The sequence below is a fragment of the Ranitomeya imitator genome, chromosome 1 (assembly GCF_032444005.1).
Source record: "Ranitomeya imitator isolate aRanImi1 chromosome 1, aRanImi1.pri, whole genome shotgun sequence".
NCBI classification, from domain to species: Eukaryota; Metazoa; Chordata; class Amphibia; order Anura; family Dendrobatidae; genus Ranitomeya; species Ranitomeya imitator.
This window is the reverse complement of record NC_091282.1, coordinates 848,296,609-848,719,334: the sequence shown is the minus strand read 5'-3', so window position 1 is coordinate 848,719,334 and position 422,726 is coordinate 848,296,609. Positions and strand designations below refer to the sequence as shown.

The 422,726-nt window shown below is 45.5% G+C and overlaps 4 protein-coding genes and 1 long non-coding RNA gene across 6 annotated transcripts in view; 4 read left to right on the top strand and 1 right to left on the bottom strand.

Moving 5' to 3' along the window:
- TIMM44 (translocase of inner mitochondrial membrane 44) overlaps positions 1 to 118,843 on the top strand; it is a 148,807-nt gene extending 29,964 nt beyond the window's left edge. Inside the window, exons 2-13 of the mRNA XM_069741305.1 lie at positions 33,331 to 33,435; positions 57,272 to 57,442; positions 60,192 to 60,272; positions 69,373 to 69,522; positions 71,007 to 71,146; positions 74,029 to 74,114; positions 77,008 to 77,100; positions 93,611 to 93,735; positions 101,029 to 101,079; positions 107,914 to 108,003; positions 114,725 to 114,835; positions 118,336 to 118,843. Of these exons, the coding sequence (XP_069597406.1) occupies positions 33,331 to 33,435; positions 57,272 to 57,442; positions 60,192 to 60,272; positions 69,373 to 69,522; positions 71,007 to 71,146; positions 74,029 to 74,114; positions 77,008 to 77,100; positions 93,611 to 93,735; positions 101,029 to 101,079; positions 107,914 to 108,003; positions 114,725 to 114,835; positions 118,336 to 118,455 (1,323 nt within the window). The 3' untranslated portion in view covers positions 118,456 to 118,843. The remainder of the gene's footprint in view (positions 1 to 33,330; positions 33,436 to 57,271; positions 57,443 to 60,191; positions 60,273 to 69,372; positions 69,523 to 71,006; positions 71,147 to 74,028; positions 74,115 to 77,007; positions 77,101 to 93,610; positions 93,736 to 101,028; positions 101,080 to 107,913; positions 108,004 to 114,724; positions 114,836 to 118,335) is intronic.
- A 31,503-nt stretch (positions 118,844 to 150,346) lies between these two features.
- LOC138651231 (uncharacterized) lies at positions 150,347 to 151,930 on the top strand. Its single transcript, XM_069741272.1, has 2 exons — positions 150,347 to 150,830; positions 151,271 to 151,930. Exons 1-2 carry the CDS (start codon positions 150,465 to 150,467, stop codon positions 151,799 to 151,801), a joined length of 897 nt encoding a protein of 298 aa, XP_069597373.1. The 5' UTR covers positions 150,347 to 150,464; the 3' UTR covers positions 151,802 to 151,930.
- A 780-nt stretch (positions 151,931 to 152,710) lies between these two features.
- Positions 152,711 to 162,843, bottom strand: LOC138651237 (uncharacterized). The gene is made up of 2 exons (XM_069741286.1): positions 162,666 to 162,843; positions 152,711 to 154,097 (listed from the first exon to the last, which is right to left on the bottom strand). Exon 2 carries the CDS (start codon positions 154,089 to 154,091, stop codon positions 152,835 to 152,837), a length of 1,257 nt encoding a protein of 418 aa, XP_069597387.1. The 5' UTR covers positions 154,092 to 154,097; positions 162,666 to 162,843; the 3' UTR covers positions 152,711 to 152,834.
- LOC138651244 (uncharacterized) lies at positions 155,533 to 162,378 on the top strand. Its single transcript, XR_011315456.1, has 5 exons — positions 155,533 to 155,607; positions 161,313 to 161,672; positions 161,754 to 161,846; positions 161,923 to 161,997; positions 162,133 to 162,378. It is a non-coding gene; the product is annotated as an uncharacterized lncRNA (long non-coding RNA).
- Positions 162,844 to 177,327: 14,484 nt separating the features above from the next.
- On the top strand, positions 177,328 to 406,483 carry CHAF1A (chromatin assembly factor 1 subunit A). 2 transcript variants are annotated; one of them, XM_069741254.1, is made up of 14 exons: positions 177,328 to 177,517; positions 194,089 to 194,130; positions 194,257 to 194,942; positions 252,829 to 253,070; positions 263,218 to 263,278; positions 274,659 to 274,727; positions 307,546 to 307,766; positions 313,820 to 314,027; positions 331,725 to 331,805; positions 332,926 to 333,030; positions 348,694 to 348,943; positions 369,259 to 369,719; positions 400,211 to 400,310; positions 406,234 to 406,483. In XM_069741254.1, the coding sequence occupies exons 1-14, from the start codon at positions 177,469 to 177,471 to the stop codon at positions 406,302 to 406,304; spliced, it is 2,646 nt and encodes an 881-aa protein (XP_069597355.1). In that variant the 5' UTR covers positions 177,328 to 177,468; the 3' UTR covers positions 406,305 to 406,483. The 2 variants fall into 2 exon arrangements, with proteins under 2 accessions (XP_069597355.1, XP_069597363.1); XM_069741262.1 differs by having other exon boundaries at positions 177,354 to 177,517; positions 331,728 to 331,805.
- The last annotated feature ends 16,243 nt before the right edge of the window (positions 406,484 to 422,726 follow it).

The following is a 422,726-nucleotide window of genomic DNA, read 5'->3' as shown; positions in this document are numbered from 1 at the left end:
CTCCTAAACTGGAGGCACCCTGGAGTTGGCTAACCCGACCGCGACCACGACGAGGCAAGCATAGGTGTCTCAGTGAAGTTGACACAACCGGAAACAGCTGACGGTGCTGAAACCAGGCTTGGCACGAGGGAGTACCTGTGACAAGAACACTGCCGAGAACCAGCTGGCGGTGCTGGAACCCGGATGCGTTGCCCCAGTGTGCAAGAGCCAATGGCACGACCGAGGACCAGCTGACGGTGCTGGAACCCGGTTACTAAGCTGTAGGTGCCCGCGCTTAAAAGCACTACCAAGGACCGCCTGGCGTTGGCGGAACTCGGATACCCAGGAGGAGGCACCTAAGCCAAAGGCTCGGCCCGGAACCAGCTGACGGTGCTGGAACCAGGTGGTGGACCCGAAGGTCCACAGGAGAGGAGAGAACAGCTAGGCCGCGAGGCAGCCGCAGTTACCGAACCCCAACAGTCCTACAGGGGGAGCTGGGCCTACTGGCACTACAGAACCAGCCTTGACTACCAGTTCACGCAGCCCACATAGGAAGCTCCTAAACTGGAGGCACCCTGGAGTTGGCTAACCCGACCGCACCACGACGAGGCAAGCATAGGTGTCTCAGTGAAGTTGACACAACCCGGAAACAGCTGACGGTGCTGAAACCAGGCTTGGCACGAGGGGAGTACCTGTGACAAGAACACTGCCGAGAACCAGCTGGCGGTGCTGGAACCCGGATGCGTTGCCTTGCCTATTAAAGATTGTCTTCCTAGAGCCCCAACTAGCGGTGTTGGAGCAAAGGGTAAGCAGGGGGAGATGAGTGTAGGCCGAAGCCTGCACTGGAGGCAGCTTTGTGTCTGCGTTGCGTTTGCAGGACACTTTGCCGGCTACACACTGGGGAACAGCTGGCGTTGCTGAACCCCCACTAACACAATGGCGTGTGTTTTTCTCTGTGCAGCTAGCACTTGCGGGCAAAAACTAGCGATGTTAGAGCCCGTGTTGAAGCAGGAGGAGGAGGAGAGGAGCAGAGTGTAGGCCGAAGCTTAGTTGAACCAATTTCAAAGGAAACCTTTAACCCCCCCCTCAGGTGTTACAAAGTACAAGAGACACACCTTGTGCAGTATTAATGCTGCACAAGTGAAAGGTTGCTCTATTAATTTGTCTACTTGCACACGCTGAATGAAAGACATACACAATTTACCCCATTCTACAGTCAAACTGTAGTGGATGCGTGACTTGGTTTTTGATGAGACGCAGCACAGGTGTCCAAAATAACGCCTTGGTGCTTGGAGCAGCTTCCTGAGCGTTGTTATTTGCTGTACAGGAGTCTGCGCTCTTGTGTTATCCCTTGGCAATGCCCTGTTAGCGCTGCCCATCTTATGACATCATTTCATGTTGGCCGGTGCGGTTAACGATGGCCATAAATCCCAGACCCACAGTGTCTTTTCATAAAGCCACACTGCGGTGCTGGGATTCGTGGCCTTGAGCAGTAAATATTTTGGCCGCTCACACACGTCCTTACACCTGCTTCAGACTGGGCGGCCTCTGCTGATCCCTTCTTGCATGCCGCGGCATGAGGCTGCACAGTCTGAAGAAGGCTGAAGGAGATGAGTTAAGACAGGCGAAGATATGCACTGCTCGTGCCCATCAATCACACCCTCGCAGTCAAAATAATTAAGACAACGAGGAGCATTTTATTCAGGCAGGGCGGACGAACAGGCGCAAGTAGCCAACCAATGATGTCAGAAGACGGGAAGCGCTACCAAGGGGGGTGCTGCGTATCATTAGAAAGGAAAGTCACACCTCAGGGACAGTGGAATGGTCTCAAAGAGACACATTTTGTACGTGTTGAGTTCCACGTGGGCAAGGAGGAAAACATCAGCCACCTTGTACAAATGCAGCAGTACTGCTGTACAAGGTGGCTGTTATACATAGAAACACCTGGGGGTGGGGGCCAGGCTCCTTCAATTTCAGTTCATGTGCCTGCGTGGCGTTTGCAGGTCACGTTGCAAGCTGCACAGCAGGGGAACAGCTGGCGGTGCTGAACCCCACTAACACATTGGCTGGTGTTTTTCTCTGTGCAGCTAGCATTTCCGGGCAAAAACTAGCGGTGTTTGAGCCCAGGGTCAGCAGGAGGAGGAGGAGAGGAGCAAAGTGTAGGCCGAAGCCTGCACTGGTGGCAGCTTTTGGTCGGTTGTGCCAGCGTGGCTTGTGCTGGACACGATGCCGGCTACACAGCGGGGGAACAGCTGGCGGTGCTGAACCCCACTAACACATTGGCTGGTGTTTTTCTCTGTGCAGCTAGCATTTCCGGGCAGAAAACTAGCGGTGTTTGAGCCAGGGTCAGCAGGAGGAGGAGGAGAGGAGCAAAGTGTAGGCCGAAGCCTGCACTGGTGGCAGCTTTTGGTCGGTTGTGCCAGCGTGGCTTGTGCTGGACACGATGCCGGCTACACAGCGGGGAACAGCTGGCGTTGCTGAACCCCACTAACACATTGGCTGGTGTTTTTCTCTGTGCAGCTAGCATTTCCGGGCAAAAACTAGCGGTGTTGAGCCCAGGGTCAGCAGGAGGAGTAGAGGAGCAGAGTGTAGGCCGAAGCCTAGTTGAACCAATTTCCAAGGTTACCTTTAACCCCCCCCCTCAGGTGTTGCAAGGTACAAGAGCCACACCTTGAACAGCATTAATGATGCACAAGTCAAAGGTTGCTCTATTTAATTTTGCTCCTTGCACACGCTGAATTAAACACGTACACTATTTAGCCCATTATACTGTCAAAACAGTAGTGGAGGCGTGACTACTAGTCTTTTTAAGGAGACGCAGCACAGGTGTACAAATTTACACCTAGGTGCTGTGCGCAGATTCCTTACCGTTGTTATTTGCAGTACAGGAAACTGCGCTCTTGTGTTATCCCTTGGCAATACCCTGTTAGTGCAGGCCGTCTCATGACCTCATTTCATGTTGGCCGGTGCGGTTAACGATGGCCATAAATCCCAGACCCACAGTGGCTTTTCCTAAAGTCACACTGCGGTGCTGGGATTCGTGGCCTTGTGCAGTAAATATGTTCGCCGCTCACACATGTCCTTACACCTGCTTCAGACTGGGCGGCCTCAGCTGATCCCTTATCGCATGCCGCGGCCATGAGGCCGCACAGTCAGAAGAAGGCGGAAGGAGGGGAGTGAAAACAGGGGAACATATGCACTGCTCGTGCCCATCAATCACACCCTCGCAGTCAAAATATATGAGACAACGGGGGGCGTTGTGTCGGGCAGGGGGACGCACAGGCACAGCCAGCCAACCAATGATGTCAGGAGACGGGCAGCGCTAACAATGGGGGTGCTGCGTGTCATTAAAAAGGAAAGTCACACCTCAGGGACATTGTAATGGTCTGTAATGAGACACATTTTGTACTTGTTGAGTTCCACGTGTGCAAGGAGAAAAAGTCAGCCACCTTGTACAAATGCAGCAGTACTGCTGTACAAGGTGGCTGTTATACATAGAAACACCTGGGGGGGTGGGGGGCAGGCTCCCTTCAATTTCAGTTCATGTGCCTGCGTGGCGTTTGCAGGTCACGTTGCAAGCTACACAGCAGGGGAACAGCTGGCGTTGCTGAACCCCACTGACACATTGACTGGTGTTTTTCTCTGTGCAGATTGCATGTCCGGGCAAAAACTAGCGGTGTTAGAGCCCAGGGTCAGCAGGAGGAGGAGGAGAGGAGCAAAGTGTAGGCCGAAGCCTGCACTGGTGGCAGCTTTTGTTCTGTTGTGCCAGCGTGGCTTGTGCTGGACACGTTGCCGACTACACAGCAGGGGAACAGCTGGCGGTGCTGAACCCCACTAACACATTGGCTGGTGTTTTTCTCTGTGCAGCTAGCATTTCCGGGCAAAAACTAGCGGTGTTTGAGCCCAGGGTCAGCAGGAGGAGTAGAGGAGCAGAGTGTAGGCCGAAGCCTAGTTGAACCAATTTCAAAGGTTACCTTTAACCCCCCCCTCAGGTGTTGCAAGGTACAAGAGCCACACCTTGAACAGCATTAATGATGCACAAGTCAAAGGTTGCTCTATTTAATTTTGCTCCTTGCACACGCTGAATTAAACACGTACACTATTTAGCCCATTATACTGTCAAACAGTTGTGGAGGCGTGACTTGTCTTTTTAACGAGACGCAGCACAGGTGTCAAAATTTGCACCTAGGTACTGGGCGCAGATTCCTGAGCGTTGTTATTTGCTGTACAGGAGTCTGCGCTCTTGTGTTATCCCTTGGCAATACCCTGTTAGTGCAGGCCGTCTCATGACCTCATTTCATGTTGGCCGGTGCGGTTAACGATGGCCATAAATCCCAGACCCACAGTGGCTTTTCCTAAAGTCACACTGCGGTGCTGGGATTCGTGGCCTTGTGCAGTAAATATGTTCGCCGCTCACACATGTCCTTACACCTGCTTCAGACTGGGCGGCCTCAGCTGATCCCTTATCGCATGCCGCGGCCATGAGGCCGCACAGTCAGAAGAAGGCGGAAGGAGGGGAGTGAAAACAGGGGAACATATGCACTGCTCGTGCCCATCAATCACACCCTCGCAGTCAAAATATATGAGACAACGGGGGGCGTTGTGTCGGGCAGGGGGGACGCACAGGCACAGCCAGCCAACCAATGATGTCAGGAGACGGGCAGCGCTAACAATGGGGGTGCTGCGTGTCATTAAAAAGGAAAGTCACACCTCAGGGACATTGTAATGGTCTGTAATGAGACACATTTTGTACTTGTTGAGTTCCACGTGTGCAAGGAGAAAAAGTCAGCCACCTTGTACAAATGCAGCAGTACTGCTGTACAAGGTGGCTGTTATACATAGAAACACCTGGGGGGGTGGGGGGCAGGCTCCCTTCAATTTCAGTTCATGTGCCTGCGTGGCGTTTGCAGGTCACGTTGCAAGCTACACAGCAGGGGAACAGCTGGCGTTGCTGAACCCCACTGACACATTGACTGGTGTTTTTCTCTGTGCAGATTGCATGTCCGGGCAAAAACTAGCGGTGTTAGAGCCCAGGGTCAGCAGGAGGAGGAGGAGAGGAGCAAAGTGTAGGCCGAAGCCTGCACTGGTGGCAGCTTTTGTTCTGTTGTGCCAGCGTGGCTTGTGCTGGACACGTTGCCGACTACACAGCAGGGGAACAGCTGGCGGTGCTGAACCCCACTAACACATTGGCTGGTGTTTTTCTCTGTGCAGCTAGCATTTCCGGGCAAAAACTAGCGGTGTTTGAGCCCAGGGTCAGCAGGAGGAGTAGAGGAGCAGAGTGTAGGCCGAAGCCTAGTTGAACCAATTTCAAAGGTTACCTTTAACCCCCCCCTCAGGTGTTGCAAGGTACAAGAGCCACACCTTGAACAGCATTAATGATGCACAAGTCAAAGGTTGCTCTATTTAATTTTGCTCCTTGCACACGCTGAATTAAACACGTACACTATTTAGCCCATTATACTGTCAAACAGTTGTGGAGGCGTGACTTGTCTTTTTAACGAGACGCAGCACAGGTGTCAAAATTTGCACCTAGGTACTGGGCGCAGATTCCTGAGCGTTGTTATTTGCTGTACAGGAGTCTGCGCTCTTGTGTTATCCCTTGGCAATACCCTGTTAGTGCAGGCCGTCTCATGACCTCATTTCATGTTGGCCGGTGCGGTTAACGATGGCCATAAATCCCAGACCCACAGTGGCTTTTCCTAAAGTCACACTGCGGTGCTGGGATTCGTGGCCTTGTGCAGTAAATATGTTCGCCGCTCACACATGTCCTTACACCTGCTTCAGACTGGGCGGCCTCAGCTGATCCCTTATCGCATGCCGCGGCCATGAGGCCGCACAGTCAGAAGAAGGCGGAAGGAGGGGAGTGAAAACAGGGGAACATATGCACTGCTCGTGCCCATCAATCACACCCTCGCAGTCAAAATATATGAGACAACGGGGGGCGTTGTGTCGGGCAGGGGGGACGCACAGGCACAGCCAGCCAACCAATGATGTCAGGAGACGGGCAGCGCTAACAATGGGGGTGCTGCGTGTCATTACAAAGGAAAGTCACACCTCAGGGACATTGTAATGGTCTCTAATGAGACACATTTTGTACGTGTTGAGTTCCACGTGGGCAAGGAGAAAAAGTCAGCCACCTCGTACAAATGCAGCAGTACTGCTGTACAAGGTGGCTGATATACATAGAAACACCTGTGGGTGGGGGGCAGGCTCCCTTCAATTTCAGTTCATGTGCCTGCGTGGCGTTTGCAGGTCACGTTGCAAGCTACACAGCAGGGGAACAGCTGGCGTTGCTGAACCCCACTAACACATTGGCTGGTGTTTTTCTCTGTGCAGCTAGCATGTCCGGGCAGAAACTGGCGTTGTTTGAGCCCAGGGTCAGCAGGAGGAGGAGAGGAGCAAAGTGTAGGCCGAAGCCTGCACTGGTGGCAGCTTTTGGTCGGTTGTGCCAGCGTGGCTTGTGCTGGACACGATGCCGGCTACACAGCGGGGGAACAGCAGGCGGTGCTGAACCCCACTAACACATTGGCTGGTGTTTTTCTCTGTGCAGCTAGCATGTCCGGGCAGAAACTGGCGTTGTTTGAGCCCAGGGTCAGCAGGAGGAGGAGAGGAGCAAAGTGTAGGCCGAAGCCTGCACTGGTGGCAGCTTTTGGTCGGTTGTGCCAGCGTGGCTTGTGCTGGACACGTTGCCGACTACACAGCAGGGGAACAGCTGGCGGTGCTGAACCCCACTAACACATTGGCTGGTGTTTTTCTCTGTGCAGCTAGCATTTCCGGGCAAAAACTAGCGGTGTTTGAGCCCAGGGTCAGCAGGAGGAGTAGAGGAGCAGAGTGTAGGCCGAAGCCTAGTTGAACCAATTTCAAAGGTTACCTTTAACCCCCCCCTCAGGTGTTGCAAGGTACAAGAGCCACACCTTGTGCAGCATTAATGCTGCACAAGTAAAAGGTTGCTCTATTTGTTTTGCTCCTTGCACACGCTGACTAAAACACGTACACTATTTAGCCCATTATACTGTCAAACAGTTGTGGAGGCGTGACTTGTCTTTTTAACGAGACGCAGCACAGGTGTCAAAATTTGCACCTAGGTACTGGGCGCAGATTCCTGAGCGTTGTTATTTGCTGTACAGGAGTCTGCGCTATTGTGATCCCTTGGCCATGCGCTGTGAGCGCTTCCTGTCTTCTGACCTCATTTCATGTCGGCCGTTGCGGTTAGCGATGGACATGAATCCCAGACCCACAGTGTGTTTTTAAAAAATCACACTGCGGTGCTGGGATTCGTGCCCTGGTGCACTAAATATGTTTGCCGCTCACACATGTCCTTACACCTGCTTCAGACTGGGCGGCCTCATCTGATCCCTTATCGCCTGCCGCGGCCATGAGGACACCCAGTCTGAAGAAGGCGGAAGGAGATGAGTGAACACAGGCAAACATATGCACTGCACATGCCCATCAATCACACCCTCGCTGTCCAAAAAAATAAGACACCGAGGGCCGTTGTTTCGAGCAGGGGAGATGCACAGGCGCAGCCAGCTAACCAATGATGTCAAAAGACGGGCAGCGCTAACAAGGGTGGTGCTGCGTGTCATTACAAAGGAAAGTCACACCTCAGGGACATTGTAATGGTCTCTAATGAGACACATTTTGTACGTGTTGAGTTCCACGTGGGCAAGGAGAAAAAGTCAGCCACCTCGTACAAATGCAGCAGTACTGCTGTACAAGGTGGCTGATATACATAGAAACACCTGTGGGTGGGGGGCAGGCTCCCTTCAATTTCAGTTCATGTGCCTGCGTGGCGTTTGCAGGTCACGTTGCAAGCTACACAGCAGGGGAACAGCTGGCGTTGCTGAACCCCACTGACACATTGACTGGTGTTTTTCTCTGTGCAGATTGCATGTCCGGGCAGAAACTGGCGTTGTTTGAGCCCAGGGTCAGCAGGAGGAGGAGAGGAGCAAAGTGTAGGCCGAAGCCTGCACTGGTGGCAGCTTTTGGTCGGTTGTGCCAGCGTGGCTTGTGCTGGACACGTTGCCGACTACACAGCAGGGGAACAGCTGGCGGTGCTGAACCCCACTAACACATTGGCTGGTGTTTTTCTCTGTGCAGCTAGCATTTCCGGGCAAAAACTAGCGGTGTTTGAGCCCAGGGTCAGCAGGAGGAGTAGAGGAGCAGAGTGTAGGCCGAAGCCTAGTTGAACCAATTTCAAAGGTTACCTTTAACCCCCCCCTCAGGTGTTGCAAGGTACAAGAGCCACACCTTGTGCAGCATTAATGCTGCACAAGTAAAAGGTTGCTCTATTTGTTTTGCTCCTTGCACACGCTGACTAAAACACGTACACTATTTAGCCCATTATACTGTCAAACAGTTGTGGAGGCGTGACTTGTCTTTTTAACGAGACGCAGCACAGGTGTCAAAATTTGCACCTAGGTACTGGGCGCAGATTCCTGAGCGTTGTTATTTGCTGTACAGGAGTCTGCGCTATTGTGATCCCTTGGCCATGCGCTGTGAGCGCTTCCTGTCTTCTGACCTCATTTCATGTCGGCCGTTGCGGTTAGCGATGGACATGAATCCCAGACCCACAGTGTGTTTTCAAACAATCACACTACGTGGCTGGGATTCGTGGCCTTGTGCAGTAAATAGGTTTGCCGCTTACACATGTCCTTACACCGGCTCCAGACTGGGCGGCCTCAGCTGATCCCTTATCGCCTACCACGGCCAGGAGGCCGCACAGTCTGAAGAAGGCGGAAGGAGATGAGTTAAGACAGGCGAACATATGCACTGCTCGTGCCCATAAACCACACCCTCGCTGACAAAATAAATATGACAACGAGGGGCGTTGTTTCTAGCAGGGCGGATGCACAGGCGCAGCCAGCTAACCATGATGACAAAAGACGGGAAACGCTACCAAGGGGGGTGCTGCGTATCATTACAAAGGAAAGTCACACCTCAGGGACAGTGGAATGGTCTCAATGAGACACATTTTGTACGTGTTGAGTTCCACGTGGGCAAGGAGAAAAAGTCAGCCACCTTGTACAAATGCAGCAGTACTGCTGTACTAGGTGGCTGTTATACATAGAAACACCTGGGGGGGTGGGGCCAGGTTCCCTTTTAATTTCAGTTCCTGTGCCTGCATGGCGTTTGCAGGTCACGTTGCCGGCTACACAGCAGGGGAACAGCTGGCGTTGCTGAACCCCACTAACACATTGGCTGGTGTTTTTCTCTGTGCAGCTAGCACTTCCGGGCAAAAACTAGCGGTGTTTGAGCCCAGGGTCAGCAGGAGGAGGAGAGGAGCAGAGTGTAGGCCGAAGCCTGCACTGGTGGCAGCTTTTGTTCTGTTGTGCCAGCGTGGCTTGTGCTGGACACGTTGCCGACTACACAGCAGGGGAACAGCTGGCGGTGCTGAACCCCACTGACACATCACCTAGTGTTTTTTTCTGTGTAGACAACACTTCCAGGTGGCAACTGACAGTGTTGAAACCCAGGGAATCAAAGAGGAGCAGAGTGTAGGCCGAAGCCTGCAGTGGAGCAAGTTGAAAGGGAACCTTTAACCCCCCCCCCCCCAGGCATTTGTTGCTGAAAGAGCCATCTTGTACAGCAGTAATACTGCACATGGAAAATGGTGGCTCCGAAAATTATGCTCCTTGCAAACGCTGAAGTACACACTCATATAATGTGTCCCCTCACACCGTCAAACCATCCCGGAAGTGGGACTTTCCTTTGTAATGTGACACAGCACAGCCGTCATTCCAACCCCCTTGGTGCCGGGCACCACCTCCTCAACGTTGTTTGGTTCTGTCACGGAGCCCGCACTGTAATGTTATCCCTTGGCCATGCACAGTTAGCGGTGCCCGTCTTCTGACATCATGTAGGTGTCAGGCTGGCAGTGCCTGTGCGTCCAAGCTGCCCGAGATCCAACCTTGCAGTGTCATCTAATGTAGTCCCACTGCGGGCCAGGGATCCATGGGCATGCGCAGTGCATATCATCGCCTCTCACTCACCTCCTTCCTGCTTCTTCAGACTGTGCGGCGTCACGGCCGTGGCATGCTATTAGGGATCAGCTGACGCCGCCTAGTCTGAAGAAGCGTGAAGAAGGGGAGTGAGAGGCTAGTATATGCACTGCGCATGGCCATGGATACCAGGCCCACTGTGGGATCACATTAGACGACACTGCGAGGTGTGATTTCGGGCAGCGTGGACGCACAGGCGCAGCCAGGACGACAACAAATGATGTCAGAGGACGGGCAGCGCAAACTGTGCATGGCCAAGGGATAACATAACAGCGCAGGGTCCATGACGGAATCAAACAACGCTAAGGAGGCAGCGCACGGTGCCAAGGGGGTAGCAATGACGGCTGTGCTGTGTCACATTACAAAGGAAAGTCCCACCTCCGGGACGGTTGGACGGTGTGAGGGGACACATTACATGAGTGTGTAGTTCAGCGTTTGCAAGGAGCATAATTTCAAGAGCGACCTTTCCCTTGTGCAGTATTAGTGCTGCACATGGTGGCTCTTTCAGTAACAAACGCCTAGGGGGGGGGGGGGACAGGTCCCCTTACATTTTAGTTGTGCCAGCGTGGCGGTCGCATGACACGTTGCCGGATACACAGCTGGGGATCAGCTGACGTTACTGAACCCCAATAACAGAGGAGCGACTGTTGACTGTGCACACAGCACTTCCAGGCACCAACTGGCGGTGTTAGAGCCCAGGGACAGCAGGAGGAGCAGATTGGAGGTATTGCCGCACACACAGCTGGGGATCAGCTGACGTTACTGAACCCCAATAACAGAGGAGCGACTGTTGACTGTGCACACAGCACTTCCAGGCACCAACTGGCGGTGTTAGAGCCCAGGGACAGCAGGAGGAGCAGATTGGAGGTATTGCCGCACACACAGCTGGGGATCAGCTGACGTTACTGAACCCCAATAACAGAGGAGCGACTGTTGACTGTGCACACAGCACTTCCAGGCACCAACTGGCGGTGTTAGAGCCCAGGGACAGCAGGAGGAGCAGAGGAACAGAGTGTAGGCCGAAGCCTGATTGGAGCAAGTTGAAAGGAAACCTTTAACCCCCCCCCCCAAGACGTTTGTAGCTGAAAGAGCCATGTTGTGCAGCACTAAGGATGCAAAAGGAAAAGGTTGCTCTTTTAATTATGCTCCTTGCAAACACCGAAGTAAACACTAAAAATGTGTCCCTTTATACCGTTAAACCGTTCCGGAGGTGCGAATTTCCTTCGTAATGGGACACAGCACAGCTGTCATTCCTATCCCCTTGATGCCGTGCGCTGCCTCCTCAGCGTTGTTTTAAGCTGCCACGGAGCCTGCGCTGTTCTGTTAGCCCTTGGCCATGCCCAATTAGCGCTGCCTGTCTTCTGACATAATTTGGTGTCAGGCTGTCAGTGCCTGTGCGTCCACGCTGCTCCAGATCCCACCTCGCAGTCTCATCTAACGTAATCCCACTGCGGGCCTTGGAACCATGGGCATGCACAGTGCATAACCTCGACTCTCACTCCCCTCCTTCCCTCTTCTTCAGACTGTGCGGTGTCACGGCCGTGGCATGCTAGGGATCAGCTGACGGCGCACAGTCTAAAGAAGGCGGAGGGAAATGAGCGAGAGCCCGAGGGGAAGATATGCACTGCGCATGCCCATGGATCCCAGGCCCGCAGTGTGACTCAATCAGAAGACACTGCGAGGCGGGATCTCGGGCACCGCGGCCGCACAGGCGCAGCCAGCCTGACACCAAATTATGTCAGAGGACAGGCAGCGCAAATAGGGCATGCCCAAGGGATAACAGAACAGCGCAGGCTCCGTGACAGCTTAAAACAACGCTGAGGAGGCAGCGCATGGCACCAAGGGGGTAGGAATGACGGCTGTGCTGCGTCACATTACGAAGGAAAGTCCCAGCTCCGGGACGGTATAACGGTATCAGTGAACACATTTTATAAGTGTTAAGTTCTGCGTGTGCAAAGAGCTAAAAAAAAAGAGCTACCTTTTCCTTGTGCAGCATTACTGCTGCACAAGATGGCTCTTTCAGTAACAAACGACGGGGGGGGGGGGGGGGGACAGGTTCCCTTACATTTAGGTTGTTGTGCCAGCGTGGCGGTCGCAGGACACATTGCCGGCTACACAGCTGGGGATCAGCTGACGTTACTGAAACCCAATAACACTGGGTCGTATGTTTTTACTGTGCAGCCTGCACTTCTGAGCCGCAACTGGCGGTGTTGGAGCCCAGGAATAGCAGTTCAGGTGGTAGAAAGATGAACACAGCAGGAGACCTGGATGACACCCAATTACTTAATCAGGCAGAGGAGTGGCAAATTCCTGCGAGATCCAGGCCTGGTTCATTTTCAGGAAAGTAAGCCGGTCAACGTTATCGGAGGATAGTCGCATGCGACGGTCTGTTAGTACACCACCTGCGGCACTAAAGACACGTTCCGATAAGACACTAGCCGCAGGGCAAGCCAGCACCTCCAATGCATACTGGCTTAGCTCTGGCCATGTATCCAGCTTAGAGACCCAAAACTTGAACGGGGAAGAGCCGTCTGGGAGTACAGTAAGAGGGCAAGCCATGTAGTCTGTCACCATCTGACGGAACCGTTGCCTCCTGCTGACTGGAGCCGCCGGTGATGGTGTAGACATTTGGGGCGGGCACACAAAAGTGTGCCAGAGTTGTGCCATACTGGGCTTGCCTTGGGCAGAGGCACTGCTTCTGCTCCCTCTTTGGGCAGAGCCTCCCCCACTGCCTCGACGCACTGAGCTGCTTTGTAAAGCACTAGCAGCACTCCTCTCAGTTGGACAGGAGAAGATGATGGAATTCACCAGTGTGTCGTGGTACTCCCGCAATTTACGCTCCCGGGTCAACGCAGGGATGAGGTTTTGGACGTTGTCCCGGTAGCGAGGATCGAGGAGGGTGAACACCCAATAATCAGGCATGTTGAGAATGTGGTCGATGCGGCGGTCGTTTCTCAGGCACTGCAGCATGAAATCCACCATGTGCTGCAGAGTGCCAACCGGCCCAGAAACGCTGTCCCCTGCTTGAGACATGATCTCTGCCCGCTCGTCATCACCCCACCCTCGCTGTACACACTGACCACTGGACAATTGTGTCGCTCCCTCCTCTGGACGGAGCTCTTCCTCCTCCATTGACTCCTCCTCATCCTCCTCACAAATTGGCCCCTGCGTACCCCTTTGTGAGGAACCACGTGGCGCTGACTCTCCAGAAGCTGATGGAAAAGGTGACTCCTCATCCTCCACCTCTTCCACCACATCATCCCTTAACCCTTGCAAAGTTTGCTGAAGCAGGCAGATAAGGGGGACAGTCATGCTGACTAGTGCATCATCTGCACTTGCCATCCGCGTGGAATAATCAAAAGGACGCAAAACCTGGCAGACGTCCTTCATAGTGGCCCACTCTGTGGTTGTGAAGTCTGATCGGCGCTGACTGCGACTTCTTTGCGCCTGATGCAGCTGGTACTCCATAACTGCTTGCTGCTGCTCACACAACCGCTCCAACATATGTAACGTGGAATTCCACCGGGTAGGTAGGTCACATATGATGCGGTGTTCCGGAAGGCGGAATCGGCGCTGCAGAGCAGCAATGCGGGATCTGGCCAAGCTGGAACGCCGCAAGTGAGCACACTCTAGGCGGACCTTGTGCAGCAGGGCATCAAGATCCGGATAGTCCCTCAGAAAACTCTGCACAACCAAATTGAGCACATGTGCCAGACATGGGATGTGAGTGAGGTTGCCAAGGGCCAAAGCTGCCACCAGATTTCGGCCATTGTCACACACTACCATGCCTGGCTGGAGATTCGCTGGCAGTAACCACATATCGCTCTCCTGCTTGATGGCATTCCAGAGCTCCTGCGCTGTGTGGCTTCGATGCCCCAATGAAACTAGTTTCAAGACGGCCTGCTGACGTTTGGCCACGGCTGTGCTCATGTCGGTCATAGGTAAACGTTCACGGGTCCATGTGGAGGTGGACTGTGACGGATCCTGCAGAGAGGAATCAGAGGAACTGGTGTAAGAGGAGGAGTCGATGCGTACAGACTGGATTCCTGCAATCCTTGGAGTGGGCAGGACACGTCCTGCGCCACTCGCACGATCTGTACCTGGCTCAACAACATTAACCCAATGGGCAGTGAGGGAAACATATCGCCCCTGTCCATGCTGACTGGTCCACGCATCGGTGGTGAGGTGGACCTTGCTACTGACGGCGTTCAGTAGCGCATGTTTTATGTTTGCCTCAACATGCCTGTGCAGGGCAGGGACAGCCTGCCTGCTGAAGTAAAAGCGGCTGGGCACCTTGTACTGTGGGACTGCCAATGCCATCAAGTCACGGAAGCTGTCAGTCTCCACCAGCCTGAACGAGAGCATTTCCAGGGACAACAGTTTGGCAATGCCTGCATTCAGAGCCTGTGCTCGGGGGTGGTTGGCCGAGAATGCCCGCCTTTTCTCCCATGCCTGTACTACCGATGGCTGTAGAGTAGACTGGGAGTGTGAGGATGACTGGGAAGGTGGTGCTGTGGGTGGAATTACACAAGGTCTCTGGGAGGAAGCCAAACCAGCTGTGCGTGAGCTGGAGGAAGAGGCAACACGAGCTGAAGAGGTGGTAGCTGCCGCTGTTGGTTGGCCTACATCTTCAGTGTGTTTCTGTAACTCCACCGCGTGCCTGGTCCGCACATGTTTCCACATATTTGTGGTATTGAGGTTGCTGACATTTTTCCCTCTTTTTACTTTATGATGACACAGCTTGCATTTGACAAAACAAATGTCATCTGCAACTGTGTCAAAAAAGGACCAGGCACTGCAAGTCTTGGGAGCGCCCTTTTTGGCTTTGGAAAGAGACAGGCTCCTAACGGGTGCCAAAGTGGAGGCTACAGGCTCCGCAGTCTTCCCCCTCCCTCTCCCTCTTTGGCCCGTAAGAGGAAGCTCTTCCTCTGAGCTGCTCCCACCACCTTCCTGTTCCTCACGCCACGATGGGTCAAGGACCTCATCATCTCCACTACCCTCTGCCACCAACTGCTCCTCCTGGGTAGTCTCAGCAGCACAGTACGCACGAGAAAGCGGCACCTGAGTTTCATCATCAGATGCGTACTGCGCTGTGGTCACCGGAGGCACTGGCCCACCTGCCTCTTCAGAGTCAGAGAGAAAAAGGTGTTGGGCATCACTGCACACTGCCTCTTCTTCCATTTCTCCAATGCTGCTTGGCTGGCCCCCTGTTTCCAAGCCAAGAGATTCAGAGAACAGAAGTAGAGACGGCTCCTGTCCTGGGCTCTCTGACTGCCTGGCCAATTTGGCAGGTGGTGAAGAGACAGATGGCTGCTCTCCAGTGCTCTGTGCCTGAGAGGATGTGGCACTAACTGAAGTCGATGCCGAGGCGTTAGCTGCCATCCACCCGACAACGGCTTCAATTTGGTCTTCACGCAGCAGCGGTGCACGGCGCTCTCCGACAAAGCTGCGCATGAAGGACTGTTCCCTGCTGAAACTGAGTGACGACGAGTCACCGGCGCCCGCAGCAGGCACAGAATCACCACGTCCTCTCCCTGCTCCTCTCCCTGCTCCGCGCCCACGCCCACGTGCCTTACTCCCTGCCCTCTTCATCTTGGTTGACAGATAAAGATAAGCAGAAAAGTACTAAGGCCTTAGTGTGCTTATTCCTGTAATGCTCCTCCTAACAGGTGTAAGAAACACTAATGTTGTAAATTGTGGACTAAACTTTATTATTTTTCAAATGTGGCCTACACAAGTGTAAGTTGTGTTTGGTGAACTTAACCTTTTTTTTGGTGCAGATCGGGCTACAGAGCTAGTTTAAATCACACGGAGACCGTGCAGACAGCCGTAAACGGCGCTGCAAGGCCAAGAAACCCTCCTCTAGGTTATCCTATATAGTGTTTTTCCACTATTTAGCTGGATACAAGTGGAAAGACACTAATAGGAATTTTTTTTTTCAAATTTTAAACTGGCTGCACTATTTGAAAAAAAGGAAATTGTTTTTCAAGGTATGAGGCAGTAACGCACCCTGAGCTGAATCCAACCGGCTATGGCTGCACACAGACTACAGGGCGAGCTGGGCTCACACGGAGACCGTGCAGACAGCCGTAAACGGCGCTGCAAGGCCAAAAAACCCTCCTCTAGGTTATCCTATATAGTGTTTTTCCACTATTTAGCTGGATACGAGTGGAAAGACACTAATAGGAATTTTTTTTTTCAAATTTTAAACAGGCTGCACTATTTGAAAAAAAGGAAAATTTTTCTCAAGGTATGAGCCAGTAACGAACCCTGAGCTGAATCCAACCGGCTATGGCTGCACACAGACTACAGGGCGAGCTGGGCTCACACGGAGACCGTGCAGACAGCCGTAAACGGCGCTGCAAGGCCAAAAAACCCTCCTCTAGGTTATCCTATATAGTGTTTTTCCACTATTTAGCTGGATACGAGTGGAAAGACACTAATAGGAATTTTTTTTTTCAAATTTTAAACAGGCTGCACTATTTGAAAAAAAGGAAAATTTTTCTCAAGGTATGAGCCAGTAACGAACCCTGAGCTGAATCCAACCGGCTATGGCTGCACACAGACTACAGGGCGAGCTGGGCTCACACGGAGACCGTGCAGACAGCCGTAAACGGCGCTGCAAGGCCAAAAAACCCTCCTCTAGGTTATCCTATATAGTGTTTTTCCACTATTTAGCTGGATACGAGTGGAAAGACACTAATAGGAATTTTTTTTTTCAAATTTTAAACAGGCTGCACTATTTGAAAAAAAGGAAAATTTTTCTCAAGGTATGAGCCAGTAACGAACCCTGAGCTGAATCCAACCGGCTATGGCTGCACACAGACTACAGGGCGAGCTGGGCTCACACGGAGACCGTGCAGACAGCCGTAAACGGCGCTGCAAGGCCCAAAAACCCCCCTCTAGGTTATCCTATGTAGTGTTTTTCCACAATAGAGCTGGAGACTGGTGGAAAAACACTAATAGGAAATTTGAGAAAAAATGTGCAGCAGGCTGCACTAAGAGCAAAAAAGAACAACTGTGTGAGGCAGTGTGAACCCCCCCTGAGCTGAATACAACCGGGTATATGGCTGCACACAGACTACAGAGTGAGCTGCACACACACACACACAGAGACCTTGCAGAACGCTGTTAAAACAGCGCTGCAAGGCAAGAGCAAGGTGAACAGTGAAGAACACACAGCGTTTTGCTAAATTAGCCTTTGGAAAGGAAAATAAAGCAATTAGCAAGCTCAACTGGCCCTCAGTTAGAACACAGCGTCCTGTCCCTAACTGAAATCACAGCAGAGTGAGCGCAAAATGGCGGCAGCGCTTTTTTATAGTGCAGAGTGACATCATTTCAGCAGCCAATCCAAGCCTTGCCAGTACTTACATGCCCACCATGCTAAACAGGATGTGCCCACACTTTCATTCATTCCTCATTGGCTGCTGCGTTCAATTTGAATTCTGGGAACTTCCGATTCCGGTATCCGATACGCGGGAAGTATCGGAATTCAGTATCGGAATTCCGATACCGCAAATATCGGCCGATACCCGATACTTGCGGTATCGGAATGCTCAACACTACTCATGGGAAACTGCTGAGGACCCACAGCTGCAGATCCGCTGCGGATAAGCAGCAAAATCCACAACGTGTGCACATAGCCTCAGAGACTGAGCGCCCAAACTGCAATCCAAAACCACTTATTTATCGCAAAGTGCCAACATGGCAATTTAACCTGAGTATTGATGTTTCAGATTAGAAAAGCAACTCGTACATTAGCGCGCTATACAGTCTATAGCAAAGACCTTGTAAGCACTGCACTCCAAGCCCAAGATACTAGCCACTGGTTGTAGTGAAGGTCTGTTCTTGTGAATAGCCCCGCGTGGTGCTGCGTACAGTATAATAGCCTCACATTAAAAAAATTGCCTGTTGCAAAGGTGATCTGGTCTCTTCATACAGTACAGACCAAAGGTTTGGACACACCTTCTGATTTAAAGATTTTTCTGTATTTTCATGACTATGAAAATTGTACATTCACACTGAAGGCATCAAAACTATGAATTAACATATGTGGAATTATATACTTAACAAAAAAATGTGAACAACTAAAAATATGTCTTAAATTCTAGGTTCTTCAAAGTAGCCACCTTTTGCTTTGACTGCTTTGCACACTCTTGGCATTCTCTTGATGAGCTTCAAGAGGTAGTAACACATGTGCCCACCGTGAGTGCTCTGCATGTCCCCTCTGGCACGCGTGCCATAGATTCGCCTCCACTGACGTAAAGTGTTGATCAGTGCCCAAATCCTCCTGGGATTCATCCCACCGCCAATGGATATGTGCTCAAGCTGTGAAAGAAATGGATGTTTGAGCTGTTATGCCTCATTCAGGCGTCAGTGTTGCACATATGTGCTATTTTTTCACTGATCCAGCATACCCATTATAATGTATGCTGCTGTTCACGTCTGTGTTTTTGATGGATCATTTTTTCGTTCAAAATACATGAAGACATCCCATTTTTTCCGGCAGCACGAATAAGGGCCAATACAAGTACGGTATATTGCTCTGTGGATAAGCACGTACAGCATCCGTCTGCCATCTGTGTGCGGTTTGTGTTTAAGATTGTAAAGGATAATCGAAGCTTTGCAATTTATTCATCCATGAAAAACACGGACATATGGATGGCACACTGATGGTGAAAACGGGCACACGGATGGCACACTGATTGAAATCACTGATGCACAACACTGATGACAGTTACCATTTTTTCATGTATCTGTTTAAACACTGATGTGTGACTGAGGCCTTACATGCAGAACATTGTAGAGTGGTTCATAATGCTTCGCTTCATCACTAGCCCCATACTCAAAACATGTTCCCAAAATTTCCGCACTCTCACTGCATCTATGGAAGTCCACCTATGGGGTTTAAGAAGAGATGGGGTTTTGGGGTTTATAGTGTTAAATGTTCAAATCAGTATGCTTCACTAATAAAGGGGTTGTCCACTACTTTCAGTTAGCCCCCCAATGTATCCCCCCGGGGCCCCTAATGAATGGTGTAAATACCTTCGGTTGCCATTTTCGCCTGTGAACGGCGCTATGGCGGCGGCTGAGTCCGGGTCACGTGACCCCCAGGCTGCAGCCGCCGCTAATTTCTTCCGACGTCACGTCAATTTCCAGACTCTGGAAATTGACGTGACGTCAGCAGCAGGCGTGACCCAGCCTCCACAGACAGCGGTCACTCACCAAGAGTGACTGGGCTGTGGGTGGTGCTGGGGGCTGCCTGCAGGGCTGTGCTGGGGGTGGGCGGGACTAGGCAGGGATGTGCGGGCGCCGGGGGTCTGCGTGCCGGGATGTGCGGGCGCCGGGGGTCTGCGTGCCGATGCTGGGGGTCTGCGTGCCGACGCCAGGGGTCTGCGTGCCGATTCCGGGATGTGCGGGCGCCGGGGGTCTGCGTGCCGATTCTGGGATGTGCGGGCGCCGGAGGTCTGCGTGCGGGCGGTGCTGGGGTCTGCGGGTGTGTGCAATGGGTCTGCTGGTCGTGCAGGGGTCTGCGGGGGAGGGGGTGGTCATTGGTGTGTGTGTGTCTCTGTGTGTAGGCATTGTCCGATGGGACTACAAGTCCCATCGGGCTCTGCCTGCTACAGTGACAGTGAGTGACACATTAGCCAATGATGGGACAGTAGTAGTCCCATCATCCGGCTAATGTGTTGAATGTGAAAAAAAAACCCCCCCACAAACACACATATACAGAACAGATATACGACATACACCATGTGACATGTAACATGCGACATCATGCGACATGTGACATCATGCGACATGCAGCATGCGACATGTGACAACATGCGATGACATGCAGCATGCGACATGTGACAACATGCGATGACATGCAGCATGCGACATGGAGCATGCGATATGTGACAACATGCGACAACATGCACCATGCGACATGCACCATGCGGCGACATGCGGCATGCATCATGCGGCGGCATGCACCATGCGGCGACATGCGGCATACCACATGCGACGACATGCAGCATGCACCATGCGACGAAATGTGACGATATGCAGCATGCAACATGCGCCATGTGACGACATGCGACGACATGCTGATGTGAATACAATGGTGGAAGGTATCCTTCCACAATGTATTCCCAACAATGTATTCCTATGCCCCTGTAAGAAAATAGTCCCTAGTCTCACTTTTGGTATTGCTGTGTGAGAAAGTTCCCACGCAGCAAATGCTATAAGATGAGACCAGTGAACTTTAGTAACCTCAGTACTGCACTCCAGGAGCCATTGTCTCCTGTCAGTGTGTCACTGAGGGTCCTATAGAGCAGTGACATCACCCAATGTCACTGTTCTATAGGGGAGATCGTTGTGGGACCCTCGTTATTAATTGGACTACGGCGGACAGGTAGTATACGGTTTATTTTACGTTTTTTGCAGGCGCTGAAGTATGGTAAGTATGGTTAAATTAAGAATATTATAATACTTTTTTCTGGCTGTCTGTTATTTTTTTTTTTTTTTAACTCTTTCACCAATATAGGATTAATAATGGATAGGCGTCATATTGACACCTCTCCATTATTAATCCGGCTTAATGTCACCTTACAATAGCTAGGTGACATTAACCCCTTATCACCCCATATCCCACCGCTACTCGAGAGTGGGAAGAGAGGGGCTAAGTGCCGGAATTGGCACATCTTACCGCCATTTCTGGGGTGGCTGGGTACTGGTATTTGTAGCCGGGGGGGCTCAATATCCATGGCCCCTCGCTAGGCTATCAGCCCGCAGCTGTCTGCATAGCCTTTCTGGCTATAAAATATAGGGGGACCCCATGTCATTTTTTGGGGGGTTCCCACTTCCCCCTATTTTAATAGCCAGTAAAGGCTAAATATCAGTTGCGGGCTGATATTCATAGCCTGGGAGGGGGCCATGGGTATTACCCCCCTTCCCAGGCTACAAATATTGGCCCCGGCCGTTGGCTTTCCCCCTCTGGCACAGAAAATTGCACGGGAGGCCACTCCAGTTTTTTTTTTTTTTTAACTGAAACATATTGTTCATTAACCCCTTTCTGCCAGCTGACGGAATAGTACGTCAGCTGGCAGTATCCCCCACTTTGAGGTGGGCTTCGGCGGTGAGCCCACTTCAAAGCCGCAACATGTCAGCGGTTTTCAATACAACAAAAAAATTTACGTGATCGCTAAACGGTGTAGTGAAAAAAAAAAATCAAAAGCCAAAATTGTTTTTTTGGTCGCCGCGACATTGCATTAAAATGCAATAACGGGTGATCAAAAGAACGTATTTGCACAAAAGAGGTATCATTTAAAACGTCAGCTCGGCACGCAAAAAATTAGCCCTCGCCCTACCCGATATCTCAGAAAATATAGATGCTACGGGTATCGGAATAAGGCCCAATTATTATTTTTTTTTTTATTTTTTTTTTTTAGCAAAGTGATTTTTTTTTTTACCATGTAGATAAAAAAAATAACCTAGACATGTTTGGTGTCTATGAACTCGTAATCACCTGGAGAATCATAATGGCAGGTCAGTTTTATGCTGTGTGCACACGTTGCAGATTTGGGTGCAGAATTTTCTGCACAAAATCTGCATCTCCTTGCAGAAAACGCAGCTGCGTTTTTGATGCATTTTTTTCACGGTTTTTGTGCGGTTTTGATGCAGTTCTTGGTGTGGTTTTTGGTGTGTTTTTTGCGTGGTTTTGATTGTTTTTGCTTCAGTATTTGGTGCAGTTTTTTGCGTGGTTTTGATTCAGGTTTTTGATGCAGTTTTTAATGCGGTTTGATGGGAGTTTTTGGTGCGGTTTTGATTCAGTTTGTGCGTTTTTGAAAGCTAAATAAAGATGTATTATTGAACAAAAAAAAAAGATTTGTGATGTCATTATTGTCCAACCTCCTCTTTTACATTTGTCCAACCCACACTCAATTACACACAGATAGACAGATGATAGATGAAATGGATAGACAGATCTACATATAGCTAGATCTATAGCTGCATACATCTATCTATTCATATATCTATCTATTGATAGATGTATCGCTAATGTAGGGTGCGTGTCCACTGTCCGGATTACATTCGAATTAGCTGCAGATTGGATGCTGGGTACTTGTAGTCCCATCGGATGATGCCTGCACACACACCCCAAAAGACCCCCGCACAGCCCTGCGCACACCCTAGCAGCCCTGCGCACACCCTTGCCGAACTGCAGCGTTTCTCGGACCCACATCCGCAGCAAAACTGCAGATCTTTTTTACATCTGCGGTTTTGCTGCGGATGTGCCCGACTCAATGAAAGTGTAAGGGTGCAGAAACGCTGCAGTTCGGCACAAAAGAAGTGACATGCTTTGGAAAAAAAAAAGCTGCGTTTCGATGCGGCCTTTTCCGCAGCATATGCATAACAAGTCTGTGGCTCCCATAGACTTACATTGGTTGTTGTGCACTACACTGCGGATTTGATGCAATTCTGTGCAGCAAAAAAACCCTGCGGATCTGGAATCAAATCCGCAACGTGTGCACACAGCCTTAGCATTTAGTGAACCTAACAAAAAAGCCAGGCAAAAAATAAGTGTGGGATTTGCCCTTTTTTTGCAATTTCTTCGCACATTGAATTTTTTTCATATTTTCTGTTAAACGACATGGTAAAACCAATGGTGTCGTCCAAAAGTAGAACTTGCCCCGCAAAAGATAAGCCCTCACATGGCCATATTGACGGAAAAATTATGGCTCTGGAAAGGAGGGGAGCGATAAACGAAAAAAGCTCCAGGGGTGAAGGGGTTTAGAAACATGGATATGGACATACTGTATCTATGGAAATAGACATAGATATATACAGTCGTGGCCAAAATTTTTGTGAATGACCCCAAAATTATATTTTCACATGATCTGCTGCCCTCTGGTTTTTATTAGTGTTTGTCTGATATTTATATCACATACAGAAATATAATTGCAATCATATTATGAGTAGCAATAGGTTATATTGACAGTTAGAATGAGTTAATGCAGCAAGTCAATATTTGCAGTGTTGACCCTTCTTCTTCAAGACCTCTGCAATTCTCCCTGGCATGCTCTCAATCAACTTCTGGACCAAATCCTAACTGATAGCAGTCCATTCTTGCATAATCAATGCTTGCATTTTGCCAGAATTTGTTGGTTTTTGTTTGTCCACCCGTCTCTTGATGATTGACCACAAGTTCTCAATGGGATTAAGATCTGGGGAGTTTCCAGGCCATGGACCCAAAATCTCTGTTTTGTTCCATGAGCCATTTAGTTATCACCTTTGCTTTATGGCAAGGTGCTCCATCATGCTGGAAAAGGCATTGTTGGGCGCCAAACTGCTCTTGGACGGTTGGGAGAAGTTGCTCTTGGAGGACATTCTGGTACCATTCTTTATTCATGGCTGTATTTTTAGGCAAGACTGCGAGTGAGCCGATTCCCTTGGCTGAGAAGCAACCCCACACATGAATGGTTTCAGGATGCTTTACAGTTGGCATGAGACAAGACTGGTGGTAGCGCTCACCTCTTCTTCTCCGAATAAGCTGTTTTCCAGATGTCCCAAACAATCGAAAAGGGGATTCATCAGAGAAAATGACTTTGCCCCAGTCCTCAGCAGTCCACTCCCTGTACCTTTTGCAGAATATCAGTCGGTTCCTGATATTTTTTCTGGCGAGAAGTGGCTTCTTTGCTGCCCTCCTTGAAACCAGGCCTTGCTCAAAGAGTCTCCGCCTCACAGTGCGTGCAGAAGCACTCACACCAGCCTGCTGCCATTCCTGAGCAAGCTCGGCACTGCTGGTAGTCCGATCCCGCAGCTGAAACCGTTTTAAGATACGGTCCTGGCGCTTGCTGGTCTTTCTTGGGCGCCCTGGAGCCTTTTTGACAACAATGGAAGCTCTCTCCTTGAAGTTCTTGATGATGCGATAGATTATTGACTGAGGTGCAATCTTTGTAGCTGCGATACTCTTCCCTGTTAGGCCATTTTTGTGCAGTGCAATGATGGCTGCACGTGTTTCTTTAGAGATAACCGTGGTTAAATGAAGAGAAACAATGATACCAAGCACCAGCCTCCTTTTAAAGTGTCCAGTGATGTCATTCTTACTTAATCATGACTGATCGCCAGCCCTGTCCTCATCAACACCCACACCTGTGTTAATGGATCAATCACTAAAACGATGTTAGCTGCTCCTTTTAAGGCAGAACTGCAATGATGTTGAAATGTGTTTTGTGGGTTAAAGTTCATTTTCTGGGCAAATATTGACTTTGCAAGTACAGTAATTGCTGTTAAGCTGATCACTCTGACATTCAGAAGTATATGCAAATTGCCATTAGAAAAAAATGAAGCAGTAGACTTTGGAAAAATTAATATTTGTCTCATTCTCAAAATTTGTGTCCATGACTGTAGATATATCTGTATGTATCTATCCATCCCATATCTATTTATCGATCCATCTCATCTATCATCTATCTGTCTAGCTATCTGTGTGTGTAATGGAGTGTAGTTTGGACAAATGTAAAAGAGGAGTTGGACAGAAATGACATCACAAATCTTTTTGAAGATAAAGGGAGAGAGGAGGGAGGGGTTTGGGTGTGTTTTTGGAGTGGGTGTGGTAGGTTCGGGCTTAGTGGCAGTGCAAACATCATGGAACTTGTAGTATTAGAGCACAATAACTCAGGAGAAGTGAAGTTGTCGATTAACCCCATGAGAGCTGGAGCCAGCACTAAAGATGTGCTGCTGCAGCATGATAAAAGGTAATATTGCTAAAATAAACACAGTGGATGTTTTCAGTGGCACATAATAGCAAGATTTATGAAAAAAAAAATTATTGTAGTGGACAACGTCTTTAATTGTCAGCTCTTGCAGGTCGGGTTGGGAGTAGATATACAGCATTATAGAATGCTGTATATCAGCCCTAAAAGGTGATGGCTGTATCTCTTATCAGCCAAACCTGGTGACAGGTTGCCTTTACTCTGTGTAACAGTGCCAACCTGACACTGTCTGTAGTTTGCTTTTTTGCTGTAATTCTTTACGTGTAGGAATATAAACAAAACCGTGCCACTGTGTTTTTACGCTTTAACTTTTCTGCTATTCACATTGCTGTGTGTCAGCACGACTATGGCAATACCAAATTTCTATGATTTTCTTTGTTTATACCTTTTGTACAATTAAGGCCTCTTTCACACATCAGTTTTTTGCCATCAGTCACAATCCGTCTTTTAAAGAAAAAAACGGATCCAGCAAATGTTGCTGCTGGATCCCTTTTTTTTTTCCATAGACTTGTATTAGCGACGGATTGTGGCGGATGGCCTTCCGTTTCATCCGTCGTTTGACGGATCCGTCGTAAAGTCTTTGTCCGTTGGGCTGAGACAACGGACATAGTAACGTTTTTTTGTGTACGTCGAAAAGGTGGACAGCAACGGATCCTATGCCGTCCGTCGTTGGCTATAATGGAAGCCTATGGGCTCAGGATCCGTCGCTGTCCGTCAAAAGATGGAATCCAGCGATGGATTCCGTTTTTTGAAACTGAACATGCCTGGAAGAATTTCTATTCATCTAATTCCATTCAGGGAAAATCTCTCTCCCTCTCTCCTCCTTTTAAATTCCTGCGTCAGCTGCTTCGAAGGAAGTTTTTTACAATCTGCACAGGATCCGTCTTTTTAACAACATATTCTGAGAACCATAGGTTTCACAATTTTCCATCAGCAAAGCTGTATGTGGGTTTATTTTTTGCATGTTTAAGATGTCATTCATTGGTACCGTTTTGTGGCACATACGACGTTTTGCTAACTTTCTATTACACTCTTTAGCAGACAAAAGATACAAAAAAACAGCAATTTTATTTTTGCTTTATTTTTTTTTATAAGCACTGATCACTGTTATTTAATCTAAATAGATATAAAAGTTTTGGGAGGAGGGTCATTTTGACATCCACAAATCTGCTCCATCCACGACATTGGGATATCTTAGCATTTAGTTAGGCGAGAAGTTCTTTAACCCCTTTGCCCCCAAGCCTCTTTTCACCTTCATGTTCCAGGCCAAATTTTACAATTCTGACCACTGTCACTTTTATGAGGTAATAACTCTGGAACACTTCAACAGATCCCACTGATTGAGACTGTTTTTTCGTGACATACTGTACTTTATGATGGTGGTAAAATTTGTTCGATATGACTTGTTTATTTGAAAAAAAACCCAGAAATTTTGCAATTTTCAAACTTTTAATTTTTTTTTATCCTTAAACCAGGGTTATATCACACAAAATGGTTAATAAATAACATTTCCAATATGTCTACTTTACACCAGCACAATTTTTGAAGCATATTTACCATTGTTAGGAAGTTAGAAGGGTTAAAAGTTGACCAGCAATTTCTAATTTTTCCAACAAAATTTACAAAACCATTTTATTTAAGGACTACATCACATTTGAAGAGACTTTAAGGGGCCTGTGTATCACAAAATACCCTAAAGTGACATCATTCTAAAAACTGCACCCCTCAAGGTGTTCAAAACCACATCCAAGAAGTTTATTAACCCTTCAGGTGCTTCACAGGAATTAATATAATGTGCTAGGAAAAAATGAACATTTAACTTTTAACAAACATTTTACTTTGGACCCATTTTTTTTTTATTTCCACAAGGATAACAGGAGAAAAAGGAACTAAAAATATGTTGTGCAATTTCTCCCGAGTACACAGATGCCTCATATGTGGGGGAAAACTACTGTGTGGGTGCATAGCAGGGTTTAGAAAGGAATGAGTGATGTTTTGGAGCACAGACTTTGATGGACTTGTCAGCTGGTGTCATTTTGAATTTGGAAAACTCCTGATGTACCTAAACAGTGGAGACCCCCACAAAGTGACCCAATATGGGAAAGTAGACCCCTCAATGAATTTATGTGATGAGCACCTTGAGCCCTCATGTGCTTAACAGAATTTGACAATGTTGATCTGTGAAAATGAAAAAAAAAAAAATTCCCATAAATGTTTTTAGCCACCAATTTTTTTATTTTCACAAGTATAGCATGACAATGGAACCCAAAATATGTTGTATAATTTCTCCTGAGTAAAAAATAATCCCATATGTGTTCGAAAAGTACTTTTGAGGCACAGTGTCAAGCTCCGAAGGGAAGCGCCATATTGGAGTTTAGCTTTTGCTGCAATGGTTTGAGGTTGCCATGTCACATTGGCAAAGACACTGAGGTGCCAGAACAGCATAAACCCCCCATGAGTGATGTCATTTTACAAACTACACCCCCCAATGAATTCATCCAGGGGTGCAGTGATCATGTGCTTCTCACACAGACGCCTCTCAGACTTTGCACTGATGAGGGGCAGTACCCGAAACACAGTGTCTGCAAATTGAGATTCTTGTTTGGCTTTTATTCTAAGTCATGTGACAAGGCTCGTTGAAGGGTCAACATTGACTTTTAGGATTGCTACTTGCAATAGGTGGCACTAGAGTTCTAGTCCTCTTCCTTTCTGAAGAGACAATTTGCATACCAATAAGGAAAAAAAATTAATGCACAGTGCAACGTTCAGAAGGGAAGGAGCACCATATTATGCCAATTTTTACTGTTAAGGTTTGAGAGGGCCATGACCCACTGGGAGAGCCCCTGAAGTGCCGTAACAGCAGAACCCCCATCCCCCTCCATAAGTGACTCCATTTTACAAGCCACCCATCAATGAATTCATCTGGGGTGCAGTGATCATATTGACACCACAGGGTGTCACATAATTTTATACCATTGAGCGGTGGAGAAAAAAATAATTGCATATTTACCACCAAAATATTACATTTTCCCATTGGGAAAGGAGTAAAAATGGCACCATAATGTATCTCACAATTTCTGCTGAATTAAGAAATACCCCACATGTGGCTGTACAGTACTGCTTAGCCATACGTTGAAACTTGGGAGGGACGGAGCACTATTTGCCTCCTGGAGCGCAGATTTTCCTAGAAAAGTTAGCGGACTCTATATACAGACCCCCTAAGTGCTAGAAGAGCAGAACCTCAAATGACCACGTTTTGGAAATTATACCACTTTGGTAATTTATATTTAGGTGTCGTGACAATTTTGACTCTGAGTGTTTTCCAGAAATAAGCATGTTGCTGGGTGAAAATTGCAAACTGCCGTTGTAGTGACCAGTACTCTGTAGTGACCAGTACTCTGTAGTGACCAGTACTCTGTAGTGACCAGTACTCTGTAGTGACCAGTACTCTGTAGTGACCAGTACTCTGTAGTGACCAGTACTCTGTAGTGACCAGTACTCTGTAGTGACCAGTACTCTGTAGTGACCAGTACTCTGTAGTGACCAGTACTCTGTAGTGACCAGTATGTTTTGTTGCCCAACTTGTGCTTCTAGAGACACGCACCCATAAATTAGGCAGGCTCTCATCGCTACAGAAGTGCCAAACATCACAAAAGGAGGAAAAAACCTCCACTATTCTAGAAAAAACACCAAAAAAACAGGCAAAGGTGCTAACTAGTGATGAGCGAATATACTCTGTTCTCAAGATTTCCTGAGCACGCTCGGGTGTCCTCCGAGTATTTTGTAAGTACTCGGAGATTTAGTTTTCCTCACCTCAGCGGAATGATTAACATCTGTTAGCCAGCTTGATTACATGTGGGGATTCCCTAGCAACCAGGCAACCCCCACATGTACTCATGCTGTACTTACAAATACTCGTCGGACACCCGAGCGTACTCGGGAAATCTCAAGTACCCAGTATATTCGCTCTTCACTAGTGCTTACCTGTCTAGGCCTTGAATCAAATGCACTATCATGGTGCAGTGGGCCCAAGTAAAGATGGCAACTGCACAGGTGCAACAATACCAATGAGACAGCCAGCCTACAATCAGGGAATGATGCCCAGGCATAAGCATGCATTTTGGCATGCGTTTGCGCATGAAAATGATACGCTGCGCACAAAAATGCTAATGTGAACCTATCCTTACTCTGCAGTCTGTGTGGCCTCGAATTAGAAGTGTACAAAACTGGCCGACCATGCTTTTTATGCATGCCTAAAAGATGGACACTGCTGGATTGTAGGCCAGACGGCTTCCACAGTACCTCCATCTGCCTCATTATAGAGAATATTTTTTCGGGGGTGCCATCTGATTCACATTTTTTATAGTTTTACATGGAAACCCTGGTATAAGCGCTCAGGGCAGAGCGCAGGATACATGTGAGCCAAGCCTTATTGCGATCTTTGGGAGGCAGAATGAAAAAAATCAACAGCAGTTGAAGAATTGGTTTTATTTATTTATTTATTTTTTTACAAAAATTGCGAAATGCGCGTTGGGGCTGCCAGCTTTTGCGCATTCCCCCCGGGGTTTCTATGGGAAAGATGACCTTCTGATAATACAGATAAGGAAACTCACATGGTAGGGGGAAGGCAGGTAGCCCCCCAACCCCTGTGTCCTGTTGCAGTCAAACCCTGTCAGTCGTACTGCCCATCTGCATGCGTGCTCAGAATGCCGTGTCAGCAGGGTTGTGGCAGGGCTGCATACGGTTAACTGCTCTTGCTGTGGGTAATGGATTACTCGAACAGGTACTTTGAAAAAAGTTATTTTATGTTACTATAAAAACTATTGTGTGTGTGTGTATATATATATATATATATATATATATATATATATATATATATATATATAATTACTAGATTGTGGCCCGATTTTAACGCATCGGGTATTCTAGAATATGCATGTCCCCGTAGTATATGGACAATGATGATTCCAGAATTCGCGGCAGACTGTGCCCGTCGCTGATTGGTCGAGGCAACCTTTATGACATCATCGTCGCCATGGCAACCATTATAACATCTACGCCGATACTGTGCCCGTCGCTGAATCAGAAACGTGGGATTTCTTCGTCCTTTATGACATCATCGTCGCTGATTGGTCGAGGCCTGGCAGCCTCGACCACTCAGAGACGCGGGATGTCTACGTCCTTTGTGACATCATCGTCGCTGTGCCCGTCGCTGATTGGTCGAGGCCTGGTGGCCTCGACCAATCAGGGACGTGGGATTTCCAGGACAGACAGACAGACAGACGGAAAAACCCTTAGACAATTATATAAATAGGCCGCCAGGCCTCGACCAATCAGCAACGGGCACAGCGACGATGATGTCATAAAGGACGTAGACATCTCACGTTTCTGATTCAGCGACGGGCACAGTATCGACATAGATGTCATAATGGTTGCCATGGCGACGATGATGTCATAAAGGTTGCCTCGACCAATCAGCGACGGGCACAGTCTGCCGCGAATTCTGGAATCATCATTGTCCATATACTACGGGGACATGCATATTCTAGAATACCCGATGCGTTAGAATCGGGCCACAATCTAGTGTATGTGTGTATATATATATATATATATATATATATATATATATATATATATATATATATATATATATATATATATATATATATATATATATATATATATTAAATAATCCAGTATAAATATGAAAAAAGAAGAACTGCGGCAGCACTCACCAGATTGCGTAGATCAAACCTTTATTGAAGGTAAAAAATCCATCATGACGTGTTCACGGCTCAGGGGAGTGCGGACATAGTGGAAGTGAGCAGGGGAAGACAACAGCTGTTTCGCGCTCTACCAGCGCTTCTACAGGTCTAACAAACTGGGAAGTGACGCCGGCTGAAGTAGGTGAGTCACAAATGGACCCTCCCACTCAAACCATGCACACCAGATCCAGTAATTGCCAGGTACACCTTTGTGAAAAGACAAACACATGACTACATCAATTACATCATGTTACAAAACACATTTACAATAAAAACAAATGTACAAAAGACACCTGAATAAAATTAGTACAACCAATAAGAGGACCAACTGATGAAAAATCATCTTTCCCTATAAAACAGTCTGGAACTAATCCAAAATAATTATAAGCATTAGAAGGGATAATAATGAACCTGAATACAAAGGACAACCTTCCTTCTGACTAGCCTAGTTTCAACGAATATTCTATGAAAATGCTGCGCAGAGACACTATGCATTTGGTAGCAGTCATTTGTGTTTGTATTTATCTTCTCACACACAAGAGGCAAACTAAACAACATGAAGCGGCCAGGAAAGAAAAAAAAAAAAAAAAAAACCTTTTTCCAGCAAAGTAGCAATGTAGGGCACCAATCATAAGAACACCGACAGGTCAGTTCTTTCATTCAGCCCGGCAGCACCTGCTGCTTGTGTCTGTAGGATCCACCATGCTTCACGTCTCAGGAGAAGTCTATGGAGGTCACCACCTCGAGCAGGTAATTTAACCCTTTCTATCCCCGCAAAAGTGAGGACCTCAGACTTACCATCATGTGTGTTCCTAATATGGTCAATCAGCCGAGGTACCCCCTTACCTGTCCGGATAGATCTAAGGTGCTCTCTAAAGCGCACAAACATCGGGCGTTTAGTTTTTCCCACATAAAATCTCCTGCAAGGACAGAAAATGACGTAAACAACATAGTCCGTCCTGCATGAGATGAATTGTTGAACTGTGTGTTGTACCGGACCCACACTAATAGTACGCCCAGTAATATGGCAACTGCAATAGTTGCAATGGCCGCAACGAAAATTGCCTTTAGGAGGCAATTGTTCCAACCAATTAGACCGTGTATCTGACAACCGATTATGGACCAATATATCCCTGATCCGAGTGCTCCTTCTGTTAGAGATCAAAGGACCCCCTACAGCCTTCCCCGCAAGATCTTTATCTCATTCTAAAATGTGCCAATGCCTACGGAACGAGGCTCGTAGTGCTTGATCTAATGGGCCATACCTAAAACAAAAATTGAACCGTGGTTCATTACTTTTTTTATGAATGTGGGCTTGTGAGCCCTCTTGCACCCGGCTCCTAGCATCTTGTAACAAAGACTCCGGATAACCTCTTTCTCGGAATCTTTGGCACAATTCCTCAGACTGTTGTTCGAAACCTTCTTGTGTGTTATTTATTCTCCGTGTCCGGAGTAGTTGACTAAAGGGTAAGGCACGTTTAGTGTGGGCAGGATGATAACTGTTAAAATGCAGGAGGGCATTGGAGGCAGTTGGTTTTCGATAGATGGATGTACATAAATCCCCATCCTGAATTGTGACCGACACATCTAGAAATTCTAATTTATCTACCCCAAACACGGAGGTGAAACGCATCCCCATATTGTTGGTGACATTAAGATAATCCACAAACTCTCCAAAAACCTCTTCGGTCCCGTCCCACACCAGGAACACGTCGTCGACATATCTTAAGAAAAGTTTTATGTGTTTCAGGAAGGCATTCCTTTCAGAGTAAACAAAATCTTCCTCAAAAACCGCCAAATATAAATTAGCGAAAGTGCACGCAACCGGGGTCCCCATGGCAGTCCCAGTGGTCTGGAGATACCAATTCTCCAAAAAAGTAAAAGCATTGTGAGTGAGGATGAAGGTTAACCCCCCACACACAAAGTCAATAAAGGCACCACTCCTATCAGTCGTGTTCAGAACACGCCTGATAGTGTCCACCCCCAGACGCTGTGGAATGCTAGTGTACAAATTGACCACATCAATGGATGCCATGGAGAACCCCGGCTGCCATGCAAAATCGCGGATATGTTTCAAAAACGAGTCAGTGTCCCTGATGTAGGACGGGACAGAGTGAAGCAAAGGATGCAAAATCCATTCTAAATATTGGGAGAGTGGTTCGGTCAGGGAACCCAGACCCGACACAATAGGTCTGCCTGGGGGTTGGGTGACTGATTTGTGTACCTTTGGGAGGTAATACCAGTACGGTTTGGTAGGGAATTGTGGAAAAAGTTTTTCAGCTTTTTTCTGGGTTATAATTCTCTTTTCAACAGATACCCTAAGAAAAGACTGTAGTTCTTTTTTGAATTTGTTAATAGGGTCGCTAGGCAATCTTTGGTAGATATCACCATCCGAGAGTTGCCGACCAGCTTCCATTAAGTATGCCTCCCTTGGTAACAAAACTGTCTTTCCACCCTTGTCGGCCGGACGTATAATGGTATCGGACCAACTTGCCATCTCCTTCAATGCTGCCCTTTCTGCACCATCCATTGAAGGAGATGGCAAGTTGGTCCGATACCATTATACGTCGTTTTGTTACCAAGGGAGGCATACTTAATGGAAGCTGATTGTAAATTATTGAAGGCTTGGTAGTGTTTCTGAGTGGTTTTCAAGCCACTCACGGAGTGTAAGTTCCTCATTTTTCCTTAGTTATTCCTACCTCCTTATATATTTCCGTACAGAAGCACTGTTTTTTCATATCTTTTTTTTATTTCCTTTGTATTCTAACTTGTCGTTTAGGCATTAACCAATATGAATTTCTACTTTTACTCTTTTAATTCTAGCTATTGCTGGCCGGTGGCCATAGGTTTGGTCCAGTCTGGCATCGTATGCCTCCAAGAGCCAGTAGCGGTTTTTATTGGATATGTCACTCTCCTTGGGAACAACAGGTAAGTGACTATATCTTATATCCACATTTGATGTACACTTTATTGTTGTAATTCATTAACCGCTTACTGCCGCAGCCAATTTTTCATTTTTGCGCTTCCGTTTTTCCTATAGTGCAAAGTTTATTTTCTACATCAACATAGCCGTATAAGGACATTTCTTTGAGGGATGTATTTTTTTATTTTTTTTTTGTGTGTTTGCTTTTTATTAGATTGAATGACTCGCTATTGTGAAAAATGTTTTATATTTTTTTACCAATATTTTTTAATCTCATAAGGACTCCTGATTGCATTGGAAATACTCTGTACTACATATGTAGCACTGAGCATTATCTAGGCCCAATAGATTGCGGCTCTGGACGTTGTTACAGGGAACGTGTCAGCTGATGTCTGCTGCCTGTGGATAGGGCAGCATATATCCGCCACTGGCTGAGTCATTTCAGCCATGTATGTTTAACTCTGAAATCTCAGGTTCAAGGTCAAGAAGGAAACCAACAAACAAATGAAGTTAAAAGTAAAGGGAACACGTTTCATAAACATATAAATTAAAATCAATCCTTTTCATAGTTAATAAAGAAATGTAAATAAAAAACACACGTATTTGCAATTTGCTGTCACCATGTTTATAAATTGTAAGTTGTTGTGTGCTGCAACTCTGCAAAAATGTTCCATATAAAAGCAAATCTACCACAAAATGGCATAAAAAAGTATCACATCACTAAGCAAAATATAAGCCCTTACACCTATCCATTGATTGAAAAATGAAAATGTTACAGATCTTGGAAAATGTTGATATAAGCTAATAATATATATCTTTTTTAGGAATGTCACCACTTTAAATTAACCCCTTAGCGACCGCCGATACGCCTTTTAACGGCGGCCGCTAAGGGCACTTAAACCACAGCGCCGTTAATTAACGGCGCTGTGGAAAAAGTGAATAGCGCCCCCCAGAGTCGGATTTTCTCCGGGGTCTCGGCTGCTGGGGGTAGCCGAGACCCCAGAGAACGTGATTGGGGTTTTTTTTTACCCACCCCGCATTTGCGATCGCCGGTAATTAACCGTTTTCCGGCGATCGCAAAAAAAAAAAAAAAATGCGATCCCTTTTTAATTTCTCTGTCCTCCGATGTGATCGCACATCGGAGGACAGAGAAAAGGGGTCCCAGATAGCCCCCCGATACTCACCTATCTCCCCCGGTGCTCCTCGTGGCTCCCGGTGGGCGCCGCCATCTTCAAAATGGCGGGCGCATGCGCAGTGCGCCCGCCGGCCGGCACCGGGGGAATCTTTGGGGTCTCGGCTGCCGGGGGTAGCCGAGACCCCAAAGAACATGATCGGGGTCGGTTTCACCGACCCCTGTTTTGCGATCGCCGGTAATTAACTGTTTACCGGCGACCGCAAAAAAAAAGAAAAAAAAGTAAAGTGTAATTCTCTGTCCTCTGATGTGATCGCACATCAGAGGACAGAGAAATAGGGGGATTCGGGGACCCTAGCATACTCACCTGTGTCCCTGGATCCTCCTGCTGCTCCTCCTGGCTGCCGGGGAAAAGAAAATGGCGGGCGCATGTGCAGTGCGCCCGCCATCTGTCTCCATCTGCTGTCCGGCAGGAGAACAGCACTTGGGGCTAAAATTAGGGGTAGGGTTAGGGCTAGGGTTAGGGGTAGGGTTAGGGCTAGGGCTAAATTTAGGGTTGGGGATAAATTTAGGGTTAGGCTTCTTTCACACTTACGTCGGTACGGGGCAGTCGCAATGCGTCGGCCCGACATACCGACGCACGTTGTGAAAATTGTGCACAACGTGGGCAGCGGATGTAGTTTTTCAACGCATCCGCTGCCCAATCTATGTCCTGGGGAGGAGGGGGCGGAGTTACGGCCACACATGCGCGGTCAGAAATGGCGGATGCGACGTACAAAAAAACGTTTCATTGGACTTTTTTTGTGCCGACGGTCCGCCAAAACACAACTGATCCAGTGCACGACGGACGCGATGTGTGGCCATCTGTCACGATCCGTTGGCAAAACAAGTCTATGGTCAAAAAACGCATCCTGCGGGCACATTTGCAGGATCCGTTTCTTGTCCAAAACTACGGATTGCGACGGATGCCAAACGACGCAAGTGTGAAAGTAGCCTTAGGGCTAGGGTTAGGGTTGGGGCTAAAGTTAGGGTTAGATTTGGGATTAGGGTTAGGGTTAGGGTTTGGATTAGAGTTGGTATTAGGGTTAGGGTTGGCATTAGGGTTACGCTTGGGATTAGGGTTGGGTTTGGGATTAGGGTTAAGGTTAGGGTTGTGATTGGGGGTGTATTGGGATTAGGGTTAGGTTTGAGGTTAGGGTTGAGATTAGGATTAGGGGTGTGTTGGATTTAGGGTTTTGATTAGGGTTATGGTTAGGGTTGACATTAGGGTTGTTTTGGGGTAAGGGTTGTGATTATGGTTAGGGTTAGTGGTTAGGATTATGGATCAGGTTGGGATTAGGGTTAGGGGTGTGTTGGAGTTGGGTTGGAGCTAGAATTGGGGGGTTTCCACTGTTTAGGTACATCAGGGGGTCTCCAATCACGACAGCCAATTTTACGCTCAAAAAGTCAAATGGTGCTCCCTCCTTTCTGAGCTCTGCCGTGCGCCCAAACAGTGGGTTACCCCCACATATGGTGCATCAGCGTACTCGGGATAAATTGGACAACAACTATTGCAGTCCAATTTCTCCTGTTACCTTTGTGAAAATAAAAACTTGGGGGCTACAAAATCTTTTTTGTGGAAAAAAAAAATATTTTTTATTTTCACGACTCTGCATTATAAACTTCTGTGAAGCACTTGGGCATTCAAAGTTCTCACAACACATCTAGATAAGTTCCATGGGGGGTCTAGTTTCCAAAATGGGGTCACTTGTGGGGGATTTCTACTGTTTAGGCACATCAGGGGCTCTCCAAACGCGACATGGCGTCCGATCTTAATTCCAGCCAATTCTACATTGAAAAAGTAAAACGGCACTCTTTCTCTTCCAAGCTCTGCGGTGCGCCTAAACAGTGGTTTACCCCCACATATTGGGTATCGACGTACTCAGGAGAAATTGCACAACAACTTTAGTGGTCTAATTTCTCCTGTTACCCTTGTGAAAATAAGAATTTGTGGGCGAAAAGATCATTTTTGTGTAAACAAAAGCGATTTTTTATTTTCACGGCTCTACGTTATAAACTTCTGTGAAGCACTTGGGGGTTCAAAGTGCTCACCACACATCTAGATAAGTTCCTTAAGGGGTCTAGTTTCCAAAATGGTGTCACTTGTGGGGAGTTTCCACTGTTTAGGCACATCAGGGGCTCTCTAAACGTGACATGGCGTCCGATCTCAATTCCAGCCAATTCTGCATTGAAAAAGTCAAACGGTGCTCCTTCACTTCTAAGTTCTGCGGTGCGTCCAAAAAGTGGTTTACCCCCACATATGGGGTATTGGCGTATTCAGGAGAAATTGCATAACAAAATTTATGGTTACATTTCTATTTTTACATATGTGAAAATAAAAAAAAAAATGTTTCTGAATTAAGATGTTTGCAAAAAAAGTTAAATGTTCATTTTTTCCTTCCACATTGTTTCAGTTCCTGTGAAGCACGTAAAGGGTTAATAAACTTCTTGAATATGGTTTTGAGAACCTTGAGGGGTGTAGTTTTTAGAATGGTGTCATACTTCGTTATTTTCTATCATATAGACCCCTCAAAATGACTTCAAATGTGATGTGGTCCCTAAAAAAAAAATGGTGTTGTAAAAATGAGAAATTGCTGGTCAACTTTTAACCCTTATAACTCCCTAACAAAAAAAAATTTTGTTTCCAAAATTGTGCTGATGTAAAGTAGACATGTGGGAAATGTTATTTATTAACTATTTTTCGTGACATATCTCTCTGATTTAAGGGCATAAAAATACAAAGTTTGAAAATTGCAAAATTTTAAAAATTTTCGCCATATTTCCATTTTTTTCATAAATAATCGCAAGTAATATCGAAGAAATGTTACCACTAACATGAAGTACAATATGTCACGAAAAAACAATCTCAGAATCAGCGGGATCCGTTGAAGCGTTCCAGAGTTATAACCTCATAAAGTGACAGTGGTCAGAATTGTAAAAATTGGCTCGGTCATTAAGTACCAAATTGGCTCTGTCACTAAGGGGTTAAGAAAAAAAAAAAGCAAATTTGTGATTACAATAATACTGACTTGAGGTATTATACCGACAGGTCATTTTTGCTCTAGAATGAACGGCTGTTAAAACAAATCAGTTGTGGAATTGCATGTTTTTCTCTTTTTTTTTTTTTTTTGCAATTTCACTTAATTTGCATTTTTTTCCCCCATTTTTCAGTACATTATTTGATAAAAATAGATGATGTCTTTCAACTAGACAACTAGTTCCACAAAAAACAAACAAACATGCTTTCATGTGTCTTTGTCAGAAAGAAAATACGAAAGTTATGGCTCTTGGGAGAGTGGGAGGGAAAATGAAAGCACAAAACTGACAAATTGTTTGTTCCTTAATGGGTTAATAACGATCTATCTAAGGGTATGTGCACACGTTGCGGATTTGGCAGCAGTTTTCCATGCGGTTTACAGTACCATGTAAACCTATGGAAAACCAAATCCGCAGTGCACATGCTGCGGAAAATACCGCGCGGAAACGTTGTGTTGTATTTTCTACAGCATGTCAATTCTTTGTGTGGATTCCGCAGCGTTTTACACCTGTTCCTGTATAGGAATCCGCAGGTGGTAAAGCGCAGGTGAAATCTGCACAAAAAGCACTGTAAATCTGCGGTTAATCTGCAGGTAATACACAGTGCGTGTTGCTTGCGGATTTTTAAAAAACGGTGTGGGAAAATCCGCACACGAATCCGCAACGTGGGCACGAAGCCTCATACTGTGAGTTGACATTTTATTTCTTCACTTTTTATTTTTCTTTGTGTATAAAATAGTTGAAAAGGTCAATAAAAGTTTAAATAAAAAAACAAACTGGGAAAAGCGAAGAGTCTCCCTCAGCTAGACGATCGTTGGGTACAGCCGGGACCAGCTGCTTGGAAAGCATCACCAAACCGCGCGCCTTACGGCGCGTGAATTTTTGCCTGTAGGACATTATTGCAAGAAAGCTTGGCTGAGTAGATTACACAAGAAGGAAAACACACAGCAAGTCAGCAGGATCTAGGAGCAACATGGCAGATGTGACAACCTACATGGTGAGCTGCAGCATGTGCTACATGTTCAGAGATCGACCAGAAGAAGAATCGAATTTCACCTGTCAGAAGTGTAGACTAGTGGCCCTTTTAGAAGAAAAGGTGCAGGGTCTGGAAGAAAGAATAGCAACTTTGAAACTCATCAAAGAGAATGAAGACTTCCTAGACAGAACAGAAGCATCTCTACTGGTCACAGAAGGTGAAAAAAGTGTCAGAGAACCTCCAAAAGCAGATGAGTGGAAGAATGTGACCAAAAGAAGCAAGAAGACCATGAAGAAATCACCAACCACACAACTGAAGAACCGATATCAAATCTTTGTAGAGGATGAAGATGGCACACCTAAGGATGAAGCAATACCAGCAAGCAAAAAAGAAAAGGGCACACAGCAACAAGTGACAGCAAAAAGTACAGCCAAGACAGCAAAAAGTACAGCCAAGAAGCAACGAAGAGTGGTGGTGGTGGGAGACTCACTACTGAGAGGCACAGAAGCAGCCATCTGCAGACCGGACATAACCGCAAGAGAAGTATGCTGCCTTCCAGGTGCGATGATCAAGGATGTGACCGATAGGATACCAAAGCTCTTCAGCTCCAAGGACGTCCACCCATTTCTTCTGATACATGTTGGCACCAATGACACGGCAAGGAAAGACCTACCGACAATCTGCAAGGACTTTGAAGAGTTGGGGAAGAAAGTAAAGGAACTGGATGCACAGGTAGTTTTTTCTTCTATCCTTCCAGTAGACGGGCATGGCACCAGGAGATGGAACAGGATCCTTGATGCGAACAACTGGCTAAGACGATGGTGCAGACAACAAGGTTTCGAATTCCTGGACCACGGTGTGAATTACTTGTACGATGGACTCCTCGCCAGAGACGGACTACACCTCAACAAACCTGGGAAACACACATTCGCCAGAAGACTCGCTGCACTCATCAGGAGGCATTAAACTAGAAGAAGAGGGGACGGGAAGAAAAACATTAGACTCGAACAAAGAAGACCCAGGAAAACATACTCAGAAGGGAGGTAAGAACATTTCTAAAACAATCCACAGCGAGGAGATTGGAACAAAACAAAATCCTCTAAACTGCATGCTCGCAAACGCCAGAAGCCTGACAAACAAGATGGAAGAACTAGAAGCAGAAATATCTACAGGTAACTTTGACATAGTGGGAATAACCGAGACATGGTTAGATGAAAGCTATGACTGGGCAGTTTACTTACAGGGTTACAGTCTGTTTAGAAAGGATCGTAAAAATCGGAGAGGAGGAGGGGTTTGTCTCTATGTAAAGTCTTGTCTAAAGTCCACTTTAAGGGAGGATATTAGCGAAGGAAATGAGGATGTCGAGTCCATATGGGTCGAAATTCATGGAGGGAAAAATGGTAACAAAATTCTCATTGGGGTCTGTTACAAACCCCCAAATATAACAGAAACCATGGAAAGTCTACTTCTAAAGCAGCTAGATGAAGCTGCAACCCATAATGAGGTCCTGGTTATGGGGGACTTTAACTACCCGGATATTAACTGGGAAACAGAAATCTGTGAAACCCATAAAGGCAACAGGTTTCTGCTAATAACCAAGAAAAATTATCTTTCACAATTGGTGCAGAATCCAACCAGAGGAGCAGCACTTTTAGACCTAATACTATCTAATAGACCTGACAGAATAACAAATCTGCAGGTGGTCGGGCATCTAGGAAATAGCGACCACAATATTGTACAGTTTCACCTGTCTTTCACTAGGGGGACTTGTCAGGGAGTCACAAAAACACTGAACTTTAGGAAGGCAAAGTTTGACCAGCTTAGAGATGCCCTTTATCTGGTAGACTGGGACAATATCCTCAGAAATAAGAATACAGATAATAAATGGGAAATGTTTAAGAACATCCTAAATAGGCACTGTAAGCAGTTTATACCTTGTGGGAATAAAAGGACTAGAAATAGGAAAAACCCAATGTGGCTAAACAAAGAAGTAAGACAGGCAATTAACAGTAAAAAGAAAGCATTTGCACTACTAAAGCAGGATGGCACCATTGAAGCTCTAAAAAACTATAGGGAGAAAAATACTTTATCTAAAAAACTAATTAAAGCTGCCAAAAAGGAAACAGAGAAGCACATTGCTAAGGAGAGTAAAACTAATCCCAAACTGTTCTTCAACTATATCAATAGTAAAAGAATAAAAACTGAAAATGTAGGCCCCTTAAAAAATAGTGAGGAAAGAATGGTTGTAGATGACGAGGAAAAAGCTAACATATTAAACACCTTCTTCTCCACGGTATTCACGGTGGAAAATGAAATGCTAGGTGAAATCCCAAGAAACAATGAAAACCCTATATTAAGGGTCACCAATCTAACCCAAGAAGAGGTGCGAAACCGGCTAAATAAGATTAAAATATATAAATCTCCGGGTCCGGATGGCATACACCCACGAGTACTAAGAGAACTATGTAATGTAATAGATAAACCATTATTTCTTATTTTTAGGGACTCTATAGCGACAGGGTCTGTTCCGCAGGACTGGCGCATAGCAAATGTGGTGCCAATATTCAAAAAGGGCTCTAAAAGTGAACCTGGAAATTATAGGCCAGTAAGTCTAACCTCTATTGTTGGTAAAATATTTGAAGGGTTTCTGAGGGATGTTATTCTGGATTATCTCAATGAGAATAACTGTTTAACTCCATATCAGCATGGGTTTATGAGAAATCGCTCCTGTCAAACCAATCTAATCAGTTTTTATGAAGAGGTAAGCTATAGGCTGGACGACGGTGAGTCATTGGATGTGGTATATCTCGATTTTTTCCAAAGCGTTTGATACCGTGCCGCACAAGAGGTTGGTACACAAAATGAGAATGCTGGGTCTGGGGGAAAATGTGTGTAAATGGGTTAGTAACTGGCTTAGTGATAGAAAGCAGAGGGTGGTTATAAATGGTATAGTCTCTAACTGGGTCGCTGTGACCAGTGGGGTACCGCAGGGGTCGGTATTGGGACCTATTCTCTTCAACATATTCATTAATGATCTGGTAGAAGGTTTACACAGTAAAATATCGATATTTGCAGATGATACAAAACTATGTAAAGCAGTTAATACAAGAGAAGATAGTATTCTGCTACAGATGGATCTGGCTAAGTTGGAAACTTGGGCTGAAAGGTGGCAGATGAGGTTTAACAATGATAAATGTAAGGTTATACACATGGGAAGAGGGAATCAATATCACCATTACACACTGAACGGGAAACCACTGGGTAAATCTGACAGGGAGAAGGACTTGGGGATCCTAGTTAATGATAAATTTACCTGGAGCAGCCAGTGCCAGGCAGCAGCTGCCAAGGCAAACAGGATTATGGGGTGCATTAAAAGAGGTCTGGATACACATGATGAGAGCATTATACTGCCTCTGTACAAATCCCTAGTTAGACCGCACATGGAGTACTGTGTCCAGTTTTGGGCACCGGTGCTCAGGAAGGATATAATGGAACTAGAGAGAGTACAAAGGAGGGCAACAAAATTAATAAAGGGGATGGGAGAACTACAATACCCAGATAGATTAGCGAAATTAGGATTATTTAGTCTAGAAAAAAGACGACTGAGGGGCGATCTAATAACCATGTATAAGTATATAAGGGGACAATACAAATATCTCGCTGAGGATCTGTTTATACCAAAGAAGGTGACGGGCACAAGGGGGCATTCTTTGCGTCTGGAGGAGAGAAGGTTTTTCCACCAACATAGAAGAGGATTCTTTACTGTTAGGGCAGTGAGAATCTGGAATTGCTTGCCTGAGGAGGTGGTGATGGCAAACTCAGTCGAGGGGTTCAAGAGAGGCCTGGATGTCTTCCTGGAGCAGAACAATATTGTATCATACAATTATTAGGTTCTGTAGAAGGACGTAGATCTGGGGATTTATTATGATGGAATATAGGCTGAACTGGATGGACAAATGTCTTTTTTCGGCCTTACTATGTTACTATGAATGAGACCACAATTTCTTAATTACACAATACATTTACTGTCGAAATAAAAGAAGTAAAATATGTCCTGTGATCTTCAAAACCAACTTCATGTGTTTTTTTTAAACTCACCATAATTCGCTTGTGTAAGTACTCCAGTACTAGTGTTTATTGGATATAGTGGGTGAAAAGGTCTCTACTAGACCATCATCATGGTCTACACATCAGTTGTCTATTCTTTTAACTTTCTGAATGGTGCCAAGAGTTATGCATCATGAGCTATTAAGCAGATTAGAGCCACACTTGATGAAGGTTTATTTTTTTAAGTACTATGGGGTTAATAAAATGTGGTTTATAGTGTTAAATAACCCCTTTTATAATAAAAGGGTTAGAATAACCCAAGCACAGTTTATGATCAATATATTGTAAGATCTAAGAAAAAATTAATTACTCTGTCGCCTCATTGGGCGACACAGGACCATGGGTGTTATGCTGCTGTCCACTAGGAGGCGACACTATGCATAATCTGAAAAAGATTAACCGTGGCTCCTCCTTTGCAGTATACACCCCTGGATGGCGCTATCCTGCCTTTAAATCCGGGGGGGTCCGGTTCAGATCCGACCCCCTCCCAGACTTTCGCGCCGGCCTGGAGCCTTTCTGGGCATCAGGCATCTAATTTAGGCCGTGGCTTCGGCCTAGCTGAGGCCGCCGCCTCCTCTCCGCCCCCCCCCGGCCCGCCCCCGGATGACAAATATGACACTCTACAGTGTCATAAAGGGGGCGGATCAAGACAGAAAGGGCGTGTTTTTACACAGCTATGCCCCCCTTTCTCAGCTCTCCGCCCCCTTCTCCCCCTCCTTCTTGGCGGCCATTTCTGCTGCAGCAAGGATAAAAGCAGAAAAGATGAAGCAGGACCAGGATCAGGCCAGCCAGTCTCTGACGGGCACAGGACTGTGGATCTTCGGCGCTGGACCTAGGGGCAAACTGGGGTAAGATCACAGCTGGGTTTTTTACTCGGCTGTGAATCTATATTCCCTATAAGGCTCCCCTATAGGTTCCTCTGCATAGCTACCCCTGTAGGGTCCTCTGCATAGCCAGCCCTTCTGCACTCTGTGCACTATGCCAGGCTCAAGGTCCAAGAGAACCAGGCAGGACCGCTATTATGCATTCTGCACCACCTGCAGGACCGCTCTCCCCAGTGGCAGCACGTACCTGCACTCCCAGGACTGCATCCAGACTACTGTGTCAGAGCCCCAAGAAGCCCCTGCCAATGCTTCGGTGTCTAATGCCACGCCGTAATGGGTCACTCAGATGTCGCAATCTATGACGCAGTCTGTAGATAACCTAACCTCCACATTACTTCAGGCTCTGCAGAGTCATGCCTCGGCTATGACCGTTACCCAGCAAAGGGAGAGCTTGACTCAGGAACAGGACGACCCTGGCACATCCACGTCTAGGTCAGGACGCAAGCGGACCCATGGGTCAAGTCTATCTGCGTCATCCCATAGCACATGGTCATCCCCTTCTAGGGAGAGACACCATAGTTCCAGGTCATCTAGACCGTCCCCTTCCAGGGGCAGACAATGCAGATCTCCACAATCCCCGACCAGAGAAGGCCTCCGCCCCAGCTCACCCAGCAGGGGATGCCTCAGTGATACACAGGATTCGGAAGGCATCTGTGACTCCGACTCAGACAAGGAAACGGACAAGGAAACGGAGGGGTCCCTGATCCCAATCCCCCTAGCAATATAGCGCTAGTTGAGGACATAATTTCTTACATCCATCGGGTGCTGGACATTTCTGATCTGCCACCAGAGGCCCCAGAACACAAGATTTCCTTTGAAGGACCTCTGAAGCCGCCTAAGGTTTTCTCTAACCACCCAGAGTTTAAGGCGATCCTTTAAAAAGTAGCTCTCACAGCCTGAGAAAAAATTAGCTTATCGCAAATATCTGGAGGCGAGGTAACCCTTCCCATTGAAGGACACCAAGGAATGGACAGACCCACCCGAAATGGACCCCCCTGTCTCTAGACTAGCAGCACAGACCCTCCTTTCACTGCCAGATAGCTCAGCCCTCAGGGACGCAGCAGACCGGCAGGTAGAACGCATGGCTCGTTCAATTTTCGAGGCTGCAGGGGCATCCCTGGCTCCCGCGTTCACTTCAGTTTGGGCTGCCAAGGCCCTTCTGGCCTGGGCCAAAAATTTACAAGCTGGCCTCCAAGCATCCGCTCCTGAGCTGTTGGACCAAGCGGTTCAAATAGCAGTTGTAGCAGATTACATGCTTCATGCAGCTCTGGATTCAGTAAGGGGTGTAGCTGGGATAGCATCAAACACCATCACAATTCGGCGTATCCTCTGGCTGTGGTAATGGAAAGCGGACGCAGCCTCAAAGAAGTCCCTCACGCACCTCCCCTACCTCAGTGGGCGACTTTTCGGTGAACAGTTGGACACGATATCCAACGCCACCGAGGGTAAGAGTACCTCTCTTCCCCAACTGAAACCTAAACGCACTTATAAGAAGCGTAACCAAACTCGATTCCGATCCTTTCGGAACTCCTCAGGCTGGTCCGTCTCACGTCCAGCTCAACTCACGTTCGACGCAAAGGTCGGACAAGACCTGGCAGTCAAAAGCAGGCCAGTCTAAGCCCAGAGGAGGAAAATCTGACTTTCTCCTCATCATGACTCATGGACCCCGGAAGACACCACACCCGTAGGCGGCCGACATTTGCTCTTTCATCAAGTCTGGCTGCCTATTACAGAAGACAGGTGGGTTAGGGAACTAGTGTCTTCCGGATATAAGATAGAGTTCACCTCCAACCCACCGGACCGATTCTTCCTCTCTGTCCCCCCAAAACCACCAGCCAAGGCTTGTGCCTACCAACAAGCGGTCTCCTCGCTTTTTCAAGCTGGAGTCATAGTACCGGTCCCCACGGCCGAGCGCTTCCGAGGGTTCTACTCCAATCTATTCGTAGTCCCCAAGAAAGGAGGCAGCATACGGCCCATACTGGACCTAAAACAACTCAACAAATATGTACGGGTTCGTCACTTCCGCATGGAGTCCCTTCGGTCCATCATTGCGTCGATGGAGAAGGGAGAATATCTTGCCTCCATAGACATACAAGACGCATACCTGCATATACCGATTGCACCTGCCAATCAGAGATTTCTCAGGTTCGCAATCGACCAGGACCACTACCAGTTCGTGGCTCTCCCTTTCGGACTCTCCACGGCTCCCAGAGTGTTTACCAAAGTCATGGCAGCCACCATGGACGTCCTGCACTCCAGAGGCATAGTAGTCGTTCCATACGTGGAACGATCTACTCATCAAGGCTCCCACTTTCAAGGACTGCGAGCTCAGCGTCTCAATCACAACCGACCCTCTGAGTCGCATGGGCTGGTTAGTCAACCTACAAAAGTCATCACCAACCCTGAGTCAGTCTCTGACCTTCCTGGGAATGCTATTCAACACCTCCAGGGGTCTAGTGCTCCTTCCCAAGGACAAGGCACTGGCTCTCCGTCTAGGAAAATAAAAAATCTTTTTTTTTTCCCTCAAAAAATGATTTTTTTTAGCCCACAATCTTTAATTTTCCCAAGGGTAACAGGAGAAATTGGACTCCAATAGTTGTTGTCCAGTTTGTCCTGAGTACGCTGATAACCCATATGTGGGGGTAAACCACAGAGAGGGAGCACCATTTGACTTTTTGAACGCAAGATTGGCTGGAATCAATGGTGGCGCCATGTCGCGTTTGGAGACCCCCTGATGTGCCTAAACAGTGGAAAGCCCTCAATTCCAACTCCAGCACTAACCCCAACATACCCCTAAACCTAATCCCAACTCTAACCATAACCCTAATAACAACCCTAACCCCAACAGACCCCTAAACCTAATCCCAACCCTAACCACAAGTCTTACCCTACCACCAACACACCCCTAATCTTAACCCTAATTCCAACCCTAAGGCTATGAGCCCATGTTGCGGATTCGTGTGCGGATTTTTCCGCACCTTTTTTGAAAAATCCGCAGGTAAAATGCACTGCGGTTTACCTTTAGATTTACCACAGATTTCCAGTGTGTTTTGTGCGGATTTCACCTGCAGATTCCTATAGAGGAACAGGTGTAAATTGCTGCGAATTCCGCTCAAAGAATTGACATGCTGCGGAAAATACAAATGCAGCGTTTCCGCGCGGTATTTTCCACACCCTGGGCACAGCGGATTTGGTTTTCCATAGGTTTACATGATACTGTAAAACTGCTATGAATCCGCAGCGGCCAGTCTGCTGCGGATCGCAGCCAAATCCGCACCATGTGCACATAGCCTAATTCTAACCCTAATTCCAACCCTAGCCCTAATTCTAACTCTAAGGCCGGGATCACACACGCAGCGAGATAGGGCCGAGTCTCGCAGGTTAAAACAAAGCTCTGGCACCGGCACTCCAGAGCGGAGCGTGCGGCCGCATAGCAATACATGGAGCCGCATGCTCCGCTCCAGAGTGCCGGTGCCAGAACTTGGTTTTAACCTGTGAGACTCGGCCGTATCTCGCTGTAGTGTGACTCCGGCCTAATTCCAACCCTAATTCCAACCCTGATTCCAACCCTAACCCTAGTGGAAAAATAAAATTAAATAGATTTTCTTTATTTCATTATTTTCCCTACCTATGGGGGTGATAAGGGGGGGGGGAGGGGTTATTCACTATTTTTATTATTTTGATCACGGTGATCAAAATGTACCTTGAATGAATGAATGAAATTTGCTGGCCGGCAGATTTTGGAAGATGGCCGCGCCCATTGAGGAAGAAGGACGGACACCGTCCAAACACTTCCCCCCTGGGCTCAAGTACAACTCCTCCTGTTCTGCAGGGAGGGTGAAATTTGTTAACCCTTTCACCTGATCTGCAGGAACATGATCATTCACAGGTCGGATTGGCACCGACTTTCATGATGCATACGCTGTGTCACAGGTCGGGAAGGGGTTAAACTGCTTAGGTAGTCCAACTCCTCAAAGATGGCACCTCCATGCCTACCATTGCAAGAAGATTTTCTTTGTCTCCCAACAGAGTCTCAAGAGCATGGAGCAGATACCAGGACATGGGCTTTAATACCAGTAGAGCTGTACAAGACCATAGAAGGGCATCAGGATCAGTCTCTTCTCCTTTGTCTGCAAAAACAGAAGGAATGTTGCCAGAGCCATACAATATGACCTCCAGCAGTCTTCTGGTGTGCATATATCTGACCAAACTACCAAACTTTCAGAATCCAGACTCCACAAGGATAGCATGAGGGATGTCCTAAAATGTGACCAGTGCTCACAGCCCAGCACAATATTTTGATTAGCATTTGGCAGGACTGCCATTGGCACACCATTTGGAGAGATGCACCTGCATTGCATGTTGGATAGTATGGTTGCCATCACTTCTGTACCAAGTCCAGAGAGTATAGTGTATGAGTCCAATACATTAAAATGAAAGGGAATCTGTAAGTAAAATCAACTCTTCGAAGTCGTCTATATGGGCACACAGGTCATTGAAAATTGAATACGACGATACCTTGATATCAGCGATCTGCTGTCTTATTCCAGAGAAATCCACATTTTCTTAATATGTAAATGAGCTGTTAAGATCTATGGGTAGGACAAGATCTTCCCTAGAATCTGCCTCCAGAGATTATTATAAATGAAAGGAGGAGTTATCAGTGTGAGACATGTAATGAATGTACAGTAAATGCCCATATAGACAGTTGAGGAGGGTTGATCCTAGTGGCAGATTCCCTTTAAGCCCATAGACAATACTATGCTAGAGATGTGCAGTTGCCTCCGCAACCATGCCATGCCAGCATACAGAAGTGTGTATCTGTGCCTGATGTCAGGTGGGGCGGGAAGTGTAGCAACACATTAAAATCAATCTGTAGAACTATAAGGGTATGTTCACACGTTCCTGATTTCCATCCTTTTTTTTTCAGGACTGTTTTTTAAAAAAACTGCAGCTCTTGGCAGAAAACGCAGGTCCTTTTTTTGGTCCTTTTTTGGTCCTTTTTTGATGCGTTTTTTGATGCAGTTTTCTAGCCAGAGTCTGTGTGTTTTCTAGGAATTTTTTTAGGGTTAAAATGGCTGAAAATACCCTAACCCTACCCCTAACCCTACCCCTAACCCTACCCCTAACCCTAACCCTACCCCTACCCCTAACCCTAACCCTACCCCTAACCCTACCCCTAACCCTACCCCTAACCCTAACCCTACCCCTAACCCTACCCCTAACCCTATTCTAACCTTAGTGAAAAAAAAAAAAAATTCTTTATTTTTTTTATTGTCCTTACCTATGGGGGTGACAAAGGGGGGGGGGTCATTTACTATTTTTCTCTGATCGCCCATGACGGCACCACGGAGAGAGGGGATCCGCCCACCAAGGACAGGAAACCTACGGATAAAAAGGCGGTACCACTCTCCTGCATCAGTTGGTTTCCTGTCCTTGATGGGAGACCTACGGACTTACCAGTCAGCGTTGGAATTCCGGGGCCAACCAGTCCGATTCAGGCAGCTGGGGTCCCTCTGCCTCGGCTGGGGTGGTGACCCGAGGCACCACCGCTGGGGGCTAGTGGGCCTCAAGGGTGCGTGGAGGAGGTGACAAGGAGTTCGCGGTCACCTCCTCAGGTAAGATGCAGCAGCGGCAACATCCAGGGGGGTCCCTCTGTGGTTGCGGGAGGTGCGGCGTGGCCCTCCCCTAGCTCGCGTCAGCCTGCACACTGCAACGCCATCGGGCTTGCAGAGCCGCGCAATAAGGGTCTGCATAGGACCGGGGGTGCCGGTCAGCAGCGCCATATCTGTACTCCGGGCGCCATCTTGGAAAGTCGGCGCATGCCCGGAACTGCGCTGGTCTCGCGAGACGCCGGGGCGCCGCGGAAGCGATTGCGCAGGCGTCGGCGCTCCTCGCCGTAGTGGACGCTCCATAGATCCCGACATGACGCTTAGGCGTTCTACAAGACGCAGGAGCGTCTGCGCAGGCGCCAGCGTTTCAGCGCTCCTCGTGCCGGCCGGGCGCTACTGCGCAGGCGCCGGGAAGTAAAAAAAAAAAAAAAAAAAAAAAAAAAAAAAGAGGAGCAGCGGGAAAGTTTAAATGGGAGGATTTACTTCCCCCCCAGTGGCTCTGCAGTATATTGGCAGGAGCCTCAGGAGCAGTCGTGTCAGCGCCAGCGTAGCAAGTGTTGTTTTGCGCAGACCAGCAGCAGCAGTATGAGCGACCCGGCATCTCCCTTGCCTGAATCACCTCCACCTATAGCATCGCCGCAGCAAAAAAGGCGGCAGCAGAAAGGTTACCAGGACACCAGCAAAGAACGCCAAAGGTCTCAACACAGCAAGGAGTCCAGCACGGCGTCGGGGAAAAAGCCAGAGGCTGAGAATTCCCAACCGGTATTTATGGGTCCTGGAGGTGGTAAGTTGATCTTCGTGAAAGTTAGAGACAGTAAGATTATTATTTGTCTCTTTTAGGGAAGGAAAAGCGTAGGTAAAACCAAGCACAAGGTCTGTGCCATCTGTAAAGAGGATCTTCCACTCGCCTGGGAGAAGCAGCTATGTAATTCCTGCATACAGCAGACGGTATCAGAAAGCCTGCCCGGGTTTGCAACAGATCTTAAAAACCTGATTAAAGAGCAGGTGGAAGACACCTTTAAATCCCTTAAAAGGGGAAGAAAACGGAGAAGGACCAGACACAGGTCCCCGTCCCCAGTCTCTAAATCTGACAGCGATAGTGCGAGTTCGGTATCCTCCGACTCCTCCTCCGCGTCTTCGTCATCCACTTCTTCCTCAGGAGGTCACAATTGTTTCCCATTAGAGGACACTGATGGCCTCATAAAGGCAGTGAGGAGTACTATGGGGTTAGTAGACTCCCACCCTAAAAAATCAGCACAAGACATTATGTTTGGGGGCTTAGAACAAAAAAAGAGGAGAGCTTTTCCGCTTAATGAAACAATTGCAGCGCTAATCAAAAAGGAATGGAAAAAACCCATGAAAAAGACTCTCCTAACTCCCAAAAGGAAATACCCCTTTGAGGATGAATCCTGCTCCTTTTGGGAAAAAGCCCCCAAATTAGATGTAGCAATAGCGAAAGCATCAAAGAAATTCGCTCTCCCGTTCGAGGACATGGGGGTCCTAAAAGACCCTATGGACAAGAAGGCGGATGCCTTCCTCAAGGGCTCTTGGGAGTCAGCGGGAGGAGGCCTGAAACCGGCAGTGGCAGCAGCATGCACATCTCGCTCCCTAATGATCTGGTTGAATCAACTAGAGGGTCAATTAAAGGGGAAAACTTCCCGAGACTTGATGCTGAAGACATTACCCGTAATAAGGGGAGCTGCGGCCTTTCTGGCTGACGCCTCGGCAGACTCTATAAGATTAGCTGCCAGGTCGGCAGTATTTGCTAATGCGGCCAGGCGTGCCCTCTGGCTTAAGAATTGGCCTGGCGATCTACAAACAAAAACAAAATTGTGTACTATCCCCTGCGAAGGGGAGTTTTTGTTCGGTTCCACATTAGATGATATCTTGGAAAAAGCAGGGGACAAGAAAAAGTCCTTTCCCTCTCTAGGTCTCCCCTCTTACCGGAAGCCCTTTCGGAACAAGGTTTTTCCGTAAGAACCCTGGGAGAGGCCAGGGAAAGTGGGAGGATAAGAGGAACAAGAACAAGGGGTTCATCTTTAACAAAAACCCCAGCGATACCAAGAAGCCTTCTCAATGAAGGTTCGCCCCAGGTGGGAGGGAGATTATCTCTCTTTCTCCCAGCCTGGAAAAAGATTACCTCCAGTCAATGGATTCTAAACATCATAGAATCAGGTCTGAGGCTGACATTCAAAAAATGGCCCCGTCCCTCTTTTACGATGACATCTATAAGATCTTCGGCAGAAGAACAGCTGGCACTGGAAAACGAGGTCATCGGGCTAGTAAAAAAGGGAGTACTCCTGGAGGTTCCCCCACAAGAAAGAGGGCAAGGGTACTATTCCCCTCTATTCCTGAGGAAGAAACCAGACGGTTCCTTCAGGACCATTATAAATCTAAAAAAACTAAACGATTACTTGGACGTTCAAGCATTCAAGATGGAAACGATAAAATCATCTATCAAAATGTTGTTTCCCCAATGCTTCATGGTGGTCCTGGACCTAAAGGACGCATATTATCACGTCCCAATACACAAGGATCACCAGAGGTTCCTCAGGATGGCAGTTCACATCAGGGGAGTCCTAAATCACTTCCAATTTTCAGCTCTACCATTTGGCCTTGCCATAGCCCCGAGGGTTTTCACAAAGCTGATAGCAGAGGTAATGGCTCACCTCAGGGAAGAAAATACCCTAATCGTTCCATATCTGGACGATTTCTTGGTGATAGGCTCCTCCCCGCAACATTGCGAGGATCAACTGGCAATAGTGATGCATTCTTTAAAGGAATTGGGCTGGCTAATAAACGTAGGGAAGTCCAGACTAATGCCTTCTCAGGTCCAGGAGTACCTAGGTCTCACTCTAGACTCCAAAAAGATGGAGTGTCGGCTCCCAGAGAACAAGATACAAAAACTAAAAAGTTTAGTATCAAGAACCCAATCTCTCCCCTCCATAACACTCCGTCAGGCCATGTCCCTCTTAGGCTCCATGACCTCTTGTATTCCAGCGGTCCAGTGGGCCCAATTACATTCGAGAGTCCTTCAATGGCAGATATTATCGGAGCAAATCCATCTAGGAGGGCATTTAGACGGGCAGTTGACTCTATCTCCTCGCACCAATCACTCTCTAACATGGTGGAAATCGCAGGAAAATCTTTCCCAGGGAGTCCCATGGGTAATTCAGGTCTCGAAAGTCCTGACTACAGACGCAAGCCCTTCAGGGTGGGGGGCCCATCTGGGCGACCTAGTAGCCCAGGGCATTTGGTCTCCATCTCTGGTAAACAAATCCTCCAACATGAAGGAACTCCTTGCAGTAAAATTTGGCCTTCAAGAATTCTTGGGGGTCCTTCACTCTCACCATGTAAGAGTAATGTCGGACAACCGGGTGGTAGTATCTTACCTAAATCACCAGGGGGGTACCCGTTCCAAAAATCTAATGGAAGTGACCGACTCAATCCTGCAAATAGCCGAGAGCAATCTCTTATCCCTAACAAGCCTACACATAAAGGGAGTAGACAATTACAAAGCAGACTTCCTCAGCCGGTCCAGCCTAAAACAGGGGGAATGGGAACTAAATCGGTCAATATTCACCCAGATCACAGAAAGATGGGGTGTTCCCAAAATAGATCTCTTTGCGAGCCATCTAAACAAAAAAGTAGCCTCCTTTTGCTCCCTATCTCCTCTGGGGAACCCAGTAGCGGTGGACGCTTTCCTGATATCTTGGGGTCACCATCTTGTCTATGCCTTCCCTCCTCTTATTCTGATTCCAGCAGTGCTGAGGAAGATTCGGGAGGACGGGGCGCTGGTCATCTTAATTGCCCCGTTCTGGCCGAAGAGACCTTGGTTCTCATGGATGAGGAAGATGTCAATATCCGACCCTTGGGTATTACCAGACCTTCAGGATCTATTGTCGCAGGGCCCAGTCTGTCACCCTCGAGTCAAGAACTTGCACTTGACAGCTTGGCTCTTGAAAGGAAATTATTAGAGAGCAGAGGGTTCTCTCCGGGGCTAATCTCAACCCTGTTACAAAGTAGGAAGCCGGTTACAACAAAACAATACGGCAAGGTATGGAAAAAATTTCTGTCTTCTTCAGGTGTAAGAATAGGGAAAGAAATTCCCCTTACTTCCATACTAGAATTCCTACAAAATGGGTTGGAGATGGGGTTGGCCACTAGTACCCTAAAAGTTCATGTGGCAGCTTTGGGAGCCCTATTCAATTTTGACTTGGCTTCAAACAGATGGGTCTCTAGATTTATCAGGGCAGCAGGAAGATCGAGGCCTCTTCCAGTAAAAGTTGTTCCTCAATGGGACTTAAACTTGGTCCTTAAAGCCCTGACTAGTACTCCATTTGAACCATTACGCGAAGCTTCACTGAAAAATTTATCTCTAAAAACTGCTCTGTTAGTCGCCCTCACTTCTGCCCGTAGGGTTAGCGACTTACAGGCTCTCTCAGCTAATCCTCCCTACACACAATTTCTAGAGGATAGAGTCATTTTAAAAACAGACCCAGCATATCTACCGAAAGTGGCTTCAAAATTTCACAGGTCCCAAGAGATATCTCTCCCCTCCTTCTGTCCCAACCCTAAAAATAAGGAGGAACAAACATTACATACACTAGATGTAAAAAGGTGTCTCTTACATTACATAGAAGCCACTAGAGAGAGTAGGGAGGATCCCTCTCTGTTTGTGTGTTTCCAGGGTCCCCGGAAGGGGAAAAAAGCATCCAAAGCCACCATAGCAAGATGGATCACGGACGCCATCAGTCTCTCATACTCGGCAAGTGGGATATCCGTTCCCGGGGAGGTTAAGGCTCACTCAACAAGGGCAGTGGCAACTTCCTGGGCGGAGAAAGCCGGAGCTTCCATAGACCAGATATGTAGAGCTGCTACCTGGTCTTCACCATCCACATTCTATAGGCACTATAGATTGGACCTAATCTCCTCTTCAGACCTTACTTTCGGTAAAAGGGTTCTGGAGGCGGTGGTCCCTCCCTGAATGTACTATCTATGCAATTCTCTCCGTGGTGCCGTCATGGGCGATCAGAGAAAAATATAGTTCTTACCGATAACGGTATTTCTCTGAGCCCATGACGGCACCCGTACATTCCCTCCCTTCACTTATGGGTGCGCACATCAAATTAGTGCCATAGTCTATTTATAGTCTTTAAACACGCGGTATCTCGTTATGATAAACAGTTAAAATTTACAAATGTTTTAGTAGTCTCCCATCGTTCTCTATGTAAAACAACTGATGCAGGAGAGTGGTACCGCCTTTTTATCCGTAGGTTTCCTGTCCTTGGTGGGCGGATCCCCTCTCTCCGTGGTGCCGTCATGGGCTCAGAGAAATACCGTTATCGGTAAGAACTATATTTTTTTTATTTTGATCACTGAGATAGGTTATATCTCAGTGATCAAAATGCACTTTGTAACGAATCTGCCGGCCGGCAGATTCGGCGGGCGCACTGCGCATGCGCCCGCCATTTTGCAAGATGGCGGCGCCCAGGGAGAAGACGGCCGGACGGACACCGGGAGGCCGGGTAAGTATAAGGGGGGGAGATTAGGGCACGGGGGGGCATCGGAGCACGGGGGGGAGGGGGGTGACATCAGAGCACGGGGGAGGGGCATCGGAGCATGGGGGGGTGGGATCGGGGCAGCCACACTCCACCCACGCACTTCCGCCCGCTTCCCCGCACTTCCTGCTGCAGCGGTTCTGCACCACGAACCGCAATAAAACCCGCAGATCTATTTTTGATCTGCGGGTTTTACTGTGGGTTTGACCTCACAATGGAGGTCTATGGGTGCAGAACCGCTGCTGTTTTACAAAAAGAAGTGACATGGTACTTCTTTTTTACCGCAGCTAATCAGTGCGGTTTTTTTTTTTCAATTCAGGACCATGTGCACAGTGGGTCCTGTTTTCCATAGGGTACAGTGTACTGTACCCTGCATGGAAAACAGCCGCGGAACCGCAGCGGCAAAACCGCTGCGTTTCCGCGGTAAAAAACGCACTGTGTGAACATGGCCTAAAACGTTTCACTGTAGCCTATGTGTTTATTCAGATGTAACAACCATGTTGCTCTTTTTTCTGCACCTATCGTGAACAACAACCTTGCAGCAAAATGCCGATGCTTGACCTTATGATGTTCTGCACTTGCCGCAACAATAAATGGTGATGTGACCCCACATCTGAATTTCCCGATCTCCAGTCTTTACAGCCCCAACACATCAGGATTTCCTCAGTATGGAATTATCGAGACATCAGAAACTGCTAAGGAAAGCCTGAAAACAAGATCTGTTGGCCACAAGCACTGGAATTTGGGAAACGCTGCTCTAGGCTAATGTATCCAATCACATTACCAGAGGCAATTAACATGAGTAAAAATATCTATATTTACTGTGTCCACATCCTCAAAATAGCCTGCATGTAAAAGACTTATCACGGTTTCCATGTAGTTAATCAGTTGTAGTACAGAATTCCCCCAGCTATGGTGGACAACTTCCCTACAACAGTTTCCAAAGTGGCCCTAATACTTATACTGGAGTTGTATGGTTTGATGACCTGTTGTCACTTCACAGTGGTCGCACATTTGAACAAAATGATCTAGCAGATTAGAAAAGTCACTAACTTATTTGGCAAAGATGGCATCATGCGACACTGCCATTCTTAGTCAGTGGGATCTATACTACTACTAATGTATGGCTATGGAGATTGCATAATTTTATTCTTCAGTTTATGTGGTAGGTGTGTTTGAAACCTCACATCCAAACTCAAAATTTAGAAGTGTTTCCAGTAACTTTTGGCCATATTGTGTGTGTGTGTGTATGTGGCAGATGGTATGTTTTACCTTAGTACAGAATGACTGTTCAAACTAAGTTGTAGGAAAAAAAATGACCAGCACATCCACACTAGTGTGTACATGTGCCAACTAAAAAAATGTAACTAAAAGAAAACACAAACTTGCACCCTGAATTGCTAAGAATAACAATGTAAGAATATTGGAATAGCATTACTGCCATAGAGAATAGGAAAACACTACATTATGTAATGCTGGAATATTGGAAAAATAGTTATATTTTGTTAGTTGGCCCCTGTACACCCTAGTCTGGGTGTGCTGGTCATTTTTTTTCTATCAGTAGCAAAACTTTTTAACATGCACTCCTACTCCCATCAGCCTCAGGTGGTTTTAAGTAGCTAGCTGGTTCCTTCCTGCCCTATAAATTGTAGGTTTCTTGTCCAGGAGAGGTGTCTTATCATAACAGGGACCCAACAATGAAGGACGCCGTGACCTTGGCTGTTGGGCTCATATATATTGGCCCATCTATGCACGAAGTACCTTCCTTATTACTGTAAATTTTCATAGTAATATTGCAGTTTTATTTTTCAATATTCCATATGTACATAATGTAGCTTTTTCCCTTCTTCTGTGGCAGCAATGCAGTTCCAATATTCTAAAGTTACCATTCTTAGAATTTCAGGGTGCAACTTTATCATTCTTATGTTCAAACTAAGTCCGCAGCTTGGTGCTTCATGGTGGCCAATCGTTTAAATACACCTTCCCGCATGCTGCTTGTTCATTTATTGCCACCCCTTTCTTTGATTGACATGCCCTGGCTTCATAGAGCCAGCGAAGGGGGCAGATGGATGGAAGCCAACAGGTGGGAAGGTGCAGATAAATTATTGGCACAGAGCGCCTGTACTTGGTTTCAACAGTCATTCTGTGCTGAGAGAATGCCTTTAAATGGACTCAGTCAGCACAGAATGACTGTTCAAACCAAATACAGGCACTCTGTGCACCCTTGGCTTGGCCAAACATTTAAGTGTGCCAGAGAAAGGCCAACATAGATGGAAAACCAGTAGATAGGAAGATGCTCTGAAATGTTTGGCCACGCCATGGTTCACCGAGCGCCTGTACTGGGTTTGAACAGTCGTTCTGTGTCAAGAGTCCCTTTAACGTAATAAACGTAGTATCATATTCTTTCTAGAGTTCTTGGTTATGCACTGCATAGTATTTTATAAGATGACTCTTTAGCCTTTTATTAATATTTCACTTTTGTTTTAACTGTTAGTTGCGCTGTTATTCATCTCAAGGAAGACGAGGATTCCTCGCAAGCCTTTTTAATGACATCAAGCAGGAGCTTTCAAAAAACAAAGAGATGAAAGAAAATATAAAGAAGTTTAGAGAAGAAGCTAAGAAATTTGAGGAGTCTGATGCTCTACAACAAGCTCGCAGGAAATTTGTATGTTTTTTTTATTATTATTATTATTATACATTTTTATAGCGCTATTTATTCCATGGCGCTTTACATGTGAATTCCGTGTATGCTGCCGAATTGCTTATATTCCTTAATGCTTCTCTTCTTGCAAGTTTTCTAGGGTTTATCGAGCATTCCCTATATTTTAGACATTAACCCACAATACACTATATCACGTTGAAATGTTCTTGATTTATAAAAGTAGGGTTCTTAAGAATTGTTTTTTTTTTCCCTCGAGTTTTTATTTATTTTTTCTCTTTCCTCTGATATCCATATGCCATTATAAGGCTTCCGAGTATGTGTTGTCCTGGACAGGCAATCCTCATAATATAAAAGATACAAGAAAGCATTAAAATGTTTTCAATTTTTTTTCTCCATAATATTTACTCCTGATTCTTCTTATCCACGTTTATTAAAATACTCTATTTTAGTTAGCCAATAACCAGTTATTAAAGATATGAAATAGACTTTATTACTTTACCATTGTCAGACACTGTGTTTAATCATTTTTATCATCCTAAAGGTAATTTAAAAATTACTTGCATTGGTTCCCGAAAATTTGTGAACCCGTTAGTTTTTCATATTTCTGCATAAATTTGCCCTAAAAGTACATCCGATTTTCATAAAAGTAAAAAAAGTACGTAAATGGAGAAACAAATGAGTCAAAAATGTTAGCCATTGTCATTTTTTATTGAGGAAAATGATCCACTATCATGTCTGTGAGTGGACAAAAGTATGTGAATCTTTGGTTGCAGTATTTTAGCATTAACCCTTGTGAAGCAAAAACTGCATCTAAACTTTACTTAGTTGCATCTAAACTTTTAAATTATTGATTTGACCTACACATTGGCTTTGAGGGGTTTTAGCTCTTTACTCCCTACAAAACAGCTTTAACTCTGTTGCGTTGATGGGTTTTCTCCCATCTGTTCACTTCAGGTCCTTCCATAAAATTTCTATTATGATTACCGTCAGAAGTTTGACTTGGTCATTCCAAAACGTTAATTCTTTTTTTTTTTTTAACCATAATTTTGAAGTCTAACTTCTGTACTTTGGGTTGTTGTCTTGCTGCGTTCTCCATTTTCTCTTGAAATTTAGCTCATTGTGAAATGTCCTGATATTTTCTTTTAGAATTTGCTGATAAAAATTCATAATTCTTTGTTCCATCAATGGTGGTAATCAACCCTAGAACGAACACAGCAAAGCAAGCCAAAACAACGATAATACGACCACCTTGTTTCACAGATGGTTTGAGATTTTCATACTCCATTGCAATGTTCTTCTATCCACAAGCACAACGTTTCTCATCTAAACCAAAAAGCTCTATTTTGGACATTTTCATCAATAAAGCATTGTTTCAATAGGTTTCTGGCTTGTCCTAGTGATCTTTAGCAAACTGCATACAGGCAGCAATGTTCTTTTGGGAAGTGTTGGCAGGGGGTGAGTGGCTTTCTTGCAATCCTGCCATACTTACCAATGTTGTTCAGTGTCCTCCTGATTATAGACTCCTTAACATTCGCTAATGTGAGAGAGGCCTTTAGTTGCTTAGATGTTACCATTGGTTCCTTTGTGACCTCTCTGGCTATTATATGCGTGATCTTTGCTGGTCGACCGTTCCCAGCAAGGATAACTATTGTCTTGAAATTGTACACTGTGGATTGGTGTAGTCTAAACTCTTTAGAGATGGTTTGGTAACCTTTTCCAGCCTAAAGAGCATCATTAACTCATTGCCTACAGTCTCAGAATTCCCTTTTTTTCATGCCATGATACACTTCCTCAAATGTGTTGTGACGATCAACCCCACTTAAGTGAAATACTATATGCCCGTTTGTTAGCTATCACGTGTGTAAGTGTTACAAAGGCAACAACATACTCACCGGATTGCATCTTTTCCCAGTTTCAGTGGCGTTCTAATGCACTCCAGCACCACGTGACCGCGTCTCTATACTGCCAGATCGCTGTGTGATGCGGCGGTTAATCTCTGTGTAAGTCTTGATCAAGGCTCTTCAGGTGCTCCCTCAATGAAAAATGACAAAATCTACTAATTTTGAATCATTTTTTTGATTGTGTTTTTTTTTTTTTTTTTTGTTCTGCATAAGTTTTAGGTTAACATTCTGCAGAAATCAGGAAAATTCTGAAGGGTTCGCAGACTTTCAGGCACCACTGTACAAGAGGCCTTGGTCTATTAATAGGAGGCACTCTTACATTGTAGTTATTGAAAATTTTTTTTTCTTTTAATTAATACTTGGCTTTAAAAAAAGCCTACAAGTCTGAAAGTATTCAGGTTTTTGGAATGTTTTTTTGGTTCTTTATTTAAAATTAATCTAGATTAAATATACCGTAGCTAGCTAATGGCAGTGAATAATAAAAAAAAAATGCAATGATCAGGGCGGTGGATTCGGGAAGACAAACCTCAGACTCCAATTTCCCTGACTCAGACTCCACAGCACTGGTCACTATTGAGCCTGTACATAAAGTGCAGCACAGATTTATCTGCACTAAAAGCCAAGACCCTTAGATCAGGAACATAACAGACATTTATAGGACATAGTATAACTTTCCCAAATTCTTATGAGAAAAAAAAGAAAAATTACAGCAAATCGTGCATTGCATTACTGTACCCAATTTATTATATATTTTCCGAGTTGTTCCATTTTATACCGACTCCACAGCTCTGGCAATAATGCAAAGAAATAATCTCCAATGCTTTTTTTTTTTTTTTTTTTTTAAACTACAGAAAACAATTGAATCTGAAACTATGAAAACTTCTGGGGTGTTCAAGAAAAGGTTTGAAGAAATAACAGACACTGTCAAAGAGGTAAGATTTGACTTCTGTACTGAATACATTAACCTGGGCAGGAAGAGGATAGCTTAACCTGTTAAAGGGAATCTGTCACCCCAAAAATCGTATATGAGCTAAGGCCACCGGCATCAGGGGCTTATCTACAGCATTCTGTAATGCTGTAGATAAGCCCCCGATGTATCCTGAAAGATGAGAAAAAGAGGTTATATTATACTCACCCAGGGGCGGTCCCGCTGCGGTACGGTCCGATGGGCGTTGCGGTCCGTGTCCGACGCCTCCTATCTTCATACGATGACGTCCTCCTCTTGTCTTCCTGCCGTGGCTCTGGCGTAGGCGCACTTTGTCCGCCCTATTGACGGCAGAGCAAAGTACTACAGTGCGCAGGCATCGGGAAAGGTCAGAGAGGCCCGGCGCCTGCGCCCTGCAGTACTTTGCTCTGCCCTCAACAGGGCAGACAAAGTACACCTGCTCAGAAGCCGCGGCAACAAGACAAGAAGAGGACGTGATCGTATGAAGATGGGTGGGGCCGGACCCGGACTGCAGCGGGACTGCCCCTGGATGAGTATAATATAACCTGTTTTTCTTACCTTTCAGGTTACATCAGGGGCTTATCTACAGCATATCTACAGCATGTTGCTTTTTCTTCAGTCTGGAGAACAAAATATTGAATAAAAAGTGATAAAAAAGTTACAAGTAAAAAATGGTATAAATAAAAACATCCTGCATAAAACAAGCCCTAGTATGGCTCATTTTGCAAAAAAATAAGTTAGAGCTCTGGGAATATAGTGATGCAAAAACAAATCAGTTTTTGTAAAATATTGTTTTCGGTCTGTAAAAGTAGCAAACCATAAAAAATACAAGTTTGTTATCAATGTAATAGTACTGCCCCGCAGATTTATTACTTTTACCGCACATTGAACCGTGGAAAAAAAATTAAATTGCTGTTTTTTGTTCATTCTGTGTCTGAAAAATCTAAATAAAAAGCGACCAAAAAATGTTACTTGCCCCAAAATGGTACTAAAAAATCTCCAACTCGTCTGACAAATAAGCTCTCGTACAGCTCTGTTCACCAAAAACTAAAAAGTTAACGCCCTGAGAATATGGCGACAAAAAAAACTACAGTACATTTTATAAAAAGCATTTTTACTGTGTGATGGCAGCAAAACCTAAAAAATATAAATTTGGTATTGCTGTAATCGCACCAACCCAAAGAAAAAATCACTTACACCGCACGAGGAACCATGCAAAAATAAAAATAAGCTATTCTTTTATTGTCTATTTGTTAATTCTGCCTCCCAAAAATTAGAATAAGGCTCCAGTAACATTTATCGTGTGCTCTCTACTGGGATCTTATGTTGGGGTTTGCATGTAAATCCCCCAAATCGCGATTCGGACAAAACCCCCAATGGAACTACTCGCTTATGAAGGTAGATGGAGTCATTTTGGACTGGTCTCTTCTTCGGTGGTGTCACGTTATTTTAGGTGTCTTTTTAGCGCACAAGTGTGGACGACCTTCTGTGCACGCCTAAAAAGATGGATACCACCGGAGCACATGCCAAACTCCGTACGAAGTGCCTCCATCTGCCTCATGGTGGGTGGTTCTGTTGGGGATGTCTGAATCGCATTTTTATGGGATTTACAGAGAAACCCTGACGCAAATGCTCAGCGTAGAACACAAACGCTAAATCATCCCACATAGAACCATTGCTCACTCAGGTCCATCATCTGTCACTGGAAATATACGAGTTCCCACATTACTGGTGTACAAAGACTATGGAAAATGGAAAAGTGACATGGCTCCCGCCCCATCAAATAAAATCCAGTGAATTCTAGTTTCCTAAATCCAAATCCCTCCCTCTCTCTGAGCCCCACTGGGCCTAAACCACAATAAGCAGGCACACTGTGTAGTGGGGAGAGCCCAATTAACAATTTTGCGCGCTGCATGTAGCCAAAAGCACAAGCTGGGGACAGTGTAAAGGGGTACATACACTTTATGGGAGCACAATGATGGGTGCTAAACTGGCATATTTTCAATTCTCCAGAAAAAAAAGCCACGCGCGGATGTTACAAAATAGCCACTGCAACTGTAGATGAATTCATTGAGAAGTGCAATTTCTACATTGGGGTCACTTTTCTGCTGTTCTGGCACCTTCGAGGCTCTGGAAATGTCACCCGCAAATTATTATAGAAACATCTATGTTCCAAAAGCAAAATGGCGCTCCTTCCTTCTCAACCCTAACGTGTGACCAAACAGTAGTTTAGGAAAGAAATATGGGGCATCACTACATTCAAGAGAAATTGCGCAATAAATTGTGGGGTCTAGTTTCACCAATTAACCCTTGTGTAACTGACAAACTTTGCAGCAAACAAAAAAAAAATAATTTTTTTCCACTAAAATGTTATATTTCCGTGACCCAATGTTATAAAATTCTGTAAGGCACCTATGTGTTAAAAATACTCACTACTCTCCAGATGAAATCCTTAAGTAGTGAAGTTTCCAATATGGGGGTCACTTGTGGGGTTCTGCTGATCTGGCACCTCACGCGCTTAGCTAATGGCATCCACAATCTGCATTATAAAAGCCAAGCAGCGCTCCTTCCTATCCGATCCCTGCCAAGTGCTCAAACTGTAGTGTACAACCACATATGGGGTACTGCCAAGTTCAGTAAACTTGGATAACAAATTATGGGGTCCATTTTCTCATACTACTCCTTGTATAAATTATAAATTTGGTGCTAAAACAGTATTTCAGTGGAAAAAATGTAATTTTGTTTTCACGTCTACATTTTAACCCCTTTCTGCCATATGACGTACTAACCCGTCGAGGTGGGGTGGGCCCGTATGACCACCGACTGGATAGTACGTCATACGCGATCGGCCGCACTCACGGGGGGAGTGCGGCCGGGTGTCAGCTGCCTATCGCAGCTGACATCCGGCACTATGTGCCAGGAGCGGTCACGGACCGCCCCCGGCACATTAACCCCCGACACACCACGATAAAACATGATCGCGGTGTGCCGGCGGTATAGGGAAGCATCGCGCAGGGAGGGGGCTCCCTGCGGGCTTCCCTGAGACCCCTGCAGCAACGCGATGTGATCGCGTTGCTGCGAGGGTCTCCTTACCTCCCTCCCTGCAGCAGGCCCGGATCCAATATGGCCGCAACATTTGTGTCCTGCAGGGAGGGAGGTGGCTTACCAAGTGCCTGCTCAGAGCAGGCGCTTGGTAAGGCTGCAGTGCTCTGAGACAGATCGGTGATCTGACAGAGTGCTGTGCAAACTGTCAGATCAGCGATCTGTGATGTCTCCCCCGGGACAAAGTAAAAAAAAAAAGTAAATTTTTTTTTTTCAAATGTGTAAAAAAAAAATACAAAAAAAAAAATCCTAAATAATGAAAAAAATATATATATATTATTCCCATTAATACATTTCTTTATCTAAATAAAAAAAATAAAAAAAATAAAAGTACACATATTTAGTATCGCCGCGTCCGTAATGACCTGACCTATAAAACTGGCCCACTAGTTAATCCCTTCAGTAAACACCGTAAGAAAAAAAAAAAGAGGCAAAAAACAACGCTTTTATTATCATACCGCCGAACAAAAAGTGGAATAACACGCGATCAAAAAGACAGATATAAATAACAATGGTACCGCTGAAAACGTCATCTTGTCCCGCAAAAAACGAGCCACCATACAGCATCATCAGCAAAAAAATAAAAGTTATAGTCCTCAGAATAAAGCGATGCAAAAATAATTATTTTTTCTATAAAATAGTTTTTATCGTATAAAAGCGCCAACACATAAAAATTGATATAAATGAGGTATCGCTGTAATCGTACTGACCCGAAGAATAAAAATGCTTCATCAATTTTACCAAACGCGGAACGGTATAAACGCCTCCCCCAAAAGAAATTCATGAATAGCTGGTTTTTGGTCATTCTGCCTCACAAAAATCGGAATAAAAAGCAATCAAAAAATGTCACGTGCCCGAAAATGTTACCAATAAAAACGTAAACTCGTCCCGCAAAAAACAAGACCTCACATGACTCTGTGGACCAAAATATGGAAAAATTATAGCTCTCAAAATGTGATAACGCAAAAAATATTTTTTGCAATAAAAAGCGTCTTTCAGTGTGTGACGGCTGCCAATCATAAAAATCCGCTAAATAACCCGCTATAAAAGTAAATCAAACCCCCCCTTCATCACCCCCTTAGTTAGGGAAAAATGTAAAAAAATTTATTTATTTCCATTTTCCCGTTAGGGTTAGGGCTAGGGTTGGGGCTAGGGTTAAGGCTACAGTTAGGGTTGGGGCTAAAGTTAGGGTTAGGGTTGGGGCTAAAGTTACGGTTAGGGTTTAGATTACATTTACGGTTGGGATTAGGGTTAGGGGTGTGTTTGGATTAGGGTTTCAGTTATAATTGGGGGGTTTCCACTGTTTAGGCACATCAGGGACTCTCCAAACGCGACATGGCGTCCGATCTCAATTCCAGCCAATTCTGCGTTGAAAAAGTAAAACAGTGCTCCTTCCCTTTCGAGCTCTCCCGTATGCCCAAACAGGGGTTTACCCCAACATATGGGGTATCGGCATACTCAGGACAAATAGGACAACAACTTTTGGGGCAAAAAAAGGGGAGAAGCCAGCGCAGCCTAAGGTTAAGACGCAATACATAAAGTGCAAATGCACATATTAATTTCTAACTGTATTTTCAAAATGAGACATTTAGCAAACAATTGATCAATTCTTTGAGCCACCCCGCCTCTTCACGGCAATCTCATATTGGGGCAGTCCTACACTACGTTAAGGCTACAGTTAGGGTTGGGGCTAAAGTTAGGGCTAGGGTTTAGATTACATTTACAGTTGGGAATAGGGTTGGGATTAGGGTTAGGGGTGTGTCAGGGTTAGAGGTGTGGTTAGGGTTACCGTTGGAATTAGGGTCAGGGGTGTGTTTGGATTAGGGTTTCAGTTATAATTTGGGGGTTTCCACTGTTTAGGCACATCAGGGGCTCTCCAAAAGCGACATTGCGTCCGATCTCAATTCCAGCCAATTCTGCGTTGAAAAAGTAAAACCGTGCTCCTTCCCTTCCGAGCTCTCCCGTGTGCCCAAACAGGGGTTTACCCCAACATATGGGGTATCAGCGTACTCAGGACAAATTGGACAACAACTTTTGGGGTCCAATTTCTCCTGTTACCCTTGGGAAAATACAAAACTGGGGGCTAAAAAATAATTTTTGTGGGAAAAAAAAAAGATTTTTTATTTTCACGGCTCTGCGTTATAAACTGTAGTGAAACACTTGGGGGCTCAAAGTTCTCACAACACATCTAGATAAGTTCCTTTGGGGGTCTAGTTTCCAATGTGGGGTCACTTGTGGGGGGTTTCTACTGTTTAGGTACATTAGGGTCTCTGCAAACGCAATGTGACGCCTGCAGACCATTCCATCTAAGTCTGCATTCCAAATGGCGCTCCTTCCCTTCCGAGCCCTCCCATGCGCCCAAATGGTGGTTCCCCCCCATATATGGGGTATCAGCGTACTCAGGACAAATTGGACAACACCTTTTGGGGTCGAATTTCTCCTGTTACCCTCGGGAAAATACAAAACTGGGGGCTAAAATTAATTTTTTGGGGAATTTTTTTTTTTTTTAATTTTCACGGCTCTGCGTTATAAACTGTAGTGAAACACTTGGGGGTTCGAAGCTCTCACAACACATCTAGATGAGTTCCTTAGGGGGTCTACTTTCCAAAATGGTGTCACTTGTGGAGGGTTTCTACTGTTTAGGTACATTAGAGGCTCTGCAAACGCAATGTGACGCCTGCAGACCATTCCATCTAAGTCTGCATTCCAAATGGCGCTCCTTCTCTTCCGAGCCCTCCCATGCGCCCAAACGGTGGTTCCCCCCCCCCACATATGGGGTATCAACGTACTCAGGACAAATTGTACAACAACTTTTGGGGTCCAATTTCTTCTCTTACCCTTGGGAAAATAAAAAATTGGGGGTGAAAAGATAATTTTTGTGAAAAAATGATTTTTTTATTTTTACGGTTCTGCATTATAAACTTCTGTGAAGCACTTGGTGGGTCAAAGTGCTCACCACACCTCCTAGATAAGTTCATTAGGGGGTCTACTTTCCAAAATGGTGTCACTTGTGGGGGGGTTCAATGTTTAGGCACATCAGGGGCTCTCCAAACGCAACATGGTGTCCCATCTCGATTCCAGTCAATTTTGCATTGAAAAGTCAAATGGTGCTCCTTCTCTTCTGAGCTCTGTCATTAGCCCAAACAGTGGTTTACCCCCACATATGGGGTATCGGTGTACTCAGGACAAATTGTACAACAACTTTTGGGGTCCATTTTCTCCTGTTACCCTTGGTAAAATAAAACAAATTGGAGCTGAAGTAAATTTTTTGTGAAAAAAAGTTAAATGTTCATTTTTATTTAAACATTCCAAAAATTCATGTGAAGCACCAGAAGGGTTAGGCTGGGTTCCCATTGCGTTATGGGTCCGCGTTTAACGGACAGCGTTGCACGGCGAAATTAACGCCGTGCAACGCGTCCGTTAACGCGCCCATTGAAGGCAATGGGAACGCGCTTCACTAGCGCGTGCCATGTTCGGCACGCGCTAGCGACGCGCCGGTGATTCCTGGCGCGCCGCGCCCGTGGTTCGTTCCCCGTTCTCGCAGATCGGGGATCTGCAAGAGCAGGGACGTTACCGCGACCCCGACCGCAGCCCCATAGAAAGCATTGCGTTAGCGCAATCCGCTAGCGCTAAACGGATTGCACTAACGCAATGTGACCCTAGCCTTAATAAACTTCTTGAATATGGTTTTGAGCACCTTGAGGGGTGCAGTTTTTAGAATGGTGTCACACTTGGGTATTTTCTATCATATAGACCCCTCAAAATGACTTCAAATGAGATGTGGTCCCTAAAAAAAAAAATGGTGTTGTAAAAATGAGAAATTGCTGGTCAACTTTTAACCCTTATAACTCCCTTAAAAAAAAAAAAAATTTTGGTTCCAAAATTTTGCTGATGTAAAGTAGACATGTGGGAAATGTTATTTATGAAGTATTTTGTGTGACATATCTCTGTGATTTAATTGCATAAAAATTCAAAGTTGGAAAATTGCAAAATTTTCAAAATTTTCGCCAAATTACCGTTTTTTTTCACAAATATACGCAGGTAATATCAAAGAAATGTTACCACTATCATGAAGTACAATATGTCACGAGAAAATATTCTCAGAATCTCTGGGATCCGTTGAAGCGTTCCAGAGTTATAACCTCATAAAGGGACAGTGGTCAGAATTGTAAAAATTGGCCCGGTCATTAACGTGCAGACCACCCTTGGGGGGAAAAGGGTTAAAAAGTTCTATGAAGCACCTTTGGGTTCAACATGCTTAACATCCCTAGATTTATTCCTTGCTGGTCTAGTTTCCAAAATGGGGTCACTTGTGGGGGTTTCTGCTGTTTTGGTAACCAGGAGTTCTGCTAATGAGACATTGTGTGTGCAGTCTATCCCTGCCAAATTTACATTCTAAATACCAAATATCGCTTCTTCCCTTCCGAGCCCTGCCGTATGTCTAAACAGAACTTTTAGATTTGGGGAATCGTTGCATTCACTTTTTAAGTCTATCCTCTTGCAAAAGTGAAACATTCGAGTGAAAGAAAAATTTTCATGAAAAATATCAATATGTTGACCTAATGGTATCAAATTCTGCGTAGTACCTATGGCTTTAAAATGCTCACTACACCTGTGGATGAAATCATTGAGGGGTGTAGTTTCCAAAATGGGGTCACTTGTGGGGGATTTCTGCTGTTTATGCACTTTAGGGGCCTTATAAATGTGACATGATGCCCACAATCTATTTCAGCCAAATTTGTGTTCCAAGATTCAAATGTTGCTCATTCCCTTCCGAGCCCTGCCCTGCAAGTGTAATTTCCGTTAATGAAATTTACTATTTTTGCTATCACGCAGGACTATGAATCGTCGATTTGTATCCCATGACGAGTTGCCAATCGGAGTCTGCGTTTACATTGACATGATTGATATGCTAATGTATATCCTTGATTTACCTACATTGAATGCACCATGCTTTTGTTAGATTTATTAATCAAAGCTTGTAGTAACACTTGTGCATACTGTTGTCACCATGCAATGAGACATTGAGATGTTGTGCCTGCTCCAGATTACATTGTAAAGTCCAAGCACGCACAAGGAGAGAGAGCCACGCTGACACTCTTAAATATCAATTCAGAAGTCTGTTTATTATAGCATCATTGGTCACTCTATATAGGCATTTACTGGACATGCATTGTAGCAATATAATTGGCTCAGCTTATGTCTACATACGTGCTGGCATTAGCATATATACATCTCATTGGCTAAAGTTAATATCTACACCCACCTTTTAAGGGTCTAGGAGTGGTACTCGCTTCTTTACTTTCCTATGCGTTATTTCTAAGTCCCGTTAGACAAAGCCATGCATGGGTCTCTTAATCTAAACATATACAATCAGACTATCCTGCAAAGCAGGAGATGCACGGAGAATAACCAAACTGGAGTCAAGATTAGGTGTTCTCCTAGTATCTTGGGCGTGCTCGTAGATTATATTTGAGTCCCCACAGCTGCATGATTTGTGGCTGCTAGACAGTCTGAATACATGCAGGCTTTGCCTGTTTGTTAGGGAATCCCCACATGTATTCAGGCTGTCTAGCAGCCGCAAATTATGCAGCTGTGGGGACACAAACATAATCTCTGAGCACGCCCAAGATACTCGGAGAACCACCCGAGTATGCTCGGAAAACTCGAGTAACGAGCACTCACTCATCACTAGTCAAGATAGTTAAATAAATCTTGCTCTCCCAATACGTTGACTATACTTCTGCAGCTTGTGCTAATTATTATTCTTTGTAATGCGGTGCCATATGGTACTGGGCATGCTACCGTATAAGTCTGCACTGGATAACATATGTTTGGAGCTATTTATCTCAAAAGACTATAACTAATGAGAATTGACCAGTGTACAATAGTTTGGGTCTTTGGTCAGAATGCGTATATACCATTAAATGTATTAGCTCTCTGCTGTTTTTTTGCAAACAATTCAACCTGTCTTATTTTGGCAGAGCATTGATGAAGTTGGCAAAAGTGATCTTGGCCGTAAAATCCGTGAGGGAGTTGAAGAGGCAGCAAAAACAGCCAAACATTCAGCCGAGTCAGTGAGCAAAGGAGGTGAGAAGCTGGGCAAAACAGCGGCTTTCAAGGTCATCACTCAGGTAACGTTGCAATACATCAGGTCCCCTTGGTATATACCGTATTACTTTAGTGATATATTTTGGAGTTATAAAAGACCCATTCCTAATGGCTCATATCTTGCCACATCATGATACTACATCAGTGAGCTATAGCACATGTCAGAAACTGCAAAGCTAATTGGCACACAATTATTAATGTGTATAGAAGGGTTTTGTTTGTTTATTAAGGAAAGCACATTTTTAATTTTGTCATTTTTATAAAAGTTATTTTATTAACATTTTATAAAAGTCTTGTGACTTTCCACCCCAATCACCCAAACTTACTCTGACCAGAAATGTAACGATCTGCCTGGATTCGTAGTTTAATCTTTAATTTTTGCGCTTTTGCTTTTTCCTCCTCTTATACCACAAGCCATAATATTGTAATTTTTCCATTGACACAGCCAAATGAATGTCTGTTCATTGAATAAGCGCAACATTTGACATGCATGTTACAGTATAATGTATTGGAAAGTGGGAAAAATTCCAAGTAAGCTGAAATTGCGTTGAATATGTGAACTCATGACGTATTGTACAAACACTTTCCATTGATACTGTAGAAAGAATATTAAAGTTCAAACAAAGCAAATTGTTTTCCCGATAATTACACTAAATCTCTGAATGTATTCCAACTGGTTCTGAACGATCGCCTTGCAACCCTATTTAGGGCTTGAATTTCCACTCCTCGTTTTTTGGCCAAATCATTGAACAAACTAATAATCTCCATTTACATAACACAATTTTCAAAAATTGAATGAGAATTTTTTCACTCGCTTTAATGATTTCAAGTGCAATGGCGGCTGCCATCTTGGTTCTCCTTTTAGACACAGGCATAATACACAGTGTAATACAGAAGCATCAGAGTTTTTATGAGCAATCAAGCTCCTTTAATTCCCACTGCAGCCCTTTTTTTATCCCTTTGTTAGGGATCATGTATGTGATTGTATTGAATGTAGTTACTTACTCACCAGTCAGCATCTTCATACGTTTTCAGCCCTGCTTTAGCACAATGCAACAGCTTTTGTAAGCCAACGGATCGCCGTGTGTTCCAGAAGTCACTTCTCTCAATACAAAGCCTAGGGAACTCCGAACTAGGTTACTACAGAGTTTCGTTTTGAATTCCCATAGACTTGCCTTGAGACGATTAAAAAAAAAAAAAATGCAACCAATGTGTGATTTGGCAGGTCACGTGGTACTGGAGGCGGGCGGAAACATGATCCCTAACAAAGGGATTCAAAATAAATAAATAATGAACTCTGTAGCGGTGGTTTAAATGAAATTTTGTAAGTGGGACATAAAATGTATTTTTCAATTATTGCTTTAAAAAAAAAAAAAAAATGGTTAAATAAAAGCAAAAAAATCAGTCTAGCGTGACCGGGAAAAAAACCCAACAAATATATGCAGGTTGATGTCTGGAAAGTTCTTGCTTGTACTCCTTCTGAATTGCTTGGCTCCATTTTTTATAGGGTGTAGAAACTGTGAAGAAGGAGATTGATGAAAGTATCTTAGCCCAAACTGGGCCATATCGGCCACCATCTAGGTTGAGGAAGAGGAGTGAATTTTCAGGAGAGAAAATGAGTGAAGAAAAGATATTTGAACCTAACGAGTGAGTAATGTAGTGTATATCTGCAGGTATCTCAGCAATTAGTTCTTCTAGGGTATGTTCCTACATAAAAACTGCAGAATTATCTAACTGTCCGTATTAACAGGTTACTCTTTAGCTAAAAATAAAGAAAATGTAAAAAAACAACAACCCTGCAATGAAATCCACAGCAGTAATTACTAGTGTGGATTTGGGTGCAGAAAATGTCTAGGTTTTATGCTTAATTCACACTACGTGTTGCGAACACTGACATTTGCAGCAGAAATTGATATGCTGTGGGTTTTATACCCACTGTGCAGGTAAATTTCTGAAAAGCATTTTTTCTGCAGAATGAGAATATTTAGTTACATCCTATTCACATCACTAGGTCTGAAATAAGCAGAGAATTTTCTGCAAGTGAACCTACACCTGAGAATCCACTGCATAAGTAATAACATTTGTTGCAACATCTATGTCAGACTATTCAGTAGCTGTCGGCTCAAGGAGGAGAGCCCACTCAGCTAGAAACCAGGATGTAAGGCTCTGAATTTCTCAGGAAACAACTTGAGAACACCCCTTAAAGGGAACCTGTCATGTAAAAAAAAACTCCATTAGGCTGCAGATATGGGGTTAATCTTCAGGTTTATAGGGTTTGAAGCTGCCTGGTGCTCTCACTGATATCCTCCCTGCCAAGAGGAAATGGACATTGTTTTTCCTGGCAGGCTCGGGCTGTCAGCTCTAGGTGGATGTTTCAGTCATTGATCAGTGTACAGTGAGCGGCAGCTGAAAGCACAGTTACCCCCGGCCCCACCCCTATGACTGAAAGCCCAAGCCTGCCGGGAGGAATAAAGTTCTTTTCCTCCCGGCAGCGAGGCTCTCAGTGCGGCCAGCTTCAAAACGCTAATATCTGCAGGTCAATAGCATTTTCTTGCATGACTGGTTCCCTTAAAGGAAATAAAAAGACTGACTGTTCAACACAATACAGCCAAATGTGAGTGGCACAGGGAGATTGGGAGAGTGGGTGGGTTGGAAGCAATCTCATCCAAACTCACTCCACTGTGCCGTGCACACAGCAATGGTTCTTTCCACATATTTAGATCATCGCTGCTTGTGCTGAAATTCCCGAGAGTGTTTTACGCAAGTGTGCAAAAGGTCATGATGTCACGCTGTACACTGTGACTTGGCGAACGCATGCGCAGAACCCTCCCATAGATTTTGGCGCTCGTGACAGCGATCAGAAGATGCAACAAGGACAAGACTGGTGGTCATGATTAGCGCAGCGGGCGGAAAGGTGATTGGTGACTATATGAATTTTATTTTTATTTTTTTTGCATTTTAATGGCCTTTTATGATTTAGAAAATTGGTGGTCAGCGACCTCCATTTTGCTGAATCCGTGTTGAAGCAAATTGCAAAACAAAATTCAGCTTTTTGGTGAATGTGGATTTTTGTAAACTTTGAGTAGAATTCAAGTCTGCTCAGATTGATTTGCTCACCTCTAGTGAGCATGGATATTTATATCTCTAGATTGCAGTCATTGTGCTAAAATTTCTGCCCTTGGAACCTGTCACCAGAAAAAGCGCTAACAACCTTCAGATATGCGGTTATTATGCAGGATAAAACGGATATTAAACTACTCAGTGCCTGCACGTAGCTGAAAGCTGCTGGGAGAAAATGAACTTTATTCCCCTGGCAGCGGTCCAGTTTCAGTCATCGTCACCGCCCCTCATGCACACGGACTCTCGTTGAGGCCAGCTGTCAGTCAGAGCCGGGGGTGCAGTCACAGCCAATGCTCTGTATTCTCACCCGTGACCGAAGCCGCGCTGCCCCCGTGCCCGAACACTAATGCTGTCAGGCTAATAAAGTTACCGTAATTTTCTCCTCCCACCTTTCAGCTATGTGCGGATGCTGGGCAGGTACAGGTTTTTAAGAACGTGATTGATGCAACCCTGTGCCATTAGCATCTGGTCCATAGCTAGTGATGGACAGGGGAATGTGATCCCATTTGTTTTTTTACTGTGTACATTTGACCTTCCCTGAAGACCCAATGAAGGAGAAAAAGGACTTTATAGGGCATTTTTTCACTATGAAGGCTGAGCCTAGCGTTTATTACTGCTGAATGGGACATAATAATGCCAGGCCCGGATTCCCTTTCCTACCCATACCAGAAGTGAGTCGCTGGTTGGATATTCGACTGAAGCAGATTGCCTCTTACAAGATTTTGGTTAGACCGTTCCGTCTTTATTTATTTATCTTACTATCCATCCGGCAATTATTTAGAGGCATTGAAAGGGATTTGACTATTGAAAACTAAAAATGCCTGTGATTTGATGACCACTGTCATGATAGCCAACTGGGTATGTGACCATGATTCTTACTTGATTTTTTCTTTTCTCCCACCACTGTGGTTTAGATGGAATCAAAAACTATGACTAGAAACTCTTGGTGTGTCTAAGAATCTTTGTGTGTTAGGTATATGGTTTTAAATTAACCTAATTAAAAGTTATGTTTTAATATTGGTACTCACCTGGCTGCAAAATAATACGCCGGGCAGGTTAGTAACGCTATTAACCTGCAGATTAACCCCATGTCTACATGTTAGTAGCATTTTTTCTGGGGACAGGTTCCCTTTATGTGGATGCAGTCCGTATTAATGTCACCGTCCTGGTAGTCGCTATCTACTAGTTATATATAATAACATTGTTGCGTGCGTCATGTATCCCAAGACTGTGAATGTCTTTTCAGGAATTTGAGGCAGCTACTGAACTAGTTTATGCCTCGCTTTGTTTTTGAGGGGACAACAATTGCTTTAATCATGATAGTTTTGCTAAAATATTAGACTTTTGTTCTTGCATTTTTCTCAGGTATTTTTATATTTTGCTGATTTTAATTTACTTTCACATTTTAGGGAGACGACTGGTGTTGTTCTGCATAAAGATTCTAAATGGCATCAGCAATGGAAAGACTTTAAAGATAACAATGTAGTATTTAACAGTAAGTATACGTAAATTACTTCTGTTTCATAAAAAGTACATCCAATTTTACTGGGTGTCACACCACCACTTTGGCATCAATACTGTTTTAACAAGATGGCTCGGTAGTGGGGAAAATATGTTCAAATTGCTGTCCTTAAAAGAGAACCTGTCGTCAAGTCAAAGTGACCAGTTTTTGTGCTTGCTTCGCTGCTTTTCAGCGTCACTGGCCCCACCTTTGGACGTTTTAACAGGAAGCCAGGGCTGCAGGGATTTTCTGACTTCCTGTTCTATTTGTCCGAAGGCGGAGACAGTGATGCCAGTACTGATTGGGCACAGGGCTCACGTGACATAAGCTTGTGGGGTTTCCCCTAGTTTTTTCTGTCGAAATCACAGTAGCGTTTGCCTAAATGAAGCTGTGCTATAGGTGGCAGCAAATCAGGTTACTGCTTCCCCTAATCCCACACATAGCGACTGAAAGCTTTCCTTGTATGCAAACTCATATAGCCAGCTATCAATGACTATCACTCAGAATCAGAAGTACAGGTGCTTCTCCCAAAATTAGAATATCGGCAAAAAGTTAATTTATTTCAGTTCTTCAATACAAAAAGTGAAACTCCTATATTACATAGTGTCATTACAAACAGAGAGATCTATTTCAAGTGTTTATTTCTGTTAATATTGATGATTATGGCTTACAGCCAATGAAAACACAAACGTCGTTATCTCAGTAAATTAGAATACTTTAGAACATCAGTTTGAAAAAATGATTTTAAAATCCAACATGTTGGCCTAATGAAATGTATGTTCAGTAAATTTTCTCAATACTTGGTTGGGGCTCCTTATGCGTCAATTACTGTATCAATGTGGCGTGGCATGGGGGCGATCAGTCTGAGGCAATGCTGAGGTGTTATGGAAGCCCAGGTAGCTTTGATAGCAGCCTTCAGCTCATCTGCATTGTTGTCTAGTGTCTCTCATCTTCCTCTTGACAATACCCTATGGGGTTAAGGTCACTCGAGTTTGCTGGCCAATCAAGCAGAGTGATACTGTTGTTTGTAAACCAGGTATTGGTACTTTTGGCAGTGTGGACAGGTGCCAGGTCCTGCTGGAGAATTACATTTCCATCTCCATAAAGCTTGAAGGTAGAGGGAAGCATGAAGTGCTCTAAAATTTCCTGGTAGACAGTGCACCAACACCGGCAGATGACATGGCTCCCCAAACCATCACTCATGTGGAAACTTCACACTAGACCTCAAGTAGCTTGGATTGTGTGCCTCTCCATTCTTCCTCCAGACTCTGAGACCTTGACTTCCAAATGAAATGCAAAATGTACTTTCCTTGTGGAGTGTGTCAATGACTGCCTTCTGGACATCTGTCAATTCAGCAGTCTTCCCCATGATTGTGGAGCCTACTGAAACAGACTAAGGGCCCTTTTTAAATGCTTAGGAAGCCTTTGCAGGTGTTTTTTGTTTATTTTTCCAATTTACTGTGATCGTAACTTTTGGGTTTTCATCGGCTGTAAGCCATAATCATCAACATTAACAGAAATAAACACTTGAAATAGATCACTCTGCTTGTAATGACTCTATATAATATGAGTTTCACTTTTTGTATTGAAGAACTGAAATTAACTTTTTGATCTAATTTTGTGGGAAGCGCCTATATATGATGCTGTCACTGGAACACATGCCGCTGTCCCTTTCTTTGATGAAACTTGGGGGGGGGGGGGGGGGAGGGGGAGGCGGAGGGGGGTTGACAAGTGCTGTAACTTTTGTATGTCCTATTTTGCCTAATAAAGCTGGTTCCTGGGGTTGCTATCATGTAGACATTCATTCAAGCATTCTCTTGTATATTATTGATACCATAAGGCAGATAACGGACCTATTTTATCTATCGCCTCAATACAGATTTATTTTATAGGTCACAATTAAAGCTAAGTTTTAATGTCCTGTTAGAGGGGGGGTTTCTATTGCGGTTTCCCATAGTTTTTTCTGTATAGACCATATACCCCTCCCAGGGCATTTGTCTCCAATCCTGTTTTCCAAACTATTACTACTGTGATTTGGTTCCCTTCTCAGCTGGTGGCAACCATGTGGAGGACAAAACTTTGAAGAGGTCATAGCAATGAGTCAGTTATGTAGCAGAAATTCAGATCCAACTATTGGTGGCGTGAAATTGCAATATGCCTTTATGGTCTAGATTTTCCTCCCTAAATAGTGTATAGGTGAGGTCCATGCTGCCATCCAACTGTACAGAATAACTTTGTGTTGAACAGGACCTACATTTTTTATCTTCTGCTCTACTGATTCTGGAACAGATTGTTTCCTTTCCTTTTTTTTGCCCTTCCATGCCAAAGTTATTTCCCCTGGTAATAAATTTTCTCTACAACCAAATGGGCGCATACAACAGACCTTCCTTGTGGCAATACACTTCTTCTCCTCTATGGAACTTCTGTGATATACCCCCACAAAAGGGCAGGTTCAAGGGGCAGCTTTACTACCAGAAAGCATAACTTTGGAACTTCTGGGCAGAAAAAAAAAGCTGTTCCAAAATCAGAAGAAGTAATCAAGATGGCTTAAAAGCAGTTTTCCAAATTATGCCTAGAATAATGATGAAATAACAAAAGGTCAATCATTTAGTTTCCTGCTTCAGAGCTACATCTCTGGTTTGCTCACCTTTTTTCTGTTTGCTTGGCCGCAGCAGTAATGTCCCAAATACGTTGCATGACATTTCCTCTCCTGCCATCTGCAGTGTACAGCTTATGACCGCTAAGACCAGTCATCACTGCGACCTTGTTACCAAAAGACAAATGGTAGAGGCAGAGTATGTAACACTGTATCAGCAGAAGCTAAAAGAGAAAACCTTGTTAGGAAATTATGGTTAGTATAAACTGATCCTATGTTTTTTCTAAATAGGATTTTTTGAAATGAAGATGAAATACGATGAAAGCGATAACGCACTTATCAGAGCATCTCGTACCCTCACAGACAAAATCAGTGACCTTTTTGGTAAGATAAACTAATTTGTTTCACCTTTGGGTGTTGTATAAGTTTCTGTTAGTGATATGCATCATCACTTGTTTAGGCTTTAGCTGCAATTACTACTCATGCAAAGTAGGTTCTTTGGCAGAAAACTCTCATTTGCGACCATTTATAACTTGATTCCCTGTAAATCTTAAACTCTCTGATCACTCCACCCATAAGCCTGTGGCTGTTTAAATTACAACAGGATCAACTTCAAAAATTTGCTTGATTGCTACTTTAACCTCTTCATGCCCCATGATGGAAATATGCTGCTTTGTTGTACATGGCTCTGATTGCTGTTGTTAACCCATTAAGTGCTGCTGTCAATCACTAATGGCAGCATTTAAAGGGAACCTGTCACCAGTTTTGGCTGATATGAAGTAAGGTCACCCCCTTCCAGGGCTGATATATAGCATTCTATAATGCTGTATGTCGGCCCCCAACCTGACCTGTAAGACAAGAAAAATAACTTTTATTATACTTACCTGCGGGGCAATCCGGTCCGAGGGGTGTTGCAGGTCTTGGTCTGGCGCTTCCCATCTTCTTACGATTGCCATCCTCCTGCTTGCATCATGTGGATGACACGTCCGTGCATCCACCCACACAATCTCCTTGGCATCGCATTTCTGCACAGGCGTACGGACCCGACCACCCCACACGTGAGTATAATAAAAGGTGTTTCTCCGTCGGCTCACTGGGGTACACAGGACTATGGGTGTTATGCTGCTGCCACTAGGAGGCTGACACTAAGTAGATCCAAAAAGATTAGCTCCTCCTCTGCAGTATACACCCACACACACTGGCTCCAGTCAAAACGGTTGAAGCTTAGTGTCTGAAGGAGGCACATGTGCTCTGATTTTCAGATCACATCTATAGCTTATTCTGTTTTTTATTTTAGATTTTTTGTTTTTGTTTTCTTAAAGGATTACAGAAGATCGACGGATCCCATAAGGGTGCCGCTCTCCCCAAACCTACAACAGGCAGGAAAGTGGAGTGTCACCTCCCCGTACCCCTCCTGCATTGTTTTTTACTTGTATGCCTGTGATATTGTCCAGGGTCAACTGGTCCCTTCAGGGCACCGCTTTCCCCTCACCGGCAACAGATGGGAACGTGGAGTGGAGTGTCGCCTCCACGTACCCCCCTCTGCAACCAGGCTCATCCCACCTTTTTGTGTGCCGAACCAATAGCCCTTTCCCATCCTGGGGGAGTTAACCCCTTGATGTCCAGAGGCGTTTACTGCATCTGTGCGGCCCCCACTGCATCGCCCCTGATGAACAGCGGCGATGGAAGGAAAGCAGATGGCCTCTCTTTGACCACAGAGTGTGTAGATGGGGGGGTTCCTGCACCGTCCATTCTGAAGCCGCTGGTCTGGAAGCAGCGTCACCCATGGTTTTGTGCTTCCTCAATCATTTGCGGCAGCTCCATGCCCGGACACACACCACTGGTAAGAAGGGCTGGGTGTGGGTCTGAGTCACGGTGGAGAGCTCCCGCAGGAAGGCTCTGAACGCTATTCCCTGTGACGTCCCCCCTCCCCTGGGTGCCACTCCTGCCGACCGCAGAAATTTAATTCCCAGCTTGTGACTGTTTATGGCTGCAATTTTGAGGCTCCACCCACTTGATGTCACTGATGTAGCTCCGCCCACTTGAGTTCCCTGAACTGGCACTTCTCGCACACTGCGAGACTTCCAGTGTGATTCTCACACTATACTTGCCCCCTCGGCAATTCCCGGGGGCCATCTTTACTCCACCCGGCAAACTCTTTGCATATGTTCGCACAGCGTTCAGCAGCATTCAGCTGCACTTCAGAAGGGCACAGTGGACCTGGAGGACTGAACTTACTGGCACAGGACCTGAGTAAGATCCCTTACCCTCCAGCAGACACAATCACCGCATTGGCCCTTCCTTGCAGTATTCACTGGGGCTTACAAGGCACTGCTCTCCCTATTGGAGTATATTGACAGAATCAGAGACATACTGTGGTACATCATGTCACTCCCTAAGACATCCAAGAAGGTTAACAAAGCACATACGGTGTATTTCACCTCATGTACTACCTGCCAGACTTCGTTACCATGGAGTCATAGTACGCCACTCTGTAAAGCCTGTGACCCCGAATGCGCTCAGGAGCCCTTTGCCGCTACCGAACCCAGTGTACCTAGTCCCCCTGAGTGGGCTTTGTCACTGTCACTGGCCAAAGCAAGAAAGTCCCTCCAAGATCCATCCTCTACCGGTCAGGGTCTTCGCCAGCCAGTCTCGGAGAGTTCCTCTACCTCATGGGAACACTCGGCCAGCAGGGGCCATTCGCAGACAAAAACTCCATAGGCACCTAGGAAAGGGGCCCATAGCACTCCGTCACCTGGGCCTTCTCGCATCCGTGGGCTCCGTCTCCTGTTCCCCCTCACCCGAGGCTTGCAGTGACCAGGACTTTGCATCTGATTTTGAGATGCCCATGGACCTAGACTCACTGGATTCACAGGCGACGGTGGACCGTCACATTGAGGCCATCAACCAGACTGTAAAAGTTGATGAGGACCCTGATTCTGTCCCGGATCAAGCGGTGTCCTTTAAGAGGACCAAACGCCCTCTTATGGTTTTCTCCAAACACCCCGAGTTCAATTACATAGTTCGATGACATAGAGAGCGGCCAGACAATCGCTTTGCAGGTCAGAAGCTTATTGAGGCGAGATACCCATTTTCCTTTGATCAGCGGAAGGAATGGGCTGAATCCCCTCCATTTACATAGTAACATAGTAACATAGTAACATAGTTAGTAAGGCCGAAAAAAGACATTTGTCCATCCAGTTCAGCCTATATTCCATCATAATAAATACCCAGATCTACGTCCTTCTACAGAACCTAATAATTGTATGATACAATATTGTTCTGCTCCAGGAAGACATCCAGGCCTCTCTTGAACCCCTCGACTGAGTTCGCCATCACCACCTCCTCAGGCAAGCAATTCCAGATTCTCACTGCCCTAACAGTAAAGAATCCTTTTCTATGTTGGTGGAAAAACCTTCTCTCCTCCAGACGCAAAGAATGCCCCCTTGTGCCCGTCACCTTCCTTGGTATAAACAGATCCTCAGCGAGATATTTGTATTGTCCCCTTATATACTTATACATGGTTATTAGATCGCCCCTCAGTCGTCTTTTTTCTAGACTAAATAATCCTAATTTCGCTAATCTATCTGGGTATTGTAGTTCTCCCATCCCCTTTATTAATTTTGTTGCCCTCCTTTGTACTCTCTCTAGTTCCATTATATCCTTCCTGAGCACCGGTGCCCAAAACTGGACACAGTACTCCATGTGCGGTCTAACTAGGGATTTGTACAGAGGCAGTATAATGCTCTCATCATGTGTATCCAGACCTCTTTTAATGCACCCCATGATCCTGTTTGCCTTGGCAGCTGCTGCCTGGCACTGGCTGCTCCAGGTAAGTTTATCATTAACTAGGATCCCCAAGTCCTTCTCCCTGTCAGATTTACCCAGTGGTTTCCCGTTCAGTGTGTAATGGTGATATTGATTCCCTCTTCCCATGTGTATAACCTTACATTTATCATTGTTAAACCTCATCTGCCACCTTTCAGCCCAAGTTTCCAACTTATCCAGATCCATCTGTAGCAGAATACTATCTTCTCTTGTATTAACTGCTTTACATAGTTTTGTATCATCTGCAAATATCGATATTTTACTGTGTAAACCTTCTACCAGATCATTAATGAATATGTTGAAGAGAACAGGTCCCAATACTGACCCCTGCGGTACCCCACTGGTCACAGCGACCCAGTTAGAGACTATACCATTTATAACCACCCTCTGCTTTCTATCACTAAGCCAGTTACTAACCCATTTACACACATTTTCCCCCAGACCAAGCATTCTCATTTTGTGTACCAACCTCTTGTGCGGCACGGTATCAAACGCTTTGGAAAAATCGAGATATACCACGTCCAATGACTCACCGTGGTCCAGTCTATAGCTTACCTCTTCATAAAAACTGATTAGATTGGTTTGACAGGAGCGATTTCTCATAAACCCATGCTGATATGGAGTTAAACAGTTATTCTCATTGAGATAATCCAGAATAACATCCCTCAGAAACCCTTCAAATATTTTACCAACAATAGAGGTTAGACTTACTGGCCTATAATTTCCAGGTTCACTTTTAGAGCCCTTTTTGAATATTGGTACCACATTTGCTATGCGCCAGTCCTGCGGAACAGACCCTGTCGCTATAGAGTCACTAAAAATAAGAAATAATGGTTTATCTATTACATTACTTAGTTCTCTTAGTACTCGTGGGTGTATGCCATCCGGACCCGGAGATTTATCTATTTTAATCTTATTTAGCCGGTTTCGCACCTCTTCTTGGGTTAGATTGGTGACCCTTAATATAGGGTTTTCATTGTTTCTTGGGATTTCACCTAGCATTTCATTTTCCACCGTGAATACCGTGGAGAAGAAGGTGTTTAATATGTTAGCTTTTTCCTCGTCATCTACAACCATTCTTTCCTCACTATTTTTTAAGGGGCCTACATTTTCAGTTTTTATTCTTTTACTATTGATATAGTTGAAGAACAGTTTGGGATTAGTTTTACTCTCCTTAGCAATGTGCTTCTCTGTTTCCTTTTTGGCAGCTTTAATTAGTTTTTTAGATAAAGTATTTTTCTCCCTATAGTTTTTTAGAGCTTCAATGGTGCCATCCTGCTTTAGTAGTGCAAATGCTTTCTTTTTACTGTTAATTGCCTGTCTTACTTCTTTGTTTAGCCACATTGGGTTTTTCCTATTTCTAGTCCTTTTATTCCCACAAGGTATAAACCGCTTACACTGCCTATTTAGGATGTTCTTAAACATTTCCCATTTATTATCTGTATTCTCATTTCTGAGGATATTGTCCCAGTCTACCAGATTAAAGGCATCTCTAAGCTGTTCAAACTTTGCCTTCCTAAAGTTCAATGTTTTTGTGACTCCCTGACAAGTCCCCCTAGTGAAAGACAGGTGAAACTGCACAATATTGTGGTCGCTATTTCCTAAATGCCCAACCACCTGCAGATTTGTTATTCTGTCAGGTCTATTAGATAGTATTAGGTCTAAAAGTGCTGCTCCTCTGGTTGGATTCTGCACCAATTGTGAAAGATAATTTTTCTTGGTTATTAGCAGAAACCTGTTGCCTTTATGGGTTTCACAGGTTTCTGTTTCCCAGTTAATATCCGGGTAGTTAAAGTCCCCCATAACCAGGACCTCATTATGGGTTGCAGCTTCATCTATCTGCTTTAGAAGTAGACTTTCCATGCTTTCTGTTATATTTGGGGGTTTGTAACAGACCCCAATGAGAATTTTGTTACCATTTTTCCCTCCATGAATTTCAACCCATATGGACTCGACATCCTCATTCCCTTCGCTAATATCCTCCCTTAAAGTGGACTTTAGACAAGACTTTACATAGAGACAAACCCCTCCTCCTCTCCGATTTTTACGATCCTTTCTAAACAGACTGTAACCCTGTAAGTTAACTGCCCAGTCATAGCTTTCATCTAACCATGTCTCGGTTATTCCCACTATGTCAACGTTACCTGTAGATATTTCTGCTTCTAGTTCTTCCATCTTGTTTGTCAGGCTTCTGGCGTTTGCGAGCATGCAGTTTAGAGGATTTTGTTTTGTTCCAATCTCCTCACTGTGGATTGTTTTAGAAATGTTCTTACCTCCCTTCTGAGTATGTTTTCCTGGGTCGTCTTTGTTCGAGTCTAATGTTTTTCTTCCCGTCCCCTCTTCTTCTAGTTTAACGCATTTGATCCGCTTGTCTTCTGCCTGGCCACCAAAACCCTCCTGTCCTTACCAGATGGTTCCTCAATTAAAGATCTCATGGACCGTTACATGGAGAACCTTGCCCATTCGGTTTTCGAAACCTCGGGCACGGCACTTTCTCCCTCTTTTGTCGTGGTGTGGGTAGCTAAAGCTATGGTCTCTTGGGCAGATACCCCGAGCAGGACCATTCAGGACAGTGACCTCCCCCGAAAGCAGCAGACCTGGCCTATCAGATCTCCTTGGCCGGGAAATATTTGTTGCATCCGTCCCTAGACATGGCTTACTGTGCTGTGCTTGCAGTCTCGAACACCATCACCATCCGACGGGCACTGTGGCTCAGTGAATGGCGAGCAGACTCTGCTTCCAAAAAGTCCCTGACGTCTCTGCTTTACCAGAACGGTCATATATTTGGAGAGAAGCTGGATCGGCTTACCTCGGATGCCACAGGAGGAATGAGTAACTTCCTTCCCCAACAGAAGACTAGGCAACCTTTTCGTTGTCAACAACAGTTGCATTTCTGGTCCTTTTGTAGCAATTCCAGTTGGTCCAATGCGACCAGCTCTTCCGGATCGGGGCATTCCCCTCATGGGGACAGGGGTCCCCAGGTCTCGTATAAGACCAACCAGTCAGGGAAGGGCCGATCCAAGCAAACTAGATCAAAGGGATACAGGTTCCATAGATTCTCTGCCCAATTACTCACTTCCCTATCCAGTCGACACCAGCAGAGTAGTCAGATGTCTGCCTCTATTTCGTCATATCTGGCTCTCTGTTGTCCACGACGAATGGGTCGGAGACCTGGTATGAACCCGGATAAAAGATAGTTTTCTTCCCGACCTCCTGCACTGGTCATCATTCTGGTCTCAGAAAGCAAGAGGTCCGAGGGGGGTCTACTGAAACTTATTCCTGGTCCCGAAGAAGGATGGTACAGCCCATCCTGGATCTGAAGTTCCTAAACAAGTTTGTCAGGGTCCGGCACTTCAGGTTGGAGTCCCTCCACTCTGTCATCACCTTGATGGAGAAGGGGAATTCCTGGCATTCATAACACTTGTTGCGGACAAGTATTATGTGTGATCTGTATTATGGCATTATGTGTGATCTATATGACGGTATTATATGTGATCTGTATGGTGGTATTATGTTTGATCAGAATGGTGGAATAATGTAAAAAATATATGACTGTATTATATGATAACTATATTGTGGGATTACGTGTGATCTATGTGGCATTATTATGTGACAATTATATGGTGGTTTTATGTGTGATCTACATGGTGTTGTGTGTGATCTATATAACGATATTATGTGTGATCTGTATGGCGGTATTATGTGAGAAGTATATGGCGGTATTCTATGAGAACACTGGCGGTATGTGTGATCTATATGATGGTATTATATGAGAACTATATGGCGCCATTATGTGAGATCTATATGGCGGTATTATGTGAGAACTATATGATGTTTATAGCCTAGGAAGGGGTTAATACCCATGGATCTTCCCAGGCTATGAATATCAGCCCGCAGCTGTATATTTAGCCTTTATTGGCTATTAAAATAGGGGGACCCCCATAAAAACGATGTGGGGTACCTCTATAATTAATAACCAGAAAAGGCTATGCAGACAGCTGCGGGCTGATGTTAATAGCCTAAGAAGGGGCCATGGATATTGCACCTACCCTTCCCTGGCTACAAACACCAGCTCAAAGCCACCCCTGAAATGGCGCCTCTCTCTTCCCACTACCCTGTATAGGTGTCATATGGGTAGTAATTGTGGGGTTAATGTCACCTTTGTATTGTAAGGTGGCATCAAGCCGGCTTAGTAATGGAGAGGCGTCAATAAGACACCTATCCATTACTAATCCTATAGTTGTTAAGGGGTTAAATAAACACACAGCCAGAATAAAGTATTTTAATAAAATAAAACACTACACAGTTTCTCATGTTTATTAGTCAGCTAACCATGCAACGCTCTCAATCTCCTGGAAAAAAAAAAAAAAAAAAATACCAGCAGTATACTCCCTGTTCCTGCACACACACATATACGCAGTTACACACGGACACCCGCACACAGACACGCACATATTCACAGCTCACACAGTCTCCGCCTACACACAGATTTTTACACCTGCAGTTTTGCTGCGGATTTGCCTAACTCAATGGTAGTCAATGGGTGCAGAAACGATGCAGATCCGCAAAAAGAATTGACATGCTGCGGAAAATAAAACCCTGCAAATCCGCACATATTTTTCCACAGCATGTGCACAACAATTCTCAATTACCCATTGACTAACATTGGTTGTGCACTACACTGCAGATTTGATGCAATTCCGCACATCCAAAAACGCTGCAGAAAAGCATCAAAATCATCCAAGTGTCTCACCCCTGCTGTTCCATGTGTATCTCTCCCCATCATGCTCCAAGTGTCTCACCTCTGCTATTCCATGTGTATCTCTCCCCATCACGCTCCATGTCTCACCCCTGCTGTTCCATGTGTATCTCTCACCCCTGCTATTCCGTGTGTATCTCTCTCCCCATCACGCTCCATTTCTCACCCCTGCTATTCCATGTGTATCTCTCCCCATCACGCTCCATGTGTCTCACCCCTGCTGTTCCATGTGTATCTTTCCCCATCACGCTCCATGTGTCTCACCCCTGCTTTTCCATGTGTATCTCTCTCCCCATCACGCTCCATGTGTCTCACCCCTGCTGTTCCATGTGTATCTCTCTCCCCATCACGCTCCATGTGTCTCACCCCTGCTGTTCCATGTGTATCTCTCCCCATCACGCTTCATGTGTCTCACCCCTGCTGTTCCATGTGTATCTTTCCCCATCACGCTCCATATCTCACCCCTGCTGTTCCATGTGTATCTCTCTCCCCATCACGCTCCATGTGTCTCACCTGTGCTGTTCCATGTGTATCTCTCCCCATCACGTTCCGTGTGTCTCACCCCTGCTGTTCCATGTGTATCTCTCCCCATCACGCTCCATATGTCTCACCCCTGCTATTCCATGTGTATCTCTCTCCCCATCACGCTCCATGTGTCTCACCCGTGCTGTTCCATGTGTATCTCTCCCCATCACGCTCCATGTGTCTCATCCCTGCTATTCCATGTGTCTCTCCCCATCACGCTCCATTTCTCACCCCTGCTGTTCCATGTGTCTCTCTCCATCACGCTCCATGTCTCACCCCTGCTGTTCCATGTGTATCTCTCTCCCCATCACGCTCCGTGTCTCACCCCTGCTGTTCCATGTGTATCTCTCTCCCCATCACGCTCCATGTGTCTCACCCCTGCTATTCCATGTGTATCTCTCTCCATCACGCTCCATGTGTCTCACCCCTGCTGTTCCATGTGTATCTCTCCCCATCACGCTTCATGTGTCTCACCCCTGCTGTTCCATGTGTATCTCTCTCCCCATCACGCTCCATGTGTCTCACCCCTGCTGTTCCATGTGTATCTCTCCCCATCACGCTCCATATCTCACCCCTGCTGTTCCATGTGTATCTCTCTCCCCATCACGCTCCATTTCTCACCCCTGCTGTTCCATGTGTCTCTCTCCATCACGCTCCATGTGTCTCACCCCTGCTGTTCCATGTGTATCTCTCTCCCCATCACGCTCCGTGTCTCACCCCTGCTGTTCCATGTGTATCTCTCTCCCCATCACGCTCCATGTGTCTCACCCCTGCTATTCCATGTGTATCTCTCCCCATCACGCTCCATGTGTCTCACCCGTGCTGTTCCATGTATCTCTCCCCATCACGCTTCATGTGTCTCACCCCTGCTGTTCCATGTGTATCTCTCTCCCCATCACGCTCCGTGTCTCACCCCTGCTATTCCATGTGTATCTCTCCCCATCACGCTTCATGTGTCTCACCCCTGCTGTTCCATGTGTATCTCTCTCCCCATCACGCTCCGTGTCTCACCCCTGCTGTTCCATGTGTATCTCTCCCCATCACGCTCCATGTGTCTCACCCCTGCTGTTCCATGTGTATCTCTCTCCCCATCACGCTCCATGTGTCTCACCCCTGCTGTTCCATGTGTATCTCTCCCCATCACGCTCCATGTGTCTCACCCCTGCTGTTCCATGTGTATCTCTCCCCATCACGCTCCATGTGTCTCACCCCTGCTGTTCCATGTGTATCTTTCCATCACGCTCCATGTGTCTCACCCCTGCTGTTCCATGTGTATCTCTCCCCATCACGCTTCATGTGTCTCACCCCTGCTGTTCCATGTGTATCTCTCTCCCCATAACGCTCCATGTGTCTCACCCCTGCTGTTCCATGTGTATCTCTCCCCATCACGCTTCATGTGTCTCACCCCTGCTGTTCCATGTGTATCTCTCCCCATCACGCTTCATGTGTCTCACCCCTGCTGTTCCATGTGTATCTCTCCCCATCACGCTCCATGTCTCACCCCTGCTGTTCCATGTGTATCTCTCCCTATCACGCTCCATGTGTCTCACCCCTGCTGTTCCATGTGTATCTCTCTCCATCACGCTCCATGTGTCTCACCCCTGCTGTTCCATGTGTATCTCTCCCTATCACGCTCCATGTGTCTCACCCCTGCTGTTCCATGTGTATCTCTCTCCATCACGCTCCATGTGTCTCACCCCTGCTGTTCCATGTGTATCTCTCCCTATCACGCTCCATGTGTCTCACCCCTGCTGTTCCATGTGTATGTCTCTCCATCACGCTCCATGTGTCTCACCCCTGCTGTTCCATGTGTATCTCTCTCCCCATCACGCTCCATGTGTCTCACCCCTGCTGTTCCATGTGTATCTCTCCCCATCACGCTCCATGTGTCTCACCCCTGCTGTTCCATGTGTATCTCTCCCCATCACGCTCCATGTGTCTCACCCCTGCTGTTCCATGTGTATTTCTCTCCCCATCACGCTTCGTGTCTCACCCCTGCTGTTCCATGTGTATCTCCCCATCACGCTCCATGTGTCTCACCCCTGCTGTTCCCTGTGTATCTCTCCCCATCACGCTCCATGTGTCTCACCCCTGCTGTTCCATGTGTATCTCTCCCCATCACGCTCCATGTGTCTCACCCCTGCTGTTCCATGTGTATCTCTCTCCCCATCACGCTCCATGTGTCTCACCCCTGCTGTTCCATGTGTATCTCTCCCCATCACGCTCCATGTGTCTCACCCCTGCTGTTCCATGTGTATCTCTCCCCATCACGCTCCATGTGTCTCACCCCTGCTGTTCCATGTGTATCTCTCCCCATCACGCTCCATGTGTCTCACCCCTGCTGTTCCATGTGTATCTCTCCCCATCACGCTCCATGTGTCTCACCCCTGCTGTTCCCTGTGTATCTCTCCCCATCACGCTCCATGTGTCTCACCCCTGCTGTTCCATGTGTATCTCTCCCCATCACGCTCCATGTGTCTCACCCCTGCTGTTCCATGTGTATCTCTCTCCCCATCACGCTTCATGTGTCTCACCCCTGCTGTTCCATGTGTATCTCTCCCCATCACGCTCCATGTGTCTCACCCCTGCTGTTCCATGTGTATCTCTCCCCATCACGCTCCATGTGTCTCACCCCTGCTGTTCCATGTGTATCTCTCCCCATCACGCTCCATGTGTCTCACCCCTGCTGTTCCATGTGTATCTCTCCCCATCACGCTCCATGTGTCTCACCCCTGCTGTTCCATGTGTATCTCTCCCCATCACGCTTCATGTGTCTCACCCCTGCTGTTCCATGTGTATCTCTCCCCATCACGCTCCATGTGTCTCACCCCTGCTGTTCCATGTGTATCTCTCCCCATCACGCTCCATGTGTCTCACCCCTGCTGTTCCAAGTATATCTCTCTCCTCATCATGCTCCATATGTGTCTCATCATTCTACATGTCTCGCTCTCCCATCAGTCTCTCTCAGGCCATGTGCACACGTTCAGGTTTTTTCGCGCTAAAAATGCTATAAAAACTCAGAATGCATTATGTATGCGTTTTTAATATCATTTAGAATGCATTCTGCACGTTTTGTGCACATGAGTGTGTTTTTTTCCGTGAAAAAAATGCATCGCGGTAAAAAAATGAGCATGTTCGTTATTTTTGCGGATTTTCTTTTTTTTGTCCCGCAATTCTATGCATTTGGGAAAAAACGTGTCAAAAACGCGTCAAAATCGCGGTAAAAATGCATGCGGATTTCTGGCAGAAATGTCCTGTTTTTGTCAGGAAAATTTCTGCAAGAAATCCTGACGTGTGCACATACCCTCAGCCACACCAATGTATCTCTTCCCCTCCCTCCACAATGCCTGACCATTCACTGCAGACCTGGATCTCCTCCTTCTTATCTTACTGATGGATGAGTCACAGACAGCTCAGCTCAGATAATGCTGCTCCATACACACCACATGTCTTCACTCTTCCTCCAGTCCACCATGCTGCTGAGCCAACTGTGTTCTGCTCCTCTGTAAACAAGCTGTGCTTCTGATGCAGTAGCTGCTGGTGATAGCAGGTCACAGGGCAGTCACACACAAAATGGCTCTGCCCTGGGATGCTGCTCTTCATTCTGCCCCAGGAATATTAGACCACCCAAAAGGGGAGGGAAATGGTGATGTCAGCAGTTTCTGCCCCAATTTTCCAGGTAACAGTAAAGCTGATAAGTCTCACTATAGCTGCTTGAAGTCTAAAACAGAAAATGCTCCCCCTAGTGGTAAATATATATATTTGTAAGAAAATATATAATATTTTTCATATAGAAATGTTTGCAAACATTGCATTAATACATTTTATTTACTATTTTAAGCTTAATTTCACAAAAAAACAAACTACAAGAAAACTGGTGGCACCTTCCCTTTAACCCCTTTCTGACATCAGACGTACTATCCCGTCGAGGTGGGGTGGGACCCTATGATCACCGACGGGATAGTACGTCATGCGATCGGCCGCAGCTGACATCCGGCAATATGTGCCAGGAGCGGTCTCGGACCGCTCCCGGCACATTAACCCCCGGCACACCGCGATCAAACATGATCGCGATGTGCCGGCGGTACAGGGAAGCATCGCGCAGGGAGGGGGCTCCCTGCGGGCTTCCCTGAGCCCCCCGCAGCAACGCGATGTGATCGCGTTGCTACGAGGGTCTCCGTACCTCCCTCCCTGCTCCAGGCCCGGATCCAAGATGGCCGCAGCATCCGGGTCCTGCAGGGAGGGAGGTGGCTTCACAGAGCCTGCTCTGAGACAGATCGGTGATCTGACAGAGTGCTGTGCAAACTGTCAGATCACCGATCTGTGATGTCCCCCCATGGGACAAAGTAAAAAACTAAAAAAAATGTTTTCCAAATGTGTAAAAAAATCCTAGATAATGAAAAAAAAAAATATTATTCCCATAAATACATTTCTTTATCTAAATAAAAAAAACAAAACAATAAAAGTACACATATTTAGTATCGCCGTGTCCGTAACGGCCCGACCTATAAAACTGGCCCACTAGTTAACCCCTTCAGTAAACACCGTAAGAAAAAAAAGAGGCAAAAAAACAACGCTTTATTATCATACCGCCGAACAAAAAGTGGAATAACACGCGATCAAAAAGACAGATATAAATAACCATGGTACCGCTGAAAGCGTCATCTTGTCCAGCAAAAAACGAGCCGCCATACAGCATCATCAGCGAAAAATAAAAAAGTTATAGTCCTGAGAATAAAGCGATGCAAAAATAATTATTTTTTCTATAAAATAGTTTTTATCGTATAAAAGCGCCAAAACATAAAAAAATGATATAAATGAGGTATCGCTGTAATCGGACTGACCCGAAGAATAAAACTGCTTTATCAATTTTACCAAACGCGGAACGGTATAAACGCCTCCCCCAAAAGAAATTCATGAATAGCTGGTTTTTGGTCATTCTGCCTCACAAAAATCGGAATAAAAAGCGATCAAAAAATGTCACGTGCCCGAAAATGTTACCAATAAAAACGTCAACTCGTCCCGCAAAAAACAAGACCTCACATGACTCTGTGGACCAAAATGTGGAAAAATTATAACTCTCAAAATGTGGTAACGCAAAAAATATTCATAAAAATCCGCTATAAAACCCGCTATAAAAGTAAATCAAACCCCCCTTCATCACCCCCTTAGTTAGGGAAAAATTAAAAAAATGTGCTTATTTCCATTTTCCGGTTAGGGCTAGGTTTAGGGCTAGGGTTAGGGTTGGGGCTAAAGTTACGGTTAGGGTTTAGATTACATTTACAGTTTGGAATAGGGTTGGGATTAGGGTTAGGGGTGAGGTTAGGGTTACTGTTGGGATTAGGGTTAGGGGTGTGTTTTGGATCAGGGTTTCAGTTATAATTGGGGGGTTTCCACTGTTTAGGCACATCAGGGGCTCTCCAAACGCGACATGGCGTCCGATCTCAATTCCAGCCAATTCTGCGTTGAAACAGTGCTCCTTCCCTTCTGAGCTCTCTCGTGCACCCAAACAGGGGTTTACCCCAACATATGCAGTATCAGCGTACTCAGAACAAATAAGACAACAACTTTTGGGGTCGAATTTCTCCTCTTACCCCCGGGAAAATACAAAACTGGGGGCTAAAAAATAATTTTTGGGGGAAAGTTTTTTTATTTTTTTATTTTCACGGCTCTGCGTTACAAACTGTAGTGAAACACTTGATGGTTCAAAGCTCTCACAACACATCTAGATAAGTTCCTTAGGGGGTCTACTTTCCAAAATGGTGCCACTTGTGGGGGGTTTATACTGCAAACTCTGCAAACGCAATGTGACACCTGCAGACCATTCCATCTAAGTCTGCATTCAAAATGGCGCTCCTTCTCTTCCGAGCCCTCCCATGCGCCCAAACAGTGGTTCCCCCCACATATGGTGTATCATCGCACTCAGGACAAATTGGGCAACAAATTTTGGTGTCCAATTTCTTCTCTTACCCTTGGGAAAATAAGAAATTGGGGGAGAAAAGATAATTTTTGTGAAATAATGATTTTTTATTTTTACGGTTCTGCATTATAAACTTCTGTGAAGCACTTGGTGGGTCAATGTGCTCACCACACCTCTAGATAAGTTCCTTAGGGGGTCTACTTTCCAAAATGGTGTCACTTGTGGGGGGTTTCAATGTTTAGGCACTTCAGGGGCGCTCCAAACGCAACATGGCGTCCCATCTCAATTCCAGTCAATTTTGCATTGAAAAGTCAAACGGCGCTCCTTCCCTTCTGAGCTCTCCCACGCGCCCAAACAGTGGTTTACCCCCACATATGGGGTATCAACGTACTCAGGACAAATTGTACAACAACTTTTGGGGTCCAATTTCTACTTTTACCCTTGGTAAAATAAAACAAATTGGAGCTGAAGTAAATTTTTTGTGAAAAAAAGTTAAATGTTCATTTTTATTTAAACATTCCAAAAATTCCTGTGAAGCACCAGAAGGGTTAATAAACTTCTTGAATGTGGTTTTGAGCACCTTGAGCGGTGCAGCTTCTAGAATGGTGTCACATTTGGGTATTTTCTATCATATAGACCCCTCAAAATGACTTCAAATGAGATGTGGTCCCTAAAAAAAAAAAAAAATGGTGTTGTAAAAACGAGAAATTGCTGGTCAACTTTTAACCCTTATAACTCCCTAACAAAAAAAAATTTGGGTTCCAAAATTGTGCTGATGTAAAGTAGACATGTGGGAAATGTTACTTATTAAGTATTTTGCGTGACATATCTCTGTGATTTAATTGCATAAAAATTCAAAGTTGGAAAATTGCGAAATTTTCATAATTTTCGCCAAATTTCCGTTTTTTTCACAAATAAACGCAGGTACTATCAAAGAATTTTTACCACTATCATGAAGTACAATATGTCACGAGAAAACCAGTCAGAATCACTGGGATCCGTTGAAGCGTTCCAGAGTTATAACCTCATAAAGGGACAGTGGTCAGAATTGTAAAAATTGGCCCGGTCATTAACGTGCAAACCACCCTTGGGGGTAAAGGGGTTAAGAATATTATTATTATTATTTTTTTTTTACAGATAGATCTTTGATATTTCTGTATGGATGTAAAAAAAAAATTATCCAGTAGAACGCGGCAAAATAAGCGCTTTGGAAAGTACCAAAAAGACACTTGCAAAAGAAGCTTCAGGTTTCTAAAATTCCAGAGAAAAGTAGCAATTCCTGAAGTGTCTGCTTGAAAACAGAATTTTTGACCACTGGAAAAAGACTGTGTGAATATAACCTTAGGCTACGTTCACACTAGCGTTATGCGCCGCTGCGTCGGCGACGCAACGCGCGACGCACGCAAAAACGCACGCAAAAACGCTGCGTTTTGCGACGCATGCGTCGTTTTTTGCCAAGATTCGGACGCAAGAAAAATGCAACTTGTTGCGTTTTCTTGGTCCGCTTGCGGCAAAAAAGACGCATACGTCGCACAACGCAACAAACAAAAACGCATGCGTCCCCCATGTTAAATATAGGGGCGCATGACGCATGCGTCGCTGCTGCGTCGCCCGACGCAAACCCGACGCAAACTAGCATAACGCTAGTGTGAACGTTACCTTAGATGTACAAAAGGTGCCCTAACCATGAGTTCCCAGTTCTTTCATCCATAGACCTAATCAGAGTTTTGTGACACTGTACATCTCTCTATGTATAGTTATTAGTAATGCGTATATTATATTTTTAGGCATATATACGGTAAGTATTTTTTTTGTATTCCGTGTAAAATAATGTAATACTTATGCTATTATCCATTTTTTAGGGGGAATGTTTTCCAAAACTGAAATGTCAGAGGTTTTAACAGAAATTGTAAAGGTTGATCCAAGTTTTGATAAGGATGCTTTTCTGAAAATGTGTGAGAAGGATATAATCCCAAACATCCTAGAGGTAAGATGAGTTGATTATTTAGTGGCGTACAAGACTCTTCTATGTTGCATGTAATAGGCACTGCGAAAGGCTGCCGATGGGTGCGGTATGGGTTCCCTGACAGTTTGTTAAAAACACTGCTCTGCTCTTGTAAGCATTGTGCAGACAGGCTCAGTAAGTCTATGGATCCATACACTGGTGAGAATGGTGTACGCACTTCAGAGCAGTGTTTTCGGCAATCAGCGGGGAGCCCCAAGGATAGGCAGGGAATCTGTCCTCAGATGACTTATCAGGTTTTTGTGTTAAATGTATTTTTTTTAATTCATTTTTGGCAATTCTACTGCAATATTCCTACTTGCTACTGAGGCTATTCCTGTTTCAGAAACTGAACATGGTTATTAGCAGCAATAGACTGACTCGCACCCCATTTTTTGTTCTGAAGCTTGTAATGAGCGTGTGTTCATTGCGAAGAGAGAGGTAGCTGTCACATTATCTATTATGAGTGCTGGATCCTGTGTTCTTTGACAGCATTGGCTTTATAGAGCCTCAGAAGTTGAGCGATAGATGGAGAACAGGTAGCTGGGTATGGCCATGCAATGGTTCACCGATCGCCTGTATTTGGTTTGAGCAGTCATTCTGTGCTAATAGGTTCCTTTTAAGGTAGCTTTGCCAGGTGTTCTGTGCTACCCTGTCTGAGGGCTGCAGAGCATGCCCAGGAATCTCAGCCCGGCAGTGAGAATAAATCAGAAGACACTGCGGGGCGGGATGGCCTGGCAGGGCGGCCGCACAGGCGCAGTTAGCTAGACTGCAAATGAGGACCGAGGACGGGCAGCGCTCACTGCACATGCCCAAGGCATGAGAAAAGAGCGCAGGCGCCGGCTCATTTGAAAACAGCGCTGAGGAGGCGGCGCCCGGCGCGCACAGACCCGGAGTGACAGCTGTGCTGTGTCTGATTAGCAAGGAAAGACCTGCCTCCCTGGCGATTTCAGGGTAAGAGGGGGCACATATTATAAGTGATTATTTCAGCGTGTGCAGGCATTATAACTAAAGAGCCACCTTGTCAGAATGCAGCATTTGTGCTGCACAAGGTGGCTCTTTTAGTTAGAAAACGCCTGAGGGGGGTGACAGGTTCCCTTTAATCCCATATGACGTACTATCCCGTCGAGGTGACCTGGGACTTAATTCCCAGTGACGGTATAGTACGTCATATGTGATTGGCCACGCTCACGGGGGGAGCGCGGCCGGGTGTCCTCCGACTATCGCAGCTGACATTCGGCACTATGTGCCAGGAGCGGTCACGGACCGCTCCCGGCCCATTACCCCCCCGGAACACTGCGATCAAACATGATCGCAGAGTTCCGGGGGCATAGGGAAGCATCGCGCAGGGAGGGGGCTCCCTGCGTACTTCCCTGAGACCCTCGGTACAAGGCTATGTGCTCTCCTTGTACCGAGCGTCTTCTCCCTGCAGGCCCCGGATCCAAAATGACCGCAGAGCTACATCCGGGTCCTGCCGGGAGGTGGCTTACCAGCGCCTGCTCAGAGCAAGCGCTGGTAAGCCTGCAGCCCTGCATGTCAGATCGCTGATCTGACACAGTGCTCTAAGTGTCAGATCAGCGATCTGACACTATAACATTATGTCTCCCCCTTTAGCAATGTTATAAAGTAAAAAAATATATATATATTCACATGTGTAAGAAAAAAAAATCCTAAATAAATAAAAATATGTATTGTTCCCATAAATACACTTCTTTATCTAAATAATAATAATAATAAAAACAATAAAAGTATACATATTTAGTATCTCCGCTTCCGTAACGACCCCACCTATAAAACTGTCCCGCTAGTTGACCCCTTCAGTGAACGCGGTAAAAAAAAAAAAAAAAGAGGCAAAAACCAAAGCTTTATTATCATACCGCCGAACAAAAAGTGGAATAACACGCAATCAAAAGGACGGATATAAATAACCATGGTACCGCTGAAAACCTCTTGTCCCGTAAAAAACGAGCTTCATCAGCGAAAAAATAAAAAGTTATAGTCCTCAGAATAAAGCGATAAAAACTATTTTATAGAAAAAATTGTTTTTGTATCGCATAAAAGCACCAAAACATAAAGAAAGGATATTAATGAGGTATCGCTGTAATCGTACTGACCCGAAGAATAAAACTGCTTTATCAATTTTACCAAACGTGGAACGGTATAAACGCCCTCCCTCCCCCCCCCCCCCCAAAAAAAAATAAAATAAATAAAAATTCATGAATAGCTGGTTTTTGTTCATTCTGCCTCACAAAAATCGGAATAAAAAGCGATAAAAAAATGTCACGTGCCCGAAAATGTTACCAATGAAAACGTCAACTCGTCCCGCAAAAAGCAAGACCACACATGACTCTGTGGACCAAAATATGGAAAAATTATAGCTCTCAAAATGTGGAGACGCAAAAACTATTTTTTGCAATAAAAAGCGTCTTTTAGTGTGTGACGGCTGCCAATCATAAAAATCCGCTAAAAAACCCGCTATAAATAGTAAATCAAACCCCCTTCATCACCCCCTTAGTTAGGGAAAAATAATAAAATTAAAAAAATGTATTTATTTCCATTTTCCCGTTAGGGTTGGGGCTAGGGTTTCAGTTATAATTGGGGGTTTCCACTGTTTAGGCACATCAGGGGCTCTCCAAACGCAACATGGCGTCCGATCTCAATTCCAGCCAATTCTGCGTTTAAAAGTAAAACAGTGCTCCTTCCCTTCCCTGCTCTCCCGTGCGCCCTAACAGGGGTTTACCCCAACATATGGGGTATCAGCATACTTAGGACAAATTGGACAACAACTTTTGGGGTCCAATTTCTCCTGTTACCCTTGGGAAAATACAAAACTGGGGGCTAAAAAAATAATTTTTGTGGAAAAAAAATTATTTTTTATTTTCACGGCTCTGCGTTATAAACTGTAGTGAAACACTTGAGGGTTCAAAGCTCTCACAACACATCTTGATAAGTTCCTTAGGGGGTCTACTTTCCAAAAATGTGTGTTTGAGGGGTTTCAATGTTTAGGCACATCAGTGGCTCTATACAAACGCAACATGGCGTCCCATCTCGATTCCATTCAATTTTGCATTGAAAAGTCAAACGGCGCTCCTTCCCTTCCGAGCTCTGCCATGCGCCCAAACAGTGGTTTACCCCCACTTATGGGGTATCGGCGTACTTAGGACAAATTGTACAACAACTTTTGGGGTCCATTTTCTCTTGTTACCCTTGGTAAAATAAAACAAATTGGAGCTGAAGTAAATTTTGTGTGAAAAAAAGTTAAATGTTCATTTTTATTTAAACATTCCAAAGATTCCTGTGAAACACCTGAAGGGTTAATAAACTTCTTGAATGTGGTTTTGAGCACCTTGAGAGGTGCTGTTTTTAGAATGGTGTTACACGGTGAACGCACCTTGAAAAAGAGCAGCGAAACGCGCGTCGGTGGCGGCGTGACACGGGCCCGGCTCCTTACTATATGATGGGTAAGCTCCCTAAATGAGTACTATAACTCTGCTATATATTACTTTGCTGCAATTATGCAGTAATTCCTGATGCTAGCTGATACATGTCACTGGGGAAGGCTTCCCATTAAAACTTTGGGCACTATGCACTTTATGCTTTGATATTTATTTTCTTGCCGGTGAACCTGTGACTACCCTAACCCTTTATGTGTTAAGTGTTGTTATATGTGTATTAATTTATTATTGATGGAATAAAGTATTATATACGTTTTTACAAAATTTGGACTGAGTACTCCTTGTTTTTCTGGGTATATCACTGCATTCCTCCACCAGTTGGGCCTTTTTGGCAGAAGCCTCTCCTCAGTGCAAGACATATGAAAGCCTGCGTAGTTTGCTGAAAAACATATGAAGGACTCCCAGACTATGAGAAATACGATTCTCTGGTCTGATGAGACAAGATAGACCTTTTTGTGGATAATTCTCAGCTTTATGTGTGGAGAAAACCAGGCACTGCTGATCACGTTCCCAATACAATCCCAACATTGAAACATGGTGGTGGCAGTATCATGCTATGGGGGTGGTTTTCAGCTGCAGAGGCAGAACGACTGGTTATCATTGAAGGAAACATGAATGCGGCCAAGTACAGAGATATCCTGGATGAAAGCCTCTTCCAGAGTGCTCTGGACCTCAGACTTGGCCGAAGGTTCACCTTCCAACAAGATTATTACCCTAAGCACACAGCTAAAATAACAAAGCAGTGGCTTCAGAACTGTGACCATTCTTGACTGGGCCAACCAGAGCCCTGACTTAAACCCAGTTGAGCATCTCTGGAGAGACCTGAAAATGGCTGTCCACCAATGTTCACCATCCAACCTGATGGAACTGTAGAGGATCTGCAAGGAAGAATGGCAGAGGGTCCCCAAATCCAATGTGTGAAAAATGTGTTGCATCATTCAAAAGAAAGGCTGTACTAGCTCAAAAGTGTGCTTCTACTCCATACTGAACAAAGGGTCTGAATACTTATGACCATGTGATATTTCAGTTTTTCTTTTTTAATAAATTTTCAAAAATTTCTACATTTCTGTTTTTGTTCAGTCAAGATGGGGTGCAGAGTGTACATTAATGAGAAAAAATGAACTTTTTTAAGTTTACCAAATGGCTGCAATGAAAGAGTGAAAAAATTTAAAGGGGCCTGAATACTTTCTGCACCAACTGTACGTGTTTCTCAACCATAACTGTAATGCAGTCGTAACCCTAAGGCACATACTGTAAACCAAACATTAATATTCTATTAATATATTTTTCCCAAGTCTAACCTTACTTCACATGTCCAAACACTAATTTGAATATTTCCCAACATTAACCCACTTTTTCCAAACCTAACCCTAATGCTTATCCTAGCCCTAATGGATATTTCCCAACCCTAACCTTAAAACTGATTTTGTAACCCAAAGGCATCTTCACAACCCTAACCCTATGGCACACTCCTCGTCTAAGTGCATGTCTTATGTATAATGCATGTGTCTTAACCCAAACCTTAATACACATGTTCCAACACTTTTTCTTATCCACTCTTCCCAGTCTTAACCGTAATGTACCTTGACCAAAAGAACTCTAATTTGAATATTTACCAACACTTATGCACATTATCTGACCCTAATTATGAAGTCTTAAGGTACCTTCTCACACAACGATATAGTTAACGATATCGTTGCTTTTTGAGACGTAGCAACGATATCGTTAAGGAAATCGTTCTGTGTGACAGCGACCAACGATCAGGCCCCTGCTGGGAGATCGTTGGTCGCTGAGGAAAGTCCAGAACTTTATTTCGTCGCTGGATCTCCCGCTGACATCGCTGGATCGGCGTGTGTGACACAGATCCAGCGATGTCTTCACTGGTAACCAGGGTAAACATCGGGTTACTAAGCGCAGGGCCGCGCTTAGTAACCCGATGTTTACCCTGGTTACCAGCGTAAAAGTAAAAAAAAAAAAAACTACATACTTACCTACCGCTGTCTGTCCCCGGCGCTCTGCTTCTCTGCACTCCTCCTGCACTGGCTGTGAGCGTCGGTCAGCCAGAAAGCAGAGCGGTGACGTCACCGCTCTGCTTTCCGGCCGCTGTGCTCACAGCTAGTGCAGGAGGAGTGCAGAGAAGCACAGCGCCGGGGACAGACAGCGGTAGGTAAGTATGTAGTGTTTGTTTTTTTTACGTTTACGCTGGTAACCAGGGTAAACATCGGGTTACTAAGTGCGGCCCTGCGCTTAGTAACCCGATGTTTACCCTGGTTACCCAGGGACTTCGGGATCGTTGGTCGCTGGAGAACTGTCTGTGTGACAGCTCTCCAGCGACCAAACAGCGACGCTGCAGCGATCGACATCGTTGTCGGTATCGCTGCAGCGTCGCTGAGTGTGAAGGTACCTTAAGCCCCAAACCTAATCCTTTTTCACTAGCCTATGGCACCTGTCCTGGCTATAGCCCTACACGTGTCCCAACCCCAAAGCACGTGTTCTATCCCTAGTGCACATTCACCAATCCCAATCTTAGAGAGTCTGTCAGGTTGAAAATGGTATCTGATACGCAGGCAGGTTGCTATAGAGCAGGAAGAGATGATCAGATTAATATACTTTTCTGGGGGAAAGGCTTCACTGAAACTTGGCGTAATAAGAGATACGTGTATACATACATGGCATGTAAGGAACAGTGCACTTTATTCTCTACGCATTTCTCAGCACTCTGACTTCATCTCCTGTTTGATCAGAGTTGGATTCGGTTTTCTCAGATGTGGAGAAGATGGTAGAAAAATGTCTCCATCTTCTCCCTTCTCTCAATCTTTGAAAATCGGACTACTCTCAGATGTCATCTGAGTGCAGTCCGATGTTTTCCACCTACTCATTAAAGGGAATCTGTCACCTCATTTTTCGCATATAAGCTGTGGCCACCGCCATTAGGGGCTTATCTACAGCATTCTGTAATGCTGTAGATAAGCCCCCGATGTAACCTGAAAGATAAGAAAAGCAAGTTAGATTTTGCTCAACCAGGGGCGGTCCCGTGCAGTCCAGATCCGATGGGGGTCGCGGGTCCGGCACCTTCCATCTTCATGTGATGACGTCCCCTTCCTTGCTTCTGTCGCGGCTCCTCCGCAGTCGTACTGATTTGCCCTGTTGAGGGCAGAGCAAAGTACTACAGTGCACAGGCGCCGGGAAAGGTCAGAGAGGCCCAGCGCCTCCCATCTTCATAGGATTATGACGTGCTCTTCTTTGCTTCCTCCCGCGGCTCCTGCACAGGTGTAATTCTCTGCCCTGTTGAGGGCAGAGCAAAGTACTGCAGTGCGCAGGCGCCGAGAGGTTCAAGAAGCCCAGGCCCTGTGCATTGCAGTACTTTATGCTGCCCTCAAAAGGGTAAATCAGTACGCCTTAACAGGAGCCGCGACAGAAGCAAGGAAGAGGACGTCACCGTATGAAGATGGGAGGACCCGCGACGCCCACCGGACCGCTCCTGGGTGAGTATAATCTAACCTCTCTTTCAGGATACATCGGGGGCTTATCTACAGCATTTCAGAATGCTGTAGATAAGCCGCTGATGCCGGTGGGCTTAGCTCACCTTCGATTTTGGGGGTGACAGGTTCCCTTTACCTTGAATGGCCAAGTTCAAGCCGAATATCGGATGAAACTCAGGCTTGCTGCAATTCTTTCCTCGGACAGTCTATCAGAAGAAAAAAATCAGACATGTACAAGTCCCCATAGACTAATGAGTGCGATCCGATGTTTTGTCGGACTGATAATATGGTTGCGTAAACGAGTTCTAAGGGTGTAAATCAATTTACTTTTTCTTTTCAAGGCAATTGTAAGAGGCGACCTTGATGTTCTCAAGGACTGGTGCTACGAAGCGGTGAGTTTGCATTTCTTTGGTAAACTTTCTATACAATTCATGTTTTCTAGAAGGTTCCCTAATTTACTGTGGTGTGGTTGTCTGGCATTAGTCAGTGCATTACATAAGTAATAGATTTATAAAGCAGAGATATACATTATTATTATTTATTAGCCCATCTGGCAGTATTTCGGTTCCATAACAGAACCTCTCTTTTGAGAAAGCTGGAACCAAAATTTTGACACATGGGCTAATAAGTCTTTGACTGTGTTGACGTCATTAGGAGTGCTGCTTATTTTTCTATCTATATTATATTGGAATAAAAGGGTAAATGTCCAAAAAGCTTTTCACCCATATTATAGTATTTTTGGCACAGCTTTTTTTTATAGTGATGTTTCAGAACATTGATATTAGGACACTGATGAGGTACAATAAAATGAATTTCTACTTCCCTTAACGGATGCCAATCTAGATGGCAACTGCAGCATTGATAATAGTTGGCACCAGGAAGGGCTAAGGGTACGTTCACATTTGCGGTTTGCGCCGCAGCGTCGCCGCCGCAACAAAACGCATGCGTCGTGCGGCCCTATCTTTAACATTGGCGCCGCATGGGGCCGCATGTGCATGCGTTGTTGCGTTTTACGCCGCATGCGGCGTTAGGGCGCACCTGTCTGGGCGCGGCAAACGCAACATGTTGGATTTTTTGTGCGGCGCCGACCTTTTAAAAAACGCATGCGTCGTGCGGCCCTATCTTTAATATTGGCGCCGCATGGGGCCGCATGTGCATGCGTTTTGCTGCGTTTTTGTTTGCGTTGTGCGTTGCGGCGACGACGCTGCGGCGCACAACGCAAATGTGAACTTAGACTTACTTGTGCCCCGCAGTGCCAATGCAGATCCTTAGGCTGCCGATAACTACGGTAGACGAAGGCTCCAGCAAACTTAATAAACTTTAATTTAGTAACATACATAGTAACATAGTTAGTAAGGCCGAAAAAAGACATTTGTCCATCCAGTTCAGCCTATATTCCATCATAATAAATCCCCAGATCTACGTCCTTCTACAGAACCTAATAATTGTATGATACAATATTGTTCTGCTCCAGGAAGACATCCAGGCCTCTCTTGAACCCCTCGACTGAGTTCGCCATAACCACCTCCTCAGGCAAGCAATTCCAGATTCTCACTGCCCTAACAGTAAAGAATCCTCTTCTATGTTGGTGGAAAAACCTTCTCTCCTCCAGACGCAAAGAATGCCCCCTTGTGCCCGTCACCTTCCTTGGTATAAACAGATCCTCAGCGAGATATTTGTATTGTCCCCTTATATACTTATACATGGTTATTAGATCGCCCCTCAGTCGTCTTTTTTCTAGACTAAATAATCCTAATTTCGCTAATCTATCTGGGTATTGTAGTTCTCCCATCCCCTTTATTAATTTTGTTGCCCTCCTTTGTACTCTCTCTAGTTCCATTATATCCTTCCTGAGCACCGGTGCCCAAAACTGGACACAGTACTCCATGTGCGGTCTAACTAGGGATTTGTACAGAGGCAGTATAATGCTCTCATCATGTGTATCCAGACCTCTTTTAATGCACCCCATGATCCTGTTTGCCTTGGCAGCTGCTGCCTGGCACTGGCTGCTCCAGGTAAGTTTATCATTAACTAGGATCCCCAAGTCCTTCTCCCTGTCAGATTTACCCAGTGGTTTCCCGTTCAGTGTGTAATGGTGACATTGATTCCTTCTTCCCATGTGTATAACCTTACATTTATCATTGTTAAACCTCATCTGCCACCTTTCAGCCCAAGTTTCCAACTTATCCAGATCCATCTGTAGCAGAATACTATCTTCTCTTGTATTAACTGCTTTACATAGTTTTGTATCATCTGCAAATATCGATATTTTACTGTGTAAACCTTCTACCAGATCATTAATGAATATGTTGAAGAGAACAGGTCCCAATACTGACCCTTGCGGTACCCCACTGGTCACAGCGACCCAGTTAGAGACTATACCATTTATAACCACCCTCTGCTTTCTATCACTAAGCCAGTTACTAACCCATTTACACACATTTTCCCCCAGACCAAGCATTCTCATTTTGTGTACCAACCTCTTGTGCGGCACGGTATCAAACGCTTTGGAAAAATCGAGATATACCACGTCCAATGACTCACCGTGGTCCAGTCTATAGCTTACCTCTTCATAAAAACTGATTAGATTGGTTTGACAGGAGCGATTTCTCATAAACCCATGCTGATATGGAGTTAAACAGTTATTCTCATTGAGATAATCCAGAATAACATCCCTCAGAAACCCTTCAAATATTTTACCAACAATAGAGGTTAGACTTACTGGCCTATAATTTCCAGGTTCACTTTTAGAGCCCTTTTTGAATATTGGCACCACATTTGCTATGCGCCAGTCCTGCGGAACAGACCCTGTCGCTATAGAGTCACTAAAAATAAGAAATAATGGTTTATCTATTACATTACTTAGTTCTCTTAGTACTCGTGGGTGTATGCCATCCGGACCCGGAGATTTATCTATTTTAATCTTATTTAGCCGGTTTCGCACCTCTTCTTGGGTTAGATTGGTGACCCTTAATATAGGGTTTTCATTGTTTCTTGGGATTTCACCTAGCATTTCATTTTCCACCGTGAATACCGTGGAGAAGAAGGTGTTTAATATGTTAGCTTTTTCCTCGTCATCTACAACCATTCTTTCCTCACTATTTTTTAAGGGGCCTACATTTTCAGTTTTTATTCTTTTACTATTGATATAGTTGAAGAACAGTTTGGGATTAGTTTTACTCTCCTTAGCAATGTGCTTCTCTGTTTCCTTTTTGGCAGCTTTAATTAGTTTTTTAGATAAAGTATTTTTCTCCCTATAGTTTTTTAGAGCTTCAATGGTGCCATCCTGCTTTAGTAGTGCAAATGCTTTCTTTTTACTGTTAATTGCCTGTCTTACTTCTTTGTTTAGCCACATTGGGTTTTTCCTATTTCTAGTCCTTTTATTCCCACAAGGTATAAACCGCTTACACTGCCTATTTAGGATGTTCTTAAACATTTCCCATTTATTATCTGTATTCTCATTTCTGAGGATATTGTCCCAGTCTACCAGATTAAGGGCATCTCTAAGCTGTTCAAACTTTGCCTTCCTAAAGTTCAATGTTTTTGTGACTCCCTGACAAGTCCCCCTAGTGAAAGACAGGTGAAACTGCACAATATTGTGGTCGCTATTTCCTAAATGCCCAACCACCTGCAGATTTGTTATTCTGTCAGGTCTATTAGATAGTATTAGGTCTAAAAGTGCTGCTCCTCTGGTTGGATTCTGCACCAATTGTGAAAGATAATTTTTCTTGGTTATTAGCAGAAACCTGTTGCCTTTATGGGTTTCACAGGTTTCTGTTTCCCAGTTAATATCCGGGTAGTTAAAGTCCCCCATAACCAGGACCTCATTATGGGTTGCAGCTTCATCTATCTGCTTTAGAAGTAGACTTTCCATGCTTTCTGTTATATTTGGGGGTTTGTAACAGACCCCAATGAGAATTTTGTTACCATTTTTCCCTCCATGAATTTCAACCCATATGGACTCGACATCCTCATTCCCTTCGCTAATATCCTCCCTTAAAGTGGACTTTAGACAAGACTTTACATAGAGACAAACCCCTCCTCCTCTCCGATTTTTACGATCCTTTCTAAACAGACTGTAACCCTGTAAGTTAACTGCCCAGTCATAGCTTTCATCTAACCATGTCTCGGTTATTCCCACTATGTCAAAGTTACCTGTAGATATTTCTGCTTCTAGTTCTTCCATCTTGTTTGTCAGGCTTCTGGCGTTTGCGAGCATGCAGTTTAGAGGATTTTGTTTTGTTCCAATCTCCTCACTGTGGATTGTTTTAGAAATGTTCTTACCTCCCTTCTGAGTATGTTTTCCTGGGTCGTCTTTGTTCGAGTCTAATGTTTTTCTTCCCGTCCCCTCTTCTTCTAGTTTAACGCCCTCCTGATGAGTGTAGCGAGTCTTCTGGCGAATGTGTGTTTCCCAGGTTTGTTGAGGTGTAGTCCGTCTCTGGCGAGGAGTCCATCATACCAGTAATTCACACCGTGGTCCAGGAATCCAAATCCTTGTTGTCTGCACCATCGTCTTAGCCAGTTGTTTGCATCAAGGATCCTGTTCCATCTCCTGGTGCCATGCCCGTCTACTGGAAGGATAGAAGAAAAAACTACCTGTGCATCCAGTTCCTTTACTTTCTTCCCCAACTCTTCAAAGTCCTTGCAGATTGTCGGTTTAGAAGAAAAAGTCTTTTGGAAAGAGAGAATGAAAAAGACTAAGAAAATTGTTTGGCTCCTAAGGCCCAAAACACATTAGTATTAGTGGTTAAAAATATCCTTTTCCTGTTCCCACAACTGCCCTGCAGACCTGTGTCTCTCTAGAATAACCGTGTACACTATTACGACCCTGCAGTCTTAACACTTTTCATCTGTCCCCTTCATATTACGAATATATATTTAGTAGATTATCAAGAACCAGTGGACAGATGGATATCGATATGACTGCAGGATCAGGCTGTCTCCTGGACCTTTACCCTGGAATATATTTATCTTTCTTTGGGGAAAGTTGGCTAAGTAGTATGGGATTTGTCTTCCCACAAGCTATGACTACCGTCAAGCCATCAAGTTCAACCTCTTCTACTTCCACATACAGTTAGGTCCATATATATTTGGACAGAGACAACATTTTTCTAATTTTGATTCTAGACATTACCACAATGAATTTTATACAAAACAATTCAGATGCAGTTGAAGTTCAGACTTTCAGCTTTCATTTGAGGGTATCCACATTAAAATTGGATGAAGGGTTTAGAGTTTCAGCTTGGTCAAAACGTTGTATGACTTAATGGTAGAATAAAGACTTTTCTACTCTTTTCACCTGGATTGGATGCAGCCCCTTCTTTCTTCAGTTCCTGCAGAATGTTAGTCTGTCCTTGATGTTTTTTCTCAGAGAGAAGTGGCTTCTTTGTTGCCCTTTTGGACACCAGTTCATCCTAGAAAAGATTTCCCCTCACTATGGCATGCAGATGCTGACACCAGCCTGTGGCCATACCTGAGCAAGATCTGCACTGGTGTTGAAGAAATCCCATAGTTGAATCCTCCTTAGGACTAGATCCTGGCACTTGCTAGACTTTCGTGGTTTCACTGAAGCCGCCTTCAAAGCAATTGAACCTATCCTTTAATTTTTTTCATGATCCAATAAATGGTTGATTTAGGTGCAATCTTCCAAGCAGCAATTGTTCTGTCTCCACATAAGGCGAATGGAGGTTTTGCTGATTGATATGAGAGTGCGAGAATTCTTACCTCCGTATACCTAGATGAGGATCAGACAAGGACCATTTCATATTCAGTGTCCGCAGGCCTGAATGTAGAACCACAGCGTTGGTACAATTCAAATCTGGGTTTATTTACAACCTGGATACAGCACAATACTTGTGGGTACAGTGCAGTGACTTTCGACAGTCGCTGGTACAGGTTGCAGTTTGCTGATGATGTTGTTGTGGTGGTTGTTATTGTGTGGTGTTGGTCAGAAATTGCTTTCACAAGCCCAGTAAATGACTGACTTTTCTCAGAGCATGATGAAAAGAAAATGGCTGCTGAAAGGAAATGACCAATGAACTGCAGTGAAGACACACCCATATGAATACTAAATTAGAATGACAGATATCATGAGTAAAGAATATTGGCCAGCAGATGGCACATAGCAATATGTCTAACAATAGCAATACACGTAACTGATGAAGCAATGCAAAACTTGCACTGTAAAATTTACAAACTGAATAGCGATTATATCTGGAGAACAGCACAGCAATGTCCTTGCCTGTAAAACCCATTTGATGCAAAGCAATGATGACTGCACGTGTTTCCTTTGATGTAACCATGGTTAACAGAAGACAATGATTTTAAGACCCCTTTTAAAGCTACTAATCTGCCCTTATAATTCAATCAACATAATCCCGAGTTATATCAGCTGCCAACTCCTCTTTAATGCTTTCTCCTGAGGTAAAAAAAAATCTCCTTTTTTGTGTCAGGTCTGAACTTCAGTGGAAATGGAGGTTTTGTGGTTCAATTAATTTTCATGGGACTTCACAGTTTTTTGCAATTCATCTGACCACTCTTCATAGCAACCTAGAGTTAATCCAAACTGCCACTTTAAAGACTGAAAAAAAGATACAAGCGCAATAGGGTCTCATCTGGTTATTAAGGTTAGAGATTTAGTTGAAAGCTGCACCCCAGTAAGGATTGTGTGACACAACCACTAGCTTAGTTGTCAGCTGCTTCAGCATCCAAAGAATTGTATATAATTGAAAGCCAGAGTAAGTGGACTTCAAGTGTGCCCTGCTAATTCACAAACGAATCATAAAACAAATTAATTTAAGGTGGTTTGTCATGTTTGTGTCAAATCTGTCTCCTTCCTCAGGACATGTAGTTATCCTGAGGAAGAAGTCTGATTTTAACCCACTTTCAACTAATTTGTTTTATGATTTCGTTCTTGACTCAGCAACTCACTTGAAGTCCACTTACTCTGGCTTCCTACTTTAAAAACACAAGCAGCAAATTTTGTTAAAAAAAACAACAAAAAATTGTCAGTCTCAATACTTTTGGTCACAACTGTATATAGTTTACATCTATTACTGTAAGAGCAAATAACAGCTGGGCGGATGGGATTGTTGAGTGTCGGATCCTTATAGATATGATATTCATGACAGCCTTAAGAAATATTCATTGAAAATAGAAGAATTACATCAATCCAGCTGCACACTGTTCTGTTACAATTAATTATACTTTTTTTTTTTTTTTTATAGACATATAGTCAGCTAGCTCACCCCATTCAGCAAGCCAAAGCAATGGGGCTTCGGTTTCATTCAAGGGTTCTGGACATTGACAATATTGATGTAAGTATATAACCTACAGTATATGCGGCATGTTACAGATCTGTGTATTAGCAGCAAAAAAATGGAGCTAAAAATAAGTTTTGCAATTGGATCTCATTAACTATATTGCACTTTTTGGGTTTTATAGGCTGTATCCCCTGCACATTCAACTTTTATGTGGTCTTAAAGGAAACCTGTCACCCCCAAAATCGAAGGTGAGCTAAGCCCACCGGCATCAGGGGCTTATCTACAGCATTCTGTAATGCTGTAAATAAGCCCCAGATGTATCCTGAAAGATGAGAAAAAGAGGTTAGATTATACTCACCCAGGGGCAGTCCCGCTGCGATGGGCATCGCAGTCCGGTCCGGGGCCTTCCATCTTTATGCAATGATGTCCTCTTCTTGTTTTCACGCTGCGGCTCCATCGCAGGCATACTTTGCCCTGTTGAGGGCAGAGCAAAATACTGCAGTGCGCAGGCGCCAGGAAAGGTCAGAGAGGCCCAGTGCCTGCGCACTGCAGTACTTTGATCTGCCCTCAACAGGGCAGACAAAGTAAGCCTGCGCCGGAGCCGCAGTGTGAAGACAAGAAGGGGACGTCATCGTGAAAAGATGGATGGCCCTGGATCGGACCGCGACGCCCATCGGACCAGAACTGAACCGGGACCGCCCGCCCAGGTGAGTTTAATCTAACCTCTTTTTCTCATCTTTCAGGGTACATCTGGGGCTTATCTTCAGCATTCCAGAATGCTGTAGATAAGCCCCTGATGCTGGTGGGCTTAGCTCACGTTCAATTTTGGGGGTGACAGGTTCCCTTTAAATTATCTGAGAGGATATGATAAAGTGTTACAAACTCTTTTGTCGGTCCTTTACACAAACTAACTGACGGATTCTCAATTAAAGGGGTTGTCCAGCCTTAGGTAACTAGTCTGCAGTCACTCTGTGACTGCAGGTTTATGAATTGTCAGGATTTTCCTGGAGCAGGTGGGCGCATGACCACAAGTATGCGATTTGCATACATGTCACGTGCCACCTAGACGTGCACGGCCTTTCTCAATGCAAGTGAATTGAGTGAGGCCTGATACGTCTAGTTGGAATCTGGCCGAGAATATGCAAATCGTATACTTGTGGTCACGCGTTCACCCACTCCTGGCACTGGAGAATCCCAACATCATGCACTTTGCACCCTGTAAGGATTCACAAGTCTACATTCTTATTGTTACTGCAGACTTGTACGCTAAGGCCGGACAACACCTATAACTCATCCTGCAGCTAGTCATAAACAAGTTAAACACCAGTTATAGAAGACAAATGGTTGCGCATTTTTAATGAAACCCCAAGGGCAATATTGATTTGTAGCCCCAAATACATGCATTTAAGGTTTTTTTTTTTGTTTTTTTTGTTAAATTTAACTTGTATTGTTTTAAACGGTAGTTCCGAAAGGAACCTCTAAGCTACAGTCCCCAGCGAAAGCCTATGGAGCTTCTCTTTTACATTTAGTTTTGTTTAACATGTAGAACAATTTCAAAATCAAGTTACCAAGAGATGTTTTATATAGTTTTCTCCTACGCCTCATTGGGGTACACAGGACCATGGGTGTTATGCTGCTGCCAATAGGAGGACGCTAAATAATACAGAAAGAATAGCTCCTCCCCTGCAGTATACAACCTCCAGCAGGCTCCAAGTGAACCAGTTCTTGCTTAGTGTCAGGCACTTGGGTCTGCTTTCAGACCCCACCGTTTTTATTTTTATTCTATTTTTCCCTTAACGGAGCGAATGGGGGCGACGGACCCTTTCTGGGTTCCGATCTCCCCCGAACCATCAACAGGCAAGAATGCGGAGCGTCCCTCCCCGTACCCTTTCCTGCACCGTTGGATGCCAGCCCTGAGCTCACTTTATGGGCGACGGTTCCTTCTCATTCTGATCTCCCCCGTCCATAGCAGGCGACCACATGGAGTAGCCCTCCATTTACCTCTCCTGGAGCCAGGTGCATAGCCGGACATGATGTTTATGGCGTCCGTGCAGCCCCCCACTGCATCACCACTGTTATAGTGGATGATGGAAGGCGGCAGAAGCTCTCCACCCCCTCCCCGACTATGGCGACGGTGGATTGAGCACCGGCCCACCGCATCTACCGTGAGTACACCTGCTGGGCCGAGGCGCTGGGGGTCCTGGTCCCTGGCATAAGGGAGGTCCGCAGATACCTTAATGCGCAACAGGCCGCAACCGCAAGCTTAAAATTTAGGCCCCGGCTTTTCCATTTTCCAGGCCTGAACATTGGCTCTGCCCACTGGCAGATACCGCCCCCCTCTCTCTATCTGGCGTTTCTTGTTCTGCGAGAAGCGCCTTCTCTTCCTGATCTCTGCGGCCATCTTTGGACACCACACAGGCTGATGCTGCAGCGCTGCTCACAGCTTCAGGGAGCGATTTCTGTGGACATTGTGGACCTCCCCCGGGGACTCAAGACACACGACCTGGGTAAGCTGCAGAAACATAGCTTAACCCTTCCCCTGCTAGTAAGCGCTCTCCTCAAGGCTACACTATGTCTCAATCAAAGGCTAACAAAAAGTCTGGGAAAACCCACACTGTGTTTTTTGCTGCTTGTACCTCTTGTAAGATATCTCTACCCCGGGGCCACAATACTGCGTTATGCTCAGCTTGTGAACCGGTGACTGCTCAGGAACCACCTGTTACTGATACCGAACCCAGTGAGCCTAGTCCCCCTGAGTGGGCTACCTCCCTTACCCGGTCTATGGCATCCCTGGCCAAAGCGTTAGACTCGTTCCGAGACCCTTCCTCTAACCAGGGGTCGTACCTTACCAAGGAGCTCTTGCTCTTCAAGGAAAAGGACTCATGCCTTGTCCCCAAACCATCACCGGGAATCGGGTCCTGAGAGTTCCATGTCTCGCTCCCCCTCCCTTGGGGCTAGTAGGGAACCTGTCTCAGACGACTATTCTGACACGTTCCTAGATCAGGAATTTCAACACGATCAGGAGACTCTCAACTCTCTCATTGAGTCAGTAAACAAGGCCCTGAAGCTAGATCAGGAACCTTTATCTAAAACGGATCATGCTGTGTCATTTAAGAGCACCAAGCGGGCTCACAGAGTGTTCGCCAATCATCCCGAGTTTAATCTCATAGGATCCGTCCAGATAAACGCTTCACAGGGCAAAAGCCCATGGAGTCAAAATATCCCTTTGCTCCTGATCTAAGAAAAGATTGGTCACAGTCTCCTCTGGTAGATCCTCCAGTGTCGCGCCTAGCTACTAAATCTATTTTATCCTCTTCAGAGGGCGCCTCGATTAAAAACCCCACCGATCGTCAGATCGACAATGTGGCTCGTTCAGCTTTTGAAGCCTCAGCAGCCGCACTCTTTCCATCTTTTGCCACTACGTGGGTGGTTAAGGCTATGACCCATTGGGCTGAGGTCTTGTCTTCGGCTGTTCTGGATACCAATCTTTCCCCCGAGGTAGCAGACCTTACTACTCAGATAGCCAGAGCTGAGGATTTTCTAGTGACCGCGTCTCTGGATGCTGCTGACTGCGCTTCTCAAGCAGCAGCAAACGCCATCACCATTCGTGGGTCCTTATGGCTCAGGGACTAGCCTGCGGATTCTGCTTCCCAAAAGTCATTGACTTCTTTACCATATCAGAGCGGTTGCCTTTTTGGAGAAAAACTCGATCAATTTATTTCCGACTCCACTGGAGGGAAGAGTAAATTTCTCCCACAACAGAGACCCTTTCGGCCCTTTCGGAACCAGCAACAGCAGGCTCTGTCCCGATTTTATTTATTTTTTTTTCGTTCCAACTCAAATTGGTCCTCTACTTCCACATCTTCCGGACACAACGTAGGGTTAGAGGTCCCCAGACCTCTTACAAAACTTCCCCTTCATGGAGAGGCAGGCGTAGGCAGTCACGATCCACGGGGTCCAGACCGGGCAGATCTCCTACACAATGACTCCCTGTGGTATCCGGGGGACACCCTCAAAGTAGGCGGCCGCCTGCTTTCCTTCAGCGACGCGTGGCTCTCGGTTGTTCATGACGAATGGGTCCGCGACCTAGTGTCCTCCGGATACAAGATAGAATTCTCCTCTCCCAACAAATTGGTTTTTCCTGTCTGTCAGTACAAAACTGCGGAACAAGTTTGTCAAGTTACGACGGTTACGAATGGAATCGCTTAGTTCTGTCATCGCCTCCGTGGAAAAAGGCGAGTTCCTGGCGTCTATAGACATCCAGGACGCGTACCTCCACATTCCAATTTTCCTCTCTCACCAGAGGTTCCTTCGCTTCACAGTTCAGGAACAACACTTCCAATTCGTTGCTTTGCCCTTCGGCCTCGACACCGCTCCCAGGTTATTCACCAAGGTCATGGCGGCCGCCGTGGCCATCCTTCACACCCGAAGCATGGTGGTGCTACCGTATCTAGACGATATCCTCATCAAAGGCCCCTCTTGCTGCGCCTGCAAGGAGGCCGTGAACATCACAATGTATTCTCTTTCTCGCCTGGGTTGGAAGATCAACTTCAAAATATCTTCCCTTGTACCGGCTCAGCGAATTTCCTTTCTAGGAATGATACTGGACTCGTCCCAGGGGTTGGTGCTTCTTCCCCTGAAAAAGATCTCAGCCTTACAGCGGGAAGCTCAGTACCTCTCTCAACCTTGCACTCACTCTCTGCGCTTCAGTATGAGAGTCCTCGGCGGGATGGTAGCAGCTATGGAGTTGGTTCGTCAAAGCCTCGACTCCGGGGAGTGGATTTTCCATCCAGAGATCTTCCACCAGATCTGCTGTCGTTGGGGAACTCCGGACGTGGATCTGATGGCCTCACGGCTAAATTCCAAAGTTCCTGACTTCATAGCTCGGTCCCACAATCCAACAGCCATTGGGGCAGATGCACTCGTACTCCCGTGGCATCATTTTCGGCTTCCGTACATATTTCCCCCGATCCCCTTACTGCTGAGAGTCATCAAGATCAGAGCAGAGGGGGTACCAGTAATCCTGATTGCGCCAAAATGGCTGCGCCGGGCGTGGTACGCGGAACTAGTTTAACTAGTCGCCGATGTTCCCTGGCAATTACTGAATTGCGCAGACCTGCTATCACAGGGCCCCATCTACCTCCAGAACTCCGAGGCCTTGTGTTTGATGGCATGGCTGTTGATTCCTGGGTTCTAACCCAGGCAGGTTTCTTTCCGGAAGTCATCTCTACCATGATCAGCGCTAGAAAGCCTACATCTATGCGTATTTATCATCGCACTTGGAAAACCTTCTTTTCCTGGTGCAACGACCGGGGACGTTTGCCTCTTGAATTTTCGATTCCTTCCATCCTCGAGTTTTTACAAACTGGTATGGACTTAGGTCTCACCCTTGGTTCTCTCAAGGGGCAGATTACAGCCCTGTCCGTTCTTTTCCAACGCAGGATTGCCAACAGATTGCAAGTAAAGACGTTCATTCAGGGAGACTCCCATAAGGTGCCTTCCTATAAGATGTCGTTGGAACCATGGGACCTTAATCTGGTTCTCGGAGTCTTGCAAGAAGCTCCTTTCGAACCTCTACAGGAGGCTTCCCTGTCCTTTCTTTCCTGGAAGGTTGCCTTCCTGGTTGCGGTCACGTCCATTAGACGAGTCTGAGCTGGCGGCTTTGTCAAGTTCCGTTCCTTTATTTTTTTCATCAGCATAAGGTGGTTTTGAGAATATCCCCGTCCTTTTTGCCAAAAGTTGTCTCATCCTTCCATCTCAATCAGGAGATTGTCTTACCGTCACTCTGTCCGGCACCAGTACATCGCATCGAGAAGGCCCTCCACACACTGAATTTAGTGAGGGCTCTCAAGAGATACGTCTCGCGGACGGCGTCCTTCCGCAGGTCAGATGCCCTGTTTGTGCTCCCGGAAGGGCCAAGGAAGGGGTTTCCCGCTTCCAAGGTGACAATAGCCAAATGGATTCGTTCAGCTATTCAGGAGTCCTACTGAGTCAGAGGTCATCCTGTCCCAGCAGGGATTAAGGCTCATTCCACTCGGTCAGTGGGTGCGTCTTGGGCCATCCGGCACCAAGCTTCGGCAGCACAAGTTTGCAAAGCTGCGACCTGGTCCAGTCTGCATACGTTTACAAAACCTTATCGTATTCATTCTCAGGCCTCGGCAGATGCGACCGTCGGCAGATGAATTTTGCAGGCGGCTGTGCCGCATCTGTAACCTGTGGGTACAAGGAGCAATTACAGTTGATCCCCACCCAGGGACTGCTTTAGGATGTCCTATGGTCATGTGTCCCCCAATGAGGCGTAGGAGGAACAGGGATTTTTGTGTACTCACTGTAAAATCTTTTACTCCAAGCCAATCATTGGGGGACACAGCACCCACCCTATTAGCCTAACTGCTTTGGTTTTCTGTGTTGGCTTGGTGTTGACATAGTTCATCCTGGTTAAATGTTAAGCTCCTACTGCTTTACCGAACTGGTTCACTTGGAGCCAGCAGGAGGGTGTATACTGCAGGGGAGGAGCTATTCTTTCTGTATTACTTAGTGTCCTCCTAGTGGCAGCAGCATAACACCCATGGTCCTGTGTCCCCCAATGATTGACTCAGAGAAAAGGATTTTACGGAGAGTACACAAAAATGCCGGTTTTCTTTTGATATTTCTTATGTAAGCTTATACAATTTCATTTTTCATTGTTATGCATATATTGACAGTAATTGAAAAACTACCATAGTGTTAATTTTTTTTTTTTTTTTTTTAATAATTCTATTCATTTTTGTCCCAGCTTGCCATGGGAAAAATGATGGAACAAGGTCCAGTACTTATCATAACCTTTCAGGCTCAGATAGTTATGGTTCTTAAAAATCAAAAAGGGGAGGTTGTCGAAGGAGATCAGGCAAGTATATACTTGGTTATATAATGGTTTTAGTTTCGTCATGTAAGTTTTGTTGAAGCTTACCTTTGTAAGCACCATACAGTTTTGCTCATAACAGCTAAATCTAATGGCCCCTACTCCCTGCTGATTCTCCTGGATCTCTCTGCAGCATTTGACACTGTGGATCATCACCTCCTCCTCACTGTGCTCTGCTCTATCCTGCTGAAAGACACTGTTCTCCTCCTACCTCTCTGACCGCTCCTTTACTGTATCTTTTGGTTGCTCCTCTTCCTCTCCCCTTTTCCTTACTCTTGGAGTTCCTCAAGGCTCCGTCCAAGGCCCCTCTTTTTCTCCTTGTCTACCGCCTCTATTGGACAAACAGTAGATTTTGTTTTCAGTACCATCTCTATACTGATGACACCCAATTATACACAGTCTCCTGACATCTATGCTGCACTACTACAAAATACTGGTGATTGTCTTTTCGCTGTCTCAAACATTATTTCCTCCCTATCTAAAACTGAATCTGTCAAACTGAACTCCTTGTGTTTCCTCCCTCTACTAAGCTACCTATGCCTGATATTGCCATTTCTGTGTGTGGTTCTACCATTACTCCCCAGCAACATGCCTGCTGTTTTGGTATCCTATTTGATTTAGATCTTTCCTTCACTCCCCACATCCGATAACTCGCTTACTTATGTCATCTGCACCTCAAAAACTTCTCTAGAATTCGACCTATTCTTACCTTTGACTCCGTAAAAACTCTTTACTGTAGCTCTTATTCATTCTCCTCTGGACAAATTGTAACTCTCTACTAGTCTGTCTTCCTCTTGCCAAACTCTCCCCTCTCCAATCTGTCCTGAATGCTGCAGCCAGGATCATATTCCTTTACAACCGCTAAACCGATGCCTCTTCCCTGTGCCAGTCATTGCACTGGTTATACCCATCCAATACAGAATTCAATATTAAGTTATCATTTATCCACAAAGCGCTCCACGATTTAGCACCACTACATCTCCTCCCTTGCCTCAGTCTACCACCTTACCCTTGCCCTCAGTTCTGCCAATGATTTAAAACTAAAATCCTTAATAATCCAAATCTCCTATTCCCATCTCCAAGACTTCTCGTGTGCTGTGCCAATTCTTTGGAATGCCCTACCCAGGACAATTTATTTTCCAATACCCACAGTTTTAAGCATTGCCAAAAACCACATTTCTATAGACTGGCCTATCGCCCCACCTCACATATCTTACTATCCTCATTTTTCCCATACAAACTTTTCTTCAAAATCATATCCCCCATTGCATCCGTTCACATCCTCCATGCACTTAATAGCCCTTTGTGTCTGTACTGTATACATACTAGCTGGTTGATGCAGTGTTATGTGCATTCCGCATTTAGTATATTATGGCTGTACCATACAATATGAGCACATTTTACAGTACAATTCACCTTTCGTGTCCCCCTTATTTCCTCATAGGCTGTAAGCTTGCTAGCAGGGCCCTCGCTCATATCTGAGTTATGTTCATTCTGTAATGTCTTTATTATCTGTAAAAGTCCCCTCTAAAATTGTAAAGTGCTGCGGAATATGATGGCTATATTAAAAATAAAAATTATTATAAGTTTGTGAAACCCAAGCCATTTTAGTAAAACATGAATGATCAGACAACAAACAAGTAGTCTTGTTAAAAAGTTTACACACCTTAAGTTGACCTTTTGCCTAGATTATCGGACAAAACAAATCCCTCTTTGGGGGTCCCCCCATTCTGTGAACATACACAGTGCTATCCAAACTGATCTTTTAGGGCCCTGTTTACACATGGCTGTTTTTATGTGTTTTGGTTTGCATTAAAATACAAACTCAGGTCAAAAAGTGAAAGGGAAAATGCATCATATGAATGAGAATTTAGAAATCTCATTAATTTTACTGAGTGTAAAATGCCGCTTTTTTTGTGCACAAAATAAGTGTGGAGAAAAATAAAAAACATATGTGAACAAGCCCTAAAAGGGAGTCTGTCGCCAGGTTTTTGCTACCCGATCTGAGAGCCGCATGCTATAGGAGGAAAGACCCTGATTCCAGCAATTTGTCACTGGAGTTTTGATAAAATCACAGTTATCATCTGCTGATCTACCAGTTCTCTGAATGCTGAGCTCTGTATAACCACGCTCACACCACTGATTGGTAGCTTTTTGTCTATGCACAGTAAACATAGAAAGGTGCCAATCAGTGGAGGGGTGGGGTTATATAGAGGTCATGAATATTGAGGACTACCTAACAGATGGTTTGTTATTCCTCTATTGAGAATAACCCTTTAAAACCAGTGTAAAGATATTCCACTTTTGTATTGATTCAGATATATTAATGTCTTGACATTGTTGATAGCTGCCATTTTTAAATCGGGCATTAAAGAGGTTAGTTTTTTCGTCTTCATTTTACAAAATGTATTGGGAATGCTGTTTTAAAAGAGTCTGTAGGCACAGAATTCATGCCAAGTACAAGCTAAGCACACAGTGCGCCTTTGGCGTGGCCAAATAGTCCAGTGAACCTTCCCACCCGCTTCTTTGATTGACAGCTCTGGCTTCAAAGAGCCAGATGGAAACCCACAGGTGGGTAGGTGTATATATATATTTGCCCCCGCCAAGGATGCCCCAAGTTTCTATACTTGATTTGAATCCGGTACCTTTTTTATTTTAGGAACGTTGCACTAAGGCCTCTTTCACACTTCCGTCTTTTCAGATCCGTTGCAATGCGTCGTTTTGTGAAAAAAACGGATCCTGCAAATGTGCCCGCAGGATCCGTTTTTTTCCCCATAGACTTGTATTAGCGACGGATGGCCACACGTCGCGTCCGTCGTGCGACGGATCTGTCGTGTTTTGGCGGACCGTCGTCTGGAAAAACCGTTCAATGTAATGTTTTTTGTCTGCGTTGGGAAAACGTGTCGCGACGGATCCTGCGGCATACGTCGTTGACTAGAATGGAAGCCTATGGACTATCGTGACACGTCGTATGATGGAATCCAGCGCTGGAATCCGTTTTTTTACACTGAGCATGCTCAGAATCAGGAATTTGTAGCCAATTGGCCAGACAGGCCCCAAATCTATATAAACCTGGCTTGGGGCGTCACCCCCAAATGTGCCAGTAAGACTCCTGCCAGCCTGAAGACAGCCAGCCAGTCAATATATTGGTTTCCCTATTTTCCAGTACCACTCACATTTGGGAGACTCCCATTTTTAGGCATGGAAAATGAATCCGTCGATGAAACGGATGGTAAAAGCAAGCAAAACTGATGCAACGGATCCAGTTTTTCGATGGAACAGTCTAGAGGATCCGTCGAAATACTGGATGCGTTGCATCTGTTTTTCACTACTTTTGACGCATCCGTCGATACGTTGCGCCAACAAAAGTAACAGAAGCCTTACAATAGCCTTAACCCTGACCTTTGGTACAGAGCAAACATTGTAAGGAAGTTTGTTTGAATTTTACATAAAATTGATGTTTTTGTCTTTTTTTTAAAATATAGGATAAAGTTTTACGAATGCTTTACGTGTGGGCTCTTTGTCGAGATCAAGATGAACTTAACCCTTATGCAGCCTGGAGGCTTTTAGATATTTCTTCATCTGCTTCTGAACAGATCCTTTGATATCACACAGGCTGCCCTGTTGGAGCAGAAACAAAGTCAGAGTTGAGTTGTATTCTGCAAAGGACACTGAAATAAAAGAACATTCTCTCCTTAAGCGAGATTACAATTTACTACCATATTGGTTAGATCCAACTGCCAGGAAATGCCTGACTTTGATCACCTTATTTAAGATTTTGTTCACGAAGAGTAAACTCCACATTTCCTGAAAAATATTTACTGATGTAATGTATAATCTATGTATGTCTCCTGAAATTTTAAATGGTGGTTTAACAGTGTATATTCTCAGTAAGTAATTTGCCTCTGTCATTTTTGTTTGACCTGTATATTGTAAAATAATACCTTCTGTTTTGCCAAATGAAAAAACTGAATCAATTTTTTTCATATTTTTTGCCACTTGTGTTTGTCTCATCATTTTCCCCAGGAGTGCACAACTCCTTAGATTGCTGGCTACTGGGGAGCAGTGCGCTCCTGCTTTATCTGCATTTGTGTGCCACTTGCTGAACGCTCATGCTGTCGGCAGAGGCCGCTTTGCCCTCTGCAGTATCTGAGTAGTGCAGTGGTGGCCATATATCTGCAGATCTTACTAGCTCTTCCTGGTGGTGCTTGTAAGCAGTGCTCTGAAGCTGGCCAGTATCACTGGAGCATAATATTAGCGAGCCAGCTTCAGAGCAGTGCTTACAAGCTGTAGTATGGTCTATTATGATAGTTTTTGCCCTCCAGCATAAACTTCCTGTAGTCATTAGAATTAGCTAGGCTCTCATTAAAATGTAATTTCTCAGCAGTACTTTAGGTCCCACTCAATGATGAGCGAACATGCTCGGATAAGGTGTTATCCGAGCATGCTCAGGTGTTAACCGAGTGTCTTTGGCGTGCTCGAAAAATATGTTCAAGACCTGGCGGCAGAATGTCTTGTGGCTGTCAGGCAATCCCTGCATGTGTTGCCGCTGTCTAACAGCTGCAAGACATTCTGTCGCAGGGTCTCCAACATATTATTCAAGCACACCGATGACACTCTGTTAGCACCCGAGCATGCTCTGATAACACTGTGTCAAAGGACATGCGCTCATCACTAGTACCTCGTTAGCAATCAAACTAAGTTAAGACATCAGGACACAAATGTAGTGAACAAATACATAGATCATAAACCACTTTGAAAATTGTTAAATGACCTCACAGCGTTAAGGGACAAGAAAAGAAAGATGAACTAGATGGGCATTTCCTGAAGGAAATACATGGTGCTTGAACAGCGCTGCCAGCTTTACAGCAGCACTTGCTTATCACACACAGGACGGGGGGGGGGGGCACTTACTTATCACACACAGGACAGGGGCACTTATCACACACAGGACGGGGGTACTTACTTATCTTACTTATATACAGACATCCCCCTATATATAGACATCCCCTTATATACAGACACCGTACATTTCCATAGCTGCCATCTTTGTAAGGTCAGTGCAGCTGCGCTGTGGCTTCAATTCATGTCAGATGGGGGTCATGGAAAGGTCGCCATTAAAGGGGTTGTCCACTACTTTCAATTAACCCCCCTCCCCCCCCAGGGCCCCTAATGAATTGTGCAATTACCTTCCGTTGCCGTTTTTGCCTGTGAGCGGCGCTATTCTGGCTGCTGAGTCCGGGTCACGTGACCCCCAGGCTGCAGCCGCCGCTCATTTCCGCCGACATCACGTCAATTTCCAGACTCTAGAAATTGACGTGACGTCAGCAGCAGGCATGACCAGCCCCCACAGTCAGCAGTCACTCAGCAAGAGTGACTGGGCTGGGGGCTGCCTGCATAGCTGTGCTGGGGTCGGGTGGGGCTGTGTGTGCTCACTGCTGCTGGGATCTGCGGGCAGGCGGGGCTGTGCTGCTGTCGCTGGGGGTCTGCCCGCCGGCGGCCGGTGTCTGCCCGCCGGCGGCCGGTGTCTGCCCGCCGGTGTCTGTGGACCGGCGGCCGGTGCCTGTGGACCGGCGGCCGGTGCCTGCACTTCGGCATGTGCGTGCCGGCACTGTGTGTGTGTGTGTGTGTGTGTGTGTAGGCAGGCATCGTCCGATGGGACTACAAGTCCCATCGGGCTATGCCTGCTACAGTGACAGTGAGTGACACATTAGCCAATGATGGGACAGTAGTAGTCCCATCATCCGGCTAATGTGTTTCGAATGTAAAAAAAAAAAAAAAAAACACAGTACATACATACATACAACACACACCATGTGACATCATGTGACTACATGCACCATGCGACTACATGCACCATGCGACTACATGCACCATGCGACGACATGCACCATGCGACGACATGCACCATGCGACAACATGCACCATGCGGCGACATGCACCATGCGACATGCTACATGCACCATGCGACGACATGCACCATGCGACAACATGCACCATGCGACGACATGCACCATGCGACCACATGCACCATGCGACGACATGCGACATCCACCATGCGACGACATGCACCATGCGACATGCACCATGCGACATGCACCATGCGACGACATGCGACATCCACCTTGCGACTACATGCACCATGCGACTACATGCACCATGCGACGACATGCACCATGCGACATGCTACATGCACCATGCGGCGACATGCACCATGTGACATGCTACATGCACCATGCAACATGCTACATGCACCATGCGACGACATGCACCATGCGACAACATGCACCATGCGACGACATGCACCATGCGACGACATGCACCATGCGACGACATGCACCATGTGACGACATGCTGCATGCACCATGTGACGACATGCGACATGCAACATGCGACATTCACCATGCGACGACATGCTGCATGCACCATGCGACAACATGCACCATGCGACATGCTACATGCACCATGCGACAACATGCACCATGCGACGACATGTGACATACAGTACATACATACTACAGACATACAGTACATATAACAGAGTACATACTCACCATCACTTGTCACTTTGTTCCCCGAAGCCATTGTCACCTGTAAAAAATATTAAAATAATAAACAAACAGAAATCCAATTAAAACGAGTGTCCCACGACGATCTCCCGTGGAGAGCAGGAGCATCAGCTGATGCGACCACTCTCCAGGGGCTCCAGGAACACAATGATGGAAGGTATCCTTCCATCATGTATTCCTCACAAGGTATTCCTACGCCCCTGTGAGAAAATAGTCCGTAGTCTCACTATTGGCATTGCTGGGTGAGACATTTTCCCACGCTGCAATTGCCATAAAGTGAGACTTTGTCCTAAGGTAACCTCTCAGTGATGCACTGCAGGAGCCATTGTCTCCTGTCAGTGTGTCACTGAGGGTCCTATAGAGCAGTGACATCACCCGACGTCACTGTTCTATAAGGGAGATCGTCGTGGGACACTCGTTATTAATTGGACTACGGCGGAAAGATAGTATACGGTTTATTATTTTACTTTTTTTTTGCAGGCGCTGAAGTATGGTAAGTATGGTTAAATGAAGAATATTAAAATACTTTTTTCCTAATGTGTGTGTTTTATTAACCCTTTCTTACTATTGGATTAATAATGGATAGGCGTCTTATTGACGCCTCTCCGTTATTAACCCGGCTTAATGTCACCTTACAATAGCAAGGTGACATTAACCCCTTATTACCCCATATCCCACCGCTACTCGGGAGGGGGAAGAGAGGGGCTAAGTGCCGGAATTGGCGCATCTTACAGATGCGCCATTTCTGGGGCGGCTGCGGACTGGTATTTGTAGCCAAGGGGGGAGAGGGGGGGCAATATCCATGGCCCCTCTCTAGGCTATGAATATAGGGGGACCCCACGTAATTTTCTTGGGGGGGGAGGGGGGGAGGGGAAGGGGGGCCCCCGGGTCCCCCGGGTCCCCCTATTTTAATAGCCAGTAAAGGCTACGCAGACAGCTGCGGGCTGGTATTCATAGCAGGCTACAGATATTGGCCCTGGCCGTCGGCTTTCCCCCTCTGGCGCAGAAAATTGCGCGGGAGCCCACGCCGTTTTTTTTTTAATTCAACGCTTAAGGCCTCTTTCACTCTTGCGTTGGTACAGGTCCATCGCTATGCGTCGGGCCGACGTACCGACGCACGTTGTGAAATTTGTGCAGCGGATGCAGTTTTTCAACGCATCCGCTGCCCATTCTGAAGTGCGGGGAGGAGGGAGCAAAGTTTCTGCCGCGCATGTGCGGTAAAAAATGGCGGGCGCGACTGCCAAAATTTTTTTCAATTGAACGTTTTTTCGTGCCAACGGTCCGCCAAAACACGACTGATCCGTAGCACGACGGAGGCGATGTCTGGCCATCCGTCACGATCCGTCGCTAATACAAGTCTATGGGTAAAACGCATCCTGCGAGCACATTTGCAGCATCCGTTTTTTTGCACCGGATCGTTTTTTTCCGCCGGATCCATTTTTTTCCACCGGATGTTTTTTTTCCCCGCCAGATCGGTTTTTTTCTCATAGAGTTGTATTAGCGCCAGATTGCGCCTGATGGCCACACGTTTAATCCGTTTTTGCAGGATCTGTCAAAAAAGCTGTTTCCGCCGGACGGAAAACACATACAGAGGAACGGTTTTTTGGTACGTCGAAAAAATGCACAGCGACTGATCTAGCAAAAAACGGATGAAACGTGTGGCCATCAGACGCACTCCGGCGCTAATACAACTCTATGAGAAAAAAACTGATCTGGCGAAAAAAAAACGATCAGGTGGAAAAAAACAGATACGGCGGGAAAAAAAAGATTCGGCGAAAAAAAACGGATCCTGCAAATGTGCTCGCAGGATGCGTTTTGTACGGATCCGTCGTGTTTTGGCGGACGCGACGCACAAAAAAGTTCAATATAACTTTTTTTGTGCGACGTGTCTGCCATTTCCGACTGCGCATGCGTGGCTGGAACTCCGCCCCCTCCTCCACGCTCATCACAATGGGCAGCGGATGCGTTGTAAAACTGCATCTGCTGCCCATGTTGTGCTAAATTTAGCATAACGTCCGTCGGTACGTCTGGCCGAAGGTTTGCGACGGCCCCGTACCGACGCAAGTGTGAAAGTAGCCTTACATCTGAATTTGCTGAGTATAATGCAGCCACCCCAGAGTATAATGCAGCCCCCCATAGAGTATGATGCAATCACCCCTCATAGAATATAAATATAATACAGCCCCCCATAGAATATAATGTAGCCCCGAATAGAATAGAATGCAGCCAAACTCCCCACAGAATTTAATGCAGCCCCATCAAAGAGTATGATGCAATCATCCCTCATAAAATCTAATACAGCCCCCCATAGAATATAATGCAGCCCACCTCCCCATAATATATAATGTAGCCCCCATTGAATATAATGCAGCCCCCCATAGTATATAAGACAGCCTCCCCCATAGAATATAATATACCCCCCATAGTATATAAGACCGCCTCCCCCATAGAATAGAATATACCCCCGCAATAGTATATAACACGGCCACATAGTATATAACATGGCCTCCCCCATAGAATATAATATACCTCCCATAGTATATATCAAAGCCCGCATATAATATAGCACAACTTGCATAGTATATAGCACAGCCTGCATAATATAGCACAGCCCGCGTAGTAGTATACAGCACAGCCCGCGTAGTAGTATATACAGCACAGTCCGCATAGTAGTATATACAGCACAGCCCGCGTAGTAGTATACACAGCACAGCCCACAGTGATATATACACAGCACATCCCACACAGTGGTATATACACAGCACAGCCCACACAGTGGTATATACACAGCACAGCCCACACAGTGGTATATACAGCACAACCCACATCTCATCCCCCCGATAATGGCTCCACAGTCCAGTAAAAAAAAAAAAAAACACTCCTTACCTTTCCTCTTGCCCGCGCAGCTCCTGTCTCGGCGGCAGTCTGTTCGGGACACAGCAGGTGTGCGATGATATGACGTCATCGCGCACCCGCAGTGTCAGGCAGAGCGGGGAATGATGGGAGAGGGAGCGTCAGCGGACGCTCTCTCCTCCATCATTGCATTGAACTATACCGGCATCATAGACGCCGGTATAGTTGAATGCGGCGGCGGCACTAGCGGGAGTAGGGGGGAAAGAGTGCAGTGGCCCACTACTGGCACCGGCCCTTCTGGCATTTGCCAGAAGTGCCCGATGGCCAGTCCGGCCCTGGTCACCGCCCACACACTTCCCTCCTCCTGAACTGCAGCGTTTCTCGGACCCACATCCGCAGCAAAACTGCAGATATTTTTTACATCTCAATGAAAATCTAAGGCCGGAGTCACACGTCACACTACAGCGAGATACGGCCGAGTCTCGCAGGTTAAATACAAGCTCTGGCACCGGCACTCCGGAGCGGAGCGTGCGGCTCCATGTATTGCTATGCGGCCGCACGCTCCGCTCCGGAGTGCCGGTGCCAGAGTTTGGTTTTAACCTAAGAGACTCGGCCGTATCTCGCTGTGTGTGATCCCGGGCTAAGGGTGCAGAAACGCTGCAGTTCGGCACAAAAGAAGTGACATGCTGCGGAGAAAAAAAAAAGCTGCGTTTTGGTGCGGCCTTTTCCGCAGTATGTGCACAAGTCTGCGGCTCCCATAGACTTACATTGGTTGTGGACAACACTGCGGATTTGATGCAATTCCGTACGGCAAAAAACACTGCGAATCTGCAATCAAATCCGCAACGTGTGCACACAGTCTTAGCATTTAGTGAACCTAGCAAAAAGGCAAGCAAAAAACAAGTGTGGGATTGCACTTTTTTTTGCAATTTCATCGCACTTTGAATTTTTTTCCCATTTTCTACTACACGATATGGTAAAACCAATGGTGGCGTTCAAAAGTAGAAATTGTCCCGCAAAAGACAAGGCCTCACATGGCCATATTGACGGAAACATTATGGCTCTGGAAAGAAGGGGAGCGATAAACGAAAAAAGCTCCAGGGGTGAAGGGGTTTAGAAACATGGATATGGACATATCTATGGAAATAGATATATAGATATATCTGTATGTATTTATCTATCCCATATCTATCTAATTCTCTGTCTGTGTCTATCTATCTATCCATCTACCCCACATCTATCTATCCCATATCTATCTATCTATCCCATATCTATCTATCCCATATCTATCTATCTATCTATCTATCTATCCCATATCTATCTATCTATCCCGTATCTATCTATCCCATATCTATCTATCCCACATCTATCTATCTAATATCTATTTACTGTATCTATCTAATATCTATCCATCTATCCCACATCTATCTATCCCACATCTATATCTATCTATCTATCCCATATCTATCTATCTATCCCACATCTATCTATCCCACATCTATCTATCCCACATCTATCTATCCCACATCTATCTATCTAATATCTATCTATCCCACATCCATCTATCTATCTCTCTGTGTGTAATGGAGTGTGGGTTGGACAAATGTAAAAGAGGAGTTGGACAGAAATGACATCACAAATCTTTTTGAAGAGAGAGGAGGGAGGGGTTTGGGTGTGTTTTTGGAGTGGGTGTGTGTTATGTTTGCTAATGACAGGTGTTATGAAGGCAATCCAGAAACACAGTGTGCTTAGCGATCAGAGCGCACACAGTGATCTGACGAATACCCAAAAATACAAGAACGAGCTCTGAGACGTGGAAACTCTGTAGACTGCACACCTGATCCTATCCTAAACACAACTAAAAGCGGCTGTGGATTGCGCCTAACAACTACCTAGGCAACTCGGCACAGCCTAAGAAACTAGCTAGCCTGAAGATAGAAAAATAGGCCTGACTTGCCCCAGAGATATTCCCCAAAGGAAAAGGCAGCCCCCCACATATAATGACTGTGAGTAAGATGAAAAGACAAAACGTAGGGATGAAATAGATTCAGCAAAGTGGGGCCCGATATTCAAGGATAGAGCGAGGACAGTAAAGCGAACTTTGCAGTCTACAAAAAACCCTAAAGCAAAACCACGCAAAGGGGGCAAAAAAAACCCACCGTGCCGAACTAACGGCACGGCGGTACACCCTTTGCGTCTCAGAGCTTCCAGCAAAACAAAAGACAAGCTGGACAGAAAAAAAGCAACAAAAAAGCAAAAAGCACTTAGCTATACAGAGCAGCAGGTCACAGGAACAATCAGGAGAAGCTCAGATCCAACACTGAAACATTGACAAGGAGCAAGGATAGCAGCATCAGGCGGAGTTAAGTAATGAAGCAGTTAACGAGCTCACCAGAACACCTGAGGGAGGAAGCTCAGAAGCTGCAGTACCACTTGTGACCACAGGAGTGAATTCAGCCACAGAATTCACAACAGTACCCCCCCCTTGAGGAGGGGTCACCGAACCCTCACCAGAGCCCCCAGGCCGACCAGGATGAGCCGCATGAAAGGCACGAACAAGATCGGAAGCATGAACATCAGAGGCAAAAACCCAGGAATTATCTTCCTGAGCATAACCCTTCCATTTAACCAGATACTGGAGTTTCCGTCTAGAAACACGAGAATCCAAAATATTCTCCACAATATACTCCAATTCTCCCTCCACCAAAACCGGGGCAGGAGGCTCAACAGATGGAACCATAGGTGCCACGTATCTCCGCAACAACGACCTATGGAATACATTATGTATGGAAAAGGAGTCTGGGAGGGTCAAACGAAAAGACACAGGATTGAGAACCTCAGAAATCCTATACGGACCAATAAAACGAGGTTTAAATTTAGGAGAGGAAACCTTCATAGGAATATGACGAGAAGATAACCAAACCAGATCCCCAACACGAAGTCGGGGACCCACACGGCGTCTGCGATTAGCGAAAAGTTGAGCTTTCTCCTGGGACAAGATCAAATTGTCCACTACCTGAGTCCAGATCTGCTGCAACCTATCCACCACAGAATCCACACCAGGACAGTCCGAAGACTCAACCTGTCCTGAAGAGAAACGAGGATGGAACCCAGAATTGCAAAAAAATGGAGAAACCAAGGTAGCCGAGCTGGCCCGATTATTAAGGGCGAACTCAGCCAACGGCAAAAAGGACACCCAATCATCCTGGTCTGCAGAAACAAAACATCTCAGATATGTTTCCAAGGTCTGATTGGTTCGTTCGGTCTGGCCATTAGTCTGAGGATGGAAAGCCGAGGAAAAGGATAGGTCAATGCCCATCCTACCACAAAAGGCTCGCCAAAACCTTGAAACAAACTGGGAACCTCTGTCAGAAACAATATTCTCAGGAATGCCATGCAACCGAACCACATGCTGAAAGAACAAAGGTACCAAATCAGAGGAGGAAGGCAATTTAGCCAAGGACACCAGATGGACCATTTTAGAAAAGCGATCACAGACCACCCAAATGACTGACATCTTTTGAGAAACGGGAAGGTCAGAAATGAAATCCATCGAAATATGTGTCCAAGGCCTCTTTGGGACCGGCAAGGGCAAAAGCAACCCACTGGCACGAGAACAGCAGGGCTTAGCCCTAGCACAAATCCCACAGGACTGCACAAAAGTATGTACATCCCGTGACAGAGATGGCCACCAGAAGGATCTAGCCACTAACTCTCTGGTACCAAAGATTCCAGGATGACCAGCCAATACCGAACAATGAAGTTCAGAGATAAGTTTATTAGTCCACCTATCAGGGACGAACAGTTTCTCTGCTGGACAACGATCAGGTTTATTCGCCTGAAATTTTTGCAGCACCCGCCGCAAATCAGGGGAGATGGCAGACACAATGACTCCTTCCTTGAGGATACCCGCTGGCTCAGATAAACCCGGAGAGTCGGGCACAAAACTCCTAGACAGAGCATCCGCCTTCACATTTTTAGAGCCCGGAAGGTACGAAATCACAAAGTCGAAGCGGGCAAAAAATAACGACCAACGGGCCTGTCTAGGATTCAAGCGCTTGGCAGACTCGAGATAAGTCAAGTTCTTATGATCAGTCAATACCACCACGCGATGCTTAGCTCCTTCAAGCCAATGACGCCACTCCTCGAATGCCCACTTCATGGCCAGCAACTCTCGATTGCCCACATCATAATTACGCTCAGCGGGCAAAAACTTCCTGGAAAAGAAAGCACATGGTTTCATCACTGAGCAATCAGAACCTCTCTGTGACAAAACCGCCCCTGCTCCAATCTCAGAAGCATCAACCTCGACCTGGAACGGAAGAGAAACATCTGGCTGACACAACACAGGGGCAGAACAAAAACGACGCTTCAACTCCTGAAAAGCTTCCACAGCAGCAGAAGACCAATTAACCAAATCAGCACCCTTCTTGGTCAAATCGGTCAATGGTTTGGCAATGCTAGAAAAATTACAGATGAAGCGACGATAAAAATTAGCAAAGCCCAGGAACTTTTGCAGACTTTTCAGAGATGTCGGCTGAATCCAATCCTGGATGGCTTGGACCTTAACTGGATCCATCTCGATAGTAGAAGGGGTAAAGATGAACCCTAAAAATGAAACTTTCTGCACACCGAAGAGACACTTTGATCCCTTCACAAACAAAGAGTTAGCACGCAGGACCTGAAAAACCATTCTGACCTGCTTCACATGAGACTCCCAATCATCTGAGAAGATCAAAATGTCATCCAAGTAAACAATCAGGAATTTATCCAGATACTCACGGAAGATGTCATGCATAAAAGACTGAAACACAGATGGAGCATTGGCAAGTCCGAACGGCATCACTAGATACTCAAAATGACCCTCGGGCCTATTGAATGCAGTTTTCCATTCATCTCCTTGCCTGATTCTCACCAGATTATACGCACCACGAAGATCTATCTTAGTGAACCAACTAGCCCCCTTAATCCGAGCAAACAAGTCAGATAACAATGGCAAGGGATACTGAAATTTAACAGTGATCTTATTAAGAAGGCGGTAATCAATACACGGTCTCAGCGAACCATCCTTCTTGGCTACAAAGAAGAACCCTGCTCCCAGTGGTGATGACGATGGGCGAATATGTCCCTTCTCCAGGGATTCCTTCACATAACTGCGCATAGCGGCGTGTTCGGGCACGGATAAATTAAATAATCGACCTTTAGGGAATTTACTACCAGGAATCAAATTGATAGCACAATCACAATCCCTATGCGGAGGTAGAGCATCGGACTTGGGCTCTTCAAATACATCCTGATAATCAGACAAGAACTCTGGGACCTCAGAAGGGGTGGATGACGAAATCGACAAAAATGGAACATCACCATGTACCCCCTGACAACCCCAGCTGGATACCGACATGGAATTCCAATCCAATACTGGATTATGGGTTTGTAGCCATGGCAACCCCAACACGACCACATCATGCAGATTATGCAACACCAGAAAGCGAATAACTTCCTGATGTGCAGGAGCCATGCACATGGTCAGCTGGGTCCAGTACTGAGGTTTATTCTTGGCCAAAGGTGTAGCATCAATTCCTCTCAATGGAATAGGACACCGCAAAGGCTCCAAGAAAAACCCACAACGTTTAGCATAATCCAAATCCATCAGATTCAGGGCAGCGCCCGAATCCACAAACGCCATGACAGAAAACGACGACAAAGAGCATATCAAGGTAATGGACAGAAGGAATTTGGACTGTACAGTACCAATGACGGCAGACCTAGCGGACCGCCTTGTGCGCTTAGGACAATCAGAAATAGCATGAGTGGAATCACCACAGTAGAAACACAGACCATTCAGACGTCTGTATTCCTGCCGTTCAACTCTAGTCATAGTCCTATCGCACTGCATAGGCTCAGGTTTAACCTCAGGCAGTACCGCCAAATGGTGCACAGATTTACGCTCGCGCAAGCGTCGACCGATCTGAATGGCCAAAGACAAAGACTCATTCAAACCAGCAGGCATAGGAAATCCCACCATGACATCCTTAAGAGCCTCAGAGAGACCCTTTCTGAACAAAGCTGCCAGCGCAGATTCATTCCACTGAGTACTGACCATTTCCTAAATTTCTGACAATATACTTCTATATCATCCTGACCCTGGCACAAAGCCAGCAAATTTTTCTCAGCCTGATCCACTGAATTAGGCTCATCGTACAGCAATCCGAGCGCCAGGAAAAACGCATCGACACTACTCAATGCAGGGTCTCCTGGCGCAAGAGAAAATGCCCAGTCTTGAGGGTCGCCGCGCAAAAAAGAAATAATAATCAAAACCTGTTGAATAGGATTACCAGAAAAATGAGGTTTCAAGGCCAGAAATAGCTTACAATTATTTTTGAAACTTAGAAACTTAGTTCTATCTCCAAAAAACAAATCAGGAATAGGAATTCTTGGTTCTAACATAGATTTCTGATCAATAGTATCTTGAATTTTTTGTACATTTATAACGAGATTATCCATTGAAGAGCACAGACCCTGAATATCCATGTCCACACCTGTGTCCAGAATCACCCAAATGTCTAGGGGAAAAAAAAAAGTGAACACAGAGCAGAAAAAAAAAAAAAAATGATGTCAGAACTTTTTCTTTCCCTCTATTGAGAATCATTAGTTTGGCTCCTTGTACTGTTATGTTTGCTAATGACAGGTGTTATGAAGGCAATCCAGAAACACAGTGTGCTTAGCGATCAGAGCGCACACAGTGATCTGACAAATACCCAAAAATACAAGAACGAGCTCTGAGACGTGGAAACTCTGTAGACTGCACACCTGATCCTATCGTAAACACAACTAAAAGCGGCTGTGGATTGCGCCTAACAACTACCTAGGCAACTCGGCACAGCCTAAGAAACTAGCTAGCCTGAAGATAGAAAAATAGGCCTGACTTGCCCCAGAGAAATTCCCCAAAGGAAAAGGCAGCCCCCCACATATAATGACTGTGAGTAAGATGAAAAGACAAAACGTAGGGATGAAATAGATTCAGCAAAGTGGGGCCCGATATTCTAGGACAGAGCGAGGACAGTAAAGCGAACTTTGCAGTCTACAAAAAACCCTAAAGCAAAACCACGCAAAGGGGGCAAAAAAAACCCACCGTGCCGAACTAACGGCACGGCGGTACACCCTTTGCGTCTCAGAGCTTCCAGCAAAACAAAAGACAAGCTGGACAGAAAAAAAGCAACAAAAAAGCAAAAAGCACTTAGCTATACAGAGCAGCAGGTCACAGGAACAATCAGGAGAAGCTCAGATCCAACACTGAAACATTGACAAGGAGCAAGGATAGCAGCATCAGGCGGAGTTAAGTAATGAAGCAGTTAACGAGCTCACCAGAACACCTGAGGGAGGAAGCTCAGAAGCTGCAGTACCACTTGTGACCACAGGAGTGAATTCAGCCACAGAATTCACAACAGGTGTGCTAGGTTCGGGCTTAGTGGCAGTGCAAAGCATCATGGAACTTGTAGTATTAGAGCACAATAACTCAGGAGAAAGGAAGTTGTCGATTAACCCCATGAGAGCTGAATCCAGCACTGAAGATGTGCTGCTACAGCATGATAACAGCTAATATTGCTAAAATAAACACAGTAGATTTTTTCAGTGGCACATAATAGCAAGATTTATGAAAAAAAAAACAACTTTATAGTAGTGGACAACTTCTTTAATTTCTATGGGATTTCTTAAATGTGATTTAAAAAACAAACAAAAAAAAACTACAAATCTGATCGACTCCAAAAATACATAGCACACCTGTCCCCACCGAGGGCTTCGAAACACCGCCTGAACGGGGTCTCTTCGCCGAGCGGTTCGGGACGCATTAATTGCGGAAAACGCAGAGAAGAAGAATAAGATATAAGAAATCGGATTACAATATGTTGCTTGAACCTAGGGTTCAAGCCCCATAAATATAAGAAATCTGATTACAATATGTTGTTTGAACCTAGAGGGTTCAAGCTCCATAATAAAATATAAGAAATTGGATTACAATATGTTGCTATAACCTTGAGTGTTCAAGCACCATAATAAGCTAAATACCATTACATATGCTTGCTGGCATGAATAGAGATGACTGGACACATGCAGGATCTATGAAGAAGTTGAAATGAGCTAAATACCATTACATATACTTGCTGACAAATAGTATGAAATAAATTCCTTTTCTCTGCTTCTGTACTATGAAAAATAGGTACCAGGAGCTAGCAAGTTCTTTTCCTTTAGTCTAGAGCCTAAAAGTTCAGCAACATTGTTAGGAAGCTCCAAGAACCTGACTAAATCATTCAATTCGAGTTGTGGCTCGTTGAGACCAGGGCTGAGGAGTCGGAAAGCCGAACCTCTAACTCTCGACCCCACAGCACTGCCTCACTACTAAGCATGCTCATAAAGTGCAGCACAGATTCATCTCAACTAAAATCCTAGATCTTTATATCAATAATACAACAGACATTTATAGGACATTTCAAAACGTTCCCAAATTCTGAAAATTTTTTACAGCACATACTACATTGAACTGCTGTACCCAATTTATTATATATTTTAGGAATCTGTAGATTTTATACTGACTCTACCAAAATGGACATGGATTCCGACTCCACAGCCCTGATTGGGACTACCGTGAAAGTCCTTATCAGTCTCGCTCTCCGTATTATGATTTAGGTGTATTTTCAAGTTTCTGGGTATATAATTTCCTTATTTTTAAGGTTGATTCCCTCCACATTGCATGTACAAAAGTAGCAATCATTATGAATGTGTTGTTCCCTCCAGATCATAGGCACCCCAAAGCTCTCTTTCTTTCCTTTAGAGCACTGCTGCTGTTCTACATGAACAGAACACGCTATATGTGGAGCCCACGACTTGTCCTGATCAACTAGTTTAACATTAAAATATACATAATACACTTTTCTAATGTAGTCCGCAATGTTCCTTCGCTATAAAAATAACCACAAATGTATAAAAAGTTGTAGGGTAAATTCTGACAAGCCATTGTAGCCATTTCAATAACGTTGTTAGAAACAGAAGCTTAATCCACCACAACCACTAAATACTGAAACGAATCAGGGTAAGCACACCATCACACTTTTATGAACTCTGAAAATCTGTCTTAGCTCCTCATACTGTAGCAACCAATCACAGTGCAGCTTTCAGTTCTTATACTGCTGAGATAAAATTAATGCTGTACTCAGGTTGCTATGGACATCACCACACTTATGAGCAGTAAAGACTTTTCTTTATCACAGTTCATAACAGCTAATTGCAATTGCAGAGCAGCTTTCATTTCCTACATCGCTGAGGTATAATAAAAGATGTGCTATGAACACCCCCACACTGTTCTGAAGCTGTGTTAAGAAAATCTTCTGTCCACAGCAGCCAATCGCAGCACAGCGTCCATTAATTTCTAACCAATATCATGAGACCAAAATTATCCACCAAAGGTCATGCAAAAGGGTCAACGTATAGTGCAAGAAAAAGCCTATTGAGTCAGTGTTTGTATAAAAACTGTACGTGATGAAACTTTTACTGAGAGCAGAGATTGAAAGTGTATGTAAATCACCTTTTACTTTTCCATACAATTTTACCTGTATTGCTACATTATTTATCTGTGAATATTTAGGGGAGAAACCATCCCTTTGATCATGACACTTTCTCAAAACAAACAGAATAAAATGTGATCTCTGAAATGATGTCAAAAGGAACTTTAACCTGTCCACAAAAAAGGATCTCTCTTGTTAATAAAATAAATGTTATGAGCCTTGGAATAAGGTGTTAGAAACAAATCACTGAGCTCAGGGGCTCTGCCGATGTAGATGGCACAAGCTGTAAAGTTCAGTGCATGAGGCCATTCTGACATGCCACCATTGCTACCGCCAAAATACTGAGACAGGAGCAGTGGCAGAGAGGCAGCACTGGACTCAGTGAGGGTAAGTACCTACTGTACTTTAAGTGAACCAATCAGCAGGATTTTGCTCAGTAAACTACAGAAACTGTCTGGTTGGCGCTGTTATATTTATTAAAATGATAGCTGGGGTGAAGAAATCCATCTTGTGGTTCTTGTGTTATCAGCGTTAGAAGTTTTCACTTAATGAGATGCCCGTGCTCCAGGGCGGGACTGTGGGCAGAGTCTTATCTTCCTGCTCTAAGCCAGAGAAACCAAGGAAAGACCTGCCCACAGTCCACCCAGAAGCACAAACTTTTTCCTCATCATAGAGACAGACTGTTTGTGCTTCAGGGTGGCAGATCTCTTCTTGGTCTCTCTGGCCTACAACAGGAACATAGGACTCTGCACAGTCCTGCCCCCAAGCACAGGCAGCTCATTAATGGAAAACTTGTAGGATTGATTATACAAGAACCACAAGACACATTTCTTCACCCCAGGTATCATTTTAATCGGTGTAACAGCAGAAAACTGACAATGCAATTGTTTAACAAATGCTCCATACGTTACAACAGTCAATGTGAAGGCTCAAAGCTGTTTTTGATAGTTGAATGGAGTTTAATACATATGGAAAACTCAGGTAAACAACATATGCCATAAAAAATGTGGCTAAAAATGTTAAAAAGCACTCTGGAAAAGTTATAAAAAAGTTGAATAAAATATTAACCCCTTTCTGACATATGACGTACTATCCCATCGATGTGGGTTGGGCCTGTATGACCACCAACAGGATAGTACGTCATAGGCGATCGGCCGCGCGCACAGTGGGAGTGCGGCCGGGTGTCAGCTATTGCAGCTGACATCCAGCACTATGTGCCAGGAGCAGTCACGGACCGCCCCTGGCACATTAACCCCCAAACACCGCGATCAAACATGATCGCAGTGTTCTGGCGGTATAGGGAAGCATCACGCAGGGAGGGGGCTCCCTGCGTGCTTCCCTGAGACCCTCGGAGCAACGCGATGTGCACGTGTTGCTCTGAGGGTCTCCAACCTCCTCCCTGCAGGCCCCGGATCCAAAGAGGCCGCGGGGCTGCTTCCGGGTCCTGCAGGGAGGTGGCTTACCAGCGCTTGCTCAGAGCAGGCGCTGGTAAGCCAGGAACACTGCCTGTCAGATTGCTGATCTGACACAGTGCTGTGCAGTGTCAGATCAGCGATCTGACCCTATAACATGATGCCCACCCCTGGGGCAATGTTATAGTGTAAAAAAAAAAATCCTAAATAACACAAAGGTTACTTACTGGTAGCCGGTTTTTCCGGAACCCATGACGGCACACCTGACAGAGGGGATCCGCCCAGCCAGGACAGGAAACCCTACTGAAAATAATCTCTCGGTCGCTTCAGTTGGTTTTCAGAGCATGAGAGGCCCCCTGGTTAGTACACATGGCAATCCAACACCACATCATATTAACTAAAAGCACCCAAAACAATAGTGCACACCGAAAGGGTGAAAAAAGGGAGGGAATATACGGGTGCCGTCATGGGTTCCGGAAAAAACGGCTACCAGTAAGTAACCTTGGTGTTTTCCCTTCTCCCATGACGGCACACCTGAGAGACTTTTGTAGAAAGAAAAAACCTTAGGGAGGGACCACCGCTTGGAGTACCCTTCTACCCAAGGTTAGGTCAGCAGAGGAGGAAAGGTCTAGCCGGTAGTGTTTGAAAAAAGTCGAGGGTGAGGACCAGGTAGCGGCCTTGCAAATTTGGTCAATTGATACCTCAGCCTTCTCTGCCCAGGAGGTAGCCATAGCTCTGGTGGAGTGAGCCTTGATGCCGTCAGGAACCGGAGTGCCACTTGCAGAATAGGACAGACTAATGGCCTCCCTGATCCATGTAGCAATGGTACTTTTAGCTACCCCACACCCCTTTTTACTACCCTGAAAGGCTACAAATAGGGTTTGATCTTTCCTCCACTGACTAGTCATGGTCATGTATTGTAACATGGATCTCTTTACATCTAACATATGGAACTTTTGTTCCCCTGGATTTTTAGGATTATTACAAAATGATGGTAACGTAATCTCCTGACTCCTATGAAATTTTTGGACTACTTTGGGGAGATACGCTGGATCTGGTCTTAGGATTATCCTGTCATCAAGAATCTGAGTGTAAGGAGGGCATATTGATAGAGCTTGTAAATCACCAACCCTACGGGCCGATGTTAGGGCTACTAGTAGGACTGTTTTCAGGGTGAGTAATTTAGGTGATATGTCCTGCAAAGGCTCAAAAGGATCTTTGGTTAAAGCCTCCAACACTAGATTTAGATCCCAAGGAGGAATTTTGGGGATAATAACCGGTCTAGACCTGCCACAGGATTTTATAAATCGTGAAACCCACCTATTAGATGCTAGGTTGCAATTATATAGGGCCCCTAAGGCTGAAACTTGAACCTTAAAGGTGCTAGTTGCTAATTCTAGTTGCAAACCTGCTTGTAGAAATTCTAGGATGGGACCCACTGGAGCTACATCTCCTAACGGTTCACGTAAGAAGCCTACAAATTTCTTCCAGGTCCTACCGTAGATTCTGGATGTTATAGGCTTTCTGCTTTTTAACAGGGTGGAGATTAACCCTGGTGAGAATCCTTGGCGACTCAGTAGCGCCCTCTCAAATTCCAGGCTGCCAGATGGAAGCCCTTCACCTGAGAGTGGGTCACTGGTCCCTGGGTTAACAGGTCTGGCACATCTGGCAGAATCCATGGGTCTGTTAACGACATCTGCCTTAGAAGGGAGAACCATGGTCTTCTTGGCCAGAATGGAGCTATGAGTATTATTTTCGCTCGGTCTTCTCTGATTTTCCGGATTACTGTTGGAATCATCACTATCGGGGGAAATGCGTAAGCCAGAGAGAATTTCCACGGTATTAGTAGGGCATCTACTGCTAAAGGATGTTCCTTTGGGTTCAGTGAGCAGAATGTTTTCACTTTCTTGTTGTGTGAGGTGGCAAATAAGTCTATCTCTGGTGTACCCCAGGCCTGTATTATTTGTTGGAATACCCCAGGATTCAGGGACCATTCCCCTTGTCTCAGAATTCTGCGACTCAGAAAATCTGCCCGTGAGTTTTCTTCACCTCTTATGTGTAGTGCTGTTAGGGAAGATAGGTGTTGTTCTGCCCAATGAAATAGTAAGTTTGACACCTCCATGAGGTTCCAAGACCTCGTCCCCCCTGGTGATTGATGTAGGCCACTACTGCTCGATTGTCCATCATGATTCGAGCATGGCGGCCCTGGAGCAGGGGAAGAAAATGTTTCAAGGACTTTTCTGCTGCCCATAGTTCTTTTACGTTTGAGCCATAGCTCCTTTCTTGGGAGGACCAAGTTCCTTGAACTGAATGGGATCTTAAGTGAGCTCCCCAACCTAAACCGCTTGCGTCGGTCGTGATGATGTTTTCGACCGGTTTCTGCCACTGGACTCCCATAGTAAGATGTTCCTCTATGGTCCACCAAACTAAGGAATCTCTTACATCCCGATGAAGACATAGATTTCCTTCCAAACACCCTTTTAACAGTCTTTGAGCTGACAGAACTTCCCACTGCAGTTGTCTCAGGTGGAATTGTGCCCATCCTACGGCCGGAATGCAAGATGTTAACGAGCCTAGTAGGGACATCGCTTTTCTTGGGGTCATCTCGGGTTGGTGTATTGCTGCAGTGGTCAAGTTGATTATTTTGGCTACTTTGTTCTCCGGGAGGAGGCAGAGCTGACGTTCTGAATCTAGTATTAAAACTAGGAAGGACTGCACCTTTACTGGAACTAATTTCGATTTGGGAACATTTATCATCCAACCCAGCTCTATTAGAGTTGATGTCACTACCGTTATCTGATGGGAGCAATCGGCCTCTGTCTTCCCTATCACAAGAAAATCGTCCAAGTATGGGACAATCACGACATTCCGGGAACGGAGGTATGACATTACCTCTGCCATTACCTTGGTGAAGACCCTGGGAGCTGTAGATAGGCCGAAGGGAAGGGCTGTATATTGGTAATGTTTCACTTGGTTTTGTATGTAGAGTGCCACTCTCAAGTATCTCCAGTATCCGCGATGTATTGGAATATGGTAATATGCCTCCTTCAAGTCTATTACTGCCATGAAGCAGTGAGGAAACAGAAGCTTTGTGGTTGTATTGATGGACTCCATCTTGAAGGAGTAGTTGTCTATTGAATGGTTGAGTTTTCTTAGGTTGATTATGGTTCTCCAAGAGCCATCGGGTTTTTGTATCAGAAAGAGGGGGGAGTAAAACCCCCTTCCTACTTCCTGAACCGGGACTTCTTGCAAGACATTTTTTTGAATCAGACCAAGGACTTCTGTTTCTAGAACTAATTGTTCCTGCTGGACTTACCTCCGAGGAGTTATTATAAAATTGTGCCTGGGTGGATGGATAAATTTTATTTTTAGGCCGTCTTTTATAATATTTAGAACCCAGGTGCTCGGGGAGATGTTTATCCAGGCTGGATAGAAGAGGGAGAGTCTTCCTCCAACCTGTGATGTAATGTCATTGGGGGGACTTTTTTTGCTGAGGTAGAGGGCCCTTTGAACATATAGCCCGATCTCCTTTTATCTTTGAAATCCCAATTTCTCCTACCTCCTGGAGGTCGGCCTCTGTTAAATCTCCGAAAAAAAGTTTTTTTTAGGATCTTTAGGGAAGGTTGGAAAGGCTTTCTTTTTGTCTCCTGCCTGTTCCAATATCTCTACTAACGTTTTTCCCAAAGAGGAGTTGACCGTCGAATGGGATGGAGCAAAGCTTATGTTTGGATGGCAAATCTCCCGGTCACCCTTTGAGCCATAAGGCTCTCCTGGCCGCGTTGGACAGGCCCGCTGCTCTAGCCGTTAATTTTGCAGAGTCCACGGAGGAATCTGCCAAGAAGGCTGCTGCCCATTGAACTAGGGATATGTTTGTAAGAATGTCATTCCTAGGAACTTTATTCCTTAGCTGGTCTTCAATTTGCTGTAACCAGACCATAAGGGCGCGAGCTGTACAAGTTCCAGCTATAGCTGGTTTCAGGCCCCCTGCCACGGCTTCCCAGATTTGTTTCAAGAACCCATCTGCTTTTTTGTCTAGTGGATCTTTTAGGACCCCTGAATCTTCTAACGCAGTGGTCCCCAACTCCAGGCCTCGAGGGCCGCCAACAGTGCAGGTTTTCAGGATTTCCTTAGTATTGCACAGGGGTTAGAATCATCACCTGTGCAGATGATCACATTACCACCGATGCAATACTAAAGAAATCCTGAAAACCTGCACTGTTGGCGGCCCTCGAGGCCTGGAGTTGGAGACCCCTGTTCTAACGGAAGGGAGGATTTTTTCAAGGATTTGGCTACCGCACCGTCAATCTTAGGGATTTTCTCCCAGGATTCTGAGTCTTTTTCTTCAAAAGGATATCTCCTTTTTGATGAAGAAGGTAGGGTACCCATTTTTTCGGGTTTCTTCCATTCTTTTTCGATCAATGCGTTGATTCTTGCATTGACCAGAAATGTTCGCTTTCTTTTTTTCTAAACCGCCAAACATGACATCCTCAAGTGACCTAGGTGTCTTTTCCTCTTTAAGACCCATAGCAGTTCTGACCGCTTTAACTAATTTTTCTACATCCTCAGTTGGGAAACATGGACACCCCCCTGTATCGCTATCTGAGGAGGAATCTGAGGACTGGATAGAGGCGGTAGAGGGAGACCGGGATGATCTTTGACTCTCCTGTTTCTGAGAGGCCTCTGAATCCATAGACACCTTACGGCTTTTCCTCCCTGCTTTTTTGAGGGCCAATTTTATGGAGTCTTTTATCTCTGCCTGTATTATGGCTTTAAGGCTAGTGGCAAAATTAGGGGTCTCTTCCTGAATAGTTCTATTAATGCAGTCAGCACAGAGGTCCTTCTGCCACTGAACTGCAAGCGGGACTTTACAAAGGGCACATTCACGGTTCTTTGTTTTGCCGCTAGATTTCCTCGACCCCTAGTGATCAAACAGAAAAAATGGACCCTGTTACCATAAGGGTGACACTCACGTATATCACTCACCACCGCCAACAGTCAATGGTACCGATTTTGGAGGCTGGACAGATGCACGTGCAGTGTCCTTCCTGGACGCTGAAGAGTCTTGCCGGACGGGACGGCTGCCGGACGGGACAGCTGCTGCTCCTACCACTTGAGCGGCTGCTCCTGTGCTAGTGGCTCGGCAAAGCATCTGATGAGCTTCTGATGCTGCTGCTGCTGTGATGGCGGCTGCTGCTGCTCCTGTTGTCCCACTTTCATGTTGAAGCTTATGGACATGAGCGCGTCTTCTGTGGCCAGGCACCCTTTTATGGGGCACCACTGCACTCCCCGCCTCCTCCGGTGCCCAGTAGTGGCCCCTCCCCTCCTCTGCCGCACCGCCGGAGTCCTATTCCACCGGATGGCGTTTCTCCCCTCCCCCCTCAAAAAAAAGAAATTCTTAAATAGCTAGTTTTTGGTCATTCTGCCTCACAAAAATCGAAATAAAAAGCGATCAAAAAATGTCACATGCCCAAAAATGGTACCAATAAAAACGTCAACTCGTCTCGCAAAAAACAAGACCTGACATGACTCTCTGGACCAAAGTACGGGAAAATTATAGCTCTCACGATGTGGAGATGCAAAAACTATTTTTTGCAATAAAAAGCGTCTTTTAGTGTGTGACAGCTGCCAATCATATAAATTCGCTTAAAAAACCCGCTATAAAAGTAAATCAAACCCCCCTTCATCACCCCCTTAGTTAGGGAAAAATAATAAAATTAAAAAAAATGTATATATTTCCATTTTCCCGTTAGGGTTGGGGCTAAAGTTAGGGTTTAGATTACATTTACGGTTGGGATTAGGGTTAGGGGTGTGGTTGGGATTAGGGGCATGTTCGGGTTAAGGGTGTGGTTAGGGTTACAGGTAGAGTTGGGATTAAGGTTTCAGTGAGAATTGGGGGTTTCCACTGTTTAGGCACATCAAGGGCTCTCCAAACGCGACATGGCGTCCGATCTCAATTTCAGCCAATTCTGCGTTGAAAAAATAAAACAGTGCTCCTTCCCTTCCGAGCTCTCCCATGCGCCCAAACAGGGGTTTACCCCAACATATGGGGTATCAGCGCACTCAGGACAAATTGGACAACCCTTTTTGTGGGAAAAAATTTTTTTTTTTATTTTCACAGCTCTGCGTTATTAACTGTAGTGAAACACCTGGGGGTTCAAAGACACAACACATCTAGATAAGTTCCTTGGGGGGGTCTAGTTTCCAAAATGGGGTCACTTGTGGGGGGTTTCTACTGTTTAGGTACATCAGGGGCTCTGCAAATGCAATGTGACGCCTGCAGACCAATCCATCTAAGTCTGCATGCCAAACGGCGCTCCTTCCCTTCCGAGCTCTGCCATGCGCCCAAACGGTGGTTCCCCCCACTTATGGGGTATCAGCTTTCTCAGGACAAATTGGTCAGCAACTTTTGGGGTCTAGTTTCTCCTGTTACCCTTGGGAAAATTCAAAACTGGGGGCTAAATAATTTTTGTGAAAATTTTTATTTTTTATTTTCACGGCTCTGCGTTATAAACTAGTGAAACACTTGGAGGTTCAAAGCTCTCACAACACATCTAAATAAGTTCCTTAGGGGGTCTACTTTCCAAAATGGTGTTGTCGGGGTCGTCACGACAATACCCTTCATCCACCAGTCATTCCAAATCAGATTAGGAGCATGTTGGTACCGGATAAGAATGAGTCAGACACAATGCTGGTTCAAACTCATTGCATGCTCGTGTGTAACGTCACAGCAACTACTTTATTTTCTAATACACAACACTATATGACTTATTGGGGGAAGGTGTGCAGAGGGTGGGGTTAGGCGGGGTTTAAGCAATGTATCTAGTATTCAGTCCTTCTGATTGGTCTGACGTCATATGATGGATCCTCCTTCCTCCACGTCACTTTAAGTTTCCATTTCTGCAGAAACGATACTTTAGCTTCAGAAACGAAAGTAGATTCTTGGCAAGTACAAAAACTAAGGCAAAGGTGAATACTGGCAGCCATCTTAAATACAATTACATATGCATTAGCAAGCGAAGGGGAAAAACTTATTGTTTCACAGCATAAGAATATATAAAAGTACAAAAGTGTATAAAGACATATATTTTCACCTTGACAATCCCCCCTAAACACTAAGTTTTTCCCTAAAAAGAAAGATCCTTCGAGACTGTCCATGTGATGGGGAAAGGGGAGGTGGATTTCTTCATCCAGACACCTCAGAAGCACTCCCCTTGCGAGAGGCCTCCAGGCAGCTGAACCCTTCACTAGCTTCACATGGAGTTCTCCCGCTGTCCCTAAACTAAATCTCTTAGCAACATCTGAGAGTAAAGGGTATTGTCTATCTTCTTGAGGGGGACATACTTGGGGATCTCCCCTGGATCAGTACCATCTTACTCTGGTGGGTCTACTTCTTGGTTTGTTGAAGGTGCCAGTCGGAGTTGCCTCAGCAATAACCTTTTTATACAGGGGAATAACACAACAAAGAATTATTGATCCAACTACAAGGAGAGCAATCAGTACTAGACAAGCTTGTTAAAGGAATCCTTTGAGCCCACCCAACCAACCGGAAAAGAATGATGTGTCTACTCCTGCATTAGTTTTTAATTCTGCTGCTAACCCATTTATCTTCTTAAGGGCTATCATGGTCTTTCCATTTACCCCAGAGTTCTGAGGGATATAGGTACAACATTCCTCTCCCACCATCCCACAGACCCCTCCTTTCTCAGCTAAGATCATATCAAGGGCTAGTCGGTTTTGGAGGGTCATTCTAGTGTTAGGGCTCAATTCCTCAACTATACCCTGGAAAGCATCACAGGTAAAATTGACAAACCTTTGTTCACTGTAATATATATAATTGATCCCATCAACATTTTATTAATCTGCACTTGTGGATTAAAGAAACAAAGCTAGCATAGATCTGGTTCTGGGCTTTAAATTGGTCAGGCGCCCCCCTGGGCACTCCAATGCCATCGACATATATCAATAGATCTTCTTCATAACTCATATGGAGCTGATCGAGACTTCTCTTTCTGGTATGTTCATCAGGTGTCTCTGGATCCCAAGGTAAAATCTTGAACTGCATAGCTAGTTTAACAAGGGTACATTGACCTATTGCATTAGGCAACCTAGGATGGAGCTTACTATCTCCACATAACCAATAAATGTCGTACATGTACTGTGTATGATTAGCTAGCAAGTCAGTATCTAGAGAACTGTTCTCTTTGCAGAAACCTGTCTCGAAGACCCCTACTGGTGTACCTGTAGTGTCGTGGGAATTGTAGCAGATATAATTATCAGCTAATACGGTTATCCCCCCTGGGACCTTTAATTTAGGTGCTTCATGTATTAGTGGAACATAATCTGAGCAATCAGTGGGCTTTAGACCCTTCAACAGATTCATAACACAGGCAGTGGTATTGTTATCAGGAAAAAAAACAATAATGCATGTGTGTATAGATGTGTATTCGTTGCAACACAAGCAATACATCTTACAGAGATACTCTGGACTCTTACATTGTATCTTACCCATTCTAACCATAAATTTGTCCTTGGGGCTGTTTGTGTTTCTATGGAGAAAACTTCTTGCCAACTAAGACCTGGAATGGGGATTACTTCGTTAACTATATTTTGCAAACGTTCACCTGGGCCTGTTTTAGCTGTACTGGTAACAGGGGCCTTGGTTGGTCTGAAGCTAATATCCTGGAGCTGTACATGGCCTAAATTCCCATAGTATCCACTATTAAACACATTATGAAAATATCTTCCCAGTACAATTGTTATCTCTGGTAACACATATATAATACTGGACAATTCCCTCTACCACCCGCTGAATCTCGGGGCACCTGACTACATCGCAGAAATCAAATCACCAGATATTTACCGGGGCCGTTAGGTTTACCCAGAGAATAGTGGCACCGGAATTCTTATTTACAATAGGGGCCGGAAAGGTAGGGGCGAGGATGACCCCTGGCCCTAGGACCAAAAACAACAACAACATTTTTCTTTAATCACTGCTGCGACTAGGCGCTGGTCCGGTCTCTTTTACAGTGTGAAGTGTGGATCCAGGTGCTCTTTCCTTCAAGTTTTACTGACATAGCTTTTCACGACCATAAGACCACCAGGCTTCAAATTGTGACCAATATCGGTTTCTGCTGAATCTGGAAGGGAAGAAACTAAAACATAGGTGTTAGCAACATTTTTACTAAACTGAATAACATATTGAACAGCACGGTCAGTTTCTTCTGACAACTACTGGGACTGAAAATTTACAACTGAGAACCTAGCACCAAACAATATCTTATATGGGGACAGGCCATGTTTTGCAATAGGGGTAGTACGAATATGTAAGAGCCCTGGCCATGGAGCCGTAGTCTCCTGCATCAATTTGGTCAATTGTCCCTTCAGTGTACCGTTCAGCCTCTTAACTTTCCCACTGGATTGTGGAGAGTATGGAGGGCTACAGTGGATCCAAGCATTGTCAGAACCTCCTGATACACATGAGAAGAAAAGTCCGGGCCTTGGTCACTTTCAGCAACTTCTGGAATACCTTATCTGCATATAACTTCCATCACCAGTTTCTTTGCTGTAGTCTTTGCAGTCACGTTGGTAACGGGGAATACTTCTGGCCAACTGGAGAACATATCGACAACCACCAGACAATATTCATACCTTCAGACTTAGGCAACGTGATGTGGTCCACCTGGAGCCTTTGGAAAGGATAGTCGGGCTTAACAAGGTGCTTCGGGGTTACACGTTGAAGTTGACCAGGATTGCAGGTCTGACAGATACCTTGATGTGTGGGCCCATGTGCCCACGTGGCAATAGCAGGGTACATCCGCTTAGGGAGACACACAAGTTGGTCCTTTTTCCAGCGACCATTGTCTATACGTGCTCCATCAGCTTCCACTGCTTCATTTCTTCCTTTGGGGACATTCTCTGTATCGTCATTAAGCGGTCTTGCGGGGTCCGGCAGAAAACCTCAGTCTGTCGTAGATCATCAGGTTCCTGTAGAGTCAGTGTTTCTTGTAACTGTTTACGCTGAGAGCGTGTGGTCACCATAGCTGGTATGGTCAGTTCAACGGGTAGAAAAGCAGCGGCTTTTGCTTGCATATCCACACAGGCGTTACCACCAGTCTGTGGACTGTTCCTAGGACCGTGCTCCTTAACTTTGATAATGGCCACCTGAGTAGGTAATTGATTGAGTCCATAAGGGTTTTAACAGCTTCAACATTCTTCACTGAGTCCCGGCGGTAGTAACAAATCCTCGATTGGCTCATAGGGCTCCGAAATCATGAGCAATACCAAATGCATACTGTGAGTCCGTGTATTTATTAGCCCGCCTGTCTTTGGCCAGAACACATGCAGTAGACAGATCCTGACATTCTGCTTCTTGTCCTGACAGGGAGGGAGTGAGTGCAGCTCCGTGCACTACAGTGTCTTCCATAGTAACAGCGTATCCTGTGTGGAGTCTGCCAAAATCATCAGCATATCTTGAACAGTCTTTCAGGGCTTTGTAGAGAGGTAGCATTATGCAGGATGCGTCCGGTATCCACTGACAACAATAAGTACATAGTCCAAGGAAACGCTGGAGCTCAGTCTCATCCTTTGTAGCTGACGGCTATTTTTCTTTCTTCTGTGAGGTGTGTGGCACCCTGAAGGAGACAGTGACCCAAAAATATCACTTGACCAAGGCAGAACCGAAGTTTCGAGGCCGAAACCCGACAGTTCAGATCTGCCAGATACTTGCGAAAACTAACAGTGGCAACAATGACTTCCTGCCCTGTCTGTGCACACAACAAAAAACAAAAAATTACCCACATACTGAAGCAACGTGACATAGGGATATTCTAACTGACAGGGTTAAACACACTATCCCCCCCCCCTTTTTTTTTTTACAAACTGATCGGGAAAGGGCATGTAAGATACACATCTCATTATATTCATCTGCATAGGGGTTATATAACAAATACCATCTCACTATCATCTTGGCTCACCAACTCTCTAGGTCTGCTCAGGTGCACTTATACGTCCATCATATTATCTTTGTCTGTAAAATGGGAAAGGTTTGTTCTCAGGGTCAGCCAATTATTTTAGCGTAGCTAGCTAGTCAGAGGGCTTCCAGGGATAATACTCCTGTATCTGTCTTACACTACCTGATGTGGTTGGTTCTCTGGTGGTGGGGGTGACTAGATGACCAGTTGGGGGTGACATGACATGCTGGTCTACAGCTCCTTCCCAAAAGGATTACTGTCAGCCTACTCCCAAAAGTTAATGTCCCCACTAACCACAATCCTGTGTCAGCTTCTTATATCACTACATGTGATCTTATCTGGACAGAATTCAGCGTAATTCACTTAGGTTGGGTTGCAGCACAGTTTATACAAGTATTTCTCCAGTCTGGGTTTGTCTGACCGCAATGTTTACAAATCCATCTGTCTTGTCTTGGTCTGAGAATTAACATGGCGAGGGAGATTTCCAGACACAGGGTTAAAATAAATATTGGAGTATGAGACTGGATTCGTGTAAGGGAGGGGGGCTGGAGCTGAAGTCTTCTGTGCCACTGATAAGGTACCGAGCTGCGAGCTGTGTCCTTGCAGCTGTGACGGGGGGGGGGGAGGGGGGCAGACGGACTAGAGAGCGAATAAAGATCGCGGCAGCTGCTGATACAGAATGGGTTAAGTTCTTCTGAAAACTTTGGCCCCCCTTTCTCTGGCCCGCAGCACAAAGAGGAAAAAATCACAAACAATTCGCGCAGGGGTTCACCCCTCCCATCGGCTATAAACACAGAGATAAGAATTTACAGCATTCCTCAACACAAAAGAAGAAAAACAACAACGCAGCTATTTGACTCCCCACTCCCATCGGGTGTCTCGGAAAACCACACAGTAGCGGAATACAGCAGTTCTCAGACTCAATTTCTACAAAACCTTCACACAATTCCTATGCCAGAACACCTCAGAAAAACCAATGATTGAGATATTTTATAACCAAACACGGGCTCTGCATCCTTTCATCTTTCCTCTCCATCAACCTTTTTCCATTCCTCGTTCTTTAAACCTTGCGCAACTCGCAGATGAGCTTGCGCTTGTTCTAACAGTCTTTTATCTTTCAACATTCTTGACTGCCTTCTTGCCCTCCCGTGACTCTACTATTGTCTTGACTTCCACAGCATCCTGTTAACTCGTGGGGCACGGACTTCTGCTTCAAGAGACGCAACATGACTCACAGAATACTACGCCCTTCTGCAGTAGGCCGCTGACAGCGACAGCAACACTTGTGTCCTAACATGGAGCCTCGCGCTCGACGTGCTATGAATAAAGAGCCTCGCGCTCAATATTTTTCCCTAACCTGAACACCAGTGATTACAGTCTGTCCTGTCATGATATTCTAAACGTTGGGAGGCTGTCTCCTAGTGAGACCCCTCCACTGTGTTTCTGGTGGTCCCCCTCTTGGGATGTCTTAATTACCGATATGTGCAAGTGTGTGCAAGTGTTTCTGGTGGTCCCCCTCTTGGGACGTCTTAATTACCGATATGTGCAAGTGTGTGCAAGTGTTTCTGGTGGTCCCCCTCTTGGGACGTCTTAATTACTGATGTATGTGCGTGCAATATCACAGAGGCCACGTCTCCTATCCCTTCCTCTAAGCCGCCCCCAATCCACAAACTTCTCAATCTTTCACTCTATCACTACTAGGCAACAGTCACGAGTAGGGTGGTTGAATGGAGTACAATGACCGGTGGAGGAGGTGTGGTGTACACGAGGACGCGCAGAGTGCGACGTCTCTCAGTTGCTGGTTCGAAGCGTGGCACGGGATCGCGCTCGGTCTCACCACTCGACCGGTCACTCCCCAGACCCAAAGAGACCACAGACTAAACAATAACGGCTGAAACACTAGCAAGTGTGACACATACATAGTATGCGTTCTCCACTTACCGTGTTTAGAGGGTGATCAGTCCTCGAGGTCAGCCACTACGGGTGTCGTCCACGGATGTCCAGGCATGGGTCCAGGGGGTCTCGGATCGCCGGCCACGCCCCACGTTGGTTGCGCCAAATTGTCGGGGTCGTCACGACAATACCCTTCATCCACCAGTCATTCCAAATCAGATTAGCAGCATGTTGGTACCGGATAAGAATGAGTCAGACACAATGCTGGTTCAAACTCATTGCATGCTCGTGTGTAACGTCACAGCAATTACTTTATTTTCTAATACACAACACTATATGACTTATTGGGGGAAGGTGTGCAGAGGGCGGGGTTAGGCGGGGTTCAAGCAATGTATCTAGTATTCAGTCCTTCTGATTGGTCTGACGTCATATGATGGATCCTCCTTCCTCCACGTCACTTTAAGTTTCCATTTCTCCAGAAACGATACTTTAGCTTCAGAAACGAAAGTAGATTCTTGGCAAGTACAAAAACTAAGGCAAAGGTGAATACTGGCAGCCATCTTAAATACAATTACATATGCATTAGCAAGCGAAGGGGAAAAACTTATTGTTTCACAGCATAAGAATATATAAAAGTACAAAAGTGTAAAAAGACATATTTTCACCTTGACAGTGTCACTTGTGGGGGGTTCCAATGTTTAGGCACATCAGGGGCTCTCCAAACACAATATGGCATCCCATGTAATAATTATAGGGGATAACTCAGGAGACTCTGCGTGGAATAAAGGTACCGTCGCACTAGACGATTTTACAACGAGAACGACAACGATCTGTGACGTAACAGCGTCCTGGTTAGCGATATCGTTGTGTTTGACACGCAGCAGCGATCTGGATCCCGCTGTGATATCGTGGGTCGGCGCTGAAAGTTCAGAACTTTATTTGGTTGTTCGATTGGCGTGTATCGTTGTGTTTGACATCAAAAGCAACGACGCCAGCAACGATCATAGGGGCCGTCGCAGCGTCTTGCTCTAGCCAGGTAGGCGTTGTACATTAGAAAAGGAGACGCCTTTACAATACATTGCAGTGACGCCCGTAATAGATTTTCATTTTAAAAGTGTTCTTGAAAAATATCAATTTACCATGATCACATAAACTTCCCATACTATGATAGCCTAGGTCCAATACATATAGACTGATTAATACAATAAAATATGCAATTACAAAGGATAGGGAACCACACAGTGATTAAGTATTACATTAAATAAAAAAAAGGATACGCTATTACGCTACATTTCATTACAAAAGGAGACTCCCTCTGTCCCGACAAGCCTGGGAGGTGGTGTGTACATTCCATAAAGGGGGTCTTTACAATACATAACAATTACAAAAGGAGACGCCTTTACATTACATTAAAAAAGGTGACGTCAGAACATGACTTTTACAAAAGGAGATGTCATGTGTATAAAGGGAGTCTTTACAATACATTACAATGACAAAGGGGAGGACATAATTACATTAAAAAAGGTGACGCCATAACATCCATAACATGACTTTACAAAAGGAGATGCCATCTGTCGCCACAGCCTGCATGGGGATTACAACAGCCAGTACAAAAAGAAAGGCTTTTACATTATTTCATTACAAAAAAGGTGACGCCATAACGTTATACATTACATTACGAATGGAGTGGGTGTGATGTCTCCCTGTGAACTGTGATAGGCCACAGCGGGATCATCTGTAGGTAGGTTCTATAGCAAGGTTTCGATATAAAAACCTTGAGTCAACTTTTCAATCACTTGTGCGTACTTCAACTACGAGCATCTTGCAATAGGTTGGAAATCCAAAACTCTGCATCGTGTTCATTCTCCATCTCGTAAGCGTACTGGTTGGAAATCAAGATCTTTGCAGCGTCTTCGTTCTATAACCTCTCGTGAGCGTCTTGTTTGGAGATCTAGAATTCTGCTCCGTATTGATTTAACATCTCGTGAGCGTTGTGGTTGTAAATCGAGACCTCTGCATCGTCTTCGTTCTCTAGCTTCTTGTGAGCGACCTGTTTGGAGATCTTGAACTCATCAGCGTTCTTATTAGATCTTTCATGGTAAGTATATCTGTTGTTTTTATCTGCCATTTTCAATCCCCAAAATTGGTGCTAATAATAGGAAAAAAGCACACGGACCATCCCATCCCTAAAATGGTGGCTACCAAAAGGAAATAGCGCACGGCCCATCCCATACAAGATAAGGCTGCTCACATTAGGAAAGGCACAGGGGCCACAACTTTTTTGCTTGCTGTTGCTTCATTTTTTTTTTTTTTTCAGATGTCTGCCAATGAACTAGACTGTGTTCGGGCACTCAGAGATGTACCGCTCCCTGCCCTGCTTGTGGAAGATAAAGTCGGCGGATTACAGCAACCGCTACAAAAAGATGCGTATGAGAAGCTGGTGGCCATCTACAAGGAGCATCATCCCACTGAGACGGTGGATGAACACATTGTGCGTAAAAAGATCCAGGCTCTCCGCACAGTCTACAAAAAAAGAGTTGAGCAAGGTGGAAAAGTCGCTGAAGTCTGGGGCCGGAACTGACGACGTCTATGTGCCCAAGTTGTGGTACTATGACCTGCTGGCATTCACTCGGGACCAGGAAATCCCTCGCCCATGCCAGACTGTCACAAGCATATGTGCACCATCGCCTGAAGAGAACCTGCCCGAGTCTCCGGACGAGCATGTAAGTACCCCCTAGCTTCCCTTCTAGTAGCATGCCGTGTGTCTTGTAGGTTTATGAGACTGCATGGTTTCCAATAATAATGATTCATATTTTTCATGTTTAATCCCCCTGTTAATAACAGTTGTCACTTCCTGTTCTGAGAAGTATGTCCAAACAGTCCTTCCCCCTCCTTTAAATGCATTTTTAATAATTTCCAAAGTCTATAACATAAAGATAAATACATTAACATATTGTGTCTTCCGCACATTTGTACATACAGTATTGCTGCCCAATGTAGTTCAGCCCAGCTCTGAAAGCTCTGTAACCCCTGTGGTTTGCTACCTAGTTCCTCATAGCTTCCCATGAACAGGAATAGAGGTGTTGGGGAGGTGGGGCTTTGTAGGGCTGAGTTGTTTGTATGTTATTGACTTTTAATTTTTTTCTTTTTCCTTGAATCGCAGGTGCCTCTGCAACAGCGGGAAAGACCAGAAGGGAACGATGTCCAGTCCCATCAGTCCTCCAGAAGCCCGTGTCTCGAGGAACAGACACGTCCACAGCGGCCATCTCGCAAAAGAAAGTCGACAGCGGGGACACCTGTGGATCTCCTGGCAATGGCTAACAACATCTTGTCCAAGCATGCCGTAACCCAGCTCTCCGCATTCCCAACCTTGGTTGAGGAACGGTTAAACAAATTGGACGTTACCCAACGATCTCACTCGGAGAGATTGATGTTTGACGTTCTGAACGCGGCAGCCGCTGGAAAACTGAGCGACACATCTATGTTGAACATCACCGATCGTCAGCCCAGTAGCCAGTTTTATTTGGGACCACCACAGGAGCCCATGCACAGCACTCCTGTCCGCAGACCAGGCCCACATCATTCTCAGTTCTGGACACCACCTGCACCCCCTTCTTTTGCAGACTTTTCACAAGGACCTCCTACAGCCACGCACCAGTACAGCGAGATGGACACCTACTATCAAAATTTGTAGGGATCTTGTCTTGAAAACAATAGAGACTTCAGTTTTATAAGGTCCATAATCCACTCTGCCTACTGCCCTGCAGTCATTGGCCTGACGCCCGGTCATTAATCCCTGTGCCTATGCATCATCAATAGTTTTAAAAAACTTAATTTAAAAAAAAAAATAAAAAAAGGCTATCACACCTGCTATACTCACCCTCCGTCGCCTTTCCCACTCCCAGGACCGCTCCATTGAAAGCGGCAGCTTACGGTCCCAGGGAAAGGCAGCGTAGGGTGAGTATAGCACTACTTCAACGGGACTTCGGAAGGTGAGTATACTAATATATTTATATGTTAATAAACAAGTCCAATTTCTCCCTCCCCTACTCCGTAATCCCCTATGGATCATCAACAGTGAAAATGTCATGTAAAAACTAATAAAATATATATATTTTTTTAATTTGTCTCCATACTACGTGGCTCTGTGGATGGGCAAAATACTATGTGGGTGGGCAATATGCAAAGTGGACATGCATACTGTACAATACCTAATGCGTTATAATCGGGATATATATATATATATATATATATATATATATATATATATATATATATATATACACACACACATCTATACATCTAAATATATAAAAATATACATCTATGTATATATGTGTATGTATATATGTGTGTAATACACACACACACATTATATATATATATATATATATATATATATATATATATATATATATATATATATATATATATATACATACACATACATACACACACATCATGAAAGCGCTAGGGCAGAGGAGGTTGTTGACTCCCATGGTTCATATGTTTGATACAGAAGTAGAGTATTTGCATAGTTAGATATTTTTATTGGAATGGAATAAAAAGAACAAGAGAATGTACATAAATCGATATATCGTTATGTTGACATTGTTACTTGACAAAGTAATTGGATGGGTTATACAAAGAATGGTACACGAGAGCGGATGAACGAAAACAAATGTAATCCATAATAAATGGTAAAAGATATGCCTACAGTTGCGCTACTATTGTTGGTGCTGCCATGAGACAGCCCCTGGACCATTGAAAAAGTCACAGTATTTTTCCCTGCAATTTGTTGCGTCATCATTGTTCCTTCCGGATCCCAGATTTTCCAGGCCAGAAACCCTGTGCTCGTCTAGACGCCATTCTCCCTGGGTTATATCTCCGTTTGCAGGGTCAACAGAGTCTACATACTGTGGAGGGCTGTATGCAGTGGCATCACGGCGGCGCAGAAAGTTGTGGAGGACGCAACAAGCAAGAACCACAGAGTCAATAGACGATAGTTTCATGTTCATTGCAGTGTGAAAAACACGAAATCGGTTTGCCATGATTCCAAACGCATTCTCCACAACGCGTCTAGCTCTCGAAAGTCGGTAATTAAATATGCGCCGCTCAGGTGTCAGAGTCTTCTGGGAGAAGGGCTTCAAAAGGTTGGGATGCAGTGGGAACGCCTCATCTCCGACAAACACAAAGTTCATGTTTCCAGTAGTGTCACTGTTGGGAGGCAAGGCCAGTTTGTTTTCTTTCAAGCGGTCCCCAAAATCGGTTAGCTCCAAAACTCCGCCATCAGATAATCTCCCGTTGATCCCTACAGACACACTTACAAATTCATAGTTCGCATTAACGAGGGCCATCAGAATAACGCTGAAATATCCCTTATAGTTATAATAAAAGGAGCCGGAGTGTGGTGGTTGGGTGATGCGGACATGTTTCCCATCCAAGGCCCCTCCGCAATTAGGGAACTGCCATTGCTCATGAAATCCCCAGGAAATCTCTTTCCAATCATCCGGGGTCTCCGGGAAAGGCACGTAATTGTGGTGTAAAGCAGAGATAATTGCTTTACATGTCTCCGGAATGATGACGCTGAGTAGGGTTCGGGAAATCGCAGCGCAGTAATGCAAGTCTTGCATAGACCTGCCAGTCGCCAGGAACCGGAGCGTGACAGCCAGTCTCTCATCCACAGGGACAGCAGCTCGCATCCTTGTATTTTGCCGCCTAATATAAGGTTCCACAGCTTCAAGTAGGACATTAAATGAATCCTCCGACATTCTCAGGTAGTTCTTGAAATCATGCGGGTTGTTCTCCTTCAGTTCCCTTATTAGGCCCATATGGGACAATTGATACCTCTTCTGCAGCCACTGTCTGGTCCACATGCGGCGCTGTCGCTTTGCACGAGTGTTTCGCGCTTGAGCCTCCAGCTGGTTCTGAGCTTCTAACAGCAATGCAGCCGCTACAATCGCAGGTACATCCGAAAGAGACATGGCAACCTGAAAAAGCAAAATAAAAAATAATTAGTACATATGATTTGCTAAAGTGACACAAGACAACCAATACTGTAACATAGTGTTCACACATCTTTTTTTTTTTCTTGGTTATAAGGCAAAAGTTCACATTAGCGTTTTGTTCGGCGCAGCCACGGCAATGCATTAGTCATGCGCCACTATATTTTACCTAGGGGCCTGAATTAACATGTGTTGCCCTATCGTTTTGTGAATCATGCGTCAGGACACAGAGGACGATGCATGATGCTTTTTTTTTTTCTGCCCCTAAAACCATGGAAAAGTTAATGCATGGGTCACAAAAAGCGGTGTTGGGCATGTGCTCACATATCTGTTCAGCGTTGCGTCTCAGACGCACGCTGCCCTGCTCAACAGAAATGTGAACATAGGATTTAATGGAAAATTATATATACATGTGTAATAAGCAGCATTTAACACTACAGCCGCACCTCATTGACACCCCTAAATTACTATACAAGCTACTGCAACACTGAAACCAAGACAATGAGCGCTGTGACTTGGTAACGGGAACGCCAAAAAGGGATGTCTGGAGCCGGCGTCACAAACGCGACGCTGTGCATAATCAGAGACGCTATAGCGATGCCGATCGCGCGGCAGCTAGGACCTCCTCTGGGCGTGGTTAGGCGGTGCCGTACAGCGTCTATCTTTAGAAAATGGCGGCGAGACAGCGCTGTGCTCCTCTGGGGCAGGCCGAGGTGCGTTTTTTTGTGGACAGGATGGATGCCCTCGACTATGAGGGACGGAGGAGCCGTCCTGCCCACCCCAATTTGCACAAGAATGCAGTGCTGGGCCGCATTGCAGTTATGATGGAGAGGAGGTTCAGCATCCGGCGCAGTGCGCTGCAACTGCGCAAAAAGTGGGCCGACCTGCGCTATAAGCAGCCACTCCATCTGGCACACTTGCGAGCGGAGGCAAAGCAAGGCAAGTACCAGTATGGTGTAATTGGAAGACGCATGGTACCGGGCGGGGGGAATTGGGAGACTCGTGCCCGTGGTTGCCAGCTTGTCCGGGACTTACGAGGAAAAAATGTCATTTTATTTTCAAATTTCCGTAATGTCCAAGCGCAAAAATGCGTTGTCGGTTAAAAAATGGTCAGGTCATGGGTTCCATAATCTCCACCCCCATATTTAATTTATAGGGATGTCCGCAATGGTTATCTAGATTGTCCTGAAATCATTACGAGGAGGTTGGCAACCCTGCTCGCACTGCCAGTAGGGGGAAACAGGAGACGCGCACTGCCGTGAGGCGCTTCCTATGTTCTATATATGTACTTACATTTTGCTTGTCAAAATTGATTTTTACTCCTTCCCGCAAATGGCCTCTTTTTTGTGTTTTTTTTTTTTGTCTACAGCTCTGTACTTTTGTTGTCAAAACATGGCGTTTCTTTTTTTTTTTTGGGTAGAGAGACGCCGCCGGCAACAGAGGGCACTAGCCTCCACGACAGCGGCCAGCAGCAGCCCACAGCCTGGACCGTCACGTAAGTTAAACATCATTCATTTCAATTTTATAACTGCATACGGGACATTACAGGGGAGCGGAAATACCGGATTACGTACCGGTAATGCTCTTTTATAGAGCCCACGACAGCACCCACTAGAGAGAGGGGATCCGCCCCTAGGAACAGGAAACCTACAGAGAGATAAAAGGGGCGGCCCCCCCTCGCTCCTCAGTTGTTTTACAGAGAATAGGAGGAACCGCCGCCAGGTTTTAGTTAACAGGTTCGGGTATATCCATATATATACATATTTACAACCTCATACTATATTTTCTAATATTTACACCTCACCAAACAAGCACCATGTGCAACTATATACAGAAAAGGGAGGGATGTGAACGGGTGCTGTCGTGGGCTCTATAAAAGAGCATTACCGGTACGTAATCCGGTATTTTCTATTCGCCACGACAGCACCCACTAGAGAGAATTGCAGAGACTATAGACTGGGTGGGTTTACTGAGTCAAGGACCGATACACCAAAGGTGAGATCAGAAGTAGAGGATAGATCTAATCTATAATGCTTATAGAAGGTATTCGGTGAAGACCAAGTTGCAGCCTTACATATAAGGTCTATTGGTACATTCGCCCTTTCTGCCCAGGAAGTCGACAAGGCTCTTGTAGAGTGCGCTCCCACATGCATTGGAGGATCTTTCCCTCCAGCCTTATACGCCAAGATTATTGCCTCTCTGATCCAGCGAGATAATGTGTTCTTTGTGACTCCGGCACCCTTGGTTTTACCCTGAAAAGACACAAAGAGAGCCCTACTCTTCCTCCAGTCCCTAGTTCTCTCTAAATAGGCTAAGACAGTCCTTTTTACGTCTAGGGTGTGAAGTCTTTCTTCTTCTGGAGTTGAGTGGTTCTCATAAAAGGTAGGTAACTGGATCTCCTGGGATCTATGAAAGGTAGAAGCCACCTTAGGGAGATAACAAGGATCTGTTTTTAAAAGTATCCTATCTGATGTTACCACAAAAAAGGGAGGATCTATAGATAAAGCATGAAGATCACTTACTCTTCTGGCAGAAACTAATGCCACTAATAATACCGTTTTTAAAGAAATATTTTTTAGTGAAGCTGCATGGAGAGGCTCAAAAGGTGATTGAGTCAATGCATTTAGGACTATTGATAGATCCCACTGAGGAACCCGAGGTATGCTAATTGGTCTCGATCTCTCACAGGCTGATATAAACCGGGATATCCATTTATTTCCTGCTACATCAAAATTAAAAAGAGCTCCTAAGGCTGACACCTGCACTTTCAGAGTGCTTACAGAGAGTCCTAATTCCAGACCTTTTTGTAGAAATTCCAATATTGGAAATATAGGAATATCAGCGGAAAGTTGTGTAGTATGGAATTGAAGGAATTTCCTCCAAATTCTGACATAAATCCTGGTAGTTGAGGGTTTCCTACTTTTCATCAGAGTATCTATTAACCCACTAGAAAACCCCCTGAGATTTAGTAACTGCCTTTCAAACTCCATGCAGTTAAATTCATGCCCTTTGCCTGAGGATGAAGGAACGGACCCTGAGAGAGCAGGTCCTTGGATTGAGGCAGAATCCACGGGTCCGACACTGACATCGCCCTCAGCCATGAGAACCATGGCCTTTTGGGCCAGAACGGGGCTATTAATAGAATTCTTGCTCCTTCTTCTCTTATTTTTCTTATTACCAAAGGTAGTAGATTCCATGGAGGAAAAGCATATGCCAGGTCGAAAGTCCAGGGCACTTGGAGGGCATCGAGTATGTCCGGCTTGTCCTCTCTGTTTAGAGAGGCAAACATCCTGACCTGTCGGTTGGCTCTTGTGGCAAACAAGTCTATTTGAGGAATACCCCATTGCGCTGTTATCATTTTGAAAATTTTTCTGTTTAGCATCCATTCCCCTTGATGAAGGGTGTGACGGCTCAGAAAATCGGCATGAAAGTTGTCTGTGCCCCTGATGTGAACTGCTGATAGTGATAGCAGATGACCTTCGGCTAATTCCATGATGTCTGATGCCAGCTGCCTGAGTCTGTCCGACCGCGTACCTCCTTGATGGTTTAAGTAAGCTACTGCCGTGGTGTTGTCGGAGAACACTCTTGTGTGAGAGCCGCTGAGCTGAGGAAGAAAGTGAAGTAGGGAATAATATATCGCCCTCAACTCTTTGACATTTGAAGAACTATCCAGTTCCGAACTAGACCAAAGATCCTGAACCCACTGATCCTTAAAATGTGCCCCCCAGCCTTTAGGACCAGCATCTGTGGTCACTATACTAGAGGGGGAAATTATCCAGAGAACCCCTTTTGAAAGGTTTTTCTGATTTAACCACCACCTAAGGGAGTGTAATACTTCCGTTGTTAGATAAACTGTTCTATCCAGACAGCCTCTATTCTTAATGTCCTCCTCTAATATAAATTTTTGTAGAGGCCTAGTATGAGCCTGTGCCCACTGGACCGCAGGGATACACGATGTCAGAGAACCTAGTAATGACATGCTCTGTCTGAGTGACATACTACGATTTTCTATTGCTAAAGATACCTTATCAACTATTGAGATTTTCTTATCCTCAGGCAGCTTACAAATCTGGTCAGCTGAATCTAGAAGGAGCCCTAGGAATTTCTGACACTTAACCGGCTGAAGTCTAGATTTTTCCCAATTAACCAGCCACCCCAGGGATTGTAAGGAAACCACTACTTCCCGTAACCTCTGCTCACACTGTAGGGGGTCTTTACCCACAATCAATAGGTCATCTAGATATGGAATGACTAAAGTATCTTTTACTCTTAGGAAAGACATAACTTCCAATAGCAATTTTGTGAAAACCCTTGGGGCCATGGATAATCCGAAGGGCATCGCCTTATATTGTAGATGACGAATTTGTCCCTCTATACAGACTGCTACCCGAAGGAACTGCTGGAATAAATGATGTATAGGAATATGATAGTAAGCATCCTTAAGATCCAATACTACCATGTAACAGTTTGGAAATAAATTCTTTATGGCTGAACGAATGGATTCCATTTTGAATGTTTTAGGCCTTATAAAGGAGTTCAGCTTTCTTAAATTAATTATGGTTCTGAAAGAGCCATCCGGCTTATTAATCAGAAACAAGGGAGAATAAAATCCCCTCCCCCTCTGGGAAGATGGGACTTCCACTAGGACTTGTTTGCGTAGGAGGGTTTTAACCTCTGTTTCAAGTGCCTCTTGCTGAGGCCTGGATCTTAAGGTGGTAAGGAGGAAAGAGTCCGGTGGAGTTCTAATAAAGTCTAATGTGAGGCCTGAAGATATTAATTTAATGGCCCAAGTATTTATTGTTATCTCTTCCCATTGTTGCCTAAACTGTTTTAATCTTCCACCCACTGGAGGAATATAATTACTGGAATTTGTCGGCTGGCTTGAATGGACGTTTATTAAACAGGTTTCCTTTTTGTTTAAAATCCTTATTGTTCCATCTGTCTCTGAAGCCTCCCTTCTTTCCGAATGGTGGCTTCCTGAAGGCCCTTCTGTAAGATGGAACAAAGGGATTAGGGAATCCTTTTTTCCTTTCACCTGCCTTCTTGAGTATATCGTCAAGGACTGTTCCAAACAGGTACTCACCCTGACAGGGTATGGCACATAATTTGGATCTAGATTGGGCATCTCCTTTCCAGTTTTTTAGCCATAAAGCCCGCCTAGCCGTGTTGGAGATATTAGCTGTTCTGGCCGCCAGTCGTAGGGAGTCAATAGAGGCATCTGATATAAAGGCAGCCGCACCCTTGATCAAAGGGATAGACGCTCGTAACTTCTCTCTGGATACACCATTTTTAATATTTTGCTCCAGCTGATCCAGCCAGACTAACATTGATCTGCCAGTACATGTGGCTGCAATTGCCGGTTTGAATGCCGTGACACAGGCCTCCCACGATTTTTTAAGGAGCGCATCTGATTTTCGGTCCATGGGATCTGTTAAGGAACCTGCATCTTCCACGGGCAAGGAGAACCGGCGAGATGTAGATGCAACTGCAGCATCGACCTTTGGTATTTTGGTCCATGTACTTAAATCTTCGTCATCAAATGGGTAGCGCCTCTTACAGGGTATTGGTACAAAACCTTTTTGACCTTTACCCCATTCCTTCTTAACGAGGTCCTTTATGGCCTGGTTTATTGGAAACACGTGGCCTTTCCGTTGGGAAAAACCAGCAAACATGATTTCCTGTGGTGTTTGGGGTTCTTTTGACTCCGATACCCCCATCGTATTTCTCACCGATTTAACCAAGTTGTTTTTGCCTTCAGTTGGAAAGCAAACAAAGTCTTCTTCCCCTGAAGAATCAGACAGTTGAGAGACCTCAGAGTCGACCTCCCCACTCTCTGCTGACGTGTCAGCTCTAGGTGAGGATACTTTTCTTTTCTTTTTCTCGGTATTAATCGAGGAAGAACCGCCTCCTAACGACTGAAGTTCTTCCCTAATTATGAGCCGTATCTCGTTCATTTTCACCGATTCCCCCTGCCGTAAGGTGTTATCTATACATGCCTGACATAGACTCTTAGTATAGGAGTCAGGCAGGGGTTCGGTACATATAGCACATTGTTTGTGCTTACTCTTTCCCGTCCTTTTTGCCTAAAATAATACAAGCAAAGGAATCAATATATACTTCAGTGAAGTATGCTTACACTCACCCAGCGTATTAATTTTACCGGCTGCGGGGTTGTCTTAGTTTGGGATGTGGAACGGGATGATTTTCTTCCCGATTTATCAGTGGAGTCACTTAACTTAAAGTGTCCACTGCTGTTTTTCCTGGTTTCGCTACTAGGTACTAGTGGCTCTTCCATGGAGTGCACACGGACCTCCTCTTGGGATGACATAATGCACACTGACTGCACTTTCATCCTGACTTTTATAGTGTAGCCACTCCTGCATACATCCCCATCCTGTTTTTTTTCTTTTTTTTTTTACTCACAAGTCCGGCATCCAGACGCTGGGATCGCATGGGGGAATCCAATATGGCGGTTCCCCCGGAAATGGTACTCTGACACCGCGACCCCGGAAGTTCAAGCTTCCTTCCATGGGACGCCGACGCTACTGCGCATGCGCCCGCGTCTCTGCAAACCGGAAGCGCTCTCAGCGCTGCTTCCCACCATGTCGCCTCTTACCTCTGGAGGGAACGGAGGGAAGATTCCGCCCAAGGACACCACACCGCTGCTCAGCTCCACTCAGGAGGGCACTACCACAGGTATCCACACTGCGCCGTGCCTTTCATTAGCACTTACCCAACGGTGTCCCAGCAGGGAGACCGTTGGTACCTTCAGGCTTCCCTGTTAGCCGCACCAGATGAGGGGGGAGCCCGCAGGAACATTCCCCCGACACTGTCTACCTGCTCTGGGACCCCTGTCGCTCAGCAGAGTCGATACAGGCGGTAGCCCAGGCAGGTCTTCCTCTTCTTAGCCATAGAGTTTTTCTCTGTGGGTTCCCTTCTAGGAACAGGAAACCAACTGAGGAGCGAGGGGGGGCCGCCCCTTTTATCTCTCTGTAGGTTTCCTGTTCCTAGGGGCGGATCCCCTCTCTCTAGTGGGTGCTGTCGTGGCGAATAGAAAATATAGAATACATTACAGATGCAGTCGAATTTCGATAGGCTCCTAACTTTTGCTGTCAATGTTGTCTATTTTTATTGTGATGTCTACAGCTCTGTACTTTTGGTGTCAAAACATGGCATTTCTTTTTTTTTTTTTTTGTGTAGAGAGACGCCGCCGGCAACAGAGGGCAGTAGCCTCCACAACAGCGGCCAGTAGCAGGCCACAGCCTGGACCGTTACATAAGTTATCCATCTTTCATTTCAATTTTATAACTGCATACGGGACATTACAGGGGAGCGGAAATATAGAATACATTACAGATGCAGTCGAATTTCGATAGGCTCCTAACTTTTGCTGTCAATGTTGTCTATTTTTATTGTGATGTCTACAGCTCTGTACTTTTGTTGTCTAAACATGGCGTTTCTTTTATTTTTGTGTAGAGAGACGCCGCCGGCTACAGAGGATACTATCCTCCCCTACATCTTCCAGCAGCAGCAGCAGCAGCCCACAAGCTGGACCATCACGTAAGTTAAACATCATTCATTTCAAAATTATAACGGCATATGGGACATAAGAGGTGAGCTGAAATATTGTATACATTACAGATGCAGTAACCCCACCGCAGGCCACTACACCGCCCTTCCGCTACCCATCTTCCTCCCCCGGCTCGGCATCATTCTCCCCAGAGGCGAGCATTCGTAAGTGACGATAACTGCGAGCGGTTCCCCACAGCGAGTTCAATTGTTAAACAGATATGTTTTTGATTCCTTTTAGCTCCGGGAGCACTGGCCCGAGACAGGGAATGGATGCTCAGCGGCTCCAGTGATGGACAACAGGCGTCCCTTCTTTGTAAGTATACAGACAGTGGGAGGGGTTATCAGTGGGATGTCACATTTGACAGCGACTAATAAAATGCAAAAAAAAAAAAAAAAAAGACCTCTGGGACAGGACAAAAAAAGGACTTCTTCTATCTTCTATCCACAGAACCGGACACTGTGAGAGAGCTGCTGGCCAAGCAAGATCGCCTGGAGCGGACAGTAGCGCTCTTGGAGCGGACAGTAGTGCTCCTGCAGCAGCAAGTGCAGCAACACGGCCGCACGCTGCGACACCTTTTGACGCGCGGGCGTAATTAGTTTTTTTTTATGTTTTTCTTGTCAGTTACGTAATGTTTTGTTAACAAAAAACAAAACAAAAATTAGTTCAGTTTCTAAAAAAAAATTTTTGTTCCTTTAAGTTGTGTGCTGTTTTATTTACTAGCTGAGCACGCCAGGGCCAGCCAAGGCAGACACAAGAGAATTGGTTTACCTTTCCATATAGTGTGTGCAAAAATTGGCAGACAGCGCAACTGAGTTTGCAAACCGCATAGTAATGCCTCCATCTTGTGCGTCTGCTTGCCAGATGCACAAGATGGCTGCCGGAGGTGTTTTATCCATCATTACACCATGTACATAGATAAACATTACTGCATAGCCATAACTATACACAAAAGAAACAAACAACTGAAAGACATTTCATACCGTTGATGAGCAAGAAAGGAAACGATGAAGACGCCTGCAGTAGAATACGGCGTTCCAGACAGAACGTCCACGGGAGAAGAGGATCGTAGCTGGCGAAGGATCGTTCCGAACAGGACGCTGGAAAGGCAGAAGACCGTGAAGACGCAGCGCTCCAACAATATGAATCAATCGCTGTAGAGTTGCGGTTTATATTCCGGGACGCCGTAACGTCACATCCTGGGTGTCTCCCTGTGGAGAAACACACCTATCTGGCTACGTCTGCATCGTTAGATCGTTACACCGCTGCTGTGTGACATTGAGCAAACGACTAGCGAGGACGATCTGTGAGTCGCTGTTACGTCACTGTATCGCTCCTGCATCGTTCGTAAGTTGGTGTGTTTGACATCTCTACAGCGACGTTCCAGCGATCTAATTTTGGTCGGATCATTGTCGTTCTCGTTGTAAAATCGTCTAGTGTGACGGTACCTTAAGACAACTACAGGACAGTTTTATAAGTGGTAAAGTCTATATTATCACACGGTGATTCAAACCGGTGCAGAGCAAAGCTCAAGTCCACAACACTTGGTGTAAATATTAAACGCATCTTAACAGTCTATAGGGAACTTTAGAGGAAAATGCAATCACGCAGAAAGTCTATGAAGCACAATTATTCTTGAGGGTACTTGACACGAATAAGGCCTTGTTTAGTCCAAACACATAGCTATGCTTATAAGGCAGTTCAAATAATATCTTAGCTTAGGAAGGCCTGGGTAATAGTCTCATGTTTTTGCAGAGCAGCAACAGCTTACATGTCCAACAAATGCAGATGGAAGAAAACACAACAGCAGATGAAGGAGGATTACTGAAAACTGGTGTATGCAGCAGGAACTCAGAGCAGAGTAGCAGGATCACCACACAGGTTCACAGGAGCAGGTATATAGCCAGGGAGTCACCAGGGACAGGAGCCGGATGCAAGGCAGAATACTCTAGCACAGACTGAAGGCTGGGGTGGAGTTTTATAGCAGGAAGACACAGTGCACATGAGACCAAAGACGCCATCTTGGAAAAGGGCAGTAATGCACAAAAGGTAAAAATGTTCCGAGTCCTGACATTACTCCCTCCTTAGAAGCTGCCTCAGGACGATCCTGGACCTGGTTTCTCAGGGAATCTTTGATGAAAACGAGAAATCTGTTGGGCATTGATGTTTTCCACAGGTTCCCAAGAGTCTTCCTCAGGGGGATATCCCTGCCATCTTATCAGATATTGGAGCCGATTCCTGCGAATCCTGGGATCAATAATTTCCTCCACCACAAATTGTTCTTGCCCATCAATCACCACAGGCTGCGGAGGTGGCACAACACGTCCCTGGAGGGTATTAGGAGATACAGGCTTTAGTAAAGATACATGAAAAACTGGGTGTACCTTCATAGTCCTAGGCAGCTTCAGCCGGCAGGCCACAGAGCTCACAATACTGTTGATCTTAAAAGGGCCAATGAATTTCTGTCCAAGTTTTTGTGAAGGAATGTTTAAAGGGCCACTGTCACCCCCCTCCAGCCGTTATAAACTAAAACAGCCACCTTGTGCAGCAGTAATGCTGCATTATAACAAGGTGGCTCTTTTAGTTTTAGGTTCAAGTATACCCCAAATAAAGCGTTTTTATACTTAGCCACAATTCCTGTCTCTAGCCAGGGAGGCGGGTCCTCACTCCCCAGCTCTAACCGCTCCTCTGCCGTCACTCAACTCTTCCTGCGCTTTCGGCGCCGCCCCCTCAGCGCTGTGTACGTTTCAAAACCGGTGCCGGCTCAGTGTACTGCTGTGCTGCGCTGACGCAGTAAGCTCTGGCCGTCTGACGTCCCAGCCAGGCTTGCAGACTGTGCCTACGCGGGCATTGCGGCCAGCCACCTTTGGAATCCACACCCCGCACAATGCATAACACAGTGCGGGGCGGGGATTCCAAAGGTGGCTGGCCGCAATGCCCGGCAGGCGCAGTTTGCAAGCCTGGCTGGGACGTCAGACGGCCAGAGCTTACTGCGTCTGCGCAGCACAGCAGTACACTGCGCAGGCGCCGCTTTTGAAACGTACACAGCGCTGAGGGGGCGGCGCCGAAAGCGCAGGAAGAGTTGAGTGACGGCAGAGGAGCGGTTAGAGCTGGGGAGTGAGGACCTGCCTCCCTGGCTAGAGACAGGAATTGTGGCTAAGTATAAAAACGCTTTATTTGGGGTATACTTGAACCTAAAACTAAAAGAGCCACCTTGTTAGAATGCAGCATTACTGTTGTACAAGGTGGCTCTTTTAGTTTAAAACGGCTGGAGGGGGGTGACAGTGGCCCTTTAACTTCAGATTCTTAGTTGCTAACCACACGGAATCTCCTACCTTGAACATGGGTGCAGGTTTACGGAATCCATCATAGTTACTAAGGTTGAAGGAAGACTATAAGTCCATCTAGTTCAACCCATGGCCTAACCTAACATGTTGATCCAGAGGAAGGCAAAAAAAAACCATGTGGCAAAGAGTAAGCACCACATTGGGGAAAAAAATTCCTTCCCGACTCCACATACGGCAATCAGACTTGTTCCCTGGATCAACGCCCTATCAAGGAATCTAGTGTATATACCCTGTAACATTATACTTTTCCAGAAAGGTATCCAGTCCCCTCTTAAATTTAAGTAATGAATCACTCATTACAACATCATACGGCAGAGAGTTCCATAGTCTCACTGCTCTTACAGTAAAGAATTCACGTCTGTTATTATGCTTAAACCTTTTTTCCTCCAAACGCAGAGGATGCCCCCTAGTCCCGGTTTCAGGTCTATGATTAAAAAGATCATCAGAAAGGTCCTTGTACTGTCCCCTCATATATTTATACATTAACATAAGATTACCCCTTAGTCTTCGTTTTTCCAAACTAAATAGCCCCAAGTGTAATAACCTATCTTGGTATTGCAGACCCCCCAGTCCTCTAATAACCTTGGTCGCTCTTCTCTGCACCCGCTCTAGTTCAGCTATGTCTCTCTTATACACCGGAGACCAGAACTGTGCACAGTATTCTAAATGTGGTCGAACTAGTGACTTGTATAGAGGTAAGCCGATCTCTTATAACGTTCTTGAGCTGTGGTCAGGGACTCCTTCAGAACCTCCAGATTTTGCCTCATCGCAGTCAGCCTTTCCTCCACTGCAGGAACCGGAGAATTAATTGGAGACCTAGGTAAGATACACGGATGATAACCCAGATTGGCAAAGAAAGGTGTAAATTTAGTGGAGGTGCTCTGAGAATTGTTATATGAAAATTCGGCTAACGGCAGCAACTCCAACCAATCATCCTGGAGATGGCTGACATAGCATTTTAGATATTGTTCCAGCGTCTGGTTGGTACGCTCAGTCTGACCATTTGTCTGGGGATGGTAAGCGGAAGAGAGACAGACATTAATATTGAGTGCAGATCAAAACCCCTTCCAGAATTTTGAAGTGAACTGTACTCCACGGTCAGAGATGATCTCATCCGAGACCCCATGCAACCGAAAGACATTCTGTATAACCAAGTTCACTGTATCTTTAGCTGAGGGGAGGCCGGTGCACGGAACAAAATGAGCAGCTTTAGTCAGGGGATCAACTACAACCATGACTGTATTCATGCCCCCCGATGTAGGCAGCTCCACAATAAAGTCCATTGATATAGACCCCCAAGAGCGGGACCGAACAGGTAATGGTTGTAGAAGACCCGTAGGGGCCACATGAGGAGTCTTGTAACGAGCACATACCTCGCAAGAGAGAACATAGTCCTTGGTATCCTTCAGGCAAGTTGGCCACCAGAAGAATCAGCTCAGGAACTCGTGTCTTCTGTACCCCCCTGTGACCAGCCAACTTGGAGTCATGTACCAACTTGAGGATCTTCAGACAGACGACTTCAGGGACGTAGATACGTCGATCTCTGAACCACATGCCACCCTTAAAGGAACACTGTCACCTGAATTTGGAGGGAACAATCTTCAGCCATGGAGGCGGGGTTTTTGATTCACCCTTTCCTTACCCGCTGGCTGCATGCTGGCTGCAATATCGGATTGAAGTTCATTCTCTGTCCTCCGTAGTACATGCCTGCACAAGGCAATCTTGCCTTGCGCAGGTGTGTACTATGGAGGACAGAGAATGAACTTCAATCCAATATTGCAGCCAGCATGCAGCCAGCGGGTAAGGAAAGGGTGAATCAAAAACCCCGCCTCCATGGCTGAAGATTGTTCCCTCCAAATTCAGGTGACAGAGTCCCTTTAATAGGGAGTGAACAGTGAGAGTTCTTTTCCTTAAGCTCCTTGGGGGGTGAAGTCATAGAAAGTGAATGGAATGCAGCGTTTAAAGGCAGGCTACATTCAGAGATGTCAGATTTATCATCACAGTTGTCATACTCCCCTACCGCTGCTAGCACCTTGTTAGGCCGTCTGGGACACTTAGGAGAATTGATCAGAAAGTGGTCAGACTGGCCGCAGTAGAAACATAGACATTCACAAAGGCGATGCTCCTGGCGCTCTTTAATCTCGCACCTCTGAACGGAATCAATCTGCATGGGCACCTCCTCCACCCCCCCCCCCCCCCGAGATGTTTTACCTGCAGGCTCTTTGGAAGGAAGGGAAAAGTTAGAGATACAGTTAAAGGCAGCAAACTTCTGCCTACGCTCAGTAAGGCGAATGTCTATGGGCACACAATGCTGTATAAACGTTTCTAGCTCTTGTGGTGACTCAGAGCGAGCTAATTCATCTTTTACAATACTAGACAGACCCCTTTTAAAAATAGGCAATTGGGCATAACTGTCCCAATTGGTATCTACCGCTAATCACCTGAATTCGGTAGCATACTCAATAACAGAACGTTTAGCCTGGCGTAAAGACAATAAAGCAGATTCAGCGGTTGCACGGCGATTAGGATCATCAAACATTAATGCCATAGCGGCCAAGAAATCATCAAAGTTATTTAACCGTGGGTCACGAGACTCAATCATCGGATTCGCCCAGGCGAGTGCTCATGAGGTCAGCAGCATTATTACACACAATACCTTGGATCTATCATTAGCAATACGGTCGACATGCACTTCAAAATATAGCATACCTTGATTCCTTGCGTTGAAATCTCTTGTCAATTTTTCTTTTCCGTCCACATCTAGGGAGGTTAGCCACAGTGCCATGGGCTTTAAACGTCTTGACACTGCACACGGTAGACACAGGAACATTCAGGTCTTTGGAGATGGAGTTGTAGCCTTGAGATTGCTCATGCTTCCTCACAATTTGGTTTCTCAAGTTCTCAGACAGTTCTTTGGTCTTCTTTATTTTCTCAATGCTCAATGTGGTACACACAAGGACACAGGTTGAGTCAACTTTAATCCATGTCAACTGGCTGCAAGTGTGATTTAGTTATTGCCAACACCTGTTAGGTGCCACAGGCAAGTTACAGGTGCTGTTAATTACACAAATTAGAGAAGCATCACATGATTTTTCTAACAGTGCCAATACTTTTGTCCACCCCCTTTTTTATGTTTCGTGTGGAATTATATCCAATTTGGCTTTAGGACAATTCTTTTAGTGTTTTTGTCATTTAAGACAAATTAAATGAAGATAATAATACCAAATAATGTGTTTGCAATCATTTTCAGGAAGAAAATGAGTATTATCTGACAGAATTGCAGGGGTGTCAATACTTTTGGCCATGACTGTAGATGTTATCACGCTTCTGTTGGCATAACATAACGTACAAGGGCTAAACATACCTTGCGCATGGCTTCTTTCCATCCCTGCATTCATCCTCTGAAGCCGGGTGTACGCGTTTCGGTTTTAGAGAGGCACACTGTGCATGATTGGTGGTGCAGACTTCCGATCATGCGCAGGGCGCCTCTCTGAAGCCTGGACGCGTACATCCGATTTCAGAGGAACAACGAAGTGAGGGAAAGCTGCGCACATGGGCAAGGTATGTACAACCTTAGCAAATTATGTTATCACACCCACAGGAGGGTTGGCCAACTAGTCTAGGGACATCAACGACACCTTGGCTAGTCAAATCTCTCATATACATATCATAAAGTGATTTTAGAAATACTTTTACTGAAGATCTATTCATGTGTAATGGAATACGGGGTTTGTTAGGCAGGGAATTTATATATGCAGGGAACTACTGGTGGTTCCGGGGGCACCCAACAGGTTCCCTTTAAGCATCTTTCAGAAAAACATGCCTGCGTCGCTGCCTGAAACACACATTAACTGCACACACCCTGAGGAGGCACAATCCAAGAAACCATCTTCTACCATGCCCATACCCTAACTACAATGCTGCGAGTGTGAAGAAGGCCGCCACAGGAATACAACCCATAATTTTTTCCCTATGCTTGGTTAAAAAAAGTAACCATTACTGACTACCACATTTTTTTGTTCTTGATTTCTTTTAGTGTTTCTTAAAGCCAGAAAGTAGCCATTTGAAATTACTTTAGCTTTGTGCCATGTCTGTGAACTGCTTTTTTTCTACAAAATTAAACAACTGAATGAACATCCTCCAAGGCCGGTGATTCCATAATTTTTGCCAGGGTTTGTAGAAGCTTCCTATGTGGAAAACCGGTTTTTACGTACCGGTAATAGGATTTTACAGAGTCCACGACAGCACCCACAACGAGAGAGGGGATCCGCCCACCTTCCGGACAGGAACCTACAGGTTAAAAAGGGGCGGCCCCCTCGCCCTCCAGTTTGTGTTCCAGAGTACAAGGGATACCGCCAATGAATCAGTACATGACAATATTATCTTAAACACTACTAAATACCACCACCTTATAGAGTGATCTCTAAGGCACACCTTCCAACAGAGTGCAGGAATAAGTAACTAAATACGGGGGGGAATGTATGGGTGCTGTCGTGGACTCTGTAAAATCCTATTACCGGTACGTAAAAACCGGTTTTCCTATCGCCACGACAGCACCCACAACGAGAGACTTTCAAAGACTATTTAACTGGGAGGGACCACAGCACTAAGTACTGAACGGCCAAACTGTAAGCTGGAATTAACGGATAGATCAAGGCGATAGTGCTTATAAAAGGTGGAAGGTGATGACCAAGTTGCCGCCTTACATATCATTTCAATGGGGACATCTGCCTTCTCCACCCAGGATGATGCCATGGCCCGAGTGGAGTGCGCCCTGATGCCTTCTGGTGGTGTTACTCCCCTGGCAGAATAGGCAAGACATATCGCTTCTCTAATCCATCTAGCGATAGAGTTCTTCGTGACACCAGAACCTTTTTTCTGATTCTGGAAAGAAACAAACAGAGCCCTACTCTGTCTCCAGCTTTGTGTCCTATCCAAGTATTCTAATATCGCCCTCTTTACATCTAGGGTATGATATTTTTTCTCCTCTTCTGAACCTGGATTTTCATAGAAAGATGGTAAATAAATCTCCTGACTTCTATGAAATTTAGTTGCTACTTTTGGTAAATATGCAGGATCAGGTTTTAGGACAATCTTATCCTGGAGAATTATTAGATAGGGAGGATCTACTGATAACGCATGTATATCACTGACCCTCCTGGCAGACGTTAATGCTAAAAGTAGAGCTGTCTTTAAAGTTAAATTTTTTATCGAAATAGAGTCTAATGGCTCAAAAGGAGGTTCAGTCAACGCCTCAAGCACCAAATTTAGATCCCAAGGGGGTATTCTTACAATATGGAACGCTGACATGCCTTAATAAACCTAGCAACCCATCTATTACCAGCTACATCACTGTTATATAGAGCTCCCAAGGCTGAAACATGAACTCTCAGAGTGTTGACTGCTAAACCCAATTCCCAGCCCTTCTGAAGGAATTCTAAAATAGCTGAAATCGGAGCCTTATCTCCTAATGGTTGCTGATAAAACATAAGGAATTTTTTCCAAATTTTTGTATAGATCTTTGTAGTACCCTCCTTCCTGCTTTTCAATAAGGTAGTAATTAAAGCATTGGAGAACCCTCTCTCCTTCAGAAGCTCCATCTCAAGTTCCAAGCCGTTAAGTGAAGAGTCTCCAAATTTGGATGATGAAATGGACCCTGAGAGAGGAGTTCCGGAACCACTGGCAACACCCAGGGATCGGTCACTGACATTGTCCTGAGGAGAGAGAACCAAGGCCTCCTGGGCCAGAAGGGGGCAATTAGGATCACTCTGGCTCCTTCCTCCCGGATCTTCCTGAGAACTATCGGAATCAGACACATTGGAGGAAAGGCATATGCCAGCTGGAAGTCCCAACGGACACGAAGGGAATCCACTATGAATGGTTGGTCTGCTATGTGTAAGGATGCGAACCTCCTGACCTTCCTCGTAGCAAATAGATCTATTATCGGCAAACCCCACAGATTGACTATTCGATCGAATATCTGTTGGTCTAGGGACCACTCTCCCTGACGAAGGGAATGGCGACTGAGATAGTCCGCCTCTATATTGAGTTCCCCTTTTATATGAACTGCCGACAGGGATTGTAAGTGATTCTCGGCCAGAGACAATATCTGTGCTGTAGTGGTCATTAGGGATCGTGATCTTGTCCCCCCCTGATGATTGATGTAGGCTACCACAGTCATATTGTCTGTTTGTATCTGTACATGTGCATTCCTCAGGGATGGTAGTAAGCAAAGAAGAGCCTGTTTGACTGCCACAAGCTCTCTTAGATTTGAGGAATTCTGGGATTCTTGAATCGACCATCGCCCTTGGGTTAGAATGTCTCCCATATGGGCTCCCCAACCGAACGGACTGGCATCTGTTGTAATTACGTTGTTCGGAGTGATGGTCCAGAGAACCCCTTTTGACAAATGTGCCAGATTGAGCCACCATCTCAGATCGTGAAGAGTGGCGGGTGATAGACCGAATTTTCTGCTCAGAGCACCGTGAAGATCTTTCTCCGCTTGAAGAACCTCGTATTGAAGCATTCGAGTATGAGCCTGAGCCCATCTCACTGCCGATATACACGCAGTCAAAGATCCTAGTAGACACATTGCGTCTCTTAAACTTAAGTTTGGAGTTTTCCTTACAGCCGTGATTCTTTGAATAATCTTCCGCTTCTTCTCTTCTGGTAGGAAGGATGACTGATCTTCTGAGTCTAGAAGAACTCCTAGAAAGATTTGACGTCTTGTGGGTTCCAGTTTTGACTTTTCCCAGTTGACTATCCACCCGAGTTCCTGTAGGGATGATATTATGGCATTTACCCTAGACGTACACTGAGCAATTGAATTTCCAACTATCAAAAAATCGTCTAGATAGGGTACTACAAGAGTTTCCTTTTCCCTAATATGGGCCATTACTTCCGAAATAACTTTAGTAAAAATTCTAGGTGCCATGGATAGACCAAAGGGCATTGCCAAATATTGGAAATGTTTAATCTGATGGTTTACCCATACTGCCATCCTGAGGAATTGCTGGTGATTTCTGTGAACTGGAAGATGGTAGTACGCATCTTTTAGATCCAAGACCGACATGTAGCACCTAGGAAACAAAAGCTTAGTTGTTGATTTAATGGATTCCATCTTAAAAGCGTGGTACTGAAGATATTTATTCAATTTACGTAAATTTATGATAGTCCTAAAGGACCCATCAGGTTTAGAGATTAAGAATAGCGGAGAATAAAAACCCGTCTTCTCCTGATGTTTTGGTACCTCTTCAATAACTCGCTTTGTAAGCAATTGTTGAATCTCTAATTCTAAGGCCTGTTGTTGGGCCGGAGTGTCCAGTGATGTTATCACAAAATGATTTGGTGGAGTTCTCAAAAATTCTAATTTTAATCCTGACTCAACCACCCCCATTATCCAGGCACTAGAAGTAATCCTTTTCCATTTATCTGAGAAGAACTTTAGTCTTCCCCCTACTGGTAGATCAGTTTTATCTGTAATTACGTCTACGTCTTGAGAAAGATGAAGGGTTCTTATAGTATCCACCTTTCTTCTTTTGATCCGATGTTTCCCAGTCGCGATTATTTCCCTGCTGGTCTGACTGGAATCTTCTGAAGGGCATGCGTCTCCGGAAGGCATTCCTAAAAGTGGGATTAAACGTTTTAGGAAATCCCTTCTTTCTGTCTTCTGCCTTTGCAAGGATGTCATCCAGCACCGGGCCGAATAGGTACTCACCCCTACATGGAATGGAGCACAATTTGGCTTTTGCCTGAGCATCCCCCTTCCAGGTTTTTAGCCAAAGTGCCCGTCGGGCTGCATTTGAGAGACCCGCCGATCTTGCAGCCAATTTCAGGGAATCAATCGAGGCATCCGCTAGATAAGCCGCTCCTTCCCTGACCTGAGACAGGGAGTTTAACAATTTATCCCTGGGTACTTTTGCTTTAAGCTGTTCCTCCAGCTGAGTCACCCAGACCATAACTGATCTTGCCGTACAGGTGCCTGCGATTGCGGGCTTAAAGGCTCCAGATGATGCTTCCCATACCTTCTTAAGGAGCATGTCAGCCTTCCTGTCTGAAGGATCTTTAAGGAGTCCTACATCCTCTAACGGTAGCGAGCCTGTTTTCGAGGTAGAGGCTACTGCCGCATCTATTTTTGGGATCTTCATCCACTGGGATAAGGTGTCATCCTCAAAGGGGTACCTTCTTTTTGCGGCCGAAGGTAAGAACCCTTTATCCAGCTTGTCCCACTCCCGTTTGACCAGATCTTTAATGGTATCTACTACCGGGAAAGCTTTGCGACTTCTCTGGCTCAGCCCTGCGAACATGATCTCCTGGGTTGTTTTCGGCTCTTTACTCTCAGCCACACCCATAGTCGCACGGACTGCCTTAATTAAAGTCTCCATATTATCTGTGGCAAAGCAAGGCCTTCCTTCCTCATCTGAGGAGGATGGTGATGAACTCTCCGAGCACTCGCCCTCTTGCAACGAAGGGCTGGAATCGGATACCATTTCCATACTACTCTTCTCATGCCGCTTAGATTTAAGAGAAGATTTTATTTCTTCCCTAATTACTTCCCTCAAATCCGACACACGAAGGGGGGCCTCTTCCTCTAACGTACGGCATATACACGTCTGACATAATCTCTTTACATAGGTGTCCGGTAGTGGCTCCGTGCATAACGCACACTGCTTATGTTTGGACTTTGAGACCTTCTTCCCCTATAACAAAACATAGTATAGAAGACAGTTGTATCAGCCAGTGGCTCAGATATAACACTCACCACTGCTGATGAAATTAGAGTACCGGTTTCTGAGGGGGTGAGGTGCGATGTGACGTGCCAGGATCCTGCTGCCCGCGTGCCACATCTCCACTCTGAGATCTGCTGCTGCTCCTTTGCTGCTCTCCTTTTCGGTGTTCGGCGTCTCCTGTGGAAGACATGTTGCCGCACACCACTCACCAAGCGCTGCCTTCTTTTCAAAGGTCCCGCGCTCCTCCTCCGGAAGTCATTAGATCACTTCCGGGTCATAAGCGCCGACCTGCTCCCGCAGCGTTGCGCGCGTGTGGACGACCCAGGGCGGCGTGCCTTCCCCTGGGAACGCCACTCCGACGTTCAGCCGCTCCTTGCCAGACGAGGGGGGAAGCTGGACACAGGACTTCCCCTGACGCTGCTTCCGGGCCCCCGACTCTGCCGTTCTCACCTGGACACCGCACAGAGGCTTGGCGGACCCGGGTAGGTGAACGAGACCTGTAGGCTCCCGCCGTCCGGACAGGAACCCAAACTGGAGGGCGAGGGGGACCGCCCCTTTTTAACCTGTAGGTTCCTGTCCGGAAGGTGGGCGGATCCCCTCTCTCGTTGTGGGTGCTGTCGTGGCGATAGGAAAAAAAGCTTAAAGGGAACCTGTAACCTCAAATTGCAATATGTTCCGGAAGTATTTTGCTGTGTTGCGGGACATAGTGCGCGGGCGCATGCGCAGTAATGCTTTTCGGCTTTGCCCGCAGTTGGGCAAAGCGTACTGCGCGTGCGCCACAGAAGATTGTATTGCACACGCGCTAACTATGGCACCCACGTACTCTAATTCACGAACATATTGCGGACAACAGGGACGGACGGGGTGGAGAAATGAAGAGGAAACACCACACATCGGACAGGTAAAAACTCATTTAAATATCCCGCCAATTTGAGGTGAGAGGTTCCCTTTAATTAGCAAGCTGCATATTATTGCCGTCCATTGTAGTAATACATGGAAACGCTGCCCAATATCGGGAGTGTCGGCCACTGACAGGCTGGCCCGGGCCTGACGGGTCACCTCCCCAGCACTGGGTCCTGACAACACCCCGACTGGCTGGTCCGGGCCTGAGGTGGTCGCTCCCAGCACCCTGACAGGCTAGTCCGGGACTGGGGGTCACCCCCAGCACTGGGTCCTCACAACACCCTGACAGGCTGGTCTGGGCCTGAGAGGGTCACCACCTGCACCCTGACAGGCTGGTCAGGGACTGAGGGGGTCGCCACCAGCACTGGGTCCTCACAACACCGGGATAGGCTGGTCCAGGCCTGAGGGGTTGCCCCCAGCACTGGGTTCTCACAACACTCCCACAGGCTGGACAAGTCCTGAGGTGGTCACACCCGCATCCTGACAGGTTGGACCGGGCCTGAGGGCTCGCCTCCAGCACTGGGTCCTCACAGCACCCTGACAGGCTGGTCCAGGCCTGAGGGGGTCAACGCCAGCACAGGGTCCTCACAACACCCTGACATGCTGTTCTGGGCCTGAGGGGTCACTTCCCGCACTGTGTCCTCACAACACCCTGACAGGCTGGTCTGGGCCTGAGGGCTTGCCACCAGCACTGGGTTCTCACAACACCTTGACAGGCTGGAGCGGGCCTGAGGGGTCGCTCCCCACACTGTGCCCTAACAACACCCTGACAGGCTGGTCTGAACCAGAGGGGGGGGTCACCCCATCATTGGGTCCTCACAATTCCCTGACAGGCTGGTCCGGGCCTGACGGCTCGCACCCAGTCCTCACACCTTGACAGGCAGGTCTGGGCCTGAGGGCAAACCCTCTGCTCTGGGTCCTCAGCACCTTAACAGGCTGGTCTGGGCCAGAGGGGGTCACCCCCTGTACTGGGTCCTCAGCGCACCCTGACAGGTTGATCCGGGCCTGAGGGGATCACCACCAGCACTGGGTCCTCATAACACCCGACAGGCTGCTCCAGGCCTGAGGGCTTGCCCCCACCACCCCGACAGGCTGGTCTGGGCCTGAGGGGGTCACCCCCAGTAATGGGTCCTCAGAGCACAGACAGGTTGATCCAGGCCTGAGAGGGTTGCCACCAGCACTGGGTCCTCACAACACCCTGACAGGCTGGTCCAGGCTAAAGGGGTCACACCAGCACTGGGTCCTCACAACAACCTGACAGGCTGGTCCGGATCTGAGGTGGTCACCCCCAGCACCCTGACAGGCTAGTCCGGGACTGAGGGGCTCGCCTCCAGCACTGGGTCCTCACAGCACCCTGACAGGCTGGTCCAGGCCTAGAGGGGTCACACCAGCACTGGGTCCTCACAACAACCTGACAGGCTGGACCGGGCCTGAGGGGTCGCCCGACAGCCTGGTTTGGGCCTTAGGGGGTCACAACCAGCACTGGGTCCTCACAACCCTGGGCAGGGCCTGCGGAGGTTACCCCAGCATCCTGACAGGTTGAATCAGGCCTGAGGGGTCACAACACCCCGACAGGCTGGTCCGGGTCTGAGGTGGTCACCCCCAGCACCCTGACAGGCTAGTCCGGGACTGAGGGGCTCGCCTCCAGCACTGGGTCCTCACAGCACCCTTGACAGGCTGGTGTGGGCCCGAGAGGTCACCGCCAGCACTGGGTCCTCCCAGCACCCTGACAGGCTGGTCCGGGCCTGAGGGCTCTCCCTCTGCTCTGGGTCCTCACAGCACCCTGACAGGTTGGTCCGGGCCTGAGGGGTCACCCCCAGCACTGGGTCCTCGCAACACCCTGACATGCTGGTCTAGGCCTGAGGGGTCGCCCCTCCCACTGTGTCCTCACAACACCCTGACAAGCTTGTCAGGGCCTGAGGGGTTGCCCCCAGCACTGGGTCCTTACAACACCCTGACAGGCTGGTCCGGGCCTGAGGTGGTCGCCCCCAGCACCCCGACAGGCTAGTCCGGGAATGAGGGGCTCGCCTCCAGCACTGGGTCCTCACAGCACCCTTGACAGGCTGGTCTGGGCCCGAGGGGTCACCGCCAGCAATGGGTCCTCACAGCACCCTGACAGGCTGGTCCGTCCTGAGGGCTCGCCCCTCTGCTCTGGGTCCTCACAACACTGGGAAGGGCCTGCGGGGGTCACCCCGGCATCCTGACAGGTTGGACTGGGCGTGAGGGGTCACCCCCAGAACTGGGTCCTCACAACACCCTGACAGGCTGGACCGGGCCTGAGGGCTCGCCCTCTGCTCTGTGTCCTCACAACACTCTGACAGGGTGGTCCGGGTCTTTGGAGTCGCCTTCAGCACTGGGTCCTCACAGCACCCTTGACAGGCTGGTCTGGGCCCGAGGGGTCACCGCCAGCACTGGGTCCTCACAGCACCCTGACAGGCTGGTCCGGGTCTGAGGGGCCGCCCGGCTCCCACAGCACTGCGCGGGATGATGACAGATGTCACCAATACCTGAGCACACACGAAATTGTCTCCTACGGGCAATTGAGAAAAGTGCGCCGTGAGAAGAGCCAATGGGAAGAGTCGGAGCTGTGACCAATCCCTCCGCAGCATAACGCAGAGCAGAGTGTCCACTGGTCGTACTTATCACGTGACTCCCAGGCTGTTCGCCTGCGTCATGGGGAAGGTCGACAGCTGAAAACTTCCCGCCAAGCAGAATCGCGCGGGGAGAAGTGGCCGGAAGGGAGAACGCTGAGGGGAAAGAGGGGACCGGGAATTTACACGCTGGTTTCCGAACGGTTCTTTGTCAAAATGCCGGGGAAAGGAGAAACGGGAGAGAAGGTGAAGCAGCGTGTAGCAGGTAACTGTCCACCTTGTCCACGGTAGTGTCCTGTGGGAGGAAAGCTGTGGCCTCCATTGCCTTCTGTGTGTCCGGCGCCTAGCTCTGAGGGGCAGCCTTCCCTAAATAGTGGGTTCCTATTAGCTGTGCACCGGTTCCCTCATTGATTCGGATCGGCTCCACTTTGCTGAGCTGCTTTCTATCCCTGTGCAGTCTCCACGGTCCTGGGCTTTGTGCTGTGGCCCCTTCAGGGCCCAAACCAGGAAGGGTTTGTTTAGTTTAGGGATATTTTTTTGCGTGTTTTAGCTTTTTTTTCCTTCGCCCTTCCACCATTTTTTTGCTTCTACAGCTTTCATTATGAAGTAATAATGACCTGGAAGCCTTGTCCAGGCCAGCGATTCCAGACACGCAGTGATTCGTGTTTGTTTATTTTTTTGAAACATTTATTTAGCAATATTGAGGTTTATTTTTCATCTTCCATCGCTACATTCTTTGAAACCCATAACATTTTTAGTTTTCTGTTCATGAATCTGAGTAAGTGGCTTGTTTGTTACTTTTTGTTTTTGCACGGTGAGCTGATGCTTTTATTGGTATCTACTTTTTTGTACATATGACACTTTGCTGTTAAGGTTTTTTTTTTGTCTTTTTGGGAGGTGACATGACCAAAAATACTTGCACTTCTTTACAGTGTTTACAAATCTGGTTAATTCCATATTTGAATAAATCAAATTTTTACAAACTTAGCAAAGCCAAATTTTCTCTCTTGTCTTATATATTTTTAATGAGTGAAATGATTTGAATGTATAGATTTTCTTTTTTTTTTTTACTTTTTTCTTCACATTATTTTTTAGTCCCCTTGGGGCACTTGGACCTGCGATCATGTGATCAATTGTATTATATATTACAATACGACAGGAGATCAGCCTACAGCTCAGCTTCACGGGAGGACCGAGATGACTGGTGTCTTCAGTGGACCCTCTGCTGTCGTACTAACCCTTTGACCTCATTGGGGGGTCCAATGAGAGCCAATGCGTGTGGGCATCGGCGCATGTTCCCTTTAAATGCTGCTGTCAGAGTGACAACAGTATTTAAATGGTTAATGGCCACAGCCTGCACTCAGCGCCGTACTCTGCCCTTAGAAAGATACTATTCTTAATATACCGTAGCTGGTGGTTTCAGCCATGTGTTGAGGAAGCTAAGGTATGGAGACACCTCCACACATGAGGAACCCTTCCCAGGACGGGAATACAATGTCCATTCGTGGGAAGGGGTTAAACTATGTCCTGCAATAACACAATATGGCAGTATATAGTAAAATTACAGTTCTCCCATGAATCTAAACTTGTGACTTAGCTTCACAGGGTAACTTAGATGACAGTGATGAGGGCCATCATTATGGAACATGGCTGCCATCGTAACCTAGTGGCCCCCCACGAGTGTGTTGGAAGCCTGTGTATAGGAGCATCGGAAACCACTCCATTTAAATCCCACTGTCAGAAATTGACAGCAGCGGGGGAGCTCAGCTGAGGCCACCGCTATTAAAGGGATATTCCAGGACTTTGCTTATTCTTTCCCATCGGGCCGAGCACTTGCAGGCAGGTTGTTACCAACTACCTGCCTGTTCTGCCTGGTGCTGATCTCTACCATCTTAGTGGTCACAGACCACTGTCTTCACAACGACAGCAGCTTTTTTTCTGCTCTGTCACTAATGTTGGCATGTAGATGGATAGCTAGCTCCCTGCTAGAGGAGACGGCTGTCAATCAACATAACGATAGAGCAGACCAGAAGAGGAAGAGCCGTTATATTGATGCAAGGTAAAATGAATCAACAGAATCACTGGAAGGGGCAGTCTTTCACAGATTTGAGCTGGCAGTTACATAGCAACTACATCCCTGTATGTTCTTAGAGTACCATAGAGAAAAATAAGCAAAGTCATGGAAACCTCTGTAAAAATATATGCCAGTTATGTACTATAGCCATGATCTACCTTATGTGGAGCTGGTTCACTTGCAGATCAATGCCCAGTGTCTTTATTAATGTCCTAGTGTGGAAAAGTGTTAAACCTGCGTTTTTGCTGCTGTTTTTTTTTTTTTGCGGTTTTTTAATGCAAATTTTAAGCTGCATTTTACAGTACTAGCAAAGTCTGAAGTTTCACACTTTTTATTATATTAGTGTATTTGCAGCGTTTTTTTTCACCCAGAGGAAATAATGGGTTAAGTGCAAAAATGCAGCAAAAAAGGCAGTTTTGAATCATGCTTTTTTTTTTCTATTTTGGGCAACTAAACTTTACCAACATGCTGAAGAGACAACAAGAATGCAGCAAAAACTGAGCAAAACCTTTTTGTGGGCAGCTCATTTACTGCTAATAGAGCAGATTTTGCTGTTGGGGAAAAAACACAGGCAACACGTGAACATAGCCTGTGCAGACATTGAGTAAAATTTCAACACCATATCTGCATCACTTGGCAGGAACAGCTTGCGTTTTTTTCCGTTTGTTTTGTGAAGTCAGTGGTGAAAAATGCACAGAGAATGGACATACTGCAGATTTTCTGCACCAAATCTGCAAGTTAAAAATAAGCAACATGTACATGACGCTTCAGGTTTCTCATTCACTTTGCTGGCATCTGGATTGCTTCAGGTTTTTCTGCATTGCAAAAGCGCACCAAACCTGCAACGTGTGCACACAGCCTTAAGCGTAAATATGTTGTTCTGGCATCCTGTGTCTTAGGCTATGTGCCCATGATCTGGAACAAACTGCGCTTTGGGCGCATCATATGTTCTGTCTAAAGCGCTGCCTTCCATTGAATGCAGGTAAATCCGCATGTGTTTACTGCATTCAATACATTTCTATTGATGTAATTTCTGTTGCGCAGACTAGCTTCTCGGCAAGATAAGTTGACATGCTGCGGTCTGGCAGGCGATTATGCAGGCATAGTGGGCGTGGGATTTCTAGAAATCACATCCACTATGCTGTAACATCTTGCCGCTGTGGGTTTGACGCTGCATAAATACGCAGCGTCGAACCCGCGGCAGTTCCTGATCATGGGCACATACCCTTATACAGAAACTCCCAGAGAGAGAAGCATTTGTTTTGTCAGTCTTAGGCTACTTTCACACTAGCGTTTTCTGCAATCCGTCACAATGCGTCGTTTTGCAGAAAAAACGCATCCTGCAAAAGTGCTTGCAGGATGCGTTTTTTCCCCATAGACTTGCATTGACGACGGATTTGCGACGGATTGCCACACGCTGCATCCGTCGAGCGACGGATGCGTCGTGCTTTTGCGGACCGTCGGGAGAAAAAAACGCTACATGTAACGTTTTTTTCTCCTGACGGACCGCTTTTTCTCCGCCCCCACCTCCCCGCACCTTACAATGCATTTTTCCGGCGCATCCGCTGCCTCCATTGTGCAATGCAGCAAACGCTAGCATCGGAATCTCTCCCCGACGCACTGCGACGGGGAGATTCCGACGCTAGTGTGAAAGGAGCCTTATTTATTTTTTTGTGTGGGAATCCTTGCAGCAATGTTTATCCTGATAATATTTTTAAAAGTGCCATTATCAGTCTCTAAATAACCAATGGAGCAGATGGTATTAAAAGAAAATGAGCCCCATAATTCGTTTAGTATTTTCTTCCAAATGCATTGATTACCCACATGAGGTTAGAACTACTACCTGGGCACATGGCAGGGCTCGGAAAGGAAGGATATTTTATTTTTGGAGAGGAAATAGAATCTGGAGTAGATTTCAGACGCCATTTTGTTCTTACAGAACCCCTAATGTGCCAATACAGCAGAAACTCGAAGTGACCCCATTATGGAATATACAAACCTTAAAGGGCTTCTCTGAGAATAGAAATAAATAATGAAGGGAAATATCATAATTTAGTTCCTAAATTTAATTTGCAAATTACAGTCATTTTAAGGAGGTTAGAACTAGTGATACAATCTGCCAGCCATTTTAATTCTGAGAAACCTGTCCTAGATGTCAGAACAGATGCTTGTGAACATGTGCAGTAGCAAGCTTTGCTCTTATGTAGAAAAATTTGCCACACCAATGCTACTGGAGATACCAGAGGTGCTGAGTTAAAAGGCCCTTCACTTCTGTGTACTGTCTTTTTGAATAGGGGCTTATTCAGAAGTCAGTAATTTTTCATCAGTGTTTGGATGGTGAAACCACGAATGGAACATAGAGAGTAAGGCCATGTTCACACAGTGCGTTTTTTACCGCGGAAACGCAGCGGTTTTGCCGCTGCGGTTCCGCGGCTGTTTTCCATGCAGGGTACAGTACACTGTACCCTATGGAAAACAGGACCCACTGTGCACATGGTCCTGAATTGAAAAAAAAACCGCACTGATTAGCTGCGGTAAAAAAGAAGTACCATGTCACTTCTTTTTGTAAAACAGCAGCGGTTCTGCACCCATAGACCTCCATTGTGAGGTCAAACCCGCAGTAAAACCCGCAGATCAAAAATAGATCTGCGGGTTTTATTGCGGTTCGTGGTGCAGAACCGCTGCAGCAGGAAGTGCGGGGAAGCGGGCGGAAGTGCGTGGGTGGAGTGTGGCTGCCCCGATCCCACTCCCCCGTGCTCCGATGCCCCCCCCCGTGCTCCGATGCCCCCCCCCGTGCTCCGATGCCCCCCCCGTGCCCTAATCTCCCCCCCTTATACTTACCCAGCCTCCCGATGTCCGTCCGGCTGTCTTCTCCCTGGGCGCCGCCATCTTGCAAAATGGCGGGCGCATGCGCAGTGCGCCCGCCGAATCTGCCGGCCGGCAGATTCGTTACAAAGTGCATTTTGATCACTGAGATATAACCTATCTCAGTGATCAAAATAAAAAAAATAGTAAATGACCCCCCCCCCCCTTTGTCACCCCCATAGGTAGGGACAATAAAAAAAATAAAGAATTTTTTTTTTTTTTTTTTTCACTAAGGTTAGGGGTAGGGTTAGGGGTAGGGTTAGGGGTAGGGTTAGGGGTAGGGTTAGGGGTAGGGTTGGGGTATTTTCAGCCATTTTAACCCTAGAAAAATTCCTAGAAAACACAGACTCTGGCTAGAAAACTGCATCAAAAAACGCATCAAAAAAGGACCAAAAAAGACCTGCGTTTTCTGCCAAGAGCTGCAGTTTTTTAAAAAACAGTCCTGAAAAAAAAAAGGATGGAAATCAGGAACGTGTGAACATACCCTAAAGCTATAATTGAAAGATTGTCACTTGTTCTGTGTTTTGAACGCAATCCTGGTTTTGGCATACAAATACTGATGAAAAATTACTGATGTCTGAATGAGCCCAAATAATATAAGTATCTCCAGAACAAAGGGGCAGCGCTTTTACTGCAGATGCTGACAGGGGTGTCAGTGGTGGCCATTTTAATTCTTGTGATTACTTCCCAAGGCCAAACCATTGTGATTTGCTATTTAAATGTATTTAAGAATTTATTTATAATGACCTTTCCTTTAGTTATTTTATTCATATTTTTTTTTTTTTTTTATTCCCGGAGAACCCTTTTAAAGAATTTATCTAGGGGATAACTAAGCTTTTTAAATCCCAAAGGTGGTTTATAGAATTTTATAAACTTCTGATGTAAAAATGAAAAATTTTATTTTTCCAACTAAAATGTTTTTGGCCCAATATCTTAAATTTTTTACTATGGGTAGTCGGTGAAAGTTGACCCTAACAATTTGTTTTTTTTTTTAAAAATCATGAAATAAAAATATATATTGTACTCATAAATAATTGACAAAAAAATTAAATAAACAGTAAAAGTACACATTTGGTATCGCCACGACCGGAATGACCCGACCTATGAAACTGTACCACTAGTTAACCCCTTTAGTGAACATCGTGAAAAGCAAGGCAAAAATTGATGCTCTATCATACCGCCGAACAGAGTGGAATGAAACACGATCATAAAGCCCAATGTAAATAAAAATGGTATGGCTGAAAACATCATCTTGTCCCGTAAAAAACAGAGCTGTGTGGTGGCTTATAAGTGGAAAAATAAAGTTATACTTCTCAAAATAAAGTGATGCAAAAATACCGTATATACTCAAGTATAAGCCCCCCCCCCCCCTAATTTTGCCACAAAAAACTGGGAAAACTTATTGACTCGAGTATAAGCCTAGGGTGGAAATGCAGCATTTACCGGTGAATTTCAAAAATAAAAATAGATCATTATTTCCCCATAGCTGTGCCATATAGTGCTCTGCACCATTCATTATTTATTCAGTCGCCATGACAGCACAACGAGAGAGGGGATCCGCCCTTCAGGGACAGGAAACCTCAGACATAAAAAGGGCGGCACCTCACTCCCCCGTCAGTTGGTTTCCTGTCCCTGACAGCGGAACCTCTTCAGACAGACCTCAGGAAGAAGGTTGAAGAAAAGAAGAATCCCACTCCTGACAGGCCGATACAGGTAGCGGGGGTCCCCTGCCTCGGTCTGGTCAGGAGGTTGGTAGCACCACACGGCAGGGGGACTGTTGGTGTAGGTGGCAGCAGGAGGAAGCAACCCAAGGGAGGTGGGTTAGCTTCTTAGGTGTCCGCATACCTGGTAAGTAGGCCGTGCACCATGTCTGTGGGGCCTCTAGAGTCTGTCCACCGCTGCCGCTGTGGTCCGCTTTGGCCGGGGAGCGCTGCCGTCCCTGTCGGCGTGTCTGTCCTCAGCGCCGCAGCCGTGACCGGAAGGGGCGTGTCCGGATGACGCGGCGAGCGGCGCGGGGTAGTGACGCGGCCGCGCATGCGCGGTAGCGCTTTCTTCCCTGGCTAATGGCGGCGCCCAGGGACGGAGGGAGGATTATGGCCACAGGGGGTCCGGCGGTCAGCATGGGGGCGCGGCTCACAGTGGACGGAGCCTATCGGTGTAATACCGATTAGCGGCACCTGGAGGAAGCCCTGCTGACCCCCATCCGGGGGTAGTACCTAGGGGGATGTATTTAAGAGCTGCACAGACGCCTCTACTTGTTCCTGTCCTCGTTTCCTACATGGAGTCACCGGAGGGAACTCCGCAGCTGTGCGGTGAACAGCAGCAACCATTGGAGCAGCCACAGACAGGAAAATCTCTGAGAAGCTCCCAGCGGCGTTCTAGTGGCAGTAGTCGCGCTGGTGGAGCTAAAGCTGCTCAGAAATCTACCAAATCCTCAGGCCGTAAAGATTCTCCGGCTAGAGAGGACCCCCCGATTACGGTACCATTCGTTGCAGGGATGGGTAAGTGAGCTACGTGAAAGTACGCTTTTTTGATTGCTGTCCCTCCTTGTATTCCCTCTCTCCTTATCCAGGGGAGAAAAAGTACTTCCAAAACCAAGCATAGGGAGTGTGCCGTATGTACAGAGCCACTTCCAGATGGGCATAAAAAGAAGCTGTGCAGACCCTGTATACAGCGCTTAATCGAGGAGGAGGCCCCTGACCTGACATCTACCCTTAGGGACATGGTTAAACAGGAGGTCAGGGATTCCTTAAAATCCAGTTCTCACAGGACAAGGTCCCTAAAGAGGAAAGAGATCTCATCCCCAGGTTCAGACGTGGAGTCAGAGGGTGTGAGCTCGGATTCTCATCCTTCATCTTCATCTTCAGAGGACGTAGAATCTAGTCGAGCATGCCTGTCACTAGACAGGATTAATCACCTAGTGAAAGCTGTCAACAACACTATGGGGATTGAAGAGACCCAGTCAGAATGCTCCATCCAGGACATTATGTTTAAGGGCATAGACCGTAAGTCCCGAAGGGTTTTTCCTGTAGTGGAAAAGATCAAATCACTGATTACGAGAGAATGGAAGAAACCCGAAAGAAAGGGCTCACTGCCACCAGCATTTAAAAGAAGGTATCCGTTCGAGGAGGAGGCTTCAGCTTCTTGGGACAAGGTCCCGAAGTTAGATGCAGCGGTGGCCAAGGCGTGCAAAAAGTCTTCTCTTCCATTTGAGGATCTAGGTAGCCTAAAGGACCCGCTTGATAGAAAAGCTGATGTCTTCCTTAAAGGGGCTTGGGAGACTTCTGCGGGATCCTTGAGACCGGCAATTGCGGCCACTTGCACGGCTCGGTCCTTGATGGTGTGGCTAGGCCACCTGGAAGACCAACTCAAGGATAAAGTTCCTAGAAGTGAAATCCTATCATCTATGCCCATGATCCAAGACGCTGCAGCCTTCCTTTCAGATGCGTCAGCAGATTCAGTTAGGCTGGCCGCAAGATCCTCAGCCTTGTCCAACGCAGGCCGCAGAGCGCTTTGGATAAAATGCTGGCCAGGTGATTTACAGGCCAGGTCAAAACTATGTGGCATCCCCTGTGAAGGGGTTCATCTGTTTGGTCCGGTACTAGACGAGCTGCTTGAGAAGGCAGGTGATTCTAAGAAGCGGTTCCCTCTATTGAGAAAACCCTTTTATAGGCGTGATTACAGCAGAGGATGGTCTTATCGCCGAAGAGCTGATAGAGAACCAAATAGAGATTCGTCCAGATATTACAGCAGCAGAAGAAGAGGTAGGGGGTACATGTTTAACTCCCCTCGGGACTCTAAGAAAACTCAATGACTGGCGGTCCAGGTGGGCGGTAGGCTTTTGGCCTTCTACCCAGCCTGGCTCAGGATCACCAATAGTCCATGGATACTCAGTATCATTAAAGAGGGATTAAAGTTCCAGTTCCATCAGATCCCTCAGGACAAGTTTAAACTAACTCCTATCCGTTCTTCTCCTGCAGAACAGTTGGCATTGGAGTCAGAAGTTCAAGATCTCCAACAAAAGGGAGTTCTTATTAGAGTACCCACGGAAGAGCGAGGTATGGGGTTTTATTCCCCTTTATTCCTGGTTAAGAAGCCAGATGGGTCATATCGTACCATCATCAATCTAAAAAGCTTGAATGAATTCTTGCTGATCCCATCCTTTAAAATGGAATCTGTGAAAACAGCAATAAAGCTTCTTTTTCACAAGTGCTTCATGGTGGTCTTAGATCTGAAAGACGCCTATTACCATGTCCCGATACATGTAAATCATCAGCGCTTTCTCAGGGTGGCGGTTTCTCTTGCCGGCACAGTAGAGCACTTTCAATATCGGGCACTCCCCTTTGGTGTTGCGGTCGCACCACGGGTTTTCACCAAGATTATGGTAGAGGTTATGGCACACCTTCATGAGCAAAACATACTAGTAATTCCCTACCTGGATGATTTATTGATTGTTGGGCATTCAGAGTCACACTGTAAAGACCAGTTGGAGAAGGTGATGGCAGCATTACATAACTTAGGATGGATTATCAATCTTAAAAAATCGCGTCTTCAGCCCTTAACATCACATCAGTTCTTGGGTCTTATTGTAGATTCAAGTCAGCAGGAATGTCGCCTGCCGGACTCAAAGGTTGATAGTATTCATCGTCTAGCCTCAAGAGCAATTAATAATCCCGTTATCTCCTTAAGAAGTGCAATGTCACTTTTGGGTTCCCTTACTTCTTGTTTTCCGGCGGTGCTGTGGGCACAGTTTCACTCCAGGTCTCTACAGTGGGATGTTCTGCATAATTTTTCGTCGGCTGGGCGCTAACCTTGATAGAAAATTTTCTCTATCTACGGAGACCACTGATTCACTAATTTGGTGGACGCACATTCCGAATCTGCGTAGAGGGGTACCTTGGACAAATCAAATAACACGAGTAATAACTACTGATGCTAGCCCCACGGGTTGGGGGGCACACTGGGAAGATGATTGCATTCAGGGTCTGTGGTCCCAGTCTGAGCGGGACACGTCTTCCAATCTAAAGGAATTGTTGGCGGTAGAACGCGCCTTGAATGCATTCCTTGTACCTCTGCAGGGTAGACATGTTAGACTACTCTCTGACAACCAGGTGACCGTTGCTTATGTGAACCACCAAGGAGGTACACGGTCTAGGTCATTAATGAACGTTACAAATCGTATTTTTCAGATGGCCGAAAATCACCTACTCTCCCTTACGGCCCTTCATATAAAGGGAAAACTAAACACCATGGCCGATTATTTAAGCCGCAACGAGCTCAAACAAGGGGACTGGTCTCTAAAACTGGCTGTCTTCGATCAGATCGTACGGTTGTGGGGACGTCCAGAGATAGATCTGTTTGCCAGTCGAGGAAACAAGAAACTTCATCAATTCTGTTCCCTAGACCCAAGAGACAACCCGTACGCGATCGACGCTCTTCTGATCTCCTGGAACTTCAGTCTCGCCTATGCGTTTCCCCCTCTGAATCTAATTCCTTTAGTGCTGAGGAAGATTCGGGAAGACAAAGCCCGAGTTATATTAATAGCTCCATTCTGGCCCAGAAGGTCTTGGTTCCCATGGTTAAGAAGCATGTCCATTTCCCAACCATGGATTCTCCCAGAAATTCCAGACCTCCTCTCCCAGGGTCCAGTTTTGCATCCACGAGTAGCCAACTTACATCTGACAGCGTGGAACTTGAGAGGTCACTTCTGAAAAAGAAGGGATTCTCTCAGAACCTTGTAAATACGCTGCTTAAAAGTAGGAAAGCCTCCACGACTAGCATTTATGTTAGGATATGGAGGAAGTTCCTATCAAGCTCAGGAGCACAGATCGATCAGAAACCTGATATTGCTCAGATCCTAGAATTTCTACAGAAGGGCCTAGATTTAGGCTTAGCCACCAGCACCCTTAGAGTTCAGGTTTCGGCTCTAGGGGCACTATATAATTCCAACATAGCTAGTAATCACTGGATAACAAGGTTTTTCAAAGCGGTCACCAGATCCAGGCCGGTTATTAAACAGAGAATAGTTCCATGGGACCTAAATCTTGTGCTCTCGGCTCTAACAAAAGCTCCGTTCGAGCCTATTGACTCTCTCCCAATCAAGATCCTGTCGGTCAAAACAGCCCTCTTAGTTGCCCTCACATCGGCTAGAAGGGTTAGTGATCTACAGGCATTGTCCAGACAACGTCCATATATGCAATTTACGGAAGATAGAGTGGTGATGAGGCCTGACCATCTTTATCTTCCAAAGGTTGCGTCAAAATTTCATAGATCTCAGGAGGTGGTCCTGCCTTCATTTTGTCCTAATCCCTCTAACGATAAGGAACAGAGATTTCATTGTTTAGACGTACGTAGGTGCCTTCTCAAATACATTTCAGTAACAGACACCTGGAAGAAAGATCACTCCTTATTTTTATCCTACCAGGGAGTTAGGAAGGGGCTTAGAGTATCAAAGAATACGCTAGCCAGATGGATTAGGGAGGCGATATCTCTTGCTTATACCGCAGGTGGCGTGGAAGTTCCAGAAGGAATAAAGGCTCACTCCACTCGTGCGGTAGCCACATCCTGGGCTGAGAGAGCAGAAGTGTCGATTGAAGACATCTGTAAGGCGGCCACATGGTCTTCTCCATCCACCTTTCTTAGACACTATAGGTTAGATCTAGGTGGCTCCTCCGACCTCACGTTTGGGAGAAGGGTGCTGGAGGCTATTATCCCTCCCTAGTCACTTTTCACTTCTCTGAAAGTCTCTCGTTGTGCTGTCATGGCGACTGAATAAATACGTACGCTACTCACCTGGTAGCAGTGTTTTTTCAGGAGCCATGACAGCACCCTTATATTCCCTACCCTCTTTGCTTTATGGGTTCAACACTTCCTTTAGTTAATTCCTAAGTTTATTCACTGGGTGAATTGTACCATATATTAATATTGTTTATGTGCTAATAACCTAGAAGGTCCTTTCATACTCTGTAAACCAACTGACGGGGGAGTGAGGTGCCGCCCTTTTTATGTCTGAGGTTTCCTGTCCCTGAAGGGCGGATCCCCTCTCTCGTTGTGCTGTCATGGCTCCTGAAAAAACACTGCTACCAGGTGAGTAGCGTACGTATTTCCCCATAGCTGTGCCATATAGTGCCCTGCACCGTTCATACTGCCCCATAGCTGTGCCATATAGTGCTCTGCACCGTTCATTCTGCCCCATAGCTGTGCCATATAGTGCTCTGCACCGTTCATTATTTCCCCATAGCTGTGCCATATAGTGCTCTGCACCGTTCATATTTCCCCATAGATGCTCCACATAAATCTGTGCCGCTGTTGCTGCTGCGATAAAAAAAAAAAAAAAAAAAAAAAGCCATACTCACCTTTCTTGCTTGCAGCTCCCAGCGTCCGGTCCCGGCGTCTCTCTGCACTGACTGATCAGGCAGAGGGCGCCGCGCACACTATATGCGTCATCGCGCCCTCTGACCTGAACAGTCAGAGCGCAGAGATGCCGGGAAGATGGAGCGGCGCCCGGCGGCTGGAACGGGGAGAGGTAACTATGACATACTTGCCTAGTCCCGGCGTCCGGCTCCTTCTCCCAGACAGCTGTCTTCGGTGCTGCAGCTTCTTCCTCTATCAGCAGTCACCGTTACCGCTGATTAGAGAAATGAATAGGCGGCTCCACCCCTATGGGAGGTGGAGCCGCCTATTCATTTCTCTAATGAGCGGTCCCACGTGACCGCTGAAGAGGGGAAGAACTGCAGCACCGAAGACCGTGGGACGGCAGGGGGAGCGCCAGGATCGCTGGAAGCAGGTAAGTATGCCTCAGCGCCCTCTCCCCCTCACCCGCCGACCCTGCCACCCACCTTGACTCAAGTATAAGCCGAGAGGGGCACTTTCAGCCCAAAAATTTGGGCTGAAAATCTCGGCTTATACTCGAGTATATACGGTAATTATTTTTTGTATGAAATAGTGTTTTTGTAAAAGCGGCAAAGCAAAAAATTATACAAATGTAATATCGTACTTACCAAAGAATAAAGCTGCCTTATCAATTTTACTACACGCTGAACAACATTAAAAACAAGAACCGTTCCTGAATTGCTGTTCTTTGTTTATTCTGCCTCTCAAAAATCGGAATAGAAAGCGATAAAAGTCATATGCCCAAAAATGGTACCAATAAAAACGTCAACTCGTCACGCCAAAAAATAGCAATCACATGACTGTCGGACAAAATATGGAAACATTACAGCTCACAAAATATAGCGATCCAAAATCTAGTTTTTGCAATATAAAGCGTCTTTTCGTGTGACAGCAACCACATGTAAAAATCTGATATAAATCTGATATCACTGTAATCAATACCGACTCAAAGAATAAAGTAGTCTACTCTCTTATACTGCAAGAGGAATTACATAAAAAATGAATAACACAAATTCTTCACCTGCTGTTGATTTTTTTTTTTTTCATTCTGCCTCCCAAAGTTCGCAGTAAGGCTCGGTGCACATTTATCCGGTGCTCTACACTGAGCGCTTACACTGGGGTTTCCATGTAAATCTCTGAAATAAGTGATTCAAATGGAACCCCCGGCCGAAGATTCTCTATAATGAGGCAGATAAAGGCACTGTGGAAATAGTCAGGCCTACGATCCGGCGGTGTCCGTCTTTTTAGGCGTACATTAAAGTGCAGTCGGCCGCAGTTTTGTGCACTTCTGTAAAGGACAACGCTGAACAGAGGCCCTACAGTGTCCACAGGGAGGGCCCATTCCCACTTGCGATGAAATCGGACTAATGCAATCCGATAAAAAATAGAATAACATTGGTCAGAATGTAATCCGATCATTGTACTTTTTTTTTCCAGATTGAATCACAATCGGACTGGAAAAAAGTTGCAGCATGCTGTGATTGTAATTGAAAATCTGATTGCATCCCGTAATTAAAGTCAATAGGTGCGAGAAAATCGCACAGCACTCTGACCATGCGAGTGCTGTCCGATTTTTATACAGATTACATTTGAAAAGCCGGCAATTCATCTGCCGCATACAGTAATATCAGTCTGACAGGTTACAGTAAAATATTTACACCCAGGATAGATATATAGATATCAGTGACACGCACATATATATTACATAGCAGAAAAGTCGGCACTTTATCTGCCATGTACTGTAAAATCACTGCAGGAGCCAACAGGATAGAAGAGATGGATTACATACAGTAAATACACATAGAATAGATTGATATATAGAGGTCAGTGACCTATACAATTAATAGTGTGTGCAGCTTACTGTACATGTATTTAATTAATAAAAGATTATTTTTCTGAAAAAAATGGTGTGGGCAACCACGTAATTTTCTTAACCAGCATAGTTAAAGTGGACGGCTGGTGGCAGATGTTTATAGCCTGGGAAGGGGTAATGCCCATGGAACTTCCCAGGCTATTAATATCAGCTCACAGCTGTATACTTAGCCTTTACTGGCTATTATACTAGGGGATCCCCCCAAAAAATGACATGGGGTCCCCATAGAATTAATAACCAGCAAAGGCTATGCAGACAGCTGCAGGCTGATATTAGTAGCCTAGGAAGGGGCCATGGATACTGCCCCCAGGCTAACATCATCAGCTCTCAACTGCCCAAGTAATGGCGCATCTCTAAGATGCACCAATTCTGGCACTTAGGCTGGGGTCACAATGCGAGAAACGTGTGTGTTTTGGCGAATATTTCCTACTATGTGTAAATGACAGAGAATTGCTTTATGTAAAAGTTCATGTTAAAATCGGATAGCAATCGCACTGCATTCGGATGTAAATGGGATGCTAGGTGTGAAAAATCGGATTGTACTTGAATTACACTGGTGCGATTTTCGGCAGGGAGACTCGGACCGATTTTTCATATTTTTTTTTTACAACTCTGGCCTTAGCCGGCTCCTGCGCTGTAAATGAATAATTAAAAAAAAAAAACCCAAAAACCTCTGCTTGGGTTCCTCTGTATTTTTGATAGCCAGCCAGGTAAAACTCACAGCTGGGGGCTGCAACCCTCAGCTGTCAGCTTCAACAAGGCTGGTTATCAAGAATAGAGGGGTCTCCACTCTTTTTTTTTTTTTTTTTTTAAAGTATTTAAATAATTTTAAGAAAAGGTGTGGGGTCCCCCCCCATTTTTGACAACCAGCCTTGCTTAAGCAGACAGCTGGGGGCTGGTATTCATAGGTTGTTAAGGGGCCATGGATATTGCCCCCCCCTCCAGCCTAAAAATAGCAGCCCTCAGTTGCCCAGAAAAGGCACACCTATTCGATGCGCAAATTCTTGCACTTTGTCCAGCTCTTCCCACTTGTCCTGTAGCGGTGGCAAGTGGAGTTAATATTTGTGGAATTGATGTCACCTTTTGTATTGTCTGGTGACATCAAGCTCACGACTTAGTAATGGAGAGGTGTCTTAAAGGCACCTATCCATTACTAATCCTATAGTGGTATGGTAAATAAATACACAGCCAGAATAAAGTCCTATATTAGAAATTCAAGAAAACACACTTTTTATTTAATATAACAAATACAGTTATACCCACCAAATGCCTATTCAACGAAGCCCTCGTTCTACTGTAATAAAACTAAAATAAAAAAACATCAATATACCATACCTGTCTGTCGTTCTGTCCCACGCAGTAATCCGTGTCTGGGGGAAAACAATTTTCAACCTGGACGTTGCCAAGATGCGACTGTCCAGGCTGAGAACCACTGGTGACTGAGAGTGCAGCCTCAGTGACCGTCTGTGAGGTCATCGAGATTACCTCCTGTCACTGAGGCTGCGTTCCCAGCCGGCCTGAACTGCCGTGACCTCGGTGAGATCCCCGCTGGGACCGAGAGCATGTGGCAATGTATGCCACATAAGCCTCCGCACTCTGACATACCAGGCCTGGCATTTCACTCTCCATAATTTAAAAAAAAAAACATTAGAACTTTTTGAAGTTTAAATTTTAATCTTTTAAAATTTTTATTTTTATTGTGGAAGCATTGAAGACTTATTTCATAAAATGTGACATATTTGAAATATTGGGCCAGGTCAGGAAGGTGAAAACAGGCCTCAGCGGTGAGTGGCTAAGAATCAGTTCACAAGTAGTGAAAATGCAACAGATTTTGTTCTGTGTATTCAGAAAATCTGTTGTATTTCACAGTACCAACATTGTGCATGAGATCATAAAAGGAATCATGTCACCAGATTTTTGCTACCGCACCTGAGAGAAGCATAACGTAGAGACCCTTATTCCAGGGGTGCATCACATTACTGTTTACTACAGTTCTCTGAATGTTAAGCTCTGTATAACCCCGCCTACACCACTCATTGCTATCTTTCTGTGTACAATGCCAATCAGTGCTGTGGGCGGGATTCAATTACATGGCAGCAGTTTTACTACTGTTTGAATGGTCTCCTGCTGATACAACTATTTATAAAAACTACACAAAGCTGCTCAGTAATGATGCATCCTTGGAATCTGGATCTCTGTACATTATACTGCTCCCGTATTGGGTATCAAAAACCTAATGGCAGATTCCGTTTAAGAAACCTATTGTACTTCCTGCGAGAACTATCCTCAGCAAAAATTAACGAGACCTGTGCTAATTTCACCCTTTTAAATGCATCAGGTCAAATGTGCAGCTCTCCCCACACCTTTTTTGCAATAATATCCATAGCGTTAAAAAGCATTTCCTGCATATGTCTGCAGGAGATCTGCAGCAGAGGTGATTTGTGGAGCTGCATCATGCACCATTTTCATTCTTTAGCAAACATATGCCTTTTTTTTTTTTTTCTAAATTTGTAAGAATTTGAGGGTCATTAGAAAGCAATCTAGGTTCAGGCTTATTTTTATTCAAGAACGTGTTAGGAAAGTGCCAGATATACTGGTTAACATCTTGTTTTACATTTTTTTTTTTTTGCAGTTAAAACCTCCCCTGCAAACGCTTCAAAGAAGATGGTACAAGGTATTTGATCAGTTTCTATGTATGGGCGGGGAATTTGTTTTGGATTTATAGTACAAGTGGTAAGATGACAAAGTGCATGTGAAATTAAGGATGAACATAATATATGAAAATCATTTACTATTTCAGCCCGATTGCCCTTCAAACGTCTGAATCCTGTGCCCAAGGATGGAATTTCACAGGGAAAAAAGCAGAAAGTGTCCCAGAAAATGCCTCCCCTTAATACAATTTGTCCACTTGATATTTCTCTTGAAGATACGGAGAATGGCTCTGAAAGTGCAGAGTTTCGTCCCCTTCCTAAAGCTGTTAATGGCATTGGACCCTTGGACAATTACATTAGAAAACACAAAAAACCTTGCCCTGTGACTCCTGCCATCACAATTGACTTAACAGAAGATTCAAATAGCAGCGTTCCAGACCAAATCCCATCAAACGGAATTGTTCAGTCCTTACCAACTAGAGGAACTGTTTCAATTTGTGGCACACTCAACTCTGTGGCATCAAGACATGACATCAAAGCTGATGACAGTTCACATGTAAATAGTACTGAACGTGGTTGCAACATGGAGTCTCAATTAACTGATGTTGAGAGATTATCACCTCCTCCTGTGGAGGCTCCGACTGGGACACCACTTGAAAATACTTCATTACTAACCTCTCCTGTAAAAGAAATCACAGAAGACCAAGACATCTCAGCAGGAGATAGTCCTGCTGGGTTATCTTCTACCAGCTCTCCAGTTTCAGCCAGTTCCCCAGAGGTTCCCTCTAGTAGTCGAAGAGATGTAAGCAATTCTGCATCTCCAACAATTCATAAGGTTTGTTAGTTGCTAAAAGCTTGATAAATATCATATCTTAAGGGTTTGTGCACACGTCAGGATTTCTTGCAGAAATTTCCTGAAGAAAACCGGAAATTTTCTGCAAGAAATACGCATTTTGTTTTTTGCGTTTTTTCCCGTTTTTTTCGCTTTTTTTTTTTTTTAGCATTTTGCAAGCGAAATTAGCTTGCAGAATGCTAAAGTTTTCCAAGCGATCTGTAGCATCGCTTGGAAAACTGATTGACAGGCTGGTCACACTTGTCAAACATAGTGTTTGACAAGTGTGACCAACTTTTTACTATAGATGCTGCATAGATGCTGCCTATGCAGCATCAATAGTAAAAGATAGAAAAAATGGTTATACTCACCTGCAGACAGCCGATCTCCTCAGCGGCGTCCGTTCCTATAGATGGTGTGTGTGTGTGCAGGACCTTCGATGACGTCGCGGTCACGCGACCAATCACAAGACGGCGACGTCATCGCAGGTCCTTCACACACACCATCTATAGGAACGGAAGCGGCAGCATGCACCGCTGAGAGGCGGGAAGACTCCGGGGCCATCGAAGGTGAGTATATCACTAATTTTTATTTTAATTCTTTTTTTTTTTTTTTAACAATTATATGGTGCCCAGTCCGTGGAGGAGAGTCTCCTCTCCTCCACCCTGGGTACCAACCGCACATAATCTGCTTACTTCCCGCATGGTGTGCACAGCCCCATGTGGAAAGTAAGCAGATCAATGCATTCCTAGGTGTGCGGAATCCCCGCAATTCCACAAATTTAATGAACATGTTGCTTTTTTTCCCTCAATGAGATTTTTTTTCACGGAAAAAAATGCAACATTTGCACAAGAAATGCGGAATACACTGTAAATAATAGGAGGCATATGTAAGCGGTTTTTTTTTTTTGCGTTTTTTTTCGCGTTTTTATCATGAAAAAACGCAAAAAATACTGAACGTGTGCACATGGCCTAAATACGAACAAACAACTTATGCTATGAGGTGTCATAAAATGTGTATTTTTATTTTAATATGTGATCAACAATATTATTAAATACAAAACAAGACCGAGTATCCGAAGGAGACCACTGCGCACACATGTATATACATATGGAAAAGAGAGCTTCATGGTGCAAAAATCCCCATGTCTAATAAGGTGTAGCCTAGACTTCCAATGAGGAATAAGTCTGCTAAATTAAGAAGACTACTTACATCAGGTGAAGTGATAAATGGGGGATATGTGTAGTTTGGTTAGAAGACCCCCTCCGTGTGTTTCACCCAAGCTTCTTAATTTAGCAGACTTATTCCTCATTGGAAGTCTAGGGTTATTAGATTTTAGTACCATGAAGCTATCCTTTCCATACGTATATACATGTGTATGCAGTGGTCTCCTTGGGATACTCTGTCTTGTTTTGTATTTAATGTTGTTGATCATAATGAAATAAAAATGTGTTGCGTAACACAAATTGTTTGTTGGTATTCATGGTTGAACAGTGCATCTCTGAATCTTTAACACATGCTCAGTGCTCTGTTACTATTAAATATCATACTTTAGTAGATTTTCTACCTTAAATGATTAATCTCCTCCTTACATTTAACATGTGCATGTCATAATGGGTAAATTGTTCCTGAAAAATGATGTGTAAAGCAGCCTTACCAATCACCTATTGGAAATAACTGTGATTAGCTTGATAATTTTGACAGCCAATTGCAGCAATTTCAGTTTAATCAGCGAAACGTTATTCCTATGGCATGAGTGTCTAGTGGTGATCGATGCTGTGACTGCACCTATCATAGGTGGTTTCTGTATTACGGCAACATTGGAGCCACCGTATGATTGGTGTGATCGGATGGCGGCGCCCAACCGACCCAATGGCTCTGTGGGACAGTAGTTTAACACAAAATGACATTTTTGCACAGCTTTATTACAGTTAAAAAAAAAAAAAAAAGTATGTATGTAGGGTGGTCATTGTGCTGAACTTCTGTACTCTAGCTGGGATTTGTGGTGTAATGACCTTGTCCCTGTTGTCAATCGCTACTGCTGCTGACTGATTCTGAATTGTTCCTGGCACAGTTCTACATCTATCCCCTGATGCTGCTGTTGTCAGTGACTATGTATATATGTTATATCATCATTTTTCTTTAGTTTGTCTAATTATCCCTAAGTTTGTACCCAACCTAAGAGTGATACGCCTTCTTTGGTTTTGATATTGAGCTAAAGGATGCTACATTCCTTAGGCCAGGTTCATAGTGCATTAATGGCAATGCGCTGTTGGCATCCGTTACACAGCGGCACTAACGCAATGTAACGGATGCTTCAGCGCACCCATTGACTGCCATTATGTAGCGCATTGCTATTGCATGTCATAATCGGCATGCGTTACCGATGTGCCGTCATTCTGTGACGAACCCTCGGACGCGGTCTGCAGCGTTTCTGGGTCCGTCACCATTATCGTAGATGGATCATCTGTGCAATCGCATAACACGATCTTTAAAAGGCACTAGCGTTGCATTATCGTAGATGGATCATCTGTGCTATCGCAATCGCATAACACGATCTTTAAAAGGCACTAGCGTTGCATTATCGTAGATGGATCATCTGTGCTATCGCAATCGCATAACACGATCTTTAAAAGGCACTAGCGTTGCATTATCGTAGATGGATCATCTGTGCTATCGCAATCGCATAACACGATCTTTAAAAGGCACTAGCGTTGCATTATCGTAGATGGATCATCTGTGCTATCGCAATCGCATAACACGATCTTTAAAAGGCACTAGCGTTGCATTATCGTAGATGGATCATCTGTGCTATCGCAATCGCATAATACGATCTTTAAAAGGCACTAGCGTTGCATTATCGTAGATGGATCATCTGTGCTATCGCAATCGCATAACACGATCTTTAAAAGGCACTAGCGTTGCGCAGTCCGTTTAACGCATGCGTTGAACGGACTGCACCAACGCAATATGAACCTGGCCTTATATTGTTTCCTATTCTGTCCCCTCACCCAGTGAGAATGAACCAATCACCATCACCATGTAGAGAACCTAGGACTTCATATGAGCCTACAGGTGGAGCGCACCCCCACAAATTATGATTAGTGATGACCGAATATACTCGTTACTCGAGATTTCCCGAGCACGCTCGGGTGTCCTCAGAGTATTTTTTAGTGCTCGGAAATTTAGTTTTTATTGCCGCAGCTGAATGATTTACATCTGTTAGCCAGCATAAGTACATGTGGAGGTTGCCTGGTTGCTAGGGAATCCCCACATGTACTTATGCTGGCTAACAGATGTAAATCATTCAGCTGCGGCAAGAAAAACTAAATCTCCAGCACTAAAAAATACTCGGAGGACACCCGAGCGTGCTCAGGAAATCTCGACTAACGAGTGTATTCTGTCATCACTAATTATGATCCTTAGAACCTTGATTTTTGTGGTGAAGCAGGAATCAGTAGTCCGTTTCTGTGAGGCCTGCCATTTTAAACTTTTTCAATGAGTATTTTGTGAAGCACATAGTGGCCCAGACTAATTTATATGCCCAACAATTTCGTTCCCGAAATCTCTACAATCATTTGCTAATTGGATCTCTTGATGCGGTAGAAAGGATGGTTTGTGGACTTGTGCTTCACATGCAATAATGACGATACCAGAAATTCTGCAATATTAGTGTTTGATATTTTATGTAACACTCCAACTTCTCAGTCGCCCATGACAGCACTACCAGAGAGAGGGAATCCGCCCTTCAGGGACAGGAAACCTAAAGGATAAAAAGGGCGGTACCTCTCTCCTGCATCATTTTTGTTTCCTGTCCCTGACAGGGAACCCTCAGGATTCGGTACCTGTGATCTGGAGCCGGCCAGTGGGGTATGACGGCGGGGAGGCCCCTGTCACCGCTGGTGCGGTGTCCGACGCCGCCGCTGCTGGGTCCGATGGGGCTGCAGAGCGCGCGGAGGGAAGCGTGGCTGCCTCCCCGGATTGGGGTAGGGGCCGTTGGGACCCGGCGTGCTATTGCGCTATGTGGAGGCGCTTCCTGCTCCGGAGCGGCGGCTCGGTGTGTGTGAGAGCACCAAGATGGCCGCCGCACCGGATTTAGACGCCGACCACTTCCGGGTCCCGGGCAGAGCGCGCATGCGCACTTGGAACAGGGGGACCAGCGCTTCCCTGGAACGCAGCCCTGGAGGAGGGGGTGAATCGGCGCGATATTTAACCCCTCTGTGACCTTAGACATACTATCCCGTCGAGGTGCCCTGGGCTTATCTGACCCTGGACGGGATAGTACGTCATAGCGATCGGCAGCGCTCACGGGGGGAGCGCCACCGATCGCGGCCGGGTTTCAGCTGCTTCTCGCAGCTGACATCCGGCACTATGTGCCAGGAGCGGTCACGGACCGCCCCCGGCACATTAACCCCTGGCACACCGCGATCAAACATGATCGCGATGTGCCGGCGGTGCAGGGAAGCACCGCGCAGGGAGGGGGCTCCCTGCGGGCTTCCCTGAGCCCCCCCGCAGCAACGCGATGTGATCGCGTTGCTGCGGGGGTCTTACCTCCCTCCCTCCCTTCTCTAGCCCCGGATCCAAGATGGCCGCGGATCCGGGTCCTGCAGGGAGGGAGGTGGCTTCACAGAGCCTGCTCAGAGCAGGCACTGTGAAGCCTGCAGCGCTGCTAGTCAGATCAGTGATCTGACAGTGCTGTGCAAACTGTCAGATCACTGATCTGTGATGTCCCCCCCGGGACAAAGTAAAAAAGTAAAAAAAATTTTTTCCAAATGTGTAAAAAAAAAAAAAAAAATATTATTCCCATAAATACATTTCTTCATCTAAATAAAAAAAAAAAACAATAAAAGTGCACATATTTAGTATCACGGCGTCCGTAACGACCCGACCTATAAAACTGTCCCACTAGTTAACCCCTTCAGTAAACACCGTAAGAAAAAAAAAAAAAAGAGGCAAAAAACAACGCTTTACTATCATACCGCCGAACAAAAAGTGGAATAAAACGCGATCAAAAAGACAGATATAAATAACCATGGTACCGCTGAAAACGTCATCTTGTCCCACAAAAAACGAGCCGCCATACAGCATCATCAGCAAAAAAATAAAAAAGTTATAGTCCTGAGAATAAAGCGATGCCAAAATAATTATTTTTTCTGTAAAATAGTTTTTATCGTATAAAAGCGCCAAAACATAAAAAAATGATATAAATGAGGTATCGCTGTAATGGTACTGACCCGAAGAATAAAACTGCTTTATCAATTTTACCAAACGCGGAACGGTATAAACGCCTCCCCCAATAGAAATTCATGAATAGCTGGTTTTTGGTCATTCTTCCTCACAAAAATCGGAATAAAAAGCGATCAAAAAATGTCACGTGCCCGAAAATGTTTTCAATAAAAACGTCAACTCGTCCCGCAAAAAACAAGACCTCACATGACTCCGTGGACCAAAATATGGAAAAATTATAGCTCTCAAAATGTGGTATTGCAAAAAATATTTTTTGCAATAAAAAGCGTCTTTCAGTGTGTGACGGCTGCCAATCATAAAAATCCGCTAAAAAACTCGCTATAAAAGTAAATCAAACCCCCCTTCATCACCCCCTTAGTTAGGGAAAAATAAAAAAAATGTATTTATTTCCATTTTCCCATTAGGGTTAGGGCTAGGGTTAGGGTTAGGGCTAGGGTTAGGGCACATCTAGATAAGTTCCTTAGGGGTCTACTTACCAAAATGGTGTCACTTGTGGGGGGTTTCAATGTTTAGGCACATCAGGGGCTCGTCAAACAGTGCTCCTTCCCTTCCGAGCTCTCCCGTGTGCCCAAACAGGGGTTTACCCCAACATATGGGGTATCGGCGTACTCAGGACAAATAGGACAACAACTTTTGTGGTCCAATTTCTCCTGTTACCCTAGGGAAAATACAAAACTGGGGGCTAAAAAATAATTTTTGTGGGAAAAAAATTTATTTTTATGGCTCTGCATTATAAACTTCTGTGAAGCCCTTGGTGGGTCAAAGCGCTCAAAACACATCTAGATAAGTTCCTTAGGGGGTCTACTTTCCAAAATGGTGTCACTTGTGGGGGGTTTCAATGTTTAGGCACATCAGTGGCTCTCCAAACGCAACATGGCGTCCCATCTCAATTTCTGTCAATTTTTCATTGAAAAGTCAAACGGCGCTCCTTCCCTTCCGAGCTCTCCCATGCGCCCAAACAGTGGTTTACTGCCACATATGGGGTATCCGCGTACTCAGGACAAATTGGACAACAACTTTTGAGGTCCAATTTCTTCTCTTACCCTTGGAAAAATAAAAAATTGGGGGCAAAAATATAATTTTTGTGAAAAAATGATTTTTTATTTTTACGGTTCTGCATTATAAACTTCTGTGAAGCACTTGGTGGGTCAAAGTGCTCACCACACCTCTAGATAAGTTCCTTAGGGGGTCTACTTTCCAAAATGGTGTCACTTGTGGGGGGTTTCAATGTTTAGGCACATCAGTGGCTCTCCAAACGCAACATGGCGTCCCATCTCAATTTCTGTCAATTTTTCATTGAAAAGTCAAACGGCGCTCCTTCCCTTCCGAGCTCTCCCATGCGCCCAAACAGTGGTTTACTGCCACATATGGGGTATCAGCATACTCAGGACAAATTGGACAACAACTTTTGGGGTCCATTTTCTCCTGTTACCCTTGGTAAAATAAAACAAATTGGAGCTGAAGTAAATTTTTTGTGTAAAAAAAGTTAAATGTTCATTTTTATTTAAACATTCCAAAAATTCCTATTAAACACCTGAAGGGTTAATAAACTTCTTGAATGTGGTTTTGAGCACCTTGAGGGGTGCAGTTTTTAGAATGGTGTCACACTTGGGTATTTTCTATCATATAGACCCCTCAAAATGACTTCAAATGAGATGTGGTCCCTAAAAAAAAAAATGGTGTTGTAAAAATGAGAAATTGCTGGTCAACTTTTAACCCTTAACTCCCTAACAAAAAAAAAAATTTGGTTCCAAAATTATGCTGATGTAAAGGAGACATGTGGGCAATGTTACTTATTAAGTATTTTGTGTGACATATCTCTGATTTAATTGCATAAAAATTCAAAGTTTGAAAATTGCGAAATTTTCAAAATTTTTGCCAAATTTCCGTTTTTTTCACAAATAAACGCAGGTACTATCAAAGAAATTTTACCACTATCATGAAGTACAATATGTCACGAGAAAACAATGTCAGAATCACCAGGATCCGTCGAAGCGTTCCAGAGTTATAACCTCATAAAGGGACAGTGGTCAGAATTGTAAAAATTGGCCTGGTCATTGACGTGCAAACCACCCTTGGGGGTAAAGGGGTTAAAAAGCACAGCTGTGGGAGCGCCTTTTGCTGCATGCAGTCCCAATATGGCGGACAGCGATCAGCAGCTCCAGCCGGTGCAGCCCTTACAGTCGCAACAGCAGCGTCACCACCAGCGCAAGTCAGATGAGCCAAAGAGAAGGACGTCTGCAGGCACCAGAAGTACCCGCTCCAGGAGCCATTCCACGCCGCAGAGTAAAGCCTCCAATATATCTAGCCAGCCGACACCATCTACTTCGGGTCACCGTCTCGTACAAGATCCCATACCTTCTCCAGAACCGGTACCTGTGGCTGCTCAAGATGGGTGAGTGATCTTTGTGAAAGTTCACCAAATAATTGGGGTCCCCTTTTCCGTTTATTTTTTAGGCAAGGAAAAAAACGGAGAAAACTAAACATAGAAACTGCCCCTTATGTGGAGAACCCCTGTCACAGAACTGGGATAAGAAATTATGCGGTTCCTGTATAGGACAAGTCCTTTGTGAAGAAACCCCTAGTTTTGCCTCTGAATTAAGATCAGTAATAAGATCAGAGGTAGAAACAGCGTTCAAGTCCCTTAAAGGGGAGGGGGTTAAGGATAAAACACCTGTGCCCTATTCCCACTCTGACTCTTCTAGTTCTGATGAGAGTATGTCAGACAGACGGGGTTCCTCTTCCTCCTCGGATTCTGCGAGTGGAGGCCGCCACTGCTTCCCCTTAGACGAAGTAGATGCCCTTGTGAAGGCTGTAAGATCTACAATGGGAGTCCTAGATCCACGTCCTGATAAAACAGTACAGGACGTTATGTTTGGAGGTCTGGGCCAGAAAAAACGTAGTCTTTCCACTTTTAACGAAAACGTGCAGGCCTTAATCAAAAAGGAGTGGGAGGAACCAGAAAGAAAAAATTCATCTGTGCCCTCCCTTAAAAGGAAATATCCTTTCGCAGAGGAGGCTTCTACGTCATGGGACAAAGCCCCTAAACTTGACGTTGCAGTAGCCAAAGCATCAAGGAAGTTTGCATTGCCCTTTGAGGACATGGGAACGCTGAAAGATCCCCTCGATAAAAGGGCCGATACCTTCCTTAAAGGGGCCTGGGAGTCGGCAGGGGGATGTTTAAGACGTGCAATAGCAGCCGCATGTACTTCCAGATCTTTAATGATTTGGATAGATAATTTAGAGAAACAAAACAATTAAGAGATGGGGTATCTAGACATAAAGTAATTGAATCAATTCCCATGATTAGGGGGGCGGCAGCTTTTTTGGCTGACTCGTGAGCCGATTCTATCAAACTCACTTCAAAATCAGCAGCCTTATCTAATGCAGCTCGTAGGACGCTATGGCTAAAAAAAATTGGCCGGGCGACCTACAGACAAAACAAAAACTCTGTCCAATCCCATGTGAGGGGAAATTTTTGTTTGAGGAGACCCTAGATGACATTTTACAAAAAGCTGGAGATAAGAAGGGATTCCCTAACCTGACCACACCATTTGTTAAGCGGCCCTTTCGGAATATGAAGTTTTTCCGGAGGCGTCCCCCAAGAGAACAGAACAGATGGGACGATGGGAGAAGTAGAGATAGGGGCTTCCTCTTTGGCAATTCCCCAAGAAATAAAAAGACCCCTAAGTGACACCTCCCCCAGGGTGGGAGGAAGACTGTCTCAATTCCTTCCGGCCTGGGAAAAAATCTCTTCCAGTACTTGGATTTTAAGCTTAATAAAGATGGGACTTCAGATAAACTTTACCGCCCTTCCTCCCCAAAACTGTGTGGTCACTCCACTAAAACCCTCACCTCGGCAACAACAGGCCCTTGAACAAGAGATCTCAAAACTCATAATCAAAGATGTGATTCGAGAAGTTCCCCTACTGGAAAGAGGGAAAGGGTTCTTTTCCCCACTATTTCTGGTCCCAAAGCTGGATGGTTCCTTCCGCACAATAATAGATCTACGGAAATTAAACAGTTATGTAAAGAATCAAACTTTCAAAATGGAATCCATAAAATCAACAATAAAAAAACCTGTTTCCGAACTGTTTCATGGTAGTGTTGGATCTCAGCGACGCGTACGATCACATCCCCATCCACGAAAACTCACAAAAATACCTCAGACTAGCAGTAGTCATGGAGGGGAAAATAAGGGAATACCAATACAAGGTCCTCCCATTTGGCATTTCAGTAGCACCCCGTATATTTACCAAATTGGTAGCGGAAATGATGGCCCACATAAGGGAAAAAGACATTCTGATAATACCATATCTCGACGACTTCCTAATTGTCAGCAACTCAGCCCAACACTGTCGCCAACAATGCAACAGAGTAATAGAGACTCTAACGGAATTAGGTTGGCCCATAAACATCCAAAAATCAAAACTGGAACCGACCAGGGTTCAAGAGTTTTTGGGCCTGACTTTGGACTCGGTTTTACAGGAATGTCGTCTTCCAGACCAGAAGAAACAAAAAATATCAACTATTGTGTCCAGAGCTCGCTCAAATCCTCATATGACTCTTGAGAGGAGCAATGTCATTACTGGGGTCCCTTTCTGCTTGTCTCCCAGCAATACAGTGGGCACAAATCCATACCAGAGACCTCCAGTGGGATATCCTGAGGAGTCAGGTTACACTGAGGGGACTCTATTCGTTCCCTAGCCTGGTGGTTAGATTCCAACAACCTAGCAAAGGGGGTTCCGTGGGTGATAGATATACATTGAATAGTTACCACGGATGCCAGTCCCACGGGGTGGGGAGCTCACTTGGACAACGGTGTTACTCAGGGGGTCTGGACAGACCGAGAATACGAGGTATCCTCAAATCAAAAAGAACTTTGCGCAGTGAGCCATGCTCTGTCATTTTTTTTCTTCCCAGCCTTCGGGGGCATCATGTCCGGGTTTTTTCGGACAGTCAGGTGGTAGTAGCATATCTTAACCACCAGGGGGGACCAGATCCTGAGCGCTAATGAAGACCACTTCCCAAATCTTCACCTTAGCCGAAGATCACTTCCTATCCCTCTCGGTGCTACATATAAAGGGGGGTAGAGAACCAAAAAGCAGACTTCTTAAGCCGAACCGAACTAAAACAGGGGGAGTGGGCTCTGAACCAAAGCATCTTCGATCAGATTACCAAAATCAGGGGGGGTCCCGGTAATAGACCTCTTTGCCAGCATAGAAAACAGGAAAGTAAAGGAATTTTGCTCTCTGAACCCCAGGGTGAACCCTCGGGCGCTAGATGCGTTCACGATTCCCTGGACTCAGGGTCTTGCATATGCCTTTCCCCCTCATATACTTATCCCGGCAGTCCTGCGGAAGATCAGACAGGACAGGGCGAGGATTATTCTAATAGCCCCCTTCTGGCCCAAAAGGGCCTGGTTTTCCTGGCTGAGAATCCTATCGGTTACAGATCCCTGGGTTCTCCCGGACCTTCCGGAACTCTTATACCAGGGACCGGTGCTCCACCCTCAGTCAGCAAATCTCCACTTGACAGCGTGGAACTTGAGGTCACTGCTAAGGGCAAAGAGGTTCTCAGATAATTTAGTGTCTACACTATTAAAAAGTAGGAAAACTGTTACTCAGCCGGTTTTTATAAATCCTTCTCCTCATTATTGAGCCCGATTTTTCTTGAAGTGTGTAATTCGGTCTCCTCGGGTGGTTCCTTTCCCCCTCAGGCTTTGGCTGCTCATATCACGGTCATACCAAAACCAGATAAAGACCCCTCGTTACGTAATAATTATCGTCCAATATCTCTTATAAATTTAGACATTAAAATCTACGCGAAGATGATTGCAAATAGATTGAGCCCTCTCCTTCCAAACGTGATTAACCAAGACCAGGTTGGTTTTGTCCCAGGCAGGGAGGCGCGTGATAATACCATTAGGACCATCTCTTTAATAGACGGGACGGGAGGGGGGTGATCCCATGTGTATCCTGTCGATCGATGCTGAGAAGGCCTTCGACAGGGTGCACTGGGAGTTTTTGTTCCGGGCCCTGGCGGGGATTGGTCTGGGAGAAAATATGATGCATAGAATAAAGGCCTTATATACCTCCCCTAACGCCCAGGTGAAGGTGAATGGCACCCTTTCAGACACGTTCGAGATACGGAATGGTACGAGGCAGGGGTGCCCGCTCTCCCCTCTCCTATATATCCTGTCAATGGAATACCTGGCCACCGCCATACGCAATAACCCCTCCATAAGAGGAGTTAAATTAAGATCAGAGGAACACAAGTTGGCGCTTTTTGCCGATGATATCCTCTTATATGTTACCTCCCCCATAACTAGCATACCCAATATCATTTTAGAATTATCGAAATTCGGTCACCTAAGCAATTTCAAAATTAATTCCCATAAATCCATGACCTTAAACATATCCCTACCACCATCTGAGGTGAGTGGGCTGCGAGCCTCTTTCCCGTTTGGTTGGCGCTTTGATTCACTTCCATATCTGGGGATCAGAATAACAGCCAAAACATCTGGTTTGTACGATGCAAACTTTAAAAAGGCGTTGCAAAAAGCGGAGCTGGACTTAGAGAAGTGGCATAAACTTCAACTGTCTTGGTTTGGTAGAGTTAATGTAATTAAAATGGACTTATTGCCTCGCCTTTTATATTATTTCCAGACAATCCCGTTATATCTTCCCGCGTCCTTCTTCTCGCGACTCAAGAAAGCGGTCATCCGATTGGTCTGGTCTCATGCTAGATCAAGAATATCACATTTTGTATTAAGCAGGTCCAAGAAGAGGGGGGGAATTGGCCTACCAGACTTCCTAGTATATAGTCGTGCCTCATTAGGTACTTGCATTTTAGACCTATACCACAGCAGTAACAACAAGAAATGGGTGGGCCTGGAGGGTGATCTCGTTGGCGGGGATCCTCAGACGATACTATGGAACACGGGAGTGGGGGGGTTGAGGTCGAACCTTCCATTCATGACTAGGAACATGCTTCTACTTGTACGACAGAGTGGCAGAAATACTATAACCTCTACAGCCCCGGGTCCACTAACCCCAATTTACGACAATCCTCACTTCCCCGCAGGTCTCCGTAGGGAAAATTTCCTGAGTAAAAACAGAGCTTCAAGACCCATTATATTTGACTTCATAAATCAGACAGGTATTAAGTCCCTACACGAAATATACCAGGGGGGGGGAACCTCCTGAGGGCTCTTGGTTCTTTTACGAACAGCTAAAGAGCTTCATAGGCACATCATTTAAACTTAATAAGTCCATGGGGTTGTTAACTCCTTTCGAGAAAATTTGTCTCGCTGAGGAGCCCCCGTATCGTAAGGTGTCCCTCTTATATCATCTTTTCCAGGAGAGTCAGACCCCAACACATGACTTCCCAACGTTTTTCTCAAGATGGGAGAGTGACTTAGGGATTTCATTGTCCCAAGAGGAAAGAGATAAGATTTTTCTGTTCACCTTTAGGACTTCGCTGTCGGCTGTGTCACAGGAGAGGAGTTACAAGGTTCTGTCGAGGTGGTATAGATGCCCCTGCCAGGTTCACGCTATGTTCCCGGTGATACCGGATATCTGTTGGAGATGCACATCAGAAAAAGGGACTTATGTCCATATCTGGTGGGAATGTCCACCCATAAAGAAATTCTGGATGCTAGTTTTCGATCTCCATAACAAATTATCCTTTCGCAAAATACAACCCACAGTGGAACTAGCCCTCTTGTCTCTCTGTGACATGTCGATATCTGGTTTTAAGAGGAGTCTTCTCAGACATTTTCTTACGGCTGCCAGGAATTTGATTCCTAGATACTGGAAGCAGGATCGTTACCCCTCAGGCTCCGATTTTGTTGCGGAGCTTAACAACATTTACAGAATGGAACAATTGATAAGTGAATCCATGGGGGATTCGGCGAAATTTTTTAACACTTGGGCTTCATGGATTGTATTCAGGGAGACCCCGGAGTTGGACATATGGTTGTCCAGGTCCTAATTCATATCTGGAGCCGATATGGGAGCGTTCGCGTAATGGTCGTTGCCCCTATCCTCTGGCCTGCTGTCGTGGCCTAAAGCCAATGTTGGTGACTCAATGTTCTTCTCTCCACTACATGGGGCCTGGGGTCGGCCCGGGAGGGGTGCCGCATTCCTCATACCTAGCGTACCCTCTTACCTTCACCCGCTTTCCTTCCCCCTCCCCCCCCTTTTTTTTTTTCCCTTTCTTTTTCTCTTCTTTCTTTCCTCCTATTTCCATTTCTTTAATTCTTTCTACTTCTGCTTACCTCTTATATCTAGTGACATTCTATACTAATATAAACGATTAAATATATCTAGTAATGCTTGATTGCCTTTGATGCTGTTTATATGTTTCAACTATGAAGAGTATCATTGCTAACTTGAAAGTGTTATCGTTGGCAGTGGCCAACTACATTTAATATTTGCTGAGACTTTCTTTATTTGTACGATCTACGGGTTGTACCCCGTTGAGTTTAATAATTGTTTCAGCACTGTACCATTGTTTGTATTGTTTATTTGCTTCAATAAACCTGATTTATACAAAAAAGTAGGAAAACTGTAACAACTAAAATCTACGGTAAAACCTGGAAAAAGTTTGTCCACCTCCGGGGTAAAACTACAAGATGGGGTCCCAGTAGTGAAAATATTAGAGTTTCTACAGAAAGGCCTCTCAGTGAGCACTTTAAAAGTGCAGATATCGGCCTTGGGGGCGTTATACAATGATAATATTGCCACTAACCCATGGGTGTCAAGGTTCATTAAAGCCGCTGTACGTTCCAGGCCCATAAAAATCAAAAGTCCTCCATCCTGGGACTTAAATTTAGTATTATCAGCTCTGACTGAACCCCCGTTTGAACCCATAGATTCGATACCACTTAAAATCTTATCTTTCAAAACAGCCCTTCTTACAGCTCTAACGTCTGCCCGTAGAATTAGTGACCTCCAGGCTCTATCTACGAATCCTCCCTTTACGCAAATCATGGAGGATAGGGTAATATTGAGAACAGACCCTTCTTATCTACCCAAAGTTGCTTCCAATTTCCATAGGTCCCAGGAGATAATCCTTCCTTCCTTCTGTCCAAACCCGAAAAATCAAAAAGAGGAAAAATTCCACACATTAGATGTGAGAAGGTGCTTAATACATTACCTAGAATCCTCCCGACAGTGTAGGAAGGAAGGGTCTCTTTTTGTCTGTTTTCAGGGACCTAGAAAAGGACTCAAAGCCTCCAAAAGCACTATAGCTCGCTGGGTAACTGATGCGATAGCCTTGGCATACTCGTCCACGGGAAACGCGGTGCCTGAAGGGCTCAAGGCGCATTCTACAAGGGCTATGGCGACCTCCTGGGCCGAAAGGTCGGAGGTACCAATAGATGAAATCTGTAAGGCGGCCACCTGGTCAACATCTTCAACCTTCTTTAGGCACTATCGCTTAGACCTAGCCTCTTCGTCTGACTTAACCTTCGGAAGAAGGGTCTTGCAGGCTGTGGTCCCTCCCTAAATAAATTATCTCTGCAATTCTCTCTGGTAGTGCTGTCATGGGCGACTGAGAATAGTGTAGTTACTTACCGATAACGGTAATTCTCAGAGCCCATGACAGCACCTGCTTATTTTCCCCCCTATCACGTGTGCGGTGAGCACTTTATTATACGAAGTGTGTGTTTGATTTAGACACGGTGTAATCTTCATAAGTATTTTTGCTAAAAATGTATATTTCCTGTTGTCACTAACCTGGAGGACCTCTGATGCTCTGTAAACTAAACTGACACAGGAGAGAGGTACTGCCCTTTTTATCCTGTAGGTTTCCTGTCCCTGAAGGGCGGATTCCCTCTCTCTGGTAGTGCGGTCATGGGCTCTGAGAAATACCGTTATCGGTATGTAACTACACTATTTCTTCATAGCTATGACCCGGATGCACTTTGAGGTAATTTTAACGGTTTTTGCATTACAGTGATGTCACACCGTGTACACACTTGAGATAACCCCAGGTTTGATTCCCCAAAGGGAAATCTGCTTAAATGAGTCCCTTATCCACTTTAAAGGAAAGCTGAACACCTTTTACTCCCCAAGATGGTTTGCACATTAACCCCTTCCCGACCTATGACGCATACGCTGTGTCATGAAAGTCGGTGCCAATCCGACCTGTGACGCAGCGTATGCGTCATGGAGGGATCGTGTCCCTGCAGATCGGGTGAAAGGGTTAACTCCAATTTCACCCGATCTGCAGGGACAGGGGGAGGGGTACTTCACACCCCCCGTGGCTACGATCGCTCTGATTGGCTTTTTCACTTTCAACAGCCAATCAGAGCGATTTGTAATATTTCACCTATGAAAACTGGTGAAATATTACAATCCAGCCATGGCCGATGCTGCAATATCATCGGCCATGGCTGGAAACCCTGATCTGCCACCACCACCGATCTCCTCCCCAGTCCTCCGCTCTGTCCCGTCCTCCTGAACGCCCCCCCCCCCCGTGCTCCGATCTTCTTTCCCCCCCCCATACTTACCGAGCCTCCCGGTGTCTGTCCGTCTTCTCCATGGGCGCCGCCATTCTCCAAAATGGCTCGTGCATGCGCAGTGCGACCGCCGAATCTGCCGGCTGGCAGATTCGTTCCAGGTACATTTTGATCACTGTGATAAAACCTATCACAGTGATCAAAATAAATGAAATAGTAAATGAATCTCCCCCCCTTCCTTATCCCCCTCATAGGTAGGGACAATAATAAAATAAATTAAAAAAAAAAAAAAAAAAAAATATATATATATATATATATATATATATATATATATATATATATATATATATATATATATATATATATATATATATATATATATATATATATATATATATATATATATATATATATATACATATATATACATATACATACCAAAAAATAGGCAGCACTCCATAGTCTTGAAAATCTTGGTGCAGTTTAATCAGACCCACATGTCTTCATAGCAACGTTTCGGCTCAGACTGAGCCTTTCTCAAGCCTTGAGAAAGGCTCAGTCTGAGCCGAAACGTTGCTATGAAGACATGTGGGTCTGATTAAACTGCACCAAGATTTTCAAGACTATGGAGTGCTGCCTATTTTTTGGTATTTCTATGGACTGAGGATAGCCGGTGGACGGGCTCCTTATAGGCTTTGCACCCGCAGATAAGTTTAATAGCTGTGCTGTTTCCCTTTTTTCCTATATATATATATATATATATATATATATATATATATATATATATATATATATATATATATATTAGTAGAAAAGGAACAGCACCACGCTTATACTTATCTTCAGGTGCAGGGCCTCAGGCAACCAGTCCAACGATTGCACCAGATTCACAGAGATTCAAAAAAGAGGCAGCACTCCATTATTAAAGTGAGAAAATGTGGAAGGTTTTAATCAACCCACATAGCCGGGCGACATTTCAGCTCCATCTGAGCCTTTTTCAAGCCTCTTTTTTTGAATCTCTCTCTCTATCTATATATATTTTATTTATATTTTTTTTATTCTTTTTTTTTTCCCACTAGGGTTAGAATTAGGCTATGTGCACACGGTGCGGATTTGGCTGCAGATCCGCTTCGGATTGGCCGCTGCCGATTTGTAGCAGTGTTCCATCAGGTTTACAGTACCATGTAAACCTGTGGAAAACCAAATCCGTTGTGCCCATGGTGCGGAAAATACCGTGCGGAAACGCTGCGTTGTATTTTCCGCAGCATGTCAATTCTTTGTGCGGATTCCGCAGCGTTTTACACCTGTTCCTCAATAGGAATCCGCAGGTGAAATCCGCGGTAAATCCGCAGGTAAAACGTAGTGCCTTTTACCTGCGGATGTTTCAAAAATGCGGAAAAATCTCGCACGAATCCGCAACGTGGGCACATAGCCTTAGGGTTAGGGTTGGAAATAGGGTTAAGATTAGGCTTGTGGTTAGGGTTATGGTTAGGGGTGTGTTGGGGTTAAAGTTGTGGTTAGGGTTTGGATTAGGGTTGGGATTAGGGTTAGGATTTGTGTTGGGATTAGGGTTACGGGTGTGTTGGGGGTTAGGGTTGTGATTAGGGTTATGGCTAGAGTTGGGATTAGGGTTAGGGGTGTGTTGGGGTTGGGCTACTTTCACACTAGCGTCGTACAACGCACGTCGCAATGCTTCGTTTTGCAGGAAACGCATCCTACAAAGTTGTTTGCAGGATGCGTTTTTTCTCCATAGGCTTGTATTTGCGACACATTGCCACACGTCGCAACCGTCGTGCGACGGTTGCGTCGTGTTGTGGCGGATCGTCGGCACCAAAAAAAACGTTGCTTGTAACGTTTTTTGGTGCGTTGTGTCCGCCATTTCCGACCGTGCATGCGCGTCCGGAACTCCGCCCCCTCCTCCCCGCAACTCACAATGGGGCAGCGGATGCGTTATAATAATGCATCCGCTGCCCCCATTGTGCTGCGTTGTCACAGGATGCGTCGGTACGTCGGCCCGACGCACTGCAACGGGCCGACGCTAGTGTGAAAAGCACTGCAACGGGCCGACGCTAGTGTGAAAGTAGCCTAAGTGTTGGAGTTAGAAATGGGAGTTTTCACTGTTTAGGCAAATCAGGGGTCTCCAAACGCAACATGGCGCCATCATTGATTCCAGCCAATCTTGCTTTCAAAAAGTCAAAGTGCTCCCTCCCTTCCGAGCCCTGACGTGCGCCCAAACAGTGGTTTACTCCCACATATGGGGTACCAGCATACTCAGGACAAACTGGGCAACAACTATTGGGGTCCAATTTCTCCTGTTACCCTTGCAAAAATAAAAAAAATGCTTGCTAAAACATCATTTTTGAGGAAAGAAAAATGATTTTTTTATTTTCACGGCTCTGCGTTATAAACTTCTGTGAAGCACTTGGGGGTTCAAAGTGCTCACCACACATCTAGATAAGTTCCTTGGGGGGTCTAGTTTCCAAAATGGGGTCACTTGAGGGGGTTTTCTACTTTTTAGGCACATCAGGGGCTCTGCAAACGTAACATGATGCCTGCAGACCATTCCATCAAAGTCTGCATTCCAAAACGTCACTTCTTCCCTTCCGAGCCCCGACGTGTGCCGAAACAGTGGTTTTCCCCCCACATATGGGGTATCGGCGTACTCAGGACAAACTGGACAACAACTTTTGGGGTCCAATTTCTCCTGTTACTCTTGTGAAAATAAAAAATTGCAGGCTAAAAATAATTTTTGAGGAAAGAAAAATGATTTTTTATTTCCACTTCTCTGCGTTATAAACTTTTGTGAAGCACTTGAGGGTTTAAAGTGGTCACCGCACATCTAGATTAGTTCCTTGGGAGGTCTAGTTTCCAAAATGGGGTCACGTGGGGGAGCTTCAATGTTTAGGCACACAGGGGCTCTCCAAACGCGACATGGTGTCAGCTAACGATTGAAGCTAATTTTTCATTCAAAAAGTCAAATGGCGCTCCTTCCCTTCCGAGCCCTGTTGTGCGCCCAAACAGTGGTTTCCCCCCACATATGGGTTATCGGCGTACTCAGGACAAATTGTACAATAACTTTTGGGGTCCAATTTCTGTTTTTACACTTAGGAAAATAAAAAAATTGTTGCTAAAAGATCAATTTTGTGACTAAAAAGTTAATGTTCATTTTTTCCTTCCATGTTGCTTCGGCTGCTGTGAGGAACCTGAAGGGTTAATAAACTTCTTGAATGTGGTTTTGAGCACCTTGAGGGGTGCAGTTTTTAGAATGGTGTCACTTTTTGGTATTTTCAGCCATATAGACCCCTCAAACTGACTTGAAATGTGAGGTGGTGCCTAAAAAAAATGGTTTTGTAAATTTCGTTGTAAAAATCAGAAATCGCTGGTCAAATTTTAACCCTTATAACTTCCTAGCAAAAAAAAATATTTTGTTTCCAAAATTGTGCTGATGTAAAGTAGACATGTGGGTAATGTTTAACTACTAGATCGTGGCCCGATTCTAACGCATCGGGTATTCTAGAATATGCATAGTATATTGCCCAGCCCACGTAGTATATTGCCCAGCCACATCACAGGTAAAAAATAAACATATACTCACCTTCCGAGGGCCTCTTGTAGTTCGGTCACAGTGACGTCATGACAGGTCCTTCTCGCGCAGGGCCTGTGATGACGTCGCGGTCACATGACCGTGACATTATGGCAGGTCCTTCTCCCATACCATCCTTGCCACCGGAACCTGCCGATTGCATGGAGCGGTCACCGGAGCGTAGCCAGGAGCGGGAAAGGCAGCGGAAGGTGAGTAATGATTTTTTATTTTTTTTAAATTATTTTTAACGTTAGATGTTTTTACTATTGACGCTGCATAGGCAGCATCAATAGTAAAAACTTGGTCACACAGGGTTAATAGCGGCGGTAACGGAGTGAGTTACCCGCGGCGGTAACGGAGTGAGTTACCCGCGGCGTAACGTTACTGCTGGCATTAACCCTGTGTGAGCGGTGACTGCAGGGAGTACGGAGCGGGCGCCGGGCATTGACTGCAGGGGAGTAGGGAGGGACTAATCGGACTGTGGTCATCGCTGATTGGTTGCGGCAGCCATGACAGGCAGCTGGCGAGACCAATCAGCGACTTGGATTCCATGACACAGAGGCCGCGACCAATGAATATCCGTGACAGACAGAAAGACGGAAGTGACCCTTAGACAATTATATAGTCGATTTTGTCACTTAACTCTCTTGTTTAACAGAATAAAAATTCAAAATGTGAAAATTGTGAAATTTTCAAAATTTTCGCCAAATTTCCATTTTTTTCACAAATAAACACAAACATTATCGACCTAAGTTTACCACTAACATGAAGCCCAATATGTCACGAAAAAACAGTCTCAGAAACGCTAGGATCCGTTGAAGCGTTCGAGTTACTTCCTCATAAAGGGACACTGGTCAGAATTGCAAAAAAACTGCTGGGTCATGAAGGGGTTAATAACCAGGCCACTTACAATTTTGACCACTGTCACTTTGAGATAATAACTCCGGAACACTTCAACAGATCTCACGGATTCTGTTTTTGTGACATATTATACTTCATGACAGTGGTAAAATTTCTTGATATACAGTAACTAGTTTGTGGGGAAAAAAAAAAATTGGCATATGTTGCAAATTTTGAATTCTTATGCCCTTAACCCCTTAGCGACCGCCGATACGCCTTTTAACGGCGGCCGCTAAGGGTACTTAAACCACAGCGCCGTTAATTAACGGCGCTGTGGAAAAAGTCAATAGCGCCCCCCAGAGGCCGATTTTCTCCGGGGTCTCGGCTGCCGGGGGTAGCCGAGACCCCAGAAAACATGATTCGGGGTTTTTTTAACCCACCCCGCATTTGCGATCGCCGGTAATTAACCGTTTACCGGCGATCGCAAAAAAAGCGATCTCTTTTTAATTTCTCTGTCCTCCGATGTGATCGCACATCGGAGGACAGAGAAAAGGGGTCCCAGGTGGCCCCCCAATACTCACCTAGCTCCCCCGATGCTCCTCGTGTCTCCCGGTGGGCGCCGCCATCTTCAAAATGGCGGGCGCATGCGCAGTGCGCCCGCCGGCCGGCACCGGCAGAATCTTTGGGGTCTCGGCTGCCGGGGGTAGCCGAGACCCCAAAGAGCATGATCGGGGTCGGTATTACCGACCCCTGTTTTGCGAACGCCGGTAATTAACTGTTTACCGGCGACCGCAAAAAAAAAAAAAAAAAGTAAAGTGTAATTCTCTGTCCTCTGATGTGATCGCACATCAGAGGACAGAGAAATAGGGGGATTCGGGGACCTTAGCATACTCACCTAGGTCCCTGGATCCTCTTGCTGCTCCTCCTGGCCGCCGGCAGAAGAAAATGGCGGGCGCATGCCCAGTGCGCCCGCCATCTGTCTCCATCTGCCGGCCGGCAGGAGAACAGCAGTTGGGGCTAAAAGTAGGGTTAGGGTTAGGGCTAGGGTTGGGGCTAAATTTAGGGTTAGGGTTGGGGCTAAATTTAGGGTTAGGCTTCTTTCACACTTACGTCGGTACGGGGCCGTCGCAATGCGTCGGCCCGACATACCGACGCACGTTGTGAAAATTGTGCACAACGTGGGCAGCAGCTGTAGTTTTTCAACGCATCCGCTGCCCAATCTATGTCCTGGGGAGGAGGGGGCGGAGTTACGGCCACGCATGCGCGGTCAGAAATGGCGGATGCGATGTACAAAAAAAGTTTCATTGAACGTTTTTTGTGCCGACGCTCCGCCACAACACAACTGATCCAGTGCACGACGGACGCGACGTGTGGCCATCCGTCACGATCCGTCGGCAATACAAGTCTGTGGGCAAAAAACGCATCCTGCGGGCACATTTGCAGGATCCGTTTCTTGTCCAAAACGACGGATTGCGACGGAATGCCAAACGACGCAAGTGTGAAAGTAGCCTTAGGGTTAGGGTTGGGGCTAAAGTTAGGGCTAGGGTTGGGGCTAAAGTTAGGGTTAGAGCTGGGATTAGGGTTAGGGTTTGGATTAGGGTTGGTATTAGGGTTAGGGTTGGCATTAGGGTTACGCTTGGGATTAGGGTTAGGTTTGGGATTAGGGTTAAGGTTAGGGTTGTGATTAGGGGTGTATTGGGATTAGAGTTAGGTTTGAGGTTAGGGTTGAGATTAGGATTAGGGGTGTGTTGGATTTAGGGTTTTGATTAGGGTTATGGTTAGGGTTGACATTAGGGTTGTTTTGGGGTAAGGGTTGTGATTATGGTTAGGGTTAGTGATTAGGATTATGGATCAGGTTGGGATTAGGGTTAGGGGTGTGTTGGGGTTAGGGTTGGAGCTAGAATTGGGGGGTTTCCACTGTTTAGGTACATCGGGGGTCTCCAAACACGACAGCCAATTTTGCGCTCAAAAAGTCAAATGGTGCTCCCTCCCTTCTGAGCTCTGCCGTGCGCCCAAACAGTGGGTTACCCCCACATATGGGGCATCAGCGTACTCGGGATAAATTGGACAACAACTTCTGGGGTCCAATTTCTCTTGTTACCCTTGTGAAAATAAAAACTTGGGGGCTACAATATATTTTTTGTGGAAAAAAAAAAATATTTTTTATTTTCACGACTCTGCATTCTAAACTTCTGTGAAGCACTTGGGCATTCAAAGTTCTCACCACACATCTAGATAAGTTCCTTGGGGGGTCTAGTTTCCAAAATGGGGTCACTTGTGGAGGGTTTCTACTGGTTAGGTACATCAGGGGCTCTGCAAACGCAACATAATACCCGCAGACCATTCTATCAAAGTCTGCATTCCAAAACGGCGCTCCTTCTTTCCGAGCTCTGCCGTGCGCCCAAACAGTGGTTTACCCCCACATATGGGGTACCAGCATGCTCAGGACAAATTGGACAACAACTTTTGGGGTCCAATTTCTCTTGTTACCCTTGTGAAAATAAAAACTTGGGGGCTAAAAAATCTTTTTTGTGGAAAAAAAAAATATTTTTTATTTTCACGGCTCTGCATTATAAACTTCTGTGAAGCACTTGGGCATTCAAGGTTCTCACCACACATCTAGATAAGTTCCATGGGGGGTCTAGTTTCCAAAATGGGGTCACTTGTGGGGGATTTCTACTGTTTAGGCACATCAGGGGCTCTCCAAACGCGACATGGCGTCCGATCTCAATTCCAGCCAATTCTACATTGAAAAAGTAAAACGGCACTCTTTCTCTTCCAATCTCTGCGGTGCGCCCAAACAGTGGTTTACCCCCACATATTGGGTATCGACGTACTCAGGAGAAATTGCACAACAACTTTAGTGGTCTAATTTCTCCTGTTACCCTTGTGAAAATAAAAATTTGTGGGCAAAAAGATCATTTTTGTAGAAAAAATGCAATTTTTTTTTTTCACGGCTCTACGTTATAAACTTCTGTGAAGCACATGGGGGTTCAAAGTGCTCGCCAGACATCTAGATAAGTTCCTTAAGGGGTCTAGTTTCCAAAATGGTGTCACTTGTGGGGAGTTTCCACTGTTTAGGCACATCAGGGGCTCTCTAAACGTGACATGGCGTCCGATCTCAATTCCAGCCAATTCTGCATTGAAAAAGTCAAACTGCGCTCCTTCACTTCTAAGTTCTGCGGTGCGCCCTAACAGTGGTTTACCCCCACATATGGGGTATTGGCGCATTCAGGAGAAATTGCATAACAAAATTTATGGTTACATTTCTGTTTTTACACTTGTGAAAAAAAAAATGGTTCTGAATTAAGATGTTTGCAAAAAAGTTAAATGTTCATTTTTTCCTTCCACATTGTTTCAGTTCCTGTGAAGCACGTAAAGGGTTAATAAACTTCTTGAATGTGGTTTTGAGAACCTTGAGGGGTGTAGTTTTTAGAATGGTGTCACACTTGGGTATTTTCTATCATATAGACCCCTCAAAATGACTTCAAATGTGATGTGGTCCCTAAAAAAAAATGGTGTTGTAAAAATGAGAAATTGCTGGTCAACTTTTAACCCTTATAACTCCCTAACAAAAAAACATTTTGTTTCCAAAATTGTGCTGATGTAAAGTAGACATGTGGGAAATGTTATTTATTAACTATTTTTCGTGACATATCTCTCTGATTTAAAGGCATAAAAATACAAAGTTTGAAAATTGCAAAATTTTAAAAATTTTCGCCATATTTCCGTTTTTTTCATAAATAATCGCAAGTAATATCGAAGAAATGTTACCACTAACATGAAGTACAATATATCACGAAAAAACAATCTCAGAATCAGCGGGATCCGTTGAAGCGTTCCAGAGTTATAACCTCATAAAGTGACAGTGGTCAGAATTGCAAAAATTGGCCTGGTCATTAAGTACCAAATTGGCTCTGTCACTAAGGGGTTAAATCAGAGATATGTCACACAAAATAGTTAACAAATAAATACGTGGCTGTGCAATATACTACGCGGCTGTGCAATATACTATGCATATTCTAGAATACCCGATGCGTTAGAATCGGGCCACTATCTAGTAGTTAAACAACATTACCCACATGTCTACTTTACATCGGCAGAATTTTTGAACAATTTTTTTTTTTTTGTAGGAAGTTGTTTTTAAGTTGACCAGCTTTTTCCTTTTTACGACAAAATGTACAAATCCATTTTGTTTTTTCTGTTTTTTTTTTTTTAAGACCACCTCCCATTTGAAGTGACCTTGAGGGGGTCTATATGATAGAAAATACCAAAAAGTTACACCATTCTAAAAACTGCACCCCCTCAAGGTGCTCAAAACCACCGTCAATAAGTTTATTAACACTTCATGTGCTTCAAAGGAATTTTTGGAATGTGGAAAAAAAATGAACATTTACTTTTTTTTCTCAAATTCTAAAGTAATTTTTTTTTTTTCTTTTTAAATTTCACAAGGGTAACAGATTCTGGTTTGGCTATTATCTTAAGTCATGTGACAAGGCTCGTTAAAGGGTCGACATTGACTGTTAGGATTGCTACTTCCAATAGGTGGCACTAGAGTTCTAGTCCTCTTCTTCTCTGAAGAGACAATTTGCATATTTCCCAGAGGAGCATTGCGGCTTTAAGTCTCCTCACCTCGACATGCTTATCATGTCACTCTCCGCAAGGAGAAACCATACTTCTTGGAACAAGGGTAACAGGGAAATTGGACCCCAAAACTTGTGCATTTTTTCCTGAGTACGCAGATACCCCATATGTGGGGGAAAACCACTGTTTGGGTGCAAAGGAAGAGCTCGGAAGGGAGGGAACGCCATTTAATTTTTTAAATGTAAAATTTGCTGGAATCATTAGCGGACGCCATGTCCTGTTTGGCGAGTCCCTGATGTTCCTAAACAATGGAAAACACCACAAGTGACCCCATTCTGGATACTAGACCCCTCAAGAATGTATTTAAATGTGTAGTGATTACCTTAAACCCCCAGTTGCCTTACAAAAGTTAATAATAATAAAAAAAAAAAAATCACATTTTCCATACAAAAGTCATTTTAGCCCCCCCCTTTTTTTTATTTTCACAAGGGTAACAGGCGAAATTGCATGATATGCAATTTCTTCTGGTTACGATGATACCCCATATGTGGGGGAATACTATTTTTGAGGTACAGTAAAAAGCTCAGAAGGAAAGGCGCTATATTGGAGTTCAGATTTTGCTGGAATGGTTTGAGGGTGCCATGTCACATTGGCAGAGTCCCTGAGGTGCCATGACAGCAGAAGCCCCCCATGTGTGAACTCATTTTACAAACTACACTCCCCAATGACTTAATTTAGCATTGCAGTGATCATATTTACACCACATATGCCTTCAAATCTTTGTATATACCCCAAAATGAAACCAATGCAAACTGCAGCTTGCCAGGCAAAACAAGGCATAAGTCTTGTTTTTCACTAAGTTATGTTAAAATGAATAACATAATTCAAGAATGTCATCTTGCAAAAAATGAAACACTCATAAGGCTGTTCACCTTAAAACAAAGCCAAATTTTACAATTCTGACCACTATCACTTTGAGGTAATAACTATGGAACGCTTCCCACATGTTTACTTTACATTATCAACATTTTGTAATCAGTCCCTTTTTTTTTTTTTTTTTTCTTTTTTAGGAAGTTATAAGGGCTAAAAGTTGACATGCGATTTCTCACTTTTCCAACAAAATTTACAAAACCATTTTTTTGTAGGAATTACATCACATTTGAAGTGACTATGAGGGTTCTATATGACAAAAAATACCGGAAAGTAACATCATTCTAAGGCCGGGTTCCAACAATCTGGAAGTAGCAGCGCTTTGGATGCAGCGCATGTTTGATGTGTCCAAAGCGTTGCCTTCTACTGAACGCAGGTGAATCCGCATATGTTCACTGAACCATGCGGATTCACGATGTTCGATACATTCTATTGATGTACCGTATTTATTTGAGTATAAGCCGAGAATTTCAGCCCATTTTTTTTTTTTTTTTTTTTTAGGGTGAAATTGCCCCTCTCGGCTTATACTCGAGTCATTCCCAGGGGTCGACCGGGGAGGGTGAGCGGCAGCCGTCTAATCATACTCCCATGTTCCTGGCGCGGTCCCTGCACGTTCTTGGTTCTCCGGGCGCTGACAGCTTCTTCCTGTATTGAGCGGTCACATGGTACCGCTCATTACAGTAATAAATACGGACCTGACTCCACTCACATAGGGAGAACCAGGGACGTGCAGGGACTGCGCCAGGAGCGGGTGAGTTTGACAGGGGCAGTGCGCGATATTCACCTGTCCGCGTTCCACCGTCTGCTCCGCTCCATCTTCCGTGTCCTCTGCAGTGATGCTCAGAGGGCGCAATGACGTGATTAGTGTACGCGGCCGCCGTCTGCCTGAACAGTCAGTGCAGCGGATGCAGCTGCGCCCAGCGGTGGAACACGGACAGGTGACTATAGCAAGTGCTGGGGGCCTGAGCGACGAGAGGTGGGTATGTGAGTTTTTTTTTTTTTTTTTTTTTTTTATCGCAGCAACAGCATATGGGGCATAATAGTCTATGGGGCCATGTGCAGCGTTATATATGGGGCAAATATCTCTGGAGCATCTTATGGGGAGGAATAGCTATGGAGGATATCCACTAAATTAAAACTTAACTTTTAATAAATGTAAGTAAAAACTCGGATCCTAATAAGACACATACATGAACAAAACAAAAAGTGCTCAAGTGAACCAGTGCTCAAGATAAAAAATTGGATCAGTCTTACCAATTCAGACGGACATATGGAAAAAATCCCTCAAACTCCATGAGGGTGGTGGTTCCAAATTGCTAAGGGCCAAGGGTAGGGAAAAGTACACCGTCACTGTCTTCCCTGTAAACCCTTAGAAAAACTCCTGTCCTAACAAGGACAGGCCCCAAGTGAGCCCTGCTATGGGAAACCACCAACCAAAGTGTAGCCCTAAATGTATCTCTTCTCCCTACGCGTTTCAACTCCGATGGGGGAGCATCATCAGGGGAGTTATATAATCAGAAAAGGTACCAGTGGGCCCCCTCAAAGTCCTACACAGGACAGTCCAGATACTCCATACAAGTCCGTATGCTTATAAGTCTGTATGACATGGGTCCCGCAGTGGCTGGGAAGACCTAGCTGTAGCTTTATAGGACATGATATATATGTGGTTTGAATATGTACATATTGATGTTAATCCTCTCTGGTCATGTCCCTCCCCATGTACAGGTGCCCATGGGATATTATTGTAGCATATATCTTTGCTGGTTGCCGGCATCAGTATATCTTAGGGCATTCACTTTTCATATTTCCCTTTTATTTTCCCATTTGCTCCCGGTTACCCTTGTTTCTCCTGATTGGTTTACGCATTTTTTTCTTGTCTATATACAGTGGGGCAAAAAAGTATTTAGTCAGTCAGCAATAGTGCAAGTTCCACCACTTAAAAAGATGAGAGGCGTCTGTAATTTACATCATAGGTAGACCTCAACTATGGGAGACAAACTGAGAAAAAAAAATCCAGAAAATCACATTGTCTGTTTTTTTTAATCATTTTATTTGCATATTATGGTGGAAAATAAGTATTTGGTCAGAAACAAAATTTCATCTCAATACTTTGTAATATATCCTTTGTTGGCAATGACAGAGGTCAAACGTTTTCTGTAAGTCTTCACAAGGTTGCCACACACTGTTGTTGGTATGTTGGCCCATTCCTCCATGCAGATCTCCTCTAGAGCAGTGATGTTTTTGGCTTTTCGCTTGGCAACACAGACTTTCAACTCCCTCCAAAGGTTTTCTATAGGGTTGAGATCTGGAGACTGGCTAGGCCACTCTAGGACCTTGAAATGCTTCTTACGAAGCCACTCCTTCGTTGCCCTGGCGGTGTGCTTTGGATCATTGTCATGTTGAAAGACCCAGCCACGTTTCATCTTCAATGCCCTTGCTGATGGAAGGAGGTTTGCACTCAAAATACGTACGCTACTCACCTGGTAGCAGTGTTTTTTCAGGAGCCATGACAGCACAACGAGAGAGGGGATCCGCCCTTCAGGGACAGGAAACCTCAGACATAAAAAGGGCGGCACCTCACTCCCCCGTCAGTTGGTTTACAGAGCATGAAAGGACCTTCTAGGTTAGTAGCACATAAACAATATTAATATATGGTACAATTCACCCAGTGAATAAACTTAGGAATCAACTAAGGGAAGTGTCGAACCCATAAAGCAAAGAGGGTAGGGAATATAAGGGTGCTGTCATGGCTCCTGAAAAAACACTGCTACCAGGTGAGTAGCGTACGTATTTATTCAGTCGCCATGACAGCACAACGAGAGACTTTCAGAGAAGTGAAAAAACGTGACTAGGGAGGGATAATAGCCTCCAGCACCCTTCTCCCAAACGTGAGGTCGGAGGAGCCACCTAGATCTAGCCTATAGTGTCTAAAAAAGGTGGATGGAGAAGACCATGTGGCCGCCTTACAGATGTCTTCAATCGACACTTCTGCTCTCTCAGCCCAGGATGTGGCTACCGCACGAGTGGAGTGAGCCTTTATTCCTTCTGGAACTTCCACGCCACCTGCGGTATAAGCAAGAGATATCGCCTCCCTAATCCATCTGGCTAGCGTATTTTTTGATACCCTAAGTCCCTTCCTAACCCCCTGGTAGGATAAAAATAAGGAGTGGTCTTTTTTCCAGGTGTCTGTTACTGAAATGTATTTGAGAAGGCACCTACGTACGTCCAAACAATGAAATCTCTGTTCCTTATCGTTAGAGGGATTAGGGCAAAATGAAGGCAGGACCACCTCCTGGGATCTATGAAATTTTGACGCAACCTTTGGAAGATAAAGATGGTCAGGCCTCATCACCACTCTATCTTCCGAAAATTGCATATATGGACGTTGTCTGGACAATGCCTGAAGATCACTAACCCTTCTTGCCGATGTAAGGGCAACTAAGAGGGCTGTTTTGACCGACCGGATCTTGATTGGAACAGAGTCAATAGGCTCGAACGGAGCTTGTGTTAGAGCCGAGAGCACAAGATTCAGGTCCCATGGGACTATTTTTTAACAACCGGCCTGGATCTGGTAACTGCTTTGAAAAACCTTGTTATCCAGTGATTACTGGCTAAGTTGGAATTATATAGTGCCCCTAGAGCCGAAACCTGAACTCTAAGGGTGCTGGTGGCTAAGGCTAACTCTAGGCCCTTCTGTAAAAATTCTAAGATTTGAGTAATATCAGGTTTTTGATCAATTTGTGCCCCTGAACTCGATAGGAACTTCCTCCATACCCTAACATAAATGCTAGTCGTGGAGGCTTTCCTACTTTTAAGCAGAGTATTTACAAGATTTTGAGAGAATCCCTTCCCTTTCAGAAGTGACCTCTCAAGTTCCACGCTGTCAGGTGCAAGTTGGCTACTCGTGGATGCAAGACTGGACCTTGGGAAAGGAGGTCTGGAATTTCTGGGAGGATCCATGGCTGGGAAATGGACATGCTTCTCAACCATGGGAACCATGACCTTCTGGGCCAAAACGGAGCTATTAATATCACCCGGGCCCTGTCTTCCCAAATTTTCCTCAGAACTATAGGAATCAGATTCAGAGGGGGAAAAGCGTAGGCGAGACTGAAGTTCCAGGAGATCAGAAGAGCGTCGATTGCATACGGGTTGTCCCTTGGATCTAGGGAACAGAATTGATGAAGTTTCTTGTTTCCTCGACTGGCAAACATCTATCTCTGGACATCCCCACAACCGTACAATCTGATTGAAGACAGTCGGTTTTAGAGACCAGTCCCCTTGTTTGAGCTCGTTGCGGCTTAAATAATCGGCCATGGTATTTAGTTTTCCCTTTATATGAAGGGCCGTAAGGGAGAGTAGGTGATTTTCGGCCATCTGAAAAATACGATTTGTAACGTTCATTAATGACCTAGACCGTGTACCCCCTTGGTGGTTCACATAAGCAACGGTCACCTGGTTGTCAGAGAGTAATCTAACATGTCTACCCTGCAGAGGTACAAGGAACCTATCCAAGGCGCGTTCTACCGCCATCAATTCTTTCAGATTGGAAGACGTGTCCCGCTCAGATTGGGACCACAGACACAATGCAATCGTCTTCCCAGTGTGCCCCCCAACCCGTGGGGCTAGCATCAGTTGTTATCACTCGTGTTATCTGATTTGTCCAAGGTACACCTCTACGCAGATTAGGGATGTGCGTCCACCAAATTAGTGAACCCGTGGCCTCTACAGATAGGGAAAAATTTTTATCAAGGTTAGTGCCCAGCCGCCGAAAATTATGCAGAATATCCCATTGCAGAGACCTGGAGTGAAACTGTGCCCACATCACCGCCGGAAAACAAGAAGTAAGTGAACCTAAGAGTGACATAGCACTTCTTAAGGAGACTACGGGATTACTAATTGCTCTAGAGGCCAGCCGATGAATAGTATCAACTTTTGAGTCTGGCAGGCGACATTCCTGCTGACCCGAGTCCACAATAAGACCCAAAAACTGCTGTGATGTTGAGGGCTGAAGACGCGACTTTTTGAGATTGATAATCCATCCTAAGTTATGTAATGCTGCCATCACTTTCTCCAACTGCTCTTTACAGTGTACCTCTGAACGCCCAACGATCAATAAATCATCCAGGTAGGGAATTATTAGTATGTTTTGCTCATGAAGGTGCGCCATAACCTCTACCATAATCTTAGTGAAAACCCGGGGTGCGACTGCAACACCAAAGGGGAGTGCCCGATATTGAAAGTGCTCCACTGTGCCGGCAAGAGAAACCGCCACCCTGAGAAAACGCTGATGAGTTGCATGTATCGGGACATGGTAATAGGCGTCTTTCAGATCTAAGACAACCATGAAGCAATTGTGAAAAAGGAGCTTTATTGCCGACTTCACAGATTCCATCTTAAAGGATGGGACCAGCAGGAATACATTCAGGCCCTTCAGATTGATGATGGTACGATATGACCCATCTGGCTTCTTTACCAGGAATAAAGGGGAGTAAAACCCCGTACCTTGTTCTTCCGTAGGTACTTTAACAAGAACCCCCTTTTTTTGGAGATCTCGAACCTCTGATTCCAACGCCAACTGTTCTGCAGGAGAAGAACGGATAGGAGTTAACTTAAATTTGTCCTGAGGGATACGCTGGAACTGGAACTTTAACCCCTCTTTAATGATACTGAGTATCCATGGGCTATTGGTGATTTTCAACCAGGCTGGGTAGAAGGCCAACAGCCTACCGGCCACCTGGGCCGCCAGTCATTGAGGCTTTTTAGAGTCTCTAGAAGAGTTAAACATATAACTTCTACCTCTTCTTCTGTAAGAGTTATATCTGGTCGATTCTCTATTTGAATCTCTGTCCGATCTTCGGCGATATGGTCCTCCTCTGTTGTAGTCCCGCCTATAGAAGGGTCTTGTTAGAAGAGGGAACCGTTTTTTACTGTCACCCGCCTTTTCTAGCAGGTCATCCAGCACTGGGCCAAACAAATGAACACCCTCACAGGGGATGCTACATAGTTTCGATCTGGCCTGTAAATCTCCTGGCCAGCATTTTATCCAAAGAGCTCTACGGGCTGCATTAGACAAGGCTGAGGACCTTGCGGCTAGCCTAACGGAATCGGCTGACGCATCCGAAAGGAAGGCTGCTGCATCCTGAATCATGGACATAGATGATAGGATTTCGTTCCTAGGAACCTTATCCTTGAGCTGGTCTTCCAGATGACCCAGCCATACCATCAACGACCGGGCAGTACAGGTGGCCGCAATCGCCGGCCTCAGGGAACCTGCTGACGTCTCCCAAGCTCCTTTAAGGAATACCTCAGCTTTCCTATCAAGCGGGTCCTTTAGGTTTCCTAGATCCTCAAATGGGAGAGACGTTTTTTTACATGCTTTGGCCACCGCAGCATCCAGTTTCGGGACCTTGTCCCAGGAGGAAGAAGCCTCTTCCTCAAAGGGATACCTTCTTTTGAATGCTGGTGGGAGTGACCCATTCCTTTCGGGTTTCTTCCATTCTCTCGTAATTAGTGACTTAATTTTATCAACTACAGGAAAAACCCTTCTGGATTTGCGATCTATGCCTTTAAACATTATGTCCTGGATGGAACATTCCGTCTGGGTCTCCTCAATGCCCATAGTGTTGTTGACAGCTTTGACTAAGTGGTTAATTCTATCCAGTGATAAACAGGCTCGGCTAGATTCCATGTCCTCTGATGATGATGATGGACGAGAATCCGAGCTCACACCACCTGTGTCTGAATCCACATCTGAGGCTGGGGATAATATCTCCTCCCTCTTTTTGGAAACCGTCTTCTGAGACCTCATGGAATCTCTGACCTCCTGTCTAACCAAATCCCTAAGAGTAGACGTAAGGTCAGGGGCCTCATCCTCAATTAACCGTTGAATGCAGATGTTGCACAATTTCTTTTTATGTCCATCTGGAAGTGGCTCCGTACAAATGGCACACTCCCTATGTTTGGATTTGGACACAGATTTCCTCCCCTAATAAGGAGAGAGGGAATACAAGGAGGGACAGCTATCAGAAAACGTACTTTCACGAAGCTCACTTACCCATCCCTGCAGCGAATGGTACCGTGATCGGGGGGTCCTTCTTAGCTGGAGATTCCTTACGGCCTGAGGACTTGGTTGATTTCTGAGCCGCTTTAGCTCTACCAGCGCGACTACTGCCACTAGAACGCCGCTGGGAGCTGCTCAAAGGTTGTTCAAGTGATTGCTGTTGCTCACCGCACAGCTGCAGTGTTCCTTCCAGAGACTCCATACCGGAAATGGTGGACAGGAACACGCTGAGGCTTCAGCACGCCGTTTAAATTCCTCCCCCTGGGTACCACCCCCGGATGGGGGTCAGCAGGGAAATCACTCGCCGATGACCGGTACTGCACTGGTAGGGTCGTGACCGCTAGGCGCCTGCTTAAAGCGCTGGATACTCCGTGGCCAAAAAAATCCCTCCCCAAACGTCGGGCGCCGCCATTAGCCAAGAGAGGTCGCTACCGCGCATGTGCGGCCGCGTCATCGCCCCGCGCCGCTCGCGACGTCATCCGGACACGCCTCTTCCGGACGCCGCTGCGGCGCTGAGAGCAGACGCGCCGGACAAGGACGGCAGCTCCCCCTAGCCACCGCAGCCCCCAGCGCAAGCGGCGGACCGACCCCGGAGGCCCCAGCAACAGCGGCACCCTGGAGACCCCCAGGTAAAAAGCAGCTCTCGTAGAAGCAAGGCCCCTATTGCCTAGGGCCGCTTCCTCCTGCCGACACCTACACCAACAGTGCCCCTGCCGTGTGGTGCTTCCATCCACCTGACCAGGCCGAGGTAGGGGGACCCCGCTACCTGCATCGGCCTGTCAGGCATGGGATAACCTTCTTTTCTTCGACCCTCTTCTCGGGGCCTGTCTGAAGAGGTTCCACTGTCAGGGACAGGAAACCAACTGACGGGGGAGTGAGGTGCCGCCCTTTTTATGTCTGAGGTTTCCTGTCCCTGAAGGGCGGATCCCCTCTCTCGTTGTGCTGTCATGGCGACTGAATAAATCTCACGATACATGGCCCCATTCATTCTTTCATGTACCCGGATCAGTCGTCCTGGCCCCTTTGCAGAGAAACAGCCCCAAAGCATGATGTTTCCACCACCATGCTGTACAGTAGGTATGGTGTTTGATGGATGCAACTCAGTATTCTTTTTCCTCCAAACACGACAAGTTGTGCTTCTACCAAACAGTTCCAGTTTGGTTTCATCAGACCATAGGACATTCTCCCAAAACTCCTCTGGATCATCCAAATGCTCTCTAGCAAACTTCAGACGGGCCCGGACATGTACTGGCTTAAGCAGTGGGACACGTCTGGTACTGCAGGATCTGAGTCCATGGTGGCGTAGTGTGTTACTTATGGTAGGCCTTGTTACATTGGTCCCGGCTCTCTGCAGTTCATTCACTAGGTCCCCCCGCGTGGTTCTGGGATTTTTGCTCACCGTTCTTGTGATCATTCTGACCCCATGGGGTGGGATTTTGCGTGGAGCCCCAGATCGAGTGGTCTTGTATGTCTTCCATTTTCTAATTATTGCTCCCACTGTTTATTTCTTCACTCCAAGCTGGTTGGCTATTGCAGATTCAGTCTTCCCAGCCTGGTGCAGAGCTACAATTTTGTTTCTGGTGTCCTTTGACAGATCTTTGGTCTTCACCATAGTGGAGTTTGGAGTCAGACTATTTGAGGGTGTGCACAGGTGTCTTTTTTATACTGATAACAAGTTTAAATAGGTGCAATTACTACAGGTAATGAGTGGAGGAAAGAGGAGACTCTTAAAGAAGAAGTTACAGGTCTGTGAGAGCCAGAAATCTTGATTGTTTTTCTGACCAAATACCGTATTTTCCGGCGTATAAGACGACTGGGCGTATAAGACGACCCCCCAACTTTTCCAGTTAAAATATAAAATCTTAAGTCGGGGGTCGTATTATACGCCGTATGTCATCTTATACGGCCGGTGACTAATGTGCCTCTTTTTTTTGGGGGGGGGGGGGAGTGGTCCCGATGACGGAGGGGGCGTCTCACAGGGAAGTGTGAGTATGCCCCATTACCTCATATTGTAGCTGCAGCGTCAGCGTGGGGTGCTGGGGAGCGGCGGCGGCTGCTCCTTTGTGCCGCGTGGGTGCTGTGGGGCGGCGGTTCCTCTTGGTACAGCGTCGGGGCTCTGTGCTGTGGGGCGGCAGCGGCGGCGTATCTTCAGGGAGAGTCAGTCGGGGCTCCTCTGGCATCTCCTGAAAGCCCGGAGGCGCCGGCAGCTCCATTGCTGCAATGCGGTGGCATCCGAGAAAATGGCCGCTGGGGGTGGCGCAGGCTCAGATTCAGATCTCGTCTCCCGAGATCTCGGCCATTTTCCCGGAGGCCACCACATCGCAGCAATGGAGCTGCCGGCGCCTCCGGACTTTCAGGAGATGCCGGAGGAGCCCCGACTGACTCTCCCTGAAGATACGCCGCCGCTGCCGCCCCACAGCACAGAGCCCCGACGCTGCAGGAAGAGGAACCGCCGCCCCACAGCACCCACGCGGCATGAAGAGGAACAGCTGCCGCCGCTCCCCAGCACCCCACGCTGACGCTGCAGCTACAATATGAGGTAATGGGGCATACTCACACTTCCCTGTGAGACGCCCCCTCCGTCATTGGGACCACTCCCCCCCCACCCACCATAGATACCCGGCGTATAAGACCACCCCCGACTTTTAAGAAGATTTTCAGGGGTTAAGAAGTCGTCTTATACGCCGGAAAATACGGTACTTATTTTCCACCATAATATGCAAATAAAATGATAAAAAAACAGACAATGTGATTTTCTGGATTTTTTTTTTCTCAGTTTGTCTCCCATAGTTGAGGTCTACCTATGATGTAAATTACAGACGCCTTTCATCTTTTTAAGTGGTGGAACTTGCACTATTGCTGACTGACTAAATACTTTTTTGCCCCACTGTATATGTATAGCATTTAGGAGAAGCAACTTACTTTCCGGCAACATGGTACCTAGGAACGTATTCCTTGCACTCCTGAATCAGGATGCCGCATGCGCGGCCGGAACTCCTCCCCCACCTCCCCGCACCTCACAATGGGGCAGCGGATGCGATGAAAATCTGCATCCGCTGCACCCGTTGTGCGGCGCAAACAACGCTAGCGTCGGTAACCTAGCCCGACGCTAGTGTGAAAGTAGCCTTGTGGGGTCATAATCAACATTTGTGCAGCATTATATGGGGTATATTTTAATATGGAGCATCTTATGGGGCCCATCATAAACTGTATATTATATGAGGCTCCTGATTCAATATGGATATTCAAAAACACTTAACCTACTGATGTCTCAACTAATTTTACTTTTATTGGTATCTTTTTTTTTGACATTTACCGGTAGCTGCTGCATTTTCCACCCTAGGCTTATACTCGAGTCATTAAGTTTTCCCAGTTTTTTTGTGGCAAAATTAGGGGTCTCAGCTTATTCTTGGGTCGGCTTATACTCGAGTATATACGGTAATTTCTCTAGAGACCAGCGTCTCCGCAACAGAAATTGACATGCAGCGGACTGGATAGACGCTCTGAGCGCATGTTCTTTCAGTGGGTGATCTGCGGGCATCTGGACACATAGTGGACATGGTATTTCTTGAACTCCCATCCACTATGTTGTAATATCTGACTGCTGCGTGTTTGACACTGCATGAGTAGTACGCATCATCAAACACTGAGCAACTCCGAATCGTGGGCATATACCTTAAAAACTGCACCCCTCGGTGCTCATAACCACTTTCAAGAAGCGTATCAACCCTTCAGGTGCTTCACAGGAACTGAAGCAATGTGGAAGGAAAAAATGAACATTTACCTTTTTTTTTTCACAAATTTTAATTTTTTATATTTTTAAAAGTGTTACAGGAACAAATGGACCCCAAAATTTGTAGAACGATTTCTCATAAACATGCTGATACCCCATATGTGGGGGAAAAACCACTGTTTAAGCGCACTCAAGGGAAGGAGTGCTGTTTGACTTTTTGAATGCAAAATTTGCTGGAATGATTAGTGGACGCCATGTCGCGTTTGGAGAACCGTTCATGTGCCTAAACGGTGGACCCCATTTTGGAAACTAGACCCCTCAAGACTTTACAAAAGTATATAATGTAGAGGCGTGAAAATAAATCACATTTTTTCCATAAAAATCTTTTAGTCCCACTTTTTTTTTTCTTATTTTCACAAGGATAACAGGAGAAAATAGGCCTCAAAATCTGTTGTACAATTTGTCTTGTGTACGCTGATATCATATATGGTCGAAAGTTAATGTTTAGGCGCATGTCAGGCTCGGAAAGGAAGGAGTGACATTCTGGAACATAGACTTGATGGAATTATCTGCGGGTGTGATGTCGCGTTTGGAGAGCCACTGGTGTGCCTAAACAGTAGAAGCCTCCCACAACTGACCCCATATTGGAACTGTTTTTTTCCTGGTATGTGAATTTTATAATGTGGTGGCATATACATAATTTGTGTAGTGTGCGTCAGGTTGACATACCCAAGTTTTGTAAGTCAGAAATGAATTTAGTAGACAAAGGATGTGTGATACAGTTTGAAGCATTCTTTTAAACACAGGCCAGGTTTGTCAGGGCATTGCCAAATGGTGTCCTTGTGTTGTCCCCTTTTGTATCAAACTCTGCACCATTTTTGTGACCTTCCTGTCTTTGCAGTTTGAGGGACCTCACCGCCGAAATATTGACCTGGTACGATAAGAGAACCTTCAGTTCTGGAAGTACTGGGGCTTGCTCCTGACTGCCAAATATGATTGCCTTAATCTTTACTATAATCACAAACACGTTGTGCTTTGCCATCTGTACGATATGCACAGCCAGCTTCTTGTACCAGACCTTGGCCTTCCTTATGGCACTGTATGGCTAGAGGACTTGATCAGAGAGATCAACCTCCCACACCTCCCCCACGTTCTTGTTGTAGCACAGTACACTATACTGTGGCTTGTGGACCTGTATAGATGTACCGCGTACAGTGGTAGAGTTGCTGCCATCACATGCATAGTGTTCAAGATATGGACATCCCTCTTGTACTTGACCACCACATGCTACATTGGGCTCTTCTCTTTCTATTCTGAGCAGCTGCCCGATTAGCTTCTTAGAGAGGCCTTTGATTTTTGCCGACAGTACTGCAGGCTGCGTTACCTCGTGCAGTGAGGGACTTGGAGTGGGAGGCTGGTTTAAACGTTACCTAAGTAGAGGTGATGACCTTGTTCGAGCAGTGGGTGCACCAAATCCTACACAATTTTCCCTCTCAATACCAGGACAAGGGGGTTCTCATGAGGTCGAATCTGTGTCCTTCCCTTCATTAACTCTAAACCTGTGGGTGTCCCATGAGGTACTCTTGCACAGTTTGCAGAGCTACATTCCGTATCTGGGCCTCTTACTGGAATTTGAGCCTTCCCTTGAAATGTATTAGGGATTTAGCCACACAGATCTCCCTTTTGGAGCATGTACACCTTAGGAAAGTTGTGTTTTGAAGTGATCAGTGACCAGCCGAACTTTGAAAAGTGTGTCAAAGCTGGGGTCATCTCTGGGACGACACTGTGCATTATCATTGTAATGCAAAAATCTTCCAGCCACAAAACGGGTCATGGCCATGCGGAAGAGTGGAGTGTTGGGTCCGGAATGGCAGCGCTTTGGACGCAGCAGATACCCGCTCTGTCCAAAGCGCTGCCGGCTTTTGCACGCTCGATGATTCCGCATGTTTTCAATGAACACATGCAAAATTACCGCATCCTATACATAAACTGTGTAATTTAACTTGCGGAGACTGAGCGTCTCCGCAAGATACCGTATATACTCGAGTATAAGCCGACCCCCCCCCCCAATTTTGCCACAAAAAACTGGGAAAACTTATTGACTCGAGTATAAGCCTAGGGTAGGAAATGCAGCAGCTGCCGGTGAATTTCAAAAATAAAAATAGATGCTCCATACCGTTCGTTATTGCCCCATAAGATGCTCCATATAAAGCTGTGCCACATATAATTCTCCATATCGTTCATTGTTGCCCCATAGATGCTCCATAGAAAGCTGTGCCATATAGAATGCTCTGCACCGTTCATTATGCCCCCATAGAAGCTCCATAGAAAGCTGTGCCATATATAATGCTCTGCAACGTTGATTATGGCCCCATAGATGCTCCATAGAAAGCTGTGCCCCATATAGAATGCTCTGCACCGTTCATTATGGCCCCATAGATGCTCCATAGAAAGCTTTGCCCCATATAGAATGCTCTGCACCGTTCAGTATGGCCCCATAGATGCTCCTTATAAAGCTGTGCCATATAGAATGTTCTGCACCGTTGATTATGGCCCCATAGATGCTCCTCATAAAGCTGTGCCATATATAATGTTCTGCACCGTTCATTATTGCCCCATGGATGCTCCTTATAAAGCTGTGTCATATATAATGCTGCTGCTGCAATAAAGAAAAAAATCACATACTCACCTCTCTTCGCTCAGGACGCCGACGCTTTCAATATTTACCTGCTCCTCGTGCAGCTCCGTCTCCAGCACTGACTACGTCACCGCGCTCTGTGAACTGAGCGTCACTGCTAGAGGACGCTGCAGACTGAGCCGCATCGGAGCGAGGAGCAGGTAAATATCGCGCAGCGCTCCCCTCCCCGTATACTTACCTGCTCCCGATGCGGTCCCTGCTTCTCCCGGCGCTGCATCTTCTTCCTGTATAGAGCGGTCACAGTTACCGCTCATTTGCAGCAATGAATATGCGGCTCCACCCCTATGGGAGGTGGAGCCGCATATTCATTTCTGTAATGAGCGGTGCCATGTGACCACTCAGTACAGGAAGAATCTGCAGCGCCGGGGAAGCCAGGGACTGCAGGGACCGCGCCGGGAGCAGGTAAGTATAATTACACAGCCCCCGCTCCCCCTCCCCTGCTGACCTCCCGGTATATGACTCGAGAGGGGGACTTTCAGCCCAAAAAAATGGGCTGAAAATCTCGGCTTATACTCGAGTATATACGGTAACTAGACATTCTGCGGTCTATAAAGATGTGCCGTATGTGCATATACGCAGGTCTGCCACCTACGTCTTTGAATGCATAGTGGAGATGGGATTTCATAAAATCCACCCCACTATGCTGTATCATCTGGACGCTGTGGATTGGACGCTGCAGCTGTACGCAGCGTCCAATCCGCAGCGTTTCCTGACTGTGGAAACATACAAAACGTTAACACTTCAATATTGTCGAAGTTATGGCTTTTTCACTAACCCCATGTGAAGAACCAGGCCCCAAAAAGTCATCATTTCTAATGTCCAGTAAGAAAATGATGAAGGGTGGTTTTGTGACATAAATTGTTGGGCGCACAAATTTGTCTCTGCCTTCGTGAAGTTTGCAAAATCCTCAGAGAAAGACTTAAAAAAGAAAAAAAGTCGTTTTGTGAGGCCAGTGGTGTCAAATTGGATTCCTGATTGCGCTACAAAATCAGGAATCTGTGGCTCATAGTCTTCGGGGGGAAATCCAAACGGGTTAGTAACGGCACTGGTTCGTTTTCTTTCCTGGGGTGTCTACGTGGTGGTTCGGTGTCGCTTGTGAAAGAGAATGAGTCGGAAAAATAAAGGAAGATAGGATCTTCTCTCTTCAGTCATTGTCTTGTCGGATGCAAGAATAGCATATGCCTCCTCCGCTGAATGGTTTGGGACGAGTAGGACTACATTTCAAGGACCTCTATGGTTACTATCCTGACCCATCGCTGACCCCCGATCATGTGACGGGGATCGGCGATGAGCGCATTTCCGGCCGTGTGGCCGGGAGTGGTAGTTAAATGCCGCTGTTGGCGTTTGACAGCGGCATTTAACTAGTTATTAGCTTTGGGTGAATTGTGATTCCACTCGCCGCTATTACGCTCACATTTCAGCTGTTCAAAACAGCTGACATGTCGCGGCTTTGATGTCGGCTCACCGCCGGAGCCAACATCAAAGCAGGGGATCTCACCTCGGACGTACTATCCCATCCAAGGTCAGAAAGGGGTTAAGTGGTAAAAAGAAATTCCTGTCAGCAGGAACGTGCACAGTAACCTACAGACAGTGTCAAATCTGCGCCATTATACTGATTAAAATGATACCTTGGTTGATGAAATCCGTCTTGTGGTTTTTGTTTAATACTTATTTTCCGTTAATGACATGCTCGTGCACCAGGGCGGCCAATGCTGACTGCTGACAGGTCACTGATCCCTCAATGACCTGCCCCCTAGTTTGCATATGGACAAAAAAAAGCCTTCTGCAGGCAGGTGGCACCTGTGCTTCTGCATATTTGCATGTTTACTGTCCTAATAATAACTGCTTGAGATTATTCAGAAAAAGCAGTACCAGCTATCTCTACATAGAAGGGATCTGAAAGCTGCTACTGCGCAGGTGCCGACTGTGCCATCTTTCTGGCAAAGAAAACATTTTTTCCTCCTCCAAGATGGTGCTGCCTGCACAGTAGCAACTACGTGATTATGCTGCAGCACAGGTGCTGCTGCTGTCACCTGCTTGCAGAAGGTTTTTTTTTTTTAAAGTATGTACAGATATTCATTATGTAAACTAGGGGGCAGGTCAGCGAAGGATCAGTAACCTGTCTGCATTATGAATATATAATCAGAGCATGACATGAAAGCCCCCTCCCACAGGCTGTCCTGGAGCACGAGCGTATCATTAATTCAAAACTTAAAATAAAGATTAAACAACAATCACAAGACGGATTTCATCAACCAAGGTATCATTTTAATCCGTATATACACTGCTCAAAAAAATAAAGGGAACACTTAAACAGAATATAACTCCAAGAAAATCAAACTTCGGTGAAATCATACTGTCCACTTAGGAAGCAACACTGTTTGACAATCAATTTCACATGCTGTTGTGCAAATGGAATAGAAAACAGATGGAAATTATTGGAAATTATCAAGACACACTCAATAAAGGAGTGGTTCTGCCGGTTGGGACCACAGACCACATCTCAGTACCAATGCTTTCTGGCTGATGTTTTAGTCACTTTTGAATGTTGGTTGAGCTTTCACACTCATGGTAGCATGAGACGGACTCTACAACCCACACAAATGGCTCAGGTAGTGCAGCTCATCCAGGATGGCACATCAATGCGAGCTTTGGCAAGAAGGTTTGCTGAGTCTGTCAGCGTGGTGTCCAGAGGCTGGAGGCGCTACCAGGAGACAGGCCAGTACACAAGGAGACATGGAGGGGGGCCATAGGAGGGCAACAACCCAGCTGCAGGACCTCTACCTCAGCCTTTGTGCAACGAGTAACAGGAGGAGCACTGGCAGAGCCCTGCAAAATGACCTCCAGCAGGCCACAAATGTGCATATCTCCACAAATGTTTAGAAACAGACTCCATGAGGATGGTCTGAGTGCCCGACGTCCACAGATGGGGGTTGTGCTCACAGCCCAACACCGTGCAGGACGCCAGGCATTTGCCACAGAACACCAGGATTGGCAAATCGCCACTGGCGCCCTGTGCGCTTCACAGATGAAAGCAGGTTCACACTGAGCACATGTGACAGAATCTAGAGACGCCGCGGAGAGTGATCTGCTGCCTGCAACATCCTTCAGCATGACCAGTTTGGCAGTGGGTCAGTAATGGTGTTGGGTGGCATTTCTTTGGAGGGCCGCACAGCCCTCCATGTGCTCGCCAGAGGTAGCCTGACTGTCATTGGGTACCGAGATGAGATTCTCAGACCCCTCGTGAAACCATATGCTGGTGCGGTTGGCCCTGGGTTCCTCCTAATGCAGGACCTCATGTGGCTGGAGTGTGTCAGGGAGGTCATACGAGCACGTGGAGGCCACACACTACTGAGCATCATTTGCTTGTCTTGAGGCATTTCCACTGAAGTTGGATCAGCCTGTAACTTCATTTTCCACTTTGATTTTGAGCATCATTCCCCAGACCTCCGTGGGATATTAGTTGTGATTTACTTTGATAATTTTTAGGTTTTATTGTTCTCATCACATTCCACCATGTAATGAATAAAGATTTACAACTGGAATATTTCATTCAGTGATATCTAGGATGTGGGATTTTAGTGTTCCCTTTATTTTATTTTTTGAGCAGTGTAGTAGGTTACTGTGCACAATCCTGGTGACAGGTTCCCGTTCGGTAAAAAAAACCAAAAACTATACATGTTTGAAATCTGCATACTCTTATTAACCTGGGGAATCATAATGTCAGGTCAGTTTTGGCATTTAGTGAACATGGTAAAAAACATTTGTGAAATTGCAATTTCATTGCATTTTTAATTTTACCCCCCTTTTTCCAGTACATTTATATGGTAAACTCAATGGGGTCGTTTAAAAGTACAACTCGCCCCGCAAAAAACATACCCTCTTATTGCCATATTGACAGAAAAATAATAATAAAAAAAAATTATGGCTCTGAGAAGGGGAGCTCAGAATAAAAACTGAAAATTGCAAGGTGGTGAAGGGGGTTAAACAAAAGCGTGTTTTTTTTCTCTCCTGAGTAGGTCGATACCCCATATGAGGGAGAAAACCACTGTGTGGGCGCACGGCAGAGCTCGGAAGGAAAGTCATTTGACTTTTTGAATGCAAACTTTCCTGTAACAATTGGTGACGCCATATTGCGTTTGGAGAGCCCCTGATGTGCCTAAACAGTAGAAACCACACACACTATTGCCTAAACAGTGGCAATGCCCAACAAGTGACCCCTTTTTGGAACTAATCTACTTTTTCCTGGTATGTGAATTTGTGACACTATTTTGGAAACTAGACCCCTCAGGAAACTGCCTAGATGTGTGGTGAGCACAATGAACCCTCAGGTGCTTCACAGAAGTTTATAACGTTGAGCTGTAAAAAGAAAAAAAAAGTTACCCACAAAAATGTTAATTTGGCCCTAAATTGTGAATTTTAATAAGGGTAACAGGAGAAATTGCACAACAAATTGTTTGGTGCAGTTTTTGCCGACTTTACCCCATATATGAGGGAATATTAATTTTAAGGCACAGTACAAAGCTTAGAAGGGAAGATGCGCCATATTGGAGTTCAGGTTTTGCTGGAATGGTTTTGAGGGTGCCATGTCACATTGACAGATGCCCTGAGGTGCCAAAACAGAAACCCCCTATATGTGAACTCATTTTACAAACTGATGTGCCTAAATAGTGGAAACCTCCCCCACAAGTGACTTCATTTTGGAAACTAGACCCCCCCCAAGGAACTTATCTAGATGTGTGGTGAGCACTTTAAACCCCCAAGTGTTTCACAAACGTTTATAATGTAGAGCCGTGAAAATAAAAAATCATTTTTTCCACAAAAATGATGGTTTGACCCCCATTTTTTTATTTTCCCAAGGGTAACTGGAGAAATTTTACCCCAAACGTTGTGCAGTTTGTTCTGCCTACGCTGATACCCCTTTTGTGGGAGAAAACTGTTTGGGCACATCATTGGGGCTTGGAAGGGAAGTAGTGACGTTTTGGAATGCAGACTTTGATGGAATGGTCTTCAGGCTTCATGTCGTGTTTGCAGAGCCCCTGATGTGCATAGTAGAAGTGACTCCATTTTGGAAACTAGACCCCTTACGGAACTTATCTAGATGTGCCTAAACAGTGGCAATGCCCAACAAGTGACCCCTTTTTGGAACTAATCTACTTTTTCCTGGTATGTGAATTTGTGAATAATGTAGTGGCATACGTGAGTTGTATAGTGTTTTGTAAGGTTGGGTAAGTCAGAAATTAATTTAGTTCATGTGGTACAGTCTGAAGCATTGTTTCATAGACATGCCAGGTTTATTGGGGCATGTGTCGCATTGATGGTATTCTTGCGTAATCCCCTTCTGTAACACACTCTGCACTTCTTTTGCGACTTGCGGTACGTCACTGGATTGCTCCTGCATCGTTCTGGAAGTTGCTGTATTTGACATCTCTACAGCGACCTAACAGCGACGCTCCAGCGATCTAGTTTAGGTCGGATCATTGTCTATATCGCTGGAGCGTCGCTAAATGTGACGGTACCTTTAGTTGTAGTCTCTCTTCCTCCTTCTCTCTTCATCCTTCTCTCTTCCTCCTCTCTTCCTCCTTTGGTGTCGTCGCTTTCAGAATTCCCTGATCTATCAAAAAAAAAAAAAAAAAATTAACCTGATCGCTAAGCGGCGTAGCTAGAAGAAAAGTCACAACGGCAGAATTACATTTTTTTTGTTGTTGCTGCGACATTGCAGTAAAATGCAATAATGGGCGATCAAAAGATCGTAACTGCACCAAAATGGTATAATTAAAGATGTAAGTTCAGTATGCAAGAAATAAGCCCTCACCCAAACCGTGATCACGAAAAATTAAGACGCTACAGGTATCGGAAAATGCACAATTTTTTTTTAAACAAAGTTTGGAATTTTTTTTTTTCACCACTTACATAAAAAAAGAACCTAGGCATGTTTGGTATATATGAACTCGTAATGACCTGGAGAATCATAATGGCAGGTCAGTTTTAGCATTTAGTGAACCTAGTAAAAAAAAGCCAATCAAAAAAACAAGTGTGGGATTGCACTTTTTTTTTTTTTTTTTTTGCAATTTCACCGCACTAGGAATTATTTTCCCATTTTCTAGTACATGACATGGTAAAACCAATGGTGTAATTCAAAATTACAACTCGTCCTGCAAAAAATAAGCCCTCACATGGCCATATTGATGGAAAAATAAAAGTTATGGCTCTGGGAAGGAGGGGAGCGAAAAACGAAAACGCAAAACCGAAAAAAGATCCCGGGGTTGAGTTCAGGCTCCTACAGACCAGTTACACTCCTTATCAACTTGTTGCATGCATTAAAGATGGCTGTTTTACATAGTCGCCTTTATCATGATGTACAATAACAATATACAATAACAAATTGTATTGTGGTACCGTGTTAGCCAGAAAAATCTATGTGAATACTTTTCTGCCCAATGAGGACAAAAGTTTTCTTGGAGTGATACCTTTATTGGCTAACCATTTTCTGTTTGGCTTTATAAGGATGTCAGTGACAAGATCAAAGACCTGCACAAAGCTGGAATGGGCTACAAAACCATAAGTAAGATGCTGGGTGAGCGGGAGACAACTGCTGGTGCAATAGTAGAAAAATGGAAGAAATACAAAATGACTGTTAATCGACATCGATCTGGGGCACCATGTAAAATCTCACCTTGTGAGGTATCCTTGATCATGAGGAAGTTTAGAAAAAAAAAGTTCATCCAGTCTGTTCAGCGCTCCCAGGTAAGGCTACTTTCACACTAGTGTCGGTACGGGGCCATCGGCCCGACGTACCGACGCAAACTGCGAAAAAAAAGAACGTGGGCAGCGGATGCAGTTTTACAACGCATCCGCTGCCCCATTGTAAGGTCCGGAGAGGAGGGGGCGGAGTTCCGGCCGCGCATGCGCGGTCGGAAATGGCGGACTGGATGCACCAAAAAACGTTACAAGGAACTTTTTTTGTGCCGACTGTCTGCCAAAACACGACGCATCCGTCACATGACGGATGCGACATGTGGCGATGCGTTGCTAATGAAAGTCTATGGAGAAAAAACGCATCCTGCGGGCAACTTTGCAGGATGCGTTTTTACTCCAAAACGACGCATTGCAACGTACGTCAAAAAACGCTAGTGTGAAAGTAGCCTAACGGGCACCAGGCAGAGGTATTACAAATCTTCAGTAATTTATTTAAAATAAGATCTTAAAAAGCAATACATAGAACCTGCCCTCTCATGCGTCATACCTCTGCCTGGTGCCTGTTACCTGGGAGGGCTGAACAGACTGGATGAACTTTTTTTTCTGAACTTCACTCCATGGTCTCCTGGCTGAGAGATTCGCTGTATCTGGACTATAGCTGCATATCAGGGAGACAAGGCATCTCATCCAGACCACAAAGGTCGATACGCTATGACACAAGCCATATCAAAGGTGAGCAACTTAGCCTTTGAAAATTGAGTTGAACTAAATAATCTGCACTAAAGGTACCTTCACACATAACGATATCGTTAACGATATCGTTGCTTTTTGTGATGTAGCAACGATATCGTTAAGGAAATCGTTATGTGTGACAGTGACCAACGATCAGGCCCCTGCTGGGAGATCGTTGGCCGCTGAACAAAGTCCAGAACTTTATTTCGTCGCTGGATCTCCCGTGGACATCGCTGGATCGGCGTGTGTGACACCGATCCAGCGATGTCTTCACTGGTAACCAGGGTAAACATCGGGTAACTAAGCGCAGGGCCGCGCTTAGTAACCCGATGTTTACCCTGGTTACCAGCGTAAAAGTAAAAAAAACAAACACTACATACTTACCTACCGCTGTCTGTCCCCGGCGCTGTGCTCTGCACTCCTCCTGTACTGGCTGTGAGCGTCGGTCAGCCGGAAAGCACAGCGGTGACGTCACCGCTCTGCTTTCCGGCCGCTGTGCTCAGTCAGTGCAGGAGGAGTGCAGAGAAGCACAGCGCCGGGGACAGACAGCGGTAGGTAAGTATGTAGTGTTTGTTTTTTTTTACTTTTACGCTGGTAACCAGGGTAAACATCGGGTTACTAAGCGCGGCCCTGCGCTTAGTAACCCGATGTTTACCCTGGTTACCCGGGGACTTCGGTATCGTTGGTCGCTGGAGAGCTGTCTGTGTGACAGCTCTCCAGCGACCAAACAGCGACGCTGCAGCGATCCGGATCTTTGTCGGTATCGCTGCAGCGTCGCTTAATGTGAAGGGGCCTTTAGATCTGTGCCCTGTTTCTTGTCTTTTCCCCTCTCCTAAACCTTGTAGCCTCGGGGTCATATATCTCTGATCATGAGGAAGGTGAGAGATCAGCCTAAAACTACATGGGGGGGGAACTTATTAATGATCTCAAGGCAGCTGGGACCACAGTCACCAAGAAAACCATTGGTAACACATTACGCCGTAAAGGTTTAAAATCCTGCATTGCCCGCAAGGTCCCCCTGCTCAAGAAGGCACATATGCAGACCCAACTGAAGTTTGCCAATGGACTCCTGGATTATTCTGTGAGTGATTGGAAGAAGGTTCTGTGGTCAGATGAGACAAAAATTGAGCTCTTTGGCATTAACTAAACTTGCCGTGTTTGGAGAAAGAGAAATGCTGCCTATGGCTATGTGCACACGTACAGGATTTCTCGCAGAAAATTCCTGAGAATTCCGGACATTTTCTGCAAGAAATCCGCAAGAAAACCGCATGCGTTTTTGACGCGTTTTTGACGCGTTTTTTTCCGGACACTTCCCAATGCATTTAGGAGTGGGAAATCCGCAAAAAAAAACCGGAAAATTAATGAACATGCTGCGGTTTTTACCACGATGCGTTTTTTTCGCAGAAAAAACTGCATCATGTGCACAAAACATGCAGAATTCATTCTAAATTATGGGATGCTTATTGTATGCGTTTTTTGCGGTTTTATAGCGTTTTTATCGGGAAAAAACGTGAAAAAACCGCAACGTGTGCACACAGCCTATGACCCAAAGAACACTGTCCCCACTGTCAAGCATGGAAGTGGAAACCTTGTTTTAGGGGTGTTTCTCTGCTAAGGGCACAGGACTACTTCACCTCATCAATGGGAGAATGGATGGAGCCATGTACCGTAAAATTCTGAGTGACAACCTCCTTCCCTCCGCCAGGACATTAACCCCTTTCTGACATTAGACGTACTATCCCGTCGAGGTGGGGTGGGCCCGTATGCCTACCGACGGGATAGTACGTCATAGCAATCGGCCGCGCTCATTGGGGGGGGGGGGGGGGGGGGGAGCGCGGCCGGGTGTCAGCTTACTATCGCAGCTGATATCCGGCACTGTGCCAGGAGCGGTCACGTTCTGCTCCTGGCACATTAATCCCTGAAACACTGCGATCAAACATGAGCGCAATGTTCCGGAGGCAAAGGGAAGCATCAAGTCAAATGGCGCTCCTTCCCTTCTGAGCTCTGCCATGCGCCCAAACAGTGGTTTACCCCCACATATGGGGTATCGGCGTACTCAGGACAAATTGTACAACAACTTTTGGGGTCCAATTTCTCCTGTTACCCTTGGTAAAATAAAACAAATTGGAGCTGAAGTAAATTTTTTGTGAAAAAGTTAATGTTCATTTTTATTTAAGCATTCCAAAATTTCATATTAAACACCTGAAGGGTTAATAAACTTCTTGAATGTGGTTTTGAGCAACCTGAGGGGTGCAGATTTTAGAATGGTGTCACACTTGGTTATTTTCTATCATATATACCCCTCAAAATGACTTCAAATGTGATGTGGTCCCTAAAAAAAAACAAAAAATAAAAATTTCGCCAAATTTGTTTTTTTTTTTCAAAAATAAACCCACGTAATATCAAAGAAATTTTACCACTATCATGAAGTACAATATGTCGCGAGGAAACAATGTCAGAATCACCGATATCCGTTGAAGCGTTCCAGAGTTATAACCTCATAAAGGGACAGTGGTCAGAAATGTAAAAATTGGCCCGGTCATTAACGTGCAAACCACCCTTGGGGGGTAAAGGGGTTAAAAATGGGTCGTTTCTGGGTCTTTCAGCAAGACAATGACCCAAAACATACAGCCAAGGCAACAAAGGAGAGGCTCAAAAAGCAGTACATTAAGGTCATGGAGTGGCCTAGCCCAGGGGTCCCCAACTCCAGTCCTAAAGGCCCACCAACATGTCATGTTTTCAGGATTTCCTTAGTCTTGCCCAGGTAATAATTGCATCACCTGTGCAATGCAAAGGAAATCCTGAAAACATGACCTGTTGGTGGGCCTTGAGGACTGGAGTTGGGGACCCCTGGCCTAGCCAGTCTCCAGACCTTAAACTCACAGAAAACTTAGAGGGAGTTGAAGCTCTCATTTTCCAAGCGACAGCCTCAAAATCTTTATAAGACGCACCCCCAAATTTGGTGAAGAAAGAGAAAAAAAAAAAATTTGTTAAATGGGGTCTGTCTTATAATGCCAGTGTCCGTCTTACAAATCATATGTCCCTCATCCTGGTATCTATATAACACCCATCCTCGTGCTGGCACAGTCTATAGACTGTTCTGAGGAAGTGGTGTAATCACCTCGAAACGCATAGAAATAAAGTCTATTCTCTATTACATTTACGTGGACTTCTCTGGTAGATTATCCTGACGAGCGAGCAGCGCAGTCTGATGCCCCATTCTCTTCACCTAGCAAAGGATCTCCTGTGCTGTTGGCAGACACATGCCCCGCAGGTTACAACATGCCCCCCTCTGCTTGCAGGGATATGCCCTCCCTGGGTCACTATATGCCCTCCTGTGCTGGCAAGCACATGCCCCCCCCACCCCCCGGTCACAATATGCCCCCCTGTGCTGGCAGGGATATGCTCCCCCCCCCCCATTCCCCGCGCTGCTGGCAGGCACATGATAAAATACCAAACACTAAACTCACCTTCTGATGATGGCTTCATGCTCACAGCTCCTCGGTTGCGCTTCCTGTTTCCTAGGGATTGGATCATGTGACCTGGGCACACAGTGATATCATCACTGTGCTGTGCCGATCACATGATCGGATGTCGGCACAGACACAGGAAGATGAATTGCCAGCTTTTCAAAGTACATCAGTGCGTAAAAATCGGACAGCACTTGCATGGTACAAGGGCTGTGCTTTTTTTTTTTTTTCTTCCCCCCCTCACACCCATAGGCTTGCATTGGCGAGTCTCGTCTCGATACGCCGCAAATCGCAGCATGGTGCGATTATTTTTTTCTTTTTCTGTCCCGATTTCAGCTGAGAAAATCGCAGATGAGATGTAACCCATTGAATAACATTAGTGAGAGCAGTCTTTTTTTTTTTTTTTTTTAAATTGTATAGCACTCGTCCATTCCCCCCCCCCCCCCCCCGCAAATGAGGATGAGCCCTTGGGCCAAGTTCAGTATTTGTTCCACAATTGAAGAGCCACGCAGACAAGGGTGGGAATGAGCAGCCATGCAGACAAGGGTGGGAATGAGGAGCCCTGCAGACAAGGGTAGGGATTAAAGGGAATCGGTCACCCCAAAAATCGTATGAGCTAAGGCCACCGGCATCAGGGGCTTATCTACAGCATGCTATAATTCTGTAGATAAGCCCCCGATATAACCTCAAAGGTAAGAAAAACAGATTATATTTTACTCACCCAGGGGTGGTCCCGCTGTGGTCCGGCGCCTCCCATCTTCATACGATGACGTCCTCTTCTTGTCTCCCTGCCTTGGTTCTGGGCCTCTCTGACCTTTCCCGGCGCCTGCGCACTGCAGTACTTTGCCCTCAACAGGGCAGACTAAGTACGCCTGCGCCAGAGCCGCGGCAGGAAGACAAGAGGACGTCATCGTATGAAGATAGGGCCCCGTACCGGACTGCGATGCCCATTGGACCCGACACGAACCGAGACCGCCCCTGGGTGAGTATAATATAACCTGTTTATCTTACCTTTCAGGTTACATCGGGCTCGTGTTTAAGATTAAGTGCTAAATTTACTGCAGTAAAATGGTAACATCAGGCTTTTAATCATTATCATGATACAATAATCAAGCCATTTAGATAGGACGTAAAATATATTTATTGGAAAACAACTTTATAACAAAAAACTTTTGCATATTTACAATTTAAAATACACTATGCAGTAACATACTGAATAGCATTTGTGCAGTCTATGAATTTGTTTCTAGAAATAGTATCGCCTCCATCAGATCCTCCTTCATGGATGACCTCACATCTGACCTAATTAAGGCTAGAGAACAACCTCTCTACACTAACTTGAGTTGGTGGCAAAGCAGTAACTACATGGCCAACGTCTCTAACAATTTCAATGTATAAAGGAATTGCCTCGTGCACAGTCAGTTTTGATGAACGATTTGAACTCTTCTACTTCTTTGAGAGCAAGTGAAAAATTTTGCTGAAATATGGTCAATCTGTTTTCTATGGAAGTGGAATTTTTTCCCCTGCAGCAACGCTTTGCCTGCGCCATGTTGTCCAAATATTTGTCAAAATCAAACTTGCTCTTTGCCATCCTGTAGCTCACTCATCCTAACTGCTACCTCATTCAAAGCTTCTTTTCCTTTAGTAAGCTGTTGATCATCCAGCAATATAAAATGACTCGGGTCCACATAAACAGCTGCCAGAAGAATTTTATTTTCTAATAGCAGTGTCTCTCTCCGTTTCATTGAAGCGGCAATGCCATCTGCAATTAAACCTCCTCTTCGGGGCAGGCTAAACAACAAGTTCTTCCACTCCTTTATCAAAAAATGCCAGGAGTTAAATCCTCAGCTTGTAACTTTTTAGTCACTGTAAATGGGGGATGAAGCAATTGCTTCAATTCGGCTACCTGTGTCCATTGACCTGAGAGGGCCATATCTATAAGGAAGGGTTTCAGCTCAAGCAATTGCTCATTCATTAAATAGGTGCTGCCCCATTGAGTGGCTTGATCCACAATTGCCCCTTTTCCAGCACGTCTCTTCAAGATGGAATCAATTTTAGGGGTTCTGGCAGCAATAGCCAATTTCCTCACTCAATTTCCTTTGCTAATCAGAGTTCCAGCATGTCCCTCTTACAGACTATCTCTAATTGCCAGCTGCAGCATGTGCACAACACAGCGAATGTGATAAATAGGAAAGAGGTGTGAAGCAGCTTCAACAAGATCATCTAATTGTAAAGAATCATTTTGCTGTTCTTCTGTAGTAATATCTGTTTGTTCCTCCGTTATGGGAACAGGACTGTGGCCTTCCATCTCCAACATACTGAATGTGAAATGTTCCTTCTAGCTGCTGTTCACCTTCATTTTTCTCATTCATCAGTTTCATTGTACTTATCATGTTTGAAGCATTATCAATTACAATAGCAACAACCTGTTCTTTTTTTAGTTCATAATCTTGCAGAACTTTTTCCACTAAGGTGTGGAGAAACTGGCTGCTGCGATGAGCTTTAGTATCTTTTACTGCCAGTGTCCTAGTAACAATTTTTTTGTTGTCAAACATATCGAACGTTGATAGCAAAATAGTTCACTCTGTGACTTGTGCAGGCATCCATTTTAAGAAATACAAAGCGTCTCTTGTCAAGCTCTTCCTTTTGATTAAGGGCTTCTTCAATCACTAATTTTCTAATCACCAAGTTTGCAAGCCATTTCTCCATTAAGAGCTGTAAAAGCTGGTCATGCAAATAATGATAATGGTACACAGTCCTTCACAACAAGCTCGATGAGCTGTCTTTTAAACACATCTGCTGTCCTTGTTACAGTAACTTTGTCACTTATAACTTATCTTGTAACTGAGGTTTGAGACACTTTCCTCCTCCTTTGCCTGGTGGGAAGTGCTGTTCTCTGGTTTCTTTGTGCTGCTGTGATCTCTCAAATACAGCTGACTTCATAAGATGCTTCTTAGACATTTTGTTATTATGTAAATTCGCTCTCAAAATAATTTTGTCCTGTAAAAAAAAAAAAAAAAAAAAAAGTTTATTGTAATTCTTAAAAAACAAGGAATCGTGTGCCATATAATTTGGGATAGAAATAAAATAATCTTTGCATAAATCAATAGGACAGATAAGTATACAGTTTGTAAAAATGTGTTAAATAGCTTTACTCTGAACTTTCAATGTCAAGGCTTCGCATCACATTTCTTCAGTCTATGAAGAGGGGAGGAGGGAGGGAACATGTTTGTGCTTATTCACATTCCAGAACACACACACACACACACACACACACACTTCCTCATCGATCCTGTTACTGTATTACATTCTATGTTTACTGTATATAAGAGCAGCTAATTTCTCCAAACATGAGCTAAGAGGAGAAACAAACTAAAACATCAAGCATACGGAGACAACATATACTGGACTATTGATTTTTGCACAGTTTATTGAAAGTTTTAGGTATGCTTTAGGGAGTACTCACCTTCTTTAATCCTGCTTTCCTGTTCACTCCAGAAATAATGAGATAAATGTAGGCTTTCCTTCCCTGTGTTTATTTTTCCCCTTATCTGTAGAGGAGGAGCTTCACTACTTATGAACATAAACTGCAGCACAGATTCATCTCAGCTAGAAGTCTAGACCTTAGATCAGGAATAGGACAGACCTTTATAGGACATTTCATAACTTTCCCAAAGTCTTATGAAAAAAAATATTCTCCACAAACTGCATTGAACTACTGTTCCCAATTCCCCAATTTATTATATATTTAAGGAGTCTGAGTCGGTCCATTTCATGCCGACTCCATGACTCCGACTCCACAGCCCTGGTGCTAATGCACTGCTATGTATAGCACAAGGGATCAGGCGATGTCCTCTTCAAGAACCCTAAGGGGAAGAAAAAACAAATGGAAAAAACCTCTGAAATTTTCCTTAGCGTAAATGGGTTATTAAAGGCTGTCAGGAAATTTGAAGTGTTTTTAACCCCTTAGTGACAGAGCCAATTTGGTACTTAATGACCGAGCCAATTTTTGCAATTCTGACCACTGTCACTTTATGAGGTTATAACTCTGGAACGCTTCAACGGATCCCGCTGATTCTGAGATTGTTTTTTCGTGACATATTGTACTTCATGTTAGTGGTAACATTTCTTCGATATTACTTGCGATTATTTATGAAAAAACGGAAATATGGCGAAAATTTTTAAAATTTTGCAATTTTCAAACTTTGTATTTTTATGCCCTTAAATCAGAGAGATATGTCACGAAAAATAGTTAATAAATAACATTTCCCACATGTCTACTTTACATCAGCACAATTTTGGAAACAAAATTTTTTTTTGTTAGGGAGTTATAAGGGTTAAAAGTTGACCAGCAATTTCTCATTTTTACACCATTTTTTTTTAGGGACCACATCACATTTGAAGTCATTTTGAGGGGTCTATATGATAGAAAATACCCAAGTGTGACACCATTCTAAAAACTACACCCCTCAAGGTTCTCAAAACCACATTCAAGAAGTTTATTAACCCTTTACGTGCTTCACAGGAACTGAAACAATGTGGAAGGAAAAAATGAACATTTAACTTTTTTTTGCAAACATCTTAATTCAGAAGCATTTTTTTTATTTTCACAAGTGTAAAAACAGAAATGTAACCATAAATTTGGTTATGCAATTTCTCCTGAATACGCCAATACCCCATATGTGGGGGTAAACCACTTTTTGGGCGCACCGCAGAACTTAGAAGTGAAGGAGCGCCGTTTGACTTTTTCATTGCAGAATTGGCTGGAATTGAGATGGGACGCCATGTCACGTTTAGAGAGCCCCTGATGTGCCTAAACAGTGGAAACTCCCCACAAGTGACACCATTTTGGAAACTAGACCCCTTAAGGAACTTATCTAGATGTGTGGTGAGCACTTTGAACCCCCATGTGCCTCACAGAAGTTTATAACGTAGAGCCGTGAAAATAAAAAATCGCTTTTGTTTACACAAAAATGATCTTTTTGCCCACAAATTTTTATTTTCACAAGGGTAACAGGAGAATTTAGACCACAAAAGTTGTTGTGCAATTTCTCCTGAGTACGCTGATACCCAATATGTGGGGGTAAACCGCTGTTAGGGCGCACCGCAGAGCTTGGAAGAGAAGGAGTGCCGTTTTACTTTTTCAATGTAGAATTGGCTGGAATTGAGATCGGACGCCATGTCGCGTTTGGAGAGCCCCTGATGTGCCTAAACAGTAGAAATCCCCCACAAGTGACCCCATTTTGGAAACTAGACCCCCCATGGAACTTATCTAGATGTGTGGTGAGAACCTTGAATGCCCAAGTGCTTCACAGAAGTTTATAATGCAGAGCCGTGAAAATAAAAAATATTTTTTTCCACAAAAAAGATTTTTTAGCCCCCAAGTTTTTATTTTTACAAGGGGAACGAGAAATTGGACCCCAAAAGTTGTTGTCCAATTTGTCCTGAGTATGCTCGTACCCCATATGTGGGGGTAAACCACTGTTTGGGCGCACGGCAGAGCTCGGAAGGGAAGGAGCGCCTTTTTGGAATGCAGACTTTGATAGAATGGTCTGTGGGCATTATGTTGCGATTGCAGAGCCCCTGATGTACCTAAACTGTAGTAACCCCCCACAAGTGACCCCATTTTGGAAACTAGACCCCTCAAGGAACTTATCTAGATGTGTGGTGAGAACTTTGAATGCCCAAGTGCTTCACAGAAGTTTAGAATGCAGAGTCGTGAAAATAAAAAATATTTTTTTTTCCACAAAAGATATTGTAGCCCCCAAGTTTTTATTTTCACAAGGGTAACAAGAGAAATTGGACCCCAGAAGTTGTTGTCCAATTTATCCCGAGTACGCTGATGCCCCATATGTGGGGGTAACCCACTGTTTGGGCGCACGGCAGAGCTCAGAAGGGAGGGAGCACCATTTGACTTTTTGAGCGCGTGTTTGGAGACCCCCTGATGTACCTAAACAGTGGAAACCCCCCAATTCTAGCTCCAACCCTAACCCCAAAACACCCCTAACCCTAATCCCAACCTGATCCATAATCCTAATCACTAACCCTAACCATAATCACAACCCTTACCCCAAAACAACCCTAATGTCAACCCTAACCATAACCCTAATCAAAACCCTAAATCCAACACACCCCTAATCCTAATCTCAACCCTAACCTCAAACCTAACCCTAATCCCAATACACCCCTAATCACAACCCTAACCTTAACCCTAATCCCAAACCTAACCCTAATCCCAAGCGTAACCCTAATGCCAACCCTAACCCTAATGCCAACCCTAATCCTAACCCTAATCCCAGCTCTAACCCTAACTTTAGCCCCAACCCTAGCCCTAACTTTAGCCCCAACCCTAACCCTAGCCCTAAGGCTACTTTCACACTTGCGTCGTTTGGCATTCCGTCGCAATCCGTCGTTTTGGACAAGAAACGGATCCTGCAAATGTGCCCGCAGGATGCGTTTTTTGCCCATAGACTTGTATTGCCGACGGATCGTGACGGATGGCCACACGTCGCGTCCGTCGTGCACTGGATCAGTTGTGTTTTGGCGGACCGTCGGCACAAAAAAAACGTTCAATGAAACGTTTTTTTTGTACGTCGCATCCGCCATTTCTGACCGCGCATGCGTGGCCGTAACTCCGCCCCCTCCTCCCCAGGACATAGATTGGGCAGCGGATGCGTTGAAAAACTACAGCTGCTGCCCACGTTGTGCACAATTTTCACAACGTGCGTCGGTATGTCGGGCCGACGCATTGCGACGGCCCCGTACCGACGTAAGTGTGAAAGAAGCCTAACCCTAAATTTAGCCCCAACCCTAACCCTAAATTTAGCCCCAACCCTAAATTTAGCCCTAACCCTAGCCCTAACCCTAGCTCTACCCCTAACCTAACCCTACCCCTAACCTAGCCCTACCCCTAGCCCTACCCCTAGCCCTACCCCTAGCCCTACCCCTAGCCCTGCCCCTAACCCTACCCCTAACCCTAATTTTAGCCCCAACTGCTGTTCTCCTGCCGGCCGGCAGATGGAGACAGATGGCGGGCGCACTGGGCATGCGTCCGCCATGTTCTTCTGCCGGCGGCCAGGAGGAGCAGCAAGAGGATCCAGGGACACAGGTGAGTATTGTAGGGTGACCGAATCCCCCTATTTCTCTGTCCTCTGATGTGCGATCACATCAGAGGACAGAGAATTACACTTTACTTTTTTTTTTTTTTGCGGTCGCCGGTAAACAGTTAATTACCGGCGATCGCAAAACGGGTCGGTAAAACCGACCCCGATCATGCTCTTTGGGGTCTCGGCTACCCCCGGCAGCCGAGACCCCAAAGATTCTCCCGGTGCCGGCCGGCGGGCGCACTGCGCATGCGCCCGCCATTTTGAAGATGGTGGCGCCCACCGGGAGCCACGAGGAGCATCGGGGGAGCTAGGTGAGTATTGCGGGGCCACCTGGGACCCCTTTTCTCTGTCCTCCGATGTGCGATCACATCGGAGGACAGAGAAATTAAAAAGAGATCGCGGTTTTTTTTTTTTTTTTTTTGCGATCGCCGGTAAACGGTTAATTACCGGAGATCGCAAATGCGGGGTGGGTTAAAAACCCTCCGAATCATGTTCTCTGGGGTCTCGGCTACCCCCGGCAGCCGAGACCCCGGAGAAAATCGGCCTCTGGGGGGCGCTATTGACTTTTTCCACAGCGCCGGTAATTAACGGCGCTGTGGTTTAAGTACCCTTAGCGGCCGCCGTTAAGGCGTATCGGTGGTCGCTAAGGGGTTAAAAATACTATTTAAACTATTGACTAAAAAAAAAACTTTACAATCCCATAACAATGATTTATACTTTATGTATTCAAATTCTGCAGAGCAAAGAACAGCAGGAGAAGAAACTTAAGCTGCTTGCTGACAAAACCCATCGAATTAAGGTTAAAGAGGAGGAAAAACTTGCTAAAGAAAGGGCAAAGGAAGAAGCCAAAAAAAAGAAGGAAGAAGAGAGGGAACTAAAGGCAAAAGAACGGAAGGAGAAAAAAGAGAAGGAGAACCAGGAAAAAGCTGAAAAGCTTCGACTAAAAGAAGAGAAGAAAAAGGAGAAGCTTGAGGCAATAGAGTAAGTAATTTGCTTATGAATGCTGTGTTTTATAGTTCTGTTTAACCGCATTCTTTTTTTGCATTATAAACGTCATTACATGCATGCTCTATGCACAGCAATGGATAATTTATAGAAATTTGTTCTTTGCGTTCTGCTACTTTAAAAAAAAAAAAAAAAAAGGAAATGCCATGTTTGCTCAAAAATGTGTATCTTGATTATTTTGAACCTTTCACTTTTTGAAAAGTGTTGAAAGCAGCGGAACGCCCTACCCCTTGCCCAACAGATTTATTATAATTTACGCACATTTAGTTTAAATCTAAGATGGCTCATACCTGCTAGATTTTAATTTTTGGGGCGTTTCACTCCAGTATATCGCTGTTTACCGTTGTTCTGAGTGACACAAATTTTAATTTCCATAGATTGCTGCTTCACTTTTTTTTTTACATCTTTTAATCAGTTGTTTATGGTTACTGAAGTACAGTTGTAAGAATTACATATTTTTTTTCTAAACGTATTTATAAAGTTAAAGGGAACCTGTCACCCCCAAAATGGATGGTGAGGTAAGCTCACCGTCATCAGGGGCTTATCTACAGCATTCTGTAATGCTGTAGATAAGCTTCCGATGTTACCTGAAAGAGGAGAAAGAGAGGTTAGATTATACTCACCCAGGGGCGGTCCTGCTCCGATGGGTGTCTCAGGGCCGGAACAGCGCCTCCCATCTTCATTCCATGACGTCCTCTTCTGGTCTTCACGCCGCGGCTTCGGCACAGGCGTACTTTGTCTGCCCTGTTGAGGGCAGAGCAAAGTACTGCAGTGCGCAGGCGCTGGAAAGGTCAGAGAGGCCCTGCGCACTGCAGTACTTTGCTCTGCCCTCAACAGGGCAGACAAAGTACGCCTGTGCCAGAGCCACGGCGTGAAGACCAGAAGAGGACGTCATGGAATGAAGATAGGAGGCGCCGGAGCGGACCTGAGACACCCATTTGACCGGACCGCAGTGGGACCGCCCCTGGGTGAGTATAATCTAACCTCTTTTTCTCCTCTTTCAGGTTACATCGGGGGCTTATCTACAGCATTACACAATGCTGTAGATAAGCCCCTGATGACGGTGAGCTTACCTCCCCATCGATTTTGGGGGTGACTGGTTCCCTTTAATGCAAAGACTTAATATTTACAGTGTTGACCCTTATTTTTCTAAATGTCTGCAGTTCGCCCTGACGTGCTGGATATTCACTTCATGGCCAAATCCTGACTGATGGCAATTAATTCTTGTCTAATCAGTGCTTGCAGCATATTGCATTTTCTACACCAAAGAAAAGACAATGTGCGCATGTTCCCTAATGAAAATAAATAAGTAAAAAAAGAGTGCATTTAGCAATATTTAATAAACACTGTTTTTGATTAAAAAAAAACATAAAGCTGTCCCACCGCGACAAGGTATACCGAATTGGAACAGTAACTACATTCTCTAATGTTAAAACCTACCCAGTGTGAACTGTCGCAGAGAGTCACTGGGTCCCAACCCTGTGCATTTTCTGCATTTGTTTGTTCACCTGCTTATTGAGGATTGACTGCTGGTTCTCATGGGGATTGATATCTAGGGAGTTTTCTGGTCATTTACCAAAAATGTCAATGTTTTGTTCACTGATCAACTTGGGTTTCAATTTTGCCTTGCTGGAAAAAGCATTGTTCATTACCAAATTGTTCCTAGATTGCTGTGAGAAGCTACTCTTAACCCCTTCATGACCGGAGGCGTTTTCGGTTTTCACTCCCCTTTTCCCCAGAGCCATAACATTCTTTATCGCCTCTCATTGGGGGACACAGGAACCATGGGTGTATGCTGCTGCCACTAGGAGGCTGACACTATGCACAAAAAAAGTTAGCTCCTCCTCTGCAGTGTACACCCCACCGACTGGCATTATGCACTTCAGTTTAGCTTAGTGTCAGTAGGTTGTGGACACGGGTCCTTGACTAGACCCTTATCTACCTCAATGTGCGTTGTTTCTTTTCAGGTTTTCCGGAAGGGATACAGGGTGAACAGTCACACCTGTAGTCCCACAAGGCGGACTATGAGTACGGTGTGTACTGCCACCCCGTATCCTCATAGATCCCTCTCCAGGACCAAGAGCCTAGCACACAAGCGTGCTCAGAAGTCCGGTCCTAGCACCGTCCCTCACCCACTCGCCCACCAGAGCCTGTCGGTTGCAGGAGACGAGGACGTACTTCATCAGCTCCATGGACGTCGGATACTTTTCCTTTGAGGTTAGTAACGGACGACATGGGATGTTTTTAGGTGAGTATTCCTAGCCCTGGGGTCCCTTGGTTTCCCTTTTCTTGCGATTTACAGGCCATCTTTTGCCCTGGCCTGCTTTCCTAAAGGGGTCTCGGGAATCGCAGATCGCCGCTTTTGCCGCACTTTCTCTCCCTGTGCGGGGGTCCTTCCAGCGCGGCTGGCTGTAAGGCTGTAATTTTCTTGCGACCGCACGGAGCATTGCCGCGTCCCTCTCCGGCTGTCGCCGCCTTCCTAATTTAGGCCCCGGCTTCCCCGAGGCCTACCTCTGGCGGCAGCGCTTTTCCCTGTTCTGCGGTGACTTCGCAGGCTGCCGCGCTGCTCTCCAGATGCCGCACCTTCCAGCCAGGCAGCGCCGGCACCTCGGCTTTACCCCGTCGGTCGGCGGCTCCTAATTTAAGCCCCGGCTTCCCTGGGGCTTACCTCCGGCGGCAGCGCTTCCCCTGCTATGCGGCGACTTCGCAGGCTACCGCGCCGCTCACCAGAGGCCGCATCTTCCAGCCGGTGCCGTGGCCCTCTCAGGCGGTCGCCGAGCTCTAATCTAGGCCCCGGCTTCTCCCAGGGCCTACTTCCGGCGACACCTCTCTGACCACTTACCCTTTACTCGGCGGGCTTTTCTCCCGCCCGACCATCAGCCCTCGGCGTTGCTCCACCCACCGGCGCCATCTTACTGCACCCGGGGTGGACAATTGCCTTAACCCACGCACGTTTCTCTGTGCGCTGCATTGGATGACTACGGGTCCCAGATCCCTTTGGCTGCACTTCTGCAGGATCCGCATTGCCTTCTAAGAAAGGATTTTCTTCCCTGAGGGACCTGAGTCAGGCGAGGCGGTCTCAGATGCGCCTTCGGAGGATGCTTCGGAGCTGGATTCGAACCAAATCGCTACCATGAGGGATATGGTTCAGAATCTCATTGGAGAGATAAATTTAACCTGTGGCATCAAAGAGTCCTCTATGGAACCCGCAGATCAGGCGGTTTCGTTTAGACGGGCTAAACCACCTTCCAAGTTCTTCCCTCCTCACCCGGAATTCGAGGAGATTATGACCAGAGAAAGAGAGAACCCGACCAGACGCTTTCAGAGAGGAAAGCGACTTGGCGTTTTATATCCCTTTTCTCCGGAGCTCACCGCTAATTGGACTGCTTCTCCTTCGGTGGATCCTCCAGTTTCCAGACTGTCCACCAACACAGTCCTCCCACTGTCCAGGGGAGCATCTCTGAAGGATTCGAACTATAGTCATAGAATCTTTCGCGAAGTCAGCCTTTGAAGCGGCCTCCGCTAGCCTTGCCCGGCCTTTGCTTCCACTTGGGTTTCAAAATCCATATCCAAATGGGCCAAAACGGCTCCGTCAGGGCATTCTGGACGGGGTTCCATCTGGACAGCTGGCGGAACTTGCCAACCAGATTTCTCACGCGGGTGAATATCTGGTCTCCACCTCCCTGGATGCCGCGTCTTGTGCGGCTCAGGTGTCCAGCAACTCGGTTGCCATCCGCCGGACCGTTTGGCTTAAGGCCTGGCAGGCGGGTTTGTCCTCTATAAAGTCCCTTACCAGCCTGCCTTTTCAGGGGTCTCGTCTCTTTGGTTCTAAGCTGGACCAAATCATTAAGGACGCTACAGGGGGCACAAGTTCCCTTCTTACCCAGGCCAAGCCTCGTCACCCTCCTCCTAGACGTCAATTTCGGTCTTTTCAGCCTTTTTGTCGCTTCGCGGCATCAAACTCCTCCCAGCAGCAACAGAGGCCACAGGCACATCAAGAAAAGAAGACAGTATCCTTTAGGCCCACTCCTTCCTGACGTCCTCGCTACTCCCAGGGTAGATCCTCCAGGTCCAGGACTGGAAGAACCACCTCGGCATGACTCTCGACTAGTCCTCAGCCCACCTCCTCCTCTTCAGGGACGTCTGGGTCTCCTCAGTAGAGGACGCATGGGTCAGGAAAGTTGTATCCTCGGGATACAAGGTAGAGTTCGTTTCCCGACCCCGGGATCGTTTTTTCGAATCCCGACCTCCGCTCTAGTTCTGGGTTTCTAAGCAGCCATTACTTCTCTCCTCAAAGCTGGGGTAATTGTTCCCGTCCCAGAAAAAGAACGGTTCACAGGTTTCTATTCAAACCTTTTTGTGGTACCGAAAAAAGACAGCAGGGTGCGCCCCATTCTGGATCTCAAATTGCTGAACAAGAGAGTTCGTCTGAAGCACTTCAGGATGGAATCCCTTCGCTCAGTAATTGCTTCCATGGAGGCTCAGGAATTTCTGTGTTACATAGATATTCAGGACGCCTACCTCCATGTTCCGATATTTCCGGGACATCACCGATACCTGCGCTTTGCAGTGCTTCAGGAACATTTTCAGTTCGTCGCCCTGCCGTTCGGTCTGGGAACCGCCCCAAGAGTTTTCACGAAGATCATGGCGGCGCTGATGGCCATCTTGAGGGTCAGAGGCCTGGTTCTGTTTCCATACCTCGACGACATCCTCATCAAGGCTCCGTCCTTTTCTCAGGCCCACGAAAGCCTGTCCATCGTTCTCGACACCCTAGCCCGTTTTCGGGTGGCTGGTCAACCGGAAGAAGTCCTGCCTCATTCCTTCTCAGCGCATCATCTTTCTGGGCATGCTCGTCGACACTTGTCAGACCAAGGTCTTTCTTCCCGAAGACAAGAGATCCATCCTTCGCCGGGACATACGCATGCTCCAGGGCCCTCGGTCTCCCTCCTTCCGATTGGCCATGAAGGTTTTGGGGAGGATGGTAGCAACATTGGAAGCGATTCCCTTCGCCCAATTTCACTCGCGACCTCTTCAGCAAGCCATCCTGTCTCAGTGGAACAGGTCTGCCTTCTCCCTGGACCGCCCGATCCGACTCTCTCCCCGGATCAAACGGTCTCTCAACTGGTGGCTCACGTCACCTCTTGTCTCCCAGGGCAGGTCATTCCTTCCAGTTCACTGGCAAGTGGTGACGACGGACGCCAGCCTGCTCCAAGTTTTCCAAGTTTTTTTGTGGCAAAGTTAGGGGTCTCGGCTTATACTCGAGTATATACGGTATTTTCCTCCATAATTTGCAAAATAAATCTTGCCAAATCAGACAAGGTGATTTTCTGGATTTGCTTTCTCATTTTTGACTCTCATAGTTGTGGTCTACCTATGAGGTAAATTACAGGCCTCTCATCTTTTTACGTGGGAGAACTTGCACAATTGGTGGCTGACTAAATACTTTTTTCTCATTGTATTATATATAAACACGCACACATGTACAGTGCCTACAAGTAGTATTCAACCCCCTGCAGATTTAGCAGGTTTAATAAGATGCAAATAAGTTAGAGCCTTCAAACTTCAAACAAGAGCAGGATTTATTAACAGATGCATAAATCTTACAAACCAAAAAGTTTTGTTGCTCAGTTAAATTTTTATAAATTTTAAACATAAAAGTGTGGGTCAATTATTATTCAACCCCGAGGTTTAATATTTTGTGGAATAACCTTTGTTTGCAATTACAGCTAATAATCGTCTTTTATAAGACCTGATCAGGCCGGCACACGTCTCTGGAGTTATCTTGGCCCACTCCTCCATGCAGATCTTCTCCAAGTTATCTAGGTTCTTTGGGTGTCTCATGTGGACTTTAATCTTGAGCTCCTTCCACAAGTTTTCAATTGGGTTAAGGTCAGGAGACTGACTAGGCCACTGCAACACCTTGATTTTTTTGCCTCTTGAACCAGGCCTTGGTTTTCTTGGCTGTGTGCTTTGGGTCGTTGTCTTGTTGGAAGATGAAATGACGACCCATCTTAAGATCCTTGATGGAGGAGCGGAGGTTCTTGGCCAAAATCTCCAGGTAGGCCGTGCTATCCATCTTCCCATGGATGCGGACCAGATGGCCAGGCCCCTTGGCTGAGAAACAGCCCCACAGCATGATGCTGCCACCACCATGCTTGACTGTAGGGATGGTATTCTTGGGGTCGTATGCAGTGCCATCCAGTCTCCAAACGTCACGTGTGTGGTTGGCACCAAAGATCTCGATCTTGGTCTCATCAGACCAGAGAACCTTGAACCAGTCAGTCTCAGAGTCCTCCAAGTGATCATGAGCAAACTGTAGACGAGCCTTGACATGACGCTTTGAAAGTAAAGGTATCTTACGGGCTCGTCTGGAACGGAGACCATTGCGGTGGAGTACGTTACTTATGGTATTGACTGAAACCAATGTCCCCACTGCAATGAGATCTTCCCGGAGCTCCTTCCTTGTTGTCCTTGGGTTAGCCTTGACTCTTTGGACAAGCCTGGCCTCGGCACAGGAGGAAACTTTCAAAGGCTGTCCAGGCCGTGGAAGGCTAACAGTAGTTCCATAAGCCTTCCACTTCCGGATGATGCTCCCTTGGGTTAGCCTTGACTCTTTGGACAAGCCTGGCCTCTGCACGGGAGGAAACTTTCAAAGGCTGTCCAGGCCGTGGAAGGCTAACAGTAGTTCCATAAGCCTTCCACTTCCGGATGATGCTCCCAACAGTGGAGACAGGTAGGCCCAACTCCTTGGAAAGGGTTTTGTACCCCTTGCCAGCCTTGTGACCCTCCACGATCTTGTCTCTGATGGCCTTGGAATGCTCCTTTGTCTTTCCCATGTTGACCATGTATGAGTGCTGTTCACAAGTTTGGGGAGGGTCTTAAATAGTCAGAAAAGGCTGGAAAAAGAGATAATTAATCCAAACATGTGAAGCTCATTGTTCTTTGTGCCTGAACTACTTCTTAATACTTTAGGGGAACCAAACAGAATTCTGGTGGGTTGAGGGGTTGAATAATAAATGACCCTCTGAAAAGACTTTTCACAATTTAAGAAAAAAAATAAACAAAGAAATAACATTCTTTTTTGCTGCAGGGCATTTCACACTTCCAGGCTGATCTACAGTCCAAATGTCACAATGCCAAGTTAATTCCAAATGTGTAAACCTGCTAAATCTGCAGGGGGTTGAATACTACTTGTTGGCACTGTATATGCAAACATGTACTGTGTACTTGCATACGTATAGAGACATGTAGAGTGAGAGCTCTATTATATAGGTATACTGAAATAAATAAACCTATGAAATATATCAGAGAGGAAAAGATAAAAACTTTATTCCTATGGTTATGCAGAGTTCATTGCTTGTTGTTCAAATGTTTTTATTAGAATTTTTACGAATGAAAACAAAGAATCAACGATATACAGTAATAGTAATATGAATATTGTGAATGTTGGGGGAGACGGAAGGAAAATAGGAAGTGTAGGGAAGATGAACACTGTCTCACTCACCATAAGACCTTTTTCAAATGTCCGTGTGTCCGTTACGTGTGGCGACAGTTTTCACATGTACCGGAGACACAAACGTAGACCCATTCAGATGAATGGGTCTGTTCACATGTCCGTGTGTTTCCATGGACCATGTGTCCGTGACCAAAATGTGCTGACATGCCCGTTTTTAACAGCAGCACGGGCCACAAAATGTCACACACACGTACACAGGGATTTCATCCATGTGACACGTATTGGCTCATGAGAAGCAATGGTACAGTTGGTGCGGTTTCTGGCACCAGGTGCTGAAGACTGCTCTCATCATTCTCCCCTGCTGAGCAGTTATCAGCGCGGGCAGGGGAAATTGAGTTATGTTCAACTGATAACAGTGACAGCAGGCGGCTACTGATGGGACTATTACTCCCATCAGCCCACACCTGCTGCTGCCAATAAGTGAGAGCAGATGGTGGCTACTGGAGGATTTCATCCGCCGCTTGAGCTATAAATAAATCGATAAGTAAACTGGCGTGCGTTCCCCTGTATTTTTGATAACCAGCCAGGCAAAACTCACAGCTGGGGGGTTGCAACCCACAGCTGTCAGCATTAGCAAGTCTGGTTATCAAGAATAAAAAAGTGTGGGGTCCTCCCATTTTTTTACAACCAGCTTTGCTAAAGCAGACACCTGGGGGCTGGTATTCCCAGTCTGTAACCGACCCCCTAGCCTAAAAATAGCAGCTCGCAGCCACCCAGAAAAGGCACATCTATTAAATGTGCCTATTTTGGCGCTTTGCCCGGCTCTTCTCACTTGCCTTGTAGTGGTGGCAAGTGGGGTTCATATTTGTGGGGTTGTCACCGTTGTATTGTCTGGTGACCTCAAGCCCACGGCTTAGTAATAGAGGCGTCTATAAGACACCTATCTATTACTAATCTTATAGTTATATTGTAAATAAAGACACAGCCAGTATAAAGTCTTTTAGTTGAAATCAAAAGAAAACACACTTTTCCATTTTTATTTAAGAATAACAAACAGTTATACACTCCTAACACCCATTTCGTTGAAACCAATGTCTTCTGTAATAAAGCAAAAATGAAAAACAATAATATCCATCACCTATCCGACGTTCTGTCCCACGTCGTAATCCATGTCTGGGGATTAATAGTTTCTCAACCTGAACGGTGCCAAATTGCAACTGTGCACTCTGAGAATCACTAGTGAATGAATTGCTGTGAGCGCAGCATCAGTAAGCTGCGGAGACCTCATCGATGTTTCCGCCAGTCACTGAGACTGAGTTCCCAGTTGGGCTGAACTGCCCTGACCTCGGCGCCGAAAGAAAGTCAGTGTTCACTGCAGACCTTTGATCGCTGGCAGAGTAAGGGAGAATGATTAGAGCAGTCTACGGCACCCGGCGCTGGGAACAGCGCTAACTACACCACTGCTTCTCAGGAGCTGTTATGTATGGTACCGTGGTGGCACACGGTTGCTACATGTGTGCTGCAAGTATTACAAACACTGACACTGATATCTTCGGTGCCGTTTTTTCCGATACTGGAAATATCAGGACGTGTGAAACATTCTTAAGATGTAGCAGATTAAAGATCGGAGAAAGAGGGCAGGGAGGGGGTTTGCGTGGGTGGGGGTTTGCCGTCAGTCACAATCCATTGGCTCGACAGATCCATCGCAGATTGTGAAAAACTGATGTGACTGGTCCATTTTTTGGATGGATCCAACTAGCGGATCTGGTTAATTGGATCGGAGCATGCGCAGTTAAAAAAAAAAAAAAAAAACAGAATCCATTGCAGGCTTCCATTCTAGCAAACGAGTGACGGCGACTGATTAGTCGCTGTCCGTTTTTCGACTTACACAAAAAATGTTACTTTGTCCGTTGTCTCCGGCTGCCGGACAATTTGCAACGGATGAAACGTGAGGCAATTTGTCGCTAATACAAGTCTATGTGGAAAAAAAACGGATCCGGCGACATCAGTTGCCGGATCCGTTTTTTTTTTTTTTTTTCAAAATTTGACAGACTGTGACTGATGGCAAAAAAATTGTGTGAAAGGGGCCTTACGGGCCACTGCAATGATGGAACTTGCAGTTAAAGAGCACAGGAAGCCAGGAGAAAGGAACTTGTGAAACCGGCGTAAAATCAACACTAGCGTTTCTGTACGCAGTGTTCTGCGTACTTCTTTCCTTTAAGATCTGCATAGATCTACATGCGTCTTGCGTACCTATAGTTAACATTGTGTACGCAGGGACATGAGTTGTATTCGGATGCATCCCCGTTCGTCGTTCCTGCATGTCCCTGCATACACAATGTTAAATATAGGTACGCAAGACGCATGTGGATCTGTACGTAGCCCTACGCTGCGTACAGAAACACTAGTGTGAAACCGGCCTAACCCCTGTCAGAGCTGCAGCCAGCCAGTAGAATGTGCTGCTAGAGCATTATAATAGGTAATATTGCTAAAATAACATAATGGATGTATTGAGAGGCACAGAATAGCAAGCTTTATATGAGCGAGAGAGAAAAAGTAAATTATGGTACTGACCAACCTCTGAACATACAACTTTGTATTTTGTTACACAGTGGAAGATTGCCATTTACAGTGTCATGCATTGTTTTCTTCTTGTATCTTTTCTAGAGCCAAACAAGAAGAAAAACGTAAAAAAGAGGAAGAAAAACGAATAAAGATAGAAGAAAAGGTAACATACGTGAATAGTGCATTTGATAACGTGATATTCTTAGTGTTATGTTTGTATTTTTACTCTAAAGAGAACCAGTCATGTCCCCAAAAAAGTTTACCTGCAGAAAAAGGGTTAATCCAAAAGTATTAAAATCACGCCTGTCTGCCTTACTAGAGAAGTGGCCACGGTCAGAAAATACTTTTCTCTATCGCTTCATTCGGGAACACAGGAAACCACGGGTGTATGCTGTTGCCACTAGGAGGCTGACACTATGCAGAAAAAAGTTAGCTCCTCCACAGTGTACACCCCACCGACTGGAACTAGGATATTCAGTTTTAGCTTAGTGTCAGTAGGAGGTGGACACGGTTCTTTCATTTGACCCATATCTATCTCAGGGTGCGTCATTTTCTTTTCAGATGGATTTTTTCCCGTTACTCCAGAGGGATATAGTGTGATTTTTCACAACTGCAGTCCCACACATAGACTGAGTACGCAGTGTACTGCCACCTTGTATCCTCATACGTCTAGTCGACAGGACCCAAACCTCTAACACGGAAGCGTGTTTAGGTGATCCAGCTCTGGTCCTGGCCCCCCGTCTCCCACCCACTCGCCCACCAGAGCCTGTTGGTTTGTGGAGGCGAGGGCGTCCTGCAAGACAACCCTTTAGGCATCTGACATTTTCTGGAAAAGAGGTTGTTTTTTTTTTTTTTGTTTGTTTTTCCCCCTTCTCTCCCCTAGGTCCCTGCCAGAGCACGATGAGGAGGACAGAAAGAAGATCACTGGGGATTAAGAGGATAATCTGGGATGGCTTATTTTCAAGAGCCCGCTTTAGATTTGGGGCGCTGGGCTACCTTTTTTTTTTTTTTTTTTTGCTCTCCTTTAGGGCCTTCACGCCACTCTTCATCCAAGCCTAGTTTCTCTAGGGCCCCCTTCAGATTGGGGGTGCGGGCCCCTTTGCTGCACCCTTTCTTGGACCTCCGCACTGCCCCCCTCGGCCTGGCGACCACCGGCTCTAATCTAGGCCCCGGCTTCTCTTCGGGCCTAGTATTGCCGGTGTCTCCGCCCCTCTTTCTCTGTATTTCGGGCAGGCTTCTTCCCGTCTGTCTTCTCACTTCCTCCGGCGATTGCTCCGCCCACTCCTCTCGGCCAAAGGCAGCGCTGCTGTCGCTGCCAACTTGGTTCTCCCAGACCCAGTGGTTTGCTCTGCCCCTTCTGGCCCTAGAGAGCGGAGCACGTTTTTCTTTCAGCGTTCGCTCACCCTGCTGCAGCGCACATTATTTTTCGCTGCTGAGTCCGCCCTTTTCTCCGCCATTTCCTGTGTGGATCCGGAGGGTGTCCTTGTTCCTACGGGACCTGAATTCTCTTCTTCATCGTTTCTCAGCTGGAAGCAGACTACAGGACATCGGCATCTGGCTGTGAGTAGCTCTGCCCTGCAGACGGACACTTGCCTCTACATTCTCTTTCTGTCTCCTAACCTTCTTAAATCTCTTCAGGTCAGTTGTCTCCCTTTTGTCAGGACTGCAGCAACCCCACTGTGCCCCCCAACCAGGAGTCCTCTTCTGTCCCAGGTGAGAGCGAGGCCCCTATTCCAGGGAGGGCTTCCTCTCTGTCGTGGTCCTTGGTGGATCACCAAGGTGCCGCAGACCCTGGTGTCTGTGCTCGACAGGTTGCCTCTTCCAACTTCTGCAATTGCTAGTGGGTCACAGGAATCACTGTCTAGGCCTTCCAACACAGGCCGCAAAAGATCCAGACAGGAGCGCCGTTCTAGGTTGTCTTCCTGCTCCATCGCCCCCCGGTCTTTCCCGGCGGTCTGTTTCCTCCCGATCCTCCTCTCCCGAGTCAGGTGAGGTGTTCTCAGATGCAGGACGATGATTCTGACCTGGACTCGGACCAAGCCTCTAACGTGAGGGAGATATGGTCCAAAGTCTCATTGTGGCGATTAACCAGGCGCTTAGCATCAAGGATACCTCTTCGGAACCCGCAGATCAGGCAACATCGTTTAGACGGTCTAAATCTCCTTCTAAGGTTTTCGGTCTTCATAAAGAATTGAGGAGATACTTGCCAGGTATCACGTACCACAGGGTGGAACTCGCCAGCAGCATAAGTGGCCAGTCCACTTTCAGGTAGGTCAGACACGCTGGGGTTAGGTACCGGATGGCCACAGTTTTTTCTTTCGGCCACACACTGGGCCCTGATTCGGTTTTGCTCCCCAGGTGCCTTTTCACACCATCTTCTTATTCCAGCCTGCCACTAACTATCTAATAGGTCAGTTTACAGTGCTGTCCTCAGGCTATCTTCACTATCCAGTGAGTTACTACCATCATACAGTTTATACGTTCTGGCTGTCTCTTTGAGTCAGAGCCTATATGTATACTATGACTGTCATGACTGTTGACTGTACGATCCTAGAGGCCTTTTGAGCTACCTCAATACCAGAGCTCCCTATCTATTGGTCAGTACTTGCCTCTTCTTTCTTACAGACACCAGGTAAAACCTGGAGCAGCTCCTGGATTTGATTTCCAAGTATGGCAGGAACAAGTTCTCCCGCCTTGAACAGCAATTGGATCTTACTCTGCGCAAGCATCGACCAGTGTAGAAGGCTGCTCCAGGCCTGGATCCAGTGCGGAGTTTGGTGCTAACCGAGTTCTTCCTTCAGCAAGAATCGTATCATTTTTCACTGTTGTCTTTGGTTTTGTGGTGCCTTATACTTAGGTAAGCGGGTACGCACACGTCGATCCTCGTCCCGTTACAGAAGGTCCAAGACGGATAGGCTCGACTGTGACATCATGGTGAAGGACCTCCTTTTCGTCCGGACCGGACGGAAAAATTGTTGACCTCGCCGACCAAATTACTCTTGCAGGGAAATACATGGTATCCACCTCCCTAGACGTCTCTGCATGTGCTACTCAGGCGTCGAGCAATATTATGGCCATCTGTATGACCATTTGGCTTAAGGCGTAGCAGGCAGACTTCTCCTCAAACAATTCCCTTACCAACTTGCCTTTCCACGGTTCCCGTCGGTTGGCTCCAAGTTGGACCAAATTATTAAGGAGGGAACCGGAGAAACGAGCTCTCGCTTTCCTCAGGCTAAACCTCATCGTTCTCCTTTGTTACATCAGTCTCTGCACTTTCAGCGCTTCCCTTTGACGGTGGTGTTTTCCCACCAAGAGTCGTCAGCTTGGGGAAAAGGTTTTCCTTTAAATCCTCCTCCAGGTGTTTCTTTGATGCAAGGAGTAGATGCCCCAGGAACAGTCTGGGTGGATTCTCCTCAGCGTAACTCTTTGGGGATCTAAGATTCCTGAATGGAGGAGTCATCTTTGTCTTTCAGGATGGAATCTCTTCGTTCCGTAATTGCTTCCTGGGAGCCACAAGTGTTTTTTTTTTTTTTTTTGTTTGTTTGTTTTTTTTTTGTGTCCCATGGAAGCCTTTATCTATGTCCTTATTTCTTCAGGACATCGGAGGGGTGGGTCCATTTTCATTTTATCGCTTTCCCTATCGGGCTGTCATCCACTCCCAGAGTCTCGCAGAGCCTTTTTGGCAGCAGTTTTTGAACAATCGGTGGGTCACAGGTTAAGTGCTCTTACTGTACCTCGCCGACATTTTCCATAGCTCTTTCCATCATTCTTGATTCCCTTCCTTTCGTCAGTTTTCGGACTCATCCCCCATAACGCTCTCTCATCAGGTTACCTGGCCAGGGCGACGTGCATCTATCCGGCTAAAGCCGCCCCCTCCACGTTTTTGGAACTCTGGCTTGTGTGTTTAGAGGCCTTCTGGCCTCCAGGTCAGCGAATTCTTGCTGAATCCAGTCGGCAACTGTAGGTTTACCTGGTCAGAGCAGAGCGCATTCTTCTGCATTTCAGGCTCGCTCTACCTGGGCAGTGGGCGCCTCCGGGCAGATCATATAGGGCCTCCGCCCTGCACCTCTACAGAGTGATGGTCGATCCTCCACATGTTCGCAAATTTTTCAGAGTCCAGGTCCAGCTTCGGCTGTTGCCGGCTTAGGTAGAAAGACCTTGCAGGCGACTGTGGTGAGTTCTCCGACCTGATTGGAGTTGTCTGATGTTCCCTCCCCTTGGGTACTGCTTTGGGACGTCCCATGGTTTCCTGTGTCCCCCAATGAAGCGATAGAAAACAGGATTTTTTGGTTGCTTACCGTAAAATCTGTTTCTCGGGGCCTTCATTGGGGGACCCAGCACCTACCCAAGTTTAATAGCTCTGTTTACCATATTATATTGTTACAGTTTGAGTTTCTTTGTTTTTCTTTCTCTTTTACATGTTGCTTTTCCTACTGCTTTCTCACTACCTGAATATCCTAGTTCCGGTCGGTGGGGTGTACACTGAGGAGGGGGAGCTAACTTTTTTTTCTGCATAGTGTCAGCATCGTAGTGGCACCCGCATACACCCATGGTTTCCTATGTCCCCCAATGAAGGCCCCGAGAAACAGATTTTTACTGTAAGCGACCAAAAAATCCTGTTATTCTCCCTCACAGTACACAAAAGTGCAATGTATTTTGTCTCTGGCTTATTTGCAGCCGCATCTGCAGACACACAATGCAGAGCACGCTATCATCATGCCAGGGCGTGATTAAAGCCGTGCTTACAGAATAATTACAGCTCCCTGCACAATGTGACTGGAAGTGAGTGGCTACAGGGAGGATACAAGTTCATTTTCTCCCTGTAAACACATTTCCAGTAAGACAGCCTAACATTATTTTAACCTAAATATTAATCTTGTATCTGCAGGTAAATGGCATTTCTACACATGGCATATTTCCATTAATCCCTTTTATACAGCAGTCCAGCCCTTCGACGACCCTCAGTCATGTGACACGGGCGCTGATAGGCAGAGTATCACAATTCCACCCAAGGCTGTTAGGGGCACATATCGGCTAATTAAATCAGCCGACGTGCCTGAAAAGTTGCGGGCTCATTGCTGGAGAAGCTACCTTAGATGTACCTATACGTCGAAGGTCGGAAAGGGGTTAACGAAGTTGTCCACTACTTGGACAAGCCATTCTCAAACCCTATGTTTCCCCACAGTAAAATAACTTATACTTTCTTATACTTTAGCGCATGCGCGGTCGGAAATGGTGGACACGACGCACAAAAAACGTTATATGTAGCGTTTTTTGTGCCGACGGTCCGCCAAAACACGGACGCATCCGTCGCACGACGGATGCGACGTGCGGCAATCCGTCGCAATTCATCGCTAATGAAAGTCTATGGAGAAAAAACGCATCCTGCGGGCAACTTTGCAGGATGCGTTTTTCTCCAAAACGACGCATTGCGACGGAGGCCAAACGACGCTAGTGTGAAAGTAGCCTAACATGAGCCACAGGAGAGCCAGTGTCAATACAGCTGGAACGGTGCCAGCACTGGAGGAGTGTATACTATACCTGTAAATGTTTTAGTGGGGAGGAAATATAAGGCTCGAGAAGGGCTTGTCTTCCACTTAAGCCATATGGCCAGAACTAACTGCCTCCAAATGTGTAATATACATGTGAGTGAGCTCTTACGGAACCCACTCCACACACTGCAGTAATCGCATCTATGAGCAGTAACTGGAGATAACCTGAGTATCTGCTGCTCTCCCCTTAGGGTACCGTCACACTATGCGATTTACCTACGATCACGACCAGCGATATGACCTGGCCGTGATCGTAGGTAAATCGTAGTGTGGTCGCTGGGGAGCTGTCACACAGACAGCTCTCCAGCGACCAACGATGCCGAGGTACCCGGGTAACCAGGGTAAACATCGGGTTACTAAGCGCAGGACCGCGCTTAGTAACCCGATGTTTACCCTGGTTACCAGCGTAAAAAAAAAAGAAACAGCACATACTTACATTCTGGTGTCCGTCAGGTCCCTTGCCGTCTGCTTCCCGCACTCACTGACTGCCGGCCGTAAAGTAAAAGTGAAAGCACGTCACCGCTGTGCTCTGCTTTCACTTTACGGCCGGCAGTCACTGAGTGCGGGAAGCAGACGGCAAGGGACCTGACTGACACCAGAATGTAAGTATGTGCTGTTTGTTTTTTTTCAGTTTTACGCTTGTAACCAGGGCAAACATCGGGTTACTTAGCGCGGTCCTGCGCTTAGTAACCCGATGTTTACCCTGGTTACAAGCGAACGCATCGCTAGATCGCATCGCTAGATCGGTGTCACACACACCGATCTAGCGATGCCAGCGGGAGATCCAGCGACAAAAGAAAGTTCTAAACGATCTGCTACGACGTACGATTCTCAGCAGGATCCCTGATCGCTGCTGCGTGTCAGACACAGCAATATTGTAACGATATCGCTGGAACGTCACGAATCGTACCGTCGTAGCGATCGAAATGGCAGTGTGTGATGGTACCCTTAGTCTTACACAATCTCAATGGTGCTTCATTTTGGGAATTTCAGCCCCACCTGCAACTATTTTCCGATGTGTTGCTATGGCAGCTCTGGGCACCCTGAAGGCCCCCATTGCTGCAATGTTCAACGATCAAAAGTTCAAGCCCCTTAGGCCTCTTTCACACTTCAGTCTTTTTGTTTCAGTCAAAATCTGTCGTTTTGTGAAAAAAAAAAAAAAAAGATCCAGCGAATTTGCCCGCTGGATCCGTCTTTTTCTCATAGACTTGTATTCGCGACGGATGGCCTCACATTTTGTCCGTCGTGCGCTGGGTCCGTCGAAATTTGTTTATCCGTCGTCTGGAGAGGACGGACAAAGTAACTTTTTTTTTTTTTTTGTCTGTGTCGAAAACTTAAACCGCGACGGATCCAGCAGCGTCCGTCGTTGGCTAGAATGGAAGCCTATGGGCGCAAATGACGGAATCCAGCGACTGATTCCGTTTTTTTACACTGAGCATTCTCCAAATCTGTGTTTAGTAGCCAATTGGCCAGACAGCCCCAAATCTACGTAAACCTACCATGTGGCTTCATTCTTCAATGTGACGGCAAGTAGCATACAAGCAAGAAGCCTGCCAGCAATTTGCCTGATGGATAGATGCATAGATGGTCACAATATTTGCTAGTACTCATTCCATTTCTGCCACTTGCTCTACAACCTCTCAAAGATGGGATGATAAAACACTCAATATATAGGTTTCCATTATTTTCCAGTAGCCAATCACGATTGGGGACCTCCCATTTGGAGATATGAAAAACCGATCCGTCAAAAAAAACGTAAGAAACGGATGGATAAAACGGATGCAACGGATCCGGTTTTTCGAAGGATCAGCTACACAGATCCGTCAAAACGGGATCCGTTGTTTCCGTTTTTCTTTTTTTTTTCCGGAACCGTCGCGACGACGGATTTTGACTGACGCCAGAAGACTGAAGTGTGAAAGAGGCCTTAGTGGGACTAAAAAATAGTAAATGTTATTGTTCTGCTTCATTTATAAGTCAGTACACCCTGGGAAATTTGTTTTTAAAGAATCTCCAGGCAGCAACACTGTTTACAAGTTTGTTCTTTTGGTTGGTGGTGGTCACTGCATTATATGGAAACTGAAGGCCTTATTTTGCATAATAATCCTTACTGGATGTTCTTGAGAAAACGATCTATTAAAGCACATGGGCTTTTTAGTGGATATTCTCTCTATGCGTAAGATTAATAGCCACCAAACACTACTCTTGGAATGTTTATACTGTGGTTAAAATGGAGATCAGCAAACTCTAACAGTAAAGTTTTGCGTCAGTACCGAACACCTACCTACGGACACAAAACAAGGACTTCATCATAAAGTCCGTGTTAATATTTGGGTTTGTCCCCCCCATCCCCAACACGGGCAAGACAGCATGGCACACACTGCTTCTCATCGATGGTAAAATCATTACTGCCGGTCAAAGTCAGTTTCCACACTTTCAAATAACAGCTTGAACCCTCAGTGATGATCGGAGGTAAAAAGTTTACCTCCGATCTCTGGCGTCGGCTGATGGGACTACTGCTCCCACCAACCTACGCCTGCTGCCGCTAATAACAGCGAGAGCAGGCGGCGGCTGATGAAAGTAAAGTATTAATCAGCTGCTGCCTGCACTATGATTAAAAGGGGAAAAAAAAAACCAAAAAAACACAAGCGCTGTGTGTTCCCCTGTATTTCTAATAACTAGCCAGGCAAAACTGACAGCTGGGGGCTGCAACCCTCAGCTGTTAGCTTCAACAAGGTTGGTTATTAAGAATAGAGAGGTCCCCATGCCATATTTTTAATTCATTTAAATAAAAAACAGCATAGGGTCTCCCACATTTTTTTTTTTTGACAACCAGCCTTGCTAAAGCAGACAGCTGGGGGCTGGTATTCTCAGGCTGCTAAGGGGCCGTAGAGATTGCCCCCACTCCAGACTAAAAATAGCAGCCTGCAGCCACCCAGAAAAGGAGAATCTATTAGTTGTGCCAATTCTGGCACTTTCCCCGGCTCTTCCCACTAACCCTGTAGCGGTGGCAAGACTGGTTCCTATTTGTTGGATGGATGTCACCTTTATATTGTCCGTTGACATCAAGCCCACGGCTTAGTACTGGAGAGGCCTATCTATTACTAATCCTATATTTGTATGGTAAATAAACCCAGGGCCAGAATAAAGTTTTTTTTGTTTCAAATAAAAATCACGCACACTTTTCCATTTTTATTTAAAAATAACAAACATACTCACCTAACGCCCATTCCATAGAAGCTCTCATCTCCTGTAATAAAATAAAAAGCAATATCCCTCACCTCTCCTTCATTCTGTCCCACGCCATAATCCATGTCTGGGGATAAATAGTTTTCAACCTGGATGGTGCCAAGATGTTACCGTCCAGACTGAGAATCACTGGGAAAATGAGCTGCTGCGAGCTCCGCCTCAGTGACCAGAAGTGATGTCATTGAGCTTACCACCGGTCAGTGAGGCTGCGAAGGCTGGATGGATGGGAATAGAATTCATAGTGTTCCACGCCGTAATCAATCTATGCACCATGTGCTCTTCAGCATGAATGGTGGCATCATGCGACTGATAATGTTGAGAAGCCAGGAAGAGAGCGCTGCAGCGAGAGGTCCCCTGAACTACGATGATCACCGCTAGCACTATGAGAAAGTCTCATGGTGCAGCAGTGAGCTCAGAGAGTTCACTGTGAGAAATTTCTCCTGGTGAACACACCTCTGCACCGTGAGACCTTTTTACTGTGCGAGTGATGATCTCACCGAGGTCACCACAGTTTATTTGCCTGGCTGGGAACGCAGCCTCAGTGACCGGTGGAAACCTCGATGACGTCACTGCTGGTCACTGACTCTGAGCTCGCAGCAGCTCATTCTCCCATTGGTTCTCAGCCTGAACGGTCGCATCTTGGCACTGTCCAGGTTTAAAACTATCTCCAGACATGGAATATGGCGTGGAACGGAACGACAGACAGGTGAGGGATATGGTTGTTCATTTTTGTTTTATTGCAGGAGACGAGGGATTCAATGGAATGGGCGTTAAATGAGTATAACTGTTATTTTTAAATAGAAATGGAAGTGTTTTGTTTTTATTTCAAAGAAGACTTTATTCTGGATGTGTTTATTTAAAAATACAACTATAGGATTTGTAATGAATAGGGGTCTTAGTAACGGAGAGGCGTCTATAAGTCGTGGACGTGCTGTCACCAGACACTACAAAGGTGACATCAACCCCACAAATATTACCCCTATTACCCACCGCCACAGGGCAAGTGGGAAGTGTCGGACAAAGTGCCAGAATTGGCACATCTAATAGATGTGCCTTTTCTGGCGGCTGCGGGCTGCTATTTTTAGGCTGGGGGCCTATATCCATAGCCCCTTACCAGCCTGAGAATACCTGCCGCCAGCTGTCAGCTTTATATTGGCTGATTGTCTAAAGTAAGAGGGGACTCCACGCTGTTTTTTAATTTATTTAAATAATTAAAAAATACAGCGTGGGGACCCCTCCATTCTTGATAACCAACCTTGCTGAAGCTAACATCTGAGGGTTGCAACCCCCCAGCTGTGAGTTTTGCTTGGCTGGTTATCAAACAGACGGCAACCCACACGGTTTTTTTTTTTTTCCTCCTTTAATTATTTGAGAGCGCAGGTCCCGACTCCAGAATACTCCCATCAGCTGCCACCTGCTCTCCCTGTTTTTAGCGGCAGCAGGCGTAGGCTGATGGGACCAGTAGTCGCATCAGCTTACGCCAGTGACTGGAGGTAAACTTTATACCTCCGATGAAAGCTGCAGGCTCATGCAGTCATTTGTCAGAGAGGGAACCGTGGCTGTTACTGGTGGTAATTTTTTTTTTACCGCCGATCAGAAGCAGTGTTTGCTGCGCTGTCATGCACATGACAGCTTGGGAAACACTGGATGTTCGGGCTCCCCATTTTAAGTGAATGGGTTTCAGGTACTGTTCTGGTCCCGGAACCAGAACTTTATTTTTTATATATAACTGTACAGCCTGACCCTAACATCCACGGGTCTGCCCATCTCTAGTTATAAACTACTGTATATTTCTGACTTCTAAGACGCAGCAAATTAGTTTTGGATATTGGAATCTCTTACACAGTGGGAAGCAGTGGGGGAGGTGAGTACTGTATGGATAAATGAGCCCAACTTTTCCTCAGGAATTAAGCCGCTAGACATCTTTTTCTGCCATAACTGTGAACATCTCTCATCCCATCTGCTGACCAATTGTATATAAGATTATATAATGCTGTACGGAATATTTTGTACACACTCTGCTTGTATGCATACCTAACAATGAAAGCACATATATCAAGCTGGAAAAAACGTACATTGCCACAATCCCTTGGTAACCTTTCAAAACTGCAAATTGATGTATTGTCACAGCAGAAACCTTGTGTATTAAATTGGAAGTCGTAGATGCGGACACAGACCGAAGAGTTCTCTTGTGCAAGAACAATAAGCATTTACCCCATTGTCTGTGACAGAAGTCGCTTGCTGCTTTGTAGGTGGTAATGGACTCCATTACTTTTTGGGGTCTTGTGCATCTGCTCAGGTGCATCCCCTCCTAGTGGATTTCCTACTAAATACATACATCTCCTGTCCATAGACCCACATTGATCTCAAAAACAGTGTTTGACCATTGTTCTATTACTCTTTATGGCTAGCTGAAAGGATGACCATGCAGTGTAATGAGGAAGGCTTCTTGTGTAGTGATAAATATTAGGGCAAGTAAAGTTTACTATACAGTGGCTGTAATATATCCTGTCAGAATTAACTCTTTACCTCACATCTTGTTTGTCCACCGAGCTATAAAACTGCGGGAGATGCTTCATAATCTTGCTATGATTGTCTCATAGTATGAAGGAATTAAAATATCAACCCCCTCGCCTACCCTACACCACTGAAGTTATTAACCACTCCACTTCCTTAGATTACCAGTTAAGTATATCTGTTTTTCCCATTTTCTTGAATCTTAAAAAGGTCCTTTTCTGTTTCCAGCGTGTGAAAGCTGAGAAAGCGGAGATAACTAGGTTTTTACAGAAATCCAAAACATCCCAAACGCCAAAGGTAAGATATTGTAAAACATTCTATTGTGTTTTTTTTTTTTTTTTATCACGTTAAGAAAAATCTAAGCTCTCTGGTTATATTTTCAATCAGCACCAACATGTACAAAGGTGCAGAGAGCTGTTAGATCCTCTGGAATTTGCTCTAGTTCTACTGAAGCCTCTTGTAGTAGAATTGTATCAGTGTACATTAAAGTAATCTTGTTATGTTAGATGCCTGGATTTTGTGGGCCAGGGGCAGACACTGATGGCTTGTGGCCCCTGCGCCAGAAATGTCTGCCCCCCCCCTTCATTTTATGGTGGCATTTATATTGGTATATGGTCTCCATCCTGGTATGTGCTGCTCAATCCTGCATCCCCATCCTGTCATGTGCTGCTCCCATCCTGCGCCCCCGTTCTGTCATGTGCTGCTCCCATCCTGCGCCCCCGTTCTGTCATGTGCTGCTCCCATCCTGCGCCACCGTTCTGTCACATGCTGCTCCCATCCTGCGCCACCGTTCTGTCATGTTCTGCTCCCATCCTGCGCCCCCGTTCTGTCATGTGCTGCTTCCATCTTGCACCCCCGTTCTGTCATGTGCTGCTCCATTCTGCGCTCCCATCCTGTCATGTGCTGTTCCCATCCTGCGCCCCCGTTCTGTCATGTGCTGCTCCCATCCTGCGCCCCCGTTCTGTCATGTGCTGCCCTATTCTGTCATGTGCTGCTCCCATCCTGCGCCCCCGTTCTGTCATGTGCTGCTCCCGTCCTGCGCCACCGTTCTTTAATTTGCTGCTCCCATCCATATGCCCCATACGCTGCTCCATAATATATGCCCCGTATCAGGTGGCGTAAGTAACAAATAGCTGTGGCATGAAGTGCCACAGCCTCATGCCACAGCAATTTGTTACTTGCGCCACCTGATTCCTTTTCGCCGCCATTTTCTTGGTCCTCCTGCTGGTGGAATTGGCGCCTGCGCAGTCTGCGCTTTCCGGCGCCATTTTCTTGAAGACACACTGCAGTGTGTCTTCAAGAAAATGGCGCCGGAAAGCAGGGACTGCGCAGGCGCCGATTCCGGCAGCAGGAGCAAGAAAATGGCGGCGGAAAGGAATCAGGTGGCGTAAGTAACAAATTGCTGTGGCATGAAGTGCCACAGCTTCATGCCACAGCAATTTGTTACTTACGCCATTCCTTTCCGCCCATTTTCTTCGTCCTCCTGCTGCCGGAATCGGCGCCTGCGCAGTCCGCGATTTCCGGCGCCATTTTCTTGAAGACACACTGCAGTTCACAGGAGCCGATTCCGGCAGCAGGACAAAGGAATCAGGCGGCGTAAGTAGCAAATTGCTGTGGCATGAAGTGCCACAGCTTCATGCCACAGCAATTTACTTACGCCATTCCTTTTGTCGGGGTCGTCACGACAATACCCTTCCTTCACCAGTCATTCCAAATTAGACTAAGAGCATTGGTACCGGATAAGAATGAGTCAGACAAAGTGCTGGTTCAATCTCAGTGCATGCTCGTGCTTCCACACGTAGTGGCAACGTCACAGCAACAACTGACTTTATTTACAGATACACAGCGTTATATGGTCCATTGGGGGAAGGTGTGCAATGGGCGGGGTTAGGCGGGGTTAAACAATATGTGTCTAGTATTCAGTCTTTCTGGTTGGTTCTGACGTCATCTGGTGGATCCTCCTCTTTTCACGTCACTCAGGTTTCCATTTCAGCAGAAATTATACTTTAGCTTCAGAAACGAAACTAGCTTCTCAGCAGAAACAAAACTAGGGCAAAGGTGAATACTGGCAGCCATCTTAAATACTGTTACATTTGCATCAGCAAGCAAAAGGGGAAAACTTATTATTTCACAGCATAAGAATATAAAAGTACAAAAAGTGTATAAAGATATATCTTTTCACCTTGACACTTTCCGCCCATTTTCTTCGTCCTCCTGCTGCCGGAATCGGCGCCAGCGCCATTTTCTTGAAGACACACCTGCAGTGTGTCTTCAAGAAAATGGCGCCGGAAAGCGCGGACTGCGCAGGCGCCGATTCCGGCAGCAGGAGGACGAAGAAAATGGGCGGGGCGGAAAGGAATGGCGTAAGTAACAAATTGCTGTGGCATGAAGTGCCACAGCATAATCAGGGCGCAAATATGTGCACGGTGTCCCCCTGCTCCCGACCCACTGCTCTCGGCAGTCCGCGCCTTCCGGCGCCATTTTTTTTTTCCTCACACTCTATAATGTAACGCTAGGAGCGTCGCGCCTGCGCAGTCTATAAAGGCTTCGGACAGAGTGACGCTCCCAGCGTGTATGTGTGTATATATATATATATATATATATATATATATATATATATATATATATATATATATATATATATATATATATATATATATATATATATATATATATTTATTTATAGAATGAATGTGTGTGTGCGTAATAAGGGTCAGTGTTATACGTAATAGAGGAAACTATGTAACTATTGACGGCACTATACATAAGTGAGTACTTTATATACTAAGGGACTGTGCTATACATAAGGTTACATTCCTGTATCAGTGTGCAGTGTCGCTGTGCTGTCCGCTTTTACATACACATTGCGCATGTCCTATTCTGATCCTCAATTCGATCAGAAGAAAACATTCTCTGACCCTCACGGATCCCATTCTCAGTCGTGATTTTCACTTGTGTGAATGGATGTATGTACGAATCCGTGTGCCGTCTGATAAAAGAAAATCTGGCATCACATGGACAATTTCACACAAATGTGAGTGTGTGGCCTAAGGGATTACCGTATATACTCGAGTATAAGCCGAGATTTTCAGCCCCCTTTTTTGGGCTGAAAGTGACCCCCTCGGCTTATACTCGAGTCATTGTCAGCGGGGGGGTCGTGCGTGGGAGCGGCGCGGTGACATACTCACCTGCTCCTGGCGCTGTCCCTGCATGTCCCATGGTCTCCGGGCAGCTCTTCCTGTGTTCAGCGGTCATGTGGTACCGCTCATTAGTAATGAATATGGACACATATTCATTACTGTAATGAGCGGTATGTGACCGCTGAACACAGGAAGATTCCGCCGGCTCCCGGAGACCATCTGACAGTGAGACGCTGCCAGGGACTGCGCCGGGAGCAGGTGAGTATATCGGGGGTGGTGAGCATTGCGCGATAGTCACCTTCCTTGTTCCACCGCTGCGCGCTGCTCTGTCTTCCATCCTCTGCACTGTTCAGGTCAGATGGCGCGATTAGTGTGCGCAAACGTCCACCCCCCCCTCGGCTTATGCACGAGTCACGGTCCCAGAAAGCCAGCGGGGGAGCAGCAGGGGTCACAGAGGCCGGAGCCAGCGGCTGTGGCTAAAGCCTGTGCCGCTGCTGTAATAGCGCACAGTGCCAGCCGCAACTGCCGGTTTCCAGCACTCATCATACTTGCCTACCAGCACGCCCTCAGGGCTGGCACTGCATCTCGTTCCGGGCAGCGCTCATTAAGGTAATGAATATGCACGCCTCTCCACTCCAATAGACGTGGTGTGCATATTCATTACTTTAATGAGCGGGTCCACGTGATTGCTCTGCAGGAAGAGATGCTGGAAGCCAGAACAAAATGCAGTGCCACTGAGGGCGTGCAGGCGGGTAAATAGGATTTTTTTTTTTTTTTTTTTTTAAACCCCTTCATGACCCAGCCTATTTTGACCTTAATGTCCTGGCCGTTTTTTGCAATTCTGACCAGTGTCCCTTTTATGAGGTATTAACTCAGGAATGCTTCAACGAATCCTAGTGGTTCTGAGATTGTTTTTTCGTGACATATTGGGCTTCATGTTAGTGGTAAATTTAGGTCGATAATTTTTGCGTTTATTTGTGAAAAAAATGGAAATTTGGCTAAAAGTTTGAAAATTTCGCAATTTTCAAATTTTGAATTTTTATTCTGTTAAACGAGAGAGTTATGTGACACAAAATAGTTAATAAATAACATTACCCACATGTCTACTTTACATCAGCACAATTTTGGAAACAAAATATTTTTTTGTTAGGAAGTTATAAGGGTTAAAAGTTGACCAGCAATTCCTCATTTTTATAGCAAAATTTACAAAACCATTTTTTTTAGGGACCACCTCACATTTGAAGTCAGTTTGAGTGGTCTATGTAGCTGAAAATACCCAAAAGTGACACCATTCTAAAAACTGCCCCACTCAAGGTGCTCAAAACCACATTCAAGAAGTTTATTAACCCTTCAGGTGCTTCGCAGCAGCAGAAGCAACATGGAAGGAAAAAATGAACATTTAACTTTTTAGTCACAAAAATGATCTTTTAGCAACATTTTTTTTATTTTCCCAAGGGTAAAAAGAGAAACTGGACCCCAAAAGTGATTGTACAATTTGTCCTGAGTACGCCGATACCCCATATGTGGGGAAGGGGGAAGAACTACTGTTCGGGCGCATGACAGGGCTCGGAAGGGAAGGAGCGCCATTTGACTTTTTTGAAAAATTGGCTCCAATCTTTAGCGGACACCATGTCACGTTTGGAGAGCCCCTGTGTGCCTAAACATTTGAGCTCCCCCCACAAGTGACCCCATTTTGGAAACTAGACCCCTTCCCAAGGAACTTATCTAGATGCATAGTGAGCACTTTGAACCCCCAGGTGCTTCACAAATTGATCCGTAAAAATGAAAAAGTACTTTTTTTTCACAAACAATTTCTTTTTGCCTTAATTTGTTAATTTCCACATGGGCAACAGGATAAAATGGATCCTAAAATGTGTTGGGCAATTTCTCCGGAGTACACCGATACCTCATATGTGGTCACAAACCACTGTTTGTGCACACGGCAAGGCTCGGAAGGGAAGGAGCGCCATTTGACTTTTTGAATGAAAAATTAGCTCCAATCGTTAGCGGACACCATGTCGCGTTTGGAGAGCCCCTGTGTGCCTAAACATTTGAGCTCCCCCACATGTGACCCCATTTTGGAAACTAGACCTCCCATGGAACTAACCTAGATGTGTGGTGACTAGTGTTGAGCGATACCTTCCGATATCGGAAAGTATCGGATTGGATCGGCCGATATTCAAAAAATATCGGATATCGCCGATACCGATACCCGATCCCAATGCAAGTCAATGGGACCAAAATATCGGAATTAAAATAAACCCTTTCTTTCCTTGTAGGTTCATTCTACATGAAGGAAAACAACAAAGAATAATGCAGGATGTATTTGGGGAGGTGGCGGAGACATTAAAGTCATAGAGGTTTAGCCCAATTAAATAGAATAGCATTATATATATATATATTTTTTTTTAAAGACGTTCGGAGTGACAAAGATATTGACTATGTAATTTTTTTTTTATTTTGTCAGATATTGATGTTTCACTATTCCACGCCCTTCCCGTTCTTTTTTTTTTTTTTTACTTCTCCCACACTTTCATCTTCTTCATCATCAGCATCTTTGACATCAACTTCTTCACCTTATTCATCTTCTTCTTCATCTTCTACCTATTTTTTTTTTATTACATTCTTCATATTCATTTTATTCAACTATTATTATTCTTCCTATTCTACTTCTTCATCATATTCTCATTTGTGACAGGCATTCCCGTAGTTATCTATTAAAGTTTGAAGATTACACCTTCCGTTCTGCCAGTCACAAAAGTTACATTTGTCCGCGTTCAGTTTGGCCTGCAGCATCAGGCTTTATCCAGGGGCACCACGAGGAGGAACGGACTCACCCCCATACACTGCTTAGTCTTCTTCTGCATATAATTTAGATAATATCTTTTGCTCTGATATTAAGTCTTATGCTTAATGTTCTTCTGCTCTTTGTTCTGCAGCCTCTTGCTCTTCTGCTTCTCGGTCTTCCATGTCGTCGTCTCCAGGGTCGTCGTCTCCGTCGTCGTCATCGGGGTGGTCTTCAGGGTCGTCATCTCCAGGGTCGTCGTCATCTCACTGGTTGTCGTCTCCGTCGTCGTCATCTTAGGGGTGGTCTTCCGGGTCGTCGACTTTAGGGTCTTCAACTTGGAAATGTAGCAGAAGGTACAAGAAGGCTGAGAAAATGCCAAGAACCAGCTGATGGAACTGGAACTCGGATGGCTACCCGAAGGTTCAAGAGCCTATGGAACTACCGAGGACCAGCTGACGTTACTGGAACCCGGTTACTAAGCAGGAGGTACCCGTGCTAAAAAGCACTACCAAGGACCGCCTGACGTTGGCGGAACTCGGATACCCAGAAGGAGGCACCTAAGCCAAAGGCTCTGCCCGGAACCAGCTGACGTTACTGGAACCAGGATGGGGAGCAGAAGGTACAAGAGCAAAAGACACTGCCGAGAACCAGCTGACGGTGCTGGAACCCGGATGGGTAGCCGAAGGTCCAAGAGCCAATGGAACTACCGAGGACCAGCTGACGTTACTGGAACTCGGTTACTAAGCAGGAGGTACCCGTGCCTGAAAGCACTACCAAGGACCACCTGACGTTGGTGGAACTTGGATACCCAGAAGGAGGCACCTAAGCCAAAGGCTCTGCCCGGAACCAGCTGACGGTACTGGAACCAGGATGGGGAGCAGAAGGTACAAGAGCAAAAGACACTGCCGAGAACCAGCTGACGGTGCTGGAACCAGGATGTGGACCAGAAGGTCCACAGGAGAAGAGAGAACAGCTTGGCTGCGAGGCAGCCGCAGTTACCGAACCCCAACAGTCCTACAGGGGGAGCTTGGCATACTGGCACTACAGAACCAGCCTTGACTACCAATTCACGCAGCCCACATAGGAAGCTCCTAAACTGGAGGCACCCTGGAGTTGGCTAACTCGACCGCAACACGACGGGGCAACGCATTGGTGTCTCAGTGAGTTTGACAGTACCCGGAAACAGCTGACGGTGCTGGAACCAGGCTGGGCACGAGGGAGTACCCGTGACAAAAACACTGCCGGGAACCAGCTGGCGGTGCTGGAACCCGAATGCGTCGCCCCAGTGTGCAAGAGCCAATGGCACCGAGGACCAGCTGACGGTGCTGGAACCCGGTTACTAAGCTGTAGGTGCCCGCGCTGAAAAGCACTACCAAGGACCGCCTGACGTTGGCAGAACTCGGATACCCACCTAAGCCAAAGGCTCTGCCCGGAACCAGCTGACGGTGCTGGAACCAGGTGGTGGACCAGAAGGTCCACAGGAGAGGAGAGAACCGCTTGGCCGCGAGGCAGCCGCAGTTACCGAACCCCAACAGTCCTACAGGGGGAGCTTGGCCTACTGGCACTACAGAACCAGCCTTGACTACCAATTCACGCAGCCCACATAGGAAGCTCCTAAACTGGAGGCACCCTGGAGTTGGCTAACTCGACCGCAACACGACGGGGCAACGCATAGGTGTTTCAGTGACCTTGACACTACCCGGAATCAGCTGACGGTGCTGGAACCAGGATGCGTTGCCTATTAAAGATTGTCTTCCTACAGCCCCAACTAGCGGTGTTGGAGCAAAGGGTAAGCAGGGGGAGCAGAGTGTAGGCCGAAGCCTGCACTGGAGGCAGCTTTGTGTCTGCGTTGCGTTTGCAGGACACTTTGCCGGCTACACAGTGGGGGAACAGCTGGCGTTGCTGAACCCCACTGACACAATGGCTGGTGTTTTTCTCTGTGCAGCTAGCACTTCCGGGCAAAAACTAGCGGTGTTAGAGCCCAGGGGCAGCAGGAGGAGGAGAGGAGCAGAGTGTAGGCCGAAGCCTAGTTGAACCAATTTCAAAGGAAACCTTTAACCCCCCCTCAGGTGTTACAAAGTACAAGAGACACACCTTGTGCAGTATTAATGCTGCACAAGTCAAAGGTTGCTCTATTAATTTGTCTACTTGCACACGCTGAATGAAAGACGTACACAATTTAGCCCATTCTACAGTCAAACTGTAGTGGATGCGTGACTTGTCTTTTTAAGGAGACGCAGCACAGGTGTCCCAAATAACGCCTTGGTGCTTGGCGCAGCTTCCTGAGCGTTGTTGTTTGCTGTACAGGAGTCTGCGCTCTTGTGTTATCCCTTGGCAATGCCCTGTTAGCGCTGCCCGTCTTATGACCTCATTTCATGTTGGCCGGTGCGGTTAACGATGGCCATGAATCCCAGACCCACAGTGCCTTTTCATAAAGTCACACTGCGGTGCTGGGATTCGTGGCCTTGAGCAGTAAATATTTTCGCCGCTCACACACGTCCTTACCCCTGCTTCAGACTGGGCGGCCTCTGCTGATCCCTTCTCGCATGCTGTGGCCATGAGGCCGCACAGTCTGAAGAAGGCGGAAGGAGATGAGTGACGACAGGCGAACATATGCACTGCTCGTGCCCATAAACCACACCCTCGCTGACAAAATAAATAAGACACCGAGGGGCGTTGTTTCTAGCAGGGCGGACGCACAGGCGCAGCCAGCTAACCAATGATGTCAAAGGACGGGCAGCGCTACCAAGGGTGGTGCTGCGTATCATTAGAAAGGAAAGTCACAACTCAGGGACAGTGGAATGGTCTCAATGAGACACATTTTGTACGTGTTGAGTTCCACGTGGGCAAGGAGAAAAAGTCAGCCACCTTGTACAAATGCAGCATTACTGCTGTACAAGGTGGCTGTTATACATAGAAACACCTGTGGGGTTGGGGGGCAGGATCCCTTTAATTTCAGTTCATGTGCCTGCGTGGCATTTGCAGTTCACGTTGCAGGCTACACAGCAGGGGAACAGCTGGCGGTGCTGAACCCCACTAACACATTGGCTGGTGTTCTTCTCTGTGCAGCTAGCACGTCCGGGCAGAAACTGGCGGTGTTTGAGCCCAGGGTCAGCAGGAGGAGGAGAGGAGCAGAGTGTAGGCCGAAGCCTGCACTGGTGGCAGCTTTTGGTCAGTTGTGCCAGCGTGGCTTGTGCTGGACACGATGCCGGCTACACAGCAGGGGAACAGCTGGCGGTGCAGAACCCCACTAACACATTGGCTGTTGTTCTTCTCTGTGCAGCTAGCACGTCCGGGCAGAAACTGGCGGTGTTTGAGCCCAGGGTCAGCAGGAGGAGGAGAGGAGCAGAGTGTAGGCCGAAGCCTAATTGAACCAATTTCAAAGGTAACCTTTAACCCACCCTCAGGTGTTACAATGTAGAAGAGCCACACCTTGTGCAGCAGTAATGCTCCACAAGTGAGAGGTTGCTCTTCAAATTTTGCTCATTGCACACGCAGAATGAAAGACGTACACAATTTTGCCCATTGTACAGTAGAACTGTGTTGGAGGCGTGACTTGTCTTTTTAAGGAGACGCAGCACAGGTGCACATAAATAACGCCTTGGTGCTGGGCGCAGCCTCCTGAGCGTTGTTATTTGCTGTACAGGAGTCTGCGCTATTGTGATCCCTTGGCCATGCGCTGTGAGCGCTGCCTGTCTTCTCACCTCATTTCATGTTGGCCGGTGCGGTTAGCAATGGGCATGAATCCCAGACCCGCAGTGTGTTTACAAAAATTCACACTGCGTGGCTGGGATTCGTGGCCTTGTGCAGTAAATATGTTTCCCGCTCACACATGTCCTTACACCTGCTTCAGACTGGGCGGCCTCAGCTGATCCCTTATCGCCTACCACGGCCATGAGGCCGCACAGTCTGAAGAAGGCGGAAGGAGATGAGTTAAGACAGGCGAACATATGCACTGCACATGCCCATCAATCACACCCTCGCAGCAAAAATATGAGACAACGAAGGGGGTTGTGTCGGGCAGGGCGGACGCACAGGCACAGGCAGCCAACCAATGATGTCAGAAGACGGGCAGCGCTACCAAGGGTGGTGCTGCGTATCATTAGAAAGGAAAGTCACACCTCAGGGACAGTGGAATGGTCTCAATGAGACACATTTTGTACGTGTTGAGTTCCACGTTGGCAAGGAGAAAAAGTCAGCCACCTTGTACAAATGCAGCATTACTGCTGTACTAGGTGGCTGTTATACATAGAAACACCTTGGGGTGGATGGCAGGGTCCCTTTAATTTCAGTTCATGTGCCTGCGTGCAGTTTGCAGGTCACGTTGCCGGCTACACAGCAGGGGAGCAGCTGGCGGTGCTGAACCCCACTAACACATTGGCTGGTGTTTTTCTCTGTGCAGCTAGCAGTTCCGGGCAAAAACTGGCGGTGTTAGAGCCCAGGGTCAGCAGGAGGAGGAGAGGAGCAGAGTGTAGGCCGAAGCCTGCACTGGTGGCAGCTTTTGTTCTGTTGTGCCAGCGTGGCTTGTGCTGGACACGTTGCTGACTACACAGCAGGGGAACAGCTGGCGGTGCTGAACCCCACTGACACATCAGCTAGTGTTTTTTCTGTGTAGACAACACTTCCAGGTGGCAACTGACAGTGTTGAAACCCAGGGAATCAAAGAGGAGCAGAGTGTAGGCCGAAGCCTGCAGTGGAGCTAGTTGAAATTGAACCTTTAACCCGTACCCCCCCCTCCCCCCAGGCATTTGTTGCTGAAAGAGCCATCTTGTACAGCAGTAATACTGCACATGGAAAATGGTGGCTCCTAAAATTATGCTCCTTGCAAACGCTGAAGTATACACTCATATAATGTGTCCCCTCACACCGTCAAACCGTCACGGAAGTGGGACTTTCCTTTGTAATGTGACACAGCACAGCCGTCATTCCAACCCCCTTGGTGCCGTGCGCCACCTCCTCAACGTTGTTTGGTTCTGTCACGGAGCCCGCGCTGTAATGTTATCCCTTGGCCATGCACAGTTAGCGGTGCCCGTCTTCTGACATCATTTAGGTGTCAGGCTGGCAGTGCCTGTGCGTCAAAGCTGCCCGAGATCCAACCTCGCAGTGTCATCTAATGTAATCCCACTGCAGGCCAGGGATCCATGGGCATGCGCAGTGCATATCATCGCCTCTCACTCACCTCCTTCCTGCTTCTTCAGACTGTGCGGCGTCACGGCCGTGGCATGCTATTAGGGATCAGCTGACGCCGCCTAGTCTGAAGAAGCGTGAAGAAGGGGAGTGAGAGGCTAGTATATGCACCGCGCATGGCCATGGATACTAGGCCCACTGTGGGATCACATTAGACAACACTGCGAGGTGGCATTTCGGGCAGCGTGGACGCACAGGCGCAGCCAGGACGACAACAAATGATGTCAGATGACTGGCAGCGCAAACTGTGCATGGCCAAGGGATAACATAACAGCGCAGGGTCCATGACGGAATCAAACAACGCTAAGGAGGCAGCGCACGGTGCCAAGGGGGTAGGAATGACGGCTGTGCTGCGTCACATTACAAAGGAAAGTCCCACCTCCGGGACGGTTGGACGGTGTAAGGGGACACATTACATGAGTGTGTAGTTTAGCGTTTCCAAGGAGCATAATTTCAAGAGCGACCTTTTCCTTGTGCAGGTCCCCTTACATTTTATTTGTGCCAGCGTGGCGGTCGCATGACACGTTGCCGGATACACAGCTGGGGATCAGCTGACGTTACTGAACCCCAATAACAGAGGAGCGACTGTTGACTGTGCAGACAGCACTTCCAGGCACCAACTGGCGGTGTTAGAGCCCTGGGACAGCAGGAGGAGCAGAGGAACAGAGTGTAGGCCGAAGCCTGATTGGAGCAAGTTGAAAGGGAACCTTTAACCCCCCCCCCCCCCCCCCCAAGACGTTTGTAGCTGAAAGAGCCATCTTGTGCAGCACTAAGGATGCAAAAGGAAAAGGTTGCTCTTTTAATTATGCTCCTTGCAAACACAGAAGTAAACACTAAAAATGTGTCACCTTATACCGTAAAACCGTCCCGGAGGTGGGAATTTCCTTCGTAATGGGACGCAGCACAGCTGTCATTCCTATCCCCTTGGTGCCATGCGCTGCCTCCTCAGCGTTGTTTTAAGCTGTCACGGAGCCTGCGCTGGTCTGTTATCCCTTGGCCATGCCCAATTTGCGCTGCCTGTCTTCTGACATAATTTGGTGTCAGGCTGTCAGTGCCTGTGCGTCCACGCTGCTCCAGATCTCACCTCGCAGTGTCGTCTAATGTAATCCCACTGCGGGCCTTGGATCCATGGGCATGCACAGTGCATATCCTCGACTCTCACTCCCCTCCTTCCCTCTTCTTCAGACTGTGCGGCGGCACGGCCGTGGCATGCTATTAGGGATCAGCTGACGGCGCACAGTCTAAAGAAGGCGGAGGGAGATGGGCGAGAGCCCGAGGTGAAGATATGCACTGCGCATGCCCATGGATCCCAGGCTCGCAGTGTGATTCAATCAGAAGACACTGCGAGGCGGGTTCTCGGGCAGCGCGGGCGCACAGGCGCAGCCATCCTGACACCAAATTATGTCAGAAGACAGGCAGCGCAAACTGGCCATGGCCAAGGGATAACAGAACAGCGCAGGCTCCGTGACAGCTTAAAACAACGCTGAGGAGGCAGCGCATGGCACCAAGGGGGTAGGAATGACGGCTGTGCTGCGTCACATTATGAAGGAAAGTCCCAGCTCCGGGGACGGTACAACGGTATCAGTGAACACATTTTATAAGTGTTAAGTTCTGCGTGTGCAAGGAGCTAAACTAAAAGAGCTACCTTTTCCTTGTGCAACATTACTGCTGCACAAGATGGCTCTTTCAGTAACAAACGCCGAGAGGGTGGGGGGGACAGGTTCCCTTACATTTAGGGTGTTGTGCCAGCGTGGCGGTCGCAGGACACATTGCCGACTACACAGCTGGGGATCAGCTGACGTTACTGAAACCCAATAACACTGGGTCGTATGTTTTGACTGTGAGCCGCAACTGGCGGTGTTGGAGCCCAGGAATAGCAGTTCAGGTGTTAGAAAGATGAATACATCAGGAGACCTGGATGACACCCAATTACTTAATCAGGCAGAGGAGTGGCAAATTCCTGCGAGATCCAGGCCTGGTTCATTTTCAGGAAAGTAAGCCGGTCAACGTTATCGGAGGATAGTCGCATGCGACGGTCTGTTAGTACACCACCTGCGGCACTAAAGACACGTTCCGATAAGACACTAGCCGCAGGGCAAGCCAGCACCTCCAATGCATACTGGCTTAGCTCTGGCCATGTATCCAGCTTAGAGACCCAAAACTTGAACGGGGAAGAGCCGTCTGGGAGTACACTAAGAGGGCAAGCCATGTAGTCTGTCACCATCTGACGGAACCGTTGCCTCCTGCTGACTGGAGCCGCCGGTGATGGTGTAGACATTTGGGGCGGGCACACAAAATTTTTCCACAGTTGTGCCATACTGGGCTTGCCTTGGGCTGAGGCACTGCTTCTGCTCCCTCTTTGTGCAGAGCCTCCTCCTCCACTGCCTCGACGCACTGAGCTGCTTTGTAAAGCACTAGCAGCACTCCTCTCAGTTGGACTGGAGAAGATGATGGAATTCACCAGTGTGTCGTGGTACTCCCGCATTTTACGCTCCCGTGTCAACGCCAGGATGAGGTTTTGGACATTGTCACGGTAGCGAGGATCGAGGAGGGCATACACCCAATAATCAGGCACGTTGAGAATGTGGTCGATGCGGCGGTCGTCTCACAGGCACTGCAACATGACATCAACCATGTGCTGCAGACTGCCAACTGGCCCAGAAACGCTGTCCCCTGCTTGAGACATGATCTCTGCCCGCTCTTCATCATCCCACCCTCGCTGTACACACTGACCACTGGACAATGGTGTAACTCCCTCCTTTGGACGTAGCTCTTCCTCGTCCATTGACTCCTCCTCATCTTCCTCACAAAGGGTATGCTGACCCCTTTGTGAGGAACCATGTGGCGCTGACTGTCCAGAAGCTGATGGAAAAGGTGACTCCTCATCCTCCACCTCTTCCACATCATCCCTTATCCCTTGCAGGGTTTCTTGAAGCAAGCAGATAAGGGGGACAGTCATGCTGACTAGTGCATCATCTGCACTTGCCATCCGCGTGGAATAATCGAAAGGACGCAAAACCTGGCAGACGTCCTTCATAGTGGCCCACTCTGTGGTTGTGAAGTCTGATCGGCGCTGACTGCGACTTCTTTGCGCCTGATGCAGCTGGTACTCCATTACTGCTTGCTGCTGCTCACACAACCGCTCCAACATATGTAACGTGGAATTCCACCTGGTACGTAGGTCACATATGATGCGATGTTCAGGAAGGCGAAACCGACGCTGCAGAGCAGCAATGCGGGATCTTGCCAAGCTGGAACGCCGCAAGTGAGCACACTCTAGGCGGGCCTTGTGCAGAAGTGCATCAAGATCCGGATAGTCCCTCAGAAAACTCTGTACAACCAAATTGAGCACATGTGCCAGACATGGGATGTGAGTGAGGTTGCCAAGGGCTAAAGCTGCCACCAGATTTCGGCCATTGTCACACACTACCATGCCTGGCTGGAGATTCGCTGGCACAAACCACACATCGCTCTCCTGCTTTAGGGCATTCCAGAGCTCCTGCGCTGTGTGGCTTCGATTCCCCAAAGAAACTAATTTCAAGACGGCCTGCTGACGTTTGGCCACGGCTGTGCTCATGTTAGTCAAAACAGGTAAACGTTCACGGGTCCATGTGGAGGTGGACTGTGACGGATCCTGCAGCGATGAATCTGAGGAACTTGTGTAAGAGGAGGAGTCAAGACTGGATTCCTGCAATCCTTGGAGTGGGCAGGACACGTCCTGCGCCACTCGCACGGTCTGTACCCGGCTCAACAACATTAACCCAATAGGCAGTGACGGAAAGGTATCGCCCCTGTCCATGTTGACTGGTCCACGCATCGGTGGTGAGGTGGACCTTGCTACTGACGGCGTTCAGTAGCGTGTGTTTTATTTGTCCCTCCACATGCTTGTGCAGGGCAGGGACGGCTTGCCTGCTGAAGTAAAAGCGGCTGGGCACCTTGTACTGTGGGACTGCCAATGCCATCAAGTCACGGAAGCTGTCAGTCTCCACCAGCCTGAATGAGAGCATTTCCAGCGACAGAAGTTTGGCAATGCCTGCATTCAGAGCTTGTGCTCGGGGGTGGTTTGCCGAGAATGCCCGCCTTTTCTCCCATGCCTGTACTACCGATGGCTGTAGACTAGGCTGGGAGTGTGAGGATGACTGGGAACGTGGTGCTGTGGGTGGAATTACACTAGGTCTCTGGACAACAGTGCCAGAGGTTCTTCCATGGCGATCCAAGGAGGAAGCCGAACCAGCTGTGCGTGAGCTGGAGGAAGAAGCAACACGAGCTGAAGAGGTGGTAGCTGCCGCTGTTGGTTGGCCTAGGTCTTCAGTGTGTTTTTGTAACTCCACCGCGTGCCTGGTCCGCACATGTTTCCACATATTTGTGGTATTGAGGTTGCTGACACTTTTCCCTCTTTTGACTTTCTGATGACACAGCTTGCATTTGACAAAACAAATGTCATCTGCAACTGTCAAAAAAGGACCAGGCACTGCAAGTCTTGGGAGCGCCCTTTTTGGCTTGTGGAAGAGACAGGCTCCTAACGGGTGCCAGAGTGGAGGCTACAGGCTCCGCAGTCTTCCCCCTCCCTCTCCCTCTTTGGCCCGTTTGGGGAATCTCTTCCTCAGAGCTGCTCCCACCACCTTCCTGTTCCTCACGCCACGATGGGTCAAGGACCTCATCATCTCTACTACCCTCTGCCACCAACTGCTCCTCCTGGGTAGTCTCTGCAGCACAGTACGCACCAGAAAGCGGCACCTGAGTTTCATCAGATGCGTACTGTGCTGTGGTCACCGGAGGCACTGGCCCACCCGCCTCTTCAGAGTCAGAGAGACAAAGGTGGTGGGCATCACTGCACACTGCCTCTTCTTCCATTTCTCCAATGCTGCTTGGCTGGCCCCCTGTTTCCAAGCCAAGAATTCAGAGAACAGAAGTAGAGACGGCTCCTGTCCTGGGCTCTCTGACTGCCTGGCCAATTTGGCAGGTGGTGAAGAGACAGATGGCTGCTCTCCAGTGGTCTGTGCCTGAGAGGATTGAAGTCGATGCGTTAGCTGCCATCCATCCAACAACGGCTTCAATTTGATCTTCACGCAGCAGCGGTGCACGGCGCTCTCCGACAAAGCTGCGCATGAAGGACTGTTCCCTGCTGAAACTGAGTGACGACGAGTCACCGGCGCCCGCAGCAGGCACAGAATCACCACGTCCTCTCCCTGCTCCTCTCCCTGCTCCACGCCCACGACCCTTACTCCCTGCCCTCTTCATCTTGGTTGACAGATAAAGATAAGCAGAAAAGTACTAAGGCCTTAGTGTGCTTATTCCTGAAATGCTCCTCCTAACAGGTGTAAGAAACACTAATGTTGTAAAGTGTGGACTAGACTTTATTATTGATAAAATGTGGCCTACACAAGTGTTAAGTGGTGTTTGGTGAACTTTACTTTTTTTTTTGTGTGCAGATCGGGCTACAGAGCGAGTTTAACTCACACGGAGACCGTGCAGACAGCCGTAAACGGCGCTGCAAGGCCCAAAAACCCTCCTCTAGGTTATCCTATCTAGTGTTTTTCCACTATTTTGCTGGAGACGGGTGGAAAGACACTAATAGGAAATTGTTTACAAAATTTTCAACAGGCTGCACTAGTTGAAAAAAAAGGACAAGTTATTTAACGGTATGAGGCAGTGACAAACCCTGAGCTGAATACAACCGGCTGTGGCTGCACACAGACTACAGGGCAAGCTGCGCTCACACGGAGACCGTGCAGACAGCCGTAAACGGCGCTGCAAGGCCCAAAAACCCTCCTCTAGGTTATCTATCTAGTGTTTTTCCACTATTTTGCTGGAGACGGGTGGAAGGACACTAATTAATAAAAAATTTTTAAAAAATTTTTCAACAGGCTGCACTATTTGAAAAAAGGACAAGTTATTTTACAGTATGAGGCAGTGACAAACCCTGAGCTGAATACAACCGGCTGTGGGTGCACACAGACTACAGGGCGAGCTGCGCTCACACGGAGACCGTGCAGACAGCCGTAAACGGCGCTGCAAGGCCCAAAAACCCCCCTCTAGGTTATCCTATGTAGTGTTTTTCCACTATTTGGCTGGAGACGGGTGGAAAGACACTAATAGGAAATTTTAGAAAAAATGTGCAGCAGGCTGCACTATGAGCAAAAAAGGACAATGGATAGAACTGTGTGAGGCAGTGTGTACCCCCCCCCCCCCCCCCCCGAGCTGAATACAACCTGGTATATGGCTGCACACAGACTACAGAGTGAGCTGCACACACACACACACACACACACCTTGCAGAACGCTGTTAAAACAGCGCTGCAAGAGCAAGGTGAACTGCACAGTGAACACAGCGTTTGCTAAATTAGCATTGGAAAAGCAAAATAAAGCAATTAGCTATCTCAACTGGCCCTCAGTTAGAACACAGCGTCCTGTCCCTAACTGAAATCACAGCAGAGTGAGCGCAAAATGGCGGCAGCGTTTTTTATAGTGCAGAGTGACATCATTTCAGCAGCCAATCACAGCCTTGCCAGTACTTACATGCCCACCATGCTAAACAGGATGTGCCCACACTTCCATTCATTCCTCATTGGCTGCTGTGTGCAGTTTGAATTCTGGGAACTTCCAATTCCGGTATCCGATACGCGGGAAGTATCGGAATTCCGATACCGCAAGTATCGGCCGATACCCGATACTTGCGGTATCGGAATGCTCAACACTAGTGGTGACCACTTTAAACCCCCAAGTGCTTCACAGAAGTTTATAACGCAGAGCCGTGAAAATAAAAAAATCATTTTTCTTTCCTCAAAAATTATTTTTTAGCCCGCATTTTTTTATTTTCACAAGAGTAACAGGAGAAATTGGACCCCAATAGTTGTTGCCCAGTTTGCACTGAGTATGCTGGTGCCCCATATGTGGGGGTAAACCACTGTTTGGGCACACTTCGGGGCTCGGAAGGGAGGGAGCACCATTTTACTTTTTGAAGGCAAGATTGGCTGGAATCAATGGTGGCGCCATGTTGCGTTTGGAGACCCCTGATGTGCCTAAACAGTGGAAACCCCTCAATTCTACCTCCAACACTAACCCCAACACACCCCTAACCCTAATCTCAACTCTAGCCATAACCCTAATCACAGCCCTAACCCCAACACACCCCTAACCACACCCCTAACCCTAATCCCAACCCTAACCATAATCCTAACCCTAATCCCAACCCTAACCCCAACACACCCCTAACCACAACCCTAACCCCAACACACCCCTATCCCTAACCATAACCCTAACCACAAACCACAAGCCTAATCTTAACCCTATTTCCAAACCTAGCCCTAATTCCAACCCTAAGGCTATGGGAGGGGGGGGGGGGGGGGGGAAGCCATGCACACCGGGACAGGGACTCGGGGGGAAGCCATGCACACCGGGACAGGGACTGGGGGGGGGGAGCCATGCACACCGGGGGGGGGGGGGGAGGGGGAAGCCATGCACACCGGGACAGGGACTGGGGGGGGGGAGCCATGCACACCGGGACAGGGACTGGGGGGGGGGAGCCATGCACACCGGGACAGGGACTGGGGGGGGGGAGCCATGCACACCGGGACAGGGACTGGGGGGGGGGAGCCATGCACACCGGGACAGGGACTGGGGGGGGGGGGGGGGAGCCATGCACACCGGGACAGGGACTGGGGGGGGGGAGCCATGCACACCGGGACAGGGACTGGGGGGGGGGAGCCATGCACACCGGGACAGGGACTGGGGGGGGGGAGCCATGCACACCGGGACAGGGACTGGGGGGGGGGAGCCATGCACACCGGGACAGGGACTGGGGGGGGGGAGCCATGCACACCGGGACAGGGACTGGGGGGGGGGAGCCATGCACACCGGGACAGGGACTGGGGGGGGGGAGCCATGCACACCGGGACAGGGACTGGGGGGGGGGAGCCATGCACACCGGGACAGGGACTGGGGGGGGGGAGCCATGCACACCGGGACAGGGACTGGGGGGGGGGAGCCATGCACACCGGGACAGGGACTGGGGGGGGGGAGCCATGCACACCGGGACAGGGACTGGGGGGGGGGAGCCATGCACACCGGGACAGGGACTGGGGGGGGGGAGCCATGCACACCGGGACAGGGACTGGGGGGGGGGAGCCATGCACACCGGGACAGGGACTGGGGGGGGGGAGCCATGCACACCGGGACAGGGACTGGGGGGGGGGAGCCATGCACACCGGGACAGGGACTGGGGGGGGGGAGCCATGCACACCGGGACAGGGACTGGGGGGGGGGAGCCATGCACACCGGGACAGGGACTGGGGGGGGGGAGCCATGCACACCGGGACAGGGACTGGGGGGGGGGAGCCATGCACACCGGGACAGGGACTGGGGGGGGGGAGCCATGCACACCGGGACAGGGACTGGGGGGGGGGAGCCATGCACACCGGGACAGGGACTGGGGGGGGGGAGCCATGCACACCGGGACAGGGACTGGGGGGGGGGAGCCATGCACACCGGGACAGGGACTGGGGGGGGGGAGCCATGCACACCGGGACAGGGACTGGGGGGGGGGAGCCATGCACACCGGGACAGGGACTGGGGGGGGGGAGCCATGCACACCGGGACAGGGACTGGGGGGGGGGAGCCATGCACACCGGGACAGGGACTGGGGGGGGGGAGCCATGCACACCGGGACAGGGACTGGGGGGGGGGAGCCATGCACACCGGGACAGGGACTGGGGGGGGGGAGCCATGCACACCGGGACAGGGACTGGGGGGGGGGAGCCATGCACACCGGGACAGGGACTGGGGGGGGGGAGCCATGCACACCGGGACAGGGACTGGGGGGGGGGAGCCATGCACACCGGGACAGGGACTGGGGGGGGGGAGCCATGCACACCGGGACAGGGACTGGGGGGGGGGAGCCATGCACACCGGGACAGGGACTGGGGGGGGGGAGCCATGCACACCGGGACAGGGACTGGGGGGGGGGGAGCCATGCACACCGGGACAGGGGAGGGGAGCCATGCACACCGGGACAGGGACTGGGGGGGGGGAGCCATGCACACCGGGACAGGGACTGGGGAGGGGAGCCATGCACACCGGGACTGGGGAGGGGAGCCATGCACACCAGGACAGGGCTTTGGGGGGGGGGGGGGAGGCTTGGCATGCACACCGGGACGGGGGGGAGGGGGGGCATGCACACCGGGACATGAACTGGGGGGGGGCATGCACACCGGGACAGGGACGGGGGGGCATGGACACCGGGACAGGGACGGGGGGGGGGGGGGCATGCACACCGGGACAGGGACGGGGGGGGGGGCATGCACACCGGGACAGGGACTGGGGGGGGGGCATGCACACCGGGACAGGGACTGGGGGGAGCCATGCAGACCCGGCTTATACTCGCGTCAATGAGCTTACCCAGTTTTTCGTAGCAAAAGTAGGTGCCTCGGCTTATACTCTGGTCGGCTTATACTCGAGTATATGCGGTAATTATAACCTCTGCCGCCCAATAGATATAAACTATTCAGTTTCTCTGACTTTCCCCAATAACTATAAGGCTATGTGCTCACGGAAAATATGCAAGGGTTTACAGTACAAGCAAAGTGAATGAGATCCCTGAAGTCTCATGTTGCTTATTTTTTCCTTGCAGATTTGCAGCAAATTAAGGCTATATGCACACGTTTCAGATTTGCCTGTGGAATTTTCTGTGCAGATTCTTCCTCTTGGCAGAAAACGCAGTTAAAAATCCGTGCGTTTTTCATGTGAATTTTTATGCGTTTTTTTTTCGTGCGGTTTTGTATGCGTTTTTGTAAGCTAAATAAAGATATATTATTTAACAAAAAAAAAAGAATTGTTTTGTCATTTTTGTCCAACCTCTTCTTTTACATACTCCATTGAATACCATAATATCACATACCATGCTTAGTGATGAGCGAGTATACTCGTTGCTCTGTGATCTCCCAAGTATTTTAGTGTTCAAAGATATAGTTTTCATCGCCTCAGCTGAATGATTTACAGCTATTAGCCAGGCTGAGTACATGTGGGGGTTGCCTGGTTGCTAGGGAATCCCCACATGTAATCAAGCTGGCTAATAACTGTAAATCATTCAGCTGCGACAATGAAAACTTAATCTCCGAACACTAACAAATACTCGGAGATCACCAACCATGTTCAAATATAACGTTTGCACAGGCACAACAAATATAAGTGAATATCTATAGATAGATGTATCTATAGATAGATAATTCCAAGCCCAATGTTTAGTAATGAACGTAATAAAATGGTACATAAAGAGTTAAATAAAGACATACACACACTCTCTGCATGCGTTTCGCACCTCAATACCCGGCACTGCCGCCTGGAGCGTTCAGCTGCATAGAAATACATGCAGCCGCACACTCCGGTCCCTGGCCTTAAACGCAGTATTTGTTTAATTTAAAAACATGGAAAGCTGTGGGATTGATGTCACCTTTGTATTCTAAGGTGAAATCAAGCCTACGGCTTAGTAATGGAGAGGTGTCAATAATTGTTACATGTTAAATAAAGACATGGCCAGAATAAAGTCTTCTAATGAAATAAAACACAACATAGTTTCCCATATTTATTATACGCATAATTCCTGCGACGCCCTCATTCTCCTGCAAAAAAATAAAATAATAAACCAACACAAATACTCCGTGTTCCGATGTAATCCATTTAATAACGAGTTTCCCATGACTATCTCCCGTGTAGAGCTGTCACATCAGGAGATGTGACCGCTCTACAGGGGCCTCCGCTGCAGATCCGCAAAAAGAATGACAATCCGCAGTGTAGTGCACAACCAATGTTAATCAGTGAGAAATCTAAAATTGGTGTGCTCATGCTGCTGAAAAAGCAGCTCGGATTTGCAGCATTTTATTTTTCGCAGCATGAGCTCACCAATTCTAAATTTGCCATTGATTAACATTGGTTGTGCACTACACTGCAGATTTGATGCAAAAACACTGGAGAATGCTAGGAGTTTTGATAAAAAAATATAGCAAAACTTTATTTGTCACAATACAAAAAGTATTAAAAGCACAGACCATGTAAATGTGTTGTAGAAAAAACACCAAAAAAAGTTAAGCACCCGGCACACAATTTACATTATATCCTAACTGTTATCTGGTAATAGGTGAGGATAATAGATGAATATAATCCCTTCCCTAAATATCCCAAACTATAAATCCCCTTCTTTAGAGTAAGTCACGGCCCTTTCATTCATGATAATCAAAATGGCCACCTGGGGATAAGTTCCCATACATGTCCACCTACTCTCTAAGGCGTTATATAAGTTTAAGTATGCCTGACATGGTGGACACAGGGGAGAGAGGGAAGGGAGAGGAAAAGAAAATCTCTCACTGTTGTGCTGTGATGCTCACTGAATGCATCCCGACGTGCGTTTCGCCACTATGTTTCTCAAGTGGAGGTGTGAAACGTGCGTCGGGGTGCATTCAGTGTTTTTGCATTGTTAGTTACGGAGGTAAACGTAGTGACCTAGTATTATGCATGGGTCACATTGAGTCTGGAAATTGGGATATTATTGTGGATTTGATGCAATTCCCCACGTCCAAAAAAACGCTGTGGGTCCACATCAAAATCCGCAATGGGTGAACATAGCCTAAAATCTGCATAATGTCAGTTCTTGCAGTGGATTTCATCCATACTAATGAGGGAAAATGCATAACAAAAGCATGACAAAAACGTGGCAAAAAATAAATGTATTTTAAGCAACTTTCTTCCTGCAACACATTAGGATATGCAGCAGAATTTTCTCCTGCAACTCCTGAATGTGTGTGCATATGCTTAGTCCTTGTCCTGTGTCCCCATATCATTCATTATAGGTCCTTGATTATCAGGTACTTAAAGCGAATCAGTGTGCAGGATTTTGCTCAGTAAACTACAGACCTTGTCAGGTTGGCACAGTTATACTGATTAAAATGATACCTTGGTTGATGAAATCGGTTTAATTTTTATTTGCAGTTTTCAGCTAACGAGATTCTTGTGCTTCGGGGCAGACCTATCTTTATCAAAATGTTACCAGTGTCTGTGCAATAGATGCTACTGGTCAAGCACCGCCTGTGCCATTTTGCTGGAGAAATTAATTTTTTTTTTGGATCCATCAAAATGGTGGCGGCGCAATAGCATCAACCGCGTTCTGATAGATGCTAATGTGCAAGCCATTTTTACTGGAGAAAAAAAATTGAATCTATTAAAATGGTGCAGATGGTTCCATTTTGATTGAGCTTAAAAAAAAAAAAAAAAATCTTTTCCTCTAGCAAAATGGCGCCGCCACCATTTTGATGAAAATATTTTTTTTTTCTCCCTACAACACTATATTACTAAATCATATTAGCCATTATATCATGTTACAGCGCCGGCTCCATTTTAATGAATGTTAATTCTCTCTCCCCCCCCCCCCCCCCCCCCACAATATTCTATGCAGTATTTAAAAGGGGGGGGGGGCAGGGTCACTGAAGGATCAGTGACCTGTCCTAAACCTATACAGATGAATTTGTAAGCATAGCACCACATAAAGCCCCGTCCACAGCCCCGCCTCAAAGCATGAGAATCTCATTAACTCAAAACTGAAAATAAAGATTAAACAACCACAAGATGGATTTCATCAACCAAGGTATCATTTTAATCAGTATAACAGCGCCAACCTGACAGGTTCCCTTTAACATACCCCCACCTCCCAATTCATTACAAGCCCCTGACAGCATCTACCACCTTTCAATTTAATTATGTTAATTATTATTAAGTGTTCTATTCACCTTATCCCCTCTTCTGCCACTCCCCCAATAACTTTTAAGTCCCTGATAGCATCCCCCCCATTTTACAAATCGTTATAACACTATCAGGGGCTTGGCACCCTCCTCTGCCACCTAACTCATTTTACATTCATATCTAATGTCGCCCCCCCCCCCCCCCCCCCCCGCCCCCCCCGTTTATAAGCACATTTTAGGTCCCCCTTACTCCCATCTCAATTCCTTTCCCCCACCCTCGCCGTTGCTCTCTCCCCTCCCACCCTCGCCGTCGCTCTCTCCCCTCCCACCCTCATCGTCTCTCTCTTTCCTCCCACCCCAGATCGCCAAGGATCCACCTCCGGGCCCCGATGCAACTGCAGTATGTCCACCCCTGCCGTGTGCAACATACAATCAGACTCTGGAACACTGTGGCACTGCAGAGAGGAACATATCTTAAATAGCTGCCAGGGGCCATGACTGTTCTATAGACTAGTTTCTGGCGGGTTCTACCTGCCTGCTCCTCTGGAGTGACAGATCTCTGCCTATACGTACATGTTAGGCAGCATGTATAAGGTATTAAGTTCACTTTAGAGAGGGGTATTCCCATCTCCAAAATCCTATTCCAATATATAGTAGGTATATTAATATTAGTATTAACCTCCAATTAGAAATGTAGTATAGTACTCCTGATTCAATATGTCGCTTTTGGAGAGACCCTGATGTGCCTACACAATGGAAACCCCCAACAAGGGACCCCATTTTGGAAACTACCTCTCAAGGAACTTGTCTAGCTGTGTGGTGTGCATCTTGAACCACCAGGTGCTTCACAGAAGTTTATAATGTTGAGCCGTGAAAATGAAAAATCACATTTTCCCCACAAGTTTGTAGCCCCAATTTTTTTTTATGTTTACGACTGTAACAGGAAAAAATGCACCATACAATGTGTTGTGCAATTTCCCCTGAGTACATATACCCCATATGTGGTGGAAAACTACTGATTCGGCGCACTGCAGGGTTGAGAAAGAATGAAGTGACGTTTTGCAACACAGATTTTGATGGAATGTTCTGCAGGTGTCATGTTGCGTTTGGAGAGCTCCTGATGTACCTGAACAGTGTAAAGTGACCCATTTTGCAATTTAGACCCCTCAAGGAATAGATGTGTGGTGAACACCTTGAACCCACAGGCGCTTCACAGAATTTTACAACGTTGATCTGTGGGGGGAATAATAATCCCTACAAAAATGTTTTTATCCTCAATTTTTTTTTTGTTTAAATTTTCACAAGGATAGAAGAAGAAAATAGTCCTCAAAATTTGTTGTGCAATTTCTCCTAAGTTCTCAGATACTCCATATGTGGTCAAAAACTATTTTTGAGGAACAGTGCAATACTCACATTGGCAGAGTCCTGAGGTGCCATAACAGCAAACCCCTCACCCCCATAAGTGACCCCACTGTACAAACTACATCTTTCAATGAATTGATCTAGGGGTGCAGTGATCATATTGACACCACAAGTGTGTCACAGGATTTTACACTATTGGGCAGTGAAGAATAAACAATTGCATTCTTGGCATCAAAATTTTGTTTTAGCCCCAGATTTTACATTTTCACACTGGGAAATGGGTAAAAATGGCACCAAAATGTGTTCCTTAATTTCTGTTGAATGTGGAAATACCCCATGTGTGGCTGTTCAGTACTGCTTAGCCATATGGCGAGACTCCGGAGGGACAGAGCGCTATTTGCTTCCTGGAGCACAGATTTTCCTTGAATAGTTTGCAGACTCCATATACAGAGCACATAAATGCTGAAAGAGCAGAATCCTCCCTCATTTCGGAAATAAAATTCCAAAAGGGGTGTATCTACAGGTGTAGTAGTGATTTCACCCCATGGGTGTTTTGCAGAAACAAGCAGCATTGGATGTTGCTGAGTGAAAATTGCAAACTGCCATTGTAGTGCCCAGTAAGTTGTAGTCACCAGTATGTTGTGGTGCCCAGCTCATTCTTCTGGAGACATGCACCTGTAAATTAGAGTGGCTGTCATCACAACAAAAATGGCAAACATGTGGATGCTAAATGTGGCTTAACCCTTATCCGGCTGAATAGGTACAATTGTAACTATTCCGTTTTAAAATTGCAATAACTTTTTTTTGAAAAGACGTAGAGGGCTGAAATTTCGTGACATCTCTACATTTTTGGTCCAGAATATATTGGCCAAATTTCAATAAAATATCTCCACCCGCTTCCGAGATAAGGGGTCGAGATCTTTTTGCATCCATAACAAGCTGCATAGGTACAAATGTACCTCATATATTTTGAATGAAGATAATGCAAGGGAAAAAGCATAAATTTTTTTTTTAATGATAATGCTATTTAACTATTATAAACAAGTAAAAAACTGTTCATTTACATTATAAAAGAAAATGTAAGAAACTTTTTTTTATTGATTTTCTTTGCAAGTAATGCATGTTGGCTTTGCTACAGAGTGTTCATCGCAAATGGGTTTCACACAAACCACACAAGACTTTCTAGTCTTGCGTTGTTTTCGCCTCAGGTCTCTGCAGACATAGCAACTACCAACAACAGGGGAGGGTCCACGACTACCATGAGGTATTTTGGGGCCAGCTGCTGGCTGCGATGCTACCACAATGCATCGTCCAAGCACCATTTCTACTGCACCTCGAAGAAAATGGTTTCTCATTATCATTTTGTTTGTACTACGATCTTCAATTGCAATCATACACAGCTGATTTGCGAGATCTTTCAGGAACTTTCTTCGTTGATCCTTTGCCCTGAAGCTTGGATTGTGTTCTCTGTAGATGATGTAGGATGCTAACCCACTGACATCAATCATATTGTAGAAAAATGCCAAAGTCCAACGTGATGTTCGTCGTTTCACAGTGTACTCTCCCAACATTTTATCCATAACATCAACGCCACCTTTTGTTATGTTGTAGTATTTTATTATCTCTGGCTTGGCTGCTAGTGTCTCTTCAACTTCTCCCGTCATGTGCATAGATGATAGAAGCACGACTGATTTGTTCTTCTTTGGTACATATGAACAGACTGTTGCATCATGATTGTAGGCAAAATTTGTCGAGTATACAGGCCTTTCTTTGGCAGGCTGCATGTTGTTAGGTAGGAACCTTTTGTTTTTTCTCACTGTACCAACTAGTGTCATGTTCCAGGAGTTCAATACCTTAGCTAGTTCCATGGTTGTAAAGAAGTTATCGGTGGTGACATTTCTTCCAGAGCCTTTATACGAGCTCACTAGGTCCAATACTGTTCGTTCTCCAATGTTTACTTGTCGAGGACCATCAGTTGGTTTCCCAGTGTAGAGCTGACCTTGTAAAGGGTAGGCATTTGATGAGTCACAAGCCCAGAAAATCTTTATGCCATATTTAGCTGGTTTTGAAGGTATATACTGGGTAAATTTAGTATGACCTCTAAATGGAAATAATTGCTCGTCGACGGTGATACAATGATATGGCTTGTAGGCTCTCTCCAGATTACTGTTCAGCATTGTCCAGATGTCCCGTATTGGTGCAGCTTTATCTGTTTGCACACGTTCTGCACGTGTATTTTCGTTGTCAAACCTGATAAATCTGAGTATCATCTTGAAGCGGTCACGAGACATGGCTGCACGTATAAGAGGCAGAGCAGCAACATTCCACATTTCCTCCAGATTCTCTTTGTTGGCTCTGTGCACACCAGCAGCAATCAGTATGCCCAAAAATGCATGAAGTTCAGTTTCAGTAAATTGCTTGAATGTTTTTTGTGGTGGCCGTTTGGAAGAATCAGGAAAACGTTGTACCAGTTCGTTGTTGTAAGCATCACAAACTCTCTTGGCCTTTCGATTCGTTTCCCGTAATATGATGTCACACATCTCGGGAGTCATGATGGACTTGAATAGCTCTTTTGCTGTATATAGGTTGCTGATTGCTGCAGGGCCACCTCTTTGTCGTAGGACATTACGAGATTTTGTTTGTGCATTTGGCAGTGGATTACTGCACCATTGAGTTTCATCCTTAGCAGTCCAAATGTCGCCTGCACTTTGAGGCACAGAATCATCCTCAACACTTTCGTCTGATTCGTATTCATTTTCATGCTCTATGACCATTTCTTGTTCAATGTCTGAATCTTCTTCAGTAACATCCACTTGTGGTACATAGTTTTCATCATCAGATGGAACATATGGTTCATCCTCATGCTCAGAATCAGATTCTTCTAGCATTCGCATCATTTCGTCAGACGTAAATCTGTAAATATGAAAAAATGTAAAATAAATAATTTTCCGAAATACTACATTATTGGCTTTTCACAAAATTATACTAACCTGCAAACACGTTTTCTTGGATTATGGCGGAAACTAGATCCAGCATTACTATCACTCATGATGACTTGCTAGATGAATTTTGGCTTCGTATTTTGTGCTGAATATAAATAAAACATCGTAAAACAATATGTAGATACTAATTATTATCCATTTTTCGTATAAAAATTATACCTATAGTGATAAGTTTCATACAAAATATATGTAAGCCAAGTCCAGGCTGAAAGACAATTTGACTGTTCTGTCCCCACATAATGAGAATAAAGGTATAACTGGCTGTTAGATGCTGTGAGACTTTCCTACCTTCGTTTCCAAGAAATTGAAGACTTCACAAGCCTAGAAATGTGTGCTCACAGCAATGAGATGAACAGCAAAATGGCTAATGAGAGGAGGGAGGCAGGAAGACAAGTAGAAGCCACTCCCAGTTTGAATTAACTTAATTGACAGCAACATAAGTGACCAGTAACAACACTGAACAATAGATATCAGCATAACATTTGTAGCTGAATGAACTTTAGTTTCTGAAACCAAGTAAAGTCTTCCCACAGTGGAGGTATATGTGAAGGTACAATTGTACCTATGCAGCCTGTTAAGGTTGTAAAATTATGCAGCCTGACAAGGGTTAAGTACACTCTGGGGCTCAGAAGGGAAGGGGGCATTTTGATTTGGAAGCACAGAATTTGCTGAATTTCTTTTGGGGGATGAGGAGCTATAGCGCTTTTCCAAAGTCTTTTGTAGTACCAGTAACATGGAAGCCCCTTATATTTCTGGTAATGGATGACGGACCTGAGTGGAGACTTACTTTTTTGTGAATTGAGTTGAAACTTTTCTTGGGAAGCTTTTACATTACATTTGGGATCACATTTATCCCGCTCTCTACGCTGAGCACTTTGGGGTTTCCATCTAAATCTCCCAGTGATGTGATTCAGATGACACACCTGAGGGATCCATTCATTATACTGAGTCAGCAGAGTTACGCTGGGCTCTGTTTGGCCTCTGTTCTTCATTTGTCCTTTTTTCCAGAAGTGCACAAAACTGGCCAACAGCTCTATTATGCACTCCTAAAAAGACACACACTGCCTGATCACAGGCTAAACAGCATCTAGAGTGTCTCCATCTGCTCCATTATAGGAAATCTTCTGCCGGAGTGCATTTTCAATCGCGTATTTCAGAGATGTACACAGAAACCTTGGTGTAAGCGCTCAGCACAGCGTGGAATAAATGTGAGCCAAGCTTTACTAAGATGTTTGGGGGGCAGAATGAACAAATCAACAGCAGGTGAAGAATTGGATCTATTTTGTTTTTTATGCCATTCCTTCGTACGGTAGAAATGATGAGACAACTTTATTCTTCGGGTCGGTGCAATTACAGCGATACCAGATTTATATTGATTTTTTTTTTTAATCTTTGGCTGCTGTCACACAATAAAAAAAAAAAAAAAGCTTTTTGTTGTGAAAACTAGTTAGTTAGAATTTTTCCAACTTTCGGCTGACAGTCATGTCAGCTTGTTTTTTGCGGGACAAATAGTTTTTTATTGGTACCATTTTCGTTCACATGAAATTTTTTGATCTTTCTGTTTTACGATTCTTTAAAGGCAGAGTAATCAAAAACCAGCAATTCTGGATTTTTTTTTTTTTTATATGTGCCTTTCCGCGTGTGGTAACATTGATAAGGCATCTTTATTCTTTGGGTCAGTACTATTACAGTGATACCCCATTTATATTGTTTTTTTTAAATATTATTTACCATATATACTCGAGTATAAGTCAACCCGAGTATAAGCCGAGGCACATAATTTTGCCACAAAAAACTGGGAAAACTTAATGATTTGAGTAAAAGCCGGGTATGCATGGCTCCCCATCCCTGTCCTTGTTTGCATGGCTCCCCATCCCTGTCCTTGTTTGCATGGCTCCCCATCCCTGTCCTTGTTTGCATTGCTCCTCATCCCTGTCCTTGTTTGCATGGCTCCTCATCCCTGTCCTTGTTTGCATGGCTCCCCATCCCTGTCCTTGTATGCATGGCTCCCCTTCCCTGTCCTTGTATGCATGGCTCCCCTTCCCTGTCCTTGTATGCATGGCTCTCCTTCCCTGTCCTTGTATGCATGGCTCTCCTTCCCTGTCCTTGTATGCATGGCTCTCCTTCCCTGTCCTTGTATGCATGGCTCTCCTTCCCTGTCCTTGTATGCATGGCTCTCCTTCCCTGTCCTTGTATGCATGGCTTCCCGTCCCTGTCCTTGTATGCATGGCTTCCCGTCCCTGTCCTTGTATGCATGGCTCCTTATCCCCTATCCTTGTATGCATGGTTGCTATAAAAAAATTTAAAAAAAAACACAACAAAAACATCCTGCTTACCTTCCCTGTTCACCCTCGCTGCATTTCGTTCCGGCGCCAGCAGCTCTTCCAGCCGAACAATCACGTGTCTCCGCTCATTAAAGTAATGAATATTCACTGGCGCTGGAATGAGATGCAGCGAGGGTTTGCAGGGAAAGTAAGTAGGATGGGTGCTGGAAGCCGGCAGTTGCAACTGTGCGCACTATGAGAGAAATGAATATTTACTGCCAGCCCAGTGAATATTCATTTCTCTTTAGCAGCGGGCACAGTTACATCCACAGCCAACGAAAAAATGTTCTGAGAAACTCAGCTTTTACACGAGTATATACAGTATATTTAGTGCTTTAACATCATGAAAACTATTTTATAGAAAAAAAATAATTCTTTGCATGGCTTTATTCGGAGCGCTGTTTATTTTTCCACTGACAGCTGTAGGGCAGCTTGGTTTTTTACAGAGATACCATTTTTATTTACATTCGTCTTTTTATTTGCGTTTTATTCCACTTTTTGTTGAATGATAAAGCAGTTTTTTTTGCCTTTTGTTTTTTTTAATGGTATTCACTGAAGGGGTTAACTAGTTGGACAGTTTTATAGGTCGTTTGGAAGGCGACGATACCAAATATATGTACTTTTTTTGTTTTTACATAAATGTATTTATCAGTTAATATACAGTGCTCAAAAAAATAAAGTTAACGACTAAAATACCACATCGTAGATATTACTGAATGAAATATTTTGGTTGCAAATCTTTTTATTCATTACATAGTGGAATGTGTTGAGAACAATAAAACATAAAAATGATCAATGTAAATCAAAATGAATATCCCATGGAGGTCTGGATTTGGAATGATGCGCATAATCAAAGTGGAAAATCAAATTACAGGCTGATCCAACTTAAGTGGAAATGCCTCAAGACAAGGAAATGATGTTCAGTAGTGTGTGTGGCCTCCATGTGCCTGTATGACCTCCCTACAACACCTGGGCATGCTCCTGATGAGGCAGCGGATGGTCCCCTGAGGGATCTCCTCCCAGACCTTGACTAAAGCATCCACCAACTCCTGGACAGTCTGTGGTGCAACGTGACATTGGTTGATGGTGCGAGATACGATGTCCCAGATGTGTTCAATGGGATTCAGGTCTGGGGAACACGCGGGCCAGTCCATTAGCTTCAATGCCTTCATCTTGCAGGAACTGCTGACACACTCCAGCCACATGAGGTCTGGCATTGTCCTGCATTAGGAGGAACCCATTGCAAACTGCACCAGCATATGGTATCACAAGGGGTCTGAGGATTTCATCTCGGTACCTAATGGCAGTCAGGCTACCTCTGGCGAGGACATGGAGGGCTGTGCGGCCCTCCAAAGAAATTCAACCCCACACCATTACTGACCCACTGCCAAACCGGTCATGCTGAAGGATGTTACAGGCAGCAGATCGCGCTCTGTGGCGTCTCCAGACTCTGTCACGTCTGTCACATGTGCTCAGTGTGGACCTGCTTTCATCTGTGAAGAGCACAGGGCGCCAGTGGTGAATTTACCAATCCTGGTGCTCTGTGGCAAATGCCAATCGTCCTGCATGGTGTTGGGCTGTGAGCATAACCCCCATCTGTGGACGTTGGGCACTTACACCATCCTCATGGAGTCAGTTTCTAACAGTTTGTGCAGACACATGCACATTTGTGGCCTGCTGGAGGTCATTTTGCAGGGCTCTGGCAGTGGCAAGAGAGCTTTGGATACAAGGGATTAGCACAAGCATACATACACTGAAGATCTGTGGTCACTTCTTGAAGATGTTTGGAACAACTTCATTGTGTTCAAATATATCTAGAAGAATTAAGGGTTTGAAGGTAGTGACCACACCAAAAATGTAATTTAGATTTCTCTTTTGTATATCAGTCTTATGTTGATAAAAAAAATATATATTTATATTTAGGTTTTTGAAAGTATTCTTACATTGCAGCATTTTATTCCAATGCTGCCTAAAACATTCTCCTAGTACTTTGTGTGTACTTGCGTTTAATTTATCGATAAACACACTTATGTAATACTTGCACACTCCTCAACATTAATATTGCAACACTAAGAAGGCAGCACTTGCACACAACGGCTGATTGAAGATGGCTGCTCCATTGTAAATATTATCTTAGTCATTGAGGAGAAACCAGGCACTACAATTCAGACTGAAAGCTAGACATTTATTTCATGAATCAACAGCAAACATCTATGTAATGGGCCAGTGTTTTGGTCACATGACCTTGTTCATAGCCTAAAAAGTACCGTATATACACATACACGTATGTCAGAATAAATGGGATCAATCCGCCATACAAAATAAAACAAACATAGAAAAAAAGGAAAACCATGATTCAGTCAGAATATAATACATGATTATCTAAACAAAGTAGAAATCCATATTGACTGATGTGTGCAATCAGGTAACACAATGCATGTGTAATCATCCTACTAAATAAAAGCCGTATGAAAATAGTTAAAATAAGGAAATGTTGATCATTGTCTGAGAGCCTGGCTGGTTACTTTCCTATGCTGTTTTCCTGTTTCCATCTCCATTTGTATTTATACTTTAAACTCTATTCTAGACATTTGCCCAGTCGTGTGGAAAGTTTGCTCCATTCGAAATAAAAAAGAACATGGCTGTTGCTCCTTTGTGTCGGGTTGAATTTGACCAGGAAACTTCAGACCGATTAGATAAGCTTCTGCAAGACCAAGACTCTGAATCTTTATTTTTGATGGAAATAAAAGGGAGGAAGCCAAGAAGAATGGGGCAGACTAAAATGCCTCATCTGCAAAATTTAACCAGGTAAGTTCATATAAATGTGGTAAAAAAATATTTTTGGACTTTTTCTAGACATGTCATTGGGCCCACAGTGATGTTTAGTAACAATGGATATCTTGGCATACTTCAATTCTGAAACAAATTTACAGACCACCTACTTGCATTTTAACCCCTTCATGACCCAGCCTATTTTGACCTTAAAGACCTTGCCGTTTTTTGCAATTCTGACCAGTGTCCCTTTATGAGGTAATAACTCAGGAACGCTTCAACGGATCCTAGCGGTTCTGAGATTGTTTTTTTGTGACATATTGGGCTTCATGTTAGTGGTAAATTTAGGTCAATAAATTCTGCGTTTATTCGTGATAAAAACGGAAATTTGGTGAAAATTTTGAAAATTTCGCAATTTTCACATTTTGAATTTGTATTCTGTTAAACCAGAGAGATATGTGACACAAAGTAGTTAATAAATAACATTTCCCACATGTTTACTTTACATCAGCACAATTTTGGAAACAAAATTTTTTTTTGTTAGGAAGTTATAAGGGTTAAAATTTGACCAGCGATTTCTCATTTTTACAACGAAATTTACAAAACCATTTTTTTTAGGGACCACCTCACATTTGAAGTCAGTTTGAGGGGTCTATATGGCAGAAAATACCCAAAAGTGACACCATTCTAAAAACTGCACCCCTCAAGGTACTCAAAACCACATTCAAAAAGTTTATTAACCCTTCAGGTGCTTCACAGCAGCAGAAGCAACATGGAAGGAAAAAATGAACATTTAACTTTTTAGTCACAAAAATTATCTTTTAGCAACAATTTTTTTATTTTCCCAATGGTAAAAGGAGAAACTGAACCACGAAAGTTGTTGTCCAATTTGTCCTGAGTACGCTGATACCCCATATGTTGGGGTAAACCACTGATTGGGCGCACGGCAGGGCTTGGAAGGGAAGGAGCGCCATTTGACTTTTTGAATAAAAAATTGGCTCCACTCTTTAGCGGACACCATGTCACGTTTGGAGAGCCCCCGTGTGCCTAAAAATTGGAGCTCCCCCACAAGTGACCCCATTTTGGAAACTAGATGCCCCAAGGAACTTATCTAGATGCATAGTGAGCACTTTGAACCCCCAGGTGCTTCACAAATTGATCCGTAAAAATGAAAAAGTACTTTTTTTTCACAAAAAAATTCTTTTAGCCTCAATTTTTTCATTTTCACATGGGCAACAGGATAAAATGGATCCTAAAATGTGTTGGGCAATTTCTCCTGAGTACGCCGATACCTCATATGTGGGGGTAAACCACTGTTTGGGCACATGGTAAGGCTCGGAAGGGAAGGAGCGCCATTTGACTTTTTGAATGAAAAATTATTTCCATCGTTAGCGGACACCATGTCGCGTTTGGAGAGCTCCTGTGTGCCTAAACATTGGCGCTCCCCCACAAGTGACCCCATTTTGGAAACTAGACCCCGAAAGGAACTTATCTAGATGTGTGGTGAGCACTTTGAACCCCCAAGTGCTTCATAGAAGTTTATAATGCAGAGCCGTGAAAATAATAAATACGTTTTCTTTCCTCAAAAATAATTATTTAGCCCAGAATTTTTTATTTTCCCAAGGGTTACAGGAGAAATTGGACCCCAAAAGTTGTTGTCCAGTTTCTCCTGAGTACGCTGATACCCCATGTGTGGGGGTAAACCACTGTTTGGGCACACGTCGGGGCTCAGAAGGGAAGTAGTGACTTTAGAAATGCAGACTTTGATGGAATGGTCTGCGGGCGTCACATTGCGTTTGCAGAGCCCCTGGTGTGCCTAAACAGTAGAAACCCCCCCCATTTTAGAAACTAGACCCCCCCAAGGAACTTATCTAGATATGTGGTGAGCACTTTGAACCCCCAAGTGCTTCACAGACGTTTACAACGCAGAGCCGTGAAAATAAAAAATCATTTTTCTTTCCTCAAAAATGATGTTTTAGCAAGCATTTCCTTATTTTCACAAGGGTAACAGGAGAAACTGGACCCCAGTAATTGTTGCGCAGTTTATCCTGAGTATGCTGGTACCCCATATGTGGGGGTAAACCACTGTTTGGGCACACGTCGGGGCTCGGAATTGAGGGAGCACCATTTGACTTTTTGAATACGAGATTGGCTGGAATCAATGGTGGCGCCATGTTGCGTTTGGAGACCCCCTGATGTGCCTAAACAGTGGAAACCCCTTAATTCTAACTCCAACACTAACCCCCCCACACCCCTAACCCTAATCCCAACTGTAGCCATAACCCTAATCACAAACCTAACCCCAACACACCCCTAACCCTAATCCCAACTGTAGCCATAACCCTAATCACAACCCTAACCACAACCCTAATTCCAACCCTAACCCTAAGGCCATGTGCCCACGTTGCGGATTCGTGTGAGATTTTTCAGTATCATTTTTGAAAAATCCGCGGGTAAAAGGCACTGCGTTTTACCTGCGGATGTTCCGCGGATTTCCAGTGTTTTTTGTGCGGATTTCACCTGCGGATTCCTATTGAGGAACAGGTGTAAAACGCTGCGGAATCCGCACAAAGAATTGACATGCTGCGGAAAATACAACGCAGCGTTTCCGCGCGGTATTTTCCGCACCATGGGCACAGCGGATTTGGTTTTTCATATGTTTACATGGTACTGTAAACCTGATGGAACACTGCTGCGAATCCGCAGCGGCCAATCCGCACCGTGTGCACATAGCCTAATTCTAAAGGTATGTGCACACGCTGCGGAAAACGCTGCGGATCCGCAGCAGTTTCCCATGAGTTTACAGTTCAATGTAAACCTACGGGAAACAAAAATCGCTGTACACATGCTGCGGAAAAACTGCACGGAAACGCAGCGGTTTACATTCCGCAGCATGTCACTTCTTTGTGCGGATTCCGCAGCGGTTTTACAACTGCTCCAATAGAAAATCGCAATTGTAAAACCGCAGTGAAATGCGCAGAAAAAAACGCGGTAAATCCGCCGCGGTTTAGCACTGCGGATTTTTCAAATCCGCAGCGGAAAAATCCGCAGAGGACCAGAATACGTGTGCACATACTGAAGCCCTAACCCTAGCCCTAACCCTAACCCTACCCCTAACCCTACCCCTAACCCTATTCTAACATTAGTGGAAAAAAAAATATTTCTTTATTTTTTTTATTGTCGCTACCTATGGGGGTGACAAAGGGGGGGGGTCATTTATTATTTTTTTTATTTTGATCACTGAGATAGATTATATCTCAGTGATCAAAATGTACTTTGGAACGAATCTGCCGGCCGGCATTTTGGAAGATGGCGGCGCCCAGGGAGAAGACGGACGGAGCCCCGCAGGATCGGTAAGTATGATGGGGGGGGGGGGGGGGGAACGGAGCATGGGAGGGGGAATTGGAGCGCGGCGGGCGTGGAACGGAGCACGGGGGGCGTGGAACGGAGCACGGGGGGGCTGGAACGGAGCACGGGGGGGTGGAACAGAGCATGGGGGGGGGGGGGAATCGGAGTGCAGGGGGGGTGATTGGAGCACGGGGGGGTGATTGGAGCACGGGGGGGAGCGGAGCACTGGACGGAGGGGAGCCGGAGCAGTGTACCGGCCAGATCGGGGGGCTGGGGGGGCGATCGGTGGGGTGGGGTGGGGGCACATTAGTATTTCCAGCCATGGCCGATGATATTTCAGCATCGGCCATGGCTGGATTGTAATATTTCACCCGTTATAATAGGTGAAATATTACTAATCGCTCTGATTGGCAGTTTCATTTTCAACAGCCAATCAGAGCGATCGTAGCCACGAGGGGGTGAAGCCACCCCCCCTGGGCTAAACTACCACTCCCCCTGTCCCTGCAGATCGGGTGAAATGGGAGTTAACCCTTTCACCCGATCTGCAGGGACGCGATCTTTCCATGACGCCACATAGGCGTCATGGGTCGGATTGGCACCGACTTTCATGACGCCTATGTGGCGTCATGGGTCGGGAAGGGGTTAAAGGGGTTGTCCGGATTAAACTTGTGAATCTTCACTTCTCACTAAAATAGTGACTGCAGATTTGTAGCTTTAGACCTGCCAACCCCATTAACATTATGCCTAATCTTTTTCTTTTTTTAATCGCTTCTAGCCATAGCTAATTATCGTTTTTATGCTTTCATTTTTTTCTTCCCCATCTTCAAAGAGCCAGTCTTTTTTTTTTTTTTTTTTTTTTGCTCCATGTTCTTGTTTTGAGAAAGATGAATGAGGGTTTGTTTTTTGCTTGACAATCTATAGTTTTTGAAGGTCTCCATTCACTTTACCATGTATTGTACTGTATATGGCAAAGAAAAAAAATCAATGTCTGATGAAATGGCAAGAAAATAAAAATGCTATTCAGCCATTGTTTTGGGGTTTTGTTTTTATGGCATTCATTATATAGTAGAATGACCCAGCAACTTGATTCTTTAGGTCAATATGCTTATAGTGATACTAAGTATGGCTAAGGCAGTTTTGTTTTTGTTTTTTGGTGAAAAAAAAATTGAGAAATTTAAAGGTCAGTTAAAAAAACAAACAAACAAAAAAATAACCCTTTGCTTTTGAGACCCATAACGTTTTTTTTTTTTTTACTTTTCCACCAATTGATCTGTGAGCTTTTTTTGTCAGGGCAAGGTGACATTTTGGCGTACAAACAAACAATTTTATATTTTTTTGGTGAGGTGTTTTGCGGCTAAAATGCCACAATTCTGGCACATTTTTGCACTTATTTTATGATAATCTGACTTATGGAAGTGTCCATGCCAAATATTTGTTTAATGTCTTTTTCACTGGGAAATTAACCCCTTCGACCAGAGGTATTTTCGTTTTTTTTTTTGCTCCCCTTTTTCCCAGAGCCATAACTTTTTATATTTTTCCATCCATATGGCCATGTGAGGGCTTGTTTTTTTGTGGGACTAGTTGCACTTTTGAACGACACCATTGGTTTTAACATATAGTGTACTGGAAAAAGGGAACACAATTCCAAGTGTGATGAAATTGCAATTCCAGAGTTTATTTTACTATGTTCACTAAATGACAAAACTGACTTGCCTTTATTATTCCCCAGGTCGTTTCGAGTTCATAGACACCAAATATGTCTAAGGTCTTTGTTATTTAAGTGGTGAAAAAAATCCAAAGTATAATAATATTAACAAATAATAATAATAAGACGCGGCGCTGCTACACAGGTCATGTATTATTCTCCTCCCTGAGCCTTTATATGTCTAGCTACATTATGCTTTATCGCTAATGGTGTTTTATATTGCTTTGTCACTTGGCACTTTATTCCTTTTTGCCCTGATCGAGGACAGCTTGGTCTTGGGTATATATTTGCACTTTATACCATAGATATGAGCTATATATGAAATATTATTACTGTCACTAGGCACTTTATTGGCATATTATCTGGGGTCTGTGCTGCCCTTTATTGATATATTTTTTTCACCTTAGCGTCCAATGAGTAATAATATTGTACAGAGTATACAGCACTAGATTGTGATTTATGATATAGTGTTATTACCTAGTCTATCTGTAATTGTGTGATACAGTTCTATATATATACCTAGGAGTTTATTATTTACTATTTTCCCTGTGTACTTTACACTTTTGACAGATAACATTGGTCCAGGTACTCGTGTATCTGATGATAGGCATCCTTCTGTATGGAGGACATGGCTTTGTAGTGGCAGCTATTTTTGTATTGTGATTCTCCGTTTGTGTATGTATATGTTTGTGTTATAAATAAAATTGTACTATTTTTATCCTCTATTGGCATATGCTTCCGTTGTGGTCTGTAGGAGTAAAAAGACCCTTATAAAGTTGTGATTGATTATGATTTAATCATAGAAACTTATAAACATTTTTAACATCTCAATGTTATAATTTTGGAGCCTGAAAGTAAATTCTATTTGTCATCCTTTTTTGCAAATAATGCCACAAAGGACATTTTATACAGCCTGTGCGTGAGGTAGATACATATATACACAGCCAAGGCAAAACTGTAGATCTGTATTTCTTTTTGTGGTTAATTAAAATTTACAAAACTTAATAATGTTTTGACATTTTTCTGTGAATGGCAGTGAAACAGAAGATGTACAGATTCTAGAAAATACAGATGAAGCCACACAGGAGAATATAATTGTTGAGAAACAAAATATGCTAGAGCGTAGAAAACTTGGTAAAATGAAATTGTTTCAGTTCTGCGAGAATTACCGACCAGCCTACTGGGGCACATGGAACAGATCAAGCACAATGATAAATCCAAGGAAGCCATGGGCTCAAGACACTGTAAGTCTCATATTTTAATTTTTTTATGTTCACCTACCAACATTTACTCCCTAGGGAAAGGAAAACTTCTCTGTGATTGCTATGGACAATGCCTTTTTCCCCTAATATCAGTTAAAAGGTACCAGTATCTTGTGGGATGCATGTAAAATATATCATAGGGGATTTAAATATATGCTTTTTTTGTTTTTCTTCCAGGCATGAAAATATGATGACCTTCTGTATTTTCCAGAATTATCTTGTGTTTTTGGCCTCCCTTTTTTTCTCTATTTCCTGTATCTACCTCTCTGCTTTTTCTATTTGGGTCACGACTAACAATAACTTATTTTCCCACTTGTATATTGGCCACATGTTAGTCTGGGCTACACATAATGGAAATTAGCCATCATTATGATTTTCAACTTGACCATTTACTCTGTCGCCTCATTGGGGGACACAGGACCATGGGTGTTATGCTGCTGTCCACTAGGAGGCGACACTATGCATAATCTGAAAAAGATTAACCGTGGCTCACTCATCTGCAGTATACATCCCTGGACGGCGTCAGCCTTCTCCAGTTTTTGCTTAGTGTCACATAGGAGGCACACCTAAGATTTTTTACTCCGTTTTTTTCCGACGGATTACAGATGAAGAAAAGTGGGTCTCCTGTGAGACTCCCAGCATGGCTCCTTCCTCGGCCCCCTATTACGGGGTGCCCGGTTGAAGTCGAGATGGTTTTTTTTTTCCCCCATGTCGCTCCTTCCCCATTCCCTCTGGTGTTGGTTTGAAGTCGAGACACCCCATGTCGCTCCTTCCCCAATTCCTTTTGGTTTATGGGTTGAGGTCAAGGCGAGGATGAAGCCCCCTGAAGGTCATAGCAGCACTTTCTCTAATCCCCCTCTGGGGGCATTAGGTTGAGACGCCTCAGGTAGGGCCTGTACAGGCAGCATTCTGCAGCTCCCAGCAATGGGCCAGCACACTGCGCCTGCATCCAGGGACCCCAGTCCAGCTGCGGGCGCTTGTCGGGGCCGAGGGAGTGCAGGCAGGCATGGCACATACAGACACAGGGCTCCCTGCCCCCCTGTCTCTGCGGCAGCACCAGCTCTATACTGCCTTAGGGGGACCCCTCACAGGCCCCCCTTTCCGCTTATAGCCCCACCGCTATCCTGCCGCCTTAAAATCCATGGGGGGTCCGGTTCAGATTCGACCCAAACCCGGGCTTGGAGTCTTTCTGGGCATCAGGCATCTAATTTAGGCCCCGACATCAGCCTATCTGAAGCTGCCGCCTCCTGCCCGCCCCCCGGATGACACATATGACACTCTACAGTGTCAAAGAGGGGGTGGATCGAGACAGGGCGCGTTTTTACACAGCTTTGCCGCCTTTTTTTCTGCTCTCCGCCCCCCTTCTCCCCCTACCTCTCCTCCTCGGCGGCCATTTCTACTGCAGCAAGGATTAACCCTGCATCTACCAGTCAGCAGGACTGGAACAGGACCAGGCCGGCCTGTCTCCGGGGGGCACAGGACTGTGGATCTTCGGTGCTGGACCTAGGGGCAAACTGGTGGGGTAAGATCACAGCTGTGAATCCATATTCCCTATAGGGCTCCCCTATAGGGGTCCTCTGCATAGCTACCCCTGTAAGGTCCTCTGCAGCCAGCCCTTCTGTACTCTGTGCACTATGCCGGGCTCAAGATCCAGGAGAACCAGGCAGGACTGCTGTTATGCATTCTGCACAGCCTGCAGGACCGCTCTCCTCAGTGGCAGCACGTACGGACTGCCAGGACTGCATCCAGACTACTGCATCAGAGCCCCAAGAAGCCCCTGCCAATGCCTCGGTGTCTAATGCCACGCCGGAATGGGTCACTCAGAGGTCGCAATCTATGACACAGTCTATAGATAACAAACCTCCACATTGCTTCAGGCTCTGCAGAGTCATGCCTCGGCTATGACCATTACCAAGCAAAGGGAGAGCTTGACTCAGGAACAGAACGACCTGGCACATCCACGTCTAGGTCAGGACGCAAGCGGACCCATAGGTCAAGTCCATCTGCGTCATCCTATAGCACGGTCATCCCCTTCTAGGGAGAGACACCGTAGTTCCAGGTCATCTAGACCGTCCCCTTCCAGGGGCAGACTATGCAGATCTCCGCAATCCCCGACCAGAGAAGGCCTCCTCCCCAACTCACCCAGCAGGGGACGCCTCCGTGATACACAGGATTCGGAAGGCATCTGTGACTCCGACTCAGACAGGGAAAATATAAATGTGCAATATAAATAGGTGTATAACAAAATGTGCACAAACCTAGATAATATAGAACCAAGTGAGGTAAAAGGGGGGCCGATATAAGGACCATATAGGAGGACACTTACTTATGTATAAATGGTATATATAGTTCCGGGGACCACCAGCACCTCTCCAGGGCACCCCCCTTTTACCTCACTTGGTTCTATATTATCTAGGTTTGTGCACATTTTGTTTTACACCTATTTATATTGCACATAAGTATATTATTATATTCCCACACATACCTTCCCCCTTTTTGCCCCCTTTTCATTTTACCAGCACAGTTGGTTTGATTCTATAGGGCCGCTTGGAATACTATATGGACACTTAACTTATATTATTGGGCCATCAGCTAGCCGCAGGCACTTCTATATTCATATATTTTAATATACATCTTACACACACACACACACATATAATTTTTATTTTTTTATTTTATTTTTTTTCCTTTATTATTGATATTATTTTTTTGTATGGTCTACTATTAATAATAAATAAAAAATTATATTATTACATTCTCTGTTGTGGTTGCTCTGGGGTTTTTTTCTCACTCCAGAGGCATAGAAGTCGTTCCATACCTGGACGGTCTACTAATCAAGGCTCCTACCTTCAATGACTGCGAGCTCAGCGTCTCAATCACAGACGACACTCTGAGTCGCATGGGCTGGTTAGTCAACCTACAAAGGTCATCACCAACCCTGAGTCAGCATCTGACCTTCCTGGGAATGTTAGACAACACCTCCAGGGGTCTAGTGCCCTTTCCCAGGGACAAGGCACTGGCTCTCCGCCTAGTGGTTTGCATCCTCCGCAAACCCCCTCGATCTCCGGTTTGCCATGAGAGTCCTCGGCAGGATGGGGGCAGCAATAGAAGCAGTCCCATTTGGCCCGGTTTCACCTCAGGTTTCTCCAACTAGCCATTCTCAAGTCCTGGGATAGGAATCCTGTTTCCTCTCGACAGGGAGTTCCAGCTAACGTAGTCAACCAGGAGGTCCCTGCACTGGTTGCTCAAGCCAACCTCGCTAGCAAAGGGGAAATCCTTTCTCACAGGTCAATGGAAGGTTCTGACCACTGATGCGGGCCTGACGGGTTGGGGTGCAGTGCACCTACACCACAGGGCACAGGGCAAGTGGTCTTCAGTGGAAGCGACCATGCCCATCAACATCCTGGAAATTCGTGCCATCCTCCTGGCATTGAGGGCCTTCCATCACTTACTGGCAGCCTGTCACATCAGAATACAATCGGACAATGCCACGACTGTGGCATATGTGAATCACCAAGGGGGGACCCGCAGTACCCAGGCTATGCGAGAAGTGTCGCACATCCTCCACTAGGTGGAGGACACAGGATCGGTTCTCTCGGCGGTCCACATTCCGAATGTGGACAACTGGGAAGCAGTCTTCCTCAGGCACAAGGAATAGATTCGGGAGAGTGGTTTTTCCATCCCGAAATTTTTCACCAGATCTGACATCGCTGGGGGACCCCAGATGTGGACCTAATGGCATTCCACTTCAATGCCAAGGTGTCCAACTTCACGGCTAGAACACACGATCCGCGGTCGCTCGGAGCAGACGCTCTGGTTCAGGACTGGACCCAGTTCCAGCTTCTGTACATTTTTCCACCTCTCCCACTGTTATCCAGGGTGGTGAGAGAAATCAAGCAAGATGGAGTTCCAACCATCTTAATCGCAACGGTCACCGCGCCCTCTGACCTGAGCGTCACTGCAGAGGACGCAGGAGAAGAAGCGGCGGCCGTCGGTGGAACGGGGAACAGGTGAATATAGCTCACTGTGTTATACTCACCTGCTCCTGGCGCGGTGCAGTCCCTGGTTCTCAGGCGCCGGCAGCTTCTTCCTGTAGTAAGCGGTCACATTGTACCGCTCATTACAGTTATGAATATGTGGCTCTACCCCATGTGGGAGTGGGGTACATATTCATTACTGGAATGAGCGGTACCATGTGACTGCCGGCGCCGGAGAACCAGGGACGTGCAGGGACTGCGCCAGGAGCATGTGAGTATTACACAGCTGCTGCTCCCCCTCCCCTGCCGACTCCTGGGTATGACTCGAGTATAAGCCAAGAGGGGCAATTTCAGCCTAAAAAAATGGGCTGAAATCCTCGGCTTATACTTATATACGGTAATTAGGATGAGACTGTATTTAGAAAATCACACTTGAGGATATCATCTCTTTTTTTTCTTTTGGTTTGTTCAATGCATTCAGGTTAAAAATGCTGAGCAAGTTGTTAGGATGATTAAAGGGAGCCTGTCACCCCCAAAATCGAAGATGAGCTAAGCCCACCAGCATCAGGTGCTATCTACAGCATTCTTGAAGCATACAGCATTGAGCCCCTGATGTATCCTGAAAAATGAGAAAGAGGTTAGATTATACTCACCTGGGCAGGCGGTCCGATGGGCATCGTGATCCGGTCCAGCGCCTCCTATCTTCATAGGATGACGTCCTCTTCTTGTCTTCACGCTGCGGCGCTGGCGTACTTGGTCTGCCCTGTTGAGGGCAGAGCAAAGTACTGCAGTGCGCAGGTGCCGGGCCTCTCTGACCTTTCCCGGCGCCTGCGCACTGCAGTACTTTGCTCTGCCCCTCATCAGGGCAGACAAAGTACGCCGGAGCCGCAGCGTGAATACAATACAAGAAGTGGACATCATTGTAAGAAGATGGGAGACCCCGGACCAGACCGCGACGCCCATCGACTGGACCACAGCGGGGACCGCCCCTGGGTGAGCATAATCTAACCTCTCTTTCTCATCTTTCAGGATACATCGGGGGCTTATCTACAGCATTACAGAATGCTGTAGATAAATCCCTGATGCTGGTGGGCTTAGCTCATCTTCGATTTTGGGTGACAGGTTCCCTTTAAGATGTATTTATTCTGGCACTTCGGTATTTGTTTTTTGTGTTTTTTTTTTTTTATTGTTTAATATAAATGTTGAATTCAATAAGTTGTAATTTGAAAAGGAAAAGGAAGAAGCTCACACAAACATAAAATTAAATGATTCAAGGCTTTAAAAAAAAAAAAAAATGAAATTTGATAGGTCCGAATTTGAATCCCAGCACAAATATAAACAAGAAAACAAGTAACAACCACGCATTTTTTCACAATTTTAAAACATACATTTTTTTCTCAATTGGGCATCAAATTTTAAATTTGATTTCTCCAAAGCAAAATGTAATGAAACAACAGTCTTGTGACATATCAATTGAAAGCCAGTACTGTTCTGAGAAAAATGATGCCTCTCCCACCTCTTTATCTTTATTCTTGCCCGAGATATGATAAAAACTGTAAAGCCATACCAAGCCAAAATTCATGCTTTTTCAAAACCTTAGAAGTCTGTAAAAAATTAACTAATAAAGAAAAAAATTCAAAACTTTTAATTTGTAATTAAATAAAGTTGTACTTTATAAAAATAAAAAATAAAAACTTAGGGTTGGGGTTAAAGTTAGGGTTGGGGCTAAAGTTAGGGTTGAAGCTAAAGCTACGTTTACGGTTGGGTTAGGGGTATGGTTAGGGTTGGAATTAGGGTTAGGGGTGTATTGGGATTAGGGTTAAGTGTGTGGTTAGGGGTGTGTTCGGGTTAGGGGTGTGGTTAGAATTGGGAGGTTTACACTGTTTAGGCACACCAGGGGCTCTGCAAATGCACCTTGACGTCCGATCTCAATCCATACAATTCTGCGTTGAAAATGTAAAACGGTGCTCCTTCCATTCCGAGCTCTGCCGTGCGCCCAAACAGTGGTTTACCCCCATATATGGGGTATTGCCGTACTCAAGACAAATTGGACTATAACTTTTGAGGTCCAATTTCACTGTTACCCTTAGGAAAATACAAAACCGGGGGCTAAAAAATTTTGTGAGGAAAAAAAAAGATTTTTATTTTCACGGCTCTGTGTTATAAACTGTAGTGAAACACTTGGGGGTTCCAAGTTTTCACAACACATCTAGATAAGTTCCATAAGGGGTCTTCTTTCCAAAATGGTGTCACTTGTGGGGGGTTTCAATGTTTAAACACATCAGGGGCTCTCCAAACGCAACATGGCGTCCCATCTCAATTCCAGTCAATTTTGCATTGAAAAAGTCAAATGGCGCTCCTTCCCTTCCGTTCTCTGCCATGCGCCCAAACAGTGGTTTGACCCTCTTGGCTTATACTCGAGTCATTGTCGGCGGGGGGGTATGTCGGCAGGTGAGGGGGAGCGACGACTGTCACATACTCACCTGCTCCTGACGCGGTCCCTGCATGTCCCATGGTCTCCGGTGCTGGCAGCTTCTTCCCCTGTTTATCGGTCACGTGGTACCTTTCATTAAAGTAATGAATATGAACTCCACTCCCATAGGGGTGGAGTCGCATATTCTTTACTGTATTTAGCCGTACCAGTAACTGCTGAACAGTGGAAGAAGCTGCCTGCGCCGGAGACTATCTGTCTAGGAGAACCTGCCAGGGACCACGCTGGGAGCAGGTGAGTATTTCATATTCACCTTTCCTCGTTCCACCGCCGCCTCGTCTTCCACGTCCTCTGCAGTGACTGTTCAGGTCGCGATGACGTATTAGTGTGCACGCCGCCCTCTGCCTGAACAGTCACTGCAGAGAGACTGGACGCTGAGGAGCAGCGGGCAGCAACGAGAGGTGTCATTTTTTTAATCTTTTTATTGCAGCAGCAGCAGCATTATATGGGGCACATTGTTATATGGAGCATCTATGGGGCCCATAATGAACTGTATGGAGCATTATATGTGGCACATTTTTATATGGAGCATCTTATGGGGCCATAATCGGCATTTGTGCAGCATTATATGGGGCATATTTTAATATGCAGCATCTTATGGGGCCCATCATAGATTTTATGGAGCATTATATGGGGCCCATCATGAACTGTATGGAGCATTATATGGGGCTCCTGATTCAATATGGATATTCAAAAACATTTAACCTACTGATGTCTAAATTAATTTTACTTTTATTGGTATCTATTTTTGACATTTACCGGTAGCTGATGCATTTTCCACCCTAAGCTTATACTCGAGTCAGTAAGTTTTCCCACTTTTTTTGTTGCAAAATTAGGGGTCGGCTTACCCTCAAATATATACGATATATACGTGTGTGTGTGTGTGTGTGTGTGTGTGTGTGTATATATAGATATGGATATATATAGATAGATGGATAGATAGATAAATATTATATATATATATATATATATATATATATATATATACATATACATACATACATACTGAAAATGTCTTATATTTTAGGTTCTTCAAAGTAGCCACCTTTTGCTTTGATGTCTGCTTTGCACACTGTTGGCATTCTCTTGGTGAGCTTCAAGAGGTAGTCAGCGGAAATGGTTTTCACTTCACAGGTGTGCCCTGTCAGGTTTAATAAGTGGGATTTCTTGCCTTATAAATGGGGTTGGGACCATCAGTTGTGTTGTGCAGAAGTCTGGTGGATACATAGCTGATAGTCCTACTGAACAGACTGTTGGAATTTGTATTATGGCAAGAAAAAAGCAGCTAAGTAAAGAAAAGCGAGTGGCCATCATTATTTTAAGAAATGAAGATCCGTCATTCCGAAAAATTGAGAAAACTTTGAAAGTGTCCCCAAGTGCAGTTGCAAAAAACATCAAGCGCTACAAAGAAACTGGCTCACATAAGGACCGCCCCAGGAAAGGAAGACCAAGAGTCACCTCTGCTTCTGAGGATAAGTTTATCCGAGTCACCAGCCACAGAAATCACAGGTTAACAGCAGCTCAGATTAGAGACCAGGTCGATGCCACACAGAGTTCTAGCAGCAGACACATCTCTACAACAATTGTTAAGAGGACACTTTGTGCAGCAGGCCTTCATGATAAAATAGCTGCTAAGAAACCACTGCTAAGGACAGGCAACAAGCAGGAGGGACTTGTATGGGCTAAAGAACACAAAGAATGGACATTAGACCAGTGGAAATCTGTGCTTTGGTCTGATGAGTCCAAATTTGAGATCTTTGGTTCCAACCACCGTGTCTTTGTCCAACGCAGAAAAGGTGAACAGATGGACTCTACATGCTTGGTTCCCACCATGAAGCATGGAGGAGGAGGTGTGGGGGTGCTTTGCTGGTGACACTGTTGGGGATTTATTCAAAATTGAAGGCATACTGAACCAGCATGGCTACCACAGCATCTTGCAGCGGCATCCTATTCCATGCGGTTTGCGTTTAGTTGGACCATCATTTATTTTTCAACAGAACAATCACCCCAAACACACATCCAGGCTGTGTAAGGGCTATTTGACCAAGAAGGAGAGTGATGGGGTGCTATGCCAGATGACCTGGCCTCCAGTCACCAGACCTGAATCCAATCGAGATGGTTTGGTGTGCGCTGGACCGCAGAGTGAAGGCAAAAGGGACAACAAGTGCTAAGCATCTCTGGGAACTCCTTCAAGATTGTTGGAAGACCATTTCCTGTGACTACCTCTTGAAGCTTATCAAGAGAATGCCAAGAGTGTGCAAAGCAGTCATTAAAGCAAAAGGTGGCTACTTTGAAGAACCTAGAATATAAGACACATTTTTAGTTGTTTCACTCTTTTTTGCTAAGTGTATAATTCCACATGTGTTCATTCATAGTTTTGATGCCTTCAGTGTGAATTTACAATTTTCATAGTCCTGAAAATACAGAAAAAAGTTTAAATAAGGTGTCCAAACTTTTGGTCTTCACTGTGTGTATATGTATATATATATATATATATATATATATATATATATATATATATATATATATATATATATATATATATATATATATATATATATATATATATATATATATATAATACATATATTATACATATATTATACATATATTATACATATATTATACATATATTATACATATATTATACATATATTATATATATATATATATATATATATATATATATATATTATACATACACACACCGTATATACTCGAGTATAAACCGAGATTTTCAGCCCTCTTTTTTGGGCTGACAGTCCCCCTCTCGGCTTATACTCGAGTCATACCCAGGGGTCGGCAGGTGAGGGGGAGCGGGGGCTGCCTAATTATAGTCACCTACTCCTGGTGCGGTCCCTGGCTTCCCAGCGCCGGCAGCTTCCTCCTGTACTGAGCGGTCATGGTACCACTCATTACAGTAATGAATATACGGCTCCACCTCCCATAGAGGTGGAGCCGCATATTCATTACTGTAATGAGCGGTAACGGTGACCGCTCACTACAGGAAGAAGCTGCAGCGTCGGGGAAGCAGGGACTACACATCGCCAGGAGCAGGTAAGTATAACAGGGAGGGGGAGCGCTGCGCTGTGCGATTCTCACCTGCTCCTCATTTCGGCGCCACTCCATCTTCAGTAGTGGCGCTCAGGTCAGAGGGCGCGGTGACGTGGTTAGTGCGCGCCCTCAGCCTGAACGCCAGTGCTGAAGATGGAGCGGTGCCGTGAATATTGGAAGCGCCGGGGGCCTGAGCGACGGAGAGGTGAGTATGTGATTTTTTTTTTTTTTTTTTTTTTTTATCACAGCAAATGGGGCGAGTGTCTATGGAGCATCTATGGGGCCATAACGTTTGTGCAGCACTATAAGGGGCCATAACGTTTGTGCAGCACTATATGGGGCCATAACGTTTGTGCAGCACTATATGGGGCCATAACGTTTGTGTAGCACTATATGGGGCCATAACGTTTGTGCAGCATTATATGGGGCCATAACGTTTGTGCAGCACTATATGGGGCCATAACGTTTGTGCAGCACTGTATGGGGCCATAATGTTTGTGCAGCACTATAAGGGGCCATAATGTTTGTGCAGCACTATAAGGGGCCATAACATTTGTGCAGCACTATATGGGGCAAGTGTCTGTATGGGGCCATAATCAATGTTTGTGCAGCACTATATGGGGCAAATATCTTTATGGAGCATCTTATGGGGCCATAATCAGCATTTGCACAGCATTATATTGGGCAAATATGTCTATGGAGCATCTTATGGGGCCATTATTAACCTTTATGCAGGATTATATGGGGCATATTTTAATATGGAGCATCTTATGGGGCCATAATGAACTTTATGGAGCATGATATGGGGCTCCTGATTCAATATGGATATTTAAAAACACTTAACCTACTGATGTCTCAATTAATTTTACTTTTATTGGTATCTATTTTTACTTTTGAAATTTAACGGTAGCTGCTGCATTTCCCACCCTAGGCTTATAATCGAGTCATTACGTTTTCCCAGTTTTTTGTGGCAAAATGGGGGGGGGGGGGTCGGCTTATACTCGGGTCGGCTTATACTCGAGTATATGCGGTGTGTGGATAGATAGATAGATATATGTGTGTGGGTACAGAAAGTATTCAGACCCCTTTACGTTTTTCTCCTTCGCCTCATTGGCGACACAGGACTGTGGGTGTAAGCTACTGCCGCCAGGAGGCTGACACTAAGTAAACATAAAAAAAGGTTCAGCTCCTCCTCCGTCATATACACCCTGACACTGGCCGAAGGCAAACCCAGTTTATGCTTACTGTCTGAAGGAGGCACAGGTCTGGATTCCAGACTCTCCATATTTTTTTCTCTTCACATTGGAAATGAGACAGCGGCGACGGACCCTTTTGAAGGGGTCCGATCTCCCCACACCAACAACGGGCGAGCACCTGGGGTGTCGCCTCCACGTATCCTCTCCCGCAGCGTGGGACCCCTTGGCGGACTCGGCCCTGACCACCCTAAGGTAACAAAACCCTAGGCTGTACAGGTGCATATGGACTGTCCGTGCGGCCTCCACTGCATCACCAATGCTTAGACAGCAGTGATAGGAGGAGGACGGTCCTACTCCTCATCCCCTGAAGGGAAGATGGAGTTGGGGTGCCTGCACCATCTTTTCTAATAGCCCCCCTCTGACCTTAAGCTCCATCACGTGATGGGGGGCTGGGAGGGTTCCTGCAGCAGCATGCATTCCTGGAACAGCGGGCGCTGCATTTTTTTTTTTCTGCCATAGGCAGCACCACTCCGCGGGGATCCCGGCACCTGGTCGCCCTCCTCATCCTTGTGCAGATCCGGGTAAATTTTGCGCCCGGCGTCTGCCGAGTCAGGCCGCTGGTGTAAATCCCGCCCCTTCCGGTCACATCATCGGCCTGTGGGTCCAGCCTCCCTCTCCCTGGGCGAACGCTGGCTGGGAGGGGTGGAGGAAAATCTAGACCCCGGCTTCTGCCGTGTTAGGCCGTGGGAGGAAGCCCTGCCCTTTCCGGCCACGTCATCGGCTGTAGGCCCCGCCTCCCGCAGCACCGCAGTGAACATAAGGAAAAATTTAGGCCGGCTTCAGATCCTCATAGGCCGTGGTCTTAAAACTCCGCCATTTCCAGTGGGACCACCCACCAAGGAAGCGCTCCTTTTAAGGGAACAGCGCGGTTGCGTCGCCCTGTGAGAGGTTCCACAGGACGGACGGGGACACAGCACTGGGGTAAGTGCTACTCCCCCCCTCATCCTTACAGCTGACATCTGTTTTTTGCAGCCTATCTTATTACGCTGTTTATAGCATCAGCGGGGTCACCATGTCTAGAAGGACCAAGTCTCACACGGTTTTATATACCGCATGTGTAGCCTGTCGTTCCGCTTTTCCACATGCCCAGAGTAATCGTCTCTGTGAGGCCTGCGATTCTTAACGCGCTCAGGAACCCTCCCCTGCAACTTGGGCAAAAACTGTAGTTTCTCCCCCAGAATGGGTCATGTCCTTGTTGCCATCTATATCGAGTCCCTTCATTCCCCGGCTGGGGCCAGGGACAGCGGTTCTTCTACCTTGGAGAGGTCTTTCGACTCACTGGAGCCTCTGGCCTGCTGGGGCCGCGCTCTCACTAGGCAGGCGCGGGGGAAGCGAACCCATACAGCGTCTCCCGGTCCATCAGGTGCATCTGCATCCTTGAGTTATGCCTCTCGTTCACTCTCACCAGCGGAGATGAGTTAACATGGTTCAGACTACGATTCTGAAGGGTCCCTCGATTTTGAGGCACCTGATTATCAGGAGTCAGTAGACAGCCTAATTGAGGCCGTCAACCAAACCCTGGGTATAGAGGACGAATCTACCTTGGCCTCGGGTCATAAGGTATCGTTCAAGAAGATCAAGCAGCCTCATAGGGTGTTTCCCACTCACCCAGAGTTTGAGGACTTAGTCCAACGTTATAGAGCGCGTCCGGACAGGCGTTTCTCGGGACAAAAGGTTCTAATTACAAGATACCCTTTCACCCCTGAGCTGCGTAAGGAGTGGGCAGAATCCCCGTCGGTAGATCCACTGGTTTCTCGTTTGGCCTCTAACACGCTTTTATCCCTTCCCAACGGCTCATCTATTAGGGATCCAACTGATCGGCTCAGAGAAAGTTAAGCCCGTTCAGTTTTCGAGGCTTCAGGTTCTACCCCCTTTGGCGTCGACTTGGGTAGCTAACACCATGATATCTTGAACAGAATCTTTAAGGCTCTACAGGAGAGGGTCCTACCAGTGGAATTGACAGATGTCAAATCAGATGGCTCTAGCTGGGAGTTACCTGATGAATGCATCTTTGGATGCAGCAAATGGTGCGGCATTAGCTGCCGCAAACGCAATTGCCATTAGACAGGCTCTTTGGTTGAAAACATGGTGGCCAGATTCTACCTCGAAAAAAATCCCTTACAACTCTCCCATATCAAGGTGGTTGATTATTTGGGGAAAAACTGGATCGGCTCAGTTCTGATACCACAGGGCGGAAAAGCAATTTTCTCCCACAGCAAAAGATTAACCAACCCTTTCGTCGCCAGTTTCAGGCTCGTTTCAAATTATTTCGTAACTCTAGGTGGACCCCAGCGTCAAACCCTGCTGGCCCAGGTCGACCTAATCAAGACCGAGATCATCAGATCTCCTACAGGGCCAACACGTTGGGAAGAATGCGGTCCCAGCTACCAAGGTCAAGGGGATCTAGGTCCCATAGGTTTTCGACCAAATGACTGGAGGCGGTCTCCCATCGCCACCGACAGAGTAGACGGCCGTCTACTCTTGTTTCATCAGTCCTGGCTCACGACAGGTGGGTAAGAGAACTAGTGTCCTCAGGTTACAAGATAGTTTTTCAGTCACCCCCCCATGCCAGTTCTTTCCCTCCCATATTCCCAGTTCAGAATCCCAGGTACAAGCCCTGTTCAGAACTGTAGAATCCCTTCGGCTCTGTGGGGTCATCACTCCAGTCCCGAAGGAAGAGAGATTTCAGGGGTTTTATTCCAACTTGTTTATAGTTCCCAAAAAAGACGGATCTGTAAGGCCCATTCTGGACCTGAAAAGTTTAAACAAGTTTGTCAACACTCATCACTTTCGAATGGAATCTCTCCTGACAGTCATTGCGGCAATGGAAAAGGGAGAATTCTTAGCTTCAATAGATATTCAAGATGCTTATCTTCACATTCCCATATTCCCTTCGCATCAAAAATTTCTACATTTTGCCGTAGGCAGCCTACATTTTCAGTTCACAGCCTTACCTTCCTGGCTGGCCACCGCACCCAGGTTATTTACAAAGGTCATGGCAGCAGTGGTGTCCATCCTGCATTCCCGGGGCATACTCGTTTTGCCATACCTAGACGACCTCCTTATCAAGGGGCCATCTTTTCGAGTCTGCTTGGAAAATGTCAGCATTACTCTGGATACTCTTTCTCGCCTAGTGTGGCTGGTGAATCTAAAGAAATCGTCCCTTGTACCATCTCGGAAAATCTCTTTTCTAGAGATTGTCTTCAACACCTCACAAGGGTTGACAATTCTACCCCGGGACAAGGTCCTAACCCTCTGGCAAGAGGTGAGCATTCTTTCCTGGCCGATCTACCATACAATCCGGTTCTGCATGAGGGTCTTAGGACAGATGGTGGTGGCAATAGAGGCCGTACCATTTGCGCAATTCCGTCTCCGTCCTCTCCAGCATGGGACAAGAATCCGTATTCTCTCAACCTCAGGTGCCGTCTGTCGCTCCAGGTCAGACAGGCTCTTGCATGGTGGTCAACGAGCCCTTCTCTACGACAAGGGAAACCCTTTCCCCCAGCCCATTGGCTGGTAGTCAAGACGGACGCCAGTCTTCTCGGTTGGGGAGCAGTGTTTTGCCACCACACAGCCCAGGGACACTGGTCCTTGCGGGAGGCAACCCTCCCGATCAATCTTTTGGAGATTCGGGCAATTCGGCTGGCGCTGCAACATTTCATCATCTTCTAGCAGGCCGCCCTGTCCGGATTCAATCGGACAATACCACAGCGGTGGCCTACATAATTCATCAAGGGGGTACCCGCAGCAGAGCGACCATGCACGGGGTAAAACAGGCTCTCGACTGGGCCGAGAAGAACCATTCTGTGATTTCGGCAGTCCACATCCCGGGCGAAGAAAACTGGGCTGCGGATTTTCTCAGTAGTCAGGGCCTTGCATCCAGGGAGTGATCTCTCCATCCCGAGGTGTTTCAGCAAATATGTCATCACTGGGGAACCCCGGGCGTGGACCTGATGGCTTCCGGAATGAATGCCAAAGTACCCAGGTTTGTCGCCCGGTATCGAGATCCACAGGCAATCGCCGTGGACGCGTTAGTTCTTCCTTGGAACCAGTTTCGTCTCCCATATCTGTTTACCCCTTTGGCACTGCTCCCGAAGGTAGTCAGGAAGATCAAGATACAGGGAGTTCCAGCAATCCTGGTTGCTCCAGATTGGCCTCGTTGGTCATGGTACGCAGACCTAGTGCAGCTGCTCAACGAGGTTCCTTGGCAGCTTCCAGAACGCCCAGATCTACTGTCTCAGGGCCCGATCTACCACCAGAACTCAGGGTTCTGTGTTTAACGGCCTGGCCATTGAATCTTGGATTCTGACGCATGCCGGGTTCTCACAAAAGGTTGCCGCTACCGTGATTAGCGCCCGTAAATCCGTCTCCGCACGTATTTATCATCAAACCTGGAAGGTTTTCTTTTCATGGTGCAGAAAGTGTCGGCTTCCCCCACTACGTTACTCCATCCCCAACATTCTTGCTTTTCTCCAAGCCGGCCTGGATTCGGGGCTTGCACCAAGTACTCTCAGAAGACAGATATCATCCTTGTCGGTTCTTTTTCAGCGCATCATCATCATCATCATCAATTTACAGGTGAAAACTTTCTACAGGGACTCGCTCACATGGTACCGCCTTACAGGGCCCCCCTGTAAGGCGGTACCATGTTGCTTGGGACCATGATGCTTGGGACCTTAACTTGGTCTTAAGTGCCTTTCAGGAAGCTCCTTTTGAGCCTCTTCAGGACGTCTCTTTGACCTACCTTTCCTGGAAAGTCGTGTTCTTGGTGGTTATAACTTCCATTAGGTAGGTATCAGAGCTGGCGGCTCTATCCTGCCGGGCTCCGTTTCTACGGTTCCATCAGGATAAGGTTGTGCTCAGGCCAGCACCCTCGTTTTTGCCAAAGGTGGTTTCCTCGTTTCACATTAACGAGGACATTCTTACCTTCTTTTTGCCCGGCGCCAACGCACCGTGTGGAAAAAGCTCTCCATACGCTACACCTAGTGAGAGCACTTATGAGGTACATTTCACGGACTGCACCTTTTCGGCAGACTGATGCGCTGTTTGTCCTTCCTGAGGGTCGCAGGAAGGGACTCGCTGCTTCAAGATCCACCATGCCCAGGTGGATACTATCAGCTATTCAGGAGAGCACACTCCACTCGAGCAGTGGGTGCTTCCTGGGCGCTTCGGCACCAGGCCTCGGCAGAACAGGTTTGCATGGCAACAACCTGGTCCAGTTTGCATACTTTTTCCAAACACTATAATGTCCATACGCAGACTTCTGCAGATGCAAGTCTGTGTAGAAGGATTCTTCAGGCAGTGGTAGCGCACTTATAGGCCCGCAGATGCCTGGATATTACTCCGGTGAGTCAATTTCCCACCCAGGACTGCTTTAGGACATCCCACAGTCCTGTGTCCCCCAATGAGGCGGAGGAGAAATAGGGATTTTTGTGTTGCTCACCGTAAAATCCTTTTCTCTGAGACACTCATTGGGGGACACAGCTGTGTCCCCCAATGAGTGTCTCAGAGAAAAGGATTTTACGGTGAGTAACACAAAAATCCCTACTTAACTTTTTCATTGCAGCCATTTGGTAAATTCAAGAAGTTTTTTTTTCTCATTAATTTACACTCTGCACCCCATCTTGACTGAAAAAAAACAGAAATGTAGAAATTTTTGCAAATTTGTTGAAAAGAAAAAAAAGCACTGAAGCTGTTCCTTTAAAACATTGCACTTCGCTTTTAGATACTTTCACACTGTCATATTATTTATATTTCAATACAGTGAGCTGAGGCCATGTTCACACTATGCGGCTTTTACTGCGGAACCGCGGCGATTTTGCCGCTGCGGGTCCGCAGCTGTTTTCCATGCAGGGTACAGTACAATGTTACCCTATGGAAAACAGAAACCGCAGTGCACATGATGCGGAAAAACCCGAAAAAAACCGCGCTGAATTGCTGCGGAAAAAAAGGACCGTGTCACTAATTTGTGCAGAATCGCAGCGATTCTGCACACATAGAAATGCATTGATCCGCTTACTTCCCGCATGGGGCTGTGCCCACCATGCGGGAAGTAATGCGGATAATGTGCGGGTTATACCCGGGGTGGAGGAGAGGAGACTCTCCTCCAGGCCCCGGGAACCATATTTGTATTTAAAAAAAAGAATTAAAATAAAAAATCATGATATACTCACCTCTGAAGTCTCAGCGCTGCACGCGGCCGTCCGGTCTCAGGTTTGCTATGCGACCAGGACCTTCGGTGACGTCGCGGTCACATGACCGTGACGTCACCGAAGGTCCTGGTCGCACAGCATCTTTGGAACCGGACCGCCGCCTGCAGCGCCGAGGAGATCGGGACGTCAGAGGGTGAGTATACCATGATTTTATTATTTTTAACACTACTATTGATGCTGCACATGCAGCATCAATAGTAGGGGTAAAATCCCGCAGCGGAACCCGCAGGACAAACCGCGATAAATCTGCAGGGATAACCGGGTTTGCCCTGCAGATTTATCAAATCCACTGCGGGAGAACCCGCAGGATAAAAAGGAACGTGTGAATGTGGCCTGAGTGTCTGCACTAAATATTTACTTTACATCAATTCATTCATTTACTTACCTTTGCAATTAGGGATATATAATTGATTGTATGAATTTCTGTGATTACTGACTGTGCACATGAATTGAACTTGCATTTGAATGGTCTGTAATATTTTTATGTATTTAATGTATATTGTAATTATTGACGTAACTTTTGGAATAAATTTGTGTTATAGCCATTAAAGGTGTAATATTTTAGCTTTGATTTATACCATTTACACTATTTACCTTTTTGGTTCTGTGGCTTTGGCCATTCTGTTTAATGTTGTATTTAACAAAAAAAAAAAAAAACAACTAAATTAAAATTAATGAAATGTTTCCAGAAGCTATTGGACTATGAAGTAGACAGTGATGAGGAGTGGGAAGAGGAGGAACCTGGAGAATCGCTTTCTCATAGTGAGGGGGTAAGTTGAAGCAAAATGTTTTCCCTCTTGGGAAATTAAATTTTTCATTAATTTAAATTAATTAAAAATCCATTATTTTATTGTCAACATGTTCTGAGAGCCATAAATGTTTAATGAATGTCTGCAGCCACACATGATATATGGGATGTGTGAGGGCTTGTTTTTCCGTGTGAAAGTTGTCGTTTTCATTAGATGCAACTTTGGATACGCAGAGCTATCTTTTTATTCTATTTTTTAAGAAAGAAAGAGGAACAAAAGTCTGATTTTAAGTTTTAATTCACTGAAGATGATGTTTTACATCTACCAGACTGGTCTGACAGATCTGGAGTATATTGATAGATCTCAATTCTATAGTATTTCCTCCTTTTTAGCCCAATTTTTTTTTATTCCCTCCCCCCTCAGAACACCTTTACCATTCTTGTTGTAGCCACTGCTTTTTGTTTTCCAGATAGTGTCTGATCTGTTGCTGCATTTCCACATTAGTTGACGTGGAAAACCGATCACCAAAAATGTGGCTTTATTAAAAAAAAATGTGATTACTTATTTTAGGTAAATATTGACTGCATTGAAAGCCAGTATCTACTTAAAAACTTTTTTTGTTTTGTTTTTAACATAATTTTCAATGGAAGTGTGCTACCATCTTCAGGATTTCTCACTGAACCCTCTGCACAACACATGCCTGTAATGTGCATGTGCAGAGACTGGAAGTGCATTGCTTTTATTAGACAAAGTATGATAATGAGAGGTAGCGAAGCTGCACTTACAGGGAAAAGTCTTCTAATAAAGTAGTATGGACCTAGGGGCAGCACACACTCACTCCACAACACTTAACATGATACCTGCGCTGAGCAGCAGCATCATTTCTGTGCTGTGGAGTGACATAGAGCTGTTGGGTGTGTGAGGAATTGGCCGTGACTTTTAACTCTGTTGTATTGGCATATAAAAGCATATTTTCTCATAGTAACAAAGCACTTTCCTCACTGATTTTTGACTTATTTAATATTTGTATTTTTGTTGACGAGTCCTCTTTAAATTCTCTATATTGACTTCATCTTTTTACTGCAGGTTTTAAAACGTCTTGTGAAGAATCTGCTTAGATTTAGATTTGTTGTTATTGTAGGATGAAGATGATGATGATGCTAAGGAAGATGATGATGAAGATGATGATGGATTCTTTGTACCACATGGTTACTTATCAGAGGATGAAGGAGGTGTTTCTGATGAAGTAAGGGTTTTTTCATACATTGTGAATTTCTCATTCAGGTCATCGGGAGACACCAAGCTGAAAGTGAAAGCTTTATGTGGGCTGTACGCTCTCTTTTTTGAAAGGGGGGTGCACAAAGTTAATTAGTTTTATTTTTCTGCATATTGGGGGCAGTCTCCCCTTTTTGCTTTTTTTTTTCCCCTTTTTAGTTTTTTATGTTAAACCAGGTTGCAGTCTAGGTATCCTCTTCAGCAGGGGTGGGCAATTAATTTCCCAAGGGGCCACATGAGGAACTGGGACAGTTCTGCAGGGCCAAACCAATCGGGTGAACTTAATTCAGCTGAGTATTTTATTGACTTTGAAAGAACGGTTTTAATTATTGTATGTACGGGTAAGAATACAGGTTACAATAAACTTTACAGTAAAATCTACTAGAAGCTAGTCAACATATGTTACCCCAACATCAAAGCAAGCACATTTTCACTACTTTAATTGTCTTTTTAGCTTAACATATTTTAACTTGTGATGTAATGATTGCATATTGCAAACTTGTGGTCTTGTGTCTGCCCGGCATCGGAGAATCCTCACAGCGTGTAGTACACGTGCTGTGAGGATTCACAAGTCTGGAGTCACATAGTGTCTGCAGGCTTGTAACCAAAAGGCCTGACAACTCCTTTCATGATGTTTTTCTAGTTGTAAGTTTCTAGCATTTAATCTCCAGCACTGGATTAAAATAATAAAAGTGGTTACTCGCCCCAAATTTAGCTCTACCATTTTGCCACTGCACTGATCTCTATTTACTGGCTGCTGTAGCGACAGCCCAACTACAGGTCACATTATGCTGCTGCCAGTCACAGAGCTCAACAGCTCATGCGGTCTACATAGAGCTGAGTCACTGAGGTGATGTCTGCTGCACTCGTCCCATCACCACTCCAGTCAGTAACCAAAGACCATGGCAGAGGCAGAGAGGTGGCCATGGAATTGGGGCTTGTGCATAACATCCCATTTTATTATTGTGACCTACTTCATGCTATTAGAGGCTAAAAACTTATAACTGGAAAATGTAATTAAATAATAACGTACTTGGACTTCAATGGCACTGTTCTTCCATTCTGAGCCCCGTGTACCCTTGTCATTGTCGCATGAAGGCTGCAGTTATCCGCACCCACAAGACACATGCTTGAGAGCAGCTGAACGATGCCAGTGTATTTTTTTTCTTTTGTTATTTCGTGCAGCTGGTTACTGACATATAGAGAAGGGTTTACCAGTATTGAGGTTATCCACAATGAGCCGGAACTGTTTTCCTGCAGCCTTTACAATTTTGTCAGAGCAGATATCCAGCCTGACAGAATATTGATCAGCTGCAGCCATGTCACATTACCCTCCTCCAACAGCAGTGCCGGCATTGCTAGAACGGTGTGACTTCTGGAGGGGAGGGTTCATTGTTTGCATTTTAACTAGGATCCTATAATAATTATGGGAACAGGTCATGCCAGATAAGGCTATTTACCTGTAGGTGTATAGTTAATCTGCAAGTAAATAGCTTTAGGCTATGTGTCCACAATCCAGATGTTGCAGAACTGTCGACGCTGTGTCCAAAGCGCTGCCCTCTATTGAACACAGGTGAATCCACATGTGATCACTGAACTGTGTGGGTTCACCACGTCCAATACATTCTATTGGTGAAATTTCTGTTATATAGGCTTGCATCTCCGCAAGACAAATTGACCTATTGCGGTCCTGAACGCCACGCCACATGTCATTGTCAACGTGTCATCCATGGGTGTCTGTGGATGCATAGTAAACAGGATTTCTTGAAATCCCATCCACTATGCTGTAACATCTGGCCGCTGCACAAATACGCAGTGTCCAATCCGCAGCTCTTGCCGATTGTCTGCACGTACCCTTAGAAAGCCATTCAGCTGCTACAATGACAGCCCAGCAATCGGGAAGAAATTAATTTTATTCTTCCCGGCAGCATCTGACATTCAGTGAGAGACGCGGCTTCAGTCACTGCTCAGTACATGGTGAGCGGCAAAAGGAAGCAGTACAGCCAGGTGTGTACTGATGCACTGCAAAGCAAGCTGTCAAAGTTGCGGGACATGCTTACAATCGCTGCTCACCATGTACTGAGCAGTGACTGTAGCCGTGTATCACCCTGAGGCTGCCAGCGGGATTAAAGTTTATTTCTTCCCATAGCTGAGCTTTCAATGCAGCTGCACAGCTGTAAAACACCATTGCCCTGCAGATTAAACCTTTATCTGCAGGTTAATAGCGTTTACACTTTAAGAATGTCATTTTTGTACATGTGCCTTATTTAAAGGGATTGTCCAGGCTTAGGGCTCAAGTCTGCAGTTACTCTATGTAACGGTGTGTACATTGTCACGTTTCTTTGTGAGCAGGCAGTTGTGTGACCGCAAGTACCTGATTTGCATACCTCCAACCACATTTTGGCTAGACATGTCCGGCCTCGTTCAATACACTTGCATTAATTGAGGCTGTGCCCATCTAGTCGGAATGTGGCCGGGAGTACACAAATCACATACTTGGGGTCCCACAACTGCCTGCTCGCTCCTGGAGAATTGCGCACACAGCGCTATTTGAGGATTTCTATGTGCAATTCTGTCTCACACAGAGTGGTTATGACTTTAATTCCAACTCTGGACAACCCCTTTAAGTTGTAATAACAGATACAGGCCTCATGCACATGTGGGTCTGTGCATCCCACATGTCATATGTGTATGAAGCCCAATATCTTGCTCTAATCTTACCTGGGACATGAATTTCATAAAACTACAGATTTGTGTAGTTGGGGTATACTGAGACTGGTGTGCTCACTGTGAGAAGTCAGGACTCTGAGAAAGAGTCAAGGGCAACGTGCTGTGGTCATCTGACGCCTTATGCTGGCCGCTCCGCCTTCTCTCCACCCCCCTCTGAATCTTTATGCAGGCTGCACAATGGCCACTCTGTCTCCTCTCTGCCCTTCTCAGACTCCTCACTGCATACTGTATTGCCACCTGGCTCTAGATAGCTGGAGCATTTGTTCTAGCCTGTTTGCCTGTGTCTTTCCACAGGCCGGACAAGCACAAGCAGAGCACTAGATATGGCCCGTGGGCCGCAATTTGCCCAGCCCTGCTCTTCAGTGAGACTGCCTTCAAAGAGACTATGTGTAAATAAATCGAAGTAGGACATGTCACACCAACTACTTTAGTTTCCTGCGTTTCAAACCAAGTCAAGCATGCTGAACATGTTGACTCTGCTGTTCGAAAGAAGTTGGTTTCCTCTGGATGCATAAATAAATATAGGTCTCTTCCCCATGCTTGTGCCCTCCCTCTTCAGTTAGTTTATAGTTTTATCCAGTTACACAGCTTCCTCCTTTTTTTTTTTTCTTCTTCTTACCCTTAAGTGGAAGCAGCACAACACAAGAGCTTCTGGCATTGTGGTCTTTTTTTTCACCACTTTGTTTAGAAGTTCTGGCTTATGCAGGTACCTTTTTTAGATGTATTGGAACACCAAAAAAAATTGGACACAATTTGGAGCACAATCCCAAAAATGGGCCACATAAAATTGTTGGCACCCTCAACTTGATATTGGGTTGCACACCCTATGGAATAAATAACTGCAATCGATCACTTCCTATAACCATTAACAAGCTTCTTCTCTTAACTGGAATTTTGGACCATTTTTCCTTTGCAAACTGCTCCACGTCTCTCATATTTGAAGGGTACCTTCTCCCAGCAGAAATTTAAATATCTCTACACAGGTGTTCAATGGGATTTAGATCTGGACTCCATGCTGGCCACTTCAGAACTCTCCAGTGCTTTGTCTCCATCCATTTCTGGGTACTTCTTGACTTATGTTTAGGGTCATTGTCCTGCTGGAAGATCCCATGGCCTAGTATGAAAACCTAACTTTTTTACACTAGGCACCTCATTGTGACATCAAAGCAACACCAAAAACTCTTTGAACCTCCACCATATTTTACTGTAGGTACTGTTTTCTTTGTAGGCTTCATTCCATTTTCGGTGAACAGTATAATTATGTGCTTTACCAAAAAGCTCTATCTTTGGCTCATCTGTCCACAAGACACTTTCCCAGAAGGATTTTGGTTACTCACGAACATTTTGGCAAATTGCAGTCTAGTTTATTTATATCTGTGTCAGCTGTGTGTTCCTCCGGGGTATGCTGCCATAGCGTTTCATTTCATTCAAATGTTGGACAGTTCGCGCAGACACTGATATACCTTGAGCCTGCAGGACAGTTTGAATTTCTTTAAAACTTGATTAAAGCTGCTTATCCACCATCCAGAATATTCTGCATTGCAATCTTTCATCAGTTTTTCTCTGCTGTCCAGGGAGATTGGCTACAGTGCCATGGGTTATAAACCTGTTGATTATGCTGCGCACTGTGGACAAAAAGATCATCTCTGGAAATGGACTTGTAACCATGAGATTGTTGATATTTTTGAAGAATTTTGGTTGTCGAGTCCTCAAACAGTTCTTCTCTTTTTCGGTTTTCATGCTTAGTGTGGCACTAAGATTTAGTCAATTTCTCCCGTTTTACTCCAGTTTCAGGTGTGATATTCATATTGCCCACACATGTTACTTGCCTCAGGTGAGTTTGAACGAGCATCTCATGCCAACAGTTTTGTTCTACCCATTTTGAGGATTTTTCGTGAAATTATGTCCAATGTAATTTGCCTTTTCCTTCTTTGTGGTGTTCCAATACACACACGGGAAATAAACATGTGTATAACAAAACCAGTAGTGATGGGCGAAACACCCCCCTTCCCCCCGGGTGATCGGAATCAAGCTTGAGGCCGGAGGTGACGCGAACTTGCTTCTGAAGCCAGAACTTGGACTTCAGATATGGAGGGTGGGGCTGTAAAACAGAGCATAAAATTTATAATCTTTATAATTATACTTGCTGGTCCAGCGACGTGTTCTCCTGTCTCCTGGCCGCCTCTACTTCCGGGGCTGCTCATTAACTTCCGGGTTATTCACTCCACTGCTCGTCAATTTTCAGCCGGTAACGTCAGGTTTCACCCCAGTTCATGGCTCGGAACCCTGACGTCACCGCACGAACACTGCCGGAAAAAGCCGAAGATTGCCAAGTGCAGTGAATACCGCCGGAAGTTATTGAGCGGCCCCGGAAGCAAATGTGAGGGACAGGAGGACGCATCGCTGGACAGGCAAGTATAATTATGTTTGTTCTTAATTTTATGCTTTACAGGCCCTGGACCCAAATACTATGGAGCATCTTATGGGGGCCATAAACCTTTATGGAACAGCGTACGGGGCATATACTATGGAGCATCTTATGGGGGCCATAAACCATAATGGAGCAGTGTACGGGGGCATATACCATGGAGCATCTTATGGGGGCCATAAACCTTTATGGAACAGCGTACGGGGGCATATACTATGGAGCATCTTATGGGGGCCATAAACCTTTATGGAGCAGTGTACGGGGGCATATACTATGGAGCATCTTATGGGGGCCATAAACGTTTATGGAGCAGTGTACGGGGGCATATACTATGGAGCATCTTATGGGGGCCATAAACGTTTATGGAGCAGTGTACGGGGGCATATACTATGGAGCATCTTATGGGGGCCATCAACCTTTATGGAGCAGTGTACGGGGCATATACTATGGAGCATTTTATGGGGGCCATAAACCTTTATGGAGCAGCGTATGGGGCATATGGATGGGAGCAGCAAATTAAAGAACGGTGGCGCGGGATGGGAGCAGCACATGACAGAACGGGGACGCAGGATGGGAGCAGCACATGACAGGATGGGGATGCAGGATGGGTGCAGCACATGCCAGAATGGAGGCGCAGGATGGGAGCAGCACATGGCAGGATGGAGCAGCACATACTAGGATGGAGACCATATACCAATATAAATGCTCGCCACCCGGGTGTGTGTGTGTGTGTATATATATATAAACACACACACAGGGTGGAGCGCGGTAATTTGCTTTTTTCTATTCGCCACGACAGCACCCACTAGAGAGAGGGGATCCGCCCCTAGGAACAGGAAACCTACAGAGAGATAAAAGGGGCGGCCCCCCCTCGCTCCTCAGTTGGTTTCCTTTTCCTAGAAGGGAACCCACAGAGAAAAACTCTATGGCTAAGAAGAGGAAGACCTGCCTGGGCTACCGCCTGTATCGACTCTGCTGAGCGACAGGGGTCCCAGAGCAGGTAGACAGTGTCGGGGGAATGTTCCTGCGGGCTCCCCCCTCATCTGGTGCGGCTGACAGGGAAGCCTGAAGGTACCAACGGTCTCCCTGCTGGGACACCGTTGGGTAAGCGCTAATGAAAGGCACGGCGCAGTGTGGATACCTGTAGTAATGCCCTCCTGAGTGGAGCTGAGCAGCGGTGTGGTGTCCCTGGGCGGAATCTTCCCTCCGTTCCCTCCAGAGGTAAGAGGCGACATGGTGGGAAGCAGCGCTGAGAGCGCTTCCGGTTTGCAGAGACGCGGGCGCATGCGCAGTAGCGTCGGCGTCCCATGGAAGGAAGCTTGAACTTCCGGGGTCGCGGTGTCAGAGTACCATTTCCGGGGGAACCGCCATATTGGATTCCCCCATGCGATCCCAGCGTCTGGATGCCGGACTTGTGAGTAAAAAAAAAAAAAAAAAACAGGATGGGGTGTATGCAGGAGTGGCTACACTATAAAGGTCAGGATGAGAAGTGCAGTCAGTGTGCATTATGTCATCCCAAGAGGAGGTCCGTGTGCACTCCATGGAAGAGCCACTAGTACCTAGTAGCGAAACCAGGAAAAACAGCAGTGGACACTTTAAGTTAAGTGACTCCACTGATAAATTGGGAAGAAAATCATCCCGTTCCACATCCCAAACTAAGACAACCCCGCAGCCGGTAAAATTAATACGCTGGGTGAGTGTACACATACTTCACTGAAGTATATATTGATTCCTTTGCTTGTATAATTTTAGGCAAAAAGGACGGGAAAGAGTAAGCACAAACAATGTGCTATATGTACCGAACCCCTGCCTGACTCCTATACTAAGAGTCTATGTCAGGCATGTATAGATAACACCTTACGGCAGGAGGAATCGGTGAAAATGAACGAGATACGGCTCATAATTAGGGAAGAACTTCAGTCGTTAGGAGGCGGTTCTTCCTCGATTAATACCGAGAAAAAGAAAAGAAGAGTATCCTCACCTAGAGCTGACACGTCAGCAGAGAGTGGGGAGGTCGACTCTGAGGTCTCTCAACTGTCTGATTCTTCAGGGGAAGAAGACTTTGTTTGCTTTCCAACTGAAGGCATAAACAACTTGGTTAAATCGGTGAGAAATACGATGGGGGTATCGGAGTCAAAAGAACCCCAAACACCACAGGAAATCATGTTTGCTGGTCTTTCCCAACGGAAAGGCCACGTGTTTCCAATAAACCAGGCCATAAAGGACCTCGTTAAGAAGGAATGGGGTAAAGGTCAAAAAGGTTTTGTACCAATACCCTGTAAGAGGCGCTACCCATTTGATGACGAAGATTTAAGTACATGGACCAAAATACCAAAGGTCGATGCTGCAGTTGCATCTACATCTCGCCGGTTCTCCTTGCCCGTGGAAGATGCAGGTTCCTTAACAGATCCCATGGACCGAAAATCAGATGCGCTCCTTAAAAAATCGTGGGAGGCCTGTGTCACGGCATTCAAACCGGCAATTGCAGCCACATGTACTGGCAGATCAATGTTAGTCTGGCTGGATCAGCTGGAGCAAAATATTAAAAATGGTGTATCCAGGGAGAAGTTACGAGCGTCTATCCCTTTGATCAAGGGTGCGGCTGCCTTTATATCGGATGCCTCTATTGACTCCCTACGACTGGCGGCCAGAACAGCTAATATCTCCAACACGGCTAGACGGGCTTTATGGCTAAAAAACTGGAAAGGAGATGCCCAATCTAGATCCAAATTATGTGCCATACCCTGTCAGGGTGAGTACCTGTTTGGAACAGTCCTTGACGATATACTCAAGAAGGCAGGTGAAAGGAAAAAAGGATTCCCTAATCCCTTTGTTCCATCTTACAGAAGGGCCTTCAGGAAGCCACCATTCGGAAAGAAGGGAGGCTTCAGAGACAGATGGAACAATAAGGATTTTAAACAAAAAGGAAACCTGTTTAATAAACGTCCATTCAAGCCAGCCGACAAATTCCAGTAATTATATTCCTCCAGTGGGTGGAAGATTAAAACAGTTTAGGCAACAATGGGAAGAGATAACAATAAATACTTGGGCCATTAAATTAATATCTTCAGGCCTCACATTAGACTTTATTAGAACTCCACCGGACTCCTTCCTCCTTACCACCTTAAGATCCAGGCCTCAGCAAGAGGCACTTGAAACAGAGGTAAAAACCCTCCTACGCAAACAAGTCCTAGTGGAAGTCCCATCTTCCCAGAGGGGGAGGGGATTTTATTCTCCCTTGTTTCTGATTAATAAGCCGGATGGTTCTTTCAGAACCATAATTAATTTAAGAAAGCTGAACTCCTTTATAAGGCCTAAAACATTCAAAATGGAATCCATTCGTTCAGCCATAAAGAATTTATTTCCAGACTGTTACATGGTAGTATTGGATCTTAAGGATGCTTACTATCATATTCCTATACATCATTTATTCCAGCAGTTCCTTCGGGTAGCAGTCTGTATAGAGGGACAAATTCGTCATCTACAATATAAGGCGATGCCCTTCGGATTATCCATGGCCCCAAGGGTTTTCACAAAATTGCTATTAGAAGTTATGTCTTTCCTAAGAGTAAAAGATACTTTAGTCATTCCATATCTAGATGACCTATTGATTGTGGGTAAAGACCCCCTACAGTGTGAGCAAAGGTTACGGGAAGTAGTGGTTTCCTTACAATCCCTGGGGTGGCTGGTTAATTGGGAAAAATCTAGACTTCAGCCGGTTAAGTGTCAGAAATTCCTAGGGCTCCTTCTAGATTCAGCTGACCAGATTTGTAAGCTGCCTGAGGATAAGAAAATCTCCATAGTTGATAAGGTATCTTTAGCAATAGAAAATTGTAGTATGTCACTCAGACAGAGCATGTCATTACTAGGTTCTCTGACATCGTGTATTCCTGCGGTCCAGTGGGCACAGGCTCATACTAGGCCTCTACAAAAATTTATATTAGAGGAGGACATTAAGAATAGAGGCTGTCTGGATAGAACAGTTTATCTAACAACGGAAGTATTACACTCCCTTAGGTGGTGGTTAAATCAGAAAAACCTTTCAAAAGGGGTTCTCTGGATAATTTCCCCCTCTAGTATAGTGACCACAGATGCTGGTCCTAAAGGCTGGGGGGCACATTTTAAGGATCAGTGGGTTCAGGATCTTTGGTCTAGTTCGGAACTGGATAGTTCTTCAAATGTCAAAGAGTTGAGGGCGATATATTATTCCCTACTTCACTTTCTTCCTCAGCTCAGCGGCTCTCACACAAGAGTGTTCTCCGACAACACCACGGCAGTAGCTTACTTAAACCATCAAGGAGGTACGCGGTCGGACAGACTCAGGCAGCTGGCATCAGACATCATGGAATTAGCCGAAGATCATCTGCTATCACTATCAGCAGTTCACATCAGGGGCACAGACAACTTTCGTGCCGATTTTCTGAGCCGTCACACCCTTCATCAAGGGGAATGGATGCTAAACAGAAAAATTTTCAAAATGATAACAGCACAATGGGGTATTCCTCAAATAGACTTGTTTGCCACAAGAGCCAACCGACAGGTCAGGATGTTTGCCTCTCTAAACAGAGAGGACAAGCCGGACATACTCGATGCCCTCCAAGTGTCCTGGACTTTCGACCTGGCATATGCTTTTCCTCCATGGAATCTACTACCTTTGGTAATAAGAAAAATAAGAGAAGAAGGAGCAAGAATTCTATTAATAGCCCCATTCTGGCCCAAAAGGCCATGGTTCTCATGGCTGAGGGCGATGTCAGTGTCGGACCCGTGGATTCTGCCTCAATCCAAGGACCTGCTCTCTCAGGGTCCGTTCCTTCATCCTCAGGCAAAGGGCATGAATTTAACTGCATGGAGTTTGAAAGGCAGTTACTAAATCTCAGGGGGTTTTCTAGTGGGTTAATAGATACTCTGATGAAAAGTAGAAAACCCTCAACTACCAGGATTTATGTCAGAATTTGGAGGAAATTCCTTCAATTCCATACTACACAACTTTCCGCTGATATTCCTATATTTCCAATATTGGAATTTCTACAAAAAGGTCTGGAATTAGGTCTTTCAGTAAACACTCTGAAAGTACAGGTGTCAGCCTTAGGAGCTCTTTTTAATTTTGATGTAGCAGGAAATAAATGGATATCCCGGTTTATATCAGCATGTGAGAGATCAAGACCAATTAGCATACCTCGGGTTCCTCAGTGGGATCTATCAATAGTCCTAAATGCATTGACTCAATCACCTTTTGAGCCTCTCCATGCAGCCTCACTAAAAAATATTTCTTTAAAAACAGTATTATTAGTGGCATTAGTTTCTGCCAGAAGAGTAAGTGATCTTCATGCTTTATCTATAGATCCTCCCTTTTTTGTGGTAACATCAGATAGGATACTTTTAAAAACAGATCCTTGTTATCTCCCTAAGGTGGCTTCTACCTTTCATAGATCCCAGGAGATCCAGTTACCTACCTTTTATGAGAACCACTCAACTCCAGAAGAAGAAAGACTTCACACCCTAGATGTAAAAAGGACTGTCTTAGCCTATTTAGAGAGAACTAGGGACTGGAGGAAGAGTAGGGCTCTCTTTGTGTCTTTTCAGGGTAAAACCAAGGGTGCCGGAGTCACAAAGAACACATTATCTCGCTGGATCAGAGAGGCAATAATCTTGGCGTATAAGGCTGGAGGGAAAGATCCTCCAATACATGTGGGAGCACACTCTACAAGAGCCTTGTCGACTTCCTGGGCAGAAAGGGCGAATGTGCCAATAGACCTTATATGTAAGGCTGCAACTTGGTCTTCACCGAATACCTTCTATAAGCATTATAGATTAGATCTATCCTCTACTTCTGATCTCACCTTTGGTGTATCGGTCCTTGACTCAGTAAACCCACCCAGTCTATAGTCTCTGCAATTCTCTCTAGTGGGTGCTGTCGTGGCGAATAGAAAATACCGGATTACGTACCGGTAATGCTCTTTTATAGAGCCCACGACAGCACCCGTTCACATCCCTCCCTTTTCTGTATATAGTTGCACATGGTGCTTGTTTGGTGAGGTGTAAATATTAGAAAATATAGTATGAGGTTGTAAATATGTATATATATGGATATACCCGAACCTGTTAACTAAAACCTGGCGGCGGTTCCTCCTATTCTCTGTAAAACAACTGAGGAGCGAGGGGGGGCCGCCCCTTTTATCTCTCTGTAGGTTTCCTGTTCCTAGGGGCGGATCCCCTCTCTCTAGTGGGTGCTGTCGTGGGCTCTATAAAAGAGCATTACCGGTACGTAATCCGGTATTTTGCACTGCATGCTGTGGCGGCACTGTCGGTCGAAGAGAGTGGGTGTGGCTTACAGTGGCTGATGGGAGATTTGTATTGCTCTGCCTTTCAGTTGCCATCATGCAGTGGACACGTGAGGAGAGGTCATTTTGTGTTGAAGCGTATTTTTCAAATGCCCACTCGATCATTGCAGTGCAGCGTGCTTTTCGTTTACAATTCGCTGTTCCTCCACGCGGACGTGTTCCTGGACGGCAATCAATTGTAAATTGGGTGAATGCATTCAGAACAGCAGGGAATGTGTCATGTGTACGAAGGGGACCTGAGAGAAGGATTACAACACCACAAAACATCGAGAGAGTTAGAGCAGCAGTACTGCAATCTCCGAAACGCTCTGCTCGGAAGCAATCATTTGCTCTTGACATTTCAAGACGTTCTCTCCACCGGATTCTTCATGATGAACTGAATTTTCACCCGTATAAAATGTGCGTGGTCCAACATTTGTCAGCATGGGACTATTTGACACGGCGGACCTCTTGTGAAGACATGTTAGCAACGATACCCCGTGACGCAATTGTGTTTTTTTCTGACGAGGCACATTTTCACCTCAGTGGGTGTGTAAACAAACAAAATATGCGTTACTGGAGTGAAACAAACCCCAGAGAAGTTCACGAGAGACCTCTGCATTCGGACCGCGTCACTGTGTGGTGCGCCATATCACGAGTAGGCATCATTGGTCCTTACTTTTTTCAGGATAATGGTCGTGCCATAACTGTGAACTCCGAACGGTACTTGTCTATGATACAGGATTATTTTCAGCCGGCTCTTGAGGCAATGGAACTAGAGGATACATGGTTCCAACAGGATGGTGCCACTGCACACACAGCGAGGGTTACCATGAATTGTTTGAGGCAAATGTTTCCTGGACGGCTTATCTCTTTGAGGGGAGATGTGAACTGGCCAGCACGCTCACCAGATTTAGCCCCATGCGATTTTTTCCTTTGGGGTTACCTGAAGTCTAAGGTGTATATCAACCGTCCCAACACCTTGGAAGACCTAAGGAACAATATTGAAGCTGAAATTGGCAGAATACCAGTGGACATGCTTGTTAGAGTTCATGAAAACTTCAGAAAACGTATGCAGCAGTGTGTGGATAGCGAAGGTCGACATTTGCCAGATACACTATTTAAAACCATGTAATTTAAAAATTCCATTACTGTTCAGTATAATTAAAATATAAAATAAATTTTTCTAATGATCATAATTTTTTTATTTCATTCCCAAATCAGCAAATTACCGCGCTCCACCCTGTATGTATGTATGTATATGTGTATATATGTATATATGTATATATGTATGTATATATGTATATATATATATATATATATATATATATATATATATATATATATGTATATATATGTGTGTATATATATGTATATATATATATATGTATATATATATGTGTATATATATATATATGTGTATATATATGTGTGTATATATATGTATGTATATATGTGTGTATATATATGTATGTATATATATGTATATATATGTATGTATATACACACACATACATATATATATGTATGTGTATATAGATATATGTATATAGATATATGTATATAGATATATATGCACATGCACACATGCAGACACACACACACATATGCACACACACATTCATATACATACTGTGTACATATAATGTTACACTGCCGATTTTGCGACTTTTCCCATCTTCAAACAATGGAGAGGTGAGTAATATTTCCCATAGGTACACTTCAACTGAGACAGAATCTTAAAAAAAAAAAAAAAAAAATTGTAGAAAATCGTGATTTTTAAATAATTAAAATTGCATTTTATTGCATGAAATAAGTAGGTTATTCTATTAAGAAGCCCTGCTATTCTGCACTTGTTACCTGTATAAAAGACACCTGTCCACGTAATCAATCACACTCGTAATACCTCCACCGTGGCCAAGACCAAAAAGCTGTCTAAGGAAGCACGGGTCAAAATTGTAGACCTGCAGAAGCCTGGAATGGGCTACAGGACAATGGACAAGCAGCTTTGTGAGACGGTAACAACTGTTGGCACAAGATGACTGTCAATCTTCCTCAGTCTAGGGCTCCATGCCAGATCTTTCCTCGTGGGAGAAGGATAATTTTGAGAAATGTCAGGAATTGGCCCAGGACTACATGGGAGGACCTGGTCAATGACCTGAAGAGAGCTAGTACCACAGTCTAGTACCACATAGTTTCTGTTAGTAACACACTACGCAGGCATGAATTAAAATCCTTCAGGGCATGCAAGGTTCCCCTGCTCATTCCAGGACATGCCCAGGCCTGTTTGAATTTTGTCAATGACCATCTGGATGATCCAGAGGAGGCATGGTAGAAGTTCATGTGGTCAGATGAGACTAAAATAGAACATTTTTGTATCACCGTATTTGAGGAAAGAAGGACGATTACAACACCAAGAACACTGTCGCAACCATGAAGCAAGCATCCATACAGTGGTGGTGCTTTTCTGCAAAGGGGACAGGACGACTGCATCGTATTAAAGGGAGGATGAAAGGGGGTCGTGTATCGCAAGATTTTGGCATACAATGTCTTTCCCTCAGTAAGCGCATTGAAGATGGGTCTCCCAGCATGAAAAAACACCCAGCCAGGGCAACTGAGTGTCTTTGTAAGAATCGTTAGTGGCCTAGCCAGTTACCAGACCTGAACCCAATAGGAAATCTTTGACTGGAGCTGAAACTCAATGTAGCCCAACGACAGCCCCAAAACCTGAAAGATTTGGAGACCATCTGTACGGAGGAGTAGCCAAAACCCCTGCTGCAATGTGTGTGCAAACTTGGTCAAGAACACTACAGGAAACATCTAACCTGTGTAATTGCGAAGGTTTATGTGCCAAATATTAAGTTCTGTGTTTCTATATTCTTTGTAGGTGGGAAATCTTGCAAAATCGGCAGTGTGTCGAGTACTTATTTTCCCCAGTGTGTAATATAGTGTCTCTATGTGTCCGTCCGTCCGTGTGTGCCTGTCTGTGTGTGCCCGTGTGTATAGGCATGCAATGGAGGAGCTCGGAACATGTCAAGTATTTTGCGCCCCCTAAGAGCACATTTAGACAAGCTGATGATCTGGAACAAGCATTCCTAGGAACGCTAGTTTCCTAATAATCAACCTCTAAACCAGCCACCAATCACCTGACAAACAAGTAAAAACGTTCATCAGGTGTAATTCGGCACTTGCGCATGCGAGAAGCACTACGCCACCAACGGGAACATAAGCAAGATGTGGGGGAGAAACAGCGCTGTGACCACGCCCATCTGACCTGACCAGCCTGATTGACAGGCGAAAAAGGACACTTTTGTAAGGTATTTCGGCAGCATAGGTAGGGAATCAGGGGACAAAAAATACCCTATTGTAAAGCACAGCTCAGGCCCTATTTAACAGTATTTTTATCTCCTACTGAAAAAACGGGGTGACAGGTTCCCTTTAAGGTTGCTGAAAAATGTGCATTTTCAAATCCCATACATATTAGACTGCCAGTCAATCCCACCAATATCGGTAGACTAATCTGTGTACGGGGGCCGCAACCCTTTCCCCAACCCTAACCTTGTCCAAACCCTCATCCTAGTCCTAATCTTTGTCATAACCCTACTCCTTACCTTATTCTCATCCTATCCACAGTTTTAACCCTCCATGCCTACGCTATAAAAAAAAAAATGTGGTCCCAAAAATATACACGCGCACGCACACACCTACACTTTTTTTTCCTCCTCTATCTACTAAAGGAACGTATGAAACAATGCTCTCTCGCCCTTCACATGGATTGTAAACTGTGAGTGCACTGTCAGAGACTGACAGCAACATTTAAAGAGTTAATTACAGAAGATCTCTGCTTCACTCCGCTGCTATTAGAGCGGCCAGTGGCTACAGTGTATGATGCATGATCAGCTCCTGGGCCTGCAATACAATTTTGGTACCTGACATTAGACATACCAGTGCGTCCAATATTGGGAACGTTTAATGAAGGATCAGCCTGGCCCCTTCATTATGCTGGGGATGCAAAGTGTCTAATTCATGTAAATCAAATATTAATTTCTCATTAAATGTGTTTTTTTTTTTTTTGCTTTTTTTTTGTTTTTTTTACTTTATATTACATGTGAATGCTATTTATTCTTTGTTTTATGCTGCTTTCTGATTTTTACAGGAGTGCAAAAATCCAGAAAATCAGAAGGTACGACAAAGACTGAAAGCAAAGGAATGGGATGAGCTACAGTCTAATGGGAAGAAAATTAATGTTCTGAAACCATTACTGATTGGATGTGTTTGGCTTGACAACGGCTCTGTAGAGGTTAAGTTTCTTCAGAAATATGCTGCATGTTTAATAGAACCTGCTGGTGGTGAGGACAACATGGTGCAAGAAGCTCATTCCAATAAGAGCCTACAAGATAAAGAAAGTAAGGAATTGTTTTGTTTAACTCCCTTTTGATAAGTGAAAGGTATCATTGTTCTGACAGGGTTCATACCATCAAAAAAAAATTTAATTTATGCATTTTGGTGTAAAAAAACACACACAGCTGAGCAATATTTGCAAAGTTCATAGTTCATGCACACCACAAAGCACCAAAACATGGACTTGTCAGGTTGATGGTGACTGGATACTTTTAATAATAACATGAAAACATTTTGCATGTTCAGGGTAAAATATTGGATTTTATAGGTATTACAAAACTTTACACGAAGCACTGTTGGGATTCTCTTACGCCAGGCAGTCATGTGACGGAAAGTATGCATATAATATGCATAGTTCTGGCCACATCCCGACTAAACTGTTTTCGGCTTCTCTCGTTACCGTCCTTGAGCAAGGCAACACCTGTCTAGTCGGGAGTTTGCATATCGCATACTTGTCATATGGCTGCCCATTACTGGTACCGGATAATCGTCACAGCACACGGTGCTTGCAATGTGAGGATTCACAAGTCTGAAGTCAGTGACTGCAGACTTGTATTTTAAGATTGGACAACCCCTTTAAGGACACCTTTTGGAACAGAATGTAAACCCTCAAGACTACTGGCACCTTCTCAATTCACATCCTTCTGTCTTTTGCAAAAAGCCAAATATCAACCAATAAGTCATGCATATTTTGCATCTTTTTCATCTATTTTTTGTTGCCCATTTTTCATTTTTGAGTGCAGTAAGGCTTTAGTGTTGGCTGAGGAAATTTGGGCTGCCTGTTCTTGTTGGGATGCACTTGCATAGTGCTGCGCCTGATCTAATAGTTTGGGCATCATTGATAGATGGTAAGCCAGACACTGAACTGCATTTATACTAGGCAACCACCACCTCCATGAATAATAGGTGTCAGAGGGGTTATTTCATCAGTATTTTGCACCTCTGCTGTCTCCACCTTTATCATGGGGGCTGCTGCATCATGTAGTGTATTAGTATTGTCATCTACTGTTGGTGAATACTGCTGCCTTTTTTCTGTTTTGTATCAAGAACAGAGAAGAAGGTGCTTCCCAGATACCAGAAAACGGTATTTTCAAGCCTTGCCCATCTTATCATCCCTGTGTTTGGTACTTGGAGTAATTGTCATTTTTATAAATCAACTAGCTGAAGAGCCCGGCGTTGCCTGGGCATAGTAAATATCTGTGGTTAGTTATAGCACCTCACTTCTCTTATTTTCCCATCACGCCTCTCATTTTCTCCCTCACATCTGTCATTTTCTGATCACTCCACTATTTTTCCTCACTCCTCTCATTTTGCACTCACACCTTTTCATTTTCACCTCACACCTCTCATTTTCACCTCATTACCTCAGTATATACATGTTTGTCATCTCATATATATATATATATATATATATATATATATATATATATATATATGTATGTATATATATATATATATATATATATATATATATATATATATATATTATACATCTGTATGTCATCTCCTGTATATAGTATATACCTGTATGTCATCTCCTCCTGTATATAGTATATACCTGTGTCATCTCCTCCTGTATATAGTATATACAGGTCCTTCTCAAAAAATTAGCATTTAGTGTTAAATTTCATTATTTACCATAATGTAATGATTACAATTAAACTTTCATATATTATAGATTCATTATCCACCAACTGAAATTTGTCAGGTCTTTTATTGTTTAAATACTGATGATTTTGGCATACAACTCCTGATAATCCAAAAAACCTGTCTCAAAAAATTAGCATATTTCACCCATCCAATCAAATAAAAGTGTTTTTTAATAACAAACAAAAAAACCATCAAATAATAATGTTCAGTTATGCACTCAATACTTGGTCGGGAATCCTTTGGCAGAAATGACTGCTTCAATGCGGCGTGGCATGGAGGCAATCAGCCTGTGACACTGCTGAGATGTTATGGAGGCCCAGGATGCTTCAATAGCGGCCTTAAGCTCATCCAGAGTGTTGGGTCTTGCGTCTCTCAACTTTCTCTTCACAATATCCCACAGATTCTCTATGGGGTTCAGGTCAGGAGAGTTGGCAGGCCAATTGAGCACAGTAATACCATGGTCAGTAAACCATTTACCAGTGGTTTTGGCACTGTGAGCAGCCGATGGAAGCATGAAGTGCTCCAAAATCTCCTGATAGCTAGCTGCATTGACCCTGCCCTTGATGAAACACAGTGGACCAACACCAGCAGCTGACATGGCACCCCACACCATCACTGACAGTGGGTACTTGACACTGGACTTCAGGCATTTTGGCATTTCCTTCTCCCCAGTCTTCCTCCAGACTCTGGCACCTTGATTTCCGAATGACATGCAAAATTTGCTTTCATCAGAAAAAAGTACTTGGGACCACTTAGCAACAGTCCAGTGCTGCTTCTCAGTAGCCCAGGTCAGGCGCCTCTGCCGCTGTTTATGGTTCAAAAGTGGCTTTACCTGGGGAATGCGGCACCTGTAGCCCATTTCCTGCACACGCCTGTGCACGGTGGCTCTGGATGTTTCCACACCAGACTCAGTCCACTGCTTCCTCAGGTTCCCCAAGGTCTGGAATCGGTCCTTCTCCACAATCTTCCTCAGGGTCCGGTCTCCTCTTCTCGTTGTACAGCGTTTTCTGCCACAGTGTTTCCTTCCAACAGACTTACCATTGAGGTGCCTTGATACAGCACTCTGGGAACAGCCTATTTGTTGAGAAATTTCTTTCTGGGTCTTACCCTCTTGCTTGATGGTGTCAATGATGGCCTTCTTGACATCTGTCAGGTCGCTAGTCTTACCCATGATGGGGGTTTTGAGTAATGAACCAGGCAGGGAGTTTATAAAAGCCTCAGGTATCTTTTGCATGTGTTTAGAGTTAATTAGTTGATTCAGAAGATTAGGGTATTAGGTCGTTTAGAGAACCTTTTCTTGATATGCTAATTTTTTGAGACAGGTTTTTTGGGTTATCAGGAGTTGTATGCCAAAATCATCAGTATTTAAACAATAAAAGACCTGACAAATTTCAGTTGGTGGATAATGAATCTATAATATATGAAAGTTTAATTGTAATCATTACATTATGGTAAATAATGAAATTTAACACTAAATGCTAATTTTTTGAGAAGGACCTGTACCTGCATGTCATCTTCTATATATAGCATATACCTGTATGTCATCTCCTCCTGTATATAGTATATACCTGTGTCATCTCCCCTGTATATAGTATATATCTGTGTGTCATCTCCTCCTGTATATAGTATATACCTGCATGTCATCTTCTATATATAGCATATACCTGTATGTCATCTCCTCCTGTATATAGTATATACCTGTATGTCATCTCCTCCTGTATATATATGTACCTGTATGTCATCTCCTCCTCTATATAGTATATACCTGTGTGTCATCTCTCCTGTATATAGTATATATCTGTGTGTCATCTCCCCTGTATATAGTATATACCTGTGTGTCATCTCCTCCTGTATTAGACCTCGTTCACACGTTATTTGCTCAGTATTTTTACCTCAGTATTTGTAAGCTAAATTGGCAGCCTGATAAATCCCCAGCCAACAGGAAGCCCTCCCCCTGGCAGTATATATTAGCTCACACATACACATAAGAGACAGGTCATGTGACTGACAGCTGCCGTATTTCCTATATGGTACATTTGTTGCTCTTGTAGTTTGTCTGCTTATTAATCAGATTTTTATTTTTGAAGGATAATACCAGACTTGTGTGTGTTTTAGGGCGAGTTTCGTTTGTCAATTTGTGTGTGTTGAGTTGCGTGTGGCGACATGCATGTAGCGACTTTTGTGAGATGAGTTTTGAGTGGCAACATGCGTGTAGCAACTTTTTGTGTGTCGAGTTGCATGTGACAGGTTAGTGTAGCAAGTTGTGTGCAGCAAGTTTTGCGCATGGCGAGTTTTGCGCGTGGCGAGTTTTATGTGTGGTGCCTTTTGAGTATGTGCAAGTTTTGTGTGAGGCAACTTTTGCATGTGTTGCAACTTTTGTGCATGTGGCAATTTTTCCGCGTGTGCAAGTTTTGCGTGTGGCGAGTTTTCCATGAGGTGAGTTTTGCACTTGTGGCGAGTTTTGCAAGAGCCTAGTTTTTGCATGTAGCGAGTTCTGCGCGTGGCGAGTTTTGAGTGGCGACTTTTGTGTTTCAATTTTTATGTGGCGAGGTTGGTGTATTTGTGGTGAAATGTGTGCTGAGGGTAATATGTGTTCAAGCACATGGTAGTGTGTGGCGCATTTTGTGTGTTCATATCCCCGTGTGTGGTGAGTATCCCATGTCGGGGCCCCACCTTAGCAACTGTACGGTATATACTCTTTGGCGCCATCGCTCTCATTCTTTAAGTCCCCCTTGTTCACATCTGGCAGCTGTCAATTTGCCTCCAACACTTTTCCTTTCATTTTTTCCCATTATGTAGATAAGGGCAAAATTGTTTGGTGAATTGGAAAGCGCGGGGTTAAAATTTCACCTCACAACATAGCCTATGATGCTCTCGGGGTCCAGACATGTGACTGTGCAAAATTTTGTGGCTGTAGCTGCGACGCCTCCAACACTTTTCCTTTCACTTTTTTCCCCATTATGTAGATAGGGGCAAAATTGTTTGGTGAATTGGAACGCGCGGGGTTAAAATTTTGCCTTACAACATAGCCTATGACGCTCTCGGGGTCCAGACGTGTGACTGCAAAATTTTGTGGCTGTAGCTTCGACGGTGCAGATGCCAATCCCGGACATATATACACACACACACACACACACACACACACACACACACACACACACACACACACACACACACACACACACACACACACACACACATTCAGCTTTATATATTAGATAGTACACATGAAAATAGGCAATTATTTAAAATTGTCTTATTCTTATTAGACAAATTGCTTCATTCTTCGCAAGGACTGATCGTTCATAACCAAAATTTTCAATTCGCAGATAAAACATGCATTTAGCAGAGACAGATTTTTTCTGTACTGATAGATGGCAATTGCGAATACTTAATAGATTCTATATAGATGGGGAAGAGAAGAGCTAGAGACAGGGATCCACCTACCTACTCCTCTCCTCCAGTAGTAACAACTGTCTATCTCAGTAATGGCCGTGTCGGTCTTCACTGAATACAGATTTTACCTGTAAATGGAGAAGCACGTTTCTTTGATAATATATATTACAAACCTGCTTATTTTCATGTGATTTATTGAATTGTGAAGCAAAAACTAAAATGACTGTACGCTTTAAAAGCCAGCACTGCAAAACCTATTTCTGCTAGTCACTGCTTTTCACACAGGGATTGCAACTTTGCAATGTAATGGTATGTTTCACCGTCATTTCACAGCATTTGCTGATCGTTATCCTAGTATCTAGGGTCTTCATATCAGGGTTATGGAGTCTGTAAGCCAAACCACCGACTCCAACTCCTTAATTTCCCTGACTTCCGACTCCACAGCAACGCCTCACTACTGAGCATGTATGTACATAAAGTGCAGCATAGATCCATCTCAGCTAAAAGTCTAGATCCTTATATCAAGTATAGAACACATGCTGTACTGAACCCAATTAATTACCGTATTTTTCGGACTATAAGATGCACCCAGGTTTTAGAGGTGGAAAATAAGGAAACAAATATTTAAAGCAAAAAAAGTGGTAAAATGTAATAACATAAATAACATACTATTATATGTGGTGTTATTATATATAATAGTATGTTATTAGGTTGGAAGCTGTGGGTAGAAGATGGTGCTGCGGGACCAGTGTGGTGTCTGTAAAGTACTGTATGGAGACACTGGAGGGTGAGTATACGAATGGGGGCACAGGGCTTATATTGAAAGCACCACTCCAGCACTGCAAAATAACACGAGTACTGCTTTAAAATCCCATGGGAGAACTATAACTCCCATCATGTCCTGCAGATCCTATCGCATGCTGGGAGTTATAGTTCCCCAACGGAGTGGCAGAGTGCTTTGTGTGTGGAAAGACTAACCTCTTAATTGTGGCAGCCAGCCACTGTGGTGAGGTAAAAAGCTGGAGCATCCCATGACTGCACACACAGAGCCCTCCCTCTTGTTGCCTCTCCACAGCACAGGTCATAAGAAGCGTGCATATTCTAGTGCGTTGTCTGATGGACCTGTGAGACATCAAGAATAGGGAGGGCTCTGTGCTGTCATGTCATGCTCCAGCCCGCCCCCTTCATGACATCACACAGGTCCTCCACAGCACTCAGGCAGGCAGGTATGCAGCGATCTTGTCCCCTCTGGCCCCTGCTGCTGCCCGCTCCTCCACCGGACACACAGATCTCCCCAGCTGCTGCAGGAATCCAGGCTGGGGAAACCATGTGTGTCCACAGCTTAAGTGAAGGACTATTCATGTGCTGCTCACTGCTCAGCTGACAGGTGGGTGGGGAAGCGGCTAATGAATATTCACTGCACTTTAATCATCTGGGACCAAGTGATTGCCCCAGCCATGATTCCAGCAGTGGGGACATTTTTCTGCCTCCTGAAAGTGGGATCCCAGTGCGATCCCACTCGCCGCTGCCTCCCCTCCACACATGTTACATCCCTACCATAAGACACACCCACACTTTCCTCCCAAATTTGGGGTAAAAAAAAGTGCGTCGGTCGGACAAATATGGTATATATAGTGAAGTAAAGAGGGTATAAAGTGGCACTAGTGTAAAAAGGTTTATAGCTGCTGCGTATCTAGATACCAACCACAGGGAAATCAAAAAGTTTATAAATATTTGTGAAAGATTTGCGCTGAAAAAAACAGGAGGTAGGAAGAAAACTATTTACTTATTCATAAAACTAACAAACATTTAATAGGTAAAACCTGATAGAGGTAAATGATAAGTTGCAATTAACACAATAGTAGGGATAAAAATAAGAATGATGGCTGTGGAAAAAAGGTGATTATTATGTCTGAATAATAGTAGATATTGCAGCTCGCCCGGTTCAAGGTTGTGAAAAAAAGATATTTAGTGCATAAGTTAGAATAGTAAGTAAAACAATGAATTCAACCAGGGAGAGAAGACATGTAACCAAATGGAGTTCTCCTGGATGCTGCAAAAGGAGGTGGCAGGAAGTAAAGCGTTAATGCATATAAAAGGCATACAAGTGGATTAAATATAATATAGTCATGAGCAATAAGTCCTGGCATAAAAGATCCAATAGTGTCCTTTAGTTCATGGTTAATAGAGGTATAAACCTATATTCATTAGAATAGTTAGATGTCTATAGTCGTGGGAGAGCTGCCCCGGCCGGTGACAGTTACTCCAGTTACTTTCTCCAAGTTATAGAGGGCTCGTGCCCAAATGCACCATGTGTAACTGTGTGCGAGTTTAGCTACTCACAGTGCCTCCAATGATCTGCGTGTGATCCGGTAACTGCATCCTAGAGTCAGGCCTGAAGGATGCAGTGATGTACCGCGATGTAGTGTGAGATGAGCGCTCCAGCGGGGGATCCGGTCACTCTTGTCAGTAGCTGCGTCCCAACGGATGTGCTGAAGGAGCAGGATCTGTGTGATGCGGTGGATCATGTGGTGCCGCGTGACTACTGCTGGATGGAGGCACGAGTGTCAGAGAAGGCCAAAAACCTACGCGTTCCGGAAACTCTGCAGGAGCGCTGATCTCACACTACATCGCGGTACATCACTGCATCCTTCAGGCCTGACTCCAGGACGCAGTTACCGGATCCCACGCAGATCATTGGAAGCACTGAGTAGCTAAACTCGCACACAGCTACACATGGTGGATCTACCCTGTACGCTCTAGCGCGCATTTGGGCACGAGCCCTCTATTACTTGGAGAAAGTAATTGGAGTAGCTGTCAGGGGCCGGGGCAGCTCTCCCCACGACTATAGACATCGAACTATCCTAATGAATATAGGTTTATACCTCCATTAACCACGAACTAAAGGACACTATTGAATCTTTTATGCCAAGACTTATTGCATATTACTACGGAGTATTATATTTACCGTATATACTCGAGCATAAGCCGACCCAAGTATAAAACGACCCCCCCCCCCCCCCCCCCCTAATTTTGCCACAAAAAACTGGGAAAACTTATTGACTCGAGTATAAGCCTAGGGTAGGAAATGCAGCAGCTACCGGTGAATTTCAAAAATAAAAATAGATGCTCCATACAGTTCATTATTGCCCCATAAGATGCTCCATATAATGCTGTGCCACATATAATGCTGCATACTGTTCATTATTGCCCCATAAGATGCTCCATATAAAGCTGTGCCACATATAATGCTCCATACTGTTCATTATTGCCCCATAGATGCTCCATATAAAGCTGTGCCACATATAATGCTGCATACCGTTCATTATTGCCCCATAGATGCTCCATATAAAGCTGTGCCATATATAATGCTCCATACTGTTCATTATTGCCCCATAGATGCTCCATATAAAGCTGTGCCACATATAATGCTCTGCACCGTTCATTATGGCCCCATATAAAACTGTACCACATATAATGCTCTGCACCGTTCATTATGGCCCCATAGATGCTCCATATAAAGCTGTGCCATATATAATGCTGCTGCTGCAATAAAAAATTTTTTTTTAAAAATCACATACTCACCTCTCTTCGCTCAGGACGCCGGCGCTTTCAATATGTACCTGCTCCTCGTGCGGCTCCGTCTCCAGCACTGACGCTCAGCAGAGGGCGCGCACTGACTACGTCACCACGCCCTCTGACCTGATTATCACAGCCAGAGGACGCTGGAGACTGAGCCGCACCGGAACGAGGAGCAGGTAAATATCGCGCAGTGCTCCCCTCCCCGTATACTTACCTGCTCCTGGCGCGGTCCCTGCGCGTCCCTGCTTCTTCCACCGCTGCATCTTCTTCCTGTATTGAGCGGTCACAGTTACCGATCACTGCAGCGCTGGAAGAAGTAGGGATGTGCAGGGACCGTGCCACCAGTAGGTAAGTATAACTAGACAGCCCCCGCTCCCCCTCCCCTGCCGACCCCCTGGTGTGACTTGAGCACAAGCCGAGAGGGGGACTTTCAGCCCAAAAAAATGGGCTGAAAATCTCGGCTTATACTCGAGTATATATGGTAATCCACTTGTGTGCCTTTTATATGCATTAACGCTTTACTTCCTGCCGCCTCCTTTTGCAGCATCCAGGAGAACTCCATTTGGTTACATGTCTTCTCTCCACAGTTGAATTAATTGTTTTACTTACTATTTTAACTTATGCACTAAATATCTTTTTTTCACAGCCTTGAACCGGGCGAGCTGCAATATATACTATTATTCAGACATAATAATCACCTTTTTTCCACAGCCATCATTCTATTTTTATCCCTACTATTGGGCTAATTGCAACTTACCACTTATCCATCAGGTTTTACCTATTACCATATACAGTCATGGCCAAAAGTTTTGAGAATGACACCAAAATTATATTTTCACATGATCTGCTGCCCTCTGGTTTTTATTAGTGTTTGTCTGATGTTTATATCACATACAGAAATATAATTGCAATCATATTATGAGTACCAATAGGTTATATTGACAGAATGAGTTAATGCAGCAAGTCAATATTTGCAGTGTTGACCCTTCTTCTTCAAGACCTCTGCAATTCTCCCTGGCATGCTCTCAATCAACTTCTGGACCAAATGCTTACTGATAGCAGTCCATTCTTGCATAATCAATGCTTGCATTTTGCCATAATTTGTTTGTTTTTGTTTGTCCACCCGTCTCTTGATGATTGACCACAAGTTATAATAATAATAATAATAATTTTATTTATATAGCGCCAACATTTTCCGCAGCGCTTTACAAATTATAGAGGGGACTTGTACAGACAATAGACATTACAGCATAACAGAAATACAGTTCAAAACAGATACCAGGAGGAGTGAGGGCCCTGCTCGCAAGCTTACAAACTATGGGGAAAAGGGGAGACACGAGAGGTGGATGGTAACAATTGCTTTAGTTATTCGGACCAGCTATAGTGTAAGGCTCAGGTGTTCATGTAAAGCTGCATGAACCAGTTACCTGCCTAAGTATGTAGCAGTACAGACACAGAGGGCTAATACTGCATAAAGTGTATGAGAACATGATGCGAGGAACCTTTTTTTTTTTTTTTTTTTTATTATAAATAGGCCACACAGGGATCGTTAGGTTAATGCATTGAGGCGGTAGGCCAGTCTGAACAAATGAGTTTTTAGGGCACGCTTAAAACTGTGGGGATTGGGGATTAATCGTATTAACCTAGGTAGTGCATTCCAAAGAATCGGCGCAGCACGTGTAAAGTCTTGGAGACGGGAGTGGGAGGTTCTGATTATTGAGGATGCTAACCTGAGGTCATTAGCGGAGCGGAGGGCACGGGTAGGGTGGTAGACTGATACCAGGGAGGAGATGTAGGGTGGTGCTGAGCCATGGAGTGCTTTGTGGATGAGGGTAGTAGTTTTGTACTGGATTCTGGAGTGGATGGGTAGCCAGTGTAATGACTGGCACAGGGTAGAGGCATCGGTGTAACGGTTGGTGAGGAATATGATCCTGGCTGCAGCATTCAGGACAGATTGGAGCGGGGAGAGTTTTGCAAGAGGGAGGCCGATTAGTAGAGAGTTACAATAGTCCAGACGAGAATGAATAAGTGAAACAGTAAGAGTTTTTGCAGAGTCGAAAGTAAGAAAAGGGCGAATTCTAGAAATGTTTTTGAGATGCAGGTAAGAAGAGCGAGCCAGTGATCGGATGTAGGGGGTGAATGAAAGGTCAGAATCAAGGATGACCCCAAGGCAGCGGGCATGTTGCTTTGGAGTAATGGTGGAACCGCACACGGAGATGGCAATGTCAGGCAAAGGTAGGTTAGTAGAGGGAGAGAACACGAGGAGTTCAGTTTTTGACAGGTTTAGTTTCAGATAGAGGGAGGACATGATGTTAGAGACAGCGGTAAGACAATCACTGGTGTTTTCTAAAAAGGTCGGTGTGATATCGGGAGCAGAAGTGTATAATTGGGTGTCGTCAGCATAGAGATGGTACTGGAAACCAAATCTACTGATTGTTTGTCCAATAGGGGCAGTATACAACGAGAAGAGTAGGGGGCCTAGGACTGATCCTTGAGGAACCCCAACAGTAAGGGGAAGGTGAGAGGAGGAGGAACCAGCAAAACATACAGTGAAGGATCGGTCAGAGAGATAGGAGGAGAACCAGGAGAGAACGGTGTCCTTGAGGCCGATGGAGCGGAGCATAGTGAGGAGGAGCTGATGATCCACAGTGTCGAATGCTGCAGAGAGATCCAAGAGAATTAGCATGGAGTAGTGACCATTAGATTTAGCTGTTAGTAGGTCATTAGAGACTTTAATGAGGGCAGTTTCAGTAGAGTGTAAAGAGCGGAAGCCAGATTGAAGAGGGTCGAGAAGAGCGTTATCTGAGAGATAGCGGGTAAGACGGGAGTGGACCAGGCGTTCGAGGAGTTTAGAGATGAAGGGAAGATTAGAGACAGGTCTATAATTAGCGGCACAGTTTTGATCGAGGGATGGTTTTTTAAGTAATGGATGTATGATGGCATGCTTAAATGAGGAGGGAAAAATACCGGAAGTGAGGGAAAGGTTGAATATTTTTGTTAGGTGAGAGGTGATAGCCGGGGAAAGGGACTGGAGGAGATGTGACGGAATGGGGTCACTGGTGCAAGTGGTCGGGCGAGAAGATGCAAGGAGCCTGCTTACTTCTTCTTCTGTAACTGCTTCAAAGTCAGAGAGTGAACTAGATGCAGTGGGGGAGGGAGGACAGTGCATGGTATGAAGAGATTGGGAGATGATTTCCTGTCGAATGTGGTCAATTTTTTCTTTGAAGTAATTGGCCAGATCGTCAGCACGGAGATCCGTGGTTGGGGCCTGCTCTCTTGGGTTGAGTAGGGACTGGAACGTGTCAAAGAGACGTTTAGGGTTATTGGACAGGGAGGTGATGAGGGTGTTGAAGTAGGTTTGTTTGGAGAGGTGAAGGGCAGAATTGTATGTCTTTAGCATGAACTTATAATGGATGAAATCTTCGGGTAGATTAGATTTTCTCCACAGACGTTCTGCGCACCTGGAGCACCGCTGCATGAAACGTGTTTGCAGCGTGTGCCACGGTTGTTGCTGTCTGTGCCGAGTTGTTTTATGTATAGGAGGAGCAGCTTCATCCAGAGCACTTTGCAGGGTTTCATTGTAATGCTTCAATGCAGAATCAGGACATGAGATGGAGGAAATAGGGGCCAATGAGGACTGCAAGTTCTTCATAAGTTTCTGGGTGTTAATGGCCTGTATGTTTCTATAGGTGTGGAAAGTGGGGGTGACCTGAGCGGGATGGCAGTTCTTGATAGAGAATGAAAGAAGGTTGTGGTCAGAGAGCGGGAGAGGGGAGTTTGTGAAGTCATCCACTGAGCAAAGTCGGGAGAAGACCAAGTCAAGGGAGTTTCCATCTTCATGTGTTGGAGAGTTAGTATGCTGCGAGAGGCCAAAAGAGGAGGATAGAGATAAAAGGTGAGAAGCAGATGGGGAGAGGGGAGAGGCAATGGGGATGTTGAAATCACCCATGATAAGGGTGGGGGTGTCACAGGAGAGAAAGTGTGGAAGCCAGGTGGCAAAGTGATCCAGGAACTGATGAGAGGGGCCGGGAGGACGATACACCACCGCCACTCGCATGGAGAAGGGGACGTAGAGTCTGACCACATGGACCTCAAAGGAAGGGAAGACAAGTGAGGGTACTTGGGGGATAACTTGGAAAGTACATTTGGGTGAAAGGAGCAGACCAACGCCTCCACCTGCTCTGTTGTCTGATCTTGGGGTATGAGAAAAGTGTAGTCCACCATATGAAAGAGCAGCAGCAGCGGTGGTGTCTGACTGCTGGATCCAGGTTTCAGTAAGAGCCAGGAGATTAAGAGAATTAGAAAGGAAGAAGTCATGAATGAAGGAGAGTTTATTACACACAGAGCGAGAATTCCAAAGGGCACAATTGAAAGAGACAGCAGGCATGCAGGGAATATTAATAAGGTTAGAGGGGTTTCTGGGTGTAGCAATTGGGAGGTTTGACTGGCTATAACATGGGGGGCCGGGGTTTGGAGATATGTCTCCAGCGACTAGGAGAAGGAGGATCGAAAGAGTGAGCAGATGGTTAAGTGATTTGTGAGAGCGTCTCTTGTGTTGGATGTTGGGACTGAATGGATCTGTGCTGTTAAGCAATGTGAATAGAGCATGAGTGCTATACATAGGAGAGGCAAGGACAGAGGGGCCGATATGGATGGAGTGTAGAGAGTTAATGCGAGGGCGGTGAATGTGAGTGAATGCAGCAGCCAGAATATAGATTATACAAATAAATATGGTGAGTATTTGTGCTGTTTCAAGTGAATATGGATTAGATTTAGTTTTTCTTACCTGTCTCCTGCCCTGTCTAACTGCCATGTTATAACTGCCGAGTACTTAGAAAAAAAAGTACTTTGAATAAAAAATACACGAATAACAGTGCACGAATGCACCCCTTCTCAATGGGATTAAGATCTGGGGAGTTTCCAGGCCATGGACCCAAAATCTCTGTTTTGTTCCATGAGCCATTTAGTTGTCACCTTTGCTTTATGGCAAGGTGCGCCATCATGCTGGAAAAGGCATTGTTGGGCGCCAAACTGCTCTTGGACGGTTGGGAGAAGTTGCTCTTGGAGGACATTCTGGTACCATTCTTTATTCATGGCTGTGTTTTTAGGCAAGACTGTGAGTGAGCCGATTCCCTTGGCTGAGAAGCAACCCCACACATGAATGGTTTCAGGATGCTTTACAGTTGGCATGAGACAAGACTGGTGGTAGCGCTCACCTCTTCTTCTCCGAATAAGCTGTTTTCCAGATGTCCCAAACAATCGAAAAGGGGATTTATCAGAGAAAATGACTTTGCCCCAGTCCTCAGCAGTCCACTCCCTGTACCTTTTGCAGAATATCAGTCGGTCCCTGATGTTTTTTCTGGAGAGAAGTGGCTTCTTTGCTGCCCTCCTTGAAACCAGGCCTTGCTCAAAGAGTCTCCGCCTCACAGTGCGTGCAGAAGCACTCACACCAGCCTGCTGCCATTCCTGAGCAAGCTCGGCACTGCTGGTAGTCCGATCCCGCAGCTGAAACAGTTTTAAGATACGGTCCTGGCGCTTGCTTGTCTTTCTTGGGTGCCCTGGAGCCTTTTTGACAACAATGGAAGCTCTCTCCTTGAAGTTCTTGATGATGCGATAGATTGTTGCCTGAGGTGCAATCTTTGTAGCTGCGATACTCTTCCCTGTTAGGCCATTTTTGTGCAGTGCAATGATGGCTGCACGTGTTTCTTTAGAGATAACCATGGTTAACTGAAGAGAAACAATGATACCAAGCACCAGCCTCCTTTTAAAGTGTCCAGTGATGTCATTCTTATCATGACTGATTGATCGCCAGCCCTGTTCTCATCAACACCCACACCTGTGTTAATGGATCAATCACTAAAACGATGTTAGCTGCTCCTTTTAAGGCAGAACTGCAATGATGTTGAAATGTGTTTTGTGGGTTAAAGGGCATTTTCTGGGCAAATATTGACTTTGCAAGTACAGTAATTGCTGTTAAGCTGATCACTGACATTCAGGAGAATATGCAAATTGCTATTAGAAAAAATGAAGCAGTAGACTTTGGAAAAATTAATATTTGTCTCATTCTCAAAATTTTTGTCCATGACTGTATACTCGAGTATAAACCGAGATTTTCAGCCCACTTTTTTGGGCTGAAGGTGACCCTCTCAGCTTATACTCGAGTCATTGTCGGCGGGGGAGCGGCGCTGTGATATACTCACCTGCTCCTGGAGCTGTCCCTGCATGTCCCATGGTCTCCGGGCAGCTCTTCCTGTGTTCAGCGGTCACGTGGTACCGCTCATTAAAGTAATGAATATGGACGCATATTCATTACTGTAATGAGCGGTACGTGACCGCTGAACACAGGAAGAGTCCGCCGGCTCTCAGACACCATCTGACAGTGAGACGCTGCCAGGGACCGCGCCGGGAGCGGGTGAGTATCGGGGGAGGTGAGCATTGCACGATAGTCACCTTCCTTGTTCCACCGCTGCGCGCTGCTCTGTCTTCCATCCTCTGCACTGTTCAGGTCAGAGGGTGCGATGACGCGATTAGTGTGCGCGCCGCCCTCTGCCTGAACAGTCTGCAGAGGATGGAAGACAGAGCAGCGCACAGCGGTGGAACGAGGAAGGTGACTATCGCAAGTGCCAGGGGCCTGAGCGAAGAGAGGTGAGTATGTGATTTTTTTTTTTTTTTTTTTAATTGCAGCAACAGCAAAAGGGGCAAATGTGTGGAGCATCGTATGGGGCCACAATGTATGGAGAATCGTATGGGGCCACAATGTATGGAGCACCGTATGGGGCCACAATGTATGGAGCATCGTATGGAGCCACAATGTACGGAGCATCTCATGGAGTCACAATGTATGGAGCATCTCATGGAGTCACAATGTACGGAGCATCTCATGGAGTCACAACGTACGGAGCAACTCATGGAGTCACAATGTATGGAGCATCTCATGGAGTCACAATGTATGGAGCATCTCATGGAGTCACAATGTACGGAGCATCTCATGGAGTCACAATGTACGGAGCATCTCATGGAGTCACAATGTATGGAGCATCTTATGGGGCCATAATGTATGGAGCATCTCATGGAGTCACAATGTATGGAGCATCTCATGGAGTCACAATGTATGGAGCATCTCGTGGAGTCACAATGTATGGAGCATCTCGTGGAGTCACAATGTATGGAGCATCTCGTGGAGTCACAATGTACCGGAGCATCTCATGGAGTCACAATGTACGGAGCATCTCATGGAGTCACAATGTACGGAGCATCTTATGGGGCCATAATGTACGGAGCATCTCATGGAGTCACAATGTACGGAGCATCTCATGGAGTCACAATGTACGGAGCATCTTATGGGGCCATAATGTATGGAGCATCTTATGGGGCCATAATGTATGGAGCATCTTATGGGGCTATAATGTGTGGAGCATCGTATGGGGCCATAATGTGTGGTGCATCTTATGGGGCCATAATGTGTGGTGCATCTTATGGGGCCATAATGTATGGAGCATCTTATGGGGCCATAATGTGTGGAGCATCTTATGGGGCCATAATGTGTGGCGCATCTTATGGGGCCATAATGTATGGAGCATCTTATGGGGAATAATGTTTTGAGCATCTTATGGAGCCCTAATATATATCACATCTTATGGGGCCATAATGTATGGAGCATCTTATGGGGAATAATGTTTTGAGCATCTTATGGAGCCCTAATATATGGGGCATCTTATGGGGCCATAATATATGGAGCATCTCATGGGGCATAATGTGCGGAGCATCTTATGGGGCCATCAACCTTTATGCAGCATTTTATGGGGCAAATGTTTCTATGGAGCATCTTATGGGGCCATTATTAAACTTTGTGCAGCATTATATGGGGCATATTTTAATATGGAGCATTATGAGGCCTACTTTGTATGAAGCATCTTATGGGGCCCATCATGAACTGTATGGAGCATTATATGAGGCTCCTGATTTAATATGGATATTCAAAAACACTTAACTTACTGATATCTCAATTAAGTTTACTTTTATTGGTATCTATTTTTACTTTTGACATTTACCGGTAGCTGCTGAATTTCCACCCTAGGCTTATACTCGAGTTCCCAGTTTTTTGTGGCAAAATTAGGGGGGTCGGCTTATACACGGTTCAGCTTATACTCGAGTATATATGGTAAATGTTAGTTGGATTAAGAAGAATAAATAAAAAGTTTTTCTCCTACCTCCTGTTTTTTTTTTTTTTTTTCAGCGCGAATCTTTCACAAATATTTATAACCAATTTATTATATATTTTAGGAGTCGGAGTCCATTTTATAGCAACTCCGACTGCACTAAAATGGATTCCATGACTTCAACCCCACAGCCCTGCTTCATATGGCAGCACTCCTCTGAGACAGTTTTGAAACAATCTCCTTGCCAGATGATCTCTGAAATAATCATTCCAGCCTTAACCCCTTTCCGACGTTGGGAGTAATAGTACGTCCATGTCAGAATCCCTCCCTTTGATGTGGGCTTCAGCGCTGAGCCCACATCCTTCCCAGCACATATCAGCTGTTTTGAATCAGTGCCTCTAACAGCTGTGTGTGGAATTGTGATCCACCCATGGCTGTTAACCTGTTAAATGCCGCTGTCAATCGGACAGCGGCTTTCAACTCGCGTATCAGAAATCCCACCCATCGGAGACCCCGTCACGTGATCGCGGGTCACCGATGGGTTGGCATGACAACCAGAGGTCTCCAGACCTCTATGGTTGTCATTGCCAGATTGCTCTGAGCACCGCCTGGTGGTCAGTGCTCATAGCAAGTGAGCATTTGTGCTACACACAGGCGATCTGATCATCGCCTTTGTGTAGCACATTCGATCGAAGTACTGCAGCTTCTAGTCTCCCAAGGAGACTATTGAAGCATGCGAAAAGTTAAAAAAAAAAAAAAAAAATGTAAAAGTTCAACTCACCCCCTCATTCGCCCCATTCAAAATAAAACAATAAAAAAAAATCAGATATTCACACATTTGGTATCGCTGCATTCAGAATTGCCCAATCTATCAATGTAAAGAACTGACCCGATCGCTAAATGGGGTAACGAGAAAAAAAAAAAAAAAGTAAAAACGCCAGAATTACATTTTTTGGTCGCCACATTGCATTTAAAATACAATAACAGGAGATCAAAAGAACGCATCTGCACCAAAATGGTATCATTAAAAACATATCGGATAATAGCCCTAATATATATATATATATATATATATATATATATATATATATATATATATATATATATATATATATATATATATATATATATATATATATATATATATATTTATTTTTTCTTTAGCAAAGTATGGATTTTATTTCCACAACTTAAAAAAGAACATAGATATGTTTGGTGTCTATGAACTCATAATGACCTGGGGCATCATAATGGCAGGTCAATTTTAGCTTTTAGTGAACATGGTTAAAAAAAAAACAAACTCATGTTGCACTTTTTTGTGCAATTTCACCACACCAAACAAGCCCTCACTTGGCTATTTTTACGGAACAAAAAATTATGGTTCTGGGATGAAGGAGAGCAAAAAAACAAAAATACCTCGGTTCACGAAGGGGTTAAAGGGAGCCGGTCATGTTAAAAAAGAAGCCATTACCCTGCAGATATGGAGTTAACTGATAGCCCAGCTGACTGTAGGAATTTGGCTTTATTCCTCTCGGCAGCCTCAGGCTTTGTCAGAGGCATGGCTGGTGCGGTTTCCTTCACCGCTCGGTACACAATGACTGACTGCTGTAACTATACCCTGTCACTGACTGTCAGCCGGTTCAGCATTGATGCACTTCTGAGCTGGTGCTGGGGGCATGGTTACAGGTGCCGCACACTCTGTACCAAGCCGTGACTGAAACAGCTCCAACAGTGCCTCTGACTGAAAGCCGGAGCCTTCTGGGAGGAATAACGTTCATTTCCTCCCAGCAGTCAGGCTTTCAGTGGGGCAGACACACTAGAATAGGAAAACATTCAAATTCTGTCCCAGCACATTAAATTTTGGGGAATATTTGACACCAGAACCACCACAGGTCTTTTCCTGGCTAAATAGATGGTCTATCCAGTTGAGCGTAAGCCTATACACCTATAGTTCTCTCCGCTGAGTGCTTTCGGTGTTTCTATTAGAGTCCTATTTTTTGGTGATGTGAATGGAGTCTGTCACTATTATGTGGCCAGTGGAGTGACTTTGATCACGGTCAGGTCTCCATCCTGGTAGTAGTATTCTTTTTAATGCACACACTGTTATGGGAGTACCTAACGTGTATTGTAAAATGTCAAAAGTGAAGTTTTACTTTTAAAATAATTGTACGAGTATGTACCCCAAAATTATACCAATAAAAACTATAATTCCTGAGGCAAATAATAAATTCCATTGACTGGAGAAAAAAATTTATGGCTCTAAATGTAGTGTCAAAATCCAATGTGTATTAAAATGTATCTATTTTTTTTTTCTAAAATATAAAAAGTAAATAAATTTTGCATTGCCACTAGTGTACTGACACATGGGAACAAAATTAGCAGGTAATGTAATCGCAAAGTGTCATAAAAACATAGTTGTATTACACCCAGCATCCCCTCCCACTTCCACTTTACAAAGATTTTCCCTATTTCTAAAACATTGAGTAAATTAAATGGCACAACTAAAATTACAATGTATCCTACAAATAAAAAAGCTATTTGACGAATAGTATAAATATTTATGGATATTGGATGTCCGGGGGGAAAAAAATATCTTTGTTGTCACTGGGTGATTGATCCTCTCATCAGAGGTGATCAAAGAGGATGATCTTACAGACGCTTGCATTAAATCTTGGTATTGGTTTGTGAATTCTGATTGCTAACAAATAGACCAGGTCCTACCAATGTAGCTGGTAACGTTTATACTTGGTTTAAAAAAAATCAAGTTCCAAAGACTTTCCGATTACTACACTCAGATGACTATTTATACAGTAGAGAACTGGCTGAAAATAAGTCTGCAATTAAGGCCATGCACTTCTCTCAATGTTCTATTAATAATCTGATCAGAACGTGACCGGAAGTGTGCACGTTCAGGGGAATTATGACCGTGTGCACCTTGAACATGGTCATGATTCTGCGGTAAGAAGTGATTGCAGACTTTTTTCTTTTCAGCCACGAAAAAATCTTTGAGTTGCAATTTATTAAGTGTTGTGTAATTTTTAAGTAACTCATGTATGTTTTCCAACACATTGGTTTAGTGTCTATTAACCTGTGGTTATGGGGTTAATCTGCAGAATAATAGTGTTCTGAGACCGTGCAGCTGATGCACTTGGCCCCGATGCCGGGAGAAATTCACTTCATGCCCAGCATCATCTCTTTCAGTCATAGCGGTTCTGCTGGCACGGTTTGTCACCAGTCCGTGCATACGAGTAGAGATAGGTGGCTGTAATCGCTCTCAGCACTGACTGACAGCAGGATCAGCATTGGAGCCAGCTGTCAGTCAGTGCAGGAGCATTTTTTTTTTTTACATGACCGAACCCTTTTTACTTTCATTGACAATTTAGATTTGTTTTCATAAATTGCTAGCTGCGCTAAATAATGTGCCGGTCTGTCTGCATATTTCGTTTATAACTGATTTTACGTTCCTTTTTTGGGATAAGAGATTGGTGGCATAATCTAGAAAATACTAAATCTTTTTAATTTTTCCTCTGCAGTCCTTGCTCTCCTCCTTCCATTGCTACATGGCAATGTTAATGGAAGCAAAACAATCATTAAGGAGTTTCAAGAGTGCTGTCAGCTTGGCAGGTTTTCATTCAGTGATGCTAGCAACCCAACAGTTTGTGAAACGCAAAGTCCGAACTCACGAAACCAAAACGTTACCATACCTTCAAAAGCTCGGTTAAAACGTATTATCTCTGAGAATTCTGTGTATGAGAAGCGTCCAGATCATCGTCAATGTTGGTATGTGCACGCTGATGTTTTAAAAAGCTTCCAGCAGGAAAACCTTCCTGTGCCGTGCCAGTGGACTTATATCACTCAGGTGAATTCGTGTAGCAAAGATGAGATGGGAAACAGTGGAGGACCGATGCAGTCAATTTCCACATCAAACAAGAGGAAATCTGCTGGTAGCATGCCAATTACAAAATTCATGAAAAAAGCCAAAACTTTGAGAACAGTAAGTGGTGTTAAGTAATTTTGAAGTTTTTAATTTAAGAACCTCCACTATTTTTATATTGAGGACTTATCCTGACTATAGATGATCAATATCAGATTGGTGAAGGTTCAACACCTGGCAACCCTACCAGTTAGCTGTCCTTGGTGCAGCCAGATGATACCAGATCCATTCGTATTCATTCAAATAGAGGTGAATGTGCAGTACCCCACTGGAACCACTATACAGTTTGCGCTGTACTGACTGGCACCAAGCTTGATCGGTGGGGTTGTAAGGTGTCCTATCACCTTCAATCTGTTATTAACCTATCCCTAGGATAGATTGCCAGTATTAAAATAATGATGCAAACCTTTTAACCTTTCAGTTAAGATTAAGTATTTGTGAAGTATTTTCATGCCAATATAACTATGCACCTGATTATGAAATGTTGATTGGAACGTCTTGTTGTACTATAAAATATTCCTTCTCTGATTTGTATTCTTGACTAGAGATGAGCGAACATCGTCGGCTCCCTCCTGATTCGGCAAGCTATAGCGCTTTCCGAAGAAGCTGCATTGGGAAGCCGGATACCTGAAATGCTCCCGATAATAAGCTGTTCGTCACTGCAGCTGCATGTGTCGTGGCTGTGTGACAGTCACAACGCATGCATGGAGAGCCTGTGTTGTGACTGTCACACAGCCGCGACACATGCAGCTGCGGCATCGGACACCTGATTATCGGGAGCGCTCCAGGTTTCCGGGTTCCAGATGCAGCTTCGATAAGCGCTATAGCTTGCCGAATAATAAGGGAGCCAACAATGTTCGCTTATCTCTATTCCTGACCAGAATAACAGCCTTTGTTTTGTTTTTTTTTTTCTCTTGACTTATACTCACATTGCCATTATGCAGTTGAATTCTATTTGGTCTGTTAAACGAAACAAACTGAATGTGTATATGGAAAACTGAAATGGGCAATGTGATTGCAATTGGGTCTTTCTTGTTTTTACTTTTTTTGTTTTTTAAAAGGAAGCTGCTACGGAGCATGAAGAACTTTTTCTTCTGTTTTTAAAAGACAAACTGAATTCATGGGCAAGCTAAACTAGACAAATGGAATGCAAGAACACAATTGTGAACTTGGACATTTTTACCTGAAAAAAGTGCATTTTATTTAATGGATCTTCATACAATATAATGTTACCCACATAGCCCTCCATATAGTATTACAGGCCCCACATTTCCCTCTATACAGTACAATGGCCCAACATAGTCCTCCACATAGAATAATGGTCCCACATAGTCCTTACAAAATAATGGCCCCACATAATCCTCCATACAGAGTAATAGCCCCACATATTCCTTCATACAGAATAATGGACTCACATATTCCTCGTATTGTATAATTGCCCCCAGGTAGTCCTCCGTCCAGAATAATGGGCCCCACATAGTCTTCCGTCCAGAATAATGGGCCCCACGTAGTCCTCCGTCCAGAATAATGGGCCCCATGTAGTCCTCCGTCCAGAATAACTGCCCTCACGTAGTCCTCCGTCCAGAATAATGGGCCCCACCTAGTCCTCCATCCAGAATAATGGGCCCCACGTAGCCCTCTGTGCAGAATAATGGGCCCCACAATATAAAAATAACCACCTCCCCTCATTTTCCTGCTACTGTGGCTTCGGCAACGAGCGCTCCGAAGTTCTTCACTATTCCGCATAGTGGGCTCCAATTATTGACGTAATTGAGCCTGCTACGCTGAGACGTTAGACCAGGGGTGCACAACTCAAGTCCTCAAGGACCACCAACAGTGCATGTTTTCAGGATTTCCTTAGTAATGCACAGATGATTTATTAATCTGCACAGGTGAGAATTCCAACACTTTGTGCAATGCTAAGGAAGTCCTGAAAACGTGCACTGTTGGTGGCCCTTCAAGACTAAAGTTGTGCACCCCTGCATTAGATGCAAAAGGAAAATGATGGGGGAGGGAGAAGGTCTTTCCTCTTCCATCATTTCTTTAACCTGTATCGGCATCCAGGAGATAATACATTTGTGGGCACATCGGTGCCTTTATATTGGTAGAATGCTTCTCTAATGCTTCTATCCAGCTGGATTGTAGGTTGTAGAACAGGGAGTTGGATGAAAGGTGGGAGAAAAGTTCAATGTAGATGTGCTTTTCAATGAGTTTTGAAGCAAAAGGGAGTAATGATGGCTAGACTTTAAAGATTGGGTCAAGGAATGGCTTCTTTATGATAGGCATGATTGTTGTGTGTTTTGAATGCAGGAGGGAATGACACTAGAGGCTAATGATAGGTTGAAAAAATGGAAGTCTGGATAAGCGTGCTAGTGATTTTGGGGAGGAGGTGGGATGAGTGTCAAATGCAAATCGTGAGGTGTGATTTGGAGAAAAAATGAGTTTCTTCAGTGGTGGACAAGAAATATGGAGTATACCACCATCTGGCTTGTATAAATCATTGTTTTATGATCTGAAATAGAGTAAAAATTATACTGTAGACGTGATATTAAAATGTTTTTTTTTCTACAATATATGTGCAGTCATGATCGAAAGTGTTGGTAGCTTTGAAATTTTTCCAGAAAATGAATTATTTCTCCCAGAAAATTATTGCAATTACATGTTTTGTAATCATAGAATGTAAGAGTTGGAAGGGACCTCCAGGGTCATAGTGTCCAACAATCTGCTCAGTGCAGGATTCACTAAACCATCTCAGACAGATGTCTGTCCAGCCGCTGTTGAAAGACTTCCATTGAAGAACTCACCACTAGGGTTGAGCGACCTTTACTTTTATAGGATCGGGTCGGGTTTCACGAAAACCGACTTTTTCAAAAGTCGGGTCGAGTGAAATCGGCCGATCCTATAAAAAAGTCGGGGTCGGCCGAAACTCGAAACCCAATGCAGTGCATTGGGTTTCCATGGTTCCCAGGGTCTGAAGGAGCGGAAACCTCATTCCAAAGTGCATTTTGATCACTGAGATAGATTATATCTCATTGATCAAAATAAAAAAAAATAATAAATGACCCCCCCCCCCCTTTGTCACCCCATAGGTAGGGACAATAAAAAAATAAAGAAATTTTTTTTTTCCACTAATGTTAGGTAAGGGGTAGGGGTAGGGGTAGGGTTAGGGTTTCGGTATGTGCACACGTATTCTGGTCCTCTGCGGATTTTTCCGCTGCGGATTTGATAAATCCGCAGTGCTAAACCGCTGCGGATTTATGGCGAATTTACCGCGTTTTTTTCTGCGCATTTCACTGCGGTTTTACAATTGCGATTTTCTATTTGAGCAGTTGTAAAACCGCTGCGGAATCCGCACAAAGAAGTGACATGCTGCGGAATGTAAACCGCTGCGTTTCTGTGCAGTTTTTCCGCAGCATGTGTACAGTGATTTTTGTTTCCCATAGGTCTACATTGAACTGTAAACTCATGGGAAACTGCTGCGGATCTGCAGCGTTTTCCGCAGTGTGCACATACCTTTAGAATTAGGCTATGTGCACACGGTGCGGATTTGGCTGCGGATTGGCCGCTGCGGATTCGCAGCAGTATTCCATCAGGTTTACAGTACCATGTAAACATATGAAAAACCAAATCCGCTGTGCCCATGGTGCAGAAAATACCGCGCGGAAACGCTGCGTTGTATTTTCCGCAGCATGTCAATTCTTTGTGCGGATTCCGCGGCGTTTTACACCTGTTCCTCAATAGGAATCCGCAGGTGAAATCCGCACAAAAAACACTGGAAATCCGCGGAAAATCCGCAGGTAAAACGCAGTGCCTTTTACCCGCGGATTTTTCAAAAATGGTGCGGAAATATCTCACACGAATCCGCAACGTGGGCACATAGCTTTAGGGTTGGAATTAGGGTTGTGGTTAGGGTTGTGATTAGGGTTATGGCTACAGTTGGGATTAGGGTTAGGGGTGTGTTGGGGTTAGTGTTGGAGGTAGAATTGAGGGGTTACCACTGTTTAGGCACATCAGGGGTCTCCAAACGCAACATGGCGCCACCATTGATTCCAGCCAATCTCTTATTCAAAAAGTCAAATGGTGCTCCCTCACTTCCGAGCCCTGACGTGTGCCCAAACAGTGGTTTACCCCCACATATGGGGTATCAGTGTACTCAGGATAAACTGCGCAACAATTACTGGGGTCCAATTTCTCCTGTTACCCTTGTGAATCTAAAAAAATGCTTGCTAAAACATCATTTTTGAGGAAAGAAAAATGATTTTTTATTTTCACGGCTCTGCGTTGTAAACGTCTGTGAAGCACTTGGGGGTTCAAAGTGCTCACCACATATCTAGATAAGTTCCTTGGGGGGTCTAGTTTCTAAAATGTGGTCACTTGTGGGGGGTTTCTACTGTTTAGGCACACCAGGGGCTCTGCAAACGCAATGTGACGCCCGCAGACCATTCCATCAAAGTCTGCATTTCAAAAGTCACTACTTCCCTTCTGAGCCCCGACGTGTGCCCAAACAGTGGTTTACCCCCACACATGGGGTTTCAGCGTACTCAGGAGAAACTGGACAACAACTATTGGGGTCCAATTTCTCCTGTTACCCTTGGGAAAATTAAAAAATTCTGGGCTAAATAATTATTTTTGAGGAAAGAAAACATATTTATTATTTTCACGGCTCTGCATTATAAACTTCTATGAAGCACTTGGGGGTTCAAAGTGCTCACCACATATCTAGATAAGTTCCTTTCGGGGTCTAGATTCCAAAATGTGGTCACTTGTGGGGGGTTTCTACTGTTTAGGCACACCAGGGGCTCTGCAAACGCAACGTGACGCCCACCGAGCATTCCATCAAAGTCTGCATTTCAAAACGTCACTACTTCACTTCCGAGCCTCGGCATGTGCCCAAACAGTGGTTTACCCCCACATATGGGGTATCAGCGTACTCAGGAGAAACTGGACAACAACTTATGGGGTCAAATTTCTCCTGTTACCCTTGGGAAAATAAAAAATTGCATGCTAAAAGATCATTTTTGAGAAAATAATTTTTTTTTTTTATTTTCATGGCTCTGCGTTATAAACTTCTGTGAAGCACTTGGGGGTTCAAAGTCCTCACCACAAATCTAGATTAGTTTCTTTGGGGGTCTAGTTTCCAAAATGGGGTCATTTGTGGGGGATCTCCAATGTTTAGGCACACAGGGGCTCTCCAAACGTGACATGGTGTCCGCTAATGATTGGAGCTAATTTTCCATTTAAAAAGCCAAATGGCGTGCCATCCCTTCCGAGCCCTGCCGTGCGCCCAAACAGTGGTTTACCCCCACATATGGGGTATCAGCGTACTCAGGACAAACTGGACAACAATATTTGGGGTCCAATTTCTCCTATTATCCTTGGCAAAATAGGAAATTCCAGGCTAAAAAATCATTTTTGAGGAAAGAAAAATTATTTTTTATTTTCATGGCTCTGCGTTATAAACTTCTGTGAAGCACCTGGGGGTTTAAAGTGCTCAATATGCATCTAGATAAGTTCCTTGGGGGGTCTAGTTTCCAAAATGGGGTCACTTGTGGGGGAGCTCTAATGTTTAGGCACACAGGGGCTCTCCAAACGCGACATGGTGTCCGCTAACAATTGGAGCTAATTTTCCTGTCAAAAAGTCAAATGGCGCGCCTTCCCTTCCGAGCCCTGCCGAGTGCCCAAACAGTGGTTTACCCCCACATATGAGGTATCGACGTACTCGGGAGAAATTGGCCAACAAATTTTATGATCCATTTTATCCTACTGCCCATGTAAAAATGAAAAAATTGAGGCGAAAAGAATTTTTTTGTGGAAAAAAAAGTACTTTTTCATTTTTACAGATCAATTTGTGAAGCACCTGAGGGTTTAAAGTGCTCACTAGGCATCTAAGTAAGTTCCTTGGGGGGTCTAGTTTCCAAAATGGGGTCACTTGTGGGGGAGTTCCAATTTTTAGGCACACGGGTGCTCTCCAAACGTGACATGGTGTCCGCTAAAGAGTGGAGCCAATTTTTGATTCAAAAAGTCAAATGGCGCTCCTTCCCTTCCAAGCCCTGCCGTGCGCCCAAACAGTGGTTTACCCCCACATATGAGGTATCAGCGTAGTCAGGACAAATTGGACAACAACTTTCGTGGTTCATTTTCTCCTTTTACCATTGGGAAAATAAAAAAATTGTTGCTAAAAGATAATTTTTGTGACTAAAAAGTTAAATGTTCATTTTTTCCTTCCATGTTGCTTCTGCTGCTGTGAAGCACCTGAAGGGTTAATAAACTTCTTGAATGTGGTTTTGAGTACCTTGAGGGGTGCAGTTTTTAGAATGGTGTCACTTTTGGGTATTTTCAGCCATATAGACCCCTCAAACTGACTTCAAATGTGAGGTGGTCCGTAAAAAAAATGGTTTTGTAAATTTCGTTGTAAAAATGACAAATCGCTGGTCAAATTTTAACCCTTATAACTTCCTAACAAAAAAAAATTTTGTTTCCAAAATTGTGCTGATGTAAAGTAAACATGTGGGAAATGTTATTTATTAACTATTTTGTCTCACATATCTCTCTGGTTTAACAGAATAAAAATTCAAAATGTGAAAATTGCGAAATTTTCAAAATTTTCGCCAAATTTCCGTTTTTATCACAAATAAACGCAGAATTTATTGACCTAAATTTACCACTAACATGAAGCCCAATATGTCACGAAAAAAACAATCTCAGAACCGCTAGGATCCGTTGAAGCGTTCCTGAGTTATTACCTCATAAAGGGACACTGGTCAGAATTGCAAAAAACAGCAAGGTCTTTAAGGTCAAAATAGGCTGGGTCATGAGGGGGTTAAAGGCGCATGACCAGTATTCCCTGGTCTTAAAGGAGCACGACCAGTATTCTCTGGTCTTAAAGGTGCATGACCAGTATTCTCTGGTCTTAAAGGTGCATGACCAGTATTCTCTGGTCTTAAAGGTGCATGACCAGTACTCTCTGGTCTTAAAGGTGCATGACCAGTATTCCCTGGTCTTAAAGGTGCATGACCAGTATTCCCTGGTCTTAAAGGTGCATGACCAGTATTCCCTGGTCTTAAAGGTGCATGACCAGTATTCCCTGGTCTTAAAGGCGCATGACCAATATTTCCTGGTCTTAAAGGCGCTTGATCAGTCCGAGGAGCCCTCCGCCGCCGACCCCAGCTTTATCCTCTAGTTCCCCTCAGTGGACTTCTTCACTGACCAATCCATGGTTCTCTGACCAAGAGATTGAATCCCTCTGTGTAGCCTCTGTGTTTAGAGTGCTCGCAGGACCAATATACATGGTCCCTATCCTACATGGGAGCCGTCGGCTAGCAGGGGCCGCAAGTATTCTAGAAACGTGCAGGCGTCTAGAAACATACAGGCATCTAGAAAACGGAAGTTTTTCGTTTCCTGCTCCCTCACCTATGATTTGATGACAACAAGGCTCTGAATATGGATTGGATATTGCCTGAGCTTGCCAGAGCTTCAGAGACTAAACTCCCTCGAGAGCATTTGCCATTCAATTCGGATAAGCGATTCACTGGACAGAAGCCTCTACGTGGGATGCCATGCCTGGACTGTTTTTTAAGGGCGACGGGTCCTTTAAAGGGCACCGATCTCCCCACACCATCAACAGACAAGCACACGGAGTGTCGTCTCCATGTTTCCTCTTCTGCATCCAGGCCTAACGCCAGACAACCTGTCCTGTCCACCTGGAGACCTGTACTCTGTGGACATATAGAGGCACCCTTTTTTGGCGTACGAGCTCCCCCCTCTGCATCACCACTATTTAGTGGATGATGCAAGAAGGCGGACAATTCCTCTCCACTTCCCTGTTAAGAGGTTGATGGATCGAGGGTGCCTAATTTTTATCTCTGCACCGTGAAAAGAGGAGATGGCAAGAGACTATGACCTGCTGGATGCAGCCGCACATTCTGCCATGGGGCAGATTAACCGGGTAGAATCTCCTGTGGTATTCCTACCAGTATCCCTACCTGATGGGTCATCAATTAAAAACACCATGGACTGTCAGATAGCAAATCTGGTTTGTTCCGTCTTGCGGCTTCGAGTCCAGCGCTCTATCCTCCCTAGCGGCCGCATGGATTGCTAGAGCAATGGTCTCCTGGCTGGAGACCTTAACTACCTTGATTCACACCAGCAACAACTGGCCAATCAAATCCTTTGAGCGGGAGTCTGACAAAGGATTGTATAAGGATTGTCCATCACAGTCTAGATCTAAGGGATCTTGGTTCCAAACAGGGGAACGAAAAGTAAGATCGACCCTGGACCTCAAACTTCTAACAACCTTTGACATGGTCCTCCTTCTTTGGATGGAGTTCCTCCGCTCAGCCATTACTTCAACAGAAAAAGGTGCAGTTTCCAGCATCCATCGACATTCGGGTTGCTTGCCCTCTGCAAAAATTCCTTCGCCTTTCCATTCGTCAACAGCATTTTCATGTCACAACCTTGTCCTTTGGCCTTGCTTCCGCACCCAGAGTGTTCGCTCGGGTCATGGCGGATGTCATGTTTATCTTGCACTCTAGAGGCGTGCTCGTCCTGCCCTGTTTGGTCTGTCTAGCCGCCTTTCCAGGACTGCGCTGAGTCGTCTATATCTCTTGCGATACCTTCTCTCCTGGGCTGGCAGCTACACTTAGACAAGTTCTCCTCATTTCCAACCCAGCAGATATCCTTTTTGAGGATGATCCTGCACACTTCTAGAAGGATGGTAATTCTTCCTCGAGACAAGCTCATGGCCCTTCAACAGGGAGCTCGCGCAAGGAGAGTTCTGAGGACTTGATTACTCACCCCTCATTTCATTCGATTTGCTAAGAGAGTTCTGAGGAAAAATGGTGACGACAATGGAAGCGGTTTCCTTCGCTCCGCTCGTTTTCAGCAAGTCAAATAGACTTTCAGACAATAGTCTCTGAGCTCCTTCTTTATCCAGGGCTTTTCTCCCGGTTCAATGGTTATTAGGAACTACCAATGCCAGTCTTCTTCTCCCCATCATTGTTCTGGAGATCCGAACGGTAGTCTTACATCAGGTCCACTGCCTTCTGGCGGGTCACCCTATCCGAATTCAATTGGATAATGCCGCGGAGGTGCCTTACGTCAGTCATCTAGCAGGTACCCACGATCAGGCGCCATGACCGAGGTACCTCACTTTCTCTGATGGGCCGAAGTCTATTATTCGGTGATCTCGGCAGTATATATCCCAGAAGTAGAACTCTGAACGGCAAACAAATTCAGCCGTCAGGGTTCCGCCTCAAGTCAGTGGGAACTTCTCCCCGAAGTCTTCCATCAGATCTGTCCTTACTGGAGCTCTCCAGTTGTAGGTGGGATGACATCCAGACTGAAGGCCAATGTACTCGAGTTCGTGGTTCGGCCTCGAGATCCAAGAGCCATCGCTCTCCATGCTCTGGTTCTGCCGTGGTACCAGTTTCCATAACTCCCCTTCCACTGCTTCCGAAAGCCTCTCGGAAGCAGAAAGGGGCCCCAGTGATCCTCAGAGATCCGCACTGACCACGTCCGTTTTTTGTTTGCGGAGCTAGTATCTTCTCGCCTTATCGCAGCACAACTGCAAGTAGGGACTTTCTCACAGGGAGTTTTCACACGTAGTTCTTCCCTATCGCATACCGTTAGATCATTGGGACCTTATTATTCCTAGGAGCCTTACAGTAGGCTCCTTTTTCATCCGGGCAGACTTTACTATCAGGGAAAGTCGTCCCGTTCTCCTCTGCGATATTCTCACTCTGACGAGTCTTCGGAGCTAGCTTCTCTGCTCTTTCAGATTTTTTTCCCTTATTACCTTCGAGGCAAGGTTGTCCTCAGGCCATCTCCATCCCTTGTTACCAAGGTGGTACTGTATTACCACTGTTATGAGGGCATAGTTCTTCCCTCATCTCTTTTGGCTCCAGTCCACAAAATGGAATAAGATCCCCCATATTCTGGACGAAGTGAGTGCTCTGAGTAGGTACGTCTTGAGGACCGCGTCCTTCTGAAGGTTGGACATTATATTTGGGCTTCCTGACGGTAGAGGAAGGCTTCCTGACATTTTCAGGAAGGGTTTAGCCGTTTCATCGACCATGATAACATGGTGAATTCTTTTCACCATCCAGGAGTCCTTCCATGCTAGATGTCAGCCTATCTCCCTGTCTATCAAGGGTTCTAGGCACCAGGCGTCAGCAAGGCACGCCTGCAAGCTTGCGGATTCGTCCAGTCCGCATGCATTCTTGAAGCACTATAATTCCCACACTTCCACAGATGTGAGTCTGGGCAGGCGGACTCTGCAGGCCGCGGTGGCGCACTTGTAAGTAGCGGTTACACAGGGCCTGATCTATTGTTGTCCCCACCCAGGGACTGCTTTGGGACGTCCCACGGTCTGTGTCCCCCAATGAGGCGAAGGAGAAATAGGGATTTCTGTGTACTCACCGTAAAATCCTTTTCTCCGAGCCATTCATTGGGGGACACAGCTCCCACCCTGTTATTAGCTTATGCTTGTTTTTTAGAATATGACATGCTATACGCTCATATATTGTTATTGATCTCCTACTGCTTTTGCACCGAACTGGTTAGCTGAGAGCCAGCAGGAGGGTATATACTGCAGGGGAGGAGCTAACTTTTTTTGTATCACTTAGTGTCAGCCTCCTATTGGCAGCAGCATACACCCACGGTCTGTGTCCCCCAATGAATGGCTCGGAGAAAAGGATTTTACGGTGAGTACACAAAAATCCCTATTTTTCTCATATCTAATCTGTATCTTTTCAGTTTCATTCTATTACGTCTCGTGTTTCCATATGCAAATGAGAATAAGGATGTCACACATTATACACATGTTTATTTCCTTTGTGTATATTCGACCAACATGAAAAAACGGAGAAAGTCAAATTGGACATAATTTCAAACAAACGGGCTTCATATAACCATCAACAAGCTTCTTACACTTCTCAACTGGGATTTTGGGCCACACTTCTTTTGTAAACTGCTCCAGGTCTCTCATTTTGAAGGGTGTCTTCTCCCAACAGCAATTTGAAAATCTCTCCACAGGTGTTCAATGAGATTTAGATCCGGGCTCATTGCTGGCCGCTTTAAAACTCTACAGCGTTTTGTTTCCATCCGTTTCTGGATGTTACTTGAAGTATATTTAGGGTCATTGTCCTTCTGGAAGACCCATGACCTAGGACGCAAACCCAGCTTTCTGACACTGGGCACAACATTGCGACCCATAGTAATCTTCAGATCTCATTATACCTTGCACACAGTCAAGTCACCCAGTGACTGTAGGTACAGTTTTTTTTTTTTTCTAGGTTTCATTCAGTTTTGGTTAAACTGTAAAGTGATGGGCTTTACTAAAAGGCTCTATCTTGGTCTTGTCTGTCCTTACCACTCTTTCCAAGAAGGATTTTGGCTTGCTCACGTACATTTTGGGACACTTGCAGCCTAGCTTTTGTCAGCAGTGGTGTCCTCCTGGGTCTCCTGCCATAATGCTTCATTCAAATGTTCACAGACAGTTTGCACTGGCACTGATGCACCCTGAGCTTGAAGTTCTTTTTCGAGCTTAATTGGGGCTGCTTACCCAGCATCCCTACTATCCTCCGTAAAAACATTTCATCAGTTTTTCTCTGCTATCCGCGACCAGGGAGATTGGCTACAGTGTCATGGGTTGTATACTTCTTGATTATGTTGCCCACCATGGTCAAAGGAACATCAAGATCTCCGGGCATTGACTTGTAACCTTGGGATTGTTGATTTTATTCAACAATTTTGGTTCTCACGTCCTCACAGTTCTCTTCTCCTCTTTCTGCTCTTCATGCTTAGTGAGGGCGCACACACACAATGCAAAGACTGAGTCAATTTCTCTCCTATTTGGTTTTAAGTGTGACTTTCATTTTGTCTACACCGGTTACTTGCCACAGATGAGTTTAAACGAGCATCACATGCTTGAAACAGTTTTTCCCACAATTTTGTAAAGCCGCTAACAATTTGCCCGCCCTATTTTTGGAGTTTTGTGTGAAATTTATGTCCACTTTTTTTTTTCTTTTTTTTTTTTTTTTGTTCCATTATACACAAAGGAAATAAACATATGTCTAACAACATGTGTAATTGCAATAATTGTCTAGGGGAAACACTTCATTTTCTGGAATAATTTCAAGGGTGCCAACACTTTCGTCCTTGACTGTATACCGTATATACTCAAGTATAAGCCAATCCGAGTATAAGCCGAGGCACCCAATTTGGCCATGAAAAACTGGGAGAACTTGTTGACTCGAGTATAAGCTGGGTATGCATTGTCTCCTCATCCCTATCCTGGTCTGCATGGCTCCTCCTCCCTATTCATGTATGCATGGCTCCTCATCCCTATTCATGTATGCATGGCTCCTCATCCCTATTCTGGTTTGCATGGCTCCTCATCCCTATTCTAGTCTGTATGGCTCCTTATCCCTATCCCTGGTCTGCATGGCTCCTCATCCCTATTCTTGTATGCATGGCTCCTCATCCCTATTCATGTATGCATGGCTCCTCATCCCTATTCATGTATGCATGGCTCCTCATCCCTATTCTGGTTTGCATGGCTCCTCATCCCTATTCTAGTCTGTATGGCTCCTTATCCCTATCCCTGGTCTGCATGGCTCCTCGTCCCTGTTCTTGTGTGAATGGCTCCTCGTCCCCATCCTTGTATGCATTGTTCCTTGTCCCCATCCTTGTATGCATGGTTCCTTGTCCCCATCCTTGTATGCATGGCTCTTCGTCCCCATTCTTGCATGCATGGCTCCTCATCAAAAAACATATAAAAATAAACCATTATTCTTGTTGTCCGTGCGCTCCCTCGCAGCATCTTGTTCCGGTACCAGCAGTTGCTTTATGCTTGTAAGCAGCGCTTGGCAGGGATATCAGGAGCTGCTCACAGAGTACAGCTGCTGGAATACTCGCCGCGCCCCATGCCGGAACTATGTACATGGAGGGCAGTGAGTATTCATTGCTATTAAGTAGCGTGCACAGTGTCAGCCGCCGGGTGGTCACGTGTGCCGCTACTTAAGAGAAATGAATATTCACCTCTCTCCATGCCCATAGGACTGGATAGAGGTGAATATTTCACTTAAGTAGTGGCACATCTGAATGCCCAGCAGCTGCAGGAAGCCGGCGGCTGCTGCTGACACTGTGTGCACTGTTACAGAGAAATGAATACTCACTGCCAGCGCAGTGAATATTCATTTCTCTTTAGCAACAGCAGCCGGCTCTTGCCTCTGTGACCCGCTGCTCCGCCGCAGCTGCTCCCCCTCCATGTTCTGGACCCTGACTCGATTATAAGGCTGCTTTCACACTAGCGTCGGCACGGGGCCGATGGCCGGGGGCCAATATATGTACTATACACTTAAGGTGTTTAAACATTGTAATTATTTCTTTTAAAGGCTGTGATCCTGAATGGACCGAAATGTTGGCCTCCATTGGACGTACTGATGTTGACAAAATTGTTGGTACACTTCTGTTAAAACAAACACCACGATGGTCACTGAAATGACTTGTAAATGATGCAAATAATTTTCAGCACTAATTTACTAAGATCCGCTAATGAAAACCAGACATTGCTTTTGAATGGTGTTTCAGCAGAAAAATTTGAGAAAACAAACTAATGAAAATGACCTGGACACAGGTTGCACAACCTTTTAAGACACTGCAAACAAACGATTTCTGTAGTTTTCTATGAGACTTCTGCACTAGTGATGAGTGAGTATACTTGTTGCTCGGGTTTTCCAGAGCCCACTCGGGTGATCTCTGAGTATTTGTAAGGGTGTATTTCCACGGTCAGGAAACGCTGCGTGTTTGACGCTGCGTAGAGCTGCAGTGTCGCACGCAGCTTCAGATGTTACAGCATAGTGGAGGGGATTTAATTTAATCCCGTCTCCACTATGCGTTAAAACACCCAGGCGGCAGACCCGCCTAAATGGGCATGCGGCGCGTCTTTTCAGAACGCAGCATGTCTGTTTACAATGCGGTGAGCAAAAACGTGAGCACTGCTACGGTGGTGCACAGGTAGGTTCCACCACCCTAATACCATAAATGTAAAAGAACCTGGCACTCAACTTCAATGCGTGTGGCTTGAGAATTTATTACGTAGTACCAACAAAAAACGTTTTGGTCTATTCGACCTTCTTCAGTTGCGTACTTAGTGGATAATTGCGTGTCACTTCGTGATAATGTCCAGTGGGTCTGGTTAGAGACACTGAGTTGTTAGTGCCCTGCTCATGGAATGGCAAAAAGGAAGAACCAATGGAGTTATAGTCCAAAAACAATTTTTATTCTCAACAATGTTTGGCCACCATGGCCAGAAATATACACTAAACATACAAAAAACATGATTTTATTAAATATATCATATGACTAAAAAGAAAGGTGAATGGTAGCATACGATGGAATTAAACGCCACGTAGGTGATCCTGGTACCCATACAATACTAATAAAGTGCATAGTGCCATATAATAGTTGGTAACAAGGTCAAAAATATATAAAGAAGGTATCCCCATATGTTTTTGCTTCACAGCTCTAATTACATCTAGGTAGCCTTGCGCATCGACTACATGACCACTGTGTCCGGTCAGTCACCACCAGCCAAAAAGAAGTCACAACGGGAAAATACCATAAAAATAATTCCTTAAACCTTACCCAAAGCAGGTAACCAGGATGACCCACGTGGTGGCCCCAACGCGCGTTTCGTGTCGGCTTCGTCAGGGGGCGAATGGGCTGAGAGCTGTATAAGTCCGGAGCTTGATGCGGTGTCCACCGCTGGTCAGTGAATGTGCCGGACTCTATCGCTCTAGTAGTAAAGCCGCACCCTATAATGGCAACGTCTCTCTGGACGAAAAGGTCCACGGACCGAAACGTCGCAGATGGCAGAATAAATATGGGAGCTGTTTTTTCACAATTGCTGTGGTGCTGTCCTTCTCTTCATATGCATTGGAATCTATCGCTCTATCTATCTGTGTCTAAACATTATTCTTCAATGGAGTATGTAAATGAAGAGGTTGGACAAGAAATTACATCACTTTTTTTTTTTTTTGGTATAACTTTATTTAGCTTACAAAAACGCACACAAATCCGCATGAAAAACACATAAAAAATGCAGGTGACCTGCCAGTGACCTCAGGTGCAGATTTGGTGCAGATTTTACCTGCGTCAAATCCTGATGCAATCCTGTTCGTGGAAACATACCCCAAGGGTAGGTGCACATGTTGCAGATTTGCCTGCGGATTTTTCTGCACTAAATCCGCAGCTCTTGGCAGAAAGCGCAAGTGCGTTTTTGATGCGTTTTTTTTGCGTGTTTTTGATGCGTTTTTGTATGTGTTTTTGAAAGCTAAATAAAGATGTATTGAACAAAAAAAGATTTGTGATGTCTTGTCTTGTCCAACCTCCTATTTTACATTTGTCCAGCCCACACTCCATTACACACAGAGATAGACAGACAGATATGAGATAGATAGATAAAAGGAATTAGATAGATGTAGGTAGATATATCTATGGATAGATGTAGGTAGATGTATGGATAGTTAGGCTACTTTCACAAATCCGTTTTTTTCTCTAGTAGCCTTCCACGACAGCCACCAGGAGGTTGTCTCCATTCCCTAATGGGGGACAGGAAGCACAAGAGGTTAAAAACCCCTCCCACCTCCCATTAACCAGTGTCTTTCCTGTCCCCCATGGGGCATGGAGAGGTTCCTGGTGCGCTGCTGCGGCGGCTCTAGCAGAGTACCTGTATTAATTTTCTTGCCAGGCACTTATGGTCGGGCCCCCCGCGGCTTCCTCCTGTGCTGTGCCTCCCGTCTCCTCCGGATTCTGGGACCGCGTTCCCGGTCCTCCTGCGTCCTCTTGCGGGGACAAAGCTGGCTGGTGAGCCCACCCGGAGGCCTCCCTGAGCTCTCCGGTGTCTCCCCCTCCAGTGCACGCTGTTCGGCGACCCGGAAGTCAGGTGGCGCTCCACTTCCGGGTCGGCGCTCCTGTGCAGGAGCGATACAAGACTAGAGAAGAGTTAGAAAGCCACATCTCTCAGGGTACCCCAAGAGAGGAGGTACTGGACTCTTTGCCTATCTTACACAGAGCAACGGGTTTCCTTGCAGATGCCTCACTGGAATCTACCAGGGTGGCCGCCAGATCCTTGGTCCAGACAAATTCAGCCAGAAGAGCTCTCTAGTTAAAGATGTGGAGCGGAGACGTTACGTCAAAAATAAAACTCTGTTCTATTCCCTTTAAGGGTGACTACGTGTTTGGGCCCTCCTTAGATGATATCTTAGAGAAAGCCACAGACAGAAAGAAAACCCTTCCTGAACAGAGGCCTCCTAGGAAGCGTTTTTTTCGACCCTCCCAGCCCCAGCCCTCCCAGGGTAGAGGGAAAGGAAAAACAGGGAGGTGGAGTTATGCTAAGGGGAAACCTAAAAACATCCTTATTCCCCAACAAACACAAGAAAAGCAATGACTCCGATCCGGTGGGGGGGAGGCTTTCGAACTTCGTTCACAGTTGGCAGAATATCTCCAACAGCCCCTGGGTGTTGAGTGTTATCCAACAGGGTCTGCTGATAGAGTTCGATGCGCCTCCTCCCAGGATCTTAAGAGTCACCTCCCTGTCATCTCGGGAGACTCAAAAGTCGATGATGGCCGGAATACGGGACTTGCTAAACTCAAGAGCTATTTCCATGGTCCCGGTGAACGAGCAAGGGGAAGGACACTATTCCCGTATCTTCATGATTAAAAAGCCGTCCGGGCAATCTCGGATTATAATAAATCTGAAAGCTCTCAACAAATACATAACCTACCGCAAGTTCAAGATGGAGTCAGTAAAAACAGCCATCCCTCTAATAGCTCCTCATTCATATATGGCAACAATAGACCTCAAGGATGCCTATTTCCCTATTCCAATACATCCTCGGCACAGGAAATACCTGAGATTTGCGGTCCAATTCAACCAAAAAATCTTACATTTCCAGTACAATGTTCTCACCTTCGGGATCTCCTCAGCCCCAAGGGTGTTTTCCAGAGTCATGGCGGAAGCAGTTGCCCATATCAGGAGCCAAGACATCGCTATAGTCCCGTACTTGGACGACCTGTTAATAATTGGTCCTTCCGCCGAAGTTCTCAATCAGAGAATTTCCAAAACTCTGAACATCTTACAGGGTTTGGGTTGGATTCCAAATCTAAAAAAGTCTCAGCTATCACCATCAAAGGTGAGGAAATTCCTCGGAGTCCTCTTGGATTCAGAAGGTCAAAAATCCTTCCTACCAGAGGAACATCGGATAAATCTAATTTCCAAGGTCTCACACTTCAGAAAACAACGTTCTCCGACCTTACGGGCTGCGATGTCTCTTCTGGGTTCGATGACGGCCTGTATACAATCAGTCCAGTGGGCTCAGAGCCACTCCAGAGTTCTGCAGGCGCACATCTTAGGGAACTGGAGCGGGAATCCAAATTCCCTAAACAGAAGAGTTTATACTCCAGGGAAGGTAAAAACCTCGTTAACCTGGTGGGCGATCCAATCAAACCTACTGAAGGGAGTAGACTGGGTGCAAGATCCGCTAATTACGGTAACAACAGACGCCAGTCAAAAAGGTTTGGGAGCAGTGGTCTCGCAAATCCCATTCCAGGGTCACTGGAATCAGAAAGAAAGCTCCGGTTCCTCCAACTCCAGAGAATTGTTGGCAGTGGAGAGGGCCTTTCTGGCAGCCAGCAGTCTCATTGTAGGTCAACATGTCAGAGTTTACTCGGACAATATGACGACTGTTGCGCATCTAAAACACCAGGGGAGTCCGAAGTTCAACCAACTAAGAGCAATATCAGACAGAATATTTTGCTGGGCAGAGAAACATCTCCTCTCACTTTCAGCGATACACCTCAGGGGGTCTGTGAACATTCAGGCAGATCGCCTAAGTCGTCACGACTTGCATCCAGGAGAGTGGAGCCTGAAGGCGGACGTTTTCAGAATGTTGACAGACAGGTGGGGTCTTCCCGATATAGACCTTCTAGTGTCCAGCCAGAATGCACAAGTCGAGAACTACTTCTCCCTAAACCCCAAGGACAGGTCTCAGGGAGTAGACGCCTTCGCTCATACTTGGAGGTTCCATCTAGCATACGGGTTCCCTCCAATACCGTTACTTGCGAAGACCCTCCGGAAGATCCGGGACGATCAGGTCCAGACTATCTTAGTAGCTCCAGCATGGCCGAAGAGGAGCTGGTACCACCTCATCGAAGAACTGAAGGTGGACGGTCCAGTTTTTCTTCAAGCATCAGAAGATCTTCTCTGCCAGGGCCCCTTTTATCATCCGGAACCACAGAAGTTCAAACTGGCAGCCTGGCTATTGAAGCCCAGGTACTAAGAGCTAAGGGCCTTTCAGAGTCAGTAATCTCTACTCTACAAAAATCTAGGAAACCTATTACCAATGCCATATATGGAAAAATCTGGAATAGATTCTCCTCGTGGTGTCATCCTCAGAAGCCTGACCCTTTTCATCCTAATATTTCACAAATATTGGATTTTTTACAAGAAGGATTAGAGTTGGGGCTGAAGCCAAGTACCTTGAAAGTTCAAGTATCGGCCTTGAGCTCCGTCTTCGATCAAGACCTTGCGGGTCATCGTTGGATAAAGAGATTTATGGTCGCAGCATCAAGACATTGTCCAAGAAAACAAGTTTTCGTGCCATCTTGGGACTTAAACATAGTTCTAAAAGGTCTTACGGCTCCTCCATTTGAGCCATTATCATCTTGTTCCTCGCAACTTCTGTCCTGCAAGACGGCCCTCTTGGTTGCAATCTCTACCGCAAGACGAGTAGGGGAAATACAAGCCCTTTCAATAAGGGAACCTTATCTTACCATAAGGGATGACTCCATCGTATTCCGTCCAGATCCTTGTTTCCTACCGAAGGTAGTGTCAGAATTTCATCGATCACAGGATATAGTACTCCCATCGTTTTGTCACAATCCTTCAAATCCGGAAGAACACAGATTCCATACTTTGGCCGTACGACGTATAGTGTTATACTACTTAGAATATACTAAATCGTTTATAATTGACAAAAATCTCTTCGTTCATCTTTCTGGCAGAAACAAAGGCAAGAAGGTAGCGAAGAGTACCATTGCCAACTGGATAAAAAAGGCCATTTCTGAAGCCTACCTATCTCAGAATATTGCTGTTCCTGCGGGCCTAAAAGCTCATTCCACCAGATCTACTTCCGTCTCTTGGGCTGAAAGGGCTGGCGCTTCATCTGAGCAGATTTGCAGGGCAGCAACATGGTCTTCTCTACACACGTTTACTAAGCATTATAGATTGGACTTCTGGTCCAATCGGGATCTTGCTTTTGGCCGAAAGGTTCTTCAAGCTGTGGTCCCTCCCTAAATACAGAATTGGTTGGCATCCCTCCTGGTGGCTGTCGTAGAAGGCTACTAGAGAAAATAGAATTATTCTTACCGTTAATTCGGTTTCTAGGAGCCTTCCGCGACAGCATTAATTCCCTCCCGATGTTCTTAGATATTTAGTCTGAGAACCTAAAGGTAACCGGTGCTATGGGTTCACTTGTAAGTCACTGGTTAATGGGAGGAGGGAGGGGTTTTTAACCTCTTGTGCTTCCTGTCCCCCATTAGGGAATGGAGACAACCTCCTGGTGGCTGTCGTGGAAGGCTCCTAGAAACCGAATTAACGGTAAGAATAATTCTATTTTTACGTCAGGCAGGATCCGGCGAATTTTTGAAAAAAACTGATCCGTTGCAAATAGTGAAAAACTGATCCGTTTTTTTGAGAGAGAACGGAAAATGTGCATGATTTGAATGGAAACCTGCATGAAAAACCGGATTCGGAGACCGGATTCATCATTTCACATCTCTGTTTCATACGTTTTTCGCCGGACAGAAAAACCGTTCTTCTGTACGTTTTCTCCTTCCGCCGGAAACCGCTTTTCTGACGGATCCAGCAAAAAAAAACAGGAAACGTGTGACCATCCGGCACAATCCGGCGCTAATACAACTCTGAGAAAAAATTGTATCCATTGTTTTCAAATTTTCTGCGCCAGAGGGGGAAAGCCGATGGCCGGGGGCCAATATTTGTAGCCTAGGAAGGGGTTAATACCCGTGGCCCCTCCCAGGCTATGAATATCAGCCCGCCTTTACTGGCTATAAAAATAGGGTGACCCCCCCCCCCCCACCTATATTTTATAGCCAGGAAAGGCTACGCAGACAGCTGCGCGCTGATATTCATAGCCTATTGAGGGGCCTTGGATATTCCCCCCCCCCCCCCCCTTCCCGGCTACAAATACCAGCCCACAGCCGGCCCAGAAATGGTGCATCTGTAAGATGACAATTCTGGCACTTAGCCCCTCTCTTCCCACTCCCCTGTAGTGGGATATGGGGTAATAAGTGGTTAATGTCACCTTGCTAATGTAAGGTGACATTAAGCCGGTTAATATTGGAGAGGCGTCAATAAGACGCCTATCCATTACTAATCCTATAGTAGCGAAAGTGTAAAAAAAAAAAAAATGGATACAGCCATAAAGTATTTTAATATTCTTAATTAGTGATGAGCGAATATACTCGTTACTCAAGATTTCCAGAGCACGCTTGGGTGACCTCCGAGTATTTTTTAGTGCTCGGAGATTGTTTTCCTCCCCTCAGCTGAATGATTTACATCTTAGCCAGCTTGATTACATGTGGGGATTCCCTAGCAACTAGGCAACCCCCACAAGTACTTATGCTGGCTATCAGATGTAAATCATTCAGCTGCGGTGAAGAAAACTAAATGTCCGAGCACTAAAAAATACTCTGAGGTCACCCGAGCGTGCTCGGGAAATCTCGAATAACGAGTATATTCGCTCATCACTATTCTTAATTTAACCATACCACCCACAGAGTGAGTACACAAATTGGACTGTATCCAGTTTACAGGAGAGAGCCAGAGACCTGGGCCTGAACTACCAGGGACTGACTTAAGAGGCCTTAATTGACCTACTGGTGGGTGCCAGCCCGGGCACCTCCTCCCATATGTCGGAAGGACGAGCACTGGAGACGTGGACCCCCACCCCAAAAAGCCAGTGGGTGGTGTGGTACAAAGACGAGATGGCGGTTCCGGGCCCAGGCGTCTCTCAATAGTACAAGTAGGAGGCTGCCCGCCGGGCACAGCGAAGACCAGAAGCAATGGAGCTTGAAAGAGGGAGTAACGCAATGTGGAATGTAAACCCAACGATCTAGGAGCCTGTACGGATCACCCGGACAGAGTTTAAGCCATTTGATGAGGCTTCCGGAGATGTGGAGGGGTTCTTTATGGACTTTGATCAGCAGTGTGCTGTGATGGAGGTGCCCCACTCTGGCTGGATGCGTTTAGTGGGACTCCTGAACGGTAGTCTGGCGGAGGCTTACCAAACCATTGACTCACAGCGGAATTGGGATTATAACATCGTAAAGCAGACTATCCTGGATTACCATGCTATCACCCCAGACTCGTATAGTGCCAAGTTCCAAGACCTCCCATGCTCTACGAGGGGATCGTTTAGGATGTATGCACATAAGATGTCCCAGGCATGTCGGAGATGGCTGGAAGCAGAAAACGCCTTTTACTGTGGAAGATGTTATACAGGCGTTCCTTATAGAACAATTTCTTGCCAAGTGTCCCGCAGAGGTACGGGAATGGGTCCGGGAGTGCACGCTGTGCACTGTGGATAGAGCTGCAGCCCTGACCGCAATGGGGGAAGCTTCTGGACAATGAACCACAGCCTTCTCCCGCACTCCGCCCCCCTCCGATTATATCTGCCCTTCCACCTAGTCGCAAGCCGATGACCATCACGCCTCACAATCCTGGGCCCCAACAGTTCCAACCACGACCTGGGGGTATCTCAGAGAGGAGATGTTATGGGTGTGGGCAACCTGGACATTTGCAGTCTGGCTGTCCCTCAAGGATTCGGAAAGAGCCCCACCTCGTCCAGTACATCTTGTGCACTCCATCCCGCCTGAGAAAGAGCTACCACCACCCCCACCAGAGTGGACCACCGACCACTGCACCATAGATACCCCTCCTGGAGTGTACGGACTCCGGCCTTTGTCCATCAGAAATACAGAGCAATGGCATGGCCACCTGCAGGATGTCTTAATTGATGGATACAAAGTGTCGGGATTTAGAGACATGAGGGCATTCCTGACTACCGCTGACCCCCGTGTGGTTCGACCCGAGGCAATTCACCAGTGCCCGGGAATTCCAATTGTCCTGGCGGGGGGTGTCCGCAAATATATACAGCGAGCTTTGGAACATTTGGATTATGGTTTTGGAGAAAAACTGTGTTGGCTTGGAGTTATGGGAGGACTTCCTGCAGATATTCTCCTTGGAAATGACATTGGGGAGTTACAAAGTCATTTTGTGGGAGCAGAAGGTCCGTGGGCCCTCTCACTCTTCTGAAAGAACAATTGGAGGGAGATATCGCAGATACCAGAACACCCATCATTCCCTACGTTCTAGAGTTCAGAGACTGTCTCGCCCAGCTAGCTACCTTGGCTAATGAACATCAGCGAACTGCCCAGTCCAGTCAAAAAGCTTGGTGTGACCATAAAGCCAGGAACCGGGAATTTATGGACAATTGCTCATGATTATTGCAACCCCTGCCACTGTACAAGGAACTATAAACTATTGAGCAATGTGGACTAAAGTGAGCAGGCCAGAGGGGGGAGAGGTTGTGATGGTGTGATATGCTATGTGGGTATCGTTTTTGTGTATTTTTCTATTTTACTTAGGCTACTTTCACACTTCCGTCTGTATAAAGACGTTGCAATGCGTCGTTCTGTGCAAAAAATGCATCCTGCAAAGTTGCCCGCAGGATGCGGTTTTTTGCACATGGACTTGTATTACCGACGCATCGCGACGTATGGACACACGTTCCATACGTTGTGCACTGGATGCATCGGTAATTGGCGGACCGTTGTCACAAAAAAAGTTCAATGTAACTTTTTTGTGCGACGCGTCCGCCATTTTCGACCGCCCATGCGTGGCCGAAACTCCACCCCCTCCTCACCGGAACTCATAATGGGCAGCGGATGCGTCTGATAACCGCATCCGCTTCCCAGGTTGTGCACTATTTTGCCCCCACAGTACTGTATTGTATGCTAATGACATGTTGACCTAGCTTGTTGACACAATGAGCCTCTGAGACCTTTCCCCTCCTGACCTGTGAATGAGGAGGGAGACTTAAGGTACCTTCACACATAACAATATTGTTAACGATATCGTTGCTATTTGTGACGTAGCAACGATATCGTTAATGAAATCGTTCTGTGTGACAGCGACCAACGATCAGGCCCCTGCTGGGAGATCGTTGGTCGCTGAAGAAAGTCCAGAACTTTATTTCGTCGCTGGACTCCCTGGAGACATCGCTGGATCGGCGTGTGTGACACCGATCCAGCGATGTCTTCACTGGTAACCAGGGTAAACATCGGGTAACTAAGCGCAGGGCCGCGCTTAGTAACCCGATGTTTACCCTGGTTACCATGCTAAAAGTAAAAAAAAACAAACACTAGATACTTACCTACCGCTGTTTGTCCTCCAGCGCTGCGCTCTGCACTCCTCCTGTACTGGCTGTGTGCCGGAAAGCAGAGCGGTGACGTCACCGCTCTGCTTTCCGGCTCACAGCCAGTACAGGAGGAGAGCAGAGAAGCAGAGCGCAGCGCTGGAGGACAGACAGCGGTAGGTAAGTATCTAGTGTTTGTTTTTTTTAACTTTTAGCATGGTAACCAGGGTAAACATCGGGTTACTAAGCGCGGCCCTGCGCTTAGTTACCCGATGTTTACCCTGGTTACCGGCATCGTTGGTCGCTGGAGAGCGGTCTGTGTGACAGCTCTCCAGCGACCAAACAGCGACGCTGCAGCGATCCGGATCGTTGTCGGTATCGCTGCAGCGTCGCTTAATGTGAAGGGGCCTTTAAAATATCAGGGAGGTGAGACACAGATCATTCCTGTGTGGAATGATGTGTTCACAGCATCTCAGAGAGCAAGAAGAGTATATGGACTATGCTATCCTCTGTCTGCTGGATTGTTGGGCTTTTATCCTGTTAATGAACTGCATTCATAGTAACATAGTAAGGCCGAAAAAAGAGATTTGTCCATCCAGTTCAGCCTATATTCCATCATAATAAATCCCCAGATCTACGTCCTTCTACAGAACCTAATAATTGTATGATACAATATTGTTCTGCTCCATGTTCTGGACTATTGTATCCTCAGTGTGGTGGATTATATATGGACCTTTTGTATTTTTGCCTAAATAAAGGTCTTGGAATTGTTTACTATCCTCTAGCTCTGTTGACTGTGTGATAGCGGAGAAGGACCCCGTGACAGTCTATGTATGTATGTATGTATGTATTGTATGAATGTACTGTATGTATGTATTGTATGTTATATGTTGTATGTACTATGTTGTATGTACTGTTATATGTTGTATGTATGTACTGTTATGTTGTATACATGTACTGTTATGTTGTATACATGTACTGTTAGGTTGTATACATGTACTGTTAGGTTGTATACATGTACTGTTAGGTTGTATACATGTACTGTTAGGTTGTATACATGTACTGTTAGGTTGTATACATGTACTGTTAGGTTGTATACATGTACTGTTAGGTTGTATACATGTACTGTTGGGTTGTATACATGTACTGTTGGGTTGTATACATGTACTGTTGTATGTTTGTGTTTGTTTTTTTTTTATATTCAACACATTAGCCGGATGATGGGACTACTACTGTCCCATCATTGGCTAATGTGTCAATCACTGTAGCAGGCATAGCCCGATGGGACTTGTAGTACCATCGGATGATGCCTGCATGCACACACACCCCCGGCAGACCCACACACGCACGCAGACCCCGCCCGTGCACACACGCACAGTCTCCGCCCACACACTTCCATCCCAATCTGCAGCGTTTCCCCCACAGCTAAACCGCAGATCTTTTTTACATCTGCGGTTTTGCTGCGGATGTGCCTGACTCAATGCAAGTCAATGGGTGCAGAAACGCTGCAGAACCGCACAAAGAATTGACATGCTGCGGAAAAAACAACGCTCCGTTTCTGCACGTTTTTTCCCGCAGTGGGATTGGGTTTTCCATTGGTTTACATGCTACTGTAAACCGCATGGAAAACTGCTGCAGATCCGCAGCGTCAAAAACGCTGCGGATCCGCTGTAAAATCCGCAACATGTGAACATGGCCTTAGTGTTCATGGATTTAGTTTTCGTTGCCTTAGCTGCATGACTTACAGCTGATAGACAGCTTGAATACATGTGGGGATTTCCTAGCAAACTAAATCCTAGCAGTCACAAATACTTGGAGACCACCCGAGCGTGCTCTGGAAAACCCGAGCAACGAGTACACTCGCTCATCACTATTCTGCACCTCTTCACAATTATTTTGGCCCATTCATCGTGCTCCAGGTGTCTCCAGTCTGAAAGGTGCCTTTTCCAGACTGCATGTTTCCGCTTCTTTCACAGATGTACAATAGGATTTAGATCAGGGCTAATAGAAGGCCACTTTAGTATAGACCAGTGTTTTTCTCTTAGCCGTTTTTGGATGTTTTTAGCTGTGTTTCCTTATCCTGTTTTTTGGAGGACCCATAACCTACAACTCAAACCAAGCTTTCTGACACTGGTCAGCACTAGTGATGAGCGAATATACTCATTACTCGAGATTTCCCGAGCATGCTCAGGTGTCCTCCGAGTATTTTTTAGTGCTCGGAGATTTAGTTTTTATTGCCGCAGCTGAATGATTTACATTGCCAGCATAAGTACATGTGGGGATTCCCTAGCAACCAGGCAACCCCCACATGTACTTGTGCTGGCTAACAGATGTAAATCATTCAGCTGCGGCAATAAAAACTAAATTTCCAGGCACTAAAAAATACTCTGAGGACACCCGAGCGTGTTCGGGAAATCTCGAGTAACGAGTATATTCGGTCCTCACTAGTCAGCACATTTCGCTTCACTATGCCTTAATAGTCTTGAGATTTAATTGTGCCCTGCACAGATTCAAGACATTCCACGCCAGATGCAGCAAATTTCTTTTGAGATGCAGCAAATCAGGCCCAACACATAATCAAGCCTCCTCCATGTTTTACAGTAGTAGGTACAATGTTCTTCTCCTTCTCCTCTTTTTTTTTTTTTTTTTTTGTAGTCTTCATTTTTTGCATCTGTAATCCTAAAGCTAATCTGAGTTGCCAAAAAGTTCCAGTTCTGGCTTCTCTCCAAACGACATTCTCCCTGAAGCTTTGTGGTTTGTTAGTATGCATTTTGGCAAATTCCAGTCTCCCTTTTTTATGATCTGCTTTCAACAGTGGTCACCTCTTATCGACTTTCATGAAATCCACTTTAGCCAAGACAGTGACCAATGGTGCAGTCTGACACTGATGTATCTTGACCTTGGAGTTTATCTCTAATCTCTGTAGAAGTTGTTGTGGGCTCTTTGGTTACCTTTCACACGAACAGTCCCTTCAATTTATCATCAGTTTTCCTCTTGTGGTCACATCAAGGAATGTTGGCTACTGTCCCATAGGACCTTATTTTTATGACTGTGCAGTTGTAGTAACAAAACTATCAAGCTGTTGGCCATTTCACTTTTACCTTTAACATGTTTGTCTATTATTTTCTTCTTAATCTTCTCAGCCACTTCTTCTTGACACTTTTAGGGTTCATGTTCAGTGAATACCAAACAGCAAAGTGACTACTTCTCGCCATTTAAATAGTCAGACTGACTGGTTAAAGTTTGTACACACCTGTGATGCTAATTGCGCCTTAGTTTAACATGTCCCTATGGTCAAATTACTTTTGATCTTTCGTAGGGATACCATCCTTTTTGTCCAGGACATTTTCATTGTTTTTTTTTTTTGTTTTTTTTAGTATCCTGAAATAGGGCTTTGGGCAGCCCTTTCAGGATATATAACTTTTATTTCTCTACGTGGCTGTTTTCTTGCTGTAATCCCTTGCCAAATTGTCCCTTTGTGGGTGGGAGAAGGGGTGAATATTCACTTGCCATTTATATACTGTATGCTTGACTTGCCAGCAAGACAATAAATTTGTCAGGGGCTTACGCTGGCCACGTAGAGAAATAAAAATTACATATCCTGAAAGGGCTGCCCAATCCCTTTTTCAGTATTTCTATTAATATGCTACAAAGAAATGACCTGACAGATTCCCCTAAATTTTTCTGCTGAACCACAATTCAAAAGCAACTTCTGATTTTCATTAGTTCATAATCAGTAAATTTAAATTGAAAATTACCTGCTAGTTACAGTGGACATTATGGGTTTTTCCTTACTTTAATAGAAGGGTACCAACAATTATGTCCACGTGTGTGTGTGATATACAGTTGTGCTCAAAGGTTTACATTACCCCTACATAACGCTATTAGGCTGGTTTCACATTTGCGTTTTTTGGGGTGCGTTTTTGCGGTAAAAAACGCATGGTGAAAAAACGCATGTAAACGCGTGCAAACGCTGCATTTTTTTTACGCATGCGTTTTTGCATGTGGTGAAAAAAACGTGACGTTTTGACGCGTTTACATGCGTTTTTTCATGCGTTTGCGTATTTTAAACGCATGCTGAGAAATGTGTGACAGCTGCCAATCATCAAAATAAAGTAAAAAAACCCACTATAAACAGAAATAGTTAGGGGTAGGGATCATAACCCTAACCCTAAAGGAACCCTAACCCTACCCCTAACCTTAAGGGATCCTAACCTTACCTCTAACACTAAGGGATCCTAACCCTACCCCTAACCCTACTTCTAACCCTAAGGGATCCTAACCCTACCCCTAACCCTACCTCTAACCCTAAGGGATCCTAACCCTACCCCTAATCCTACTTCTAACCCTAAGGGATCCTAACCCTACCTCTAACCCTAAGGGATCCTAACCCTACCCCTAACCTTAAGGGATCCTAACCTTACCTCTAACACTAAGGGATCCTAACCCTACCCCTAACCCTACTTCTAACCCTAAGGGATCCTAACCCTACCCCTAACCCTACTTCTAACCCTAAGGGATCCTACCCCTAACCCTACCTCTAACCCTAAGGGATCCTAACCCTAAAGGGTTAGGGGTAGGGTTAGGGTTAGGATCACTTAGAGGTAGGGGTAGGGTTAGGATCCCTTAGGGTTTAGGGTTAGGGGTAAGGTTAGGGGTAGGGTTAGGATCCCTTTATCACCTTTATGTTGGGGGGTGGCATATCAGTGTGTTTTCTGTTTTTTTAATAGAAAAACGCATGCGTTTTTAACGCAAAAAAACGCATGCACAAAAAACCGCATGCTTCCCCATTGACTCCAATGTATTTTTTGACAAAAAAAAAACGCATGAAAACGCATGTGTTTTTTTTGGTCCAAAAAACGCCTCTCAAAAATACTACAAGTTGCATTTCTGAAAATGAACGCATGCAGTAAAAAAACGCATGCGTTCAAAAACGCATGCAAACGCATACACCAAAAAACGCATGCATTTTCAATGTTAAATATAGGGAAAAAAACGTATATTAACCCCATCTCTGCAAGTTAATAGCTTTTCTCTGGAGACCGGTTCCCTTTAAAATAAAGATAAAGTGGACAACTCTTAATGACACATTCTGATCGCAAATTCATACTGATGAAGCTTTGGTATGTAAACTTTTGAGCACAACTGTAGATAGCTCCCATGTGTTCAATGCTCATCAATAGCGACTACAGTTCACGTATAGATGGCAATGTAGAATGCAATTTGGTTGAAAATTCTGAAGTTTAAGAAAGCACTTTATTTTCCTATTTTAATCTGATATGCATTTTGCAAAAAAGCTTACTGTACAGCTACATCAGTATGAAAATGGGATGAGAATGTGTCATTAAGAGTTGTCCACTTTATCTTTATTTTAAAGGGAACCTGTCTCCAGAGAAAAGCTATTAACTTGCAGAGATGGGGTTAATCTACAGGTAATAGCGTTATGCTGGCTGGTGCCTGCACTTACCCTAACGCTGCGGGAAGAAAATGAACTTTATTCGCCCTGTAGCGTTCCATTAAAGCCACTGGGGCTTTGAGTAAACAAAACTGCTGCTGTAACCGTGCCCCAGGACCTGGCTGATAGCCAGCCCCAATGCAGAGAGCGCATCAGTCAGACGAGCTGGTTCAGTCACCACTCTGAGTATACCGAGCAGCAGCTGGAACCGTGCCCCCAGGGCTGTCAGTCAGGGCAAGATTACAGCCGCCACTTTGTATTCATACAGAGCAGTGACTGAAATGGGAACGCTGACGGGGGGAAATAAAGTTCATTTTCTCCCAACAACGGTTGGCTAAGTACAAGTGTCAGCCAGCATAATGGCGTTATGAATCTGCAGATTAAGCCCATATCTGCAGGTTAATGGTATTTTTTGTGGTGCCTTTAACAGATGTGTTGGGGACATGATTTTTTAGCAGTTGTGTATAAGTATTAAAGGGAACCTGCCACCAATTTTTGCTGATATGAGATACGGCCATCACCTTTCCGGGTTGATATACAGCATTCTATAATGCTGTATATCTGCCCCCAATCCGACCTGCAAGAGAAGAAAAATAACTTTTATTATACTCACCTGCGGGGCGGTCTGTTCAGAGGGGTGTCGCTGGTCTTAGACCGGCGCCTCTCATCTTCTTACGATCCCAGTCCTTGTTTCGTGTGGATGACGCATCCACACAGTCTCCTCGGCAGTGCGCAGGAACCAGGGCTTTTTTACCTTTTCCTGCACCTGCTCACTGCAGTATTTTGCTCTGCCCTCAACGAGGCAGAGAAGTACGTCTGTGCAGGAGCGCGGTGCTGAGAACTATGAAGGGAGGCGCAGGACCAAGAAGAGCGATACCCCTTGGACCGGTCCACTCCGCAGGTGAGTATAATATTCTATTTTTCTTCTCTTGCAGGTCGGGTTGGGGGTAAGATATACAGCATTATAGAATGCTGTATATCAGCCCTGAAAGGTGATATACAGCATTATAGAATGCTGTATATCAGCCCTGAAAGGTGATGGCCGTATCTCTTATCGGGCAAACCTGGTGACAGGTTCCCTTTAAAGGCTCTCCTGCACTTAACTAGCAGTCTTAAGTTCTGTCCATAAAATGGCTGCTGATATAGGAGCATGTGACCAGACCGGGCCATCAACCTTCTCCACCAGCTTTTCTGTATTTATTAGTTATAAATTGGAAGATGCTAATGGACTGGTCACATGCTCCTCCATCTGCAGCCTTTTTGTGGACCGGAGAAGTGTGCAATACTTGGTAAGTACCACAAATTCATGCCTCTACACATTAACCAAAGTGGATAATCCCTTTAATGGAGAGTAAAAACTTATTTTTCTAACATCAGCAAGGACTTTGTATGTTCTTCCCCTGTTTGCCTGGGTTTCCTCAGTTTTCCTCTTACACTCCAAAGATATAATGATAGGGAATTTAGATTGTGAACCCAAACGGAGACACCGATAACCATATCTACAAAACCGCTGTGGAATATGATGATGCTATATAAGTAAGTATAACAAAAAATAAATTCTGAATCCGTTATGAATTGACATTCTATGTATGGCTTAGGTGACCACATTGGAGTCAGATGGCTTTCAAGCTGATACTGAAGAGGACGAGGAAGATGATGATGAGGAAGATTGTGTAATATTGGAAGATATTAGAAAAGGTGTGTTTTTTGTGAATGTGTAGATACTTTGTTTCAAGTTACTTTTTTAAAGTTACTACTTGTTTATAATATCAGTATATTCGTGCTAATAAGGCCCTGTTTTTTTTAGGAGAAGAATTTGCTCATATAAAAGCACACATAAGAGTGGCCACATGTGATGGTGTGCTGTGATGGTGTATACCAATATGGGACTATAAAAGCAGTACAAATAATCAAAACACTTATGCATATATATGCAATGCAACAGAAACTGTTGACCAAAGTCTCCAAATGTTAAATACAATGAAACAATGCAGTCTGTTACCGTATAGGAGAGTGCGTTACCTTGGCCATGAAGAACCTGGTGTCTCTCATGAAAATGACGTTATGCCGTTTTAGGGCAATAAGTGAGTCTGTAGATTACTGCAGGAGAGCTGCCTCTGCCATGGCAGCAGCTCCGTAAGGGATCTCCAATAGTCGGCGGGAATCTGGTCACTGTGTCCAAGTGCCGTGCACTGAGTACATGCGGCTGGTTAGCAGTACCTGTGTGTAAAGAAGCTGCGGAGACACCATCACGTGTTTCTCGACGCAAGCAGTGAATAGCCAGGCCTTTCCCTGGGAAGGAACAACCAAGGGAAGGGCAGCATCCAATAAAGGAAAACATCCAATAAAGGAAAACCACCTATGCCAAGCATGGTATCCATCCACAGACAGCTGTTTCGGGGTTTTTGCCCCTCATCAGTGTGGAGTAGGAATCTGGCTATTAGGAGCAGTGCCTAGTAAAAAGGCTATAAAGGCACAGATGATTGGCCTCGGGGAGACCAAAACACCCAACACCGCGGAGACACCATCACGTGTTTCTCAACGCAGTGATTCCAGAACACTGCCCCCATCCCTTATGGGAAATATGCAGATGCATGTAAAGAAGCTGCGGAGACACCATCACGTGTTTCTCGACGCAAGCAGTGAATAGCCAGGCCTTTCCCCGGGAAGGAACAACCAAGGGAAGGGCAGCATCCAATAAAGGAAAACATCCAATAAAGGAAAACCACCTATGCCAAGCATGGTATCCACTGCGTTGAGAAACACGTGATGGTGTCTCCGCGGTGTTGGGTGTTTTGGTCTCCCCGAGGCCAATCATCTGTGCCTTTATAGCAGTACCTGTGTGACGCGATGAATCACGTGGTGTCCACGTGACTGAGACTAAGTACGGGTCGCAGCGAGGACCATTAACCAACGCGTTTCAGAAACTCCAGTTTCCTCCTTCAGGGATGGTCCTCCTCCTGGTGTAAAGAGTCCTTAGATACCTTTACCAGGAGGAGGACCATCCCTGAAGAAGGAAACCTGAGTTTCTGAAATGCGTTGGTTAATGGTCCTTGACGCGACCCGTACCTAGCCTTAGTCATGCGGACACCACGTAATCCGTCGTATCACACAGGTCCTGCTAACTACCCGCTTGTACTCAGCACACAGCGCTTGGACACAGTGACCGGATCCCCACTGACTATTGGAGGTACCTTACGGAGCAGCTGCCACCGGCTTATGTATTGCCCTACAACAGCACAACGTCATTTTCATGAGACACCAGGTCCTTCATGGCCAGGACAACGCACTCTCCTATATGGTAACAGACTGCGATGTTTCATTGTATTTAACGTTTAGAGACACTAGTCAACAGTTTCTATTGCATACACAGCTCAGGCAAAAATTAAGAGACCACTGCAAAATGTTCAGTTTGTCTGATTTTTCTCTTCCTAAGTATATTTTTTGAGTAAAATGTAAATTGCTCTTTTATTCTATAAAGTTCTGACAACGTTTCCGAATTTCCAAGCAATAATTTTTGTATTTTTTTTATGACCAAGAAAAATGGTCAAAATTTAAAAAAAAAAAAGTGCATTCAGACCTTAAATAAAGCAAATAAAACAAGTTAATAATCATTTAGAAACAACAATACAAATGTTTACCTCTGGAAGAGTTCAGAAATCACTATTTTGTGGAATAACCATGATTTTTAATCACCGCTTTCATGCGTCTTGGAATGCTTTCCACCAGTCTTTCACACTGCTTCTGACGCAAAAATGTAAGCAGTTCTTTTTTTGATGCCTTGTGACTATCCATCATCCTCTTGATTACATTCCAGATGTTTGCAATGGGGTTCAGGTCTGGAGATTGGGCTGCCCATGACAGGGTTTGATGTGGTGGTCTCTTAATATTTGCCAGAGCTGTATATGCCTATATATGCCTGTGTTTTGATTATTTGTACTGCTTTTATAGTCTCATATCTGGTAAACACCATCGCAGCACACTTTCATCCGGGGCCACTCTTACCACAAAGTGTGCTTTTATATGAGCAATTTCTTCTAAGAAAACAGGGTCTTATCAGTGCAAATATACTGTCTAAGATTCTTCTTTTTTACAACATTGTGGTTTTTGTCTTTATTCGCAGCAGGAAAACCTTGACACCAGTGCCACTGGTCTGCCAATTTTCCGATCTGAGCTACTTAACGTAGGAGCAGAGACCCCAATATCAGTGTTGTAAGGTGTAGTTTTGATAAATTCATTTTATTTGCTGCAGCTTTTTTTTTTAGTTCTCTCAGTGATAAGCTCCTGCTATATGGTTCTCAGTTTCCATGAGCTTTGGTTAGCCACACCACCACCACATATTACCCGCTTTCTGCCTATGTACAGTGTAGATGGCAAGCTGTCAATGTGGGCAGCTCACATCATTGAAAGGCCAAACAAAGAAAGAAAAAAATGACTATCAGGACCCGTTGAAGCGCAACTGTGCGAAACGGCCGTCGTCCTCCTCAATCCACGTTCTCCCTAGTTGTTTCCTTGCATATGCCGCAATAAACCACTGTTGAAAATAGGACCGGTGAGTGACCATCATTTTTTTTCTTTCTTTGTTTGGACTATTTGCGTACTGATGAATGAAGTGCACCCATAGGTCTGTGCAGGTGGTTTTGGCGGTGTGGCATAGCAGCAGCTTTTATTTGCGGGTATTCTGGATCAGTGGGGGTAGCAGTGCCGTGTTTTTTCTGTTTTCCCCTCACATCATTGAAAGAATGAGCAGATTCTCAGTAGATAAAAGAATAGTTTTATCAAAACTACATCGAAAAGCCTATCAAGAGACCGCACTGGAATTGGTGTCTCTGTCCCAAGTTCCCCATTGACTATATGTGTGTCCAATACATTTACATTAGTATAAACCTTAACAATTTTATGTTCGCAGGAACCTGTCACGTCCTGAAACTTTAATTACATGCAGATATAATTGTTTTCTGTGGGTAAATTACACTTTAATCCTGTCAGACTGCATTAATGGAACAGAGGCTGCAGGGAGAATATGATGTTATATCATTCCTTCAGTCACTCTTCTAGGCATCTGGGTGACGCCGAGAGCTGTTAGTCACAGCTCACTATATATAGGGTGCCCTGTAATCACTCCTTGGCACATGGATCGACAGCCTGCTCAGCGCACACATGCCACTGTATAGGCTGTCAAGGTGCCAGGCAGTAATTACTGCGCTCTCACTGGCTAGTGAGCTTGTGACTACTACAGTTCCATGCACTGCCTCAATGATTGAAAGTGAGTTGGAGTGGGGAGAAAAAAAAAAAAACTTAAAGCGGTTTTTCCCACTAACAAAATTAATTTAAATCAACATCAATAGATCTTGGAATAATATTCAAATTTGGATGTTAAAAAAAAAAAAATGTTCCTGTGCTGAGATGATCTTATAAATGTGTCTTTCTGTACTGTGTAATGGCCGTGTCTGAAAGTACACGGAACATGGTCTGATCATACCAAACCTGGCAGTGGATCTAGTAAAACCATATACAGACATCATAGCATGGGATTGCAGCTGATTTATTCTTTGAGGGAAATCATTGCTTTAAAACAGTCAAATGTTTGCCTCACAAAAAGAATCAACTATGATCTCCTGTAAAGTTGAGTGACTTTTTCAAAATTCGGTTACGATAATGATCGTCAGTGAATATTATTTTTGCAATATTTGCTGGACACAGCCGAACATTATTGGAGTCAATGGGAGTAGAAATGACCAAATATGTTCGGATCCGATCATCAAACATAAATTCAGCATGAATAGGGTGGCAATATGGCATGAATATGGCAAATTCATATTTGGCGAAGAATTCCGAACATATTCCCTCAACTCTAATCCCGTACTGTCCTGTCTGTTTTCACTCTTAATCCATATGCAAATCTCCACCTTTTCTGAATCTGCTTGCTACACTTCCGGATGTAGTGAGTAGCGGTCACAGACTGGCAGGAGTCAGAGATTAGAGAGCCAGATGTGGCCGGCACTCACTACACATGAAAGTGTAGCCATCAGCTTCAAAGAGAAGTCGGAGATCAGAGCGTACCTGCATCTACCCAGAGTACGTGCCCATACTGGCACTGAGTGTGCTCCACTAGGCTCTTACAGTGTCAATGCATAGAAACAAGAATTTGTTTTTAGGGAGCTCTCACTGCAAAAGTGATTGCGCTGTCAGTCAAGCTCAGGGGGACTTTGCTAGATAAGCAAATGTGAGAGCATAACTACACTACGACTTTCGCCCCACAAAGGGTGCACCAAAGCACCATTATTTGCATATGAATTAAAGGGAACCTGTCACTTCCAAGATCAAAGGTGAGCTAAGCCCACCTGCATCTTTCAGCATTCTGTAATCATGAAAGATGAGAAAAAGAGGTTAGATTATACTCACCCAGGGGTGGTCCCGGTACAATGGGCGTCCGGTCCGGGGCCTCCCATCTTCTTACGATGACTTCCTCTTCTTGTATTCACGCTCCGGCGCAGGCGTACTTTGTCTGCCCTGTTAAGGGCAGAGCACAGTACTGCAGTGCACAGGCGCCGGGCCTCTCTGACTTTTCCCGGCGCCTGCGTGACTACAAGAAGAGGACGTCATCGTAAGAAAATGGGAGGCCCCAGACGAGACCACGACGCCCATCGGACCAGACCGCAGCGGGACCTCCCCTGGGTGAGTATAATCTAACCTCTTTTTCTCATTATTTAGGATACATCGGGGGCTTATCTACAGCATTCCAGAATGTTATAGATAAGCCCCTGATGCTGGTGGGCTTAGCTAACCTTCGATTTTGGCGTGACAGGTTCACTTTAAAAGTGACATTTTCTACAACTACACTTCTAAAAGGTATGTAACTGGTGTGTGTATATAATATATAAATTTATAATATAAATTCTCTGTATAGATGTTAATTAGCTATCATTGCAGTTTGGGTTGTGACTGACTCCCTTTAGGATCTCCTTTCATGGACTTCACAACAACACAAGTGTAAGGCCGAGTGCCCACGATCCAGAACTAGCAGCGCTTTGCATGCAGCATATGTTTGCTGTGTCCAAAGCGCTGCCTTCTATTGAACATAGTTAAATCTGTGTGTGTTCACTGAACCATGCAGATTTACCAGATTCAATACATATTCTATTGATGTAATTTCTGTTGCACAGACTAGCGTCTCCGCAAGAGAAATTGACATGCTGTGGTCTTGATAGACGTGCCGCATGTTCGTGTGTGCAGGTCATCCGCAGGCGACTATGCATGCATAGTGGGCATGGGATTTCTAGAAATCCCATCCACTATGCTGTCACAGCTGGCCGCTGCGGGTTTTACGGTGCATAAATGCACAGCATTAAACTTGCAGCAGTTTTTGATTGTGGGCACACACCCTAATGGACAGAGCTGAGTAAAATCATGTTTGTTCCATTTTCATGTGGTCATGCCCCATTTATTGTAACAAGACTGGAGTGGTATGCAGTACAGCCACATGCTAAATCTGTAAAGCTATAGTTTGAGCAACATTAGTTTGGTCTCTGGTTAACTTTAAGAAATGCCCCTGGCACAAACAGTTTCTATATTGCAATTTTTATTCATTTTCATAATTTTTTTTTTTCTTTCCCCCCAGAGATAACTGTTCCAAGATCCCCATGCAGAATGGAGATAACTCTAAATGAGGAAGCAGCTAATGCTGTGTAACAAGCTTGAATATGCAATGTAAATATCTTGCCATATACATAGAGGTTAACATATCTATAAACAATTTTTAAATACATTTGTTACGATTCTTACAGATGTGATTAAAATAGAACTACATAAAGAACATTTTTTTTTTTTAAATAGTTTTTGTCTCTAATAAAGCTGGATTTAAAACGCAAGGATTATCTTTATTGTGTTGTAAGTAACCCCTTCTCGTCGAAGCCAGTTTTACTTTCCCTGAACAGGCTACATATTTCAATTCTGACATCACTTTGTGGTAACACTGGGATGGTTCCACATTTCCTAGTGCCTGAGATTTTTTTGTGGAAGTAGCTTTGGGGAGATCACTGTCTCAATGGTGCTTTGAAGAAAATAGTTCCGTAAATAAAGTGAATAGCAAACTTTGGAACTCAAAAGAATTTTATTGAAAATTAAGATAGGACTAAATAGATCAGACTCAATGGAATTCAGATACGAGTTAGAGCAACGTTTCGGCACATCATAGCCTTTTTCAAGATACATCTTATATATAATTGCCTAGAATACTACTTCCTGCAATTTGTGCCAACTTCCGTCCGGAGCTAATGTCCGGAGCTTATGTCCGGAGATAAGTGACGTCAACAGTGTCCAGTGTCTGATTGGTTGCCGCCTGCTGCGAGCGACCAATCAGAAACGTGCCGTACTGTGACACACTCCGCCCGCCATTTTGGTGTGATTTTTGAATTTTTACCTCACAGCAAGTTTCTACTGCGTGGAGGCGGGCCCAGTGACGTTGCTCTTCAAGCTCCTGCCGAATTTCAAGTATATATGGATTCTAGACTCCTGATTCTTTAGAATCGGGCTGCCATCTAGTCTGTATATAAAAGACATGCCAGTGTTAATATGTAACACTATACAAAACAAATGATGGGTCATGATATCAAATAAGTCTCTGATGTGTATACATAATTCCTTACATGATTTATACATTATTTATATACAAGTGCTTCTTACTAAATTAGGATGTCATCAAAAAGTTTTTATTTCAGTTCTTAACCCCTTTACCCCCAAGGGTGGTTTGCACGTTAATGACCGGGCCAATTTTTACAATTCTGACCACTGTCCCTTTATGAGGTTATAACTCTGGAACGCTTCAACGGATCCCAGTGATTCTGACATTGTTTTCTCGTGACATATTGTACTTCATGACAATGGTAAAAATTCTTTGATAGTACCTGCGTTTATTTGTGAAAAAAACAGAAATTTGGTGAAAATCATGAAAATTTCGCAATTTTCCAACTTTGAATTTTTATGCAATTAAATCAGAGATATGTCACACAAAATACTTAATAAGTAACATTTCCCACATGTCTACTTTACATCAGCACAATTTTGGAACCAAAAATTTTTTTTTTTAGGGAGTTATAAGGGTTAAAAGTTGACCAGCAATTTCTCATTTTTACAACACCATTTTATTTTAGGGACCACATCTCATTTGAAGTCATTTTGAGGGGTCTATATGATAGAAAATACCCAAGTGTGACACCATTCTAAAAACTACACCCCTCAAGGTGCTCAAAACCATATTCAAGAAGTTTATTAACCCTTCTGGTGCTTCACAGGAATTTTTGGAATGTTTAAATAAAAATGAACATTTAACTTTTTTACACAAAAAATTTAATTCAGCTCCAATTTGTTTTATTTTACCAAGGGTAAGAGAAGAAATTGGACCCCAAAAGTTGTTGTACAATTTGTCCTGAGTACGCTGATACCCCATATGTGGGGGTAAACCACTGTTTGGGCGGATGGGAGAGCTCGGAAGGGAAGGAGCACCATTTGACTTCAATTCAAAATTGACAGGAATTGAGATGGGACGCCATGTTGCATTTGGAGAGCCACTGATGACATTAAAACCCCCCACAAGTGACACCATTTTGGAAAGTAGACCCCTAAGGAACTTTGACCCACCAAGTGCTTCACAGAAGTTTATAATGCAGAGCCGTAAAAATAAAACAATTTTTTCCCACAAATTATTTTTTAGCCCCCAGTTTTGTATTTTCCTGAGGGTAACAGGAGAAATTCGACCCCAAAAGTTGTTGTCCAATTTGTCCTGAGTACGCTGATACCCCATATGTGGGGGGGAACCACCGTTTGGGCGCATGGGAGGGCTCAGAAGGGAAGGAGTGCCATTTGGAATGCAGACTTAGATGGAATGGTCTGCAGGCGTCACATTGCGTTTGCAGAACCCCTAATGTACCTAAACAGTAGAAACCCCCCACAAGTGACCCCATATTGGAAACTAGACCCCCCAGGGAACTTATCTAGTTGTATTGTGAGAACTTTGAACCCCCAAGTGTTTCACTACAGTTTATAACGCAGAGCCGTGAAAATAAAAAATCTTTTTTTTTCCCACAAAAATAATTTTTTAGCCCCCAGTTTTGTATTTTCCCAAGGGTAACAGGAGAAATTGGACCCCAAAAGTTATCCTATTTGTCCTGAGTACGCTGATACCCCATATGTTAGGGTAAACCCCTGTTTGGGCACACGGGAGAGCTCGGAAGGGAAGAAGCACTGTTTTACTTTTTCAACGCAGAATTGGCTGGAATTGAGATCGGATGCCATGTCGCGTTTGGAGAGCCCCTGATGTGCCTAAACAGTGGAAACCCCCCAATTATAACTGAAACCCTAATCCAAACACACCCCTAACCCTAATCCCAACAGTAACCCTAACCACACCTCTAACCCTGACACACCCCTAACCCTAATCCCAACCCTATTCCCAACTGTAAATGTAATCTAAACCCTAACTGTAACTTTAGCCCTAGCCCTAACTGTAGCCCTAGCCCTAACCCTAGCCCTAGCCCTAATGGGAAAATGGAAATAAATACATTTTTTTAATTTTTCCCTAACTAAGGGGGTGATGAAGGGGGGTTTGATTTTCTTTTATAGCGGTTTTTTTAGCGGATTTTTATGATTGGCAGCCGTCACACACTGAAAGACGCTTTTTATTGCAAAAAATATTTTTTGCGTTACCACATTTTGAGCGCTATAATTTTTCCATATTTTGGTCCACAGAGTCATGTGAGGTCTTGTTTTTTGCGGGACGAGTTGATGTTTTTATTGGTAACATTTTCGGGCACGTGACATTTTTTGATCGCTTTTTATTTTGATTTTTGTGAGGCAGAATGACCAAAAACCAGCTATTCATGAATTTCTTTTGGGGGAGGCGTTTATACCGTTCCGCGTTTGGTAAAATTGATAAAGCAGTTTTATTCTTCGGGTCAGTACGATTACAGCGACGCCTCATTTATATCATTTTTTTAATGTTTTGGCGCTTTTATACGATAAAAACTTTTTTAGAAAAAATAATAATTTTTGCATCGCTTTATTCTCAGGACTATAACTTTTATTTTTTTGCTGATGATGCTGTATGGCGGCTCGTTTTTTGCGGGACAAGATGTCGTTTTCAGCGGTACCATGGTTATTTATATCTGTCTCTTTGATCGCGTGTTATTCCACTTTTTGTTCGGCGGTATGATAATAAAGCGTTGTTTTTTGCCTCGTTTTTTTTCTTACGGTGTTTACTGAAGGGGTTAACTAGTGGGCCAGTTTTATAGGACGGGCCGTTACAGACGCGGCGATACTACATATGTGTACTTTTATTGTTTTTTTTTTTATTTAGATAAAGAAATGTATTTATGGGAATAATATATATTTTTTCTTTATTTAGGAATATTTTTTTTTTTTTTTACACATTTGGGAAAATTTTTTTTTACTTTGCCTCAGGGGGGGACATCAGAGATCGGTGATCTGACAGTTTGCACAGCACTCTGTCAGATCACCGATCTGTCTCAGAGCACTGCCGGCTTCACAGTGCCTGCTCTGAGGCTCTGTGAAGCCACCTCCCTCCCTGCAGGACCCGGATGCCGCGGCCATCTTGGATCCGGGCCTGGAGCAGGGAGGGAGGTGAGCAGACCCTCACAGCAACACGATCACATCGCGTTGCTGCGGGGGGCTCAGGGAAGCCCGCAGGGAGCCCCCTCCCTGCGCGATGCTTCCCTGCACCGCCGACACATCGCGATCATGTTTGATCGCGGTGTGCCAGGGGTTAATGTGCCTGAGCGGTCCGTGACCGCTCCTGGCACATAGTGCCGGATGTCAGCTGCGATAGGCAGCTGACACCCGGCCGCAATTGGCCGCGCTCCCCCCGTGAGCGCCGCCAATCGCGCTGGGCGTACTATCCCGACGGCCCACCCCACCTCGACGGGATAGTACGTCCGATGTCAGAAAGGGGTTAAATACAAAAAGTGAAACTCATATGGTCAGTGCAGACAGTTATCTATTTCAAGTGTTTATTTCTGTTAATGTTGATGATTATGGCTTACAGCCAATAAATACCCAAAAGTCATTATCTCAGTAAATTAGAATAATAAAAAAAACCTGCAAAGGCTTCCTAAGCTTTTAAAAAGGTCTATTAATCTTTCAGTAGGCTCCACAATCATGGGGAAGACTGCTGACTTGACAGATGTCCAGAAGTCAGTCATTGACACACTCCACAAGGAGGGTAAGCCGCAAAAGATCATTGCTAAACAAGCTGGCTCTTCAGAGTGCTGTATCCAAGCATATTAATGGTAAGTTGAGTGGAAGGAAAAAAGTGTGGCAGAAAAAGGTGCACATGCAACCAGGATTACTGCAGCCTTCAAAGGATTTAAAAAAGGCCATTCAAAAATTTGGAGGATATTCACAAGGAGTTGACTGCTGCTGGAGTCATTGTTTCAAGAGCCACCACACACAGACGTATCCAGGACATGGGCTACAAGTGTCACATTTGTTGTGTCAAGCCACTAATGACCAATAGACAACGCCAGAAGCGTCTTACCTGGGCCAAAGAGAAAAAGAACTGGACTGTTGCTCAGTGGTCCAAGGTTGGTGTTCTCAGGTGAAAAGTAAATTTTGCATTTCATTTGGAAATCAAGGTCCCAGAGTCTGGAGGAAGAGTGGAGAGGCACACAATCCAAGCTGATTGAGGTCTAGTGTGAAGTATCTACAATCAGTAATGATTTGGGGAGACGTGTTATTTGCTGGTATAGGTCCACTGTGTTTTATCAAAACCAAAGTCGGCGCAGCCGTCTACTAGGAAATTTTATACCACTTCATGCTTCCCTCTGCCAACAAGCTTTCTGGAGATGGAAATTTACTTCTCCAGCAGGACTTGGCACCTGTCCACACTGCCAAAAGTATACCTGGGTTAAAGGGAACCTATCACCCCCCAAAATAGACTATGAGCTAAGCCCACCAGCATCAGGGGCTTATCTACAGCATTCTGGAATGCTGTAGATAAGCCTCGGATGTATCCTGAAAGATGAGAAAAAGGTTAGATTATACTCACCCAGGGGCGGTCCTGCTGCGGTTCGGTTCGATGGGTGTCGCGGTCCGGGGCCTCCCATCTTCATACGATGACGTCCCCTTCTGGCATTCATGCCGCAGCTCCTGCGTACTTTGTCTGCCCTGTTGAGGACAGAGCAAAGTACTGCAGTGCGCAGGTGCCGGGCCTCTCTGACCCTTTGCTCTGCCCTCAACGGGGCAGACAAAGTATGCCAGAGCTGCCGGGTGAATGCAAGAAGAGGACGTCATAATAAGAAAATGGGAGGCCCCAGAGCGCGACGCCCATTGTATCGGTACCGCCCCGGGGTGGGTATAATCTAACCTCTTTTTCTTATCTTTCAGGATACATCAGGGGCTTATCTACAGCATTCCAGAATGCTGTAGATAAGCCCCTGATCCTTGTGGGCTTAGCTCATCGTCGATTTTGAGGGTGACAGGTTCCCTTTAAAGATAACTATCACTGTGCATGATTGGCGAGCAAACTTGCCTGACCTTAACCCCATAGAGAATCTATCAGGTATTGTTAAGAGGAAGATGAGACACCAGACTCAACAATGCAGATGAGCTGAAGGCTGCTATCAAAGCAACCTGGGCTTCCATAACTCCTCAGCAGTCCCACAGGCTGATCGCCGCCATGCAGCATTGATGCAGAAGGAGTCCTGACCAAGGATTGAGTGCATTTACTGAACATACATTTCGGTAGGACAGCATTTCAAATTTTAAAAACATTTTTCAAGCTGGTGTTAGAAAGTATTCTAATTTACTGAGATAATGACTTTTGGGTTTTCACTGGCTGTAAGCCATAATCATCAACATTACAGAAATAAACACTTGAAATAGATCACTCTGTAATGACTCTATATAATGAGTTTCACTTTTTGTATTGAAGAACTGAAATAAAAAAAAATTTTGATGATATTCTAATTTAGTGAGAAGCACTTGTGTACACCTAATGAGTGCCACATATCAGATAGATATATAGATGCTAGCTATTGAACCCGTTCTACGTCTGGGTGGTGAGCATTTATATTGGTATATGGTCTCCATCCTGTCATGTGCTGCTCCATCCTGCATCCCCATCCTGTCATGTGCTGCTCCATCCTGCGTCCCCATCCTGTCATGTGCTGCTCCCATCCTGCGCCTCCATTCTGTCATTTGCTGCTCCCATCCTGCGCCCCCGTTCTTTCATGTGCTGCTCCCATCCTACATAGTAACATAGTAACATAGTTAGTAAGGCCGAAAAAAGACATTTGTCCATCCAGTTCAGCCTATATTCCATCATAATAAATCCCCAGATCTACGTCCTTCTACAGAACCTAATAATTGTATGATACAATATTGTTCTGCTCCAGGAAGACATCCAGGCCTCTCTTGAACCCCTCGACTGAGTTCGCCATCACCACCTCCTCAGGCAAGCAATTCCAGATTCTCACTGCCCTAACAGTAAAGAATCCTCTTCTATGTTGGTGGAAAAACCTTCTCTCCTCCAGACGCAAAGAATGCCCCCTTGTGCCCGTCACCTTCCTTGGTATAAACAGATCCTCAGCGAGATATTTGTATTGTCCCCTTATATACTTATACATGGTTATTAGATCGCCCCTCAGTCGTCTTTTTTCTAGACTAAATAATCCTAATTTCGCTAATCTATCTGGGTATTGTAGTTCTCCCATCCCCTTTATTAATTTTGTTGCCCTCCTTTGTACTCTCTCTAGTTCCATTATATCCTTCCTGAGCACCGGTGCCCAAAACTGGACACAGTACTCCATGTGCGGTCTAACTAGGGATTTGTACAGAGGCAGTATAATGCTCTCATCATGTGTATCCAGACCTCTTTTAATGCACCCCATGATCCTGTTTGCCTTGGCAGCTGCTGCCTGGCACTGGCTGCTCCAGGTAAGTTTATCATTAACTAGGATCCCCAAGTCCTTCTCCCTGTCAGATTTACCCAGTGGTTTCCCGTTCAGTGTGTAATGGTGATATTGATTCCCTCTTCCCATGTGTATAACCTTACATTTATCATTGTTCAACCTCATCTGCCACCTTTCAGCCCAAGTTTCCAACTTATCCAGATCCATCTGTAGCAGAATACTATCTTCTCTTGTATTAACTGCTTTACATAGTTTTGTATCTGCAAATATCGATATTTTACTGTGTAAACCTTCTACCAGATCATTAATGAATATGTTGAAGAGAACAGGTCCCAATACTGACCCCTGCGGTACCCCACTGGTCACAGCGACCCAGTTAGAGACTATACCATTCCTGCGCCTCCATTCTGTCATTTGCTGCTCCCATCCTGCACCCTCGTTCTGTCATGTGCTGCTCCCATCCTGCGCCCCCGTTGTCATGTGCTGCTTCCATCCTGCGCCCCCGTTCTGTCATGTGCTGCTCCCATCCTGCACCCCCGTTCTGTCATGTGCTGCTCCCATCCTGCACCCCCGTTCTGTCATGTGCTGCTCCCATCCTGCGGCACCGTTCTTTAATTTGCTGCTCCCATTCATATGCCCCATACGCTGCTCCATAAGATGCTCCATAGTATCTGCCCCGTATCAGGTGGCGTAAGTAACAAATAGCTGTGGCATGAAGTGCCACAGCCTCATGCCACAGCAATTTGTTACTTGCGCCACCTGATTCCTTTCCGCTGCCATTTTCTTGGTCCTCCTGCTGGTGGAATTGGCGCCTGCGCAGTCCGCGCTTTCCGGCGCCATTTTCTTGAAGACACACTACAGTGTGTCTTCAAGAAAATGGCGCCGGAAAGCGTGGACTGCGCAGGCGCCGATTCCAGCAGCAGGACCAAGAAAATGGCGGCGGAAAGGAATCAGGTGGCGTAAATAACAAATTGCTGTGGCATGAAGTGCCACAGCTTCATGCCACAGCAATTTGTTACTTACTTGTTACTTACCATTTTTTTCGTCCTCCTGCTGCCGGAAGACACACCTGCAGTGCACAGGTGCCGCCATTTTCTTTGTCCTGTGTCTTCAAGAAAATGGTGCCGGAAAGCGCGGACTGCGCAGGCGCCGATTCCGGCAGCAGGAATCGGCACCTGCGCAGTCCACGCTTTCCGGCGCCATTTTCTTGAGGACACTGCAGTGCGCAGGTGCCACCATTATCTTTGTCCTGCTGCCGGAATCGGCACCTGCGCGCTGCAGTGTGTCTTCAAGAAAATGGTGCCGGACTGTGCAGGCGCCGATTCCTGCTGCCGGGATTGGTGACTGCGCTTTCCGGCGCCATTTTCTTGAAGACACACTCCGGCTCTGCCTGTGACTGGTCAGTCCGAGGGCGGCGCCGGCGCGCATTAAGCGCGTCATCGCGCCCTCTGAACTGTGAACGTCACAGCAGGGGAGACGGAGCCGCATGCAGCGCTGGAACGGGGGACAGGTGAATATACTTACCCTCCTGGCGGTCCCTGACTCTCCGGTGGAGATCGCGGTGTGCGTTCAGTGTTTGCGCATACCGCGATCTGGGAGCGTCACTCTGTGGGGGCCAGACTGCGCCGGCGCTTGCGCAGTCTATAAAGGCTTTGGACAGAGTGACGCTCCCAGCGTTATATTATAGATATACACTGCCCCAAAAAATAAAGGGAACACTTAAATCCTATATCCTAGATATCACTGAATGAAATATTACAGTTGTAAATCTTTATGCATTACATAGTGGAATGTGTTGAGCACAATAAAACCTAAAAATTATCAACGTAAATCACAACTAATATCCCACAGCGGTCTGGAGTTGGAATGATGCTTAAATAAAAGTGCAAAATGAAGTTACAGGCTGATCCAACTTCAGTGGAAATGCCTCAAGACAAGGAAATGATGCTCAGTAGTGTGTGTGTGGCCTCCACGTGCCTGTATGACCTCCCTACAACGCCTGGGCATGCTCCTGATGAGGCAGCGGATTGTTTCCTGAGGGATCTCCTTCCAGACCTAGACTAAAGCATCCGCCAACTCCTGGACAGTCTGTGGTGCAACGTGATGTTGGTGGATGGTGTGAGACATGATGTCCCAGATGTGTTCAATCGGATTCAGGTTTGGAAACGGGCAGGCCAGTCCATAGCTTCAATGCTTTCATCTTGCAGGAACTGCTGACACATTCCAGCCACATAAGGTATGGCATTGTCCTGAATTAGGAGGAACCCAGGGCCAACTCCACCATCATATGGTCTCACAAAGGGTCTGAGGTTCTCATCTCGGTACCTAGAGGCAGTCAGGCTACCTCTGGCGAGCACATGGGGGCTGTGCGGCCCTCCAAAGAAATGCCACCCCACACCATTACTGACCCACTGTCTCACCCGTCATTCTGAAGAATGTTGCAGACAGCAAATCGCTCTCCACGGCGTCTCCAGACTCGTGCTCAGTGTGAACCTGCTTTCTCCTGTGAAGAGCACAGGGCACTAGTGGCGAATTTGTGTTGGGCTGTGAGCACAACCCCATCTGTGGACGTCGGGCACTGACCATCCTCATGGAGTCGGTTTCTAACCGTTTGTGCAGACACATGCACATTTGTGGCCTGCTGGAGGTCAGTTTGAAGGGCTCTGGCAGTGCTCCTGTTCCTCCTTGCACAAAGGCTGAGGTAGCGGTACTGCTGCTGGGTTGTTGCCCTCCTACGGCCCCCTCCATGTCTCCTGGTGTTCTGGCCTGTCTCCTGGTAGCGCCTCCAGCCTCTGGACACTACGCTGACAGACACATCAAACTTTGCCACAGCTCGCATTGATGTGCCATCCTGGATGAGCTGCACCTGAGCCACTTGTGTGGTTTGTGGAGTCCGTCTCATGCTACCACGATTGTGAAAGCACAACCAACATTCAAAAGTGACCAAAACATCAGCCAGAAAGCATTGGTACTGAGATGTGGTCCCCACCTGCAGAACCACTCCTTTATTGCGTGTGTCTTGATAATTTCCAATAATTTCCATCTGTTGTCTATTCCATTTACACAACAGCATTGTGAAATTGATTGTCAAACAATGTCGCTTCCTAAGTGGACAGTTTAATTTCACAGAAGTTTGATTTACATGGAGTCATATGCTGTTCTTTAAGTGTTCCCTTTATTTTTTTGAACAGTGTGTATGCATGTGTGAGTATGTATGTGTGTGTGCGTTTCGGATATAGTATCCTTTCTCAAGCAGTGAACATGTGAGTGAACCAGCTTTTTATATGAAACATAAGCATCTCGTTACAAAAGCTCATTAAGCGCAATATTATAAAAATTAATACAAAATACATAAAATAACAATACAAAAGTGCATCTATGCAAGTTTAGATGCCCCTTTAAAATCTACCATTGATGGGTATAATCCATTGTATGTAACGTGATAGTGGTTAAAATTGACTAAATAGTCAATTAATAAAATAAAATGAGGTGCCCCTGTCCCATGAATCGTAATTAAAACGAACTTACATACAAGTTTTTGCAATGCACACCACGATCTCCGGTGTCCTCATGCACTAACTGCGCATGTCAGTGACATCTCAGTCAGAGACCCACAATGCTCAGAACTGCAGTTGCGCAGAGTCGCCTAGGAGATCGCTGCGCCATATTGACTAAGGGAAAACCTGCCCAGAAGATGACGAACCTCCACACTAAGATATTCCATGTATAATTATATCTAAAATTAAAACCAAAAAATACACCGAACTCTGCATCTCTGAGCCTCATCATAAGATAGAACCTATAACTAACATTTACTCAGGAATTGACAAAGAGTACAGCATGTCTCTAGGTCGTATTAATAAATGTGTTTTTTGCATATGTGCTGCTAGATTTAAAGGGGCCAGGACATAAGCCCATATACGTGTCAAAAGGTCTAGGACACCCTCCCCAGTCAAGTGGGGCATCCTATTCCTGAATATGAACAAGGAGACCTTTGGGGGCGGATAACTCCCCGCATTTCTCCAGTCCATATAATATGACACAAAATGACCCAAATCATTGGCTACATCGTACACATCCCTTTAACCCCTTCATGACCCAGCCTATTTTGACCTTAAAGACCTTGCCGTTTTTTGCAATTCTGACCAGTGTCCCTTTATGAGGTAATAACTCAGGAACGCTTCAACGGATCCTAGCGGTTCTGAGATTGTTTTTTTCGTGACATATTGGGCTTCATGTTAGTGGTAAATTTAGGTCAATAAATTCTGCGTTTATTTGTGATAAAAACGGAAATTTGGCGAAAATTTTGAAAATTTCGCAATTTTCACATTTTGAATTTTTATTCTGTTAAACCAGAGAGATATGTGACACAAAATAGTTAATAAATAACATTTCCCACATGTTTACTTTACATCAGCACAATTTTGGAAACAAAATTTTTTTTTGTTAGGAAGTTATAAGGGTTAAAATTTGACCAGCGATTTGTCATTTTTACAACGAAATTTACAAAACCATTTTTTTTAGGGACCACCTCAAATTTGAAGTCAGTTTGAGGGGTCTATATGGCTGAAAATACCCAAAAGTGACACCATTCTAAAAACTGCACCCCTCAAGGTACTCAAAACCACATTCAAGAAGTTTATTAACCCTTCAGGTGCTTCACAGCAGCAGAAGCAACATGGAAGGAAAAAATGAACATTTAACTTTTTAGTCACAAAAATTATCTTTTAGCAACAATTTTTTTATTTTCCCAATGGTAAAAGGAGAAACTGAACCACGAAAGTTGTTGTCCAATTTGTCCTGAGTACGCTGATACCTCATATATGGGGGTAAACCACTGTTTGGGCGCACGGCAGGGCTTGGAAGGGAAGGAGCGCCATTTGACTTTTTGAATCAAAAATTGGCTCCACTCTTTAGCGGACACCATGTCACGTTTGGAAAGCACCCGTGTGCATAAAAATTGGAGCTCCCCCACAAGTGACCCCATTTTGGAAACTAGATGCCCCAAGGAACTTATCTAGATGCATAGTGAGCACTTTGAACCCCCAGGTGCTTCACAAATTGATCCGTAAAAATGAAAAAGTACTTTTTTTTCACAAAAAAATTATTTTAGCCTCAATTTTTTCATTTTCACATGGGCAACAGAATAAATGGATCCTAAAATGTGTTGGGCAATTTCTCCTGAGTACACCAATACCTCACATGTGGGGGTAAACCACTGTTTGGGCACATGGTAAGGCTCGGAAGGGAAGGAGCGCCATTTGACTTTTTGAATGAAAAATTATTTCCATCGTTAGCGGACACCATGTCGCGTTTGGATAGCTCCTGTGTGCCTAAACATTGGCGCTCCCCCACAAGTGACCCCATTTTGGAAACTAGACCCCCCAAGGAACTTATTTAGATGCCTAGTGAGTACTTTAAACCCTCAGGTGCTTCACAAATTGATCTGTAAAAATGAAAAAGTACTTTTTTTTCACAAAAAAATTCTTTTCGCCTCAATTTTTTCATTTTCACATGGGCAGTAGGATATAATGGATCATAAATTTTGTTGGGCCTTTTCTCCCGAGTACGCCGATACCTCATATGTGGGGGTAAACCACTGTTTGGGCACACGGCAGGGCTCGGAAGGGAAGGCGCGCAATTTGACTTTTTGAATGGAAAATTAGCTCCAATTGTTAGCGGACACCATGTCGCGTTTGGAGAGCCCCTGTGTGCCTAAACATTGGAGCTCCCCCACAAGTGACCCCATTTTGGAAACTAGACCCCCCAAGGAACTTATCTAGATGCATATTGAGCACTTTAAACCCCCAGGTGCTTCACAGAAGTTTATAACGCAGAGCCATGAAAATAAAAAATAATTTTTCTTTCCTCAAAAATGATTTTTTAGCCTGGAATTTCCTATTTTGCCAAGGATAATAGGAGAAATTGGACCCCAAATATTGTTGTCCAGTTTGTCCTGAGTACGCTGATACCCCATATGTGGGGGTAAACCACTGTTTGGGCGCACGGCAGGGCTCGGAAGGGATGGCACGCCATTTGGCTTTTTAAATGGAAAATTAGCTCCAATCATTAGCGGACACCATGTCACGTTTGGAGAGCCCCTGTGTGCCTAAACATTGGAGATCCCCCAGAAATGACCCCATTTTGGAAACTAGACCCCCAAAGGAACTAATCTAGATGTGTGGTGAGGACTTTGAACCCCCAAGTGCTTCACAGAAGTTTATAACGCAGAGCCATGAAAATAAAATAAAAAAAATTATTTTCTCAAAAATGATCTTTTAGCCTGCAATTTTTTATTTTCCCAAGGGTAACAGGAGAAATTTGACCCCAAAAGTTGTTGTCCAGTTTCTCCTGAGTACGCTGATACCCCATATGTGGGGGTAAATCACTGTTTGGGCACATGCCGGGGCTCGGAAGTGAAGTAGTGACGTTTTGAAATGCAGACTTTGATGGAATGCTCTGTGGGCGTCACGTTGCGTTTGCAGAACCCCTGATGTGGCTTAACAGTAGAAACCCCCCACAAGTGACCCCATTTTGGAAACTAGACCCCCAAAGGAACTTATCTAGATGTGTGGTGAGCACTTTGAACCCCCAAGTGCTTCATAGAAGTTTATAATGCAGAGCCGTGAAAATAATAAATACGTTTTCTTTCCTCAAAAATAATTATTTAGCCCAGAATTTTTTATTTTCCCAAGGGTTACAGGAGAAATTGGACCCCTTAAGTTGTTGTCCAGTTTCTCCTGAGTACGCTGATACCCCATATGTGGGGGTTAACCACTGTTTGGGCACATGCCGAGGCTCGGAAGTAAAGTAGTGACGTTTTGAAATGCAGACTTTGATGGAATGCTCTGTGGGCGTCACGTTGCGTTTGCAGAGCCCCTGATGTGGCTTAACAGTAGAAACCCCCCACAAGTGACCCCATTTTGGAAACTAGACCCCCAAAGGAACTTATCTAGATGTGTGGTGAGCACTTTGAACCCCCAAGTGCTTCATAGAAGTTTATAATGCAGAGCCGTGAAAATAATAAATACGTTTTCTTTCCTCAAAAATAATTATTTAGCCCAGAATTTTTTAATTTTCCCAAGGGTAACAGGAGAAATTTGACCCCAATATTTGTTGTCCAGTTTCTCCGGAGTACGGTGATACCCCATATGTGGGGGTAAACCACTGTTTGGGCACACGTTGGGGCTCGGAAGTGAAGTAGTGACGTTTTGAAATGCAGACTTTGATGGAATGCTCTGCGGGCGTCACGTTGCGTTTGCAGAGCCTCTGATGTGCCTAAACAGTAGAAACCCCCCAAAAGTGACCCCATTTTGGAAACTAGACCCCGAAAGGAACTTATCTAGATGTGTGGTGAGCACTTTGAACCCCCAAGTGCTTCATAGAAGTTTATAATGCAGAGCCGTGAAAATAATAAATACGTTTTCTTTCCTCAAAAATAATTATTTAGCCCAGAATTTTTTATTTTCCCAAGGGTAACAGGAGAAATTGGACCTCATTAGTTGTTGTCCAGTTTCTCCTGAGTACGCTGATACCCCATGTGTGGGGGTAAACCACTGTTTGGGCACACGTCGGGGCTCAGAAGGGAAGTAGTGACTTTTGAAATGCAGACTTTGATGGAATGGTCTGCGGGCGTCACATTGCATTTGCAGAGCCCCTGGTGTGCCTAAACAGTAGAAACCCCCCCACAAGTGACCACATTTTAGAAACTAGACCCCCCAAGGAACTTATCTAGATATGTGGTGAGCACTTTGAACCCCCAAGTGCTTCACAGACGTTTACAACGCAGAGCCGTGAAAATAAAAAATCATTTTTCTTTCCTCAAAAATGATGTTTTAACAAGCATTTTTTTAGATTCACAAGGGTAACAGGAGAAATTGGACCCCAGTAAGTGTTGCGCAGTTTATCCTGAGTACACTAATACCCCATATGTGGGGGTAAACCACTGTTTGGGCACATGTCAGGGCTCGGAAGTGAGGGAGCACCATTTGACTTTTTGAATACGAGATTGGCTGGAATCAATGGTGGCGCCATGTTGCGTTTGGAGACCCCTGATGTGCCTAAACAGTGGAAACCCCTCAATTCTACCTCCAACACTAACCCCAACACACCGCTAACCCTAATCCCAACTGTAGCCATAACCCTAATCACAACCCTAACCACAACCCTAATTCCAACCCTAACCCTAAGGCTATGTGCCCACGTTGCGGATTCGTGTGAGATATTTCCGCACCATTTTTGAAAAATCCGCGGGTAAAAGGCACTGCATTTTACCTGCGGATTTTCCGCGGATTTCCAGTGTTTTTTGTGCGGATTTCACCTGCGGATTCCTATTGAGGAACAGGTGTAAAACGCCGCGGAATCTGCACAAAGAATTGACATGCTGCGGAAAATACAACGCAGCGTTTCCGCGCTGTATTTTCTGCACCATGGGCACAGCGGATTTGGTTTTTCATATGTTTACATGGTACTGTAAACCTGATGGAATACTGCTGCGAATCCGCAGCGGCCAATCCGCAGCCAAATCCGCACCATGTGCACATAGCCTAATTCTAAAGGTATGTGCACACTGCGGAAAACGCTGCAGATCTGCAGCAGTTTCCCATGAGTTTACAGTTCAATGTAGACCTATGGGAAACAAAAATCGCTGTACACATGCTGCGGAAAAACTGCACGGAAACGCAGCGGTTTACATTCCGCAGCATGTCACTTCTTTGTGCGGATTCCGGTTTTACAACTGCTCAAATAGAAAATCGCAATTGTAAAACCGCAGTGAAATGCGCAGAAAAAAACGCGGTAAATCCGCCATAAATCCGCAGCGGTTTAGCACTGCGGATTTATCAAATCCGCAGCGGAAAAATCCACAGAGGTCCAGAATACGTGTGCACATACCGAAACCCTAGCCCTAACCCTAGCCCTACCCCTAACCCTACCCCTAGCCCTACCCCTAACCCTATTCCTATTCTAACATTAGTGGGAAAAAAAAATTTCTTTATTTTTTTATTGTCCCTACCTATGGGGGTGACAAAGGGGGGGGGTCATTTATTATTTTTTTTTATTTTGATCACTGAGATATAATCTATCTCAGTGATCAAAATGCACTTTGGAACGAATCTGCCGGCCGGCAGATTCGGCGGGCGCACTGCGCATGCGCCCGCCATTTTGGAAGATGGTGGCGCCCAGGGAGAAG

Coding starts and splice junctions, on each gene's coding strand:
- LOC138651231 (XM_069741272.1), top strand. CDS start 150,465: ATGTACCGCTCCCTGCCCTGCTTGTGGAAGATAAAGTCGGCGGATTAC. Junction 150,831..151,270: donor CCGAGTCTCCGGACGAGCAT/GTAAGTACCCCC, acceptor CTTGAATCGCAG/GTGCCTCTGCAACAGCGGGA.
- LOC138651237 (XM_069741286.1), bottom strand. CDS start 154,091: ATGTCTCTTTCGGATGTACCTGCGATTGTAGCGGCTGCATTGCTGTTA.
- CHAF1A (XM_069741254.1), top strand. CDS start 177,469: ATGCCGGGGAAAGGAGAAACGGGAGAGAAGGTGAAGCAGCGTGTAGCA. Junction 263,279..274,658: donor GAATAAAGATAGAAGAAAAG/GTAACATACGTG, acceptor TTCTGTTTCCAG/CGTGTGAAAGCTGAGAAAGC. Junction 331,806..332,925: donor CGCTTTCTCATAGTGAGGGG/GTAAGTTGAAGC, acceptor TTGTTATTGTAG/GATGAAGATGATGATGATGC.